Genomic DNA, 576,716 nt, shown 5'->3' on the forward strand with positions numbered 1-576,716 from the left:
ATATCACGGATTATAGAGTTGCATCATTTTCGTGTAGAGTTAACATGGAAAAAGGACTTACGACATATGTAAAAGTTGGACACACCGTCAAAAATATGTACACAAATAGTTTTTGTGTTGTTCAGAATTAAGAAGCATGTGTACGTGAGTTGTTACTGCAGAATACTTCCCTCATAATTATAATGGTCTAAAGATGCCCTCTAGGAAACTTTCAGCTATTTATGAGAAATATAATGCATTACTGAGCAACCTGTCAGACAATACGAAATAGTTAGTAGTTTGTGGCCATTCCAATGCAGATTTACTAAAAGATGCAGACAGGAAAACGAACTAGAATTATTATTTGTGTGTTTCAATCTAATTACAGGAGCCAATTTTCCAACTCATATGCAACTACTTAAATAGTAGGACACTAACTGATAACATTTTATACAGTGTAAAAGTTGAATCAATTAATGTATACACATTCGCTAATGGACTGTCTGATCATGATGCACAATTAATGAAAAATAAAACAGTATGGCACAATACAACCTGGAGGCAAGTGTATAAAAAGCAGTGAGGCCTATTGATGAGAATAGGATACAGTGTTTTAAGAGAAAGCTAAGAGGTATGGTGTAGAATGAGGAAATGTAAAAAGAGATACTAATGTAATACAACTTATTCCATAGTAAACCAATATTTGATTGTTGCTTCCTAAACAATTATGCAAAAGATCCATTAACAAAAACGAGGAAGCCGTAGGTACCCAAGGGAATTAAAATCTCATGTAAGAGGAAGGAGGAAATTTATGTAAAAGTATGCATGTACTAACAGAAATAAATAATGCAGATAATAAGATTAAAACTGTATTGGACATTGTCAAATGGGAGACAGGACAGCCAGTCAGTCTACAAGACTCCATATCAATTAAACTACATGACAATGCTCTAACTAATAATTCGCAAGTTGCAAGTACTTTTCACAATCACTTTCTAAATGTGGCAGCAAATATAGGATTAAATGGTTGAAGAAGCAAGGGAATGTATTAAAAATTTCATTCCATAAACGTGTAAGGAACTAGAAGCAGCACCAACATCCTTCACTGAAATTAATGCAATTATAAAAATTCGAAAAACAAAAGCTCTTTTGGGGTTGATGATATTTCAAACAGAATTCCGAAAAGTTGTTCCAATTTGACAAGTAATGTCCTTGGATATATATGCAATGCATCACTGGCACAGGGAATTTTTCCAGACCCTTTAAAACATACAATTATTACAGCACTTCATGAGAAAGGTGACAAGACAGACTTAAACAATTATCGTCTAGTTTCCTTAGTGACATTAATGTACTTAACACACCTCAGTTTGGATTCCAGAAAGGTTGCTCGACTCCGAATACTACTTATACACTCACCCATCGGATACTACGCACATCAAAAAAAGTTTTGCATCACCTCGGTCACAAGAGTTCCGGAACCTGTACATGAAAACCACACATTGCATGTTGTACCACCATACAGTGAGACCTTCAGAGGTGGTCGTCCAGATTGCTGTGCACACCGGTACTCTAATACCTATTAGCACGTCCTATTGCATTGATGCATGCCTGCAATCGTTGTGGCATAGTATCCACAATTTCATCAAGGCACTGTTGGTCCACATTGCCCCACTCCTCAACGGCGATTCGGCGTAGATCCCTCAGAGTGGTTGGGGGGTCACGTCGTCCGTAAACAGCCCTTTTTAATCCATCCCAGGCATGTTCGATAGGGTTCATGTCTGGAGAACAGGCTGGCCACTCTAGTCGAGCGATGTCGTTATCCTGAAGGGAGTCATTCACAAGATGTGCACGATGGAGACGCGAATTTTCGTCCATAAAGAGGAATGCCTCGCCAATATGCTGCCGATATGGTTGCACTATCGGTCGGAGGATGGCATTCACGTATCGTACAGCCGTTACGGCACCTTCCATGACCACGAGGTGCGTACTTTGGCTCCACATATTGCCACCCCAAAACGGCAGGGAACCTCCACCTTGCTGCACTCGCTGGACAGTGTGTCTAAGGCGTTCAGCCTGACCGGGTTGCCTCCAAACATGTCTCCAGCGATTGCCTGGTTGAAGGCATATGCGACACTCATCGGCGAAGAGAACGTGATGCCAATCCTTAGCGGTCCATTTGGCATGTTGTTGGGCTCATGTGTACCGCGCTGCATGGTGTCATGGTTGCAAAGATGGACCTCGCCATGGACGTCGGGAGTGAAGTGGCGTATCATGCAGCCTACTGAGCACAGTTTGAGTCGTAACACGGCGTCCTGTGGCTGCACGATAAGCGTTATTCAACGTGGTGACATTGCTGTCAGGGTTCCTCCGACCCATAATCCGTAGGTAGCGGTCATCCAATGCAGTAGTTGCCCTTGGGCAGCCTGAGCGAGGCATGTCATCGACAGTTCCTGTCTCTCTGTACCTCCTCCATGTCCGAACAACATCGCTTTGGTTCATTTCGAGACGCCTAGACACTTCCCTTGTAGAGAGCCCTTCCTCGCACAAAGTAAAAATGCGGATGCGATCGAACCGCGGTATTGATCGTCTAGGCATGGTTGAACTACAGACAACACGAATCGTGTACCTCCTTCCAGGTGGAATGACTAGCACTGATCGGCTGTCTGACCCCTCCGTCTAATAGGCGCTGCTCATGCATGGTTGTTTACATCTTTGGGCGGGTTGAGTGACATCTCTGAACAGTTAAAGGTCTGTGTCTGTGATACAATATCCACAGTCAACGTCTATCTTCAGGAGTTCTAGGAATCGGGATGATGCAAAACTTTTTTGATGTGTGTACAAGCCCTAAATAATAATATATCACCAGATGGTATTTCTTGTGATCTCTCCAAGGCCTTTGATTGTGTAGCTCATATACTCGTTTATAAAAACTCAATTTTTATCGTAATGTGGCTTTACACAAGGGTGGTTTGAATCATACTTGAAAAACAGAATGCTGAAAAATTCAGACAGTGTCGCAAAGGAAGAAAAATTTAGTGACTGCGGTAAAATCATGAAGTGAACCCCGCAGAGTTCAACTTTGGGTCCACTCCTATTCCTTACATATGTGAATAACTTTTCACTTAACGTTCAACAAGCAAAACTGGTACTTTTTACAGACAATACTAGTGTTATCATACATCCCTTTAGAGAGAAAGCAATAGAAGAGTTAGTAAATGATATTTTCCAAAGAATTATTTAGTGGTTCTTTGAAAATGGACTCTCCCGAAATTTTGAAAAAGAAAACACTATATTCAGTTATGTACAACAAATGGAGTCATATCAACAACTGAGTCAGTAAGTAGGGTAGAATGATTCAAATTTTTGGATGTACATACATAAGGGCAGTCTGTGAGTAAGTGACCCACTGTTAGGTGGACTCTGCATCGGCTTAGAGGGAGATCCTCACGTCGGAGACTGTGGCAATGTGTCAGGCAAGTGTGGCCAATGTCGAGTCGACATATGACAGTGGATTTCCCGCAAGAAGTATGCAGGGTAGACTGCCACGTTGTCATGGTCTCTTTAATTGTCCTCAGTTTGTTTGAGGACATCAGGACAGATCATTCTGAGTTCGAGACTTTCAGCAGTGTATGGTGTATAAACGAGCACAGGTGGGTTCTGGGATCCCCATTTGCAAAATCGGCATCCTGGTGACCAGCTCTGCCAACCAGTTAGCTCATTCATTTCCTGAAATCACAACATGACCAGGGGGCCCAAACAAAAAAGGTTGGCTGTCCAACTTGATGGAGGTAAGAGACAAGATCCTGGATGGTCATGTCCAGTGGGTGAGAAGAGCAGCACTGGTCTATAGCCTGAAGGCTGCTAAGGGAGTCACTACAGAATCGGATACTCTTGCCAGTGCACGAACGTACATGGATAATGGCTAGTTTAATGGCTATCAATTCAGCAGTGAAGACACTGCAGCCATTTGGCAGAGAGTGGAGGTCACTGCACCGTACATGTGCATATGAAAAGCCTGTTAGTCCGTCGACTGTTGAGCCATCGGTGAATACCATTTCCGAATCGAGATACATCTCAATGACACCCAAGAACACAGGATGAAAAATCGTGTAATCAGCGAAATATTCTGGACCAAAGGACGCTTCGAGACAAATCCGAGGTTGGGGCACAAGCCATGGAGGTAGATGCGATGTCTCTCTGACCAGAAGTGACAGTGGAGGAAGTTCAGTTACAAACAGAGACACTGGAGGAGTGCAGCAATTGTAAACGCAGTTCTGGGTCGCTGTTGTGGAAGGTGGAGCTCCATTCCAGGGAATATAACATGGTAGTTGGGATGCTCAGGGAACCTACAAATGCGTACAGGGTAATTCAGCAGCTGTTGTTGGCGCCTTAAAGGTAATGGAGGCACTCCAGCCTCGACTTGTAGGGCGTTCACAGGGTTATCTCAGAAGGCTCCTGTCGCAAGGGGGATCCCGCAATGATGAGTGGGTTCCAGTATCCAAAATGCTGAGGGTGATGCTGAACCATATGCTAGGCACCCATAATCAAGATGGGACAGAATCAGGGCTTTGTAGAGCCGCGAAAGGGTACAGCAATCTGCCCCCCAGCTAGTGTTACTGAGGCAACGAAGTGTATTGAGGTGTCGCCAGCACTTTCGCTTAAGTGGGCGAAGGTGGGGAAGCCACGTCAGCTGGGAATCAAAGACCAAACCCAAAAAGTCATGCGTCTCACCTACAAGAAGTAACTGGTCGTCTAGGTAAAGCTCTGGGTGTGGGTGGGCAGTACGATGGCGTCAGAAGTGCATAACATGAGTCCTGGCGGCTGAAAACCGAAAGTCATGGGTGAGAGCCCATGACTGCGCCTTTTGTGTAGCACACTGTAGGCGACACCCTTACTGGAGGATCAATAATAAAAGGAAAAATCGTTGGCATATAATAAGGAGAGCGATACTGAAGACCCCACAGCTGCTGCTAGACCATTGATGGCCACCAGAAAGAGGGGTACCCTCAGTACAGAGCACTGTAGTACCTCCTGCTCACTTGGATATGATGGTACTGAGTGAAGCACCACTTGAACCCAGAACGTACAGTGCGACAGGTAATTCTTGACAAAAATCGAGAATGGTCCTCAGAGGTCCCACTCATGTAACGTATTAAGGATGTTGTGACGCCGTGTCGTATCATAAGGCTTCTGTAGGTCGAAAAAGACAGCGATGAGTTGCTGACGACGTGGTGGACTCTAGCTGAACTAAATTGTCGGTAGTGGAGCGGCCTTTGCGAAAATCACCGTGAGATGCAGCCAAAAAGGCCCGGGACTCTGGGAGCCAACGCAGACGCTTGCTCAGAAAGCGTTCGAATAGCTTAGAGAGAAAGTCGTTAAGGCTAATTGGGCGATAACTGTTCATCTGTTGCGGGTTCTTAGCCGGTTTCATTACCAGAACTATCGCGCTTTCTCACCACTGAGATGGGCACTCAGTCATGTTCCAGATCTGATTAGGGAGGGCAAGGATGTGACGTTGACAATCCACTAAGGGATGTTTCAGCATTTTGTTGTGAATGTGGTCTGACCCTGGGGTCATATCAGGGCAATGGGCTAGAACACTGGAGAGTTTCCATTTAAGAATGGAGCATTATATGGCTCCAGTTGGTGGGTAGTAAAAGATAAGTGCATTTGCTCGACCCACTGTTTTATGAGCCAAAAGACAGGGTGGTAGTTGTCAGTTGCAGATGTGTGATCATAATGCTCAGCAAAATGTTCGGCGACAACGTCTGGATCAGTATAAATGGCCCCATCTAAGGAAATATTTGGTACACCTGCATGGGACTCGAAGCCATAGAGGCATCTGATCTTTGCCCAGACCTGTGATGGAAAGGTACGTAATCCAGTCGAGGAAACATGCTGATCCCTGGATTCTTGATTTCGTCGTTTTATTAGGTATCAGATGCGGCCACAGAGTGAGGTGCTCCAGTGAGGTTGCCGCTTATAGTGTTGGCGAGTCCACCTATGCTCTCTAATGACCACAGCGATCTCTGGAGTCTACGAGGGTACTGCCTTCCGATGGGGGGATCCCAAGGAAGAGAGGATAGCTTGGTTGGCTGCAAAAAGAATGGCTGCCATTGTATGCTGAACAGCCATATCAATACTCCCTTGCAGTGGGGAGCTAAGGACGACAGAATCCACCCCAATCAGCATTGCGGAGAACCCATCTGGGCAAGCGTCCAAGGGAGCAATGCTGAGGGAGGGACAGGAAGATCGAAAAGTGGTCACTACTGCACAGGACATCGCGGGCCCTCTGGTGGATAGATGGTAGAAGACCAGGACTGCACAAGGAGAGATCAATGGCCGAACAAGTTCTGTGTGCCACACTGAAGTGTTGGGGGGCAACAGAGTTCAAGAGGCAAGGATCGAGCTGCTCCAGTAAAGTTAAAGTTTTGATGTCTTTACCACGACTAGTGATCATTGCACCACGCCACAATGGGTTATGGGGGTTGAAGTAGCCCAAGAGCAGGAGGTGGAGGGGGCTGAGATAGTAATGCAGACAGTACATCCTGGGACAGGAAATCATCAGAAGGAAGATACAAAAATCCTGATGTGCCTTTACCGAGACAACCACAGCCTACGAAGGTGTATCAAGAAGCACAAGGTCAAAGTACATAGAGTCCAGCACAGACATACAAACTCTACCTGATACCCTTTCGTAATCTTTATGATTCTTAAAATAACCTCAGTAGCCATGAAGTATAGGGGTTTGCCTTGCTGGAAACCACGTTTCCTGCAAGGCAATACAGAATGAAGGATAAGTGCTTAGAAGCTGCCATAGCTCAACCAGGTACTGGAAAAATCCGTTACAATTCCATTGGAGCATCACACTGTGTGAATACTGTGGGATCATGAAGTGACTGTGGGCCAGGTTATGACCCAGGGTCATATGCTGCCAATGGTCGAGGTGTCAGGGGATCCACTGACATCGGTTTTGCAGCATATTGCGTGGGGAGATCTGGTGTTCCAGGGACCACCAGGATCTCCACCTTAGTCACAGAAACAGTACATGCAAAATCCAGTGGCGTGGGGGCCACAGGAGTTTCCTTTGTCTCAAAAGATTTCTTTTTGTACTTCGTGTCTTTCTTCTCCTTAGAAGATGAGGACTACGAAGGTGTCCTTGAATTTGTTTCAGGGACAGAGGAAGAACAAGAAGTCCAACAGCCAGCAGCCTGTGGTTCCTTCAACCACTGGCTGGTGTGTGGCTGTGAATGAGCAGGAACCATGGAAGGAAGAGTCCTGAGGGGCCTCTTCCTAGCCAGAAAAGCCAGAGGAGATGAGACATCTCTGGCTGCGGGATGGTGACTGGTGTTCCCAGCAGGTGGGTGTGGTGGAAGCCCTAGAAGGGCTCCTAACCACCTGGGGCAGGTACCGTTGGGCAGCTCTTAGGGTCCACTGTAAGAGGTGCAACAGAGGAAGGAACTGTCGACAGAGAAGGCAACGACGTTGCAGCTGATGCGGAAGATTGCATCATTTGTGTGGGTTAAGATGTTCATACTTTTTCCTGGCCTCTTGAAATGTGAGCTTGTCCAGGGTCTTATACTCCTGGATTTTCATCTCATGGTTAAAAGCGGAACCATCTGGTGAGCATGGAGAGTGGAGCTCGCCACAGTTTACACAGATGGGGGGAGGGGCACAAGGAACGTTTGCGTCCAGTAAACTTCGACAATCCCTGCAGACAGTGGTAGCCGTGCAATGGGAAGACGTATGTCCAAACTCCATACACCAGAAGCATGTCAGAGAAGGAGAAACATAGGGTTTCACATCACATTAGTGACCACTACCTTGACGTTCTCAGGCAGTGTACGATCCTCGAAAGCCAAGATGAAGGCCGCATTAGCAATTCTGTTTTTCCTTGGTCCTCCATGGACATGACGGATGAAGTGCACACCCCGCCGCTCTAAGTTGGCCTGTAGTTCAACATCATATTGCAAAAGAAGATCGCGGTGAAACATGATGCCCTGCGGCATACTGAGACTCTTGTGGGAAGTGACAGTCACGGGAATGTCACCCAACTTTTCGCAAGAGAGCAGCGCCTGTGACTGGGCAGGAGATGACGTGTTAATCAGGAGCGAACCGTTCTTCGTCTTAGAGGTGGCTGAAACTTCCCCGCGTTTGTCTCCAATGCGCTCCATAAAAAACAAAGGCTTTGTGGCCAAAAAGATGTCCCCATCGGTCCTTGTACAGACCGGAGGTTTTAGCTCCTTGTCGTCTAATTCTGCATTCTTCCCATGGCGTGGAAAGGGAAGGGAACGAATTCGGATTGTTCAGATGGTTCAAATAGCTCTAAGCACTATGGGACTTAACATCTGAGGTCATCAGTCCCCTAGACCTAGAACTACTTAAACCTAACTAACCTAAGGACATATCACACACATCCAAGCCCGAGGCCGGATTCTAACCTGCGACCGTAGCAGCAGCACGGTTCCGGACTGAACCGCCTAGAACCGCTCGGTCATAGCGGCCGACAATTGGGATCGTACTTCGTTGCATTGTGCGAGGCCTTTCCATTTGAAGAGACTGCTGGGGCCATATGACCACCAATGGGAGAAAGTTTAAGTCACTTCATGTGCGAACTATCCTCCATGTTGCCACCAACTGTGAACAGGGGCTCACTGCATGGGTGCCACCCAGATACAGCAACGCCTACCTGGCCAGTAATCTATTGCGGGGAGTCCCCATCCGCCCGTCATGATGGGCACATACTCCATGGCACACACGAGGATTGAGCTTTGCAGACACCAACAGTATGATCCCTGTGTGGTCAGGGGGTTACCATCGAACAGGTACTTGACAACACACCCACAATGGAATGGCTACCATATGGGTTTTGGGTGTAGTATAACAACAGGAAGGAAGGCTGCCACGGTGGAAGGCCACGAGATGCACCTCTGTGTAATTTTGAAAAGATGGTAGATCAGACCGAATAATGAGGACCATATAGTCGTTAATGGGAGGTGAAGATAGCGCCGAGAGTTAAACTAGAAATCAAGACCAGAATCGTGAAAAAAATGTCCAGGTAGGGTCTGCACCAAAAGGACCATCCGACGGAAAGTCAGAGGACGTGAGCAATAGTGTAGCTTTCCAGCACAGAAAGAGGAAGAAGTGCTGCAAAGGCTGGGGCCCTGTGGTAGCCAAGCACGTACTCACCAAAGAGCGAAGAGCCCTCTGAGGGCGTCCACAGAGAAATGAATCGAAGTCTTGATAACGGCGAAAATTGTAGAACACATGGTTGCTGTCAGTAAAGCAATGGCGCAATTCTTCTGGCCGATGTAAATTACTGTACAAATCAAAGTAGTACACCTTATTCCTGTTCTTTTTAACATATCCGACACAGTGAGTTGCAGATCCTCCAGAAACATTGGGATTCACAATGCTGCATTCTCCACTTTCGAAATCATCTCTGGGAGCCCATCTCTCGTAAACTCCCCCCAGAATCGTTGGATGGGCGAATTTTTGAAGAGTTTAAGAAGATTTGTATTTGTAGGTGGTCTCTCAGGTAGTATGTTTATGAGCTTCTTTTTCCCTTATGAGCAGTCCATGCCATTTCCTGTATGGTTTTTAAACTGAGTCCTTCACCGATACTGATAGATTCCATAAGCTTGTTATGTTTTTGTGATTCCCAAAGTTGCCGTTCCACTCTCTGTTCTTTCTTCACAGTCCGCACTATGGCGGCAATGCCGCCGGCCAGAGACCCAACAGCTTATAAACCAGCCAGGGCTGGAATTAGAAATGGAATAATTCCACACGATGTCTTAGATACTGACAGAACTGGGGCATTTTAACCCGTCTCCTTTTACTCCTTTCCACTTCAGAACGCTTTTAGCTGCCGATAGCAAAGACAGAACGCAGTTTTTTAAACACCCCAGAGGTTTCTTCACATTCCTAAGCAGTCAAGGAGTGGCTTTCAAAGCCTGTTTGAAATTTATCCCAGCGCCCAATTTAAGTTTGGCATCCACTGCGTTATCAACTGCAAATGCTGAATAACATTGACCTGTGCTTGTATCCCTTCTCCCACATATTTGCTTCACTTTATCAGCTAAAATTCGATCTGACATGAAGTTCTGGTAAACCTTTACTTGCAGAGTGGGTTAAATGATGCTCATTACATGCCTCATTTAGTAGATTAATCCCTTTATGACTGTGCACCAGAGGCTTTTAAAATTTTGTTACAGGTCCACGATAATTATACCCCAGTATGTGCTATTCGATTGACAGACTATTGAGAATACTACCTTTACTGTGTATGGTGCGCATCCTATGACATGCATTATGATAATGTATGTCTGGAAGGCTTGGGCGCATTATTACATATCCCGTCTTTAGCAGTTACCCAGCTGTTACACTTTGCACGGTCAGTCCAGCCATTTTACGAATGCCCAGGTCGCCTGACGTCTTGTAATGCACTCTATGAGAAACACGTTTATTCCCTGCAATTCATCTGTGTAGGACTATCAGCAATTTCTTCACCTTTACTGTCTTTTAAGATGTGAGTCCTTGGGTTTGTACATTGCGTTTTGAAAACTGTAAATATCTCCACTGACCAGTTCGGTAGGTACGATTTCTCAAACACTGTCTTGTATTTTGAAATCCAAATCGAGTCGCCTACATTACATTTCTGCCTGCGCGGATCCAGCATTTTACTTTTACTTTATTTAGAAGCTTATTATCACTCATATCTATAGGGGGCAGTTTATTGGTTTTATGTTGAGAGCAGTTATAGTGTGAAATTATTTGTTGGAGAATATTGAGCCTTTGGTATGATCCTTGAAGGTTAAACTGAACCCACATATGGTTTTTTATTGTTTTCCTCAAGTGTTCCACAGTACTCGCTTTCAAGTGAGTGACTGTCGAGAAATGATTTATTTTGTTCCGATCCATTATTACATTGCAACAGCGATTGTAGAATTCATCTCCACGATCAGTTTGAAGATTGTGCAATAGCTCATTTACATTCAGATGTCTTTTGCGCTGTTTTATGGAGGTCTCAGACGACAGCCCCCCTAATTATTATATAATGTGTCTTTCTTTTGTGTCGGAGCCGAGTGATATAAATTCGTTTGTGTGCACTGTACTACCCATAGCAGATGATGCTGTGAGCAGCTGTAACCATTCTACAGTTTCATTGCCCCCCTTCTTGCAGCGATGTACCGTAGGTCTCTAGAAGAGCTTAGCGTCCCAAAGGATTGGAAAAGGGCACAGGTCATCCCCGTTTTCAAGAAGGGACGTCGAACAGATGTGCAGAACTATAGACCTATATCTCTAACGTCGATCAGTTGTAGAATTTTGGAACACGTGTTATGTTAAAGTATAATGACTTTTCTGGAGACTAGAAATCTACTCTGTAGGAATCAGCATGGGTTTCGAAAAAGACGATCGTGTGAAACCCAGCTCGCACTATTCGTCCACGAGACTCAGAGGGCCATAGACACGGGTTCACAGGTAGATGCCGTGTTTCTTGACTTCAGCAAGGCGTTCGATACAGTTCGCCACAGTCGTTTAATGAACAAAGTAAGAGCATATGGACTATCAGACCAATTGTGTGATTGGACTGAGGAGTTCCTAGATAACAGAACGCAGCATGTCATTCTCAATGGAGAGAAGTCTTACGAAGTAAGAGTGATTTCAGGTGTGCCGCAGGGGAGTGTGATAGGACCGTTGCTATTCACAATATACATAAATGACCTGGTGGATGACATCGGAAGTTCACTGAGGCTTTTTGCAGATGATGCTGTGGTGTATCGAGAGGTTGTAACAATGGAAAATTGTACTGAAATGCAGGATGATCTGTACGTAGAAAGATAGATCCCTTATCATTTAGCTACAAAACAGCAGGTCAGCAACTGGAAACAGTTAATTCCATAAATTATGTGGGAGTAGGCATTAGGAGTGATTTAAAATGGAATGATCATATAAAGTTGATCGTCGGTAAAGCAGATGCCAGACTGAGAGTCATTGGAAGAATCCTAAGGAAATGCAATCCGAAAACAAAGGAAGTAGGTTACAGTACGCTTGTTCACCCACTGCTTGAATACTGCTCAGCAGTGTGGGATCCGTACCAGATAGGGTTGATAGAAGAGAGAGAGAAGATCCAACGGAGAGCAGCGCGCTTCGTTACAGGTTCATTTAGTAATCGCGAAAGCGTTACGGAGATGATAGATAAACTCCAGTGGAAGACTCTGCAGGAGAGACGCTCAGTAGCTCGGTACGGGCTTTTGTTAAAGTTTCGAGAACATACCTTCACCGAAGAGTCAAGCAGTATATTGCTCCCTCCTACGTATTTATTTATTTATTTATTGTTCCGTGGGACCAAATTAAGGAGAAGTCTCCATGGTCATGGAACGAGTCAATACGTGAAATTATAACACGATATTAGAAACAGATAAAATGAAATATAAAAAAACATATTCAGGTGACAAGTCGTAAATTTAAATAAAGAAAATCAACAATGTAACACTGGAATTTGCTTAATTTTTTAGCTCTTCCAGGAGCTCCTCGACAGAATAGGAGTGAGCCATGAGGAAACTCTTCAGTTTAGATTTAAAAGAGTTTGGGCTACTGTTAAGATTTTTGAGTTCTTGTGGTAGCTTATTGACAATGGATGCAGCAGAATACTGCACTCCTTTCTGCACAAGAGTCAAGGAAGTGCATTCCACATGCAGATTGGATTTCTGCCTAGTATTAACTGAGTGAAAGCTGCTAACTCTTGGAAATAGACTAATATTGCTAACAACAAACGACATTAAAGAAAATATATACTGTGAGGGCAATGTCAGAATTCCCAGACTATTGAATAGGGGTCGACAAGAGGTTCTCGAACTTACACCACATATAGCTCGAACAGCCCGTTTTTGAGCCAAGAATACCCTTTATGAATCAGAAGAATTACCCCATAAAATAATACCATACGACATAAGCGTATGAAAATATGCGAAGTAGACTACTTTTCTTGTTGAAGTGTCACTTATTTCAGATACTGTTCTAATGGTAAATAAAGCAGCATTTAGTTTCTGAACAAGATCCTGAACATGGGCTTTCCACAACAGCTTACTATCTATCCGAACGCCTAGGAACTTGAACTGTTCCGTCTCGCTTATAATATGCCCATTTTCTGTCTGATCAAAATATCGGTTCTTGTTGAATTGTGAGTTAGAAACTGTAAAAACTGAGTCTTACTGTGATTTAGCATCAAATTATTTTCCACAAACCGTGCGACTGCTACGGTCGCAGGTTCGAATCCTGCCTCGGGCATGGATGTGTGTGATGTCCTTAGGTTAGTTAGGTTTAAGTAGTTCTAAGTTCTAGGGGACTAATGACCACAGCAGTTGAGTCCCATAGTGCTCAGAGCCATTTGAACCAGCCATATTTTCCACAAGCCACGAACTTATTTCATGACCTACGTTATTTGATACTGTTTCAATATTACACACAAGATCCTTCACTATCAAGCTGGTGTCATCAGCAAACAGAAATATTTTTGAACCACCTGTAATACTAGAAGGCATATCACTTATATAAATAAGAAACAGCAGTGGACCCAGCACCGACCCTTTGGGAACGCCCCACTTAACAATGCCCCATTGGGACTGAACATCACTACCACTCTCAATATTGCGGAGAATTACTTTCTGCTTTCTGTTCTTAAAGTAAGAGGCGAACCAATTGTAAGCTACTCCCCTTACTCCATAATGGTCCAACTTCTGCAGTAATATTTTGTGGTCAACACAGTCAAAAGCCTTCGTTAAATCAAAGAAAACACCTAGCGTTCGCAACCTTTTATTTAATCCGTCCAAAACTTCACAGAGAAAAGAGAATATAGCATTTTCAGTTGTTAAACCATTTCTAAAACCAAACTGAACATTTGACAGCAAATTATGTGAATTTAAATGCTCCAGTAACCTTGTATATACAACCTTCTCGATAACTTTAGGAAACACCGATGGCATAGAAATAGGTCTATAATTGTCAACATTATCCCTGTCTCCCTTTTTATAAAGTGGCTTCACTACAGAGTACTTTAATCGGTCAGGAAACCGACCACTCCTAAAGGAAAAGTTACAGATATGGCTAAGTACTGGGCTAACATACATAGAACAATACTTCAGTATTCTGCTAAATACCCCGTCATATCCATGAGAGCTCTTGGTCTTTAGTGATTTAATTATTAATTCAATCTCCCTCTTGTCAGTATCATGGAGGAGCATTTCAGGTAACAGTCTCGGAACGCTTTTTTCTAAGAGCGCTATATGATTCCCTGTTGGGACTAGGTTTCTATTTTGTTCACCTGCTATATTCAGAAAGTGATTATTAAATACTGTACATATACGCGACTTATCAGTAACACGGACATTCCCACTACGCACTGATTCTATATCCTCGACCTGTCTCTGCAGACCAGCCACTTCCTTTACGACTGACCATATGGTTTTAATTTTATCCTGAGACTTAGCTATTCTATCCGCATACCACATACTTTTTGCTTTCCTAATAACATTTTTAAGCACCTTACAATACTGTTTGTAATAGGCTGCTGCATTTAGATTTTGACTGTTTCTAACGTTTTGATATAATTGCCACTTTGTTCTACAAGATATTCTTATCCCTCTAGTCAGCCACCCAGGCTGCCTGTTTGTGCTAGTACCCAGTTTTGAACGTTCTAACGGAAAGCAACTTTCAAAGAGCACGAGAAAAGTCTTGAGAAAAGCATTATATTTATCGTCTACTGTATCAGCGCTATAAACATCTTGCCACTCTTGTTCCTTGATAAGGTTTACAAAAGTCTCTACAGCAACTGGATCAGCTTTCCTAAACAGCTGATGACTATATTTAACACGTGTTGCAGCACAAAAATCTTTTAGAGTTAAAATTTGTGCATCATGATCTGAAAGGCCATTCACCTTTTTGCTAACAGAATGACCTTCTAGTAATGAGGAATGAACAAAAATGTTGTCTATGGTTGTTCTACTGTTCCCTTGCACTCTCGTTGGAAAGAATAAGGTTTGCATAAGATTATATGAATTAAGGAGGTCTACCAGCATCCTCTTCCTTGCACAATCACTTATACAATTAATATTGAAGTCACCACATATAACTAACTTTTTGTATTTCCTGTAAAGTGAACCAAGAACCTCCTCTAGCTTTAGCAAAAATGTTGTGAAATCGGAGTCTGGGGATCTATAAATAACAGTTAGAAGTTTAGCTCCGTTAAATTTAACCACACCTGCACAACTTTCAAACACCTTTTCAGTGGAGTACTTTTGAAACATCAATTGACTCAAATGGGATGCCGTTTTTCACATACATGGCTACTCCCCCACACCGCAAAGAGCTCGTCGAAAAGCTGCCAGCCAACCTGTATCCTGGCAAAGGAAGCCTCTGAATTATCTCCTTATTTAAGAAGTGTTCAGATATACCAATAATTTCAGAGTCAACATCTATAAGCAGTTCACTAACTTTATCTCTAATATCTTGTATATTTTGATGAAATATACTAATTCCCTTATTATTCGGATAACTAAGCTTTGTCAAAAGTGGTTCCTTTATTAGAGAGACTTCCCTTAAGCAGGAATACCTATCAGCTGACTTCAATCTAAAAAAGGTGCAGCTCTAACACCCACTACTGCAGGAATTTTCCCATGAGTGATCCCACCAACCCCACCTATGCTGTCACCTATAAGCTTTGCCAACCTCCCCTTCCCATACCTGTTGAGGTGCAGGCCATGTCTAGTGAAACCCGTCCTGCTGATAGACTCCACCGACACCACTGAAATGTGACCCATGCTTTCTGTCATCAGCGCCCCCCCCCCCCCCCCCCCCAAGTCTCATGTTATTACGCCTGACGGCTGTATTAAGATGAGGCCGATCGTGACGCTGAAACAGTTCCACGAAATGCACATTCATGTTGCCAGTCTGAGTGACTATCTTTTCCAGGTCACCATCTATGTTATACTCCCCATCCCTATCAATACTATTACCAGCCCCACCCACAATCACTACCTGATCCTCTTTAGTAAAATCCCTACATAACCTCCCTATGTTAACAGTCACCTGAGCCAATCCTGCATTAGGCTTCACAATGCTGGTGACCTGGTACTCACTCCCCAGCACTTCCTGCACCTGCTGGCCTACACCTCTGCCATGAGAACTACCTAACAGCAGAACCTTCTTCTTCCTCTTCGACTTTGCAACTGTTCTAGCCACCGTAACTACTGAGGTCTGCTGCATACTTCCTACATCTACAGCTACTAGAGATCCCTCTCCACTAGACTCTGACAGTTGGTCATATCTATTGTAAACACCAATAGTAAAACTATCTGAAAATCTTCTTCTCCAACAGATCTCTTGCCAACAGCATGCTCCCATTCCCCAACCCCCTTCTCCCTCCTCATCCTATCTAGCTCCTCCTGTGCGTTTTTCAACTGCACTTGAAGAGCACAGATCTTACGCTAATGCTCCTCTATCAACTTACTCTTGCTACATAACCTGCAGTTCCAGGAGAGGATCTCACCAGAATGCCCACTGGCTTCCCCACTGCATTCCCCCCAGTGAAAATACTTCGAACAAGTCTCACACCGCAATCCACTACTCACGAACCTACGGCAAAGCCCACACTTCTCACTCATGGTAAAATTTTACTTTTTCTAAGTTCCGCTACTACAATAAGAAGATGTTAAAAACCTGACTACAATATACACACACTTACTCTACAAGGGAAGTAACTACTATTATTAACAGTATTAATAAACAACAAATGTGAATAAAACAAAAGACTAACACACAAAGAGAATCAAACGTCTAATGACACAGTAACGAAGCTGAAAACAGTTCCCAAAAGGTTCTTCTGAAATTATTTCACCAGAAAACACAAAAAACTCCGGTTGAAGACTACTAAAGTTCCTAAATAAACCACTATACACAAACAATTAATTAGTACTTAGCTTTCGATGCGCCGCTACAGCTGCAACTGGTCAGCGCGCAATGTAAACACAGGTAAGAGGTTACGTTGCTCGATACGAAACACTCACAAATATTAGGTCACAACACAAGAAAGGCAGAGGTGAATCAAGAAACCACTAATAAGTCACTTATATAGTAAATATTATCACAAAAACCGTTAAAATATGTATCTGAAACCTAAAAATATGTAAAAACTTGGAGAGCGATCTCACACGCAGTCACTCGCTTATGACGTCACACCAAAGAGATCAAAACTTTCCAGTCATTTTTTCAGTATGGCCACCGCATATCTCGCGAAGAGACCATGAGGATAAAATCAGAGAGACTAGAGCCCACACAGAAGCATACCGACAATCCTTCTTTCCACGAATAATACGAGACTGGAATAGAAGGGAGAACCGATAGAGGTACTCAGGGTACCCTCCGCCACACACCGTCAGGTGGCTTGCGGAGTATGGATGTAGATGTAGATGTAGATGTAGGGTTGCCATAGTGTATGTGTTCCGCAGGCTTCTTGTTCATTTTCCTATGCTCCATATTAATACCGTTACCCACAACACGTACGGCTTCTAATGCAGGTGCAATAGTATTAACGTATTTCTTTCTCTTGAGCTGTGTATTTGTCCACCTGGCGTGATATTTAGCGTATTTGCGTTAGTCATACAAAATATTTCACTATAAAATCGTATCTCTTTGGGGAAAAGTGTGTTTGGATTCAAAGTTTTTAAGAATATCAAATTCACTAAAACAAGTGTTCGTTCAAATTCCTTCTCTCCAATTTCTATTAAATACCTGGTTAAGTGCATAGGATGTTTTCCCAACATATGCAGTTTATTCCTGGCGACTCAGTATGTCCTATTCTTGCACTATGATGGTTAATGCAATTTTCTTCCTCCTCTCCTTCCTCCCTTCTTTTGCCTCCATTCTTTGTGTGTGTGAGGACCTGTTAAGACTTTCGGTTACTGGCTTAAACATCCCTGAAAGAGTATTATCTTCCTCTGGCTGTCCTAATTTCAAAACTGATAGTTTACGGCGAATAGCCTTTTGCGCCACGATGACTTTGCGTTTTGTTGACGTATTGCTACGTACCAAAGTGGCTTCGAAATGGTATATAGTTTATATATGCATTGATACATAAGAATTTCCTTTCGTATGTCTAATATTCGCTCAGTCTCGTTAACCTTTGCATTTACTATATTAAACTCAGAATGGTTCTAATGTTTTCTTCCCCCTGCATTTCTTTCCTCAGTATTTACAGAAGAAGTTTTTTCACATCCTCGAATGTCGTTTGAGTCGCATGGGTCTTTACAGCTATCGTTTTGAGGGTACTTCTCAGTGTTTAAGAGTTTCGGAGACCTTTTCAGTAGAGCTTTTAAGGTTTTCAATTTTTGTTTCTATGTACGAGGGTAGTCCAGAAAGTAAATTCCGATCGGTCGCGAAATGGAAAATACTGGAAAAACCTGGTAAAGTTTTGCACAGATGTGTTGGGCAGTGCCTCTAGTATGCCTGTCGATAGTGTCGCGTCGCTCTTTTCATTTTTGAGTGAACTATGAGCACGTAAAGATGCGTAGGGAATAGCGTCTCCCGCCAAGGATGAGGGCTTGGTTAGAGATTTCGCCTGTCTCATGCAGCCCACATAACACAACTGTCGAGCAGTTCCTTCTTCATGCCAATTCTCGGCCGCACACAGCAGGGGCAACGAAGACGCTCCTGCAGCGTTTCCGATGAGAAGTGCTTGATCACCCACAATACAGTCCGTAATTGGCTCCCCCTGAGTCGCAGCTCTGCTCACATGAACCGCTGGTTATGAAGACAAAATTTTTCCATAGACGACGAGCTGCAGACCAGTGCAGATAACTGGGCATTAGCATAGGCGGCTGCTTTCTATGACGAGGATATTGGAAAGTTGATACAATACTACGAAGAAACACGATGTTGGAGCGACGACTATGTAGAGAAGTAGGTGGAATGTGTACCTAACTGTTGCAAATAAAACGTTTCTGGTTTTCACTGTGGTTTCCATTTCGCGACCGATCGGAACTTACTTTCTGGACAACCCTGGTAGAAAGTGATATTCAGTCTGTGTTCAAAAAATGTCCAAATGGAAGTGAATTCCTAAGGGACCAAACTGCTGAGGTCATCGGTCCCTAGACTTACACACTACTTAAACTAACGTATGACAAGAACAACTCACACAGCCATGCCCCAGGGGGGACTCGAACCTCCGGCAGGAGGGTCCGCGCAATCCGTGACATGGTGCCTCTAACCGCGCGGCCACTCCACGCGGCTTCAGTCTGTGCATCACACCCTCAGAATGAGTGCATGACATCCTTGAGAGCCTCTCCAGAGCAAACAATATACTGGCACAGTTACGTATTGGTACAAAAAAATGGTTCAAATGGTTCTGAGCACTATGGGACTTAACTTCTGAGGTCATCAGTCCCCTAGAACTTAGAACTACTTAAACCCAACTAACCTAAGGACATCACATACATCCATGCCCGAGGCAGGATTCGAACCTGCGATCGTAACGGTCGCGCGGTTCCAGCGTATTGGTACAGTATCTTGTTATATGATGTCCTGGAAATTTCGTCTGTACCGGCAATCATTCAATTTCCTAGTTTTATCGATAACCAGAAAATCATAACGAGAGTTATTTCAGCAGTCACCGCATATGGTGACGAATTCATTGAATGACATGTTGGTTCCTTCATGAGCTTGGTAAATATGCTTTACATTCGTATCATCCTGTTTGAAAGCGATAATAAGGTTCGCATTATCCTGAATCAGCTGCTTTGGGTGTATGAAATTTGGAAGAAGTGACCCTTTCTTCTTCATTTCGGCATCATTGTAGGACCAGTTCGCTACTGCGAAGTCTGTGGTGTCACCGCCGGACACCACACTTGCTAGGTGGTAGCTTAAATCGGCCGCGGTCCATTAGTACATGTCGGACCCGCGTGTCGCCACTGTCAGGATCGCAGACCGAGCGCCACCACACGGCAGGTCTCGAGAGACGTACTGGCACTCGCCCCAGTTGTACGACGACATTGCTAGCGACTACACTGACGAAGCCTTTCTCTCATTTGCCGAGAGACAGTTAGAATAGCCTTCAGCTAAGTTAATGGCTACGACCTAGCAAGGCGCCATTAACCATTTGTAACGTTGCATGTACCTCAAGATAGAGTCTCACTTGTATCATCCAGAATGCTGTATACCAAAGGACAATATAAAAGTTAAGTGTTCTAGTAGCTACGTTCTTTTCTTTATCACATTCATTACGAATCCTGTTCCAGACTTAACGCCAGACGGCGTGAGTTGACGCGTGCCCTTTCGGCTACTTCACGTGGACTGGCTTCCTTGTCAGTCCACTACAAAGTCCTTGGAAAGAGGATGTTTTGCCGACTCAGACATGGTGATAACTACAAGTTTAGGTTAGCATACAGGGGATTTTATAGAGAGAAAACACATTTTGCTCTTATACTTTTATTAGTTTATAAATTCTTAAAAATGAGTGGATTAATATACATTGTTAATTATGATCATAGTTTGGTGCCAACATCAGGCATGGTTAGTTCATACATATTCCCAGTTACTGAACACAGCATGTGTCAGAGTTGGGCAATGATTTCTTATTCCCAAGTACTGAACACAGCATGCGTCAGAGTTGGCAATGATTTCTTCCGATCGTTTTGAAGTTTGATGTACCAACTCGATCTGATTGGTCCACATTTTCTTGTAGAATCTGGACACATATGGTTGCACGCTTAGCCGTCTGTCTAGAGTACGCTGAAGTACGTAACTGGCATACATTGAATTCTTCTGTGTCTGCTCCTGTAGATGCGTGCACTTCTTTTTGTTACAAATTATAATTGTTCCCGGGAACTCACCTGTGTCAAGAGTATGGTCACCTAGTATTACTGAGGGAGCTTGACCAATTCCATTGAATGGGGTGGTAATCTGCATGGAAAGTTTCACATCGACGAATCCAATCATGTAGGGATATGAAATTACAATGAAATGAAAACCCTTAGCTACTTACAGGCGTTGACATACGTCAACGAGGACAGATGAAAATGTGTGCCCCGACCGGGCTTCGAACCCGGGATCTCCTGCTTACATGGCAGACGCTCTATCCATCTGAGCCACCGAGGACACAGAGGATAGTGCGTCTGCAGGGATTTATCTCTGGCACGCCTCCCGCGAAACACACATTCTCAACGTATTGTCCCGCACTACATTCGTAGTGTCTCAGCCCATTATACTCATTACTCGCGGCGCGTTGCCGATTCCCGTAAGAGTTCGGGCACTGTGCATCCGCACAGAAGAAGAAGATGGTGGTCAAGTGGCCGGTGAGCCTTAACTATATATGGTATCTGTTCTTTCGGATATGTCCGAAAGAACAGATACCATCGGTGACCATGCAGCTCGTTAGAATGAAATTACAATGAAATGAAAACCCTTAGCTGCTTACAGGCGTTGACATACGTCAACGGGGACAGATGAAACGAGCTGCATGGTCACCGATGGGATCTGTTCTTTCGGACATATGACTGATATCACTATATCAGGGATTTTCTAAAACCAGTACTGGGTAGAACTCATGATCTGAGACCATTCCCACATTAGCATGTTTGCTGTCATTGGTGTTTACGTTGTAGGTGACGTTACGTAACATAATTCTAAGATCTGATGGTTTTGCCTCAGCTGCAGGAAGATAAAGATATGTGCATTAGATTCATACATGTATCGGCACGCCTTTTTTTTTTCTAACTCGAGTACGACTAATAGTTGTCCCCTGCATTGAAGAGATGATCTGAGACGTACAGTTCAACATCATTTCCCTTTAAGAGTTCTTACTCGACTGAAAAAAAGCTGTTTTGCATCTCCGTTAATACACATAACGACCACAGCAGTGTATGAAACATTAAGAAACAAAAAAACTAAATGTAAATCGTCTTTGGTTTCAGGTATATAAGATGAACAACTCAGAGAGCGTCACGGTCAGTTCTCGCATGACACATAATGAATAAGGCCTGATACTAGACGATAAATGCGATAAGAAGAGAGTAATGGTATTAATTATTAATTTAAAAAAAATGGTTCAAATGGCTCTGAGCACTATGGGACTCAACATCTTAGGTCATAAGTCCCCTAGAACTTAGAACTACTTAAACCTAACTAACCTAAGGACATCACACACACCCATGCCCGAGGCAGGATTCGAACCTGCGACCGTAGCAGTCCCGCGGTTCCGGACTGCAGCGCCAGAACCGCTAGACCACCGCGGCCGGCTATTAATTTAAATGCAGGTGATGAGTGAATACTGCAAGTTATCAGCACTGAAATGTCTTTCAACTCACTGCAGTCAACCATTAACACGCTGTTAAAGGAGAATAACGATTACAGGGCACTGGTGTTTTTGGGGAATCTGCTAAGCCTAGGCATTATAAATATTCTACAACAAATCATACCAGAATACGTGACGATGGTGCAGCTAGAAGACTATTGGATTCGACAAAACAGAATATTTACGCATATTACATGTTCACATGGCTTAGATCTAAACATGTACATAAGGTGATGTTTGAAATATATAAGGAACTTATGGATGAGTGCTATAATTTGAATAGTGAGGATGACTACTTGTTTCCTAAAGAACTGATGCATGCTATATATAATACTAGACACATAGATGACAAGCTACCACGAGTGTTTCAGTCTGATGAGTTTATTTCCATTGTGGTAAGCATTTTCAGTAGCACGGAGACTGTGAGATTGATGGTCACCCTCCTATTAAACTGCAATGTGAAGGCTGTAAGAAAGCAAATTGAATGAAAAATAAGTGTTATTTTTGATATGTCTTCATGCTATTTTTATAAAAAATGTGTGACAGGTTTAGCACGATCAGCTGGGGGCCACTCACTCCCTTTCCTCTATATACAGGCACCTTGCCAACTGTGCTAAACCAGTTGCATGTCTGTACGCACTGTGGAGAAGGTGTACATCCTACAGTGGGGGTCAAGCGTATGCACTACAGTCGAGCAGAGAGAAGTGGGGGTGACAGCACTGACTGCACCGACAGCCACTGTATTCCCCCATCAGCTGCCTGCCCACCACTGTCCACCGACGCACCACCACTGCAGCCACAGCTCACGCACTGCATGTCCATCGTCTATCCCCTGCCTGCTTCCGCTTGAGTACAGTACGTGAAGAAAATGAACTTCATAGATAGCCTATCCCAGTGTTATTTACTGTAATATTAGAGTAGGAAGAGGATATTAGAAAACTGGTAAATACACTCCTGGAAATTGAAATAAGAACACCGTGAATTCATTGTCCCAGGAAAGGGAAACTTTATTGACACATTCCTGGGGTCAGATACATCACATGATCACACTGACAGAACCACAGGCACATAGACACAGGCAACAGAGCATGCACAATGTCGGCACTAGTACAGTGTATATCCACCTTTCGCAGCAATGCAGGCTGCTATTCTCCCATGGAGACGATCGTAGAGATCCAGAATGAGATTTTCACTCTGCAGCGGAGAGTGCGCTGATATGAAACTTCCTAGCAGATTAAAACTGTGTGCCCGACCGAGAATCGAACTCGGGACCTTTGCCTTTCGCGGGCAAGTGCTCTACCAACTGAGCTACCGAAGCACGACTCACGCCCGCTACTCACAGCCTTGCTTCTGCCAGTATCTCGTCTCCTACCTTCCAAACTTTACAGAAGCTCTCCTGCGAACCTTGCAGAACTAGCACTCCTGAAAGAAAGGATATAGCGGAGACATGGCTTAGCCACAGCCTGGGGGATGTTAATCTGCTAGGAAGTTTCATATCAGCGCACACTCCGCTGCAGAGTGAAAATATCTCATTCTGGAAACATCCCCCAGGCTGTGGCTAAGCCATGTCTCCGCTATATCCTTTCTTTCAGGAGTGCTAGTTCTGCAAGGTTCGCAGGAGAGCTTCTGTAAAGTTTGGAAGGTAGGAGACGAGATACTGGCAGAAGTAAGGCTGTGAGTACCGGGCGTGAGTCGTGCTTCGGTAGCTCAGTTGGTAGAGCACTTGCCCGCGAAAGGCAAAGGTCCCGAGTTCGAGTCTCGGTCGGGCACACAGTTTTAATCTGCTAGGAAGTTTCATATCAGCGCACACTCCGCTGCAGAGTGAAAATATCTCATTCTGGAAACATCCCCCAGGCTGTGGCTAAGCCATGTCTCCGCTATATCCTTTCTTTCAGGAGTGCTAGTTCTGCAAGGTTCGCAGGAGAGCTTCTGTAAAGTTTGGAAGGTAGGAGACGAGATACTGGCAGAAGTAAGGCTGTGAGTACCGGGCGTGAGTCGTGCTTCGGTAGCTCAGTTGGTAGAGCACTTGCCCGTGAAAGGCAAAGGTCCCGAGTTCGAGTCTCGGTCGGGCACACAGTTTTAATCTGCTAGGAAGTTTCATATCAGCGCACACTCCGCTGCAGAGTGAAAATCTCATTCTGGAAACATCCCCCAGGCTGTGGCTAAGCCGTGTCTCCGCTATATCCTTTCTTTCAGGAGTGCTAGTTCTGCAAGGTTCGCAGGAGAGCTTCTGTAAAGTTTGGAAGGTAGGAGACGAGATACTGGCAGAAGTAAAGCTGTGAGTACCGGGCGTGAGTCGTGCGTCGGTAGCTCAGTTGGTAGAGCACTTGCCCGCGAAAGGCAAAGGTCCCGAGTTCGAGTCTCGGTCGGGCACACAGTTTTAATCTGCTAGGAAGTTTCATATCAGCGCACACTCCGCTGCAGAGTGAAAATCTCATTCTGGAAACATCCCCCAGGCTGTGGCTAAGCCATGTCTCCGCTATATCCTTTCTTTCAGGAGTGCTAGTTCTGCAAGGTTCGCAGGAGAGCTTCTGTAAAGTTTGGAAGGTAGGAGACGAGATACTGGCAGAAGTAAGGCTGTGAGTACCGGGCGTGAGTCGTGCTTCGGTAGCTCAGTTGGTAGAGCACTTGCCCGCGAAAGGCAAAGGTCCCGAGTTCGAGTCTCGGTCGGGCACACAGTTTTAATCTGCTAGGAAGTTTCATATCAGCGCACACTCCGCTGCAGAGTGAAAATATCTCATTCTGGAAACATCCCCCAGGCTGTGGCTAAGCCATGTCTGCGCTATATCCTTTCTTTCAGGAGTGCTAGTTCCTCAAGGTTCGCAGGAGAGCTTCTGTAAAGTTTGGAAGGTAGGAGACGAGATACTGGCAGAAGTAAGGCTGTGAGTACCGGGCGTGAGTCGTGCTTCGGTAGCTCAGTTGGTAGAGCACTTGCCCGCGAAAGGCAAAGGTCCCGAGTTCGAGTCTCGGTCGGGCACAAAGTTTTAATCTGCTAGGAAGTTTCATATCAGCGCACACTCCGCTGCAGAGTGAAAATATCTCATTCTGGAAACATCCCCCAGGCTGTGGCTAAGCCATCTCTCCGCTATATCCTTTCTTTCAGGAGTGCTAGTTCTGCAAGGTTCGCAGGAGAGCTTCTGTAAAGTTTGGAAGGTAGGAGACGAGATACTGGCACAAGTAAGGCTGTGAGTACCGGGCGTGAGTCGTGCTTCGGTAGCTCAGTTGGTAGAGCACTTGCCCGCGAAAGGCAAAGGTCCCGAGTTCGAGTCTCGGTCGGGCACACAGTTTTAATCTGCTAGGAAGTTTCATATCAGCGCACACTCCGCTGCAGAGTGAAAATATCTCATTCTGGAAACATCCCCCAGGCTGTGGCTAAGCCATGTCTCCGCTATATCCTTTCTTTCAGGAGTGCTAGTTCTACAAGGTTCGCGGGAGAGCTTCTGTAAAGTTTGGAAGGTAGGAGACGAGATACTGGCAGAAGTAAGGCTGTGAGTACCGGGCGTGAGTCGTGCTTCGGTAGCTCAGTTGGTAGAGCACTTGCCCGCGAAAGGCAAAGGTCCCGAGTTCGAGTCTCGGTCGGGCACACAGTTTTAATCTGCTAGGAAGTTTCATATCAGCGCACACTCCGCTGCAGAGTGAAAATATCTCATTCTGGAAACATCCCCCAGGCTGTGGCTAAGCCATGTCTCCGCTATATCCTTTCTTTCAGGAGTGCTAGTTCTGCAAGGTTCGCAGGAGAGCTTCTGTAAAGTTTGGAAGGTAGGAGACGAGATACTGGCAGAAGTAAGGCTGTGAGTACCGGGCGTGAGTCGTGCTTCGGTAGCTCAGTTGGTAGAGCACTTGCCCGTGAAAGGCAAAGGTCCCGAGTTCGAGTCTCGGTCGGGCACACAGTTTTAATCTGCTAGGAAGTTTCATATCAGCGCACACTCCGCTGCAGAGTGAAAATCTCATTCTGGAAACATCCCCCAGGCTGTGGCTAAGCCGTGTCTCCGCTATATCCTTTCTTTCAGGAGTGCTAGTTCTGCAAGGTTCGCAGGAGAGCTTCTGTAAAGTTTGGAAGGTAGGAGACGAGATACTGGCAGAAGTAAGGCTGTGAGTACCGGGCGTGAGTCGTGCTTCGGTAGCTCAGTTGGTAGAGCACTTGCCCGTGAAAGGCAAAGGTCCCGAGTTCGAGTCTCGGTCGGGCACACAGTTTTAATCTGCTAGGAAGTTTCATATCAGCGCACACTCCGCTGCAGAGTGAAAATCTCATTCTGGAAACATCCCCCAGGCTGTGGCTAAGCCGTGTCTCCGCTATATCCTTTCTTTCAGGAGTGCTAGTTCTGCAAGGTTCGCAGGAGAGCTTCTGTAAAGTTTGGAAGGTAGGAGACGAGATACTGGCAGAAGTAAAGCTGTGAGTACCGGGCGTGAGTCGTGCGTCGGTAGCTCAGTTGGTAGAGCACTTGCCCGCGAAAGGCAAAGGTCCCGAGTTCGAGTCTCGGTCGGGCACACAGTTTTAATCTGCTAGGAAGTTTCATATCAGCGCACACTCCGCTGCAGAGTGAAAATCTCATTCTGGAAACATCCCCCAGGCTGTGGCTAAGCCATGTCTCCGCTATATCCTTTCTTTCAGGAGTGCTAGTTCTGCAAGGTTCGCAGGAGAGCTTCTGTAAAGTTTGGAAGGTAGGAGACGAGATACTGGCAGAAGTAAGGCTGTGAGTACCGGGCGTGAGTCGTGCTTCGGTAGCTCAGTTGGTAGAGCACTTGCCCGCGAAAGGCAAAGGTCCCGAGTTCGAGTCTCGGTCGGGCACACAGTTTTAATCTGCTAGGAAGTTTCATATCAGCGCACACTCCGCTGCAGAGTGAAAATATCTCATTCTGGAAACATCCCCCAGGCTGTGGCTAAGCCATGTCTGCGCTATATCCTTTCTTTCAGGAGTGCTAGTTCCTCAAGGTTCGCAGGAGAGCTTCTGTAAAGTTTGGAAGGTAGGAGACGAGATACTGGCAGAAGTAAGGCTGTGAGTACCGGGCGTGAGTCGTGCTTCGGTAGCTCAGTTGGTAGAGCACTTGCCCGCGAAAGGCAAAGGTCCCGAGTTCGAGTCTCGGTCGGGCACAAAGTTTTAATCTGCTAGGAAGTTTCATATCAGCGCACACTCCGCTGCAGAGTGAAAATATCTCATTCTGGAAACATCCCCCAGGCTGTGGCTAAGCCATCTCTCCGCTATATCCTTTCTTTCAGGAGTGCTAGTTCTGCAAGGTTCGCAGGAGAGCTTCTGTAAAGTTTGGAAGGTAGGAGACGAGATACTGGCACAAGTAAGGCTGTGAGTACCGGGCGTGAGTCGTGCTTCGGTAGCTCAGTTGGTAGAGCACTTGCCCGCGAAAGGCAAAGGTCCCGAGTTCGAGTCTCGGTCGGGCACACAGTTTTAATCTGCTAGGAAGTTTCATATCAGCGCACACTCCGCTGCAGAGTGAAAATATCTCATTCTGGAAACATCCCCCAGGCTGTGGCTAAGCCATGTCTCCGCTATATCCTTTCTTTCAGGAGTGCTAGTTCTACAAGGTTCGCGGGAGAGCTTCTGTAAAGTTTGGAAGGTAGGAGACGAGATACTGGCAGAAGTAAGGCTGTGAGTACCGGGCGTGAGTCGTGCTTCGGTAGCTCAGTTGGTAGAGCACTTGCCCGCGAAAGGCAAAGGTCCCGAGTTCGAGTCTCGGTCGGGCACACAGTTTTAATCTGCTAGGAAGTTTCATATCAGCGCACACTCCGCTGCAGAGTGAAAATATCTCATTCTGGAAACATCCCCCAGGCTGTGGCTAAGCCATGTCTCCGCTATATCCTTTCTTTCAGGAGTGCTAGTTCTGCAAGGTTCGCAGGAGAGCTTCTGTAAAGTTTGGAAGGTAGGAGACGAGATACTGGCAGAAGTAAGGCTGTGAGTACCGGGCGTGAGTCGTGCTTCGGTAGCTCAGTTGGTAGAGCACTTGCCCGTGAAAGGCAAAGGTCCCGAGTTCGAGTCTCGGTCGGGCACACAGTTTTAATCTGCTAGGAAGTTTCATATCAGCGCACACTCCGCTGCAGAGTGAAAATCTCATTCTGGAAACATCCCCCAGGCTGTGGCTAAGCCGTGTCTCCGCTATATCCTTTCTTTCAGGAGTGCTAGTTCTGCAAGGTTCGCAGGAGAGCTTCTGTAAAGTTTGGAAGGTAGGAGACGAGATACTGGCAGAAGTAAGGCTGTGAGTACCGGGCGTGAGTCGTGCGTCGGTAGCTCAGTTGGTAGAGCACTTGCCCGCGAAAGGCAAAGGTCCCGAGTTCGAGTCTCGGTCGGGCACACAGTTTTAATCTGCTAGGAAGTTTCATATCAGCGCACACTCCGCTGCAGAGTGAAAATCTCATTCTGGAAACATCCCCCAGGCTGTGGCTAAGCCATGTCTCCGCTATATCCCTTCTTTCAGGAGTGCTAGTTCTGCAAGGTTCGCAGGAGAGCTTCTGTAAAGTTTGGAAGGTAGGAGACGAGATACTGGCAGAAGTAAGGCTGTGAGTACCGGGCGTGAGTCGTGCTTCGGTAGCTCAGTTGGTAGAGCACTTGCCCGCGAAAGGCAAAGGTCCCGAGTTCGAGTCTCGGTCGGGCACACAGTTTTAATCTGCTAGGAAGTTTCATATCAGCGCACACTCCGCCGGTCTAGGAATGGTAGAACGATGGGTTCGATGACGGTTTGGATGTACCGTGCACTATTCAGTGTCCCCTCGACGATCACCAGTGGTGTACGGCCAGTGTAGGAGATCGCTCCCCACACCATAATGCCGGGTGTTGGCCCTGTGTGCCTCGGTCGTATGCGGTCCTGATTGTGGCGCTCACCTGCACGGCGCCAAACACGCATACGACCATCATTGGCACCAAGGCAGAAGCGACTCTCATCGCTGAAGACGACACTTCTCCATTCGTCCCTCCATTCACGCCTGTCGCGACACCACTGGAGGCGGGCTGCACGATGTTGGGGCGTGAGCGGAAGATGGCCTAACGGTGTGCGGGACCGTAGCCCAGCTTCATGGAGACGGTTGCGAATGGTCCTCGCCGATACCCCAGGAGCAACAGTGTCCCTAATTTGCTGGGAAGTGGCGGTGCGGTCCCCTACGGCACTGCGTAGGATCCTACGGTCTTGGCGTGCATCCGTGCGTCGCTGCGGTCCGGTCCCAGGTCGACGGGCACTTGCACCTTCCGCCGACCACTGGTGACAACATCGATGTACTGTGGAGACCTCACGCCCCACGTGTTGAGCAATTCGGCGGTACGTCCACCCGGCCTCCCGCATGCCCACTATACGCCCTCGCTCAAAGTCCGTCAACTGCACATACGGTTCACGTCCACGCTGTCGCGGCATGCTACCAGTGTTAAAGACTGCGATGGAGCTCCGTATGCCACGGCAAACTGGCTGACACTGACGGCGGCGGTGCACAAATGCTGCGCAGCTAGCGCCATTCGACGGCCAACACCGCGGTTCCTGGTGTGTCCGCTGTGCCGTGCGTGTGATCATTGCTTGTACAGCCCTCTCGCAGTGTCCGGAGCAAGTATGGTGGGTCTGACACACCGGTGTCAATGTGTTCTTTTTTCCATTTCCAGGAGTGTAGTATTCGGGTACATTATTGTCGTGGGAATTGAATACGCTTTATAGTGGTGGCAGTGTTGCCCAAGTGAGACTCACATTAAGAAAGCCAATCTCAGGGGACACTAAGAAGCAGTGGGGTAGCGGTGGTGGTGGTGATGGGTTGGTGGGGGAACGGCCAACAGCAGCTCAGTGGAGGCGTTGGGGACACGAAGACATATTTGCTTAGAGTCATAAATTACTGTCATCAGTATGACAGTAATCACTTTAAGCTAAAAGCTTTAGCTTCCTGAATAAATATGAACCATGGCCGCCATATTGCCTATAAATTATGGTAATTATCTTGACAGTTATTGCCCATTATGTTCTAAATAAACAAAAAATGTGCCCAAGTGATCAGTTTTGTTTATACAAGGGTCATCAAATTGGGCTAGTGAAACTCGGCAGTTTGCTTACTTAAGAGATCAAAGTATCGTCCAGAAACCGACCAACGCCCCCCCCCCCTCTACTTCCACACACTGACACAGATGCAACTTTTGACTCACCACCTCTTCCGCTGCAGCCCGCGGCCCTGCTAACCCAGTCCGAGTCCCGGTACGATCGCACCAGACAACTCCTGTGCCACCTGTTACCTTACCATCTGTATGACAGGCGACACCTCACCAAGAAATGGTCCAGCTGTGTCTTACTTATGTGCTTACCCATGGCATGACCTGTCAGGCGCACCTGCGCAATGCTTCTCTGAGAAATGACTTACACATGCGTCTGCCATGGCATGACTGGTCAGGCGCAACTGGCAATGCTGCTATGAGAACTGGTTCAGCCGTTCTCGGCCCTCACATAGATTTCCCCAATGCTCCTGACGACAGTGGTGACGGGGGGGGGGGGGGGGGGAAGTGCAGATGGGCTCTGTGAGGGTATTGACATCGACAGCATTGCTTGCAGGCATACGCGAGAGAATAGGGAGGCACAACAGGAATATCTGCACAACAGACAAAGACTTCAGAATGATGTGAGACATGCAACTGTGCTGTCACACTTTTGTGTCATTCGATCGCAATCAAGTGTTCTTCGCTCACATTCGTCTCATCTCCATTATTGGATCTGTCCTGGTCGGGAAATCTTCCATAAGTGTGTACAACCTGATGATGTGTACTGTCATCACATAACGTTTTTCCATCACTAATTAAGGAGGGGAGCGAAGATAATGTATCACTAGCAAAATAAAATCGATAGCAGTTGATTTTTATTTGAAGTGACTGACTCTAGCTGACGTCAAGTACGAAACGGAACTGCTGTAATCGGAGGTATGGCTTCCCAGCACTGTAATCAAATAGGAAATAACGCCAGTATTTAATAAAAATACCACCACACACACACACATTTACGGAGAAAGAATGTGTTATTTTATTACGACGAATCACTTAAACGCCAATATTTACATATGACCATGCAACATCAGCAGAGATGATGACAGACTCAATATCTCGAAAGTAAATTGTATGATAAAATTATTTATCATTTATCGAATACAGATACATACAGAGGCAGGTTGCATATCTTAAAACGCAAGTATAATTACAGATCTCTAAGGAAATTCGAATAAAATAAAATTGTATTATATGTAAGATTTTATACATGTTTTCAAGCACTGTCACCACTCCAATTAAACATTTCCACGCCTAAATTGCCTGTCTTACTCATTACATTTCACGCAGCTTTCATATTGGCACTACTTATAAAAACATTTACGATAAGCAGCACTCGTTAACGACGAAAGTTTGGTATTGTGCAACACTTTTGGAGTTCTATTAACCAACAAATTCCTGCGTCAAAACTGTCTGTATAACTTACTGAAATACATGCATTTCGGTTATTGGCGCTATGTGAATAAATTATGCGAGGGTGTACTGAAAAGTAACGCCTTTGAATTTTTTATGTGAAAACTCTTAAAGATTATTAAACAAAACAAATCTTATTAACGTTGTACATATATAGTTTTCATGTGTACATATTTATTTCCCAACATAGTCACCCTGGTGAGGAACACACTGCTCCCAACGAGAGATCAGTTTGCTCATACACTCACTGTAGAATGTTTGACTTTATTGACGGAGCCAGAAACTCACCTCTACTTGCACCGCTTCATTACTATCAAAGGGAAGTCCTCGAAGGTGTTACTTAAGTTTTGGAAACAGATGAAAATCGGATGACTGTAGGAAGGATGATCGATGACAGTGTACCGAAGGCGTCGTCTTGCTGCAGATATCGCAGCGCTCGTATGTGGTCTATCGTGGCCATGCTAAAGGAGGGGGTGCTGCTCCACGTGTGGACAAACTCTACGAATAAAAAACTCGATTACAGCACGCTGTTTCTCACACATCGACATAGTTACGTTGCACACTGCCATGTCACACGCAACAACAGCAGAGGGTTGCAACTTGCATCAGCGAAGCGTGAAAATTGAGGACCTCTAATACCTCAACCGATACTGAGATGAGAATAAAAAATTCGGTGGCATTACTTCGAAACGTCCCCTTAGAAAAATTTATGAATGACTGTGCTGATAAACCTCTTACATTATTTGCTTTTCAAACAGCTGAGCAAAACTGAACGTACTCAGACATTACTGTCTTTAATTATTGTGATCAACACTAAACTGACACACAATATGTTTAGCGCAACGCAATCTGACTTTCAAAAATCCCTATAAAAGAATGGCCCTGACTAACAATAACCTATACCTTTCATGAATGACTTACCTCACAAAAATCTTCGTTACTCAAACTACTGCAATACAGCGAGCGCCAATACTGCCAGCTAAATAAAGATTCTAACTACTGAAGTCACTAACTACTGATAGGCATAGTTAGCAAATGAAAGATTTTGATAAAGAACAAACAATATATTTACCTTAATAGTGTTCAAAAGTCATAATATATATAGCAGTTCATGGCATCCAGTCTTACAAATTTACTGTCTCCGATGGACACACGTCCAGATCATCCGCTCTCAAAACTCCGCCATTTCTCTCCCCACATCCACCACTGCTGGCGGCTCACCTCCAACTGCGCAAAGCTACGCGCTGTTCACATCCAGCTGCCCAACACAACAATAGCAAACAACAATGCAAACCAGCCACAGACTGCACACAGCACAGCCAGTGATTTTCATACAGAGCGCTACGTGGCGTTACCAATAAAAAAAAAACCTAAACAGCGTACATACAACTTTTCAACACGCCTTTTTATTATGGACAGTAAAGAGAAAACAGACGAAGATGAGATGGGGATACGATACTGCGAGAAGAATTTGACAGATTACTGGCAGACCTAGGTCGACACAAGGCCCCTGGAACAGACGACATTCCCTCAGAAGTATTGAGATCCGTAGCATAATAAACCACGATAAAACTAGTTTCGTCACAGGGTTATTTGGTAACCGCGATAGCGTTACGGAGATGTTTAATAAACTCAAGTGGCAGACTCTGCAAGAGAGGCGCTCTGCATCGCGGTGTAGCTTGCTCGCCAGGTTTTGAGAGGGTGCGTTTCTGGATGAGGTATCGAATATATTGCTTCCCCCTACTTATACCTCCCGAGGAGATCACGAATGTAAAATTAGAGAGATTAGAGCGCGCACGGAGGCTTTCAGACAGTCGTTCTTCCCGCGAACCATACGCGACTGGAACAGGAAAAGGAGGTAATGGCAGTGGCACGTAAAGTGCCCTCCGCCACACACCGTTGGGTGGCTTGCGGAGTATAAATGTAGATGTAGATGTAGATGTAGTCCACACGATGTGCCAGTTATATGAGGCAGATGTAATACTGCCAGATTTAAAGAAGAATGTAATAATTCAAGTTCCAAAGAGGGTAGGTGCTGACAGGTGTGAATATTACAGAACTATGGGTTTAATAAGCTATGGCTGCAAAATACTCACATAAATTATTTACAGAGGAATGGAGAGACTGAAAGAAGTCAACTACCGAGAAGGTCTGTTTGGGTTCCGGAGACATATCTTAGAAGGTAGACTAAAGGAATGCAAAGCAACGTTTACAGACTCTACAGATTTTGAGAAAGATTTTGACAGTGTTGAACATAAAATGCAGGGAGAAAAAGATTATCGACGTTTGTACAGAAACCTGAATGCAGTTACAACAGATAAAAGATATGAAAGGTCGCGCGGTTTGAGGCGCCATGGCACGGATTGCGCGGCCTCTCCCGCCGGAGGTTCGAGTCCTCCTTTGGGTATTAGATTAGATGAGATTAGATTCTGTTTTCGTTCCATAGATCCAAAAAATGAGATGATTCTCGTGGGTGTGGAACACGTCAGAAAGTATAACATAAAAACATAAAACATTTGAATATAATAGTTACTATCCAGAGCATTTGTCAGGAGACCGACGAAATAGGTGAATACAATACGGTAAACTGGAACAGCTAATAATTACAGAATTAACACACTGTCAGAATGAAACATTGTTATGCACTATTAATAAATTTATGATACACAAAATACCTAATCTTGACAGTTGTGACTAAGTGCTGTCAAAACCGAAATCTAACAGATATTTTTACTTAAGCTGGCTTAACAGTCTCTGTTCAGATGTTCATCTATGGAGTAGAAGGAGTTGCCTATCAAAAAGTCTTTCAAACTCTATTTAAACCGGGTTTTATCTGAAACCAAATTTTTAATAGTTGCTGGCAATTTATTTAAAATGTGTCTTCCTGAATATTGGACCCCTTTTTGGACCAAGGTAAGTGATTTTAGGTCTTTATGTAGATTGTTCCTATTCCTAGTATTGATGCTATGTCTTGAGCTATTGGTTGGAATCAGAAATGTATTACCTGCAACAGATTTCATTAAGGAATAAATATACTGAGAAGCAGTGGCTAGAATACAAAGTTCCTTGAAAATGTTTCTACATGATGTTCTTCAATTTACACCACAAATGATTCTTACCACACGATTTTTTACCCTAAAAACGGTTGCTCGGTTTGATGAGTTTCATGAGTTGCTCCAGAATATGATCCCTTATCATTTTAAGGATTTTATGATAGATGGTACTTCTTTGGGAGACATGGGTGTCATTTCCATTTTACGGTCTCAGATACTCCATTGCACTGTTGACCGAACCTGATAACCCCAAGCTGCCAGTAACAGAAATGAAGCACTTGTTTAAGAGGTTTGCCACACCACATGTACTTGTTACCAAAGTCTCATTTATTTTTACAGCTATCTGTTCCGCTTCCCTCTTGGCCCCACCTGTCTCTGTCTTCACTATATCCCATACGGGTTTTATTTTGTTGCTTGATGTAATTATCTTTTTCTCGTAATAAAGGTGCTTCGATTTCTGGATTGCTTGCTTCAATATTTCCCTGTATTCTTTGTAATACATTACAATTCAAACATCACAGCTGTTTTAGATAGTAGATACAGTCTGCTTTTTGTTCCACATGATATCTTTATTCCTTGTATAATCCATGGTTTATTTCTTGACTTCTGTGTATTTTAGTTACCTTTAGGGTAAAACCCCTACATTAATCATGGACCTTGCCGTTGGTGGGGAGGCTTGCATGTCTCAGTGACACAGATAGCCGTACCGTAGGTGCAACCACAACGGAGGGGTATCTGTTGAGAGGCCAGACAAACACATGGTTCCTGAAGAAGGGCAGCAGCCTTTTCAGTAGTTGCAGGGGCAACAGTCTGGATGATTGACTGATCTGGCCTTCTAACACTAACCAAAACGGCCTTGCTGTGCTGGTACTGCGAACGGTTGAAGGCAAGGGGAAACTACAGCCGTAATTTTTCCCGAGGGCATGCAGATTTACTGTATGGTTAATGATGATGGCGACCTCTTGGGTAAAATATTCCGGAGGTAAAATAGTCCCCCATTCGGATCTCCGGGCGGGGACTACTCAAGAGGACGTTGCTATCAGGAGAAAGAAATCTGGCGTTCTATGGATCGGAGCGTGGAATGTCAGATCCCTTAATCGGGCAGGTAGGTTAGAAAATTTAAAAAGGGAAATGGATAGGTTAAAGTTAGATATAGTGGGAATTAATGAAGCTCGGTGGCAGGAGGAACAAGACTTTTGGTCAGGCGAATTCAGGGTTATAAATACAAAGTCAAATAGGGGTAATGCAGGAGTAGGTTTAATAATGAATAAAAAAATAGGAATGCGGGTAAGCTACTACAAACAGCGTAGTGAACGCATTATTGTGGCCAAGATAGAAATGAAGCCCACACCTACAGTAGTACAAGTTTATATGCCAACTAGCTCTGCAGATGACGAAGAAATTGAAGAAATGTATGATGAAATAAAAGAAATTATTCAGATAGCGAAGGGGGACGAAAATTTAATAGTCATGGGTGACTGGAATTCGGTAGTAGGAAAAGGGAGAGAAGGAAACGTAGAAGGTGAATATGGATTGGGGCTAAGAAATGAAAGAGGAAGCCGCCTGGTAGAATTTTGCACAGAGCATAACTTAATCATAGCTAACACTTGGTTCAAGAATCATAAAAGAAGGTTGTATACATGGAAGAAGCCTGGAAATACTGACAGATTTCAGATAGATTATATAATGGTAAGACAGAGATTTAGGAACCAGGTTTTAAATTGTAAGACATTTCCAGGGGCAGATGTGGACTCTGACCAGAATCTATTGGTTATGAACTGTAGATTAAAACTGAAGAAACTGCAAAAAGGTGGGAATTTAAGGAGATGGGACCTGGATAAACTGACTAAACCAGAGTTTCAGGGAGAGTGTAAGGGAACAAATGGCAGGAATGGGGAAAGAAATACAGTAGAAGAAGAATGGGTAGCTCTGAGGGATGAAGTAGTGAAGGCAGCAGAGAATCAAGTAGGTAAAAAGACGAGGGCTAGTAGAAATCCTTGGGTAACAGAAGAAATATTGAATTTAATTGATGAAAGGAGAAAATATAAAAAATGCAGTAAATGTAGCACGCAAAAAGGAATACAAACGTCTCAAAAATGAGATCGACAGGAAGTGCAAAATGGCTAAGCAGGGATGGCTAGAGGATACATGTAAGGATTTAGAGGCTTATCTCAGTAGGGGTAAGATAGATACTGCCTACAGGAAAATTAAAGAGACCTTTGGAGAAAAGAGAACCACTTGTATGAATATCAGGAGCTCAGATGGCAACCCAGTTCTAAGCAAAGAAGGGAAAGCAGAAAGGTGGAAGGAGTATATAGAGGGTCTATACAAGGGCGATGTACTTGAGGACAATATTATGGAAATGGAAGAGGATGCAGATGAAGATGAAATGGGAGATACGACACTGCGTGAAGAGTTTGACAGAGCACTGAAAGACCTGAGTCGAAATAAGGCCCCAGGAGTAGACAACATTCCATTAGAACTACTGACGGCCTTGGGAGAGCCAGTCCTGCCAAAACTCTACCATCTGGTGAGCAAGAAGTATGAGACAGGCGAAATACCCTCAGACTTCAAGAATAATATAATAATTCCAATCCCAAAGAAAGCAGGTGTTGACAGATGTGCTAATTACCGAACTATCAGTTTAATAAGTCACGGCTGCAAAATACTAACGCCAATTCTTTACAGACGAATGGAAAAACTAGTAGAAGCCGACCTTGGGGAAGATCAATTTGGATTCCGTAGAAATATTGGAACACGTGAGGCGATTCTGACCCTACGGCTTATCTTAGAAGCTAGATTAAGGAAAGGCAAACCTACGTTTCTAGCATTTGTAGACTTAGAGAAAGCTTTTGACAATGTTGACTGGAATACTGTCTTTCAAATTCTGAAGGTGGCAGGGCTAAAATACAGGGAGCGAAATGCTATTTACAATTTGTACAGAAACCAGATGGCAGTTATAAGAGTTAAGGGGCATGAAAGGGAAGCAGTGGTTGGGAAAGGAGTGAGACAGGGTTGTAGCCTCTCCCCGATGTTATTCAATCTGTACATTGAACAAGCAGTGAAGGAAACAAAAGAAAAATTCGGAGTAGGTATTAAAATCCATGGAGAAGAAATAAAAACTTTGAGGTTCGCCTATGACATTGTAATTCTGTCAGAGACAGCAAAGGACTTGGAAGAGCAGTTGAACGGAATGGATAGTGTCTTGAAGGGAGGATATAAGATGAACATCAACAAAAGCAAAACGAGGATAATGGAATGTAATCGAATTAAGTCGGGTGATGTTGAGGGTATTAGATTAGGAAATGAGACACTTAAAGTAGTAAAGGAGTTTTGCTACTTGGGGAGCAAAATAACTGATGATGGTCGAAGTAGAGAGGATATAAAATGTAGACTGGCAATGGGAAGGAAAGCGTTTCTGAAGAAGAGAAATCTGTTAACATCGAGTATAGATTTAAGTGTCAGAAAGCGTTTCTGAAACTATTTGCATGGAGTGTAGCCATGTATGGAAGTGAAACATGGACGATAAATAGTTTAGACAAGAAGAGAATAGAAGCTTTCGAAATGTGGTGCTACAGAAGAATGCTGAAGATTAGATGGGTAGATCACATAACTAATGAAGAGGTGTTGAATAGGATTGGGGAGAAGAGAAATTTGTGGTACAACTTGACTAGAAGAAGGGATCGGTTGGTAGGACATGTTCTGTGGCATTAAGGGATCACCCAATTTAGTATTGGAGGGCAGCGTGGAGGGTAAAAATCGTAGAGGGAGACCAAGAGATGAATATACCAAGCAGATTCAGAAGGATGTAGGTTGTAGTAGGATAGAGTAGCATGGAGAGCTGCATCAAACCAGTCTCAGGACTGAAGACCACAACAACAACAGGGGAAAACAATTTTCAAAAGTGGATGTAACTTTATTAATGAATGCTTTTTATTTTTCATTGGAGTCAGGAGTATTGTAAACGACTATCCAGTTCATGTCTTTGAGCAATTTCCTGAATTTCACAATTTTTGACTTACTTATTACCCTCCTGTACTCAGATTTAATAGATCTTTTTATCGTGACAAGTTTCAAAATTTAACACAAGATGCTGCATGTCATGATCAGATAGTCCATTTACTATTGGTTTTGTGATATGACTTTTTCCCCAGATTTGTCTACAAGGATATTATCAACAGCAGTCTAAGAGTCTTTACATATCCTAGTAGCAAAGTTCACAGTAGGAACTACACTGAATGATAGTGTTATTGACTGCATTAATTGTTCACTGACAGAGCTTTCCAGTAAATCCACATTAAAATCACTAGCAACCACTATTTCTTTTTTTTTTTTTTTTTATCTTGAGATGGGGCAGAAAAAATTGCAGTACTTTCAATTTTGTGAAGATCACGAGACACCAACCTCATTTTTAAACGGAAGACAGGGGTAACAGCAGAATTACATCTGCAACGTGCTAAAGTGAAAGTTTAAAAATTCATGGAGCATCATATTGACCGAAGAAGCGAGAAGAATTTTAATCGCTGACAAGGGAATAACATCAGTCGTATTTCAATATACACGCCATGTCCAATTAACAAGAACGGCTAAGTGTGTTGAGTTCGTCAAAGACATCGCCATCTCAACAGAGTTCTGTCCTGTGAATTCTCCTTACAACAAAAACGAAAACACTTTTCGCTATATTTAACATTCTTATTCGGAACATGGAGTACTTCTTTCCAATAAATAGAGCGTGTTTCCAGTCAGTGAGGAAATTATGACAGGTCATTTATTTTTACCGCACATCATTCGTTTTCCATTTCTTTAATCAATTGTCCTCGACGGCGACTGTTCATCGGAGACACAATTATCGTCAGGAGTGTTCCAGGGAAGTGGGATACGACCGCTTTTATTGTCTGTGTATAAAACATAAATGACGGACAGGGTGAGCAGCTAATGATGCTGTAGCGTACGGAAAGGTGGCATCTTTGAATGACTGTATGAGTATACAAGATGACTTTAGACAAAATGTTTACTAGACAAATTGAATGTCAGCTTGCTCTAAATGTAGAAAATTAAAGTTAATGCGGATGAGTAGGAAAAACAAGCCCGTACTGTTCGGATGCAGCATTAGTAGTGTCCTGCTTGACACAGTCACAGCAGTTAAATATCTAGGCATAGCGTTACAAAACGATATGAAATGGAATGAGCATGTGAGGTTGGTGGTAGGGAAGACGAATGCTCGATTTCGTTTTTTTGGAAAAGTGTAGCTCACCCATACAAGAGACGGCGTACAGAGAGCTAGTGCGACCCGTTCTACATCTACATCTACATTTATATTCCGCAAGCCACCCAACGGTGTGTGGCGGAGGGCACTTTACGTGCCACTGTCATTACCTCCTTTTCCCGTTCCAGTCTCGTATGGTTCGCGGGAAGAACGACTGTCTGAAAGCTTCCGTGTGCGCTCTAATCTCCCTAATTTTACATTCGTGATCTCCTCGGGAGGTATAAGTAGGGGGAAGCAATATATTCGATACCTCATCCAGAAACGCACCCTCTCGAAACCTGGCGAGCAAGCTACACCGCGATGCAGAGCGCCTCTCTTGCAGAGTCTGCCACTTCAGTGTATTAAACATCTCCGTAACGCTATCACGGTTACCAAATAACCCTGTGACGAAACGCGCCGCTCTTCTTTGGATCTTCTCTATCTCCTCCGTCAACCCGATCTGGTACGGATCCCACTGTTCGAGTGTTTGGGATCCTCAACAGGACAGATTAAAGGAAGACATCGAGGCAATTCAGAGGCGTGCTGATAGATTTGTTACCGGTAGGTTCGAACAACATGTAAGTATTACAGAGATACTTCAGGAAATCAAATGAGAACCTCTGGAGGGAAGACGACGTTCTTTTTGATTTAACACTATTCAGAAAATTTAGATTTGAAGCTGACTGAAGAACGATTCTACTGCTGCAGGACCACGAAAATAAGATGCGAGTAATAAGAGCTCGTATGGAGGCATTTAGACAGTCGTTTCTCCCTCACTCTATTTGCGAGTGAAACAGGAAAGGAAATCACTGGTAGTGGTACAAGGTACCATCCGCTGTGCACCATACGGTGGTTTGAGGATGTAAATGTTGATACTTAATTTTAGAAAATGGTTCAAATGGCTCTGAGCACTATGGGACTTAACATCTGAGGTCATCAGTCCCCTAGAACTTAGAACTACTTAAACCTACCTAACCTAAGGACATCACACACATCCATACCCGAGGCCGGATTCGAACCTGCGATCGTAGCGGTCGCGCGATTCCAGACTGAAGCGCATAGAACCGCTCGACCACACGGGCGGCTTAATTTTAGAACAGTAGTATATAAAAAGATAGTGGAAAGAACGGGACTTGTACTTTCCATGGTGAACCGCCATGACATTCACGTGTAGTAATTTAAGGAATAAGTAGAGCATCTGAATCACAATGAGCGAACTGGAGTTTGAATCCTGAAGTTTTCACATAATAAGCAGCGAGTGAGATGTTGCATTCTAAGACTTTCGGCCCACTTTTGGGGGAATGACACCCTGATTTGTGTATTTCGAGTTGCCCTAAATAGCCTAAGGTATGCACGAGGATTTTAGTGACGAAGTATATGGCTGATACACTTTTCCATTCTTCCTAGAGCCGAGATTGTAATGTCTCTCTAAAGACATCATTGTCGATGACGGAAAGGTCCAATGTTCCTTCTATAGAATAGCAAAACAATTTCTTACCACATCAGTCATTATGAACCCAAGTGATAGGTAAAATAACTGATCTAAAGATGGACAGCTCATCAGAGAACTTTACTAGTTATGGTTTAGAAGTTGTGTAGTTTTGCTTTCCACCGACCCGGCTAACAACTCTTCTCGTCAGTTACGTACGACGGACGTACATCTTCACACTGGATCCACATCTCGATACATCTAGGAACTTAAGGTGTGCAGAGGTGAAAGTTGTGTAAATGCCATTTGACGTGGGAGCCGTTTATTTCTTCTTGTCTGTTCCACAACCACCCACAGTGTCCTTATCACCATCACCGCCGCCAACTTCAGGATAGCGACGAGCATAAAGCGATTTAAATATAAATCATGTAGAAGGCCAGTCATAAAGTTTTAATTATAATCTCGGAAAATTAAATTTACATATTTAATTTTTTGTTTGTTTGCAAGTAAATGTCTGCAGCCCTGGTGGACATTGAAATCCCTGCGCCGCAGTACCGTAGCACGCTGCTAGAAGAGCAAAAACAAGATGGTGCAGCCCGTCGATGGAGTATTGTGCATGTAATCAGCAGAGGAAAACTGCAGCTGTGGTGGAGCAATCCAGTTGACTTCTGTAGCCGGACAAACTGAAGTATTAAAATGTTTGCCATTTTCGTATTTATTCAAAAATAAAGAAATATACTGCGTTTCTGATCATACAGTTGATCTACTGTAGTCTCCATTATTTGATTTCTAGCTTTTTTGATTATTTGCTGTTGAATATATTTATGTTTATTTGGAATAGGACACAATATGTAATGGGCACTCAAATGAAAACCGAACACCAACCACAACGAGACCATGGAATGGTTCCCTTAGAAGGTAACCGCCACACGTGTTAAGACATTTATCCCACTGGAAGACGAGACGATCAATCTGCGTTTCATAGACAGACCCACAACCTGCTGACAGACCCACAACCGCACCCACTCTTGCAAGTCCTAGTCTATCTGAAACTGTGAAACTGACGTACACGCGAAAGATATGAAAATTACACAGCGAAATATCCAGGCTGTAAGAAGTATATTATAGGGTTTCCCAACCAATTCACTGAAGTTAAACCTTCATCCAGTTGACAGTATGGGCGGACGTTAACATGCAACAGGATGATTCCACGTGACAGAATTCAAATGGTTCAAATGGCTGTGAGCACTATGCGACTTAACTTCTGAGGTCATCAGTCGCCTATAACTTAGAAATAATTAAACCTAACCAACCTAAGGACATCACACACATCCATGTCCGAGGCAGAATTCGAACATGCGACCGTAGCGGTCGCTCGGCTCCAGACTGTAGCGCCTAGAACCGCACGGCCACTCCGGCCGGCGGACAGAATTCCTGGACATTTTGGCTTTATGGCACATCGCCATTTCCGCAAAGTATTTTTGTAGCGATGCGCATTGGTTGTGGTTCCACGCTTCGGGAACTCGACTAGCAGAGAGATCAAAATGGTTCAAATGGCTCTGAGCACTATGGGACTCAACTGCTGTGGTCATAAGTCCCCTAGAACTTAGAACTACTTAAACCTAACTAACCTAAGGACAGCACACAACACCCAGCCATCACGAGGCAGAGAAAATCCCTGACCCCGCCGGGAATCGAACCCGGGAACCCGGGCGTGGGAAGCGAGAACGCTACCGCACGACCACGAGATGCGGGCAGCAGAGAGATCCTGTAGTCTTGTTTGAAGATCTTTGGATTTCTATGGCGGGGGAAATGTGGCACGTTTCCATTGTTGGGTTTACCATTTGTCCTCAGCCTGTCAGAATGCTGAAGGGTAGGATTACCCTGATGCACAACAACGCCTGCCTCCACACTGTCAACCGGATGAAAGCTACGCTTCAGCGATTTAGTTGGGAAACTCTGTAACATCCTCCGGGCAACTCGGATCTTTCACCGTGTGACTTTCACATCTTTGGTGATCTGAAGAAAGACATGTGTGGACGTCGGTTTCAGTTGACGAGGAAGTGTAAGCGTGGGTGCAGCTTTGGATCTGTCAGTGGTCGAACACTTTCTTCAAAACAGGAATTGATCGTCTCAAATCACAGTGGGATAAATGTCTTCATGCGTGTGGTGATTACTTTTGAAATGAACCATACCATGGTCCCGTTGTGGCGGGCGTTTCGTTTCCATTTGACTGCCCCTCATAAAAAATATCCTTTAAAAGTATTCTAAGTACGTGAGTCATTTTGCGCTGTTATTACAGACGTCAGGAATTGCATCGCCTGGCAGTACACTGCGGTACCACTATAATAATACATATATTGTAAAGCCACCATCAGCATTACTGGAGGCACCGTGGGTAATGTACACAACTGGCCATTAAAATTGCTACACCAAGAAGAAATGCAGATGATAAACGGGTATTTATTGGACAAATATATTATACTAGAACTGACATGTTATTACATTTTCACGCAATTTGGGTGCTTAGATCCTGAGAAATCAGTACCCAGAACAACCACCTCTGGCCGTAATAACGGCCTTGATACACCTGGGCATTGAGTCAAACAGAGTTTGGGTGGCGTGTACAGGTACAGCTGCCCATACAGCTTCAACACGATACCACAGTTCATCACGAGTAGTGACTGGCGTATTGTCACGAGCCAGTTTCTCGGCCACCATTGACCAGACGTTTTCAATTGGTGAGAGATCTGGAGTATGGGCTGGCCAGGGCAGCAGTCGAACATTTTTTGTATCCAGAAAGGCCCGTACAGGACCTGCAACATGCGGTCGTGCATTATGCTGCTGAAATGTAGGGTTTCGCAGGGATCGAATGAAGGGTAGAGCCACGGGTCGTAACACATCTCAAATGTAACGTCCACTGTTCAAAGTGCCGTCAATGCGAACAAGAGGAGACCGAGACGTGTAACCAATGACACCCCATACCATCACGCCGGGTGATACGCCAGTATGGTGATGACGAATACACGCTTCCAATGTGTGTTCACCGCGATGTCGCCAAACACGGATGCGACCATCATGATGCTGTAAACAGAAGATGGATTCATCCGAAAAAATGACGTTTTGTCATTCATGCACCCAGGTTCGTCGTTGAGTACACCATCGCGGGTGCTCCTGTCTGTGATGATGCAGACCGTAGTGGCCGTGCGGTTCTAGGCGCTACAATCTGGAGCCGAGCGACCGCTACGGTCGCAGGTTCAAATCCTGCCTCGGGCATGGATGTGTGTGATGTCCTTAGGTTAGTTAGGTTTAATTAGTTCTAAGTTCTAGGCGACTGATGACCTCAGAAGTTAAGTCGCATAGTGCTCAGAGCCATTTGAACCTGTCTGTGATGCAGCGTCAAGGATAACCGCAGCCATGGTCTACGAGCTGATAGTCCATGCTGCTGCAAACGTCGTCGAACTGTTCGTGCAGATGGTTGTTGTGTTGCAAACGTCACCATCTGTTGACGCAGGGATCGAGACGTGGCTGAAAGATCCGTTACAGCCAGGCGGATAAGATGCCTGTCATCTCGACTGCTAGTGATACGAGGCTGTTGGGATCCAGCACGGCGTTCCGTATTACCCTCCTGAACCCACCGATTCCATATTCTGCAAACAGTCATTGGAGCTCGACCAACGCGAGCAGCAATGTCGCGTTACGATAAACCGCAATCGCGATAGGCTACAATCCGACCTTCATCAAAGTCGGAAACGTGATGGTACGCATTTCTCCTCCTTACACGAGGCATCACAACAACGTTTCACCAAGCAACGCCGGTCAACTGCTGTTTGTGTATGAGAAATCGGTTGGAAACTTTCCTCATGTCAGCATGTTGAGGTGCCGTCACCGGCGCCAACCTTGTGCGAATGCTCTGAAAAGCTAATCATTTGCATATCACAGCATCTTCTTCCTGTCGGTTAAATTTCGCGACTGTAGCACGTCATGTTCGTGGTGTAGCAATTTTAATGGACAGTAGTGTAGAAGGCATATCATCAGGAAACATCCCTCCGTGCCCCTAGAGAGGATAGTTAATCGATGTAGACCTGTGAAAAGTAGTTATTCAAATTTAACTGAGCATTCCCAGTGATCCACTCTGGCCGCTGTCGTCTCAGCCTCAGCTTTCCTCAACTTCAGATACTGGAAGCGAAAAGAGTGAATCCGTCATTAAAGTTGATTAATGGTGCACTGATGGAAAAAAATCCGAACACCGAAAAATAATCACTGTAGAGTAATGACATTTTAGGAATACACTTGTCTAGGTAACATATTTAAGTAATTAACGTTGCAAGTTCACAGGTTAATGTAAATGTGAGAAAAGCCGTTGCAAATATGAAATGCTGGTGCATTAATAACCGATGTAGCCGCCAAACTGTTGAATGGAAGCATGAAAAAGCGAGTGCATCGTGTGGTGCAGGAGCCGAATGTGAGTTTATGTGGGGAAGTTTCATGCCTATTGTACTTGGACGGTCAAAACATGGACAGTTAATGCTGTTCGTGGATGACGCTGGACTTGTCATCTAATGATGTCCCCTACATGCTCGATTGGAGATAGATCTAGTAATCAGGTAGGCCAAGGCAACATGTCAACACTCCTTAGAGCATGTTGGGTTAAAGCAGTGGTATGGGGCAAGCGTTATCCTGTTGGAAAACACCTCCTGGAACGCTGTTCAATATGTTCAATATGCCAGCATAACAGATCGAATCACCAGAGTGACGTACAAATTTGCAGTCAGGGTGCGTGGGAGAACAACGGGAGTGCTCCTGCCGTCACATGAAATCGCACACCAGACCATAACTCCAGGTGTAGGTACCATGTTTCTAGGCCGAAGACAGGTTGGTTGCACGCGTTCACCTGACCTACTTCGAACCAACACACGATCATCATTGACACTTTCGCGGAACCGGCTTTCATCAAAAAACACAACAGACCTCCACTCCGCCCGCCAATGAGCTCTCGCTTGACACCACTGAAGCCGCAAACGACAGAGGTGTGGGCTTCGTAGAACGCACGCTAGACACCGCCTGCCTCAGAACTGTCCTTTAAGTAACCGACTTGCAACTTCGTTGTGTAACTGTGGCGCCAATTGCTACTGCAGACGCAGTACGGTGCGCCATAGCCATACACCGAACATTACTGACTTCCCTCTCGGAAAAGCCACATGGCCGTCCGGAGCCCGGTCTTTTTGCGACCGTAACTTCCCGTGACCACTGTTAGTAGCGATCAAGTACAGTGGCTACATTTATGCCAATGTATTTCTGCAATAGCGCGGAAGGAATATCCAGCTTCTCGTAACCCTTCACATGACTTCAGTGAGCTGTTGATAATCGCGTCTTCGTCGTCTTAAAGGCATTCTTGATTAACACCAACTCACTACATCCAATCTCAAAGGTAATTAACGCCCACGACCTTTACAGCGGGCATTTAATGCAAACCTGATGCACATCCTCATAGTGCCACTACTGCCGCTATTCTCATGCGACTGGAGCGAAATTTGAATAGACGTCATCTTTCAGATACAGAAACATCCCTTTTCAAAATGGTTCAAATGGCTCTGAGCACTATGGGACTTAACATCTGAGGTCCTCAGTCCCCTAGAACTACTTAAACCTAACTAACCTAAGGACATCACACACATCCATGCAGGATTCGAACCTACAACCGTAGCGGTCGCGCGGTTCCAGACTGAAGCGTCTAGAACCGCTCGGTCACAGCTGCCGGCCGTTTATCTCATACGATCCCTATAGCCAAAACTGCAGGCAACGAAGTACATTCGAATGGAGACTAGTGTCTCCATCGAGATAGTGCACCCAGTGAGTCGATAGAGTGACTGCTTTCGTAGAATTCAATTCCCCTTGAAAACTATCCCACAACTGATTGGATGACTGTGGTAACAAGCTGTTCGAACGTGTTTTCCTTCTTGGAAGTTGGTAATTGGTACAAAGCATCAATATATTTCAGCAATTTGATGTGCAGGATGCTTGCATCTGTTGCGATTGAAAGGGTTTCGTTAACAATTGCACAATCCTATTGGAAAAATTTCGTCAAAATTGTTAATCCGTTTTAATATCTGAAAGCAAATTTTCTTTTAGTTACTGAAATTAATTTCTAAGGAATACCACTAAAGATAAGGAATTTAGGATAGTTGTTTTCCTGCTTTGTCCCAATTACCACCTTCCATGTAGGAAAGCACGTTCCAACAGCTTGTTATTACAATTATCCAGTCAGTGGTGGGATAATTTTCAAGGGGAACAGAATTCTACGAAAGATGTCGCTCTATCGACTGACGGAGTGCACTATCTCGATGGAGATGCTAGTGTCCGTTGGTATATCCTTGGATGCCTGCAATTCTGGCTACGGCACTTTGCCGAAAATATAAGTGACTTGCCACAAAAAAGCGTTCAACTGGACAATTAATAACAAATTAGTAGCAGCAAACGTTGGCGCGATCAAAACTCGTAAATGGCCTCCCTTTTTATGCACACACCAATAAGCCCAGTCGAGACAATAGTCGAAAAAACATGTGTTAAGCATTTCCTTAACTCGATTTCCTTTGTTTCCTCAGCACCAAAACCATAGCTGCTACCTGCTACATTTGATGATGAGATTTCAGTGGCTTGAAATCTAGTTAATGGTACAATAAATTGTCACAAAAACACGTTTCAATCGTCATATAGTGTGTTTTGTGAAAAAATGAGAATTCATGTGAAATCACCAAAATTTCCGTTTAACAAAGAAAATAACGCATCCAAAATAACTGCAAACAAGATTAGAGAATCAGAGATCGTAAGTAACATGCTAAATAACGCGACTGATCTGGCCTTGTAACATTGACCAAAACGGCCTTGCTGCGCTGATACTGCGAACGGCTGAAAGCAAGGGGAAACTACAGCCGTAATTTTTCCCGAGGGCATGGAGCTTTACTATATGATAAACGATGGCGTCCTCTTGGATAAAATATTCCGGAGGTAAAATAGTCCCCCATTCGGATCTCCAGGCGGAGACTACTTGGGAGAATATCGTTATCAGGAGAAAGAAAACTGGCGTTCTACGGATCGGAGGATGGAATATCAGATCCCTTAATCGGGCAGGTAGGTAAGAAAATTTAAAAAGGGAAATGGATAGGTTAAAGCTAGATATAGTGGAAATTAGTGAAGTTCGGTGGCAGGAGGAACAGGACTTCTGGTCAGGTGAATACAGGGTTACAAATACAAAATCAAATATGGGTAGAGCAGGATAGGTTTACTAATGAATAAAAAAATAGGAGCGCTGGTAAGCTACTACGAACAGCATAGTGAACGCATTATTGCAGCCAAGACAGACAAGAAGCCCACGCCTACCACAGTAGTACAAGTTTATATGCCAACTAGCTCCGCAGATGATGAAGAGATTGAAGAAATGTATGATGCGATTAAAGACATTATTCAAATAGTTAAGGGAAATGAAAATTTAGTAGTCATGGGGGACTGGAATTCGATAGTAGGGAAAGGAAGAGAGGGAAAAGTAGTAGGTGAATATGGACTGCGGGTAAGGAATAAAAGAGGAAACCACCTGGTAGCATTTTGGGCAGAACATAACTTAATCATAGCTAACACTTGGTTTAATAATCATGAAAGAAAGTTGTATACATGGAAGAGACCTGCAGACACTGGAAGATTTCAGATAGATTATGTATTGGTAAGAGAGAGATTTAGGAACCAGGTTTTAAATTGTAAGATATTTCTAGGGGCAGATGTGGACTCGGACCACGATTTATTGGTTGTGAACTGTAGATTAAAACTGAAGAAACTGCAAAAAGGTAGCAATTTAAAGAGATGGGACCTGGAGAAACTGAAAGAACCAGAGGTTGTAGAAAGTTTCAGAGAGAGCATTAGGGAACGATTGACAAATACAGGGGAAAGAAATACATTGGAAGAAGAATGAGTAGCTTTGAGAGATGAAATAGTGAAGGCCACAGAGGATCAAGTAGGTGAAAAGACGAGGGCTAGTAGAAATCCCTGGGTAACAGAAGAGAGATTGAATTTAATAGATGAAAGGAGAAAATATAAAAATTCAGTAAATGAAGCAGACGAAAAGGAATACAAACGTCTTGAAAATTAGACTGACAGGAAGTGCAAAATGGCTAAGCAAGGATGGCTAGAGGACAAATGTAAAGAGGTAGAGACACATATGACTAGGGGTAAAATAGATACTGCCTACAGGAAAATTAAAGAGACATTTGGAGAAAAGAGAACCACCTGTATGAATATCAAGGGCTCAGATGGAAAACCAGCCCTAAGCGAAGACGGAAAAGCAGAAAGATGGAACGAGTATATAGAGGGTCTGTACAAGGGCGATGTACTTGAGGGCAATATTATAGAAATGGAAGAGGACGTAGATGAAGATGAAATGGGAGATATGATACTGCGTGAAGAATTTGACAGAGCACTGAAAGACCTAAGTAAAAAAAAGGCCCTGGGAATAGATAACATTCCATTATAGCTACTGATAGCCTTGGGAGAGCCAGCCATGACAAAACTCTACCATCTGGTGAGCAAGATGTATGAGACGGGCGAAATACCCTTAGACTTCAAGAAGAATATAATAATTCCAATCCCAAAGAAAGCAGGTGTCGACAGGTGTGAAAATTACCGAACTATCAGTTTAATAAGTCATGACTGCAAAATACTAACACGAATTGTCCATAGACGAATGGGAAAACTGGTAGACGCCGAACTCGGAGAAGATGAGTTTGGATTCCGTATAAATGTTGGAACACGTGAGGCAATATTGACCCTACGACTTATCTTTGAATATAGATTAAGGAAAGGCAAACCTACGTTTCTAGCATTTGTAGACTTGGAAAACGTTTTTGACATTGTTGACAGGAATTCTCTCTTTAAAATTCTGAAGGTGGAAGGAGTCAAATATAGGGAGCGAAAGGCTATTTACAGTTTATGCAGAAACCAGATGACAGTTATAAGAGTAGAGGGGCATGAAAGGGAAGCAGTGGTTGGGAAGGGAGTGAGACAGGGTTGTAGTCTATTCCTGATGTTATTCAATCTGTATATTGAGCTAGCAGCAAAGAAAACAAAAGAAATATTTTGAGTAGGAATTAAAATCCATGGAGAAGAAATAAAAACTTTAAGGTTTGCCGATGACATAGTAATTCTGTCAGAGACAGCAAAGGACCTGGAAGAGCAGTTGAACGGAATGGACAGTGTCTTGAAAGCAGGATATAAGATGAATATCAATAAAAGTAAACCGAGGATAATGGAATGTAGTCGAATGAAGTCAGGTCATGCTGAGGGGATTAGATTAGAAAATGAGACACTTAAAGTAGTAGATGAGCTTTACTGTTTGGGGATCAAAATAACTAATGATGGTCGAAATAAAGGGGATATAAAATGAAGACTGGCTATGGCAAGGAATGCGTTGCTGAAGAAGAGAAATTTGTTAACATCGAGTGTAGATTTAAGTGTCAGAAAGTCTTTTTTGAAAGTATTTGTATGGAGTATAGCCATGTATGGAAGTGAAACATGGACGAGAAATAGTTTAGCAAAGAAGAGAATAGAAGCTTTCGAAATGCGGAGCTACAGAAGAATGCTGAAGATTAGATGGGAGTTCACGTAAGTAATGAGGAGGTACTGAATAGATTTGGGGAGAAGAGGAAATTGTGGCACAACCTGACTAAAAGAAAGGATCGGTTGGTAGGACATAATCTGGGTCATCAAGAAATCACCAATTCAGGGTTGGAGGGTATGGAGAAGGGTAAAAATAGTAGAGGTAGGCCAAGAAATGAATACACTAAGCAGATTCAGAAGGATGTAGGTTGCAGTATTTACTCAGAGATAAAGAAGTTAGCACAGGATAGAGTAGCATGGAGAGGTGCATCATACCAGTCTCTGGACTGAAGACAATAACAGCATGACAGGCTGTAAAAATGTGTGGCAATTTTAATTCTACCAGCATAAAAATAACTTATTGCCATTGTTACCATCATGTAAAGTATGTGTAATGTTATATAACTATTTTTTCCAAACTAGTACTGCAGGCCTAGTTTTCGTTAGAGCATTAATATACAGTATTTCATGTATCAGGTAAGTAACATGTGTCATTAAATATATACTGAAACGAACGCCAAATCTGACGCTTAATTATCACTCCTTTGTCCATACATATTAATATGGATGTACGTATTCAGAGTAGTCAGCAATAGTCTGAAAAGCTTGAAGGGTGCTGAAGTGTTGTTTGTGCTGAAAAATAATTATTAAAGGAAGTTCGGTACGTTGCACCCTTTCCGAGCTAATGAGCACTGAAATTAGCCAATCAGGCTGTTGCGTGCGCAAATCCAAGCGTCCAGTCAGATACAAAATACAGTGTCAGTTGTTCTCATACTGTAGATGATAACGCACGAGACCTTCCAGACTTTTACTGGGGTTCGATCCTTACTACCGTCCTATGTCCAATTTTTGTATCGGTCTCCTGTTCGATTTTAGGAAACTTAACGGATAATCTCTGGTGGGCCGCTTGAAATTGCGCGCGCAACGGCCTAATTGTCTAACTTCGATGCAAATTAACTCGGAAACGGTTTTACGTATAGATTTTTTCCTTAACATTTATTTCTCAGCCCAACCTGCTCTGCAACACCCTTAAAAGCTTTTCAGACTGATTCTGACCGCCCTGTATATAACATATGTATGTAGGTATGTTCCACATCTCCTCCTAAGCCACTGGGCCAATTTCAACGAAACTCGATCCACTGAAAATCATCGCTGTGAGGATAAGAAGTACCTACCTATCCGAGAGGTAGGGATGAGGGTGAAAAAGCAGTATAGCCGACGACAAGCAAATAGCCATACATTAGTCATCCAGTATCTGAGAATGAGAGCACTTAATGACTTGGAATAAACTTTACACATAGTTTCAAACCTTAACGAAATTTTTTCTCGCTGACAACCTTCAGAAAATGATGGAAGGAAAAAACGTATCGTTTACTAAATTTTTGCTGTTCATGCAGTAAAACTGCCGCACCAGGCATTACTTGTTTACTACTAACGGCATTCTGCAGACGGTATTCACATCTTCCACTGAATGAACAAGCAAAATTATATGAATGTACAACACATAGTGCAGGAATGTGAGGTCATAAACACTGACATGCGTGAAAAACAGCCGCATCATGCAAGACGTTTAAATTTATCACTTCATTGCTACTACCCCTACTCGCAACAATTTTTTTAAGCAGTAGCCACATATATCACTGGATGTACCTGCAAAATTATAGTCTTATACAGTGCGTAGTTCACCAGATACGACGTCATAAACGTTGAACTGCGAGAAGTTCAAACTGCAGGGCGAAATTCGCTAAAGATACTTATGAAATATGTGTACAAATACGTGTGTCATATGTTAAATGTATGTGAATTATATTTGATACGTGTGTACGTGGGCAAAGCCACGAGCAAGAACCTCATCCTGAACACCAGAAACGATTTCTACATCTACATCCATACTCCGCAAGCCACCTGACGGTGTGTGGCGGAGGGTACCTTGAGTACCTCTATCGGTTCTCCCTTCTATTCCAGTCTCGTATTGTTCGTGGAATCTCGAAATTTCAACAAAAGCCCGTACCGAGCTACTGAGCGTCTCTCCTGCAGAGTCTTCCACTGGAGTTTATCTCTCATCTCCGTAGCGCTTTCGCGATTACTAAATGATCCTGTAACGAAGCGCGCTGCTCTCCGTTGTATCTTCTCTATCTCTTCTATCAACCCTATTTGGTACGGATCCCACACTGGTGAGCAATATTCAAGCAGTGGGCGAACAAGTCTACTGTAACCTACTTCCTTTGTTTTCGGATTGCATTTTCTTACGATTCTTCCAATGAATCTCAGTCTAGCATCTGCTTTACCGACGATCAACTTTATATTTTAAATCACTGCTAATGCCTACTCCCAGATAATTTATGGAATTAACTGCTTCCGCCGGCCGAAGTGGCCGTGCGGTTAAAGGCGCTGCAGTCTGGAACCGCAAGACCGCTACGGTCGCAGGTTCGAATCCTGCCTCGGGCATGGATGTTTGTGATGTCCTTAGGTTAGTTAGGTTTAACTAGTTCTAAGTTCTAGGGGACTAATGACCTCAGCAGTTGAGTCCCATAGTGCTCAGAGCCATTTTTTTGAACTGCTTCCAGTTGCTGACTTGCTATATTGTAGCTAAATGATAAAGGATCTTTCTTTCTGTGTATTCGCAGCACATTACACTTGTCTGCATTGAGATTCAATTGCCATTCCCTGCACCATGCGTCAATTCGTTGCAGATCCTCCTGCATTTCAGTACAATTTTCCATTGTTACAACCTCTCGATGTACTACAGCATCATCTGCAAAAAGCCTCAGTGAACTTACGATGTTATCCACAAGGTCATTTATGTACATTGTGAATAGCAACGGTCCTACGACACTCCCCTGCGGCACACCTGAAATCACTCTTACTTCGGAAGACTTCTCTCCATTGAGAATGACATGCTGCGTTCTGTTATCTAGAAACTCTTCAATCAAATCACACAATTGGTCTGATAGCCCATATGCTCTTACTTTGTTCATTAAACGACTGTGGCGAACTGTATCGAACGCCTTGCGGAAGTCAAGACACACGGCATCTACCTGGGAACCCTTGTCTATGGCTCTCTGAGTCTCGTGGACGAAAAGCGCGAGCTGGGTTTCACACGATCGTCTTTTTCGAAACCCATGCTGATTCCTACAGAGTAGATTTCTAGTCCCCAGAAAAGTCATTATACTCGAACATAATACGTGTTCCAAAATTCTACAACTGATCGACGTTAGAGCTATAGGTCTATAGTTCTGCACATCTGTTCGACGTCCCTTCTTGAAAACGGGGATGACCTGTGCCCTTTTCCAATCCTTTGGAACGCTAAGCTCTTCTAGAGACCTACGGTACACCGCTGCAAGAAGGGGGGCAAGTTCCTTCACGTAATCTGTGTAAAATCTAACTGGTACCCCACCAGTTCAATCAAATTAGTACAGATCTTACTTACGATATGGAAAGAAATACTGTGGGGATAAGAAAAGGCAAACTCTTGGGTTGTGGGTGAGGAGAGAGAATGAGAGGAGGAAGAACTGGACAGACAGAGAGCGAGAAGGAGGAGATGCACACAGATAGGGCGCACGAAATGGACAGGGAGAGGGGAGAAGAGGAAATGGGCAGAGAAAGGGAAATCGAGGAGACGGGCAGAGAGAGGGAAGAGGGACAGAGAAAGGAAAGAGAAAGAGATGAACAGGGAGAGGGAGGAGGAAGAGACGGACTAATAGAAGATTATGATAAATATATACCTTTACGTGGGTAAAATATTCCGGAGGGAAAATAGTCCCCCATTCGGATCTCCGGGCGGGGACTACTCAAGAGGACGTCGTTATCAGGAGAAAGAAAACTGGCGTTCTACGGATCGGAGCGTGGAATGTCAGATCCCTTAATCGGGCAGGTAGGTTAGAAAATTTAAAAAGGGAAATGGATTGGTTAAAGTTAGATATAGTGGGAATTAGTGAAGTTCGGTGGCAGGAGGAACAAGACTTTTGGTCAGGTGATTAGAGGGTTATAAATACAAAATCAAATAGGGGTAATGCAGGAGTAGGTTTAATAATGAATAAAAAAATAGGAGTGTGGGTAACCTACTACAAACAGCATAGTGAACGCATTATTGTGGCCAAGATAGACACAAAGCCCATGCCTACTACAGTAGTACAAGTTTATATGCCAACTAGCTCTGCAGATGATGAAGAAATTGATGAAATGTATGACGAGATAAAAGAAATTATTCAGGTAGTGAAGGGAGACGAAAATTTAATAGTCATGGGTGACTGGAAAAGGGAGAGAAGGAAACATAGTAGGTGAATATGGATTGGGGGGAAGAAATGAAAGAGGAAGCCGCCTGGTAGAATTTTGCACAGAGCATAACTTAATCATAGCTAACACTTGGTTCAAGAATCATAAAAGACGGTTGTATACCTGGAAGAATCCTGGAGATACTAAAAGGTATCAGATAGATTATATAATGATAAGACAGAGATTTAGGAACCAGGTTTTAAATTGTAAGACATTTCCAGGGGCAGATGTGGATTCTGACCACAATCTATTGGTTATGAACTGCAGATTGAAACTGAAGAAACTGCAAAAAGGTGGGAATTTAAGGAGATGGGACCTGGATAAAATGAAAAAACCAGAGGTTGTAGAGAGTTTCAGGGAGAGCATAAGGGAACAATTGACAGGAATGGGGGAAAGAAATACAGTAGAAGAAGAATGGGTAGCTCTGAGGGATGAAGTAGTGAAGGCAGCAGAGGATCAAGTAGGTAAAAAGACGAGGGCTAATAGAAATCCTTGGGTAACAGAAGAAATATTGAATTTAATTGATGAAAGGAGAAAATATAAAAATGCAGTAAATGTAGCACGCAAAAAGGAATACAAACGTCTCAAAAATGAGATCGACAGGAAGTGCAAAATGGCTAAGCAGGGATGGCTAGAGGACAAATGCAAGGATGTAGAGGCTTGTCTCACTAGGGGTAAGATAGATACTGCCTACAGGAAAATTAAAGAGATCTTTGGAGAAAAGAGAACCACTTGTATGAATATCAAGAGCTCAGATGGCAACCCAGTTCTAAGTAAAGAAGGGAAGGCAGAAAGGTGGAAGGAGTATATAGAGGGTTTATACAAGGCCGATGTACTTGAGGACAATATTATGGAAATGGAAGAGGATGTAGATGAAGATGAAATGGGAGATAAGATACTGCGTGAAGAGTTTGACAGAGCACTGAAAGACCTGAGTCGAAACAAGGCCCCGGGAGTAGACAACATTCCATTAGAACTACTGATGGCCTTGGTTTGAACTAGTCATGACAAAACTCTACCATCTGGTGAGCAAGATGTATGAGACAGGCGAAATACCCTCAGACTTCAAGAAGAATATAATAATTCCAATCCCAAAGAAAGCAGGTGTTGACAGATGTGAAAATTACCGAACTATCAATTTAATAAGTAACAGCTGCAAAATACTAACTCGAATTCTTTACAGACGAATCGAAAAACTGGTAGAAGCGGACCTCGGGGAAGATCAGTTTGGATTCCGTAGAAATGTTGGAACACGTGAGGCAATACTAACCTTACGACTTATCTTAGAAGAAAGATTAAGAAAAGGCAAACGTACGTTTGTAGCATTTGTAGACTTAGAGAAAGCTTTTGACAACGTTAACTGGAATACTGTCTTTCAAATTCTGAAGGTGGCAGGGGTAAAATACAGGGAGCGAAAGGCTATTTACAATTTGTACAGAAAGCTGATGGCAGTTATAAGAGTCGAGGGGCATGAAAGGGAAGCAGTGGTTGGGAAAGGAGTGAGACAGGGTTGTAGCCTCTCCCCGATGTTATTCAATCTGTATATTGAGCAAGCAGTAACGGAAACAAAAGAAAAATTCGGAGTAGGTATTAAAATTCATGGAGAAGAAGTAAAAACTTTGAGGTTCGCCGATGACATTGTAATTCTGTCAGAGACAGCAAAGGACTTGGAAGAGCAGTTGAACGGAATGGACAGTGTCTTGAAAGGAGGATATAAGATGAACATCAACAAAAGCAAAACGAGGATAATGGAATGTAGTCAAATTAAATCGGGTGATGCTGAGGGGATTAGATTAGGAAATGAGACACTTAAAGTAGTAAAGGAGTTTTGCTATTTAGGGAGTAAAATAACTGATGATGGTCGAAGTAGAGAGGATATAAAATGTAGACTGGCAATGGCAAGGAAATCGTTTCTGAAGAAGAGAAATTTGTTAACATCGAGTATAGATTTAAGTGAAGGAAGTCGTTTCTGAAAGTATTTGTATGGAGTGTAGCCATGTATGGAAGTGAAACATGGACGATAACCAGTTTGGACAAGAAGAGAATAGAATCTTTCGAAATGTGGTGCTACAGAAGAATGCTGAAGATAAGGTGGGTAGATCACGTAACTAATGAGGAGGTATTGAATAGGATTGGGGAGAAGAGAAGTTTGTGGCACAACTTGACTAGAAGAAGGGATCGGTTGGCAGGACATGTTTTGAGGCATCAAGGGATCACAAATTTAGCATTGGAGGGCAGCGTGGAGGGTAAAAATCGTAGAGGGAGACCAAGAGATGAATACACGAAGCAGATTCAGAAGGATGTAGGTTGCAGTAGGTACTGGGAGATGAAGAAGCTTGCACAGGATAGAGTAGCATGGAGAGCTGCATCAAACCAGTCTCAGTACTGAAGACCATAACAACAACAACACGTAACTTTAAGCTGAGATTCAAATATTACCACATTATAATAACTTTCAGACTGTACAAGGAAATATCCCACTGAAGATAGCACAGAAAGTGCTGAAACATTTTTGGGTAAAGGAAAAACAAACAGCCGGCCGCGATGGCCGAGCGGTTCTAGGCGCTTCAGTCCGGAACCGCGCGACTGCTGCGGTCGCAGGTTCGAATCCTGCCTCGGGCGTGGATGTGTGTGATGTCCTTAGGTTAGTTAGATTTAAGTAGTTCTAAGTTATAGGGGACTGATGACCTCAGATGTTAAGTCCCATAGTGCTCAGAGCCATTTGAAAAACAAACAAGCTGTGCCTGCATAAGGCGGAGTACCTCTCCAGTTCTCCTCAGTAAGCACGGAAAGGAAGAGCATCAACATCCAAAAAGATGATTATCATTATTGTTATTATTGTTCCTTTCCGAGGAAACATGATTCGTTGCATCAATGAAAATGTTTGGTGCAAGATTAAACAATAAAAGACGAGACAAAGACAGTACAGGCAGTGCCACCTTAACCGGCTGCGCTAACGCGCTGCTCAATGGCTGGTGCTCTGATACGGTATTCCCCTGTCTTGTTAGACTTTGAACTTCAATTTGAAGGAAACACTTGGGAAGCACATCGTACTAAATCAATACTTGTTAACATATGAGTATGTTGCACAATCGTACGGAAGATGAACAAGTTGCTATTTTGTCGGAAAGTGATTGAAACGAGCAAAATCTGTGACCCGTTAGGTGTCTGCTTCGTTTGTGAGTGCTACGATGTAGCAGCATCCTCGTATGTTTCGGATTCATTACATACGTTCCAACATTATGTATGGGCGCGCAGAAGCCGTTAATCGAACTCCCGGTGGAGCATGCGGCCGTGGCGCCGGCCGGATGGGGAGTGCGCAGGCACCGCTGGAAATGCTGTTCGCGAGCGATCAATACGATAATATTCCGGCACAGCACAAGGGGTAGCGCACCTGCTTCTTTGCCATGAGTCTCTCTTCGTCCTAACTGTGACAGCAACACAACGCCACTCATCATGTCAGTCAAAGTAAGTGCAGCACTATTTTCTTATTAAATCGTTACATTGTTTACATCGCGCTGTGACGACTTAACATGCCAGCTGGCGAGTGTGCGAGTCCTGAGTGAGTGCGTCTCAGACTAGCGTCTAGCCATCGATTACTTATGCGCTTCGTAGTTAGTTTGGAAATTTGCAAATGCTTTTAGAACTTTTGTACACAGTTTACTGTGATCCGAATTTAGCGCCATGTGACTTCTTTCAGAGTAAAGACGTGCGTTTTTCCTCGGCCCACCGGCGATAGATTTGGATTAATAGCATGGCTCACTCTGCGAACAGTATAAAAACACTACTTCAGTTGAATTCTGTTCCGGTAGGAAAGAATGTCGCTTTCTGTTGATATCAGATAAGTTCAAGGATATAGACAGACTGTGCAAAGAACTTCGTAATTTTTGAATAGGTTTACGCTATATGCTTTATCCTTTTGTTCTCTTTTGTTATTTTGAAATACTAATTTTAAATTTCAGCGCTTATGTGCACGTTTTTGAATATTTTGGATGATGTAATAACTTCGTGTAAAATGTTACCCTGGAATCTGACCTGAAGTGTGGGTAGTAAACATCTCAGGTTTTCGGTGAACAAGATATAGCTGTAAATTCCACGTTTGAAACAGTAGAAAAAAACGAGAATTTACTATCCAGTTCACAACTTTCTGTTGCAGAGTCGGTGGTGTTAGCTCTCCGAGGTACCTTATTCTGGTGCAAGTGGTTTGTCACAGCTGAGACAGCACCTAGCGGACTTTCTTATAGGTCTATAGATCTTGCGAACTGTTCTAGAATTATATTTATTAACACCACGTGGTGTATCAATAAGATAGCGGTGACCGTCATTTTAAAAAATTATTTAATGTTACTGCAAATCAGCTGAATGGAAGTCCATTACAAGTATTTCATATTCTCTTGTAGTCCAAATTTATTTTTTGTGTGACGTGATTGTTTATTGGCTTTTGCGCGATTTCTAAGTGCCTGTTGCTTTCTTTTATGTGCAAGTAGTATTCATGAGAGAAAACGTCTGTTCAATGTATGTGTGTCTATCATTGTAACAGCTTCATTAACGTTGTTTGAAATATTGTCAAAGTTAAATGAGCAATTCCTTCGCTTATTAATTGCGGCTGTGAATTAAAAGGCATTTCATATGTGATAATAGAATTCTGAGTCACATCTCACAGCTGTGAATAAAATCATTAATTTATTATAGCTTAACCATTGTATAAAGTTACTTCTAGATGTTTTCCTTTGAAAAAATACAGAGGTTTTAATTTATAACGTCAAAACCAAACTGTAGCGCTTGCTTTATCTGTTTCACTTATGTTAAGGCATATGCTCTTACATTTGTGAAATATACTCATTTATGTTTAAAGTACTGAAAAATATTTCACTATTAAACTGACCATATAACTTCATAATCTAATGACAACGTAAGAATACAATTACTTAAAAAATTTCGATATTACTGAAACATATTACGGTTCAAGATACAGACACAGGACATTATTGGTGATAAACCAAAACATATTACAGATGGAGCATAAATCAAATGAAATATAATATCGTGTCCAAAATATGTTAACTGAGAGCGTAGAAGCTATATGGAATAAAAAGACTGCTGAATATGAACTAGTTACGAAACAATTGGACAAAATAATGAAACAAAATTCCTCCCAAATCATTATTTCGAACGAAGTAAAGAACATCCTTCGTAAGAGGCAACATTAAGCGTAAATCGATCTCCAGTTCCAAGAGTGAAACGCGTTGTTTCTGTATTACAGTCCTCGGAATGATCAATAAATGTATAGAGCTTAGCGACATTGATTTTCAGTGAAAACTTCGTTTATTCCATTACAGATGTGTCCATGACAGAAAATAGATCTAAACTGTAGTGAAATCAAGGCAGTTCGTGCAATTATATTCTTCAATCCAGCGATTGCAAGAAATGTCCGTATTTAAATGTGTAGTTAAAAGAAAGTGACTTACTAACGCAACAATCATTCTGCTGCAACACTGACTTGAAATCAAATGTAACTATTTTATGAAATGCAGCATTTATCTACTCAATAATAGTTTTACAGAGGAGTAAGCTGCGGGATTCCAGATTTCTAATGAAATCCATGCACTTAAAATCGCCTCACTTCGCTGTTATTAGAATGTGACCTCTCTCTCCCTTGCTTATTATATCTCCGATAATCATCCTGTAGTCGACAGGACAGTAAACTAGAATCTTCACTCCTTTCTTTTATTGGATAATTTTAGTTTGAGGTAACAGTGTTAATGAGTTTAGTAAATTGAAGGCAGCGTTAATAGTACTCTTAATTCGGCTGTTAAATATCCAATATTTTTTTACACTTTGCTTAGTGCAAATAGCAAAAAATACCGTTCACTAAAAACAAATAATTAACATCACACTTATGAGATAGCACACGAAGCTGGAAAATTGTCTGTCTCAGTTTTCATTCTAATCATTCTGATCACCTGTCCCCTCATCAATTATTCCATCACTTTCACCTTACAAATGAAGGGTCCAGGAAAAGAATGAGTTAAGTAATTTTTTTCATTTTTTGAGTTTTTAGCAGTATATTAAAGCATGGAACAGACCTAATATTTCCTACTGTAGTAAGTAGGTAAAAAAGAAGACCAGTCGTACTGTAAATTAGGTTTGACAAATTGCAGTACAGGGAAAGAGTGAGCTCAGTCCACATGAAACAGGGAAATAAAAGGTTCTGTTCAATAAATGCTGGTCTTTAAATAATCATATAGGTTGCAGCCCTGATAAACAGCTATAGTGTCTGCAATTTTGCGAAAATACGGATATGGAACGCCAGTCATCAAATGATGCCTGTAGTGAAAGTATGGAAGGAGAAACATTGGCCGGCCGGAGTGGCCGAGCGGTTCTAGGCGCTACAGCTTGGAACCGCGCGATCGCTACGGTCGCAGGTTCGAATCCTGCCTCGGGCATGGATGTGTGTGATGTCCTTAGGTTAGTTAGGTTTAAGTAGTTCTAAGTTCTAGGGACTGATGACCACAGCAGTTAAGTCCCATAGTGCTCAGAGCCATTTGAACCATTTTTGAGAAAAATTGACGCTTATCTGAGGTAAACAGAAAGATTAATTTAACGTCTCATGATTAGGAGAAAACTGTCATTGTAGGCTGCAGTGCTTTGAAAACGTGCCTGAAGAGACAAGACAAAATATTTTAAAAGAATTCAACTTGATGGAATCTGTAGATTTACAGAATGCTTGTCTATGTGGTCTCATGACTGTACTTCCAATACAGCGTAGAAGGCCTAGGAAAGGCGAATGTGAAGCAAGATTTAACAGTGCAACCTATAAGTACAGAGTTAGACGACAAATAGGGCACTGGACGAAAGAAGCTGTAGTTTGTTGTAAGCATTTATAGCAAAGTACGGCATACCAAAAAGTAAGATTCAATATTTAGTGTTTAGTGTCGAACTGTTGGGAATACCCCTATTAATAAGAGAGGCAAACAGGAGAACAGGCCCTGGGAATTAAGTGATAAAACAGTTAATACCATTAAGCAGCATACTGTGCCCCTATCCGAGCAGAGATAGCCATTATGGGTTAAAGTATACCTCTCTGAGGAACTAGGTATAAGTAAAGTGTTCAATTTATTCAAAGAGCCTTACCAACAGTTAAGGCATCTTACGAAACATATAGACACATATTTAATACGAACTTCAGTATTTCCTTTGGATGTCCCTACACAGATACATGTAGTGCCTGTGACGGATATATAGCCAAAATGAAATGCCTGGACCGGGAAAACAAAAGTGCACTGAAGTAGTAGAAGACTCAATTGAAGAATTTTAAAACTTTATAAGATTACCCACATATTTCCAATAAGAGAATATTCTTATTTGGAATGCGATAAAAATATGGGGCTTAAAAGGAAGAAAGCTCATACAGAAGTTCCCATAGATTAGACAGAGGTGTTCATATCAGCTCGGTAAAAGCCTTCACCATTTAATGTTGTTGAAGCTACATCTGGAACTTTTCGCTAATGCACAGCATTCCTGAAGCCCTTGTACAAGCAGAAGTGACCTTCTACACTGGTGCTCTGTAATCGGCTCATCCAGCTGAAGGATCCAATGGAGTAGACTTTGATTTGACTGAGTTTCATTGCACTGGTAAGACTGTAAGATAATCTCCAAACCTTGTTGATTTTTTAGCATGATATAGTTTCAAATTGTGAAACGTTATATTTTCAGTCCATGAGAAATACCTGGATTTGCAGGTTTTGAAAAATTTCTGTGGGACAGAAGCACAAGAATATTATGACAGTCTTCCTGTTGCTTGAAGTTCTCACAACAGAACAGACAACCTTGAACTATTTTTAAGTATAGTTTGAGTCCTACTTCAAGTACTAAGGGAATAAGCAATACTTATGATACCTTGAATTCATGGACTCAGTCCTGTCTTTCATTGAATAAGTTACCCTTACTCAACTTCTACACTTGTAGCAACGAAAGTTTGAATAAATACCTATAATATTGTTATATATTTACAAAATATTAGTCAAGCTTTGTAATTTTGTAAAATAATTGTATTTTGTTACATAAATATAAAATCAAGGAGGGATTTAAAGAGAAATATTAATGTCCTGTAGAATTTATAAAACAGGACTGGAGGAATCGGTTGTGTAGCTGAGCTGTGTTCTGAATTGTGAGCTTAGGCTGTTAAGTTAAATCTTTAACATTTGTGAACTATAAATTGGAGAGAGTGGCATCGTTTATGAGTTCATACATTTGTTTGAACAAATTATGGTGCTACATTCGTAAATGATATGTACCCTACTCCTCTCTCTCTCTCTCTCTCTCTCTCTCTCTTTCTCTCCATCTACTGTCACCCTCATTCTGTTTCTGTTCCATACAGAAGAAAACATTTCGCAATCAGTTTCCAGTTTCAGAAATTACCGATACATAGTCGTGATGTAATCCTCTATTGTTTTAATGACATGAAGTGCCTACATTACATAATCATTGAATTAGTAGCGTTAAACAGTTTGATTGCATTCCGATTCTATAACGTAAGGATTACAGCACAAAAAAATATATACTTTTGTGGTATTCTGTGTTTTGTTGAAAGACATTCTAAAGAGTCCACCTCGGTTGTTGCTTACACACATTTACTCAATAAAACACGCGCAATTGGCCACTTTCGGTCTTGCTTGCCATTTTCAAGTGCTGCAGGTGCCAACATATTTTTTTTCCTGTACTGTAATTTCATTCCCCTGCCCTATATGGGCAGGGGAGGGCAGGCAGCGGCACAGTCCACCGCTCTTCAGCCAAACGATTTTACAAAATACATGAAAGGGTAATGCTTACAAAAAAAAAGAGGGATAAAAGGAGGACATAAAAAAGCAGGAGATGGAGATGAGTGGAAGTTAAAATATACACTAATATGGGGACATGCACAGGGTAACAGTTAAAAAGTCGACAGAAAGTTAAAAGAACACAGCTGGCAAGCCTTTGTACACTTAAAATCACTCGAGTCAAACACAAGTTAAAAGTTGGCCACAGTATAAAAATCACACGAACAAAGATGGACTATATATGGGTCGAGCACACAATTAAAGCCGTATCACTGATGATACTGTATAACGGCACCGAACACAACACTAATGCAGCACACTTTTTAATGCAGCATACTTGATAATGAAGAAAAACCTGGGACAATCTGCGCCAGCCGAAGTGGCCGCGCGGTTCTGGCGCTGTAGTCTGGAACCGCGAGACCGCTACGGTCGCAGGTTCGAATCCTGCCTCGGGCATGGATGTGTGTGATGTCCTTAGGTTAGTTAGGTTTAACTAGTTCTAAGTTCTAGGGGACTAATGACCTCAGCAGTTGAGTCCCATAGTGCTCAGAGCCATTTGAACCATTTTTTGGGACAATCTGCCAGGGTAGGGGACAAGGGAGAAGGGAAAAGGGAAAAGGAGGCGAGACGGAGGGGAGAGAAAGGGGGATGAGGTGGCGGGGCGCGCTGAAGGGGGACTGGGGAGGGAAGGGATGGGAGAGGATAACAGCTGAGGAGGGGGTGCAGGGACTCAGGGGGAGAAGGAGGAAAATCCGCTTTGGTGAAGGAGGGGGAGGTGAAGGGGGGCCTGGGTAGAGGAGGTCAACAAGGTCAAGTTACAGTTGGAAAGAAGGGTAGATATCATGGCGAAGTTCAACATCTGGGAGGGGGGCAGGGGTGTGCTGGAAATTGCCCTGATGAAGGAGATGGAGGGTGTAGAGGTGGAGAGATACAGTGATAGAGGCACGACAACAGGTCGGGGGGGTGGAGAGGAAGGAGGATACCAGGGAGTGGGGGGTGCCAACATGTCATACTATCCAATTATTAAACCCCAGAAATGACAGTCGCCCGCATCTCGTGGTCATGCGGTAGCGTTCTCGCTTCCCACGCCCGGGTTCCCGGGTTCGATTCCCGGCGGGGTCAGGGATTTTCTCTGCCTCATGATGGCTGGGTGTTGTGTGCTGTCCTTAGGTTAGTTAGGTTTAAGTAGTTCTAAGTTCTAGGGGACTTATGACCACAGCAGTTGAGTCCTATAGTGCTCAGAGCCATTTGAACCATTTGAACCAAATGACAGTCTTGGAAGCGAGCACGGAACATGAGAGCGCGTAGTTTTGAAACTGAATGTTTCCACAGAAGATGGGCAACACCTTTTCGTCATCGCTAATTTCGTCCAGATTTATGGTATACTAGCTGAGTACTCGGTGTTTCCTGGGTATATATTAGGTTCATTAAAATGCAATCTGGTCAGTGCATTTACCTTTGCCTTACACGTAAGGTGACACCACATAACTGTGGCTATGGTGGCGCCATCTATTGATAGAGAGACTAACGCGTGTGAACTGTTTGATGTTGCATAGTGCCAGTGTGGTTTCACACCAAAGAGGAGATGGTCACACAAGTTATCGTCCACTACCGAACATGCAGACGAGCAAGCAGGAACAACAAGGAGTGATTCGATTTTTGGTGGCGGAGGGAATTAGAGGCAGCCAAATGTATCAACGGATGAAGGTTGTGTACGGTGAGTACAGTCTGAGTCGTTCAAGTGTTGTGGAATGTGCGAACGATTCCTTGAGGGGCGTGAGTCACTGGAAGACGATGCTCGTCCTGGACAAGCTCATCGTGTCATCACACAGGAAATGGTTGCGGAAGTGAATGCTTTAGTCTTGGACAACCGCAGAATCACCGTGGATGAGGTCCATCGGTAACTGGGTATTAGCGTGGGCAACCGATGACGAAATGTGTGACTGGGTCCAGGTCTGGATTTGACAGCAACCCACTAGCTTCTTCAAGGATGGAATCGACCAGCTAGTGTCGCAGTGGGATAAATGTGCCAACTGTTTTGGATGTGTGTATGTTTTGAGTATGTATGCTGTGTATAACTACATGTTTGAGTTAATAAAATCATTACCGTTACTTTACACTAGTGATTGGGTTTCATTTGAATACCCCTTATATACATTCCAATTCTGTTAGTCTATCTGCTCCTCCTGGCTCCTGCTCTCTGTCCACCTCTCCTGTCCCCCTCTGTCCATCTCCTTCTAGCCCCTCTCTCTGTCCATTCCCTCCTCACTCCTCTCTTTCTGTCCATCTACTCCTCCCCTCCACCTCTATCTCCTCCTCCCCTCTCTGTCCATCTCCTTCTCGCTCCTCTCACTGTCCATTTCCTCCATCCCCCACTCTGTGTCCATCACTTCCTCTCCGTCTGTTCATCTCCTCCTACCCTCTCTATCCATCTCCTCCTCTACCCCTTCTCTGTCCATTTCCTCCTCGTCCCTCATCTGTGTCCGTCTCTTTCTCCCTCCCTGTGTGTCCATCTCTTTCCCCTGCAATTATTTATCTAAGTTATTACCTTCACCCCAACAGGAGGCTGCTGGTTCTTACCCCCACAGTATACCAAGTTTGACTGAAATCGATCAAGGGATTTTGGAGGAGTTTCATCCGCGGCTTTTCCCACATAAGCACATCCCACATACATTAAACATATTTCACACTTACTTGTACAAATATTTCACCTGTTTCTATAGCGAATTTCGCCCTACAGATTCGTTTACACTCAGCTCAGAGTTTACGACGTCATACCTCCTGAACTGTGTGTTGTATAATAGTACAATTTTGCAAGTATGCGAGTACTGTCTGCAAAGTGTATCGTGGTAAAGAAGTAATAAATTAAATCGTCATGCCTGCTGTGGTGCCCGCAGCTCGTGGTCGTGCGGTAGCGTTCTTGCTTCCCACGCCCGGGTTCCCGGGTTCGATTCCCGGCGGGGTCAAGGATTTTCTCTGCCTCGTGATGGCTGGGTGTTGTGTGATGTCCTTAGGTTAGTTAGGTTTAAGTAGTTCTAAGTTCTAGGGGACTGATGACCATAGATGTTAGTCCCATAGTGCTCAGAGCCAACCTGATGTGGTAGTTTTACTACAAAAATGTCATAAGCGGTAAACTTTTTTCTTTCCTCTTTTTGTGGGATGGGGAGGGGGGGTCACTGAGGAAAGGTTTCGTGAAGGTCTGAAATTATGGTTTGTTGCAAGTAACTAAGTGCTCTCATTCTCAAATACTGCATAAATAAAGTCTGAGAACTCGCGCGTCTTGGGCTATACTTCTTTTTCACACCCACCCCTTTAACAGGTAGGTGGCTCTTACCCACTCAGAGATTGCTTACGGACAGGAAGTGATAAGTGTAGCAAGGTTGTTTGAAATCCGTCGGTTTAGGAGGAGCTGTGGAACGTGCATACATATATACGTACATCCATTTTTATAATATGTGTGGATGTATGGATGTTGGACTTAACAAGAAATGAGAGGGTCAGAAGTGGGAGCTCAGATGGCCAAGCGCTTATGAAAGACAGCATTTTTGGCGAGGGTAGGCCGAGGCTTGAGTCCTTTATGTTAGAATAGTTTCCAGGCAGCGGTCGGCGCAGCTGAAAGAGTACAGGACTATAATCCCTTCAGTCATGGGGTCGAATCCCTATGCAGAAACTTTTTTTTCAATTTTTACGTTACTTACGCTACAAATAACCCTAAATGATGTTCAGTATATTGTATTTATTAATACTGTCATACAAGTCACAAAAAAGAAAGTCAAAATAAAATTTTGAATCGCAAATAAATTTCTAGGAAGGGATTTTAATGCGTACAGCAGAACTTCGCACGTAAAATTAGATACTTGTATTATTTTGCAGTTGATGATTTACCCCTTGCCGGGGTGCTATTCGCCGTAAAAAGAGGGTAAGCAGTGATTTTCTAGGCATCTTGCATACATTATAAACGCCGAATTTTTCTAGTTACATGGTTTTTTTCAAGTTGATATAGAAAAACAAACTTGGTTTCCATTCATTATAGGTTCTCTCCCATCACAGTTTCGCAGTAAACCATGCGCAACGGCCGGCCGGAATGGCCGTGCGGTTCTAGGCGCTACAGGCTGGAGCCGAGCGACCGCTACGGTCGCAGGTTCGAATCCTGCCTCGGGCATGGATGTGTGTGATGTCCTTAGGTTAGTTAGGTTTGATTAGTTCTAAGTTCTAGGCGACTGATGACCTCAGACGTTAAGTCGCATAGTGCTCAGAGCCATTTGAACCATTGAGCCACGCGCAACGCCCCATTTCGCCGTACGTTGGCGAGGATGGCTGGTTATATACAATGGAATGCATTTTGATGCAGTCTTCTCGGGATATGATTTGTTTTTCTCTCTATGAGATAAGAGCAGTTTTGAAGGTTTTTGATCAAATTCTTTATGTGATGATAAAAGTAGGCATCGTAGGGTCGCAGTAGTTTCTGAGGACTGCTCAAAGATCAAAATGAAACTAAACGAATACGACGCTCTGTACACTTTAATTACAATGGTTCCTTGAAAAATTATTTGCTGAGTCCTGGTGGACGCTGCAAGTACAATCCTTTCTGGGAAACATATTAGCAGTTCTCAAAACTTTCCTTTGTCTTTTCTTTTCATGCCTTTTACGAAAATATTAACAAATACAATATAGTGAGCATTATTTGATTTATTTGCCGTGTAAATAACGTAAAAATTTAAAGTAAAGTTTCCACATAGGGACTCGATCATACGACCCTCGGATTACCATTCTGCACTCTTTCCGCTGCACCAACCACCGTCTAGAAACTACGTTAACAGAAATGCCTCAAGCCCCTCCCCTCCCGGGCCAAAAACGCAATTTTTTCCAAACGATTAGCCATCTGGAGCTCCCACTTCAGACACAAATCGGTGATGACAAGTAGGCGCTGTATCCTCGTGAGTGCAGTAATATTTATCACTGAAAGCTGTGTCACGTCATAAACCATAGTTTGTGCTCGCTGCTCGCTTACGTTTTTAAACACCGTCTGTTACTCCTGTCCGCTGTGCTTCCTGCGCGAGCACATAGTGTGATTTATAAAGTGGCACTAGTTTGGAGGACAACTATTACAGTGCTCGGTAACCATTCTGTTTCTAAATTTGGCACTTGCACGTTATGTGCTCGCTCTCACAACTGCTGTAATCGGATAATATTACGTGCTGGCGCCGTGTAGCTTTCCACAGGTATCACCCAACAGATTACTAATTTGTACCTATAACCGCCTCCTCCCCCCCTCCCCCCCCCCCCTTCCGCTACAGAAAACCGTACGTTTAATCTCCCCACAACTTTTTTACCCAGCGTACGCTGTTCAGCAGTGCTTATTTTCAATGAATTTTGGCGTCCTTTTTAATGTTTTTAAATGTCTATTGTGTCTTTCTACCTTTCGTGTCTGGCTATTTCCTCTTTTCAAACCTTACACGGAGGAAACAACACTGTATATTTGTAATCATCTCTTCATTAATTTTTTTTTGAAAATTTTTTATCTATAAATATGTCTTCATTCATATTTTTGTAAAAGCTCTAGACTAAAGAGTGTGATACTATACCACTGGTGGCCCACCACACCTCCCCATATGGGGCTAGGAGGATGAAATGACAATAAATTAAAAAACAAAGGATATGTTGGTACCTACAGCACTTGAACATGACCTGTAAGACCGAATTTGGCCATCTGTGCGCGTTTTAATAAAGTATGTGCGCGTAAGCAATAGCCTAGGCGGGAATTTTACAGCGCGTTTCAACAAATATATGGTTGTGGTACCCCAGAAGAAGGAAATTATCCACGTTCTGTGTTCGTGTTATTTATTGCTGTTTTTTCGACCTGTGCAGATTGCATACGATCACTGCAGCCGTGGTCACAACGTCATCACTGGCTGCAGCTTAATGAATTCTGAGGCTTTCTGACACGGATAATTAATTTACTTATTAATCTTCGATCATTACTCTACCACCCATGAGGTACCAATTCAACACACACGTAGCCCTCGGGAATGGTCTGATTCTAGGTAACAATTTTGCGGCAAAGTAGAAAAGTACACGAAAAATAGACGAAAAATAGTTACGTCCCACGTAATGGATAGCACACATTTCCTCTCTTGTGATGATGGCGACTCGTCATGGGATGGATCATTCATGACTCAAAATACATTTTAGACCCATCTGTTTCCAGCTGCCTACAACTCATATATATTGGTTGAGACGCATTCCAAAACGTAGTTAATTATCTCGACGGAACTGAGGTTGGTGGCCTTGGTGCAGACAAGTACTCTGATGCACTTGTAGTGATCCTCTAATTACTCTGACCCTGAGTTTGAGAGAGTTTGACGGTGGGGTAGGTACGCACTCGTCCACTGCTACCACCCTGTATACTGATTTGTATCGAAACTCCTCTGTCAAGGCGCTCTTTGTTCATGCTATAGCAGACCAATGGTACTGTTCTTAGACTCATATTTATCTCTATGCCCTACGACGTACCATTGTTTGAGATGTTCGTGTGAGATGGTGGCTTCTGTAGCTCATGGTGACTAGAATATTTTGAATGTTATAGCTGCAACCATGTTTGTGCAGAGCAATGACAAAACAAATGGTTTGCGCTATTTGTACCGTCTGTCCGCTATCACAATCCGAGCTGGCTGATGGCGATCCTCACCCAACACGCGTCGTTGATGGCAGCAGCAACTGACATTGGCAAAATGATGGCGAACAAGTATTTACGGTAGATTAGATAGAGAAAAGAGAAGCAGATGCATGAATATCAACAGCTCAGATGGAAAACCAGTTCTAAGCAAAGAAGTGAAAGCTGAGATGCAGTAGTTGCTATTTTGTAGAAATGGAATAGGACGTAAAAGAAGATGAAGTGTGAGATATGAAACTGCGAGAAGAATTTGTCAGAGTACTGAACGACCTAAATCAAAACAAGGCTTCGGGAGTAGACGACATTCCGTCAGAACTACTAACAACCTTGGAAGAGCCAGCCATCACAAAATTCTTGCATCTGTTGCGCAAGATGATGAGACAGGTAAAATACCCTCAGACTTCAAGAAAAACGTAATAATTCCAATCCCAAAGCAAACAGGTTCTGAAAGGTTTGAACATTACTGAACTATCAGTTTTATAAGTCCCGGTTGCGAAACGCTAACATGAGTTCTTTATAGAAGAATGGAAAAATTGATAAAAGCCGACCTTGGGGAAGATCAGTTTGGATTCCGAATAAATGTAGGAACACTCGAGGCGATACTGACCCTACGACTTATCTTGGAAGATAGGTAAAGAAAAGGCAAACCTACGTTTCTAGCATTTGTAGACTTATAGAAAGCTTTTGACGATGTTGGCTGGAATACACTCTGTGAAAGTCTGAAGGGACGAGGGATAAAATACAGAGAGTAAAAGGCTATTTACAGCAACCAGACGGCAGTTATAAGAATCGAGGAACATGAAAAGGAAGCTATGGTTGAGAAGGGAGTGAGACAGGGTAGTAACCTATCGCCAATGATACTCAATCTGTACATTGAGCAAGTAGTAAAGGAAACCAAAGAAAAGTTTGGAGTAGGAATTAAAGTTCAGGAAGAAGAAATAAAAACTTTGAGGTTTACCGATGACATTTTAATTCTTTCAAAGACAGTCAATAACTTGGAAGAACAGTTGAGCCGAATGGACAGGGTCCTGAAAGGAGGATGTAAGCAGAACGTCAACAAAAGCAAAACAAGGATAATGGAATGGAAGTGAATTAAATATGATGCTGAGCGTATTGCATTTGGAAACAATACACTTTAAGTTTTGTTATTTAGGCACCAGAATAACTAATGATGGCCGAAGTAGAGAGGATATAAAATGTAGACTGGCGATGATAAGAAAAGAGTTTCTCAAGAAAAGAAATTTGTGCACAACGAATATAGATTTAAGCGTTTGGAAGACTTTTCTGAAAGTATTTGCATGAGTGTAGCCATGTATGGGAGTGAAACATGGACGATAAACAGTTTAGACAAGAAGAGAATAGAAGTTTTTGAAATGTGGTGCTACAGAAGAATGCTGAAGATTAGGTGGGTAGATCACGTAACTAATGATGATATACTAAATAGAACTGATGAGAAAAGAAATTAGTGGCACAACCTGACTGGAAGAAGGGATCGCTTGATAGAACACATTCTTAGACATCAAAGGATCACCAATTTGGAATTGGTGGGAAGTGTGTGGGGGTAAAAATTATAGACGTAGACCAAGAGATGAATACAGTAAGCAGATTAAGAAGAATGCAAGTTTCAGTAGTAGAGATGAAGAGGTTTGCACAAGACAGACCAGCATGGTGAGCTGTATTAAACCAGTCTTTGAACTGAAGACCATAACAACAACAACAACAATTAGTTTATTTCATGATGTATAGGTGACTTGTACAATTTTTACATGATAAATTGGGACGAGTCACAGTACAGTCTGCCTATACAGACAGTGCACCAAATATCTTCGTTACAATTCGCCTATTCAGTGCTTTTACCTAGCCTAATTTATAATTCAACATTAGACATTCGCATGCCTATAAGCACTGTGGATTCACTACTGCACTGTAGTCTTTTAATGTAAGGTCTCTAACCTAAATGTCTTTTATTGTAGTTATTTGTAGTTATTCCACACGAAATTCCCATCCTGTGTATCCTTTTCCTCTACGGAAAATTCTTATGAATTCAGCTCTTGACCTACTGTTTCGAAGCATGAGGCATTTTTGTTATTAAAACAAATGAACATTGTAATCGCAAAGGAATGTGCTGGTGTGATCGTTAATTATTCTAAAGATTGGTATGTATCGTTGCATTTGTGAGGCTAACATGATATAAAGTAAAATCAGATGACATGTAGTTTCTTTCAGTGTCTTTGTTTTTCGTCCCAAGTTTGGTGATAGGAGTATATAATCTATTAGTTTTCCTTACCAGATCCTTACAATGTTCTCCGAGACACAGTTAAAGCTGAGAGGAGATAGAAATCCACTTTGCCTTCAACTTGTGATGATTTTGAACTATGTGGCGATTTCGTCTAAAACCTTTACTTTTGAAAGTGACAGTCACATAATAATAATAATTACTATTTATTGAAGTCGTTTGATGAGTCATCGTGCTTGGTTAATATTTATTTAATGTAGGGACCAGTATAAAACTAGCCATGTGGCAAAGTTACATTAGCCCCTCTTAATAAAAAAAAGTGAATTAAATTATTAACTTAGCATTATTACTGCCATTTTCGTTCACCATTCTTACCAAAATATGGAAGCTAGTAATGCATCTCTCACGATATCAAAGGCCTAACTTCTAACAAAGAAATTAAAAAAAAAATGGAGCGAGTATGGAACGTTTGAGTTTGTTAATAGCTTCATTTATTTCTAGTTGTGCAATGGCAGAGTGCAGTAGGATAGATTGATGGATATCTTGAAAAGGTAGGGGGTGTATTTAAAGGAGAGAAGACTGATTGCAAATCTGTATTGAGTCAGAAAGTGGAGGTACGTATAGGAAATGAGACTTCGGAAGATAGCAAGATCAGGAGAGGGGTCAGACACGGCTGTTGCCTCTCGCCGACCATATTTAACATTTATTGGGAAGAAATAGTGAAAAGTTGCTTGGAAGGGAAAAGAGCCATCACGTTAGGTAGACGGCAAATATAATGCATAAGATTCGCAGATTATAGAGTGATTCTTGCTGAAAATTAAAAGTCACTGATTCAAATGCCAAATGACCGGAATGCCTGTTTAGCATCCGGCATGAAAAAAAAAAAAAAAAAAAAACTAAATGAAAAGAAGAGCGAAGTATCAGCAGACAGGGCTAGAGACAATAGAACAGGGCGGAGCATTCACGTATTTTGGAAGTTGGATTAGAGAAGATATGCACTGTGCACAACACATCGAAGTCAGAATGGCGCTGGCAAAAGACGCATTTCAAAAGCAGAACTGAATCTAAGCTGGTTGTCTGAAAACGGAATTAAGGAAGTGAGTAGTGAAATGCCTTGTACGGGGCAGAAACACGGGCACTGAGAAACAGGAGGAGAGCAGAATTGAAGCTTGTGAAACGTGGATATGCCGCGGAATGGAGAAGAGTACCTGGACCGACAAAGTCAGGAGTTAAGAGGTACTGAGAAGTGTTGCAGAAGATCAGAGGATGTTGTTGGCAGTGAAGAATAAGAAGCTAAGCTGCATAGGACATAATTTGAGACGAGATTGAATTCTAGCACAAGCAATTGAAGGTTTTACTCTGGGGAAGAGAGGGAAGGGCAAAACAAGATACTAGATGCTGAATGAAGTCAGTAGACCGCACAGAGGGTACCGAAGAATGAAGAGGAAAGCAGAGGACAGAGAAGCATGGACGGCTATGAAGTCTAAACGTGTCGGAAGGCAGATAACCAAATGGTGATGACGAACAAATGTTCCAACATCTAGATGCAACTCTGTTCTCAGATATATTTCTCTTCGTCATATTACGAACAATGATTTGAAATAAAATAGTCTGTTGTTTTCGCCGCTCCCCCCTGCCCCCCCTCCCCCCGCCGCAGTACTTCTCTGCAATTAACCGTTTAAATTGTTTCACAGAAATTTCTATCTCTTAGAGTGCGCATAACAGGATTTTACTATGAAAGATTTGTGGAAATAGACAATACATTTTCCTTTAACAGACTAGCATACTTAGGGGACTAATGACCATAGATGTTAAGTCCCATAGTGCTCAGAGCCACTAGCATACTTAAATATTAAATTTTGGTTGTACTGAATATTTAGGACATTGGACATTTATATTGGAAAGTTTTGAAACTCCTTTGATTTCAGTTGACCGTTGTTTAGTTAGCTAAATCACTTCTGGTGAGTGGCGAGATAAGTTGGGAACGAAGGGAGGGAGTGCGTGGGGAAGATTGAGTTTGTTAGTTCGACCAAATAAGCATTAACATCTGAAAAGTTGTTTTCACTGTCTGAAAGTGAGAGAGCTCTACATCAACTGCCTTTACTTTGTATTTGATCCTTCCTACTTGTTTCTTCCTACTCGTAGGAGATGTTGGCAGTGTGGTAGTGCATGCTTCTGCGTTCTTCTCTCACTATGTTATATCAGTAACTTGCTTAATGCCTCTTGGACTTCCGTCGATTTGTGGACAACTTTCACTAACGTAATCCCCATTCCCTTGAGATTGTCTTTGCAGTTCTCGGCAATTTGGACCCTGTGGAACACACTTCCTGTAGGCAAAGGTTTTTTAAATACTTCTCCAAACGAATAAGTAAAGCTTGGAGGCAGCGTAGACTTAAGCATTCGTTTTGCTTTACCTTATCGTATGTTTCTGGTTACTTCTTAATTCCTGAATTTTCAACACTGTGGCGGTTAGCTTGTATTCACTGCTCCACACGAGATCTGTATCTACATCTCCTGCAGTTCATTTCTTATTTCCTTGGCAGAGGGTGCGCAGAACCACTTTCAGGCAATATCTCGACCTTTCCACTATCGAACGGCACATGGCAGAAGTAAAAACCTAAATCCTTCTGTGCGAGCTGTGATTCCTTTTATTTTATTACCATGGTCATTTATCACTGTGTAGGTGGGAGTCAACAAAATATTTTGCATTCGAAGAGAAAGTTGGTGAAAAATTTTGTGGAAAGATCTTGCCGCAATGAAAAACGACTTTGTTTTAATGATTGTCACACCAGCTTGCTCATCACATCCGTGACACTCTCCCCGCTATTTTGTGATAGCACAAAACGAGCTGCCATACTATGAACTCTTTCGATGTTATCTGTCAATCCCAACTGGTAAAGATCTCATACAGCGCAGCAACATTCTAGCACAGGGGCATAGTATAGGCAATCTGTTCAGTAGAGTTATTGCATATTGTAAGCGTCCTGCCAGCAAAACGCAGTCTTTGATTCATCTTCCTCACAAGACATTCTTTGTGATTGTTCCAATTTAATTTGTTCATAAATGTAATTCCTCGGTATTTGTTTGAATCTACAATCTTTAAATTTGCATTTTTTAACTTATGACCGAAATTTGTCGGTTTCTGTTAAGTACTCATATGGAAGACTTCTCATTTTTTATTGTTCCGGGTCAACTTGCATTTTTCGCATCGTACCAATATCTTGTCTAAATCATTTTGTAGTTTGTATTGATCTCTTGATGACTTTAGTCGACAGCAAACAGTTGCATCATGTGCGAAAAATCTAAGAGGACTGTTCGCATTGTCTCCCAAATCGTTTGTATAAATTAGAAACAGCAGAGGGGTCTGTAGCACTTCCTAGGGGAAAGCCAGGTATCAATTATGTTTCACTAAATGATTTCCCAACAGTTACTACGAACGAGGTCCATTCTGACAAGAAATGACGATTCAAGTCGCACAACTGAAACCATACTCCATAGGAATACTCCACTGGAATAGAAGGGAGAACCGATAGAGGTACTAAAAGTACCCTCCGTCACACACTGTTAGGTGGCTTGAGGAGTATGGATGTAGATTGATGTAGATGTAGAAGAGCGCAATTTGGTTACAAGCTGCTTATGAGGAACGGTGTCCAAAGCCTTCTGGTAATCTAGAAATACGGACTCAACTAGAAATCTCCTGTCAATAGCACTTGTTATGATGACGACGAACGAATCGTCGCCAATGTGAATAACTGGTGGCCAATGCTAAATAGAAACATACAAATCTCTTCTTTGCGTATACAGCAGGTTTGTCAGTGAAGTCGATAAGGTGCTGGCTGCGTGGTCTGGGTCTACAACGACTAAAATAATTAGAAGTCGTTGGTAAAAAATAATATATCGTACTTAAATAACGGTACAGGAGTCTTCATAGTCAGGAGGGATATAATTACAAACAGAGAGCTATAGAGGCCTCACATAGGCCATACTTTAACTAAGCACCTTGTTAGAGGTTGCTTCCTATCAGCTGAAGGCTATACTACTTTGTGTACTTTCATACTTGACGTTCCGAGCAAGAGTAGCCGAGCGCACGCTAGAGATTCGTTGCAAGCCGCGGAGCGGCGCTAGCGGCGCTAGTCTCGACTCGATACTAGAACGGACCGCGGTCGATAACTGCGACGCCTAACAAGTGTGCTATCGAACATTGATACCACAGCGCTCATCACTTTGTGTGAATAAAGGGCCAGTTGTGTTTCACACGAACGATATCTTCTTGATTCCGTGATATGTGTCAATAGATCATCACCATCACCATTGACACACTTTGACGCGGATGTACAGGAAGATTCTGTTTCATGTTGTGACCACATATGGGTCCGCCATTACACTGAATCGTCGTGGGCCCAAACATCCGGAATTTGGAAAACCTTAATTTGATACGGTATAATAGGTCGTACCTCGAGGCGGATGTACCCAGCCTCTACTTCTTTGGGTAACGCAGGCGTGTTGCAAGTTAAAATGAATTCGTACACTTTCACAAGTTGAGAATTTACTTTCTTCATTATATTCTTGACTTCTGTTACGCTGTTTTTTGATTATTCTTCCTGCAAGTCTTTCGTGTTGATATCCATGATATTACGCTACGTCACAAAACTTGTGTAAATGTTGAGTATGTTGTGAAGTTTGCGAGCGATAGTGTAGTCATCCACCGGCTGCTGTGACCGAGCGGTTCTAGGCGCTTGAAGGTCGAAACCACGCTGCTGCTGCGGTCGCAGGTTCGAATCCTGCCTCGAGCATGGATGTGTGTGACGTCATTAGGTTAGTTAGGTTTAAGTAGTTCTAAGTCTAGAGGACTGATGATCTCAGATGTTAAGTCCCGTAGTGCTCAGAGCCATTTGAACCATTTGATAGTGTAGTCATCCAACGTCTTTGTACTCGGTAATTTTGCTCATTATTTGGTAGTGGCAGTCTCTTTCAGCCAACTCAAAAACTTATGAACTCGAGCATATAAACCTGGCTGCCCTCGGCTTTGGTCACACACACAGGACATATGCTTCTAAAATTTGCCGCTATGTTTGGATAGGACATAGAACAATTGTTGTAAATCGTCTCACAGCATGAAAGCCAACAGATTATGGTTAGCGGAACGGGTATATCATGTTGGTGGATTTCCTCGTCCAGTTCACCGTCCATTAAACGACTGGTTTAGATACTGTAGTACGAAACGTAGAAAATGGGATGTAGGTTGCCACATCCGTTTTCATTACGCATAGATGATATTCTGCTATAGAGAGGGTATTTTATGCACAGAAATAGTTGATAAATAGCCCTTGTTAAAGTGGAATAAGACAATCAGCCGCTTCAGTTGTAAATTGTTTTATTAGTTCAAAAGTACTACCAGTTGCGGGAAATTTAAAGTCCTGCTTCAGGCGTGCAACAACCGTGGGTCGCGTGGCCGGCGCCCACTGAACGCTACGCTGCAGGCAGGTGACCGCCGCACGTGAGGCCGAGACACGTTATGTTGGCTTCAGTTCCGGCGGCCGCCTGCCCGCAGCCTAGCGCTCAGTGAGCGACGGACGGTTCTTGCACACCTCAAGACGGGCTTGTAATTGCCCCAAAGCGGGCGTATTTTTGAACCAATACTTCCTACCAAATCTTATGCTTGTTAAAGTGACTGATAAAGTGTACGACCCTACGAAATTCCTGCTTACGTGATTACTGTGGCAACTTGTTTTTCCCCTCCATGTGAATCCCGCTTCATCTGTAAATTAAAGTGCATGTTGTTAGCTGCAAATTTTACCCGCCAGGGTAGCCGAGCGCGCTAACGCGCTGCTTCCTGGACTCGAGTAGGCGCGCCAGCCCCGGATCGAATCCGCCCGGCGGATTAACGACGAGGGCCGGTGTGCTGGCCAGCCTGGATGTGGTTTTTGGGCGGTTTTCCACATCCCGCTGGGTGAATACCGGACTGATCCTCACGTTCCGCCTCAGTTACACGCGTCGCAGACATTTGAAACACGTCCGCACTATTTCACGATTTACACTTGACGCAGACAGTTGGGATACACTGATTCCGTCCTGGGGGGTACGGGGTGGTGGCATGAAGGGCATCCGGCCATCACTAACATTGCCAACTCCGTTGCAACCACGCCGACCCTACGATCGCTGCGGGACTATGGCGTAAGCGAAAGAAAGAAAGGATTGTTAGCTGCAAATTTTTAGCTCTAAGCCCTAGAAGCAATTTGTGGAACTATGGTGTGCAAGCTAGCGTTCTGGCCTGAGTCTACACATTCTACACTGAAGCGCCAAAGAAACTAGTATAGGCATGCGTATTCAAATACAGAGATTAGTGAAAAGGCAGAAAACGGTGCTGGGTCGACAATGCCTATATAAGACAACACGTGTCTGGCGCAGTTGTTAGACCGGTTACTGCTGCTACAATGGCGGGTTATCAAGATTTAAGTGAGTCTGAACATGGTGTTATAGTCGGCGCACGAGCGATGGGACACAGCATCTCCGAGGTAGCGGGATGAAGTGGGGATTTTCCTGTACGATCATTTTACGAGTGTATCGTGAATATTAGGAATCCGGTAAAACATCAAATCTCCGACATCGCTACGGCCGGAAAAGGATCCTGCAAGAACGGGGCCAACGACGACTGAAGAGAATCGTTCAACGTGACAGAAGTGCAACCCTTCCGCAAATTGCTGCAGGTTTTAATGTTGAGCCATCAGCATGTGTCAGCGTGCGAACAATTCAACGAAACATCATCGATTTGGGCTTTCAGAGCCGAAGGCCCGCTCGTGTACCCCTGATGACTGCACGACACAAAGCTTTACACCTCGCCTGGGCCCGTCAACACCGATTTTGCACTGTTGATGACTGGAGATATGTTGCCTGGTCGGACGAGTCTCGTTTCAAATTGTATTGAGCGGATGGACGTGTACGGGTATGGAGACAACCTCATGAATCCTTGGACCCTGCATGTCAGCAGGGGGTCTGTTCAAGCTGGTGGAGGCTCTGTAATTGTGTGGGGCGTGTGCAGTCGGAGTGATATGGGACCCCTGTTACGTCTAGATACGACTTTTGACAGATTACATGTACATAAGCATCCTGCCGGCCGATGTGGCCGAGCGGTTCTAGGTGCTTCATTCTGGAGCCGCGCGACCGCTACGGTCGCAGGTTCGAATCCTGCCTCGGGCATGGATGTGTGTGATGTCCTTAGGTTGCTTAGGTTTAAGTAGTTCTAAGTTCTAGGGCACTGATGACCTAAGATGTTAAGTCCCATAGCGCTCAGAGCCATTTGAACCATTTTTTGAAATGGCAGATTATTATTACGCGGAGCCTGTGAATGTGTATCTCGAAAACGACGAAGCTTGTCGAATGTTCACGTGCTACTGTCGTGAACATGTACAGAGAGTGGTAGAAGGGCAGCGAAACGTACACTAGGCTCTAAGTGATTGGACGTCCACGGCTCTTCACAGAACGTGGGGTTTGGAGGCTTGTCTGCTATGTAAAGTAGGATAGATGGCGACCTGTGGCACCTCTGGCGAAAGAACACAATGCCGGTTGACGCTCAGGTGTTTCTGAGAACACCATTCAGTGCACATTGTTGAACAAGGAGCTCCGCAGCAAATGATCCTTGCTTGTTCGCATGTTGGCCCAAAGACATCATCAATTACGATTTTACTGGGATCGGGATAATCGAGATTGCACCGTGTATCACTGAAAACGTGTCGGCTCGTCGGATGAAACACATTTCACCAGGTCTATGGTCATCTTCACAAACGCCATCATCCAGGTGAGCGGCTGCTCGAAGGGCGCAGGTTGGTGGGAGAAGCATTGTGCTATAGACGTTCTCTTGCCTTTGCATGGGATCTGTGGTAGTAACCCGTCATGCTTGATGTATTCCCTGACGACGATATCATCTTTCAGCAGTAAAATTGTCCGTGTCTCGCAGCCATAATCGTGCTACAGTGGTTCGAGGAGCATGATAGTGAAATCACGTTAATGTCTTGGTCACCAAATTTGCCTGATGTGAATCCGAAGGCTCCCAACTGCGTCGCTATCGAGGACTATCACCGCGTGCACAAGTCAGCGGTCAGTTATTTACGGGAATTACATGACACGTGCGTACGCACCTGGTGCCACATAACTCCACAAATCGACCAACGAACTAACGATGATACGCAGAATCGGTGATATATTTTGTTACAGAGATGGCCCAACAAGCTATTAAGCAGGAGTTCATAATGTTTTGCCTAGTCAATGTATAACACGGTTCTGCAGATTTAGTTGAACCGTAGCAGAGTACCATGCTTGGTACTTTCCAGTTGGAATAAGTCATCTGCAGTTGGTTTACGTTGTTCACACTACTACATGTGACAGATGTAGCTGCTATGACTGACATCAACATTGTACCCGCTTGACTGAATAGAGAGGCAAACAACCAGTAAAAAATCAAAAATGAACAGCAAGAAGACAGACTCGTCACTAAGTACTGAACATTCTCGACGTAAGTAAAATGGCCCATATCTCAAGAAAGGTATGTTGAATCCAATTTTGTCAAATAAAGATATGGTTGGAAATCGTGTCTGCTATATGAAATTAATTGTTGCTGTACACCACCAGCAATTTATCTCAAGAGGTATCTATTTCAGGACATATGTATACCGGAATTTTTTTCTGTTTTGACAAATACTATCTCCTGTAAGGTTATGGGGACGATTGTGTTTTTTCAACATCTTGTATAGTTTGCTGAAGGCAATAATTTATTCATTATGAACACCTTTTTTTAGAAACACCTTAATCAAAAATGGACATGAAGTCCAGATCACGACTCTGAATGAAATAGATTTTATTACTCCAAGCCAAAACGAAGTAATCACAGAAGAAAAAGTAGCGGAAATAATAATGGAAACAACGAAAGAAATAGGGGATCATTGAAAGTTACTGAACAACCGCGGAAGTTAACGAATGAAACCAGGACCCTGCTGTTAAAAACACCAGCGATGAAAATTGAAACTACTGTTGAGGCAAAATACTCAGAATTATGTAAATGCATAAAGAAGAAAATGAAAGCACATATAAGAAGATGCAGCCAGAATGACATGCAATTAGCACTAGAAAATAAAAGGGGCTGTAAAAACGTTAAACAAAAGCGTATGATTGGTAAAAAAGAAATAATAGCAGTTGACAGTGGTAAGGGGCGCGTAATAGATAAGGTAGAAATCTAGATCACATAGGGGATTTATACAGAGAACTATATCAAAGAACTCATGAATCGCTAAGAGCACTTCATGGAAAAAAAAGAGAGAAAAAAAAAAGACGAAGCGGGTCAACGGAAGTGACCGATTCCATCCAACTGCTTTGACCCCCGACTTAATGATATTGTAGTGTGTAACGTCATCAAGGCGTGGAGTTTTTGAGTTGGTTGTGTTTGTAGATATCGTGTTTGATGGTGTCCTCTGGTGGTGTATTAGTATGTGCTGCGTGTAGGGTATTCATTTGAGGTTCCGTGTTGACAGTGCAACGTTGCTGGGAATGTTAGCTGCTGGTCACGTATCGTGATTTGGAAGTGTTTTCAGTGCACGTGAACAAGTACACTATACGATCAAAAGTATCCGGACACCTGGCTGAAAATGACAGTGCAACGTTGCTGGGAGTGTTAGTTGCTGGTCACGTGGAAGTGTTTTCAGTGAGTTATTAAGGTCTTTTTGTTTACGTGTTTGAGTTTTTCTTATGTTTCATTGGTTTGGTGTTTGTTGTGCGGTAAGACGTTGAATTCGTTGTTCGGTTTCTGTTGTTAGGTATGGATATGACCTTGAAATATAATACTGCTCCATTGCGTGCTGACATGGGGAAGGAGATGATGTCGGTTATTAAGTTCTTACAGTTATTTGCTGTTATTGCGGAAGCTGTCAGATGCAGCATTTGTGGCGGAAATATAAGTTACGGCGTCTCGGACCAGGGACACGTATATGTGACGGTATTTGATGGCGGTTTTAACCTAAATTATCCTAAGTACAAAGACACACACCCATGCCCGAGGGAGGACTCGAACCTCCGCCAGGACCAGCCGCACAGTCCATGACTGCAGCGCCCGAGACCGCTCGGCTAATCCCGCGCGACGTTGTTATTGTCATGTAACCACTCCGCCACAGGCCGTGCATTATGAACAGGTGCTCGATCGTGTTGAAAGATGCAATCGCCATCCCTGAATTGCTCTTCAACAGTGGGAAGCAAGACGGTGCTTAAAACATCAATATAGGCCTGTGCTGTGATAGATCCACGCAAAACAACTAGCGGTGTAAGCCTCCTCCATGAAAAACACGAACACACCATAGCACCATCGTCTCCGAATTTTACTGTTGGCACTACACACGCTGGCATATGAATTCAGCAGGCATTCACCATACCTACACCCTGCCATCGGATCGCAACATGGTGTAGCGTGATTCGTCACTCCACACAACCTTTTCCACTGTTCAATCGCCCAATGTTTACTCTCCTTACGCCAAGCGAAGCGTCGTTTGGCATTTACCGGCGTGGTATGTGGCTTATGAGCAGCCGCTCGACCATGAAGTACAAGTTTTCTGACCTCCCGCCTAACTGTCGTAGTACTTGCAGTGGACCCTGATACAGTTCGGAATTTCTGTGTGATGGTCTGGATAGATGTCTGCCTATTAAACATTTCGACTCTCTTCAACGATCGGCGACCTCTGTCAGTCAACAGACGTGGTCGACCTGTACGCTTTTGTGCTGTACGTGTCCCTTCACGTTTCCACTTCACTATCACATTGGCGACAGTGGACCTAGGGATTTTTAGAAGTGTGGAATTCTCGCGTGTAGACGTATGACACAAGGGACACCCAATCGCATGACCACGTTCGAAGTCCGTGAGTTCTGCGGAGCGCCCCATTCTGCTCTCTAATGATGTATAACGACTACTGATGTCGCTGGTATGGAGTACCTGGCAGTAGGCGACAGCACAATGCACGTAATAGGAAAAACGTGTGTTTTGGGGATGTCCGGATACTTTTGATTACGTAGTGTATATAACTCAACCACTGCTGTTGATACCAAAAAACCAACACTTCACAACTACGAAAAATATAACGAAAGTCCCAACACCTCAACAACCCAAAATTAGACATCACTACATGAATTAAAACACAATCAATCCACCATAAATACACGAAAAATCAGAATTCGTGTAGAATAAACGCAAAACAAACATTACTTATCACCAACGTATTCCGGCGATACAAACTAGACTGGCACACCCACCCACACACACGAACACAAAAAATACACAAATAAAATACCTCTTAACTCATTCACTATCTACCACACATAAACCAACCCCAAACCACCCACCTCACACCTCTGCACCCCTCTCCCCCTAAAAAAAACCGCCATAAAATACCACCACATATACGCGATCCTGGTCCGAGATGCCGTAACTTATATTTTCGCCACAAATGCTGCATCTGACAACCTCCGCAATAAGAGCAAATAACTGCAAGAACTTAATAACAGACATCGTCTCCTTCCTCATCTCAGCACGCAATAAAGCAGTATTATATTTCAGAGTCATATCCATACCTAACAACAGAAAGTAAAGAACGAATTCAACTTCTTACCGCACAACAAACACCAAACCAATTAAACCTAACAAAAACGCCAAACACATAAACAAGAATACTTTAATAACTCACCGAAAACACTTCCAATGCACGATACGTGACCAGCAACTAACACTCCCAACAACGTTGCACTGTCATTTTCAGCCAGGTATCCGGATACATTTGATTGGCTCAAATGGCTCTGAGCACTATGGGACTCAACTGCTGTGGTCATAAGTCCCCTAGAACTTAGAACTACTTAAACCTAACTAACCTAAGGACAGCACACAACACCCAGCCATCACGAGGCAGAGAAAATCCCTGACCCCGCCGGGAATCGAACCCGGGAACCCGGGCGTGGGAAGCGAGAACGCTACCGCACGACCACGAGATGCGGGCTCATTTGATTGCATAGTGTACTTGGTCACGTGCATGTACTACAGTGGTGCGAAAAAATTAATGACGAAAGTAAATTTATCATGCTGTATCCCTGCTAATTAACGCTGCTCGATGAAGCTTAGACCAGCATAGAAAGAGTTGCTCCATTATAATACGGAATGCGTGTGAGAGAAATACGCAATGAGACGAACACAAATGACACTTTTATTTCAAGATAATAATTACACTTACGTCACGGCTATACATGAAGGTATAATTATTGTCTTTGAATAAAACTGTCATTTCTGTTCGTCTCATTGAGTATTTCTTTTAGTTATCCTCTCTACTACACTGTAGCAGTCCTTTCCACGTATGTTTCAACTTTGATCCAGTTATGTTACTTGGCTATGACACATGCGAAAGTTATTGATTTATGTACACCAGTTTATTTGCAATATATCGTGCGTGCATGAAGCAACCAATGTGCCAGGCGACTGGGTGTCTCTGAATCTGTGGCGATTCTTCGAGAGAAGATTCTTTTCATACTGCCTGGAAAAGTCTGTTTCGGGTTCTTCGGCCTGCGGCTGTTTGACTGATACTCTGACATTACCCTAGAATTATCCATCATTGTCCACCGATAGCAGTGGAGGATAATTCTTTGGAACCGACAGTAATTCCTGTTGGCCAGACTTCAGATTATCGATCGGACGAATACAGGACTTGCGTCAAGGAGTAAACGCAGAAATCTCAGTGATTCCAAACAGAGGTGAGAACTCATGGGATACCTCTTAATACCGTGCCGGATCCTCTTTTGCCCGCCGTAGTGCAGCAACTAGACGTGGCATGGAATCAACAAGCCGTTGGAAGTCCTCTGCAGAAATACTGAGCCATGCTGCCTCTATAGCCGTCCATAATTGCGAAAGTGTTGTCGGTGCAGGAGTTTGTGCCCGGACTGACCTCTCGATTATCTCCCAAAAAAGTTCAATAGGATTCATGTCAGGCGATCTGGATGGCCAAATAATTCGCTCGAATTGTCCAGAATATTCTACAAAGCAGTCGCGAACACTTCTGGCTCAATTTTATTTATTTATTTATTTAAGCGTCAGTTTCCGTAGGACCAAATCTCCAAGGTCATGGAACGTGTCAGTACATGAAACTACAACATAAGAGTAATAACAGATAAAAATAAAATGTTTATGATCCCAAAAAAGTCAAGCCATAAGTTTCAGTTTACGCAGTCAACAATATAACAATCAGTTTAATTTTTCAAGGAACTCAACAGAACAGAAAGAGTGAACCACGAGGAAACTCTTCAGTTTCGATTTGAATGCGCGTGGATTGCTGCTAAGATTTTTGAACTGTTGTGGTAGCTTATTGAAAATGGATGCAGTGGTATGCTGCACACCTTTCTGCACAAGAGTGAAGAAAGTCCGATCCAAATGCAGGTTGGATTTCTGCCGAGTATTAAGTGAGTGAAAGCTGCTTATTCCTGGGAATAAGCTGATATTGTTAACAAGAAACGACAGTAAAGAATATATACATTGAGAGGCCAGTGTCAAAATACCCAGACTAGTGAACAGAAGTCGACAAGAGGATCGCGAATTTACATCACTTATTGACCGAACCACCCGTTTCTGAGCCAAATACATCCTTTAAGAATGGGTAGAGTCACCCCAAAATATAATAACATACGACATAAGCGAATGAAAATAAGCAAAGTAGACTAATTTTCGTGTCGAACGATTACTTACTTCAGATACCTTTCGAATAAAAAATGGCATCATTAAGTCTTTGAACAGGATCCTGAACGTGGGCTTTCCACGACAGTTAAATATCTACCAGAACATCTAGAAATTTGAACTGTTCATTTTCACTAATCATATGCCCATTCTCTGAAATTAAAACGTCGGGTTTTGTTGAATTATATGTTAGAAACTAAAAACTGCGTCTTACTGTGATTTAGTGTTAGTTTATTTTCTACAAGCCATAAACTTATTTCACGAACTGCACTGTTTGAAAGCGAGCCAACGTTGCACACAACATCCTTTACTACCTAGCTAGTGTCATCAGCAAACCTGTAATACTAGAGGGCAGTTCATTTACATAAATAAGGAACAGAAGTGTCCCCAACACTGATCCCTGGGTCATCCCCCATTTGAACGTACCCCACTCAGATCCCACATTACATCCGTTCTCAACACTGTCAATTATGACATTCTTGCTGTCTGTTGTTAAAGTAAGAGGTGACCAATTGTGAGCTTCTTCCCGTATTCCGTAATGGTCCAACTTCTGGAGCAATATTTTGTGATCAACACAATCAAACGCCTTAGTTAAATAAAAAAATATATCTAGCGTTCGAAACCTTTGGTTTAACCCATCCAGTTCCTCACAGAGAGATGAGAATATATCATTTTCAGTTGTTAAACGACTTCATCAGTAACAATTCTATCGTTGTTTGGGAACATGACGTCCATGAATGGCTGCAAACGGTCTCCAAGTAATCGAACATAACCATTTTCAGTGAATTATCGGTTCATTTGGACCACAGGGCCCATTCAGATCTATTTAAACATAGGCCACACCATTTTGGAGCCAACACCAGCTGGCACAGTGCCTTGTCGACAACTTGGGACCATAGCTTCATGGGGCTCTGCACCACACTCGAACCCTATCCTCAGCTCTTACGACTGAAATCGGGACTCATCTGATCAGGCCACGGTTTTCCAGTCGTCTGGGGTACAAGCGACGTGGTCACAAGCCTAAGAGTGACGCTGTGGGCGATGTCGTGATGTTAGCAAAGGCACTAGCGTCGCTCGTGTGCTGCCGTGTCCCACTCACGCTAGATTTCGTCGCACTGTCCTGACATATACGTTCGTCATAGTCGTACGTCTGACATTGATTTCTGCGGTTATTTCACGCAGTGTTGCTTGTCTCTTAGCACTGAGAACTCTACACGTAAGCTTCTGCTCTCGGACGTTAAGTGAACGCCGTCGGCCACTACGTTGTCCATGGTGAGGAGTAATGCCTGAAATTTGGTATTCTCGGCACACTCTTGGCTCTGTGAATCTCGGAGTATTGAATGCCCTAACGATTTCCGGAACGGAATGTCCCATGCGCTTAGCTCCAAATACCATACCGCGTTCAAAGTCTATTAATTTACGTCGCGGGGTCATAACGATGTCGGAAACCTTTTCACCTGAGTACAAAAGATAGCTCTGCCAATGCACTGCCCTTTTATACGTTGTGTAAGCGATATTACCGCCATCTGTATATGTGCATACCTCTATCCCACGACTTCTGTCACCTCAGTGTATATGCTTCTTTTCCTCGAAGAGCGTCATAATGTTCATGCTTAAGGTAAGCTCTAGGTTCAAATGGCTCTGAGCACTATGGAACTTAACTTCTGAGGTCACCAGCCCTCTAGAACTTAGAACTACTTAAACGTAACTAACCTAAGGACATCACACACATTCATGCCCGAGGCAGGATTCGAATCTGCGACTGTAGCGGCCGCGTGGTTCCAGACTGTAGCGCCGAGAACCGCTCGGCCACCTCGGCCGGCGGTAAGCTCTAGGATTATAGAACAGATGGACATCAGCAATATTGATCAGTAATTCTGTGAATTCGTTCTTTTGTACCTTTTGTAAACATGATAAACCTGTACTCCTTTCGTGTCACGCAGGACTATTCACTGCGCGATAGATTCTCGGCAAATACGAGGTTAAAGGGAACACAGTTCACAGAATATACAAAATCTAATAAAAAACCGTCAGTGCTCTGTTAAATTTGCGAAATCTTCCTTTTTCAGTTCTAACAGGACCTATTTCAATAACTTTCACGTGTGAGTGTGTGCGGTGATCAGATGGTGGTATGGCATTATTCGATTGTGTAAATAGACTGGCGGAAATGGAAAGAGTTACACCATGAAGTACGACACCGATATTTATCAGACTTTGTGGTTTTGTTCATTATATAACGAATATAAAATGACTAAACTTCCATTCCAGTCGAAACTAATGTTCGTCATCACCGTAAGTGTGAGATGTGACCACCTTGTATGCGTTCTGGCGTAGTAATTAACAGTCGCTGCTTTCACATGAAGTACACTATACGTAGACAGTTGTGGCACACATATTCCGTCCCGTGGGGCGGGGGCGGGCAGGGGTGAATCAAAGGGGTGTCGACAGAAGAGCTTTCGTCCAATCCTTAAATTAACTATGTCAAATCCGTTAATAACCATGCCGAACCTAGTCGGATGCGATACAAAGACAAGAAAAAGAGGAACAAGAAGAAGTGAGTTTATGACTACTGCTACCTGGAGGTTGGTATGAAAGTATACATCCTCGCATCCAATCCCAGACATGCTCTATAGGTGAAAAATCAGGGCAAATGGCATGTCGGTCAAAGATCCGGTGTATTCCTCAAGGTGCTCGAACTGTGTACTGTAGTGTGGGGTCTTGCCTTATCCTGATGGAATATGGGATTTCGCGTTCCATTCATGAAGTTTGACATCAAGATTTACCATTCTTGCTACGTGCTGACGAGCGTTCAACCTCCCCTTCAACAAAGACCAATTAAGTCTTGTTGTCAGATTCAATAACTCCTCATACCATGATTCCGGGCCTGGAGTGGCATGAGGTTCGAGAATCTCCAGTGATCGTTTATCAAGTCGTCTACGAATCCATTGGCATCAACCAGATCTCAAGAACAGAAGCGGGATTCACCAGTGACTATCACAGAATGCCATTAAATGTCCCAGTTGACTCTGACTCTACTTAATGCTGGTCTCTGTTGTCTGTGGTATGGCATCTGTGATAAACAACGCATATCATCTCGAAATCTCAATCCAGCTTCAAGCAATCTGTTACCAACGGTTGGTGGTTATATTCTGCCTGAAAGTTGAAGCTGGCACAGGAGTCATAATACAAAAACGTTACTTTACATGGCACTGGACTTGGCACCAGTGACGTTACAGGCGGTGGTACGGCTATTGAAGAATGGCAGCAGTAATAATACGATGGCCAACACTTGAATATGACCGAAGAGCACTCAGCCATAACCTTGTGAGTTTTTTAACTGCCTGACGTGACTGGAAGCTCTAGTGCATTTTATCAGTCCTATGCAGAACTTGAGGGCGAGTTACCTCAGCGTTGGATGGTGGAGCTGGGCTGATAGTCTTTAGAAAGACCTGCAGTTCTCCATCTTAGGTGTAGCTGCAGGGCTGTGGTAGGTAGATACCAGGTGGTTGTCTGATGTCTCGTCATCAAACGAGCAATGCTAAATACTATTTTCATTCCCTGTCAAAATACAACGGTAGTGGTGGTACTTGAAAGAGGCCAACAGTAGCAGGGCAAAGCCAGCTCTACACCACTTTGTCTGTGCGGGATGCATGCAATGGAGGCAAGCATACAATCAGGGACAAACCTATTGTTGTGCTAACTGATTTATGACCCCTTGGGTGTTGAGTTATGACCCCCTGGGGATAATCCATCCTTCTGAGAAATCCTCCACCCTTCCCACTTCCCCTCCTCCCCCCCCCCCCCAACCCTATGGGAAATCCCCAACCCTATCCCTTCCCCCTTCCCCATACAAGCATAGCTTTGATATAAAATTAATGGACTAATTAATTAAATTGATCAGTTAAGTATCCACTTTCTGTCTGGGAAATACTCCAGCCCTCACTCCCCTTCCCCTTAGCCTTCCCCATCTGGAAATTGGTGGGTAAAAGACTCAGTCTGTACTGAACTGTTGCAGAGTAGGGGCATAGGGTAGTTTGGAAATCAGTGGGAATTGCTGAGCACCTCCACCCCCCCTCCCTTCCACCACCTGGTGAAATGGTGGGAAATGCTCAGTCTGTGCTGAGCTTTGCAATGTAATTACACCAAGGCAGATTAGCGGTGTTGCCTTGTTGGAAAATTTTCATGTGTGTGTGCTCTCCTTGACATGCAGGGACCGACTGAGCTAGTGCACAATGCCACCACCAGAGGCATTCCTCACCCCCTCCCTCCCCACCCCTCCCAGAAAAAATTGGTGGGAAAAATCGCTCAATCTCTGCTGAGCAGCAGCAAATTCAACTACAGTGCAGTGGGCATCATAATATATTGTTTACTTACAAAATTTAATTTGCATACCAATTCGAATTGGTTGGATCTCTTAATTTGGCACAAAAAGCTCATCATTCCCTGCTGTTTATTTAATTTTAGAAAATGCAGGTCTTGTAAAATATATCAAAGAGAAGAAATTAATAATCGTTCCAGGAATGTTGTCACAAAATCGACGTTAGCATAAAACACTCACCACACTTAATTACCCTGTTACAGATCTGGTGAAAAAACATTCTGATTATGTCTTCGCACTGACCTTAGGGCAGACATGCTGGGAGCTGCAGCTGCGCCAGCTATCTGGCATTTTCCCGCATGTCCAGGTCACGAGAGAGACCACACACGTGGCCATCTCATGTGGCATGCAGACTGGAAGTTGCACAAATACCCTGAACATAAGCTTCAGGTGGCTGCAACCTTTTGATATTTGATATCTGGGATGCCATCTCCGCTATCTCTCAAGTGGCTACTTCCAATGCCACAGACAGCACTTGTAATAAGTATTTTTCTCCCCCTGACTTTCCTCGGGAATCAATGGGAACACAACATTCACTCTTCCCCCAACTGAAAATTGCTGGAGACCAATAGGAATGTGAGAACAGTAAATGTGGTCATGTGACCTTTACGTTGGGGAGATATTAGATGGACGTGCTCTCAGTTGCAGTCAGTCAGTGGAAGAACCACAAAGTATCAACAGCAATTGAGATCCTCATTTGGCTCTGCATCGCAGAAGAAGCGTAAAAGTAAGTACTCATTACATGTATTTGCTATTATTATCATATGTAGAGGTTCTTCCTCTTCTTTCTCAAGTCCCTTACCTGTGTTCAACTCCATGTCCTTCTCTGTGGATGCTTATTGGTTCTTGATCTTTGTTCAGCAGCATCCAGCTTGTCCGGACTGGCAGCAACCTCTTGCGTGTCTGGACCACTGGTCTCTGTCATATGCCAGAACATTCCAGTGTTATTGCAAGGACAGAGTGTTGGTGTGGTGGGTGAGAAGCTGCCAATTCCTCCCAGTGGTGTAATGCTTTTCACTTCAACTTATAATTTAGCAACTAGTGGTTCGAGGTACTTAAATATTGGTATAGAAGCATCAGTGGGCAGTGCATGGCGTGTTGTGTTAGAGATTAAGAATGCATCGAGAAGTGTTAAAGTGTGGTTTACGGAGCTGGAATTGGATGAACTGTGTAATGCAGAGCCCTACATCAACCAACAAATGACCTCTGAGTATTCTCCATCTCCGAACATTTACTGTGCTGGTCTGACACTTTCTATAGCATCACTGTGCGATGGAGTGACACTCATGGTAAGATCTGGAGGTCAATCTGTTTATCTACAACACTCTACCATAAAAAGCTTGTTCAGCCTACGGATGGTGCTATCCCTTGTGCTGGTAAGACTGAACCACAGGATGCCGTATGTTCGAACTGCATATGTAGGTATTGTGAACTATCTCCGTATGTATACTGTGTATACAGACAATTTAGAATACTGCGTCAAAACAGTGTCAAAAGAAGGAGCTAAAGGAACACCCATCAGTTTGAGAGAAATACATGCTAAATTCTGTGCATACAAGAAATCTTTATTTGCAAAATACTGTGTTTATTTATTTACGCATCAAGTTCCGTAGGACCAAATTGAGGAGCAAATTTCCAAGGTGATGGAAAATGACAGTACATGAAATCACAACATAAGAGTAATAACAGATAAAAATAAAATGTTTATGAACCCAAAAAAAGTCAAGCCATAAGTTCCAGTAAACGCAGTCAACAATATAACATAAGTATCAGCTTAATTTTTCAAGGAACTCCTCAACAGAATAGAAGGAGCGACCCATGAAGAAACTCTTCAGTTTCGATTTGAAATCGCGTGGATTACTGCTAAGATTTTTGAATTCTTGTTTTGCTTATTGGAAATGGCTGCAGCAGTATACCGGACACCTGTCTGCACATGAGTTAAGGAAGTCCGATCCAAACGCAGGTTGGATTTCTGCCGAGTATTAACTGAGTGAAAGCTGTTTATTCTTGGGAATAAGCTGATATTCTTAACAAGAAACAACAGTAAAGAATATACAAACATAAAAAAAAGTTTTGCATCACCTCGGTTCAGAGAGTTCCGGAACCTGTACAGAAAATTGGAACAGAGATGAACATAAACATCATTTCCGCCCCTTTTATTGCTCATTAAAACCACACATTGCATGTTTTACCACCATACAGCTAGACTTTCAGAGTGGTGGTCCAGACTGCTGTACACACCGGTACTCTAATACCCAGTAGCACGTCCTCTTGCATTGATGCATGCCTGTATTCGTTGTGGCATACTATCCACAGGTTCATCAAGGCACTGTTGGTCCAGATTGTCTCACTCCTTAACGGCGATTCGGCGTAGATCCCTCCGAGTGGCTGGTGGGTCACGTCGTCCATAAATAGGCCGTTTCAATCTATCCCTGGCATGTTCGTTAGGGTTCATGACTGGAGAACATGCTGGCCACTCTAGTCGAGCGATTTCGTTATTCTGAAGGAAGTCATTCGCAAGATGTGCACGATGCGGGCGCGAATTGTAGTCCATGAAGACGAATGCTTCGCCAAAATGTTGCCGATATGCATGCACTATCGGTCGGAGGATGTCATTCAGCCGTTATGGCGCCTTCCATGACCACCAGCGGCGTACGTCGGCCCCACATAGTGCCACCCCAAAACAGCAGGGAACCTCCACCGTGCTGCACTCGCTGGACCGGGTTGCCTCCAAACACGTCTCCGACGATTGTCTGGTTGAAGGCATATGCGACACTCATCGGTGAAGAGAACGTGATGCCAATCCTGAGCGATCCATTTGGCATGTTGTTAGGCCCATCGATACCACGCTGCATGGTGTCGTGGTTGCAAAGATGGACCTCGCCATGGACGTCGGGAGTGAAGTTGCGCATCATGTAGCCTGTTGCACACAGTTTTAGTCGTAACACGACATCCTGTGGCTGCCCTAAAAGCATTATTCAACATGGTGACGTTGCTGTCAGGGCTCCTCCGAGCCATAATCCGTGGGTAGCGGTCGTCCACTGCAGTATTAGCCCTTGGCGGCCTGAGCGAGGCATGTCATCGACAGTTCCTGTCTCTCTGTATCTCCTCCATGTCCAAACAACATCGCTTTGGTTCACTCCGAGACGCCTGGACACTTCTATTGTTGAGAGCCCTTCCTGGTACGAAGTAGCTATGCGGACGCGATCGAACCGTGGTATTGACCGTCTAGGCAAGGTCGAACTACAGACAACACGAGTTGTGTACCTCTTTCCTGTTGGAATGACTAGAACTGATCGGCTGTCGGACTCCCTCCGTCCAATAGGCGCTGCTCATGCATGGTTGCCGGCCGGGGTAGCCGAGCGGTTCTAGGCGCTTCAGTGTAGAACCGCGCGACCGCTACGGTCGCAGGTTTGAATCCTGCCTCGGGCATGGATGTGTGTGATGTCCTTAGGTTTGTTAGTTTTAAGTAGTTCTAAGTTCTAGGGGACTGATGACCTCAGAAGTTAAGTCCCATAGTGCTCAGAGCCAGAGCCATGCATGGTTGTTTACATCTTTGGGCGGGTTTAGTTATATCTCTGAACAGTCAAAGGGACTCTGCCTGTGATACAATATCCACAGTCAACGTCTATCTTCAGGAGTTCTGGAAACTGGGATGATCCAAAACTTTTTTGATGTGTGTATATATTGAGAGGCGATTGTCAAAATGTGAACACTGAACCAGTGAATTCTTACTGACGTATACCACTGCTGATATGTGAATAAAAAAATATTATCGCCAATCTTTGTTGTTTCCCTTATTTAATTAACCTATAATTATACAGTAAGGTGTAACCATTGTAGCGCAGTTGGTAAGATGATTGTGCTATAGTGGCTACATATGTTATTATTATTATTATTATTACAAGTGTTCATTTTTCTACAAAAGCCCATTGCACACCAAAACCTGATGTAGTCTGTATCATGGCAGGGTGGATGAAGCATCAGGACCTCGTTGTATGTGACTGGTCCTGTGATAGTGTGGAACAAGACCAGAAGAAGTAGAAGAAGAATGGGATACGCCTGCCTGATGATATAGAGGCGATAATTGTTGGTCCATCCAACTGAGACAAGACAAATGTTCTCATGTCACTACTAACACACCCGGATGGTTCAAATGGCTCTGAGCACTATGGGACTCAACATCTGTGGTCATCAGCCCCCTCGAACTTAGAACTACTTAAACCTAACTAACCTAAGGACATCACACAGATCCATGCCCGAGGCAGGATTCGAACGTGCGATCGTAGCGGCCACGCGGTTCCAGACTTAAGCGCCTAGAACCGCACGGCCACACCGGCCGGCGCACCCGGATGGAGTCCACTTTTAGCATGTATGTGTATTTTCAAAAACGCTGTTGGAACCCAAGCACCAGCTATTTTAAAAGATACTGCGTGGTGTAGATGGTGTAACATACGCAACATACAGTCAAAGCAGTCAAATACTCCTTATAGAAAAAATAAAGCCGAATATAATTTTCAAATTTGAGGATGTTGCTGTGGAAACACAGGATAAAATTCTACGATATTTCCATTTCTGGCCGTTGTATGAATGTTTAAGTATCTTGTTTGAGTCAGATATATTCCAGAATCCTGTAACAGTTGACAGGTATAATGCAAATCTCATTATAGCTTTCAAACAAGACAATTTGAATTTAAAATTCATTCACCAAGGTGCATGTAGGAACTGACACGACATTCAATGATTTTGTAAAGATATGCGCAGATTGCTGGAATCACACACAGTACTGGTTGTTGATAAATCAAGAAAACTGAATGACAGTAGGTATAGACAGAACTTCCAGGAGTTTCTTTGTATGTAGCTATGAAAAAAAGTGATGCATATGTTAGAATATAATGCACAATGGACAAGTTCGTACGTATGTCAAGCACGCAGCGCAAGAGGATAGGCGTGCATAGACAGAGAATGCATCTGTACATAGATGGAAAATTGCACTCTTGCGAACGTAATGTTAAGAAGCTACAGGTATATGCCCAGAACCTTCTGAGACTGATCAACGAATTAGATACTATGGTTAAGGAACTAGCGATGTACACCCGGATCATTGTGGTAGAAAAGGAGGCGACTTAGCTATAAAGGTTAATGGAATTGAAAGTAAAGTACATGACATAATTGTAAAGATTGAACAAAACCTATATAAGGTGTAACCTGTGAAGCAGCACACTTAGTATATAGCAAGAAGTCGACTAAGCGTAAGGTCATCACTGCACAGAAGACTGTTCAAGAGAAGTTCCAGCTGCTAAGGGTAGGACATTTGGATCAAGAGCAAACACGGAGAGAAACCTTTAAACCTGTTACTGAATCTCTCCGTGAACTCTCAGTGATATTACACAACGATGACGAAGAGGCTATTGCTAGATTCCGTAACTATCTCAGTGATGCTAGAATAGACGAAACATTTGGTGTCAGTGGTGAAAAACCATTTATGTTGGGCATGCAGCCTATAAATTTAAATGAAAAAACGCTACATATAGGCGATAGTAAATTTCAAAGAACACTAGGTCTACTGAATCTCATTTTCCTAAAATCCTTAAGAACAGCAAAATTTTCACCTAAAGATCTGGAGATGTATGGTTAAGGAATACAATGGACCAGTGTACACAGAAAAGCAGGAAACCAACGCAGTGCGAAATGCGAAGACATTATAAAACCATTATTGTCAGACAGTCTGTATAACAGAGGCGAAGGTATTGACATTCAGTCTAAGGGTCAGCAGTCAGCCCTCTCAGTATGTATATACTACGACGACCACAATGAGATAATAGATCGACTATGACTGCCCGTCGCATCAGGTGCTGTAGGCAATACCGCTCATTCGAATGAGGTTGTTTCGTAATTTCAGAGCTTAGAGAGGGTGGTATAAGCGAATAACTACGGATACAGCAGTTCTAGAACTGCACATATTAGCATGCAAAGCATACCCTTGTAGGCATGTCATGATTATAGGCTTGGACGATTTAGGGCAGGCTGATCTTGTAGATATGAGGAAATATCCACATGAGGATAATGGATTCAAATATATTTTAATGGTTATTGATACATACTCCAAATTTGCCTGGGCATTGCGTGTTAAAACAAAAATCAAGAGAGGTATTGCGGAGGTGTTTGAGCGTTTGTTGCGGACATGGATGAATCGATGCCTGGACAACCTCCAAACCGATCAAGATGGAGAGTTCTACAACAGGGATTTCAAGACCATGATGCAGTGGTATGGAATAAATGGTTCAAATGGCTCTGAGCACTATGCAACTTAACTTCTGAGGTCATCAGTCGCCTAGAACTTAGAACTAATTAAACCTAACTAACCTAAGGGTATCACACACATCCATTCCCGAGGCAGGATTCGAACCTGCGACCGTAGCGGTCGCTCGGTTCCAAACTGTAGCGCCTAGAACCGCACGGCCACTCCGGCCGGCGGTATGGAATACATCATTACTCAACATTGACCCACCTGAAGATGAGTTTCGTGTAACATCTGAACAGAACAATAAAGGGTCAAATGTGATTGTGTTTTAATGGACAGATATTCTCCCAGAAATAATTACACAGTATAATCGAAACAAACATAGCACAATAAGAATGAGACCAATTGATGTTTGTGGTAATTGACTCATGGATGTGGTGTACTATCGTATTACAATTCTGGATCCACATAAACAGAAATTTAATGTGGGCGATTTGGTAAGTATCTCAAAACACAGGACAGCATTTAAGAAGTTGTACCTCCCAAACTGGATGAGTGAGATTCACAGTTTCAAAAGTGCAGAGAACAAATACCAGAACTTACATTTTGAAGGATGACAGTGGCACTAAAATTTCAGGATGCTTTTACACCGAGAAAATGCAGATGAGCTTAGAACCACACGTGTTTCTCATAGAGTGTGTCATAAGACGTCGAGGGAATAGAGCATTAATTAAATGGCTTGGTTTTCCTGCAACACAAAACAGCTGCATTGACGCTGACGATTTGCTACATAACGGGAGTACAGAGCACAGCCAGCACAGTAGCATAACATACATTAAAGGAGATGCGTTATAGGAAGCGGTGGTATTCTCGACAAACTTTCCTTCAAATATCACATTTCGGGGTATAATTACTGTGGACCTGGTACGAAGCTTTAAAAACGTTTAGCTCGTCATGATAAGGGGATTAACCTGCTTGACGAGGTGTGTTTGGAACACGACATTGCATATGCAAAATATAACTCCCAGGACGTCACACTGCAGATAGCTGATAAAGGCAAGGCAATATATGTGAGAAAGGATATTGGTATAGGGCAGCGCATTCGAGCATTTATAGTTGATAAAACGATGCATGGTAAAGTTAAATTAAGCTTGGCTGTGAATTTCAAGCAAGTTATGAACACCACACATAGCACACTGAAGAAGAAGAAGGAGGAGGAGGAGGAGGAGGAGGAGAAGAAGAAGAAGAAGAAGAGAACGATGATGAAGAAGAAGAAGCCTGGGCAAGGGTGTTTAAAAAACTGTATCCTGACAGCAATGTATGCAGTTAAAATGCTGTGAAGCATAAGTGACCAATTAAAGCTTCCAGGGTTCTGCTGCCACCAAAGACTTCAGCTGGACTTACCCTCTTCTTCATTCCAGCCCTTGCAGGTCGATAAGCGATGGGTTCACTGGCTGTTAGTGCTGCAGCTGTTTCCAGAACAATCAAGACCCCGAGGAGCAGCTAAAAGAAGCAAGAACACATGACTGTATGATGAAAGCTGCAGCCATCGGAAAGAACTAACCTGAAGCGATATAAAAAAGGACTAGGTCTCTTCAAAAATAAGAAAAAGGCCGTTAGTTATTCTATCGGACAGACAGCTTACAAATACAAATCTGCTCAAGTTTGTTAGGAAAAAGTTCAGCATTCCAAGATTCCATGATGTGTTTATGCGCAATACATTACCGAAGACTGTGGAAATCTGGAGAATGTGGAATTGTGAATTTAGATGTTTTTGGGGGAGGGGGGGCGCAGGAACCCACTAGGTGGCATATGTACAGAAAAATACAAATAACGTCTTCTATATCGATTCATTTGGAGACCTGCAGCCGCCAGAAGGGTTACAACGATACTTCACCGAAAAATGTGTGTTTTAAATTTTCATCGCTACCAAGACTTTAATACCTACTTATGCGGCCATCTGTGCATCATATTCCTCCTAAAGTTTACGATGGATCATATATATAAGAAGATGCCTTAAGCATCCACCCGTCAGTTTAAATGTCTTATACCCTGATTATAAACGAACGATCGTCAGTATTATGAGCGAAATACTTCCCACCGATTGATTTAAGTAATGGGTTAAGTAATGCATTTATTGGACTGGAGACATACAACAGCATTCCGAATATGACAGAGGCTAACAGCAAACGTCTTCTGGATATTAATGGTGGAAAAGAAACTGTGGATTAGAACCTGTTGGATAAGATATTGACGATTTAAACGTAGTTTTAATACGGTCTGGAAAAGGGGTTACGCTATGTGCAAACATCAATACACTTACGCCTGAAATAAAGACAAGTGCAACGATTGACATCAACCAGAAAGATTCAATAGGACAGCTACTGCGTTTCACAAAAGAACAGGTTCTGAAGAAGGATCCTAACAAATTCTACAGATCCGACCATTCAGTTGATATACTCTCTGTCAATACAATCCGTGTTGAGTGTAATATTGCAACAAACTCTTACCTCAACAACAGATTGATTTATGGATTCTTCCCATCAGTGGGAACAGGATATAAAACCACTGAGATCCATACCAACTCTATTTACCTCCAAGTGACAGTTCAGGCATTGGACTGTATGGAGCTGCGTATAGTCGACCAGGATACTCAACTTGTCGACTTTCCTGATGAGGATATCATTGTACGGCTACATATAAAGTGGAACCAGCGGTGATCTTGAATGTGTAGGGACCTAGAAGCAGCGGTGGTGGCCTTCAACCAGCCGGGACCTGTTGGAGGCAGAAGCGACGAACTTTAACTTGCCGGACCGGAAGCGTCGGCGGCGAACTTCAACCAGTCAGGAATCACAGTGTCCCTGTATTGTCCCTGTATTGTCAACGAAGACAGGATGGGCGTAAGGTACAAAACCAAGGTGCACGACGCACAACGCATCACTTAACAACAGAACAGCAAATTAAGAAAAAAAATGGCTCTGAGCACTATGGGACTCAACATCTTAGGTCATAAGTCCCCTAGAACTTAGAACTACTTAAACCTAACCAACCTAAGGACATCACACACACCCATGCCCAAGGCAGGATTCGAACCCGCGACCGTAGCAGTCCCGCGGTTCCGGACTGCAGCGCCAGAACCGCTAGACCACCGCGGCCGGCAGCAAATTAAGAGTTTCTTAAATCAGTAGGACTGAAACTGCGCAATAACGTCGTTCAATATAACAAGCCCAGTGGAATATGACGAATATATTATACGCCAGGAATACTTCTTGCATAAACCTTATGCATCAACCACATTCAACAAGAACGATGAAATTAGGATTGCCATCCAGCACCAGGACGCTTTAACCCTTCCATGCAAGAGTTTCACATATCTTGATGGATCATTTACGAAAAGGTATGGCATCGAACCTTACATGTAAAATGCTTTAGCATTCCTGTTTCGTGAGGTACGATATAAACTTAAGGGGGTCGAGACTGACCGTACACTCAATGTGGGCATAACATCAACTCTTAAAACGTATGACTCTGCTTCTCCCTCGGATCTGAACGATTTAGAAAATGCTGGGTGATTCATTGGCGAGTCAGTGAATAGAACAGTGGAAAAGCACAAGAGATTTAGTGTTTGTATATCTTTAAAATTCCATGTGGGATACTTTGAGGACATGCTGCGAATTAGTCTGAATGCTAAACAGGAATTTATTCTGGTATGGAGTGCAACGGATAACAACTCATACATACAAGGGGCTCAAGAACAGTACGAGATCACCATTAGTAAAATAATATAGAAAATGTTGCACATCATTGTACTGGATGAACAGCATTTTAAGCTTTTCCAATTCTGAATACTGGTGTATTTCTACTGTTATCTCTCCTTTCATTGGAGGTTTTTGACTATCAATTGCTACTGGCTAATAACAGACAAAGGTGGTCTTTTAAAATCTCTGCACAACTGGAGGCGTCCAGGTGCATCATACTTGCGATTCAGACCAACACAGGAGGGAATATAGCAAATGATTCCAACAAATTTGATAATTGCAGGTAAGTAATGCCAGCGCCTACCTGAACTCTGAAGTCTACCCACATAAAAATTTACACCTGCAGAGGAATGAAATGTATACAGTCTAGCGTATGACATGCATGTGAGGTTCCACGCTTCATAGTGCGATCGGGAAGGATGTCTACTCAGACCGTGGGAGCTGGCGCCAATCATCAGAATACACTGGCCAAAACAGAACGAGATAGTTAAATCTGGACCTATAGATGTACGAACTGAATTTGAGTCTTCGAGAAATTTCCCAGAATACATTGCAGCGCATGCTCTAGTTCTGCATGGCAGTGTAATTAACTCTTGCCCCCTCACTGGTGCTGTGCAATGAGCTGTATAAATGAACAGATGCTGCGCAATACCCAGAGCATTTCACAATGGTATCTTAATCTGTGAACATCGCTCAGAGTTTCTATGATGAGTAGCGTAGACAGTTCATATAAAAAATGGTTCAAATGGCTCTGAGCACTATGGGACTCAACTGCTGAGGTCATTAGTCCCCTAGAACTTAGAACTAGTTAAACCTAACTAACCTAAGGACATCACAAACATCCATGCCCGAGGCAGGATTCGAACCTGCGACCGTAGCGGTCTTGCGGTTCCAGACTGCAGCGCCTTTAACCGCACGGTCACTTCGGCCGGCTCACAGTTCATATATAAAGATGTTGCACTCATAGGATTACAGAGAACATGTTGGAATAATAGAGACATTCTCAGCAAACATTGCATCACCGAGGTCTTTCAAGGATGTGTCGTGTGCTAAAAGACGAAGAAGTACGAAGTGATTAACACATTTATACCATGGAATTCACTAGGATGATCTTGTCATACCATATAAATATATGGTGACGCCACTTTACCTGTTATACCACACAGATACCATCATATACGTCAAAGGTGAAGGAGATCACATGGACGCCTCGAATCTTCAAGTTTTCTGCTATTCAAGACCTGGAATTCTTTGGGTGTCCTGCTTTCCATCGACTTGAGACAAAGAAGAAGAAAATTACTTTTAAGTTGGATGGAAAGTAAATGATTGTCTATCTCACAATCTGTGTATAATTTCTCTACGTCCTGTTCCCTCTTCGATAGTATACAGTTTTATCCTGTTTATAGTTTTTTTCAAGTACTGGTGATATAATTTTAGACATGTCAGCTATAAGTCTTTGCAAGCGCACATGGTCATGTGCCTACTGCTCCCATAAGCCAATTCGTAATACACGATAGGCGTAATCCAATCGTGATCAAAAGTGTCCGAACACCTTGCTCAAAATGACTTACAAGTTCATGGCGCCCACCATCGGTCATCGATAATGCTAGTATTCAATATGTTGTTGGCCCGTCCTTAGCCTTGATGACAGCTTTCACTCTCGCAGGCATACGTTCAATCAGGTGCTGGAAGGTTTCTTGGGGAATGGCAGCCCATTCTTCACGGAGTGCCGCATTGAGGAGAGGTATCGATATCGGTTAGTGAGGCCTGGCACGAAGTCGGCGTTCCAAAACAGCCTAAAGGTGTTCTACAGGATTCAGGTCAGGACTCTGTGGGGGCCAGGGATGTTATTGTCATGTAACCACTCCACCATAGGCCGTGCATTATGAAGAGGTGCTCGATCATGTTGAAAGATGCAGTCGCCACCCCCGAACTGTTCTTCAGCAGTTGAAAGCGATAGGGTGCTTTAAACATCAATGTAGGCCTGTGCTGTTATAGTGCCATGCACAAAACAAAAAGGGGTGCAAGCCTCCTCCATGAAAAACACGAACACACCATAACACCACCGCCTCCGAATTTTACTGTTGGCACTACACACGCTGGAAGATCACGTTCACCTTGCATTCGCCATACCCACACACTGACATTGGATCGCCACGTTGTGTGCCGTAACTCACCACTCCACACAACGGTTTTTCACTGTTCAATTGTGAAATGTTTACGCTCCTTACACCAAGCGCGGCGTCATTTCGCACTTACCAGCGTGATGTGTGGCTTATGACCAGCCGCTCGACCATGAAATCTAAGTTTTCTCACCTCCCAAATGGTTCAAATGGCTCTGAGCACTATGGGACATAACATCTATGGTCATCAGTCCCCTAGAACTTAGAACTACTTAAACCTAACTAACCTAAGGACAGCACACAACACCCAGTCATCACGAGGCAGAGAAAATCCCTGACCCCGCCGGGAATCGAACCCGGGAACCCGGGCGTGGGAAGCGAGAATGCTACCGCACGACCACGAGCTGCGGACTCTCACTTCCCACCTAACTGTCATAGTACTTGCAGTGGATCCTTATGCAGTTTGGAATTCCTGTGTGATGGTCTGGATAGATGTGTGTCTATTACACATTACGACCCTCTTCTGCTGTCGACAGTCTCTATCAGTCAACAGACGAGGTCGGCTTGTACGCTTTTGTGCTGTACGTGTCCCTTCACGTTTCCACTTCACTGTCAGGTCGGAAACAGTGGACCTAGGATTTTTAGGAGTGTGGAAATCTCGCGTACAGACATATGATACAAGTGACACCCAACCACCTGACCATGTTCGAAGTCTGTGAGTTCCGCAGAGCGCCCCATTTCGCTCTCTCACAATGTCTAATGACTACCCAGGTCACTGATATGGAGTACCTGGTAGTAGGTGGCAGCACAATGCACCTAATATGAAAAACGTATGTTTTCAGGGGTGTCCGGATGCTTTTGATTGTGTATATACATAGTTCACAGTCCAGCAAAATTGTTGTATAACAACCATATAACAGCTACTATTGGAACTGTTGTAATGGCAGAATAAAAGTATCTCCCAATCAGTTTTTGGCATTGACTTAAACATCTGAAAATTTTAAATATTTCAACCAGTGAACTTTCTTTGGTATTGTGTAAAAAACGGATCTCTGTATTGAATACTAGAAGCAAACTCTACATTAAGAACCAAATTGTATCTCAAGAACCAAATTGCGTCTGTGAGAATTGAATAAGTTGTCCTTATTTATAAAAACAATCCTAACTTTATTATATACTACTGGCCATTAAAATTGCTACACCACGAAGATGACGTGCTACAGACGCGAAAATTAAACGACAGGAAGAAGATGCTGTGATATGCAAATGATTAGCTTTTCAGAGCATTCACACAAAGTTGGCGCCGGTGGCGACACCTACAACGTGCTTACATGAGGAAAGTTTCCAACCGATTTCTCATACACAAACAGCAGTTGACCGGCGTTGTCTGGTGAAACGTTGTTTTGATGCCTCGTGTAAGGAGGAGAAATGCGTACCATCACATTTCCGACTTTGATAAAGGTCGGATTGTAGCCTATCGCGATTGCGGTTTATCGTATCGCGACATTGCTGCTCGTGTTGGTCGAGATCCAATGACTGTTAGAAGAATATGGAATCGGTGGGTTCAGGAGGGTAATACGGAACGCCGTGCTGGATACCAACGGTCGTCGAGATGACAGGCATCTTATCCGCATGGCTGTAACGGATCGTGCAGCCACATCTCGATCCCTGAGTCAACAGATGGGGACGTTTGCAAGACAACAACCATCTGCACGAACAGTTCGACGACGTTTGCAGCAGCATGGACTATGAGCTCGGAGACCATGGCTGCGGTTACCCTTGACGCTGCATCACAGACAGGAGCGCCTGCGATGGTGTACTCAACGACGAACCTGGGTGCACGAATGGCAAAACGTCATTTTTTCGGATGAATCCATGTTCTGTTTGCAGCACCATAATGGTCGCATCCGTGTTTGGCGACATCGCGGTGAACGCACATTGGAATCGTGTATTCGTCATCGCGATACTGGCGTATCACCCGGCGTGATGGTATGGGGTGCCATTGGTTACACGTCTCCGTCACCTCTTGTTCGCATTGACGGCACTTTGAACAGTGGACGTTATATTTCAGATGTGTTACGACCCGTGGCTCTACCCTTCATTCGATGCCTGCGAAACCATCCATTTCAGCAGGATAATGCACGACCGCATGTTGCAGGTCCTGCATGGACCTTTCTGGGTACAGAAAATATTCGACTGCTGCCTTGGCCAGCTCATTCTCCAGATCTCTCACCAATTGAAAACGTCTGGTGAATGGTGGCCGAGCAACTGGCTCGTCACAATACGCCAGTCATACTCTTGATGAGCTGTGGTATCGTGTTGAAGCTGCATGGGCAGCTGTAGCTGTACACGCCATCCAAGCTTTGTTTGACTCAATGCCCAGGCGTATCAAGGCCGTTATTAAGGCCAGAGGTGGTTGTTCTGGGTTCTGATTTCTCAGGATCTATGCACCCAAATTGCGTGAAAATGTAATCACATGTCAGTTCTAGTATAATATATTTGTCCAATGAATACCCGTTTATCATCCGCATTTCTTCTTAGTGTAGCAATTTTAATGGCCACTAGTGACAACTTATTCAATTCTCACAGATACAACCTGATTCTTGAGATACGATTTGGTTCTTCACTTAAAAACTGATCAGACCTGGAAAGCTAGCAACAAGTGAACCTTAAAAAATCAATTCTATTTTAGATGATGTGGTGTCACCGCTAGACACCACACTTGCAAGGTGGTAACTTAAATCGGCCGCGGTCCTGTAGTACATGTCGGACCCGCGTGTCGCCACTGTGTAATCGCAATCCTAGCGCCACCACATGGCAGGTCACAAGACACGGACATGACCTCGCCCCAGTTGTACGGACGACATAGCTTGCGACCAGACCTACCAAGTCTTCCTCTCATTTGCCGAGAGACTGATAGAATAGCCTTCAGCTTATTCCATAGCTACTACCTAGCAAGGCGCCATGTGTATCAGTGCTTATAGCTTACTACTATTCAAGAGATGTATTCCAACAAGAGAATAAAGTTAAGTATACTATTCCAGCTACGTACTGTTCTTCTTATTCATTAATAAGTCTCATGTTCCAGTACTTCACGCCCGTCTGCGTTAGTTTAGCGTGCACTTTCAGCCACTTCGATTTACAAGGTGTTGGCCCAGCTGCCGACACATCAGATGACATGCAAGGTGAATATATATTCCTGATGTACAATTTTTTTTTTTTGACAACGCATATGGTACCTAGACATTTTTTAAAACTGCACATTTTGTTGACACACTTGGTGTTCAGATATTTTACAATTCTTGTGGATGAACACGGTGCTTAGATTTTCTTTTTTACAAGATACATGTACTTACAAGTGTACACGATACACATTCCTCGCACACATGGTGTGCATAAATAAATAAATATTCACACCAGACACATAAACGAACACACAAACATAACTTTACTTACACTATGATTAAAGTGTCACACTCTTCTGTGTCATTTACACCCAGTCTCATTCTCTCTCTCTCACTCAGAGTTCCACAACCCCTCCGTCTCAACAAGTTAATAGCGTGAGTACAAGAGAATTTCAATCCCGTCATCACAAATGAGCCTCTTATTGTCATGAGGCTGACTTTAGACTGCAGCACAGTCCACGCAGCTGAGGTGGAGCATCGTGAAACACTGCTGTACAGGCACTGCAAGTAGTCTTCAATAGAGAGTGCTCTCGATGCCACACGACCCACACCCTTAGCTCTTCTCTGGGTGGGACTTTCCATTGTGCGATATGTACACATTTTTGCTCACAGACGTATAAACTCCACAGTCGGAACTCCATTTGCCTGTGGTAGCTTATTAATTCATACGGATCACAGTTATTCATCCAGCAGATGAACTATCTGTACCCACATAAATTAATTTAGGACGTGCGAAATGAGTTTTCGCACAGTCATAATGAAAGCGGTACGTATGGTCTACTACGTACATCCCCACATAGACAGGTTTCGTGAACTTCCCTGCGAACTTCGCCATCTCCACAGTAGCAAAGTTCTCATCGAATAATGTGGTCCACGTAAATTTGGTCTGGCGGCGCATTTTCTTACCCCCCCCCCCCCCCCCCCAACGCCCATCATATACTGTTCTAATCGAAATTTCATGATGTTCCCTCAAATTCTCTATTCTTTTACCGAAAATTGAATTATTCATTAATTTAAAAAAAAAGATCTTTTTCGAAGTTACACATTATGGACTTCCTCCGTGTCGTATTCAAATCAGTATACTTCTTCAGCCAGGTGATTCTAAGCAGCATCATCCCCAGTCTGAGACATTACTGGAGATTGTGATAGTGAAGAATGTATCTCCACTTATTACCCATCGTCGTCATCAGTTTTGGCGTAGAGCGTCCTCATGGAAATAGTCGCTCTGAACACAGCAGAAAATCGGCGTGCTCATCATACAAACTAATAGGATATGTGAGTTCCGCCTCCACCACATACCCCATATCAGCTGCCATACCCTCGATTTTTCCACCTAATCCCCTGCATTTGGGTTCAGGCACCCATCGAAACTCCTCAATTGGCAGTGGTTGTTCCATGGCGTGCCCGTATGTGTTATTGACATCCAAGAACATGATGTAACTCGAATCAAGGAATGCGTTAAACCTCTCACCGGTACTTGGGTTATTTGCCTTGGTGTGTCTATGGACACAATGGCAAAGTCGCCCATGGATCCTTCGCTCAGACAAGAGAAGCATGTCAGCATCACTCAACAGTTCGATGCTGCGCTTCATTTTCTAGAGTATAGCACCCCAAGACAACCCAAGTGCTGTATAATAAAATGCGGGATCCAGAGAATATGTGGTCATTCCTAGACTCATAGACTCCGGAATTTCTCGGAAACGTCCGCAAGCAAGCACATGTCCGTGTCCATTCAAAGCTGTGCATAATCTCCTAAAGTGGAGATGTTGAAATCCCGCCAGGCATTCACGGCATGCTTATACTCTGCATCTATTATGGCATCGCCTGTAAGGTTGGTGAATAATGCGATTATGTCGGGTAGTCTAGTTTCTTTGAGTTTTGACATACTATTCACGTACTTATATGGGAATCCCCCTTCCTAGTCACAAGTTGAAACTGTTCCTCATCGGGGAATGCAGCTCGAGTGATATGCATATCCTCCCAAGCTAGAGTTTCAACGAGTTTCTGGAGTGGTGCCTGCATAAAACGGAGTGAGTCAAGGAAGCGGAGTGTAAGTCTTAAAGTCATTAGTTTGGAGACTGAAATATATTTCTCAACACTCTCAGGCAGGACACTGACCTGATACCCGCTTAAACTATGAAAGAAAACCGATATGTGTCTTTGTAACTGGTGTTATGGGTGGTGCTGTGGAACTTCCCTGTAAGATGACAGTGGTGCTTACAAGGAGTTTCCACTTTTCTATCTGATGGAAGACCTCAGATACGACAGTCAACCACGTTATTGTACAAATCTTCATTCTGCTTCGATTTGGTCAAGGGAACGTTGTTGCTGTAAAGCTTATCAATCTCCCATGAAAGTTTCTCAAGCTCAGTGAGAAGCCAAACCACTGGATTATCCCAAACATAAGATTTTTATTGGTTAAGACCCAAATCGCAAGATGATACAACTATGCTGCCACATATGGTACTATGTGAGGCTGTAGGGTCACCGTCACAACAGAGCACAAGAGCAAAGAGGCATTCAAAGTCGGCATACACCACAATGTGCATAGCTCCTGATGGTGAGGATTTTTAAACTATGAATTTGTTTTCCTCAGTACGCATAATAACACGTACTGGGTCCTTGGAAGTGTAATCTACTAGATGCTTTGCTAATAACTTGGCCGAGGAAAAGACATTGAGGCACCTTAAGCAAATATACTGTTTATGCCCATGTTTACTCATCTGGGATAAAAGTAAGTGGGATATGTCCCTGATCCAGCAGTAATGATAATTGCCTTTCTCCTTATTTTTCTCATTGGAGAATAGCAGCATGTTTACATGCAGTTTATAGTGACTGAAGAATTTGGAGGAATGGAGGGGTGCGACGACTATATGCTCGTTATGCTCATATCACTTGTGTTTCTCCAGGCAGCAAAGATGAACCGATATTCCGGTATTCTGAGCCTCAAATTTAGGTATATCCTGCATCTTGAAGGGGAAATCCACACCACCAGAGTTATAGCACTTATGAATTTTAGGATATCTACCATATCAAGATGTGTACTGCTGATTTTTCGTGTAATTTCTTTCGCAAGCCAGGACTGATCATGCAAAACAAACTTGATCGGTTTTATCTTTGGCATTAATGCATGCCTTCTTATCATCTATATCCTTAGGGAGCTTGATATAGCTGAACCCTCAATTTAGCCGGCCAGGGTGGCCGAGCGGTTCTAGGTGCCACAGTCTGGAACCGCGCGACCGCTACGGTCGCAGGTTCGAATCCTGCCTCGGGCATGGGTGTGTGTGATGTCCTTAGGTTAGTTAGGTTTAAGTAGTTCTAAGTTCTAGGGGACTGATGACCTCAGAAGTTAAGTCTCATAGTGCTCAGAGCCATTTGAACCATTTGAACCCCCAATTTACTGTACCATAAACATGTGTATGGGTCTCAAGGTGTAGTATTTGGCTGAGTGCTTTAGCTGACCCTCTAACTTCCATCTTGGAAAACCATTCCAGTATAGCACTCGAGGTGGAATCACAAAATCAATTGGCGATAAATATGCTCCATGTTATGACGCCATTTTGCCCCAAAGATAGTGAATGGCAGAGGCCTGTTTGGCATGGAGGGGGGGAGGTGCGACCGTGCGACCACAGCAGTGCATTTAATGGTGGGATACCACGGATCATTAACAGCCTTGAGGAGCTCCGTTTCCAGAACAGGACGGCACACTTTCAGAAACCCTACAGGGTCTTGGTGCCCTCCCTCTGGATTCTCGATCCTATCAAACGAGATTCGCTCCTCAAAGGCGACCGCAATCACCAATATCCTAATTGCGGTACAGTGTTACTAATCTGATGTCCTTCACTAAAAGGATGGGAGAGGGAACTGCCACTAGCCTCTGGATTACTACTACTATTACTATAACTACTGCTAGTTGACGACTATGTTGTTACTGGCTGTGTGGAGGAGCCAGAGGTGCTTGTACCTTGCAGTTCAGGCAAGAACGTGGGGAGAAGGAGATTGTATGTTGCCGCAGCGTGAGTAGTCTGGCTGCGGCTGAAGAGATGGTTGTTACCACATCCCTGAACCAGTTGCCTAAGGGAGGTTTGACCATGGACGCCAGAGCGGAGCTAGTGAGGAGAAGGATCGGCGGCGGCTGTGGCTACAGCTGCTTGCGCTGCGGCAGCTTCCGGTGCAGTGACGAGGTCCGTCTTACATGGCGGAGCTCGCTGCATAGGTGGTTTTTTCGCCGCTCCTGTTACCCACGCTACTGCATATTGCATGGCTGGTGGTGCTGTAGAGAAAAAATAACGAGGAATAAGTACATTATTTCAGACATCGCCTGCTGCTGCAAGGAAAAAAAGAACAATGGCTATTTGTAAGCAGAGTGAGTACATGTACAAATTACCTAAATTGTCCTGGCTCCATTCATATCCCTCAGGTCATCCGACATCTCCTCAAGGCAACGCAGCTCCCTCTCCGTCTCCTCCATCCACTCAAGCATCTCCTCGCTTGAACCACCATGTGTCAATCAACCGAGTCTTCTCCAATATCACCTACAACAAAAGCATATTTATTTAATTAAAAAGTACCCACACTAAACGTATGAAAAAATTATATGAATGAATACGTACTTACATTATAGCTGTGATGCAGATGGCATCACAACCTCTGTGACTCCCTGCTCCTACTCCTCAAAATCATCTACAACAACAACAACAACAAAGAATATGCAACATTTTAGGTATATGATAAAATTTTTGTCTACCAGCAACATATCATGTATACACAGTATTATGAAGAACTAAAATATAGTAAATATATACTCGTACTACTGACAATGCTACTGCTGCTGCAGTTGCTTGCTTTCAAGAGCCAGGTTATCAATTATCCGCTGGACATATACTGAAACAATAAGACGACAAGCATTCAATTTTACTACTACTACGAACTTCTTGGTGAAAAAGTTATAGTTATCGATTTTGATCCTTGAAATCACGTACAATAGCAAATACTCACTCACCACCAAATATACCCAGCACATTACATATACAAAGAATAATATATATATATATATATATATATATATATATATATATATATATATATATATATATACGATGTTGATACTGCTGCTACTGCTGCTGCTGCTGCTACGTCACTGCCTCCAACTCATCCACGATTTGGTGAATATATGATGAAGCAACAAGAAAAACAACTAACGCCGAAGTCCAAACGAATGCTATAAAATCTGAACGCTATGGAACCTACGAAATCTGAACAAACAGTAGGATTTGATACCACGACACTTTTCTTGCGGAAATATACTTCCAACTCTGAATACACAGTGATTTGATAATGCGAAACTTTTTTACGAAAATATACACCATGAAATCCGATCTCACGCTATGAAACCTAAATCTGAGCAAATGCTACTATACCGAAACCTGAGCACAGTGTGCTTTGATACTAAGAAACTGTTTTTACGCAAATATACACTACGGAGTCTGATCTCATGCTATGAAATCGAACATGCACTTACCTGGTAATTCTTCTTGCCTCAGGCGTTTGGTATTGCAACTGGTGCTGCTGCTGCTTGAAAAACGTTTCATCTAGCAAGCAAACTACACTGATACAGGAAAAGCGACGATCAGCCTAACGGAAACGTGAACGATAGCAGAATGAGGACAAGAGTGGAGGGGTTAGGCTTTATACTCCTTCACTGCTATAGCATTAGCCAATATGAATTCAGTACTCTGAGGAGGGCTGGAAACCTTTGTCTGTGTATTTGGACACGTTGGTTCACGCAAGAATAGGAAATAGCCACTTGAGAGAGAGCGGTGATAGGAATTCCCCAGGTATCAAAGGTCAGAGGGCTGCCACCACAGGCCGGCCGGGGTCGCCGAGCGGTTCTAGGCGCTACAGTCTGGAACCGCACGACCGCTACGGTCGCAGGTTCGAATCCTGCCTCGGGGATGGATGTGTGTGATGTCTTTAGGTTAGTTAGGTTTAAGTAGTTCTAAGTTCTAGGGGACTGATGACCTAAGTAGTTGACTCCCATAGTGCTCAGAGCCAAATGAACCATTTGCCGCCACCTGATGTTTTGTTCGACAGGAAGCAGCCACAACGTTATCTCGACATTCCTATTACAGTCTGTCCTTCCTGCAGCTCATTAAAGTGTGCTAACACCAATTTCTGTCAGCGGAAAGCTTCACAAAGGTGACGTGTGTGCGAAGTGCCAGCCATGTATTTCAGCATTTGAAGCGCGTGCTCAGAGAAATTGGTTACAGTAAGGGAAAATTGCAAAAGGTTTCAGGTGCCACCAATTAAAGACGACAAGTGAATCGACGGAAGAGACCAACCCGGCTGCATTCCTTTCATATTGTCGAGCAACTAGTAGCAAGATTGGACGTGTGTTGGGAAATGGACTGAGACCAGTGTTCCGACCCGCCTCCGAAATGAGACACACGTCACGTCCCGTTAAAGACAACATAGGTCTTCGTGTTCCTGGCATTTATGGTGTCACCTGTGAATGTGGTAGCGTTTACATACGTCAAACTATTTGGTGGTGGTGGTGGTGGTTAGTGTTTAACGTCCCGTCGACAACGAGGTCATTAGAGACGGAGCGCTAGCTCGGGTTAGGGAAGGATTGGGAAGGAAATCGGCCGTGCCCTTTCAAAGGAACCATCCCGGCATTTGCCTGAAACGATTTAGGGAAATCACGGAAAACCTAAATCAGGATGGCCGGAGACGGGATTGAACCGTCGTCCTCCCGAATGCGAGTGCAGTGTGCTAACCACTGCGCCACCTCGCTCGGTCGTCAAACTATTTGGACTGTCGCTGAAGGTTGTGCAGAGCACTGACGACATATTAAACAAAGGGTACTTGAGAAGTCGTCCAGGGCTGAACATTGCCTAGAAAACGGGCATAAAATACAATTCGAAAAGACGAGAGTTTTGGTTCAAACATCGCCATATTGAAACTCACTGTTAAGACTATGGACACTAAGATTCCGGATAAACAGAACTAGATATCCAGGAATCTTGAACGTTTAATGCTTTGATACAAGCTACAGCACATAAAAAGTGTAGGTTTTAATGTCACCTCGACAACGAGGTCTCTAGAGTCGGAGAAAAAATTCGACTTGGAGAAGAACGGGGATGGAAATGAGCCATGCCCTTCTAGAGCAACTATCTCGGCATTCGCCTTAAGCGGTTTAGGGAAATCCTAACTTCCTAAATCTGGACAAATGGAAGGAGACTTTTTTTAAACCGCTGCCCTCCCGCATACGAGTCCAGTGTCTTATCGCTACCTCGCTCGGTATAGCTGTAATAAGATCTGTATCTGGGGTGGGTACGAGTCCAGTGTCTTATTGCTACCTCGCTCGGTACAGTTGTAATAAAGTGTGTAGCTGGGGTGGGGTGGACGGAGGGGGAGGAGGCTACTATCGACTATGCCTTTACAATCTCTATCTAGGCGCGTGTGTTCAAAAGCGATCCAAGATGGATTCTACTGAATTCTGGCTACTTCTCTTTTCTCTTCCTCCGCCCTCTGTAGTTAATACCTTTGGAAACGCGTGGAGTGAGGTGAAACTAACCTCTTGAACCAAATACATGGACAAATCTTAAACATGTCAGCATTAATAACATTCTTCCAGAATTATCTATCTGCGCAGCCTATGTCTTACCGAGATGGAGCATTGAAGGAAGCTACATCGAGCCCCAGCTCTGAATGAATGGTTCAAATGGCTCTGAGCACTATGGGACTTAACTTCTGAGGTCATCAGTCCCCTAGAACTTAGATCTACTTAAACCTAACTAACCTAAGGACATCACATACATCCATGCCCGAGGCAGGATTCGTACCTGCTACCGTAGCGGTCGCGCGGTTCCAGACTGAAGCGCCTAGAACCGCTCGGCCACTCCGGCCGGCAGAGCCCCAGCTCTATATAAGTATTTGGCATTTCACGATTAGAGTGTAGCTACCTTCGGCCTGTCTTCAGTGAGAACCGTACCGAAAGTCGTGTACAGTGTAGGATTTGTAGGTTAGCCTAGAGGTAAAGTACTTTATTTATCAGACATATTCACATATCAGCGAAGTCATCCTATCGTTAAGGAATTTTTCTTTCTTTTTTCTTTCCTCAAATACACTGACAGGAAAAAATCGTAACACCAAACAACAATTAATGTAGAGTAATGAAAATTTTGGGAATACACTTATCTACCTAAGACATATAAGTAATTAATATTTCAAGACCACAGGTTAATGTAAGCACGAGAAACGCCGTTCCAAATGTGAAATGCAGGTACATTAATAATCAGTGAAAACGCCAGAATGTTGAATGCAAGCATGCAGACGTGCATGAATTGTGTTGTACAGGTGCCGGATGTCCGTTTGTGTGATGGAGTTCCATGCCTCTTACAACTGGTCCGTCAAATAGGGACGGTTAATGCTGTCTATGGATTACTCTGGAGTTGTCGTTCGATGATGTCCCATATGTGCTCGACTGGAAACAGATCTTCGTTGATCCATTATGGACCATGGGACAACGGCTGGCCTGTATTTCTTGATGCAATAATTTACCAACAGCCGTATGTATTGTAGAAATTTATTGCATCAAGAAATACATGCCAGCCGTTGTCCCATGGTCCATAATGGATCAACGATGATTGAATATACCATACCAGGTGTTGGGACAAGCCCGTTAGTTAATTAACAATAAAATCAAATTATTGAAAACATCAGCAGCTATTGACTTTATAAGGAGGTGCACCGCCGAAGGCGTCACTCCCAAGGTCGCACAAATTAAGATCAATAAACATGATTGGGTTAGCTACTCTATTAAAACGAAAACGAAAAGTTAAATTTCTACAATACATACGACTGTTGTTAAATTATTGCATCAAGGAAGCAGATCTGGTGGTCGAGCAGGCCAAGGCAACACGCCGACCCACTGTAGAACACGTTGGGTTAAAACAACTGTATGTGGGGGGCCTAATGCTGCTGAGAAACGGTGTAACAGGTTGAATCACCAAACTGACATACAAATTTGCAGTCAGAGTGCGTGGGATAGCCACGAGATTGCTCCTGCAGTCATACGAAATCGCACCCTAGATTATAACGCCAGGCTGCGTCCAGTGTGTCTAGCACACAGAGAGGTTGGTTGCAGGCATTCCACTGGCCTCCTCCTAACTAACACGCGACCAACACTGACACCGAGACAGAATCAAGTTTCATCAGAAAACACTATACACTTTCACCCTGTCCTCTAGTGACCTCTCGCTTGACGCTATTGGTAGAATGCACGCTACAGAGCGTCTAGCTCGGCGCTGACCTTGAAGTAACAGTTCGTGTAACAGTTGTGTGTAACAGTTCGTGTGTAACAGTTCGTGTGTAACAGTTCGTTGTGTCACTGTGGCGTCAACTGCTGCTCAGACAGCTACTCCAGATGTAGTACGACGCGCCGACGCCGAATACGATGTTCTTCCCTCTCGATAGTGCCACAGTCACGGTCTGGAGCCCGGTCTTCTTGCGACTGCACATGGTCGTGACCACCGCTGCCAGCAACCTTGTAGAGTGGCTGCATTCCTGCCAAGCCTTTAAGCAGTACCGCAGAACCAACATTCAGTTTCTCGTAGCCTTGTTACACGAAGCCGTTAAAACTCAGTGCAGTGTTGGTAATGGCATCTTTGTCGCCTTAAAGGTATTCTTGATTAACATCAACTCACCACGTCCAGTCTCAAAGGTAACTAACGCTCACGACCGTTACAACTCGTATTTAAAGCAAACCTGATTTGCATTCTCATAGCGGCGCTACTAGTGCCACTCTTATGCGACTGGCGAGAAATCTGAATAGACATAAACTGTCAGATGTAGAAACACTCCTAACAACTTTCGTTTATGTCGAACAACTCTTTCTTCATGTTGAGATTTTTTTCCGTCAGCTTATAACTTGTCGTGGGTTTTAACAAGCCGTCAGAGGATTTTCTTTTATAATATAGTATACGAAGCAGATAATGGTTCAAATGGCTCTAAGCACTATGGGACTTAACATCTTAGGTAATCAGTCCCCTAGACTTAGAACTACTTAAACCTAACTAACCTAAGGACATCACACACATCCATGCCCGAGGCAGGATTCTAACCTGCGACCGTAGCAGCAGCGCGGTTCCGGACTGAAGCGCCTAGAACCGCTCGGCCACAGCGGCCGGCGAAGCAGATAATTTATCTAAGCTTTACATATCTGCCAAATACACAAACTCGTTAAGAAATACTAGCACAGTCAGTTACTATCGTGGGATTAGCTCTCCTGTAACACACACTTTGTGACCAAAATTGTCTGTACACCATTGTGTAATAAGGAATTGCCCACTAGATGTCAGGAGAGGCGGACCCGCCAGTGTGAAAGGAGGCATGTAGTATTCTGTTGTCAGAAGAGAAGCAGTAACAGCAAAATGGGTCGCTCAGCAGAGCTCAGTAACGTCGAACATGGACTGGTCGCTGAATGTCACCTGAGTAACAAATACATCAGGGAGATTTCGACCCATCTAAAGCTGTCTAAATTGACTGTTGATGATGTGATTGTGATGTGGAAACGCATAGGAACAACCACAGTTAAGTCGAGACCAGGAAGACCTCGTGTACTGACAGACAGGTACTGTCGAGCACTGCAGAGGAGTGGTTGTAAACATCGCATGAAACCTGAGGTAGGAATCACTTGTAAGTTCCATAGTGCTACCAGCAGTCCAACTAGCACAATGACTGTGCGTAGGGAATTAAAGAGAATGTGTTACAATGATAGAGCAGCTCCTCATAAGCCAGAGATCTCAATCGGTAAGTCTAAGCGATGCCTGAGGTCGTGTAAGTATCGACACAACTGGTCAGGGAATGAATATCCGCCCCGATAGCTAAATGATAAGCGTGACGGACTGCCGTCCTCAGCGGCCCGGGTTGGATTCCCGGTTCGGTTGAGGATATTCCCCGCTCAGGGACTGGGTCTTGTGTTGTCTTCATCATCATTTCATCCCCATTCGGCGCGCAGGTCGCCCAATGTGGCGTCGAATGTAATAAGACCTGCACCAAGGCGGCCGGACCTGCCCCGTAAGGGGCCTCCCGGCCAAAGACGCAAAACGCTCATTTCAGTTTCCAGTGAATGAATGGAAACTAGTGATTTGACATTATGAATTCGATATACTCTGTAGCAGTCCGATGGAAGGGTTTTGGTTTGCCGAATGCGTGGGAAACGTTACCTGTCGTCATGTGTGTTGCCAACAGTGGAGATTGAAAGAGGTCATGTTGTGGTATAGTGTTGTTTTTCATGGTTATGGTCCCCTTATTGCTCTTAAGAAGACGCTAATTTTGGAAAGATAAGAACGCATTTTACAGCATTGTGTAATGCGTATAGCAGAGGAATAGTTGGAGGTGATGATTGTTTGTATCTGCATGGCAATGCACCTTGTGATAATGCAGGAACTGTGAGGCAATCGCGAACAACATTTCTGAAATGGACTGGCCTGTCAAGAATCCCGACCTGAAACCAATGGAACACGTTTGAAATGATTCAGAACGTCGACTTCGCTGCAGAGTTATGCGTACAGAATCACGTCTTCTCTGGTTTAGGCTCTTGAGCAAGAATGGGCTGGCATTCCTCCACAGTCATTCAGACAACTCACTGAAAGTGAAGTATCCATGGCCATGAGGCGCAACTGTCAGTACTGAGCTATACACTTGAACTAAACTTGGGCAGTCGGTGATGAGTAGCAAGGTGCCGTAACGACATGGTTCCATGAGGTGGTGGCTCGTGGACCGTCACACGCAGATACTCCGAAGTGGTGCCCTCGGGAACGGCTGACGGAAGTCCAACGTCGTACGAGGCTTGTGGCGAGGGTGAGACGACATTTTGCTGGGCAGCAGATGTTGGGTCTGTAATGGAAACTCGTGGTTGCTGATGGTCGGTCGGAGCCTGGAGCGCAACTGACTCTAGAGGGATGGAGCAGCGAGCTAAGCAAGAGTCCGTAGAAGACTACATGAGCGGTGTCACGCGGACACGTGACTGAGTGGACTGCAACTGCAGTGATTTGTACCGCTTAGCGGTAAACAGCTCAGTTAATCTTCTATTGGCAAACAGCGACCAAGGTGAGACAGGGGCTGTACCTGGCCCGCGAAGCATATCTAGAATTGCGGGGGCCGAATATGCGGGGGTGCAGCGCTGCATATGCCACACCCCTCACACCCTAAAAAAGGGGTTGCCCAACCCTCTTAGAGAAGCTTAGCATAGAAGGAAGGAGGCACAATGTAGCCTCCAGAGCAGACTGTCCCAACAACTGGAACGAAACAACAGTACAATCATCCAGTGTGCAAAGATGCCTCTGATAAGTTACCAACAAGTTGCTGAATTGTGTAACACAATATTCCACAAGAAACGGACATACACAAAAAATATGCATAAAAATAACCTCTGAATTACATCTACCACTGAGGAAACGTAGAAGACAAAAGTAAGAAGACGGCGGAACATGGGTTGCATAACAAATGCCATCTACACTACTGGCCATTAAAATTGTTACACCACGAAGATGACGTGCTACAGCCGCGAAATTTAACCGACAGGAAGAAGATGCTTTGATATGCAAATTATTAGCTTTTCAGAGCATTAACACAAGGTTGGCGCCGGTGGCGACACCTACAACGTGCTGACATGAGGAAAGTTTCCATCCGATTTCTCATACACAAATACCAGTTGACCGGCGTTGCCTGGTGAAACGTTGTTGTGATGCCTCGTTTAAGGAGGAGAAATACGTACCATCACGTTTCCGACTTTGATAAAGGTCGGATTGTAGCCTATTGCAATTGCGGTTTATCGTATCGAGACATTGCTGCTCGCGTTGGGCAAGATCCAATGACTGTTAGCAGAATATGGAATCGGTAGGTTGAGGAGGGTAATACGGAACGCCGTGTTGGATCCCAACGGCGTCGTATCACTCTCAGTCGAGAAGACAGGCATCTTATCCGCATACCTGTAACGGATCGTGCAGCCACTTCTCGATCCCTGAGTCAACAGATGGGTACGTTTGTAAGACAACAACCATCTGCACGAACAGTTCGACGAGGTTTGCAGCAGCACGGACTATCAGCTCGGAGACCGTGGCTGCGGTTACCCTTGACGCTGCATCACAGAGAGGAGCGCCTGCGATGGTGTACTCAACGACGAACCTGGGTGCACGAATGGCAAAACGTCATTTTTTCGGATGAATCCAGGTTCTGTTTACAGCATCATGGTGGTCGCATCCGTGTTTGGCGACATCGCGGTGAACGCACATTAGAAGCGTGTATTCGCCATCGCCATACTGGTGTATCACCCGGCGTGGTGGTATAGGGTGCCATTGGTTACACGTCTCGGTCACCTCTTGTTCGCACTGACGGCACTTTGAACACTGGGCGTTACATTTCAGATATGTTACGACCCGTGGCTCTATCCTTCATTCGATCCCTGCGAAACCGTACATTTCAGCAGGATAATACACGACCGCATGTGCAGGTCCTGTACGGGCCTTTCTGGATATAGAAAATGTTCGACTGCTGCCTTGGCCAGCACATTCTCCAGATCTCTCACCAATTGAAAACGTCTGGTGAATGGTGGCCGAGCAACTGGCTCGTGACAATACGCCAGTCACTACTCTTGATGAACTGTGGTGTCGTATTGAAGCTGCACGGGCAGCTGTAGCTGTACACGACATCCAAGCTTTGTTTGACTCAATGCCCAGGTGTATCAAGGTCGTTATTACGGCCTGAGGTGGTTGTTCTGGGCACTGATTTCTCAGGATCTATGTACCCAAATTGCGTGAAAATGAAATCACATGTCAGTCAGTTCTAGCATAATATATCTGTCCAATGAATACCCGTTTATGATTTGCATTTCTTCTTGGCGTAGCAATTTTAATGGCCAGTAGTGTAATACACAAGAATATAAAAACCATATAAGTGTTTCACAAAAGCTTCCAAAATATCAGCGCAAATCTAAATAACACAATAATACGATCCCATCCAGAGAAGCACGCCATGTCGGTTTAGGGAAACGGTGACATGCCGCCACAGGCGACGACGCGGAAAGCCGAGGCTAGGCAGGGCTTGGGGCGAAATTTCCACGAAGGCGCAACCCACAGCCCTGAAGAACACACGCCGGGATCGGCGGCGCCAGCATCGACGGTGTGACCGGCACCACGGGTAAGGGGGGTGAAGGGGGGAAGGCTCCAGGGACGGCCGTGGGGGAGGCGGCGGCGGCGGCGGCGGCGGCGAAGGGGACGACGACGAATGCACTGACAAGTGGGCTGTCGGCGGCGACGACAGGGCCGGTGTCCAATGGCGTCACTTGCAAGAGCGGGGGACTTCCGCTGCTAGGGCTGGGCCGACAGCAGAGGGGCTTCCGCCGTAGAACTCCGTGAACAAGAAACCGAGTGCCACATGGCACGACAACATTGCAGACAACCTTGCCACACACAAAATTCTTGGTCGCCCAGTCTGGACACTCTTCATGATCACACTCACGCTAACACTGTGGGGAAGATTGTCCGTCATTAACCCAGAAAGAGGTATGTTCTCGGGGCTGCCGGAATGCAACCGTCACTACAAACATACACATCTAATCGGTCCATTAACGAGTCAAAATCTTGCGGTCAAGAGTCTGGGAAAAACTAACGACACAAACAAAAGATTTCTGTACCAGCACCTGCAATAAAGTAAGCATTGTGCTGCGTACCTTGTATGCCGTATGCTATAAAGTGCATCTTCAACTGTTGACGATATATGGTCCAGTCCTCTTTCTGACCGTCAAACATCCGAAAATTTTGCGCAGATTCAGAAGTAGTTTGCCGAGGCACGGCCTTCGTAGTCAGAAGCTGAGAGAGCTGAGTTACGGTTTAGAGCTGTTTCTGAATTTTCTGATCCTGCAACTGAATGACATGAGTCTAAGGCAGCTCCCACGATCGGAGAGAGAGATAAGTCAAAAGACACTCAAACATTACACGAAAATACACTGGCAGTGAACTGGAACCTGCACTGTCACAGAAGTACGAAAAAAATTCACCAAATAATCACAGATAACAATGCAGACCAACTGCATCAATTAAGAGAAGACCTACTGCATTAACACACGAACGCACCACCCAAACTATGCAAAAAATAAAATTACTGAAAACGAGTTTCACAAACTGGCAGCTACTAAGAAACTTGGACACCATTTGTAAAATGGATGCCTACCAAATTCTAGACAACCAAATCAACATACAGTAACTGAATCCAAGAAAAGAACAGTCCTTGTCCTGTACACAGCTGAACACGTTCGCACTATAGTATTGTTTTAACAGTCCTTATACGGTACAGGGCTGGACGCAATTGAATCAGTCATTTCAAAAAGGTCATATATCCAACAAAGTAAAATTTTCGTAAGAAAGAAAAATCTGTTTTGATTGCAAATCTAAAGTGTGAAATGTCTTCGTTTGTATTTAGACTATAGTGTAGGATATTTAGCATAAATGCGACCATAAAATCATGTGCCAAAACAACACATGTCCCATGTTGCTATCGAGCGACCGATGTAGAGATATGGCCTTTTCGAATGAAATAGTTTTTATGAAATATAACATTCTGCGAATTGTTGATACCCTGCAGCTGTGTCTAGTAAATAAGTGATTAAGATGTAATTAATAAAGAATGCAGCATGATGCATATTTAGGTATGCTTTTTATTACACAGTCTTTTAAGTTTGGAATAGTACATAACAGAAAAGCTGTTAAACATCAAAAGCCTTCTTCATGCACACTCAGGACGTTTGTGGACCGTTCACAAAGTTCCTTGTGGAAGTCTAATTTATCGCCTTGTACGTGCTGAATCAATTTCATAATTTTTTTTCGTATTAACTGGAATTTTTTCATTGTATGCAGAACTGTTTGGTAGTTCAGGTGTGGACGCCACAGGCTTCCCTAACTAAAAATCTTCTCGTTGTAACCATCGATCCACTGATATGTTTTCAACAAACCACATTCACTTGGACAATATTCAGACATTATATACTGCCACCATTGTAGAGTCACTTGTTCACGTGGAATTTTTGTCAGTGTTTTCCTTGATTGGACATATTTTTTATAATGTTTAGTCCACCATGCCTTTAAATCAATGATGTCACTAGTTTGCACTAGATGAACTTCGAAATTGGAAACTACTCTTTGTATTAGTGTGTTGATTTAGTCTGAAGTGTACATTCTATGTATTGTGAATAAGTCCCTTTGCTTTGGCAAAAGCCCTGTCACAGGGAAGGAATGAATGTCCTCTGATAGGTAAATAATGAATAATCTTTTCAAGTCTCCCAGGCGATGCTGCAGCTAACAAAAATCTGAGCAACGTGTTGTTTGTATTTTGACCATCTGAGAAGATATGTAGGTCTTTCACCTCTTAGGGAATATTTTGCTGAAAATACTTGTTTAGCAATGGGCAGACTTCACCGGATCCTTTACGAGCCTGCCCTTAACGGTAAGAGGAAAACACTGCCGTATGATCCCGCAAGTTGACAATGCAAAATTAAAAAACCCACAATTGTCTGTAATAAAACAGCTTCTGCACTGGAATATCCGGCAGTGGGAAGTTCTGCATGTAGTCGATAGTAATGCCATCTACAGTATTGTTTTTCTAGGCAAGCTTCTTGAACGCATCAGTTTTCTTGTATAATTTCTTGGCTCTGTTTTTATGTACTATGAGTTCTACTGTAGCCACTCTTTACACATTGTCATTCAAATGCGGGCATTTAAATTTTTCATTCTGTTCGTCACTTGTCGAGCACGTGTCAATCTGCAGTTCCCCAAATTTACAATCAAAATTTTCCTTGAAGGATTTCAAATAAAATTTGTAGTTCGCTTTCACATCAGGATACTGTTGTCTAAAGAACTCATGCATTTGCTAGACATCCGATTGTGCTGATAAATATTTTCTTCCTTTATTGTTCAAATAATGGACTTCATGTACAGGGAATTATTCAATATGGTCCTTAATCGGGAAATATTCTCACCTATTCCATACAGAATCAAGAACGCATTTTTACAAGCTTTGGTTCTTCTTCCACACTGCTCACGTGATAAGGAAAATTAGCCACTTTGTGATTTGTAATTCTTGACTACCTTTCTCTTTTTACCGGATGCGCATCAATTAGATCTTGCAAATAACCACACTGAGTATATTTATCAGCAAAACTACTCATATTTGTCAATATCTGCTTTTGCTATTCCTCTGTCACATTGTCGAAACAATTTCTTGGACACCTGAAAACCCCAACACAATCAACCAACTTGTGATCAAACAGCCCATTTTATGAGGCACAGCTGCAGGCTATTTAAGATATGATTTCTAAGAGAATTGCGCAATACGGCGGTAAGTTATCACCGAAGGTATAGCTATTACGTTCTAGGCTCAACATCAGTAACTACACCTGCACTGAGGTGCCGTTTTGCATGTTGGTACGACATTTACACCGTAGCTCACATGCTGTTTCCCTTGGAATTTTGCCCTTGTTATTCCATCACATTTACTCAAACTACCTTTTTTCCTTCTCTTTGCACCCTCACACTCACTGACACTATCACTTTCACTCATTATAAACAAAACTATAACATAATCCTATGAGGAAGCACTGTCATTGTATACACAAATAGACGTCGGCGTGCAGCGCAGGCAGTGGTCAACACTTGATTTCACAGGTGGCGACCACGCAAAGTCCAATCGCAGGTAATATGGTTCTTTCCTGCGGAACGTGAAATGCGACTCTTAATGCCACCTATACAGGAATTAGCGGGATATGGCCATTTCACAGGGAATGCGCATTTCTTTCATTGCTTGCAGATTTTGAACTAAAATGGAAATGTGGTGGGAATGGACATATGGCCTTTTCGAAATGATTGATTCAGTTGCTCTGTAGTAGGATTTGCGTATGGCGATTGATGCCACTGAATACAGACTGTCACAGCACAGCCCCATCAAGACGAAGTAACACACACGCGAAAATCCATTTGGAAACCACACGAATAACCTGGAAGAACGAAACTCTGCTTCATTAAAGCGAACTGATATACCACAAGAAACACAAAAACATACGTGATAGCCGGCCGGGGTGGCCGAGCGGTTCTAGGCGCTACAGTCTGGATCTCCGCGACTGCTAAGGTCGCAGGTTCAAATCCTGCCTCGGGCATGGATGTGTGTGATGTCCTTAGGTTAGTTAGGTTTAAGTAGTTCTATGTTCTAGGGGACTGATGACCTCAGAGCTTGAGTCCCATAGTGCTCAGAGCCATTTAAACCATACGTGATAAACAACAGCCTCGTCCCAGTTGAAGTATGGCGGACAAGGGATTAGCACTGAAAAACCACGTCAAACCATTATACTCGTCGCCATTCAAATGTCCTTGGCCGCCGGCCGTGGTGGTCTCGCGGTTCTAGGCGCGCAGTCCGGAACCGTGCGACTGCTACGGTCGCAGGTTCGAATCCTACCTCGGGCATGGATGTGTGTGATGTCCTTAGGTTAGTTAGGTTTAAGTAGTTCTAAGTTCTAGGGGACTTATGACCACAGCAGTTGAGTCCCATAGTGCTCAGAGCCATTTTTTTTTGTCCTTGGCCGAGTGGTATCATTGACAGTATTGAAATATTCAAAAATGGTTCAAATGGCTCTGAGCACTATGGGACGTAAGTCATCAGTCCCCTAGAACTTAGAACAACTGAAACCCAACTAACCTAAGGACATCACACACATCCATGCCCGAGACATGATTCGACCTTGCGACCGTAGCGGTGGCGCGGTTCCAGACTGAAGCGCCTAGAACCGCTCGGCCACGCCGGCCGGCATTGAAATATTATATGAATGCGTGATGTCTATTCTTTGACACACGTCGAGGCCGCTGCTTCTGCAGAACATCCCGATGCAGCTGGTATCATTAGTTCCTTCCCTCCCCTTTCCTTTCTCCCCCATCCACCTCCAATTTACATACGAGGTGTGGCTAGAAAAAAACCGGACTGGTACTGGTGAAACAATAAAACGAATGCAATAAGGCTGAAAGTCGCGTGGCCTGTCACGTGACTCTCGCTCCGCCTACTGCTCGAGTTTCATCTGCCTCCTGCACTCAGTCTGCCCGTGGCGTCTGTTTTAAGTAGTTGACGTTTTGTCTGTGCGTCGGAAAATGTTGAGTGTACAGAAAGAACAGCGTGTTAACATCAAATTTTGTTTCAAACTAGGAAAATCTGCAAGTGAAACGTTTGTAATGTTACAACAAGTGTACGGCGATGATTGTTTATCGCGAACACAAGTGTTTGAGTGGTTTAAACGATTTAAAGATGGCCGCGAAGACACCAGTGATGACACTCGCACTGGCAGACCATTGTCAGCAAAAACTGATGCAAACATTGAAAAAATCGGTAAACTTTTTCGACAAGATCGCCGTTTAACAATCAGAGCAGTGTCTGAGTTAACAGGAGTTGACAGTCTGCCCGTGGCGTCTGTTTTAAGTAGTTGACGTTTTGTCTGTGCGTCGGAAAATGTTGAGTGTACAGAAAGAACAGCGTGTTAACATCAAATTTTGTTTCAAACTAGGAAAATCTGCAAGTGAAACGTTTGTAATGTTACAACAAGTGTACGGCGATGATTGTTTATCGCGAACACAAGTGTTTGAGTGGTTTAAACGATTTAAAGATGGCCGCGAAGACACCAGTGATGACACTCGCACTGGCAGACCATTGTCAGCAAAAACTGATGCAAACATTGAAAAAATCGGTAAACTTTTTCGACAAGATCGCCGTTTAACAATCAGAGCAGTGTCTGAGTTAACAGGAGTTGACAAGGAAAGTGTCGAACAAGTTTACCGATTTTTTCAATGTTTGCATCAGTTTTTGCTGACAATGGTCTGCCAGTGCGAGTGTCATCACTGGTGTCTTCGCGGCCATCTTTAAATCGTTTAAACCACTCAAACACTTGTGTTCGCGATAAACAATCATCGCCGTACACTTGTTGTAACATTACAAACGTTTCACTTGCAGATTTTCCTAGTTTGAAACAAAATTTGATGTTAACACGCTGTTCTTTCTGTACACTCAACATTTTCCGACGCACAGACAAAACGTCAACTACTTAAAACAGACGCCACGGGCAGACTGAGTGCAGGAGGCAGATGAAACTCGAGCAGTAGGCGGAGCGAGAGTCGGCCGGCCGCTGGTGGCCGAGCGGTTCTGGCGCTACAGTCTGGAACCGCGCGACCGCTACGGTCGCAGGTTCGAATCCTGCCTCGGGCATGGATGTGTGTGTTGTCCTTAGGTTAGTTAGGTTTAAGTAGTTCTAAGTTCTAGGGGACTTATAACCTCAGCAGTTGAGTCCCATAGTGCTCAGAGCCATTTGAACCATTGTTGGAGCGAGAGTCACGTGACAGGCCACGCGACTTTCAGCCTTATTGCATTCGTTTTATTGTTTCACCAGTACTAGTCCGGTTTTTTTCTAGCCACACCTCGTAATACGTAAATCGCAGCAGCTGATTCCTCTTGGTGCCTGTTCTTTCAAACATGTCCGAAAGAACAGACACCACGCGTTCATATAATTGATTCGCTTCTATGGACAGTGACTCAACAACCTTCAGTGCTGATGCACGTTTACGTCCTACCTCCAGCAGGAATCTACAATTAGCGAGCATGGACAGGACTGCAGATAGCTGGCAGTAGGTGGGACTGTGAGTCGGTCGGGGAGCGTGCCGAGATAATCCGCAGTTCGTGTCCGGGTGGCGCAGTGATTAACGCAACTGCCTAGTAAGCCGGAGATGCCGAGTTCGAGTCCCGGTCCGCCACACATTTTCACTCTTCGGTGCTGATTTCGGATGAGGTCCCGATGCAGCTAATATCATCAGTATTGAAATACACACCGGCAATAACAATTGTTTGTTTATTCACATGAAATAAACAAAGCACAGCTTCTGAGAATGAATGTTCATGAACGTGAAAGTAGCGCGGAGCAGGGAGGACAAGCAACGACACTTTCTCACGAGATGGGAGCTCAAGGGTAGTCACTTACGAGCAGCAAGGTGCCATAACGACATGGTCCCACGAGGCGGTACCTCTTGCGCCGTTAGATGCATCCTACGAAGGAGTGCCCTTAGGTTGGCAAGTCCAGCGTCGTAAGGAGCTCCCGCGGCGAGAGGACCCCTTGGCGGGAAGCAGCAGCGACAGGCGTCGGTCCGTAAGGGAGACTCGTGGAGGCTGATGGCCGAGTGTAACTGACTTTTGATGGTCTGAGCGACGAGCTAAGTACGCGTGAAAATTGGAAATTTGTGGTAAGTACTATGGGACCAAACTGTTGAGGTCATCGGTCCCTAAGCTTACACACTACTTAATCTAACTTACACTAAGGACAACACACACATCCATGCCCGAGGGAGGACTCGAACCTCCGACGGGAGGAGCCGCGCGAACCGTGACAAGACGCCCGAGACCGCGCGGCTATCCCGCACGGCTAAGTACGCGTGTGCGGAAGACTGTTAGTCGACCACAATGTTATTGCATCTGGGATTGAGGGCGCTTCAGCAGGCTTATCATAAGTTTTTATTATGATATTTCACGAGGACCTGCGGAACCTGTTGATATATCCACTACTGTCCTGAAAGCATTTACAGTGAGATGCAATTTCCTTTGTCACCACTGTATTTGTTTACTTTAACGTCACTGCGTGTTTCCGATAACGGCCACGGGAGGCCAAGTGTAATAATACTGCGATCAGCTAGTACATGCCTGGATGACCGCGCTGACGAAGCGCTGTGTAACGCGACCTGCACACCACGTATCGGTGCAGCTTGCGTCACAACACGCAGTGGCTGCTGCAGGATATATGGTGGTCAACAGTTCAATGGCTCTTCTATTGACAAATAACTCCACGGTGAGGCAGGGGCCGTACCTGGCCCGTGAGGCATATCGGTAAGGGTGGAGTGCGAATATCCAGCAGAATACAAGCCACAGTAAAGGCGGAGGATGGGTACTTTTTTTTTTAAATTCCTATGGGACCAAACTGCTAAGGTCATCGGTCCCTAGACTTACACAGTACTTTAACTTATGCTCAGAACAACACACACACCCATGCCCGAGGGCGGATTCGAACCTCCGGCTGGAGGGGCCGCGCCGTTAGTGACATGCCGCCTCTAACAGCGCGACCACTCCACGCGGCGGAGGATGGGTACCCCATATTCATGTTCACTAGCAGGTGTCCGGATACAACTGATCAGATATTGTAGGCACAACATTTACCAATTAAGTTTAAGCTCCTGTGGATGTCACTAACACACAATATTTGTTTCGATAGATGGATTTACTACCGCAACTTTTTGGTGGGTGCCCAACTGGTCTGAACAGTTGCGATTTTGAAACACAAAAACTGAAGTTTTTAGGTAGGGTGGTTATAATTTAACGCCTCCTGACGTTTAGGTAATTTTTTTATATGCTAGTACAGGCGTTGAAGTGGGGGTCTTTATAAACTGTGGACAAACTCGCATTGAGCAAGCAAGAGGAATGAAATCGGCTGTGCTCTTTTCAAAGGAACCGTCCTCGCATTCGCCTTAACCGATTTAGGGAAGCCGCGGAAAACCCATATCAGGATAGCAGGATGGAGATTTGAGCACTGTCCCAACAGGAAGCGAGTTCAATGTTCTAATAGCTGAGACACAGCAACCGAGGTATTCTTTAGGCCATTATGCGCAGACGTGGATAAATAGAAGGCAATACACATAACTGAAACAGGTATTATCAGATTATTCTAAATTAATTCGCTTAATGCGAGTTCATTGACATCAACTGTATCAAGTGTAAATCTATTACCCAACGACAACATACTAAAATTTTTACCAGACCGGGTACCCGAACCCGGATTTCCGGCTTGTAGCGAGTTGTCGCTTTCAACACTTCGAATATGCCTGCACACTCCCCAGACCAACCAAAACTTCCATGTGTCACACATCCTTATACAGTAGTAAATTTAAACAAGATTGTAAATAAACATTTGTAATTTTTCTATTTTTTCCTCTAGTTTTATCCTTTTCTAAAATTCTCAAAAATGGACTAGTAATAAAACTGAATTTGTATGATATAACATGTAAAATTACAAAATGTACGACCTGCTATATAATAACAGGCAGCAGGCCTTTACTTGAGAAATAAATAAATACCATATTACACTGAATTTATCACCTAACGCTCACAACATTGCTTGGAATCCCGCAACATGGAAAATGGCCTGCCAGTGTGGCCGAGCGGTTCTAGGCGCTTCAGTCTGGAACCGCGCGACCGCTACGGTCGCAGGTTCGAATCCTCCCTCAGGCATGGATGTGTGTGATCTCTTTAGGTTAGTTAGGTTTAAGTAGTTCTAAGTTACAGGGGACTGATGACCCCAGATGTTCAGTCCCATAGTGCTCAGAGCCATTTGAACCAACATGGAAAATGAGACAATGAGGAATCGAGACCAATGCTATTACCGTCGTTACCCACCTAGGCTTGTAATACTTGTTTGCATGTCTGAAATAACAGCCACTGGGTTCAAATGGTTCAAATGGCTCTGAGCACTATGGGACTTAACATCTATGGTCATCAGTCCCCTAGAACTTAGAACTACTTAAACCTAACTAACCTAAGGACATCACACAACACCCAGTCATCACGAAGCAGAGAAAATCCCTGACCCCGAACAGCCACTGGGGACAATCCGCATCTGTACAAGACAATGCGAAACTAATTCGACGAATGCGAATTCCTTGAAATCAGCTTTATTAGGCGTGGATGTACTACCCAACAATGATATGAAAATTTGTGTCGGGCCGGACTCGTACCTGAATTTCTCGCTCATCGCGAGCAATCGGCGTAACCACTTCGGCTATCATGCACGTTGCCGAGACCGATTCAAACTTCCTTATGTCAATTTTTGATAGTAGATCTACTCCTAATACAGCTCATATCGAGGAATTCGCATTCGCCGGCCGTTGTGGCCGTGCGGTTCTAGGCGCTTCAGTCTGGAGCCGCGTGACCGCTACGGTCGCAGGTTCGAATCCTGTCTCGGGCATGGATGTGTGTGATATCCTTAGGTTAGTTAGGTTTAAGTAGTTCTAAGTTCTAGGGGACTGATGACCACAGATGTTAAGTCCCATAGTGGTCAGAGCCATTTGAATCGTTTGAATTCGCATTCAGCTAATTAATTTCGAATTATGTAGTACAGCTGTGGATCGTAAACAGTGTCTGTTCACTCAGACTTGTATCAAGTACTACCAGATTGCAGGAGTAGTAGCAAACTGTCTGATACTGTCACACGGAAATCAGCACCATCATCTGACATCATGACATTGGACGATTACGTGAAAACAGCTATAGGGAACGCGAATGGAGGACATGTACACGGTCCAGACAAAATAGTGTGAGCACCGTCTATGTTCGGCGTCAACGTGCAATAACCATACAAAGACGGCAGATGGCAGCACTAGCATTGGAGAGTACATAAAGTGTGATGGGAGACGCGAAAAAAAGTGCTATCGTTGTCTTAATGCAGAAACGGAGCGATTTATGTGACGTCCAAAAGGGCATGATCATTGACTTTCGAGCCAAGGGTTTAAGCATTTCCAAAACGGCTAAGTTTGTAAACTGTTCGCATGATGACATAGTTCTAGTATTGAGTGCATGGCTAAATGGCTCTTAGAAAATTTTTGGGGAAGGCAAACCAAAGACTACGTTATTTGCAAAACGCTTACACTATGTGATCAGAACTATCCAGACACCCCCAAAAACATACGTTTTTCATATTAGGCGAACTGTGCTGTCACCTACTGCCAGGTACTCCATATCAGCGACCTCAGTAGTCATTAGACATCGTCAGAGAGCAGAATGGGGCGCTCCGCGGAACTCAATGACTTCGAACGTGGTTAGGTGATTGGGTGTCACTTGTGTCATACGTCTGTACGCGAGTTTCCACACTCCTAAACATGCTTAGGTCCACTGTTTCCGATGGAATAGTGAAGTGGAAACGTGAAGGGACGCGTACAGCACAAAAGGGTACAGGCCGACCTCGTCTGTAGACTGACAGAGATCGCCGACTGTTGAAGAGAGTCGTAATGTGTGTTAGGCAGACATCTATCCAGACCATAAGAAAGGGAATTCCAAGCTGCATCAGGATCCACTGCAAGTACTATGATAGTTAGGCTGGAAGTGAGAAAACTTGGATTTTACGGTCGAGAGGCTGTTAATAAGCCACACGTCACGCCGGTAAATGCCAAACGACCTCTTGCTTAGTGTAAGGAGCGTAAATATTGGACGATTCAACAGTGGAAAAACTTTGTGTGGAGTGACGAATCACGGTACACAATGTGGTGATACGATGGCAGGGTGCGGATATGGCGAATGCCAGGTGAACGTCATCTGCCAATGTGTGTAGTGCCAATAGTAAAATTCGGAGGCGGTGATGTTATGGTGTGGTCATGTTTTTTCATGGAGGGGGCTTGCACCCCTTGTTGTTTCGCGTGACACTATCACAGCACAGGCCCAAGTTGATGTTTTAAGTACCTTCTTGCTTCCCACGGTTGAAGAGGAATTCGGGGATGGCGATTGCATCTTTCAACACGATCGAGTACCTGTTAATAAAAAGGTTCAAATGGCTCTGAGCACTATGGGACTTAACATCTATGGTCATCAGTCCCCTAGAACTTAGAACTACTTAAACCTAACTAACCTAAGGACATCACACAACACCCAGTCATCACGAGGCAGAGAAAACCTGTTCATAATGCACGGCCTGTGGCGGAGTGGTTACACGACAATAACATCCCTATAATGAACTTGTCTGCACAGAGTCCTGACCTGAATCCTACAGAACACCTTTGGGGTGTTTTAGAACGCCGACTTCGTGCCAGGCCTCACCGACCGACATCGATACCTCTCGTCAGTGCAGCACTCCGCAAAGAATGGGCTGCCATTCCCCAAGAAACCTTCCAGCACCTGATTGAACGCATGCCTGCGAGAGTGGAAGCTGCCGTCAAGGCTAAGGTTGGGCTAATACCATGTTGCATTCCAGCATTACCAGTGTAGGGCGCCACGAACTTGTAAGTCATTTTAAACCAGGTGTCCGGATTCTTTTGATCACATAGTGTAGAACAAGCAACAAATGTACTCAAGCGACTGCTTACAATAAGCTTGTCTTCTGGAATATTTCTGCGTAGTATGGAATCATTACCAGATATTATTCCCGGGGACCATCGAGCAAGTTCAAAGAAGGTCATCTTGTTTTCATTGTTGAGAAATAGGGAGGAGAGTGTCACGGATATAATACGCGAATTGGGGTGGCAATCATTAAAACAAAGGTGTTTTTCGTTGCTGCGAGATCTTTTCACGAAATTTTAATCGTGATATTTCTCCTCCGAATATGAAAATATTTTCTTGACGTCCAACTACATAAGGATAAACAATCGTAATACATTAGGACACGCCAAAGCTGGCACAGAAAGATTTTCCGTGTCCATTTTCTCCGTGCTTTATGGAGTGGAACGGTCCAGAAATAGTGTTAAGGAGTTTCTATAAATTAGCACCAAGGACTTGAATGTAAATTGCAGAGTAGTCATATAGTCTTAGTTATAGACCGTGTTCTAATACATCTTTCTGTGTCTAATATTTGACCTCTTAATTCTGGAGACATCACTAGATGTAAATACCGGCTGTGAATGCGTACACTGTATGATTAAAAGGAAATATTTGGAAGAAATGTGAAGTCGTTGTCGCTAGCCCTTTTTGGTAAGTTTGAAGTATTCAAGGAGAACTGAGCAATAATTCTCGTGCCTCCATCGAATATTTCGCACGGGGACCAGCAGAATAATATAAGATTTGTGTGCGCAACGAGGCACTGTTTTAGACTACCATTTGTCCGTCGCTCCGTATGCAAATCGAATATGACTTAGAATCGCTAATATTGGTACGTACTGGTTTCCTCTATACTCTGCACCGTGAACTGTGGAGTGTGTACACAGGGCATTCATTGCTCACAGGAATAAAGTGAAGATTGATAAAAGTATGGAGAATTCCTAGGCTGAATCGCGAGAATAATATCTAGTCATTTGCCATGTATGGATTCTTGTAATTCGTTGCTGCTTGCGGAGCGTAAGCAAAATAACAGGCGCCGGCGACTGGTAGTAAAGGTTGCGTCACCGCGAACAATGAATGCTGCAACAGCAGCAGCGTGAGAACGCGCGATTCTGTGGGCGCAGACACGAGTGACGCCTGACTGATCCCACGCCGAACACCTAGCCCCTTCTGTTTTCGTTCCCATGTTAGTTTTCAAGTGTCTGAAAATCATATTTTAAGTCAGTCAATAGAGCGTCCGTGGTGAGAATTAGCTTAATAGCGGGAGAAAAATCGATGAAACGAGTTGTAATGAAGCGAGCGTCACTGTCTGTTACTGAGAATTTATGTGTAATATCCTAACTCTTATATATGACATTTGTATAGGGATGGCGGAAACAAGAGCAAACAATAAAATGGGTGTATGAAGACATCGTATTTGATAGTGTGGCGGATTGGAATTCCGTTAGTAACTAGTCGCAGCTCCTGTATCTGGGTCGGCTGGGAATGGTTGTTTTACTCGCGTGGATGGGCGCGCAGTGAAGCTGTCTTTATCTGTAAACATGTACAAATATTTCTTAACTGGTATTTGTCACATTATAACTTAAATTTTCTCGCGATGTGTCGCAAAAATGCACTGGGAAACACTAGTATCTCTGCGTATTAGCCCGCCAGGTCGCCGTTTCTTCCTCTCCAGTGGCGTCATTCAGATGCGGTATGGAGGTGCTTGGGGTCAGCACACTGTTCTCGCGGCTGTTGTGGGCCTCCAGCCAACGGAAATTTCATGGGAATCCTACTTCTCCGAACAGCAGTCAGACAGACCGACCACTTAGCTACGGACGTGGACAATATTGGGAAATCTTCCTCTGCTATTAAAATATCCGGTAATAGGTAGTTACATGATTTTTTTTGCGAAGGCAATAACGTTCTCTTAGTATGGTGGGCTATATTGTTATATGTTTGAATGAATAACCGGGTTTGTTAATAGACTATAGTCCGCAGCTCGTGGTCTACTGGTTAGCGTTGCTGCCGAGTTCGATTTCCGGCTGGGCTGGCGATTTTCGCTGCCCGAGGACTGGGCTTCTGTGTTGTGCTCATCATTTCATCATTATTCCTGAAAATGGCTGGATTGGACTGTGTAAAGATTGGGACTTTGTACGGGGGCTGATGACCGCGCAGTTGAGAGCCCCACAAACCGATCATCATCATCATTAGCAGACTATATGAAATGGGAAGTAGAGTGACTAAATAACAAAGGAAAAATTAACATTTATGTATCTTAGGCAGCATTGTGGAATCCAAGAACTTCCATAGTACTGCAGGCAAACTCGAAACCGGTTGTAGCGATGTTCGTAAGTATGCATGTAACAATTATCATAAATTCTGAACTGATGGTAAATGATTTAACAATGGAAAAATCCGGTAGTTCACGGGCAAATAAAATGCAAAGATAATTTGCACATAGTCATACAAATTTTCAAAGAGAAGACAAGAATCGCTTATCTTCCTTATGTTTTTCTATTGTTCGGAAAAATATGTTGCGGCCCGAGCTTCAGGCAGGCCTTTGCAACGAGTCAAGGCATACGCGGGCCAGCCACCGATATAATTCTGCAGCTGTGATCTCCAGTCGTATTGACGCAGCACCCTGCATGGTGTCCTTCTGCCAATAGTGGCTGACTGTTATTACATAGTGTTGCACAATGCGGCGTTTCCACAGCCGACAATGTGTCAGGAGCCTACAACCTACCATAACACACTCGGCCAGACGGAATATCAATAGGTTCCTCTGGCGTCGTACATTCCACTGGCGCAGTCGACACGCTAGTCATAGGACGAATGTACGGCTGAGCTACTCCAGCCTCACCGTAGACTGTCACTAAATCGGTGAAGCCGCTGACCTAGAAGCTGTCAGCTAGTCCTGGTGGTTCCAGGCTTCGAACTGGGTCTACTGAGGCAAGGTCACCCAGCGGCTGCCGTCGCCATAATATTCCAGTCAGTCCACAAAGGTCCTGGAATCGATGTCGAGCCTGTCCACGTCCTGTCAGACTTACAGAGCGCTTGCAGTACTCACTGCTGCTGGCTTGACATTGAGGCCAATTCATACTTGACGGTCCGGCACGGCATGTCACGTCAAAACATTCCACAATGCATTTCATATGGCTGCATTCACACAGCCGTCAACGGCACGGCACGAAACGTCACGTCACGTAACGTCACGTCACCGGCAAGGTTGCTCAGGAAGGAAATTGTGACGGTGAAGGTGGTGAGGAAACTGTGTCGTCGTCTGCTAATATCGAAAGTTAACCTACTTTCGACTCGCTCACTCATTTTATAGTAGCGTATTGCTCACTTCTGTATCTTCTCCATTTTTATTTTGTTACTTTGCTTTGTTTTGTTTTCGTGGTAGATTGTAAATTTTCCATGACGACTTGGATATTTTTTCCATTGAGTGTTCTTGCATAAGCGCGACCAGATACCTGAAAGTGAAAAATGATTTAGGTTTCACAATGACAGAATAGGGCTGACGCCTATAGTACATATAAATAAGAACATAAATTGATGAAGCAGTTTTAACTAAATAACATTTTTAAAGTGAAAAGTCAGCTCGACTGAATAAGAAAAATACAGTTGTTTATGACGTTATTTGCTACATAAGGGAAAAAACATAATGGATAAGGTAAACAAGGTCTATTTATTTCCTTATAAATATTGTTTGATGAGCTTATATGCATATATTTCCGCTAACAAATAAATGTCGATGTTATGTCATGTTGTTTCATTTCTCAGCACTTTACCACGCAAAATTGGTCAAGAACATCACGTTTTGAAGTTTGTCTCGGCCATTAATAAAATTTATTGTTGTTAGTTCCTCAATTCCGATACTGTACTCCGAATTTTTGTATCACAGATGGTATCTCACAATCTCACTTACACCGTTTGGTGTTGGGTTAAGCGAATTGACATGTGGTGACGTCCAGGGTGAATACACTCTGAGGTTGACATGATGTGGCGTGACGTGACGTCCCGTTCTGGTGACGTCTAGTGTGACACGGTCCTTACAACGGCCGCAAGGTCGCTGTCCACCGCCCAACTGCCATTGTCTCAGCATACGTCACGCACTTCCGATGCCAATGTCACAATGCAGCCACTTCTCTCTCCAATGTTATGGCTTGTCTGGTTCCAGATGCGCGAAGTTCAGTGAGCGGGTTGCTGTGGCATGGGTTCTACAGTACCGCGGAGAGTGCGGAGTCAACAATGCTACTCAGCAGGAACATCCTACATCTATAACTACACCTTCGGGATTACTCTGCTATTCATAATAAAGTGCCTGGCAGAAAGTTCAATGAACCACGTTCAAGCTGTCTCTCGACCGTTCCACTATCGAACGGCGCGCGGTAAAAAATGAGAACTTAATTTTTTTTTGTGCGAACCCTGATTTCTCTTATTTTATCATGATCATTTCTCCCTATGTAGGTGGGCGCCAAGATAATGTTTTCGCAATCGGAGGAGAAAATTGGTGATTGAAATTTCATGAGAAGATCCCGTCGCAACGAAAAATGCCTTTGTTTTACTGATTGCCACTCCAATTCACATACCATGTTTGTGGCACTTTTGTGATCGTTCCAATTTAGGTTATTTGTAATTGTAATCCCTAAGTACTTAGTTAAATTTACAGACTACAGATTTGTGTGAATTATCGCGTAATCGAAATTTAGCGGATTTCTTTTAGTACTCATGTGAATAAATTCAAATGGTTCAAATGGCTCTGAGCACTATGCGACTTAACTTCTGAGGTCATCAGTCCCCTAGAACTTAGACCTACTTAAACCTAACTAACCTAAGGACATCACACACACCCATGTCCGAGGCAGGATTCGAACCTGCGACCGTAGCGGTCGCGCGGTTCCAGACTGTAGCGCGTAGAACCGCTCGGCCACCCCGGCCGGCAACTGTCGAAATTGTTAAAACATTTATCCCACTGTGAGACAAGACAGACATTGCCTTGGTAAAATGTTTTCGGTTGCCCACGGAACCATGATTGTACCCAAGGATGCGCCTCTTCATCCGAAGCAAACGAATGCCTTTCTTAGGGACTCCAAAACTATGGAAATTGCATGGGGAGAGATCCGGACTGTGTGGAGTATGTGTAAGCGATTCCCAGCATAACTTCTATAGCGTGCTCGAAACAAACTTGGCAACATTGGCTGTTAATGCTAACAGGTATGTCCAGAAACTTTCTAATCTATTTGTGGATCAACACACAGAAGATGAACGACTGTATTGATATTTTCAGCAAGATGAAGCAACGGTAGACGACACCTTGACAACCTTGTCATGAGTGTATGAAGTGTTCGGTGATTCGAGGACGATCAGCAGAGTCAGTGCAATCTACGGGCTACGTCGATCACCTGATCTCTCTTCATGTGATTTTTAACCGTGAGGTAAATTGAAGAGTCAGGTGTAGCACCCAGAAGGGGAGGAGGGAACGAAATGAAAATTCACGAGGTGATAGGATACGTGATATTTCGGTGATTCCAAAACCAAGTCAAATTTACAAAGGCCTTAGCAATCTGAGTCGACTTATCTGTTTGACGTTGCATCTCCTCTGTCTGGATTCATGCTCTGACTTGTTTGGGAAGGGTGTCTCCTCTCGAGAGGCAAACTGGCATACAACTGTTATAACTGGTCCTTGATGTGCCAGATGCTAGCATTGGGACAGAGTTGACGCCTGAGTTGGTACCACTCATGTTCTGTCGGGGGCAGATTGTGGGATCTTTCTGGCCACAGGAGTAGCTCCACATCACACAGGCAGTTCATAGAGACACGTGCCATGCGTGTGTACGAGCATTGCTCTATTGAAAATGGTACCACGGTAATGTCGCATGAGGGGTAACACATAAGGATGCAGGGTTACGACGTACCACGGTGTCGTCAGTGTTCCCTCAGCCACTACCAGCCATGAACTTAAGTCATACCCTACGGCTCCCCACACTATGACGCCAGGAGTAACTTCGCTGTGGCTATCCAAATAGTATGAACGTGGGACTCGTTCCCAGGGCGCAGCCATACGTGCCAACTATGGTTACCCATAGTAGTACGGAACCGCTATACGACACTAAACACAATGCGACTCCATTCAGTAGCAGTCCGTGCTTTCTGGCCACGGCACCACTACAGACGTAGCCATTTGTGTTGTGGTGTTAGCGGCTACTTATGCATAAGACGGTAATTCCTTAATCTGCGTGCTACAAGTGCGGTTCAAATGGTTCAAATGGCTCTAAGCACTATGTCCCCTAGACCTCGAACTACACTGCTGGCCACCGTAAATGCAACACCCTGAAGGAAGCATCCGAATCGAGTGAAATTTACACCATGAGTTTGCAGCGATGAGATATACAACTGATTAGAATTTCAGCGCAGACGCACATCACGCGCGCCTGTGGCGCCACCTCATAGCGCCATTTAAGGCTTGGCAATTTCGACGAGTGTACGTTCGCCACGTGTGTTTACCTTGTGGTTGATTCACAAGACGATCAGTTATGCCTCGTAGACAACAGCGAACATCTTTTAATCAAGTATCCGAGTTCGACAGAGGAAGGATAGTGGCTTACCGAGATTGTGGATTATCATACTGAGAAATCGCTAGTCGTGTTGGACGAAACCAAACAACTGTAATGCGGATATGTGACCGTTGGATGCAGGAGGGTACGACGGACCGACGTGGTCGATCGCATTCACCTCGGTGCACCACTGCACGTGCTGATAGGCAAATTGTGCGCATGGCAGTGACGGATCGCTCAGTGACATCCCGAACCATAGCACAGCACATTGCGTCTGTAACGCATCATCCAGTGTCTGCGCGTACCATTCGACGCCGTTTACAGCAGAGTGGTCTGTCCGCAAGACGTCCATTGCTTCGTCTACCATTGACGCAGAACCACAGACGTCTCCGTCGCCAATGGTGTGATGACAGACGGATGTGGACGGCAGAATGGAATGACGTTGTCTTTACTGACGAGACACGCTTCTGTCTGCAGCACCACGATGGTCGGATTCGGTGTGGAGACACCGCGGAGAGAGGATGCTGGACAGCTGCATTATGCACCGCCACACTGGTCTTGCACCGGGTATTATGGTATGGGGCGGTATTGGATATTACTCTCGCACGCCTCTAGTACGCATTGCCGGTACTTTAAATAGCCGGCGCTACATATCCGAGGTGCTGGAGCCAGTTGTCCTTCCTTACCTTCAGGGCTCGACCACAGCCATATTTCAACAGGATAATGCGCGACCACACGTGGCACGCATTGTCCAAAGGTTCTTCGTCAATAACCAGATTGAATTGCTTCCCTGGCCGGCTCGCTCTCCGGATCTTTCACCGATAGAAAACATGTCGTCCATGGTTGCTCAACGAGTGACCCAGATTACATCCCCAGCTGCCACACCAGATGATCTTTGGCAACGTGTGGAAGCTGCTTGGGCTGCTGTACCCCAGGAACACATCCAACGTCTCTTTGACTCAATGCCGAGACGTGTGCCAGCGGTGATCTCCAACAATGGCGGCTACTCTGGCTACTGATTCTGGCAGGAACCACATGTCACAGACGTCTGTAAACGTAATCATTTGATACTTGGTCAACATGTTATCTACAAAATAAATTTTGTTGTGCTCCCTCTTGTCTTTCTTGGTGTTGCATTTACGGTGGCCAGCTGTGTACTTAAACCTAACTAACCTAAGGACATCACACACGTCCATGCCCGAGGCAGGATTCGAACCTGCGCCCGTAGCGGTCGTGCGGTTCCAGACTGAAGCGCCTTGAACCGCTCGTCCACATCGGCCGGCCAGAACCTTGAAAATGAGTCTGATTGCCCTCTTGTTCCCATGCAGTCCAGTATCAGTTAACTGTCACATGAAGTGCCCCACAGATCTGGATACTGCAGGTTTCAACTAGCCGGCCACTCATGTGATATGCCCTCAGTGAGGTCCCTTTCGAACTCCATCAAGTGTTGATAACTCTGTCTTACACGAGTACGCGGTATCTCCGCATCCTTCACAGTGATCGCTCATCTACGGACGGTGTTCAAGCCCCTTATATACTCTACCAGACATGGTAAGAACAGTAAACAAGAACAACCTTAATGTACTCTGGTTGTCGTTTTCCTGTCACAGAGAATTACAGCGTGTACGAAGTTACATTGGCATCCGACCATGTCTTCTGGGTGATTCACTTTTTTGTCAGGTAGTGTATTTATTAATCAAATTGTCACGATGAGCGAGTAACAAGGTGCTTAAATGGTTTACTCGTTGAAAACTGACTGCCTTCCCTAAAAGTCAGATACTTTAACACTCATACACAATCAAACTACAGTATCCCATTACAAACAGTACTGTAAGGTGCTTAAAAATGTTATGAGGAATTCGAGTCTCAGTCCAGCACACAGTTTTAATCTGCCAGGAAGTTTCATATCAGTGCATACTCCGCTGCAGAGTGAAAATCTCATTCCAGTTCAGAATTGGTTCACCTCTTACTTTGACAAGAGACAGCAAAACGTCATTAATCACAGTGTTGAGAATGGCTGTGGTGTGGGGTCTGAGTGGGGTACGGCCAAACGGGACTTGCCCCAGGGATCAGTGTTGGGGCCACTCCTGTTCCTTATTTATATATATGATATGCCCTCTAATATTATGGGTAACTCTAAAATATTTCTATTTGCTGATGACACTAGCTTGGTAGTAAAGGATGTTGTGTGCAACATTGGCTTGGTTTCAAATAGTTCAGTTCATGACACAAGTTCATGGCTTGTAGAAAATAAACTAACGCTAAATCGAAGTAAGACTCAGTTTTTTACAGTTTCTAACACACAATTCATCAAAACCTGACGTTTTAATTTCACAGAATGGGCATATGATTAGTGAAACTGAATAGTTCAAATTTCTAGGTGTTCAGATAGATAGTAAGCTGTTTTGGAAAGCCCATGTTCAGGATCTAGTTCAAAGACTTAAAGCTGCCATTTTTACTATTCGAGCGGTATCTGAAGGAAGTGATCGTTCGATACGAAAATTAGTCTACTTTGCTTATTTTCATTCGCTTATGTCGTATGGTATTATATATTGGGGTAACTCTTCCCATTCTAAAAGGATATTTTTGGCTCAGAAACAGGTGGTTCGGGCAATAGGTGCTGAAAGTTCACGAACCTCATGTCGACCCCTGTTCACGAGTCTGAATATCTTGACATTGGCATATATATATATATATATATATATATATATATATATATATATATATATATATATATATATATATATATATATATATATATATATTGTTAACAATATTAACTTATACCCAAGAATAAACTAATACTTGGCAGAAATCAAACCTGCATTTGGATCGGACTTCCTTAACTCTCGTGCAGAAAGGTGTGCAGTACACTGTTTCATCCATTTTCAATAAGCTACCACTAGAATTCAAAAATCTTCTTAGCAGTAATCCATGCGCTTTCAAATCGAAACTGAAGAGTTTCGTCATAGGTCACTCATTGTATTCTGTCGAGGAGTTCCTTGAAAAATTAAGCTGATTCTTGTTGTATAGGTGATTGCGTTTACTTAAACTTATGGCTTGACTTTTTCGGGTTCATAAACATTTTATTTTTTATCTCTTATTACTTTTACGTTGTAATTTCATGTAATGACACGTTCCATGACCTTGCAGATTTGCTCCTCAATCTGGTCCTACGGAAATTGACGTGTAAATAAAAATAAAATCATCAGCACTGCCAAAACATGTCCCCATGAACGGTTGGTCCATGTGACCCAGAGGCTGACAGCACCTATCACAGAGATTCCTGGTGGCTTCTTCATGGAGGTTCAAAAGTTAGCAAATGGGAGCCATTGATTGCCTTGGATCTTATTACAACCCACGGCATCCCCCATCCCCGCCCAAAGATAAAGGTCGACAGACAAAAGTGGCATACTTTTATGGCCAATCTAATTGTGTCTTTGCAACAGTTCTGGAGGGACAACTCTGTGACGTAAAGTTACCAGGCACTGTTGTCTTTCTAAAACCCAAAGTCACCTTGCAGATATATCTACGTGCACGAAAACGTTCAAGGTTATGCTAAGCTTTGGCTTTAACGAAAATCGTTATCTTGACCATAACTAGGTGTCCACTTGTAAAAATTTCCTGTATACCTATGTAAAGTACAATAGTTATCTATTTATCATCTTCCGGTCGCCCACACACCACATACAAAATTGGACTGGTGAGTTGAAAAAGGAGTTGTGTTCACTTTCTTCTCAAATAACATTTACTGGAGATATATGATTTTTATATCTGTATGCATAGTTTGGTACGTTAAGGGGTCATGTTCCATCAACGTAAGCGCTCGTTAGATGGGTGTTGAGTCAGAGAAGGGGCCACATCCGGAGATGACTCTGGAGGATTATGAAACTTTGATACGCCCGTCTCAGAAGCGGAAATTTAGAGTCATAAACGTGGAGATAGAAAATATTCAGGACCTCAAGACCTAATGACCTAAGCACTACAAAAATAATGTTACTTTAGTATGTTCCTATGGTAGCAAACCAAAAATGAAGTTTCAGGTATCTATGTACAGCCACGTCGCTTCCCGTAGCGATTCAGCTGGGATTATTGAAGCCAGGCTGTTCGTTGATAGACTCACTGATTTCCAGTTTCCTCTACTCAAAGAGGATGTAAGGTAGACCTTCCAGATAAAGAAGACTATAGTGGACCTTTTCCGACCAAAAAAGAAGAAACTAGGCGATGTAAAGAAAACTGTGCAGTGTATACCTGACGAGCAGAAACAATTTTATAACAATATCTGCCAGTGACCAGTGGAGGATAGACAAGATAATTGAAGCATACCCACCAGACAGCTTTGCTGTATTTTGGGTACATTATGAATGAACCTATATGCTCGTAACATATTCTTTTATTGCTATAAAAATATGAATAATACAAACTTGCACAACACAGTCCTTCCGCTGCAAACCAGAACGCTAGTTGCCTCTGCATCATCATCAGGTATGAAAAAGAGTCATTTTCTCTTCAAATTGGATTGCTGACAACCACTCGATGGCTATAGTACGCTGTAATAGTGTATATTGTATCACCCTGGGGCCAATTGCTACATAGCAACTCCACGAAACCATCCTTAATCCCGCTGTGTTATCATAGAAGTTCCAAAATTAATTTTTAATCTCAAGTATTTCATTTTTCGTGGAATTAATTCTAAAGTTTTTCACTATCTCTAGAGGATGTGGCATCAGAAGAACCCACATACGACTTCTGTTAGATCTCACGAAGAAATTGATTCGTGGAATGTTTGGTAATCATCGCCTAGAACTCATACTTCCACCAGCGCAAGTAACTGGAGCAACTTATCTCCATTTTCTCCATTTCGCACTACACAGTATCGTTCGACAAGCTCATCAGTAATATACTAGGGTTTGATGGAGATGCAGAATATTTGAGTGTTGATGGCAGAAAACTGGATAGGTAGAGAAGGACGTGTTGTGTAGCCGCCCCGTTCACCTAATTTACCATCCCTTGTTTCTGATATTTTTCTTATGGGGCATTTCAGTATTGTAATTTACATTAGCCCAATTTCCCGCAAACTGAAAAGGTGGCCCAAAGCGCGGAACATTCATCTAGACTTTCATGGGATCTATGGCAGTAGTAGAAGGCACGATGACACCCGTGTGCTACATAAACATTATTGTTGACCATCTGATATGAAACAGAGCGCTACCATGATCGACAGAATTTTATAATCATTTCCGGGACGTATCAAGCAACACAAAGTTTAATAAATCGTCCACACGAGATGCCAAGCCAACCTCGACAATGTATGAAACAGACAGGACGCTTGCCGCCCAGACACAAGGAAGAACAGCCAAGAACGGTTGAATGATCAGACAATATGTCAGCCACCCAAGACATGAATGGAACGTGGGACTGTTATACGAGTAGAATATGTAACTGTGAACAATGAAAATTTTCTCTGGAAAGAAACTATAAATTATGCTAAATTGTGAGACATGCAAGGCTGAGGTCAGTGACATAGCGCTGTTTATCCCCATTATTTCAAAAAACAAGAAATTTTGGCAATGTAATGCACTCACGAATGTTTGTACGTACCCTGATGAGCCGTAATATTACGAACCTTGCCCATCACGGTACTGAATGTAGCCTGGCGGAGTTGCGTTGCATGTGACGCGGTAAGGAAGTAAATAAGTGGAGCAGGGACGAATGAACAATCATTCTGCGACGGTACGGCCACCAGTGGCGAAACTTACTGTCAAGAGCGACTTTGACAATGAGTACAGCGCTGATGCAGGCACAAATGTTCCCGAGCACAGCGTTCAGCGCACATTGTTGAATATGGGGCCCCACAGCTGACAATTCCTACATGTTGCCGTGTTGACTGTACGACATCGTCAACTACGACTCTAGATACGCCGTCATCCAGGTGAATGGCTGCTCGAAACATGCACTGCACCACGGACTCGGGATTGTAGAGGCAGTATTATGCAATGGGGAACATTCATCTAGACTTCCATGGGATCTATTGCAGTAATAGAAGGCACGATGACACCTGTGTACTACATAAACATTACTGTTGACCACCTTAAACATTTCAAGTTTGATGTATTTCCCGTCGATCGCATCTTTAAGCAGGATGCTTGTCTATGCCACAAGACCAGAATTGTGCTAAATGCTGTATCTCTCCCATCCAATAGCGAGGTCGATACTCTGCAATGTCACAAGGGCCATGCTGGTGACGTCAAACCGGAAATAAGAACCGACCATCGGGCGGCTGCAAGGCACTATGAATAGTACTGTGCTGAAGACTCTACCTCACTTATATTGTACTTTCGTGACCTGGCTGTTTACGGGATTTAAACTGGACTACGGTTTGGATTGCTGTTTTATGGATTATTGATGAATTTGCTTAACTTGGACTATGTGGACTATTCTTTTGGTGTGTTCTAGAATTTACGACGACGGTGTGGAATGGAATTGTGAACTATGAAGTGATTACACTCTATCCATGTTTTCTGTGTAATATCGACTGTGTTGACCATAATGCGAAAGTGGTTGGAAAAAATATAATAGTGAAATCACGCTGGTGTGTTGACCACCAAATTTGTCTGATCTGAACTCGATGGAACACATCTGGGACGCAATCGGGTGCCATCTCCGCTCCAACAAATTACTGGCACGTACTTTACGGGAATAGAGTGACCCTTGCGTAGACACCCGGTGCCATACACCTCCGGAAACCTACCATCGACTTGTGGAGCCCCCACCCCATATCCGACAAAATTAAAATCTCATCCCAAGCTTTTACATTCTGGGATTTTGTTATTAAAGAAACAGTAAAAAGGAGAACTTGCGAGAACAACATCAACCGGACGGCAGGGAAGCAAGACAGAGAAATGCGCGAAACTGTTCCTACGATAGTGGTGGCGCCATCAGTGCCGACAGGGGCACAATCCCTAGCAGTATGCCGTAATGATGAAATACCCTGACGAATTACATGCCGTCTATGGGCCATAAATAACCACCACAATAGCTGGGGCGCCAGTCAGTTGTTCCTGATGAAGATAATGGAGGATTTCGTCGAAAGTCTCAAGGCTTTATTCAGATTTGGCACGGCAACAAAACTAAGAACGTTTTATACAAAGTTATCGTTGGTAGAAACTTCAATCTCATTATGGTCTTAGGGATCTTTTCGCACAGACAAAACCTGAACCACTCCTATGAAAAACTTAATGCCATTTCTGGCTAAGCTAGGCATTACTTCTCTTATTTAAAAACATAGTACACGAAAACGTCCCAGGGTACTTTTTTGTGCAAAATTTGGTTACTCAGTTCGTCAATAAAATTATAGTGCGCAAATTCAAAAACCTAGGAGAAATAATTCGACTGCGAGAATTAAATCGTGAACCTAACAGAGAGAGGTAATTCACATTACAAAATTCACAGTACGAGCTGAAACATATCCAACAACAAATCAACACCTTTGGAAGCAAAACCAAGACATTGTAACACAGTAATCTAGCCTTAGGCATTATGTACATGGATGATGTACACTGAAGTCCGTGAAAATTGGTGGAAAACAGGCAATAAAGATATGGAAAAGCATGAAACCAAAATTATAATACAATTTCAAGTCCAGTATGTATAGCGGAATTCTGCAAAAAAATGGTTCAAATGGCTCTGAGCACTAGGGGACTTAACATCTGTGGTCATCAGTCCCCTAGAACTTAGAACTACCTAAACCTAACTAACCTAAGGACATCACACACATCCATGCCCGAGGCAGGATTCGAACCTGCGACCGTAGCGGTCACGCGGTTCCAGACTGAAGCGCCTAGAACCGCACGGCCACACCGGCCGGCGGAAATTTGCAAGAAAATTTAATTGGAAGAAAATGAATAATATAGACACAAATGGTAAGAAATAAAAATTATGATAACATTTATGGTACAGTAAGCATTGTGGAAATTGGGGAACAGAAACTGCCATAAATTATACCAAATATTCTAAGAAAATTTATTTACACTTTAAGGAAGAATACACTAAAAATGACATGGTTTCATTAACAAAATTAATACATTAGCCGAAATAATTCAGCTTTATCTCCTCAATAATAATCTAGATTATTAGAGACCTTCAAGGAACAGGTATTAAAAATGACAGAAACAGATTCAAAATTCTAACTAACAGTTATCAATTTACGGAATAAGCAAACATTATATCTAAAAGTAAGAACCTGGACCAAAGAACGTAGTATAGACTTCGGCGAGAGGCCGAAGAAATACTGAGAGAAGAAAAAAGGAAAAAAATAGACAATTAAGTTGATTCGCTCTCCCTCATTGGGTATAACGATGTAATAAAATATTATTAAATCCGGATTGTAATATCGCAGTCAACTGTTGCTGTTGAGCTGTCAGTTACAGAATTATTCACTTTAGGCTTCCGTTCTGGTTACAACTGTACAAAACACGTTGTGTTGTAACCAGTTTAGTCAAGAATATAAGATATCATAGTTTCACAAGTCTGCTATCGTTCATTAAGCGCACTTCGCTTCGTTCGTTTATGAATAATCACCAGTGCCATGTAATATTATTTTTTAAATATAAGCAACAGAAACGACACAAAATAATTGAAACACTTCTCTTCTTTGGAGTTTTGGCATAAGGCTACTAAGGACAAGATGAAAACAGCTAATGAGGCACATATTGGCACCATTTTCAAAACTTAATGGTTACACTTACGACGTTTTGCAAATCCCGTGCAAAAATGAATCTGAAATATCAAAGCGCATTTGAAAATAACCCATTAAAATGAATCAGGTTTTATAAATAACTCATACACGAAAACGAGCCATTACTAATTTGGCAGTTTAATAATCAACAGTGTTAGTAATGGACAAACTACAGATAATGATTGGCTGTTTAGACTTATACGGAAAGCACATAGCAGCTATACGATTTGAAGAACGTGGAATGCAGGCAATTACTGTGAAAGAAGTGACAGGTCTGCAGCCTATGCCCTATGATACTCAATCCGTGCATAAAGAAAGCCGCGAAGGAAACCAAAATGATATTGCAAACGGAATTAAATAACAAGGAGAAGAAATAAAAACTTTAAAGTCTGTAATACTGTTAGAGACGGCAAAGGACTTGGGAGAGCAGCTGAATGGAATGGACAGTGTCTTTAAAAGAGGATACATGATGAACAACAACAAAAGCGAAGCAACGGTAATGAGATACAGTAGAATCAAACGACTTGGTGATGATGGAATTAGATTAGGAGATGAGACACTAGAAACAGTATATGAGTTCTGAGATGAGACACTGAAAGCATTATATGAGTTTTGTTATTTGGCATCAAAATAACTGACAACGGCTAAACTAAAGAGGATACAAAATGCAAGCTATGGATAGCATGAAAAATGCTCTGAAAAAGAGAGACTTCTTAACATAGAATATAAATTTAAGTGTCGGAAAGTATTTTCTGGAAGTATTTTGGAACGTGGACAATAAACAGTAGAGGATAGAGGAGAATATAAACTTTTGAAGTATGATATTGCAAAAGAATGCTGAACATTAGATAAATAGATCCAGTGGTTGAATGAAGAGGTAGTGCATAGAATTGAAGAGAAAAGAGTTTTATGGCGTAATTTGATCAAAAGAAACCATTTTTCACAGGGCATATGCAGAACGACCGAGACTCGTAGGTAATTTGATGATGGAAGAAAATAAGTGAGCGGGGGTAAATTTGTAGATGGAGACCGTGGCTTGACTACAATACGCAAGTCGAAGTGGGTGTAGGTTGCAGTCGTGATGCAGATATGAAGAGACTTACACAAGATAGAATAATAACATAGAGAGCTGCATCAAACTAGTCTTCGGACTGAAGAACACAACAACAACGATGAACTGGGAAACAATATCAGTTAAGTACTAAGCGAAGTAGTGAATAAGCCGAAGAAAGCAATTAGCGGCACATACCCAGTCATCTGATGAGTCGTATGAAAACCATGACTTACGGTTACACTGAATTTATCTGGCTCATGAAAATAAATATGCAAAACAACTGTGTTTACCAAAGTAACTACCATTCACACAGAATACTTCTCTTGGATGTTGGAAAAATCTCCACTCTTCAAAGCGAGGACATTACATACTACAAGCTCAGAAACCCGCAGAACCTTGCTTTGATTTCAACCCTTTTATTCGTGAGCCACGTCTTATTTATCAACTTGTTATTCGAGACCGCGATATTGCTGCTTTGCGAGAAGAGATTTTGACGGCGTCAGACTGGTAAAGTGGGGGAGAAAGGGGTGGTATAGCAAGAAGTTTGAAAATGCAATACTCTACAGACAGATAAATGATACGTTATGTGGTTTGGATCGAACGGTACTCAGGAACTTAAGTTTTTACTTAACGTGCAGGAATATGTCATTCATGAGCTACAACATCGGTCGAGGATAACGAACACCTGGATAAATCATAACAAAATCTGCATTCCAATGCAGTCCAGTTGAAAGAGAGTACTGTGACTTCCGGGTGCGTGCTTCTACGCCTGCTTCCGATGGCCAGTCTATAAAGTAAGCATGTCGTCCCCAACGGGAGACTCCATGACGGTATTCGCTCTGTCGACTAGAGTTTACCGAGAACAGGATCAATCTTAACTAGGGGGCATATAACATTTTCCGACTAATATTGTCCTCGATGATCCATAATCCAGTATGAGTAATAGTACATAGAGAGATTTTGCTAAACGGGGAAAACTGCAGGAAATGATCCCTGATAGGATAGGGAGCAGAAAAGGTCGTATGGGCATATGATCGGAAATGCGTTCCAAGGGTGGTACACCCAGTTGAAGAGATAAAGATCTGTGACAATGACCCTGCAACAGCAACAACCTGATGGTCCACCAACATGGGAAAGCCATGGAACATTCTCCACAACTGCCAGTATCGGTATCACTTACGTGTGCAGGCCTTATTACCTACGGACTTGATGCCACGGCGACGGTTTCGTCACTGATCCGTCGCATAGGCCACCACGGTAGTAGTATTTCATTCATCCATTCTATTCTCGGCTGAGGCTACCCTTACGAGAAGCAGGATCGTCAACTGACACAGTCCCCATCTGTGGACTACAGAGAATCGCTATGGTATGGTGACAGCGAACCATCAGCGCCGGCTCAGCCTCAATGTGTGGGTGGGGATTATTAGCGACCGTCTGCTGAGACTCATCACCTTCCCAAAACGTCTCAAAGGCGAGGCATATGTACATTTCTTGTAGGTTACCCTGCTGGTTCAAATGGCTCCATGCACTATGGGACTTAACATCTGAGGTCATCAGTGCCCTAGACTTAGAACTACTTAAACCTAACTAACATAAGAACAACACACGCACCCATGCCGAGGCAGGATTCGAACCTGACCCTACTGGAAGACAAGCCTTTGCTAGTACGAAAGATAATGCGAGCACTACATGATGGTACTCCAGCTCACTGCCCTCTTGAGTATGAAGCTGAAACACTAGCATAGACAGAATATTCCCACTTGTCTGGTACGTTCACAGGCTTGCTTTCAATCACTGAAACGTACATTGTCAAAGATCTCTTACTTACTTCCTTATCCTCTCAGAAACCGTTTCCTGCAGTTTGTACCCAGTTAGCAAAACCTCATCTAAGTCCACACAACATTTGATTCAGCTCCAGTTGCAGCCGCGAGTCATCATGCACTGTCTGTGGTAACACGGGACTGAATATATTTCCATGTTGCATGGATGGTTTGCAGAACAGCACATAATGTCTTCATTCGACTGACCTCCTCCCGCTCCTGCTCTCAACGCTACCGAAATTAAACTGCTTAACGAGATTTTGGGCCATGTGCATATCTAAGAACGTGTTTGTGCTTTATTCAAGGGGAGAAGGGACTGAAATAATAAGTCTTATGAAACTAAGAAATTAACTTCATTGCGAAATAAAAACAAAGCAATAACCAAAATAAAGTCAACCTGTTCGAAAGTATATAATTGCACACAATTAAAATTAAAATATGCTGCTGGAGTAACGTTCAAGACAGTGTTGCTGTACCTAACGCGTTCACTCCTCCTTGGCATTATGTCCACAGGGTGGTCGAAATGTTGTTCCTCAAACCAGTTCCACTCATCCTGGGCAGCCCTCCAGAGGTCAACCAGTGTGTGAGAAGGGTTCGTTCCTGTGAGGACACCATGCAAATTTGAACTCTTCCTAAGCATGTTCAGTCGAGTACCTAACAGCAGGAACCGCATGACATTCCATTCAGCTGATTCTTGTCTCCCTGAGGAACGTGTTCACGAGGCCGGCGCGGAGTGAGAGTTGAAAGACGAACCCACTGCCGAAATGTTGACTATAAGGCTGGACAATAGATTGGAAGATCCTGTTCCTTCACTGCACCACCTTCTAATTATCCTGAATAGCTAAGAGAGGGGTCCAACTTTCGTATATGATACCGGCCCAAAATGTGGCTGACCCATATACATGCTGAATCCGCGGGCTGCGTGCCTGAGAGGCTCAGTGGTTCCCGGCCGCCTCCAGACTTTTCTGTGACTATCATTAGGCGTCAGACAAATCCTGCACTCGTCAGTGAACAGAACCCGACGCAAATGATCCGGGTTTCATCGCAAGTGTTCGCTTGCTCACGTTTACGGGGCTTGCTGTTCATAATTGATCTTTGAGTCAAACTTGTGTTGTGGAGACTGTTGGGTATCATCTTGGTCGACAGAAGCCACCAAACTGCCTCAAAATGGACACGAACATTTCTGTTACATTTTCCACCGGGTGCCTACAAACCGTAGTTTATAGGCAGCGGTCATCGGCTGTCGACGTGGGGTGACCACTGCGAGGCCGACACTCTCTATAACGCCCGAACGTTCGAATGACGTCCACAGTCTGAGCTTGAAATGGCCTTTCGAGGTACGTTGGCAGACTGAGAAGTATACGAAAGGCACATTTTCCTGTTCACTACTGTAAAGACAGACCGCTCTACTGAACTGTACCGAAAATTCAGTGTTACTTGTACCTCCATTGCACAGTTTTACATGTAGCGATTTCCTGTGTTCAAACGTTTACGGAGAAGGAGCTTTCTTGAGAAAAAAACATCAACTCTGCAAGTCATGAGAGTGATACAAAACTTTCTTGATGTAGTTAACATACACTATCTGATCAAATGTATGTAGATACCTGTTAATGGATATTAATATAGTGTGTGTCCAACCTTCGCCTTTATGAAGGCTTGAACTAAGCAGGGGACACTTTCTGTAGATGTGTGAATGTCAGTGGAGGAATGGCAGCCCATTCTTCCTCAAGAGCCGAAACCACAGAAGGTGGTGATATTCGACGCTGGTGGACTGGAGAGAAGTCGACATTCTAACTCATCCTAATTGTGTTTCTTTGGATTCAGCTCAGGACTCGCTGCAGGTCAGTTCACTTTAGGAATGTTATCGTCCACAAACCCTTGCTTCACAGATGCTGCTTTATGACAGGGTGCTGATACAATCGTCGTCTCCGAACGGTTCTTCCACTGTACCCAGCAAACAATGGTGTAACACGTGTTCATATCCTTCAGAATTTAGCGCTTCCTTAAGCGCATTAAGAGACCAAACAGTGAACACGAAAAACACCCACATACTATAAAATCATCTCAGCTATACTTGACTGTTGGCACTACACACAGTGACAGACCTTCAGCAAAATCAAACCCTTTTATCGGATTGATACAGAGTGTAGCATGATTCATCACTTGTTCCCAGTCATCCACAGTCCAGTGGCATCGCGCGGGGTAGCCGCGCGGGCTTAGGCGCCTTGCCACGGTTCACGTGCCCCCCCCCCCCCCCCCCGTCGGAGGTTCGAGTCCTCCTTCGAGCGCGGGTGTGTATGTTGTCCTTGTCGTCGTTATGCTAGGTTGACTTCTGGTAGCACATTGAAACTCGCGAGTGATTCCTTCCTGATTTCATCGATTTTTACAACCACACACCGCAGTGTTCGATGGCCCTGTCCATAAATAGATGAGGTATGGCTGATCTTGATTTCGCTGTGCTTGCTACTTCTTAATCACATCACAAACTGTGGATTCAGGCAGTTTTAGAAGTGTGAAATCCAATGCCTACTCGACGATCAAAGTCACTAAGTTCACCTGACCTCCCAATTCTGCTGTTACTGCTTCTATAATAACAACAAGATACTCCCCGTCTCGTTTTATACTGGCGGGGACCGCCTCTCATGACATCTAGTCGTCAGTTTCACATTACGTAAAGCTGTCCAGATACGTCTGATCAGATGCTGTTGATAGGGTAAAGACGTTTGATACTGCAGAACGACCCCAAGATGTCAACTATAATGTCGTATGAACGAGGTGAGAGGTCCTCGAATCAGGAAGTTATTATTTATTTTTGATCTCACAGAGACTCCCTCACGCGGAATGCACGGTAATTACTAAAAAAGACCTCTACTGAGTAAGTTAGTGCAGTTGATAAGAAACCGACCATCTTTCCGGGAGTTTTCCTGAGTAGTAATGTGCTTTGTCTGTCTTGTAAGGTTCTTGTGATTAGAGTGGAGCACCAGGAACAGGCTGTGAGGAAACTGAGGATCGATAATTTACACGTTCTCCAACTGGCCGATGTGTGGAAAAGTGCGTTATGACAAGTATTTTGAAATTTTATTACAACGTGTAGGGGAATATTCGTCAAAATGGGCTTTATTTACGACGATCATGATTCCCAACACATTTTCTCCTTCAGTTCGTGGTTTGAATAGTCTTCAAATGAAGTGTCCCAAATTGCTGGTCTCATCTGAATGTCACAAATAAAAGATTCGATGTCAAGGCTATCAGTAGCACACACGTAGAATTAAAAGAAAACCACGTGCAGATAATGGTCAAGTAGTGCTTGGCAGCTCTGCTGGTGTGGGACCTTTCATAAGCCACCGTCCATTCCACTGGCTCGCAGGCTAGCCAGCAGAACTTCGCGGCGGCAGCACCTCTACTAGCAGACCTGCTGCGTTGAGGTTGGTTGGTTGATTTGGGGGAGGAGACCAAACAGCGAGATCATTGGGCCCATCGGATTAGGGAACGATGGGGAAGGAAGTCGGCCGTGTCCTTTCAAAGGAACCATCGCAGCATTTACCTTACATGATTTAGGGAAATCGCGGAAAACCTGCATCAGCATGGCCGAACGCGGGTTTAAACCGTCGTTCTCCCAAATGCAACTCCAGTGTGCTAACCACTGCGCCTTGCTGCCTCTGGATCACGGGGTCCCGGGTTCGATTCCCGGCCGGATTGGGGATTTTCTCTAGCCGTGGACTGGGTGTGTGTGTTGTCAAAAAATGGATCAAATGGCTCTGAGCACTATGGGACTTAACTTCTAGGTCATCAGTCCCCTAGAACTTAGAACTACTTAAACCTAATTAACCTAAGGACATCACACACATCCATGCCCGAGGCAGGATTCGAACCTGCGACCGTAGCGGTCGCGCGGTTCCAGACTGCAGCGCCTAGAACCGCTCGGCCACACCGGCCGGCGTTTGTGTTGTCCTCATCATTTTAGCATCATCATCATTCGTGACAGTGGCTAGATTGGACCTAAAATTTGGACTGTGTCAAAATTGGGACGTTGTACGGGCGCTAATGAACGCGTAGTTGAGCGCCCTACAAACCAAACATCATCATCATAACCACTGCGCCACATCGCTCGGTTGCCTTGGGGTAAATTCCCTGTGCGGGAAGCTCCATTGCACCCCCTGTATTGTGTTTTGCTTCTCTGCCAGCAGAGGTGCTGTGATCACAGTGACGGCAGGCCGTTTTGGTATCTGGGGTCGTCCAAACAACAGAACTCTCGGTACGTGAGTCGTAACCGCAGTTCTAAGTGTGGAGCCGCTGTTGCACACCAAAATTCGAGCTGTTCCTAATTGTTCTAAAATGGACATTCGTGTTGATATTTGTACCAGGCTTCGAGTCATGAAATGTATTATTGAGGAGATGAGATATTCATGTTAATGAGTCCTTGTTTGTGGCAGAGGTAACTACCTAAAATTCGCAGCATGCACTGACTATAACAGAAAGATATTCCTGAGATTTTATTATTAATCATTATTTACTCATTGCTTCAGACACTGACTTCATAAAATTTTGTGATTTGAAGGAGCTGGTAGCAGATCATTAGCATCAAACATTATGAATCACCTCGAAGGGAACGATCTATTGATACGTAATCAGCATGGTTTTAGAAAATATCGTTATTGTGCCACGCAGCTAGCTCTTTATTCGCACGAAGTAATGGCCGCTATAGACAGGGGATCTCAAGTTGATTCCTTATTTCTAGATTTCCGGAAAGCTTTTGACACCGTTCCTCACAAGCGACTTCTAATCAAGCTGCGGGCCTATGGGGGATCGTCTCAGTTGAGCGACTGGATTCGTGATTTCCTGTCAGGAAGGTCGCAGTTCGTAGTAATAGACGGCAAATCGTCGAGTAAAACTGAAGTGATATCAGATGTTCCCCAGGGAAGCGTCCTGGGACCTCTGCTGTTCCTGATCTATATAAATGACCTGGGTGACAATATGAGCAGTTGTCTTAGGTTGTTCGCAGATGATGCTGTAATTTACCGTCTAGTAAGGTCATCCGAAGACCAGTATCAGTTGTAAAGCGATTTAGAAAAGATTGCTGTATGGTGTGGCAGGTGGCAGTTGACGCTAAATAACGAAACGTGTGAGGTGATCCACATGAGTTCCAAAAGAAATCCGTTGGAATTCGATTACTCGATAAATAGAACAATTCTCAAGGCTGTCAATGCAACTAAGTACCTGGGTGTTAAAATTACGAACAACTTCAGTTGGAAAGACCACATAGATAATATTGTGGGAAAGGCGAGCCAAAGGTTGCGTTTCATTGGCAGAACACTTAGAACATGCAACAAGTCCACTAAAGAGACAGCTTACACTACACTCGTTCGTCCTCTGTTAGAATATTGCTGCGCGGTGTGGGATCCTTACCAGGTGGGATTGACGGAGGACATCGATAGGGTGCAAAAAAGGGCAGCTCGTTTTGTATTATCACGTAATAGGGGAGAGAGTGTGGCACATATGATACGAGAGTTGGGATGGAAGCCATTAAAGCAAAGACGTTTTTCGTCGCGGCGAGATCTATTTACGAAATTTCAGTCACCAACTTTCTCTTCCGAATGCGAAGTTTGTTGAGCCGAACCTACATAGGTAGGAATTATCATCAAAATAAAATAAGAGAAATCAGGGCTCGAACAGAAAGGTTTAGGTGTTCGTTTTTCCCGCGCGATGTTCGGAAGTGGAATGGTAGGGAGATAGTATGATTGTGGTTCAATGAACCCTCTGCCAAGCACTTAAATGTGATTTGCAGAGCAATCATGTAGATTTAGATCAATCAATGAAGGATTAATTATTACCTTATCCATGTGCTGATTCTGCACTGTTTGTTTAATTAATGAAAAGCCACTCAAGTTTCGGTTGTGAATTTTATTGAGTTCAGGCAGAAATCAGAAAAGCTACAGCTAGTAACTGCGTTTTATTCAACAACAAAAAGAAAAAGACAGCCTGAAAACTGTAAATCCCAGAAGGTCTATACCTATAAATTAAAACGCACAAGATCAATGCTCCTAGACATGTAGTTAACATTATAAACACAGCTATCTGCCAGACGAAAACTTAATAAACCACTACGAGATCATTTTACGTTTCAAAATAACTACCCTGTAAAAACAGTAACAAACTTATGGAAAAGATTAAACATCCAATTATCCCTTCTAATGCATGGTTCACGTCGTTTGAAATAGCAAATATGTATACTAATATTCCAATAAACGAAACAATTAATGTAATAGAAAACAATTTGCTACCCCTTGGAACTATAATTGAAGACCTGGAAATTTGTAGTAAAGTAGAACTGTCTTACATTCCAAGACAGTACCTACCTACAAAATGATATATTAACTGTAGGACCTCGAAAAGCAGGCATACTGACAAATATTTTTAACACTCATTTGTAAAACAAATTCTTTGAAGAGCACCCTGAAATTAACACCTGTATAGAATGTTACAAATGTTATGTTAAGGATGTCGTTGTCTTATTAGTGGCTTACAACAAGAAAATGACGAATTTGCAGATGCCTTTAGAAAAATACCTACATAGTAAAGTTACTGCTACAGACGAACGGCAGCGGGGTAACAGTATTAAATTTTTATATCCAATAAATCAACATAAACATGTTTTTGGAACTTATTGTAAACCTACATCTTCTGACGTCATCATTCCCGCTGCATCATGCCATGCTGATCAATATAAATAGGTTCTTTCAACTGCCAGTGCATGACAGTGAAGTAGAAAAGGGGTTTAACTAGTTATGAAATATAGTCCGGAATAACGGCTATCACAGCATGGTCGTTGATGAAATTTATAAATTGACGAAGTCTAAAAGGAATCAATTGACACACGTCGAGCTGCTACAAATGAAAAGAAATTCTATCTCTTCCCTTCAATGGTAAGGTCTCACACAGATTCAGTAACCTTTCTAAAAAAAAACAATGTACACATCGATATAATTCTCAGTCTTCAATGTTACATCTCTTAGTACACGACACTGACATAACGCACGACTTCTATCAAAACAATGGCACATACAAAATTTACTGCTCTAATTTTAAGGCTAGCTACATCGAACGTCCCTAAGATGGCCTAATGAGCCGAAAACTCGTCTGAAATATACAAAAATACACAAAAACAGTATACTTGTTATTCAACCTTAAAAAACGGTAAGGACTTTTAAAACGCTTTAGAAGGATAGGTACGAGTATTACTCGTGCACTGAGGGTTCCGTACAAACTTAATTTTGCATGTATGTAGTTCATCCATCCCGAGAATTGAAAATGTCGACGATTTTTGCCCTCAAACGATATCGATACTTGCAAGATATCAGTTCCCTGAGAGTCCAAGACTTTCGAGGCTGTTTTAATCTGTAAGTGTAAATTTTTTGTGTGATTTCGCATTTGCTATAGTAATTTATCATTTAATTTATTAATATTGTAGTTAAGAAGAAAGTGCAGATTCGTTGACTTCGTCTGCTCTCTTCCCTGTTGCGATTACTGGTAAGATTTGACGAAAGTCCGTGGAGAAGGAACGGTGCAACCGGCCATAGGCTATTGCTGTTACGCAAATGTCGAACTATTCTGTGGAAAGCTTTAACGGATACTTTATGGGATATCGGGACCTCATTCCAGACAATGGATGTGCAATCCTGCATCAGTTACCAGTATTACTTTGCTTTGAAACATTACAGATGCTGTACCTGTCGTAGACGTAGCCCGTCAGCGTGATAGTCGGGCGGCCTTTCGCCTAGCACCGCTAGATGGCAAACGCTTCGTTTTCACAGTGGCAGGGGACTTATATTTCATCGTATATCGGCGCGATAGCACGAAATATTTGTAAACTATATACGCAAACCTTTCTCGTGAATCACTATACCTATTACTGAAAACCAAATCAAAATCCCTCCAGCCCTGCACTAGTCTTGACAGATTACGAATGCAATGTTAGTTTGTAAGGGGAAAAAATATTTTTTGTGCGATATAGTTAAGAATTAACAGTTTTCGGATTCTTTCCTTTACTTGTATTATGAAGCTTTCCTTCTTGCCAAATTTCGTGATTCTAGGTCAAGCTATAGGTTTCGATGAATGAGTTTGCGAATAACAAACAAGCCGTTTCTTTTGACTGCATTGACTAAACCTTAATATGTTTACACCGCCAAGGGACTGTAGACCATAGTATGTGACATAAACTTCAACTTTATACCTCTACCTGTTCTTGAGAAAAAGGGATCTTAACAGCCGGACAGACAGACGAACAAAGCGACGAACAACGATGTGATCCTACAAGGGTTCCGTTCTTACCGACTGAGATGCGAAACCCAAAAACAGACAGAAAATAAATCCACCTTCGCAGTTCACCTCATACAGCAGAATGAGACAGTACACAGTATCGAAAACAACCTCGTAATGCTTTATACAATGAAGAAAAGCAACCTTATAAAGATATATGAAGAATTGAAAATTAAGCCCATCTAAAAAAATCAAGGGAAAGACGCTCAATGAACATCGTACGCTAAAAAACACATCTTCTTAGACATCAGCGGCACCATTGTTGACAATGTCCTTTAAACTTACTCAGCAAACTCTTAGGTGTGTCTAGTAGTTTGTAAACATGTTCTGTAAGCAGTCCACGATGCGTCCAAGCTACGCTAACGACCTCTGAAGATCCCGTAGTTCAGCTTTCACACGCTGCAAGATGCAGTTCTACACTTGGCTTGGATACCCCCGTCCACTACAACTATTTCTACGATTTTATTAAATCTAAAAAACTATTTTTAGCGCTTTATTGATAATACACACAATTTGGAATTGTCGAATACGTCGAGACATAAATCCTCTTAAAGCCAAAGAACAATTATTACATGTAATCTTGATACGCCCATGGTTCTCACGATATTATTGGGTCCATAACATTTTAAATCCACCTGTCTTTCACTTTTAGAATGAAATCACAATAAAGAAAAAAAAAACTTTTCATCATTCAGACGTTGCTCTTCTACAACATAATCTTCGGTTGGTTGGTTAGTAGATTAAAGAGACTAAACCGCAAGGTTATCAGTGCAGCATAATTGTTCAAATGATCTATGGAAGACGTAACTATCTGTCTAACTATTTAGGTTTTAAACTCTGACTGTACTTAAACTATAAATATGTAAGCCCTGGTTTTTTCATCTTCTATTATATACAACGCATATTTATATATCTACCTTATTTGTGGCAGTTTTCAGAATCGCTTGCAGATGGTCTAAAGTAGACTTGTGTTGAAGACTTAGCGAAAACAAACATTCATGATTAGTTCAAACCGTCTAAAGATTTCACTGCTTATGTCATGTTATATTTCATGGGTATAGTAAAGATTCAGCAAAACGGGTGACTGAACAAGTGTTTATATCACATCACCGGGACATAATCTCTACTACTTTGAATGGGTTAAGACAAATGAAGCCTGTCTGTAAGTGGTGAGAGCGTGTTTTGCCCTGCTAAGACATTCATCAAAAGTTAAACCCAGATTCTTCACTATCTTCTGTTATAGTATTTGGTTAACATAAAGAACAGAGATCAAGTGTTCGTGGAATTCATATATTAGGAGAAATTACAATTACTCGAAAATTATTGGCATTTAATTCAAGGTTCACGTTATGCACCCATTTGGAAAATGAACACAGCTTGTCATTATTGTAAACAATCGCAATATTGATTCATTCAGGTTTGGCACACAAGCAGAGCTCGATGGTAATCAATATAGAAATGGTATTTGAAGTACCAACGAGGTGTGGACGTACACGGAGAACAACTATTGACCAAGAACTGTGCCCTGAGGTATTGCAGAGAGAACTTACTTTCACGACGATTTTTCATTCCCACATACCACACGCTACTATCTGTTTCTCAAGTAGGTTGCAACCATCTTCAGCGCATTATATGAAAAATTTAGTTGTTGGACTTTTGTTAGCAGTATGTCAAATGCCGATGTCGTGTAACGTCATATTGCGACCTCAAGGTTCTTTATGCCATATTTCAACTCATCATTTACCTTAATTAGATCAGTATTCGTGCTAAGGTATTTACAAAACAAGAGGGGTTGAATGTCTGTAAGCACACAGTCAGTTAATCGTGAACAATGTATTCCAAGGCTTTCTATACAGTGGGTAACATGTTGATTGGCCTGTAATTGCAAAGCGATTTTGTTTTCTCCTAAGACCACTAAAAATTTGCAGGTATTTTTCAAGTTTTGTACAGAAGAGTCAAAATCTTGAGTATCAGCTCAGTGTCTGACACAAAAGCAAAACTAGAAACCCGTTTGCTATCTGCTTGCTGGCCAGGTCAGTAAGTCCATACCCACACTGTGTCCCCAAGCCATAGTTGGCCTTGAGATTTTGTGTGAACTCCAGTCTGTTTTTCTGTCAGTGAATTTGCAATTAGAGAATTTTGTATTGGTCTGTGGATTCATCGAATAATATATAAATATACACTAAGAGCCAGCACTACGAGTAGAAAATGAAAAATGAAGAATATCGTGACTGAAATACACTGGTGTACAAACCTTAAAAACGAAAGTAACTTTCGCATGATACGTCACTGCCAAGCAACTTGAACCGTATTTACAGCTGCCTGTAACATGGACACGTCTACCGGCAACCAGATCTACCGGCGGCCCTTGTGGGATGAAGTCGTGTTCTCTCTGGGGCAGAGGTAGTGTTTTGGTTCAAATGGCGCTGAGCACTATGGGACTTAACATCTGAGGTCATCAATCCCCTAGAACTTAGAACTACTTAAACCTAACTAACCTAAGGACATCACACACATCCATGCGCGAGGCATGATTCGAACTTGCGACTGTAGCAGTGGCGCGGTTCCGAACTGAAGCGCCTAGAACGGCTCGGCCACCGCGGCCGGCGGTAATGTTTTCATAACGTATTTCTGACGTTAGGCGTTAGTGATCCTTCGTTAGCAACCAGTTTATTTCTTGTAGTATGGAAAATAGAGAGAATCCGAAAATTCGTTCCTGGGCGTGGATGTTGATTTCTGTCTGAGTAATTCACGATTTTCTTGACGAGTAATGCTGTTTAGCGAGTGCGCAAACGCTCAGTGTTTTAGTGAGACGGACTTGGCGAGACTTAATTGAATGAAGTAAATTTTACTAGTTTCTGTGGACATCCGAATGTGGTGAGTATGTGACTTTCTCCTTATCTGACTGAAATCTACACTCCTGGAAATGGAAAAAAGAACACATTGACACCGGTGTGTCAGACCCACCATACTTGCTCCGGACACTGCGAGAGGGCTGTACAAGCAATGATCACACGCACGGCACAGCGGACACACCAGGAACCGCGGTGTTGGCCGTCGAATGGCGCTAGCTGCGCAGCATTTGTGCACCGCCGCCGTCAGTGTCAGCCAGTTTGCCGTGGCATACGGAGCTCCATCGCAGTCTTTAACACTGGTAGCATGCCGCGACAGCGTGGACGTGAACCGTATGTGCAGTTGACGGACTTTGAGCGAGGGCGTATAGTGGGCATGCGGGAGGCCGGGTGGACGTACCGCCGAATTGCTCAACACGTGGGGCGTGAGGTCTCCACAGTACATCGATGTTGTCGCCAGTGGTCGGCGGAAGGTGCACGTGCCCGTCGACCTGGGACCGGACCGCAGCGACGCACGGATGCACGCCAAGACCGTAGGATCCTACGCAGTGCCGTAGGGGACCGCACCGCCACTTCCCAGCAAATTAGGGACACTGTTGCTCCTGGGGTATCGGCGAGGACCATTCGCAACCGTCTCCATGAAGCTGGGCTACGGTCCCGCACACCGTTAGGCCGTCTTCCGCTCACGCCCCAACATCGTGCAGCCCGCCTCCAGTGGTGTCGCGACAGGCGTGAATGGAGGGACGAATGGAGACGTGTCGTCTTCAGCGATGAGAGTCGCTTCTGCCTTGGTGCCAATGATGGTCGTATGCGTGTTTGGCGCCGTGCAGGTGAGCGCCACAATCAGGACTGCATACGACCGAGGCACACAGGGCCAACACCCGGCATCATGGTGTGGGGAGCGATCTCCTACACTGGCCGTACACCACTGGTGATCGTCGAGGGGACACTGAATAGTGCACGGTACATCCAAACCGTCATCGAACCCATCGTTCTACCATTCGTAGACCGGCAAGGGACCTTGCTGTTCCAACAGGACAATGCACGTCCGCATGTATCCCGTGCCACCCAACGTGCTCTAGAAGGTGTAAGTCAACTACCCTGGCCAGCAAGATCTCCGGATCTGTCCCCCATTGAGCATGTTTGGGACTGGATGAAGCGTCGTCTCACGCGGTCTGCACGTCCAGCACGAACGCTGGTCCAACTGAGGCGCCAGGTGGAAATGGCATGGCAAGCCGTTCCACAGGACTACATCCAGCATTTCTACGATCGTCTCCATGGGAGAATAGCAGCCTGCATTGCTGCGAAAGGTGGATATACACTGTACTAGTGCCGATATTGTGCATGCTCTGTTGCCTGTGTCTATGTGCCTGTGGTTCTGTCAGTGCGATCATGTGATGTATCTGACCCCAGGAATGTGTCAATAAAGTTTCCCCTTCCTGGGACAATGAACTCACGGTGTTCTTATTTCAATTTCCAGGAGTGTATTTCTGTTTTGTCGTTTTGGAGATTATCAGCGGAAGCCGCTATGTGTCAGCTGGAGGCGAAAATATGAAGACGCACATTATATAATGTTATTTTAATGATTTTTTTGGTGACGATCGTCTATATTCAACCAATTAAAAGCAGAAACGTTTCGCCTCAGTTCATTAAGGTATCATCAGTTGCTGTTACTGTATCCGGGCTGTACCAAGTTGACAACAACGAGAATTCTAAGCCGGCCGCGGTGGTCTAGCGGTTCAGGCGCTCAGTCCGGAACCGCGCGACTGCTACGGTCGCAGGTTCGAATCCTGCCTTGGGCATGGATGTGTGTGATGTCCTTAGGTTAGTTAGGTTTAAGTAGTTCTAAGTTCTAGGGGACTGATGACCACAGATGTTAAGTCCCATAGTGCTTAGAGCCATTTGAACCATTTTTTGAGAATTCTAACGGCCGAAGTGCTAAGCCAATCGAAACCGGACATACGCCAGAATGCCAACAGAAAACTGAATGTAACAAGATATCATATCGGGAAGAAGAATACCCTTTTGAACACGCGAGTGTTTAAGTGTGGCAGAATGTTAGCAGATGAGACTTCTAAGCTAGCGAAAGCACAACTGACGCGACGCGGCGGTCACCGTAATTCCTCGTCTCGGAAACCAGGGACTCTCTCCAGCACACACGGCGCGAGCGCGCCCCGTCCGGGTCCGCCGTAACCAGTTCGCTGGTCGCCACCACCATTGCTCCCGCGTATTCTGTTGCCATGGCAGTATCGACATGTGCGGACACCAAAGCTGCATGTGATGACATTGCTCTACATGTGCGTTTTCTGTACTGATCGTGAAGCTGTTGTTCTTCCTGTAGGACTAGAACCAAGTTTCAACACAGGACGCAAACTGCACAGGCATTTAGGTAAACAAGGTGGAAGAGAACGAGTGTGTGTGTGTGTGTTGAAAATTAGTTTTTGTGCTACGTTAAAAAAAAACCAGATTTTATATATGAAGATAGTAACTGTTTTCGAAAGAACATATACCATTGATGACCGTGCAGCTTCTCTAGAATAAATGATAATTAATTGAAACCCTCAGCTGCCAAAAGGTATTGCTGATATACCTCGATGGGGACAGCTGAAAATGTGTGCCCCGACCAGGACTCGAACGCGGGATCTCCTGCTTACATGGCAGACGCTCTATCCATCTCTTTTTTTTTTTTTTTGAACTGATTTTGTTCTATATTGTTCGTTGAATTTTTTCGGGGCGGGCGTCCGATGACACCTGTTCAGGTACTTTGTTGATCCGTTCACTCAGTTTTTTATTACAGAGGGTAGCTAACCCTCTGACCGAGCACGCTGAGCTACCGTGCCGGCAACCCATCTGAGCCACCGAGGACACAGATGAATATCGCGACTGCAGGGACTTATCCCTTGCACGCTTCCCGCGAGACCCACATTCTCAACTGTCCACAATCTACATACGTAATGTACCTGTCGGCAGCTGAGGGTTTCAATTAAAAAAAACAGATTCCCCAGCAGTACATCAAGAGCGCATGGCCGGCCGAAGTGGCCGCGCGGTTCTGGCGCTGCAGTCTGGAACCGCGAGACCGCTACGGTCGCAGGTTCGAATCCTGCCTCGGGCATGGATGTGTGTGATATCCTTAGGTTAGTTAGGTTTAACTAGTTCTAAGTTCTAGGGGACTAATGACCTCAGCAGTTGAGTCCCATAGTGCTCAGAGCCATTTGAACCAAGAGCGCATGTCAAGCGACGTGAACACACACAGCCATTGATATTGTCTTCATAAATTGAGGCGAAAAGCGTCTGACAAAACAAATATTTTCTTTATTCAGTTGCATGCACACGATCCTAACCCAAAAATTGTAAACATACACTATCTGATTAAAAGTATCCAGTCGCCCTTATGTAATGTGGAATCGACCACTAGATGTCATGACAGGCGGACCGTGTAGTATAAGAGGAGGCGGGAGGAATTGTGTTGTTAGTAGAGAAGCAGTAACATCAGAATGGGGCGATCAGGTGAGCTCAGTAACTTGAATGTCATCTGAGTAATAAATCCACCTGGGACATTTAAATCCTTGCCGGCCGGCGTGGCCGAGCGGTTCTAGGCACTACAGTGTGGAACTGCGCGACCGCTACAGTCGTAGGTTCGACTCCTGCCTCGGGCATGGATGTGTGTGATGTCCTTAGGTTAGTTAGGTTTAAGTAGTTCTAAGTTCTTGGGGACTGATGACCTCAGAAGTTAAGTCCCATAGTGTTTAGAGCCATTTGAACCGTTTAAATCCTTACAAAGCTGCCCAATTCGACTTTTGGTGTGTGACTGTGAAGTGGAAACGCGAAGGAACAACCACAGTCAAACGAAGACCAGGTAGATCTTGTGTACTGCCAGGCAGGGACCCTTGAGCGTTGTGGAGGGTGGTTGGAAAATATCACATGAAACCAATGACAAGAACAACTTGTGACTTCCAAAACTGCTACCAACATTCCAACTAGGACAATTACTGTATGTAGGGAGGCAAAAAGAGTAGGGAACTATGGACGAGCATCTACTTACAAGCCACATATTTCTGTAGTCACTCTAAGCAATCCTTGGGGTGGTGTAAAGAGCGACACCAATGTGCAGTGAATAACTTGAACCGAGTGATTTGGAGTGATGAATCGTGCTACGTTCTGTGGAAATCCGATGGGAGGATTGGGGGTGCCTAGAGAACGTTACCTGCCATCATGTGTACTGTCCACAACGAAGCATGGAGGCAGGCAGTATTACGGTTTTGTTTTGTTACCCTTCGTGCGTTTAAGAAAACGCCAAATGCAGGGTTGTGTACTGCGTACAGTAGAGGGACAGTTCGGAAACGATGACTGTAACAGTGTGAGATGAGACATGTGATAAAGGAGCATCTGTGAGGCAGTGGCTTGTGGACAATAACATTACCGACATCGACTGACAGGCCCAGAGTCACGCTCCGAAGCCAATGGGATGGAAGCCTTTGGGATGATTTAGAACGTCGATTTCGCTCCAGAACCCAGCGTCCAACATCACTACCCTCTCTGGTTCGGCTCTTGACGAAGAATGGATTGCCATTCCTCCACAATAATTCAGACACCTCAATGAAAGTGATCGCAAAAGAGTTCAAGTCGTGATAAAGGCGAAAGGTGGACACACCCCATATTAATATGCACTAATATGTGTCCGGACACTATTAATCAAATAGTATTTTTGCCCTGTATTCAGCTGCATACAGAAGGTCGTAACATAGAAATCATTAATATAATATTAATAGTAACTGAGTATTTACAGATCAACAATATTTGGAGGATCAGTTTGGATACCGGAGAAATGTAGGAACACACGAGGCAATACTCGCCCTACGATTCTCATAGAAGATAGGTTAAGGAAAGACAAACCTACGTTGATAGCATTTTTAGACTTAGAGAAAGCTTTTGATAATGTTGACTGGAATACTCACTTTCAAATTCTAAAGATGGCAGAAACCAGATGCCAGTTATGAGTCGAGGGGCACGAAAAGGAAGCAGTGGCTGAGAAGGGAGTGAGACAGGGTTGTAGCCTATCCCCGATGTTATTCAATCTGTATATTAAGCAAGCAGTAAAGGAAACAAACGAAAAATTTGGGGTAGGACTTGGAAGAGCAGTTGGACGGAATGGACAGTATTTTTAAAGGAGGATATAAGATGAACATAAAAAAGTAAAACGAGGATAATGGAATGTAGTCGAATTAAATGAGGTGATGCTGAGGGAATTAGATTAGGAAACGAGACACTTAAAGTAGTAAATGTGTTATGCTATTTGGGAAGCAAAATAACTGATGATGGTCGAAGTAGAGAGGATATAAAATATAGACTGGCAATGGCAAGAAAAGCATTTCTGAAAAAGAGAAATTTGTTTAACATCGAGTATAGATCTAAGTGTCTGGAAATCCTTTCTGAAAGTGTTTGCATGGAGTGTAGCCACATATGGAAGTGAAACAGGGACGATAAACAGTTTAGACAAGAAGAGAATAGAAGCTTTTGAAATGTGTTGCTATAGAATATTACTGAATATTAGATGGATAGATCTTGTAACTAATAAGAACGTACTGAATAGAGTAGGGCAGCAGAGAAATATGTGGTACAACCTGACTAAAAGAAGGGACCGGTTGGTAAGACATGTTCTGACGCATCAAGGGATCACCAATTTAGTACTGGAGGGAAGCGAGGGGGGTAAAAATCGCAGAGGGAGACCAAGAGATGAATACAGTAAGCAGATTCAGAGGAATGTAGGCTGCAGTAGTTATTCGGAGATGAAGAGGCTTGCGCAGGACAGAGTAGCATGGAGAGCTGTATCAGACCAGTCTTTGGACTGAAGACAACAACAACAACACAACATTAAAGATGTTATTATCAGATTGTGTTTCTCCAACTTCTATATAGAAACCCGAAGTGACGCAGAGGACGCGGAGACAAGTAATTTAATATAAGACACATAGGGCAGCAACTGTCGGGAAATACCCCAAAAATAGATGACAAATTTAGAGCATGTGACGTCACCAGATGACGTATCTCGCCGCGCGTGCAGTCGTTGACCCTATCGATCTGTCACACCTGAGCCGGCCTTTGTGGCCAAGCGGTTCTAGGCGCTTCAATCTGGAACCGCGCGACCGCTAGGGTAGCAGGTTCGAATTCTGCCTCGGGCATGGATGTGTGTGGTGTCCTTAGGATAGTTAGGTTTAAGTAGTTCTAAGTCTAGGGGACTGATGACCTCAGATTTTAAGTCCCATAGTGCTCAGAGCCATTTGAACCATTTGATTTGTCGCACCTGATCAACACAACCCAACAGAAGTCAAGTATTCACGTCGCTGCGGCTCTGGGCCACGTGCGCAACTTTAGCGCTTGGGTCTGGCGTCTGGAGTCTTGTGCGTAGCAGACAGTATTTTTTTTGCGTTGCGTTGGAGAATTATGTGTTTACATTGAGGTCAGATTTACTATTTTATCTAACGGTCTCACGATCCCCACCGGTTTATTGCAAAGCACAGTACAACGCAAACCTATCACATGGTGTCACAAGTAAATGAGTATAAGCTTCTGAATTGCGTCGCTGCTAGTAAATGACCTACGTTCTCTTTGCTAAGTAAAGAACGTAAATAGAAGAAGGAGGGACAAAGCACAGAAACACAAACTTAGAACAGCTTTTGCTTGGTTACAGCGAGGACAATAATTTTGTAGCTTCTACGTTTACAACTGATCACATCTACAAAAGGTGTTCGAAAAAAGAGTAGCCTAGCGGAGCACTGTGTACCTCTGGCCCCTACCGGCGAAGGTAGGATCGACGAGCCAAGCCGGTGCACGCGTGGCGAGGTAGTGTCATCTGGTGACATCACGCTCCACATTTGTTAAATTCTTTTCTACATCTACATCTACATCTACATCCATACTCCGCAAGCCACCTGACGGTGTGTGGCGGAGGGTACCTTGAGTACCTCTATCGGTTCTCCCTTCTATTCCAGTCTCGTATTGTTCGTGGAAAGAAGGATTGTCGGTATGCCTCTGTGTGGGCTCTAATCTCTCTGATTTTATCCTCATGGTCTCTTCGCGAGATATACGTGGGAGGGAGCAATATACTGCTTGACTCTTCGGTGAAGGTATGTTCTCGAAACTTCAACAAAAGCCCGTACCGAGCTACTGAGCGTCTCTCCTGCAGAGTCCTCCACTGGAGCCTATCCATCATCTCCGTAACGCTTTCGCGATTACTAAATGATCCTGTAACGAAGTGCGCTGCTCTCCGTTGGATCTTATCTATCTCTTCTATCAACCCTATCTGGTACGGATCCCACACTGCTGAGCAGTATTCAAGCAGTGGGCGAACAAGGGTACTTTAACCTACTTCCTTTGTTTTCGGATTGCATTTCCTTAGGTTTCTTCCAATGAATTTCAGTCTGGCATCTGCTTTACCGACGATCAACTGTATATGATCATTCCATTTTAAATCACTCCTAATGCGTACTCCCAGATAATTTATGGAATTAACTGCTTCCAGTTTCAAATGGCTCTGAGCACTATGGGACTTAACATCTGAGGTCATCAGCCCCCTAGAACTTAGAACTACTTAAACCTAACTAACATAAGGACATCACACACATCCATGCCCGAGGCAGGATTCGAACCTGCGACCGGAGCGGCCACGGGGTTCCAGACTGAAGCGCCTAGACCGCACGGCCACACCGGCCGGCTAACTGCTTCCAGTTGCTGACCTGCTATATTGTAGCTAAATGATATGGGATCTTTCTTTCTGTGTATTCGCAGCACATTACACTTGTCTACATTGAGATTCAATTGCCATTCCCTGCACCATGCGTCAATTCGCTGCAGATCCTCCTGCATTTCAGTACAATTTTCCATTGTTACAACCTCTCGATATACCACAGCATCATCTGCAAAAAGCCTCGGTGAACTTCCGATGTCATCCACAAGGTCAGCCGACAGGAGTGGCCGAGCGGTTCTAGGCGCTTCAGTCTGGAACCGCGCGACCGCTACGGTCGCAGGTTCGAATCCTGCCTCGGGCATGGATGTCCTTAGGTTAGTTAGGTTTAAGTAGTTCTAAGGTCTAGAGGACTGAAGACCTCAGCTGTTAAGTCCCAAAGTGCTCAGAGCCATTTTGAACCACAAGGTCATTTATGTATATTGTGAATAGCAACGGTCCTACGACACTGCCCTGCGGCACACCTGAAATCACTCTTACTTCGGAAGACTTCTCTCCATTGAGAATGACATGCTGCGTTCTGATACTTTTGGGATACTTCCCGACAGTTGGAGCCCCCGGTGGTGTCTTATCTTAAATTACTTGCCTCAGCGTCATCTACGTCGCTTCGGGGTTTTTTAAAAGTCAATAAGAACTACCGTGTATAGTGTAGACCTCGTTGTCGACAGAACGTTCAACTCGAATCCTTCTTCCTTCCTTCCTAAGCGTATGCCGAGAGCGTCACAACCGCAGCGTCGCCTGTGGCTGCTAGAAATGCTGCGAGCGCAGCGGGCGATAAAGCAGAGGAGTGCTTTTCGGTGCTAGCGCCGCGGCTCTCTCCGCCTCGGCGCGTGGCGCCAACACAAACGGCGTGGCGCCGTGCGTCGCGACGCGGGGTGGGGGACGCCGATTTAGGGGCGCACCGAAAAACAAACGCTGACGTAAAGGGCACAGCTTACGGCGGAGACGACGAGTGCAAAGCGGCGTCTGTCCTTGACACGTCGGGGGCGGTGGAGGGGGGAGGCGCTTCCTACTTACGCCCACGCCACGCCCCGCGGCAGTCGGCGACGCGCGCCCGCGAGGTGAATACAGGCCCGCGACCGCGAGATGGCCAGTGCTCGCCGATAGACGCCGGTCGCGCCACCCGCACCGCGCCGCGCTGCGCCAACGACGCCACAGGTTCGCCTCTCGCTTTCTCATTGTGCGTTTCTCATCATCCCTTCTACGCCTAATGCTCTGCTGCTTAGACACACATCGTGTAACAATTTCGAGATGCACAGTATTCGCACCTGAAAAAAAAAAAGATTCATAATTACTTTAGGACTGACAGTGCCAGTTCAGTCCTTCGCTGCTATGGTCAGCTACTTTAACATTATTCGTGTGGCGGGGCTTAAATAACCCAAAATCAAATGTTTCATTTTTTCGTTCTAAAAACAGGTGAACACATTGTTAATCAACCTCGTCAACATACAAAAATAACAAAAAAAACTGATTTTCCATGATAGCATTATTTTCTTAAAGTTCTGAAAAATTTTGTAATTTTCAATCATAATATTCACATTTTCAAAAATAAGAGAAATAACAAGTTCACTTATATTGTCCTAACTTTAGTTGAAATATATAGTTCCTTACAAGTAAGATTTGCAGTAAACAGTTTTCATTCGATGTCTTCATCACTGAGCCACCTTTCACACATTAGAACAATGTGTCCTCAGCACAAAAATTTACTGCATGCACCACATCGATGTTTACTATTCCTATCTTTGGAACCTGAACATACCACGCACTTGCTCTGCGATGATGGTTTTTTAGGGGCAGATTAATTGGAAATTGTGTTACATTTACTTTTCAGGTTCAGTTTAATCTCTCTCGGCAATCTACTTGATGACTGTGCTTTGTGCTGGATAAAACTTTCTGCCATCTGAAGTCCAAGGGCCGGCCGGTGTGGCCGAGCGGTTCTAGGCGCTACAGTCTGTTACCGCGCGACCGCTAGGATCGAAGGTTCGAATCCTGCCTCGGGCATGGATGTGTGTGATGTCCTTAGGTTAGTTAGGTTTAAGGAATTCGAAGTTCTAGGGAACTGATGACCTCAGAATTTAAGTCCCGTTGTGCTCAGGGCCATTTGAACCATTTTTTGAGGTCCAAGATTCTTTAGATATTCTCTTGTCTTCATCTTAGATCCAGTGTTTCAAAAGAGCACCACATCTGCATTAGTTTATATTACAGCTTGAACTTACAACATTTCCAAAATCAGAGGTACTACACTACTGTGGTTTGATTTGATAAACCCCAGCAACGAAAAAGGCGTCTGTCTTTCTGCACGAACGAGGCTAAACTGACGTTAACTGCAGTAATAACATCCACAGTTTCTAAAAGTAACGTAACGAATTATTCAAGTACAAAAGTCATGCGTCATCTCATGACAACGCTGAGAAATACATCGACTATGGTGTCTGAAATCTCAGCACAGCAACTGAGGCTTAAGATCGTGCGGCGCCCGTAACATTAATGAACTACGGGCCCCATAATCCGCAATATGAACTTACGTTGTTGTAAAGGTATTATTTTACTTCCATATAATATTTCAATGTAATAGTTATTTTCTTCGCTTATTTAAACCCAATAGATGCTAAGCAACTTCATTTTTGAACCATTTTCCGAGAAACATAACATTTTTCAATACGCAAGAGCTACCCGTCGCAGTTGACACTTACCAAGTCCATTCCCACAGCAAGGAAGAATCACTTTTTACTAAAACTGATGAAGTGGTCGGAGTGTTCGTGCTCCTGTTCCAGATTTTTAGCACGATCGCATTATTTGTAACCAGAAGTGACATCTGCTTGCCGTTGCTGGCACTAACTTGTGCAAAATGTCACGAAACTGAATTTCTTACAGCATTTATCATCATCAAAAAGTAAAAGTAGTTACATTATAAATTTACAAAGTTTACAACTCTGTATACAACAAAATTTCGCAACACAATACGTACTTAGGTGCCGCGCAGCAATATGTCGGGATACACCAACACGGTGCGAGGGTATGTCAACAAACGGTGTTTGAGTGAGCTCTGTTAGCAATGTAAAGCAAGCAGTGGCTATAGACTATAATGTGTTGCAAGTTAGTAATAAGCCATAACAGAGCATAGTGGAACACAGCATGTAAATAAAACTCTTATTCCAGTTTGTAATACGTAAAATGCCGTTTAACAAAACAGAAATGCCGGATGTATACTTCAAACGTTTGAAAATAAGCGCAATTTTATGTCAGTGTTCTATTATTTCCAGTACTTTAAAAGTACTACTCAATCATTCGCACATAATCCTAAACCGTGTTATTACTTTAAATTCAAAGCTACTATCGGTTCATATTACCCCGTAAAACAATCGGTGTGGTGCAGTGATCCTTGAAGACACTAATCCGTAGATGTGCTGCTATATGGATAATCCGCTTCTGAGCAGTGATACTTCTGCAGAAGAACGTGTAAGCCACATCCAACATGGAACACGCGCGTAATATTACGTTTCAGCCAACTCGGCCAGAAGTGGAAACTACTCAGAGTGCTATGGTAGTAATGGCATCAGCGTGTTCTGGAAGAGATGCATTATGCTTTCATTTTAGTTCTAGAGGGTGAACCAGAACCCACCGACAAATTTATACAGGTTACTCAGTGATATTTTCTGAGTATTTTGGTATGAGGGATACATGTTTCCATGGTTCTTTACAAATTAATTGCATTTCGTTTTGTTTCTTACCCTCATTTATCTTCGTATCTGTACTACACTGAAAGTATCTACACAACAATGCAAATGTTGACGGTATAAACTGCGTGACTCATTTGGAAACAAACTAGTTCAATTCACACACAATATTTGCTGTTAACAACAGTAATGCCCAATTTACTCTTTGTTCTCAAGCTTGCATTGAGTACTGCTCGGTTTCGTCTCGGGTTTGATTTTACGACATTCTTAGTTGTACGTTGACAATTATACGCAGCAGAAATATGGACAGTTTTAATGATGAAAAGTTGCCCCATTCGCATCTCGCGTTGCCGGCCTTTATGGCCGAGCGGTTCTAGGCGCTTCAGTCTGGAGCCGCACGACGGTTACGGTCGCAGGTTCGAATCCTGCCTCGGGCATGGATGTGTGTGATGTCAGATATTAAGTCCCATGGTGCTCAGAGCCATTTGAGCACCTCGCGTAGGGATTCTGCGAATGCAATGGAAGAGTGGCAGAACAACACTATGCCGAGCTATTTGCGCAGTGACTTCAACCACATCAGAGCAATTTTACATCTGGACATAGGAGCCCGCGAGAAACAGGATGATTTCGGGTTATGGAAACTGAAAATCACAGACTTGTTCACTGTTGTGAACGTATTTTCACAGAAACAAGGGTAATTGGAGTAAGAAATCGAATAAATCCTCATTACATTGTTACTTTGGGACGAACCACCGGAGATCACGGGTCCTTCATATCAAAGTACCAAGAGTATCCATGAACAACCTCCGAAATTGTGTGGGTGGAGTTTGCTTTCACTCTGTAGAGGAAAAGAACTGAAACATGTGTCAGCTTTCTTCCTTTCATTGTTTATCAACATCCGTCTGAAATTCGATGTGACATTTGTTTACCTTATTCCAGGGTGAAGATAATTACAGTATCCCGATATCCGTGGGGGAATTTGAACTGAAGGTCAGTACACACCAAATACACGTGTAATGCACCGCTCTTCGCTCTAACCAGGTGTATCTATTGCACTTATCTGTGCGTGGAGTCTTCAGAATTTGGTGGGATTTCAGTTGTTTAAATTGCAGCAAGAATTATTCAGTTCTGACTTTACTTCTTGTGCGTTAGTATTTGATATAGGGCGTTGTTATCGAGAACATTAAACTAGTACCATCTGAATATTAATTTTCTATCTCTAATGATAAACGAGAAGCTGAGTGTAATAAACCTTATCGGTGACGAAAATACGGTGTTACTGAAAATAATTTTAGGGAAGTATTTCCTCTTAACGCTACTGGTATTGACTAAATACCATAAATAAATATTGGAAATTTTAGTGATTATTTCCCTGTGATTTTCATGCTGACATTGTCAATAATCGCTCATTATTACAAAAAACTAAATTTTCCTTTCTTCGTAATATCTTCAGATGAATAAGCGTAATTTGCTTCCTGGTCCCTCCAGTTGTTCATAATATGCCAATAAATACAAGGTGTCACAAACTTTTTGAATCAAGAGCATGCAGACGGTAGAGGGTTCTTAACTAAGTATTTTGGCTTCAGAAAATGAGTATTTCAGGCGGTACGAAACCTTGAATGAATAGCGTGTGTCATCTTTTTTAGTAAAGTTCTTGGGTTTCATAACAAGCAATTGCCTGTCACATCGATGTTGGAGACGCTACCTTAAAAATAATAAGCAGTTGTCTCTAACTATACACGGTGGAATTTACCACTATTTACAATTTATGACTGGTTGTCGAAGATGGAGATATTCGTTAAATGTATGCTGCAGCTGGATGCAGCGCCATAAAAAGCGAATGAGTCGGCAGAGAAACGTTCCGCAACATACGTCACTGTAATTTGAAGAAATTTATTGCCGTGGATAAAAACTGGGCGCTCAAGCTACAGAGAACAGGCGAAGGTTCTCGAGAAAGAACTGGACACCCATTAGGGGACGTTAATATGGGGAGTGTTCACTCTTTCGGTTTATGACGACTTGAGCTCTGTTGCGGACACATTTTCAGTGAGGTGTCTGAATGTCTGTGGAAGAGTAACTGCCCATTCTTCCTCAAGAGCAGAGACCAAAGAAGGTAGTAGTGTTGAATGCTCTGATCTGGAGCGAAGCCGGCCGCTGTGACCGAGCGGCTCTAGGCGCTTCAGTATGGAACGGCGCTACCGCTACGGTCGCAGGTTCGAATCCTGCCACGCGCATGGATGTGTGTGATGTCCTTAGGTTAGTTAGGTTTAAGTAGTTCTAAGTTATAGGGGACCGATTACAAAAATTGTTCAAATGGCTCTGAGCACTATGGGACTTAAGTTCTGAGGTCTTCAGTCCCCTAGAACTTAGAACTACTTAAACCTAACTAACCTAAGGACATCACACACATCCATGCCTGAGGCAGGATTCGAACCTGAGACCGTAGCGGTCGCGCGGTTCCAGACTGTAGCGCCTAGAACCCCTCGGCCACCTCGGCCGGCGGACCGATTACCTCAGATGTTAAGTCCCATAGTGCTCAGAGCAATTTCAACCATTTTCTGGAGCGAAGTCGACGTTCTGACTCATCCCAAATGTGTTCTATTGAGCTCAGGTCGGGACTCTGGGTAGGTTAAACGATTTTAGGAACGTTATTGTCGAAAAACCATTAGGCATGGATGCTGCCTTATGACAGGATGCACTGACATACTAATCCAAACAATCATTGCTTCCGAACTGTTCCTCTACCGTACGCAGTACACAACGCTGTAAAATGTATACCGGTATATATCCTCCCGGATTTAGCGTTTTCCCCAGTAAGGGGACCACACTCTAAACACGAAAAACACTCCCATACCGTAACACCACTTTGTTGCTGAAATTTATGATACCCTACAACAAGACGCAAAACTTCTTCTCGTAAGAATTTCCACAATATTACACTGAAGTTTCCAACTTCTTAAAGCACTTGGGTTCTAGAAAGAAAAGAAGAAAAAAGAGATTGTTACATCATTCACTTTGCAAACCACTCCCCCTCTCACTGTGAACATCTATACCTCCTTCCATGAATTCACGACACCGTTGCCTCTCATTTCCTTCAGTCATTGCTGCAACTCAATAAGTTTTACATTACTACCTGTAGCAATGGCTTTCTGTGCATTCACTATTCCCGTGTTCAACCGTGCACTCACTGACCAGATATTTTAACTACCAATCATTAGTTTAAACTAAAACGTTGTGACGCTTTTTTTTCAGTGTTTATATAAGGAGGGAAGATTAGATTAACAACCCCAGCACAAGCTCAGATTAGATAACGACGGGGAGAAGAAATCGATCGCTTTCGGAACTAGAGAACCAATGTGACAGTCTCCTGGAGTAATTTCGAGGAGCCACCTAGAACCTGAATGAGCCCGGCCAGATGGATATATGACACACGCTCTTTCCACATACGAGATGGATGTCTGAACGCCACCTTACCGCTTGGCTATCTGATGAACATACCGATATTTCGCTAGAATCCCTCTTTTTCCCTCAGGATAGTGTATCAGTTGTAAAACGTTGTATCGCGGATGATAGGTGAGTGCATATGTAGCGCAGAACAAACTGGCGGCTGAACAACATATGTTTGTTATAACACTCTGACAAATATGTGAAAATTACAAAATATACAAGGAAAGAATAAAGAAATCTGAGGAGAAAGAAGGAAAGGAAGAAGACTAAGAGAGAGAGGAAAGAATAAAGTAAATATGAATGATTAAATACCCGGAAGCTTAAGTACTGAACGGATTAAAACTTTTTAAGACGGTGCGAGTCTGGGGTTCGAAACCGGATAATTTACATTTGAGATCCAGTCATATACCACTTAATTTGAATTTTTTAGGAAGATTCATTCCAGCACATCTCCTGTCGCGTAGCTTTCCGGATTGGTGAAAGCTCTGATGATGAAGCTGTCCGAGGCTTTGGACATGCAATGGAGGGTAAGACGTGCATCCACTACAGACCACTGTACACTGGCAAGGAGCTAACACACCATTTTACTTTAGAATAATCCCTACGAATCCAAACAGTCTTACTGGTGTTATATACTCCCACAAAACTGGTTTTCCACAATTTTCAAGAAAAGAGAAGAATTGATTCATATCGACTGGAAGATTTTTTCAGATATGTCCGTAACTTATACTGTTTGAACTGTGGAGAGTAATGATGTGGCCCACGGTCATTACATTGCGCTAGATTAATTTGCGTATCATAGACACGTTGACGGTAGGCTGTTTTCCGAGCATAGCCTTATCACCTTGAGTTACTTCGTTTGCTGGACATTACATAGCTTCTGTTTTACTTATTATGTTCGGAAACTTTTGTACGTTAAATCGTGTCCCCAAGCATTCAGTGTTCCAACCAGCATCTGGAAGTTTTTATCCAATTTGGTTTATAGAAGGCTACAAGAATTTGGGGATACCTTATTGTTATATAAAACCACAGAAGAGATAAACTAACAAGCCCTCTGTGGAACGTTGACGAACATTTGAGGAAAACAGAGAAAATGTAGACAATAGATGCATTAGTCGTTTAATTTATTAAAAATGTATAATTGATGGTTGTTAAGCGATCCATGTTACTTAGACAAAAAAAAATCCCTCAGTAGTACGCAATTTGAGATTGAGCTGACCATAAAGTAAACTCAGTTAAGTGATAGAGAAAATGCAAAAGAAAAGAAGGAATAAGAGACAAAGTCCTCAATTTACAGGATATTCAGGATACAGTTAAAGTATAGCCAACGTTCCATTTATAGACACGACCCCCAAAAATTCTGCAGGTGACAAAATAAAGATAACTTTTTGCAGAACCAACAGAAATGAACGATCTCATTAAGCAATACATTAGATCACGTTTGGATTCAGTAACATACAAAATTTTGCCTAAGCTGTTGCATATATTACAGATTGGCAAAAGTTTCACCCAAGATATTTTCAGCACAATGTCTGCTATATTCAGTTATTTTTATTTCTCAAATTCAAGCAGAGCTAAAAAAAGAAAAACCTCTGGGTTTCCAGTTATGACTAAGGCTAGAGACTTTAATACACTTTTTAAAAGTTGTGTAATGGATCCCAGTGAAGTTCTGTACACTACAGGAAACTACTTAAATTAGGAATTACTTTGTCATTAGTTGAATGATTACGAAAATATAAAGTGAAATTAAACCATTGAAATACAACAAAATGATACGTCGACTACGTTTACGGGTGTATATTAGTCTGTTCTTCTACATTTAATTTTAGTGTTCATATAATATTTTCTCGAAAAGTGATTAACTTTTCTACCCAGAAAAAGGAATCCTCCTCGTCAGTGTGTTCTATTTTTACGCTTTGAATACTTTCTTCACCAGTATCAGTTGACAACTGTTTACTAGACTCAGCCACCCCGCGAACTGGCTTATTGATGGAGACATTTGCTATAAGCGAAGTTCAAAGCTCCGATCTGCCATCCCCATTTATTTTTGTCTACCTCAGCACATGTGAATGGCGAGGTAGTTCCCTCTTACCCCCTCTTAGCTGACATTTGGTTGTTAGTATACTCAGCCATCTCATCAGTTTTGAGGACTCATCAAACATTAACGTTGTATTTAATTATTTTTATTAGTTTTTCGTAATTTTTTTTCGTTTCTTTCTCTCTCTCGCACGCGCGTACACACACACACACACACACACACACACACACGAACAGGCATACATACATTGGCGTCTCCAAATATAGGAGAAAGCAAAACATACAGTAATTATATACTAAAAGCACACACCAATACAGTCTGAAAGGCCACTTTGCGAGATTTATAAGGTTTATGTGGTTAAAAGCAGTTTTAACACTGCTCTTAATAACAGAGGCCAGATTTAGGAAAATAGGTACATTGCATTCGTAGATTTCAAGAAGACTTTTGATACCGTAGAAAGGAATAAAATGTTTTCTATTCGGAGGCAGAGTGGCATCAGTTACACGGAGAGAGGAGTGGTGACTACTTTTTTTATCTGGAAAAAAAACGAAGGAAGGGAGACTAGAGTTTAAGGTCCCGTCGGAAACGAGGTCATTAGGGACGAAGCAAAAGCTCGAATTAGGGAGGGATGGGGGAAGGAAATCGGCAGTGCCCTTTCAAAGGAACCATCCCGGCATTTACCTTAGGCGATTAAGGGGAGTTACGGAAAACCTAAATCAGGATGGTCAGTCGCGGGCTTGAATCGTCGTCCTCCCGAGTGCGAGTCCTGTATGATAAGCAGTGATCTACCCCACTCGGTGTGCTGAAGGGGGTAAACGTATACTTAGACAAGAGTCTCTTGAGAGATGGGTGAATTTTTATCGTCTCAGCAGTAGAATAGATAAGGAAGGAAGATGTTAGAAGTCGTAGAAGCAAATATTGCAGAATGCAAAAAGACCTTCTATAAAAAGAAACAGCTTCCAAACTCCAAAAATATAAGCCTTTAGACAAGAAAAGAGATTTATGACACTATATGTCTGGAACACAGCTCTGTGTGTGCGAAACGTTGACAATCAGAAATGTGGTGTTACGGGAGACTGCTGAAGATGAAATTTGGAAATTTGTGGTAAGATCCTATGGGACCAAACTGCTGCGGTCATCGGTCCCTAAGCTTACACATTACTTAATGCAACTTAAACTAACTTTCGCTAAGATAACACATTCACCCATGCCCGCCTGAAAATGAAATTGATTGATCAAGTGGGGAGTAAAGACGTCCTGTAACGAGTCAACGAGTGAAAATCTATAAAGCACACAATGAAACGACGATATAGAGGAGTTGGGCACATATTAAGACGTGAGTCGCTTTCTAATACAGAAGATGAAGGGACTGTAGACGGAAAGAATCGCTCCAGCAGCTCTATATTGTATACATAAGCAAACCGTTTATGATGAGGGAGCAGTTAAGATGAGCTAAAGAGTTTAACTGGTAACTGACAGGAACGGTATCACACCGAGTATCGGCCTGATAATCACAACAACGAAAACTTAAAAACAGTTATGCATTTTTGTGCACCTATGTAACCTAATGCTTAACATTGCTGCCATCGATGTCGAAGGACCTGGGTTCGATTCCCGGGACATTTTGACATTTTCTGAGCTGGAGTGACCTGGAACGGGCCCACTCAGCCTCGTGAGGCCAAGTGAGGAGCTTCCTGAATAAAGAAACAGCGTCGTCATCAGGATCCATCCACTGGCAATAACGGCTGGAGAGATCGGAGACCTGATGATCACATGCCCCACGGTCACAGATCGCTCGTCGTACTGCTTTGTTGGTTGTAGTTGGCCAACCAGAACAGGCCTCAGTGAGTGGTGGTGGTGGTGGTGGTATTTGAGCTCTAAAACTGAATATATGTGCTTATAAAAAAATAATATCTAGATTTCTCGACTATTACTCGACCATTTTTCTCTTACAAGGACCCGTGAAAAATGAACACCTGTTTCTGGCGTGATCTAGTTTGTCTTAATTTATTACAATGATCGTTCCTCCCCATTTAGATGGGTTTCAACAAAATATTTTCGCAGTCGGATGAGAAAGTGAGTGACTGATATTTTATGAAAAGATCTCGCCGCAAACAAATGAGCTTTCTTTTTAATTACCGTCACCGCACCTTGTGTATCATATCTATGGCACTCTCCCCCCAATTTCGCAATAGTACATAACGCCTTCGCGATAATACGAAACGATCTGCTTGTCTTTGAACTTTTCCGATCTCCTCCGTCAATCCTATCAGGTAAGGATCTAATACCACGCGGCAAAACTCTAGCAGAAGGCGGACAAGCTTAATGCAGGCAATATTTTTAACAGATATGTTGCAACTTCTAAGTGTTTTGCCAATAAAACACAGTCTTTGGTTCATCTTCCCAACAATATTTTCTTTGTGATGGTTCCAATTTAAGTTCGTAATTGTTATTCCTGGGTATTTAGTTGAATCGGCGACTTTTAACTTGGTTTATTTATCGTTTAAGTGAAATTTAAAGGAATATTTTTAGTAATCATTTGAAGGTCCTCACTCTTTCTATTGTTCATGGTCAGCTGTCACTTTCTGCATCGCACAGATATCTTGTCTAATTCATTTTGTAATTCGTATTGATCTAAAAACTTTACTATAGTAAACAACAGAGTCATCTGAGAACAGTCTAAGACAATTGTTCTCATTGTCTCCCAAAACATAAGAGAGCTTTAACACTTCTATTGGGATCGCCAGATATCACATCTGTTTCACTCAATGACTTCCCATTAATTTCTGCGAACTGAGACCTTTCTGACAGTCGCACAACCGAAAAGATACTACAAAGACACGCAATACGATTAGAAGACGCTTGTGAGGAACAGCGTCAAAGCCCTTTTGGAAATCCAGGAATATGGAGTTAACTTGAGAATCATTGTCAATAACATTCATTATTTCGTGTGAATAAATGACCAGTTGTGTATTACAAGAATATATTTTATGGATTCATGTTGGCTATCAATAGATCGGTTTCTTCGATGTATTTCATAATGTTCGAACACAATTTATGATCTAAGATGTTACTGCAATTTAATGTCAAATATATGGGTCTAAAATTCAGGGGATTACTTTTCTTTCCCTCTTGGTGTACTGGTGTGGCCTGAGCCACTTTAAAGTCCTTATGCACGGATCTTTCACCGAGCGAGCAGTTGTACATGATTGCTAATTATGGATATACAGGGGGTATCAAAAAGAATTATCCGATTCTAAAAAAATCGTAACTATTATGTTATTTGAGATATGTCCGTGAACAATGACCTGCTGGAAAATGGCTAACTCTCGAGTTTTACGTGGTCCCCGCTAGGTAGCAGCAATGTGCGCACATTTCAGTTCTAGTATAAATGGTGTCAGGACAACAGAAAACGTTTTGTGTTCTACGTTTTGTGCAGTGCGGGTCAGTAACAACTGTTCAGTGTGACTTTTGTACTAGGTATGGCGAGGATCATCCTAGAGCACAGAGCATTATTCGATGGCATGAACAATTCCGAGAAAATAGTTGTTTGTGTAAAGTCAAATCGCCGCTCCGTTCCCGACTCCACACCTACAAGTCCCTCATCTGTCCTATCCTCTGTTATTATGCCAGCATTGCCTGGATCTCCGCCCCCCCCCCCCCTCCCCGCTTTTACAAGGCCCTCCAAATCCTCGAACGCCATGCGCTCCTCATTGCCTTCCATATCCGCCTTCCTTCCCTCACACGACTCCTGTATGACCTCATCCCATTCCCCCGCCTCCTCCTTTTCCTCCAACAACTCCGCATCCTTCACACTGTCCGCAGGCTTCATCTCCCCCAACCCCTGGTTTCTTCCTTCTTCTCCACCCCCTGCCGTTGCTGCATCTCAATCGCTGTATCCCTCCCTCTCTCCACCCCCACACCCTTCATCCCCTTCATCAGGGCAATTTCCAGCACCTCCCCCTCACGGATGTTGAACTTCGCCGTGACATCTACCCTTCCTCCCAACTGTAGCCTGGCCTTGTTCCCCCCTCCCAGGGCCACATTTTTCCTCTCCCCTCCTTCTTCCAGAGCGGATTTTCCTCCTTACTTCCCTGAGTCCCTGCACTCCCTCCTGGACTGTTTTCCTCTCTCATCGCTTCCTTCTCCAGGCCTCCTTCGGCGTGCCCCTCACATCATCACCCTTTCTCTCCCCTCCTCCTCGCCTCCTTTTCCCTTTTTCCCTTTTCCCTTGCCCCACCCCCTGGCATATCCTCACAGGTTTTTATTCGTTATCAGTGTGCTGTGTTAGTGTTGTGTTTCCGTGTCTTTATACAGTGTCATCTAGTGATGTGGTTTTAATTGTGTGCTCGACCTGTTTACTGTCCAAGACTGTTCCGTGCTACGCCATCTGTCACGTGGCTGTTTTCATCGTTCTACGACTTTTTATGCTTCGGCCGCACTTTGTCTGGTGCCTTTTAATCTAGTTTGTGTAACATACTTTTTTAGATTTTTATCTCTGATTTACAATCACCGCTTTGTATGCTTTCTTGTCTTATGTTCCATCTTTTTTGTTTCCATATTCCGTCATGTTTCGATCTTTATATTGTTTTAATGTCTTACTGTCTATTTATGTCTCTTGGCTGAAGAGCATTGTGCTTATGCTGCTGCCAGCCCACCCCTGATGGGGAATGGAAATTACGATAAAGGAAAAAAAAAAAACCTTCCCCGAATGTCTGACGCGGACGTCCAACGCATCCGCCATAGTTGCACAAGGAGTCCTCAGAAATCCGTTTGCTGTGGAGCTCGACAGATCAACTTGCCCCTGATGTCAGTCTGGCGTGTGTTGCGATGACGTTTATACATGAAACCATACAAAATTCAGCTACTGCAAGATGTTCGTTAAGGTGTGAAACAACAACGTGTGGAGTTCTGTAATTTCGTTCTTGGGAAGTTGGAGGATGACAGTTTTCTTCCACACTTAGTGTTTAGTGACGAGGCAACGTTCCATTTAAATGGAAAGGTGAAACGTTATAATGTGAGAATATGGGTACGGAAAAACTACATGAAGTTGTACAACATGAGTGGGACTCTCCAAGCTTTAATGTGTTTTGTGCAGTTTCACGGGAAAAGGTGTATGGTCCATTTTTCTTTGCCGAGAACAGTGTTACAGGAAGCACATATCTCGATATGCTTCAGAACTCACTTTTACCACAGTTGGAGACTGATTCGAACGACTTCATTTACCAACAAGATGGGGCACCGACACACTGGCATCTGGAAGTGCGGGAATTTTTAAATCAAAGGATTAGTGAACGATGGATCAGTCGCACTGAACCAAATGATTCGGACTTACATTACTGGCCTCCAAGGTCACCAGACCTGACTGTATGTGATTATGTCTTGTGGGGATTTATAAAAGGCTCTGTTTATGTGCCTCCGTTACCAACAACAATTAGTGAACTGAAACATCGCATAAAAGCAGCTGTGGAAGTTGTAACTCAAGACATGCTCGCTGCAGCGTGGGAACAATTTGAATACCGCATTGATTTATATCGTACATCTTAAGGGGGCGTATTTAACACCTATTAAAAGGTACGAAAAAATCTTTTTGAGTTTCCTGTTAATCAAAAAACAAAATTCATTGCATATATTTATTAGTTTCAGAAATATAGGCGTGTCAGATCGGACGATTCTTTTTGATACACCCTGTATTACATCAGCATACTCCGAAAGGTTCGTAACTGGTATGCAATGTGGAACGCAAGACTTGCCTTTATTATGTGACTTACGTTGCTTCGCTACTCCGAGTGTACCTACATCGAAGTTGCTCATGTTGGCAACTGTTCTTGATTTGAAATCTGGAATATTTATTGCATCTTCTTCGGTGAAGGTGAAATAATTGCGGAAAACCATGTACAGTAACAGCATTTCAGTGCCCCTGTCATTGGTAACACTACCATTGCTATAGTACAGTGAAGGAGGAGGAGGATATTGGTGTTTAACGTCCCGTCGACAACGAGGTCATTAGAGACAGAGCACAAGCTCGGATTAGGGAAGGATGGGGAAGGAAGTCGGCCGTGCCCTTTCAAAGGAACCATCGCCGGCATTTGCCTGGAGTGATCTAGGGAAATCACGGAAAACCTAAATCAGGATGGCCGGACGCGGGATTGAACCGTCGTCCTCCCGAATGCGAGTCCAGTGTGCTAACCACTGCGCCACCTCGCTCGGTTACAGCGAAGGTACTCATTGTGTGTTGCCGTTGATGTGTTTTACATATGACCAGAATCTCTTTAGTTTTCTGTAAGATTTCGAAACACATTTTGAATGTGGAAAGTATTAAAAGCATCTCAAATTGAAGGCCGAGGCCGGCCGGAGTGGCCGAGCGGTTCTAGGAGTTACAGTCTGGAACCGTGCGACCGCTACGGTCGCAGGTTCGAATCCTGCCCCGAACATGGATGTGAGTGATGTCCTTAGGTTAGTTAGGTTTAAGTAGTTCCAAGTTCTAGGGGACTGATGACCTCAGATGTTAAGTCCCATAGTGCTCAGAGCCATTTGAACCATTTGAAGGCCGAGCTAAATTCCGAGCTTCTGTAAAGCCATTGTCCATCTTGGGGATTTTGTGTCCTTTTAAATCCAGCATGTTTTTTCATTGCTTCAGCAACAGCGTCCCGTCTTGTTTTGTGCACCATGGGGATCTGTTGCGTCTGTTATTAATTTATTTGGTATCAATCTCTCAATGGCTGTCAGTACTATTTCTGCGAATTTAAGTCACATCAAGTCTACGCTTACATTTTAGAAGGATTTGAAACTGTCTCTTAAGAACGCGAGAGTCAAATTTTTTTCTGTTCTTTTATATTAACTTACATACTTGCGTCTATTTTGGTGGATTTGGATGTTACGGTAGTTAGTCTCATTAAATCGACTTTGTGGTCACTAATCTCTGTATCCGTCTTGACACTATTTGTTCATGACTGTTTGTTGTCAAGAGGCCTAGTTTGCTATCGCAAACATTTACACTTCGTGTGAACTCCTGAAGTAATTGCCCAAAATAATTTTCGGAGAATGCATTTAGTTCGTATTCGGACGATGTTTCATGCCTATCGCCGACTTTAAACATGTATTATTGCCGACATATCGAGGGTAGATTGAAGTCACCTCCAACTTTAATTGTATGAGTCGGGTATCATTTCGAAATGAGACTCAAATTTTTCTCGAACCCTTCAGTGTATAAATCATCTGAGTTGGGGGCTGGGAGGTGGGGGTCGGTAAAGAAACTAATTATTAATTTATTCCAGTTGTCGAGTATAACCCCTCCCCACTGTAAATCCCAGCAACCAGCGCAATTTCATTACGCGATAAACTACTTGCAACAGCAACAAACATGCCACCAACTACTGAACTTAATCTATCCTTTCTGAACACCTTTAGATCACTGGTAAAAACTTTGGTTGAACTAATTTACGGATTTAGATAGCTTTAAGTATGATATCTCCTTCGGTTCTTTTTATGAACGCTGGGAGTTCTGGGTCTTTCCCAACACAGCTACGACTATTTACAACTAGAGTGCCAATGCTTCCTAGGTCCATCCTCGTCCTATGTTTGACCTGCACCCCTTTAGACTGAATCCCTATTTTTATACTTCGACAACCTTCTAACTTCACGCGATAAAAATTTGTAGGAAAAGCAGTGCTGTACACCATGCTTTGGTTGTCAGTTACAGAGTGACGATTTCCCTACAACGTGAAAAAGAGCGTTCCACAGCACATGTCAGCCTTTCACATTTAAATAAAGCGATATGCCTTCAGGAAGCGATGCGGAAATACCACCGCTTGGCGCAGCAGCGGCAACGGAACACACAGTTTCGAAACCGTCGTGTTCCTTCAAATAGGAACGAGCTTTTTGTACCGTTGTGTCGGCCTACTTCCGGTTACGTTTCCGAGCGCTACAAAGGCATTGACGACCTCGCGTATTGCTTCAGTCAAAAGCAAATCAAAAGTTTCTAGTGCTTTGATAGCCTTCATACAAAATCTAAAATTTGCTATTGTGTAAAGTCTGATTTCAAATGTGCGTTGGAGCGCAAATTTCATAAAATATCGTTGAATGGGACAACGGGCTAGGGCTATTTCCGTAGCAATATTGTGATTGATTTCAATTCAGTATTGTGCTTTAACAAAACCAGTCGCATTTTCTCGCAAATACGATGCAACAAATGAATGACGTGACAGCGTGAATCGGTTTAGAATAGCTTGCTCGTAATCCCTTGGCTCCTTTTTCCATCTGTTAAAAGTAGAACAACTTCATCTTAGCGAATGCTGTTAGATCTTTAATTCCATGGATTCCTTAAAAATTCAATCACTGGACGAATCGCTGAATGTTTCCCGCTCGTGCCAATGTAACAGGAATGACGGAGAATACTCACCGTCCTCTGAAAATGCTCCAGTACAAATACTTCCAATTTATCTACCAATCAGGTCGCAAACTCGATGCATGGTTTCAGTGAAACGTATTGACAGATAGAGTTTTTTAATTGTTGGTTGGGTGGTTGATCGGGGGATGGGACCAAAAAGCAATGACATCGGTCCCATATGGTTTAGTGTGCAAACCACTGCGCCACCTCACTCGGTTTTCTCAATGTTGCTTCGTCGGGTGTCCGCTGTCTTGTGAATCTGAACAGAAATACATTTATCTGGGGGGTTGTTTAACTCAACGAAAAGTATATTAAAATAACTCAAGCTTCGCACGAATCCGTAAAATACACCCCTTGTTAAATTCTGCAACACGTTGGTTCCACCGATTTGACGAACTCTTCGCTACCTGATGCTTTTGTCCTAGGTTCTGCATTACTTGTGACATTTGAAGCCTACTATTTTATCATACAGCTTACAAAAAAAAAAAAAAAAAAAAACACTATTGCTCTTTCACTAAAGAACAAATTTGGTGATTTTGAAGTATTACTTCAGTTTTATCGACAAATTCGTTCGTAATCTAGGTATGGTGAAATCATTTTCTACTAGCAGTTAAAAATAAAAACTGTACCCCATGAAACGAACATCAGAAGCAACACTCACAACACTGAACTGCTGGGAAACTTTACACACACGAACAATCGGAAATCAATTGGCCTGCCTGAATTAGACGTACTGTGAAATCCAGTATGTCACTTGAACTGGTGCGTCCAGGATTTTCCGCTCGAGATTCGATGCGCCATGGATTCAGGTGGGTCGCAGAAAAAAGGAACTTAATGAGATATATAGTCTGTATCATGTAAAACTGAATTCAGTCTATGGAAAACACCTTTCAAATAAGTTATTTATGCTATTTGCGTTATAGAAAATGGGAAAATATGCAACTTATACGCTTTATCACTAAAATATTGTAGTAGAAAAATAAAGTAGGTAGTTTTATGTGCTTGTAAGTTCTTCATCTACATCGATCGACACACATTCTCCGCAAGCTACCTTTCAGTGCATGGCGGCTGTACCATGCGCCACATCTAATCATTCTCTTTCCTGACCCGCTCGCAAATGGAGACAGGGAAAAAACAATTGTCTATATGCTTCCGTACGAGTCTTAATTTCCCTTATTTTGTCTTTGTGGTGCTTACGCGAGAAGTATCTTACTGGCCCTATAATCATCGTGTAGTCAGTCGTAAATGCCGGTTCTCATCAAACTTTATTAATAGTGTTTAACGAAAAGAATGTCTTGTTCCGACCAGGCATTCATATTTGAGTACACGGAGAATTTCAGTAATGCTCGTGTGCTGGTCGAACCTACCGGTGACGAATCTGGCAGGGTGCCCCTGAACTGCTTCGAGGTCTTCCTTTAATCTGACTTGGTGTGGGTCCCAAACACTCGAGAAGTACTCAATAATGATTCGCGTAAGTGTTCTGTACATGGTCTCCTTCATTTATGCAGCGTTTCAGATGTACTGGTAGGTCTCCCAATAACACGAAGTCGACGATTCGCCTTTCCTACAACCCACCTCACGTGCTCGTTCCATTTGATGATGCTTTGTAACGTTACGTCTAGGTATTTAATCGACTTGGCTGTGTCAAGTAGCACACCACTAATACTGTATTCTAACATTATAAAGCTGTTTTTTTCCACTCATCTGAATTAACTTCCATTTTCCCACAGTTAGACTCATTGTCGATCGTCACTCTAAAGTGATCTCAAAACACATACCAGTCCCTGGAGGTTTGCCACGTGTTTAATAATTATATAAAAACATAAGATTTAATTTCTAATAATAATTCATGTATAATCCATTCCAGTGCCACAGGCGGGTTTACGAAGCAGCAACGCTACTCCAGGAGCACAATCTTTTTATAACTAAAAGTCTCGTAATATTTTGAAGTATAACAAACTACAACATTGTACAGATGTTGATGCAAAGAATTACCGTTACCAACACATTCTTCAGTCTACTTATATTAAGCAAGGAATAACAAAAATACAGGATGTCTGCCTATTACACGTTACGACCCTCTTCAACTCTTGGCGGTCTCTGTCAGTCAACAGACGAGGTCGGCCTATGCGCTTTTGTGCTGTACGTGTCCCTTCACGTTTCCACTTCACTATCACATCGGAAACAGTGGACCTAGGGATGTTTAGGAGTGTGGAAATCTCGCGTACAGACGTATGACACAAGTGATACCCAATCACCTGGCCACGTTCGATGTCCCTGAGTTCCGCGGAGCGCCCGATTCTGCTCTCTCACGATGTCTAATGACTACTGAGGTCGCTGATATGGAGTACTTGGCAGTAGGTGGCAGCACAATGCACCTAATATGAAAACGTATGTTTCTGTGGGTGTCCGAATACTTTTGATCACATAGTGTACGTTTACCATAATTTGGGATAGACTGTAGAATGATTCGGCTGCCTCTGTCCTTTCGTCAGAAGTACAAGATAAAGGAGGTTAAGACATAGTAAGGCATTTAGGTGGACTTTATTCATTGGCAGTACGCGAGTTTGGCAGAAAAAAAGGAACAAATTGACAAAGAAATACTCTCCGAATTGTATTGTTGTCGCATGTGGAAAGTATGTATGAGCTTAGATAGAGTCTCTAACAGTAAAAACAACAAGAAATTTGCAAAACCTACTAACATACAGTTTTTACTAATGTTACCCTAGTTTCGTTACAGCGTCCACCACAGGACCCAGAATGATAATGGGGCATCGGATACACATAGATGGGTGGATACCCCCTCTTACTGCAAAGGAAGGACTACTGTATACGCTAGCTGGCTACAAATCACGTAAGCTTTGCTGACGTGATTCATCGATTTAAGACCAGACTCATATTGGGACGCATGCGAAACAGGGTAGCGTAATACATTGCGACGCGTGTTTTTGTGATTCACAGGTTTCTATGAAACACCCCCAGTTGAAGTGCGCTGCAGGACAGCACAGTTTACTGCGCGTGTCGCGTAGTTTCACAAACTAAAGCATCTCTCTTAGGCATTCAGAGTCCTCCATCTCAAGAATGCGAAGTAACTCGCTCATGTGACGCTACAAGTCCTTGTTACTCTAAGCAAGGCAGTGACTGATCCTTTAAATCGAACTTATAAATATTGTGAACAATTTTCATAGGTAATTTTCTACACCTACTTATACAGCTCTTGTCAAGATTGAGGTTTGATGAGTCGTAAAGCAAGTCAATAGAGTCGAAGTGTACAATCATCCAGGAAAAACAGTGGGCGGAAATCGGCCGTATTCTTTCGACAGGGACTGATATGACATTTGAACTACGTGATATCGGAAAATCACGGGAAATCTAAAATCATGAAGACTGGACGAGGATAGTAGGATGCTACTTGCTTTTTTTGACACATCCTGCGCTGTTGAGAGAGTATTCCAAATGTTTGCTTTTTAATTTCACATAAAATTCGAACTGTTTTGTTATATGAAGTTATTTCCTGTCATTGAGATTAGATAATCGTTTATCGTCCCTCGACAGTTTGAGTGCAGTTCAGCTGCATCGATCAATGATGGACCATTACGCCGGATGATCATTAAGTTTCTATTATCAGCTCAAAGAACAGTGGCGATGGTGTCAGTCCTCCATATATATTAAACCTTCAATGGAGTATATTTTTTCTAATGATGGCTGACTTGGGGGAGACTTTTATTGTATAACTGCATTTTGAGTGTAAGGAACCGCCACACTACGAAAATCACCTCATTGTCATTCTCGAAATGCGTGCCTCGCAATGGTTTCTTCATCCTAGGAAAGAGGTACAAGTCACTGGGAGCCATGTCAGAAGAATACGAGCATAATCTGTTAGTATCACACCATGCCAGTCCCGTCCTAAAAAAACATTTACTTCCACTTTGTTCTATGGTGTTTGAGTCTTCATTTTTTTACATGGAATTATTCGCAGTTGTAAATATGGAATACCACCAACCGTATAATGGAATGACGACAACGAAAATTTGTCCCGCATCGGGACTCGAACCCGGATTTCCCGCTTATCACGAGCAGTCACCTCCCTCACCATTTGGCGGTCCGAGCACGAATCACGGCCAGATCCAAACTTCCCTATATCGTCAGCCATGTGTCTACAACATATACTCGTACATGCATTATGTATATTCCCGTACAGGGGGCACATTTTACTTGAAAGTCACTTGCCCGGTGTCGGCGGATAAATACGATATTGCAGTGCCTGTGTTACTCCGAATTACGATGCAATGTTCCTTCGGACACGCATGCATGTCCACAGAAACTTTGCATCATAATTCGGAATAAGAAAGGCACTACAGTATTGTATTCATTTTTTTTTAATTTCTCGGATGAGGTGATCCACATATTTTCACTTCTTGCTTTGCTACTTTGTCTCGAGGTCATAGAGATACATACAGTAACCGTCCACGGTGATTATACATCTAAAGAAATCGTCTGTATTGGGTAAATGATTGTTCACGCTGGTCGTTCTTCGTGTTAACTGGTCATTCAGAATTAGCGCCTTAGGCGAAGGCAGCTGATGGTACAAAAAGTATGTGTATCGTCTTAATTGTACGACTGGATTGTGATTTTCTATCGGAAAGATCACAGTTCGTTGTAATTGGCGGAAAGTAATCGAATAAAATACAAGTGATATCTCGCGTTCCCCAAGGAAGTGTTATAGGACCTCAGATGTTCCTAACCTATATAAACGATTTAGAAAACTATCTGAGCAGCCATCTTAGATTGATGGCAGGTGATGCTGTCATTTACCGTGTAATAAAGTCATCAGAAGATCAAAACCAATTGCAAAATGATATAGACAAGATTTCTGTATGGTGCTAAGAGTGGCAGTTCGATGTCAGAGGTTATTCACATGAGTACTAAAACGAACGGCCGGCCGCGGTGGTCTAGCGGTTCTGGCGCTGCAGTCCGGAACCGCGGGACTCCTACGGTCGCAGGTTCGAATCCTGCCTCGGGCATGGGTGTGTGTGATGTCCTTAGGTTAGTTAGGTTTAAGTAGTTCTAAGTTCTAGGGGACTTATGACCTAAGATGTTGAGTCCCATAGTGCTCAGAGCCATTTTTGAACTAAAAGGAACCCGTTAAATTTTGTTTACATGATAAGTCGCACAGAAGGGCTCAAATGGCTCTGAGCACTATGGGACTTAACATCTGTCGTCATCAGTCCCCTAGACTTAGAACTAATTAAACTAACTAACCTAAGGACATCACACACATCCATGCCCGAGGCAGGATTCGAACCTGCGACCGTCACACAGATCTAAAGGCTGTAAATTCAGCTAAATGTCTAGGAATTACAAGTACGTACAACTTAATTTGTAACGATCACATAGATAGTGCTATCGGAAAGGCAAACCAAAGACTGCGTTTTATTGGCGAAACTCTTAGAAGATGCAACATGTCTTCTAAAGAGACTACCTACACTACGCTTGTTCGTCCTCTGCTGGAGTATTGCTGGCAGTATGGGATCCCTATCAGATTGAACTTACGGAAGACTTCGAAAATGTTCAAAGAAGGGTAGCTCATTTAGTATTATCGCGAGAGAGTGTCACGTATATAATACCTATGCGAGTTTGAGCGGCAATCATTAAAACAAAGGCGTTTTTCGTTGCTGCGAGATCTTTACACGAAATTTCAATCTCCAACGTTCTGCTGTGAACAGGTAAATATTTTATCGACACGCACCTACATAGGGAGAACTGATCATTGTCATAAAATAAATCAGAGCTCATACAGATAACGTTAAGTGTTCGTCTCTCCCGTGCGCTATTACAGTGTGGAACATTAAAGAAATAGTGTGAAAGTGGTTCGATGGATGGTTCTGCCAGGCACTTAAGTGTGGCCGGCCGAGGTGGCCGAGCGGTTCTAGGCGCTACAGTCTGGAACCGCGCGACCACTACGGTCGCAGGTTCGAATCCTGCCTCGGGCATGGATGTGTGTGATGTCCTTAGGTTAGTTCGGTTTAAGTAGTTCTAGGGGACTGATGACGTCAGAAGTTAAGTCCCATAGTGCTCAGAGCCAGTTTTTGAACTGAAATGTGAATTGCAGAGTAGCCATGTAGATGTAGATGTGTTCATTTAGAAAAGAACGATAATTCAGTTCTTCTGGAGACGCCAGTAACTGTTCAAATGTTTGTTTTGAAAATAATTTAATTTTCCGGCACAAACACACACAATTTCAATACGAAAGCATCTATTTCGGTCGCCACCGGGAATCATTAGATCGTAAGACGGATTCCGCAGTTCACGCCGAGCACTGAGGAATCGACTGCGTGGTTTCCTTAGCGGACGGAATGGGCTCCAGCGTCTGTCGTATGGTCTGAAGACGGCCGGCGAAATCTGAAACCGGTAATTTTGCATTTAAACTGTGAGCGAGTGTGACAGAGAATAAATTATATTCAAAAAGGCGTTCATTTTTTTAAAAATATTGTTCGACATACCACACCACTAGAATTATACAAGTGTGAACTTATCTTGTTCTGTGCACCGTACTCTTCGTGTTTTACCAAGTACAAAGTATTGCAGTTGCTGGCCGACACATGATGCTCACAACATTGTCTAGAAACGAGCCGTTCGTGTTGTATTGACAGAGCTGTGTGTTAGGCTACGCTAGCGAGTGGCAACCGTGCAGCGCGCCCGTCTTCGTCATTACACGCGGAGGAACGTCCACGCCAGCCGACCTCCAGACCCTTCAAGTGCCACTTGTTGTAACGGTCTGCGCCGCTTATCTGCCCCTGCTGGCCTAGCTCCTCCTCACAAAGACAAAATAGCATTAATGTCACAGTTAGGCTCCGTTAATACAACAGTTGAGGAGAAATTGCAGTGACACGCAAAAAGTGCAACACCCGAAGGACTTGCCAGCAAATCTCAAAATTCAAGCATTGTGCGAATCGCGTTGATGGATCTTAAGCTTGAGATTAATGTATTACCTGGCAAAGCGAACTGAAGACCTGATCAGGTGTCAGCATTGTCGTTTTTACTCCCAGGAGGGAGGGAGGGAAAGTTCAGATTTCGAGTTCAAAAGAAGGCAGATGGTGACAAGCTTGAATATTACACAACCATCCGTTGAATAAACAATGAGTGTAAAATACTGACACGTATTATTTACAGAAGACTGGAAAAACTGGTAGGAGCCAACTTCGGGAAAGATCAGTTTGGGTTCCGGAGAAATGTAGGAACTGTGAGGCAGTTCAAATGGCTCTAAGCACTATGGGACTTAACATCTGAGGTCATCAGTCCCCTACACTTAGATCTACTTAAACCTAACTAACCTAAGGACATCACACACATCCATGCCCAAGGCAGGATTCTAACCTGCGACCATGCGACTGCTACAGTCGCAGGTTCGAATCCTACCTCAGGCATGGATGTGTGTGATGTCTTTAGGTTAGTTAGGTTTAAGTAGTTCTAAGTTCTACGGGACTGATGACCTCAGACGTTAAGTCCCATAGTGATCAGAGCCATTTGAACTGTAGCAGCAGCTCGGTTCCGGACTGAAGCGCCTAGAACCGCTCGGCCACGACGTACGATTTATTTTAGAATACAGGTTGAAGAAAGACAAACCTACCGTCATAGCATTTGAAGATTTAGTGAAAGCGTTTGGAAAGGCTGACTAGACTACTCTTATTGAAATTTTTAACGTAGTAGGGTAAAATACCTGACCGAAAGGGTATTTACAACTTGTACGGAAATCAGACTGCAGTTATAAGAGTCGGAGGACATAAAGGAAACCAGTAGTTGAGAAGGAAGGGAGACAGGGTTGTAGGAATTAAAGTTCAGGAAGAAGAAATAAAAACTTTGAGGTTAGGCGATAACATTGTAATTCTGTCAGAGACGGCAAAGGACTTGGAGGAGCAGCTGAACGGAGTGGGCAGTGTCCTGAAAAGAGATTATAAGATGAACATCAGCGATAGTAAACCTGGAGCAATCGGAAAGTAGACGAATTAAATCATGCGAAGCTGAGGCAATTAGATTAAGAAATGAACCACTTAAAACAGTAGACGGGTTTTGCTGTTTGGACACCAAAATAACCGAAGATGGACGAATTAGAGAGTATGTAAAATGCCGTCTGGCAATGTTAAGAAAAGCATTTCTGAAAAAGAGGAGTTTGTTAACATCTAATACGAATTTCAGAGTAAGGAAGTCGTTTCTGAAGGTATTCTGTCGAGAATAGCCTTGTACGGAAGTGAAACGTGCAGGATAAGCAGTTCAAACGAGGAAAGAACAGAAGCTTTTGTATTGTCGTGTTGCTGTAGGTGGTCGAAGATTAGAGGGATAGACCACATAAATAATGAGGAAGTACCGTATCGAATCTAGAAGAAATTTAATTTATGGTGCACCTTGACTGAAGGAAGTGGTCGGTTGATGGGACACGTCCTGAGGCATCAAGGAATCGTAAATTTGGTGTTGGTGGGAAATGTGTGTGTGTGGGGGTGGGGGTGGGGGGAGGAGGGGGGGCGAATCGTAGAGGGAGACTTAGGAGTCAATACACTAAGCAGGTTCAAGTGGATGTAGGCTGCAGTAATTACTCAGAGACCAAGAGGCTTGCACAGGAGAGACTAGCGTGGCGAGCTGCACCAAACCAGTCTACGGACTGAAGATCAGAACGACAACAACCGAAAGCATGTTCCGCGAACACTTTCCATGCTTGCGTTTCGAAGTAACAACAAGCACTGGTGACTATACTCACAATCAGTCACGTGATCAAGTTAATTTCTCCTACGGACGTTCGATGATCATCGATATTTACAAAATATTGATGTCAGGAGTTTAATCATCTATGTTTCAATATCGACACTGAAGTCTTTGAGTGGTCTAGCGGTTCTAGGCGCTCAGTCAGGAACCGCGCGACTGCTACGGTCGCAGGTTCGAATCCTGCCTCGGGCATGGATGTGTGTGATGTCCTTAGGTTAGTTAGGTTTAAGTAGTTCTAAGTTCTAGGGGACTTATGACCACAGATGTTGAGTCCCATAGTGCTCAGAGCCATTTTTGAAGTCTTTGAAACTTTGTAACATCGATGTTAAAGACAAAATATTGACCTTCGATGGCAAAGAAAACCATACTACTTGACACATCAGTCAATTATTTTTTCGTTATTTAAACGAATCTTTTTTGAACATGTTCCATAACGACATCAGTAAAGGAGCAGAAATAGCATTTGGGGAAAAAGTCATACATCGTGTTTTGCCCACATGCTCAGTTTGGTAACAAAATTTTATTGAAAAGACTTAAAAACTGCTTGGGTTTATTATCTGTGAAAAGAATAGCATTTTGGTTCAAAAAAGTGTAGTAGCAAGAGGTTAACTACAAAGAGTATAAGACGTCAAACTAATTCAAGAAGTATCCAATAAATGAAATTCAGCGTTTTATGTGATAGGTAGATAGGCGTTATTCGTCTCCGTGTTAACGCATTAGATTATCTACCAAGTTTCGCTGCCATATGATAATTACTGCCCTCACTGGATCTCTGTGAGTAGCTGCACTTTAATTATAACCATCGGCTATCAAAAACTTTACTTTGGCGTTATCTTGACTATACTTGCCAGGGCGCATATCAAAAAAGAAAAACTAAAATACCTGTAATCTGCAAGGCGATTACATTATAAGCGAGGCGTAATCGCTTACGTATAGCAAACTTAGATGAAAGCGTGTGGCAGTGTAAGTAGCGAATGTGTTGTCTGTTGCAGATGGCCCGCTACAAGCAGGCGGAGTTCGACGACGACGCCAGCAGCGTCGGGTCGGTTCAGCTGACCGGCACTTCGACGCCCGGCGGCCCCCGGATCCGATTCCGCATGGTAAAGTTTTCTCTCACCGTGGCCTTCATGTACAGCCGCATTTTTGGTTCTTACCTGCTGTGTTCTTGGTGGGCGCACATTATCTTACTGAAATCGAGGACTACTACGTAGAATTTATAGCTGGACCAAGGGAGTGCGTACACGACCACGCTATTTACACAAAGTAGGTAGAAGTTTAACAGAACCCGCTCGGTTAGTCGACCGCGCTAACGCGCTGCTTCCTGGTTTCGGGTAGGCACGCCGGCTCCAGATCGAATCCGCCCGGCGGATTAACGACGAGGAACGGTGTGCCGGCCAGCCTGGATGTGGTTTTTAGGCGGTTTTCCACATCCCCTTAGGTGAATACTGGGCTGGTCCCCACGTCCCGCCTCAGTTACACGGCTCGCAGACATCTGCACACTTTCGCAATATTCCATGGATTACACTAGTCGCAGACAGTTGGGGTACGCTAATTCCTTCCCGGGGGGGGGGGGGGGGAGTTGGTTCGGGGTGGCGGCATGAAGGGCATCCGGCCACCCCTTCAACTAACATTGCCACATCCGATTAACCATGCCGACCCTGTGTATCCGCGGGAAAAACGGCACAAGTAACAGAAAGAAAGAAAGAAAGTAGAAATTTAACAGATAGGACAATTCAAGCTAATACGCTGCCATTGACCAGCTCCCTGTGTCGTCACCAGAGAGACAACAGTGCCATGGACTTCAGTTCTCCATTGTGCTAAGCGTTGACTGTGATATTCCTCGGTGTATTTCTCGTGCTGATGATATATAATCATACCTTGTACTTCTGGAACATTTAAAAATACTGTTCTAATTAGTGGGACTGAAATGGTATATAATAAAAGGGTTAAAAGTAGAACTAGAATGCTCAGAGAAGTAGAACGTTGCACAGCGCACTTAAACCGTCTTCGCAGTTACATATATTTACCATTTGTAATAACTGTCAGATCGACATAAAATATATTACAGAAAAAATAAAATTTTAACCACAGTAGTATGTCACATCACAAATGCTACCCAAGCTAATATACACTGCTGGCCACCGTAAATGCAACACCCTGAAGGAAGCATCCGAATCAAGTGAAATTTACACCATGAGTTTGCAGCGATGAGATATGCAACTGATTAGAATTTCAGCGCAGACGCACATCACGCGCGCCTGTGGCGCCACCTCATAGCGCCATTTAAGGCTTGGCGATTTCGACGAGTGTGCGTTCGCCACATGTGTTTACCTTGTGGTTGTTTCACAAGACGATCAGTTATGCCTCGTAGACAACAGCGAACATCTTTTGATCAAGTATCCGAGTTCGACAGAGGAAGGATAGTGGCTTACCGAGATTGTGGATTATCATACAGAGAAATCGCTAGTCGTGTTGGACGAAACCAAACAACTGTAATGCGGATATGTGACCGTTGGATGCAGGAGGGTACGACGGACCGACGTGGTCGATCGCATTCACCTCGGTGCACCACTGCACGTGCTGATAGGCAAATTGTGCGCATGGCAGTGACGGATCGCTCAGTGACATCCCGAACCATAGCACAGCACATTGCGTCTGTAACGCATCATCCAGTGTCTGCGCGTACCATTCGACGCCGTTTACAGCAGAGTGGTCTGTCCGCAAGACGTCCATTGCTTCGTCTACCATTGACGCAGAACCACAGACGTCTCCGTCGCTAATGGTGTGATGACAGACGGATGTGGACGGCAGAATGGAATGACGTTGTCTTTACTGACGAGGCACGCTTCTGTCTGCAGCACCACGATGGTCGGATTCGAGTGTGGAGACACCGTGGAGAGAGGATGCTGGACAGCTGCATTATGCACCGCCACACTGGTCTTGCACCGGGTATTATGGTATGGGGCGCCTCTAGTACGCATTGCCGGTACTTTAAATAGCCGGCGCTACACATCCGAGGTGCTGGAGCCAGTTGTCCTTCCTTACCTTCAGGGCTCGGCCACAGCCATATTTCAACAGGATAATGCGCGACCACACGTGGCACGCATTGTCCAAAGGTTCTTCGTCAATAACCAGATTGAATTGCTTCCCTGACCGTCTCGCTCTCCGGATCTTTCGCCGATAGAAAACATATGGTCCATGGTTGGTCAACGAGTGACCCAGATTACATCCCCAGCTGCCACACCAGATGATCTTTGGCAACGTGTGGAAGCTGCTTGGGCTGCTGTACCCCAGGAACACATCCAAGGTCTCTTTGACTCAATGCCGAGACGTGTGGCAGCGGTGATCTCCAACAATGGCGGCTACTCTGGCTACTGATTTTGGCAGGAACCACATGTCACAGACATCTGTAAACGTAATCATTTGATACTTGGTCAACATGTTATCTACAAAGTAAATTGTGTTGTGCTACCTCTTGTCTTTCTTGGTGTTGCATTTACGGTGGCCAGCAGTGTATAACGGTGATTTTACTTCAAACGATGTTTGATATATTAGACTTTAACAATGTAATCAGCGATTCTGGTAATGGGGATATGAGGCCTTCTTTAAAAATGATAGTATCCTGTCATGATCTACGACTCCTTTAGTAGCAGGCAGGCGGTTTCTTATTTCACCTCCCAGTGAATTATCAGTGTTCTTTCCTTTAAAGACAATGTATCCTGTGGGGTAATTCAGTGTGTTGAGAGCCTAATATTCACTGGGAAATACTGAACAACTGCATGCTATATTTAGAAACAAATCGTCTTCGCTTCTATCTTTGGCGTTATTATAGCACGATTTACCGGTTAAAGTGGCACCTAGTTTGGCGCATAATTGACTGGAGAGTTTTCATAATCTGGGTTGGTTTGTTCAAAAGCATACTATTATTTGAGGAGACAGAAGTATCCTTTTATTTGCCATTCAACGTCACAGACGTGGACGAAACAACTTACTTTGAGCTGGAGAAGAACTGTTTAAAATCTTCGAAGAGGTACGTCTCCTTACCTCCGATAAAATATTGATAATCGAATAGTCTACATGTGCTGATGCGATACTTTAGTTTCCGGTGGTGGCCTGCAGCTACTTTTCGGCATGGAAACAGCCAGTATAATACGTCTTCGACGTCACAATGACTATTGAGCTCTTTGAAAGAATAATAAAAGATATCGAAAGAGCTGAACAACCCATTGTGACTGTTACTTGGTACAAGGGAGCCAAGGAATGCATGGAAGTAACTTGGGCTATTCATAAATAAAACTTAATTCTCAAACCATCGGATTCGTGACAGAATCGTATGGGTATTCTGTAACACATTCATTGTTGAAATTGCCAAGAAACCATTTAGGCCTACTGGACGAAGGACACGTTTTGCAGGTGTCATGACCATGACAAACAAATTGATAAAAGATCTTCTGGATCATCTGAAGAACGAGCTTTCAATTCCTTTTCATATTTCAGAAACACATCTAAGTATTCCTGGACACTCTCGCCAAAATGTGGGGACAGCTGAACAGTTACTTTCACATCACTCCGTGCAAGCTGAGAAAATATATACTAAAGAAAACGTAAAGATAAGTTCATGGGACTCGTAAACGATACTTGTGAAACTCGAGATACACCAAAGGTGAGATGATTTCCGTACAAATTGAATACGGCCTCAACATTAATCTCATTTTAAGAAGATTTTTGACAGTTTGTTGTGCCTTGATTGTAGGAAGTAGGATAAGACACAAAGCATTCTGGAAATGAGTTTTGACCTCCGTGATCTTAGTCATTGGTCCCCACAGCGATCTAAGAAACCTGGGGGCAACTCACATATTGAATGCTAGCTTGAACAGACTAACGAATAATTTTTACATACTTTTCGGTCTTGGTGCATTCTGCTATAGTCTGACAACGATAAAAGTAAAAAGCATCACGCTCTTTATAATATTCATCGGAACGTGAACGCTAATCCTTTCTCTGATGGTGTTATAATTTTGGGAACATAATTCAGCCATCAATTCTACTTCTATTGAATTTTTAACGACACAAGACTGTACTTCAGATAACAGTTCTCCATTTTTGAGTAAACATCGAATCTGCTCTGGTATGAAAAGTTATGACAAAATAACATGTACGTCATTACTAACAGTCTTATGTTTCATTTTATACTTATGTAAAACGTTACATGATGATAGCCTCAACTTCATTGTTAATAATTGTTTCTCGAGATCCTCGTTTTATTTTAGTGTTACTAATGTGGCTGAAACAGGAACAGAACCCGATAAACGATGAACATAGCATCCCGTGTATTACGGGCTACCTTGATGCAATGAGTGGCAGTACAATTATGCCTGCACTAATTTATTTCTCTTGAACTACAACTTTCACCAGAAAAGTAGCAACGACAAACCATACCACCGAACTATCCGCACACGAAACCACTACTATTTGCCAGACTGCAGCTAGCAGTAATGTTCGGTCTGCTGCTGTATCTTCCCAGTAACGTCACAGGCAGCATTCGCTGACTTGAGTTTCGTGCGGGAAGACGGAATACACCCTCGTGATGTATACATGCAAGACCCTCACCCAACCCATTCTCATCTATGATAATGTAGAATTAACGTCCGATTCTCTCAAGTTTTGCTTCTCTCTCCAAACCCTTGAACGACATTCACTCAGCCGACTACCTTTCCCGGCCTTGCCCTGTAGTAGTTTATAAAATCTCTACATCACCGCAAGTACCTAGAGTACCTTTGCCTATCCTATGCCTCCCGTGCACTTGGGTCCCAATATACCACTGGATTGCTTACCTTGTGCGCCCACAAAACCCCTCTACTACTCTACTACTACTGGATTGCTTACCCATTACAATTCCAACCTGCTGCCGCACATACAGGGCGATTCAAAGTCTCTGCACTAAATGGCTAGGGATGATGGATCACGTCATGGGGAACAAATTTTGTTAGAGACAAAATTTTCTGTGACAGTTCCCGGCGACGCTAGGCGTCTTTTTATTGAATTCTCCGGCTTGGGGATGAAGATATTTCACCGACCTACCAAGTTCTACTAACAAGGTGTGCTGCATCTGTATAGCGCCTACCCCAATAAATCGATAGAGTGATTTTAAACAAGAGAACCTTAAAAATAAGTGTTTCTAAGCGGAGAAACATTTTTTAGGAGCTCGGTCTACCCTTTCCACGTGGAGCAGAGACTGACTTATAGACAACACACATTACATATTACCGATGCAGAGTGTCGAAGCCACGCCGTCCTTCAGGAGCATAACTAATAATAAAAGACTCCTTGCGTCACCTGGAAGCATCAGCGAACATCCTGTCTCTAACAAAAGTTGTTGCCATTGATGTGACCCATCTCCCTTAGACGTTTGACGCAAAACATTTGAAACATCCTGTATAGTGGCACACGACACCTATTCATCTACAAACAACGAAATACTTCTCATATCAATTCTGAAACCTCCCTCGGGCAGTCCATGATATAATCCCGAAGATCTACCCATCCTATGAACTGTAACATACACCACCTGCCCCACCCTAAATTATAACTCCATCTAGGGACGACTGAAACTCATACGGGGCCCATATTAGTTATAAACTGCAGGACCTGTATTATTGATAAACCGCGGAACCCCTATACGGAAATATGACCGAGCGAGCTGGCGCAGTGGTTAGCACACTGGATTCGCTTTCGGGAGGAAGACGGTTCAAAGCCGCGTCCGCCCATCGTGATTTAGGATCCAACCTGACGCTCACTAATTTCACATTCAACGATGCAGGCTCATGGCCATCTATTCCTGTCACTCTTCAACCAAAACATTTTTACTCTTGAAAACAAAACTGAAAAGGAACATTCTTATAATTTTCCAACAATATCTCTCTCAATTACAGTATTTTCCTTTTTAAATATCAAATTTCTCCTTTTTTGATAGTTAATAATTTTTCAAACCTTCTAATTCAAATTTTCATTCTTTGAACGTAAAATTCTTCCGCCTGTGAGACTTTAATTTCTATTTGATCGAAATGTCTCATTTTGTGTTCTCGGACGTTATTTTGTACATTGCGTGCTTTGTTTCGCCGGCTAATGAAAATCAAGTCCTCTGGACAGGTGACAGTTTGCATCCCTAAATATGTCCTCGTATTTACTTGAGGTAACCAGGGGTGTCGGGTGACGCACACCACCTTTCCAGTCGGAAGTAGCGCCGACTTATCATGCTCTTGGGTAAAATATTCTTTAGGTAAAATATCCTCCATTCGTATCTCCGGTGGGGAACTCCTCAGGAGAATCGAGTCATCGGGAAAGACAAATCTGGTGTTACAAAATGAATTTTCGCTCTGCATCAGAGTGTGCGCTGGTTTGCTTGGCAGATTAAAACTGTGTGCCGGACTAGGAATCGAAACGGGGAACTCTGCGTTTCGCCGTTAAGTGCTCTACCGACTGAGCTACTTATCCACAACTAACACAAGACCCTCTCCTCTTCCACCTTCTCCCCCCTCCACATAGCTCTACGTCCACCAGTGCCTCAGCTCCTACCTTCTATACTTTCACAGTCCTGGAAGAAAGGCTATTGCGGGACATGATATGTGGGAGAATTTCTGTGAAATTTGGAAAATGGGAAATGAGGTAATGGCAGAAGCAAAGCATGCAGACGTGTCGTGAGTCGTTCTTGGATAGCTCAGTCGGTAGAGCATTAGTCCACGAAAGGCAAAGGTCCCAGGTTTGACACCCGATCCAGCACGTAGTTTTGTCAGGAAGTTTCAAATCTAGTGTCGTACGGGTCTGAACGTCGAATGTTACATCATCTTAATCAGGTAGATAGGTCAGAGCGTTTAAAAAGAGAAATGGATAGGTAGAAATTAAATATAATGAGATTAGGTAAGTGTGTTGGTTGGCAGAACAGGGCTTTGGTCAAATGGATACAAGATTGTAGACACAAAATCGAATATGGGTAGTGCAAGAGTAGGCCTAGTAATGGATGGAGTTCTGCTTCCCTCTGTGTTTACTTGTTCTGGAGATTTGTTCGATGGCCTGTTTTATCAGCCTCAACCTGTATATATTTAGCTGTTTCGCAGACCTAAGTCTTTTGCCTCCGCAAGGAAATCCAAAACTTAGCGCGTTGTGTCTTACTGGTTTTTCCATGATCAGTAGTTGACGTACTCACAAACAGATACACTGTGTGCGGTCGAATGCGGCACCTGGCAGGCTGATGCAAATCAACAACCTGCCTATGCGGGTAGCTGTGACTGCACGTCCGTGGCCGAATGCTACCGGAAGCAGGCTTACCAGCTGGGCCCAGTTTGCTCCGCACCTTCGGAGGGTGTTGACGTGGAACGGCACTGTTCCGCTCACAGCAAGCCAGTTTTCTCGTTTACCTTGCGTATAGTGAAGACAGCAAGATCTAAGTATCTCTCAACAAAGTTAGCATTCTCACGCTACACTGGACATGATAACAAAGAAGTGTAGATTATGTAACTAAGTGCAACAGAAATGGTAACTTTAAATACTGCGGACAGAATCGACAGTAATCTAAGGCAAGCTGAGGACGTCGAAATGACAAGTCATGAGAAAAGCTTGCGGAAGCGATTGATGAATGACAGCGACAACGCGCAGGAAAGCGGTAAAATGCTTTGTGCAGATGCAGAAAGTCACACCGGATGCCGCTCTAGTAAGGAAGACACACGTCACACGGAAGCTGCTGTAGCACATGCAGAACCGGTAAGTGATCGAGGCACAATCGGTACGCCAAGTAAATGTGCACGCTCAGTCTGGCGTTAGCCCATTTTATATTTTCATTGAGAACAAGGACAACGATTTGGGTCAGTTACACACTGTGTAGTAGGATGAATAAATATTGTCGATCATGTAGAAGAAATTGAACCAACCTAATATCTAGAAGATTACCCTCAATAAATAAATACATCGCAAATATAATAATATCATTAGACCGAAATCGCGTAACAGTGGAGACCGGTTCTGGAGATGCTGCAGACGCTTTAGTTCTCAGTCACATTTTTCAGTATAGTGATATGGAGGTTAACATTTCATCTTTCATGCCAACAGAGCAACGTATAGAGCCTGCAGAAGAAAATTTGGAAGTTATCTTCAACAGTGTACCCTTAAGTGCTTTATCAGAAATATTACAGTAAATGCCAACATTTCAAATAGTCCTACTCCAGTACTTTTAATAACACTGAAGTCGCAAAACAGACCAGTTTACTTTCCTACTCACGGAGTAAGACAGAGTATTGTTGACTTTCTACCATTCGTCTTTCAATATCTGAACTGTTTGAGATTTACACACGAAAGTAGAGAGCACCATCCCTAACTTAAGTGTTTTCATTGTGAAGAGACTCATAAAGGTGCTGAATGTGACGGAGCTAAAGATACTTTAAATTTACTTACAAACATTTGCTGAGCAGCGCATGACAAGAATGCAGACAAAATAGACCCAGAATTGACCAGACCATGGGAAATACAGAAAAAAAGAGTAGGGTTCGATGTAACCTGCCAATGCTTTTCCATCAATGTACACCGTTCATGATATAATATAAGCCGAACCGCCAGCTACCGAACCAACATATCTCCCTCTTGCAAGCGGGTCAGTCCCACCGCCTGCAGTGTTGTGTTCACAACAGCCGGCAACTGCACCAGCTCTGGTCGTACAGACTAGAACCCAGAACATTGCCTTTCTCGGGCAGTGCTCTTACTGACTGAGATATCCAGGAACGACTCACAACCCTGATTTACTTTTGCTAGTACCACCCTTCATTTGAAATTTCATAGACGTTCTCCTGCATACCAAGGTTCACGAGTACTTACTGAGGAATAATTTAGCCAAGTCTATGGGAGTGTTCTCAGAATGAATAATTCATTCTGCAGCTGAATGTGTGATGTTTTCAAACTTGCCGGCAGATTAAAATTGTGTGCCGAACAAGGACACGAACTCGGAACCTTGCTTTTGCTGGGGCAGTGCACTTATCAAATGAGCTATCTTGGCACTGTTTCGACCTGTCCTCACTACTTTACAATGTATTTGGTCAGTCAGTGTAATATCATAGCAACAAGTCAATAAACAATATCCAGTGAACATAAATGCACTATCTGAAAAAAGTGAAGCTCCGGGAACGGGAGGAGGAAATGAAATCAAATTTCACGGGTTGAGTGTGTATATGATATTATTTTAGTTACTATAAAATCGAGGCGAATTTACAAAGACGGTATGCGCCTACTTAGAAGCACGACGATGCACACCCTCTGGCCTGGATGTATGCACTGATTCGGTTGGAAAGGTGTCATAAAGCCGTTGTATGCTCTCCTGAGGCAAGCTGGCCCACAAATGTTGTAACTAGTTTTTGATAACCTCGATACTGGCATTGGGATGGAGTTAGGTTAGGTTAGGTTAGGTTAGGTTAGGTTAGGTTAGGTTAGGTTAGGTTAGGTTAGGTTAGGTTAGGTTAGGTTAGGTTAGGTTAGGTTAGGTTAGGTTAGGTTAGGTTAGTCCGAATTGGTAAGAACATGTTCTATGGAGAACAAATCTGGCGATCTTCCTGGTCTCGGGAGCACCGGAATATCATGCAGAGATTTCGTAGACATACGTGCTATGTGTGGACGAGGATTGTCCTGTTGATTGATGGCACCACGACACTGTCGCTTGAGAGGTAACACGCAGGACATCCGTGACGTACTGTCGAGCCACCAGAGTTCCCTAGTGACCTGAAGTTACACGCTATGGATCCCCACATCATCCTACCAACAGCAATACTTCAGTGCCTCTCCGAGACATTGGAAGAATGTTACCCCTTCCGAGGTCACCGCCATACTCGTCGACGATGGTCATCAATGGTAGTACAGAACTGCAATTTATCGATGTATAATAAGCAGTACTATTCATCAGCAGCCCATGCTTCCTGGTCACGACCCCCCCCCCCCCCCCAATGTAGCTTCTGATGTTGCGATGTCAACGGCACCGTACAAGTGGGGCGTTAATTTCCTAGTCTGGCTGCTGCTAATCTCCGTCCAATGGTGCGGGATAACACAGAATGTTTCAGGGGATCAATTACTTGTTCTCGGATGGCAGACGCATATGTGAAGCGCTTATAATGTCCTTGGTGCACAATGCAGAGATCCTCCCTTGTGGTGCTCAGACATCGTCTACCAGAACCTTGACGACAAGTAAGCCTGCCCTCACGTTCCCATGCAGTCCACCGTCGGGTTACTGTCACATTCGAAGAATGCCCCACAATTCTGGATACTGCACCATTCGATCAGACGGCTAAATGGCCCATTTTAAACACTGTCAGGTGCCGATATGCCTGTTTCACACGATACACGGCATCTCCGTGTTCTTCACAGTGATCACTCAACATCTGACGCTATTCACGACCTTTATATACTCTACCAGGTCTTGTAACAACACTAAACATGAACAACACTAATGCATTCTGATTGTGTTCCACCTGGCACAGAGAATTGCATCTTTAATCATTTACATTCCCGCCGATGACGTTTACATGTACAAAGTTGCATTGACGTCCAACCATGTCCTCTGGATGCTTCACTTTTTATGTCAAACAGTGCACATAGACAAAAAAAAAATCGCCCGCATCTCGTGGTCGTGCGGTAGCGTTCTCGCTTCCCACGCCCGGGTTCCCGGGTTCGATTCCCGGCGGGGTCAGGGATTTTCTCTGCCTCGTGATGGCTGGGTGTTGTGTGCTGTCCTTAGGTTAGTTAGGTTTAAGTAGTTCTAAGTTCTAGGGGACTTATGACCACAGCAGTTGAGTCCCATAGTGCTCAGAGCCATTTGAACCATTTTTGAATCTTATAACTGCAGTCTGATTTCCGTACAAGTTGTAAATACCCTTTCGGTCCGGTATTTTACCCTACTACGTTAAAAATTTCAATGAGAGTAGTCTAGTCAGCCTTTCCAAACGTTTTCACTAAATCTTCAAATGCTATGACGGTAGGTTTGTCTTTCTTCAACCTGTATTCTAAAATAAATCGTACGTCGTGGCCGAGCGGTTCTAGGCGCTCCAGTCCGGAACCGCGCAACTGCTACGGTCGCAGGTTCGAATTCTGCCTCGGGCATGGATGTGTGTGATGTCCTTAGGTTAGTTAGGTTTAATTAGTTCTAAGTTCTAGGGGACTGATGACCATAGCTGTTAAGTCCCATAGTGCTCAGAGCCATTTGAACCATTTTGAACAAAAAAATCTTAGACCTAAGATTTACAGAGTCGCTGTTCTTCCACATCCTCCCCACTCTGGTCGTCTTCCAGTGGTATGACCAACTGGACAATCCTGGTAACATACTCCCCATTCGAGTTGACTAGGAAGGCAATTCGGTTTAGTCCATGTCGTCTAGTTCGTAATTCTTTTACCCTGCCCTTCTTCCACATGTGGTAAGGAAGGACGTCCTCTTGTAGAGGGCCAACGTCCCCAAATGGAATCTTCAACTCCCGGTGTTCTTGACTTGATTGAAATGCCGAGGGAGCTGTAGGTACTCTTAACTCGTCCGCTTCCGAAAGTCCAGACATCCACAGCTATCTTCTACTGGAGCTTCAATAGTTCCACTGGGTTGATTGTCTTTGGTGACTCAGGCCCTGTGAGTATTGTAGTCCCTTTCCAACTGGGAAGGGCGTTGAGGTAATTCGTCCCCAGTTTGTATCATGAATATTGCGTGAAGGGCGACTTTTACGTTCCCTAGCACTGTTTTTAGGCCTTCCTCGTCCATTTTGCCGTGTCTGAGGACTTCGTGGAGCCATCTTTCTGTGAAGTCAATCATCCGCTCCCACTATCCTCCCCACCAAGCCGCATGTGGTGTTAAAGTTCGACTTGACAACTTATTGTGTGATGAACTGGCGGGTCCTGCCAGCACAGATAGCGATTCATAGTTCCGTAATTCCGTTAACTCTCGATTACCTACATGAAACATTCAGGAATTATCACTGTAAATAGTGTGTGGAATGTAGCGCCTACCTACAAAGCTTCGAAGAGCTAATAAGAATCTGTCTGTTGTTGAGTTGGTGGTTAGTTTCAGATGGACAGCTGTGGTTATTGCACAGATGAATAAGACATTACAACACTTGCCTGTAACACTGTTTTTTTTTAAAAAAAATATTGTGATGCTTCAGAATCTATTCCAGTAACTTCAAACAGTTTGTGAGGCTTTGTTCTATCGGCTTTAGCAACCCTTCTGTCGGTCAGTCAGCAAGGTTACGTTCAGTTTTATCGGGAAGACAACGATGTAGAACCACTGTGGTGACAGGAGGAGCGTGTTGTATCCATGACTCTCCTAGTTACAAGAGAACGATTGGTATTTCAAGATGATGTAAGTTGATATGAGTGCACATAATCAGGTGTTTATGGATTTGGCTTCTAGAATAAGGGGGTGAGGTCCGTCATTAGTCGCCTCGGCATATTTCAGGTGTTTTCTGGCCCTAGATTAGCCAGTCGGACCCGACCATCTGCTGTATCATCTTTTGCCAATGATATGTCAATGGATGAGGGGCATGTGGTCAGCACACCGCTCTCCCGGTCGTTGTCAGATTTCTTGACCTTGGAATCGCTGACCAGATCTAGCATACACACAACCTAAGTCGACCCAAGTTGTCAAGCTACGTCAGGCAATCTGCAGACAGTAAAATCATATTGCTCGCAGTTTTATAAGGCTTTGCGACAACGAAAAGGCTCATGGTAACCAAACACAACTGCAAAAGATTACCAAATGTGCTGCAGTGAATGACACGACACACGAAATTTCTTAAGACATATAGAGTTTATTTCCATATTACGGTCTTACTGTCTGTCATTTTGAGCAATAAATTGTGTTCTCATTGTCCACAGTGTTCTCAGGACATCTTTGTTCCTAATATCATTTTGTTCCTTCTCTGCAAAGGGGAATAACAGTGACTGTGAAATGTTTTGCTTAATGCTCCATTTTTCGTTTGTGCTTAGTGCCAGAACTGATTCTTCTCTCTCACTCCGTAGCATTACAAGGCCCACTGTAGCCCCCATCCTAAGACACACTTCACTTCGTCATACCGTCAAACTGAAGTAGACAGCAATAAGATTTTCTTTTCACGATGAACAATGTTATTAGTAACTGCCCTTTATAAGGTAGGACAGAGGAAATACAAGATAACCCGTTGCCATTATTTCTCCTTTTCTTGATTTCTGTGTAGAAACAAATTTAACAGATACAGGGAGACGAATATGGATTTCAGAAATAAGCGGAACGTTGACCATAATTTTGCAACACAACAGAATTAGGACTGATATTCTTCGAATATTCTTCTGGTGTAAAGCAAGGCATTAAACAATAAGTATTCTAGCAGTGGATTTAATTGTGTCGACCGAGAACCAAAGAAGGAATAATATTACGCTATTTAACAAAATGAGTGTAATTACAATAGAATGGAACAAGCGGTATATATTTTTCGGCGTCCATTATCCCTGAGTGGACCATTCATTAGTAACACACGCTCGACGTTGGTGTCATTGTTTTCAATGTAAAGAAGTTGAGATAAAAGCGTCTTGTGTCAGATGAAAACTGTTTTCTTGGATACTTTTGTGTATAGACATCTTTAGACAAATACTGGTATATATGAGCAGATTGCAGATTTTCCCCTCATAAAGACGAAAAGGGAAGCGGACACAGTTCAGTTATACTTTACTACCCGCAAAGTCAGCGATACTCATTCCTCACGCCACAAAAGTTATATCTTGCTTTATATTCCAGAGTTAAATGGAAGACTTCTGTCGTGTATTGAGATATACTAAGAAAACAAGTGGAAGCGAGCGACTGGGTTATCGCTGCTATGCCTCACTTCCTGGGTGCAAGAATCTCATAATTCAGGCCATGAGTTAACAAGCGGAAGACATGCTCAGAGAAAAGCATTATATACATCAACACTATTAACCTTCTGACCTCGGGTGATATGTCGACCACTTCAGGAAACAACGTTTAGACGAAATGAAACTGTGAGTAGGATTTCCAAGCTGACGTTGCAAGTCTAGATGAACTCCTGAACCATACTTCTCACCTTGAAACTGACTCTGCTAACTATTTTAGACTATGCAGGAAGCATCATTCATTAGTGAATTACGGGATGATCGTGAAATATTGCGAAAATTTAAAACTGTGTCTTATTTCTGGATCCAAGCCCAGATGCACTTCTCTAACAGACAGCACTCTCACATCTGAGCTCTCTAAGCTCTCCTCAAAATTAGATTTCTATGTGTTCCCACCTCTCGGGGAGTACATCCAACATTGTCGAACATGAACGTTTTGGTGGTGATGGTCTTACGGAGGAGAGAATCTTAGGCGAATCGACTGGTCTACCGGTTCCCCAGACTTAAATCCCATTGAACACGTGTGGGATGTGTTGGACAGATGTACTGCAGCACTTGCACAAACGACAACGACCCTCCAGCTACCCCCTACGACAAAAACTCCTTACGAACCTTGTGGCCAGCACGAGAGCACGTTGCAGAGAGCACGCAATCTACATCTACATCTACATGAATACTCTGCAATTCACATTTAAGTGCTTGGCAGAGGGTTCATCGAACCACAATCATACTATCTCTCTACCATTCCACTCCCGAACAGCGCGCGGGAAAAACGAACACCTAAACCTTTCTGTTCGAGCTCTGATTTCTCTTATTTTATTTTGATGATCATTCCTACCTATGTAGGTTGGGCTCAACAAAATATTTTCGCATTCGGAAGAGAAAGTTGGTGACTGAAATTTCGTAAATAGATCTCGAAAAAAATGGCTCTGAGCACTATGGGACTCAACTGCTGAGGTCATTAGTCCCCTAGAACTTAGAACTAGTTAAACCTAACTAACCTAAGGACATCACAAACATCCATGCCCGAGGCAGGATTCGAACCCGCGACCGTAGCGGTCTTGCGGTTCCAGACTGCTGCGCCTTTAACCGCACGGCCACTTCGGCCGGCAATAGATCTCGCCGCGACGAAAAACGTCTTTGCTTTAATGACTTCCGTCCCAACTCGCGTATCATATCTGCCACACTCTCTCCCCTATTACGTGATAATACAAAACGAGCTGCCCTTTTTTGCACCCTATCGATGTCCTCCGTCAATCCCACCTGGTAAGGATCCCACACCGCGGAGCAATATTCTAACAGAGGACGAACGAGTGTGGTGTAAGCTGTCTCTTTAGTGGAATTGCTGCATCTTCTAAGTGTTCTGCCAATGAAACGCAACCTTTGGCTCGCCTTTCCCACAATATTATCTATGTGGTCTTTCCAACTGAAGTTGTTCGTAATTTTAACACCCAGGTACTTAGTTGCATTGACAGCCTTGAGAATTGTACTATTTATCGAGTAATCGAATTCCAACGGGTTTCTTTTGGAACTCATGTGGATCACCTCACACTTTTCGTTATTTAGCGTCAACTGCCACCTGCCACACCATACAGCAATCTTTTCTAAATCGCTTTCAACTGATACTGGTCTTCGGATGACCTTACTAGACGGTAAATTACAGCATCATCTGTGAACAACCTAAGAGAACTGCTCAGATTGTCACCCAAGTCATTTATATACACTCCTGGAAATTGAAATAAGAACACCGTGAATTCATTGTCCCAGGAAGGGGAAACTTTATTGACACATTCCTGGGGTCAGATACATCACATGATCACACTGACAGAACCACAGGCACATAGACACAGGCAACAGAGCATGCACAATGTCGGCACTAGTACAGTGTATATCCACCTTTCGCAGCAATGCAGGCTGCTATTCTCCCATGGAGACGATCGTAGAGATGCTGGATGTAGTCCTGTGGAACGGCTTGCCATGCCATTTCCACCTGGTGCCTCAGTTGGACCAGCGTTCGTGCTGGACGTGCAGACCGCGTGAGACGACGCTTCATCCAGTCCCAAACATGCTCAATGGGGGACAGATCCGGAGATCTTGCTGGCCAGGGTAGTTGACTTACACCTTCTAGAGCACGTTGGGTGGCACGGGATACATGCGGACGTGCATTGTCCTGTTGGAACAGCAAGTTCCCTTGCCGGTCTAGGAATGGTAGAACGATGGGTTCGATGACGGTTTGGATGTACCGTGCACTATTCAGTGTCCCCTCGACGATCACCAGTGGTGTACGGCCAGTGTAGGAGATCGCTCCCCACACCATGATGCCGGGTGTTGGCCCTGTGTGCCTCGGTCGTATGCAGTCCTGATTGTGGCGCTAACCTGCACGGCGCCAAACACGCATACGACCATCATTGGCACCAAGGCAGAAGCGACTCTCATCGCTGAAGACGACACGTCTCCATTCGTCCCTCCATTCACGCCTGTCGCGACACCACTGGAGGCGGGCTGCACGATGTTGGGGCGTGAGCGGAAGACGGCCTAACGGTGTGCGGGACCGTAGCCCAGCTTCATGGAGACGGTTGCGAATGGTCCTCGCCGATACCCCAGGAGCAACAGTGTCCCTAATTTGCTGGGAAGTGGCGGTGCGGTCCCCTACGGCACTGCGTAGGATCCTACGGTCTTGGCGTGCATCCGTGCGTCGCTGCGGTCCGGTCCCAGGTCGACGGGCACGTGCACCTACCGCCGACCACTGGCGACAACATCGATGTACTGTGGAGACCTCACGCCCCACGTGTTGAGCAATTCGGCGGTACGTCCACCCGGCCTCCCGCAAGCTCACTATACGCCCTCGCTCAAAGTCCGTCAACTGCACATACGGTTCACGTCCACGCTGTCGCGGCATGCTACCAGTGTTAAAGACTGCGATGGAGCTCCGTATGCCACGGCAAACTGGCTGACACTGACGGCGGCGGTGCACAAATGCTGCGCAGCTAGCGCCATTCGACGGCCAACACCGCGGTTCCTGGTGTGTCCGCTGTGCCGTGCGTGTGATCATTGCTTGTACAGCCCTCTCGCAGTGTCCGGAGCAAGTATGGTGGGTCTGACACACCGGTGTCAATGTGTTCTTTTTTCCATTTCCAGGAGTGTAGATCACAACCCTATTAGGCGCCATATCTCGTCTTTTGTAATGTCCAGGGGACTATCATACAACGCGGTGACTTAAGTGTATTTACGTACTTCTTTCCGTTGCCGTCTGTATTATAGTGTAGCAGTTCTTTGTAGATATGGTTCAAGTATCATCGAGCTTTGTTACTTGGCAGTGATACATGATGTGAAAGGTATTTTGTCCGTAAGTTTTACACACCAGTGCATTCAGTGAGATTCTATTTCATGGAATAGCTCTGTAGCAGAAAAAGGTATTGTTAGCTTCAGCTTCTGCGTATGCAGTCAACTTACTGCATAACATGCATTCCATGTGATAAGGTGGACTGCAAGATGGATTTTTCGAAGACAGAAAAAAAGGAAAGATCAAGTTTGTGACAGACGGTGCAGTAGTTCAGTTGCAGACAAATGGGGTAAGCGAGCAACCCTGTTTTAGGCCTTTATCACTTAGCCACCTTCGTCGATTGAATTGTCGAGAGCAGTAAACACTGACTGTGATACGTGCTGTCTCTTCTTTACAGTATAAAAACTTTAATTTACAGAGAGCAAAAAGATGACGGTGGCAAAATTAGGTTTGTGGGGAATGCGAAGAGCGCCGGACGCCTTGGTGTATCTTGCGAAAGAAATGAGTGGACGCGTTGTTGTGGCGGAGCAGCCAATTGACCTTGCCCCACAGTTCAGGCCATTTGCGCCCAGCAGCTCCGCGGACGCCTCAGGACGCCGCAGTAGAACTTACGGTCGACGATCCGAACAGTGACACGTATTCATCGTGCATTATCTGCTGAATGTTGAAAGACATAAAAAGACTCTCTCTTGACGTACCCAACATTTTCTGACTCCGTAACAACAGAGCACTCTCTTTTCTTCTTGATGACCACTGGCGCCAAGATACTTTCTACGACGCTGATGTAAGTGTGGGTAGAAGCACAGCTGAGGGCATAGGAAATCTACGCACAATATCGACACCAAGCTACTGGACCTTCAAATGTGATATGGAAATAGCATCAATGGTGATACGAGGACATTACGGCAGAAGACATATTGCACCCTGGCAAGAACAGTGACATAGCTAAAGATGCAATATTTGAGAAAAATCGGCTTAAAGAATTGTATAAAACTTAAGCTGCTGCTGATTTTGCATTTAACATATGACGATGCCACTGTGGCTGCAGTACATTAGGACTTTGTTTTTATAAAACAGATCTGATGATGGTCATTATAGACCGAAACCGGTAATCTGTTACCGAAAAGGTTGTGACCATAGACGTAAATTAAAGGAAACTTATTATAATGAAATAGTATATGCTTCTTTTAAATTTCAAATAACTTTGCGACAGTAGATTCCAATATATTTAACACAAAACTAATATGGACATGTAGCTCTGTTCTCGTCGAATATGAAGTGTAAACAGATAATTATTAATTAGTTCTTTGAGCTGTGTCTCTTTTCTTGCCTTTCTAATTTTTTTTGTCTTAGTTATGAAGCCTCAAGTAATATTTTTAGCAGTTTTCCACCCCAAATATCTTTTTTCTTTTTATTTTCTATAACACAATACAACATTTGAACCTCTATAAATCAGAATCGGTACTTAAGTTAGAGTAAAAAATAAAAAACAAGTTAAAATTGTTTTATTGGAAAAATACAAAATGGAAAATTATAATTTATGAAAATTAACACAGTTTACTAAGGAACATCAATTAAGTACAGTTTAAGAAAAACAAATTACGAAAAACAGATTCATAAATGGGCTTATATAATGTAGGAATACTTTTAGCAGAGGAAACGTGTTCAGTATGAACTTTCATTATAGCAGAAATTTCCATTGTTTCCTTGTACGCTGCAACGCACGAAGTTTCGTAGTATTTAGTATTTACAACAGCTGTAATCGTCAAAACAGTGCCTCTTCCTTCAGGCATGTATTGATGTCTAAGGAACATTGTAATATTAGATACAGACAGTGTATAATACAGATATTGTAATAATAAATGATATTATATATGACGTTCAACTGACCTTATACATCGAATGTTCCACAAATCAGAAAGTGCCGCTCTTGTTGAATGGCCGATGCACACATGCCAGTGACACTGTTCTTGCCGTGGCGAATCCTGGAGTAGCCTACAACAAACCTGGCACAACTGCCCTGAAGTGGAGATACTGAGAGATAGAGATGTGACGGTTTTTGTGCACATTGGGTAACTTAACTTGCATTCTTCAGTGACATAAACTAGAAATTGCCGTTTTTTGAACTGTGTGACTTTCTTGCCGGAGTGCGATATAGTGGTTCCATATTTAAGGCGTTTTTATACGGGAACACGGAGCCAGTGTAAAGTTGCGCGGAGCAAGTGGCTCAGATGAGCCAAACGATCCATATTTAGCGATATGTCCTCATTTTTTGAAGTACTATTTTACTTTCATATAACATCTGAAGAAAATGTCTAAGAAAATTTTATTTCACTAGTCTAAGTGCTTGCAAATGCTAAGTACTCATTAGCTTAATTCGATTATAAATGAAAAGGTTCCGTTTACTGATAAAAAGTCTCTCAATCATGATCTTAAAATACTTTTTTAAGACTACTACGTATTTAGGTGTGTATACAAACCATAACTGGCCAAGTGGTCAGGGTCTTTATAACTCTTGTTTTTATTATGTGAGAGCGGTAAGAAGATCATCATTTCACGTTTTCACCATAGCTGGAATTACTGGGTGAGCGGAATTGTAAAGCGCTGACTTGTCCATGCTGTCTAGAAATTGATTGCAAATTATTAAGCTCACTTTAAAAAGCCAAATTCCTCGTATAATAAAGTTTACACCTCCGGTTAGAACAAAACTTCGCAATGCACTATGTAGGTCTAAGCAGCACAGTAAAACTTCGCGACACATAGTTTTGGAAAGTCTGATCGCTGTGCTTAGTGGAGGGAGCTATAATCCTGATTTACTGGGTGGGAGAGAATGAACACGCCGCGTATGTGAATCGGTTGAGCATCAAAGCATACACTGAAAATTTACGGAAATGTTTCATACAGGAGGCGTTGCACAGCTTTCATTAATATTAGGAGCTGCGTCATTTAATATACAGTCGTGCTTATTTTTTGTTTTGTCTGTAAATTTAAGTCGAACTTTGACCATCCTCGGGTCACAACAGGTGTTTTCAACTGTGCATTGCACGACTGCAATTACTAATAATTCTTGAAATGTTCTATTTGGGTTTAACATGAGTTATAACAAAGAAATATGTATTTAAATAGGCATATATTTGAACATAAAACAAAATTTGACAGTATTTCATAGTTAAAGCTCTATTCGCGCCGTCAAATTCCTGGCATCTTTCTCTACACAGTTATATAGATCCATATCAATTAAGTGATTGAAACTAGTTAACAGACAGAGAAAATTCGAGACCACATTCACTACACACAACATGTCCCATTCGATTACAGTTGCTGCAATTTCCATCCCCATCAACCACAACTATTCTGTGTACATTATTATTCGATTCCTAGCATTGTATCTTATAACTTAACTACGGATTTTATAACTCTCTGGAACCCTAAAAAACGTTACGCTTTAAACACTTTAAGAGATCAATGTCCACTAGAAAGTGTAGAAGAGATTAAAAAATTCCCTATTCCTCCAGCGGAAGTATCCCCACCATATGTCTGGCTCAATGGTCGAGTGCAAGGCTTTCAATTTGAAGCCACTTCGGCAATTTGTGTGTCCCTAATCTTCACTAGTTATCCACCGGGGGGAAGGGAACCTAGATTTTAACATGGGATCCGATTCACGTCTCGTTCCTGGCAGCTCCTCACATACTTGAGAGGTGAAGGTCCGATTAAAGGCAGGCTGAAAATTTCCATAGTCCGACTGGAATACGATTCCGCGACCTCTCGGTTTCCAGGCACAAGCTTTGTCACTAGACCAGCAGTCCCGACATGGTAGCTGTAGGAGATATATTTAATTTTCTTATTGTCCTCTGACATGACTACACATGCGTTGCAGGCTTGCGAACTAACACTGAATAGGCGCGCGGGATTAGCTGAGCGGTCTGGGGCGCTACAGTCATGGACTGTGCGGCTGGTCCCGGCGGAGGTTCGAGTCTTCCCTCGGGCATGGGTGTGTATGTTTGTCTTTAGGATAATTTAGCTTAAGTATTGTGTAAGCTTAGGGACCGATGACCTTAGCAGTTAAGTACCATAAGATTTCACACACATTTGAACATTTTAACAATGAATAAACAATCGAACAACTTCCTCCAACTACTAGCCCGACAGCCCACAAGAGCGAGAAATATTTTCGACTTCCTGGCTTAAAAAAAAGAAAAGAAATGGAAAAATCTGGTCCTTTTGAAAGTTTCATCAGAAAGAGAAGAATTATCACCCATGGTGCAATTACAGCAGCTTGAAGTATTTCAAGAAAGCTAGGAGGTTATTTGTGTTTAATAGAATTGATCAGTATCTGACATCCTTCTTAAAGGGCGAACTGGGAATATGTAGTTCACATCAGGTAAATGCGGAAGGTTAGTGGTCAAACGCCAAACTTGCTCTTGGATAATTACGTATGAAGTAAAGTAACGAACGATACCAAATTCCCACCTTAACTGAGGTGACAAAAGTCATGGGTAATATCGCGCACACAAGGTACAAAAGGGAAGTACTTTGGCGGAGATATTATTTGTCCTCAGGCGATTCATGTGAAAAATTATAGCCGCACTCCGGTAATTATCAGACTTTCAACGGAGAAAGGTAGTTGGAGCTAGACGCATGCGACATTCCATTTCGGACACTGTTAGGAAGTTCCGAGATCTGCAGTGTCAAGAGTGTGCCGAGAATACCAAATGTCAGGCATTTTCTCTCACCACGGATAATGCAGTGGGCGACGGGCTTCACTTAACGACCGAGGGCAGCGGCGTTTGCGTAGAGTTGTCAGTGGTTACAAACAAGCAACACTGCGTGAAATAACGGCGGAAATCAATGTGAGACGTACGACGAACGTATCCGTTAGGACAGTGCGGCGAAATCTGGCGTTAATTAGTTATGTCAGCAGACGACCGACGCGAGTGCCTTTGCTAACAGCACATCGCCTGCAGCACCTCTTCTGGGCTCGTGACGCTATCGGTTGGACCCTATGCGACTGAAAAACCGTGGCCTGGTCAGGTGAATCCCAATTTCAGTTGATAAGAGTTGATGGTAGGGCTCGAGTATGGCGCAGAGCCAACGAAACCATGGACACTAGTTCCAACAAGGCACTATGCAAGCTGGTGGTGGCTCCATAGTGGTCCGTGCTCTGTTTACGTGGAAATGACTGGATCTTGGTTATGTCTGGCTACTTGGAGACCATTTGCAGACATTCAAGGACTGCATGTTGCCAAACAACGATGGGATTTTAGTGGATTACAATGCACCATGTCATCGGGTCATAATTTTTCGAAGTAAGTTTGAAGAACATTCTGGAATTGGAGTGAATGATTTGGCGCCCCAGATCGCCCGACATGAATCCCATCGAACATTAATGGGGCATAACCGGAACGTCAGTTCGCGCACAAAATCCTGCACCTTCAACACTTTCTCAATTATGGACGGCTTTAGAGGCAGCACGGCTCAATATTTCTGCAGGGGACCTCTAACGACTTGTTGAGACGATACCACGTCGAGGTGTTGCACTACGCCGGACAAAAGCAGGTCCGACACGATTAGAAGGCATCCTATGACGTTCGTTGCCTCAGTGTAGTTTAACGGTAGCACTGTGCAAATGTTGTGAGACTAAGAACATTTACATATTCACCACAAAGGAGAATGCAGGGAAACTGTTAAAGAAAGTTTATTAGTAATTCGTAATTGTTAACAGTGGCTATGTGTGAAGTCAACAACCATTTTCATAAAAGCATGCTGGTGAAAGATACACTGATCTGCCAGAACATTATGACCACCGACCTACTATCGACATAAAGCCGTCCAGACGATAGCAGCGTCACCTAGCGAGGAATGACTGTTACTCAGACACATGCATGGTGCATGCAGTATCAGTGAGCGTGCTGTCCGTGTGTAGAATGGGGAAGGCCCACGATCTATCTGAATTTGACCAACGGCAGATTGTGATGGCCCGGAGGCTCGGCAAGAGCATTTCGGAAATGCACGACTTGCTGGGTGTTCGAGGAATGCTGTGGTGAGTGTCTTTAACACATGGAAAACCAATGTGAAACCACGTCCAGACGTCGTGGGGTTGGGCGGCCACCCCCCATTACAGATGTCGGACGTTGTAAGGTGAGCAGACTGGTAAAATAGGACAGGTGGCCAACTGTGGCGGAACTGGCATCAGACTTTACAGCTGGGCAGAGTACAAGTGTGTCTGAAAACACAGTCACCGCCGACGACTCATGCATATGCCAATACACCACGACATCGGCACCTACGACTGAAATGGGCGTGTGACCATTGGCACTGGATGTTGCCGCAGTGGCAGAGCGTTGCATGGTGTGATGAATCCCGATACCTTCTTTACCATGCCGATGGGAGGGAGCGAATCCGTTGTCTTCCAGGGGAACAGCTTCTTGACGCCTGTACTGCGGGACGGAGGCAAGCCGGTGGTGGCTCCATTATGCTCTGGGGAACATTCACACGAGCATGCATGGGCCAATTGAAAGTCGTGCAAAGCACCATGAAGGCCAAGCTTCAAATGGTTCAAATGGCTCTGAGCACTATGGGACTCAACATCTTAGGTCATAAGTCCCCTAGAACTTAGAACTACTTAAACCTAACTAACCTAAGGACATCACACACACCCATGCCCGAGGCAGGATTCGAACCTGCGACCGTAGCAGTCCCGCGGTTCCGGACTGCAGCGCCAGAACCGCTAGACCACCGCGGCCGGCTGAAGGCCAAGGAGTATCGTACACTGGTTGAAGACCATGTACACCCCTTCATGACGATCATGTTTCCCGATACCAGTTGCGTTTTTCAGCAAGACGATGCGCCATGTCACAAGGCCAAGAGGGTGATGGAGTGGTTCAGGGAACACAGTGGCAGGTTCCAATTGATGCGCTGCCCCCCTCCCCCTCCAACTCACCAGATCTGAACCTTATCGAACACATCCGGGATGCAAATACAGTCGAATCGGTTTTTTCTATTTTCCAAGATTTCACCGAGCGATTTGGATTCCCATTCGGGAAGCCGACGATTCAAATCCGCGTCCGGACCTCCTGAGTTAGGTTTTCCCTGATTTCCCTAAATCGCTCTAGACAGATGCCGAAATGGTTCCATTGAAAGGGCGCGGTCGATTTACTTTCCCACCCCTGAAACAATCCGAGCTTGTACTCCTTTCTAATGACCTCAATGTCGACGAGATGTTACAGACTAATCTCCCTTCGTTTTTCTTCTTATGTTTCCGAAAGTCTGCCACATCATCTGCAGATAACCAATACGATCATAGAGGGTAGTATTATAATTATAAGTTTGGCACGAAGCATGTTGCATTCGGAGGCTAATACTCAACCGGTTTTCTAAATTAATCTAGCAGAATTTCACGAGAACAATATCATTTTACTGCCACAGATTCCGATTTAAGTGTCCTCTTAGATTATCTAATGGACTGCGCTGACCTGCAGTGATGCTGTCAGCAAACCGCTAAATTCGCTCAATGTCTGTTGTCATGGCTGCTTGATAAGAATTCCAAACGCAATAACAGTACTCTAGAATCGGTATCGCTAGGGTCTCGTGTGGTTTTTCATTGGCCGATGCACCTACTTTCCCAGAACTTGCCGAACACCAAAACCTTTAATTCGCCTTCCTTACCACTGATTTCTGGTTTTCGCTTAGCAGTGGAATTCTTATGTATTCATACGATGTGACGGACTCCAAATGTCGACCATCAAACCTGTAACCAGATGTCATCTGGTTCTTTATCTCGGTTTCGGGAATTATCTTACACACTTATTAAAATATTCCAGGCTATTATGCGGTGGTGGGATGAATTTCTTATTGAAAGCCAACGTTTCGTCCTCGTGTGCGGAGGATACCTTCAAGGGAAGTAGTAACTTTTTCAAAGGTCCCTTGCACGCCCTGGATCGCTACTGACAGAGGTAAAATTCTGTTTCCTCGTGTAACGTCATATGTTTTGAAAATTCTAGCGCAATCGGCCGCTATTGGTTGTCATCGTCGGCTATTGCCTTCGAAGGTAGTCCTAATTTTGATGAGCTGTCACATAGGCCAAACAGTGCCTACAAAGAATTTCGCGATCGGAAGTTTCACCATCATGTATTTTTGCGTTTTTTTCTAAATTCCATACACACATATCGAGTAGCACTAAAATAATGAAACTATGTCAATGAAAAATGTTTTTTTTCAGAGTTTAGTTTGTTTTTGTGTCACAGATACCTTTTTATTTTTGCTTTTAGCGATATAATATTTATTGCCTTTACAGCTAGCATCAATCATAAGTTGGCAAGTTTAAGGAAATCATTACGCTGAAGTATGAAAATATCGCAACTGTTTACAAAATTATGGCCAGCACAATGTACGAGGACATCATGATAAATCACATGGCCACATTACACATATATTAATTCTTACGATAGTCCCATATGCAGTCGGCATGATTTGACTCTTCATATATTGATAATAGATTATTTTGAAAACATCACCAAACTGTCCACTAATCTTAAAATATTAATATAGAGATACAACGGTGTGAATTTCACAACCAGGCTGTTACCGTAACATTTATTAAATCAGCTGAACTTTTAGAGCATTTTCAAACCTGTACATTGGCCTGCGTCAGAAAATTCTCAGTCATATATATTTATTTATGTCACATTTAGAGAGTTAAGAAGTAACACTTTACTTAGATGAATCCATTTGGTAGTCAGGTTCCTACACCTTGTGCTTTGTGCTTGCTAATGCTATGTGCATGACACTGTTGCTTAGTTCAGGTCAGCTTCATTACGACTTAAAGAATCTATAATTTTTATGCAATGTAAATATGCACGTTATCTTGTGATGCCAACATTTTAATGATTTGGGACATCATCTGACGTTAAATATATTCCACGTGGTCGAATCACCAGCTGAAGGATACGTCCAGTCGTATTACTACTGCTGTCTCCCATATATTTCTGAGATTCGTGCCAATCGCATTTCCAGTGGTGATAGGCATACTCCCAGATAATAGTATGAAACCATAATGTTGAATCGACGCTAGATGGAGCTTACATGGTGCAATACTTCTCTTTACTAAGGAGTCAAATCTTTCGTTATGAACAATTTCGTGAAGTATTTTACCGGTAACAGATGAGATTCTATGTCGATTTTCTTTGATACTGTGATTTTTTGTAATATTTCCGAAATATTCGTGTTAGTTTACTTTCCCATTTCGGATCCAGTTATTTCTGCAAAGCGAATTGAATGTCTGTAGTCCAGAATAAATAACTTCTCTGGTTGTCAATAGCAACGCTGTATTGATGGTAGCTTCGTTTAGCAATGCATCATTTTGATGGCTCCATTAGCTGGTAATATCGTGTCCTGCAAGACTGATGGGCTTAAATTCTGTCATTCCTCGCAGCTTCCCACTAGTAGTGGAGTTCGTTTAATATTTTTCCTGTGTGGTGACTGAAATAACAGCCAATATTTGGACGCTCGCTTTGTGGAAATGTGACTGCATGTCGCTTACCGGCTCATGAAGAATGTATCCGAAAATATTCTAAAATATTTCTTTTTTTTCTTTTTTAATCTTTAGTGGCATTGCGAAATCTTCTACTAACAGTGCGTGTGCTGGGTCTAACAACACTACCACAACAAAGGTCAAAATTTAATAATGATCGTGGTGTTGCTCACGCTGCTAAATACTGCATTTTCGGGCAACAACAAAGTTATTATGTGGCAGGTGTCATTAGAGCACAATTAATAAAGTCATTTCATGTAATAATGAATAAACTAGGCACTCATCTTTTCGTGTTTCCCACGCTGGTCTCGTTGTAAAATCATGGCTCAATCGTCGAAAATCCAGGTGGTGATGATTCCATGCTCGGATGCAAAGAGGCCTAGGTTTTATTATGCGATATTCAAAAGTTTTATAGATGTGTTTCACAAACCATTCTTGAAGATTAAACCTTTGAAAGTTAGCACAATGGTGATGTAAAATATGTAATCAGCACTCCGAATTTAAGTTACACTTCTTTTTTATTGCTTTTGTTGCAGTATCACGTAACACACAAAACATCACTTCACAATACAAAACATACTTGAAAACATCTTTCTCACTGTTAAGGTTCACATTTTATAAGCTGACTACAATACCCGTCTTTCCAACATGACGTCCAAGACTTGACTTTCTCAAGGTCCGACTCTCGGTAACTAACTAACTAATAATCCCTTACGCGCCCAAAAGTCAGAGTTACAAGTACGTCAAAGATCATTGTGACAAAAGAAAGAATACACATAAGAATAATATCATTGCAATATAAACATATCGATGTATCAAAATACCTCTACATTAATGAAATCAAATCTAAATGTTGTCTCAGAAATATGTTAACTACTTTACAGAAACAAAAAAAAAAAAAAATGGTTCAAATGGCTCTGAGCACTATGGGACTTAACATCTATGGTCATCAGTCCCCTAGAACTTAGAACTACTTAAACCTAACTAACCTAAGGACAGCACACAACACCCAGCCATCACGAGGCAGAGAAAATCCCTGACCCCGCCGGGAATCGAACCCGGGAACCCGGGCGTGGGAAGCGAGAACGCTACCGCACGACCACGAGATGCGGGCTACAGAAACACAGTAGAATATTACTGGTATCGAGAAGTTCAGGTGAGGTGCCGTAATGATTACGTAATTCAAGTACCATTACATGGGGTAGATTCACATTTTCAGGTGTTTGGCGGATCGCTCTATAATCGACAACACCCGAATTCTGAAAAGAAATTTAGATGCATTGCAATATACAATGCTTCCGTACTCACACACATAGCGAATCAACACCTCTTACCTTGTTAAGGGTACCGACGAACCTGATCTCCACCACACTCTCGCCATTCTTCTTGATAGATTCATACTTTTCCCATCTTGTTAAATAAGTACTCAATATGTCTCCCGCATCGTTTCCCTACACTCTGTCAAGAAGTGACTTCATTTCAATTCCAAGTAAATGAAGAGGATTACATCGAGCTCAAATACAGGAGTGCTGGAGGAGGATGAAGAAGGAAAGAGGAAACGGACTAGGAAGAAGTAAGGGAAGTTAAGGATTGGGACATGGAATGTGCTCACACTGCTGCAAGATTGAAAGCTGGAAAATGTTAAAAAAGAAATGATGATGAATTGGCTGGATATATCAGGTGGATGTGAAGTGAGATGGGGAAGTAATAGAGAACTGATAGTGGTGAGTATAAATTGTTTTACTCAGGCAGGAAGAAGTGTGGCAGATTTCGCGTGTCAGTTACGGTAGGAAAACGGCTGATGATAAATGTATTGAAAGTGGAGTACACAGTGGAAAGAATGATGACGACGACGACGATGATGATGATGATAATATTAAGAAGTGACGACAAGGACGTTGTTTTAATACAAATACACTTGCCAACAAGGCAACACCCTGATGAGGACGTAGAGGAATAGTATGAAAAGACTGAAGAAATTATGGATGAAGAAAAATGAAATGTTTGCATCATCGTAATGGGGTATTTGAATGCAGTGATACGAGACGGAAAAGAAGAGGGAGTTGTTGGAATATTTAGATTGGGAAGTAAAAATTTCTGTGGAGAAAATTCTCTTGCGGTTGGAAACAGATTGTTTGAACATCATACAAGACGAAGATATAGGTGGATATCTAGACTGAATGGCGACATACCAAATTGACTATAGCATAGTTCAGAACCGGTAAAAAAACTGCCTAAAGAATGCCAGAGCATACTCACGAGGAGATTCGGAACACAACTTAGTGGGGGCGGACTTGCAAATATGGTTGAAGAGAGTGAGAGGAGCAGAGCCAAGAGAGAAATTTGACCTAGAAAGACTAAATGAAGAAGGTAAGGATGCTGAGTTGGAAAACACATTTACGTCAAAATAGGATGGAGGACCCAATGAAGAGAGTTCAAACGACAAATGGAAGAGGATGAGATAAAACCTTAAGGAAAGAAGTCGTAGACGTGAGGAAATTCGAAAGAATAATACCGACTGAGAAGAAAAGAAATGCCAAGAAATGTGAGGATTTTAGAAACGTAACTTTGATTTCTCATGCAGCACAAGTTCTGCTCTGAGTGATAAATAAAAGACTCCATGGAAGACTGGAAAAAGTACTGCAGACGAACAGTATGGCTTTAGAAGAGAGAAAGGGAAAAGAGATGATTGTACACCAGTCAGGTTCCTCTCAGAGTATGCAAATAGCTCCATATTTAACAATCATATACAACTGATCACTCGTTGAAATATCCGTACCTAAAGAAAGTTGCACAAGTCACTTGAATACCCAAGAATGGAAATACGAGTATTCCACTAAATTACAGACCCATATCGCTAAAGTCGATTTGCAGTAGGATTTTGGAACGTTGACTGTGTTCGAACGTCATGAGCTATCGCGAAGAAAAAAAAAATGGCTCTGAGCACTATGGGACTTAACTTCTGAGGTCATCAGTCCCCTAGAACTTAGAACTACTTAAACCTAACCAACCTAAGGACATCACACACATCCATGCCCGAAGCAGGATTCGAACCTGCGACCGTAGCGGTCGCGCGGTTCCAGACCGTAGTGCCTAGAACCGCTCACCCACCCCGGCCGGCTATCGCGAAAAAAACGATTTATTGACGAAACAGCCAACACGGATTCAGAAAATATCGTTATTGTGAAACACAACTAGCTCTTTGTTCTCACGAAGTAATCAGTGCTATCGGAATTAAACGTATAAAATTTGACCATTAATTTTTAATAAATACAAGCTAATTATTATATCAAGAATTCAATTACATGACTACCTTACTAAAATTATTAATGATTAAATGATACGATTATTTACGGGAAGCTCGCGCTATTTGTGATGCTACAAAGGCATGTGATTCTGTTGATGGCAGTCCATCTGTTGGAGAATGGAGTTTCCTCAGCGTGCTTGTGAGTGAAGTACTGCTTTCTTTTGTGGTATACATCACTGTGTTGTACATGTTTTAATTTTGTTGTAAGCTGTATAGCTTCATTTTTAACTTATTTTCATTTCATCTTCTATTTTATAGAAATCATGGTAGCCTATGACAGCCGAAAACGGTGACGAAATTTTATGTGGTTGTGCCAGACAAGGAACCATTAAAAAAAAATTGTTTAGAGGGAGACGATGGGGACCGGTGAACTGTAACAAGAAAAAGTGGATGAAGAAGAATCCACGAACCACGTTTTAAATTCTAACGATTTGTTACTTAGACTGGGGAGGAAGAGCTTCAGACAGCTGTTGAGTCAAGTAGGGTGCAGCAGACTCGTAGAATATACGAAACTAGGTCGGATGCAAAATGAAGTAGAAAGAAAAGAGTCTTGCTGCCAAGTACAAGTAATGAGGGCGATGTACTTTACTTGCTACAGGAAAATATATGTGTAAAATACTAGGTCACAAATAAGGTGCATCTCGGTTATAGCGAAAAGGGGGGGGGGGGGCCTTATGAAAAAATTTTGAAGAAAAATATCAGGCACTCACAGTGGGAGCAGCACGAAAAGGCCCAACGACTTACATTATAGCACTGAACATGAACTGGATCCAATAAGAACGGCAACGGAGCACGTAAGTGAGTTTTTTTGCGAAGGTTTCTCACCTCCAATACCGGCAGGTGTCAGCCGCGTAAGCAAAATGCTGGGTGGGCAATTGTTGAATAGCAAAATCCGTGCTGTACCTGAACTGGGATGCTGGGATATACTAAGCACGGCATGCATCTGAATAGGGGGAGCGAGGATAGATTAGATGAACTTCTTGGAGGAAGTATAAGAGAAAGGGAGGGGGGGGGGACAAGGGAACGAGGAAAAAAAACTGTAATTACTGGAGTCAGCGAATCACATTTTTAAAAACCGCAGTGATAATACAAACAAGCAGTCTTGAAAGATATGAGAATACACAGATCGACAAAATATGTAACAGTTATCAGTGAAGTAAAGTGAGTTGGCTTCATCACTGAAAACTGAAACTAGTGGATTTATTCCTAAAAAAAAGCTCACATTATGGTAATGGAATACCGAACAGAATTATGAAGAGACGTTCTAAGTTAATAATTTATGTTTTTAGTGATATATCTAGTGCATAAATCACCGAGGTAATTTTTCCAGACGGCCTAAAATACTGCGTTTTTAAATGTATTTGTTAGGATTGTCACAGGAAAGACCTAAATAGATGTACAAAAATTTCCTTTGCTGATGTCTTTTCCAAAACCATTCAGTAAAGTTCTCAGGTGTAATAGCTCATCACACTATGGGTCCCAGAAAGGTTGTTCAACTGAGAATGTCATCTTTATATGCTGGCACAAATTCTCAAATGTCTTCAAGAATTGGATTGACTGCTAGTTGAGCTCTTGAACCTCTTCATAAAAACACGATACATCACTCCGGGAATGTGTGGCAGCTAGATGCAGCCACATTCTCTACTAGTTGTTTTGTTGTTTTGGAAGAGATATTTCTGTTACGTTTTTCTTTTTTAAAATGTAATTCTTTCGTTTAGTCCTTTCCAAATTAAGTGTTTTGGATACTGTAATGTGAAAAAAAATTACATATCTTGTTCAGGAAAGGAACATAAGTGACTGCCGGCCGGAGTGGCCGAGCGGTTCTAGGCGCTACAGTCTGGAACCGCACGACCGCTACGGTCACAGGTTCGAATCCTGCCTCGGGCATGGATGTGTGTGATGTCCTTAGGTTAGTTAGGTTTAAGTAGTTCTAAGTTCTCGGGGACTGATGACCACAGCAGTTAAGTCCCATAGTGCTCAGAGCCATTTGAACATAAGTACGAAAGTTTGAATGAGCCCTGACGGCGTGCTCGGGTATCGTAATGGGCTACTGCTCGTGATAAGAGGGAAATCCGGTTTCGAACCCCAGATCGGCACAAAAATCATCTATTTTCATTTCTTGATTTTTATTAAAACCTATCTCTAGCGTACAAAAACCATTAGAATTAAGGGCGCGTTTTGTATCAAGTAAAACACCTAAAAACGTTTACAACACTGCAGTTCCTCTAAAGAAGTATTGAATAAACATGCCTCCCTACATTCCATATTAGCAACTGAACAGTCTCATTCGGATTAATTTAAAACTTTCTCTTCATTTTTTGGAGAAACGTAAGTACACTGCTCTGCAAAACTTAAGGGGAGTTGGAACGCCCTATCCTGACAATGTTAAATTTAGTGACTTGGCTTCCCTGTATTTCAGGAACCACTGTAGCCATGGACATGAAACTTTTACAGGGCATTAAACTGTATGTTCTGAGTCTACTGAACTACAATAATTGCATTTCAGCCACTGCTTTCGAAAATACAATTTTTTAATTACACAGTTAAAATTTTGTGTACTTTTTTGTACGTTATCCTAAATAATTTTAGTTATAAATAACATTGTGTTCTTTTTTTAGTTCGGTAGACAGAGGATATGGATGTTATTACTCCCTAAAAATCTGAATATTATATTCGAGGTGGTTCTGAGATTTAGGGAAAAGTGCAACTGAAAATGTAAATTTTCAGGAACGGCTTCTAAAGTTTCAAAAGACTGTAACTCACTTAACATATGTTTAATTTTTTATTTTGAGTCACTCAGAATCACCCTGCACCATACTGTATTTCATCCTCTTGATCTTTTTCCAAGTTTTTTCCTTCTTTTCTTCTTTCGGGACTCCTTAGTGGCCAACTGTGCTGCATACTCTGCTTTATCAATGCGAACCTTGTCCATCCGTTCAAGTTCTCTGACGCAGTTTGCTCAAGGATTAATTCCCATATGCTGTAGCGCTTCACGCTACCAATATTGCCATCATTAAAAGCATAAACAGCATCACTGACTGTCTTGATTCCAACAAAAACATTTTTTGGGAAGCGAGTCCATATAAAAGTATTGAACGACTCATTGGGATTCTGAGCTGAAGATGGGTGCAAACCCGAAATGCATATTGGCATAAATAAAACGCATTAAAAAGTGGCTGGTTGCTGTATTTTTACAGTGGAATATCATTCTGAGTCTGACCATGCAGACACTTCTTCAGTAATTCAGGATTTGCCAGGTCTCTGTAAACAAGTTTTATGATATCCATGACTGCTGCTGGGATGGAATGTTTATGGCTGTATGAACTGTTTGGGTACTCGGCACTGCGGTAGTTGCACCATGAATCAGGTGCAGGAGGGCAAAGGTGGTGTACTGGTTTTTCATCAGTTGACAGTCTGTGGAAGAAGGTAGCCCATACTGCCTGCTTCATTTTCAACAAATCCTCAGTATTATTTCTAATGGCCTTCCCATAATACTGCTGTAGTTCATCAATGATTTTGTCTGTCAGCCTACCCCTTATGGTTTTACCATCAGAAAATTTCTTGTCTCTCAAACTTTGTTTCAACTTCCTTAACCTGGTGCCCACCCTCTTCTGGACATGACCAACACATTCCAGCCTTCTGTATACAAAATTACCGATTTTATTAGATCTTGAAGTATTGTACGTAAAAATTTTAACATTTTCAACCGGTGTAGATTATATTTAATAAAATAAAATACTTCCCATGTTAGTTTATAAGTGATATTTATATCATTTTATTCGAAAAATTGCAAATTTTATAATGAGATAAAAATCCGGAAATGTGAAAGAAACTTTTTCCGTTCTAACTCCCCTTAAGACGGACAAAATAAAGTAACGTAACATATTGACTATTTGGTGGACATGAATGAAAATGCGTTACCATGTTGCCACGGGTCTCGAAGTCGTGAACAGAAACTTGGACGCCAAATGGCGTGAGGTCAGCGTGATTATAGCACCAACTGGATCTGGCTCCGCAGCACCAGACAGTTGAAGAAACTGGAAAAGATAGTGTGCGTCAATCAGAGAGCAGTTACGGTACACTTCATTAAAACATGACCCAGAGACAACATTGCGATGACTTCACACGAGAAAGAATCATTGGGAAACTGGAAGAAGGGCGAAGTGTGACGAGTGTGTTTCGTATTGTTAACATGATTGTTTCACGTGCATGCAGAGCATTCTGAACCGCAGACACTGCTGCCCGGAGGGGAGGGAGTCGACCACGGTCAACTACAGCGGCAGATGACCGCTATATTTGAACAAGCAAGAAGGGACCCACGCCAAACAGCGGGTGCAATTACAAACACATTTAACATGACTGCAAGGCACGCAATCTCACGCTCCACAATGGCACCGCAAATGCGTGGGGGTGATCTCTTTTCCCGATGAACATACATTGTGTTCCGTTGACATCCGCATATCGGCGCCACCGTTTGCGATGATGGAAATGCCGCGCGGGATTAGCCGAGCGGTCCAAGGCGCTGCAGTCATGGACTGTGCGGCTGATCCCGGCGGAGGTTCAAGTCCTCCCTCGGGCATGGGTGTGTGTGTGTTTGTCCTTAGGATAATTTAGGTTAAGTGGTGAGTAAGCTTAGGGACTGATGACCTTAGCAGTTAAGTGCCATAAGATTTCATAAACATTTGAACATTTGATGGCGGTAATGGCACAGGGACATGGACCAACGAGGAGTGGTGTAGCGTACTTTTCTCTGAGGAGTGATTCTGGACGTACAACCATGTGGCGAGTTGGGGGAACACGTAACGAACCGTGGAACATTGTCGAACATGATAGGTTTGGTGGTTCAGATGTTATTAAGTGGGGAGCCGTAATGTTGTATGGGCGTACTGACCGCCAAATCTTCGAACATGGTCACTTACCAGTCGACGTTACTGTGACACTGTACTCCTTCCCCAAGTGCGTCTTTCCAGGGGTGCAGTCGCTTCTCACTTCATTTTTATGGATGACAATGTGCGACCACGCCGAACAGAGCAGGTGGTGGAGCTCTTGGAACGAGTGGATATTCGGCGAATGGACTGGCCCGACTGTTCCCCCGACTTGAATCTCATCGAGCACGCATAAGATGCGTCGAGGAGACGTATCTCAGAACGTCCACATGCACCAGCGACCATCCAGCAGTTGTCATCCGCTCTGGTGGATCAATGGAACTCCCACCACAAAACTCCTTAAGAACCTTGTGGACGGCACGGGAACACTTTGAAGAGCATGCATTGCCATACGTAGTGGTCACACACACTATTAAGAATCATGTCCCGCCGATGGTAATGTACAGGGGACCATCATGAATTGCGGCGACTTCAGTGTAATTATTTTCTTTGAATAAACATGTCATTTCTGTTCGTCTCATTGCGTATTTCTTTCAGTTATCATCTGTACTATACTGTAGCAGTTGATGGTGTTAGGACAGCAACCAGCCACAAATTTACTTTCAGTTCCTTTATTCAAAGCGTACCGTTACCGGTTTCGAATCGTTGTGACTCATCCTCAGACGGTTTACACGCTCTCATTATGACATGTGGTGTGGTACAGAGACATTGAATTTTTGATTTGATATTGTTAAATTTATTATAAAGTTATATATATATATATATATATATATATATATATATATATATATATATATAACTGTATAGGTAAAATAGTATATTATTTAATTACATTTAGCATCATGGGAATTATAGTAACATATAAATTTGCTACTTGATCTGCAGATAGGTGTACTAATATTATTTGCTTTGGAGGCTGTAGCAGTTCTTTCTATGTCTGATCCAAGTTTCATCGAGATATATTACTTCGCAATTAGAGATAGTGGGAAAGTGACTTTCGTCCTTACGTTTTGTAGACCATTGTAAGTAACAGGGTAGGGAATCTTTTGTATACGGCTTATGTTCGTGTTAGGAGGGTTGAGGTTCAATTGTAACATATGAAACATGCAATATGGAAGTATACATCTTGTTCAACCTAATAAATTGCTACAGTAATAAGAAGTCTTCTTCCTCGGATTAAAAAAATTGTTCAAATGGCTCTGAGTACTATGGGACTTAACTTCTGAGGTCATCAGTCCCCTAGAACTTAGAACTACTTAAACCTAACTAACCTGAGAACATCACACACATCCAAGCCCGAGGCAGGATTCGAACCTGCCACCGTAGCGGTCGTGAGGTTCCAGACTGTAGCGCCTAGAACCGCTCGGCCACCCCGGCCGGCCCTCGGATTAAAGACAGCACACTCACCACAGCAGAGGGGAAATGCTAAGAGTAAAATGAATACAGAGTGGGAATTTAGGCACATATTTCAACATGCAGGAGCAGTAACAGAAAGTGACGCCTCATAAGAAGAGACTGTGCAGACCGCAGACCTGCTCTGCATTCACCGCTGTTAAAAATAGCCAACCGTCGCCTATTGGAACAGTCTATCATGCACGCGCAGCGTCCTCTGCGCTTTTTACCCTTGATGTCTCATCATCGACCGCCGGCACTCGTTGGCTGGTGCAATGTACCAGACATAGGAATGTATTCTATGACGACTACCGCAAAAGGCGGTCGCAAAAGGGTTCGTGGCTGTAGCAGACAAGGCAATAAGTCAGCACCGACGCCTGAGTAGTGCAGATCGCGTGTACCGAACGTTATCTTTTTGCAAAGGGGAGGGGTCTGATACGGCGCTGCCATATCAAATAGTTTTTGCGTTGTACGGCCAGCGCTGTAACGCGACCTACGTAGCTCGCTGCCCTAGAAAGCCTCTGCTATGTATTCACTTAATTCATTTAAGCTGTGGTGTTCGTGAACAGTAAGATTGGGGGCGTCCTAGGACGACTTCTGCTCAACAGTGAATAGTTACCGAATGTAATTAAAAGCTTCCTAGCAGGTTAAAACTGTGTGCCGGCCCAGTAATTCTACACAGACACTTCTCAGGCAATACCCAGTCGCAGTCTTAAAACAAGTAACAGAATACCTTGTTGTATTGGCTCCAAAGGAGCCCACAAAGTCAGCTAATCTTGCGCCATTAATGTGTCGGTCGGATGAGTTATATTTCATCACTGGTTCGATATATGGTCCTGTCCGTGAGCACATTTGCTTTGGCCCAGTTATTATTTGGAAACTAATTACTCTGTTTCACACATTATTAAATATTCGTACGCCAGTCTCAGTGGTATGGTTGTGCGAAGAAGGAAGGAAGATTTAGATTTAACCTCCCATAGGCTACGAGGTTATTTCGAGACGAAACACATAGCTAGGGTAGGGAAAGATGGGGAAGTAATTCGGCCGTACCATTTACAAGGGAACTGTCCCGTTATTTGCCTGAAACGATTTACAAAAATCACGGAAAATCTAAATCTGGTTGGCCGGACTGAGATTTAAACCGTCGTCTTGCCTAATGCGAGTCCACTATCCTAATAACTGCGCAGCCTCGCTCGGTATATTGTCGTAGAGAGGCTACAAACGAAACTAACCGGACTGTGGTCGTTGTAAGTGTGCCATACATTTATATTCCGTTTAGATACATGTATCTGATGCAGAACACATTATAAGTCTTTACTGACGCATTAATTATGATAAACTTCATCATGACGGTATAACTGTACTTCGAAACCGCACATCCTAAAGTTGAAGCGTCGGTTATAGCTCACGACTATGGATCGACAGAGTTATAACAAGTACATGTTATTGGCTGAATGAAAGCAAAAGTGAAACGTGAATAAAATTTACCTCTGGTAATAATAGATTCGGAGATTCCACACGGAATGTAGAAACGTTATTGATCAGTTAATGTCAAGCATGAAAAGACTTGAATAAAATCATACAATGACTATTTTCATGTAGGTAAGAACGTTTATTTACTTCTTCATCTCAGTGACTTGTCTACAGCAAACGACCCGAATGACGATAAGCAGTTGCTATATGTTCTTGACTCTAAACAAACAATGAACGGAATGTAATTGTGTGATACAGTTTCACAGTAACTGTATGAGCTTATTTTCATCTCACGCAACATAGAAACGCGCTGAAAAACTTGTAAGGATGTTGCGATGGGACTGAACTGAGAAATAGTTTTTTAAAAAAATCGATGCGTTGCGCCGTTTCCGAGTTATTTAGAATTGTAGCTAGCCAGTCAGGTTGTCGCACGCGCAAATTGAAACAGCCTGTCATAGACTGTGTAGCAAAATTTGTTCTTCGTTTGGTTTCCACAAAGTGAACAAAAGTAGTCTGTGCTCACCTAGCTTAATTGTATCACTTCCAAAAAAAGGCACATTTCAACTGGTAATGAGGATCTGACCAAGTGGTAACTCGCGGACCCACAGGTTTCTGTGCATTACGACATTTTGGCGCGTGCAAGTCCTTGAACTTGGGCCGTCAAAAACCTGATTGGATAACTCTAATGCTAAATAACTCGTAAATGGCTCAACATATAGAATTTTTTCTTAACAATTATTTCTCAGGACAACCTCCCCTACATAACTGGGGAAACTGAATAAAGAACGTCTCAGGAAATTAAAAAATGAAAAAGTACTTCCTAGAAAGAGATCAAGGTGGCGCAGAGATATCGAAAGGGCTTGTAGCAACGGCAGAGGATGCATAACGAGCGAATCTCATTCCAAGATACCACAGCCGGCAGCAGTAACGCCGAGGGAAAAAATTTGTGGTAAATATATTTTATTCTGTTAAAACCTCTTTTTGTAAAGTCGCAAGCAGAGAACAAGTTTCTGGCTCTTTAGAAAAGATCAGAACGCCCCTTCTGCAATAGTTGATTAAAACTTTTCTGTGCAGGAAATGAAATATAAGTGCCGTGCTGAAATCCACACGCATTGTGCGTAAAAAGAATCTACGACCTACATGGAACACTGAGTATGAACATTCGTAGAGAGACAGAGAAAGAGAGAGAGGAAGCAGTATCGGGGAAGACGTGAAACACTTCCAAAACGAAAGAATTTGTGTTGAAACAAATTATTCATTTAATGGGTCCTAAGTCGTGACTGGAAGATGTTCCACACCCACTTTCACTGACGAGTGTTGTAAGTTATATTAAAACCCTTGCTACAGATTATTACTATGCTGCATACTGATACTCCGGTGCTCACTATGCTGTTTTCTAGTCGTATGGCAATGCTGGTAAGGAAACGAGACAAAACTTTTGCGGGGCTTAAGGAAAATGATAACGTGTAAAAGGGCCTACATCTTGAAGAGAGAGCTGTTAATTATCAAGTGACGTGCAACACTCAGGCCCGGGATTAAAGTATGAAGCAGAACGAAAAAGGACGTAGAGCACTGGTGAAATGAAACAGTATACAGGAAAGACAGACAGGAAGTGATAGGAAGGTTAACAACATGTTATTCTGAAAGACCTAATTCATCTAAATAAGGAAGTAGGAGTAAGGACACTGAAAGACTGCCATCTGGGTGTGTAAGTGCAGTCTCAGCAGTTCATCACCTGAAACGGCGACAGACGTGCTGCATTGATTATACTGTACGTTCCAAGTGATTAAAGTAATGGGAATTTTTTATTTACTCCACATTACTACCTATTACCTAGTATACTACAATAAGGCATATTTGTGTCTACAGCTGTATTCCTAGATTCACTCAAAAGAATGGCAAATAAGAGAGTTTTTACTTTCCTTCATAATAATTCGACGTGGCGAAAAATACGTTTCGAAAAATCGGCTGTACTGAATTTTCCGTCTTGATCGATTTAAATTCTGGAACTAGCAGACCAAAACTGCAAGTTTAATTCTATTATCATACAGTATTAAGCAACATTCTACCAACTATGCCTTTCGATCATCAAGCTGAAATTAGTTCTTTGATACAAAGTAAGTTGATTATTGGAGAGTAATCGGAGCAATACTTAGAATGGAATAAACAGAGTCGTAATTCTGCACGCATCTTGTTCACATTCGACACAGTGCTCACAGCCATTTGCTCACTTTCGAAGTTTAACGAGGTGACACTCTACAGACGAAGTCTTTTTGTTTGCTACATTACATAAATAGACTCTCGCTCGTTATTGGTAGCGTATGTTCCAAACCTTCAGCTTCGCAGATCAACCAGTTGAGACAAAACGCTCAAATTTGAATCCACAAAGCTGTCCTGCGTAGGGCTTGGTAGATCAGTGGATAAGTGCCAGACCACAAATCCAGCCGTTTGGCCTTCGACCCTTAGTTGGTGGTAGTATCCTTTCATCTCTGGAAATAATTAGTTACTAAGAAAAATGAGTTTCGGCATGGTGTGGAGCCCAAATTAAACTATAGGTCCCCTAATGACTAGCTGGGTATGTCAGTTCGAAAGGTTAAAGGACTAGTCAAGGTCATACCATTCTTAGTAAAGCACAGCGCTGGCCAAACAAGTATTAGAGTTGACTACTTTACTGAAAGCTCTCAACAAAAGTCATTAAAATCGAATGTCTCTGTTTAGCAGATACTATTAAAAATTGGGAAATTTCATCTTGCAGCGCCGAGTACGTAAACTGAATAGGTTAGTGCTGACACGACAGGCGTGCTGAAGCCGAGTAGAGTGCGCGGCTTCGAATGTGGCTTCCCATAACTGCCCGGAAGATAAACGGCATGTGCGTGGCCCATTGTGTGCCATATTTATCCTATGCAGGGGCCTGGCTCGGTGAAAAGCCTCAGATGGACGATCCCTGATCTAAAAATAACTGCAGCAAAGCGCTGGCCTCATCACTGGCGCCTGCATTCTGTTCTACGAAAGACTTTGGCGGTCTATTCTTGGATAGCATAAGAATGTACAAATATGAGATCGTGTTACATATCTCCATCGCTAATAACCTCGGTGTTGATGGGACGTTAAAGTCTAACCCACTTTCTGGCTTTTCTATACTATATATGTTCATAAAAGAAATATGGAGGTACTGAATCGAAACGATGGAAATACCACTCGATCCAGTATCTGCGGAAAACTGCAGATAAAAGCAAAGCGCTGATATCGGGAATATGATAATTCAGGCAGAGAATATCACGGGCATGTTTACAAAAAGACAGTTCAGAAAGAGAAAGCGTATCGCAGTAACTATTTTGAGAAAGTTACAACTAGAAGAGGAAAAAATACCGATTCTTTTCTGTCGATCTTTATGGAGGTAAATATACATGCCAGTCGAAAAGTCATCAAGGGATTTTAATTGATGAATAACTTCTTTATTTATCATTAGTTTCCATCAATAGTTCACACACTTAATGACCAAGGATGAGCAATCTCCTACTCTTTCTCTGTCAGAATCTGAAATAAAAGAAAGGAGAAAAAGAGTGAATGAAAAAAGGTATCCACAGTTATGACCCAGTCTTGGCTTTTGATCAACCCTGTCTCACTGGTCCTTGACCAAAATCTTGTGAATGTTGTGTTCCGTACGCAGTTAGGTCGTGGACGACTGGAATCACAAGTAATTGGTAAGTCGTGTTCTCATTCTCGCTGCTCTTGATGGAAATGAACAAACTGTCGTAAGATCTCAATGTAATATACACTTTAACACCAAGTTCTACGCACTAAGTCCATGATATATTATACTGTGTCTTCGGAAGACACTGTTGAGAGGCTTGGGAGTGAATGAGCTTCTCTATGACTATGCAGAGTCTATTGAAGTGTGTGCGAGCGTATTGTTCAAAAATGGTTCAAATGGCTCTGAGCACTATGGGACTTAACATCTGTGGTCATCAGTCCCCTAGAACTTAGAACTACTTAAACCTAACTAACCTAAGGACAGCACACACATCCATGCCCGAGGCAGGATTCGAACCTGCGACCGTAACAGTCCCGCGAGCGTATTGTTCACAGTGGGCGACACAGCCGTGAATTTCTTCGATGAACGAACATTTTTCCATTCCACTGTAATATTCATGAAAAACTCTTCCTAGTCACACAGCTAGCTTATATAGACATTTCAATATATCTGTCTGTATAAAAATACACATAAAATCACCGACACACGACGAGAAAACAATAGAGCGAATGTAAAATAATTGAAAAATAGTTTCTCAAAATAAAGTGCCACACGATGGGCTACTGTCCGTGATGGTTTACATACTACAGCAGAAATGGTACCGTTCGTAATGATTTACAGACAGTCATGGCCCTTAAGACAGAAAATAGCTATGCAAAAATATAACGCTGTTCAAAAAATAAAGCTGAGGATAGACTGACAAATACAGAAATCTATTCACCTGTATCTATTCGTATTCCACAATAAAACCTGATACAAAATAAACATAAAAAGCGATTACAAAGAAATATGGAGGTACAAAATGGGAACGTTCGAGAATTTACAAATTTAAAGAAATCATTATTTAAATATTAAAGCATAACAAATATAAAGTCAGTATTTAAAATAGTGACATAATTTGTTCAGCAGCAACACATTTGTATCATCATTTATATCCTCAGTAAAGTAGGCGATAAGGTACTCAGTAAGAGTACAGATGATAGTCCTATTTGTCAGTGTGAAGACTACGAATAGAATTGCCACTTTGGTTTTGTTCAGCTGTAAGCAGAATATTACTAAAATAATTGAGGAAATATCTATTTTGTAGATCAGTTTACTTAATTATGAGGATATTTAGTTGATTTTCCAAACCACTAAAAATTTCAATTCCTTTTAGAACATGAATTTTCTTTTCTTTCTTTTCGTAATAAAGGATTTGGAGCTTATCGTTATTCTTCCGTGACGTGTGATGCTTGTCAATGATGTTCAGCCCGGAGGCACTTGCGCAGTTCTCATTATGTATATATTGAGCAAACAGGTGGAATTCCCTGGTTCGTGCTACAGTTCCATTTGTTACAATCGCACTGACAAATAAAGTACATGCATCGTCTATACTTCGAGTGAAATTAATAATACAGATGTGTTGTTGCCCAACAAATATTGTTAACGTTTCAAATTTTGACATTACCTTTGTAAAAGAATACTTATATTTAAATTTCGATTCATTAATATTTCGAAACTTTCTGACATTTCCATTTTGCACCTCCATATCTCTTTTTACTAACTTTTTATTTATTTTTTCATCTGATTTTAATTAGATATGTCAACAAACACGTGTACATTAGTTTCTGAAATTGCTAGGCTGTCCTCAGCTTTTTTGTTTGTTCAGCGCTATGTCTCTGCATAGTGCACCTACTACTTGCAAACCATCATGAATGGCAGCATTTCTACTACAGTTTGTAAACATCACGGATGGCAGAACAAAGTGTGTGACACTTTGCTTTGGTCATCTGTTTTTCAGTTGTGTTATAGTTGCACTATTGTGTTCTCGTTCCGTTCAATAATGTCATGTGCTTCTTACGCAGGCAAACATGCAGAAGTGACTACATAAGCTGAAACCAGCTGTGATACTAAGAAGAGGTCTTGATAAATATTACAGCTTAAGTAGAACAATGTCATCTTGATGCTTACCAGCAACTTACACCACCCCTGGTCTTTTACTAGTAGTGAAACTGTTTACCACCGCCAGGATTCAAACAGCAGAATATATTCTGTTTAACAGTTGCTAAGGAACAGCTACACTTTAAGTTGTAGTGTTTACATTTTGAAATCAACAGAGCATTTGATCATCTAGAGAATATACTGATTGTATTACACGATACTGCTGGTATTCTTTGGGATAATCTCAGGTAGGACCATGACAAATAGGAAACTGTACACTCGAAACAATATCGCTCGATGACAAGTATTGTCCTTAACTCGGCAATGCAACAAAACGATTCAGGAGTATGACCCATGTGTATAGCAATGCAAGGCGAACTTGATTAGGATCTATTCTACTACTCAGTTCAGAAATGCTGTAGGCATGCTCTCTTGATACTCCATAAAAACGATTTGCAGGGCCAAAATGGTCGGAGGTGGTAGCATCGTTTGGGAAACAGGTCACCCGTGAACACTCGAGCCATATCCTGTAGAGTGTAGATTAAGGTCAGGCAAATACGCGCCACGTGCTCTCTCTCCAGTGTCTCACGCGCTCGACTGCTCCTGCGGGCACGAACGTCGCCGTTCCTTAAAATGAGTCACAACTCACACGGAAACGTCCAATATGATCCTTCTCTATTTCAATATATTATCTCCAAATTGTGATCGACCTTCCTGTAAAGACACGCAAAGAAGTTCTTGTATTGATTAGAATACACCTGTACCCGATGACTCCGAGCCCATTTTTATGTTCCAATATGCTCCGAGAACGGTAATTAGTTCCTTGTTCTCTTCGCTCTACGTGGTGGTCAGAATTTCTTTTTACAATGAACCAATGCCGATCTAACATCAGCGTCGCTTGCCATCGTTTTTTTCCATCATGATATTCCTTAGAACAGATTAGTTAGTTTCTAAAACGCTGAACGAGAGATAACATCTGAGTTACAAGAAAATTGGAAAAATTATAAGCATATGTTAACAACTTCTCATCCCTTGTTCACAAATTTCTTCGTCTTGAGGGGAAGTTCTGTTACTTCGCAATATAGATTTAAATGATTACATGACTCGAAACGGTGTATCAGTTCCAGTCAGACACGTGTGGAGAACGTCTGAGAGTGGGTCTTCATTTAGAGTTGTGGTTTTTCAGTATCGGAGTAATTAAAAGTTGTGCTGTTGCCAGACTTATATTTTTTGTACGGACGCACTTAAACGCTTTTACAATTAATAAGAATGGTAGGAAACTATCTACCTCGCGTCCTGCACTTTAGTTGCAATTAGATTAGGAATGTGATGTTACATTCTAGCTAAACTGGGGTAATAGTGAAAGGGTAGAAAGTGTTAAAACTGAGAACAAAATTTTATTGTTGTAGTCGCGGGCAGTAATTGGAATTTAAAATGGAAAACCTTGTTTGCTAAAAAGATGATACAATTGACGTGGCAGGAACGAGCGTAACTATCTACCGCCAGGCAATGTTTTTTTCAATCTAGCGCCGCTGGTTCGAATCCTGCCTCATGTATCGTTACTGTGTGCGTCCGTTTGTCATTAATACTGTATGTGGAAACAACAGTTCAATGTAAAATACGAGAAACCGTGAAGAGCGGGGGGGGGGGGGGGGGCGGTCTGCTGTTCACAGCTTGTGTTAAAGACGCATGATTATGATGTCAAAGCACAGGGGAAGATGTCACCATTTTTTTTTTTCGGAAATTGCAGCGTTCGTAAAACTATTCTAAAATCCAGTATGACCAATCGAATTTTTAATATTTTCCTGTAGTCGCTGACAAGCGTTAGATTATAATCGACTGGGTTTGTGAATTGTTAAGCATAATGATGTTAATATCAAGCTAGAAGATTGCTTGGAATAGTGACTTGGATCCTTATGAAACCGAACCAGATTATAAGTTTCATTCTGTCAGATCATCATTAAAGAGACAAACGAGCATCTCATATATAATTCATTGATTCTTACATACACACACAAAAAAATACCCACATTTGTGGGATTCATAAAAAATAGACACTAATACAATAACAGTTTAAAAGTGCGCAGAAGACATTCATAACATATCTTTCCACATCAAATGGAGAAAACGCCGAGGAAATGCATGTTTTCATACAAATACGGAATAAACGATCTTGCAATTACAAATACACGCCGGAAGCCTTTATGTAGTACATGGTGAAGGTTACATAGTACCAGTATCTGCTATTTTTCGTCGTATTCCATTCATACACTGAGAGAGAGAAAAATGACTGTGTGTATACTTCTGCAAGTGTCGTAATTTTTCTTATTCTCATGATCCTTACGCGAGATACACAATGGTGACAGGAGCATAGTCGCCCAGTCTTTCTCCTACATAGGTTTCCTAAATTTACTCAGGAGGCTTACGCCAAAACTACGCCGTTTTCCTCTAAATATTCTCCCATGCAAGTTCCTTGAGCATCTCTGTTACACATTCGAATGGGATATACCGACCTTTTATCATTCTAGCAACGAATCTCTGAATTCTTTCGATGTCTGTTGCCACTAATATTCGATAGGGACTCCAAACGCTGGAATAATACTCTAGAATTGGTCGTTCTAGTGTCTTGTATGCAGTTATCTTCAGAAATGTACTGCGAGGTCATCGGTCTCCAAGGTTTTATCACTTACAGTTGTTTTCAGATCGTAGTCTAACTATCTGCAGTCTCTCTACCTGAAAAATGGAGCATCTGAGAACGACATGATCAGCGGAACCATCCTCTCCACGTTCACAGATTGATTTGGTACTAAATTCCACTCGAGCAGACATTTGGGATACGGACTGTGACTTATTAATAGGTGCACTGTACCTCGAGTAGGGGAAATATCGCGCAGTTTGAACCTGTCCCTGACGCTTGGGGATATGCTATAAACACACCTTTCGGTGTTCCTAGTGTCCCAGTCAGAGTGCCATTCATCTAAATTCCAGGCTCGTAAATGTCTTTTATCAGTAATACGCGTTCCTGTGATCTCGTACACACGATCATATGCAGCACTGCTATTTAGTACAACGTGCTGGGTTCTGTTAGTGAACTATTCGTCGGAGAAATCGCATGTCTGCAGGGATACTTTGTATGGGCGTATCTTTGTTAGTAGCCGACAGTGTGGTACAGATTAGAACGCCTTTCGGAAATCTAGGAAGACGAAATCCACATGTTCACCTGCATCTACAGTCTAGATATAGTATATGAAAACAGCCGGCTGTCTTTCACACGAGTGGTCCCTCCCGAATCCGTGGTGATTCTCTGAGAGGAATTTCTTTTCCTTCAAGAACGGCATAATGTTTGATATTAGAGTATGCTCTGTCAAAGTAACACTTCGGTGAAACATCTAAAAAGATGAACCAGGCACATTAATGACCATCGCCTATGTTCGACGTCAACGTGGAGTGACTCCTCGCATACGGTAGCTGGCAGCAGCAGTGGAGGAGAGAGAGAGAGAGAGAGAGAGAGAGAGCGTGTCTGTGGGACTCGGAAAACAGCGCAGTTGTTGTAATGCGGTGCGATTTATCTGACATCCAAAAGGGCACGATCACTAGGACCCGGATTTTAATTACCTAAAAAACAGTGAAATATGCAAGCATTTTGACCTAAAACTTACATAAATATGACCTTAAAAAATAAAATATGACTTAATAGAAGTTTATTTAAAGCATTCTTGTTTGTTTATTTAATTTTTTATTCATCATAAAGTAATGCAGAACTCACTTCTCAAAATATTGTAAGTATAGTTCTTTCTTTCTGTAGGGTTCGTGGCTAATTCGCACCGATTTTTTGAATGTCTGAACGTTTTATTTTATAAACGCAAAGTACAGTGAAAAGATCATCTATCGAAACAGTAAAACAATGTTTTTATTTCTACATAGTATGTAAAGCGTTTCACATTATTTAATACCGTATGTCAGTCTTCAGTATCTGCAAAGTCGCACTGGATCACAAAGTGGATTATCAGGTTTTACATTGTCAAAGATCTACGGTTGTCGCTGAGGATAGTTTTGTACCTGGAAATCTCCCAAAAGTAGGAAAGGTTTAGGGAGGTGATCAATCAGTGCAGCCAATACAATCAGGGGTAACGCACCATCTGGAGGGAGATATACGTTGCAGAGAGTTATTTCCTGACAGCTACAGCTAAAAGAGGAGTTTGAAGGGACACAGGTTCACAACATACCGAGTTCAGGACATAAACACAGACTCCACTTGACACTATTATATTCACTATGGTTCTTGTTATGTTGTCTGTAGCAGCGAAGGGCAGAGGTCTGCATTGTCGGGAACCAGGTTTCCTGGAGGGCAGTGCAGAAAGCAGGTGTAAAGCTTAACAGATGCCATAGCTCGGCCAGGTGGCGGAAGAAACCGCTGGAATTCCACTGGAGGATGACGTGATCGTGAAACTGGGAAGGGATGAAACACTCAATGAGGCAGTCTACGCCTCAGGGTCACCTGCTGCCACCAACTTATTTCCTGAACAGGCTATATCCATTGTGTCTGAGGGTCTGGTGAGATCTTGGTGCAGTCCGGAACCGTGCGACTGCTACGGTCGCAGGTTCGAATCCTGCCTCGGGCATGGATGTGTGTGATGTCCTTAGATTAGTTAGGTTTAAGTAGTTCTAAGTTCTAGGGGACTGATGACCACAGCAGTTGAGTCCCATAGTGCTCAGAGCCATTTGAACCATTTGAGATCTTGGTCCTGAGCGGACGCCAGATTTTTCACCTCATCCTCAGACGCAGAGCTTGTAGGCAGCAGTGGTGTGGGTGCCACCGCAATTCCCTTGGGCTTGAGGGCCTTCTTTCTGGATTTCTCTCGCTGATCCTTGGGTTTCTCTGGCTGGGGGGGCTTCACTGATTCAGTCTCTGGGACTGAGGATGATAGTGAAGCCCTACAACCAGCTGCTTTTGGGCACTTCAGCCACTGGTGGGTGTCATCTTCCCCACTAGCAGAAACCTTTGAAGGGAGTGACCCAAGGGACCCCTTCCTAGCGAGAGGAACTGAAGAAGACTTATGCTTCTCCGGCTAGGAAGTTGGGACTTGTGTCCCCGATGTTTGGGGGGACAGTGCTCCCAAGGAAGGTGGTGCAGGAGCAACAGGGAGGAAAGTGACCCCCACCATCAAGGGGGCAGGTGTAGTCTTTCAGCTCTGAAAGCCGACTGTAACTCGTGGAACTGATGGGGCTACAACTGTTCTCGTAGTGGTGGCATAAGAGGAGGGCATAGCCACAGGATGTAGGCGCTCAAATTTCCTTTTGGCCTCAGTGTAGGTCAGTCAGTCCAGGGTCTTGTATTCCATGATTTTCCTTTCTTGCTGTAAAATCCTGCAGTCTGGTGAGCAAGGGGAATGATGCTCTCCACAGTTGACACAGATGGGAGGCAGGGCACATGGAGTATTGGGATGGGATGGACATCCACAATTTCGACATGTGATGCTGGAAGTACAGCGGGAAGACATATGGCCGAACTTCCAGAACTTAAAGCACTACATTGGTGGAGAGATATATGGCTTGACATCACAGTGATAGACCGTCACCTTGACCTTCTCGGGTAATGTGTCACCATCGAAGGCCAAAATGAAGGCACCAGTGGTAATCTCATTATCCCTCAGACCCTGACAGAGGCGCCAGACGAAACGAACTCCTCGTTGCTCTAAGTTGACGCACAGCTCGTCGTCAGACTGCAAAAGAAAGTCCCTGTGGAATATAATACCCTGGACCATATTTAAGCTCGTATGAGGCGTGATGGTAAAGGAAACATCCCCCAGCTTGTCAAAAGTGAGTAATGCCCGTGACTGGGCAGAGGATGCCATTTTTTATCAAGACCGACCCTGACCGCATTTTAGACAAGCCCCCCACCTCCCCAAACTTGTCCTCTAAATGCTCTACAAAAAACTGAGGCTTCATGGACACAAAGGAGTCCCCATCAGCTCTCATACATACGAGGTACTGGGGTGAATAAGGTTCATTGCCATCCTTAGCCTGGCTTTCCTCCCATGGTGTGGCCAGTGAGGGAAACGATTTATGATCATACTTACTTGCACTGTAATGAGATTTGGAAAGCTTAGAGACTGCTGGCGTTTGATCACCAGCAAGTGGTGACACGGTATGCTTCATCGAGCGTCATCCGCCGTGATGCCACCCACTCCGACCAGAGGCCCTCCCTGCGGGCCCACTCAGTAGCAGCAGAGGCCACCTGGAAGGATGGTCATTTCCGGGAGTCCAGATGGCCCAGGGTGACGGGCATCTACTCCTTGGTACACGTGGGAAGTTAACGGTGTAGGCATCAGCAGAGCGATCCCTGTATAGTCAGGGTGCTACAACCAACAGGGTACATGGCGGCCCCACCACAACAGACTGGCTACTGCACTGGATATGACGTGCAAAGAGTTCCATGGTTGTCGTCGGTGCAGAAAACGACATTGCATAGTGGGTGGAGGCAAAAGCACCCAGGAAGGTGTCCTCGCTGAAGAGATGGAGGATGAGCGGGACTGCAATGCCACGGCGAGAAATTGGGCTAAAGATCTGAGTGCACGATGGACACGCTACACCATTTAAGGCGCCCTTCCGCAATTGGCTCGCTCTTCGGGAAAATTTTGAAAAACGGAGCTCAGATCCTACAGGAGACCATCAGATATAGGCCGAAAGGTGTGAGACTCCTTTTAGTCGCCTCTTGCGACAGGCAGGAACACCTCGGGAATATTCAAACCCCCAGAGTCCGCAGGGGGGTATGCTGTGAATGATTTCATCAGTCTCGTGCTGAGGCAATAGTGCCAATTCTTCCTGCAGAGCTGCTTGCAAATCTAGGACAGTGGTTGGTGAATGCTATCGTGATGTAACCCGTCTTCCTAGGGCATCACAGATGTGCTCTATGGGATTCAAATCGGGAGAGTGAACAGGCAACGCCATACGTGCAATGTCTTCCGTTTCCAAGAAAACATCAACCACCTGTGCTCTATGAGTTTGAGCATCATCTTCTATCAGCACGAAGTCTGGGCTGACAGGATCCCGAAGCAACCACGCTTGAGGTCCTAAGATCTCGTCACGATGTCCGACAGCACTTGAACCCTGCCGATTCAACCGTACAATTTCATGAAGAGGTGTTACAGTGATCAACATAATCCCTGTCCACACAGATAGGGATCCTCCTCGATATCGGTCTCTTTTCACAATGTTTGAGTGCCAAAATCGTGTTTCACGTTCCCTCCAGATGCGAATCCGCCGAGAGTAACTTTCCAGACAAAATCGGGGCTCATCTGTGAGAAGAACGTTGTCCCACTGTTCGACCGTCCAGGTGGAATGTTGATGACTCCACTCTAGACTTTCCCTTCTGTGCAGACGCGTCAGAGCTACACATACAGCAGGTTTCCGACGAGAAAGGCGACTCTGGCGAAGCCTTCTGTAAGCCGTTTGCCTCGATACAAAAACGTCCAATGGATACTGCGAGGTCAGATGCAGAGCTAAGGAGGTACGATTGTGCCATTACAGCTAAATAACGGTCTTCTGTTTCTGATGTCACACGTGGTCAGTCCTGCCCTGCTTTTCGGGACACAGTTTTGGTCTCTACAAACTGCCGCCACATTCGAGAAACAAACCATCGGGCCATATGTGTTTGCAACTGTCCTGCTTCCATTCTTTCTATGGCTCTCCACCCCAGAAAGTCTATTAGGCGTCTTCTCTGTGCCATGCTGCAGCGTCTGTGACTGTGTACACAGCGATTGTGGATGTGGCTCTACCACGCAAACCCTACTCCGTTTGATAGATGCCATGACATCATCGTTCGCGTGATTGTCCGTTGAGCGGAATGACATCTTCCGTGCAGAAGACGATCGTACGAACATCTGTTGACAATTTGTATGATTACATCATGAATCAGACACAGGACGAGGAAATAGCGGTTTGTTGCTTTAATTTTGGACACCAGTGTATTTGTAACAATAGCTTTGTTGTTACTGTAACCAAACGAGGTAGCGCAGCGGTTAACACTCGCATTCGGGATGATGACAGTTCAGATCTCCGTGTAGCCATCCAGATGTAGGTTTTCACTTTAGATGTTGAAGAGAATCGTGCAGTTAGCTAAAACAGACTGAAATAACGAAAACCTTTGACTCTTTTTTTGGTCATAGTAGAGAAATACCCAACTGAGAATGTAAAAAGTTGCCATTGGATAACCACATGTAGATAAACATATAAGTAGTCATCTAAATGTTAGAGAGGTAGCAGAAGAGATAAACAGAGATAAAGAAAAATGACATTGTACATACTGTAAACTTAGTTCAGAGTTCACAATAGAAAAAAAAACACAAAAAATATATTGTCATATGAATTCACATAAATATAATTTGATGTGCGATGGTCCATTGCTGTATCTAGGAATTTTACAAGACTGAATAAGTAAATAAATAGGTATTATTACGAGGAATCAACGGAATGTTGGAACGGCAAATGCCGGACAGATTCATTGCAAGGAAATGTATTAACCTACATAAGAGGAAGTTTATTAAACCCTCTTTCGACTGATTCTGGAGCACTTCTAACAAGATTGGGATCCTTGCTCGGTTTGACTAACAGAGGAGATGGAGATGGTTCAAAGAAAAGCAGCACGTTACGTCTCGGATTCGTTTCGAAAGAGTGAGATCGTCTTCGAGTTCTTTCTCGAACTCGAGTGTTTGGCACTACAAGGGGAGGGGGGAGGATGTTCACCAGGGAGAAGTTTACTGTTAATATTTCCAGAGCGTAGAGTTCAATAAATCAAGTAACATATTAATCATCCTCACATACATCTTGCAGAATCGTCATGGCGGCAAAGATCAGGGAGAGTCTGTCTGATGATGAAAGCATGTTACAGTAGGTAGCTTCAAAATGGCCGAGGGGGCGAAATTAGCTAATAGCGAAAAAACATGAAATAAAGAATTTATTCCATAAATAAATATTAGATAACTAGAAGCTCTCACAGAGGATTACAGGCTTTTTCTTTCCACACATCTTTCGCTGATGGAACGGGAAAGGAATGTAGTGTAGATAAATGGACAAGACAGCGAAAGAACGAATGCCAACGCCGGTTCAGAGGTTGGAACGAGTTGACAGTCGCTATACTACGGAGCAGTTGATCAGCCAATGGAGCAGAGGCCAGCCTGTCAATTTGCTCTTTTCGTCGACGATTATGTGCTCCAGATTCACAAATACGGAGCCTATACTGCATCAGCAGGCACCACTCTAGGTCATCATCGAAAGAGGTGGCCTAGTGTTTATGCCATCAAATTTCCAACAGGCTGTCAAGATTAAGGTTCTTCATCAAATTCCTTCAGGTGATTAAACTTTATTGTTATGTTTGTATATACAGTGCCTGACAAAAAAGTGGAGCACACCTAAGTTGAGGAGGAAACGAAATGAAACTTCACGAGTTGAGAGGGAATGTGTTGTTATTTCAGTGATCACAAAATCAAGTCAAATTCACTAAGAACTTGGCGGGATGGGACGACTTAACAGCACGACATTGACTAGATGTAAGCGCTGATTCAGTTGGGAAAAGTGTCATAAAGCCGTTGTATCCTCTACCGGGGCAATCTGGCTCAAAACTGTTGTAATTAGTCCTTGATGCCCTGGATACTGTCTCTGGGATAGAGTCGACATCCGACCTGCCCCCACTCTTGTTGTCTCAGGGAAAGCCTTGGTAGCTCACTCTCCACGGAAGTCCCTCAACTTCACGCAGACGGTTTATAGAAGCACGTGCCATATATGTATGAGCATTGTTCTGTTGAAAAATGGCACCACGATACTGTCGCAGGAGAGATAACACATGAGGCCGCAGGATGTCCATGGCATACCGTTGTGCCGTCAGAGTTCCCGCGATCACTTCCAGCTGTAACTTAAATCGTACTTGATGTCTCACCACACCATGACGGTAGGAGTAACACCGCTGTGCCTCTCCAAAACACTGCGTGAATGCGACCTGTTCCCAGGGCGGCGTCATACTCGACAATGATGGTCATCTAGGGACGTGTAGAACCGCGATTCATTACTGAACACATTGCGACCCCATTCATCAGCAGTACATGCTTCCTAGTCACGGCACCACTACAAACGAAGCCGTATGTGCTATGGCTTTAACGGCAGCCTGCGCATGATACAGTAATTCCTTAGTATGACTGCTCCTAATCTCCAGTCTATGGTGCGGAATGACACAGAATATTATAGGGAGTTCATTACTTGTTCTAGCATGGTAGACACAGATGTGAGGGGTTTACGAAGTGCTTTGTGCACGGTACGGCGATCCTCCCTTGTAGTGGTCAGAGGTAGTCGACTGGACCTTTACGGCGAGTGTGGCTGCCCCGACGGTCCCATGCAGTCCAACAGCAGGCCACTGTCACAACTGAATACCCCACAAATCTGGTTATTGCACATATCGAATATACAGCCAGAGGGAGTCCCACATTGAGGCCTCTTTCAAACTTTGTCAGGTGCTGATAATACTGTCTCACACGCGTATACGTCATCTCCATTTCCTTCATTTGACGCTGTTAACGTTCCTTATATGCCCTACCAGGCCTGGTAACAACGCTAAACACGAACAACACTAATGCACTCTGGAAACCATTCCACCTCTCACAGAGATTGAATTTACATACCTGCCGATGGCATGTACGTGCATGAAGTTACATTGACATCCGCCCATGTCTCCTGGGTGCTACACTTTTTTGTCGGGCAGTGTAATTTTATCGATCATCTGTCATGTAAAACGGTTATATCCTCATGTCCAGTCTAACTAATAAAATTCTATTTGGTTCAAAATCCTGTCACACAAGTACCACGTTTAAGATAGAACATATACATATCTTTGGCAAGACTTCGTGTGTGATCAACTACACTAAGATTATGGTATCACAGAATTATTATCGCTAGTTTCGTAAGTAAAGAGACCTCTACTGATCCAAAAGCTTCGGTTTGTCTTTTAAAGTGGAATTTTAAATGTCCATTCGATAGAGTGGTACAAAATTAAACTAGTGGAATATTTTTTCATGGATATTTATTAACACAGACGATAACACAAAAAAATATCCAGTACGCTAACAGGGACAGCACCGGCCTGGCCTACGCTAATTGCTACCGCCATGCAGCAGAGCTTCTCAGCCGCTGCTAGAGTACTGGTTATTCTTCGTGTTTTAATGCATACCGATTATATGAATACCACAGAAGGCTAATCTGGGACCGCTCGATCAAATAGGTACGTAAAATTTCCGCTTCAAAAATAATTTCGTTTGCAAAGGGAAACAAACCGACGTTTTCCTTCGACACTGGGCTTCGCGTGAAAGACGCGATGAGCAGCATCTGTTTGGGCTGACTCCAGCTACACATTACAACAACTAAATTGCACAAATCTGCCGAAACATCATAGAAAATGTGCCTGACGATTCGTACGAGGACACCCTGTATGCAGGGTGTTTCAAACTCTTTGCAACAAATTTAATCGGGAACAACTATTATTAGAGACAAACTGCTGATGCTTGCTGGGGAGGCTACTGGGAATAAGCACTCTGCGGCTTTCATATGCAGTATGCATTGCCTACCATCCAGTCATCTGCTCCAAGTGAAAGGCAGTAGGCTGGGCAAAATTAAAGTTCATGATTCGCTTCTAAAATGTATTTCCTCGCTTAGGGGCACCGTTCTTATGGCTTTCTTGCTGCAGATCACTATCTGTTTAATGGGGTAGGTAGTGCGCTGCATACCTGGTTGGTAAACCCCGCTAATGCAGTGAAACCTCGTCGTCACAGGGCTGGCGTATACTAAAGGATGCCTAGTGTAGAAGGGAAGCGTCAGCGACCATTTTGTCTCTGACAAAATTTGTTCCCCATGATGTGATCTACCACCTCTGACGTTTGTCACAGACTTCGAAGCACCCTATATACGTATACAGTATGTCCCAGAGTGACAAAATTCGAGGGGTTGTAGAGGTGCCTTGAGGGACAAATCGAGGATAGGAACCCGTGTCGGGAAACGTCATTCAACGACGTTACAGAAAGTCGGAGCTATAGGCGTCGGCGCCTGCGGCTAGGCCATCCCTTCAGCAGCAAACGTGACTTCGTACGCCGCCGGATTGTAGGCGGAACGTCTCGCAATGTTTGTTATTCAGTGATCGCGACCGATTGCCACGATCGCCAATGCAGAAGCTGCTGTGTAGGTAGGCTTAATCTACTACGAATGTAATGCTCTGCTGCCTCGATGGATGATCGTTTTGAACACGTGTTTCCATCTGCAATTAATTTTTTTCCTGGAACCCTTTACAGTCGCCAATGTTTTTCAGCATACAGGAGAAAAATAAACTGCTGATGGAAACGCGCGTCCGGAAACCTCATCCAGCAATTCAACAGAGCATTGCATTCATAGGAGACAATGCCTGTCTATGCAGCCACTAGCTCCATCTTCCCTACTAGCCATCACAGAACAACAAACAACATTGCGAGACGTTTGGCCTACTTTTATACAAATAGCGATGGTATCACAAAGTTAACAATCCAATAGGACATACAGAGATCGATTTCAGAACACAGGGTACGCTTTCATCGTACAACGTGTTCCACAAATGCAGCAGTTCTCAGTTTTACACGTCTATACGTCAAGACTGCAGTGCATATAATGCAGATGACGGTAACACAAAACCACTGCCAGCTCTTCATTAGTATAGGGTGGTTATAATTAAACTAGAAAGCGTAGTCATGAAAAACGAGTGATAGTAGGACAATGAAACTTTGTGGTAATATTTGTAAGGACATGCGTAAGAGAAATCACGAATGAAACATTGAAAAAAAAAAAACACTTTAATTCCCGTTTGAGAAGGTAACATTTGTTAATTGCGTATCTTGTTTACATTCCGGGTTACAAACGTTGCTGTATGTGATGACCACCTGCGTTCATGACAGTCTGAAACCGCACTACGGACACAATTGTTCGCAGCCCTTTTCGTACGGTGGAGCATGGAATGTTTAATGTCGTGACAAAGCTCGTGCACTGCTTGAAGATCGCACATTGCACCCCGCATTCTAAGCCATGGAAACAGTAACTTCTTAAACAATTTGCGGCGCAACTGGCTGTCGGCTTCTTCCAAGAGTAATTCCTAAAACGACAGTTAATCAGAACTTCCGAATCATGGTTTCAACTCCGGTGCGGAAAGAGAATCTCTCCGTATCCCTTTAATGCACCTATATTCGCGAAGAGCAGTTGCACTACTGCTGTTGTTTTGATAAAACGGCTTTATGAGTAAAGTCCTGCTCATCATGTCCAGACCCATGTTAACTCGGGACTGCTACGGTCGCAGGTTCGAATCCTGCCTCGGGCATGGATGTGTGTGATGTCCTTAGGTTAGTTAGGTTTAAGTAGTTCTAAGTTCTAGGGGACTGATGACCACAGATGTTAAGTCCCATAGTACTCAGAGCCATTTGACCCATTTGTTAACTTCCTGCAACTGTAATGAACACTGATGCTTGTGTTTCAACCCTACGTCTCCATACCAGTACTTGCGCCGAAAGGCAAGTTATGACACTAACACTATTAATAACGCAAATACTGCAGCGCATAGTCTGAATATCATTCCTATAAATTACTATAAAGTTAGGTACCCATACGCTACATAGTTTTCCGTCTACAATGCCTCAAGTAGCTAAAGTTTAATTATAGCCTCCCTCTATACTAATAAGACAAAACACTGCTGTATGGTAACTGTATAGCTGATCTAAACGGTACAGTGGCTAGTCAGAATTCAGTAATCACAGTCTACATACACATTTATTAGTGGTTAGAAAATTGAAGTTTATTTTCAATGAGAATTCTTCATCAGAAGCATAGGTGTCAATGCAGCGTTAGATTATGACTTCAGTTTAGAAGCTACATGTTACTTCAAGAGAAATGTCACATATGTAAGAGGGAGTAGTGTGAACTATTCATAGTGCAAAAGGATCAAATGCTATTGTCTCACTCAGTGAGGTGGTACAAGCTTTGAATGTGACAAGCAAGACGAGTTCGTTGTCCGTAACTTTCGTTTGTAGAGACAGACGGGTTGCACACAGTATATGTTGACTAACAGCGTACAGATTCGATGTTGCTGCCACCTCAAAACAAGAAGCCCCTAAGACTGTTCATAAGGACCCTCGCGTGCAACTTCATAACTGCTGCGTCTTCACTTATAATTAGCAGTGCACAGGTGTTTAGCTCATCACTATTTTCTTATGCATTAAACGTAATTAATTTTGTTCTCTCTGAATACACCTCATATGTATTACGCAGGTGAGATACATCCTAATGCTGTCCCATATTTGTGTAGATTTTTATATAGGAATATTAAAAGATATTGTGCTCTACAACCGTAAACATACTCGTTAATTATAGTGCCTGCCAACATAGAAAATGCAGAGTAATGCATACGAAAAAGAGATGTTATGATAACGTTCCATTAAAGTGTCTGATAGCAGTGACACTCATTACATAGTGGTTAACTATAAAGATAAACGTGTCAAGATAAAACTAGACGCTGAAACGACTGAGAGGGGACTTTGGTTCTGTCCTAAGGTGAATAAATAATAACACTAAAGACATGGAAGGGGCGCACATCTTAAAGGTAAAAAATTAAAAAAAATAATGTAAGTACATAGAAACGACTACATAACTATGAGTAGCATAGAGTAAGCACTTAGTGAACAGAAATTGACGGTATGAACGCTCGAGAAAATGTCCAAAAATGCTGTCGTAGGTAATGCTTTACTGTATCGAAACGCAGAGGGACTACTCCCAACTCATAACCGTCGGAGAGAAATTCTAGCAGAATAAAGTTTTAAGGAGGTCGGGGAGGCATGAACAGACGTCACTAGGTAGGCTTTTACCACGAAAAAGTCATTTGGATTCGGGTCCCTGCCCAACACGAATATACAGCCTGTCAAAAAGTTTACTATTAGTACAGCATTTTCTCATTCGTGAATGCGAAATTTCAGTTCATACATAATTTATTCAACCCAAAAACGTACATTAAGATAGCCCACAGTGAGGTTCATATGTTTCTTCGAATATAGATGTTGCTGTTAGGAAATTATTTTATTTGTTCCACTGTTTATGTGGTTGGTAGTGTTCGACTATGCATGACAATGCGTTGCAAACGAAACTCTTATCTTTGCATATCTGGCCACATACGACAAAATCAGGGCAATTTTCTTATCGTTTTCGACGAAATGCGATTTCTGTCATCACAGGAACAAATTTGCATTATTTACGCTTGATGCAACGCACTGTTGTTAGATAGTGATATTAAACTAGTCCCAGATATGCCACGTGATATACTTTGAGTGTTGTTAAGATGTTTGTTTATCAAACACAGGTCTTTTGGAAAATCTTTGGCTCTATCGTATTTACTTTCATCATAATTAGTAACTGACCTATGTCTGAAGAGTTAGAAATGGCTCTGAGCACTATGGGACTAAACATCTGAGGTCATCAGTCCACGCAGAGTTGCACTCCTGACGTTTGCTGACTGTCATTACGTCCTTTACCTCTATCAGTTGAGGTGAACTTATCGTCCTGCGCTCTAATGCAAACAGTATTGACAAGAGGGAGGAGGACGTGGGAGAGGTATACACCCTAAGAAGGAGTTTCCTTGCTTGACAGTCTCATGCTAGCGGCAAGACACCTCGTGATACCCTGGAGATCACTGTTTAGCACGACTTGAAACAAAAAATGAGTAGCTGTAGTTCGGTATGGGCGACTTACAGGCTATGTTGGTGTCACGTGGCGATAGCGTCAATATCTAATAATTCCAAAATCTGTTTAACATTTTAACTCTTTACACGTAAAGGTAAACTGAAATAAGTAAGTGGCATTTAATAAAAACATCACTGACTAAGCAAGCGATTAGGGTGAAAGTATTTATCGCGTTGACCAGCTCTGTAACAAGTAAAATGTTCCAACACTGAGTTAACTGCTTTTGGTATCATACTGTTCTTTTTCTCGTTCATAGCACGTAAATATCTTCTCTCATTCTTGTTTAGACCGATTAGTAAAATTCCCTCGTGTGCGTCGGTTTCCCCAATATTTATGCTATAGTGATACCTGACTTAGAAAGCCTTCCAATTTAACATTGAATTTTCGTTCATCACTTATCCTGTTCTGACGTTAAGATTACACGTAATCAAATATCTCTCGTCATTTCACTTTCACTGTTCACATTGTTTACAGTGAACATTTATCTCTTAAAATCATTAAGCATTCTTCAGAGCTGCAGTATCCATTAGACCCAATCAGTACTAGTATGTAGCCGCGTGGTTTGAGGCGCCATGTCACGGATTGCGCGGCCCCTCCCGCCGGAGGTTCGAGTCCCTCGGGCATGGGTGTGCGTGTTGTTCTTAGCATAAGTTAGTTTAAGTAGTGTGTAAGTCTAGGGACCGATGACTCAGCAGTTTGATCCCTTAGTAATTTACACACATTTGAACATTTTACTTGTCTGTGCCACTTGTTGTCTATGACACCTATTAATCTTGCCCATTTTCCTTTCCGCACTACAGGCAATGCTCCACACTGCACGCTCTCACTCTGACATTAACCATAGCTTATCCAGGCGCGACATTGTACCCCATCACCCACCTCCACACTCTCCACAGTTTCCGTTGTCTCATGCTTCCATTGCCTTCTGATTTAAATGGATGGCATTAATTCTTGCTTCACTGCTGAAAATTTTTGTTATCAGGTGCGTGCTGCTACGAAAAGCACAGCTACAAAGAGCACCATCTATCGAATGTCAACAACTTGCGTCGTCATTGCAAGGTTTACTACAAAAATAACCACATTCATGATAGTCACTGCGGGAAGCTCGTTACGAAACATTTATAAAAACTCTGATAACAAAATCCTTGTTGAAGAAGCCCTAAATTCCTAGCAACTTCGCTCCAATTTCGAATTCGCGTTTGATACAGCTGGTATTGTAGCTGAGAGTAAAGTTTGCTGATACTTGTTCGGTAAAAATGTTGCCCATTTCGCATTCTATGCTTAGCATCGTTTGTTCGCTGTTTTCACAACGTGACGATATGAAGTAATTCAAAAGCACATTACAATGGATGAAAATAGCCTTCAAAAAAATGGTTCAAATGGCTCTGAGCACTATGGGACTTAACAGCTATGGTCATCAGTCTCCTAGAACTTAGAACTACTTAAACCTAACTAACCTAAGGACAGCACACAACACCCAGCCATCACGAGGCAGAGAAAATCCCTGACCCCGCCGGGAATCGAACCCGGGAACCCGGGCGTGGGAAGCGAGAACGCTACCGCACGACCACGAGATGCGGGCAAAATAGCCTTCCTTATGGCATTCCTATCTATAGAATTCTTCTGAAAGTACTGTTATGTTCTTACCTCACATGTTTACATTTTGCACAGAGTGAACGTTTACCCTTCTGTTGTTTATGTAGATGATTCGTAGGCCGGCAGGAGTGGCCGAGCGGTTCTAGGCGCTGCAGTTTGGAACCGCGCGACCGCTACGGTCACAGGTTCGAATCCTGCCTCGGGCATGGATGTGTGTGATGTCCTTAGGTTAGTTAGGTTTAAGTAGTTCTAAGTTCTAGGGGACTGATGACCTCAGCAGTTAAGTCCAATAATGCTCAGAGCCATTTGAACCATGATTTGTAGCGCTGAACAATAAATTATTTTTCCAGACCAATTGTTGACTCTTGATTTAGTCGCTAGTAATTATTTTGTAATTATCCACGTGTTGGTATTTTCGCTGTCACATGAATTTGTTCGTGAAGTGAATCATGGAAGCTTTCGTTAACTGTCAATCGATATTAGGCCGAGATAAATTTCTAGTCTGTCGTCATAACCACCATGCGAAGTTAATTCTGCGGAGCAAGACACTTTTCAAGCCCTATGGGTACGTTAACAGTTTTTCAAGCTGAAAGTCACAATACGATGCTGTTTTCGACTACGTTTTGATGGAACGTCGCTCCTTACTGTTTTCAGTCACATTTTCCATATTGCCTCTATAACAGAGTGCCCGTCTCCTTAGCTGAGGGCGCTAACTCAAACTTGTTCCGTGACGTTCGACTTGGAGGTAGTCAGTTCTAATATTGGTGGTGAAGATATTTCAAGATATTTCATCGCCAGTGTTTGGATAACAATGAATGAGCAACATTCCGTATCACTTGTTATTGCACCAGCGTCCTGGTTAAAATCCAAATCCCTCCGAAGTTGCTCATAGAGTGTCGACTTGTGAAGTTATTGATAGAGATCAGTCCGTTGGATCAGAGTGATAAGCCAGGCGATCTGCTTTGTGCTGTTCGATAGGAACAGGTTATGTGTTTCAAAAATGGTTCAAATGGCTCTGAGCACTATGCGACTTAACTTCTGAGGTCATCAGTCGCCTAGAACTTAGAACTAATTAAACCTAACTAACCTACGGACATCACACACATCCATGCCCGAGGCAGGATTCGAACCTGCGACCGTAGCAGTCCCGCGGTTCCGGACTGAGCGCCTAGAACCGCTAGACCACCGCGGCCGGCTGGTTATGTGTTTACACCACGCTCTCCCTTCTCTTATCCTTATCACCCCAGCAATTCAACCACCATCTCTCTCATCAACATCAACACAAACACGACATTGCAATGTTCACTCCATCATGATACTCACGAACGAGAGGTAATTAAAATCTAGATACGCGAAAAGCAAGTCTCCCATATCGCGTCAACCAGAAAGGCTAGTCCAAAGCCGTAAGCCACACGAGTAAAATTAAAATAACGAAATAGGTTTTACCGAGGATTAAAACTGCTCATTGAACGCCTGAAACACACATCTGTACGGTAACAGTGAAGCGATTAGCAGGCGTCCCATGCGCTGCCCAGACCACACAGCACATGGCGTCTGGCTTTCGTCTGCTGCGTGCTCGTTTCCACACCAGCTGCGCTCTCAAAACAGTCACCACGTTTTATTAAATGTCAACTGCTTCCATATCTGTAAGCAAAGCTGACATTCCCTACCTCATGGGTGTTAAGCAGGAATCACTGCCTTATTTTCGTGGCCCCAAATGTTACGTTGCCACGAATCATATATCTGTATTGTTTATTTGAGTTTCAAAAACGCGTGGTAACTTTCGTATACTTTCGCTAAACGATAAATGGGCACAATATTAAGGCAGTGCCAGTTATATAGTAGAAATTTTAACACTTAAAAAGATTATACTTACACTTTTTGTGGATATAACTGAAGTTTTCATGGAAATAAAGGGTCACGAGAAATTGAAAATACTTGAAAGATTGCTGTAGCCTTGAAACGTGAGCTGTACGAAGATCTTGAGATATAGAGAAATGAAAAGCTTAGAAATTGTTTATTTATATACATGTGTCAACTCACAAATGAATGCTTAGTGCATTCTTGGCCTACGCATACGTAATGACAAACCTGAGTAGTTCTAGATACGGTGAATAATTGCTGTGTTCAAAATAAAGACTTAAAAAAGCTTAATTTTTTTCCCTTTCTTATTTAGCATGCTTATGCACAATATTTCAACATATATCAGAAATTTATCGAACAAGACAAGAGGTTGGCAGTGTAATGCATAGAAAAGTTTCCGGTTCAAAGTCACCGCAACCCACAGCCTGCACATATTTCGTTTCTATAATTTAGGTATTACAGGCCACAATAACCAATGTTTGTTTTTGCGACTATGCCTTCCAAAATGATTTTCTTTCTCAACAGATCCGTGCTTCTAACACTACGTTTCTAATCTACTTGGACAATAAACAATGTCCTGCAGATAAGTCCAAGCATTGCTCGTAATGAAACCTCGTAACTACGTTTAGAACGAATGTCAGATACACGAAGGATACTACAAAAGTTCCACAAATGTGACCTTCTGCGTCGACAAGTCCTTCGATACAAAATAAAATCTGTGATCGGAGGCTTTCCCGGCGAATGTGTTGTTTCCAGGACTCTCGGGTGGAATCCCATCAGAACCACTTGATGATGGCGGAAAGGTTATTCACCGAAATATCGTGGGGCTCCAACGATCGCATCCGGCTGGACACCCGAGAGCCCTGAAAACAAAATAAAATCTGTTCATACGTGCAATGTTGCCACGAATTCTAAACTTGTTGTGTCCTCAGAATAAAAGAGTCGCAGAACATGTTAGAAACTATAATTCGTATCATTCTGGAGGGACCCGTAATTCTTTGCGGGTTTCACACTATTTCACAAAGAGGCTTATATCATCAATTATATGTCCGTTGAAAGGAATACTCAAACACTTGAATATGGCAAATAATGCTACGTTTACGACAAAGCCCCTATATATCGCTTCCATAGAGACCTAAGGATAAGATTAGATTATTTAATTACAGCACATACAGAAGCATTTAAACAATCATTTTTCCCGCGTTCTATACGTGAATGGAAAGGGAAAAAAGCCCTAATAGCTGGCGCTACGTAACGTACCCTCTGCCAACACTGCACAGTGGTTCGTGGAGTACAGATGTAGATGTAGATGTTCCAAACAATTCTGGAAACATTGTTTGAACATGGTATACAACTTTTGAGGTCCAAAGTACATGTAGCACCAAGAAGATACTGGCGACGGCTTTGTTGTATCTACGAGGAAGTAATGAATTTTTTGACTTGCTTTAGACACTACGTTCTCTTTATTTTACGAACCAGCGATTTATAGTGTTCTTGTAGAGTTCCAATGGGTGTTGTTGAGCTTTGCTGTGATTCCCACGCCAAGACTAAAGAAATCATTCTGTATTTCCATTACAAGCGGATGCTCGTAGAAATATTACAGTCTCGCTTCTTTCCTACGTGGAGTTAATTAAGAACGGAGCGTTATTTCAGTTGGTCACAGAAGGGGAAGAAAAACATGGGTGGGTTTGTTGAAGGGACCGTCCTGATATTTGTCTCAAATTATTTACAGACTTTGTATTACTTTTTATATTTCTTACTTTTTATAGCAGTTTATTTTGGTCCATCGTGTGGGGAGCTATGGTAGACCTCTTATTTGCATAATTTTGTATTTCTACTGAGGATATACGTAGCTAAGAATGGAATTACTTCATTGACGTACTACTTCATTTAATTGAACGGAATTTTATACATACGTTTACCATGCCTTTGTTACTATAAATTGCAAATGTAAGTATCTGAGAAAAAAGGATATAGTCTTTTAGAAACTAGCTTATCAACTAAAAACGGCAATCTAACGATGGAAGATTTGAGATAGTTGATGGGAGAGAAAGACGTATCCTATTATAGGTGTCGGAGGAATTACTTCAAGTCTTCCACTTCACCGGCTGGTTTCCACTTATACTTGTTATAATACCACACTTACTACCAACCAACAAGTCCAACCATGCCTCCAGCCCGATATACCGATCTATACGTAATTTACACGGTACTACATTATGGCACTTACAGTTAACGTTGGTAAATTTGCCAACGATTTATTCTGATATCTAGGTTTTACGATAAAACGGAGAACTTAATTGTACGGTTAGTATCTGGCGGAAGGTCGAGTAAGATACAGAACTTACAATCTGTAGATCTTTTTTGATCTTAATATTTTTTTTGGGTAGGAATCTTTTCACAATATTCAGTAGAGCCGTGTCTGTACTTAACAATGCTGTAAAGTTCGATGCAGTGTTCCTTCCGTCATACATGAATTATGAAATACATTCGGAAATTGCGAATAGGATTCTACTAGGGCTATACGATTGACTAGTAACATATGAAAATTTGTACCGGACGGGGACCTCAAGCCGGATTTCCCAGTTTACGCCAGCGATCGCTTTAATTGCATTTGTTCCTATAGCGGTCGCCTTACAATTTTTTTTGTTTTTTAAAGAGCAGACAGGCAAGTTAAACAAAATATCTTTATTCTTACAATGGTGCCCTTCCAGGAGTAAAGAACATAACAAAAAAATTAAATCATAAATAGAACGTAAAGACCGCCCTTCTGGCAGAACCAACATTAGACTCGACACACACTGCTACCATCGATAAACATCTCCATGGATCCTTCTAACTCATCATTCGGGCCGGGCACGTCTTCACGAAGAAAGGGTTCATATGATTCTGTCACTTGTTCCGATCCGTTCCGTAAAATGAATATGCACATAAGGTTAACTTCTCATACCCGGCACACCCCAGCTGTAGGAAGGGTCCAAGAAGACACTACAGTCTACGGTCGCTGGTTCGGTTCCTGCCTCGGGCATGGATGTGTGTGGTGTCCTTAGGTTAGTTAGGTTTAAATAGTTCTAAGTTCTAGGGGACTGATGACCTCAGAAGTTAAGTCCCATAGTGCTCAGAGTCATTTGAACCAAGACACTACCGAGATAATTAGCAAAGTATTGGCGGTAGCTCCGATGAATCGTTGCAATAGGAAGGTCCAAAAATCGTGAAATTGATTGTAATCATCACGGTGAAGATGAAATATGGTCAGGCCCTTGATCTATATCACTGTATTCATCTTAGTATGCGGATAAAATGTCATATCTGGGATAAGAAGGGATGTCAAAGTCACTGCTGTAGGGGCCTTTGGCCAACATCAGTCTCGTCAACATCGACACCTCCATGGCGGACCCACATCCCAGACGGTGTTCATCTGTATCAGACAGAGGGCACTGGGGACATAACGGAGAATCTGCTATACATATGGAATGGAGTGTCTGGCGATTCATATATTGTGGTTGACCGCCAAATACCAGGTCACTCTGGCATCGGAATCGAGAAGAGCAAATTGCCTCGACCATCTGATCACGCCTCCATGACCGATCCAAACTATCATATACCCAAGTGTCTACGTCGCATAGTGCTCGCATACAAATAGTACGATTCCCGCACAAGGAGAGACATTGTTTTGCTCGTCAGATTGCCCTGCTCTGGGGTGAAATGCAGTAGGTCAGTGCCCGTATTTTACGGTGTCTGTATAGTTCGATACAATGTTCCTTCGGACTTGCATGCATGTATGCATTATGGGACGTATACACTAGAACATATGAGTGTTTTGGTCGGTTCTCGAGGTGCCCTCGGATGGCCGAGGCGATTAGGGCGACTGTTCACCTTGCGCGAGAAATCCGGGTTCGAGTCCCAGTCCGGATCTAATTTCCATATTTTACCAGTTAATCGCACAGTTATATAATCATATTGGCAATTTGCGAATGCATTTCATAATTAAAAATATTAGTAGAAATATATAGTTTACAGTAATATTAAACAAAATCGATTAGTTTCCATCGTTTTATCCACATCATTTTATTTTATTGATAAGTACCGTCAGGTAAGATTACTGACAAAGACAACGATCAGCTTCAATAGTAGGTAGTATTAAAGCTTAATTTTGGGGACTGAGAAAACAAAACAAGTAAAAACTCTTGAATTATAAACATCTACAATAATCGCTTTTCTATGGACGTGTTTCCCTTGAATTTCATCCTATTCGATGCATGTAGCAAGGAGCACCTTTCTTGTAAATAAAACATTTTAACAATAACTCAATTTTCCCTTGTCCACCACAAATAATGGAATTTTCTCCACTATCAATCATTTCCAGGTTCGTATCGTCATCCGTATAAATGCATGGGAGAGCAATCGGATTTTAACCTTTAGATAAGTCAGGTATCAGCTGACCCATCGAAAGCTGCCTCTTTTTAGCAGGAATCAACAGTTTGAGACGTTTAATTACTTCACTTTTCAGCGTTAACGTTTGTTGTCCGCCGCTGCGTGTAATATTATGTTGAAGTCTTCAGGTTATGACCGTCTACTCGCAACAGAATAAAACCAATTTTATGAAGCCCTATTCATTTCTCCTTTATTTTTTTTTTTTTTTGGAAGACATCACCAGTGGCAAGGTTTGTAGCTACCGCTCTACACATGTACTTGCTTTTCTGGTTTGCAAGTTGTTGTTCTGCTTCCAGTCTTTCAAATGTTTTTTGGCGCAGCATTTTAGGTTTAGAACAAGCGAACCAAGCACACACCTCGAGAAAAATCTACAAGTCTTGCCTGTCATGCCTTTCAAGGAAATGAGGACGATATGCATATCACATGATAAAATTGATTTTAATCAGTTGCACATAGTTTGACATAACTAGAAAACTATCAACATAATAAGACGTCAGTTATCTCTAAATTTAGTAACCTTCCTTCGTTTTACTCATTTTCTTCAAAGCTAAGAAGTGTCTCTTTCACCGAAGTTCTAGTGAAGTGCACATCAAGTAATTTCTTTTCAGGTCTTCTAGATTATTTCCTTGCACATTAGGAATTTGCGAAAGAATAGAAGCCATGTTTGTTGTCAGTGGAACATGAGCAGAAGATGGACAGATATTGTCGTAGTTACACTGTTCAAAAGAATTAGAGGAACACGTGTCTCACCGTCCAGTATGTTAAATCTATTTTGATACAGGCGGTACCTGTAGTCTAATTGTACAGCTTCAGAGTTTCGCTTTGAATGTAGGCAACAATTAAAAGCTTTCTCCATCTATTGGCTGTGTTATGCGTCACAGTATCATTTGACCCCTCAGAAGGAAATGAGTATCGGTATCCGAATGTTTTTAGTGAGGTACTCAGACGACAGTTGTAATTCGAGGACGTTTTATTCAACCAAGCACATGCAATACGACATCTTAGTGCAGCGCAAGTAGCAACGTCGGTCTGTTCGATCCACAAAGGACGGACTTTCGGTCGTGTTGCTGCAGATGCCAATGTTTCTCCATGCACCATCCGTAAGCTATGGACGCGCTACAGGGAGACAGATCAGTATACAAGACGCGTTGAACAAGCTCCACATTACAACCCCACGTGAAGACCGATATCTGCCCATCTCTGCGCTGCGGCGTCGTACAGATACCGCCAGAGCACTGCAAGACGATCTCTGAAGGGCCACTGAAACCGCTGTGACCGATCATACTATAATTAACACATTGCGAGAAAAAACCTTACTACCAGATGTCCTGTTCGAGCACCCCGTTTGATACGACAACTTCCTGCAGCTCGCCTTCAGTTCTGTCGTTCCCATGTCACCTGATAAGTTCATCACTGGCGAAACGTGTTATTCAGAGACTATTCCAGATATCCCCAGATGAGGGGTAATGACCTTGTTCATGCGCGGAGACCTGTGCTCAGAGGTACCAGGCATTGCATCGAAGAGATCCTGCTGGACCATGTGGCGGGTATATATATATATATATATATATATATATATATATATATATATATATATATATATATATATATATATAGTGCCTCACCTAACTCTGCCATCTCAAATATCTCTGAAACAACAAAATACTATGCGAAATTTTAAAACGTAAAGGAATACTGTTTTCAACACAAACTTGTATATTTTTAAATGTATACCCCCCCCCCATTATCTTGTATGCAATCAATAGCATGAAACATCACAAAAATAGTGGCATTGGTTGCATCGCAATACGTCAATTACATCCCGAGAAACTGCGTAGCGAAGTTGACGCTTGAAATATATGAAGCGCACAGCTAGCGCACGTCCTGAGACACAAGCGTGCACCTCAAGCTACCTATTTCAGGGGCTCACACAATGGGAAGGTATGCACAATCCACAATAACAAACAAGTAACAGGTCTAAAGCAAAGTTACGTTTTTCAAATTGTAAATGTATGGTTATTCTAGCGAAATGACAACTAGAGCTACAATTAGACATAACACACTCGAATTCACTTTGCTAAAGACATTTACTAGTGCCCTGTCGCCCCCAGAAACTGTATTGTTGTATAATACATCCAGCATAGAAAATACACCCACATCTTGACCAATGAAACTGTGTAACGTCAACATACGTTCGAAGTGCCCTCCATTTGCATCAATGTACGTTTGTAGACGGGTAACGAGAGAGTGTTGCACAGATTATAGAGTTTCTACAGATATTGCCGCACACGCCGCAGTAATACGATGTTGCATATCCTCTATTGTCTTTGGCGGTTCTTGATACACTCCGTCTCTCACTGCACCCCAGAGATATAAGTCTAATGGCGTCAAGTCGGGGGACCGTGCTGGCCATCGCACAGTACCTCCACGCCCCATCCACCTATTTGGAAATGTCGCACCTAGAACGTCTCTGGCAACTTTTGCATTGTGTGCGGGACATCTATCATGTTGGAACCACATTGATAGACGAGTTTCCAATACTAGATCCTACATGTGGAGCGCTAATGTGTGCTGAAGAAATGATGCATATCATTGTTCATTCAATGTTCCACGGTAAAAATAAGGACCTAAAATACAGTTAGCAATGATACCGCACCAAATATTGACACTCAACTGTCGTTGATGAGCAACTTGGCGAATCCGGTGGGAATTTTGCACGGACCAGTAGTGCATGTTCCGCAGATTCACATTGCCATGATTTGCAAATGAAGCCTCGTCCGTAAACAACGTATTGCTTAGGAATACTGGATTACCTTGCAACTGCTGAAGTGCAAAACGGCAGAATTCACTGCGGGATTCAAAGTCATTCCCGCACAGTTCTTGGTGCAGTGAGATATGGAACGGATGAAACCGATGCCGACGCAAGATTCTGCACATACTACCGTGACTTATTCCTACACCTCGTGCAATTTCTCGTACACCCACCTGAGGGTTGTGCGCTACAGCAGCCAGAGCAGCAATTTCGTTTCCATTGCCAGTCGCTGGCGTTGTACGTCGACGTTTTGTGGGAGCCCAGCTACCTGTTTCCGTGAGTGTCTTGCAGACGTTGCCAGTGGTTAAACGTGACGGGCACCGGCCATCTGGGTAGCGTTCAGCATACAGTGTCACAGCTGCGGTTGCATTTCTGTGACATTCGCCATAAATTAAAATAATATCTAGTTTTTCTTCGTTACTGAAGGCCGGCATATCGACTAGATGACGGCAAATGTAACAAGCCACAAGAAAACAGGTTTTCATGTGGCAACGTATGTGAATTACGTTACAGTAAGAGAGCAGGTCAGTCTACCAGATTAGGAGACACTTGTACACTGAAGGTAGAACGTGCCATGGTGATATTGGTATGTTTACGGCAGGATACAGGCGCCAGTGAAGGCAACCCCTGCTCTGAGCACAGTACTACATGCGATGCATTACGTCAGAAACTGTGACGCCGTTGCTATCCTTTACAAGCCACTTACTTCAGAACTTGTGAGTTTTAGAGTTACCACTAATTGTACCTCTAGTTGTCATTTTGCAACAATAAACATTATGCGCAGGACATCCAACATTCTGATACCACATTATCTGACACATTATAAGAGGTGCACCGGTTCAAGTAAGGTACAGCTCAAGAAGGGGCTAAACTATCCCCCTTTAGGAGTGCCATCAATGAAATATGGGCCAATGACGTGTTGTCATACAATACCACACCATACATTAACCCTCCACTGACGTAGTACGTCAATCACATCACGATTACCGGCAGCGTGAGGTGCATGCTTGAGTCGCAGGACGTGCGCTAGCTCTGCACTTCATTTATTTCAAGCGCCAACTTCGCATCGCCATTTCTATGGATGTAATTGACGTATTGCGATGCAACCAACGCCATTATTTTTGTGATTTTTCATGCTATTGATTGCATACGAAATAATAGGGGGTGTCCATTTCAAAAAGACACAAGTATGTGTTGAAAATAGTATTTGTTTACGATTCAAAATTTCGCATAGTATTTGGTTTCCTAAGCCCCTGCCGCATGTTCGTGCTGATGAAAACCGTTTTTGAACATCTACACTCCTGGAAATGGAAAAAAGAACACATTGACACCGGTGTGTCAGACCCACCATACTTGCTCCGGACACTGCGAGAGGGCTGTACAAGCAATGATCACACGCACGGCACAGCGGACACACCAGGAACCGCGGTGTTGGCCGTCGAATGGCGCTAGCTGCGCAGCATTTGTGCACCGCCGCCGTCAGTGTCAGCCAGTTTGCCGTGGCATACGGAGCTCCATCGCAGTCTTTAACACTGGTAGCATGCCGCGACAGCGTGGACGTGAACCGTATGTGCAGTTGACGGACTTTGAGCGAGGGCGTATAGTGGGCATGCGGGAGGCCGGGTGGACGTACCGCCGAATTGCTCAACACGTGGGGCGTGAGGTCTCCACAGTACATCGATGTTGTCGCCAGTGGTCGGCGGAAGGTGCACGTGCCCGTCGACCTGGGACCGGACCGCAGCGACGCACGGATGCACGCCAAGACCGTAGGATCCTACGCAGTGCCGTAGGGGACCGCACCGCCACTTCCCAGCAAATGGTTCAAATGGCTCTGAGCACTATGGGACTTAACATCTATGGTCATCAGTCCCCTAGAACTTAAAACTACATAAACCTAACTAACCTAAGGACAGCACACAACACCCAGTCATCACGAGGCAGAGAAAATCCCTGACCCCGCCGGGAATCGAACCCGGGAACCCGGGCGTGGGAAGCGAGAACGCTACCGCACGACCACGAGATGCGGACACTTCCCAGCAAATTAGGGACACTGTTGCTCCTGGGGTATCGGCGAGGACCATTCGCAACCGTCTCCATGAAGCTGGGGTACGGTCCCGCACACCGTTAGGCCGTCTTCCGCTCACGCCCCAACATCGTGCAGCCCGCCTCCAGTGGTGTCGCGACAGGCGTGAATGGAGGGACGAATGGAGACGTGTCGTCTTCAGCGATGAGAGTCGCTTCTGCCTTGGTGCCAATGATGGTCGTATGCGTGTTTGGCGCCGTGCAGGTGAGCGCCACAATCAGGACTGCATACGACCGAGGCACACAGGGCCAACACCCGGCATCATGGTGTGGGGAGCGATCTCCTACACTGGCCGTACACCACTGGTGATCGTCGAGGGGACACTGAATAGTGCACGGTACATCCAAACCGTCATCGAACCCATCGTTCTACCATTCCTAGACCGGCAAGGGAACTTGCTGTTCCAACAGGACAATGCACGTCCGCATGTATCCCGTGCCACCCAACGTGCTCTAGAAGGTGTAAGTCAACTACCCTGGCCAGCAAGATCTCCGGATCTGTCCCCCATTGAGCATGTTTGGGACTGGATGAAGCGTCGTCTCACGCGGTCTGCACGTCCAGCACGAACGCTGGTCCAACTGAGGCGCCAGGTGGAAATGGCATGGCAAGCCGTTCCACAGGACTACATCCAGCATCTCTACGATCGTCTCCATGGGAGAATAGCAGCCTGCATTGCTGCGAAAGGTGGATATACACTGTACTAGTGCCGACATTGTGCATGCTCTATTGCCTGTGTCTATGTGCCTGTGGTTCTGTCAGTGTGATCATGTGATGTATCTGACCCCAGGAATGTGTCAATAAAGTTTCCCCTTCCTGGGACAATGAATTCACGGTGTTCTTATTTCAATTTCCAGGAGTGTATTCTTGTTCCAGGAATATCTTATGTGGCAGAGTTAGGTGAGACACCCTGTACATAGAATTTTTACTTTGTAGAAAGCTGACATGGAGAGAGTGTGACTGTGTAAAAATATGTGTTACTTCTTACAATAAGTAAAATCAACGGCCAGCCACACGTGAAGCACAACATTTGAACTTCAAATTGTAAAAGTACGTACTGAGTTTGAATAAAGTAGCACTTTTAGATTGTGGCAACTGATTGCTAGGAGACACTGAGCGTGGTAGCGCACTGCTGATGAGGCAGGAGTCGTTTCCGGGAGGAGCAAGATTTGCGTCTCCGTTTGGCAATCCTAATCTAGGGTGTCTGTGATTTTCCCAGTATCACTCTTGGAAAATGTGAGACTTTTTGTTTCGTGTAAATCATAGCAGTTTTCTTTTCTCATTTTTAGAGTTTGCGCGTTTTTGCTGAATATCTCTAATAATCCCGACATCGCCAGTGCGTTAATTGCTTCTTGCTAGTGAATATGATAACTGCGTGTAGAGCTAACGTCGTGTTTGTATTGATGACGGCAAAGGGACAGAGAATGGAGACGGTAAAACCGATTCAAACCGAGTAGTGCTAAGGAGGAATTTGGAATCTAAACCAGGACGTTACGGCAAAGTCTGGTGATCACCAATTGTACCCCATCAGATCCGCCCCTTGGCCGGCAAATACTTGAAACGAAAACTTCCTTTACCTTCAATATTCTAATTACCTTCCAGCGACCTCTATTATGGAGACAGGCGAAAAAAATTTTTTTAAAGCGAAGTATAGTTATTCTAATTCATATTCCTCTTTTCACTGGAGAAGGCAGAGTAACGTGTGCGGAACACAGAACATAGCGGGTCTCAAGTAATTCCAAAATGCACCACACACAAAACTATAGAATACACTCCAGTATGATTCTCGAAATTTTCTCGACGAAATGAGTATTCCATTAAGTTTAGGGCTTGCAGCCGCATGACGTCGATATATTGCCACGACATTTCTGCTGACAACCTTTCAGCCATATTCAGGTGATTTTTACACTGGAGATTGTTGGTGCACTTCACTGACTTTATGCCTTGCTAACTCCTCGGTATAAAGTCAGCGAAGTGCACAAGAAATCTCCGATGTAAAAGTCATCTGAAATGGTTGAATGATTGCCAGCAGAAATATTGTGGCAAGAAGTTGACTTCATCCGGTTGCAAGACCGAAACCTCATGGAATACGCAATGTGCTGAGTTGGGCAGTAGACTTGAGCAGTACGCTTGAGTGGCTAATGAAAGTGATGGAGAGAGATAGAATTATTATTATGTACGTTGTATTTTTCTACATAATGCTGGTATATTTTAGAAACAGTTATACACTGACGTGACAGATGTCATGGAATAGCCATATTCACATTTGAAGATGGTGGTAGTATAGCGTAAACAAGGTGTAAAAGGTCAGTGTATTGGCGGAGCTATCATTTGCACTGAAGTGTTTCACGTGAAAAGGTTTCCTACGTGATTATGGCTGCCGATGGGAATTAACAGACTTTGAAAGCGGATTGGTAGCTGGAGATAGCCACATGGGACATTCCATTTTGGAAATCGTTAGGGAATTCAGTATTCCGAGATCCACAGTGTCAAGAGTGTGCCAAGAATACAAAATTTCTGACATTACCTCTCAGCACGGACAACGCAGTGGCCGACGGCCTTCACTTAACGACTGAGAGCAGCGGCGTTTGTGGAGAGTTGTCAGTGTCAACAGACAAGCAACGCTGCGTGAAATAACCGCAGAAATCAATGTAGGACGTACGACGTATCCGTTAGGACAGTGCAGAGAAATCTGACGTTAATGGGCTACAGCAGCAGACGACCGACGCGAGTGTCTTTGCTAACATCACGACATCGCCTGCAGCGTCTCTCCTGGGCTGGTGACCACATCGGTTGGGCCCAAGACGACTGGAAAACCGTGGCCTGGCCAGATAAGTCCCGATTTCAGTTTGGAAGAGCTGCCGGTAGGGTTCGAGTATGGGGCAGACCCCACGAAGCCAAGGACACAAGTTGTGTTGGTTCCATAAGGGTGTGGGCTGTGTCTGCATGGAGGGGGTTGGGTTCTCTGGTCAAATTGACCGATCATTGATATACGAACGTAGGCTTCCGCGGTCGGTGTCATTGTGATTAAAATTCTTCTGGGTATTATGCCGCGTCATTTCTAAAAACTAACAACAATAATAAACTAAAACAGACGTTTCGGCCGAATTGCAAAGGCCTTCCGCAGGGCACGATTGGTTTTGCATGGGGATAGGTGCTTCTATTTATTACAGACTATCGATGTCTGACATCACTGTTGTAAGACTTTTAATTGGCCCTCTATTATGATTGGCTGGTTATGACGTAAGGGAAGATGGAAGGAAAGAGGCTATTCGTGGATGTCTATATCGTCAACGATTGGTGGCTGTCCGCCAATCAGCGTTCGGCTTCTGGTCGGCAAGTTCTCCTCCTGGTGTGCGCGGAAGTGGACTGACTAGCCAATCGTATTAGAGGGCCAATTAAAAGTTTTACAACAGTGACGCTAGACATCGATAGTCTGTAATAAATAGAAGCACCTATCCCCATGCAAAACCAGTCGTGCCCTTAGGAAGGCCGTTGCAATTCGGCCGAAACATCGGTTTTAGTTTATTATTGTTGTTAGCAATGACGCGGCATAATACCCAGAAGAATTTTAATCACTATGACCGTACATTTACTGGAAATGGTTATGTTCGGCTAGTTAGAGACTATTTTAAACCATTCATGAACTTCACGTTCCGAAACCACGATAGGATTTTTATGGATGACAACGCGTCGTATCACCGGGTCACAATTGTTGGCGATTGGTTTGGAGAACATTCTGGACAGTTCGAGTGAATGATTTGGCCTCCCAGATCGCCCGACATGGCACATAATCGAGAGGTCAGTTCGTGCACAAAATCCTGCACCGGCAACAATTTCGCAATTATGGACGGCTATAGAGACAGCATGGCTCAATATTCGTGCAAGGGACTTTCAACGGCTTATGGAGTCCATGCGACATCACGTTGCTGCACTGCGCTGGGTAAAAGAAGGTCCGACACGATATAAGGAGATAACCCATGACTTGTGTCACGTCAGTGTACATTGTTCTCAAGCACAAGTTTGGACTTGGTCCTGTTGATAATGTGCGTATTCCAGTGACATTCGCAATGTTATATTGCACTTACTCCCCTACAACTTGTTTGTTGCACGGAGCTGGTTTCTACGGCTACGGCAAGCGCTACTGATAGTGAAATACTTGTGAGCGTTGGTACTGCAGTTGCAGAGGCTGTAATATACGAAAGTGCAGCAAGCGCCTGTGTAGTGAGGGACGTGTTGTGTTGGTTTGCAGGGCTGGTCTCTGTGGCAGTCGCGCACCCTGCTGGAGCGCCTGCTGCTGGTGGTGGTGGGCGCGCTGCTGCTGGCGCTGCTCATCGTGTCCGCCGTCCTCCTCTCCAGGCCCTACACGCCGGCTCTCCTGCACGCCGGTAAATATCACCTGCATCTCTCTTCTCTTCTATTTATTTACTGCACTAACACGCAATAGTACACTACTGGCCATTACAATTGCTACACCAAGAAGAAATGCAGATGATAAACGGGTATTCATTGGACAAATATATTTTACTAGAAATGACATGTGATTACATTTTCACGCAATTTGGGTGCATAGATCCTGAGAAATCAGAACCCAGAACAACCACCTCTGGCCGTAATAACGGCCTTGATACGCCTGGGCATTGAGTCAAACTGAGCTTGGATGGCGTGTACAGGTACAGCTGCCCATGCAGCTTCAACACCATACCACAGTTAATGAAGAGTAGTGACTGGCGTATTGTGACGAGCCAGTTGCTCGGCAATAATTGACCAGACCTTTTCAATTGGTGAGAGATCTGGAGAATGTGCTGGCCAGGGCAGCAGTCGAACATTTTCTGTGTCCAGAAAGGCCCGTACAGGACCTGCAATATGCGGTCGTGCATTATCCTGCTGAAATGTAGGGTTTCGCAGGGATCGAATGAAGGGTAGAGCCACTGGTCGTAATGCATCTGAAATGTAACCTCCACTATTCAAAGTGCCGTCAATGCGAACAAGAGGTGACCGAGACGTGTAATCAATGGCACCCCATACCATCACGCCTGGTGATACGCCAGTACGGCAATGACGAATACACGCTTCCAATGTGCGTTCACCGCGATGTCGCCAAACACGGATGCGACCATCATGATGCTGTAATCAGAACCTGGATTCATCCCAAAAAATGACGTTTTGCCATTCGTGCACCCAGGTTAGTCGTTGGGTATGCCATCGCAGGCGTCAAGGGAAACCGCAGCCATGGTCTCCGAGCTGATAGTTCATGCTGCTGCAAACGTCGTCGAACTGTTCGTGCAGATGGTTGTTGTCTTGCAAACGTCCCCATCTGTTGACTCAGGGATCGAGACGTGGCTGCACGATCCGTTACAGCCATGCGGATAAGATGCCTGTCATCTCGACTGCTACTGATACGAGGCCGTTGGGATCCAGCATGGCGTTCCGTATTACCCTCCTGAACGCACCGATTCCGTATTATGCTAACAGTAATTGGATCTCGACCAACGCGAGCAGCAATGTCGCGATACGATAGACCACAATCGCTATAGGCTACAATCCGACCTTTGTCAAAGTCGGAAACGTGGTGGTACGCATTTCTCCTCCTTACACGAGGCATCACAACAACGTTTCACCAGGCAACGCCGGTCAACTGCTATTTGTGTATGAGAAATCGGTTGGAAGCCTTCTTCATGTCAGCACGTTGTAGGTGTCGCCACCGGCGCCAACCTTGTGTGAATGCTCTGAAAAGCTAATCTTTCGCGTAGCACAGCATCTTCTTCCTGTCGGTTAAATTTCGCGTCTGTATCACGTCATCTTCGTGGTGAAGAAATTTTAATGGCCAGTAGTTTATAATTTATAATTAGCCAAGATAAATGACGTTTCCAGACAAGGGTTCCTATCCATAAATACTTGCTCACGGCACCCTCTACAATCTTTAGAAAGTTAGTCGGTATCGTTTTTTTATACCCTGTATAAAATACCCAAAAGAAGTTTTGCGCTATTCTCACAACTTACATGTTCGTGTTTTTGACGGGGAACCTTTTCTTCAGCACTGTTTTGGATAAACTACGTAGCCACTTGAGTAATAGCATTCTCCGTGTAGTTCAGCAGAACTCTCTTTTTCTACAAATTAAAAGGGAGTGCGTACACTTGTCAGTCTGTCAGAATGGCTTTGTGGTGATTTCAAGCTTAGAGCATATATGCAGTGTCACTTTACGGCAAGAGGGTTGTCAGCACGGGAATCTGCCTTCTGAAGAGGCTCTTCCGGCAACCATTGAGGGAGCAAAGAGCAAGAATCTGCAGATAGTAGTTAACGTAGGAACGAACGGTGTGAAATGTCTGGTTCCACGGAGATGTCCACTAGAAAGACGGGTAGCGACAATATAACAAATTAACTTCTCGAACACAGCTTTAACAAAGTCTTCAATGTACTATGGAAGTAAAGTTCCTTCAAGTCTGAAATTAAAAGAAGCTCTTACACAAGTGAAAAAGAAATAGTAGTTCTCTACTGGCAAACAATATTAAAGTTCCTGGAACGAAGGTGAACAAAATCATGAAGTCTGAATAAAGCCAAAGTTCAGCATAAAACAAGTTCCTTAATTCTCGAGTCTGAAAATAAACGAAGTCCGCACTCTAGCTTACGTCGCGGAAGCAAACACTTTCAAAAGATCTTACAGCGTACTTCACGGGAGAAGTTCGATGACCAAGCCGTACAGAAAATTTTTAAGTCCGGCAAAGATAAAAAGCACTATTTTGTCGGTGAAGTAAAAATAGTAGAAACAGTACCACCTAGCACGTCGCCGATCTCACTTAGAGTCCAGAAGGAGGAAGTCACGTGCTGTGCTGTAAGATAGTATTGGAGTCCATAGCGAGGCGTGCTGAGATATTTTTGTCGGTTGCTTGCTGCGCTGAAACTCGCTTGCTAAGCTCGCGTGCAGTTCTAAATAGCTGCGGGGCTATCTCCAGCACGTGGCACTGCGGAAGAGATGCTGCCGTACTTCAGCAACTTCTACCATCGCCGTGCACGCTGCCTGGCGGCCTGGCCGTAACGCTGTTGTCGCCACCTGATGGGCTGACAGTGGAGCTCCGGAACTCATACTTCCCGCGGCGTCAGTTACGTAGGAGCGAAGCTCGCGGCAACCCAAACTACTTAGAAGTTGTGCGTGGTGCCTACGACGCCTGCTCTGTCTAGGGCGCCACGGCACGATGCCAGTCAACTGAGGTTCGAGATCATAACTGGTTCATTCTAAGGACAGGCAGAGTGAGCTGAGAAGACAGTCCATGTTCATGGAGTTCCAAAGAAACTCACAGTCTGCAACATTGTCCCCAGAAGTGATCGGGCTCCTCTGGCTCTGAGGCGAGGGTGAGTGGAAAGCTCGAAACACACACTTCGAAGGTTCTGCTACTAGCTGTGCTCTTGGACTTACGCCATAGCGTTGAGAATTGTGAGGCCCCTCAAAATGAGTCAAGGGTGTACTGCTGCCCAGGTGACTTACTGTGTGTAGAGCACACAAGATTTTTTTAGCTTCGGCGACCCACCGTCCAATCTAGATAACGATAGCTGCAGCAGACCCCTATATGTTAGTGGAAGACGCAATGAAATGGCCCCACAGATGAAACGATTAAAATGCTAGTGATCAACTACCCAAGCATTCGCAACAAATCCCGAGTGTTTGAAGCAGTTCTAAAAAGTGTTGGGACTCATATAAGAGTAAATTTAAGCGTATATCGAAAGGGAAATGAAGATAATGTATTTGGCGCAGTAGACAAGAATCTCAAATTCAACTAGACAAAAAATGGTTCAAATGGCTCTGAGCACTATGGGACTCAACTGCTGTGGTCATCAGTCCCCTAGAACTTAGAACTAATTAAACCTAACTAACCTAAGGACATCACACACATCCATGCCCGAGGCAGGATTCGAACCTGCGACCGTAGCAGCAGCGCGGCTCCGGCCTGGAGCGCCTAGAACCGCACGACCACCGCGGCCGGCTCAACTAGACAGGAATTGAAACTTCATGTGTGATGTTTTGAGCAACATTCACTATGAAGGTTGGATATAAATCTGTGATCGAATGTTCAATCGACTACCAGACTCATACCCAGATGACACTTAACAGTTTAAGAGACAATCTTAGTTCATCATTATGTATGTTTCTCAAATATATTGAAGGAGACACTAATCATTCAAGAATCGATTGAGAAAATTGCAGCTTTATAAGCGGTGTGCGTGAAAAGACATCCTGCGAAACATCACTAAAAACCATATCTGATGAATGTCTAGAACAAACCGCTCGGAAGCCCACAATCATGGAAATACGATGATGAGCCAAAAAATTATAACCATCTGCTTAATAGCATGTTGGTCCTCTTTTTCATCGCAATAAAGCAGCGATTCTACTTGGGATGGATTCGAGAAGTCTTTAGTAGACTTCCGGGGGTATGTGGCACCAGATGTGAATTTACATGTCACGCAATTCCTGTAAATTACGATCCCGTGGTTCGTAAGCGCGGAGCTGGCATCCAGTAGCGTGTGAAGTGTGTACCATCGGATTCATGCTAGGCTAAATTGGTGACCAAGACATCAACTTCATTTTAGTATCATAGCCTTCAAACCACTGTAGCACGATTCTCGCCTTGTGACAGTGTTAATTATCCTGTCCGAAGATGCCATCGCCGTTGAGGAAAACATCAAGCATAAAGGGATGCTGGTGGCCTAAAATAATATTTACGTTATTCACAGCTGTCATCTTGTCTACGATTATTACCACAGGTCCCATGGAAGTCCAGGCAAATGTCTCCTATAGCATAATACTGCCCTCACTGTCCGTGACAGTTTTGAACAGCCATTCGCCAGGATGACGGCATATCCGGGCACGACAATCGACCACTTAGTTCAAGACGTGTGACTGATCCTACTATACGTCACGTTCCCATTGATCCATAGTCTAACCTCGATTATCCCGTGCCTACTGCAATCGTAACTGACAATATCGTCGTGTTAACATGGGAACACATGTGGGTCCTCTGCTTAGGAATGTGCGCTGAAAGATGTGCTCCGAAACACTTGTGTCTGCACCAGGAATGTATTCCGTCGTCAGATCTGTCACAGATCGCTGCCCATCCTGGTGAAGAGAGTGGACAAGCCTGAGACCTCCACAACCTGTGATGTGGCGTGGACGACCAACACCTCGGCACATGCATATGGTTCCGCAGTCATTCAAACTTTTTCCACAGATGGTCAAAGCAATAGCACGCGAAGAGCCGACCAGCTGCGTCGTTCCTGAGATGCTAGTTCCCACGTACCGGGCCAAAACAACCTTCTCTTTGTCAAAGTCACTTACGTCCGTGGATTTCCCCTATTTTCGGCACATATCATCGGTAGAATGATTCCCTATTCGTCTCTACTCTGCTTATATACTTACGTTACCTCGTCATGTGTTCGCTACGCCACCAGGCGGAAATTCACTCTCACCACAGTCAGTGGGCATAATGTTTTGTCTGATAAGAATATACAGTATTAGACCTAATGGCAACAAACAGATCTGACCTCTTTGAGCATACCCATATTTAGAGTGGCAACAGTGACGTTGAGACCGTTATAGTGACAATGATTGCCACAGTGGAAATATCAGCTAAAACAATAACGAAGATTTACATTTTTAGCAAGTTAGATAAATGGGCTGTCGTGTTATATCACACAGAACAGATCAAATCATTTAAATCTGGGCACGAGCATGCAGAACTATGACTCAAGTGTAGAAAAATAGTTGACCATCCATCCATATGGATCCATAAGTACCTAGTAGAACAGTTCATGACCGGAAGGACTCAATGATATACCGTCACTATAAAGAAACTTCTAAAGAAACAGCGACTACTGCATAATAGCCTTAAAATAATACGTACGACTATAAATAGAGGTACGCTGATGGAATCACGTTTGTCTGGCATAAGTCAATACATGAATCCTTTAGTGATTGTTGTAGCGAAATCTTATCGAAAGATCTCTCACAAAACCAAAAGAAATTCTGGTCATGTGTTAAGGCTGTCACTAGCATCATAGTGACTGACCAGACACTAATGGAATTGAAATTGAGGGTAGGAAAACAAAAGCTTAAGAGGTGAACCCCTTTTCAAATTTTGCTTTACTTAGCAAGTTACAGAAGTACTTACCAGTTTACTTTTCACGACAGTGCAAAATGAGTGATACAGATATTAGTCTCACTGGCGCTGAGAAATAGCTAAAATCACCTCAACCAAAACAAGGCTTCAGGTCTCGATCGAACCCTTGTCAGATTCACCCGTTTAAACGATGGAACACCGCAGAACCCTTGAACAAAAAATACCGAGCCCAGTAATTGGAAAAAGAGCAGGTAACGCCTGTCTACAAGAGGGATAGCAGAAGTGATCCACAAAACTACTGCCAAATCTCACTGACGTCCATCACTCGTAGAATTCTAGAAAATATTCTGAGCTGAATCATTATGAGGTATTTCCAACAACATGACTTCCACGGCGACATCCAGCATGTTGTGCAAAAACATCAATATTATGGAACCCAACTTGCGATTTTGTTACATGACATTCTCAGACCCATGGATCAAGGAAGCAGTATTTCTTGATTAGCGAAACGCATTTGACTCGGCACCATACCAACGCTTGCTATCAAAGATATGATTGATAAACAATGTTTATGGCTAGACTGAAGATTGCTTGAAATGGAGGAGCCGGCCGCTGTGGCCGAGCGGTCCTAGGCGCTTCAGTCTGGAACCACGCTGCTGCTACGGTCGCATGGATGTGTGTGATGTCCTTAGGTTAGCTAGGTTTAAGTAGTTCTAAGTCTAGGGGACTGATGACCTCAGATATTAAGTGGCTCTGAGCACTATGGGACTTAACATCTGTGGTCATTAGTCCCCTAGAACTTAGAACTACTTAAACCTAAATAACCTAAGGACATCACACACATCCATGCCCGATGCAGGATTCGAACCTGCGACCGTAGCAGTCGCGCGGTTCCGGACTGCGCGCCTAGAACCGCTAGACCACCGCGGCCGGCGGATATTAAGTCCCATAGTGCTTACAGCCATTTGAACCATTTGATAGGAAGGACGCAGGATGTTATCTTTGATGAAGATTCATCGTAGGTAGTAGAGCTAACTTCAGGAGTTCCCCAGGGACGTTCTTTAGGACACTTACTGCTCATAGCTGTCATTAATAATCGCAGACAATTACACTCTAAGCAAAACAAGACGCACCACAAAGGAATTATCCAACTGGGACGGAAGTCGGTAGATTTGGTGTACATATACAGACAAACAAATGATTACAGTTTCAGTAAAATTGGACGATTTATCCACGAGAAAGAGCTTCACAAATTGAGCAAGTCGATAACAAGTTGGTTCATCTCTGACCCTTATGCAAGCAGTCATTCGGCTTGCCATTGATTGATAGAGTTGTTGGATGTGCTGCTGAGGGATGTTGTGCCAAATTCTGTCCAATCGGCGCGTTAGATCGTTAAAATCCTGAGGTGGTTGGAGGGTCTTGCCAATAATGCTCCAAACGTTCTCAATTGGGGAGAGATCTGGCGACCTTGCTGGCCACGGAAGGGTTGGCATGCACGAAGACAAGCGGTAGAAACTCTCACCACGTGCGGGAAGGCATTATCATACTGAAATGTGAGCCCAAGGTGACTTGCCATGAAGGGCAAAAAGAAAGAGAGTAAAATGTCGAGACGTACCGCCGTGCTATAGCCACGGATGACAAACAAAGGGGTCCTGCTATGAAAAGAAACAGCGCCTCAGACCAACACTCTCGGTTGTCGGGCCGTATGGAGGAGGGGGGGGCAATTAGTTTGGTATCCCATCGCTGTCTAGGACGTCTCCAGCACGTCTTCGAGGATCTCACGGACTGGAGTAGAGTTGTCCTCGGTGGTCTGCAGCTCGTGGTCGTGCGGCAGCGTTCTCGCTTCCCGCGCCCGGGTTCCCGGGTTCGATTCCCGGCGGGGTCAGGGATTTTCTCTGCCTCGTGATGACTGGGTGTTGTGTGATGTCCTTAGGTTAGTTAGGTTTAAGTAGTTCTAAGTTCTAGGGGACTGATGACCATAGATGTTAAGTCCCATAGTGCTCAGAGCCATTTGAACCATCAATTTTTTGGGCTGTAAATTTTTGGGACAGAAATCTTCTACCCGTTATTCAATCATATTGTTAACACTTCGGCTATGGGCTCGTCGTTCAAGAAGATAGTGCACGAGCAAACCGCACCCACCACGTGATCAACTTCCACCATGAGGCATTAATCAACCGGATGGAATCGTCTGTGGTGTCTGGTAACATTATCCATATTGAGAATGCTTAGGATCAGTTGAAATTTCAAAAGCGTCGTCGCAGGAACCAACCTGGCACACTGGACGACCTCAGGATGGCCGCGTCAAAGTGTGAGACAGGTTTCGGCAGCAAAGTCTGGACCACCTTGCGGACACAGTGAAGTACTGAATGTTACCCAGTGGCAGAGTTTGATTTCAGAGATATGCAGTGATGATCAGTTTGAAACAGCCTTTGATGTGTACAAAGATGAGCACTTTCGAACAAGCTGCCTTTAGCTTGGTTATTTTTTTGTTTTTACTTCACGGTAATGTTATTTCCTTCATAAGGCGTATTTTTCCATTCCCCTCGTCCCTTGAATCTAAGCCCACATACACTATCTGATCAAAAGTATCTGCACATCTATTATTGCTTCAATTCTGCTGGGAGCAATTTCAGTGAGGTGTCTGAATGTGTTTATAGGAACAGCAGCCCATTCTTCCTCAAAAACCGAAACCAGAGATGGTAGTGATATTGGGCGCCGGGGTCTGGAGCGAAGTCCACGTTCGAACTCACCCAAAAGTGTTACGTTATGCTCAGGTCGGGACTCTTGGCGGGTCAGTTATTTCAGGAATCTTTTCTGCCATAAACCATTGCTTCACAGACGCTGCTTGGTGAAAGGGTGCATTGTGACGCCGATACAAACAATCATCGTCTCCGAACTGTTCCTCTACTGTGCATAGTACCCAAAACTGTAAAGTGTGTTCATTGCTTGAATTTAGCGTTTTTCAAGCTCCCTAAGGGGGCTGCACAATAACCACAAAAACACCATCTTATTGTAACACCACTTCCTCTATATTTCTCTGTTGGCACTACACTTGATGGCAGGCTACGTTCTCCAGGAAAACCCTTCCATCAGAGTGAACTGGTTGCTATCCACAAACAGCTGGAAGCTGCGTTGGCCATGTTCGACAAGCTTCTAGCAGTTGCTCAGAGCTGTGGCGACATCAGGGGGCCAGTGACGAGACCTGCAACATCTTTGGCGTCGTTGGAATTCCCTGTTGAATGGCTGTCCCTACATCTTCGTATACGCTACATCTGACCGGTTTGTCGTCACTCAAGAGTGAATGACGGGCAGTGGTGGGTTCGCGTGACACTGCGCGGAAGGCAAGAAAGGACCGGGCCACAGGGCTGGCTCCTTATGCCTTAGCAACAGATACAAGGTGCTACCAAGGGTTTATACTACTTCTGAACTAGCAAGGGATTCCACACCTGTTGGGACAGCTGCCGATATTCCTGTACAGTCCGATCGGTATCGAAGGGCGGGTATGCTAGTCATTGAGAGTTCGAACGATAGGCGGGCCACGGAGCCCATCAGAGAAGTAACAGGCAGGGTGGGAAATACGACCAGTGTGCACTTCTTTGTCAGGGGGTGTGGGGGTGACATCCGAGACATGGAGGAGGCTCTTCCGGCAGCTATCGAGCGCACTGGGTGCAACGGGCCGCAACTAGTGGCTCATGTCGGCACGAATGATGCCTGCCGCTTGGGTTCTGAGACCCTCCTCGGTTCCTTTCTGCAGATGCCTGATTTGGTGAAGACACGTGTTGGCGGCACAGATCCTTGTTGTCACAATTTCTTGATGACCCACTCTGGTAATTCTCAAAGATTTTATGGACTCCCCGAGGTCCACCAAGATGGGGTGTCATTACACCTCACTGTCAGCAACATCAGGGCTCCTCCGTATTCACTTGCAAAATACCTGACAGATACTAAGTCCTTTTGTGGGTAAATGCCCATATTATATCCACAGTTTTGTGGACTCAGATACCATGGTCAGCTTTGACGTAGTTTCGTTATTCACCAGGGTGCCTCTACGTGAGTCTCTAGAACTCATTGATCAGAAATTTTACGAGAAGATCACCGACTTCTTCAGGCAAGTCCTCCACGTACTTTCTGTTTAATGGAGAATACTATGAGCAAACGGAGGGAGTCGCAATGGGCAGCCCCCTCTCGCCAGTCGTTGCGAAGTTGTGTATAGATCACTTCGAGGAAGAGGTCGTGACGTCAACCAAATGGAAACCCCCTTGCTTTTCCCGTTATATGGATGACACGTTTGTCTTCTAGCCCCATGGAAGGGAGAGACGCCTTGACTTCCTTGTACACCTTAATTCCGTACATCCCAACATCAAATTCACTATGGAGACCGTAGAAGAAGGAAGACCGCCATTCCTAGACGTCATGGGCAAGAGAAGAGACGATGGCACCATGGGTCACAGTGTGTATCGGAAGAAAACGTACAATGATCTGTATTTGCGCGCAGGTAGCTGCCACCATCTTGCGCAGAGGAATGGTGTACTAAAACACTAGTACACAGGGCGCATGTCATCTCAGACGCAGAGTGATTTCATGCGATTTTTTACAACCACTCTCCACAGTCCTGACGATAAGGTGGGAAGATTGGGTTTTAACGTTCTGTCATCGATGACATTAGAGACGGAGCACAAACTCGGGTTGTTTCAACGATGGGGAAGTAATCCGCCGTGGCCTTCCAAAGGAATTGTCCAGATATTTTCCTGAAGCGATTTAGGGAAATCGAGAGAAACCTAAATATTGATGGCCGAACGAGGACTGGAACCGTTGTCCTCCTGAACGCGAGTCCCGCGTCCTAACCACTGCGTCACCTCGCTCACTGCTGGACGGTCCCTGTTCGTCAGCAGATGGGGCCTGCCTGGTTTTGGTTTAGCTGCGGTTCTTCTTTCGCGTTCCAACTTCACAATGACGTCCCCAACAGCCGACTTAGGCAGCTTTAGAAGGTCTGATTGTGTCGTTCAGGTGAAACAGGAGACAGGTTGGCCGTCATATCAATGAGCGTATTTGTTGGTCACAGTTTGATTTTCTTGTATGAAGCAGTTCGTGCTTCTTGGTTCAGAAAATGGTTCAAATGGCTCTGAGCACTATGGGACTTAACATCGGAGGTCATCAGTCCCCTAGAACTTAGAACTACTTAAACCTAATTAACCTAAGGACATCACACACATCCATGCCCGAGGCAGGATTCGAACCTGCGACCGTAGCAGTCGCGCGGTTCCGGACTGAAGCGCCTAGAACCGCTCGGCCACCGCGGCCGGCTGCTTCTTGGTACCATGTTGTGTAACTAGTTACGGGTGATGAGAAGGGGTGTGATTTGGGAATGTCCGACTCAGCCCGAAACTTGTTACCACTGCATCAATAAATTGTATATTCATACAACTGAGGCGGACAAAATATAAATGTATCAAGTTTTCCTCAGCCTTAGAAGGGTTGAAATGACCTTGACGAATTTATTACTCAGCAGAAATCCAATGGCCAACGGCCTTGTCGCAGTGGTAACACCGGTTCCCGTCAGATCACCGAAGTTAAGCGCTGTCGGGCTGGGCTAGCACTTGGATGGGTGACTGTCCGGCCTGCTGAGTCCTGTTGGTAAGCGGGGTGCACTCAGCCTTTGTGAGGCAAACTGAGAAGCTACCTGATTGAGAAGTAGCGGCTCCGGTCTCGTAAACTGACATACGGCCGGGAGAACGGTGTGCTGACCACATGCCCCTCCATATCCGCATCCACTGACGCCTAAGGGCTGATGATGACACGGCGGCCGGTCGGCACCGTTGGGCCTTCATGGCCTGTTCGGGAGGAGTTTAGACATCCAATGACTAGTCCACGTCGAAGTCAGTGTGCCGTCCTGACCGACCGATTCTGCTGTTAGTACTTCTCTACTGAAAACACAATACTCCACTGCCTCGTTTTATACTATCTGGTCCTCCGGTCGTGACATCTTGTCAACTGTGCATTACATAGAGGTGTTCAGATACTTATGATCAGATAGCGTACGTTCGCAGATATGCAGGTTGTACGACATTTTTTTGGAGAACTTCTCGCCGAATTAAGAACCGTCTACGTAACCCAACCCCATTACTGTGATCTACTTGCGGAGTTCAATTTGGCCAATGGCTTGTAGTTCGATTTACACGTTAGATACAGCGCAGAAGAAAGAGGTCCGCTCACTTGTTCACTCATTCTTTGAATGTGTATTTCAGGGTTCAGTTTGTCACAGAACATTTGTATGGCATGAACTTTAATACCGCTCAAACCTGCGAGGTCAGGTTGAAATGAAAAGGGAACACCGTCTGTATATAAACACAGCCAGCGTGACTGGTGGCACGCTTATTTGCCTTGCGGGAGACTAAAGGAAATGCTGAAACAACAAGCAGAGACTCTGAGAATGACGCCGTTTATCTGGTAGAAACTTATTTACTGAGAACTAGTTTTCGAGGAGGAAGTTTGGAATTTTGTTGAGCCACTACGTATTGCTCTGATGCGGGACGTGGGTACAAGCCCGGTATGCACCTAGATGGGTGTGGTAAACCGCCCAAAATCCATATCCAGGCTACCTGGCACACGGCTCCCGTCGTTAACCCTCCGGGAGAATTCGATCTGAGGCCAGCGCGTATCTCCCTGTCCCGGAGACGGGCGCTTTTTCCCGCTTTTTTCCCCCTCTCCACAGCAGTTCGTCACGTTATATTATTCAATTTACACCCGCAAGGGCGCTCAAGGGCGCAAGTCTTGAGGCGCTGTGAACGTGTTCGGATATTCTGGCGGGTGTATTGCTCCGGTAGATATCGCGACAGTAACATAACAGCTCGTGCGGAGTCACTCTTACCGCACATCACCCGTGAATGGAACGGGAAAATTTCTTACTGAATGCTACATGAAAGGTCCCTCTCATTCGCATTATACTGTAATTTGCGTAGTTCAAATGGTTCAAATGGCTCTGAGCACTATGGGACTTAACATCTATGGTCATCAGTCCCCTAGAACTTAGAACTACTTAAACCTAAGGACATCACACACAACACCCAGCCATCACGAGGCAGAGAAAATCCCTGACCCCGCCGGGAATCGAACCCGGGAACCCGGGCGTGGGAAGCGAGAACGCTACCGCACGACCACGAGATGCGGGCAAATTTGCGTAGTATAGATAAAAATGTTGAAAGTCTTCCTACGGAATATTGGTGAAGAATTGTTGCTGATATGAAAGAAAAGCTCCTCGTTCTGGCCTTGATGGACCAAGCCGGACCGACCGACCGCCATTTCATCCTGGCGTCATCTGATGCGGTATGCAGGGGCGTGGGATCAGCGCATCCTTCTCCAGGCCGTTGTCGACTTTCTTGATCTTGGAACCGCTACTTGCCATTCAAGTAGTTTCTCAGTTGGCCTCACAAGGCTAAGTGCGCGGCGGTCCAGTCCTCTCACCAACGAAAAATTCCGCCGCTGTAATGGGAATCGAACCCGGGTCCTCCTCAAAGTGTATAGACGCTCTGACCACTGAGCTATGGAGGCGGACAATGCTAACATGTACAGCTGCACATAAACAGATATTTGGGCTGTAGTTTTTTGGGTAGACACTATATATTTTCATAACCGAAAATTGCTTAGAAATTATGCACGTTCGTCACTCAATTAATGTACCATATCTTACATATTGGGATTTCCAAAATTATGTGAACTAAAGATATCATCAGTCGATAAGCGGATATTCCAAAATATAGAAGTTCCTCAACAATGTCGTATGATATGCATACAATGGATGATTAATTCCGCATTACAGTTTTGTAGCTTCATTTTATAAATGAAAGATACTCGTTCTGTAAACAGTTTGCAACATTCCCTTTGGATGAGCCCTTATAATTATTAAGTAGTCCGCGTATATGATATGCACGCAGTTTATAAATATTTACCCTGATGATATTTAAAATTAAATGGACTAGAAGCAAGGTCAGCCAGATCTTAAGAGAATTTGCTACCGTTTGTTTTAAAATCCGATCCTAAATTTACAGTTCGTTGTGCATAGTGCGTCAACTATTGTAACGCGCATTTAAGCATATAAAAGAAGTTTTTGTCCTTAGATGCATATTCAGGAGTCGTGTTTCCACGCTGGTTTAAATCCTAGTTCATTGTACACTCCTGGAAATGGAAAAAAGAACACATTGACACCGGTGTGTCAGACCCACCATACTTGCTCCGGACACTGCGAGAGGGCTGTACAAGCAATGATCACACGCACGGCACAGCGGACACACCAGGAACCGCGGTGTTGGCCGTCGAATGGCGCTAGCTGCCCAGCATTTGTGCACCGCCGCCGTCAGTGTCAGCCAGTTTGCCGTGGTATACGGAGCTCCATCGCAGTCTTTAACACTGGTAGCATGCCGCGACAGCGTGGACGTGAACCGTATGTGCAGTTGACGGACTTTGAGCGAGGGCGTATAGTGGGCATGCGGGAGGCCGGGTGGACGTACCGCCGAATTGCTCAACACGTGGGGCGTGAGGTCTCCACAGTACATCGATGTTGTCGCCAGTGGTCGGCGGAAGGTGCACGTGCCCGTCGACCTGGGACCGGACCGCAGCGACGCACGGATGCACGCCAAGACCGTAGGATCCTACGCAGTGCCGTAGGGGACCGCACCGCCACTTCCCAGCAAATTAGGGACACTGTTGCTCCTGGGGTATCGGCGAGGACCATTCGCAACCGTCTCCATGAAGCTGGGCTACGGTCCCGCACACCGTTAGGCCGTCTTCCGCTCACGCCCCAACATCGTGCAGCCCGCCTCCAGTGGTGTCGCGACAGGCGTGAATGGAGGGACGAATGGAGACGTGTCGTCTTCAGCGATGAGAGTCGCTTCTGCCTTGGTGCCAATGATGGTCGTATGCGTGTTTGGCGCCGTGCAGGTGAGCGCCACAATCAGGACTGCATACGACCGAGGCACACAGGGCCAACACCCGGCATCATGGTGTGGGGAGCGATCTCCTACACCGGCCGTACACCACTGGTGATCGTCGAGGGGACACTGAATAGTGCACGGTACATCCAAACCGTCATCGAACCCATCGTTCTACCATTCCTAGACCGGAAAGGGAACTTGCTGTTCCAACAGGACAATGCACGTCCGCATGTATCCCGTGCCACCCAACGTGCTCTAGAAGGTGTAAGTCAACTACCCTGGCCAGCAAGATCTCCGGATCTGTCCCCCATTGAGCATGTTTGGGACTGGATGAAGCGTCGTCTCACGCGGTCTGCACGTCCAGCACGAACGCTGGTCCAACTGAGGTGCCAGGTGGAAATGGCATGGCAAGCCGTTCCACAGGACTACATCCAGCATCTATACGATCGTCTCCATGGGAGAATAGCAGCCTGCATTGCTGCGAAAGGTGGATATACACTGTACTAGTGCCGACATTGTGCATGGTCTGTTGCCTGTGTCTATGTGCCTGTGGTTCTGTCAGTGTGATCATGTGATGTATCTGACCCCAGGAATGTGTCAATAAAGTTTCCCCTTCCTGGGACAATGAATTCACGGTGTTCTTATTTCAATTTCCAGGAGTGTATATCATGTGAACTCTTCATTAGAAAGCCATCGTAAGCAGTTCCTCCTTTGGGCATTAACGAACATTCCCTAATTCTATGTGAACCTTAAGGGGAAAATTTCGTCTTGTGGCATCACTGAGTTACGTACCACCCAGTTTTGCATTTTCTCCTTCTTGTCTACTTCTAAAAAAATAAAAATGAAGTCATGCTGTAAATAGGATCAATTTTTGCAAAAGTCCAATGTTAATTTAGCAAAGCCTTACTAAGTTAGTGGAAACAATGGGATGGAAAGAAATGAAAGACTATAATACTGCTTCAACTTCTCTTTCGCTTTAAGTTCTTACCGCAGTTAAGAATTTCTCACTATGGTTCAAATGGCTCTGAGCACTATGGGACTCAACTGCTGAGGTCATTAGTCCCCTAGAACTTAGAACTAGTTAAACCTACCTAACCTAAGGACATCACAAACATCCATGCCCGAGGCAGGATTCGAACCCACGACCGTAGCGGTCTTGCGGTTCCAGACTGCAGCGCCTTTAACCGCACGGCCACTTCGGCCGGCTTTCTCACTATTATTGTTGTTACTTTTTTCGGAATTTACGCTTCAATAGAACAACTCCATTATCGGATAACTCAAAATTTGGGCAACCCGAGTAATATTTGTTAGAATGAAAATTAGCACTTTATCTATTTCACCCCATTAACAAATTTTATTAAGAATTAGTCGTTACGGAACTCGTTAAACTAAGAAAATCAATGCGTAACTCAAACTCTGAGGCATGAGGCACAGCGCGCTGCCAGTAGCAGCTGTTGTACAAAAATAACGTTCCTCAGTGGCTTATCGCTATGCTTTAAGTCTTAAGTTAATATTAGTACCCTGTTAATCTCTCAGCTATGTTCTGTGAAAACATTTACTGAGGCTGTAATGGTAGGTGAGGCTTTGGAATTCACTCCATGGAAGGTAGTTCTTGGAGCCTCACTGTCTGAGAACACGTAATTTCCTACCTTGGCAGTTGGTGGACAGTTGAGACACTGGTCTCAAATTTAAGTAGACCCTGTATAGGGATTCTGATCCCCGTATGACCACTAAGATTTAGGTTTCCCGTGGTTTCCGTAAATCGATCAGTACGAATGACGGGATGTTCCCCATCCTTCTCTTGACCGAGTTTTTGCACCGTTTATAATGAACTCGTGGTGTATGAAAAGTTAAAACCTAATATTCCCCTCTTCATCCATGTAGTCTCCTAGGATCAGCTATTTTCTGGTGCTACATCTTCCCTAAATAGAACTGTGCCATTAGTAACAATCTCCTTCCTTGAATAATAACTGCCCTATAACACTTGTGGTAGGCTCAATTCGCATTTGATTTCTCTCTGTGAGGGAAGACGTGCTGCATTGTATACTCTAGGGAGTTCTCAACCCAGACATAAATGGGGTCGGATATGCGAAAAGCTAATTTCTTCGACAGGTGACACTGCGCAGCTGTGCGTTATATCTTCCAAAGGTCAACGAACGTTGTGTTAACGAGGGCGCCGCTATCTACTTAGTTCCTTCTGGATCTAATGGTCGAACAGAATGAGCTGAGTTCCATAACATTGATTTTGGTGGTGGTAGGCGACCCTGTCTGAGGAAACCTATCTAACCTTCCATTTCATTCACCGACAAACAATTAAACTTTGTATATATATAGTAGCACGTAAACTAACCCTGAACTGAAACCCCAGAGTACGAAGTAGTTTAATAAGGAGGACGTTCCATTCAGAAAACGAAACTATTTGCGAAATTGTTGAAACAGTATTACTTTCATTGTTAAATCCTGTGAAGAGATACGTTGTAATACACTCATGTGCAAAACTTACGGACGAAAGTAACTTTCGCATGACGTGACACGTAAACTAACACACCTCGATGAAGCTTGGATCATATAATACGTAAAAAACGGCTGTAATATAGTATAGAGGGTAATTAAAAGAAATATTCAATGAGATAAACAGAAATGACATGTTTATTCAAAGAAAATAATTACACTAAATTCATCGCGATTTATGAAGGTCCTGTGGACATTAAAAAAGGCAGGATGTAGTTCTTGATAGGATATGTGATCATCACAGGCGGCAATGCATGCTCTGCAGCGTGCTCCCAAATGGTTCAAATGGCTCTAAGCACTATGGGACTTAACATCTGAGGTCATCAGTCCCCTAGACTTAGAACTACTTAAACCTAAATAACATAAGGACATCACACTCATCCCTGCCCGAGACAGAATTCGAACCTGCGACCGTAGCAGCAGCGCGGTTCCTGACTGAAGCGCGTAGAACCGCTCGGCTAAGCGGCCGGAAACGTGCTCCCATTCCGGCACAAGACTGATAAGGAGCTTTAGTGGTAGGGTGTTCCATTCCTCCACCAGCGCAGCTGACAACTGCCAGGGGGCCATTGGTGCTGCAATACGTCTCCCCAATGCATCCCATACGTGCTCGATGGTATTTAAGTTGGGGTAACGCGCAGGCTAGTCCATTCATCGAATACCCTCTTGTTCCATGAGCTCCTCCAACTGTGAAGTTCGATGTGATCTCGCATTTTGATCCATAAATATAAGTCAGGGGCGAATGGACCCCAGAAATGACGCACGTTGGGGATGAACGTTGGTATAGCCATGCAACATTATGTCTCCCCGAACCACAACACCTAGACACCAAAATTATCATTTTAGACAATGTTCCTGGGTGCATTACATGTTCCCACCTATCGCAATATGAGGGTATGTCCAGCATTGTCGAACATTCTGGACTACACTGCAGCAGTTCCTTCTATGTGTGGTACAGGTTTCATCGATCTGTATTACTTGGCGGCAACACAAAATACCAAAGTTACTTTCATCCATAAGTTTTTAATCCACAGTAAGTGGAAATCATCACATATGGCGTAGGGATAGTAGACCATGGCATTAACTGGGAAAATATACCCCTGGAGGGAGACGCCAAACAGGGCAGTTCTGTCTGTAGAGGAGTTACTGACGAGAGTTGAGGGCAAAACTGAGCACAGACTACTGCTGGACACCGTGAGCGAACACGTGGAATCTAAGGGGCGTCGAAGGGGTTGCCAGCTCTAAGGCGCTGGAGCAGCAATGGAACGCCACTTAGCTGAATGGGTGGCGAAGCCTCTGTACCGACACGTTTTAAAAGTGCTCAACAACGGTGCACGGGTGGCACTGTGTGTGTTGCCGGATTGGGGAGTCTTAGAGGGACTCTCTGTCGTTTTATTCATGAATGTGTCAATATTGGACTCCCACTCACATCCACCCTGATGTTGCAGGAGGGCATGAAGTAGGAGTAGTGAAGAAGCATTAACACCCTTCGCTGGCTCGGATCAGGTTCAAATGTCGTCGAATGATTTTGAACGGTCCCTAGTGGTTCCACTCTGTATACCAAAGCAAACAGTGTGGCAGCACTAGACTCTGAAGGGGACAGATCACGTTCAATGGCTCGCGATGTTTTTAGAGAAGGGTTGAATCGTGCCCCAGGAGGGGAGGAGAGGGGGGTTCTCAACTCTGTCGGACGTTGACAAACGGCGTTCCGTTGCTAATCGCTCTGGAAACTGTCGTTTTCAAGAGCGAAATGTGGGAGAATCAACGCCCCAATGGAAGGAGTGGTTACATTGACGCCCTTTATATAACCTCCTGAGGCCTCTCCGTGTCGATTCTGAGCGGTTGTGTGTCTGAAATGTTTTCCTGTGCCACCCGTAAGAAAGCCGTAAGAAAGCCAAATTTCAAACTTATGCGTAGCAATGGGAAACAGTTACAGTGTTTCGAAATAGTGACCCTTTGACAGTTCTGTGCAGTATGTAAGTGATAATGCAAAAGGAATGAGTGTAGGTCTGTCGTATCTGAATGAATCATTTACCTACAAATATACCTCAAGAAAGGATCAACGCACTCTAGTGAAGTGAAATCTCATATCAAGGTAACAAAGAACTGGTTTTTATTGTAGGCTTTGCAGCACAATTTCTACACTTGGAAATGTCAGTGTGGTTTCCATATCGCAAAATCTCTACATAACTCTCCGCACAATCAGATTCCATGCACAAGTGCAGTCAGATCCAATAATACGGACACACATAAAAATTCCGTTGCTCTTAAACATTAACATTTTTCAAACAAAGAACATTAGGCGTATTATACTTGTCGATGATGATCATGATGATGATTTGGGTTGAGGGGGGTGCTCGACATCATGGTCATCAGCGCCCTGACGAAAAGTCAGCATGCAGGTCTCATGGGTGGGGACGAAGGCTGTCCCCACATGCGGAGCAGTTTATGATGTTCTAAAGTCTGCTGCCCATCCACACAAATTTAGGGATGAGGCCTGACAGTTCACAAAATCTCACCACCCGTGTAACACTGGTATCGGTATCTGCGAGGATGGTGGGCAGATCTCCAGCGAGACTGAGGGCTGCCATAATATAAAGTATACAGGACACACGTAGCCACAATATGCTGAACTGAGAGCGGCACGTCACAAACTTCACAGAATGGTGGATCCTCGCGCCGGAGGAGGAAGCCATATGTGAAAGGGCTATGCCCGATGCGCAGTCTGGTACGCAAAACCTTCCGGCGGCGAGGCTGAGATGAAGTCCTCCAAGCCTTTGTGATCGATTTGAGCGACCGCAGTTTGTTGTCTGTCACCTGCAACCAATCAGTCTCCGACTGACGTATGATGGATCTGTCAGAAAATGAGATGATGGCGGGCAACAGGATGCGACATTGATGGACAGCACTATCCCAACATGCTTCCTTGGCGCCTTTGTCGGCCATGTCGTTGACCTGTATCCCAATGTGGCCAGGTACCCAGAAAAAGATCACCTCCTTGCCGTGGTGTTGGAGCCACTGTAAGGAGTCATGGATGAGCTGAATCAGCGGGTCTACTGGATGCATTTGGTGAAGTACTTGCAATGAACTAAGAGAGTCGGAACAGACAAGAAACCTTGTACATTGATGTCTGTGAACCCTCTCCAGTGCCATCAGAATGCCATATAACTCCGTATTATAATTTGTAAATTGCTCTGGAAGACGCACTTTAAAACCCTATCAGGGAAAACAGCAGAACAACCGAGAGCATTTTTCTGCTGGGATTCATCTGTATAAATAACGATAAAACCGTGGTACATACTTAAAACAGACGAAGACAAAATTGTAGAAACAAATTCTGGAGTGCACGTTTTCTTGTACTGTGTCAAGCTTAAAATCATTTTGGGCCTCTGAAAACGCCAAGGCGGCAGTGCGTTCCATCCCTGGGTGTCTGAGAGATCCAGATCCTTGAGACAGTCTGTAGCACGTATACCAAATGACTTGGTCGTTTGGATCCGATTCCTGAACAGTGGTTCAAATGTGGGTTGGACCACTGAACTAAATGCCAGTGACTGAGGTGACGCTGAGATTTTCAGCGGCTGTCGAGCCAAAAGGATACGTCGCCAAATCGAGAGTGGTGGTTCACCAGCCCCTCTGCACACAGACTCGGAACTGGGCTGGTCCGAAAGGCTCCAGCCGATATCCGAATGTCCTCATGGTGGACAGCGTCTAACATCCTGAGGTAGGAAGGACGGTCCGATCCGTAGACCACGCTGCCATAATCTAAGCGTGCAACGTACAGGGGTATAATGACTATGAAACTTCTTGTTTCATTACTGCTACCTGACCTCGGCTCTGTTTCAATGCGCGAATATACCCCCAGTATCGTTTGCATCGAATTAATATGATAATATCTTTTATTAATACAGCTCTTATTCTATCAGTAGTTTGCTACCTACATAAATGATAATGCTTTGATTATGGTTTGTTATTAAATCTTACATTTATTGATTAAAAACAGGATGAGCAATATTCCTAACCTAAAGCATTACAATCAAATTAATTCCTTAAATTAACTATTCTACCATTGCCACAATGGAGACTCTATCATTAATCGTCCCTTTCCCTAACTTACGTAGGTTAATACTGGCCACGCAAGTGGTTTTACTGAAGTTCCACCTAGACGGACACAGAATTAGAGAGCTCAAGCACAGAGCTAGTGGAACGCGTACGCAATTTCAGTTACAGTGCCTTACTCTGCCAGCTGTTTGCTCTAATATCACCATAATTTCGAACGTAGATTACGACAGTCGTCCCAGGCACCAGCGTGATGTCGCCTTTCCCCTGTGAGAGCTCTTGCGGAGCAGACCCTCAGCGTCCGCCTCGCACCACCGTCGACACCAGAGTCCTTATCTTGTTGCCGCCAAACTATACCGTTCTTCGTACATGTATCCATACGCGTTTTTTGGCCACTCAGGACTGAATTTTCGCGCGGTTCTTGTTGCCACCAAACTTTGCAGAAACATTCTCTCTCTGTCTCGCACGTACGCCCTCTTCCTCTTCTTTCACCTGTGAGGTCTCAGGCTCCCCCAATAACCCCTGTGGTCACAAGTGCCACTCAACCGACAAAGCAGCTGCCGTGTGAAGCACCGGCCAGCTGCCGGCCACCTCGCTTGTTCGACATCACAAACAACTCTTTCCTGTGTCCGTCCAAACCACCTTCCCAATGATAATATGCACGGTTCTGAAATCTTACGTACCAGTATTAACCTTGATATGTTGATATTAGTATCGTTCTGTCAAATGGCTGTCTCTATTCGCGTGCCATTTGTCATATATTATTTTCTGAATAAATATCATGTAAGGTGCTAAAATATGCCACCTTACAAGCCACCTTACATTTGTATAGGATGTGCTCAGAGTCATTTTGAACAGCACATGTAAATGCTTTTAAGGACGAGATATATGAAGTAACGAAACATATTAACAACTCGGTGGAAATGAATGAAAGTTCGGAAGCATGTCGACGGAGGTCTCTCAGTTGTGTACAGAAAGCTGGTGTGACGTCAGCGTGATTATAGCTACAAATATGGCTATTCCCACGAAACGAAGCAGTTGAAGGAACGGGAAAAGACAGTGTGTGTCAGCGAGCAGTTACGGTGCACTGTGGTACTATTCTTCATTACAATATAGTACGGAGACAACATTTCGATGATTTCATACGAGGAAGAATCATCGGGAAACTGGAAGAAGGATGAAATGTGACGAGCGTAGTCCAGAAGTTTGGTATCGCACACAGCTCTGTTTCAAGTGCGTGAGAAGCGTTCCGAACCACAGACACTGCCCCCGAAGGAGAGAACGGGGTCGAATACGGTCAACTACAGCTACACTGTGCAACAGGCAATAAGGGACTAACGTCAAACAGCGGGCGCAACTGGAACCACATTAAACAGGACTGCAAGTCACACAATCTTATACTCCACAGTGGCATGGCAACTGCAACGGGTGGTCTCTTTCCCTGATGGCCAGACGGTCGTACCTTCATATGGTGAGAGCTGGTAACACTAAATGCACCCCGGAACATTGTCGAACATAATTTTGGTGGTCCAGGTGTTATGGTGTGGGGAGGTATAATGTTGCATGGCCGTAACAACTTTTCTTTGAATCTTTGATCACGGTACAATCACCGATCAACTTTATTCCTCATGTGCGTCTTTTCTGGGGTGCATTCATTTTTATGGATGACACTATGCGACCCCATCGAACTACGAAGGTGGAGGAGCTCTTGGAACTGGCCTATCCGTTCCCACGATTTAAATCCAATCGCGCACGTATGCTGTGCGTTGGGGAGACGGATTGCAGCACATCCACACGCACAAATGACCACCCAGCATTTGAAACTTCCTAGCAGGTTAAACCTGTGTTCGCAGAAGAGCTTCTGGGAAGTTCGGAAGGTAGGAGACAAGGTACTGGCAGAATTGAAGCTGTGACGACGTGTCGTGAGCCGTGCTTGGGTAGCTTAGTTGGTAGAGCACTTACCCGCGAAAGGCAAAGGTCCCGAGTTCGAGTCCCGGTCCGGCACACAGTTTTAATCTGCCAGGAAGTTTCATATCAGCGCACTCTCCACTGCAGAGTGATGGTTCAAATGGCTCTGAGCACTATGGGACTCAACTGCTGAGGTCATAAGTCCCCTAGAACTTAGAACTACTTAAACCTAACTAACCTAAGCACAACACACACATCCATGCCCGAGGCAGGATTTGAACCTGCGACCGTAGCGGTCGCGCGGTTCCAGACTGTAGCGACAGAACCGCTCGGCCACCAGCGGCCGGCCCACTGCAGAGTGAAAATCTCATTCTGGCACTCAGCAGTTGTCAGCCACGCTGATGTGTGATCATCACGGACGGCAGTGCGTGCTCTTTAACGTGTTCCCAAGTTGGCCACAAGTTTAATCCATTATGGTTTCTACAGGATAAGTCGGTTTTCAAAACGTTTATAATATGCGATGCATTTAAACGTTCCATAATTCTACAACCGATTGTCGTTAGCTATATAGGCCTAAGTAATGCGTACCCCTCTGACTGTCCTTCCTGAAGAAGGAGTTAGCCATCGCCATTTTGCAAGCGCCTAGAACGCTTCGTTTGCTAGGCGATCTATGAGAAATTCCATCTTTAGCTTTCTTCCCTCTGTGGTCGTGTTTACCATGTGGGCTGTAACCCCTAGTCGTTGGATATAATTCTCTCTGAAATGTGGAAAGAAATGGATTTTACTCCGCTTCAAAGTAACCGCTTCTTCCCCCATCATAAGCGATTAAAGGAAACCATTGTATATCTAAAACCGGACTCTCGATATAGAGTGTTATAGACAGGCACAGACGTAAGTGTTCCCTGCGCCGAGATTTTCAGCTCCTTTGCATGTTGTCTTGACCCCATTAACATTACGCTACAGCACAGACGTCACAGTATGCCAAGTTACGCTCGCGAGGTGAACACGGTAAGTGCCATAACACGATTTCTCAGAAACTTCGCTCAGTGGAAGGAGGGGTCTAAATATGCAAATACGTTTTTCGGATTATGCGTATATACTCGACTGCTGCTGAAAAAACCACCCCGAAGGTTTTCGACGTAATTCAGATGCATTTTAGCGCAAGAGAAGCTCACATAATAAATAGCGTCGCAGCCTTTCACTTTTGTGTCTCATGTTCCAAATCCGGTTATTGTTTTCATTTTATTTTCATTTATCGACTATACGAATGTTTCTTATCAAGATAGGGGACACAAGAGAGTTAAATTAATTGTAAAATTGTAACTAGGTTTCACAAGAAGTGTAATTCATTTATTATGGAATATATATGTGTGTATGGTATATTCAGGGCTTACAATTTTTTTAAATTTTCATATTTTAATTTTTGGTTTTGTATCAATTCTTATATTTCATTCTTATGTTTTTTGTTCAGAAAGATTTGATGCAATCCCTTGGATGATACCAATAATAAAAATTCCGAACACCACAAGCATCGCGCGAAGGCAGGTTTTCAACAGCGACATTTCTTGGGTTTATCTCACTCGGGAAAGAAACTTCGTCATCACTGCTAAAGATTTACCACTTTGGCAATAGTTTTGGGGCAGACCAAGCATGACAGACAACTTTTCCATAATCTGGCGTTTGCTATTGATTAGGAACAGGAATTTCATCGGGAACAATTTCAAATAATTTTGCCATTTACATAAAGACAACGCTATTTCAGCATACATTGGAAAACATCTGCGTAGTAATCTTCTACAGAGATAGGTAGATAAACGAAAAAAATAAATAAATGAAATAAATAAGAACAGTAATCGGGTTTCGGATACGGGATGCAAAAGTGAGAGGCTGCGACGGTAGCCACTGTGCCCCTAGTTGGACTGGGCTTATCACGCGTTAAAGACATTTAAATTACGTCGAAAAATTTGACGGTCGGTTCTTCAGAAACGGTCGAGTGTCTACGGGTAAGCAGAGACACGTGTTCGCTTATTTGGACCCCTCTTCCACTGAGCGAGGTTTCTGAGAAATCGGGTCATGGCACTTGCTGTGTTCTCCTCATTAGCAGTAAAGAAATGTTATTCATGTCTTTAAAAGAGCGCGCTCGTCGCTTTGGAACGCTGTAGATAGGTATGAACTAGTACCAGGTGGTCATGTGACCGTCCGTCACTGATTTAAGTCATGGCAGTGAAGTACTTGCCAGTCGATTAGCGCAGTAAGATGAATCGACGTGCAGACGTCATGAAATGGGAGGAACTGTTGACTTCGGGCGTACCCGTAGACACAAGTTTAATGATTTTGCTGACTAGTTGTTGTACCAATGAGGACCGTCCAGAGAGTCTAGGACTGGTGTATCACTCGCAGCCCTGTATCACGGCGTAAGAACAGTGGGCGTAAAAGGATCCTAACTGACAGGGACTGGAGAAAAGTGTCACGCCTGCTCAACGGCAGTCAGTTTTAAACCCGACCGGATTTGCTACTGTAATTGAATGCAGGACTATCTCGACCAGTTTCCGAGCGACTGTTGCGAAGAGATTGTATGCAAAGCATATTTCTTGTTGCGTACCTCGCAATATGTGATTGCTTACAGCAGCACATAAACCTGCGCGTCTTCATTGGGCAAAACAACGCAGAAAGTAGACAATAGTTGACTGGAGCCATGTTGTGTGGTCCCAAGAGTTGCGGTTTTGCCGATTTTCAATTCATGCAAGGTGTCGAATGCACCGACGGCCCATTGAGGAGTTGAGCCCACACTGAATGGGGGATTTTGTTTAGGCTGGAGATCGTTCTCCGATGTTTTGCAGATGTTGTTCGTATTATGACTTCGGTCCACTTGCAGCGTCGCGGTTATGTGTTCGTCCCACAGAAAATGTCCACTCACCCTTCGGTTATACCTTCTTCCGCAGTCCAATCCACACGCTTGTCTTGTTAGAAGACGAATAATGTTTCTCTAATGGAGAAGCTGTAGTAGATCTAGCAGCGTCACACGATTCTAAAGGGTACATCAAGTTTTCCCTTATCGGGTTAACTGAGCGACTGAGTGAAAGTAAACTCTTCGAATGAAATTGGAACTATATTCGCGCTTCTTTGTTACAAAATAACCGCCAAATCCGTGCAAATTAGAACTTATAGTTTTTCCATCCCTGTCACTCTTACTAAGCCTGTTACCGGAAAAATTACAGAATGGATTGTCTGTAACAGAATGCTCGCGCAAATATTCTATAACTCGACCCATTTGAACATGTAATTCTCGGTCCCAACTTGCAAAATACACCACGCGGAATTTAGTTAATTCAAAAGCCACAGCTTACATATTAAAGCCAGAATTTCGCGCCTTCGTCTTTATTACTGCCCACGATTACTTTTTGGCACTCGACGATCAAATTTAAACCATAATTACGCAAAATTATTACATCTATTCAGAGCTCCTGGTACACTTGTCCGATCATTATGGTGTCTGAGCTTCGAAATCAACCTAGACTCCAGAAAGCAATTCTTTACCTCACAAAACGCGTGCGAATGTACTCTTCTCCTAGGCTGAAAATCGTTGCAGCCAATGACATGTCAGTGTAAACCCGCGCTATTCCGCTTCTTTTACATTGGACTGATCGCAACGTAATAGTTTTTGTGAGCAATTTATTAAAAGAAAAAATTGATAAAATTCACAAATATCAAAATAAGACCCTCTTTAGATAACTGAATTATCGTAAAACGTTTCTTGTTTTCCCATGCCATAAACTGGCGAATTACGCTTTACAAATTTCCCCTGAGCTTATGATTCACTCTCTCTGCACAAATACGTCTGCAACAGTACCTTTTCCTCAGTTAATAGTTATCACAATATTCATTTATTATATTATCTGCCATTCGCACTTTCATTCACACTACTAACTAAACATATTAAATCAACAATAATTGATAAAAAAACGTAATATAGTTTCATTTCTCAAATACGTGGTTTTGACTACATACAAGGGAAAGTCCCCAGTGCACACCCCTCACATTTAGTGGTAAAATGGCCCAGTGGATAGCCCGTCAAAATATGAACACAGATCAGGCACGAAAGCGGGAAGGATCTGTACTGGACTGTGAAGAAAGAAGCAAAATACACTCCTGGAAATGGAAAAAAGAACACATTGACACCGGAGTGTCAGACCCACCATACTTGCTCCGGACACTGCGAGAGGGCTGTACAAGCAATGATCAGACGCACGGCACAGCGGACACACCAGGAACCGCGGTGTTGGCCGTCGAATGGCGCTAGCTGCGCAGCATTCGTGCACCGCCGCCGTCAGTGTCAGCCAGTTTGCCGTGGCATACGGAGCTCCATCGCAGTCTTTAACACTGGTAGCATGCCGCGACAGCGTGGATGTGAACCGTATGTGCAGTTGACGGACTTTGAGCGAGGGCGTATAGTGGGCATGCGGGAGGCCGGGTGGACGTACCGCCGAATTGCTCAACACGTGGTGCGGGAGGTCTCCACAGTACATCGATGTTGTCGCCAGTGGTCGGCGGAAGGTGCACGTGCCCGCCGACCTGGGACCGGACCGCAGCGACGCACGGATGCACGCCAAGACCGTAGGATCCTACGCAGTGCCGTAGGGGACCGCACCGCCACTTCCCAGCAAATTAGGGACACTGTTGCTCCTGGGGTATCGGCGAGGACCATTCGCAACCGTCTCCATGAAGCTGGGCTACGGTCCCGCACACCGTTAGGCCGTCTTCCGCTCACGCCCCGACATCGTGCAGCCCGCCTCCAGTGGTGTCGCGACAGGCGTGAATGGAGGGACGAATGGAGACGTGTCGTCTTCAGCGATGAGAGTCGCTTCTGCCTTGGTGCCAATGATGGTCGTATGCGTGTTTGGCGCCGTGCAGGTGAGCGCCACAATCAGGACTGCATACGACCGAGGCACACAGGGCCAACACCCGGCATCATGGTGTGGGGAGCGATCTCCTACACTGGCCGTACACCACTGGTGATCGTCGAGGGGACACTGAATAGTGCACGGTACATCCAAACCGTCATCGAACCCATCGTTCTACCATTCCTAGACCGGCAAGGGAACTTGCTGTTCCAACAGGACAATGCACGTCCGCATGTATCCCGTTTCACGCAACGTGCTCTAGAAGGTGTAAGTCAACTACCCTGGCCAGCAAGATCTCCGGATCTGTCCCCCATTCAGCATGTTTGGGACTGGATGAAGCGTCGTCTCACGCGGTCTGCACGTCCAGCACGAACGCTGGTCCAACTGAGGCGCCAGGTGGAAATGGCATGGCAAGCCGTTCCACAGGACTACATCCAGCATCTCTACGATCGTCTCCATGGGAGAATAGCAGCCTGCATTGCTGCGAAAGGTGGATATACAGTGTACTAGTGCCGACATTGTGCATGCTCTGTTGCCTGTGTCTATGTGCCTGTGGTTCTGTCAGTGTGATCATGTGATGTATCTGACCCCAGGAATGTGTCAATAAAGTTTCCCCTTCCTGGGACAATGAATTCACGGTGTTCTTATTTCAATTTCCAGGAGTGTATAAACAGTGAGCGGTCCAAGCTCAAGATGTGCAACACCGAGCGCATTGTAAGACCTTCGACATCGCGTTGTGTGGTTACGATATCGGACTATAAAGCGGGAAATCCGTGTTGAGATCTCCCTTGTGCTCCATTTTTTTTCTCCACAATATTGTGAACTTTTCATTCGGTCATTGACGTGTCTGTTCTCCTTGTGTAGTCTTGGCAACTGTGACACTGTACATTGGTTATAAAATATGAGTCATGTGGTAAAAATACACTACTGTAGCAAGTAAATGCGATAAATAGTGAGAGAAAGCGAGATGATGCATAGACCTCTCACAGAAATGAAAACCAGAAATAAGCGAGTGTGAACTATGTTACAACAAAGGACTTCAAGAGTCAAACTTCCGAAACGGAACGCAAGAGTCATAACATGTGGTACTTGCATATACCAAATAGGAGGTATGAACGTGTGGAGGTTATACAACGACACAGACACAAATTTGAATACAGCAAACGGAAACGTCAATGATCACAAATACAGTTAGTAATTTTGTGATTAAAAACAAATTGGGGCACAAGGTTGATTTGAACATAGACCTTGTGCTTCATAACCCAACACCGTGACCACACACCCAGGACGCCGCTGTTAGTGACGATCTTTCGATGTTGCTCTTCTTGACCTTCGACCGTTCACTGTTTCTATATTGCTTCTTTTTTATCACAGTTCAGTACACCTTCTTCCTGTTTTCATGCTTTATCTGTGTTCAGTTTTTGACGGGCTATCCACTGAGCCATTTTACCACTAAATGTGAGGGGGAAGCGATGGGGAGTTTCCCGTGTTACGATTTCATATTGGGTAAGATGGTAACACTTTTCGGCCACAGTCGTCACTATTATGAACTGCTGCTGGATGGGAATGCACATATGCTACAAAAGTTGTGACACATCGTCTGTATGAAGCTAACAACTGTCGTCCGACTTATATACTCGTAGGTACGATTGAAGGCGCTACGTCTCACACACATTCAGGTTACCGTTCATTTTGGAACATATTTTTGAAAATTTATCAATTTCATTAATTTATTTCTCTAATTCATGAAATTCATTATATAGTTTATTTAGTATGAGGTTCTGTCTATCTGTGCATGAAAAATGAAGATCAACAACAACACTTACTACTACTACTACTACTACTACTACCACCACTGATGGTACTACGAACTCCGACCCTTTCTTCGGAGAATGAGCTCTAGTACACCAGAGGGCAATGACACGTGTTTCCTGCTCGGTCACACTGACTTTACTCCTCATTTTATGCAGGACAAAAGTACCATACCCCACGATGTACGACGTTACGGGGATGTCTGAACACTAGTCTAATCTCCATAATTACATGCCCGCCACTGTGACTCGTTCCATGCCGTCTGCAGGCGCCAGAAGTTGCTACTAGTTTCGAAATCGTAAATCACAACTTTTGAGCCCTGTCATCTTATGAATCGCCACTCTCAATTAATACTTTGGCGTGAAAAAGACTTATTGCAGCTCCGAGTATCGTTACAAAGGCAGTTATTTATGTACTGATGTACTTGTATTAGTCTGAAGATTTATTTAATTATTTACAGTGTTACTATTCACGTATAGCGGTAGTTGTAAGATGATTACCTTGCGGTGTTAAAATGTTTTGCCCATTAGTGCACAGTAGTAATCTCAAACTTAACGATTTTAAGTAATTTACAGCTCTCAAATGTTGCCACTCCAGCGAATGGAGAAACTCAGTGTTTTCCGATTGTCGACAGAGGAAGCGTACTGCGTGACCATGTCGTGCGTGACGGCGGCTGCGTCGGTGCTGAGCCTGATGGACGAGACGGCGGACCCGTGCACGGACTTCTACCAGTACGCGTGCGGCGGCTGGGTGCGCGCCAACCCCATCCCCGACAGCAAGTCCATGTGGGGCACCTTCGTCAAGCTCGAGCAGCAGAACCAGCTCGTCATCAAGAATGTACTAGGTAAGCTATCAACCAACAAACTCTAACCATATTTATTACAAGTGCCAAGTTGGAAACATCAACATTTTTAAATCTCTAAAACGTTATAGATCAATTCTCTTTCGCCATATGAATGCTAAATACATTGCTGATTATTAAAATTGCAACACAAGGAAGGATTGTAAGTACTGAGGGCTTCCTTATTCTGCATACACTCAAGGATATCAGAAGAGGACTCACCACGAAGGAATTATCCGGATTGGATAGAAATCGGTAGATGTGATGTAAATGCACAGACAAACAAATGATTACAATTTCAGAAAAACTCGATGATTTATTTAAGAGAAAGAGCTTAAATTGGGCAAGTCAATAACGCGTTGATTACCTGTGATCCTTATGCAAGCAGGTATTGGGATTGGCATTGATTGAAAGAGTTGTTGGAAGTCCTTTTGAGAGCCAATTTCTGTCCAATTGAGGAGTTAGATCGTCAAAATAGCGAGATGGTTGGAGGGCCCTGCCAAACGTTCCATTCGTTCTCAGTTGACTTTGCTGCAGACCATCACACCTGTAGCCGGCCTGTATGGCGGGTGACCCCATATGGCCCGACTGGGGTGCCATTTCTGTTCATAGCAGGACCTCTTTGGTTGTCATGCGGGACACCTTTACACCACAGCAGTACTTCGACGATATTATACGCTCCGTTTCGTTGTCCTTCATGGTAAGCCCTCCTGGTTTTACTTTTCAGCGAAATAATGTCCTACTGCGCACGTCAAAAATTTCTATTGCGTATCTTCGCGCTTGCCAAACCCTACCTTGACCAGCAAGGTCGCCGATCTCTCCCGTATTGAGAAAATTTGGAGTATTGTGGACAGAACCCTCCAGCCAGCTCCGGCATTTGACGATATAACGCCAATTCGGCAGAATTTATCACGATATTCCTCAGGAGGACTCCTAACAACTCTATCAATCAATGCCAAGCCGAATACCTGCTTAACTGCTTCCATAAGGGCCATAAGTGGACCAACGCGTTACTGACTTGCCGAATTTGTGGAGCTCATTGTCTTGAATTAATCATCTAAATTTTCTGAAATTGTAATTGTTTGTCTGTACCGTACATCACATCTAACAATTTCCGTCCGATTCGGATAATTCCTCCGTGGTGCGTCGTTTTTGTCGTATAGTGTATGCAGTATAGTGAAAAGAATTTATGATTAAATTTGTAGGTGATTTTATAACCCAGAGGTACCAGCTCTTACAGCAGCAATGACTGTAGGCCGACTGCGCATCGAACCGAAATTAGCGTGATAGGCAGATATGCGTAGGGGAGAGTTGCCCAAATTGTGCTACGTTTCAGATTTTATTTATTATATCCTAAACAATAAGTCACAAAATTATTTAAACAATGCCATCCTCAGCTAGAGCATGTTGTTCTTGGCATCTGATTTCAAGAATGGAAATTCTGTGAAAAATAAACACATGACGCTCAATTTTCGAAATGCCTGCAAGTGATACAAATTAGGAATCTAGTTGGATCAATATTGGGTGCATAAATTGAACCATCCTTATAAACTATGTCCCTGAGCTTGACCGAACGAGGTGGCGCAGCGGTTAGCACACTGGACTCGCATTTGGGAGGACGACGGTTCAAACCCACGTCCAGCCATCCTGGTTTAGGTTTTCCGTGATTTCCGCAAATCGCTTCAGGCAAATGCCGGTATGGTTCCTTTGAAGGGACACAGCCGACTTCCTTCCCTAATCTGATGGGACCGATGACCTAGCTGTTTGTCCACTTCCCCCAAATCAACCAACCAACCTGAGCTTGAAGGTATGTACTGGTCAATGTTATGGAAATGCTCCATATTGTAATTCTTACATCACTATGTGCAGATGTTACAATATAACTTTTTCTCTCTTTCATCCACCCATTCACACTATCCATGAATCCACATTTTGCATCTCATGCGTATGAATTAGATCTGGCTCGCACAACACTTCCTTTTCGCAGGCGAAGTTGTGGTGCTAGATTTATTCTGCTTTTCTTCGGTAAACTTTTTTTTGCATAGAGTGCTGGTCAGTTCACAGGCTCCTTGGCTAAGCCTTGAAGGTTTTCTTGGAGCTTTCATCATTTCCCTCGGATTCGCTGATATTTCTTGGCTGGACGCCTTTGGCCCACTTTTTATCTTCCATGGGTTCATCTGCATTGAAATTGTGGAAGAGTCCGCTTCTTTCTGCAATGTTGAAAGCAAGTTTTCTTACGTCCGACATGCATAGACTGAATAAAATCTTCAAATGTAAGAATACTCTTCCATTTCATATTCAACTTCGTTGGAAGACATTTTTTTGTTCGGGTTTTTATAAGCCCGTTTGCATTTTTATTTTTAGCATGCCTCTCAACGGTTGGCTTTGGCCTATTATGTGCACGCACGATCATTTAATCCATGATCCCCAGTTACATTGTTGCAATTATATGCTGTTCAAATGTGCTCCACTTTCCATAATGCCTTTCTGTTACGATACTGTAATATAAAATAATTATTTAATTGATAACATGGGATAAAGAACGCATTAGAAAACTCACTACATACTTACTGAACATTATGGTGCACTAATTATGCTACATGCAGTTTTAAAGCTCACTGTACGAGTAAGTTTCTTAAACTGTACCGGTACGATATCGAAAATTTATACCGATACATTATAGACAACGTCGCCAGTTTCTCTTTGTCAGTTTCCTACAAACGAATCAAGAGATTTGGGACTGTCTGAAAGTAAGGTTAGTTCATGTATATTCTACCATAAATAAAACAATATGTTGCGCCTTACCTTACAACAGTAATTGTCTTCGCCAAATCTACAAAAAGTTAGATGTAAACTACAACAAAATCAACGCTGTTTTCAGACAGTCTGTTCCTGAATACATAGGACACATAGCTGTCAATTTGGCACAAAGAAGCACGCAGTTCACGCTGACCTCTGTAAACGTCGGTTAGTACAAGAGGTACGAATTTTATAGCGGTAGTACAAATTAGGAGCCAGTAAAATATACGCAACTCTCCTCTATGTCATTCCATGTCAGGATGTACAAATATTAGTGGTTGACGTGTGGTGACCTGCCAGTCACTCAGTAACCCGAGATTAGATGTTTTCAATGGGTGGGAGATGTGGAGAACGTACTGACCAGGATAGCAGTTGAAAACCTTCTGTATCAGGTAGGTCAAGGCAGGTCAGCCAATATGTGATCTTGAGCTGCCTTGTTGAAATATGTGACGACTGCTGCCCGAAATACCGGCTATGCGAACCAGGGGCGGTCGTATTGTGCAACCAATGGCATCCCTTTTCATCATGCCATTTTCTGGGTCCGTATCTAGATGACGAATTAAATCTGGCAACGTTCCTTTCGTTCTATTTGGAGATTCCAGAAGCGGATATGTCCATCGTGTCTCTGTACGCAGAGCCGGGACTCCTCTGAGAAGATGACGCGGTGTCACTTTTGCGTCCAGTCTTGTTGGGAGTACCACTCTCGTCGCATCTCTCTCTGCTGGCGCGTCACGGGAAGCAGCAACAATGATGCTGTTCTGACAGTCCGTGGTGCCTCAGACGTAGTCGCATTGTCTGTATGGGTACTTGTCTTACTGCAAACAAGCCCATTTCCTGACTCAAGGTATGTAACGTGGATGTATGATCCTGCAGAGCGGTGCAACAGTGTATCTGTCGTTTGTACTGCTCTTGAGTGTCCGGCCGAGTGCAGTCGTCTTCGTAACACGATATTTAAGCAGCGTACCTTACCGTCTCTGTTGATCAGCCAGTCGGCCACTCGAATTTCAATAACCCCCTTCAGAGCACAGACCCAAAACGATAAGGTCTGTCTTTACACTTCCGTTTCTTCATATTTAATTGAGTCCCCAGAGCCGTGCAATGTTCTGCAGTCGCAGATTTTGTTGGTTCTTAAGTTCAGTGTGTCTTCTGTGTTCCTTACATCTTTCTGTCCGCTCAATCTGCCCGATGTATGCCTTATTGCATTTATATGGAGCACGGTAAACACCCGTTTTACGGCGTCCCGAGTCGTCTTTCAATTTTGACGTAGCCTGTATCATTCATTACACTGTCCGCCCCGGTAGCTGAGTGGTCAGCGTGACGGATTGCCGTTATACGGACCCGGGTTCGATTCCCGGCTGGGTTGGGATTTTTCTCCGCTAAGGGACTGGGTGTTGTGCTGCCTTCATCATCATTTCATCTCCATCCGGAGCGCAGGTCACTCAATGTGGCGTCGGATGTAATAATACCTGCACCAAGGCTGCTGGACCTGCCCTGCCAATCGCTGATTTCCATTTTTCCATTCTACACACTTTAAGTTATCACCTTTCGGCACGTGTTGCTCCCTCAACCCTCTCTTTAAATCCTTTGTTGTATATAAATTGTCACACACTCAGGGAATGAGTGTAGGGGAAGCAGGTGCAGGAATCATGCACCGCTGCTCATGGCAAGATCCTAGTGGACGTGGTTTTCCGTTGCCTTCCTCCGACCTGTTATGAAGTGTCAAGTTTCTACCTGTATCCAGAGGATGACTGTGATGAGCGTTTGTACAGTTGGCTTTGTGTTGTCATGGATGAAGGGAAAGGAGAGGGGCCGCTGAAACTAAGGTCACAATCCGACGGACGGATCGCCATCAGAAGTGTCACATGCCCTCACTATATGAGACACTGCGGAGAGGTTTGAAATTTAATCCAGGACATTGGCGCAAAGGCTGGTAGTCAGAATCTTTACGCTACCCCCTCTCCTGCCCTTGCGGCCAAATATTGGCAGTGAAAATTTCATCAAGCACCAGGAGACGAACCAACTTGCCTCTGATTTGAGCGCCACTGCATAGGCGTGCGTTAACGACGCAGGCTGTCGAATAAGATTTGTTTTACATATATTTCCTTATACATTTGTCTAAAGAAATCTGCTCACGGTGAGCTAGAGCACAATGATGAAACACACTGTACCCGCTCTAGTTGCATAACTGAAAAGGAAATGAACCCTTTTAAGCCATACATTTCTCTGTAGCAAGAGCAAACATTTGATTCAGTGACAATAGACATCAGAACAGGGAAACGCTTTTACGAAAAAACTGACTTCATGAATGATATGCCAAGAGTTTTACGTAATAATGAATTATTCAAATGTCGGTCACTGTAAGAAGGATAATCCAGGACCACTCAACCCAAGTGCCGCAGCAATGCCCTACTTAAGGTCCCGAACTGCCACTCAGTGACTTTCATCTTTATTTACATATTTTCTCAGGTGCAGGATATGGTGTGCCATCTGACTGAAAGCTACTTGGTCAAGGAACGAGACATTGGATACACACTTCGTAAAACTCCACATAACAGTTGATACATAAAAAAATAAAAGAAAAAATGAAAAGAAAATATAAACAAACGAAACAAGAAAATTTTCCAACGTTTTACGCAACTGAGCGTACAGCATAGCGGAATATTCATAACCATTGAAATAAAATCTAGGATAGAGCAAAGTTGGTTCTGTAAAGAAGCCATTCAACTTAGCTTTAAAAATATGAACTCTATGGCTCTTGGGTCCCATTTCAAATATTGAGCTTGCATATTTTTTCTGTATAACGGCTAATAAGTGTTACTGAAGTAAATATGGTGATCATAATACAAATACACGCAGAATGAAAATCTTACACTGTATCACATATCTCATCAGTTCTAGAGAGAGACTCTCTCTCTCTCTCTCTCTCTCTCTCTCTCTCTCTCTCTCTCTCACTCACCTACCCATCACACATAAACAAACAAACAAATATCTAACATTTTGTATGTCCATCCTTTTACCAGGAGGTCTCTGGGACGACGACCGTTTACTATCGTGACAAAAAATTAAAAACACCTACAGCCGTCCTCATGATTTTATTTTATTTTGTCGCTACAAATTTCAACTCTTCATTGCGTCATCTTCAGGCTGTTTTTGATGTGGTACAGGTTGATATGATCCCCATGCATAACACATCAGTTGCCAGCATTACTGGATACGCAGATAATGTGTCAGCACTCCAACCATCAACTGCCAACTGACGCGCAATGAAGCGTTGAAACTGGTAGCGACAAAATAAAATAAAATCATAAGGACGGCTGTAGGTGTTTTTATTTTTTGTCACGAATATCTAACTAGTTTTCTCTGAGTGAATATTGCAGTTGTTTTTAAATAAGCTCATATTATTAACTTCAAACACCATGAAGAATTATAAGAGCAAGGGATCACAATACTGCAGTAAGTATTCGATGCCTGAAGATCACTCTACACAAAGTTCCCTAGCTGACATCAGAACCTGATGTGATACCCATTCTATGATCTACAACTATCCAGCATGAACGCGCATTGTTCCTCCAGATACCGTGCGACATAATACAACTTTTCATGTCTCAGCAATGGTGAGGAGTTTCCTGATGCTGAAAACAGCAGTACTCAGTTATTGCCTTAGTTCATGAATATGAAGCACTGAAGCAAGACGGTCACCCATACTCATTCTCAGGAATTCAAAATTTTCAGTTTCACAGACTACTACACACTTTTTGGTCGAATTAGCTCGTCGCTTTTATAACAGATCTTTATCATACATGGATGCACTGTGCATTGTTGCAGTTCGGCTAAAATGAATGTTCCGAAAGCCACATGAGGGCGTTACCCAGTGTTAAATCATTTACATTAAATTCAAAATCTTTCATCAAGGTACAGTCGTGGACAAAACGAGCGAGACCCCTCGCCTTTTCGTTATGCTGATCCGCACGGCTTTAAAGTCTGCTACACAGCATAACAGGCAAGGCGACGAAGTGCTACCAACATACTATGCGCAGGCGTGAAATTGACAAACTATCTGAACTTTTTTAGACTGTATTCCATAATTTCTAAGACTATATTAATACTGATTAGTGTGTTAAATACAACACGTAAACATAGGACAGAACTGAAAGAAGAAACGCTAATTTGTATGAAACGGACGAATAAAAATGAATTTCAGCTTATCCAGATAACAGACAAAGAACCCCAGACCGTTACGAATTAGCAAAATATTATCCGCATTCGCCCGCGAAACGGTCTGTGTCAACGTTCAGACCAGTCATACTGGATTACCATTGCTGACCTACCATGAAAGTGTGCAAATTTAGCAATGCGTGAAGATGCATAACGAAATTCACTTAAACATCATTCAGTGCCACACTTAAGTCAATTCCATTATTGACAGAAGCGGAAAAAGGAGGCAGTATCATGTATGAAATTCTACAAGAGTGTCATATTGACATCCACAGAGCGCCAGTACAGAATAAAGGTAGCGATAAATCGTATTGGGTGCGCGAGAATTTCTTAAAATTGCTTTACTGATATTCTACCTGCCTCCATAGAGATTAGAACCGAAAACAAACCAGACCTTCCTTTCACTATGCTAGCAGACAACCTAGGCAAACAGCCCTCTATTATTACCCCAGACATGAACAAGCCGGCAATTTCGCAATAAAAATCTGCAGTTTCTGTTGCATAGAGCTTTCTGGACTCAAAAACATGAATTTTCTTCCTTTATGTCACCACTTATGCGACAATCATTCGGGATGATTATCGAAATAACAAATTACTGTTATTAGAGAGTAAATTTTGTAGGATAATTCTGCACCACCCCAGGAAATAAACGGCTACATAGCTGCCAAACGTATTCTGCATTGTTTCGAATTCTCCACTAGACTCGCCACAGCCAGAAAACGTTCATTAGCAGAAGTGTTTCTTAAGCTACCTAGCAATGAGAATGTTCGTACTTCTAAAACGCGGTGGCATTAATACTGGGATGTGAATTACCACGTGTATAGGCAAATACATTCTATTTGCATTCCTGTAAACGTGATTTGGATCGAAAACGTAGCTACGACTAAAATGCTTATGTATCGACAGCAACTAGAACATTTCGAATAAAGAGTAGCGGGTGTTATTTATGCGGCCCTCATCTTCAGTGTTTTCGTTGTTAGGATTTCGTCACCTAAACCGGTAAAAACGGAACCCTACTAGTCTCACTTTCTTGACCGTCTATCGGTCTACCCAACCCTTAAAACCCGTTTACCTCCAGAACGGGTGGACATAATAAGCGGAAATGTATCGCACTTCTTGCTGTAACCGGTCCCTTGCTGGTGTAAAAAAGTGAGCTTCTATGTCAACGCAATCAAAAGATACGACGGTTTATGTAAAGAAAATTTACGCGAAAGGTCAAAAAATGGCTTCAAGAACTATGCGACCTAACTGCTTAGGTCATCAGCCCCTAGACCTAGAACTACTTAAACCTAGCTAGCCTAAGGGCATCACAGACATCTATGCCCGAGGTAGAATTCCAACCTGCGACTGAAGCAGCCGTGCGGTTCGTCACTGAAGCGCCTGGAACCGCTCGGCCACCGCAACGCGGCGAAACCCTACTCACCTCATGTATAATGATAATATATACTGTCTAGTGAGGATAAACTGTATTCTCCAGCAACTCAGATCGTTTGATCACGGAACTTTTACGAAGCTACATTCAAACTTTGTCGAAGTCGTCTGCAATATCCATTACAAACACCCTAGGAACTTCGTATGCGATATCCACTTCTGAATACGCTGGCAGATAATGCAGTACTATAACAAGTAGGTGGGAACTTATTGTTATTGGTTCATGCATGACACTTTATTTCAATATCACTTTAACGCGCCTAGGTGTTCGTATATGGCTGAAATTAATGAACAAAAAGTAAATAAACAGTAAACAACTTCGATGTTCAGATCAAGTGAAAGTCACATGTCGTAATTACAACATAATTTCGTTGTTACATCTACATGACTACATCAACAGGATTTCTTTGCAATCCGGACTTACGTGCCTGGCAGAAGGTTCGGATTATTTCTCTACCGTCCCACTCATTAACAGTGTGCGGGAAAAGGGACTACTTAAATCTTTTCTTGCGAGCCTTGAATTACATTATTACTATGGTTTCTTCTTGTGTAAGTACCCTAGGAAATAATGTTTTGGCATTCAGAACATATGGTGGTGATTGAAATTTCGTGAAAAGATCTCGTGGCAACGAAAAACGCATATGTTTTCATGAATGTTGCCCCAACTCGATTATCAAATCTGGGATCCTCTCTCCCCTATTTCGTGACATTACAAAGCGTGCTACCGTTCCTTGGACGTTTTTGCGTGCACAGTCAATCACGTCTGTCAAGGATATTATAGCAGTGGACGGACAAACGTAGTGTAGGCAGTGTTTTCAGTTGGCCTGTTGCGTATTCTTAGTGTGCGGCCAATAAAACGCAGTCATTCGTTTGCCTTCCCCACAAAAGTATGTTTTCGATCTTTCCAGTTTAAGTTTTACTGGGTACTGAGATGAACTGACAGTGCTTCGACTTGTGTTTTGTCATGTAACCGAAAGTTAATTATTGTTATTGGACGCAGCTTTCGTGTTTAATGTATTCCTCAGTCAACAACAGTAGACTCCTCGTACACCACACATAACTGTTTCAAAGTATTAAATTGTTACTGATCTTACCATGTTGCAGTGGTCATCTTAACTTGCCGTTTTGAAAAAAAGGAAAATATTTTAGCGAAATGTAGCAACTAAGAAGCGGAGTATCCAAACAAACAAACGTTTCCGGTTTAAGTAGTTGCAGTAGGTCTACTACACAGTAACGTAAATTAGGAGCAAAGTCCATAAGTAGATCCTCATCAGGAAAACCAGCCCTCATAATGCAAAGTGCAACTACAACAAAGAAAGTTTCCAAACATGTCAATGAGTAGTCGAGGAGAGTGGACGCATTCTGTCTACTGAATCCCAACGCACGCAATTTACGAGGGGGCACGCCAAGTGTCAGACCCCGATCTTGCTTTTAACTACGCTCATTGAAAGAGGGGACAAAATAAGCTTAAACTCTACCGCTTCTGAGAAAACGACGGTCAAAGTGTTCAATGCGTTGTTGCTATAGTGTAGATACCGCTTAGCGGTTAAGGATCCAACTGAAGCGGTGGCTCTGCGGCTACCATAGCGACTTCGGAACTTTGCGCTGCGAGTTCGAAACCCGGTTTTTCCTTTTTTCCCCCCTCACTCTCTGAATTATCTACGAATGTTTATTCCAATTTATGATGAAACACTGTTGTCGTTATTCGTCAGTTAATTTACTGTGTAAAGAAATAAGTTAAAAAGGGAACACACAGTGCGTAGTGGGGCGATCACTCTGTTGTAGAAATAATTCAGAAGCCAAGATCGCTTAAATACTGTCTACTGGATAACCGGTTTCAACACACTAAAGGTGCCATTATCGGATCTAAATTTAGATTAACATTGATAAACCATTTGGATATAACGATACATGAGGCAGACGAGATGATTTTATATCAGCTTGTCTCATTCGTTTATTATTTTTTTAATTCATTAATTACACATAAAGTTAATTGTCGAGTAATGACAACATTATTTCAACATAAATTAGAAAAAAAAACATTCGAAGATAATTCTGATAGAGAGGCAGGAAAATAAAATAATTAAAAAACCCAATATGGTCTCGAACACGGGAATCAATGCTAAGAAGGAACGACGGTAGCCACTGAGCCACCGCTTCAATTGCGTTCTCAGCTGCAGAAGGTATCTACACTAGAGCAACAGCGCGTTGATAACTTTGGCCGTCGTTTTCTCGGAAACGGTCGAGTGTCTGCAGATAAGCCGAAACACAAGTTCGCTTATTTTGTCCTCTCCTTCACTGACAAGGGGAGGCCGCCAATTGTGAAATTCAGATTCGATTCATACTGCGCATAATAAAAGCTCATGGCCAGAGGTGTAATGTGGCAAAGCACCAAGATGCACTTCTCAGCCGTTGTCGAGAAAATCGACAGTTAGAAGAAACCGCTGCGGTGAAATACTCTCTACGATTCATAAGTTTCTACAGCGTCGTGGCGCAGCGGTAAGCGCTTGAGTTCGTAATCCGAAGGTCGGCGGATCGAATCTCGCTCCATGCAACTTTTTTTTTTTAGTATTTGTTTTTTGTAATTCAAATGTGTGTATAAACACACACACACACACACACACACATATATATATATATATATATATATATATATATATATATATATATATATAATTCCCGGCAACAGGTTGCAACAATTATGCATATAATAAGTTGTTGAAAGTCGTTTGTCGTGGAAAAACTGGCGACTTCGAACATCATTATGTTTTCCGCAAACAAATTTGTATTTCACAAATGTTATTAATTGTCTTCATAATGTTAACCACGTATAGTTAGCGGAAGACGTAGAAACGATATTCCGAAACGAATACGTATAGCGTAAGTCAAACGTTCGAATTAGAATAGAAACCCCACGAACACAAATTTGCTGTGGCAGGTATGAAATATAAACTCCGTTAATCGCTCGTTACACTTGAAGGACAGATGTTGAATGGGCCGAAACGAGCCGCCGCATAACAGCGTAGTTGCCTGCTAACTTCGAAAGAAGGTAGATGCGGTCCCTAGCACAACTTATAACACCGTCGAAAATCAGTGCGGACGTGAGAGCTTTGGTACACCCTGTTAAACAAACGGTAAAATGGAGGCGGTACAATTGGAGAGCGATCCGCCTTCACCAACATGCATAAGCAATTCATTAATAGTTTATATATATATATATATATATATATATATATATATATATATATATATATATATATATATATTTGAATTACAAAAAAATAATAATAAAAAAATGTTGCATGGCGTGAGATTCGATCCGGCGACCTTCGGATTACGAACTCGAGCGCTTACCGCTGCGCCACGACGCTGTAGAAAATTATTAATCGTAGAGAGTATTTCACCGCAACGGTTTCTTCTAACTGTCGATTTTCTCGACAACAGCTGAGAAGTGCATCTTGGTGCTTTGCCACATTACACCTCTGGCCATGAGCTTTTATTATGCGCAGTATGAATCGAATCTGAATTTCACATTTGGCGGCCTCCCCTTGTGAGCAAAGTTTCGGGACAATCAGCCTATGACACTTGGCGAGTTCCCCTCGCTCGTCGAGTCGCTTCTTACGCCCGGCGAGAATTATGTATGCCTCCGAGTAAACTGCGCCACCTGGAAACACGGCGAGCGGGGATAAACACGTTTTCCTTCTTATAAGGCAACCCTCTACAGATAAAATTCATGAAGTGTTCTTCAGGTTGCCTCAGATATTTCAGAAATGTTTCTTGCGTCAGGCCTGCCGCATATGCAAAACGTAAACATTTCATTTCATGTAATATTTATCAGGATAAGACATGACAAGAGTGGACCAGTCCCTTCTGAGAAAAATTAGAGATTTTAAGTTGCTCCACTATGTAATGACACGGGTATGGGCTTGCGATCTCTCTTTTATGCCATCGATTTCCGTGTTACACATACTTGGCCACTGCGTTGTGGCTGCCATCGTGGAGGAGGCAGTCTGTTTCCTGCCAGCGCTGTTTCCGCAGCCAATATTAACCGCGACGAATCATTCAGTCAACGCTAAATGGCCCATCTGGCTGAGGCAGACAAGGGCGCTATAATAGAACTCCATGCAGAGGGATCTTCAAATGCCGACATAGCAAGAACTATGGGTCTTCACAAGTCGACGGTAGCCAGGTGGATCAGACGAAAGGAAGAGAGTGGTAACTTGAATGGGAGGCCTCATGGCCGTCGCCGCAAAACAACAGCAGCTCAGGATCAGCAGATACGCCGTTTCAGTGAGAACCACCCATTTGTCAACGCACGACAAATTCAGCAAACTTTGGGTCTCAATGTTAGCAGTAAGACCGTCACTCCTCGTGTAAGGGAAGGTGGACTGAGAGCAAGAAGCGCTGCTGTGAAAGAGACATTGACTGTTTCCCAAAGAGAAGCTTGCCTTGCTTTTGCTACTGAAAATGGCGACAAACCTCTCCAGTTTTGGAGGCGAGTGATTTTCACGCACCAAAAAGTTTTCTCTACGGCATCATCCGGAAAAGTACTAGTTTACCGGCCTAAATGTGCTAGGTATAATCGAAAATATATTTACAGTTGCCGAAGGAGTGGCAGGTTGTCGGTGCCGGCCGGTGTGGCCGTGCGGTTCGAGGCGCTTCAGTCTGGAACCGCGTGACCGCTACGGTCGCAGGTTCGAATCCTGCCTCGCGCATGGATGTGTGTGATGTCCTTAGGTTAGTTAGGTTTAAGTAGTTCTACGTTCTAGGGGACTGATGACCACAGATGTTAAGTCCCACAGTGCTCAGAGCCATTTGTAGTCGGTAACGGTATGGGCGTGGATATCGGCCGAAGGGTGTGGGCTCCTGTGGGAAGTGGAAGGAAGATTCGATGCGCGCAATTACATATCAATTCTGGAGAACGTGATGTTGCCTGCTGTGGCAGCAAGATTTGGCGATGATCAGATCATGTTCCAACAAGATCGCTCGTCTATTCATATGGCACGTGTGGTTAAGAGGCGGGTCGACGACCATAGTAATATTACTGTAACGGAATGGCCACCTGAAGGAGCTGACACGAATCCCATTGAGAATATCTGGGCAGAAATGGTCAGAGTAATACGAGAAAAGGGCAGTCACCGTCGACTCGCCGACAGCTTTCTGATGTGATTCATGACGCTTGGAATGAGTTACTTGAATCTCCTAGTTATGTGGCTCGAGTTGTGGGCTCAATGCCCAACAGACTTCGAGCTGTTGTGGAAGCCAAAGGAGGCTTCACCAATCAGCTGTTTCAAGCTTTGTTTCTTTCTTCTTCGTCTTTTTTTTTTTTTTTTTACTTACAGACGTATATTTTATATAATTTCAAGGAAACGCAGTAAATGGAATGTGGACTGATTTTTGAGGCTTCATTTTGTGACGGCTAAACAGTGCTGCATCATGGGACCCGCTATTTGTCCACATGTGGCTGAACATCAGAGGTGTAAAAAATTTTGAGGTGCCGAAGTTCTCTGGAAGAATAACGTCTTTTAGACAAGGAGATGATTTTTAGTTCATTTCATTTTAACCATTCACACTATGATTTGACATTCTAATCTTTGATTTCATTTTATTATTATGTATCTTTTCTCCAGTGAAAGTCAACGGTAGTAAGTTTCAAGATATGAAGAATAACTGGAAGTTTCTAATTTGTGGAAAGCGTATTTAACAGTTAATATTTTCGACAAATCTGTAGTTATAGGACATATTAAGAAGCGAGTCAAAAATGGCATTGTGGAATGATCTGGTTGGTCTCTAAAGGGTAACGACGATAAAATAGCAAATATGGAACTATGGGTAACAACTATTGTTGATGTGAGGAGCCATAATCGATAAGTCACTTTTCCGTAATTGTATTTCTGAAGTTTATCGTCAATCCTAGGACTGACACCGATACTCTGTTTTACGTAAAGAATACAACCTTCAAAATTTATTTAGCAGCGCAGAATATTAAATCACAGTTTATAGATCAGGAACCTAATCCAACTGCCTTTAATGTTATTTTCACGGATGACATTGAGACAGTAAATAACAAGAGAAATAAGAAAACTCTCAGAATCAATATAGAGAATTCAAGTATCATGTGAATTCAAAAGTTTGCTATAATAGCGATTAATTGCTTTTTACAGACCCCTTCATGCCTACGTTTTCCGTCAGACAGACAATGTTTGAAACTAGGACTAACGAGGTAAACAATTTTTCCACAAATTGTCAAATTGGAAGTCGGAGAGCCAGTTACATAAATTACGATGAAAACAAACGTTTTCAAGTAAACTGATCACAGGAGGCATCCAACGCATTTATTGTGAGTTACATGCACAGTATGTAAACTGGCAACGCCACCAACACACAATACCACTAACAAGGGAACATCCCCATCGCACCGCCCTCAGATTTAGTTATAAGTTGATACAGGGGATAGGCCTTGAAAAACTGAACACAGATCAATCTAGAAAACAGGAAGAAGTTGTGTGGAAGTATGAAAAAAATAAGCAAAATATACAAACTGAGTAGTCCATGCGCAAGATAGGCAACATCAAGGATAGGGTGAGCTCAGGAGCGCCGTGATCCCGTGGTTAGCGCACGCAGCTGCGGAACGAGAGGTCCTTCCGTCAAATTTTCCCAGGAGTGAAAAGTTTAATTTTTATTTTCAGACAATTATTATCTGTCCGTCCGTCCGTCCGATGCGAGGTAACCGCGCCGTAGTATGATGACGCTACACCTAAAAAACATCGAAAGACATGACGTCAGTCGACTATAGCGCACGGAAGAGAGAGTATTCCTGCTAATGAGGCTCCCTGGCTGGCAGTTAACTGTTCGCTACTTTGGACGAGAGTGCATTAAATACGTGCGATGCATTGCGTGGGCAATATGAATCCAGCAAATATAGCTCGTGACTCCAATAACAATGTCAATGAATATTTTCCGAACTGTAAGGCATCGGAAAGTTCCTTAAGGGATCGAACGATTGTCGAACATTTGTATGATTATTTCCTACATTTGTTGAATAACAGTACGTGTGGTGATGATTGTCTGAAAATAAAAAAAATCAAACAACTAACCCGAGGGAAGCCTTAAACCAACGACCTCTCGTTCTGCAGCTCCTCACGCTAACCACGCGACCACTGCGCTCCCGTGCTCAAGCTATCCTTGATGTTGCTTATCATGCACACGGACTACTCAGTTTGTTTGGTTTGAATATTTTTTTCATAGGTCCACACAACTTCTTCCTGTTTTTCGAATGATCTGTGTTCAGTTTTCAAGGCCTATCCACTGTGTCAACTTATAACTAAATCTGAGGAGGGTGCGATGGGGAGGTTCCCTTGTTAGCTATGAAACAACTGTAGCAAAACGGAGCATCCTCGTTATCCATGTGATGGATAAGACGACTAATTCGCAACATAAATGTCAATGTAAGCATCAGTTTCTGTTGGAACGTGCTTCCCGGACCAAATAACATACATTTCCTACGTCTTCAATGCGAATCATGTAGCAAATGTAATTTAAAGGACATAAAAATATCGAGTGAATTTACTAAAATAATTATGAACCACTTGAATTTGCATTCAACAGGCAATGTTCAGAAGTCTGGTGTAGGAGTACTGCATGCTCTAATTCGAAACAACAAAAATCAACAGAGTAACTATTATTGAACGTCATCAGGTCACTCATCGAGCATTCCTATGCAGTACTGTTACTGGTGACGTGTTATGATGCCTTTATCGTTAACTTCCTAAGAAGAAATGAAAGGCTGAGCCCCACCAAAAGACGTAAACTCGAGGAAAGAGTTGCGTGAACATATTATTTTACATCTGATAAATCCAAAAGTGTGTTTTGGGCTACGAATTCTGCCCCCAGGGTGTGTGCAACACAGCTGGAATTTGTTGCCAACAACTGAGACACCTTTCGGTCACAGTGTAAGAAAATCGAGCAACAAAACTACATCACCTGTGCTACTGCATGATAACGCACTATGTTGATTTGAGAAACAAAACTATCCAGGAGATTGATAGGAAAGTCGTCTCTCAGGCACATTTGTATTGATAGGGAAGTCCTCTCTCAAGCACTTGTCCCTCTCGTCATATATTTGTAAAATTTTACCTTTCCCACTCTAGACCGATCAACCGTCAAGGCAATTCATTTCTAGACGAAAATACTTTTAAAACTACTCTGGTTTATTGACATCGTTAGAACAAGTAGGTTTCTACAGGCGTAGAATTTGTAAACAACTTTACCATTGTCATATCGTTTTAGATATCGTGAAAGAAAATTCTGCTGCTAATTAATTTCTCTTTGATAATTACTGTTGCGTTTAGTAAACTAATGGAAAATGCAATTAAAATATTCACTGTACTAATACAAACTAAAGTCAGCTTAATACAGAAACATCACGACGGCAGTCTATCTTAATAAAGCATTAAGTTTCTGTGAGACAATTGGGCTTATTTTAACACGAATTAGTAGGATATTACAGACTTTACACTTAGAAAAGATCTGTATTTATTTCATTTCCTGTACCATTCGTAAGTGTTATGAAAATGGGGCTTTTCATAGATAAAATTATGTATTCACAACAACACAAAAATGTCGGCAGAAAACAAAAGTGGCATTATGAATCTGGCAGTACCGTAAGGTTTTCACTCTGACACTAAGAGTTACTGAAAGTAGCAAGAAGAATTTTGCTCGAGCGTTGTCTTACGATTCCCTTATTAAGTTTTTATCTGCCTGCTTGTAGCTGTGCTACAAAAGAATTAAAAATCTGGCTTTCAGCAAGTCTCGAAAGGCGAACAAAAGCAGCTTGCACCTGGTTACTAAGCATGTTACCTGGGGACTGGTTTTTTCTTAAAGCGGGAAGACATCCTTTTGTGGTTCAATTGGCAAATGTCAGTCAGACGTGTGACGTTAGTCTAAGCGTTTCGGTGTGTTGAATTTGTACCAATGATTTTTCTACACGTTTTTTCTGTCCCAAATAGAGTTGAAGTCTCCCATTAGTATTTTCACGTCATCTTGGTGAATTTTGCTCATGGTATTTTCGAGTGTGTTCCAGAATTTTTCAACATTGTCGATGTTTTTCTTATTTTCGATGTTGGTGGGTTCAAATGGTTCAAATGGCTCTGAGCACTATGGGACTTAACTGCTGTGGTCATCAGTCCCCTAGAACTTAGAACTAGTTAAACCTAACTAACCTAAGGACATCGCACACATCCATGCCCGAGGCAGGATGCGAACCTGCGACCGTAGCGGTCGCGCGGTTCCAGACTGTAGCGCCTAGAACCTCTCGAACACTCCGGCCGTCGATGTTGGTGGGGACACGTGCATTGATGAGTGTATATGTTTTACTGGGGCTCTGAATGACCATAGTCATAAGTCGCTTGTTGACGGGCCAGCCGCGGTGGCCGAGCGGTTCTTGGCTCTTCAGTCCGGAACCGCGCGACTGCTACGGTCGCAGGTTCTAATCCAGCCTTGGGCATGAATTTGTGTGATGTCCTTAGATTAGCTAGGTATAAGTAGTTCTAAGTTCTAGGAGACTGATGACCTCCACTGTTAAGTTCCATAGTGCTCAGAGCCATTGGAACCTTTTGATTGTCGATCGGTGTGATTTCTTTGACAGAGATGATAGATCGGTGTTCGAGAAATGCAATGCCGAAGATTGGTACGCCTTTCGTTACCTTTTGTTGTATTCTGCTCTTGAAGATGCAATGGTTTCCCTAATGCACGGTTTCATTGTCAGTTAGTCGTGGTTCTTGAAGTGCAAGGATGAGAATTTTTTGTCGGTCCATTTCTTTTGTGAGATTATTTAGTTTTCGTGTTTGGATCAAGGTATCGATGTTTACTTTTAAATGCATGTTTTTTGCTTGTAGGGAAATTTACCAGAGATCTTCGATATTCTCTGTCGTGCTAACCTGGACTCCCCAGAATCCGAAAATCCAACTGCCGCCTGTCGACAGCCGGGTTGTGTACCACCTGGGATAAAGTTGACTTTGCTTGCATAGTTTACGTTTGCTTGTGTTTCATTGGTTGTGCTTGGGTGATACCAGGACCGGACAGGACCAGAGGGTGTTGAAGCCTTTGAAAGCAAATATTTTCAGCCAAGCTCATTGAGCTAACACGGTGACCAGAGTAACGGTGATTTTCACTCAGACGTGTCTGGATTTTGCGTTCAACGGATTGAGTAGCCGTTCAGGATTGTGTTAGTATTTGGTTCACCCCTAGTATTTGATTTCCTCGGTACCACCCATATGGGGGAGGGTTTCCACTATCCGCCACACGCGATTATTATTATTATTATTATTATTATTGTCATTATGTCTCAGCAAATCCCATATGGTGTATCTTCCCACCACTGAAATAGATGTGTATTGTTCGATTCAGTATTTCCATCACATAAATGTGGTTTATAATTACGTTACATTGCTACTAGTAGACATATTTCTCACTTTTTCTTAGACAGTTGCTACCTGTTACTCCATCATAGGAATTTATGTGCGAAGCATTGTTGAAATACAGACGTTCAAATTATCCGACTTCTGTAATTTCATTTCGATACCAGATCGTTCTAATCGGATTCAGCCAGGTAGTCTTAATGTGGATATCCGACCACGACTGTCATCATATGATAGACTGTGTAAACCACATTCTTTATCGGACTGTTGAATATAGATCACTTATCTATGACAGGACCTGAATTCTTAAACACTGTGGAAAATAATAATCCGATGTGCTTATTACAAATACGTTATTCCAATATAAATATGTGAACTAACGAGATAACAGTTTATTTACAGGAGCAGAACTAATGTTCAAATGTTCAAATGTGTGTGAAATCGTATGGGACTTAACTGCTAAGGTCATCAGTACCTAAGCTTACACACTACTTAACCTAAATCATCCTAAGGACAAACACACACACCCATGCCCCAGGGAGGACTCGAACCTCCGCCGGGATCAGCCACGCAGCTCATGACTGCAGCGCCCCTGACCGCTCGGCTAATCCCGCGCGGCTACTAAAAGTATACTCGTCCACAAAACCCATGTGGACAATTATCTGATAATCGGTCAAGCTTTGCTTTGTCGCAGCTCTTTAGGACAAAAGAATGGACAGCTCCCTGCTTTTTGCGTTTCCGATAGCGCCTACGATAAGAATCTGGTGTCATATTATGTTTCAGAGCCGTAAACTGTTTATTTTTTCACCTCATACTAAAACAAAAGCTATGATATGAGACGAGGAAATGACTTATATGCTTCTCAGGAACTTAAGTTTTTCGCGTTAATTTTCTCACTTCATTCTAAAACAAGGACGTTAATATGAGAAGAGGAAATGAAATATACGCTTCCAAGACATATTATTTCCTTGTGTGCTACTACTGCATACATGAAAGCCCTGCAGTTAATTTTTGTATGTTGGATAAATTTTGATATCACCTCACATTCCTTTGTGAGAAGGTTCCTATTTTCTTAGGATTCAAATAGAGTGGACATTTCATCACTGGTTAATATTCTCATGACTAATGACATGATACCCGTTGCAATTGCTCCATGGCACCTGTGAGTAGAGTCTCACGTTGGTTACTATAAGAACACGCAGGCAGTGATATCCGCTCACTGCAGTCAGAGCCAAGGTGATTTCTTTCTGTTTATGGCGAAGCGTCTGCTGCAGTGTCCACGCTCAGCCAACATAAACAAATCGCGGCGGCATTGGGCAGTGCTGATCGCTGCGCTTGTCGCAGGCCTCGACAACAAGAGCGCACTCTCTGCTAACGATACTATGGAGTTAATACATCTTACTTAACGTAATATGCAGGACGTGGGTTAGGTGAAAATTCAGTTTGTAACTTCCCATCGCATTAACATACTTTACAGTCATATTTGATGCCCGGTTGTCTGTCTGATGTTAATAGTATTGATTCAGATTGTGCATTAACACGAAAACTCACTCACACACACACACACACACACACACACACACACACACACACACACACGCACACACGCACTCACGCACACACACACACACACACGCACACACTCATTGATTCCAGTGAGGGTGACAACTACTGTGTGTTGAACAACACATGCACCAGTCAGTTCCTCAGTTGGCGTCGAGTGGATGAGTTTTTTCAATTACCTTGCATTGCAAGAATTGTATGTAAGAGCCTGAAAGTAAATGGACTTGTATCCTAAAGAGCTGCGACAAAGCAAAGCTTGACCGATTATCAGATAATTGTCCACATGGGTTTTGTGGACGAGTATACTTTTAGTAGCCGCGCGGGATTAGCCGAGCGGTCAGGGGCGCTGCAGTCATGAGCTGCGTGGCTGATCCCGGCGGAGGTTCGAGTCCTCCCTGGGGCATGGGTGTGTGTGTTTGTCCTTAGGATGATTTAGGTTAAGTAGTGTGTAAGCTTAGGTACTGATGACCTTAGCAGTTAAGTCCCATACGATTTCACACACATTTGAACATTTGAACATTAGTTCTGCTCCTGTAAATAAACTGTTATCTCGTTAGTTCACATATTTATATTGGAATAACGTATTTGTAATAAGCACATCGGATTATTATTTTCCACAGTGTTTAAGAATTCAGGTCCTGTCATAGATAAGTGATCTATATTCAACAGTCCGATAAAGAATGTGGTTTACACAGTCTATCATATGATGACAGTCGTGGTCGGATATCCACATTAAGACTACCTGGCTGAATCCGATTAGAACGATCTGGTATCGAAATGAAATTACAGAAGTCGGATAATTTGAACGTCTGTATTTCAACAATGCTTCGCACATAAATTCCTATGATGGAGTAACAGGTAGCAACTGTCTAAGAAAAAGTGAGAAATATGTCTACTAGTAGCAATGTAACGTAATTATAAACCACATTTATGTGATGGAAATACTGAATCGAACAATACACATCTATTTCAGTGGTGGGAAGATACACCATATGGGATTTGCTGAGACATAATGACAATAATAATAATAATAATAATAATAATCGCGTGTGGCGGATAGTGGAAACCCTCCCCCATATGGGTGGTACCGAGGAAATCAAATACTAGGGGTGAACCAAATACTAACACAATCCTGAACGGCTACTCAATCCGTTGAACGCAAAATCCAGACACGTCTGAGTGAAAATCACCGTTACTCTGGTCACCGTGTTAGCTCAATGAGCTTGGCTGAAAATATTTGCTTTCAAAGGCTTCAACACCCTCTGGTCCTGTCCGGTCCTGGTATCACCCAAGCACAACCAATGAAACACAAGCAAACGTAAACTATGCAAGCAAAGTCAACTTTATCCCAGGTGGTACACAACCCGGCTGTCGACAGGCGGCAGTTGGATTTTCGGATTCTGGGGAGTCCAGGTTAGCACGACAGAGAATATCGAAGATCTCTGGTAAATTTCCCTACAAGCAAAAAACATGCATTTAAAAGTAAACGTCGATACCTTGATCCAAACACGAAAACTAAATAATTTCACAAAAGAAATGGACCGACAAAAAATTCTCATCCTTGCACTTCAAGAACCACGACTAACTGACAATGAAACCGTGTATTAGGGAAACCATTGCATCTTCAAGAGCAGAATACAACAAAAGGTAACGAAAGGCGTACCAATCTTCGGCATTGCATTTCTCGAACACCGATCTATCAACTCTGCCAAAGAATTCACACCGATCGACAATCAAAAGGTTCCAATGGCTCTGAGCACTATGGAACTTAACAGTGGAGGTCATCAGTCTCCTAGAACTTAGAACTACTTATACCTAGCTAATCTAAGGACATCACACAAATTCATGCCCAAGGCTGGATTCGAACCTGCGACCGTAGCAGTCGCGCGGTTCCGGACTGAAGAGCCAAGAACCGTTCGGCCACCGCGGCTGGCCCGTCAACAAGCGACTTATGACTATGGTCATTCAGAGCCCCAGTAAAACATATACACTCATCAATGCACGTGTCCCCACCAACATCGACGGCCGGAGTGTTCGAGAGGTTCTAGGCGCTACAGTCTGGAACCGCGCGACCGCTACGGTCGCAGGTTCGCATCCTGCCTCGGGCATGGATGTGTGCGATGTCCTTAGGTTAGTTAGGTTTAACTAGTTCTAAGTTCTAGGGGACTGATGACCACAGCAGTTAAGTCCCATAGTGCTCAGAGCCATTTGAACCATTTGAACCCACCAACATCGAAAATAAGAAAAACACCGACAATGTTGAAAAATTCTGGAACACACTCGAAAATACCATGAGCAAAATTCACCAAGATGACGTGAAAATATTAATGGGAGACTTCAACTCTATTTGGGACAGAAAAAACGTGTAGAAAAATCATTGGTACAAATTCAACACACCGAAACGCTTAGACTAACGTCACACGTCTGACTGACATTTGCCAATTGAACCACAAAAGGATGTCTTCCCGCTTTAAGAAAAAACCAGTCCCCAGGTAACATGCTTAGTAACCAGGTGCAAGCTGCTTTTGTTCGCCTTTCGAGACTTGCTGAAAGCCAGATTTTTAATTCTTTTGTAGCACAGCTACAAGCAGGCAGATAAAAACTTAATAAGGGAATCGTAAGACAACGCTCGAGCAAAATTCTTCTTGCTACTTTCAGTAACTCTTAGTGTCAGAGTGAAAACCTTACGGTACTGCCAGATTCATAATGCCACTTTTGTTTTCTGCCGAAATTTTTTTGTTGTTGTGATTACATAATTTTATCTATGAAAAGCCCCATTTTCATAACACTTACGAATGGTACAGGAAATGAAATAAATACAGATCTTTTCTAAGTGTAAAGTCTGTAATATCCTACTAATTCGTGTTAAAATAAGCCCAATTGTCTCACAGAAACTTAATGCTTTATTAAGATAGACTGCCGTCGTGATGTTTCTGTATTAAGCTGACTTTAGTTTGTATTAGTACAGTGAATATTTTAATTGCATTTTCCATTAGTTTACTAAACGCAACAGTAATTATCAAAGAGAAATTAATTAGCAGCAGAATTTTCTTTCACGATATCTAAAACGATATGACAATGGTAAAGTTGTTTACAAATTCTACGCCTGTAGAAACCTACTTGTTCTAACGATGTCAATAAACCAGAGTAGTTTTAAAAGTATTTTCGTCTAGAAATGAATTGCCTTGACGGTTGATCGATCTAGAGTGGGAAAGGTAAAATTTTACAAATATATGACGAGAGGGACAAGTGCTTGAGAGAGGACTTCCCTATCAATACAAATGTGCCTGAGAGACGACTTTCCTATCAATCTCCTGGATAGTTTTGTTTCTCAAATCAACATAGTGCGTTATCATGCAGTAGCACAGGTGATGTAGTTTTGTTGCTCGATTTTCTTACACTGTGACCGAAAGGTGTCTCAGTTGTTGGCAACAAATTCCAGCTGTGTTGCACACACCCTGGGGGCAGAATTCGTAGCCCAAAACACACTTTTGGATTTATCAGATGTAAAATAATATGTTCACGCAACTCTCTCCTCGAGTTTACGTCTTTTGGTGGGGCTCAGCCTTTCATTTCTTCTTAGGAAGTTAACGATAAAGGCATCATAACACGTCACCAGTAACAGTACTGCATAGGAATGCTCGATGAGTGACCTGATGACGTTCAATAATAGTTACTCTGTTGATTTTTGTTGTTTCGAATTAGAGCATGCAGTACTCCTACACCAGACTTCTGAACATTGCCTGTTGAATGCAAATTCAAGTGGTTCATAATTATTTTAGTAAATTCACTCGATATTTTTATGTCCTTTAAATTACATTTGCTACATGATTCGCATTGAAGACGTAGGAAATGTATGTTATTTGGTCCGGGAAGCACGTTCCAACAGAAACTGATGCTTACATTGACATTTATGTTGCGAATTAGTCGTCTTATCCATCACATGGATAACGAGGATGCTCCGTTTTGCTACAGTTGTTTCATAGCTAACAAGGGAACCTCCCCATCGCACCCTCCTCAGATTTAGTTATAAGTTGACACAGTGGATAGGCCTTGAAAACTGAACACAGATCATTCGAAAAACAGGAAGAAGTTGTGTGGACCTATGAAAAAAATATTCAAACCAAACAAACTGAGTAGTCCGTGTGCATGATAAGCAACATCAAGGATAGCTTGAGCACGGGAGCGCAGTGGTCGCGTGGTTAGCGTGAGGAGCTGCAGAACGAGAGGTCGTTGGTTTAAGGCTTCCCTCGGGTTAGTTGTTTGATTTTTTTTATTTTCAGACAATCATCACCACACGTACTGTTATTCAACAAATGTAGGAAATAATCATACAAATGTTCGACAATCGTTCGATCCCTTAAGGAACTTTCCGATGCCTTACAGTTCGGAAAATATTCATTGACATTGTTATTGGAGTCACGAGCTATATTTGCTGGATTCATATTGCCCACGCAATGCATCGCACGTATTTAATGCACTCTCGTCCAAAGTAGCGAACAGTTAACTGCCAGCCAGGGAGCCTCATTAGCAGGAATACTCTCTCTTCCGTGCGCTATAGTCGACTGACGTCATGTCTTTCGATGTTTTTTAGGTGTAGCGTCATCATACTACGGCGCGGTTACCTCGCATCGGACGGACGGACGGACAGATAATAATTGTCTGAAAATAAAAATTAAACTTTTCACTCCTGGGAAAATTTGACGGAAGGACCTCTCGTTCCGCAGCTGCGTGCGCTAACCACGGGATCACGGCGCTCCTGAGCTCACCCTATCCTTGATGTTGCCTATCTTGCGCATGGACTACTCAGTTTGTATATTTTGCTTATTTTTTTCATACTTCCACACAACTTCTTCCTGTTTTCTAGATTGATCTGTGTTCAGTTTTTCAAGGCCTATCCCCTGTATCAACTTATAACTAAATCTGAGGGCGGTGCGATGGGGATGTTCCCTTGTTAGTGGTATTGTGTGTTGGTGGCGTTGCCAGTTTACATACTGTGCATGTAACTCACAATAAATGCGTTGGATTCCTCCTGTGATCAGTTTACTTGAAAAACGTTTGTTGTCATCGTAATTTGTGTAACTGTCTCTCCGACTTCCAATTTGACAATTTGTGGAAAAATTGTTTACCTTCTTAGTCCTAGTTTCAAACATTGTCTGATAGAAAATGTAGGCATGAAGGAGTCTGTAAAAGCAATTAATCGCTATTATAGCAAACTTTTGAATCCACTGGACACTTGAATTCTATATATTGATTCTGAGAGTTTTGTTATTTCTCTTGTTATTTACTGTCCCAAAGTCATCCGTGAGAATAAAATTAAAGGCAGTTGGATTAGGTTCCTGATCTATAAACTGTGATTTAATATTCTGCGCTGCTAAATAAATTTTGAAGGTTGTATTCTTTACGTAAAACAGAGTATCGATGTCAGTCCTAGGATTGACGATAAACTTCAGAAATACAATTACGGAAAAGTGACATATCGATTACGGCTACTCACCATCAACAATAGTTGTTACCCATTGTTTAGTATTTGCTATTTTACCGTCGTTACCCTTTAGAGGCCAACCTGATCTTTCCACAGTGCCATTTTTACTTGCTTCTTAATATGTCCTATAACTACAGATTTGTTGAAAATATGAACTGTTAAATACGCTACTCCACAAATTAAAAACTTCCAGTTATTCTTCATATCTTGAAACTTACTACCGTTGACTTTCACTGAAGGAAAGATACGTAATAATAAAATGAAATCAAAGATTAGAATGTCGAAGCATAGTGTGAATGGTTAAAATGAAATGAACTAAAAATCATCTTCTTGTCTAAAACACTTTACTCTTCCAGAGAACTTCGGTACCTCTCAAAATTTTTTCAGCTCTGATGTTTAGCCACATGTGGAAAAATAGCGGGTCTCATGATGCAGCACTGTTTAGCCGTCACAAAATAAAGCCTCAAAAATCAGTAAATAAAACTATTCTTGTACAGTTGCTCCGAATCGCATATACCAACCGCCCTTTGCTGCGACAACTACTCAAAGTCTATTGGGTATTTGATTTTGTTCTGCTTTTTCGGGCCTCCTTACCTCTCCTTCTAGCCCAACCTTTGTTCTGCAATTACGTCTTCATCGGGGAGCTTCTCCTCAACATTTTTATTTTGTGCTGAACTGTTTTGTACCCTTCTTGCATACACACGTGTGTCACGTATTTTATAGAGACTGAATGAATATATAAGGTGAGTATTTCTTCTCTTATCAAATTAAATATTACATATCTTGCTGTGAATTAATTTGTTTGTCCCCATTCCACTTATTGCGTTTCCTTGAAATTATATAAAACATAAGTCTGTAAAAAAAATCGCGTATAGCCTCCTTTGGCTTCCACAACAGCTGGAAGTCTGTTGGGCATTGAGCCCACAACTCGAGCCACAGAACTAGGAGATTCAAGTAACTCATTCCAAGCTTCATGAATTTGCTGATTTGTCGTGCGTTGACAAATGGGTGGTTCTCACTGAAACGGCGTATCTGCTGATCCTGAGCTTGCGTTGTTTTGCGGCGACGGCCATGAGGCCTCCCATTCAAGTTACCACTCTCTTCCTTTCGTCTGATCCACCTGGCTACCGTCGACTTGTGAAGACCCATAGTTCTCGCTATGTCGGCATTTGAAGATCCCTCTGCATGGAGTATTATAGCGCCCTTGTCTGCCTCAGCCAGATGGGCCATTTACCGTTGACTGAATGATTCGTCGCGGTTAATATTGGCTGCGGAAACAGCGCTGGCAGGAAACAGACTGCCTCCTCCAAGATGGCAGCCGCAACGCAGTGGCCAAGTATGTGTAACACGGAAATCGATGGCATAAAAGACAGATCGCAAGCCCGTGCCCGTGTCATTACATAGTGGAGCAACTTAGAATCTCTAATTTTTCTCAGAAGTGACTGGTCCACTCTTGTCATGTCTTATCCTGATAAATATTACATGAAATGAAATGTTTACGTTTTGCATATGCGGCAGGCCTGACGCAAGAAACATTTCTGAAATATCTGAGGCAACCTGAAGAACACTTCGTGAATATTATCTGTAGAAGGTTGCCTTATAAGAAGGAAAACGTGTTTATCCCCGCTCGCCGTGTTTCCAGGTGGCGCAGTTTACTCGGAGGCATACATAATTCTCGCCGGGCGTAAGAAGCGACTCGACGAGCGAGGGGAAGCCGGCCGCGGTGGTCTCGCGGTTCTAGGCGCGCAGTCTGGAACCGTGCGACTGCTACTGTCGCAGGTTCGAATCCTGCCTCGGGCATGGATGTGTGTGATGTCCTTAGGTTAGTTAGATTTACATTTTTTGACCACCGTTTTTACTGTCTGCTCTGTGCCACCTTTCTGTACTACTTGTTGCCAAACTCAAGGCTGAAGAGCGGCGTATTGTGCTGCTGCCAGCCCGCCTTTGTATAAGGTGTTAAAATAACAATAAAGAAAAAAAAAAAGCGAGGGGAACTCGCCAAATGTCATAGGCTGATTGTCCCGAAACTTTGCTCAGTGAAGGAGAGGACAAAATAAGCGAACATGTGTTTCGGCTTATCTGCAGACACTCGACCGTTTCCGAGAAAACGACGGTCAAAGTTATCATAGTGTAGATACCTTCTGCAGCCGAGAACGCAATTGAAGCGGTGGCTACCGTCGTTCCTTCTTAACACTGATTCCCGTGTTCGTTACCATATTGGGTTTTTTAATTATTTTATTTTCCTGCCTCTCTATCAGAATTATCTACGAATGTTTTTTTCTAAGTTATGTTGAAATAATGTTGTCATTATTCGCCAATTAACTTTATGTGTAATTAATGAATTAAAAAGTAATAAACGAATGAGACAAGCTGATCTAACATCATCTGGGCTGCCTCATGTATCGTTATAACCAAATATTTTATAAATGTTAATCTACATTCAGATCCGATGATGGCACCTTTAGTGTGTTGAAACCGGTTATCCAGTAAACAATATTTAAGCGATCTTGGCTTCTGAATTATTTCTACAACAGAGTGATCGCCCCACTACGCACTGTGTGTTCCCTTTTTAACTTATTTCTTTACACAGTAAATTAACTGACGAATAACGACAACAGTGTTTCAACATAAATTGGAATAAACATTCGTAGATAATTCAGAGAGTGAGGGGAAAAAAAAGGAAAAACCGGGTTTCGAACTCGCAGCGCAAAGTTCAGAAATCGCTATGGGAGCCGCAGAGCCACCGCTCCAGTTGAATGCTTACCCGCTAAGAGGTGTCTACACTATAGTAACAGCGCATTGAAAACTTTGACCGTCGTTTTCTCAGAAGCGGTAGAGTGTAAGCAGATAAGCCGAGACACGTGTTCGCTTATTTTGTCCCCGCTTTCACTGAGCGAAGTTTCAGCAAGATCGGGGTATTTCCTCGGGAACACAGGAAGAAACCATAGTAATAATGTAATTCAAGGCTCGCAAGAAAAGATTTAAGTGGTCCTTTTTCCCGCACACTGTTAATGAGTGGGACGGTAGAGAAATAACCCTAACCTTCTGCCAGGCACGTAAGTCCGGATTGCCAAGAAATCCTGTTGATGTAGTCATGTAGATGTAACGACGAAATTATGTTTTAATTACGACATGTGACTTTCATTTGATTTAAACATCGAAGTTGTTTGCTGTTTCAAAATGGTTCAAATGCCTCTGAGCACTATGGGACTCAACTGCTGTGGTCATAAGTCCCCTAGAACTTAGAACTACTTAAACCTAACTAACCTAAGGACATCACACACATCCATGCCCCAGGCAGGATTCGAACCAGCGACCGTAGCAGTCGCACGGTTCCGGACTGCGCGCCTAGAACCGCGAGACCACCGCGGCCGGCTCGTTTGTTGTTTATTTACTTTTTGTTCAATAGTTTCAGGCATATACAAACACCTAGGCGCGTTAAATTGATATTGAAATAAAGTGTCATGCGTGTACCAATAACAATAAATTCCCACCTACTTGTTATAGTACTGCAGTATCTGCCAGCGTCTTCAGAAGTGGATATCGCATACGAAGTTCCTAGGGTGTTTGTAATGGATATTGCAGACGACTTCGACAAAGTTTGAATGTAGCTTCGTAAAAGTTCCGTGATCAAACGATCTGAGTTGCTGGAGAATACAGTTTATCCTCACTAGACAGTATATATTATCATTATACATGAGGTGAGTAGGGTTTCGCCGCGTTGCGGTGGCCGAGCGGTTCCAGGCGCTTCAGTGACGAACCGCACGGCTGCTTCAGTCGCAGGTTGGAATTCTACCTCGGGCATAGATGTCTGTGATGCCCTTAGGCTAGCTAGGTTTAAGTAGTTCTAGGTCTAGGGGCTGATGACCTAAGCAGTTAGGTCGCATAGTTCTTGAAGCCATTTTTTGACCTTTCGCGTAAATTTTCTTTACATAAACCGTCGTATCTTTTGATTGCGTTGACATAGAAGCTCACTTTTTTACACCAGCATGGGACCGGTTACAGCAAGAAGTGCGATACATTTCCGCTTATTATGTCCACCCGTTCTGGAGGTAAACGGGTTTTAAGGGTTGGGTAGACCGATAGACGGTCAAGAAAGTGAGACTAGTAGGGTTCCGTTTTTACCGGTTTAGGTGACGAAATCCTAACAACGAAAACACTGAAGATGAGGGCCGCATAAATAACACCCGCTACTCTTTATTCGAAATGTTCTAGTTGCTGTCGATACATAAGCATATTAGTCGTAGCTACGTTTTCGATCCAAATCACGTTTACAGGAATGCAAATAGAATGTATTTGCCTATACACGTGGTAATTCACATCCCAGTATTAATGCCACCGCGTTTTAGAAGTACGAACATTCTCATTGCTAGGTAGCTTAAGAAACACTTCTGCTAATGAACGTTTTCTGGCTGTGGCGAGTCTAGTGGAGAATTCGAAACAATGCAGAATACGTTTGGCAGCTATGTAGCCGTTTATTTCCTGGGGTGGTGCAGAATTATCCTACAAAATTTACTCTCTAATAACAGTAATTTGTTATTTCGATAAACATCCCGAATGATTGTCACATAAGCGGTGACATAAAGGAAGAAAATTCATGTTTTTGAGTCCAGAAAGCTCTATGCAACAGAAACTGCAGATTTTCATTTCGAAATTGCCTGCTTGTTCATGTCTGGGGTAATAATAGAGGGCTGTTTGCCTAGGTTGTCTGCTAGCATAGTGAAAGGAAGGTCTGGTTTGTTTTCGGTTCTAATCTCTATGGAGGCAGGTAGAATATCAGTAAAGCAATTTTAAGAAATTCTCGCGCACCCAATACGTTTTATCGCTACCTTTATTCTGTACTGGCGCCCTGTGCATGTCAATATGACACTCTTGTAGAATTTCATACATGTTACTGCCTACTTTTTCCGCTTCTGTCAATAATGGAATTGACTTAAGCGTGGCAGTGAATGATTTTTAACTGAATTTCGTTATGAATCTTCACGCATTGCTAAATTTGCACACTTTCATGGTAGGTCAGCAACGGTAATCCAGTATGACTGGTCTGAACGTTGACACAGAGCGTTTCGCGGCCGAATGCGGATAATATTTTGCTACTTCGTAACGATCTGGGGTTCTTTGTCTTACTGAAACAGTTAAGTCATCTCGATAAGTTGAAATTCATTTTTATTTGTCCAGTTCATACCAATTAGCGTTTGTTCTTTCAGTTCTGTCTTATATTTACTTGTTGTATTTAACACACTAATCAGCATTAATATAGTCTTACAAATAATGGAATACAGTCTAAAAAAGTTCAGATAGTTTGTCAATTTCACGCCTGCGCATAGTATGTTGGTAGCACTTCGTCGCCTTGTCTGTTATGCTGTGTAGCAGACTTTAAAGCCGTGCGGATCAGCATAACGAAAAGGCGAGGGGTCTCGCTCGTTTTGTCCACGACTGTACCTGTAGCATTTTCAAACAGGAAATTTTTTGAACCATTTGACATGTATAGGGCTAGTTGAAGTGATATCACAACACCGGAAAAGTTAATGTTGACTGAAAAACGTTTTGCATATGTTAGGTGCATTACAAAAATACATGCAAGCAATTATATGACATGAAACATATCGTGTTTGAAATCAGAGGACGTAAATGCCATGGCAATCAAAGAGTGCCTGCATTTGACGCTATGGGATTCTCCTTCAGGCGGTTTGTTTAGTATCGCTGCTTACTGGCTATGACAGCTGATTAGAGACAAACACGCTGTCGACTAGAAGTAACGCCACGCCGTCTCGCTATAAGACAAAGACGCAGCGATGCGGTCCTGGGTGCTTTGTCGACAGCAACATACGAATATCGAGTCGCAAAGCAACAATTCACTGACCGTTGTTCTGTGAAGTCTGTTTTCACGTTCCATACAGTACACAGAACCTTGCTTTACTACGGATTTAACTTTTAGTATTGCTTGGGATCATGCATCAACGGCGTTAGTATGTTTGGTTTCTAATTTGATTTTCGCTTCATTATAGGTCATTTTCATGTTCTATACGTCATCCGTCATACGTTAATGAATCATGAAGCCTCTAATTTTTGCTATAATATTTTAAACTGACCTACGTCAAAAATAAACTCAATGGTCAAAAGGCACAAGAAAGGTTGTCCCTTTTGAAGATGTGCCGTCTCTGACATCCGGATGTTGTGGCTAGATGAAGCGCATGACGCGACTGGAGACTCTATATCAGAGCTATGTTTTACAGATAGGTGAGCAAAAAATGGTTCAAATGGCTCTGAGCACTATGGGACTCAACTGCTGAGGTCATAAGTCCCCTAGAACTTAGAACTACTTAAACCTAACTAACCTAAGGACAACACACACATCCATGCCCGAGGCAGGATTCGAACCTGCGACCGTAGCGGTCGCGCGGTTCCAGACTGTAGCGCCAGAACCGCTCGGCCACCAGCGGCCGGCAGATAGGTGAGCAGTGAAGATGGCAGGACGTCGCAAGTTTTCCGACTTAACAATGGATGGTAATCGGTACGAGACATATGGCTCATAGCATATGGTAGATTACTCATGTTTCCATTACCGTTACGGTTTTCTCGAGTTTCCGCGGTCAATAGTGCTAGGGTGGATCTTAGATATCGCAGAGACAATGTTTACACGACTGCATAAGTGTCCGCAGAAACTTATCCAAGAAGGGACATGATTCTAAAATTGTCATTTTTCATCCACCTGAGTAGGTAACTTTGAGAACATGAGCTCCCCAGAAACTAAATTTTACAGGAAGTAAACAAAATTTATTTTATCTTAAACGATAGAGCGATTGAGTACACTCAGTATTTTGAGATCGATTACTTTGTTACCTATACAGTAAATATATTAGTATATGCAAACTGTACCAATAAATATTATTTGTACACCACTTCTTAAACTCAGTGATCTTAAATTACATCCTCATACAATGAAATTCAAAATATACAATGAGTCAGAAAATAAAACTGGAAAATATTCACAAAACATTTCCTTTCATATCAATAATGTCAAGCTCAAACAGAGAGTTAAAATTTTGAAGCAGAAAAACAATCAAAACAATTGACGGAACACAATTTGATATCAACAAAAATATGTACAAAGGCTGTACGAGGAAAAGACAGAAAATACATTAGCGACTCTATTTCAGCATCGATCGCAGGACAAAGCCCCGTCACTGTGTCAAGGAAAAGAGAGAACGTGCAGTGAACAGCGTGAGAACCACACAAAACTATTATACAGAGATTGATAAATCTACGGTATTTCCGTTACTATCAGTATTGCTAAACCTGCGCTGTAGTATATTCGCACTAACTCATTGCTAGAACCCTGTAATAAATAAGAAGTCTATTCCCTGATTCCCTCCTCCCCACCCCCACCCCTTCCATGAACAATGGACCTTGCCGTTGGTGGGGAGGCTTGTGTGCCTCGGCGATACAGATAGCCGCACTGTAGGTGCAACCACAACGGAGGGATATCTGTTAAGAGGCCAGGCAACCGTGTGGTTCCTTAAAAGGAGCAGCAGCCTATTTAGTAGTTGCAGAGGCAACAGTCTGGATGATTGACTGTCTGGGCTTGTAACATCAACCAAAACGGCCGTGCTGTGCTGGATCTGCGATCGGCTGAAAGCAAGGGGAAACTACAGCCGTCATTTTTCCCGAGGGCATGCAGCTCTGCTGTATGGTTAAATAACGGTGGAACCTGTTGGGTATAATATTCCGGAGGTAAAATAGTCCCACATTCGAATCTTTGGAGAATGTTGTTATCAAGAGAAACAAAACTGGCGTTCTACGGGCAGGAGCGTCGAATGTCAGATCACTTAATTGTGCAGGTAGTTAGAAAATTTAAAAAGGGAAAGGGATAGGTTAAAGTTAGTTATAATGGGAGTTAGTGGAGTTCGATGGTAGGGGGAACAGGATTTTTGGTTGGTTGGATACAAGGTTATTAATACAAAATCAAATAGGGTAATACAGGAGTAGGTTTAATAACGAATAAGAAAATAGGAATGCAGGTAAGCTACTGTGACCAGCATAGTGAACACATTATCATAGCCAAGACAGACACAAACCGCACACCTATCACAACAATGCAAGTATATTTGCCAAATAGCACCCCAGATGACGAAGAAATTGAAGAATTGTATGATGAGAGAAAAGAAATTATTGAGGTGGTTAAGGGAGACAAAAATTTAATTATGATGGGGAACTGGAATTCGATATTAGGAGAAGTAAGTGGAGGAAAAATAGTGTGTGAATATGGACTGAGGGAAAGAAATGAAAGAGGAAGCTACCTGGTAGACTTTAAATGGAGCACAATTTAATCACTGCTAATTAAGAATCATGAAAGAAAGTTACATGCGTGGTAGAGGCCTGAAGACGCCATAAGGTTTCAGACTGATTATATAACGATAAAACAGAGATTATTTCGGTACCGGATTTTAAACTGGAAGAGATTCCCTAGGGCACACCACAATTTATTGGTTATGAACTGTAGATTAAAACTGAAGAAATTGTTAAAAGGTAGGAATTTAAAGACATGAGACCAGAATAAACCGAAACAACTACAGCTTGTTGAGAGTTCAGAGGCAGCATTAGGGAACATTTGAGAAGAACAGGGGAAAGGAATACAGTAGAAGAAGAATGGGTAGCTTTGAGAGACGAAATAGTGAAGGCAGCAGAGGATCAAGTACGTAAAAAGAAAAGGATTAGTAGAAATCTGTGCGTAACACAAGAGATATTGAATTTAATTGATGAAAGGAGAAAATATAAAAATGCAATACATGAAGAAGAAGAAACGAAATACAAAAGTCTAAAAAATGAGATTAAATGGCAGTGGAAAATGGCTAAGCAGGAATGGCTACAGGATAAATATAAGGATTTAGAAGCATATATCACTAGGGGAAAGATAGATATCGCCAACAGGAAAATTAAAGAAACTTTTGGAGAAAAGAGAACTACTTGAATGAATATCAAGAGCGTAGATGGAAAACCAATCCTGAGCAAAGAAGGGAAAACAGAAAGGTGGAAGGAGTATATAAAGGATCTGTACAAGGGAGATGAACTTGAAGGCAATATTATAGAAATAGAAGGGGACGTAGATGAAGATTAGTTGGGAGATATGATACTGCGTGAGGTATTTGACAGTGCACGGAAAGACCTAAGTCGAAACAAGTCCATGGGAGTAGACAATATTTCGTTAGAACTACTGATAGCCTTGGGAGAGCCAGCCATGACAAAACTGTTCCATCTGATGAGAAGGATGTATGAGAGAGGCGAAATACCCTCAGACCTCAACAAGAACATAAAAATGCAAATTGCAAAGAAAGTAGATGGCTGCAGGTGTAATAAATCATGGTTGCAAAATACTAACACGAATTCCTTACAGAGGAATGAAAAAACTGGTAGAAGCCGACTTCGGGTAAGGTCAGTTTGGACTCCGAAGAAATATAAGAACACGCGAGACAATACTGACTCGACGACTTCTCTTAGAAGATAGGTGAAGGTAAGACAAACCTACCTTTATAGCAATTGTAGACTTAGAGAAAGCTTTTGAAAATGTGAACTAGAATACTCTCTTTGAAATTATGAGGGTAGCAGGGGTAGAATAAATGGAGCGAAAGGCTATTTACAATTTGTACAGAAACCAGATGGCAGTTATAAGAGTCAACGGTCATTAAAGTGAAGCAGTGTTTGAGAAGGGAGTGAAACAGGATTGTAGCCTACCTCCCGAATGTTATTGAATCTGCACTTTGAGCAAGCAGTAAAGGAAACAAAAGAAAAATTTAGAGGAGGAGTTAAGTCCAGGGAGAAGAAAAAAAAAACTTTAAAGGTTGCCGATGACATTGTAATGCTGTCAGACAGAGCAAATGAGTTGGGAGAGCAGTTGAACGGAATGGACAAGGTCTTGAAAGGAAGATGTAAATTGAACATCAACAAAAGCAAAACGAGGATAATGGAATGTAGTCGAATTAAATCAGTTGATGCTGAGGGTATTAGATTAGGAAATGAGACACTGAAAGTAGTAGGTGAGTTTTGCTATTTGGACAGCGAGATAACTGACGATGGCCGAAGTAGAGACGATATAAAATGTAGACTGACAATGGCAAGAAAAGCTTTTCTGAAGAACAGAAATTTGTTATCATCGAGTATAGATTTAAGGGTCAGGAAGTCTTTTCTGAAAGTATTTCTATAGAGGGTAGCCATGTATGGAAATGAAACATGAGTGGTAAACAGTTTAGATAAGAAGAGAACAGAAGTTTTTGAAATGTGGTGTTGTAGAAGAATGCTGACAGTTAGATGGGTAAATCATGTAAGTATGAGGAGGTACTGAGTAGAATCCTGAAACATCAAGGGATCACCAACTTAGTACTGGAGGGAAGCGCGGGGGTGGAAGGTTAAAGTCGTAGAGGGAGATGAATACAGTAAGCAGATTCGGAAGGATGTCGGTTGCAGTAGTTGCTCGGAGATGAAAACTCTTGCACAGGACAGAGTAGCATGGATAGCTGCGTCAAGCCAGTCTTACGCAAGGAACCCTCGTTACCAGCACTCAGCTCTGCACGGAGAGAAATGCATCGCATAGGTTGCGGCGGTAGACGAGTGGCTCACTAGTGTCATCACATCTATGTCTTCTCATGACTTTTGGCCACTCAATGCAAAAAAAAATTGTATAGATATGAGTATAAGTCCTGCTGAGAATCATTTGTTATCGCTAAAATTGGAAAGTACCACAGGGCCCGAGGAAATAACTGTCAGATTCTATACAGAACTTGCAGTTTCGTTACCCCTCTCTTAACCATAAGATAGCGTAGTTCCACTGAACAAAAAGATATGCCCACTGGTTGGATAACAAGACACATCAAACCCGTGTAAAAAAAGAGGTAGCAGGAGTGAGCCACAAACCTACCCCACAGAGTCATTGACATCTCTTGTAGAGTCTTACAACATATTCTGGGCTCAAATAAAATGATAAATCGCGAAAATAATGAACTCCTTCATGGCAGCCATCATGGATTCGGGAAACACCCGTCACGCTAAACCAAAATCGCGTTCACCTCATATGACATCCTAAAAGCCTTGCATCTACGTCAAACGCTACTCAGTACCACACAAAAACAGTTTAATGAAGGTACATTCATATGTCAACGATGAGTCTAGCAGTAATGTCAGGCTAGCTGTAAGTAAGTGTATTAAGACCCCTTACTATTCATGTCCTATAATAAATATCTGGCAGATATTATTAACAGTAACCTCAGATTACTGCACATGATGCAGTTAACTATAATGAGAAATGCTGCACACATATCTCGTTAGAACTTGATGAGATTTTGAAGTGATGTAAAGTTTGGAAACTTGCTTTCAGTGTTCAGAAACGTACAGTTGCGTTGTTCAGAAAACGTAAACACATGGTATATGATGGTTAAAGCACATTATTAATGGCCCAGTTATCTCAGCTGTAACAGTTTCTGGGAGTATGAAATGGAATGATCATATAGGCTCTATCGTAGCTAAAGCATTCTGAAGAAATATGGCAACTATTCCGCGAAAGCCTACTTACAAACATTCCATAACCAGTATTAAGCGAGAATCTAAGGCCCGTTTCACACTGGGACATTGGTGACGGTCGCCAGTGATGGTCACCGGTGACTGTGGTGAATACTCTCGGATCAGTGGTGTCCGTGTCCGCCTCGGTAAAAAAGTGTTGAGTGCGACGGAATCTCATGTCAAGGGGCCCGGGTCGGAGATTTTTCTCGGCTCAGGAACTGGATGTTGTGTTGTCCTCATCATCATCATCATCTCATCCCCATCGACACGCAAGTCGCCGAAGTGACGTCAGCTCGAAAGACTTACACCAGGCGAACTGTCTACCCGACGGGAGGCCCTGGCCACACGACATTTCGTTTCAAGTGTGTCCGACACCGCAGGTATTGCCAAATGATTAGTTAGTGAAATGCACTCGTACAGGGGTAGCAACTAAATTTCGCTAGCCTTTTATGGTTCGAAAAATAAGGTATTAAATTTCAAAAAAGAAGATACCAATTTTGTTTTTATTATCCATACTCTACTCATTGAAATAAGGCACAAACTTCGTTATAATTTCTTGCCACGCATTCGTTTTCATCAGTTCCTTACTACAGCCATCGATTTTGACATCCCAAATAGCAGGACGGCTTTCTGCTTCACTTACAAAATCTTTCGTGTTAATCAAATCTAAACTCACGGTTACAGTGTGTACAGTATAATGAACAATGAATATTTCGCGTCACTGTCTCAGAAATGACTGCCTGTCGGTTGGCAAATCTGCAGCGTTGTGTCTGTGATCAGTGTTCCAGTGTGAACACTCCAATTCAAAGTAATGCATGTCTGGCTGTGACAACTGTAAACACAGTGACCGTGTCCGTCACATGTGGCGAGGGTGAGTCACTGCTGGGTCACAGTGGCTCCGTGAGGCAGTGTAGTGTCCGGGTGTGAAAGCTCCAGTTCAAACGACTGTATCTCTGTCAGTGACCGTCGCTGGTGATCGTCACCACTGTCCCAGTGTGAAACGAGCCGAAGAGACGATTAGAGCGATTAGAAAGAAAGGAAGATTGGGTTTAACGTCCGGTCGACATCGAGGACATTCCAGACGGAGCACAAGCTAGGATTGTATCAATGATGGGAAAGGAAATCGGCTGGGCCCCTTCAAAGGAACCATCCCGGCATTTGCCTGGAGCAATTTACGAAATCACGGAAAATCTAAACCTACCTTGCGAGGTGGCTCAGTGATTAGCACACTGGACTCACATTCGGCAGGACAACGGTTCAAACCTGCGTCAGGCCACCCTGATTTAGGATTTCCGTAAATCACTGCATGCAAATACCAGGATGGCTCCTTTGACAAAGGGCACGGTCGATTTCCTTCTCCATCCTTTCCCTAATCCAAGCTTGTGCTCCGTCTCTAATGACCACGTTGTCGACGGGACATGAAACACTAATCTCCTCTTCCACCTCCTCCTTTTCCTAAATCTGAATAGCCGGACACAGATTTGAACCGTCCTCCTCCCGAATGTAGACGGGTTATGGCGTGCACAGAGGCATTTCAGCTGCCTTTCCTCCCGCACTCCATATTCGATTGCACTCCTTAGTGGTCTTCAGAGTATGGATGTAGACGTATATTAGACAAGACGTCGCATGGTTTTCTTGTCAATAGAAATAACGGAATAAGAAGCGGCGAGAACTGCTTAAGAAATCATCCCGGCATTTTCCTATTGTGGTTTAAGAAAATATAGGAAATATTAATTCAGAATTACCGGATAGGGTACGAATCTTGCTCATTTCTAAACCTCTGTTACATAGCGGCTGCTCGATCTCGCTCGGTGGTTGGTATTACAGCTCTCTGGAAACCCACGCAGTTCCCACTGGTATACAACTGGTAGCTGATAATGTTATTCATTGTCCGCTGAACTTCTACCATGCATTTTATCATGACTGTAAGTGTATAAATGTACCGGGTGATCAAAAAGTCAGTATAAATTTGAAAACTGAATAAATCACGGAATAATGTAGATAGAGAGGTACAAATTGACACACATGCTTGGAATGACATGCGGTTTTATTAGAACCAAAAAAATACAAACGTTCAAAAAATGTCCGACAGATGGCACTTCATCTGATCAAATAGCAATAATTAGCATAACAAAGTAAGAAAAAGCAAAGATGATGTTCTTTACAGGAAATGCTCAATATGTCCACCATCATTCCTCAACAATAGCTGTAGTCGAGGAATAATGTTGTGAACAGCACTGTAAAGCATGTCCGGAGTTATGGTGAGGCATTGACGTCGGATGTTGTCTTTCAGCATCCCTAGAGATGTCGGTCGATCACGATACACTTGTGACTTCAGGTAACCCCAAAGCGAATAATCGCACGGACTGAGGTCTGGGGACCTGTGAGGCCAAGCATGACGAAAGTGGCAGCTGAGCACACCATCATCACGAAACGACGCGCGCAAGAGATCTTTCTCGCGTCTAGCAATATGGGGTGGAGCGCCATCCTGCATAAACATTGTACGTTCCAGCAGGTGTTTATCAGCCAGGCTGGGGATGATGCGATTCTGTAACATATCAGTATACCTCTCACCCGTCAGGGTAGCAGTTTTGCTGTCCAGCGCCATCTGTCGGACATTTGGTGACCTTTGTTTTTTTTCGGTTCTAATAAAACCCCATGTCATTCCAAGCATGTGTGTCAATTTTTACCTCTCTATCTACATTATTCCGTGATTTATTAAGTTTTCAAATTTGTACTGACTTTTTGATCACCCTGTATTTTACATTGAAAATAACATTCAGTTTCCTCACTTTAACATAGTTATTAACGTTGTGAACATTTTACAGCTGTTTGTTTTCTGATGTATATTATATTTCTATTCAAATATGGTTACCATAAAGTTTGACATACTGGCGCTTCATGTGTGACTGGAATTAACTTCCAAGAAAAAATTGTCTAATTTATGTTAATCAGTATCCATTAAGGGTGGGGTGAGGGGTGAGGGGGAAGGTAGGTATTTCGGTCTGTTCGGTCGAGACCACGCTGAAATAACTAATTGAAAATGAAATTCTTTGGACGATATGATATACAGTTTTTGTAATGGCGCGTTCTAATGACCGTGGAAAGCACTGGTTGTTGCCAGTCGTTGATGCTTAAGAAAATGTATGAGGTTAGGTAATGGTGTGGAGAATGCAACAAATCCACAAAAGAGACTGCCTACATTAGCCTGTCCGTCCTCTGATACCATATTGCTGTGAGGTATGGGATCCTTGCCATATAGAAGTGACGGAGCACATCGAAAAAGCTCAAAGAAGGGTAGTTCTGATACACGAACAGGGGTGGCCATTATTAAAACATAGGCGTTTGTCGTTGCGGTGAGATCTTTTCGCGACACTTCAATATCCAGCTTTCTCCTCCGAATGCGAAAATATTTTATTGACGTCCATCTACATAGGGAGAAATGATAATCGTAATAAAATAAGAGAAACCGCAGCTCACATGGAAAATTTCGTTATTACCGCACGCTGTCTGGGAGTGTAACGGTAGAGAAATAGAGTGAAAGTGGTTATATTAAACCTCTGCCAGGCACTTATGAATTGCGGAGTAGTTATGTAGATGTTCATGTACGACCTCCCTGTTTTGTGGAACTGTACTTAAACGATACACCAGTCGCCTTCAGCAAAGAGGCAAATTGTTTCTAGAGATTGCACGAACTGTAATGACATAATTGCAGATAGTGAGTTTGTAAAAGAGAAAATGCGCTACAGGCGTTCCTATGCACGTTGTCATTGTCAGCAGAGGACAGAGAAGTGTCATAACGAGGAACATCACAAAATAATAAATAGTAGAGAATTTTAACGTATGTGATAAGCTAAGGGCTGCAACTGGCACCATTAATGAATGATAACGTCATCATTTTTCCTGCCTTACGTGCGTGTACAAGGTGAATCCGAACTCCAGCTACAAAATCTCGAAGGTCGTTCAAAGTTATTTTCTGAGTATTTCGTTATAAGGGATCTGGGGTGTCTGGTGGCTCGTTACGCAGTAATTACATTTCGTTTGATTTCTTGCGATCTTCTGTCTCTGTATCTTTGTTACACTGAAAATGTATGTACAACAGAGAAAATGTCAGTGGTGTGTGCTGCGTGTCTTGTTTGGAAACGAAATTGTTCGATTTATTCACGTCACTTGCTGTTGCCGACAGAAATGCACACTTTCATTTTCGTCTTCAGTTTAACACTCGGTACTTGTCGGTTCTGGCTAGGGTTCGGTTTTCCGGTCAAACTGTGATACACACCAGTATGAATATGTTTACTGAGGAAGAGATATCCGATATGCACCTGACCACTGAATACCATGCCACATCACAACACTTTAGCACTGAGAGTTCTTGAATTACTCTCTATTTTCTATTGTACGTTTTGTTGATCGCATATTACAGGCTTTTTCACTGCTGTGAAAGCATTTTCAGAGAAACAAAGGCAACTGGATAACAAACCTAATTAGTAATAATTACATTATTACTCTGTAACGAAGCACAGACGATCACCGTTCCTGACACCAAAATATATAACCCTGAAATCCCTGAACAACCTCCGAAATGTTGCCTGTGGAGTTCGGGTTCAGTTCCATACACCGACGACAGGTGTCGTTGCTAAACGCGGCGTCAGCGGCATTGTTTGCTGGCTCTTTGTAGCTGGGAACTACGCTCCGAAAGTTTTAATCACGTCCGCAGCATTCACCTTCAGTTATTGATTCATGCGTCAGGGCTTTGTCCTCTGTGAACAGCGGTAGAATATTGCATGAGACACTTCATTGAAGTTGGTTGTGCCTGGTAATCGCTAGCAAAAAGGGTCTGATTTGTTTTGAATTTCAGATGGCCTGAATTTCTTCTACCTCTTTCGATTAGTTGCAAGACTTCTCCTAAGAGTCTCCGATATAGAAAAATTACAACCTTCAATGTGTTTTAGGGAAATCCTTCATCTACATTTGAATAATGTTAGCACGTAAGGTGCATTACAGAGGATAGATAGTGTACCAGAAATTTTACCTTTCTCTTGTAACACAAGACTGGTATGAGGTAAAAACATTGCCAGTATCCCTCTCTATAATAACGAATTTTTACATTTTCACGCGTGGTTGTTTAGCAAGTTTGTGGTAGAGAAAGTAATACTTCACAGGGTACTGCAACATGTACTCCTGGAATTCAGAGAGTAAGATCCTCCACGATGCCCAACACCTTTCTTGCATCGTTTCCTACACTAATGTGTTGAGCATTTCAGTGATGCTCTCACACAATCTAAACATATAACTTCTTTGAATCTTTTCTCTATCTCTCTGTCTATCTCTCTCTCTTTCTTTCTTTCCGTCTCGCGTTAACTTTATAAGGGTCGTTGACCGACGAAGAGATGAATAATTTAGAAAGAATCCAACTGACGTTATGCACAAATTTGTTAATCTGACTTAGCCGTGAGTCCACCGCATCAAGCCAGAAACGAAACGGCCGTTGGCTCCACAAAATGGCTCTGAGCACTATGGGACTCAACTTCTGAGGTCATTAGTCCCTTAGAACTTAGAACTAGTTAAACCTAACTAACCTAAGGACATCACACACATCCATGCCCGAGGCAGGATTCGAACCTGGGACCGTAGCGGTATTGCGGTTCCAGACTGCAGCGCCTAGAACCGCACGGCCACTTCGGCCGGCCGTTGGCTCCACAAAAGAAGTCGATTTTATCTGCGGGAAAGGTTAATTCTAGTGTTTTCTACAAGGAAAAAGGATTGCCTTTACTGATTGCCTAGAAGACGTAAAACGATGACTGGCAAGTTTTCTGATCCAATTGGATAAAAGATACAGGTTACAAAAGTCCTGTATTGAACAAAAGTATCTTTCATCAGGACATTGGAACTTTCCGAAAAGGAATTTTATGAAAGGAAAAACTGGAAATTTGAGTTGTGCTTTGTTGGAACGTTCTATCTACGCACTAAATTTCTTAGGACTTTTGAAATTCGCATATCCCACAGCTGTAGAAACTCGTGGCAGCAACAGTTTTGAGTCAAATACAGAGGTTATAACAACCGGAGATGAGTATTTTGCAGACCTACCAGAATCTAAATTCAGGAATGGACTCTACTCTCGGAAAAAACTTTGAACTATGAGCGTTGACTCAAAACGGAAATTTTCACATTGTCCTTCTATCTGAGATGGACCCATGACTTAACTTCAACTGATACTCTGGTAGACGTCTGTATACTTCCGTACGATTACTGTGTGTGTGTGTGTGTGTGTGTGTGTGTTGGGGCTTACGGGCGCTCAACGTCGAGGTCATCAGCGCCTTGACACACATTAAAAGAAATGAATGTGGACAAATTTAGTAAAATGGAAGCATACACGCAAAATAAGCGGGAAAAGATGATAAATGCTGTATAAGAAAATAAAACCTAAGGAAAACGAGAAAGGAGCGTCAAGGATGCCACAGGAAATTGTCACTGGCTGGCCACTAACGTAAAATATGGGCGAGCCAGTCACCCTGTGAACAAATTAAGACCCTCTCTAAAATCTTGGTAAAAACAGTGGACAAGTCACAGAACTTTAACACTTTAACCAAATCCGTTTGAGTATTTCCTAAAAGAGATGGCAGATCCGCCGGTAAGTCAGCCGCGGCCCGCTGGTCAGAAAATGAAACGCAATCCAATAAAACGTGGCGCACAGTAACCAGGACGCTACAAGTACCACACACTGGAGAGTCCTCTCGCCGGAGCAGGAAGCCGTGCGTCATAGGACTGTGGCCTATCCGAAGCCGCGTGAGGAGAACCTCGTCCCGTCTGCGGGGCTGGAAAGAAGTACACCACACACGCGTTGTGGGCTTGACTAAACGGAGCTTATTGTCAGTCATTTCCATCCACTCATCCTCCCACCGACACATGACTCGTGAGCTCAATAGCGAGGTGAGTGCGTGCAGGGGGATGGCACACTGAAATACTTGCGGTTCGAGACACGCCTCCTTCGCTGCGAGATCTGCCCTTTCGTTCCCAGCAATGCTGACGTGCCCTAGAACCCAGCAGAGAACCACCTTCTTCCCCAGTCTTTGTAGTTGGAGGAGGGCATACTGGATGTTCTGGACTATTTTATCTTCTGGATACAAACGTTGCAATGAGTGAAGGGCACTTAGTGAATTGGAACATACAAGAAATTTAGGACGGGAAGAGCATCTCATCTGCTCCAGTACCCGCAAGATCGCAGACAATTCTGCATCAAAGACAGTAAATGCTTGAGGCAGTCGGACCTTGAGGACACGATCTGGAAAAACAGAGCAACCAACAGACTCCCCCTGTTTCGACCCATCCGTAAAAACAGCTACATTGTCGTGGTGCTCAGAAAAAATGGCAGAAAATGTTGCATTAAAAACGGTGGCAGGAGTTCAGTCTCTCTTGTACCGCACCAAATCTAAAATCACTCTGGGACTCTCCAGTAACCAGGGTGGCAGGCGGTTACAACCCTGGATTTGGGGCTGTACGGGCTCCACACCGAGGGACTCCAGCACACGTTGCACACGGATCCCTAATGGCATCGTGGCTCGTGGACGGTTGGAAAATAGGCGCTCCAGAGGCAGACGAGCAACAATATGGTGAGCGGGTGAGGTTGGAGCTGCAAGAAACTTACAGGCGTGGCGCACCAACAGGAGCTGCCGCCGGATGGTAAGTGGCGGTTCTTCCGCCTCAGCACAGAGGCTGGGTATGGGACTAGTCCGATAAGCACCCGTGGCCAGTCGAATCCCCACATGGTGGACAGCGTCAAGGATCCGCCAATAAGTGGGCCTCGCTGACCCACACCCATACGTATACTGCGCCGTCCGTGATGGCTGAGTACAGAGTAGAATGAAAAAATTTAAAGGAACAATTATTTTACCTGAAATCAGTGAATGTCCAGTGATTTAGGCTTAGATTAATTATTTATGGTCATTAAGTTCTCACGGGTGCTTATGAAGGAAAGTATCCTTAAGATTCCCGGGTTCGATTCCCGGCGGGGTCAGGGATTTTCTCTGCCTCGTGATGACTGGGTGTTGTGTGGTGTCCTTAGGTTAGTTAGGTTTAAGTAGTTCTAAGTTCTAGGGGACTGATGACCATAGATGTTAAGTCCCATAGTGCTCAGAGCCATTTGAACCATTTTATCCTTAAGAATAGAAGCGCCTGTGTAGCACTTACCTCGTCTTAGGGAATGTTGTCTGACACACATTACTAAGGTATTAACAAGATTATAAAGGCCAATATTACGCAAGCCACATTCCTGGAAATACAGAACAAAAATTGCAGTTTGCCTGTGTTACGGACATACTTAAGGGACATGGGCTTTATTTATTTACTTTTACAATAATTTATCCATTTTACTGGCTACTGAGCTCCGTGGCTGTGGGTTATATTATTTTAATAAATACAGCAACCAGCCACTTTGTCATGTATTTTTATTTAAGCTGATACGCGTGTCGTGTTTTCAACCATCTTCAGTTAGCGTAATACATTTTTGAGTCTTCAGTCAGGACATAGTTACAACATCGGTAACAAATTGGATGCTGCAGCTGCCCCGTATTAAACAGAAGAAAAATAACGTTTGTGCAACATCTGTAAGGGCGAGAATTGGAATAACAACAGCAGAGTAAAAAGTAAGTATACCGAAACAACAATACATCGTAAATATACAATTCGCGAATGTAGCAGCCAAACAAAATTGTTACTTTGCACAGGGCATCTGCAGCATCCAGTTTGCTGTCGATGTTTTAACTATGTACTCACTGGAGATTCAAATATGTATTACGCTGATTGAAAATGGACAAAATCCCGAAACGCGTATTAGCTTAAATAAACACACTTAACAAAACGAATTATTGCTTTATTTATTAAAATAATGTTTTTCTTTTTTCTGAACTGATTTGTATCGATTAGAATCCCGTTAGCTATTAAGATCTCGAACTTATGTTTTTATAGCATAATTAACTCTTTTCGTCGATTTGCTACAATTATAGTAAGTGGAAACACTTCCCCTACCATTATGGTTTACAGGTAAAAGAAGGAGCGGAGAAGTTGGCTTACTGAAGTCAAGCCTCACAAATGGCACAAATGGCTCTGAACACTACGAGACTTAACATCTGAGGTCATCAGTCCCCTAGAACTTAGAACTACTTTAACCTAACTAACCTAAGGACATCACACACATCCATGCCCGAGGCAGGATTCGAACCTGCGACCGTAGCGGTCACGCAGTTCCAGACTGAAGCGCCTAGAACCGTTCGGCCACAGCGGCCGGCACATGCCTTACATCTACATAGAGTTCTTCCGAGACAGTAGGTGTTAAGATGTTGAAGGATTCAGACCAGCATTAGCTTGAAGTGATCTGGGAAATATTGTGATGAAGCAAAATCAATGGAGAGCTGGAAGGGATTCAATTTCCACTTTTCTCCAAACCAATTTCACTGTACTGGCTGCGCTGCGTAGGGGATTGAAGATATTTACCGTAACTATTAAAATAACGATCACTAAATATTTCCTATAAAGCAAATAATATATTCCGCGCTGGACTGTAACAAATTTTAATAGCGTAGTTTTCAGCAAAAGAAAAACGAATTTTCACCGCTCACCTCGTTTCTGGATAGCAATGAGAAAACTATTCAGGTTTTATTACAATATGTTTCTTCTTTCTGTTAAAATTTCAGTAACATCAAGCAAATCAACACATTTAAAAACAGTTAATAGTAGGAAAAGAATCTGCCTAGGACACTCGATGAGAAAGGACTGCATAACAAACGACACACTCAGAGGAATGGTGACAGGGAAATGGGCCAGAGGCAGTAGAAGATACAAGTTAATTCACGATATCAAGATAAATGCATCATACGCAGCTACGAAAAGTATGACAGAATACCGGGAGGACTTGAGGATGCTAAATTTGAAGTGATGGACCAGCCTAAAGGACAAAACTCATCATCATCATCGTCGTCGTCGTCGTCGTCGTCATCGTCATTATCTACAACAATAACAACACATTTCGTGCGTTGTAACTATAAAAGGAGGGGTCGGCCTTCCCTCTCGTAACCTATTACGCACCTATTTGTGCGCTCTGATGATCATGTTGTGTACCCAGCGGCATACCAACACGCCAGGAGCTGGCCCTGTATGACGCTGACGAATGAAATCGGATATCGTTAGTTCTCCTCGGAGACTCCACACATAGTCTATGAGATCAAAAATATCTGGACACCTGGCTGAAAATGACTTACAAGTTTGTGGCTCCCTCCATCGGTAATGCTGGAATTCAGTATGGTGTTGGCCCACCCTTAGTCTTGATGACAGCTTCCACACTCGCAGGAATACGTTCAATCAGGTGCTGGAAGATAACTTGGGGAATGGCAGCCCATTCTTCACGGAGTGCTGCATTGAGGAGAGGTATCGATGTCGGTCGGTGAGGCCTGGCACGAAGTCGTCGTTCCAGAACATCCCAAAGGTGTTCTATAGGATTCAGTTCAGGACTCTGTGCAAGACAGTCCATTACAAGGATGTTATTGTCGTGTAACCACTCCGCCACAGGCCGAGCATTATGAACAGGTGCTCGATCGGGTTGAAAGATACAATAGCCATCTCCGAATTGCTCTTCAACAGTGGGAACCAAGAAGGCGATTAAAACATCAATGTAGGCCTGTGCTGTGATAGTGCCACGCAAAACAACAAGGGGTGCAAGCTCCCTCCATGAAAAACACGACCGTTCCATAACACCACCACCTCAGAATTTTACTGTTGGCACTACACAAGCTGGCTGATGACGTTCACCGGGCATTCGCCATACCCACACCCTGCCATCGGATCGCCACATTGTGTACCGTGATTCGTCACTCCACACAACGTTTTTCCACTGTTCAATAGTCCAATGTTTACGCTCCTTACACCAACGAGGCGTCGTTTGGCATTTACCGGCGTAATGTGTGGCTTATGAGCAGCCGCTCGACCGTGAAATCCAAGTTTTCTCACCTCCCGCGTAACTGTCATAATACTTGCAGTGGATCCTGATGCAGTTTGGAATTCCTGTGTGATGATCTGGATAGATGTCTGCCTATTACACGTTACGACCCTCTTAAACTGTCGGCGGTGTCTGTCAGTCAAGAGACGAAGTCTGCCTTCACGTTTTTGTGCTGTACGTGTCCCTTCACGTTTCCACTTCACTATCACATCGGAAACAGTGGACCTACCGATGTTTAGGAGTACAGACGTATGACACAAGGGACACCCAATCACCTGACCACGTTCGAAGTCCACGAGTAACGCGGAGCTGCCCATTCTGCTCTCTCACTATGTCTAATGACTACTGAGGTCGCTGATATGGAGTACCTGCCAGTAGGTGGCAGCACAATGCACCTAATATGAAAAACGTATGTTTTTGTGGGTGTCGGGTTACTTTTGATCACATAGTGTATCTACATCCATCGTGATAACATACGCAGAATCAGGAATCGACTGATAAGATGACGTGTTACTAATCATGTGTACGGTGTTGTTGTTGGGCGCATCATTGTCGGCGAGCCTCGTCTTATTTGTTGGGAGTGTGTTCATTTGTTTGAAATTACTTAAATTTCAACAGCAAGAGGAAACACATCGAAAGAGAAATCACAACACTCGTCACCGCGCTGAACGCCCGTTATGCTCCACACATCCCAGCACTGTCCGTGTTAAAACTTACTTGTCTTGCTTCAAAAAAGCCCATTTACTGAAGGAAGGTATGTGACGTCACTCTACAGTCCTGCACGGTCGAGCGAACAGTGTGTGTCATCTTGGGCGCTTGTCGCGTGGCGGTGTCTGTATCATGCATGGCGTCGAGATTGGCCTTCTTGTTCCCATCGATTCCATATTAGCACAACAGTTGTGGTATCCGAACCAATGAGAGCAGAAATTTCACCGATCGATAGACCGGAGTTCTGATGGGTCATGATTATGCCGCTGTCGAATTGCAAAACGTGCTGTTAGCTGTTTCTCCTTCTTATTCGAGGCAGAACAAAATCTTCTCACAAAGAAACAACATTTGTAACGTATTTATCAGTGACAAACCCGCTTTGTCATATTTCCTTACATACAGAATGCAGACGGCGTTATTCCTTAATCATTTTCGTATACTGGGAAGTTATAATTAAAGTGATGCTATTGACGAAGGTCCTGTGTGGGCTGCACTTATCGTATGGCAGCGAAACTTGGTAGATATGCTAATGAATTAATGCTGCACCGATTTACACTGGAATAAATTAGTTCCAATTTTTTCTACCAGGCGGAAATCTGGCGCTGTACAGCATCTCGTCGGCGTCTTCGGTGCTTGTATTGAACGAACTGTGCAAGCGGCGGTTAATAATAAAATCAACATTATGTCTTTCTCAATTGTTTGATCTATTTTTCCCACGTCCCCTTCCTAATCTACTGCATATGGAAACATTTTTCAAGGTCTTTATTGCATTCGCGGCATCGTATTTGCACCTAGTGGCCAAAATTGGAACTAATCTTCTTCCAGCATAAATCGGTTCCGCATTAACGCATTAGAATGTCTTCCAAGTTTCGCTACCATACCATAATTACTACCCACACTGGAATTCCGTGAGTAGCTGCACTTTAATTATAACCACCCAGTACAAGCAAGCAGTTCACGGTCATGCCAATTTTATGCTTGTTGCATGCGGCTATCGTGGTGTTGCAATTTTAAAGACCAGTAGTACATAATATTATTATCCAATAAGTATGAATAATATGGTATGGTTTAAAACTGTTGAGGTAGTTGTGTGGCCCAGTAACTAACTTCTAATTTAACAAAACAAGGCCCGCATCTCGTGGTCGTGCGGTAGCGTTCTCGCTTCCCACGCCCGGGTTCCCGGGTTCGATTCCCGGCGGGGTCAGGGATTTTCTCTGCCTCGTGATGGCTGGGTGTTGTGTGCTGTCCTTAGGTTAGTTAGGTTTAAGTAGTTCTAAGTTATAGGGGACTTATGACTACAGCAGTTGAGTCCCATAGTGCTCAGAGCCATTTGAACCATTTGAACCAAAACAAGGGGAGTGGCAACCTATTACATTTCAAGATTACGAAATGTCAACAATTTCCGCGATATTCACTCTTAATGGCCTCAAGTAGAAACAGAGACCTCTGAACATAATCTGCAAGTGTGACAAGAGCATTCCAAGAAAAATAAGTTATTGTTTAATGTTTAGTCGACGTCTTGATAGTTAAAAATGGATTATTAACCCTCTTAGACATAGGCAGAGAAGGGAACTGATGGTGACTTCGTTGGAGCAAAAGCCTAGCATTCATGTGAAGTAATTTAGGGAAACCACGGGAAATCTAAATCAGGATGTCTACTCGGAGAATTGGACTCGATTCCTGGCCGATAAGAGTTTTAAGCACTGTGCCACCTTGTTCGGTTTTTGCATTCTGATTATGCCGTATATGGAGTAACATGTACTCGTAAAGTAATATTTGTACGTTTGTATCCATTATTAGTACGTGTTGCAATTCTTAGGTACAACAGTGTACTCTCTCTATTGAATTGTTAATTGCGCTTAAGAATGTTCTTGTTTTAACAAAAATAACTCTTAGACACTGAAGTAAGTGAAAAAGGTTTTCATATTACGAAGTTTAATTTCCCATGAAGCTTTGGAATAATTATATATTACAACTAAGCTAAAAAGGCCAATTTTTCACTGAGAAAGATCTGTAAAAGTCTTAATTGTGATCGCTTTTATACGACTTCATGTGCATGTACCTTTTTTGCAGAGCAGCCAATGTCAGAGTTCAAGAGTGAGGCAGAGCGCAAAGCGAAACTGTACTATATGTCCTGCTTGGATGTCAACGACACAATAGAAACCCTGGGGCCAAAGCCAATGCTGGACCTTCTCGAGAAAATTGGAGGGTGGAACATCACTGGTAATTTCAGCATTAAGAACTGGAGCCTGCAGAAATCGCTGGAAACGTTACAGAACCGCTACAACATGGGTGGACTATTCACCTGGGCCGTAGGTGAAGATGATCGAGATTCCAAGAAACATATTATACAGGTAATTTCGAATCTTTTCCTTTTCGTTTTAAAATTTTATCTATATTGTTGTTGTTGTTTCTGTCCAGCATTTACTGACCATTACTGTGCTCACTTACGAGCAATTGAATCTGAGATACCGTGTACTTCATAACATAGATTTGGCGCGAGCGTGACGAGTAGCATTCACCTTAGTGTGTTGTGGGGGCACTGAAATTCAGTGCTACAGAAGGATTGCATTCGGGGACCGTCAGCGAAATATTACCACAACGGAGTCTCTGTCCAACTGCAGTAAAGCACAAATAGTTTTCAATGATAAATGACATCATTCCTTTGGACTCAGATCGATCATATCCAGTGTTCAACACCGACAAACATTATTATGGGGACAGAGTTATGGTATTATTAGGGTGTTATTCATGTTCGTGATACGGTGAGACTATCACCTGCAAGAAAGAGACTAAATTAAGATAACTGCTAACCAAGAAACAATATACGTTAAGGATGCGCGTAGTGTAAGTCCTTGTAGCTAGCGGGAGGAAACGTGAGAGGCAGGCAGGCCGTGAATGCATGTTCCTTGTGCGTGCGTGCGTGCGTGCGTGTGTGTGTGTGTGTGTGTGTGTGTGTGTGTGTGTGTGTGTGTGTGTGTCCATGTACACATGCTGGCATGTATAGAAGCTATTAATATATAACTTAATAATAATAGGTACATAAGCTCTAGTTTTTAAAAAGTAATGTAATTTATTGGTCGGCTGTTAAAGTAAATACAGTTAACTGTAAGAATTTACGCTTAGATGCCATTAAAGAACCGTTCGGTGCTGGTAATGTAATGATATGACGGTGAGTATTCGCTTTTGTTGTGGCCGTTAGGTTTTATCCGTGGAAAAATTAACGAAAGTATTGTAGACAATAGTAGGTTTCTCACACTGTGGTGCAAGTTTAAAACTGGACCTGTTTTGTCTATCACCACGAGAACCCTTCGATCTACAATGAAAGATGCATTACTTCGCGGTTGGAATGAAATGAGATGAAGAAACCTATTTCAAGCCCAAAACTGAAGTCCAAATAATTTGTTTTGAATAAACTAGAGTTTTGGTTGCGTTCCTGATCAATTCGTCCAAAACAGCGCCCAGGACGATTCCCCTCGTTTCAGAGGAATGGAAAAATCCACTTTCAGTGAATAAGAAGTTAATGATAAGCCTTGCCTGTAGATTAACGTCTGCAGTGAAGCGAAAGCAACTCGTACGCGCAATCAGTTAGAAGGGTGACTCTTTGGTATCCACATCGATTGACACCAGAAGACTTTTGGACACATAGTGTTTGCTACTGCAGATTTTCAATAAATCTTACTAATTTTTTATAGTAGCTGTTAGATTATTCCTATTTCATGATCTTCGGACCACTTTCCAAAATATATATTAACCTTGCAGTTGTATTACAGACGCAGTTACATATTTTTGGAATTGGGGAACCTTAAAAATCGTTTTAAAGCCTTTAAAGATCTATCGGTAACCCTGAATGTTAGGATAAAATAGACTTTCGGTTTGTGTTGCTTTGAATGGAAACCAGAGTCGTTTCTTCTCGTTACCTTTTTGCTAATATAAGATTAATCATGTGCGGTTTCCCAAAATCAATCTCTCTCTCTCTCTCTCTCTCTCTCTCTCTCTCTCTCTCACACACACACACACACACACACTTCTTCTATTATTCTGAAAGCGCCATTCGAACAAGCTATTGTTCTATTTATCTAGGCATGTCTTTGAGAGAACGACAAATGATACAACTGTTTTTAATGAGTGAGAGATCTGCACAAGATTCAAAGCCGTAAGTAACGAACTAAAACAATTTCTTTCAGTAGTCGAGGAATAAGTTTGCTCCATTAATTATAACGCTTAAACAAAAATTTGTGTAATTCGGAAGTAAAAAAATAGTGTAATTGGAAAGTAAGAAAAAATTACTGCTTTCAACAGTCACAATGTGTTCCTGTTAGTACAGTATAATTTCTTTCAACAGATTGACCAAGGAGGCTTAACTCTCCCAACTCGTGACAACTATCTCAATGGAACTATGGATGATAAAGTATTGTCTGCTTATCTGGAGTATATGACTAAGGTAAGTTCACATATTTAAAACACTGAGCACTATTTTTAATTTTTCCTTATAAATTTGCACTATAATAGTAAAAATCAGCAAATTGTTTGTTCACATAGTAACTAAGATCTGTGCTAGAGAGAAAACAGTGTTTCAGCAATTATTTTTTGTCAGCTCAACTAACTAGAGTTTCGAACATCAACAGAGAAGTCCAGTACCTCATCACTGAACATTGTGCTATTCGTATGGTGCCCTGAGTATCTCCTGCAGTCTAACACATGTTTTAGGAATAAAAAACTCCATTTTATATGTTACAGGAATGTATGAAAATTTCACGATTACCAGCATGTTCTCCTATCTCCGATGATGCCGTATGTAGGTCCTGTGTAAAATTGCCACTGATTCCCCTCTCGTTATAATTCGGTCCACTGCACAGAGCCTATTTTGCGGAAAAGACGGACAAAAAGAAAAAGAAAAAATTCAGACGGAAATGAAAATTGGTATCGTGGATTTTTAGGGTCACTGACTATGAATTCTATGTTATTTTATCAAAATTCGATATTCGATATGGCGAATCAAAAATGGTGGAGTTTCTAATAACAAAATCGCTTATTCGAAAAAAACACGTTCACAAATGTTTGTAGCGCTGTTAAATTCGAAAATAATTATATTCGCCGTTAAATTAAATGTGGCACACAAAAAGGGTGCAATTTCTAATTAAAATTGATTTGTTTGAGGGAAATAAGTTCATAAAGGTTTTGAAAATAATTAATTTTGAAAAATATTCTGTACCCTACTTTTATGATTTATCTAAAAATAATACGTTTCAATTTTTTGTATAAAAATTTTCAACTATTTACACACATCTGTTGTATACGAGCTAACATCAGAGTCGCCTGACGAAGACTCAGCTATTGCTTGTGCGTAAGAGGGTAGCAATAATTGCATGGCCCCAGACGACAATTCGTCGCATTTGTTGATAGTTTTAATGGTAAACTATAGATTAAAAATCTGATAACAAAAGCGATCGATTTAAAACATCTGTCATGGTATTTTCTCTGGACGATTTTGACGAACACATTTCTCGATATTTTTGTGCTGTTCTTTCACTATTCTTGAGCTTCCTTGAATAGTTGCCCGATTCACAGTGGTGCCCATTTGACGGTGAGGGATCCATGAATGGCAGTAGGCATACAATACCACAGAAAACGTTCTACCAACATTTTCACAGTATCCGCACAATACTGTTTCAGGAGATCTACATTAGCGGCGAATCCACGTAACAGAACTTACATTATAATGTCTGCGTGAAATTTAAATGATTTCTTTATTTTGGTAAAAACAGTTTCTCCAAAGTTTCACCTTTATTCCAATGTTCCATTTGTGTCCTGCGTGGCGTCGGTATAAACTGTTTACCGTCACTTGCTTCAGTGAGTACACCGAACTACAGGAAAGCAACACACGTTCCTGTTAAGTCCGCGATAGAAGTGAACGAAGCGCTAACTGGTCCTGGACGTAGCGAGATCGGCGTGGCAGTGCAGCAGTTCCCAGTCAGGAAACACTCGAGACCGGAAACAATCTAAGTCATCTAGGCTGTATAGTGGCGGGATAAGAACAGCTATAAAGTACAACTAGGAACGAGCCCCGCCGCCAGCCCGGCCATAACAGTCGCCACCGGGTGGCTCCCCTTACGACGGCGGCCCGCAGCAGCCACTCGCAGCCTCATTTTTACAAGGTCTTTGTCACGGCCTTTCTGATACGTCCACGTCCGCGCTGGGTGGGGAAACCGAATCACTGTCGGATACAAAAGTTGCAAGTGAAATTACATATATAGATTACAGAAGATTTCCCGCCAATCGCACTCTACAGTATTCGCTAAAATACTCAACGTTGACTTTAAAATACTTAAAAATTTAATCACTTGAGAATGACATTGAAGCAAACATATCTAGTTTCTTTCTTGAGTTTCTCCCGGCGTATTTGATAATCAAAATATCCACGGGTGTACTGCCGGTCTACAGTGTCCAACGGGCACAATATTTCGGCGATCATACATGTCGCCATCATCAGGTGAACTGACGGACTGAGCTCCTGTGAACGTGCTGGCACGGAGATCCGTACGCTATGGCTGCTCAGAGGGAGGAGGTAGGCAGTGCGTTTATTCCATATACAGGCGCACTCTCGGGGAAAATCGCCAGCATTTTGAAGAAACACCGGGTCGGAACTGTATTTTGTCCTCCGAATAAAACTCGTGCACTGGTGGAGAGCGCCAAAGATGACCTCAGTTTGAGGAAGGCCGGCGTGTACCAGATTCCGTGTCAATGTGGCAAGACGTATATTTGGTTCAAAATGGTTCAAATGGCTCTGAGCACTATGGGACTCAACTGCTGAGGTCATTAGTCCCCTAGAACTTAGAACTAGTTAAACCTAACTAACCTAAGGACATCACAAACATCCATGCCCAAGGCAGGTTTCGAACCTGCGACCGTAGCGGTCTTGCGGTTCCAGACTGCAGCGCCTTTAACCGCACGGCCACTTCGGCCGGCCAAGTCGTATATTTGTCAGACGATGCGTACCGTCGAGGATCGATGCCGTGAACACCAGAGGCACACTCGACTGATGTATCCGAGCAAGTCGGCGGTCGCTGAACGCTGTTTGTCGGAAAATCACGCTATGGAGTATGAACGCACGAGAATTCTGGTACAGACGTCGAGATACTGGGACAGCGTTGTTAGAGAGGCCATCGAAATTCGCACCAATGACGACCTCATAAACCGTGACTGTGGCTATAATCTTAGCAAGGCTTGGGAACCAGCGATTGGGTTAATCGAGAGTAAATTGAGCAAACGTATAGTTGTGGCGACTACGGCGGACAGAGCGATCACTCCGACGTCATCTCAGACGCCGTCGCAATCTGTTCCACCGCGCGACCGTGGCGCGGGGTGCGGACAACGGAGGGAGCGCGCCGCGGGCGGAGGGTATTTAAATCGGCCGCCGCCGCGACCGAACCCAGTTCCCTCTGAGCAGCCATAGCGTATGGATCTTCGTGCCGGCACGTTCACAGGAGCTCAGTCCGTCAGTTCACCTGATGATGGCAACATGTATGATCGCCGAAATATTGTGCCCGTTGGACACTGTAGACCGACAGTACACCCGTGGATATTTTGAATATCTGGTTTCAATTACACAATGGAACCAACTTAACTGTCACGACTCCATAGCGCACGCCTCTTGCCTAGACGAGAGTGGTGATACCGAAAATGATTGTGAAAAACGCAGTGGTGCCTCGTGGTACGAGATTTCGGGGGAAAAAATCAAAAGCCTATACACTGAACTTCATGTTAAAATAAAGCAGACGATCAAAATCATTAAAACTCACAGCTATATTGTTCAGATTCAAAAATATTAACGGATAACAACAATAAAAAACAGTCAATTTCGATGTCAGGGCCGGCCGGTGTGACCGAGCTGTCAGTCCGGAACCGCGCGACTGCTACGGTCGCAGGTTCGAATCCTGCCTCGGCATGGATGTGTGTGATGTCCTTAGGTTAGTTAGGTTTAAGTAGTTCTAAGTTCTAGGGGACTGATGACCTCAGATGTTAAGTTCCATAGTGCTCAGAGCCATTTGAACCATTTCTTTCGATGTCAGTATTTATATTTGTACAAATACGAGGGTAATCCCAAAAGTAAGGTCTCCTATTTTTTTTTTTACAAGCGCATAGAGCTGTTTATTTCTACAATGGTTTACATCAGTTTACAGCTTGAACATTTAGCTATTTTTCGACATAATCACCATTTATGTCGATGCATTTTTGTAGACGTTGTGGCAGTTTTTGTATGCCCATGTCATACCAGCTCGCCGCCACGCTGTTCAGAAAGTTATGAACCTCTTCTTTCACCTCGTCGTCGGAGCTCAATTGCTTTCCAGCCAAATGTTCTTTTAAACTAGGGAAGAGGTGATAGTCGCTGGGCGCCAAGTCAGGAATATAGGGTGGGTGGGTGATTATGTTCCACTGAAACTGTTGCAGGAGAGCAACGGTTTGCCGTGCGATGTGTGGGCGAGCGTTGTCATGGACAATGTGTACGCCCTTGCTCAACATTCCTCTTCTCCGGTTCTGAATTGCCCGTTTGAGTTTTTTCAGAGTCTCACAGTACCTGTCAGCGTTAATTGTGGTCCCAGCTATTCATCTCCGACGACGAGGTGAAAGAAGAGCTTCATAACTTTCTGAACAGCATGGCGGCGAGCTGGTATGACATGGGCATACAAAAACTGCCACAGCGTCTACAAAAATGCATCGATGGAAATGGTGATTATGTCGAAAAATAGCTAAATGTTCAAGCTGTAAACTGATGTAAACCATTGTAGAAATAAACAGGTCTATGTACTAATAAAAAAATAGGAGACCTTACTTTTCAGATTACCCTCGTGAATTATATTATACAACTTACAGCGTAAATTATATATAGCTTCGTCATCGATTTCCAGTAATATTCTAAAAAACCACTTGTAAAAAAATAATTACGATTTTCAATAGCGCTCCAATTTATGCTGCAAAGACGTGGCAAGAGCGTCACACAAGTAAATTACTTTGTTATGTAAACTGAAGGTGGTGGGGGAGAAAGGAAAGGGTAGGAATTACTGACGTCAGCTGCATCACGAGTTTATGCGAAATCAGCGGCGACGAGTGAGAATGTATGACGGACTGGGACTCGAATCCAGGATCCGCTGCTCACAAGGGAACCTCCCCATCGCACCCCCCTCAGATTTAGTTATAAGTTGGCACAGTGGATAGGCCTTGAAAAACTGAACACAGATCAATTGAGAAAACAGGAAGAAGTTGTGTGGAACTGTGAAAAAATAAGCAAAATATACAAACTGAGTAGTTCATGGGAAGATATGCGACATCAAGGACTCTAAAAACACAGGAGCCCCGTGGTCTCGTGGTAAGGTGAGCAGCTGCGGAGCGAGGGGTTCTTGGTTCAAATCCTCCATCGAGTGAAAAGTTTAATTTTTTTATTTTCAGTTTATGTGACAAACTATTGTGTTTTCATCACTTTTTTGGGAGTGATTATCACATCCACAAGAAAACCTAAATCGGGCAAGGTAGAAGAATCTTTTTACCCATTCGCCAAGTGTACAAGTTAGGTGGGTCGACAACATATTCCTGTCATGTGACGCACATGCCGTTACCAGTGTCGTATAGAATATATCAGATGTGTTTTTCTGTGGAGGAATCGGTTGACCTATGACCTTGCGATCAAATGTTTTCGGTTCCCATTGGAGAGGCACGTCCTTTCGTCTACTAATCGCACGGTTTTGCGATGCGGTCGCAAGACACAGACACTAAACTTATTACAGTGAACAGAGACGTCAATGAACGAACGGACAGATAATAACGATGTAAAAATAAAGAAAGTAAAATTCTCACTGGAGGGAAGACTTGAACCAAGGACCTTTCGTTCTCCAGCTGCTCACGCTACCACGAGACCACGCCGCTCCTGAACTCAGATTGTCCATGATGTTGCCTATGTGGCCCATGGACTACTCAGTTTGTATATTTTGCTTATTTTTTCACGGTTCCATACAACTTCTTCCTGTTTTCTCAATTGATCTGTGTTCAGTTTATCAAGGCCTATCCACTGTGCCAACTTATAACTAAATCTGAGGGGGGTGCGATGGGGAGGTTCCCTTGTCAGTAGACAACTGCATTAATCACTGCGGCATCCGCGTACAGTGTTTATGACGGTTGCGCGGACTAGCTCGGCACGCCTCTCAGCCCTCACATTCCCACCGAGCGACACCTATCTACAGTCCCCATCCGTGTCCTCTACGCTCGCTACTTTCAGACACCCGTAGGAGATCGAACGTAATTACGCATCCACACAGAAGGTGGTGGATTCATGGCCCATCGAGGCGAATCAGTTACGTGGATGCGTGGAGTCTGTTCTTTCGGACATGTACTCATATAAGTTACTTTGATCTCCTCTCACACTTAAACTTGAAGGACCAAATGAGTATGACTGCTCAATGTCAGACGGTCGTGTCACTTTTATTAGATTATGGGCTGTTACATATAAAACAGAGAACTTTGGTTTTTGGCAGATGAGATACTGTACACTGGTACAACACTCGATTTCATTCTGATAGACATGTACTCGTTTCGTGGCTCTATCGTTGGATTTATTTTATTTTCGAATTGACATTCATTTGGATTAAACAGAATGCAACATCGCAACTAACTTAGTAGCAAAAATCTTATTTATTTTGTATTAAAAAGAAGTTTATTCCTGACTCGCAGATAACAGCATCCACTGACAATCGGTGGTTCCTCAGCAGTCTCAAGACAGACTGCAGTTATTTAACGTTTCAGATACGCACCAGATGAAGTTACAAGAAATAGGAAAACATATTTTCGCCTTTGTCTGTCAGCTATTTTCAGTCGCCACGATTGCAGTCTCGACTGCAGGGAAATGTTTAAGTGGAAGTTTTCATGCATACGCACAAATCAAAATATTTAAACATACTCTCACATACGCTGACGTGAAAAAAGTCGCATCATCAAGAAGAAGTTGTGCGACATAAACGAAAGTTAGTGGGCATGTGTCTACATCTGAAAGATGATGGCTATTCAAATTTCACGCCAGTTACGTAAGAGTGGCGCTAGTAGCGCCCCTATGAGGATGCAAATTAGGTTTGCTTTAAATTCGCACTGTAACGGTAGTGTGCGTTAGTTACCTTTGAGATTGGATATGGTGAGTTGATGTTACTCAAGAATGCCCTTAAGACGACAAAGACGCCGTTATCAGCACCTCACTGAGTTTGAACGAGGTGTAATAGGGCTACGAGAAGTCTGACGTTCCTTCTGCGATACTGCGGGTAGACTTCGCAGGACTGTAGCCGTGTGGCACTACCGGCAGGGAAGGCGATCGTGTTAGGTGTAAAGCTCTGCTGCATCGCACAGTATCTGCAGTAGCGATCTGAACAGCAGATGGCACCACAGTGACACAACGAATTATTACAGATCGGTTACTTCGACAACAGCTTCGAGCCAAACGCCCTGTAGCGTGCATTCCACTGACCCCAAACAACCGTCATTTGCGACTTCAGTGGTGCCAAGCGAGAGCTCACTGGAGGACAGCGTGAAAGACTGTTGTGTTTTCTGATGAAAGCTAGTTCTGCCTCGGTGTCAGTGATAGCCGTGTGTTGTTATAAGGCCAGCTGACGCCCTGCAACCAAACTGTCTGCGTGCTAGACACACTGGACTACACCTGCAGTTATCGTCTGGTGTGCGATTCCGTATGACAGCAGGAGCAATCTCGTGATTATCCCACGTACCCTGACTGCACATTTGTACGTCAGTCTGGTGAATCGACTTGTTGTGCTGCCATTCATGAACAGCATTCCAGGGAGTGGTTTTCAACTGGAACTGCTTGCCCATATAACGCTGTTGTAAACCAATATGCTGCTCTACATCGTGTCGACACGTTGCCTTGGCCTGCTCGATCACCAGGTCTGTCTCCAATCGAACACATATGGGACACCATCGGGTGACAACTCCAGCGTCATCCACAACCAGCAAGAACCGTCCCTGTATTTACCGACCAAGTGCAACAGGTGCAACATCCAACAAACTGACATCTGACACCCGTACAATCCAGTGCATGCACGTTTGCATGCTTGCATTCAACATCCTGGCGGTTACACCGGTTATTAATGTACCAGCATTTCACATTTGCAATGACTTATCTCACACTTATTTTGACCTGTGATCTTGAAATGTTAATCACTTAAATATGTTACCTAGAGAAATGTATTAACGAAATTTCATTACTCAACATGAATTATTTTTGGGTGCTGCGATCTTTTTCCGTCAGTGGATGAGAACTAAGTCTTTCGCGACGGCACTGTTCTCTAAAACTTTCTCGGAGTTCTAGTCTTGTCAGTTCAGGGTAAAATCTTGAGTATTTGACGATTACTTCCATCGTCATCGTCAGGAGCTACAGTTGCTCGTGCCGGAGACGAGGGAGGTAATCGTCGAAAGCTCGAGGTTTTACCCTGAACTGACTTGATAAGAAGTCCGAGAATGTTTTATACCTACTCTGAGATACATAAACATTTCACACCACTGTCAATAAAGTTTAGTCAATTGATGTTGTGCCAGAACACGAGCATTAAAGTCGAACCATCGCGGAATATAAAAATGGCTCTGAGCACTATGGGACTTAACTACTGAGGTCATCAGTCCTCTAGAACTTAGAACTACTTAAACCTAACTAACCTAAGGACATCACACACATCCATGCCCGAGGCAGGATTCGAACCTGCGACCTTAGCGGTCACGCGGTTCCAAACTGAAGCGCTTAGAACCGCACGGCCACACCGGACGGCGCGGAATATAGCCAGTTCGGTCAACGCTGAAGGTAAACTGATAAACGAGAAAGTATGCGGGCAATGTTGACTGCAAATGGCTTTAACAGACGATTACATTGCAATTACAGCTATTAATCAACAAAAGTTTTCTAATAGTTCCAGCAGTCTACAAATCTGACAGTTAGTGCTATATGCCAACTATTACATGTCAAAGGCTTGTGAAATGTAGAAAAAAAACTCCATCCGGAAAGGTATCGGAAGGTCCAACGGTTCCGACAGACCGTCGTGCTATTCTCACGCGATAGGCGTCCCTGGATGCGGATATGGAAGGGCCCGTGGTCAGCACACATGTCTTCCGGCTGTTTTCAGTTTTCGTGACCGGAGCCGGTACTTCTCAATCAAGTAGCTCCTCAGTCGGCCTCACAAGAGCTGAGTGCATCCCGCTTGCCAACAGCCCTCGGCAGAACCGGACGGTCACCCATCCAAGTGCCAACCAAGTCCGAGAGCGCTTAACTTCGGTGATCTGATGGGAACTGGTGTCACCACTGCGGCAAGGCCGTTGGCTTAAACATAGAAGACGCCATATAAAACGTGTTACTTTCAGAAAATGGCAAAGATATCTTCCTCAATTCACAAGTCTTTAGATTATGAATTGTGGATAAAGGGTGGAAACGACCCAGCATGGTTTAATACAGAAATTCGGAAGATGGTGAGGAAGCAGAGGCTGTTGCGCTCTCGTTGCCAAAGAGAACACACAAATGACGACAAATAAGGTCAGTATAGATTCGCGCATCTGTGAAAAGATCTATGCACGTAGCACATAACAACTGCCACCTTCATACCTTAGAAAAAGATCTGGAAGATAAACCGAGAAAATTCTGGTTCTATGTAAAATCGCTAAGCCGGTCTAAGGCTCCCATGTAGTCCCTTGTTGAACAGACTGGTGTAGCAGTTTAAAATAGCAAAACGAAAGCCGAAGTTTTAAATTTCGCGTTCAATAAATCGTTCACGCAGGAGAATCGTACAAACATACCTTCATTTGACCTTCGGACAGACTCCGTTGTGGACGACATAGTAATAAGCGTCTCTGGCGTAGAGAAACAACTGAAAGATTTGAAAGTAAATCAGTCACCAGGTCCGGATGGAATACCAATTCCGTTTTACAAAGAGTACACTACGACATTGGCCCCTTACTTAATTGGCATTTATCGCGAATCTGTCGCCCAGCACGAAGTCCTAAGCGACTGGGAAAAAGCACAGGTCACTCCTATATACAAGAAGGGTAAGAGAACGGACCCGCAAAGTGATTCAGTGCAGAACCCTTGAACATATCTCAGTGCGAATATAATACATTTTCTTGAGACTGAGAAGCTTATGGCCACGAATCAGCATGGCTTTAGAAAGTATCGTCCGTGCGAAACTCAGCTTGCCCTTTTTTCACATGATTTACTGCGAACAATGGATGAAGGGCAACGAGCAGATTCGATATTTCTAGATTTCCGGAAAAACTTTGACACGGTGTCCCATTGAAGGCTGTTAACGAAGGTACGAGAATATGGAATAATTTCGCAGATATGTGAGTGGCTCGAAAACTTCTTAAGTGGTAGAATTCGATATGTTGCCCTCGACGGCGATTGTTCATGAAAGACAAGAGTATCGTCAAGAGTGCCTCCGGGAAGTGTGATAGGACCGCTGTTGTTATCTATATACATAAATGACTTGGCGGACGGGGTGGACAGCAATCTGCGGTTGTTTGCTGATGATGCTGTGGTGCACGGTAAGGCGTCAAAGTTTTGTGACTGTATGAAAATACAAGACCATTTAGAGGAAATTTCTAGTTGGTGTGATGAATGGCAGGTAGCTCTAAATGTGGAAAAAATGTAAGTTATGCGGATGATTAGGAAAAACCAACCTGTAATGTACGGATAAAGCATTAGTAGTGTACTCCGTGACACAGTCATGTCGTTTAAATACCTGAGGGTAACGCAACAAAGCGATACGAAATGAAACAAGCATGTGAGGAGTGTGGTAGGAATGGCGAATGGTCGACTTCGGTTTATTGGGAGAATTTTAGGAAAGTGTGGTTCACCTGTAAAGGAGACCGCATATAGATCGCTCGTGCGACCTGTTCTTGAGTACTACTCGAGTGTTTGGGATCCGTACCAGAGCGGATTGAAGGAGGACATCGAAGCAAATCAGAGGAGGGCTGCTAGATTTATTACCGGTAGGTTCGACCAACACGTAAGTATTACGGAGATAGTTCGGGAACTCAAATGGGAATCCCTAGAGGGAAGGTGACGTTCTTTTCGAGGACCACTATTGAGATAATTTAGAGAACCGTCAGTTGAAGCCGACTGCCGATTGATTCTATTGCCGCCAACATACATTGCGCGTGAGGACCACGAAGACAAGATGCGAGAAATTAGGGCTCATACGGAAGCATATAGACAGTCGGTTTTCCCTCGCTCATTTGCGAGTGAAACAGGAAAGAAAATAACTAGTAGTGATACTGGGTACCCTCCGCACGCACCGTACGGTGGCTTGCGGAGTATCTATGTAGATGTAGATGAAGGTTTTTGGTGGTCTGCTACATACGTAGGTTCTTACGCTTGCCTATATTGTATTAGAAGCAAGTATAATTTCAAAGTAGCAGTAAGATAATACGTAAATTAAAATATCACATGGTATTATAAACATTATAAATAATTAATATTTTGCTCCTTTTTGTTACTAATAACTGTCATCCTTCTTAGATTGGTGTGCTGCTTGGTGGTGAAGAGAAGAACGTGCGCACACAGATGAAGGCAGTAATAAAGTTTGAAACAGAATTAGCAAAAATCATGTCACCACAAGAAGACAGAAGGGATGAAGAAAAGCTCTATAACAACATGGAGCTGGATTTGGTGCAAGCGAAGGCCCCCTTTGTAAGTTCCATTTATTCTCATTGATATGCCTGCAAATCAGATTTATAAATGTTTGCTCTTCTTATAAGATTATATTAAAAAGTCGGAAATGAAATTTAGTAAATAAAATCTCTTCTTAGCATATAATGTATGTATATTTGCTTCTTGGTCAGTATGTATTAGCTGTTACTTCAGCATTTCTGCGAACTATTTCTTAAGGATGAAAATGTTTAACTAGAGAGTTTCCAAAACATTCTTCCGATTTCACACCACAGATCTTCTACAGAGATAAAAGTAGAAACTTGGAGTAGAATTTAACTCATGCAATTTCTCGGCAATATCTGGTGAAATGATCGCATTTGACATTACTGATGGTAATCCGTCCGTTGGATGGGGACGTTAAGTTTGGCGGTCGTCTTGGTGCTATTCACGAGGAGTGGGCTGTGTACACGCATCGTGTTTTACATTCTCCCTTCTGTCATCATCATTCAACACAAACGTAACACCGCACAATACATGCATACATTACACTCACCTGTACTATACAATTACACATACGCCACAATTGTCGCACATCCGGAAGGAAAGGGGCCAAAGTGCGCGTAGGAAGAACAGTTTCCGACAGGCGGCTGAACCTACGCTCGTTCGATTTTTGGCCGGACCGGGTATTTTCTCTGTCCAGGGACTGATGTTTGTGTTGTCCTCATCATCTCATCTTCATTCGGAAAGTGGTGAAACTGGAAACTGAAAGATTGGGAACTTGTACGGGCGCTGATGACGACGATGTTGAGCGTCCCACAAACCAACATCATCATCATCATCATCATCATCATCCACGTGAAAAGGTTTCCACCGTGATTATGGCCGCACAACGGTAACTAACAGCCTCTGAACGCGGAATTGGTAGTTGGAGCTAGACCCGTGGGACGTTCCATTTCGGAAATCGTTTGGGAATTCACTATCCCGAGGTCCACAGCGTCAGAGTGTGGCGAGAATACCATATTTCAGGCATTGCCGGACAACGCAGCGGCTGACGGCCTTCACTTAATAACCAAGAGAAGCGGTGTTTGCTACAGTTACCAGTGCTAGCAGGCGACCAATACTGCGTGAAATAACCGTAGATATTGCGTTGATTGGCTGTTTCGTCGGTCCTTGGTAGAATATTTTACACATTATGAATGAACTATACACAACTTTGATGTAATATTCCACAATATTATAGAATATTACACCAGTGTTGTGTGTGTTTTATGCATAAAGGCAGAAATCAATGTGGGACGTACAACGAACGTATCCGTTAGGAGAGTGCGGCTGAATTTGGCTTTAATGGGCCATGGCAGTGCAGACCACACGACGCCATGGAACCGATTTGTCAATAAGGCACAGTGCAAGCTGGTGGTGGCTCGATAATGGTACAGACTGTGTTTACATGGAGTGAACTGGGTCCTCTGGCCCAGCTGAACCGATCATTGACTGGAAAAGGTTAGGTTCGGCTACCTGAAGACCATTTGCAGCCATTCATGGACTCCATGTTCCCGAGCAACAAAGGAATTTCTTATGGATGACAGTCTGCCATGTCGCCGGACCATAATTTTTCCCGATTGATTTGAAGAACATTCTAGACAGTTAAAGCGAATGATTTGGCCATCCAGATCACCCGACATGAATCCCATCGAACATGTATGGGACATAATCGATAGCACGGTTCGTGCATAAAATCCTGCACCGGCAATAATTTCGTAATTATTTACGCCTACAGAGGCAGATGGCTCAGTATTTCTGCAGTGGACTTGTAACGGCTTGTTGAGTCTATGCCACGTCGAGTTGTTGCACTACGCCAGCCAAAAGGAGATCCGACACGTTATTAGGAGGTAGTCCATGACTTTTGTCACATCAGTGTATTAGGTGGTTAAATAAAGTAACTAGCAGGGAGGTGCTGATTCGAATTGGGGAAAAAAGCAATTCATGATACAGCTTGACTAAAAGAAGCAGTCGGTTGACAGGACACATCTTGTTTATGATGGAATAGTCAGTTTGGTTAAAGAGGAAAGAGTGGGGAATGAAACCTGTAGAGAAGGACCAAGGAATGAATGCAATGAGGAGATTCAAACGGATGCAGGTTTCAGTAGTTATTTGGAGATGTAGAGGCTTTCACAGGACACAATAGCGTGAAGAGCTGCATCAAACCAGTCGTCGGACTGATAAACAACATGGCACTTTACCTTCTACAGCGTAAGCGGAGTTCTGATCTCGCATTGTACAATTGGCGTCCACTGTCGCTTGATATCACTATACGAGATTATTTCAGATGGTTCGTTAAAGACTGTCTCTGTGCCAACCCATACAACTACTTTCGATGGACTATGACGCCGTATTTAACAGCAGTATGTCCAGAAATGGTCACAAAGTATGGGGCGAGCTTATTATCGTTTGGATGCTGGACCTGCCTCTGGTGGAATGCACATTTGATTTGGATGAAAGGTAAACGAAAACTTTTGATCCTAATCGCAACTGTAAAAAGTATATCAGTTTTGCATCTGCATGAATATAAAATTTATTCCCTTGTAAAATTGGGAGGTTGTTTTGAAAATAAAATCTGAAAATAAAATCTTTTTTAGTCTCATGCGTAAAAACCCACTGGTGACTACGTAAGAATCGCAAAAAAATGTACATCATTTTTTCGTATATACTGTATATCCTACTGGAATATGCCATCCAGTAGTTTCCTCAAGGGAGCGCCTTCTCTTTTGTGGGAGGAAATGAAAGACGATAAAAAAAGAATATAAGAACGAACTGTGAGGGACGGACCACCATCACATCAATGGCGGACCGCAAGTTGCCCACGGATCGCGGACTGAGCATCTGTGATGTTGAAGATATATAGTCTTCAACATGAAATCGGATGAACTTTTTTGGAACTACCTGTAATTACTAACTAAATCAACAACCAGGAGAGAATTCCTACGTAAATGATGTTCCTTTACAAATACACTACCAGTTTCATTTACACTGAAGTGCCAAAGAAACTGGGTTAGGCAAGCGTATTCAAATACAGAGATATGTAAACAGACAGAATACGGCGCTACGGTCGCCAACGACTATATAAGACAAGCATCTGGCGCAGTTGTTAGATCGGTTACTGCAGCTACAATGGCAGGTTATCAAGATTTAAGCGAGTTTTAACGTGGTGTTATAGTCGGCGCACGAGAGATGCGACACAGCGTCTCCAAGGTAGCGACGAAGTGGTGATTTTCCCGTACTATCACTTCACGAATGTACCGTGAATATCAGGAATCCGGCAAAACATCAAATCTCCGACATCGCTGCGGCCGGAAAAAGATCCTGCAGGAACGGGACCAACGACGACTGAAGAGAATCGTTCAACGTGACAGAAGTGCGACCCTTCCGCAAATTGCTGCAGATTTCAATGTTGGGCCATCAACAACTGTCAACGTGCGAACATCATCGATATGGGCTTTCTGAGCCGAAGGCCCACTCGTGTACCCTTGATGACCACATGACACAAAGCTTTACGCCTCGCTGGGACCCGTTAACACCGACATTGGACTGTTGATGACTGGAAACATGTTGCCTGGTAGGACGAGTCTCATTTCAAATTGTATCGAGCGGATAGACGTGTACGGACATGGAGACAACCTCATGAATCCATCGATCTGCATGTCAGCAGGGGCTATTCTACCAGCTGGAGACTCTGTAATTGTGTGGGGCGTGTACAGCTGGAGTGATATGGAACCCCTGTTACGTCTAGATACGACTGTGACAGGTGATACGTAAGTAAGCATCCTGTCTGATCACCTGCATCCATTCATGTCCATTGTGCATTCTGACGGACTTTGGCAACTCCATCAGGACAATCTACACACCACACGTCTAGAATTGCTGCAAAGTGGCACCAGGAACACTCTTCTGAGTTCAAACACTTCCGCTTACTCCTCATACATGAACATTATTGAACGTATCTGGGATGCCTGGCGTCGTGCTGTTCAGAAGAGATCTCCACCCCCTCGTACGCTTGCGGATTTATGGACAACCCTGCAGAATTCATGATATCAGTTTCCTTCAGTCTACTTCAGATATTAGTCAAGTCCATGCTACGTCGTGTTGCTGGGGCACTACATGATATTAGGCAGGTGTACCAGCTTGTTTGGCTCTTCAGTGTATTAAATTAGTGATAATCATAGGTGTGCATGGTGTTCGCTTATTAAAAATTTCCTGTCTATTCATTTTTTAAGCTGATCGTTTTCTCTGATTGTTCTTGCTCTGCATGGTGCCAAGTGAATAAACGAGATCGAAGAGCTGGGTTAAATATTTTATAAACGCCTGGCTGCCGGGATCGTATATTTAGATTAGTGTCTTTGTACTTTCAATAACTTTTGTAAGACTCTGTTGCTGGAATGATGTAGCCCATGAGTGCTTGTGCTATGCAGGCGTGCGAAGGGTAGAGGGACATATGTGATGTACTGGTCTATTACTTCATGTAATGCAACCAGCGCTCAACAGTTCCGAGCTCCGATGCGTCTACTCACTTTGATGACAGTCACGATAAGGTTTCACCTCTTTATAGGACAAAACGTCCTAGCTTCTAAGTTGCATTGCTTCCCAAAACAAAACAAAAATTAACGATGTTTTCTATATGGCACAAGAGAGTCGACTGCATTCAGTCCGACAGAGAGTAATGTTAGTTATCGATAGAAGTAGAAACTTACGTATCCGAACAATTTTTTGCATTTATTGGAAGGATACTTAGATACAAAAGAAAAATTGAAGACAACGGGCAGCGACGGACGTCCACTGTCTGTGATTCCATTGAAGCATTTAGTAGGTTGTAACAGCCCGTTCCACTTATATGAAAGGAACCTGCGCTAATACTACGAGAGAAAACCATCTAGGACAAGAGTATAAGCCGCTTAGTGCAGTGGGCCCACATAACAAAGGAAACTAATTAGACTAATCAGTCTGTCACAGATAACTTCCAAACCGAAAATAATACAGAAAAGAAGTTCTCAATGCAGACAAAAGGTGCAACGAGAAACAGCAGGAAGATCGTAGCAACGGTAACATAAAATATGAAATGATGCAGAAAGAGACAGAAACGTAGTTTCGCGGAAGTTATGAAGTGCTAAGGCATAAACATAGAGAGTACCAGTACACAACGTAGAGGAGAACAATCGATACAAGAGCCCCAAACAACGAAAAATCTGGAACGAAATAAACAGACGATATTTGCTGATAAAGTTTTAAAAAATGGGAGATGGAGGAATAGGGAGACTTCAGTGTGAAGAGATGCTATAGGTGGGACGAAATGAATTATAGAGACACAAACATCAGTTTCATAATTTAATTGGGCAGAATCCAAAGAATTTTTACAGCACATCTAAGAAATATAAGACTATAAATAGACATTTGGAGCCTGAATGAAATCCAAGCTGACAAAAGTTATCGAATTAAGGGGAAAATGAATACGCAGTGGACTTAGACATCTGTACATACCGAGATATTAGGCCACACTTAATAATATCAATAGCGAACTATATGTTGGCTTGAACATTCTTATAAAATTAGGTATAAGCTTCAGTTTGATACCAACGGTAGGTAGAGAGGCACAGGCATGTAGAACCAAAATGTACTGGTAGTTAATATTTACATTCTCTGTCGGTGAGACCATACATGTGACAGACGAGAAGAAATTTTAGCATTTCAGCTGTGTGATTCGAAAAGCTGAATTCTACAACTATAATTATTCTAATGAGTTGAGGATTTTAATAGATGGGCCTAATACGAAGGACGCGTGGGTGCAGATACACCCTAATCGAAAAATCTTTTCTTATGCAATTGCATCAGCTGCTGGTGGCCTAGTTACGTTCTTTATTACGGAATATAGTTGTTTAGGAATGGTTCTTGGGAGCGTATATCTGGCCAATGAGTGCTTCAGATCATTATGTGCGGCACATCTGATTAATGATTAACGGCAAACAACTGTTTGGAGAGTCTAGATGACCAATATTTTTCTCACTTTACAAAGATCGAGTTGTGACTCGATCTTGGAACCTTTGTATTCCGCAACCAAGAAAGTATCAGCATCCAATATCCTATTGACTAGAGTATGTTGAGCTAAAACAGAATCCTTGTTACACTATGTCAAAGTCAAAGCTTAGAATAAACACACAGAAGAATTTTACATTATATGTCATAGAGACTATCACTATAAACCGTTGTGTTAGACTCAAAACATCTTGCCCTTGAGAAGAGTGAAGTCAAAAGTTACCCCTTTAATCCAACAGTCGTTTCTATGAAAGAAATGAAAAAGACAAAAATTGCTCTCTATATCAGCCGGCCGGTGTGGTCGAGCGGTTCTAGGCGTTACAGTCCGAAACCGCGCGACCACTACGGTCGCAGGTTCGATTCCTGCCTCGGGTATGGATGTATGTGATGTCCTTAGGTTAGTTAGGTTTAAGTAGTTCTAAGTTCTAGGGGACTGATGACCTCAGCAGTTAAGTCCCATAGTGCTCAGAGCCAATTTTTTGCTCTCTATATCATTTATTTAGAGATGAAAAAAGAGCACGCCAAAAAATAATAACAAAGTTAACAGTAGAACACGAATGCATAGCATACATAAGCGTAAATTTGTACGAGGAGGCACACAGGAGTAGATTTATAAACTCATAAACGAAATAATTAGTTGTGAATACGAGTATGATAAAGGACTTATGAGTGAATATCGCAACAAGAAATTTTTAACAATTAAGGTCTTTCCGCGGCACCTGGTTTAGATGGCTTCCCTCTGAAATTTAATTTGGTATATTGGGATATTTTTCGGGGAAGAAATCACTGACATGTATAGCGAACTACTAAGAGAAACACGTATGCCGCATAAGTTCTCCATCTCATGGTTGTACTTGTCGCCTAGGCTAATGACGCAAAGGAGATAAAAGACTATACACCAAATGCACTGCACAAGGTGGACTATAAAATATTAGCATGGCTGATCAATGACTAAATAAAGTCACTTTTCACCAAAATGTTAGGTCCTTATCAGGCAGGAATATGACATATATCTTATTTTATTTTTATTTTTTATTTTACACGTCTAGTTCCGTAGGACCAAATTGAGGAGCAAATTTCAAAGGTCATGGAACGTGTCAGTACATGAAATTACAACATAACAGTAATAATACATAAAATAAAACGTTTATAACCCAAAAAAGACAAGTCATAAGTTTATGTAAATCTCACTCTCTCTCTGAGAGAGAGAGAGAGAGAGAGAAGGCCAGAGTCAGAACACCCAGAGTAGTGAACAGGTGTCAACAAGAGGTTCGCGAACTTCACCACTTATTGGCACAAACGCCCGTTTCCGAGACCAAAATATATCCTTTGAGAATGGGAAGAGTTACCCCAAAATATAATACCATACGTCGTAAGCGAATGAAAAAAAAAAAACAAAAAAAATAAAGTAGACTACTTTTCGTGTCGAACGTCGAACTATCACTTACTTCAGATACCGTTCGAATAGTAAAAATGGCAGCATGAAGTCATTCAACAAGATCACGAACGTGGGCTTTCCACGATAGTTTGCTATCTGTCTGAACACCAACAAATTTAAACTGTTCAGTTTCACTAATCATATGTCCATTCTGTTAAAATGGCGGGTTTTGTTGAATTTTGTTTTAGAAAATGTAAAAACTGTGTCTTACTGTGATTTAGCGTAAATTTATTTTCTAAAAGCCATAAGCTTATCTCACGAACTGCACTATTTGAAACACTGCCAATGTTGCACACAAAATCATTTACTAGTGTCACCAGCAAACAGAAATATTTTAGAATTACCTGTAACACTAGGGGCATATCATTTATACAAAAAAGGAACAGGAGTGGCCTCAGCACTGATCCCTTGGGCGCCCTCCCTTTGGCCGTGCCTCACTCAGACCACACATCATAGCCATTCTCAAAACTGTGGGTAATGACCTTTTGCTGTCTGTTGTTAGAGTAAGAGGTGAACCTGTTGTGAGCAACTCCCCGTATTCCGCAATGGTCCAATTTCTGGAGCAATATTTGTGATCAACACAACCAAACGCCTTAGTTAGATCAAAGAAGATGCTTAGCGTTCGAAACCTTTTGTTTAATCCATCCGGTACCCCATAGAGAAAAGAGAATATAGCATTTTCAGTTGTTAAACCGCTTCTAAAACCGAAATTGACAGCAAATTAAGTGAAATAAAATGATCAATTATTCTTACATACACAGCCTTTTCAATAACTTTAGCAAACACTGGTGGCATAGAAATAGGTCTAAAATTGTCTACATTATCCCTTTCTCCATTTTTATAAAGCGGCTTTACTACTGAGTACTTTAATTGGCCAGGATACTGAACATTCTTAAAAGAAAAATTACAAATATGGCTAAGTACAGGGCTAACATGTGCAGCACAGTACTTTAATATTCTGCTAGGTACTCCATCATATCTATGAGAGTTCTTAGTCTTCAGTGATTTAGTTATTGACTCAATCTCCCCCTTGTCAGCATCACAGAGGAGTATTTCAGACACCAATCCCGGAAAGGCATTTTCCAAAAGAGTAATATGATTTCCTGTTTTTATTTAATTTACCAGCAATTCTTAGAAATTGATCGTTAAATACTGCACATATATCTGACTTACCAGTAACAAAAATATTTTTAGTATGAACTGACTTCATATCGTCGACTTTGTGATGCTGATCAGACACTTTCTTCATAACTGACCATATGGTTTTAATTTTTTCCTGTGAATTAGATATTCTATTTGCATACCACATATTCTTTGCCTTGCTCATAACACCTTTAAGCACCTAACAATACTGTTTGTAATGGGCTACTGTAGCTTGATTGTGACTACTTTCAACATTATGATATAATTCCCACTTTGGTCTGCATGACAGCCACCTGGGCTGCCTACTACTGTTAGTAACCAGTTTAGAACGTTCTAATGGGAAGCAACTCTTAAAGAGCAAATGTGTTAAGTAAAGCATTATGTTTATCATCTATGTTATCGGCACAATAAACATCCTGCCACTCTTGTTCCTTGACAAGGTATAAAGAACTCTCTATTGCTGTTGGATTAACTTTCCTGCATAGTTTATAATTATATGTGACATTTGTTTGAGTACAAATGCCTTTTAGTGTTAAAACTTGTGCATCATGGTCTGAAAGACAATTCACCCTTTTACTAACATAATGCCCAACTAGTAATGAAGAATAAATAAAAATATTGTCTATGGCTGTGCTACTGTTCCCTGCACCCTAGTTGGAAAAAAACACAGTCTGCATCAGATCATATGAATTTATGAGATCTACCAACATCCTTTTTCTTGCACCATCGTACACAAAATTTATATTGAAGTCACCATATATAACTAATTTCTGCTACTTCCTACAAAGTGAATCAAGAACCACCTCTATCTTGAGCAGAAATGCTCTGAAGTCAGAGTTAGGGGACCTATAAACAACAACAATTAGAAGTTTAGTTTCACTAAATTCAACTGCCCCTGCACAACATTCAAATATCTGTTCAGTGCAGTGCCGTGATAGGTCTATGGACTCAAATGGAATACTGTTTTTTACGTACATAGCCACTCCCCCACCCCACAAGGAACTCCTTGAAAAACAGCCATCTAAACGTTATCCTGGTAATGGAAGCCTCTGAATTGTCAAATTATTGAAGTGGTGTTCCGATATACCAATAATGTCAGATTCTACATCTATAAGCAGTTCATTAACTTCATCGCTAATACCTCTTATATCTTGATGAAATATGCTATTTCCTTCACTGCTTCGATACCTGGTCCCCTTTGAAGGTGATTCCTTTGCTAGAGAGACTTCATTTAAACACAGATACCTATCAGCTGACTTCAATCTAAAAAAGGTGCCGCTCTAACACCAACTACTACATGAATTTTTCCATGAGTGATCCCACCACCGCCCACTACACTGTCACCTATAAGCTTTTCCAGCCTCCCAGTCCCCTGCTTATTGAGGTGCAGGCCATGTCTAGTGGAACCCAATCTCTTGATCGACTCAAATGTTACCATTGCAATGTGAGCCATGCCCTCCGCGATCAGCGCCTTCTCCAGCCCCACGTTAACACGCCTAATAGCAGCATTAAGATGAGGCCGATCATGACGCTGAAACAGTTTCACGAAATGCACATTAGTGCCACCAGTTTGAGTAGCTGTCTTTACCAGGTCACCACATACATCATACTCCCTGTTCCTATTAAGACTATTCCCAGATTCATCCACAATCTCTACTGATCCTCTTTCTTAAAATGCCTACGTAACTCCCCTATGTTGTCAGTCATCTGAGCCAACTCTGCACTAGGCTTCACAATGCAGCTCTATTTTTTGTTGACTTTGAAAAAATATTCCAAGGCTTCAGTCCTAATCTTTTAATAAAATTCCAAGGAGACTTGGTTCTGATAATTCATTTACTGAGATTCCTTAAAACTTAATCATCGGCGCCTCGTTAAAAATGAAAATTAAAGGCCAATTATCCCAGTCGCTTCAAATTAAACGATCACTGCGACAAGAAAGCACACTCTTGTCAACGCTCTAAATTTCATATGTTGAATCATCGAAAATTTCAGTCCAGTTTCAGTGGTTTATTTATTATTGGCACCAGTACTAGCTGTGAAGCTTACTTACACAGACGACGTCAGCATCAGCATTAGGCACACAGAAGAACAAGAATCCTCCAAAAAATCCCATTTGAACAACGTTGTAAGGCTACTGGCGCAAAAATCCCACAGACTACAAATATTAAAACTAGGCCGAATTTGAGTATGATGGGCACCAATTAGATAAAGCCACCCATTACCAGCATAGCGATCTGGTGTTGATTACCTGCAAACCCACATGACCTAATACATATAAATTGTACGTTAAATTTTTCCCAAAGCAGCGCACAATAAGAGAAAAGCGAGAAAGTGGCTTAAACAGATTACAGGGGATTTTCTTGTTAAATGAATATGCGCTTAGTAAGGCAACCTACATTGCGTCAGTTATTCCTAGCTCCACATATTGCGTACAGTGATGTACAGCGAGGAAACCAATCACACTGTAAAAAGCACTTTAATAGTGAAAACGAATTTTATGTTCACAGGACTAAAGTCAAGACAGTGGATGCCGTCAATCAATGGGATCCACATAAATACAGACTTAGAATATGTACGTCACTACTTTGTAGACATGAGATGTCTACCAGGAATTTTGCGTAATACACGTTGCCAGAAGTGTACTGTAGCCAGTGGAGATTACTTTGAAGGTGAATCGACGTGCTTTGTTTTAATCTTCTGTTTCCCAGATTGTTTCCCTTTATTGTAGTTTCCATTCCCCAGCAGGGGCGGCCTGGCAGCAGCATAAGCGCTGCTCTTCAGCCGAGAGACATAAATAGACAGGAAGACATGTAAAACAATTTAAAGAAGGAAACATGGCGGAATGTAGAAACAAAAATGGCGGAACAGAAGAAAAGAACGCATACAAAGCGGTGACTGTAAATCGGAGATAAAAATTTAAAAAAAGTATGTACACAAAAAACACACACTAGATTAAAAGTCACCAGGAAAATTAAGGCTGGAGCATAAAAGTCGCAGAACGATGAAAACAGCCATGTGGTGGACGGCGTAGCGTGGAATAGTCATGTACGAAAAACAGGTCGAGCACACAATTCAAACCACGTCACTAGAGGACACTGTATAACGACACCGAAGCACAACACTAGCGCATCACACTGATAACGTCTAAAAACCTGGGATGATCTGCCAGGGAGGGACGGTGGGGGGGGGGGGGGAGGGAGGGGACAAGGAAAAAGGGAATAGGGGAAAAGGAGGCGAGGAGGAGGGAGGAGGGGAGAGAAAGGTGTTTCCTAGATTATGTAGTCACTTTTTATACCAACACTATGGGAGCTTGGCGTCTGTAGCAGTTTCACTGGATTTTATTGTAATCACACTTACGGTTAAAGGAAAGGGAGATACGTTGTACGTTACATTTCCAGAGCTTACCAATAATTCATATGGACGAAAGATCTTGTTAAATCAGTGTTAGAAATTGTGTGTAGGTGACACGTAGACTTTGAGACATATACCCAGTCCAGTCACGTCACCGCCTGCTTTCGACGTCAACGTGCAATGAACACTGATTGACGGCAGGTGGCAGCACTATCAGTGGAGGGCATGTAAATCATGTCGGGGGAACGCGGAAAACGGTACAGTTGTCGTAAAGTGGCAGTGGAGCGATTTATGAGACGTGCAAAAGGGTACATTCATTGGCTTTCGGATCAGGAACGACTGAGTTTGTAAACTTTCTCATGCCGGTGTGGTTAATGTGCACGTCCAAATGGCACTATCTAAAACCGGCGTCGATGGCCCTGATGGGATACCAGTTCGATTTTTTCGATTTTACACACAGAGTACGCGAAGGGACTTGCCCCCCTTCTTGCAGCGGTGTACCGTAGGTCTCTAGAAGAGCGTAGCATTCCAAATGATTGGAAAAGGGCACGGGTCATCCCCGTTTTTAAGAAGGGACGGCGAACAGATGTGCAGAACTATAGACCTATAGCTCTAACGTCGATGAGTTGTAGAATTTTGGAACACGTATTATGTTCGAGTATAATGACTTTTCTGGAGACTAGAAATCTACTCTGTAGGAATCAGCATGTGTTTCGAAAAAGACGATCGTGTGAAACCCAGCTCGCGCTTTTCGTCCACGAGACTCAGAGAGCCATAGACACGGGTTCCCAGGTAGATGCCGTGTGTCTTGACTTCCGCAAGGCGTTCGATACAGTTCCCCACAGTCGTTTAATGAACAAAGTAAGAGCATATGGACTATCAGACCAATTGTGTGATTGGATTGAAGAGTTCCTAGATAGCAGAACGCAGCATGTCATTCTCAATGGAGAGAAGTCTTCCGAAGTAAGAGTGATTTCAGGTGTGCCGCAGGGGAGTGTCTAGGACCGTTGCTATTCACAATATACATAAATGACCTTGTGGATAACATCGGAAGTTCACTGAGGCTTTTGCGGATGATGCTGTGGTATATCGAGAGGTTGTAACAATGGAAAATTGTACTGAAATGCGGGAGGATCTGCAACGAATTGACGCATGGTGCAGGGAATGGCTATTGAATCTCAATGCAGACAAGTGTAATGTGCTGCGAATACATAGAAAGAAAGATCCTTTATCATTTAGCTACAATATAGCAGGTCAGCAACTGGAAGCAGTTAATTCCATAAATTATCTGGGAGTAGGCATTAGGAGTGATTTAAAATGGAATGATCATATAAAGTTGATCGTCGGTAAAGCAGATGCCAGACTGAGATTCATTGGAAGAATCCTAAGGAAATGCAATCCGAAAACAAAGGAAGTAGGTTACAGTACACTTGTTCGCCCACTGCTTGAATATTGCTCACCAGTGTGGCATCCGTACCAGACAGGGTTGATAGAAGAAATAGAGAAGATCCAACGGAGAGCAGCGCGCTTCGTTACAGGATCATTTAGTAACCGCGAAAGCGTTACGGAGATGATAGATAAACTCCAGTGGAAGACTTTGCAGAAGAGACGCTCAGTAGCTCAGTACGGGCTTTTGTTGAAGTTTCGAGAACATACCTTCACTGAGGAGTCAAGCAGTATATTGCTCCCTCCAACGTATATCTCGCGAAGAGACTATGAGGATAAAATCAGAGAAATTAGAGCCCACACAGAAGCATACCGACAATCTTTCTTTCCACGAACAATACGAGACTGGAATAGAAGGGAGAACCGATAGAGGTACTCCCCCACACACCGTCAGGTGGCTTGCGGAGTATAGATGTAGATGTGGTGGATCATGGGCCATAGATGACAGAAGTGAACGACGGGTGCGGAGATGTGTACAGGCGAATAGATGTGTAACTGTTGACCAACTGACAACACGGATGAACCAAGGGGCTATCAACAGTGTCTTCTCAGCGACTGTTCAGCAACGTTTCTGCACATTCGATTCGCAGGAAATGTCTGGTTCATGCACCCGAGCTGACTGCTGTTCATCGGCGACGAAGGCTGCAATTTGCATACCAATACCGCAACTGGACGTTCAATGAGTGGCGATAGGTGAACTTTTCAGATTAACCACGTTTTTGTTCCATCCGACAGATGGCCGTCGGCGTGTACAGCGTGAAACGTCTGAAAGCAAACACTCAGCAACAGTCGTTGGAAGAGTCCAGGCTGGAGGTGGGAGCGTTATGGTCTGGGGAATGTTTTTGCCACGTTCCCTGGATAATCTCGTTATTCTGGAAGGCAAAATTGATATCACCAGTATGCATCTATCCTTGGGGTCCATTTCTATCCCTACATGCGGTTTGTTTTTTCTCCGCACGATTGCATCTACAAGCAAGTCAAAGCAACATGTCACACAGCTCGCAGAGTGCATGCGTGGTTCTAAAAGCTCTAAGATGAGTTTACAGTAATCCCCTGGCCACCAGACCACCCGGATTAAGAGCCAGCCGAGAAGCTTTGGGATCATCTCCATCAGGCTGTTTACACCATAGATCCTCAACTGCGAAACGTAGCACAGGTTGCCACGGCACTGGAGTCGGAATGGCTCCACATCCTTGTTGGTACCTTCGATAATCTCATTGACTCTCTTTCTGCACGTCTCGCAACAGTCCGCACTGCAAAAGGTGTTTATTCAGGTTTCTGGAAAGTAGTCTCATTAATGTGACTGGGTAGTACAAGGTGTACATAAAGTCAGGGAATACTTTCAATTATTTATTGCACAAGAACAAAGCATTGTACAGATGTCATACATGTTGCATTTGGAAAAGAAGCTCTGAAAGTTTTTTTTTTTTTTTTTTTTTTTTTTTTTTTTTTTTTTTTTTTACAAATATTCGATATGCGAACCTACATCTACATCTACATTTATACTCCGCAAGCCACCCAACGGTGTGTGGCGGAGGGCACTTTACATACCACTGTCATTACCTCCCTCTTCTGTTCCAGTCGCGTATGGTTCGCGGGAAGAACGACTGCCGGAAAGCCTCCGTGCGCGCTCGAATCTCTCTAATTTTACATTCGTGATCTCCTCGGGAGGTGTAAGTAGGGGGAAGCAATATATTCGATACCTCATCCAGAAACGCACCCTCTCGGATCCTGGACAGCAAGCTACACCGCGACGTAGAGCGCCTCTCTTGCAGAGTCTGCTAAACATATCCGTAACGCTATCACGCTTACCAAATAACTCTGTGACGAAACGCGCCGCTCTTCTTTGAATCTTCTCTATCTCCTCTGTCAACGCGACCTGGTACGGATCCCACACTAATGTGCAATACTCATATATAGGTCGAACGAGTGTTTTGTAAGCCACCTCCTTTGTTGATGGACTGCATTTTCTAAGGACTCTCCCAATGAATCTCAATCTGGCACCCGCCTTACCAACAATTAATTTTATATGATCATTCCACTTCCAATCATTCCGTACGCATACTCCCTGATATTTTACAGAAGTAACTGCCACCAGTATTTGTTCCGCTATCATAAAATCATACAATAAAGGATCCTTCTTTCTATGTATTCGCAATACATTACATTTGTCTATGTTAAGGGTCAGTTGCCATTCCCTGCACCAAATGCCTATCTGCTGCAGATCTTCCTGCATTTCGCTGCAATTTTCTAATGCTGCAACTTCTCTGTATACTACAGCATCATTGGCGAAAAGCCGCATGGAACTTCCGACACTATGTACTAGATCAGTGAGTGACCCGACAGACGTCAATATGGTAATCGAATTCTTGCCATTCCCGTCACAGCATGGCATTGTCGACTGTGACAGTGGCTTCCCGTATTCTCTCCCGGAGCTCTGCTACATCACGTGGTAGAGGCGGTACATACACCAGATCTTTAATGTGTCCCCACAGAAAAAATTCACACGGAGTGAGATCTGGTGATCAGGGAGGCCATTTCGTGAAACAGCTGTCCCTTTCTGTAGCACGGCTGATCCACTGATGCGGCAGCTCCGTGTTCAGGTACCCACGAACTTCACGATAAAAATTTGGTGGCGCCTCATCCTGCTGAAAGATGAATGTAGAGTCCGATTGCATTTGAGGCATCAGCCATTGCTGCAACATGTCCAAGTAGGAATATCCAGTGACAGTGCTCGCGGCGAAGAAGAATGACCCGTGCAGTCTTCGAGGTTACAAGGCACAAAAAACATTTACCTTTGGGAAATCACGCTCAAATGCAGTGCATTTCGTGTGGATGCTTTGTACCCCAGACTCGACAATTATGCCTGTTCACTTTCCCACTAGTGTGAGAAGTGGCTTCGTCGCTAAAAATTAAGCGATCAATAATGCCATCCCCATCCTCATTCAATTGTTGCAACTGTGAACAAAACTCAAAACGCTTGTCTTTATCGTCGTCATTGAGCTTCTGCACTAGCTCCAATTTGAATGGTTTCATAGACAGCTTCTGTGGCAGGACTTTCCACACTGTCACTGGAGTCATTTCGAGTTCACGGGAGGCATGACTCACTGATTTCTTTGGACTCCTTATGAATGTCTCTCGTACGCAATCCACATTCACTTCACTCACACTGGGACGTCCGCTTCTCTTTGCTGGGCACAAGCAACCCCTCGCATCGAATTTGTTGTGCCAGTGGTAAATGGCCTTCCTTTTTGATGGCCTCTTACCGTACTTGGTTCAAAAAATCCGTTGAACAGCTGTAGCACACTTGTTTTTATCAAAATCCAACACACAGAAAGTTCGCTTCGCACCTGAACTCACCATGTTTGCGACTAGCGCTGACTATCGGCAAATTACCAAACTACGCTGTGGCGGTATACATGAAAAAAAAAAAAAACCTTTCAGGGTTTCTCTTCAAAATGACATATGTATGATATATGTACAATGTTTGGTTCTTGTGCAATAAATAATTGAAAGTGTTCCCAGACATTATGTACACCCTGTGATTAAGACGAAGCTTCTGCTTCAATGCATTGCTACTGCTGACTGTTACTTGTGTTACAGCGTCTTATCAGTTCTGTTTCTTGCACTGTATGAGACTAATAACCTTCTTCACCGTCAAATCTGTAATTGAGAAACTTTCATTTAGGAATACTTCAGAACAGTTTTCTTAGATATTAGATGTACAATGCCAAATAATCTGCTTAGTACGTGAAAATTTTTTTATTCGGTTCCTATTTCATATATTACACAAAAAAGTTTCCCATTATCTTCTTCAACACTTTAGCATTCCTCATTTCAAACTATTTCATATTCTCTCAGGATTTTACGACTTCCTTATCTAAAATGTTAATGTTTACTTGACATCTTCGCCGCTTCTTGTGTCTTTAGAATGACAGTTCTTTACTTTTAAGGTTCTTTTATTTCTTCTGGTATAATTTTTATTATACTGGGTGACCCAGAAACGTTGCGACACAGTTCGAGGGGATTTAGAGGCTGTCGAGAGGAAAAATATCGAGGACAGGAAACGTCATCCAATGACGCTACAGAGTGTCGAAGTTATAGGCGCCGGCGCCTGCCACTAGGTCATCCGCTCGACAGCAAATGTGACTTCGTACTCTGACAGATCGTAGGAGAAACGTCTCGCAATGTTGTCTGTCAATCAGCGATCACGACTGATTGCCACGATCGCCGGTGGAGAAGATGTATCTAGCTGCTGCTCAGACATTGGAGATTTTAGAGGGTTCCAGGAGAAAAATAAATTGCATTTGGAAACCCTTGTCCGAAACCGTTATCTACCAAGGCAACAGAGCATCACATTCATTGGAGACAAGGCCTTTCTACGCAGCAGCTGGCTCCATCTTCTTCAATCGCGATCGTGTAATTAGTCGTAATCACCGAATAACAAACAACATTCCGAGACGTTCCGCCTATGGCCCGTCAGCGTACGAAGTCACGTTTGTTGCCGAAGGGATGGCCTAGTGGCAGACTCTGGGCCTATAACTTCGTCGCTCCGTAGGGTCGGGCACGGTTTGCTATCCTCGATTTGTTCCTGAAGACACCCTCTACAACCCCTCCAAATCTGTCGCAACATTTCTGGGACACCATGTATTCAGGGTGGTCATCGGTGTCATCAGATTAGGGAAGGATGGAGAAGGAAGTCGGCCGCGCCCTTGCAAAGGAACCATGCCGGCATTTGTCTGGAGCGATTTAGGGAAATCCTAAATCAGGATGACCGGACGCGGGATTGAACCGTCGTCCCAAACTAACAACCTTCCGTTTCGATATATTTATTAATTACTGCCTGGAATGCACGTACACAACTTAAATGTATTGTGAATTACAACTGTGGTGAGAGCACAAAGGTATACATTAACATCGTAAATGGAATGGAGAATCAAATGCACCTGTTCTTAACTGAAAGAACAGGCACACCTGATATTTTTCTATTACAACGCTATCTCCCACGAATGGAAAACAATGGTCTGAATGAACCACATGTATTTTTTGGCACAGAATCAGACTATCCACTAAAAATGGGAGTTTCTCTTTTGAAAATAGAAAATTGACTCCGCCCACACAGGAGGGGTGGTTATGAGATGGCCAGTTGTAGCACAGATAGATGTCTCCTTTACTAACATTAACTTTTCACTGAAAACATTTTTTTCGTACGATGTGTTGTTTTCGAGATAATTAGTTATCTCAAGTTAGAACAAACACGTTGTACAGTGGGAGAGTAGTTAGTCTGTTTTATTGTCTTTTGCTCTGAGTAATACTATCAAACAATTTATAACAGACTCTTCAGTCCTCTCACTGTATAATTTACATCCTTTACCGTCATAAAAAAAATTCAAACATCATCCCCACATTACTTATTTCCTGTAAATACGTAAATTTCTCGAATATTCACTAGACTTCAGATTGATTACTTCTACAATCTAATCAAGAAGTATTTCACATATGTAATACAGTCCTATTGTCCACGCTATCTGGAAAGCTTGTACCACTTCTATCTGTACGGTTTTTGTGGTTCTACCCATCACAAAGTATAGATACATGAAAATGAAAATATCGGCAAAAGCCATAGTGCTTACGAAAATAAATTGCATTGTTATGGATTTTCATTAATTTTTATCTCTTCTTCTAATCAATTATGTTCTTGAGCATGAAAGGCAACCTAGGCACGTCAGATATGTGTTCTACAACCGAAATGCACGGAGCCAACAAAAGTCATGGGATACCTCTAATATGGTGTCGGATCTCCTTTTGCCCGCCGTAGTGCAGCAACTCGACGTGTCATGGACTCAACAAGTCGCTGGATGCCCCGGCAGAAATATTGAGCTATGTTGCCTCTACAGCCGTCCATAATTGTGAAAGTGTTGCCAGTGTAGGTTTTTGTGTACGAACTGACCTCTCGACAGTGTCTCATACATTTTGGATGGGATTCATGTCGGGTGATCTGGGTAGCCAAATCATTCGCTCGAACCGTCCAGAATGTTCTTCAAACCACTCATCAACAACTGTGGTGCGCCAATATGGCTCATTCTCATACATAAAAATCGCATCGTTGTTTGGGAACATGAAGTCGATGAATGACTGCAGATGGTCTCCAAGTAGCCCGAACATGACCATTGCACGCAATGATAGGTTCAGTTGGACCAGAGGGCCCAATTCATTCCATGTAAACACAGCCCACACAATTATGGAGCCACCACCAGCTTGCACAGTACCATAGCAACTCGGCTCCATGGCTCCATGTGATCTACACCACACTCGAACCCTGTCATCAGCTCTTACCAAGCGAAATAAGAACTTATCTGACCAGGCCACGATTTTCCAGTCGTCCAAGGTCCAACAGTTATCGTCAGGAGTCCAGGAGAGGCGATGTCGTGTTGTTAGCAAAGGCACTCGCGTCTCTCGTCTGCTGCCATAGTCTATTAACGCCAAATTTCGCCGCAGTGTCCTAGTGGATGCATTCGTCGTTAGTCCCATGTTGACTTCTACGGGTATTTCACGCAGTGTTGCTTGTCTGTTAGCACTGACGCTATACGTAAACGCTGCTGATCTCGGTCGTTAAGTGAAGGCCGTCGGCCACTGTGCGGTCCGTGGTGAGAGGTCATGTGTGAAATCTGGTAGTCTCGACACACTCTTGACACTGTGGATCTCGGAATATTGAATTCCCAAACGATTTCCGAAATTGAACGTCCCATGGATCTAGCTCCAACTACCAATTTCGCATTAGAAGTCAGTAAATTACGATTGTGCGGCCATAATCACGCCAGGAACCTTTTCACATGAATTACCTGAGTACAAATAATAGCCCCCCAATGCAATGCCCTTTCATACCTTGAGAATGTGATACTAGCGCCATCTGTATATGTACATTTCGCTATGGCATGACTTTTGTAACCAAAGTATAAAACAGTCATTGAGATAAAAGTTAGTCTCAGTAGTGATATTCAAATGTGTAAGCCTCAACTTCTAGACGACGTTATTACTGTTGCAGTGGGAACACATTCATAAACTAAATGATTATCGTTTGATGGTACAGAAATGTAGTAACACAGTTGGGATAAAGGAATAAACAAGAATAATTTTTTCGGAAAAATCAGGGCTCATACTGTTATGTTCTTTTATGTATATTACCGACATAGCATTCGTGTAATTTATTGCGTAAAAATTTACTTTAAATTTCTGTGTGGAGCATACTTTTTGCCCACAATACGACTTTTCCAAAATTGCCAAGTTTGTACAGGCAGTTCTTTCGGTACTCTTTAAGAAAGAATGATTTGCTTCCTTCATCAACAAATTACAGTGCTCGCTTTTGTTCTCTTTTCCTTTACACAGGAGGTTTGTAACCAAGATCTACTTTCTTCTACCCGGTGTCTGATTTTCTTCAGTAGAATTACCTTTAGAACTTTTACTCGATGGATAAGGAAACGAGCCAGTGAAATGTAGATTCAGTCATTACGGCCGTCATGAGAATCCTATTCTCGCCATAATGATTTAAGATTCCATAAACAACTCCCCGAGAATGTCAGTATACACTGAAGAGCCAAAGAAACTGGTACACTTGCCTAATATCTCGGGGTGATCTCTCCTGATCAGCACGTTGCATGGCATACCAGATATGCTCGATAATGTTCATGTCTGGTGAGCCTGGTGGTCAGTGGTAGTGTTTAAACTCAGAAGAGTGTTCCTGGAGCCACTCTGTAGCATTTCTGGACGTGTGGGGTGTCGCATTGTCCTGCTGGAATTGCCCAAATCCGTCGGAATGCGCAATGGACATGAATGGATGCAGGTGATCAGATAGGATGCTTACGTACTTGCCACCTGTCAGAGTCATATCTAGACGTATCAGGGGTCCCATATCATTCCAATTGCACATGCGGCACACCATTACAGAGCCTCTACCATCTTGAACAGTCCCTTAATGACATGCAGGGTCTGTGGATTCATGAGGTTGTCTCCATACCCGTACATGTCCATCCGCTCGATACAATTTGAAGCGAGACTCTTCCGACCAGGCAACATGTTTACAGTCGTCAACAGTTCAATGCCGGTGTTAACGGGCCCCGGCGAGGCGTAAATCTTTGTGTCGTGCAGCCCGATGATGTTTCCTTGAATGGTTCGCATGCTGACACTTGTTGATGGCCCAATATTGAAATCTGCAGCAATTTGCGAAACGGTTGCACTTCTGTCACGTTGAACAGTCCAACAGTCCAATGTAGGTGTTAAAGGGCCCCGGCGAGGCGTAAATCTTTGTGTCGTGCAGCCCGATGATGTTTCCTTGAATGGTTTTGTCACTTGTTGATGGCCCAACATTGAAATATGCAGCAATTTGCGGAAGGGTTGCACTTCTGTCACGTTGAACGATTCTCTTCAGTCGTCATTGGTCGCATTATTGCAGGATCTTTTTCCGGTCGCAGCGATGTTGGAGATTTGATGTTTAACCGGATTCCTGATATTCACGGTAAACTCGTGAAATAGTCGTACGGGAAAATCTCTATTTCATCGCTACCTCGGAGAGGCTGTGTTCCATCTCTCGTGCACCGACTATAGCACCACGTTCCAACTCACTGAAATCTTGATAACCTGTCATTGTAGCAGCAGTAACCGATCTAACAACTCCGCCAGACACTTGTCTTATACAGGCGTTGCCGACCGCAGCGCCGTATTCTGCCTGTTTACTGATCTCTGTATTTGAATACACATGTCTATACCAGTTTCTTTGGGGCTTCAGTGTATATATTTATATATCGTTTCAGAGTTTCTTTCTTCCTTTTTTAAGAACGGATTTTGTGGTTATGTTATCTGCACCTCATTTTGTACATAGTAACGCACTGCAATGTCTCTTACACTGTAGCGCACATAAAATCATTCGCTCTGTAGTAACAGTTGTATATAAAAACGTTTTGAGAGATTTTTTGAAAATATTTTGATTTTTTATCTCTCTCACATGTCTGATAGGAGTTTTTTCACGGCTTTGTCTTTGTAGAAGAGGGCTTTGATTTGAATTACATGATGATGCGTCTGGCTCATGGAAGTATTTCCTTTTCCTTACGTCATCATTCTGATGTTTCTCGATACCTTGGCTATCGGGAACGTATATGAATTTTGTCCAGCACAAGAGTTCATTTGGAGATATTCTTGGTAGCGTTAATATCTCAAATACGTTAAATGCTGGCCCACGTGATTCTCTCCGTTTCAATTTGGCTATCGTTCTTACTTCTCTTTTCTACATTTTGAGTACTCTATTAGTTGGTACTGGAGGCACCTCCCAAAAAAAATTAAGTCATAACTAAATGTAGAACGAATGAGTGCATAGTATTTCATTTTCAGAAATCTATGTCTTTTAGGTAACTAAGTTTGTGCGGAACATATAGCTCTGAGCTGAATTTTCCACTTATACACTCAAAAGAAGGGAAAAAAAACCAGCACGATGAAGGAATTATCCGAAAGGGAAGAAATCGGTATTGTGATGTGCAGGTACAGACAAACAAATCATTACAAATTCAGAAAAAAATTGATTATTCGAGAGAAGGAGCTTCACAAATTGAGGTCGTCAATAATGCATTGGTCGAACTCTGGTCCTTATGTAACCACTTATTCCGTTTGCATTGATTGATAGAGTTATTGGATGTCCTCCTGAGGGACATCGTGCCAAATTCTGTCCAGTTGGCGTGTTAGATCGTCGAAATCCTGAGATGGTTGGAGGGCCCTGCCCATAATACTCGGAATGTTCACAGATGGGGAGAGATCCGATAAGCTCGCTGGCCAAGGTGGGGTTTGGCACGCTCGAAGACAAGCAGTAGAAATTCTCACCGTGTGAGAGCGGACATTATCTGGCTGAAATGTAAACCCAGGATAGCTTAATAATTGGCAACCAATACTGTACAATCGCAATAAAGTCATAAGATGTTCAATTGACTCTTTTATTAGAACATGTTACGCGTTTTGGGATTACACCCATCTTCAGACATCACAAACTTCAACTCCTTCCTAACCAACCAGGGGTACAGCCTAGTCAAGGCTGTCAAGGCTGTACCCTGGTTGATTAGGAAGGAGTTGAAGTTTGTGATGTCTGAAGATGGGTGTAATCCCGAAACGCGTAACATGTTCTAATAAAAGAGTCAATTGAACGTCTTATGACTTTATTGCGATTGTACAGCACTGGTTGCCAATTATTAACATAAAAACGATCGCAGGCCTCAGACGGGATTTTATGTCCTGTATATTATCAGGATAGCTTGCCATGGAGGGCAACAAAACATGGCGTAGAATATCGTTGACCTGCCGCCGTGGTGTAAGGGTGCCGCGGATGACAACCAAAGAGGTCCTGATATGAAAGGAAATGGCACTCCAGACCGTCACTCCCGGTAGTTGGCGTGTATGGCAGCTGACAGTCAGGTTGGTATCCCGCAGCTGTCTGGGGCGTCTCCAAACACGTCTTCGCTGGTCATAGGACTTGGAGTCTCATTGACTAAAGTAGAATTGTCTTCAGTGATACGTCCCGCTTCGAAATGAGCTCCGATGACCAGCAAAGACGTCTCTGGAACCGCCCTGGACAGTGATAGGATACCAACCTGACAGTTGCAGATTGAGATTTTCACTCTGCAGCGGAGTGCGCGCTGATATGAAACTTCCTGGCAGATAAAAAATGTGTGCCGGACCGAGACTCGAACTCTGGAGCACTTGCCCGCGAAAGGCTAAGGTCCCGAGTTCGAGTCTCGGTCCGGCACACAGTTTTAATCTGCCAGGAAGTTTCAACCTGACAGTTGCCCGCCATATGGCCTGACAACTAGGGGTGATGGTCAGGGGTGCTATTTATTTTCATAGGAGGACACCTCTGGTTGTCATCAGCGGCATCTATACAGCGTAGCACGTCGACGATATTGTACGCCACGTTTTGTTTCCCTTCACGGCACGCCACCCCGGGCTTACATTTCAGGAAAATAATGCTTGTCGGCACACGGGGAGAGTTCTACTGCTTGTCTTCGTACCTGACAAACCCCATCTGGACCAGCTAGGTCCCCAGATCTCTCCCCAATGAGAACGTTTGTAGTATTACGTATAAGCCCCTTCAACCAGCTCGGGTTTTGACAATCTAACGCTCCAATTGGACAGAATTTGGCACGATATTCCTCAGGAGGACATCCAAAAACTGTCAGTCAATGCCAACCCAAATAATTACTTTTGTAAGAGCCAGAAGTGGACCAATACGTTATTGGCGTATTCAATTTGTGAAGCTCGTTTTCTCGAATAAATCATCCAATTTTTATGAGTTTGTAATCATTTGTTTGTCTGTACATGTAAATCACATCCACCGACTTCCGTCCCAGTTGGATTATTCCTTCGTAGTGTGTCTTTTCTTTTCTTCGAGTGTATGTTCTATGTGATTATCCCAATATACATCTTCATTACTATTAGTGGCTAGCGAGTGGTGGCCTGCCAGTCTTGGTAACTTATGACCAAATATTTTATTTGCTTACCTGTCAAGGAAAGCCGCGAAAATGGCCGACTTGATGAAGTCCATGGCGCTCCAGAGTTCGTCTCACTGACAGTCAAGATACTTGTCTTGCTTCCGGCAAGCACATTTCCTGAAACAACGACCGTGGCGTATCTTTACGAACCTGTGTAGAAGAGGGGACATTATGTCTGTCCTCTCTGGCGCTGGTCGCACGGGGCCGTTGAGATCCTGCTTGGTGTTGAGTATGGCCCTATTGAACCTATCATTTCCATATACTGACAGTCGTGGGATACCGGCCAAAGCGAGCAGCAGTATTGAAGAACAACACAACTGTGTTGCTGTCGAATTCCGACACGCTCTGTTAGATATTTCGCATTGTTACTCGAGGCATAACACGATATTCTCACAAATAAACGACATTCAGATACAATCTCCTAATGAGAAACCTGCTGTATATTGTTTCTTTATACAGGGTGATTCAGCTGCCCCTACCGATTAGTTACCGATCGTTTATTCCGTTTATATACTTAATCTTTCGTAAACGGTTCAGAGGTTATATAAAGGATAATGGTTAACTGTACACTTCCCATTTTGATGTCTCCTTTTAATTTCAGTGTTTCTGATGGTGAAATACACTTTATAAGGCAAAGTTCCTGAACCATTTACGAAAGGCTAAGTACCATAAATGAAATAAACTGATGGAGGCATCCAAAACCTGTATGACTACGCCGCTAATTACACGAAAAGAGATTGGAGACACTTGGATAAGTATAGCAGAAGTAAGGTATATCTTGGTCCAAAATTACCGTGTAACTCATGGCTAATCCTCACTTGTATTTTTTCAGTATGATACCGTTTGCTAATACTCGCCAAAAGCTCTGAGACGAAACTTATACAGATTACGTTGCTGTCGTCTGTCTGGATACCGCTCCTGATACAGACGTAGTGCGGGTTGCGTGAAACGAATCAATAGGGGCATCTCTATCACCCTGTATACAGAATTTACGTGGCGTTACTACTACCTACTTTATGTGGTTGCAGTGAAATACTAATGATTTGCATTTCGAGGCATATGGTACACTTAAGCCCAGTTTGGCGTTTGTTGCCTGCCGCCTTCATGGTGTTCCAGTTTTGATAGCCAGCGGTGTAGTGTTATCAGAACACATTATTGTGGGTAGCTGTGTGGACGCCCGCCACTGTGGTCAATCTCCGTGGTCAGTACGTGGTTTGTAGTCTCTGCGAAGGGCGGCCACCATGCCACTGCCTGGATCAGCTGCGTCCGTGAGGATTACGCCAGCAAGAACCGCAGCCGGCTGCCGATTACCTCGGGGCGACCCATCTGTGAAGCCCACTGCCTCCGTCTAAGCCTTAAGCCTCCACCGGAATGGGCAATCACGACAAAATCGCGAGGGTGCCATCTTGGATCCCCATGGACTTTCACTCTCTCCATACGTTGTGAGGTCCACTACCGGCCCTAGCATCTGCAGACGATGACACAGATCGCAGCCCTACCAGTATCGCAAATGCTGCCCTTGCTAGATGTCTCTATGGTGACCTGCACGGACAGACGGGCATACACTATCTGATCGAAAGTACCCGGACTCCTATTAGTGGATCTCAATATAGGGTGTATCCTCCCTTCGCCTTTATGACGACTTCAGCTCTGTCAGGGACAATTCTAATGAAGTGTCTGAAAGAAACTTCCTAGCATATTAAAACTGTGTGCCGGACCAACACTCGAACTCGGGACATTTGACTTTCGCGGGCGGGTCCTCTACCGACTGAGCTACCCAAGCACGACTCACGACCCGTTCTCACAAGAGCCCTTGTCCGCGATAGGCAAAGGTCTCGAGTTCGACTCTCGGTCGGTCACACAAATTTAATATGCCAGAAAGTTTCTTATCAGCGCACACTCCGCTGCGGAGTGAAAATTTCAGTCTGGAAACATTCCCCAGGCTGTGACTAAGCCATGTCTCCGCAATATCATTTCTTCCAGAAGTGCAAGACCTACAAGTTTCACAGGATAGCTTCTGTGAAGTTTGGAAAGCAGGAGACGAGGTGTTGCCGAAATTAAAGCTGTGCGAACGTGTGCTTGCGTAGCTGAGTAGGTAGAGCTCTTTACCGAGATAGGAAAAGGTCCCGAGTTCTACTCTCGCTCCGGCACACAGTTTTAATCTGCCCGGATGTTTCATATCAACGTACACTTCGCTGCAGAGTGAATATTTCATTCTGGTCAAGTATCTGAATATCTGTGGACGAATGGCAGCTTATTCTTCTTTAAGAGCCGAAATGAAAGAAGTTAGTGAACACTATGCTAAATAAGAAATCGCTTACTTTGTTGGCAGCGAAATGGACCTTTCTGTTTGAGCACTGAGTTTCCTGATTTCGTAAAGCATAATTCTCATTTTGATTTCAGATTGACTGGCATGCATTTTTCTCAAATGCAATGGAAAATATCACGCGTAAAATCAGCAAGAAAGAGAACGTCGTTGTTTACGCTCCGGAATATCTAGAAAAATTAAATGACATAATCAAGAACTACACCAACACCACTGACGGTAAAATGTAAGTAGTCATGCTTCCATAACTATTGTCGTTTATATACGTATAACAGCCATTTGTTAACTTCGCACTATCCTCAGCAATAGCATATATCAATAATTTTGGTAATTTACTTTTACAATTTACTTAATTTCGAATATACGGGTATCCAGACCTAAAGATCAACGAAAATCCACAGTCCCTGAATGAGATAAAAAATTGTAATAATACTTGTTTCAGTGACAGTTAACAGCTATCAGCACAACATACACTGAAGTTCAAAGCCTCAAGGAAGTTCCAATATTCCTGTTTATTAGATATACAAAACATCGTTCGACCTGTATGTTAAAATATTAAATTTTTGTAAGATGCATTACTTTGTTACCTGCCGCATCCATAATGCAAAGATGATGAAAATTTTGATACAAACCGAGTACACCCCCCCCCCTCCCCCGCTCCACCCCCATGAACCATGAATCTTGGACTTTGCCGTTGGTGGGGAGGCCTGTGTGCCTCAGCGATACAGATAGCCGTACCGTAGGTCCAACCACAACGTAGGGTATCTGTTGAGAAGCCAGACAAATGTGTGGCTCCTGAAGAGGGGCAGCGCCTATTTAGTGGTTGCAGAGGCAACAGTCTGTATGACTGGCCTTTTAGCATCAACCAAAACAGCCCTGCTGTGCTGGTACTGCGAACGGCTGAAAGCAAGGGGAAACTACAGCCGTCATTTTTCCCGAGGGCATACAGCTTTACTGTATGGTTAATGATGACGGCGTCCTCTTGGGTAAAATATTCCTGATGTAAAATAGTCCCCCATTCGGATCTCCGGGCGGGGACTACTCAGGAGGACGTCGTTATCAGGAGAAAGAAAACTAGTGTTCTACGGATTATAGCGTGGAATGTCAGATCCCTTAATCGGGCAGGTAGGTTAGAAAATTTAGAAAGAGAAATGAATAGGTTAAAGTTAGATATAGTGGGAATTAGGGAAGTTCGGTGGCTGGATGAACAGGACTTCTGGTCAGGTGAATACAGGGTTATAAATACAAAATCAAATAGGGGTAATGCAGGAGTGGGTTTAATAATGAATAAAAAAAATAGGAACGCAGATAAGTTGCTACGAACAGCATCTTGCAGCCAAGATAGACACGAAGCTCACGCCTACCACAGTACCACAAGTTTATATGCCACTAGCTCTGCAGATGATGAAGAGATTGAAGAAATGTATGGTGAGATCAGAGAAATTATTCAAATAGTTAATGGAGACGAAAATTTAATAGTCATGGGGAACTGGAATTCGATAGTAGGAAAAGGAAGAGAAGGAAAAGGAGTAGGTGAATTGGACTGGGGGTAAGGAATGAAAGAGGAAGCCGCCTGGTAGAATTTTGCACACAGCATAACTTAATCATCGCTAAAACTTGGTTTAATAATCATGGAAGAAGGTTGTATACGTGGAAGAGACCTGGAGACACCGGAAGGTTGATTACATAATGGAAAGACAGAGATTTAGGAACGAGGTTTTAAATTGTAAGACATTCTCAGAGGCAAATATGGACACAGACCACAATTTATTCGTTTTGAACTGTAGATTAAAACTGAAGAAACTGCAGGCATTTAAGGAGATGGGACCTGGGTAAACTGAAAACACTAGAGGTTGTAGAGAGTTTCAGAGGGAGTATTAGGGAATGACTGACAAGAACAGGGGAAAGGAATACAGTAGAAGAAGAATGGGTAGTTTTCAGAGATGAAATAGTGAAGGCAGCAGAGGATCGAATAGGTAAAAAGATGAGGGCTGGTAGAAATCCTTGGGTAACATAAGAAATATTGAATTTAATTGATGAAAGGATAAAATATGAAAATGCAGTAAATGAAGCAGGAGAAAAGAAATACAAACGTCTCAAGAATGAGATTGACAGGAAGTGCAAAGCGCCTAAGCGGGAGGGCTAGAGGACAAATGTAAGGCTGTAGAAGCATATACCACTTGGGGTAAGATAGATGCCGCCTACGGAAAAATGAAAGAGACCTATGGAGAAAAGAGAACCTCCTGTATAAATATCAAGAGCTCAGATGATAAACCAGTCCTAAGCAAAGAAGGAAAAGCAGAAAGGTGGAAGGACTATATAGAAGGTCTATACAAGGGCGATGAACTTGAGGGCAATATTATGGAAATGGACGAGGACGTAGATGAAGATGAGATGGAAGAGATGACACTGCGTGAAGAATTTGACAGAGCACTGAAAGACCTTAGTAGAAACAAGATTCCAGGAGTAGACGACATCCCGCTAGAACAACTGATAGCTTTGGGAGAGCCCACCATGACCAAACTCTTTCATCAGGTGGGCAAGATGTATGAGACCGGCAAAATACCCGCAGACTTCAAGAAGAGTATAATAAATCCATTTCAAAGGAAGGCAGGTGCTGAAAGATGTGAAAATTACCGAACTATCAGTTTAATAAGTCACGGTTGCAAAATAATAACACGAATTCTTTACAGACGAATGGAAAAACTGGTAGAAGCCGACCTCCGGGAACATCAGTTTGGTTTCCGGGCAAATGTAGGAACACACTAGGCAATAATGACCCTACGACTTATCTTACATGCTAGGTTAAGGAAAGGCAAACCTACGTTTATAGCATTTGTAGACTTAGAGAAAGCTTTTGATAGTATTGACTGGAATACTCTCTTTCAAATTCTGAAGGTGGCAGGGGTAAAATACAGGGCACGAAAGGCTATTTGTAATTTGTATAGAAACCAGAGGGCAGTTATAAGAGTCGAGGATCACGAAAAGGAAGCAATGGTTCAGAAGGGAGTGAGACAGGGTTGCAACCTATCCCCTGTGTTATTCAATCTGTACATTGAACAAACAGTAAAGGAAACCGAAGAAAAAATTGGAGTAGGAATTAAAATCCAGAGAGAAGAAATAAAAACCTTGAGATATGCCGATGACATTTTAATTCTGTCTGACACAGCAAAGGGCTTGAAAGCACAGTTGAGCGGAATGGACAGATCTTGAAAGGAGGCTATAAGATGAAATCAACAAAGGCAAAACGAGGTTAATGGAATGTAGTCGAATTAAATCAGGCGATGCTGAGGGCATTAGATTAGGAAATGAAACACTTAAAGTATTGCTATTTTGGCAGCAAAATAACTAAGCAGAGATGTTACCAAGTGTAGACTGACGATGCCAAGGAAAGCGTTTTGAAGAAGAGAAATTTGTTAACATCAGTATAGATTTAAGTGTCAGGAAGTCTTTCTTAAAGTATGTGTATGGAGTCTAGCCATGTATGCATGTGACACATGGACGATAAATAGTTTAGACAAGGAGAGAATAAAATCTTTTGAAATGTGGTTTATAGAAGAATGCCTACAGTACACATCAGGCGTAATGCGTCATCTTGTGAGTGCAGCATGCTGGTTTGCTGGGCATGTTATCGCGGGCGCGGACGACGACGACGACGAGCAGGATCTTACAGCAGTGCTGCAACCACTGGTTATAGTGCATCACCTCCCATTTCCTTGTTTCAGGTGTTGTCCTCTCCCTCTGCCTATATTGCAAGGCACGCTATCGAGTTACAGCGGCCTTGAACTTCACACACCCGTAGTAGCTCGCTACGTTGTCGCCATCTCAGTTCTTGCACTGTGGGGATTGCGTCTCGGGGAACGGGCATTGCCCACTGGGATGACCGACTACCCACACATTTCATGCTGGCAGATGGATTATTGGGTAGGCCCTCTCTTCAGCGTCTACATTGTGACAATGGTAACAGCTACCCGCATCACTTGAAAGATTTTGCGGTTTTCCATGTTGTCTGTGAGGACGACCAGAATGACGGCGAATCTTTCTGGGTCCTAGGAGGTTTGACACGCATCCAGAGTCTTCCAGCTTTTCTCGGACGTAATATGGATTTGTACAACGAGAGAAACTCCGAAGGACCACTTTGATGTGTCTGTCTGAGGTGGCATGGATGCAGAATGGCAATTGCCGCGCTACTGCCTCACTTGTTGGGTTGGGTTGGGTTCTTTGGGGAAGGAGACCAGACAGCGAGTTCATCGGTCTCATCGGATTAGGGAAGGATGGGGAAGGAAGTCGGCCGTGCCCTTTCAAAGGAATCACCCCAGCATTTGCCTGTAGCGATTTAGGGAAATCACAGAAAACCTAAATCAGGATGGCCGGACGCGGGATTGGACCGTCGCCTTCCCAAATGAGAGTCCAGTGTCTAACCAGCCTCACTTGTCATACTCGAAAATTTTCCATAGATAAAAGAGACACACTCAACAGGTCAAAGTACCACACACTTCACAGTGAACGCTGTGGTCGTCCACTGCTACTGCAGTCGTCTTTCAGATGAATGATGGCTCGTGGCAGCTTAGGCTCAGACCACTTAGCACTGGGCGGCTCACGGGTCTTTTCCTCTTCTTGGGCAGTGGGTGTGGTGTCCGGCTTTCCGGACTGCAGTTGTTCGTCAGTCTCAGTATTGACAACCCGTGGAAGCGGTTGCTGGTTGCTACTGGTGGGGCGCTGGTTATCTGTACTGGATGGACAGCGCATTTAGCTGCCTTGGTGGTCCAGGCAGGGTCCATACCGCTGGAATCGGCGACAGCGCGTTCCTTGCCACCGATTGTCGAAATAGTGATATGCCTCTTTGCTCTTCTCCTTTGGTGAACGTTTTGTGCTGACTACATCACCGTCCGTGAACTGTTTCGTTGTCTGATGTCTATATGGAACAGCACTCCTGCCACCTCTCGATAGTTCTGCCCCTCCTCTGATAGTTGCAAATAGGGTTGTGATGCCTTCGGGAAATCCCTCTGCATCGATCGCATCTGTTGACTCTGTGTGGATGTCCACGTATGTAGACATAATTTCTGTATGTGGGGGCCCAGATGAGGCCGCCGACGAAACGAGCTATGCTGGATTGCAATCCACTACACCAGGGCTTAACAACTGGCCGGTTTTGAGCGCGAGTACTCGCGTCTGCTCAGGCACGTGCTTGCGAGCAGGTGCAAGGTCGCGGAGTAGGGAGGGAGGGGAAATGCGCGCGCACGTTTGAATGTGATCTCGCGTTCTTAGCAGATTTAACTAGCCATCTGAATGCTTTGAACATTTTACTACAAGGTAAAGATCTGCTAATTACTCATTTCATAGATCGAATACGAGCTTTTAAAATGAAATTGACACTTTGGGTGAGTCAGCTGGAAACAGGAAACCTAGCTCATTTTCCTAAATTATCATCCATGCAAGATGTTCACAAAGACTGTGAACGTTATTCACATAGTTTAGTTGATCAGCGTTTTCAAGATCTGACAGCACTAGACAATGATTTTGATCTGTTCTCCTCTCCATATTCAGCGAATATTGAAGAGATTCGTCCTGAGCTGCAGCAAGAAATTATTTACCTGCGGTGTGACAGAGAATACAGAGACAAATTTCAGAACAAGAAAAACATTTTGGAGTTCTACAGACACTTCCCTCAGGATAGATTCCCTCGTTTGCACAAACTGGGGGCTACAATAATATCAATGTTCGGTTCCACGTATGATTGTGCACAACTGTTCTCTGCAATGAAATGTAACAAGACGCACCTGAGAAGCGCATTGTCTGATCGAAATTTAAACTGCACGCTGCGCCTAAAATGCACAAGAACAATTACTCTGAACATAGACGCAATTGTAAAGGGCAAAAAGTACAAGATAACCGAGAATCCCACACTTCAGTGACACCTTTTATTGTGTAACAGTTCACAAATTAATGCGAATGTAGAGGCATACAGTAAGCTAATAAAATTATGTGGCATGTGTACATTCTCCTTTATTTGTTTCATTTGTCGCAGTAATAATTCGTCAGTGATATCCCTGCAGGTGGCCGCGGATTTACATTGACTGGCGGCAGCTGTTGTGAGCCCCACGTGACTTTCCCCATTCTCCGCTCTGGTCTGGTAGTGGGGGTAGCGTGCTCGCGCTGCTCCGTGCTCGCACCTTGCTGCTCACAGCTTGCTCCGCGAGCACGCATGTTGTGAAGCCCTGCACTACACCCTTCATTGCAACACGTTCATCTGCATACTTCGCCATCTTGGCGCAGAACGTACTGTTGCAGGTGCAGACATTATTGGAAACATCAGCGCTGTTCTGGTGCGGACGAATAACGGAGCACTGACAACATAATTTTTTGGAGTGAACATTGCCGAAACCTGCATCTTTTTACTGTCAAAAATGGTTGGGCCATCTAATTCCGTGTAGTCTATGGGCCAACGTGCGGATGTTGTCATTGGTGGAGTGCAGACACTGTTTGTAGAAATTCTGACCCATCTTTTAGTGGCTGCATACCCACCAGTCGATTTAGCATGTGCACGGAGTGTCCCCATGGGTTAAGGAGAGCAGCCCTGAGTGCTCCAGTTTAGATGTGGCTGCAGATGTGGCTGTTGGCATCATTGCCCCACACATCTACAATTTACTCTAGTAGCAATCGTACTATGCACTTGTACAAGATTATCCTGGCGTGTGGAGGCAGGGTTGATGATGAGCAAAGCACTGCATGTAGGTCACACATTCATCACAGTGCATTTTGTCTGACATCGCTGATATAATAACCGCACATCGACACTAATCTGTTGTGATGCTTATATAGTGAGTGTTGTTAGTCCGTGGTACTGAGGTGCCCCTAATGTTGATTTGCTACAGTGCACTTGGTATTTAGCTCTTTTTGATGACGACAGCTTGCGTTTTGGTTGCATTAAAAGCAAGCCTCCCTGTGGTGGCCGAGTCAGCTAGTTGGACTGTTGCTTGCTACACAACTAGATAAGTACCAGGATGGCACTCTGGCTCTTCCTATGTAGTGCTGTGTCATCAGCGTATGGCACTAGCAGCATGTAGTGTGATTGCAGCATGTTCACTGTATAGAGAATGTAAAGGAGCCATCCCAGTTACTGTTAGTGTACCGTACAACCACCTTTATACCCTAGTCTCAGGCAGAGAGCATTGCTAATGCAGCTGCTTACTACACCTCCTTGTGGTACAAGCATCAACGTTAGATTGTTGTAGATCACAGGTGCTAGTGGTATCATTTGTATCATGCATTGGCAATACAAGATGTGTATTCTAAATCTCTTGGCTTGAAGAACAGGGCTAATTGTTACCGCTGGCAGTCCATCTTCTCATCCATGTGGAGCCATGGGATGAAATAAAATGAAGGTGATAAAATATAGCATACGCATTGCCGTACTAGTGAATTAGACAGAACGGCACTACTTATTGAACTTGGAATTCAGTCCGCAACGCAATTGACAGGAATATATTTGTTAGGTTCAGGGATAAGTTTATTAAAGACTAGTTTAGATACCTGCGTGAATTTGGTTGCTGTGTCTCCTATGATCTGAAAGATTATGCAAATTTTGTATAGAAGTATGCTTACCAAAATATGTTGTTTATGTTTCAGAATCCTTAACAACTATTTGGTGTGGCAGACAGTCAGGAGTATGACCAGTTATCTCTCAAAAGCTTTTCGTGATGCCTACAAAGGATTAAGAAAGGCCCTCGTAGGCTCTGAAGGAGGAGAAAAGCCTTGGAGATACTGTGTTACTGACACAAACAACGTCATTGGTTTTGCTATTGGTGCTATGTTTGTCAGAGAGGCTTTCCATGGGAATAGTAAACCTGCAGTAAGTAGTGCAGATATAAAATTTTATTAATGTAAAATAAATTAACATTGGATTACAGGCAACATGAATGAAATTCATTACAATTATTATTTACAAATGTTTGTCATAATGAAGTAACCAGTCTATGGTCCAGTTTGCAATGTAGTTTAATATTAGTTTATGTGCATTAACCACAAAGCATTCTACTGTAACAAAATTACTACACTATTTTTTAAACTAATTTTCAGTACATGACCTCTGACTTTAACGGTCAGCAATAATTCACAAAAGCACTGAAACATGCCTATGATCATTTTTATGAATGACAGAGGCACATTACAATTATCTCATTCTCTCTTTGTAACACTTTTAGTTCTGGTTTGTATAGTTACACTGGTATCATTTGATTTACAAGATAAATCTAGCAATGATCATGCACAGCAACTAATACAAATGCTGCTTTGGAAACTAACAAGAGATATGATGACTATGGGTACTAAAAACATTGTCAATGTTATGTTAAAGACTAAAGATGAAGAAAAAATGAAAGAGATTATAGTGAGAATTAAAATAATCTCTTTAAAATAGCACATTCGCTTCTAGCCATGTTTAAAACTGCCATTCATCATCACTGGCCATTTTACATTCACTGTTGGATAAACACCTCCTTCAGGTTCCTCCATATGTCAAGGTTTCCAGCTATAAAAGTACATGTCACTCATGCTTCTTTTCTAAAGCCATCTATTACCTTTCCAACAGGGCATCATCTCAGTTTTTCCCCTTCTTCTTCTTGGGATCCAGTAAATAAGTTACTTGGTCAATCTACACTGCTTGGTTTTAACACTGCAACACCATGAAGACAGCAGGCAACAGACAAAATTGCCATGAAATGTATTACATGCTTGTGTATGCAAATTATAAGTATTTCACTGCAACCACACAAAACAGACAGGTGTAATGTGATCCACATTTTATGTACAGGATGGTCAGAAACAGTTTGAAAACCATGTAGGATGTTACAGGGTAGGTTGTGCTGAGAAATAATTGTGAAGAGAAAAATTAAATATGTTGCACTGAGTCCAAGTTGATTAGTGTTGAAGTTAGACAACCATGCTGCTGCATGCACAAATTCAAGTGGGCCATCAGATACAGTTAGGGCCAGTTGTTCTCACAGCATAGATGACAGCACATGAGACTGCTCAGCCTTTGACTCAGGCTTGATCCTTACTACCATCCATGTCCAAGTTTTGTATTGCTGTCCACCTCGATAGCTGAGTGGTCAGTGCAATGGAACGCCATGCAAAGGGGCCCGGATTTGATTCGTGGCTGGGTTGGAGATTTTCTCTGCTCAAGGACTGGGTGTTGTATTGTCTTCACCATCATCATATCATCCCCATCAACATGCAAGTTGCCGAAGTGGCATCAACTCAAAAGACTTGCACCAGGCGGCAGGTCATTTCATTTTGTATCACTCTTTTGTTGGGCTTTAGGGAACCAAATGAAGGACACATTTGATCACCTGGTCTCTGACAGGCTGCTGGAATTTGCATGTGCATTGGCCTGACTGGCTTCCCCAAAACATGTGCAGAGTGGTTAGAGATACGGATCTCATGGTCTTCAACAGAACACCATGTTTCCCCTGAGTGGATTAAGGTGAATGCGGAGACCGTTCCTTTCAAAAAGACAGAGCCTTGTTTCCTTCCCCATCCTTTTCCTGCATGAGCGTATTGTTTGTTCTGTATTGGATTCATCATTGATAGCCATTGCACCATAACCTTTCTTCTTTTGACAGTAGGTTACTGGTAAGCTCATGTTGTAGTACTAGACACATTATATCTTAAGAAAACTTCATAAAAATAAATAATTGTATCCCCAAAATTTATGAGTGCTACAGGCTCCACATGCCCCTAATCCAGCCTTTTTGGACGCTATCTTATTGATGTAAGGGTTTTGTGATTCACATGACTGTCAGTGTCTGAGGAAGTAAAAGTTACTATAAGTGTCCACTTTTGGTTATTTGTCTTTACAAAGTCAAATGGGGCTGAACTGCAATGGATTACTTATTGTCTCTCATAAACAGTTAACTGAGTGCCTACCTCTTGGTATGTATGTGCCAGCCATGCAACTTTATAGTCACTAAAAACAGACTATTTTTTTAAATATATGAGTCTTAAATGCAGCATAGTCACTCTCTAATCTTTTTTAAAAAAAATTGCCTTGTCTTGGAACGTGGCACAGTTCTCACTTATCATTACCAGATCACATAGCAAAATGGAGTTTCACCTAATATGCTTGCATTTTGCAAAGTTTTCATAAATAAGTCAAACCAATATTGAGTCATTGCTAAAAGCTTAGCTCACTTCATTCTCAAAAACAAGAACCTTGGCAACATGATGCTGTTGGAATATCTAGTGGCTATCAGCCAGGAACATGCTGACATCCCAAGAGTACCTTGACTATGTAGGATATTTGGAGAATATCTAATGGCTATCAGCCAGAAACACATTGACATCCCAAGAGTACCTTGACTTCACTATGTAGGATATTTGAAGACTGTTCTAAGCAGTAATCACCATCATACAATCAATTTCTCTTTCAAATTAGTTGTTGCAACTATATTCCTGAAGTAGTATTTTTTAAATAGCTTCAATCAGCAGAATATTTGCTGCTGGTCTGTCTGCCTTGGCAATTTCTCTAACAAGGGAACCTCCCCATCGCACCCCCCTCAGATTTAGTTATAAGTTGGCACAGTGGATAGGCCTTGATAAACTGAACACAGATCAGTTGAGAAAACAGGAAGAAGTTGCGTGGAACTGTGAAAAAATAAGCAAAATATACAAACTGAGTAGTCCATGGGCCACATAAGCAATATCATGGACAATGTGAGCTGAGGAGTGCCATGGTCTCGTGGTAGCGTGAGCAGCTGCAGAACGAAAGGTCTTTGGTTCAAGTCTTCCCTCCAGTGAGAATTTTACTTTCTTTATTTTTACATTGTTATTATCTGTCCGTTCGTTCATTGACGTCTCTGTTCACTGTAATAAGTTTAGTGTCTGTGTCTTGCGACCGCATCGCAAAACCGTGTGATTAGTAGACGAAAGGACGTGCCTCTCCAATGGGAACCGAAAACATTTGATCGCAAGGTCATAGGTCAACCGATTCCTCCACAGGAAAACACATCTGATATATTCTATACGACACTGGTAACGGCATGTGCGTCACATGACAGGAATATGTTGTCGACCCACCTAACTTATACACTTGGCGAATGGGTAAAAAGATTCTTCTACCTTGCCCGATTTAGGTTTTCTTGTGGATGTGATAATCACTCCCAAAAAAGTGATGAAAACACAATAGTTTATCACATAAACTGAAAATAAAAATTTAAACTTTTCACTCGGAGGATTTGAACCAAGGACATCTCGTTCCGCAGCTGCTCACGTTACCACGAGACCACGGTGCTCCTGTGTTCTTAGAGACCTTGATGTCACCTATCTTCCCATGAACTACTCAGTTAGTATATTTTGCTTATTTTTTCACAGTTCCACACAACTTCTTCCTGTTTTCTCAATTGATCTGTGTTCAGTTTTTCAAGGCCTATCCACTGTGCCAACTTATAACTAAATCTGAGGGGGGTGCGATGGGGAGGTTCCCTTGTAAGATGAAGTTAAGGCTCAGAAATGAGATATATTACTTCCAATGTGATGTATTGCCACTTGACAAGAAGTGAAGGCAGTATCTCTCAGAATTGTTCACATTATAGTGAAATACTTTCATGGACCTGGTGGAAAAACAGAGTGTATTTTATCAGATAATAAATATTGTGGGAAAGGCATTGATATCACCTGAAAAGTGGCTCTTGGGAAATCATGTGTTAGATGGGTGCTAGGTTTATTGCTTATGCTGTCAAGGAAGAAAGTTATTTAAAAAGGTAGGTTAAATGGCACCAGAAGATCATGAAGAGGCTCAATATAACTACATCACCATTGTCACAAGTTAATCATTTTTAAATAATACTGTTAATTTGCATTTTGTGAAAATATCTGCTCATTCACATTATGTATAGCACAGAGGCCATCACACCACCTTAACAATTTCAAAGCTGCTAATTGTTAGTTAATTGTAATGTTGACTGTTTCCAGGCAGAAAACATGATCAATCAGATAAGAACTGCATTCAAGGACAATCTAAAAAATCTGAAATGGATGGATGCTGAGACACGACGGGCAGCAGAGAGGAAAGCTGATGCAATAACTGACATGATAGGTAAGGCATGAATATATGTAATGCAATACACCATTAGTTAAATGCTCTATAACATTAACTCTGACTACTGAAAGGAATGCATCAACTCCATGGTTGGCTTTGCCACCATTGTGTCTTACTAACAATGATCTTATTGGATGTGAAACACTTTTGTCTCATAAGCTCAAACCAACCTCACCCATTGAGTTATCAGAACTGAAGAATTTAAAATGGAGTCTGAATTATTCCCAAGCATGTTGTATTGACACAAGATGGAAAAATACTTGGACAAAAAACATAGGAACAAATGATGGTTGAATACAAGGTCCATTAATCAGTTTCATCCTTCAGCAGATTTTCTAATTTGGGGAATTAGAGAGATACTGCAGTCAAGGTAAGAGGCTGTTAAACATGGCTGTTTCCACTTATGGCTGTCAGAAATTCTTTTAAGTTTTCTTTTTTGCTATTGCAATTTTGAGTAGTCCTGTTACTCATCTTCAGGCAGCAGTCTCAAATGCCTGGGCGTATTGGTCATATAAAACAACACAAGCTCAACAAGCTATTTTGCCTGGCTCACTTCTGACTGATTATAGAATGAAGTGATATGATCTTTCTATAGAGTTCCATAAATGTGCATAAATCCATGTGAGGGTCAACGTTGATCTTTTATGAAGTGAATTTGGAGGTTCTTTGCTTAGTGAATTTATGAGACAATTGGACAGAAAAGTCGTTTTCATGTAAAATAAGATGGATTTCTTCTGGTTGATTTGGTAGGAGGATGGTACCCTACATGTAGCCTAATGTGAGTATTGACAGCAAGGGAGAGTGTTGCACCTTCGGACACTTGTCAGACTTTCCCCTCTAACCATGCCTGTGAGAGAATTTTACTATATTTCCCTATTTCATTTTTCAGTGATGAAATTCAGTTTTTTGTGCTGCAGTCTTTTTCTGAAATTAGAAAAATTACTTCAGAAAATTCAGGTTTTTTCAAATGTGAAAACATGTTACTACGTACAATATGGTCATGTAGGAACAAATATTTGATCGAAATTTCAAAGAGTTTCAATTGAAAAAATTTGATCAATATTGTATTTAATAGTCAATCTATTACGTTATTGCACTGCTACATGCCAATAATCAGTAAGTGAAATCAGTAAGTATTATCAAATACCAGTTACAAGTTAAATACATCTTGAAATATAAGCTATTGGAAATTAACCTAAATTTACATTTTCAGCTCAGGTAAAATTATTAAACATTATGTAAACTCAGCTCATTTGCAAGTACACATGTTTCATGGTAATAGACCTTCTGTTTCAAGGTACAAGATTTACATGACTGATGAAGTATAAATATAAATTGTTATAAAAGTAACATAGCATTTTGCTCACCATAAAGTTCTGTACCTGGAGAATTAACAATACATTACAAATGGATTTAATATATTATACAGCACTTACATTTGAAGAACATGAAATATTTCAAATGCTGCACAAAACACAACCTCATATCAAACAACAATAAAAACTGCACAAAACAGCAGAAACTGCTTATGGCAGTCTGTAGTGCACATTCCTTCATGTGATTCTGCAGGCAATAGGCTGAAGTACTGACCAAAGAACACCATGTCTTCCTAGGTACACTGTTGTTCATGCACAACACACTTCCCTATAGCAAGGAGTGTACAGTATAACCCAGAACACTTTGTTTTGAAGGATTAGCAGTTGTTGCAAGTGTTTTTTGGTGGCCATTGACAAAATTTCTGAATCATACAAGATGGTTGGAAGTATTGTCAGTTTTGCTTTGTCTGATAGTGTGTCACTTTTAAAGAGTGGGTACAATAAACTATTTTCCTATGGTAAAAATATGGTTTGTACTGCTGTTATTCAGAGTGATTATAAGATTCAAATCATATTTACGGTCAACATTCTCACAAAATATCTCTTATTTTTATGTACTTAAAGCTTAGAAATAATTAAATATCAGGATTTGGTCACATGCTCAGGAACGCTCTGTTATTGGCTGATGCTCTGTTGATGCCAGAGACTAGGTATAAGGTGAAGCTATGAGGTGTTAGCCATAGTTACTAGGTTTTTACATAATTTTTCTGCTAATAATTTAGCTATTTTGTGATGGAAAACGCATTTACAACTTTTAAGTAACAATAAAAAGAATTTTGTGAATGATGATAGTGGAAACCTTATAAAAATTGATGTTTTTATGCTTCCCTCACTTAGAGTGACAGTATGTGCAAGGCAAGGATGGATATTCTTTTCCCTGTGCCCTGCTACCTGATTAAACCTGTTCAAAACTAGAGAACTGTGGAACTTTTGCTGGTTGGTTGGCTGATTTGGGGGAAGGGACCAAAAAATGAGGTCATCAGTCACATTGGATTAGGGAAAGATGGTGAAGGAAGTCGGCCGTGCCCTTTCAAAGGAACCAACCCGGCATTTGCCTGAAGCAATATGGAGAAATGATGGAACACCTAAATCAGGATGGCCAAATGTGGGTTTGAACTGTCATCCTCCAAAATGCCAGTTCAGTGTGCTAACCACTGCACCACCTAGCTCAGTGGAACTTTTGAAAAATGTGCCAGGATCTTATATATAGACTGTCAACTATCAGTCATGAAATATGATCCAAAGCATGGCAAAATTATTCTTGGCAAATCTTAGTGCTGATTTCTGCTCAGCAAGATACTCAGCAGATAAATAATCACAAGCACAAGCTCTTTGGCACAACGGTGAGCACATAGAACTATGGAAAAGAAAAATGCAGGTTGGAATCCTGGAAAGGTCATAAATTATTTAAAGTTTTACACAAAATATGAAAATAGCCTCAACAAGAACTCATTGTAGCAGTTGTTTTGATGGTGGGATGTATTGTGTATAGTTTCACATTAATCTTAGTCTGAAAAATGGTCAGTTGAGGATAAATGCATCTACTTTGCCTACAAACCATTGTCTTTCTTGGAAAACATTGTTAGTAGTTAATATATCACCACATGCCCACAGTACAACTAGCTGAAGGATGATGAGGTCTTGTATGTGGAGAGATATAAACCATGGGCAACATGCAGGTAACACAAACATAATGACTGTGCTGTTCTACATCTACATCTACATGTGACAGCTAAATCCAAGCTATGTGACTCGGTCATCCTAAGTCAAGTCTGAGTCATGAAATGTGGGTTGGCATGTGGAGAGCTTGATCTTGGCTGTGAATAGCATTGCTTGGCTCTTGTCAGAACTGATTTTCACCTTCCATACAGCACACCACTGATTAATTTTGTCCAGATGTTTCTCGAGGTGCCTAACCATAACGTTTAGGATTTGGCAGTGCATGAATAGTGCAATATCATTGGCATACAGGATGGTTTCCCCCAACTGCTTGGGTTAACAAATGGAAATATGCACACAGGCATAAATTCAGTCACTAATTCAAGTGAGTATGGATGGTGTCAAAGTCATAGAGTACTCAAACAAACACAAAACCAGACAAAAATTACCATTGTAATGTATTCCTCATGTTTATATACCCATGCCTGACAGTTGGAGAACAACATTTTGGCATTACTTAACTTGTGGTCTGACACTAAAATAGACAGATCACTGCGATGAAACACATAGCATGTGAAAGCCAAAACCTGTAGCCAAAACTGCAGTACACGAAAAACACCAAGATTACAATTAATGTGAGCCTGAATCAGTAGCAATGGATGAAGTTGGAATCAATATGCACAACAACACATGCACAGAAGATTTCCAAAATCAAAGCCAAAGAAGAGAGGTAATAACTGTATCTGACAATCTATGAAACAATAGCTTCACTAAAATAATATGGACTGGTGCATCCATGCAACGTGCCTGGTATTTATTTCTAGTAGAGGTCTAATGGCCATTCCCACAAGATGTGAAACTTCCTGGTACTTTTATACATAATAACTCTAAATGAAAGTCCCCTCCATGTTCTTTTGCCTGTATGTTATGGCTCATCTCAGGAACTGCTATAAGGATTTTGATACTGTTTTGACTAATAGAGAGACTGAGCCATAAGGAAGGTTTTGAATAGAATTTATTGTTTATAGTAATGATGAGTGTGTAATATATGTACTGTTATCTGTTACATCTTTAATTGGCTTTTGCAGTGACATCTTGTGCCAAAAATGGGAACTTTTAGCTAGGGGGACATGATATCTGGCAAGAAAAGTAATAAAGTGTCAGGCACTGCAACTACAGGGAGCAGTGAAGCTTGACCTGAGTCTATACATATTATAAATTAAAGTCATCTGCTGTGTTTTTCTTTTTGTATATGAAGGCCAGCCTCAGGAACCACTGTAGGGATTTTGATACAATTTTCACTAATAGAGTGATTCATGAAGGAAGGTTTATGTATATCACCAAATATTATAAACAAGCTCTCCAGCTGTAGATGCTTAATGCTAATTTTGTGAGGATGAGGCAGGTCACTAGTTAAAACTACATGCCAGACTTTAGCTAAGAACCTACGCTTTGCAAGCAATGCTCTTACTGACTGAGATATCCATGCACCTCTCGTAACCTGTCCTCTCAGTTTCATGTGCCTCTCTCCTACTTTGGAAACTTCAGACATGCTCTCATCCATAATATGTTGACCTAACACTCTGGGAGGAAATGATATAGATGAGAAATGGCTTACCAACAGTCTAGATGATTGTTCCAAGAGTGATTCTTTCACACTAAAGTGGAGTATGCAGTTTTTTGGAACTACCTGGCAGACTGTGACTCGAACTCAGAACCTAATCTCTCACAGGCTGCTATGAAGTTTGGAAAGTACGAAAGATGAAATGCAGAAGTGGAGCTCTGATTATGATTGGTGAGTTATGACTGTATAGCTAAGCCACTAAGGGCATTGCTCACAAAGGGAAGATTACAGTTTCATTTTTTGGCTCAGAGCACAGTTTTAATCCAACAGGTAGCTTCAAAACAGAGAATATGCCATTATGGAGTAAAACTTTGTATTGCAGTCAGTCCCATAGGCTATGGCTGAGCATTTTCTCAATGATATGCTTTCTTCCTGATGTGCTAGTACAGCAATCAATACAGAAGAATATCTATGAAATTTGGCTAGTAAGCTACATGTTGTGGGGGAAAAGATGTGGAAAACCTAAATATGTGTAAGAAAGAAATGAGAAATGTCCATCACAAAATAGACTATCCTAGCTAATGGTTAAACATTGGAAGATAGTTTCATTATTTAAATTGTTTTCTTAATAACTGAGTCCACAGCTATCAAATATTGCTTAAATGAAAACTTTTTCCTTTCAGGATGAAACTTTATGTAATGCAAATAGAAGTATTCCATGAAATTACAGTCCAAGCAGAAACACATCTTCATTTAAGCAGTTTCCTTATTAATACAATGCCATGTGCAACAGTGTCTGGTATTTAAGAATACAATCCTGTCATCAGTTGTACAGATATTTTCATTTTGCTTTACCAGTGTCAGTAAATTAATTTTTCATCTTCAGAAGCCTACAAAATTAGAAACATTGTAAAGCATTAGACCTTGGCCATTTATAATATCCCTAATTTTGTTGGCTTCTGAAGATGATAATTTAATTTGTTGAAACTCATAAGAGAAATAAAAATATTTGTACAACTGACGACTGAATTTTATTCAGAAATATGCGCAATAATTGCTGAAAAAATATCTATTTTCATATAAGGTGAGCCATTGAGACCATTTGGCATGCCTCTGCATCACATCAAGGGTTGCATTATGGGCACAGTGAAATGGTTTGTCTCATCACCACACTGTTCACTGCCAAGAACAGTCACATCAAATTTTAGGGCTTGTTTTACCAGAAGCAATATGAAAACACACACATTTGGTTACTTGGCTCCACATATCCTTGATAGAGTTTTAAACAAATATAATATTTGATTTCCTTCATTATCTTCTATCTGCATAAAGAAAGAAATTTCCATAACACCACTAAGTGTTCTGCATGTTTGGACATGTTTTGGTGTCCCAGTGCCCATAATTACGGCCACCAACCAATGTAATAGTACTGAGAAAAGCCATACTAGAATGAGATTGACTGGAATCAAGTTCTGCTTGACTAATAGAAGGTGCAGTCTTCACTAACAGTGATATGAGCTATGATGACAGTGCAGATCTGCTGGTATAGCATTATATGGCTCCAAGTACTGCCCCTTGCAATAGGGATTCCATAATACATTTTATATCAGTGCAATATGCTGATACACACAGTATAATAGTGTGTTGAAGGAATGCATTTATAGCATTCACATATTTACATACCAGTAGTGTATCTGATTGCTGGAATTCTTGTCAGGAGACATCTCAGTGGTTTCATCTTGTATGTCAAGTATTGGGCATTTATATTACAAAAGACGCTCATGTGGAGTAACAAAAACGCCCACTCTTCAGGTTACAACCCAAAATTTCTCTGACTCTACACCAATTTTCATCACATCCTTTATACAGTCATACAAAAGTATTTCCTTAATCTTTATAATGTAGTATTTTGTTTCTTTCAGTTAATCATTGCAGGTGTGTATATCTTATATTCCTTAAGCTCTTCCTGTTGCTCTACAGTGTTAGTATCAGGTTCCTGGTTAGGTGAATACATCTATTTGTTCAAAAAGTAACTCATTTATCAGAATTGAGCAAGCAGTAAAAGAGAGAACACTTTTGATTTGCATCATGACTATGTACACTGTTTTTAAACAAAAGGAAATAAAAATGAAATGTTTGTTTCTAAGTGAAAAATTTAAGATTAAATGCAAGATGTGTACAAAATTCTATAATTAGTGTCCTTTCTGTTTCTCCTGTTTCTGTAGTAAAAGTGCAACTTCAAACATAGCTGACGTCTGAAAAAAATAGGGATCTGCAGCCTAATGAATTCAGGTCACACATAACACCAAAGCATCAAATTTGGAAGTTTGTGATACAAAACACTTTTTTTATCAGCTGAAAGGTGCATTATACACTTAACCATAATTAAACATGTAAAATATGTTACACATTTAACTCATGTTTAATTATACTTTGTTGTTCTAGGTTTTCCAGATTATATACTAAATCCAGCAGAACTGGATCAGAAGTACAAAGACCTAGAAATAAAAGAAGATGAATATTTTGAAAATAATATTCGGGTCAATAAATATAATCTGAAATCAAATTTAGAAAAACTTGATCAACCAGTTAATAAAACCAGGTATAAATGTTATTTGTATTATATTAACTTGTTCATTTATAGTTTATATCAGTACCTAAGATACTAAAACTGTGTTTATGGGTGCATCAAGAACTGTATGATTTGGGTTTCATGGAATATTAGTTGTTTGAAGGGATATATCCTAGCTACTTTTATTTTCTTGCAATGCTAATATAGTGTTGTTTGCTAATGTCAAATTCTAGCATCATAAAAATATTACTTTTGGAAGAGCAAAACTGCATGAAACACCAACTGAACTGCAAGATGTGGAAAGGTACATTTAACAAAATTTTAATTTCCATTTCTCTGCATTGTCTGATAGCTGGAGCATAAATCTATCCACTGTGCAAAGGGTCACATATACAGGGTGGTTTATTGACAGTGACCAGGCCAAATATCTCACAAAATAAGCATCAAACAAAAAAACTGCAAAGAACGAAACTCATCTAGCTTGGAGGGGGAAACCAGTTGGCGCTATGGTTTGCCCGCTAGATGGCGCTGCCATAGGTCAAACGGATATCAACTGCATTTTTTAAAATAGGAACCCCCATTTTTTATTACATATTCATGTAGTACGCTAAGAAATATGAATGTTTTAGTTGGACCACTTTTGTCGCTTTGTGATAGATGGCGCTGTAACAGTCACAAACGTATAAGTACGTGGTATCACATAACATTTCACCAGTGTGGATGGTATTTGCTTTGTGATACATTACCTGTGTTAAAATGGACTGCTTACCAATTGCGGAAAAGGTTGATATTGTGTTGATGTATGGCTATTGTGATCAAAATGCCCAACAGGCATGTGCTATGTATGCTGTTCGGTATCCTGGACGACATCATCCAATTGTCCAGACCGTTCGCTGAATAGTTACATTATTTAAGGAAACAGGAAGTGTTCAGCCACATGTGAAACGTCAACCATGACCTGCAACAAATGATGATACACATGTAGGTGTTTTAGCTGCTGTCAGGGCTAATCCGCACATCAGCAGCAGACAAATTGTGCGAGAATTGGGAATCTCAAAAACGTCGGTGTTGAGAATGCTACATCAACATCGATTGCATCCGTACCATATTTCTATGCACCAGGAATTGCATGGCAACGACTTTGAACATTGTGTATAGTTCTGTCACTGGGCACAAGACAAATTATGGGACAAGGACAGATTTTTTGCATGCATTCTATTTAGCGACGAAGCGTCATTCACCAACAGCGGTAACGTAAACTGGCATAATATGTACTATTGGGCAATGGAAAATCCATGATGGCTGTGACAAGTGGAACATTAGTGATCTTGGCATGTTAATGTATGGTGCGGCATTATGGGAGGAAGGATAATTGGCCCCCATTTTATCGATGGCAATCGAAATGGTGCAATGTATGCTGATTTCCTACATAATGTTCTACCGATGTTACTACAAGATGTTTCACTGCGTGACAGAATGGTGATGTACTTCCAACATGATGGATGTCTGGCACATAGCTCACATGCGGTTGAAGCGGTATTGAATAGCATATTTCATGACAGGTGGATTGGTCATCAAAGCACCATACCATGGCCCGCACGTTCACCGGATCTGACGTTCCCGGATTTCTTTCTGTGGGGAAAGTTGAAGGATATTTGCTATCGTGATCCACCAAAAATGCCTGACAACATGCGTCAACGCGTTGTCAATGCATGTGCAAACATTACGGAAGGCGAACTACTTGCTGTTGAGAGCAATGTCGTTACACATATTGCCAAATGCATTGAGGTTGATGGACATCATTTTGAGCATTTATTGCATTAATGTGGTATTTACAGGTAATCATGCTGTAACAGCATTCCTTCTCAGAAACGATAAGTTCACAAAGGTACATGTATCACATTGGAACAACCGAAATAAAATGTTCAAATGTACCTGTGTTCTGTATTCTAATTTAAAAAACCTACCTGTTACCAACTGTTCATCTAAAATTGTGAGCCATATGTTTGTGACTATTACAGCACCATCTATCACAAAGTGAAAAAAGTGCTCCAACTAAAACATTCATATTTCTTTGCGTACTACACAAATATGTAATAAAAAATGGGGGTTCCTATTAAAAAAAAATGCAGTTGATATCAATTTGACCTATGGCAGCGCCATCTAGCAGGCCAACCATAGCGCCATCTGGTTTCCCCCTTCAAGCTAGACAAGTTTAGTTCTTCGTAGTTTTTTCGTTTGATGCTTATTTTGTGAGATACATAGCACAGTCACGATCAATGGACCACCCTGTATACCCACTCGAATATGATTTCACTGGCTGTCGATTATCTTGAAAGATGTAGAATGGACATATGTAGCACAGCTGTTTCCTTTCTACAAAGTAGGGAGTCTCAGTGTTTTATTATTGCCGACTTGAATGCATGTATGTCACCTCTGCTTTTTTGCACTGTTAGTATTGTGTGTTTGCCAAGAAGTAATTGCCAAGAGAACTAGTAATGAAGTTTGTAGCTTTATGTTGGACTAATCTGAACAAAATAATAAAGAACAGCATGTGAAGCTTCTAATACTGTTCAGTGACACGCTTCTAATACTGTTCAGTGACACATGTCCTGGGCAAAATAGAAATCATACTCTGGTTTGTTTTCTGCTTAATATGGTTAATAACAATATACTGAAAACTATAACTCTGTATGAGCACATTCCATTTCACGCTGTGACAGGGACTATGGGGCTATTTGATGGCTCATCAGCAAAAGTGACAGAATATTTATAATGGAAGAATACTGTGAATTATGAGAAAGAGCAATGTGTATGGATGTTTCTCCATCAAAGTGGTGAATTCAGATGATGTTCTAGCTTTCACGAAATGGTGGCCCAGGAACTACAAAAAGATGGGCCAGCAGGAAGGGATATTTCTAATGAAAATAAAATTACTTTTCAGTTGTCTAAGTTGAAGAATACTGAGTATAAACCAGATATGAAAGAGAAGATTGTTGCCTTTGAGTACCTATATTTCTGGACTAGTCAGTCACACATTTCCCCACAGATGCTCTGAGTCTACCTCAGGAGAAAGCATGCATCGCTGATTGTGTTCCAATCATGATACAGAAATTGGAAGATCTCCACAAACTTGACAACATATTCCTGCAAGGTTCAGTAAGTTTTATGAGACACTTTTCAAATGGCTCACAATATACACAGAAGAAGAATAAATTAATGAGAAGAAAAACTGCTTGTAACTACACATGAAATAACTTGATAAAAGTTTTTTCTGACAGTTTATTGTTTATTTCATTCCAATTTTTAAAATTCATATGATTGCAAGAGTCATATTTTGCAAAAAGGGCATATGTACAACATGTAAAATGCATAATAATTGCCTGATATGCCACATGTTGGAGTAGCATTCCTTTCAGTATTGTGGCAAAACATGACTGCAAAGCTGCAGAAAAGTTTCATGTGCAAACTTTGTGTTTCAAACTATCTATGAAGATTTTTGTGTCTGCTGTAAACTTTCATTTTTGTTAGATATGTCCTTTCTGCATCTTATAATTCAATTACAGAAAAATAGTAATGATTCTATGAATACCAGGAAATGGATCAACGTGCATTCTGGTGCTTGTTGATCATGGCACTAGACTGGAATGAGTTGTAACATAAGCTGATTCATTTGTTCACCGATTCTTTTATTCATACGTGTTTCGTGAATACTTTTACAAAGGAGAGTCTTCAAGGATGTAGAATGAGTGATGTTATAAATTAACATGCAGAAACAACCACTGCAAGCTACTTCTGTAAAGTACACTAACAACAAATTATGGCTAGTGCTAATCTACTGACACTGACAATTACGAGAATCACTTCCAGATGATATGTATGTATATATATTACCAGAAAAACAGTTACTCTGAAAAAGTCACTGATCCTCCTCTTAAACCACAAAATTGCTGTTTATATCTCATATGTAAAACAGAGCATTTATGTAACTGTATACAGAACAACGTAATCTGTCTACATGTTTAATGTAAAGATTAGAGCAAAGTGAAATTTACATCCATGAGTTCAAACATTCTGACAAAATTGTATATAGAGCAGCTAATAAGGCATCTTTTAATTTGTTCTGGACTATTCAGAATCTTTTCCTCAATTCCCTGTTTCCTATTTACCAACAACATGTTATAACCTTTTACACCAGAGTATAAAAGTACATTCTGAACCCTAGATAAGGATACACCTATACAGGATGGTCAGACACAGTCTGAAAAGCTTGTAAGGGTGTTGAAATATAGGTTGTGTTGTTCAGGAAAAAATTCAATAGGTTGCAGTGTTTCTGAGTTAACTAACACTGAAGTCAGCAAATTAGGCTGTTATGCGTGCAAATTCAAGTGGCCCACCAAAGACGGTCGGAAACATTGAGTAAAAGTATGTGAAGTGTGATAGCAATATCTTCTGTATGTAAACATAGCAGGAGAGATTTAGAAGAGCAAAGCAGGCAGAACAGAAACTTCTGTTTAACTCAACCATGTTTTGGTGCCAGCTCAGTTTATGCTCCAGATAGTTTCTAGGAACTTCACACACGGATCCTCATCTAGTATTGCCACTGATTTCTGCTTCTGCTATATGTAAGTCATTTTTGTTTGTTTGGTTTTGCATAGCAAGGGTCTTTATACAATTATGGATAAATCAGATTACTGTGAACCAGCTGTAAGACTGTTTCAGACTGTGTCTGGTTCTGACAGTGATTGGGTCCTTTATCAATGTATTTGTATCATTTGAAAATATGACAGCTTTTTGAGAATTTTGCAAAATCTCTCCTAAATAATTTATGTAGGTTGAGAACAGGAGCAGGCAAAGTACTGAAACTTATGGGCTATTGTAACTCTAATGGTTGTCTAGAGTGATTTAAGATGTAATGACCACATAAATCTACTTGAAGGGAAGGCGGATCACACATTGAGATTCATCAGAAGAATTTCAAAGAGCTGTAATAAACCCACAAGGGAACTTACTTACAAAAACCCTTGTTTTGCCAGTTATTGAGTTCAGTTTGTTGGTATGGAACCCCTGTCAAATTGAAATAATGGAAAAGACAGAGAAGATTCAAAGAAGACCTCCATCTTCCAATTCAAACATTGTTAATCACCATGAGAACACCAATAAATGCTACACTCATTTCTGTGGCAGACACTATAAGAGAGGTACTATGAAATAACAAGATCCTTACACTCAGAAAGCCAAGAGACCATTATGAGTCAAGATACATATTACTTCCTTCAATTTATGGTATGGTACAAGCTATATTTTCCATAAGGTCACATCAATTCCTTCAATCTTGTTTTTAGTCCTATTCACTTTTTCATTTTGTCATAGTTTTAAGGATTATCTTATGAACATATTCACTTTCAAACACATATATATATAAGTTCATTCTTGTTTTTCTGTATTTTGTACATAAATTTTTTCCTTCTGGCCATAAGTACCCTAGCTGTGACCCATTTTCTCACTTTAATAAATTAACCATGAGCAGATTTTTACACTTCTTTTTGTTTTAAACACAATTACACAATATGTTGACAAACATAAATGGTTTCAGCATGTATGTAGTATGACAACACATTGTTCACCAAATACCATCTATGACTCAATGATTTTGATTTTTAATTTACATAGATTATAAATAGAACTGGCCAAAACATTTACAGATTTTAACTTTTTAAAATGGATTTATTTATTTATTGTTCCTATTTTACAATCTGAAAAGGCCCAATGTAAAGCTCAAACTGGCTACGATTGTTATATTATGTGATTGTGTCTGAAACAAAAAAAAATGTATAATATGTGAATCATTATTCTCCACGGACAGAATGCCATTCTTTCCAACTACAGTTTTTCTCTTTGTGTATGAGTATGATAACTCTAAAGGAAGAAAGATAAGAGATGGAGTACAAACTTAAATCAGGGAATGAATATAGAAGGAAATAAGCTATGCCATTTCAAATGAGTAAACCTAACACTCTCTGTAAAGGATTTAGAGGAAGTACGTAAAATTATACAAAGAGGGTTTTGTAGGCTCTTTATTTTTGTTGAAACTTCCAGGGTGAATTGCTATGCTCAGTGCATAAAACTATTCTCAAATATTTCATCCTCATCTATGGAGGACATATTGAACACTGGGAACCATGTATAAGTCATGTAATTTTATAAAGCCATTATTAGCTGTATAAAGAAAACCACAGTTTGCAGTGGGATGCACGATGCATATGACTGTCTCTGAAAGGTAACATACTTCTCAATTCCAAATAAATTATAATTATAATTTCTCCCTTTGTGCAAAGTCAGAATCAGGATACTTTTATAAAATATGGAGAAACTAAATCTGGGTGGCTGGTTGGGATTTGAGCTTCCATCCTGCCACATATAGCGATGTGCCAACCAATGTGCCACATTGCTCAATGTGAAGATTGTGTTATAGTGCAATTTAGCAATGCTTTAACATCCAGTTTTGTTTCAAATTGTGCAAAATGTTGTCAGAGAAACACACAGCATTGTTGCAAGTATAAAGATCAGAAATTATTAACACAAAATGTGTACTGTATGTGACTGGTTCAGAGCTATGACAGGAAGCTGTTGGTAATGCACCATGCTTGAGTCATTAGTCTACAATCCCTGAGCAGGTTACTGTCTTTGAGATTCATATCAGCTAAATTAGAGAGTAAGAAGGGCAAAGTTAATGCGAATATTCACAAATACATGAGTTACTATAAGGCAATCCTCATTCATGCAGCATAAACTGAATAATGAGCAGACAATAACAAAGATAACAACTGTTGGATATTTCATTGACATATGTTACCTACAACTGTCATATCTGCAGATTATTAGCACAAGGGATGGGCGACCTGAAGCCACAACTTCAATCTTGAATATGGTAGACAGCCATCACAGTCACACTGCACAAGCATTTGTATCATTTTTCATAGATGTATGGCATAATTTGATGATGATTTGCAGCTTTTTTAAGAATGTTACCAAAAGGGCAACCTTGTACCTAATGGACTACTATCTCTTGTGTGCTTACTTGAGTTGATCATATTGCAAGTGTGAAGGAAATAATACTGTCATGTGGTTATTAATTCTGTAACTATAAAACGCAGGTCATAATGTGTCTGAAACACATTTTGAGGTATAATTAGGAAGTAGCCCAACACTTAGTTAAAGAGGCATGGGAAACTACCAAAAACACCGTTACCTTGTTGGTTGGTACATCATATTTTGTTTCCATCTAGTGTATTTGATTTATTTGGGTCTAATCACATTGCTTCTAATTGTTTTGAATTTTAACTGTGGGCTGCACTGGATATTTCCCATATTCCTTGGGAAGATTACTGAAGATTCAGTTGAACCTTAAATCACTCCTTAGAAAGATATTCAGGAAAACTGATGCCTTGCAAAGCAGTTTCTTTTTCAGAATTTAAAGAAATTTATCATTAGTTTCTGTTTTCTGATCAGCATGTTGCATCTAATATTAAATGATTACTATATGTGATTTTCATAGACTGTGTGTTTTATAAAGACAGATTCAATTAAGATATTCTGTTAACATCATTACTTGCATTTTATGTGGTCTCCATTTTTGTTAGTTTCATGTAGGCTGTCAGGGCAGGAACTTAAATATCAATAATTTAATCAGCCCGAAGAAAATTGAATATATTAAAAATACTGCTCTGTTTCAGAACTGGATACTTAAGAACATATTTGGAAATTTAATCATGTTACATAGTTGTTATTTTTCATATTTGTGATTATAGGTGGGGTATGACACCTCCCACTGTGAATGCCTACTATACACCAACCAAGAATCAAATTGTTTTTCCTGCTGGCATTTTGCAAGCTCCATTTTATGACATTGGACACCCAAAATCTATGAATTATGGAGCAATGGGAGTTGTTATGGGACATGAACTTACTCATGCATTTGATGATCAAGGTTTGTTGACAATTAAAATTTTACTTGTACTTATAGCTACATGTTTGCACAAAAGTCTTGCAAATATACATATATACTATGCATTCACTGTGTATCATACAATGTTCTACAGACATGCATGTCACTTATACGAGATTAAGCAATTTATATGATGTCTGTGTGCTGACACCAATTCCATATGTTCTTATGATTGGTTTATTATTTTGTGTCTTGCATATACTTTACATCCTGGTCACAACTTAAGCTGTAACTGTGCACACATAAGGACACCTAAAGGCACACATGCGTGTGCAGCTCCCATCCCCTCTCCCCATTCACAAAAATAAATGTAATTATTATATGTAGCCCCCAGAGAGGTTCAGTGTAGCTTTTTTTTATGAAGCACTGAACCATGACCATCATCTCACCCCTCTTATAGTGCTTTTGACTCATATGCTTTGATAATAGGCTCTATTTATTCTGTCAGTTAAATGCTGACACATGAGAGGTCAAATGTTGGTAAGATACCAAGGACTCCAATTTCTGACAAAGGGGCCAGAGCAATATAGAGGCATCAAAAATAGTTTTGCATCACCCTGGTTCCCAGAACTCCTGAAGATAAACATTGAATGTGGGTTCGAACAGTCCACGGGTGTACTGCCGTCCATAGTGTCCAACGGACACAATATTTTGGCAATCAGACATGTTGCTATTGTCAGATGCACTGATGAACTGAGCTCCTGAGGGCGGGCGGCCATCCTAAATCCTCTTCTCCTGTAAGGCGTTCTCCCCATGGTCCGCACCCGTGGCTGTGCGTCGGTGGTCGCTGAGAGGCTGGCATCGGCATCTGTGGTGGTGTCGGTGTAACTGCTCGTCCGCCCTGGTCGCTTGTTTGTTTTCTTTGCTGAGCCTCTTTTTAATTAGACTCAGTGGTGGTTCCCATGCCTTGCTGAGGTTATAGCCACAGTCTCTGTTGATGAGTCCGTCCCTGGTACGAATTTCGATAGCCTCTCTAATGACGCTGTCCCAGTATTTAGATGTCTGTGCCAAGACCCTGGCATGTTGGTAGTCCATTTCATGATTTTCTGACAAACAATAGTTATAAAAAACTAAGTAATTATTTATGAGTGCCAGTTGACAGGCACATGCTAATGTATGAGGTATGATAATTTCTCTGGTGTTTCTTTTGATAGTTATACCTCAGCAGACAACAAACATTTATTCATATTATTTGTAGTCAAAGGATTTAAATCTACAAATGAACCATATACTCTTGTTTTTCACAAGCATTTTTTGCCCTAATTAACAATCATAACACAATAAAGCATCATTGGTCAAAAATAAAATATTTTCCCTAATGAGCCTGAACTAGACATATGGAAATTTACAGCGTTCACCTGTATCACCACTAAATAAAAATTTCAACAAAAAACTGCCAAACAGGTTGAATAAAGTGTCAAAATACAGGCATAACATACTGCAGCTCATGATTTAAATCTACATTGTGCTTAATTCATGTTTCTTGCAAGCTATCTACTTTTTATATCTGAAGGAAAATGTCAGCATGTTTTTAAGAGAGAACAATGTCATTTTCATTTTAAAGATTTCTCAACATATTTTCACAGTGCTCTGAGAAGAACAGTTATTGTCATTCAAAGTATATACATTTGGACATGTAGTTAGCAATAACAGATTAACGAAAATATCTATTCTCCTGTATGCAAAATGTGCAAAGAGAGATCTTTTTCTGCTTTACTCTCAGTGCTCATAATACAAAAATCATACGCCAAAATATATTCTTTCTTTATTTCCTATTTCTTGCAGACTGAAATAGCTATTATCTGATACTGATATTACTAAATCAACAAAACAACTCAAGCCTGTAACACATTCATTAACTTTTTTAAATGATGTCATCTTGCTTTCAGCTGTTAATGCTTTATCTGATGATTGCAATTTCAAAATTATGCCATTTTCAAATGTAAGATTTTGACCAATAGTTTTACATTAGGCAGAGATCTCTGTGTAATGCAAACCTATATCTCAAAAACATATGCTTGTAAATGGCATAATGCCAAAAATGCAATCATAAAATAAAACACTAACAGCTGAAAACAAGATGACATCATTAAAAATATTTATAGAATCTGTGGGCTTATATTACAAGAAAGTAGCATTCATTAACAATATCTCATCTTAGCTGTATTACTCATCAAGAGACTCATAGATAACCATTTGTGGGAAAGTAACACAGAATTTCTAGATATCATTCACCTTAAAATAACAACTTGAAAATGCATACATACAGAAGTTGTATAACATACATTAATTTCAGTTGATGCTATCTGAAAACAGTCCATATATTTGTACAGCTACATACCAACATACTATTTTTTTAGCTTCAAGATGTTCTTTACTACTGTAGACATGCTATTACTACCATGTTGGAACTGTATATGTACCAAAATTTTTGTAATACGTGATGAAATTCAGAAGCCTTTAAGTTAGTGTATATACTTTCCAATTACTGCTATTTTCATTTGTCTCTCATAGAAATATCTGTCTGTGGCAAATGGGCTCCAATCACGTTTTTCAGTTACTCAGTATTATATTGCAATTGTCTCAGTTCCCTGCATAAGCACATACACATGGTACACAGTAAGCAGATGATACCTAACTAAATACTTTACAGATGACTGACATTTACATACATTAACAATTATCATAACTGCTCATTCCATGAGCCTGAATATGGAAACCATATAGACTACACTTCCACGCACTGGATATCCAGCCTCACTTGCAGATGTGAATTGATTGATACATAGTAGTCATGTTTTATGACAGAGTGGGTTGTTAGAATCATTTCCAAGTGTTATTTTGAGTTCGTATTACATTTGACATTTTATAATGCAACCTGTAAACATTGGACTCTCTCTCTCTGTATTATTTTTTCTCTAGTCTACTTTTTCACATGCTTCATATGGTTGAATGACACTAATAAAATATCTTAAACTCTCTGCATTTGTTCCCAATAAGAGATGCAATCACCCAAAGATGTAGCTTTTAGCTACATTTGAAAATCAGATTATGTTGTTATAGTACAATTTTTTAATATATAACACACATTTTTATCTTATCAAAGTTAGATTTTCTTACCATGTGGGTAATACTTATTTTTTTTGCATTGAGACTTCTGCTACTTCGACTATCCTATTCAACGTACCAGTATTTCACAAAATCTATTGAGACAATTTTTAAACATTGATTTTTTTTGTTCTCCCAGATTATTATATGTGTGAATCATTATATTGCCAATTTATGTTGAATCTACTGACAATACACCACCTAGTTTCTTTAAGAAATGGAGATTAGTAATATTCCCACAGAGTTGTACATGATGTCCCAAATTATATATTTAATGAATTCATTGCAGCAAGTTATTACCTTAAAAAGAACACACTATTCTGAAACTGATTTGACAATAAATGAAACAAGCAAATAGTTCAAGCTTCTATCTTAACTTTTTATTAAGCAGCTTCTCTGAGGAAGAAAAAGAAGGATTTGGTTTAATGTCCTATTAATGATGAGATCATTAAAGAGTGAGTAAAACATCAGATTGGGAAAGGATGGAGAAGGTAACTGGTTGTGTAATTTTTAACAGAACCATTCTGACATTTGCCTTAAGTGATTGAGGAAAATAACAGAAACGTCTTGACAAGTGGGCATGGATTTGAATTCTAGTCTTCCTGAATGTGAGTCCAGTGTCATAATTATTGCAACATCACTTGATTTTTCCAAGTGTTTAGTGGTGAGTAGAGCAGATGAACACAATACAGCATTCTAAATACATGTTGGTTTACTCATCCATGTATGGTGCAATGTTCTGCTTTAGTAATGAAAATGTATAAAACCAACTGATGCTATCCATCTTAATATTCTGCAGTCTACCCAAAACTGGAAAATTCTCCTAAGAATATCAGACTTGTGTTATTCATGTTGAAGCCAAAGGCTGTGAAAGAAAATCTCCTTCTGAAATAATTACAATGTTTCAATAAAAACCCAATACAAAAGTTAGGTAAAGTAATTCATAAGACATTCATAAATGCTTGACTGCAAACAAAGTAGTCTAAATGTTTCAGAAACTAAATGCAAATGCAAGTAGTGATACACCTTCAATTCTACAGTACAATTATTAATTCTTTGGGCAACTAATAACTATTTACTATATAGTGGAGATGCTGAGTCACAGATAGGCACAACAGAAAGACTGTCACAAAACCAGCTTTCAGCTACCAAGGCCTTTGTCAAAAAAAAAAGGCAACTGACACACACACACACACACACACACACACACACACACACACACACACATACACATATGCACACACACAAATGCAACTCACACACACATGTCCACAGTCTCTAACTGCTTTACTGGCTTCAGCTGCCAGGGACTGTGGTCATGTGTGTGTGAGTTGCGTTTGTGCATGCACTGGTGTTGTGTGTGTGAGTCATTTTCATAATATTGTTACATTCCATCCTGGTTTTTCCATTGTTTAATAACTATTTGATAATGTATGAAGGAATATTTCTTATGAATAAATTACAGTCACTTAGGTGGACAGCAGATTCACTAGGTCACATTGTTAAGAAGTTAATCTGACACTGTTAATCAGTTACTTGGCAGTATCAATGAAAAGGCATACTGGCTTGCCAGATATTAGAGTAAGTAATGAATACACTAAACTTTGTATGTAATGACAGTTTTATCGTACTTATAGTTACATAACACAAACTACAATATCATTAGAGATCTTTTTCATCTCTTCTTCAATACTGGAACAAAAATCATTGAAGAGGAAATGAATATTTTGATGCATGTGCTGTATAATAAAGGCAGTAAAAGTGGAATAACATGACTAAATAAATAAGAGAACATGAAAGGTTATATAGAAGAAACTGAGAGGAAGAGAAAGGTATAAGAGGCAAAGAAATGAGTGAGCAAAACCAAATCAAAGCACATGGATAATTAGATAAACGTCCTTTTATTTCATGTTCTCTGGTGTTTTGCTCCAATAATCTAACATTTAAATTTTGTAATGGCTTATAGACTTCTTCAGGGTCTGGCCCTTCTGGACTATTCTCTTCCTTCAAAATTGATCTCATTACCTCTTGTTTGTGGTCCCAAGGATCATTGTCCTTTTGATACATATTAATTTATTGTTTCAGTAATTCTCATGTTTGGTCTATATGTTCTTTTCATCTTGCCTGGTATTGTGTTATTTTTTCAGTAACATTCCAATTTTTTAAAAATTCTGCATGAAAATCTTAATTTCTTTTCTCATGTACACTATTGGCCATTAAAATTGCTACACCAAGAAGAAATGCAGATGATAAACAGATATTCATTGGACAAATATATTATACTAGAACTGACATGTGATTACATTTTCACGCAATTTGGGTGCATAGATCCTGAGAAACCAGTACCCAGAACAACCACCTCTTGCAGTAATAACGGCCTTGATACATCTGAGCATTGAGTCAAACAGAGCTTGGATGGTGTGTACAGGTACAGCTGCCCATGCAGCTTCAACTCAATACCACAGTTCGTCAAGAGTAGTGACTGGTATATTGTGACGAGCCAGTTGCTCAGCCACCATTGACCAGACATTTTCAATTCGTGAGAGATCTGGAGAATGTGCTGGCCAGGGCAGCAGTCGAACACTTTCTGTATCCAGAAAGGCCCGTACAGGACCTGCAACATGTGGTTGTGCATTATCCTGCTGAAATGTAGGGTTTCGCAGGGATCGAATGGAGGGTAGAGCCACGGGTTGTAACACACCTGAAATATAACGTCCACTGTTCAAAGTGCCGTCAATGCGAACAAGAGGTGACCGAGACACGTAACCAGTGGCACCCCATACCATCATGCCAGATGATACGCCAGTATGGTGATGACGAATACATGCTTCCAATGTGCGTTCACCGCAATGTCGCCAAACACGAATGCAACCATGATGATGCTGTAAACAGAACCTGGATTCCTCAGAAAAACTGATGTTTTGCCATTGGTGCACCCAGGTTCATCGTTGAGTACACCATCACAGGCACTCCTGTCTGTGATGCAGCATCAAGGGTAACCACAGCCATTCTCTCCGAGCTGATAGTCCATGCTGCTGCAAACATTGTCAAACTGTTCATGCAGATGGTTGTTGTCTTGCAAACATCCCCATCTGTTGACTCAGGGATCGAGACATGGCTGCACAATCCATTACAGCCATGCGGATAAGATGCTTGTCATCTTGACTGCTAGTGATACGAGGCCGTTGGGATCCAGCACAGCATTCCGTATTACCCTCCTGAACCCACTGATTCCATATTCTGCTAACAGTCATTGTATCTCAACCAACGTGAGCTCCAATGTCGTGATACAATAAACTGCAATCCTGATAGGCTACAATCTGACCTTTATCAAAGTCGGAAACGTGATGGTACGCATTTCTCATCCTTACACAAGGGATCACAACATTGTTTCACCAGGCAACGCTGGTCAACTGCTGTTTGTGTATGAGAAATCGGTTGGAAACTTTCCTCATGTCAGCACATTGTAGGTGTTGTCACCAGCGCCAACCTCATGTGAATGCTCTGATAAGCTTATCATTTGCATATCACAGCATCTTCTTCCTGTCGGCTAAATTTCGCGTCTGTAGCACGTCATCTTTGTGGTGTAGCAATTTTAATGCCCCGTAGTGTATTAAACTGTATGAGATTACATGTAACTGTAATTTCATTGGCACCCATTCTTTCTTCTCACAACCAAGTTATCGCTGTCATATAGCAAAACTGGGTTTATTTGCAAACTTTTCTTCAGTGTCATAGGATACACATAAATTACTGAAACCATTTATTCTCTATTTCTTTACTTTATTCACATGTGATGTAGTAGCGCAAATAGTTACAATGTTTAATATGTCCTGTGGTCTATTAACTAATTTTGATTTTAGTAGCTGAAATCCTGAAAAAAATCTTTGTCTTAGTAAGTGAAATGTTCACACTGAACAGTTTTTTAGTACCTGTATAATTCAACTGGAAAATAGCTTTCTTTACATAATTTTTGAGTTTGTTGATAATCACTTGATTTTCTTCAGAAAGAAGTATACTCAATTTTATGTCATCAATTGTAGACTGTTCAATAAATTTCAATCAGGCTATCAGCTTGCAGGCTGTAAACAATACCTGTTTACAACATGCCATAGTGTCATAGTTGAAATCAAGATAAACAGTTTTATATAGGACAATTTGTTGTGTCAGATCAAAAAATAACCTAAAACTGAGCTATAAAAGCCACTGAAGCTACAGCATATGTGCACCTCACAAGATTTAAAATATCAGTTCGCCTTCATATGCCACTGGTTTATTTGGTCTTAACTGTTTGAAACTCATTTCTTTTCCTCACCAAAAATCATCCTTGAATATTAAACACAGTTTGTTCTTGAACTTACAGATTATACCACTGACTATTTTTTTAAAGTTTTGTCTCAAATGTTTGTGGATTTTAGCAGCAAAAAATTAATAATTAAATAATTTTGGTTCTCTGGCCTTCTTATTGTGTTATTGATTACATTTAGATTGAATTGTAAATGAAATTAGTTTATGCATAACTTTTGTAAATTTTTTCCCATTACCCTCACAGGAAAGTTTAAATTGCTGATCTCTACAAAATAAAAATAATAAAATATATGACTGATTAAACTGGTGGCAGTTCCATGTGTCACACATGCACTGTAGCAGAGGTGGCCTTTGTAGGCCAAACTGAGTTTGTTTTATGGTTATGAGTCTGGAGCCGCGCGACTGCTACGGTCGCAGGTTCGAATCCTGCCTCGGGCATAGATGTGTGTGATGTCTTTAGGTTAGTTAGGTTTAAGTAGTTCTAAGTTCTAGGGGACTGATGACCACAGATGTTAAGTCCCATAGTGCTCAGAGCCTTTTTTATGGTTAGATACACCACAAGTGTCTATGTCAAATTGTTCATCTTGACTTCCACTATGATATTGTGCTGCATTGTAAACAATTATCTATTACCTGCCACATAGTAACTAGTTCACATTATATCTTCCTCTGACTTAGCCACACAGTTATAGTAGGTATAACATGTACTCTGGACCACAAGGCATTTTTCTGTAGTAATAACATTAATTCCCCATCTGAATTTTCCAGTTGTACCTTGTTGGGCTTTCTTGAAATAAATTCCAAAGAATTTCATCATTTCCAGAGTTTTGCATTTAAAACCACATCGAACAAAATGACTGGTAAACTAAATAAAAATAGGCATTTTACTATGTTAGACATTATATAACTATATTGAAAAACCTGTGAAGGCAACCATGCAAGTGACAGTCAGTTCATCTTAAAGGTAAGACACTGGCAGTGTGATAAATTATCAAATCAGAGTTAGAGGTTACAGTTAGAAGTCATGAAATATAATAGTAGATGATAGCCTTATTTTAAACTCAACTCAATATCAGTGTTATTCTTCATAAATTTGTCAAAGTCAGATGTTGACATAGAAGAGTATCAGAGTAAACTAAATCCCTTTGTACTCCACCAAGAAGCTGAGTATCTCACAGATTTAAAAAAAGTCACAATAAAGGATGTGGGAAATATATTATCATTAAAAATGAAAACTCTGCTAGTGGGGTGGGATACCCACAAAAGTGCTTAAAGCAAAGTATCATATAATAGAACCTCCAGTAGTTCAAATAACCAACCAATCTTTTGAACATGGGTGCTTTCCTGATGTGTTGAAGCATGCCAAATCAGACTCTGTTCAAGGACTTCATCAAGGGAAGACATGGTAAACTATTACCCCATTTCCAATGGTGCTGTAAAAATGATATTATTATAAATAACCAATTTGGATGCCAACAAAGGAAACACAATCTGGATGTAGTGAGCAACATTATTGAAATTATATGCAAAACACTGGATCACAGTAACAAAATTTCAGGTATCTCCTGTGATCTTATGCAAGCCTTTGACTCTGTAAATCATGCATTGCTTATCTACAAATTAAATAAATCTATGGCTTACATCATACCTGAAGAACAGAAAACAAAGAGGATAAATCACTTCAATTGCAGTAAATTATTATTCTCAGTGAATTACAGTATCACAAGGCATGCCTCAAGGCTCCATTTTAGGGCCATTCATGTCCCTATTCTATATAAATGAATTACCTGTAAATATAAATTTCCCATCAGGTTTGTTTGCTGATGATACTTATGTTTTAATTGAAGATGATGATGTAGGAAAAATTCCGAGCTCTATTGTGAGCACACTGAATACCCTAGAAAACTAACTCGGTTGAAATTGAACATCACCATAACCCATACGATATGTTTCAAAACCAAGCATTCAAAATGTGTGAAACTAAAATAGAAAACAACTATAAACTTATGGAAGAAGTTGGCACAGTCAAATTCCTTGGCATAAATTTGGGCAATAACTTAAGCTGGAATAGACATATTGATTTTCTATCAAATAAATTAAGTCTTTTAATTTTCAATGCAAATACTAGGAAATTCTATTGGCATGAGTTCATGAAAAGTAGCATCTCCCATCTGCCCATCTCCTTCTCACCACTGTCTCTGTCCTCTTCCTCCACCTCACACTGTCTATCTCCTTTATTTTCTCTCTCTCTCTCTCTCCCTCCTTCCCTCCTCCCCTTCCCCCCCCCTCCCCCCCCCCCTGCTGCCCATCTCCTCTTCTTTCTATCTGCTCTTCCCCCTCTCTCTGTCCATCTACACCTCTTCCGTTTCCCTGTCCATACCCCCCCCCCCTCTTCCCATCTCTGTGTCCACCTCCTCCTTCCTTGAATCTGTATCAATGTCTTCCTCCCCTCTCTGTATCTGTTCATTTCTTCCTCCCTCCTTCTTATCTCTCCATATTATCAACCCCATCCTAAGAGGAGGTTGATGGTTCTTGCCCCACAGTATTTCTTGCCAGATAGTAAACTGTGTACTACATTTGGTAGCAATCAATCAATATAACAAAATTGTAGTACTTTTAGAAGTGAAAGGATTTTAAGGTTCAAATTATTCTCATAAAAGGAGGAAAAAGGTTCTGAAAACAAATACAAAAAGGTGCTGATGAAATTACTTTATTTGGATTTAAATCAGCTACATCAACTTTCTTTGTTCCATGTACTGGGTTCTTGTTATACTGGATTACACACACCATTTCAATGTTTTTTAAACTAAGTCACTGGAACTGTGAGCTCAGTAGCTTTAAATATACTGAGAAATTCCACTTGACATCTATAGAAACCAACAAAGCATATCTTGTCGGCACGGGGAGTTCAGTCAAAGTTGCAAAGTTTTTCACATCCAGATAGTTCTTGAAATTTAATTCAAATCTGTCATTAGCAGATCCATCACAGAAGTCCTTAGCACTCATCAACTTCTTCCTCTGTTCCTGCTTCTCCATACCTTCTTCCAGACTCAGCATCACATCAGGCAAATAGCCATACACACCACAAAGTTCTAACTTGATGTCTTTGTTGTTGACTAATCGTTGGGCCCATTTGATGGCTGCCTTGTCCATTGAGTGTAGAGCACATATGATGTATCTGATTTAAACTGTGTAACTTATCCAAGTTGCCCCCTCCCCCCTGCTCCCCTCTTGCACTGAAAGAAACTATGGAAGGTGGAGCCCTGTCATTTTTTGAAACAAAACTTCATGTCTTGGAGCCTTTACCAGAATCTTCTTCAGAGCAGCAATGAAGTCGTTTACCCTGCATAAATTCTCCCAGATACTTTCAAAAACATGGTGTAGACCATGTGCAAAACATGTTGTGCAGTTGAGGTTGGGGTACATGCCTTTCAGTTGTTGGAAAGCTGGAAGCATGTAGGATGTTTGATCAGTTACCACAAGTCTCACTTATTCATATTGTATGCCCCTTGACCACATATTCATACATGAGTTGTTGAATGACTGCATATTATGGAGGCATTTGTCTTCTTGAGTTGTTACATTTTAAAAAGCATAGGTTTTACCCATTCTCCAGATAATGGAAAAACCAATACATTAAAAATACATCTTTTCAGCTCATCAGTAGTTTCATAAAAATAAATCCCAATTTATGTTTGCTGACTTCCTCTTTTATTTTCTCTAAAACATTCTCATAACTTCTATTTGTAATTTTTTCTCATAGTGCTCTCATCTGGTATTGACCTTTATGTGTAGTTCTCAAGAAATGATTTGAATGCAGGATCGTTTACCTTGTGGATTGGAATTCCCAACTGCAATGCCATCACAATATCTGCACTAAACTCATTCAATGGCCAGTGCTTTCCAGTTCCTGAAGCAAAGTAGTGTATTGGAGTAGTTTTCTTAAGTTTAGACTTGCAAAGTTCAGTGTTCTTTAAACATTTGTTTTTCTGGATGTGCTGGTTCATTCTGTTTGTTTGATGCTTGTCTCAATTGCAATATTTTCTTCACTTCACAGATGGAACATTGCAGAATGATGCCGTCAGTTTCAATAAATTCAGTACTGAATTCTTCTGAAAGTAACTTCTCCTTTGCCATGATTTTGTTGGGAAAAATCTATTCTGGTAAAATGCTAATAGGTCCAACAGTCAGCAAACAGTCAATAGATAGGAACTGTTAAATTCACACTAGCACTAACTGCAAGGTTTCATTTGCTGCAGCATCACTGTTTAAATTTTATTTGGCATCACACCTGCAGGTTGGCCATTGTTACTGGGGTTTGCGGTTCTTACTTGGGGTATGAATAATTGTTGGTGCTTTGAATAAATTATATTGTAATAATTATTGACCATTATTGACTTCTGATTAGACAAAATCTTAAAATCCTGTTCAAGAAGAGAAAAACGTCAGTCTAATCCATTAAAACTGCAGATAAAATGGGGGGAAAGGTGCTTGAGCATGGAATAGAGGGAAGAAGTTGCAAACTGTCATAATAATACAAAAGGAAGCAACAAATTGATTTTATTTTGCTTCATTTCATGCCCCAAAATGCATGTATTGACCTGTCTGTGTGAAAATAGCTGTATTTTTGGAAATGTGCTGCACCTTAAAATGTTTCTTTAATTATTAGAATGCTCCTGTCAACATAAGTTCTTCCATGTTTATGGTGAAACTTTACAATTTTGTTGTGGCTCCTGCCCCTGAATCAAATGATTCAGATTATATATATTATGAAACTAATAAAACACAATTTAAAAAAAAAAAATTCTACACCTAATTCTGTGATCCAAATTTGTTACTGTAACCCACATGTCAATTATTTTTTTCTCCAGAACTTCTGGATAAAGTTTTATTGACTCCCTTAATTTTTCTGTTTGTTTCAATTCTATGATTATACCTCCCACATCATTTGCAGAAAATCTGTGTACTTCAGAATTTATACCTGAACAGCAGTTCCATAAATTTACTAAAAAGTGTACATCGGCAGTGGTGAATAGTAAACCTGATAAGGGCCAAAATTTTCTTACAGACTTGGAAGCTCTTACACTTCCACTGATAACTACTATGCTTGAAGCTGTATTAGTAGTAAGTCTGCATATTACGTCACAAAATATTTGTGAATAGTCTATGTTCATCCTTGTTGACAATAAATTACTGAGGCTTACTCAGTTGCATGCTTTACCTTGACCGAAGGTCATTAATCACAGTTTTGCTCCATTGGTACTTACCAAACATATTAACAGCTGCCACATGAGGTACTGATTTCCCAGGCACTGTAGACGTCTGATACAGTCTTATTACCTTCAGTATTATGTTTTTCAGGAACTATGCACAGGCCATGTTTTTATCTTGAAGTCAGCATTTAGGTGTGCATGTATTTTGATTTCAGTTTATTTCTTAATATTTTACGTCTTGCTTAGGGAGGCTATATTTCCTTATACCATGTTAAGCAGTGCATCACCTTCTCTCATTGTCTCTTATCTTTTAAGATATTTCATCTCCCGTTATACAGGTGTTTGTAAATTCCCAGTACAAACTTCTAGGATAATATTTTGAACAGGAACCCATGTCTTGAAACATACCATTTACTTCCTAAGATGGTTTCAACAGTTTCGGTTCACATGTTTAACTCATTCAGTTCTGTTTGAGGAACTGAATTAAGGCATGATGCAGTATAATTATTTGGTTACAATTTGAAAGGAAACATAAAAAAAATTCATTTATCACTTAAGCACATTGTTTTAGTAGAAACAAATGTGATTAAGTGATAAATGAATGTTTTTTATGTTTACTTTCGAATTATTATCTAATAACTGTTCTGCATCATGTCTAATTCAATTCCTCAAGTGGGTTCCTATTCAAAATATTGTGTACTCACTCCCCTCTACAAATCTTAGAAGTTTGTAACAGGAATTTCCAAACACCCTGTATATTAATATATTGAGCAAAATTTAACTACTAAAGCATTCACTTCAGGGGATTTCTTCTTGGGACTATTTGTAATTGTATTCCACGTTTCGTCTATCATAAATATTATGAGAGGTTATATGTTTTCAGTACCACATGGCATTGATATGATGACATATGGAAAAGTCTCCATTATGCATTCTTCAATTTGTATGACTTTGAAATGTTCATATATGTGTGTGGCCTTATATCTTTTTGATCTTTTGTAACTTATCTATTATGGAAAATTTCCCTTCCCTGGTCCTTCCGTGATGCAAAACAAGGCAGAATTTTCTTCTTGTACCAAACTTTTCACTTAGGGTTTCATTTGTATCCTGTTCATACCCTTCACCATCATTTTAACTATCCAAGCTGTAAGTATCATGATTTAAAAACATTTCTCCAATACATTCCTTGGGGAGTCACAAAAAAATTTTGTTTATGTTTTAACCAGAGGGCTGTGTCTCATGAGTACTGCATAAATGCACAACTTATTTTGTCACACAGTTTACATGTGACTCCATTGTGGACCTATACCTGTCACATGCTTTCTGTGTATATATTATCATTGTTTTAGTTCCTTATTGTTGAGATGCACTGTACTTATTCTCCAGTACCCCTTCTTCTGTATACCTTTTGTTTCGTATATCTCAGGTGTGTTTAAACAGATTTGTAAGATAAGTTAAGCTGAAGTTTGAGTAATCTGTGTTCACTTACTGTCCTAGAAAATATTTTATTAATGCACTTTAAATGTAGAATTCTGATTAATCTTGAGTCTTATGAAATACACTGTAGGATACTCAGGTTAAATTAGTGTGAACAGAACTGAAGTTGCAGGCACTTAATATCCAACTAAATTAGAAATCAATGTAGATACGTCATTTACGGACAACTGAAGCATAAATTATTGTTTTTAAAGTTTATGATATAAACATTGAGCTTTGGGTGTCATTTTAAATAGTTGTATATGCTGCACTTAGGTTATTTCAAGTTGTTTCATCCATACTTCTGTTTCTCACTTTAACTGCACTTGGTGTAAAGGCATTTGTAATAAATTCAGTCAGGCTTCACATGGATGTGAATGAATAATCAGAACTAGATTCTAATATTTGCCACAGGAAATTAGACTGTTCCATTATTATGGAACTTCATGTTTTGATGCTTCAATGATTGCCCATTTTTGGCCTTCAAGTTTGTCCTTATGCTATGACAAATTTCACTATAATTGATCAATTTAATGATAATCAGTGAGTAGTTTCTTATGTATGTCTCCCTGTGCCCTGTTAGAGGGCAAAAATGGTGGAGCTACTTGACAAATAGTTCCTCAGTGATACAAGTACTCTTGATCCTTTATTGTCATTGTGAAGCTCTATGTATATTGTAACTTACAGGAATTATTTTTTAAGATGTGAAAATTTCTAATTATGTATGTGCCATACTCCAGCAAACAAAATATCTTCTATAATAATGAGAAACCACAGCAGTGATCTACAGTTTTGTTGAATTTATTCATAAAAATTATTCTAAGGCTGAATCAAATGTTAAAACATAATTTGTAGTTTAATTTACCACTACTTGTTTTTTCTGTAGAAATGCCACATGCTATGTGATTGGAAAAAGGCACCAGTCATTCCAGCTTATAAGAAGCACTGTGAGATCAGCATACAGAAGATTAGATCTATCTCTCTGGCATCCATTTCACATAGGTTTATGGAGCATAATATTCTGCGTAAAACTGACTGACTTTTCTGCAGGCCAAAGAAATCATGTGGATAAATCAACATTGTTTACATGAGTCCCATTCCTATGAAAGCCAACTTCTTCTGCTCATTCAAGAAATCAAGAAGGCACTTGATAGTGGAGATATGGTTGAAACAACATTTCCTGATCTCCAGAGGGCTGTCAATATTACTTACACCACTGTCTGGCATACAGAATATCTGAACAGAAATGCGATTCATTGAGTACTTCCTGTAATTAGAATTTACTACATTTCTCTTTATGGGGAGGCATTGTCAGGATCAAAGGTAGTTACAGGGTCAATGTTATTCGTTGTAGCAGATAACACCTCTAGTCATATGAGGCTGTTTGAAGATACACAGTGGTAAACTCCCCTAAAACGTTTTGCACCATCCTCATGACCTAAAAAAATCAGAAACCTCTTTTTCAGTACTATTTTGACTTTAGGAAATTGCTATGTACAACCATGCATGCAACACAGATAAAATTAAGATAAAAGTAACTCTGTATTATCAGTGGAATCTACTATATTGCATTATATCCAATAGTTGTAATAGTTGTAAATGGGACTATGCAAATTGCATAAGCACATGCACCATCCTCATGACCTAAAAAATCAGAAACCTCTTTTTCAGTACTATTTTGACTGCAGGAAATTGCTATGAACAACCATGTGTGTAACAGAGATAAAATTAAGGTAAAAGTAACCCTGTATTATCAGTGCAATCTACTATATTGCATTATATCCAATAGTTGTAAATGGGACTATGCAAATTGCATAAGCTGTTGCTTCAAGCTTAGAACATTTTAAGCTTAGAATATGCAAACAAGTCACTTCATGGCAAGAACAACTGTTAGCAATTGAAGTTGCCTGCCAACGTAGCATACACCACAGTGAGACCATTCAAATATTCAGGTGCTTTTGTAAGAGACAAAACAATGAAGATGTACCTCATAGTGGTCAACTGCAGTCAACAGCACCACATGATGACTGTTACTGACTAATAATGGATTGTATGTACAAAACATAAACTGCAACAGAACTGTGTGATGACTTTTTGGAGGCAGCTGTTAGGACTGTGTTGACACAGAGAATACAAGCCATCTCCACATGATCAATCTGTGTTCTAGGCATCTATTAAAATAGCAGTGCAAACTCTCTAGCAATATGGAGCATGAAGTAGGTAGGCAATGGAAGATATGGAATGAAACCCAGATGAATAGTGCCAAGTTCTCTTCACCATTAAGTGCAAAATTTGTCTGATACTCATTGATTATCACAGAAATCTGTGAAGTCAGCCAGATACTGATGCACATCTTAGCCATGCAGTCCCATGGGTTTTGCATGGGGCAGGGTAAGTCATGTTTTGGGCTAGTATCATTTATTGTTGATAGGTGTCTCTCATCGTTACTGATAGTGATTTGAAGGTAGAGTAGTTTTGGGACAGTCAGAATTTCAGTGATGGGTCTTTCAATACAATACTGCACAAACACACTGCCCTGTCTCATGAAGATCTTCCTCCATGAGACAAGAAGATTGGCCTACAGCATCTGAAAATATGAGCCCCATTGAGGTTTGGTTGGGACTGACAGATTTGTAGCCCATTGTTACATGAATCTATCTTATGCACTGGAGGGCAACTGAATTGAGCAACACTGAACATTACCCAACAGCATGTAGCAGTTCCACCTGCGTTTGTTTCTTCATTTGTTGCTATCGGTGCCAATGTACTGCATTGCTACACTGGATGAACAATGGGGTTTGTAATTTGGACACTGGCTCTGTAAATAATGTAGCTGACAGATGCACAGTTGCGTTTCACAGTACTTTAAGTTCACTTTTTGACAACCCCCCCCCACTCCCCCCCACCCCCATATACACATTTATATGTGTATGGCCAGTGCACTATTGTTTAAACTTTCCATAAGCTTCATTAATTGTTTGCAGGTGAACCTCTACATACTGCTACAGCAGTTTACTGTTGAACATATACAAGCAGTAAAACCTAACCGCAAAGTTCACAGTTCTTGAAGAATAATCATGTACATATGGAGCAGACACTGTCACTGTTTTTTACCCACAGCCTAATTGTTTAACACTTATTCCCCAGTTAATTTGAAGCATAGTTGTTGTTCTAACCAACACAGATTTCTTGTCTGAAACTCAGCTGTGGACTGACTGTCTCGTGACAAAAAATCGGGCCCTTATATATATATCATCACAATAATAGGTACTGAAACTACACATTGTTTAAAGTTAAATTTACAGAAATTACAATTAAAACTTAGCTTATTAAATTAACTGAATACATCAAAAAATTGGTCCTTTTTAACAGTTTTTTCTGCCCTAAGAGTTAAACCGAACTATTTGTTTAAATTGTGAAATTAACAAATATAGTTACACAAACAATACTTTTGACAAAAGTGTTAATTACTTTTGAATTAATTCAGGGCTGGTTTTGCTAATATGTTTTCGAATAGTGCCCGAAAGATACTTTAAGTTTATTAGTATTTTGTTCTCCAAATGTTTATAAGTAGTACAGAATTTATATTTGTTTGTACATCAACAGTAGAATTTAAGCCGCAAAACTATTACTGATTTCATCGTATAATAAAAGATACTAACTGGGAATAGTCAAAATAAATATGAAAATCAATTACATGCATAAAACTAAGCAAAAAATTAGATCTGGTGTTATATTCTTTCAAACTGAGGACCAGCCTTTCTCTTTTATGAAAATGCAGATTATATTCATGTATGCTAATGGTAAATAGTTAAAAGTAACAAAACGAATTTAAGGAGGCAGATGGCAAAACAAGAGGGGAATTAAAATTATCCCAGATTGCTTCATCACAAGCAGACCTTGATTTGTTAAAAAATGTACACTTTCAAAGAAATTGTATATTTATTTCATAGTAAAGTCCCCCCCCCTCCCAACTCCAACCCCCCACCTCTCCCCCACCTGTGGTTCTCTTGAATCTAAACTCACTTGGGTTTCCAGATATACTCCTGGTGATAACCATTATGTGAGTAATTTATATAGAGAGCGGACATCATTACAAACTTCTTACAGATGTAAAGAGACTTGCAGATGGTAAGTATCTGATGCAAAAATTTGCAGTATGCACTGAATAGAAATAAATGTAATGCACATAAATATATAAAACAATCCAGCATTGTTTGACTATATATTGGCTGTTAGTCACTGGCATCAGTTCAAACCTCCAAGTAACTAGGTGTTTCTGGCTGGAGGAGGTTATGGTGAAACAACTACGTAAATCTATCCCAGACAAGGCAGATATCAGATCCATATTTCTTGGAAGAATCCTAAAAGGACATGAAAGAAGTCAGTTACAACAACCCATTTCATTAATTGTTGGGTATTTTTTGTCAGTCTGGGAGAAGAAATAAGAAAGAGTCAAAAAAGAGTTGCATAATTCATAATGGATTCATTTAATCAGTGGGACAGTGTAACAAAGATGCTCAACAAACTTCATTGAAGGACATAACAAGAAGGAAGTTTGACTTCAGTGAGAGCTGTACCTACAAATCCAAGACCCAATTTGCAAAGCAAATCAAGAAATATACTACATACTCCTAAATACCTCTCTTGTAATGAACATACAGCAACATTAAAATTAGAGATATTTCAACTCATACTGGGGGATACAGTCTTTCTCCCCATGTACCATCTGACAATGGGATATGAAGGGGAAGAAAATGTGCTGGTACCCTACTTGCCCTGCACCACAGAGTATGTGGTGGCTTGAATAGTACAGATGCAGATGTAAATGCAGAAAATTATAGTGCCACATAAAGATGCATATATGCTCAGGCCTATTTAGAGATTAATGGAGGTTTCATTCAACAAAATTGTGATTGTTTGCAATTTATTTCACATTGTTATGTCTATTTATAGTTAATCAATACTCAAAAAAGGGCTTCAATTTAGTAATTAAATTCTTGTTATATGCAGAAGCTTTACTATTTATTGCTTGGATAAAACATAATATTTTGTGAATGATTAAAACATGTACATTCTAGAGCACAGATTAAAGAACATCACCCAGAAATTTTTCACCAATGTATATTTTTCTAGGTAGAGAATATGATCAGAATGGTAATCTACATAAATGGTGGAACAACCAGACAATTGAAGCATTCAAGGAAAGGGCACAGTGCGTAGTTAACCAGTATTCCAGCTACACAGTTGACAATAAACACGTAAATGGAAAACAGACTCTAGGTAAGGATAAATAATACTCAAGTTAACCAAGATGTGTTTGTAACATTCATCTTCTGTGCCAAGAATAAAATTCTCATGGCATTTTACTGTTAGAAAGCCACATATTTCAGTCCTATAAATCTGTAATGCAGCTCCTCAGCACCTTCAACCAAATCCGTGGAACAAGATTCTTTCTGAATGAAAGCTAAAAGGTAATGAAGTGTAAGTTAATAATTTTATAATGTAATAATTTTATAATATAATAAATAAAAACATAACAATTTTTATTGAAAGAAAGTGCAAAATAAAGGTCTGTTAATTTGTCCATTACTAATGGTATAGTTTTACTGCCTGTGTAATTTATCTGAAAATTTAAATTTGTGATAACATAACAGGACAGCAAGTAACTCAAAGAGTAACTCAAAAAAATCATTCATTTATTTATACTAATAGAAAAAACATCACAAATTAAGACAATCAGTGACAGCTTTTGACGTTTATTTTGAAATTTGGCAGTAGTTGGTTCTTAACTCACTGCAACTTCATGTTGTCATCAAATTCTGTGAAGTTACAGTGTTACTCTAATTTGTTAGTAGACCTGTTAAGGTTACCTGTTCAGACTCTGAAGTGTTGTTTGTCATGACAAACTGAAACATAGATCTGCAAAACTCATTTCCCACCAATTTTATATTTTTAAGTGAAGGTTTCAGCTTAGACAAACAAAGTAATTTTGTAAAGTGGAAAGACAGTAACTGATCCGGGATGTAGTTAAACTGAACCAATAAATACAGTCTTACAGTGCAGCAATTTCAGATTTTATGTGAGTCTAGTACCAGAAAAATTACTGATGAAGTAAAGCTGATTTGAAAATTCAGGCTGCAATACCTCAAACTTATGATTCATTCTGCATAAATTTGTCCTTCCTGTCTGGCCACCCATGGACACTGCATTTATATTCAATATGCATTCCATCTACTAGTATGCTGAATGTCTTACTAGGGTCATTTAAAGCCAAAACGTTTTGTCCATAAGCAATCTCTGATGTCTTATACTCTCACACATCTCTAAGACCTACTGATCAGACAATAAATATCACCCAATGCTGAAACAATTAATTCATGTTCTCCAGTAGCACTTTGACTATCTCTGACTGCTCTCTCCAAAAGTGGTAGCCTGCTGCCCACCCAAGCTGTAAAGTTTGTTTAACTACTCTTAAATCCACTCCTGCTCTCAATCTCTTGTCCCAGGGGACATATCCATTCACAAAAGCTCTGTATAAGACCCATCCTATGCATCAGTCTATAACATCTTTTTCTAGCAACAACATCTGCATTTCAGAGCCATCTGTGAAAGTTGCCACTTCATGTATCAAATTCGTGACTAAATACCAAATAGACCAACTAGTTGAAGAATGTACTGCACAACAAGGTGCAGTTGATTTCAGTTTGTGCTTCATTTTGTAATGTGTATCTTTTTGACTCTTCATACCGTTTTTGGATTGTCTCATTTCACAAGTGGGAATTTTCCATGAACCTATCTTCCTTCCAACCCTCTCCCAGATCTATATCACTGCTTCTGATTATGCCCCCTTTTGTGATTTCACTCCATTCCAACCCAGCCAACATCTAACTTACCCTTTCTATTTTCTTTTCTATTCCAACTATCTTCCCAGTAACTTTTGCTGCCTCCGATCTTCCTCTTCTACTTTTTGTACTTCTCGCTGTACTTCACATTCTTTCTCTATGCATGCCTCCCAACATACTTATTGCTTAACCTGCCCCAGCACTTTATGCCTCTTGTCCTGTTCTTCCCTCACCCTAAGCCATACTCCTTCCATTAACCCCACCAACCACTCTACCTGAGATTACCACTCGCTCCAGTAAACTGGCAGCTTAGGGAAACAGTGTTGTTCTGTGATGTTGATTTAAGAAAGGGATATATTATTACCAGTGCTAATATGAATAATAGAAACTTTCTGTTGCAATTGTAACATTAATTTGAATTCAGAATTCTTTTAAAATATTTCTGGAAACATGGTAATTTTTAATGTAAACCTCTATATATTAATCCCCATTATATTTTATGTAGCTATAAAGTGACATTCCTTACTGTTTGCACTCAAATTCATGCTTCTCTTGAGTATACATTTCAAAAACATGGATTATACAAGCACAACTGTATATGAAAAAGAGTTTTCATTTTAGTGTACAAGAACTCTGCCTATTAAAATCCAAGCACCTATGGTCATGTAAATAATACATTATTTACAGTGATGTGAAGGCTCACACAGATGTATGTTACATTGTTTAGAATCATAACCACAGAAAATCCTGCTCGAAATAATGCCACTTATGTAGTTTTATTAGGGAGTGCTTATTAACCATGTCTAACATTAACTTTTGTCATCTTAGGGGAAAACATTGCTGATAATGGAGGACTTAAGGCAGCTTATCATGCTTATCTTGAATGGGAGCAAAGAAATCCTCGTGAATTACCTCTGCCTGGGTTAAACTTCAGCCACAAACAACTTTTTTTCCTCAGTTTTGCCCAGGTATTAATTATTAACTATTTCCTTAAATTTATATCTCTGCTATCAGTGTCTCATAAGTCAACAGTGACGTGACTGACAATGAAATACAGTATTCAAATAGATATCACATCTTTTAGCAACATGTGAAGAATATTTCTGGTCCACTATTGAAGCATTTGTGAGTTGTGTTCTCAATTTTTATTCACAACACATATAATCAGAATTCTGATATGTTTGGTGAAAATAATGTACAGTACTGTATAAAGACAAGACAGTGTTTAATATTATTACCAAAAATCTCAAAAAGGTTTTGACTCATTCACTCCAGATTTTTACACAATCCTCTAATAAACATTCAGACAGATATAGGCTTTATATTTTTATAATATATTAATATATGTTAGCAAAACTCTTGAAAAGTTCTTGATCAGCTGAGCAATAAATTTTGAAAACTGTCCCCTGATAGAAGAGATGTATCAAGAGACTTGGCATATTTGTCGGAAAATAAGTGAGTAGCTGTAGTATATGAGTATCTTTTGGAATGTCAAGTATTTTAAATATCTTTTGAAATTTTAATCCATCTTCATATTAAAATACAAAAACCTCCCTTTCACTGCACAACAAATATTCTTTCTTCAATAGTCTACTCATTTGCTACACATACAGTCATTCAGTGAGTGAATTACTATATATATATATATATATATATATATATATATATATATATATATATATATATATATATATATAAATATAACAGAGGGAAACATTCCACGTGGAAAAATATATCTAAAAACAAAGATGATGAGACTTACCAAACAAAAGCGCTGGCAGGTCGATAGACACACAAACAAACACAAATATACACACAAAATTCAAGCTTTCGCAACAAACTGTTGCCTCATCAGGAAAGAGGGGAAGGAGAGGGAAAGACGAAAGGATGTGGGTTTTAAGGGAGAGGATAAGGAGTCATTCCAATCCCGGGAGCGGAAAGACTTACCTTAGGGGGAAAAAAGGACCTTGGTCTTTAAATATGTCTGCTTGTGTCTGTATGTGTGGATGGATATGTGTGTGTGTGCGAGTGTATACCTGTCCTTTTTTCCCCCTAAGGTAAGTCTTTCCGCTCCCGGGATTGGAATGACTCCTTATCCTCTCCCTTAAAACCCACATCCTTTCGTCTTTCCCTCTCCTTCCCCTCTTTCCTGATGAGGCAACAGTTTGTTGCGAAAGCTTGAATTTTGTGTGTATATTTGTGTTTGTTTGTGTGTCTATCGACCTGCCAGCGCTTTTGTTTGGTAAGTCTCATATATATATATATATATATATATATATATATATATATATATATATTATTATTATTATTATTATTATTGTTGGCGAATTTTCCCTAAAAGGAAATCGTTAAGCTTATGACTTTGAAGGCTTGTTCTTCTTGTCCTTCCAGTACTCCTTCATTCTCTTGGAGAGGGCCTCTTTTCTCTCCTCAGACCATTCTTGTTTGGTCCGCTGTTTTAGCGCTTCTGACTTTACTTCCCAATTGTCTATGTGTTTTCGGAAGGTGCTTCTGTCTGTGGTGTTTGTGGTGCCAATTGCTTGTAGGTCTTTTCGGACTCCTTCCATCCAGGGTGTCGAGACTTTAAGTGTCTTGATGTGTTCTAGAATTTTCTTGGTGAGTCTTGTTTCAGGGAGTCTATCTAAATGTCCGTAGAATTTAAGGCGCCTTTTTCTCATATCGTTCTCGATGTTCGAATATGCTTCTACTGTTGAGTTCTTCTGTAGTCTGTAGCCATCTGGTGTGGGTCTTCCTCCTAAAATTTTCCTCATGATTTTGCGTTCTTCTTTTTTGATTTCTTCAATTTTGATTTTCCTGTTGAGTGCTAGTGTTTCGCTGGCATACAGTACGGCGGGTTTGATCACTGTGTTATAGTGTCTGATCTTGGTGTTTCTGGAAATGCATTGTTTGTTGTAGACGTTTCGTACCATGCCTAGTGATTTCCGTGTCTTCTGTTGTCTGTCTTCGTAAGCCAGTTTCTCTGTTCCGGTCGGTTCGATGATTTCGCCTAGGTATCTGAAGTGTGTGACCCCTTTAATTTTGCCGTACTTGGTTGTGATGTCGTCGCCTTCTCTTGTTAGGACTTGCGTTTTTTCAAAGGAGATTTGTAGGCCGACTTTCTCGGCGCATTCTTTCAGGATTTCGATGTGTGTTTTTGCTGATGTTGGGTCATAGGTCAGTATCGCTAGGTCGTCTGCGAATGCAGGGATTTCCAGTCTTTTCCTTCCTAATGTGACTGGTCTCCAGGTGTTTTGTCTCCTGACTTCAGCTTCCCTTTCGCTCATTACTTTGTCCAGGACGATGTTGAACAATAGCGGGGATAGTCCATCTCCTTGTCTTAGGCCAGTGTGGATTTCAAAGGGGTCCGAGATTTCGCCCATGAATTTGACTTTGGATTTTGTATTGGTTAGTGTCTGTTCGATTAGTCTTCGGGTCTTTTGGTCTAGGCCTTTTTCTCTGAGGATTTGGATGAGGGACTTTCTGTCGATCGAGTCGTAAGCCTTTTTGAAGTCGACGAAAGTGCAGATGATTTTTTTGGGGCTTGTCATGTGGGATTTTATGATTGATTTCAGGTTGAAGATTTGTTCGGGGCAGGCTCTGTTGGGTCTGAAACCCGCTTGGTATTCCGAGATGGCGGGTTCCAGTTGTCCTTGCGTTCTGGTGAGAAGGCAGGTTGATAGAATTTTGTAGATGACCGGTAGCAGGGAGATTCCCCTATAATTGTTTGTGTCTGTCCTGTCACCTTTCTTGTGTAGCGGGTGAATGAGTGCGGTCTTCCAGTCGTCAGGTATGATTTCGGTTGTCCAGGTGTTCTGTATGATTTGTGTGATTTCGTATAGCGAGTTTGGTCCTAGGTTCTTCAGCAGTTCTGCCGTTATTCCGTCTTCACCGGCTGCCTTGTTGTTTTTCAGTTTCTTTATGCAGTGGAGGATTTCTTCTTTTGTTGGTGATGGCGAGTCTTCCGGTGCGTTGGCCGGTTCTCGGAGTTCGAAGGTTGAGTTAGGTTCCGGGCAATTTAGTAATTTTGAAAAGTACTTCGCGAGCTCTTCACAGTTTTCTTTGTTGGTAAGTGCCAGTTTTCCGTCTTCTTTTTTGAAGCAGAGGTTCTGTGGTGAATATCCTTTGACTTGGTTGGCGAACGTCCTGTAGAAATCCCGTGTGTTGAAATTTCTGAAGTCTTCTTCGATGGAGTTTAGCTGATCGTTTATGTATTTGCGTTTCTCTTGTTTTATTGTTTTCGCTGTTTGTCTTCGAATTTCATAGAAGTTGTCCTGTGTTTCTTGTGTTTTGTTGCTGTTGTAGTTTGTGAAAGCTGTTCTTCGATTTTGTAGGGCGATTTCGCAGGTAGTGTTCCACCAAGGGTGCCTGGGTTTTCTAGTCAGCGGGATCAGTTCTTTGGCTGTGTTCACAATTTTTTGTTTAAAGCTGGTCCAATCTTTCGCCTCTTGTTTTTCCCAGTTTTCTGTGATGTTCGATTCTCTGATCTTTCTTGTATCAAATTTCGGTGAGGTCAATTTCTTTTTGTGTTGTCTTCTTGGTGTGAGTTTGATTTTGATTCTTGTTAGGTAGTGGTCCGAATCTATGTTGGCGCCTTTTCTCACTTGGATGTCGTGGATTTCTTTCTGGTATTCATAGGAGATTGCCACGTGATCTATCTGGAATTCGCCTAGTGAGTGGACTGGTGATCGCCACGTCTTTTGTTTCTTGGGCTTTTTCATCAGGGAGGTTGACATGATTTTGAGGTTGTTTTGCTGGCAGAGTTCGATCAGTCTGGTGCCGTTTTTGTTGGTGAATTTATGTGCAGGGAAATTTCCTACTGTTTTTCTGTAGCGTTTTTCTCTGCCGATTTGTGCGTTGAAATCGCCTAGTAGAATTTTTGCGTTCTCTTGGGGTATTTTTGCCAGGGTGGTTTCGAGTTTGTCCCAGAATTTGTCTGTTTCTTCTGGTTTGTCCTTGTTGTCTGCGTTCGTGGGGGCATGTACGTTGATGAGGGTGTAGTTCTTGTTGGCGTGTTTGATTCGCATGGTCATGAGCCTGTTGTTGGTCGCGTTGACTTCTTTTACTGAGTCTAGGATGTTTTTGTTTACTGCGAAGGCCATGCCGAGGAGTGCTCCTCCTTTGCCGATTTTCCTGTTGGTTCCACTCTTGAAGAATCTGTAGTTTCCGTAGTCTATTGTGTCTGAATCCGTGTATCTTGTTTCTTGTAGCGCTAGGATCGAGATCTTTTGACTGGTGAGTTCCGTTGTTAGATTGTGTAATTTTCCCGTTTGTATTAGTGTCTGTATGTTGAAGGTGCCAAAGTATGTGTGTGTTTTCTTGGGTAGTTTGCCAGAGCGCTCCGACTCGCCCTTTAGTACATCTCCAGGTCCCCCAGAATCCGAGTGCCTGGTTGCCGTCTTGCGACGGGTGGATCGTCCACCTGGGGTAATGTTGTTTTTAGGTGTACTTGCCATTATGCTTGTAATTCGTCTGGCTTGCGCCAGTTTGGTAGAACCAGGGATTTTCAGTTCCTGGAGCTCGTATCAGCCGCACCATTGGTGACAGACGCTGGCCAGAGTACCGGTGGTTACCACACAGACGTGTCTGGGCTTTTGTGTTAGTTTTCTTCGTTTCGCCGGTTTATACTCCGGGTACTTATCCTCGAGGATGTGATAGTTTTGGTCCGCCCCGAGTATTTGATTTCCTCGGTGCCACCCATATCTGGGAGGCTTTCCCCTATCCGCCACCTGGGGAGGCGCCCGATGGAGGATCTATCAACCTCACACGGGAGATATATATATATATATATATATATATATATATATATATATATATATATATATATATATATATATGGTTATAATAGAGGGTAACATTCCACGTAGGAAAAATATATCTAAAAACAAAGATGATGTGACTTACCAAATGAAAGTGCTGGCAGGTCGACAGACACACAAACAAACACAAACATACACACAGAATTCAAGCTTTCGCAACAAACTGTTGCCTCATCAGGAAAGAGCGAAGGAGAGGGAAAGACGAAAGGATGTAGGTTTTAAGGGAGAGGGTAAGGAGTCATTCCAATCCTGATGTCTGCTTGTGTCTGTATATGTGTGGATGGATATGTGTGTGTGTGCGAGTGTATACCCGTCCTTTTTTCCCCCTAAGGTAAGTCTTTCCGCTCCCGGGATTGGAATGACTCCTTACCCTCTCCCTTAAAAACTACATCCTTTCGTCTTTCCCTCTCCTTCCCTCTTTCCTGATGAGGCAACAGTTTGTTGCGAAAGCTTGAATTTTGTGTGTATGTTTGTGTTTGTTTGTGTGTCTATCGACGTGCCAGCGCTTTCGTTTGGTAAGTCACATCATCTTTATATATATAAAGAGGATTTTGAGCACTTCAGTGTGGCAGACGTGCTTCATAAGCACGTACATTATTTAATTTGCTACCACCACAAACAGATCCTATTGCTGCAGATGTACTTAATTTTATATTAGTCCTAAAGAACTTTTACAGCTGTTCTAACTTTCTGTTATAGCTGTAAATTAAGTCTTGTCTTAGTTTAAATATAATTCAATATTTCCATAGTCTCTCATTCTGAAACTAATTTATGTTTAATGGAAATGCAGGTATGGTGCTCTGCAAGCACAGAGGAAGCTATAAAATTGCAGCTTGAGAAGGATCCTCATGCTCCACCAAAGTTTAGAGTTATTGGCCCACTTTCCAACCTGCATGAGTTCTCATCAGAATTTCGATGTCCTCTGGGATCCAAGATGAATCCTTTGCACAAATGTGAAGTGTGGTAAAGTGTCAAAAATTCTGAAATCCAGGGTAAATGTGCATACATTGCCTTAATGTCACACAATGAGTGTTTCTGGTCAGAGTGAAGGAACAAATGGGAAGCATATCAGTATACGGTACTTGAAAATGTGTTAAAAGTTGTAATAAAAAGAACAAGATGTATAAAATGCAATCATATATGCTGTTGCTTGGTTTTGTATACAGTGCTGTTTTACATGTGAAGAGATATGTATTGTTTTCATTAAAATAAATTATTAATGAAAGTATTTTTTATTTTAGCCCACAGATTACTATTTGAGAAGAATAATTTACAACAAATAGCCATGTTTCATAATTTATCAGTCTCATACCTCATAATTCTCACATCTTTACAGCTACTTTATCTACAAAATATCTTTAATGGTTCACTTTATTTCACCAGTGTAGTTTCCTTGTAATTCTTTGAATTATATGCATGTCTTAGAAAATATCTATCTTCATGTTGACAGAGAAAATTGGCATGCCAAATAAACAACAAGCCTTTTCTACTGAAGTCATATTTGGAAATAATTTACTCCATTATATGTCTGTTGTGGAGAGAAATAACCATCGCTATTTTGAAAGGCTTTTTTTACTTAGTAATTTAGAATTTTTATTACAAATTTAGGATTTCTTTCAACTTGCTCTCACATGGCTCACTACTCATCAGGAATGTATTGGTATTTCACTTCTCAGTACAGTATAAAGAAATGTGTGTTAGGGGATGAAAGTTTCTATGAAAATATCATCACAAGATTGCAAAAGGTATGATTAACAGAAACATTTGACTTCAGCCACCAGAACTGCTTTTTTGTCAGAAGTACATTTGAGAAAGCCCATACTTCCATAGCCTTAATTAACGTGGAAAGTTGAGAAGAAGGTGTTGCAATTTGTGAACAATATAAAATTTTGATTAAACAAAACCAAAAGAAGTCTGTGCAGACCATACAGACTACATGAGCAAAGCAGCAATGCTTAACTAGTTACACATATAATAAATTCATACACAAATGAAGAGCACTATACTGTGGATTTAAAATGCACTTATTCTTGGGTTACACAAGTACATTGAGTGAAAGAAAAACTATTGACACATTTTAGAATTAATTGACTCCATGATTCAGTTTAGGGCTATATGGAATGTTAGCTATAGGCCATTTCTTGATGTGTGTCAAATTTTTTGCCCTCTAACATTTTGAACTCACTGGGTAAGTAGGCACATTATATGGCTCCATTGATAAATGGACTGCTTTCCATAAAATCTTCCTTACTCCTTCTATTACACCCATAAAATTTCACATTTCTGCTAGTTATTTTTCTGTTCTCTATCACCATTTTAATTGTTTGGGACATACACATTGTATGTACAGTCATAATATTAAAATATGTATATATATCTTTACTCGAGGTTCTTCCTTTGACTTTAGCTACAATTTTCACTGCTTTCTTCAATATCTCGAAGACTCTAGTCATGTGTGTGTAATGGGTTTGTACATACAGTAGCCTAAAATATCATAACAGAAAAGGGCATGCAAATCAAAACTATAATATCCTCAGTGTTTCGGAATTTAGGTGTGGTAATACAGTATATGGTGTAACTAAATTCCCTTTAGAGAAGGTGAAGACTTGTAGTGGGGCAAAGCTGGTTAAGTTTATGTAGGAACACATGTCCAGAAACATATCCTTCTCCTGTTACATGTAAAATACCATGACACAAGTTCAAATTTCCTGCATTTTTGGAACCACTGACTAGGCCATTATGTGTGTCATGCATCCATCACCTGATGTCCCATGCCAATACAGTTTTGTTTACATGCCATTCTGTTGAATTTGTGATCTGCTGCTGTGCTTGTGGTCTTTGTTCATGTTATGCTACAGTGCAGTAGAAATCATTTTCTATAGCACAGAATGCAAGACGTATGTACATTTTATTATTAGTGTGTTGCTGTTGACCATGGTGAACCACATGCTAGTGGAATACACCAACATTGTATTATTGTAAGGTGAAGCTTGGTGCAATGGGAGGGCCTCAGAGGTGCATACATTCACCATGAGCAGAGTCAACTGTGTTTGTCTGCAGCAGCCAACACACACCAGAGTTTGTAGAGGCTGTACTTCTTGCAGTGGAAGAGGCTGCAGTGATGAGTACCTGATACATGACAGGTAGACTGAATGTGGATCACCAAACTATCTGGTGAGTTGTGTACGACCAGCAGCTGCACCCATACCACCTCCAGAATGTATGGGCAAAGCAGCCACAAGATTCTGCATCATGGGCCCACTTCTGTAGATGGTTCTTCCACTGTTGTGTGGACAAGCCTGACTTCCTATGATGGATCCTTTTAATCAATGAAGGCAAGTTCACCAGGGAAGGTCTTCTCAGTTCCTACAACAGTCATGGGAGCTGATGAAAACCTGCATGCTGTGCACCCCCATGGGTTTCTGGAACAATAGAGTGTGAACGCTTGAGCTAGGTGTCCTGGATGGACTTGTGATTGGGCCATACCTTCTTCCACCACACCTCACAGGTGCAGTGTACTTACGAATCCATGACAGTATAGGGGAGAATGAGGATAGTTGAACCTTTCTTTTCTTTTTTTTCTCTAGATGCTTAAACAAAACTGGGACTGGTATGATTAACCTTGCATTTTACCTATTAAATTACATGCTTAAAAATATGAATAGGAAAACACAAATATGGAGAAATTGTTTACAAAAATGCTTTACACCATGGGTCAAGGATACCCATGGTGGAGATACTTGAACCAGGGAGTGTGGATACTTGAGCTGAAAAATAATACACTTAAACCAGCATTTTGTTCTCAAAACATTTTTGTTTAGGACTTCATGTCTCAAGTTAATAACATTATAATCTTAAAAAATTAAACTCTAAGAAACAGAAAGTCCTTAAAAATGCAGTTTTATAAATGAAACTCATCACACTATCATTTTTTGTATTGATGATGAGGCTGAAGATTCATTTCTAGTTGATTTTCAGCAACAACTGTGATGTCTCCAATTGCAGACCATTTAAACTTATGAGTCTGCAATTCTTTTTGCAAACTTAACTTTGAGCCTTCCTCTTGTATATTAATAACTTTTCCAACAAATCACTTAACACATTTTCCCATTCGAATTTTACCAACAACCAATCACTGACACTTGGGATTCCTGCCCACAACTACAGTGTATCTTCACTGTTATTCTTATTACTCTGTGTCATGGATGAGTTCATACTTTTTGTGAATAACTGAAGGGGTTGGAGAGATATAGTCATAAGCCACAGAGAACTAGTTTTGAAATACAGCAAGTTTAAAGTTTCATGGAAATCTGAAAATGTTTAATACAAAACAGAAACCTTCTTTGTACTTCAAACACTTGCTTAATACTTGCAAAGCGTGCGGTGAAATAGTCAACTCTCTTTATGCTACATAATATTAATTTTGGAGTCAGTCTAATTACGATGTAGTCAATAGTGGCTTATGGCTATAACTCCCAGAAAATAAATTAAAACGGAAAAAATAAATTTGTAGGGATTTGTTTTGAACAACTCTTACACAGTGACTAGTATTTAAAATTTTTAATATTTACACATTTATACATACATTACATGTAACTGAGACTGATAAATTGTTTTATACTGAGACAGTTACATCAAGGAATTTCCTCTATCTCATCATTGCTCATGTTATTCCCAGCACATGACCAAAAGAAATCTAGATTTGCTGCAGGCACATATACAATAAGAGACAGTACATCATCAATTATTTTCCGTTTAATCGGAAGTGGCTTTCTATACTTTATTGGCAGCTGTTATGGATCTGGTTCAACAAACCTTCCTTTCCTCTTGATAGGAATATCCACTGTTGTGAGCAACAGTGTTTTACACTTGGCCTGAAGGGATCCTCAGATTGAACTGCACCGCTTCACTGAAATGAAGAGGATCTCCAGACATGAATAACATAGTTTTTGAGATCAATATTTTCAGGGTTTCCATGCTTCTGAAGTCTCCTCTTTCAATTTTAGTCACAATGAAATTTTTTGGACTCACAGATTTGATCACTTCTCCCATACATCTGGTGTGTACACTATTGAAAGTCTGTTTCTTGCATACACTTCAATGCAACCAGAATCATGGTCACAAGGGAGGCTGATGTGACCTACCACAGGGAAGCAATGTTGAGCAGGTTGAAATCTTGAGGGAGCAACAAGGGACCTTTCCAAAGCAACATTAATCCATTTCTTTGAAAGTCTCTTGCAGCTGTCTGTGATTATGTGGAGATGTTTTGTTTGTTGAGGATTAGTTATCTGCAAGTACTTTAAGAAGCAGCTCCCAACCTCCTCTGAACCACTCTCTCCATCTTTCTCACTCTACAGAAACATATAACCTTTATTTGGTCGACAGTCATGGATACTATAGGTGTATGTCAATATTTTCCTCTTGTAAACTACTAGACCAACTGCGCATCTTCATGTTTTCATTGTGTGAAGACTGTTTCATAAAATTTCGGGGGTGCAGCTGCATAAATTCAGTTTTTTCTTCTTTTATGCTGAATTTATGTTTATGGAACATACTACACCAACTGTTTGTTTAGGTGTGGGGAATGTCTGCTGCACGTCCATTCCTATCACATGGTGCTCTTTCAAGTTCTCTTTGCCAGAGCAGTTAATGATACAAACATATTTTGCCCACTGTCAGCCTTGTTGACATACAGTTCATAGTTTTCTTTCCTTTCTGTAACTTCTTCTGCACGTAATTCAGGGTTATTTGCTGTCATTAAAAATTCATCACATTTTGAACTATTGTCACTCTTTGGAGGTTTCAATTCTATGTTAAATTCAGATACAAACATTTCTCTGGAGTTACTTTCAGATACTGTAGGAACCTGCTTTCCTTTGCAGTATTCTGCGTATTTATCACAAAAATAAGGATGTAATTATGAGATCACATTCAAAACACATTTTTTGTGGTTCTGTTGCCTTGTAATGACTGTTATCAGAATGGGATTTTCACTCTGCAGCAGAGTGTGCACTGATATGAAACTGCTTGGCAGATTAAAACTGTCTGGCACACAGTTTTAATCTGCCAGGAAGTTTCAGTGACTGTTATACACTCCTGGAAATTGAAATAAGAACACCGTGAATTCATTGTCCCAGGAAGGGGAAACTTTATTGACACATTCCTGGGGTCAGATACATCACATGGTCACACTGACAGAACCACAGGCACATAGACACAGGCAACAGAGCATGCACAATGTCGGCACTAGTACAGTGTATATCCACCTTTCGCAGCAATGCAGGCTGCTATTCTCCCATGGAGACGATCGTAGAGATGCTGGATGTAGTCCTGTGGAACGGCTTGCCATGCCATTTCCACCTGGCGCCTCAGTTGGACCAGTGTTCGTGCTGGACATGCAGACCGCGTGAGACGACGCTTCATCCAGTCCCAAACATGCTCAATGGGGGACAGATCCGGAGATCTTGCTGGCCAGGGTAGTTGACTTACACCTTCTAGAGCACGTTGGGTGGCACGGGATACATGCGGACGTGCATTGTCCTGTTGGAACAGCAAGTTCCCTTGCCGGTCTAGGAATGGTAGAACGATGGGTTCGATGACGGTTTGGATGTACCGTGCACTATTCAGTGTCCCCTCGACGATCACCAGTGGTGTACGGCCAGTGTAGGAGATCACTCCCCACACCATGATGCCGGGTGTTGGCCCTGTGTGCCTCGGTCGTATGCAGTCCTGATTGTGGCGCTCACCTGCACGGCGCCAAACACGCATACGACCATCATTGGCACCAAGGCAGAAGCGACTCTCATCGCTGAAGACGACACGTCTCCATTCGTCCCTCCATTCACGCCTGTCGCGACACCACTGGAGGCGGGCTGCACGATGTTGGGGCGTGAGCGGAAGATGGCCTAACGGTGTGCGGGACGGTAGCCCAGCTTCATGGAGACGGTTGCGAATGGTCCTCGCCGATACCCCAGGAGCAACAGTGTCCCTAATTTGCTGGGAAGTGGCGGTGCGGTCCCCTACGGCACTGCGTAGGATCCTACGGTCTTGGCGTGCATCCGTGCGTCGCTGCGGTCCGGTCCCAGGTCGACGGGCACGTGCACCTTCCGCCGACCACTGGCAACAACATCGATGTACTGTGGAGACCTCACGCCCCACGTGTTGAGCAATTCGGCGGTACATCCACCCGGCCTCCCGCATGCCCACTATACGCCCTCGCTCAAAGTCCGTCAACTGCACATACGGTTCACGTCCACGCGGTTGCGGCATGCTACCAGTGTTAAAGACTGCGATGGAGCTCCGTATGCCACGGCAAACTGGCTGACACTGACGGCGGCGGTGCACAAATGCTGCGCAGCTAGCGCCATTCGACGGCCAACACAGCGGTTCCTGGTGTGTCCGCTGTGCCGTGCGTTTGATCATTGCTTGTACAGCCCTCTCGCAGTGTCCGGAGCAAGTATGGTGGGTCTGACACACCGGTGTCAATGTGTTCTTTTTTCCATTTCCAGGAGTGTATTTTGGTATGGCATTGAGAAAATCTCTGACACCTTGTACAGCTTCATCTTGGAATTTATGTGGGTAGTTTCAATGTTTTCCTGAAAAAAAAATTGAGTTTATAGTCTCTTCCTAATGCAAATATTTCTACAATATTCCATTTGAGTAAACATGATAGTACGAGGTGCATTCAAGTTCTGAGGCCTCCGATTTTTTTTCTCCGGACTGGAAAGAGATAGAAACATGCGCATTGTTTTAAAATGAGGCCGCGTTCATTGTCAATACGTCCCAGAGATGGCAGCACCGTATGGCAGATGGAATTTTACGGCCAGCGGCGAGAATGAGAACTGTTTTAAATACTTAAAATGGCGACGTTTTTCTTACTTGAACAGCGTGCAATCATTCGTTTTCTGAATTTGCGTGGTGTGAAACCAATTTAAATTCATCGACAGTTGAAGGAAACATGTGGTGATGGAATTATGGATGTGTCAAAAGTGTGTCCGTGGGTGTGGCAGTTTAATGAAGGCAGAACATCATGTGACAACAAACCGAAACAACCTCGGGCTCGCACAAGCCGATCTGACGACATGATCGAGAAAGTGGACAGAATTGTTTTGGGGGATCGCCGAATGACTGTTGAACAGATCGCCTCCAGAGTTGGCATTTCTGTGGGTTCTGTGCACACAATCCTGCATGACGACCTGAAAATGCGAAAAGTGTCATCTAGGTGGGTGCCACGAATGCTGACGGATGACCACATGGCTGCCCGTGTGACATGTTGCCAGCAATGTTGACGCGCAACAACAGCATGAATGGGACTTTCTTTTCGTTGGTTGTGACAATGGATGAGACGTGGATGCCATTTTTCAATCCAGAAACAAAGCGCCAGTCAGCTCAATGGAAACACACAGATTCACTGCCACCAAAAAAATTTCGGGTAACCGCCAGTGCTGAAAAAATGATGGTGTCCATGTTCTGGGACAGCGAGGGTGTAATCCTTACCCATTGCGTTCCAAAGGGCACTATGGTAACAGGTGCATCCTATGAAAATGTTTTGAAGAACAAATTCCGTCCTGCACTGCAACAAAAACGTCCAGGAAGGGCTGCGCGTGTTCTGTTTCACCAAGACAACGCACCCGGACATCGAGCTAACGTTACGCAACAGTTTCTTCGTGATAACAACTTTGAAGTGATTCCTCATGCTCCCTACTCACCTGACCTGGCTCCTAGTGACTTTTGGCTTTTTCCAACAATGAAAGACACTCTCCGTGGCCGCACATTCACCAGCCGTGTTGCTATTGCCTCAGCGATTTTCCAGTGGTCAAAACGGACTCCTAAAGAAGCCTTCGCCGCTGCCATGGAATCATGGCGTCAGCGTTGTGAAAAATGTGTACGTCTGCAGGGCGATTACATCGAGAAGTAACGCCAGTTTCATCGATTTCGGGTGAGCAGTTAATTAGAAAAAAAAATCGGAGGCCTTAGAACTTGACTGCAGTGTCACATACAAACCTCTTCCATCTTCTTTTGGAAATGCAAAACCCTGCTTCATTTGCTGTTGTAAGTTTCTTGCTCTTCTTGCATGATTCTGAGGGCAATGAACCCTTATGAAAGCTTCCTTGCAGATCACGACTTCCATTCCACATTCACATTATATGAAAACATAACAGCCCTAGATCATGTTTTCTTGGTAGTCTTTTCTGGATAGCTGTGAAAGAAGTTATGATAAAATTGAACAAAATAAAATAAATTTACAAGATATTAGACTATCTAAATTTAAAAACTAAACAAACCTCTGCCGTTTCAGTACCATTTTTATGCAGCTCATCGGGTAAGTATTCTGCCCCAAAATGAATGGAAAATGTTTTCTTATTCCCCAAATAGCATTGTGTAGCACTTAGTTGAACAAGTAAAGTGACTTCCTATAGAGTCTGCCTGAATAGTCTTGTTGGTTTTTGAAGACATATACTGCTGACCAGCATTTTGACAACATTTTGTGTTAATTTTTTTCCCCCACTGATCAATATTTTGTTTCCCTTTCCAGGAAGGCATTGTTTATCAGGTGATTCTTCATTTACTCTACTTACTTCAAGCTGTAGTATGAAGAGCAAAACAGTCTCAGAATCTGTGTGAGATATAGACATAAGCCACACAAAAAATAAAATACCATCAAAATGGCATTCATGAGACTAATATTTTTTCACATCTCTTGCCATCAAAACTCCACTCTTGCAACATTAAGCAGTCATAGAAATGTGCTCATAAAGTTTCCTCATTAATACATAATACAGTGATCAAATATGTTAGCAAGGTTAAGAGAAACAAACTCAAAAGTGATAGAATATTAGTCACCAGTAATAAATTGTTTTATATGCTTATAGAAACATCATCTGAGCTGGAACTGTTAGTCAACAGATGTCAAGATACATTGCTGTCTGTATCCAAAGGATAAAGCTCTTCAGTTCCACCACTACCTGACACACATATTTGTTGAAGATGCAAAAATGGTTCAGATGTTCATGAACCATACACCATTTTACTGTGGTTTGTGAAAATATCACCATATGACAGAACGTAGAACTGCATTCCATCATATTCTGCCATCTGTTCCAGAAAGATGGAACGTTTCCAACTGAATATGAAAAAGGCATTGTTAAGAATATTCTATCAAGATAACCTCAATTCTGAAATAGTTGTGGCTTATGACTATATCAGTCCAAGCCCTTCAATTATCAGATTCTGTTTCAGATGATTCTGATGAAGTCTCCATTTTGGATCTCTGTGAGAGACACTGTACTTGCCTCTCATTAAATGTGGCAAGGCTTTAGAATAAGGTCTCACAATTTATGGTGAAACAGTGGCTTCACTGGTTGAGAGCTCTGGTCAGATCATCTACATAGCACTTAAGGTGACAGCAAGTCTAATCCCAACCACACCAGTTGCAAGGTGCTGATTATATTTTGATTAATTGAAGATGTCCCAGAACTTCCCACTAGGACATGTGACTTTGTCAGTGTCCCATAAGTTCCATAAGAACTCAAATTCATCAGTGAAAATATTTTCATTCAGGGGAAAACACCACTAATTTGAAAACCTTTCCAAATATTTACACTCATGAAAGCAAGTGGATAAGGCTTACCTACTATTTTGTCCACATTGTAGATAGAAATAGGCTGGCCTGGACATGTCAATAACCATTAATCAGCAGCAATGATGATGTACCATTCTAATGGACCATAAACAGTGTGGTCCAGTGGTTATGATTTGTGGCTTGTATGTGGGGAGAAAGTAACAGCAAATTGCCATTTTATTTGACCAAATTGAGGGAAGCAACAGAAATGTAGCTGTCATGATTATCTAAAAGCATCAAAACCATATTGTCAATGGAGCACCTAACATACTTGATGAAATGCTTCAGAAAAAATTCAGAGTTTGCTGCTCTCATTTAACCAGATGGATATGCAGATCCTGCACAACCCAGTAGACCACTTCTTAAAAAACAATCTGTCGTATTGACCCTTGGAAAAAATGAAAGTAGGAGGAGTTGCATATTGCATTTATTTCACAGCATAAGTTGACTAAAGCACCTTGTTTGGCAGAGCTAACTTCACTTACTAATTTCTCTCCCTTCTGCACCACAATCTTCCCTGGCTTTCATATGGTAGTGACCCCACTCTCATCAACGTTCCAGATACACTATGTGATCAAACGTATCTGGACACCACCAAAAACATACATTTTTCATATTAGGTGCATTGTGCTGCCACCTACTGCCAGGTACTCCATATCAGTGACCTCAGTAGTCATTAGACATCATGAGAGAGCAGAATGGGGTGCTCCATGGAACTCAACGACTTCGAACGTGGTCAGGTGATTGGGTGTCACTTGCCTGTATGCGAGATTTCCACACTCGTAAACATCCCTAGGTTCACTGTTTCTGATGTGATAGTGAAATGGAAATGTGAAGGGACATGTACAGCACAAAAGCGTGCAGGCCGACCTTGTCTGTTGACTGACAGAGACTACCAACAGTTGAAGCAAAGGGAACCTCACAGCAAACATAAACATAGCCAAAGCCCTGCAGACAAACAAATATTACGTGAAACGAAATGTAGTGTTCAATGAATTCGAAAGTAAAGTTCTATGTACTGACTTGGCAGAAAATCCTAAGAAATATTGGTCTTATGTCAAAGCGGTAGGTGGATCAAAACAAAATGTCCAGACACTCTGTGACCAAAATGGTACTGAAACAGAGGATGACAGACTAAAGGCCAAAATACTAAATGTCTTTTTCCAAAGCTGTTTCACAGAGGAAGACTGCACTGTAGTTCCTTCTCTAGATTGTCGCACAGATGGCAAAATGGTAGATATCGAAATAGATGACAGAGGGATAGAGAAACAATTAAAATCGCTCAAAAGAGGAAAAGCCGCTGGACCTGATGGAATGCCAGTTCGATTTTACACAGAGTACGCGAAGGAACTTGCCCCCCTTCTTGCAGCGGTGTACCATAAGTCTCTAGAAGAGCATAGCGTTCAAAAGGATTGGAAAAGGCCACAGGTCATCCCCGTTTTCAAGACGGGATGCTGAACAGATGTGCAGAACTATAGACCTATATCTCTAACGTCGATCAGTTGTAGAATTTTGTCCGCAGCTCGTGGTCGTGCGGTAGCGTTCTCGCTTACCGCACCCGCGTTCCCGGGTTCGATTCCCGGTGGGGTCAGGGATTTTCTCTGCCTCATGATGACTGGGTGTTGTGTGATGTCCTTAGGTTAGTTAGGTTTAAGTAGTTCTAAGTTCTAGGGGACTGATGACCATAGATGTTAAGTCCCATAGTGCTCAGAGCCATTTTTTTTTTTTTTTTTTTTTTTTTTTTTTTTGTAGAATTTTGGAACACGTATTATGTTCGAGTATAATGACTTTTCTGGAGACTAGAAATCTACTCTGTAGGAATCAGCATGAGTTTCGAAAAAGACGGTTGTGTGAAACCCAGCTCGCGCTATTCGTCCACAAGACTCAGAGGGCCATAGACACGGGTTCACAGGTAGATGCCGTGTTTCTTGACTTCCACAAGGCATTCGATACAGTTCCCCACAGTCATTTAATGAACAAAGTAAGAGTATATGGACTATCAGACCAATTGTGTGATTGGATTGAAGAGTTCCTAAATAACAAAATGCAGCATGTCATTCTCAATGGAGAGAAGTCTTCCGAAGTAAGAGTGATTTCAGGTGTGCCGCAGGGGAGTGTCATGGGACCATTGCTATTCACAATATACATAAATGACCTTGTGGATGACATCGGAAGTTCACTGAGGCTTTTTGAAGATGATGCAGTGGTGTATCGAGAGGTTGTAAGAAAGGAAAATTGTACTGAAATGCAGGAGGATCTGCAGTGAATTGACGCATGGTGCAGGGAATGGCAATTGAATCTCAATGTAGACAAGTGTAATGTGCTGCGAATACATAGAAAGATAGATCCCTTATCATTTAGCTACAAAATAGCAGGTCAGCAAATAGAAGCAGTTAATTCCATAAATTATCTAGGAGTACGCATTAGGAGTGATTTAAAATGGAATGATCATATAAAGTTGATCGTCGGTAAAGCAGATGCCAGACTGAGATTCATTGGAAGAATCCTGGGGAAATGCAATCTGAAAACAAAGGAAGTAGGTTATAGAACGCTTGTTTGCCCACTGCTTGAATACTGCTCAGCAGTGTGGGATCCGTACCAAATAGGGTTGATGGAAGAGATAGAGAAGATCCAACGGAGAGCAGCGCGCTTCGTTACAGGATCATTTAGTAATCGCGAAAGCATTACGGAGATGATAGATAAACTCCAGTGGAAGACTCTGCAGGAGAGACGCTCAGTAGCTTGGTACGGGCTTTTGTTAAAGTTTCGAGAACATACCTTCACCGAAGAGTCAAGCAGTATATTGCTCCCTCCTATGTATATCTCATGAAGAGACCATGAGGATAAAATCAGAGAGATTATAGCCCACACAGAAGCATACCGACAATCCTTCTTTCCACGAACAATACGAGACTGGAATAGAAGGGAGAACCGATAGAGGTACTCAAGGTACCCTCCGCCACACACCGTCAAGTGGCTTGCGGAGTATGGGTGTAGATGTAGATGTAGATGAAGAGGGGTGTAATGTGTAATAGGCAGACATCTATATAGACCATCACACAGGAGTTCCAAACTGCATCAGGATCCACAGCAAGTACTACGACAGTTATATGGGAGGTGAGAAAACTTGGATTTCATGGTCGAGCGGCTGCTCATAAGCCACACATTATGCCAGTAAATGGCAAACAACGCCTCGCTTGGTGTAAGGAGCATAAACACTGGACAATTAAACAGTGGAAAAATGTTGTATTGAGTGATGAATCACGGTACGCAATGTGGCGATTCAATGGCAGGGTGTGGGTATAGCGAATGCCCGGTGTACATCATCTGCCAGCGTGTGTAGTGCCAACAGTAAAATTCGGAGATGGTGGTGTTATGGTGTGGTTGTGTTTTTCATGGAGGGGGCTAGCACTGCCTGTTGTTTTGCGTGGCACTATCACAGCACAGGCCTACATTGATGTTTTAAGCACCTTCTTGCTTTCCACTGTTGAAGAGCAATTCGAGGATGGCGATTGCATCTTTCAACATGATTGAACACCTTTTCATACTGCACGGCCTGTTACATGACAATAACATCCCTGTAATGGACTAGCCTGCACAGAGTCCCGACCTGAATCCTATAGAACACCTTTGGGATGTTTTGGAATGCCGACTTCATATGAGGTCTCACCAACCGACACCAATGCCTCTCCTCAGTGCAGTACTCCATGAAGAATGGGCTGTCATTCCCCAAGAAACCTTCCAGCACCTGACTGAACATATGCCTGCGAGAGTGGCATAGGCTAAAGGTGGGTAACACCATATTGAATTCTAGCATTACCAATGGAGGGTGCCACGGTCTTGTAAGTAATTTTCAGCCAGGTGTTCGGATACTTTTGATCACATAATGCAGACTCTAGTCCCAAGTTATATTTATCAAGCACAAGTTTGAAGTTTGTGTGGAGGGGGTAAATTAACATTAGCTTCATTAAAACTAGTGGCTCTTGACGGGCTTGTTGCCTGGGCCTCTCTGAGACAAGCTTGGGTGTCTTTTGTGACCAAATCCCCATGATCTTTTACTATTAGGTTAACCCTCACTTTTTAATTAGCAACAAATTGTGTAAAAATTGCATCAAATTCTTATCTCAAAAGTACTACAATGACTGTTGACTGTCAACCAAGGGGTCTTATATTTTGTTTATGGCTTCAGTTAATATCATTTTATTAAACAGGTCAGTTTAGAGCTACTGTTTCTTGTGACAACAAGCCACATTCTGCACCGCTGGTCACTGCATCCTGTTTCTTGTCTCTCCTACCATGTGACATTGATCTCACCGGCACTGTGTCACTGAAACTGTCACAGCAGACCCAATTGCAAGCACGAATTTTGCTTCCATTTAGTGGCTCCCCGATGCTGTTAATATCTAGCAAATAACAATAACAGTTGCGCTGTGTTTTGGTTGACCTGTGTGTGCCCTGCTTGGGATGTTTCAAGATTAAGAAAGGTGACTGACTACTTATTCCAAAGCATCTGGTGAATATAGGGATCCAGTCCTCAACTACATTCACTATGGCATACGAAACACTGTCTTAATGTTAACACTACCTACCTTCAATATCATTTTGATAACATGATTATATCCACCAGTTAACGGTTGAAGATTCCAGCTCAGTAAATAATTGTTTGTGACTCACCTTGGAACTGTAATTTTCCGGGAGTTAACATGCTAAACTTAACCATCTTGGTCCCTCTACATATACTCAAAGTTTGTAATGAGAATTTAGTCACACAGAAAACTTTCAAAGAGGGCTTGTGTTGTCAAGAAGTCATTCATACCTTGCATTTTGTTTATTTGATCCATCAGGTTGAGACTACATTACTTTTGTTTTTTACATGTTAACCCTCAAAACTTTCACTTTCAAAATGCTATTGCATTTTATCTTTAAATTTTTGAGCTTTCTAATGAAGATTACCTGGATCTTCAGCCTGACAAAAACCAGATGTATCATTGACATGGTGAGTCACCATTGGTTGTGAATGGTTAATCTTCAGTACTTGGAAGGTCATTACATATCTCAAAAACAGATGTGATGCCCATGGGATACAAAATTTTGTGACTCTCATTCTGGACCTGTTGCTGTCTACAACATTCCCACTGTGACAGTTTCAGTGCATTGAGGCCTATTTGTCAGATATAGCTATAGTAATGTCAGATTTCCACTGAGAGCATCTTTTGCAAGTGTACCAGGGCATGCTCAGTCAAAAGTTTTGAAAAGATTTAAAAAAATGGATGCCTGCACTGTTTCATCAATTTTTAAGAGCATCATGTAATTTTTTATGCCTTATGTATAAACTGTACTGCTGCTAACATTGTGCTCTGTCTTTTACTGAAGCCTCACTGTTGTAACGATACAGCATATGCTTTACTATAATTCTTTTAATAAGTTTACTAAAGTTGTAGCTTAGGCCAATAGCCCCATGGTGTTACAGAAGTTTACTATCTCTACATTGAAACTGAGGCTCGTGAGTTGTCAACTTTGAAGCTGCTGGGGAGTATACCTTCCCAGAAAACACAGTTTAGCAATTGAACCAATGGTATAGACACTTTTCTGAGTTGTGGTGCAGAAAGACCAAATGCACTAGACAATGATAACTGATACATTTATATGACTGCTTTGAAAAATACACACACCAGATAAAACAACAGCTTGAATACATTGTAATTACCAGGGGTTAAACTGCGCAGAAGTGCATTGTGTGTGGCCACGAGCACACACACACACACACACACACACACACACACACACACACACACACACACAGGAGTTGGCTAACACTTTCATGAATAAGGTATGTATACTGGCAGTTCAGTGATGTGGTTAGGCACTACCACTAACAGAGCATTTACAGCTGCCAAGAACATTCATAAAAAGGATGCAGGAGCAGCAACCAGTCCTTTTTTTTTCAAGTCAGGATCAGTATTGTTCAGAGAGTGACTGTCAGGATGGAATGATCTGGAGATTTTCAGGGTATGTTATCATCCATGTAGATTCACTGAAAGGAACCACACATAGTACAGATATTCTTGTTTGACAATGTGACTATGACATTTCAGCAATACTGGAAAAATTAGGTGATGTGTATGCAAATGATGATATATACTTTATCAATACAGTATTAATTCAAAGTACATCTAGATGGACAAAATTGGATGGAAAGAGTATTATAAGATTGTAATTTCTAAAAAGCTTGGCAGAAAATGCCACAAACTCTGACATCCACTTCAAATATATCCTGTGTGTGCAGAGTTGAGCTGGTTTATACATTTATCAATGTACACAGTGGCATGATAATCTCATGATGAAATTTCTCACTGAAAATTTATTGTAACTGAATAAATTGAATTCATCTCTGATGTTTTGTAAAAATTTGTGAAAATTGAAAAACGTACAAAATTTTTCTTGTTATTGTTGCATAACACTAGGAAAAGGTATTTTTAGGATTACTAACTCTCTTAAACTGTGGCAAAAGACAAAGAGTCACAATAAAAGCCCCAGACATTTTAAGACTTCTGTAAGGCCTATGAAATACAGCATATAAAATTCATTCAATTTTAGCCATCAAAGTAGTAGGGAGGTAGACAATTGTTGCAGCTTTCATGGGCACTTTTTGACATTTAGTTCACTGGCCTTTCTCTTGAGACCTTTGCCCGCATTTGTAATGATTTTTCTGACATTTCATTTACATCTACATCATACTCTGCAAGCCACCTAATGGTGTGTGGCAGAGGGTACTTCTGGTACCACTGATCCTCTCTGCACTATTCCATTTGCGAATGGCACATGGGAAGAATAACTGGCAGCAAGCCTTTGTGTTGGCTCTAATTTCTTGAATTTTCTCTCCGTTGTCATTTCGCAAGATGCATATGGGAGGAAGTAACATGTTTTCTGACTCTTCTTGGAATGCTCCCCTTCAATATTTCAATAGTAAACATCTCTGTGATGCACAATGCTTCTACTGCAATGACTGTCAGTGGAGATTGCTGAGCATCTCAGTAAAGCTCTTGTGCTGACTAAATGATCCTGTGGTGAAATGGCCTGCTCTTTGTTGGATCTTCTCTATCTCTTCTATCAGTCCTACCTGGTAAAGACCTCATATTGATGAACAGTACTCAAGAATAGGTCAAATAATTGCCTTGTACAGCACTTCCTTCATTGATGAGTGACATTTTCTTAAGATCATTCCTACGAATCTGTCTGGCGTTTGCTTTTCCTGCTATTTGTTTTCTGTGGTCATTCCACTTAGGCTCTTTCTACATAGTTACTCCTAGATATTTTATGGTAGATACTGTTTCCAGCAGTTTCTTGTCAACTGTGTAACTGTACAGTGGTGGTTTTCTTATCGTATGTATGCACAAATATGTTACATTTATTTACTTTCAGGCACAAATGCCAGAGCCTGCAACATTCATCAGTCCTCTGCAGGTTGTACTATAAATCGATGCTCTCTTCTGGCATTGCTACTTTGTTACAGGCAACTGAATCATTTGTTAATAGTCTTGAAGAACATCTGAAGCTTTCAACTAGATCATTTACAGAAATTGCAACTAATAATGGTTCTATCACACTTACTTGGGGTACTTCAGAAATTACCTTTACATCTGTCAATTTTTTCCCGTTAAGTCTTTAATTCAGTCAAAATCTGGTCTGATACTCAATAAGCTCATAATTTTTCACCAAACAGCAGTGCAGGGTGCTGATAAATGCCTTCCTTAACTCAAGGAACAGGGCATCATCCTGCGTGCAGTTGTCTATAGTGGTGTGGATCTCATGGAGGAACAGAGTGAGCTGAGTTTAGCAAGCTCTCAGTTTACGGAAACCATGTTGATTTTTATAGAGAAGAATTTTGTTCCCCAACAAATTCATAATTATTGAGTATAAAACATGTTCCATAATTCTACAACAGATCATTGTCGACAATATAGGTCTATAATTGTGAGCATCTGTCCTGTGGTCCTTCTTGAAAATGGGAATGACCTGCACTTTTTTCCAGTTGCTAGGTACCCTTTGTTGCTCCAGAAATCTATGATAAACTACTGATATAAGGGGAGCAAGTTCTTTCACATAATATTTGTAGAATATCAGAGGCATCTCGTCTGGTCCTGATGTCTTTTCACTACTAAGCAATTGTAGGTGATTTTCTATTATGTGATCAGTCATCTCAATATCTGCCATTTCAACATTCATATTATTATTGAAAAGAATGTCTGTGTTACAATCTCCCATGGTGAAACAAATTTGGAATACTGAATTCAGTATTTCTGATTTCTTTCAGTTATCTTCCATTTTGGTGCCAGTATGATCACCAAGTGAATGAATAAATGATTTCAAACTGCTTACTGATTTTACATAAGGCTAAAACCTCTTTGGGTTTTTACTCAGATCAGTTGTCAAAATATTACTTTCAAAGTCATTAAACACTTCTCTCATTGCTTTCCTTATACTCATTTTCACTTAGTTCAGCTTTTGTTTCTCAGCTATATTTAGACATCTACTGAATATGAGATGAAGCTACCTTCATTTAACAGCAGCAGTTTTCTAACATGGTTATTAAACCACTGTGGGTCTTTAATGTGTATTTTCCATCCCTGATGGTGTTAGCATGCTGAGGTCATGTAATAACATGTGCATTTACAAGACTTGAGTCTTCATGACTTCATATACACAGACAATAGCTATACTGTACCTGAAATCTAGATCTGCAATAAAGTACAGATTGAATTGTGATGATTGCTGACTTCTTTCTTGTCTGAATTATCTATACCTGCAACACCAATGTCTTCAGGATTTTCCCTCATCTTTATCTCTGTGGTTCTTTCTTTATTACCTGCAATGGTCATTTTTGGCAGAATGGTGATCCAGGAACCACTTACTTTGAGACTCTTTACTTTCCTATTAAAACTGTTGTAATGTTTGTGAATTTTTATGGTTTCCCTGCAAACATGAGCACGGTAGCTCTTCTCCACAGCAACAACCTGTGTGTTGGCGAATTTTGTTATATGGTCAGTATCACACAGTGCATGCTCCATCATGGCCCATTGCTCCACACATCCTAACATGCAATACCATTTATGTTTGATGGTCCTTGTACTGATGGATCATCTAGTCATTCCAGCATAAACTTCTATACATATACACAGTATAAAGTATATCCCCAAAATTGTGAGTTCATCCCTTTTGTCCTTTGCTGATCTGAGACACTCTTTAATCTTCATGGTCAGCAGAAGATCAAAGATTATTTCAGATAGGGACACAGAGTGGATACTCCAGACTTTCAGGTAGTAAATTTTGTAATGGTGCTGAAAGCAGCAACAGAATAAACCCTGATATTATTCCATAGTATCTATCATATCATGTTGGTAAATGGCAAGAGATCAGCCAAATTATACATTGCTGACACTCCAGGAGACTGTTACACCTCTTTTACCCTTCCTATAAGTCACTATAGGAAGCCTATTTCTGCCCTTGCATACAAATATGAGCATACTCTTTTGGGATGTCCACAGTCTGGATGCTCATCACTATAGAGCCTACCCATGGCTGCCTTGATTGTGCAGTGCCAGCCATAATGATAGTTGTTGGCATCATAAAAATAACCTCTGGCTATGGTGGCTACACAAATGGACATCAACATTGAGCCACTTGGATGAACTACCACAGGAGCAAGACCAGAGAACACTGCCCAGGAAGTTACCTTGACTGTCAATGTGAGTACTAGCTGGCACAAAAGCAGTGCCACATTTGACACTTAGGCATGTGGGAACTGGCAGTGGTTTGACATCAGCTGGCACTCATACTTGCAGTCAAGGTAACTTACCCTCCAGGACACCAAGATGTCAATCATGGCACAGGATACAAACTACAGTGACACAAAGACTGACAGCAATACAATCTCTTCCCATCCCCCTCCCACACTGCAGGAGTCATCACCATAGTGCTCATTTTGGACTTACATCCTAAACCCAGTTAGGAGGTATTCAGTGTCTAGCAGAAGTATAAAGGGCATTCAATAAGTAATACAACACATTGTTTTTTTCTCGGCCAATTACAGTTGAAAAGATGCAGAATTTGTTGTGGGACATTGTGGAATATTCCTGCTTCAGAACCTATGGTTTAATGATGTTCCAATAGGTGACAGCACTATGCAGAGCCTTCAAAATGGCGCATGTAACAGAAGTGCATTCGAAGCAGAGAGCTGTCATCGAGTTTCTTTTGATGGAAAACCAGAGAATTGAAAACATTCATAGGTGCTTGTAGAATGTCTATGGAGACCTGGCAGTGAATAAAAGTACAGTGAATTGTAGGATGGGGCATCTGTCATCATCGCACCAAGGTTGGTCAAACTTGTCCCCTCTTCCATGTGCCAGTTGGCCACACATAGCTGTGTCTCCTGCATATTAGAACATATGGATGCTCTCATTTGAGGTGACTGATGGATCACAATCAAATGATTTTCTGCTGAACTGTACATCTCTGCAGGTAGTGCTGACACACTCTTTCACCAGTTGGCGTACTCAAAGGTGTGTAGCCGCTGGGTATCTTGCTGCTTTGCATAAGATCATAAAGAGCAACAAAGGACCATCTGTGTGGAATGGCTTATGCATTATGAGACTGATTGTGACAATTTTTGTTGAACGTCATTGCACATGATGAAATATCGGTTCATAGCAATCTATGAAATGGTGCCATACCACCTCTCCCCAGAAGAAAAAGTTCAAAATCATACCCTCAGCTGTTAAAGTCATGGTGACAGCCTTATGGGAATCTGAAGGGGTTATTCTGTAACATGTCCTCCCTCATCGTGCAACAATCAACTCCAAAGTGTACTGGGCTACCCTCAGGAAACTCAAGAAACGACTTCAGCATGTTCATTACCACAAAAATGCAAACAAACTTCTCCTCCATGACAATGCAAGGCCTCACAAATCTGCACACATGAGAGGAACACACAAAGCTTCATTGGACTGTTCTCCCTCATCCAGCAAAGATCTCACACCTCCCATCTTCCATCTGTTTGGCTCAAATAAGGATGCACTCAATGGAAAGCAGTACATGGATGATGGGGAGGATATTGATGCAGCATAACATTGGCTCTGACATCAACCAGTAGAATGGTATCATGTGGGTAAACAGACACCCCCCCCTCCCCCAGTAAAAAATAAAAAAAAGAAAAAAAAAGAAAAACAGGCTGGTGGATTACCTTGGCTGTGAACCTGGTCCAAAGTAGATTACTTTTAAGCAGGTCTTGTTCTTCACCACTGACACCTGGAAGGTCTTGGCTATTGCTTGTACTCTATCTGCATCTTGCATAAACAGGAAACATAATGATATACATAGTGGTCAGTGACCATGAGGCCAGCTAGAGAAACTAAATACTATGATGTTCAAATCCAACCAAAAAATGCAGTCTATATGTATATAAAAAAACAGCTAAAAATTCTGCTTGACACATTCCGAAGAGATAGGCTCTAAACCAACTATGTAAGCAAAGACCAGATGTGGCTTGAATTCAGAAAAATAATGTTATCAGCAATTGAGAGATTTATAGCAACAAAATTAGTGATATTACCCATGGTATAGAAAACATGTCAGAACACTGTTTCAGAAGCAATGTAAAAAGTGTGCCAAATTTAAAAGGATAGAAAATAGCCAAGATTAGCCACATTTTATTAAAGCTCAAAAATTAGCTCATACTTCAAAGTGAGATGCTTTTGATAGCACCCACAACAAAACTCTGTCTCAAAATCTTGCAGAAAATCTAAAGGGACTCTGTTCATATGTAAAATGCACCAGTCACAAGATAATCAATATGTTCACTGCACAATAGCAATGCTAATATTACTGATGACAGTGCCATTAAAGTAGGGTTACTAAATACAATTTTCAGAAATTCCTTCACCAAAGAAGATGAAATGAATATTCCAGAATCTGAATCAATAAAAACTGCAATGTGAGTAACTTAGAAATAATTACCTTCAGTGTAGCAAGGCATATTAGATCTCTTAATAAAGGCAGGTCTTCCCACCCAGACTTAAAACCAAGTAGCTTCCTTTGGTAGTATGCTTATGTAACAGCTCCAAAGTTAACAATCACATAAAACTGCTCGCTCAATGAAAGATATGTACCTGAAGACTGGAAAGTTGCACAGGTCATGTTAATACTCAAAAAAGGAATCAGGCCCATATCACTAACACTGATTTGCATACTATTGTAGAAAATATCACTATGTAGTAACATTTATGCATGTAACATTTATCATGAAGTATGATAAGAAAGATTACTTTTCCTACCACAAAACACAATAGCCATTATAATTAATTACAATAAAGTGTGTGTTCCAACATTTAGAACATTGTGGCCTTTCACCCAAATCATCCTGAGAAACAGATGAAAGCATTCTCATAGCTTATTTTTTTATCCCCTGAATAGCACTTCTCTGAAAAGTGTTGTTTCTGGCCAGAAATTTTTATTACTTTTCTATCAAAAGGTGCTGGAAAATATCTATCTTGATAGAAAGGTCAGTAGCCCTTATATCATCCTAGTAGACTCCAGCCTCAACCCACTGTAGACAGATTAGGGAATGACCAACCCATAAGCACAAGCTGGGCAATGACTAAATCCACTGGAAGACATCTCTTGCATTCCTAAGAGTCAAATAGATATCACCACAGCATTCCAGGAATGATGTGTTACACTTTTCAGAACTGATTGTCACTCTTCGGTGGAGATTTTGCTGATTTGGAACTTCCTGTCAGAGTGAAACTATGTACCAAACTGGAACTCAAATCTGAGACCTTTACTTTCAGTGGGCAAGTCCTCTACACACTGAGCTGCATTTTGAGAAGCACAACATGAGTTACTCGCGAAAGTAAAGCTGTGAGGGTAGATGTGACTCATTATCAGATAGCTCAGTTGGCAGAACTATTACCCATGAAAGTCAAAGCTTTCAACTTAAAGTCCCAGTGTAGCAAATACTTTCAACTTGCCAGGAAATTTCATGTTACACTTTGTTGAATTCATTATATTCTCTAATAGGGCTGTTCTTAAGGTTTTATGCTCACAATCATGTAAACATACACTGGTGAAGACCCACTCCTTTGTTTGTGTGCTGAATGGGTTGTTGTTGTTGTGGTTTTGAGTCCAAAGATTGGTTTGATGCAACTCTCCATGTTACTCTATCCTGTGCAAACCTCTTTGTCTCTGAGTAACAACTGCAACCTATATCCTTCTGAATCTGCTTGCTGTATTCATCTCTTGGTCTCCCTCTATGATTTTTACCTTCCACACTTCCCTCCAGTACTAAATTCTTGATCCCTTGATACCTCAGAATGTGTTCTACCAACCAATCCCTTTTTCTGGTCAATTTGTGCCACAAATTCCTCTTCTCCCCAATTCTGTTCAGTGCTCCTCATTAGTTACATGATCTACCCATCTAATCTTCAGCATTCTTCTGTAGCAACACATTCCAAAAGTTTCTTTTCTCTTCTTGTCCAAACTGTTTAACATCCACTTTCAGAAAATTATATGAATGTGTGGTGTCTGTCCCTCCCCTCTCTTTAATTTACATATAATTTCAGAAAAGACTTCCTGACACTTAAATCTGTACTTGATGTTAACAAATTTCTCTTCTTCAGACATGCTTTTCTTGCCATTGCCAGTCTACAATTTATATCCTCTCTACTTCAACCACCATAAGTTATTTTATTGCCCACATAGCAAAACTCATCTACTACTTTAAAGTGTCTAATTTCCTAATCTAATACCCTCAGAATCACCTGATTTAATTTGACTACATTCACTTATCCACATTTTGTTTTTGTTAATGGTCATCATATAGCTTTCTTTCAAGACACTGTCCATTCCGTTCAACTGCATTTCCAAGTCCTTTGCTGTCTCTGACAGAATTACAATGTCATCGGCAAATCTCAAAGCTTTTATTTCTTTTCCCTGGACTTCAATTCCTACTCCAAATTTTTCTTTTGTTTCCTTTACTGCTTGCTCAATATACAGATCAATAATGTCGGGAATAGACTACAGCTCTGTCTCACTGTCTTCTCAAACATTGCTTCTCTTTCCTGCCCCTCAACTCTTATAACTGCCATATGGTTTCTGAACAAATTGTAAATAGTCTTTCACTTCCTATATCTACCCCTGCCACCTTTAGTATATGAAAGAGAGTATTACAGTCAACATTGTCAAAATCTTTCTCTAAGTGTACAAATACTACAAATGGAGGTTTGCCTTTCCTTAACCTATCTTCTATGAGAACTCATAGGGTTAGTATTGAGTCACGTGTTCCTACATTTCTCTGGAATTCAAACTGATCTTCCTCAAGTTTGGCTTCTACCCATTTTTCCACTCATCTGTAAATAATTCATGTTAGTATTTGGTAACCATGAGTTATTAAACTGATAGTTCAGTACTTTTCACTCCTGTTAGCACCTGCTTTTTTGGAATGGTATTATTACATTCTTATTGAAGTCTGAGGGTATTTCACCTGTCTCATTCATCTTGCTCACCAGATGGAACAGTTTAGTCATGGCTGCCGCTCCAAAGTCTATCAGTAGTTCTAATGGAATGCTGTCTATTCCTGGGGCCTTGCTTCAACATAGGACTTTCAGTGCTCTGTCAGGTTCCTCACGCAGTATCACATCTCCCATTTCATCTTCATCTACGTTCTCTTCCATTTCCATAATATTGCCCCCAAGTACATCACCCTTGTACAGACCCTCTATACAATCCTGCCACCTTTCTGTTTTCCCTTCTTAGCTTAGAACTGGTTTTCCATCTGACCTCTTCATATACATACAGATGGTTCTCACTAATCTTTAATTTTTCTGTAGGTGGCATCTATCTTACCCCGAGTGATATAAGCTTTTAGATCCGCACATTTGTTCTCTAGCCATTCTTGCTTAGCCATTTTGTGCTTCCTGTCAATCTCATTTTTGAGATGTTTGTATTCCTTTTAGCTTGCTTCATTTACTGCATTTTTATATTTTATCCTTTCATCAGTTAAATTCAATATCTCTTATTTTACCCAATGATTTCTACTAGATTTTGTCTTTTTGCTTACATGACCCTCTGCTGGCTGCAGTATTTCATGTCTCAAAGCTACCCAGTCTTCTTCTACTGTATTCCTTTCCCTTGTTCTTGTCAATCATTCCCTAATGCTCCATCTGAAACTCCCTATGACCTCTGGTTCTTTCAGTTTATTCAGTTTCTGTCTCCTTAAATTCCTACCTTTTTGCAGTTTCTTCAGTTTTGATCTACAGTTCATAACTAATAAATTATGGACAGAGTTCACATGTGCCCCTGGAAATATTTTACAGTTTCATACCTGGTTTCTAAATCTCTGTCTTATCATTATATAATTAATCTGAAACCTCCTGGTATCTCCAGGTCACTTCCACATATACAATCTCCTTTCAAATCATTCATCCAAATTAAAAATTTCATTTCTTTACAGATTACCTACAGTCAACAGATAATTTACAGATTTAGAATTTAACAGAGTTTACCATCTTCAGAACTTAGTAAAGCCTAACGGAACTAAATTGAATTGAGAAGAAATAAAAACCTTGAGGTTTGCCAATGACATTGTAATACTGTCAGAGACAGCAAAGGACTTGGAAGAGCAGTTGAATGGAATGGACAGTGTCTTGAAAGAAAGATATAAGATGAACATCAAAAAAAGCTAAAAGAGGCTAATGGAATGTAATCGAATTAAATCAGGTGATGCTGAGCGAATAAGTATAGAAAATGAGACACTTTAAGCAGTAAATGAGTTTTGCTACTTGGGAAGCAAAATAATGGTCAATGATGGTCAAAGTAGAGAGGGTATAAAATGTAGACTGATGATGGCAAGGAAAGCATTTCTGAAGAAGAGAAATTTATTAATATCAAGTATAGATTTAATTATTTGTATGGAGTGTAGTGTATATGGAAATGAAACTTGGACAATAAACAGGTTATACAAGAAGTGAATAGAAGCTTCTGAAATGTGGTTTTTCAGAAGAATGCTGGAGATTAAATGGGTAGATCACGTAACTGGTGAGGAGGTATTGAATAGAAATGCGAAGAGGAGGAATTTGTGGCACAACTTGACTAGAAGAAGGGATTGGTTGGTAGGACACGTTCTGAGGCGTCAAGGGATCATGAATTTAGTATTGGATGGAGGCGTGGAGGGTAAAAATCATAGAGGGAGACCAATACATTAATACAGTAAGCAGATTCAGAAGAATGGCGGTTGCAGTAGTTACTTGGAGATGAAGGGCTTGCACAGGATAAAGTAGCATGGAGAGCTGCATCAAACCAGTCTTTTGACCAAAGACCACAGCAACAACAACATCCACAATGATACGAGGAGATTATTGCTAAAATTGTAACTCGAATAATATACTCCCTATTAGACTAATATTACCATCCAAGGAAAGTCACAAAACTGCTGTTGCTTGGAAGGAAGTCTCTAGTATTTCTCAAAGGGAAGTACTTATGTGAATTATCACTGGATTAAGGTGACTATTCTTTACTTAGTTATGTATTATTTCGAGAAGTGCAACTATAAAATGTAGTTACATCTGTGGAAAAACTGCCGCATTTCAGCCACAAATTTATGAACACATTGTTCCATATGACCATGATGATCCAATTACAAGCCTACAAAATAAATATTGTCTCTAATATAATCCAATCTAATATAAAATCTAACCTGTTCTGAAGAAAAGAGTTATCTGTACTGTACTTGCAGATATGCCTGGGGCAAACTTCAAATTTCTGCCACTTGCCCCATGTCAAGTCACTTCATGATTGTTATTATTTATTTATTTTGGTGTGGATGTGGGAGGAAATGGCCACTGTCCAGTAACAGTTGCAAGCTACGTTGATCATGGACGACATGCTTCAGGCTGCTACCCTGGGCTTCAGAGGCCTTGGATCACCTGAGACGAGAGATGTGGCACCTCTGGTACATGTAACGTCTCAGTGTGTCATTGTCTTCTGATACACTTGACCTGACTGTCCCACATCCACCGGATTGTAACTGGCGTACAGTGCAAGCATCATGAATTTCGCTGGCCGGAGTGGCCGAGTGGTTCTAGCCGCTACAGTCTGGAACCACGCGACCGCTACGGTTGCAGGTTCGAATCCTGCCTCGGGCATGGATGTGTGTGATGTCCTTAGGTTAGTTAGGTTTAAGTAGTTCTAAGTTCTAGGGGATTGATGACCAAAGAAGTTAAGTCCCATAGTGCTCAGAGCCATTTTCATGAATTTCTGCGTGGAGCACAAAAATTGGTACTGGTCATGTGATTTCACTTTCAGTCAGGTCTGAGGTCTTGCACTGCTGGAAGTTTATCTGAGCTAACATGGGACACCCTATGTGTTGAAATTGGACTTGATCTTCCTCAAACGTCTAGACATGCACACAGGGTGGGTTTGCTGGTCACTGGTACTCCAAGGTTACGCTGGTGACAGAAACTCTTAGCAAAATACTAGTTTTGTCTGGAAGGAAGTTCTGTGTCCACTGTTAGCTTGCTAGGTGGGGTCTTGTCCAAAAACGGAGGAGGCCTTGCCGGCAAAATCTGAGGGCACTGTGTGCAACCAGCTGCAAATTGTGACTAGTGTCTGCCTGAATAATGGCTGCCACCTGGTATCAGAGACCATCCTCGATTCAAATGCTTGGTTGGATGCATTGGCCAAAACAACTAGTCTAACTAGTCTCGTCTGCAGTGTGGAAGCTGAGCTTGCGTTTTTCAGCATCGTCCCCACAAGTGACTGAGGCACTCTGATTTGGAGGCAAGTGCAAAGCTTAAATCAGAAGCTCAGACGATTCTGTGGCGATCTCTACGACCCCTAGCAGGTAGAGCATTGGGACACCGCTCATAGATCGGGCGATCACTACACTAAGGAAGCAGCTACTAGGATAATAAAGTACGTGTGGAATTGTTTGGATAAAGAAATTCATTCACAAGTTCAATACGTTAGTTCTGATTTCACAGATGAAAGAATATTAGCCCATAAATTGAAAAGAGTAGCATTTGTCATGGCAGACTGGAGGAAGAAAACGTTAATATACATATTATTACATAGCTGCAGGAGCGTCTATGGGAAGATGCAAGAACTAGTCTCGCTTATAAACGTTAATAATGCCTACACAGCACTAGGAACAGAAAGTTGGCTGGAACCTGGTTTTATAGCAATGAAGTTGTAAATTCTGATTGGAATGTTTGTCGCAAAGATAGACTGAACGCCAGTGGTTGATGTGTGTCTATAGCAGTAAATAATACGATAATTTCTATTGAGTACAGTACAGATTCCGAATGCGAAATAATTTGGGCTAAGCTTGTAAACCTCTTGCCTCAGGAGCAGTAGCGGCGGGATATTTCAGGGAAAACCTTGAGAACGTTGCGCGTAAATTTCCAGATCATGTATAGTATTTAGGGGAAATTTCAACTTACCAATTTACAGGAGACTCGAATGATTAAAGCTGGTAGTATGAGCAAGAAATCATGTGAAATTTTTCTAAATGCCTTATCCGATAAAGACATCGGGCTGATAATCAGAGAACTGACTTGCGAAGGTGACAGCTTTGATCTCCTGGGTAGAAACTAGCCTGTACTTTTCGTTTCAGTTGAAGTAGTACAGAGACTCCTTGATCATAACTCACTAACTACAGGTGCCAATAGGAATGTAACGATATTTATGCTTAGCAAATGAGACAAGCATATTTCAGATTACCTCAGAGGTCAATATGAAACATTCATCTCTGAGACTGAAAATGCTGAGTATAAATGATCTAACGTGAAGAGTATGCACAATACGCGTTAGATAGACACGTGCGGGCAAAGTCGTGATGGATAGGAAAGACCCACCATAGACTGATAGCGGTGCTATAAAGCTGCTCAGAAAGCAAAGAGAACGTCTCTGTAAATTTGAACGTAAATAAAACCTCGTATGGAAACGAAACGACAATTGATGTAAGGAGAACCTTGTGTGGAAACATTCAGTGAATTCCAAAGTAAAATTCTATCTACCTATCTCACAGAAAACCGGCCATTGTGACCGAGCGGTTCTAGGCCCTTCAGTCCGGAACCGCGCTGCTGCTACCGTCGTTAGGTTTAGATTAGATTAGATTAGATTAGTTTTTTGTTCCATAGATCCGTGCTGAGGAGATCCTCGTGGATGTGGAACATGTCAATTTTTTTTAAGCTGAAATAACAATACTAATAGTATGAATATATGCAATACATCATTTGTTTCTATTAAAAAATTCGTCAATGGAGTAGAAGGAGTTGGCCACTAGTAAGTCTTTCAGGCTCCTTTTAAACTGGTCTTTATTTGTAACTAAATTTTTTATGTTTACTGGCAAATTATTGAAGATGAGTGTTCCTGAGTAGTGGACCCCTTTTTGAACTAAAGTAAGTGCTTTTTAGTGCTTGTGCTGATCATTTTTGTTCCTGGTATTGTATGTATGAACTGAGCTGTTTGTTGGAAAAAGAGACATATTATTTAAGACAAATTTCATTAATGAGTAAATATACTGAGAGGCAGTAGTTAGTATACCCAGTTCTTTGAAGAGGTTTCTACAGGACGTCCGTGAATTTACTCCACTAATAATACGTATTACACGCTTTTGGACTCTGAAAACTTTTGTTTGACTTGAAGAGTTACCGCAAAATATTATACCATATGACATTATGGAATGAAAGTAGGCAAAGTATGCAAGCTTTTACATTTTTATGTCGCCTATGTCTGCTAACACTCGAATTGCAAATACAGATTTGTTAAGGCGTTTCTGCAGTTCTGTGGTGTGCTCTTCCCAACTGAATTTATTATCAAGTTGTAATCCCAGGAATTTAAGACTGTCAACCTCTTCTATCTGCTCTTCTTCGTATTTTATGCATATGCTGGGTGGAAACCTCTTACAGGTTCTGAATTGCATATAGTGAGTCTTTTCGAAGTATAATGTCAGTGAGTTCGCTTTAAACCATTTATTAATATCCATGAAAATATCATTAGCAGATCTTTCTAGAACTACATTTGACATACTATTTATTGCAATACTTGTGTCATCTGCAAACAAAACGAACTCTGCTTCTGGCAGTGTAACTGATGAGAGATCATTAATGTACACAAGAAAAAGCAATGGCCCTAAGATGGATCCTTGTGGGACACCACATGTAATTTCTTCCCATTCTGATGATGACTGATGACTTAATTCACTAGTCCCTTGCACTGACATCCTTTGTTTCCTGTTAGTGAGGTATGACTTGAACCATTTTGCAGCACTGCCCGTGACACCACAGAATTCTAATTTACTTAAAAGGATGTTGTGGTTCACACAATAAAATGCCTTTGACAAATCACAGAAAATACCTGCTGCTTGTAATTTGTTATTTAAGTAGTTCTAAGTCTAGGGGACTGATGACCTAAGATGTTAAGTCCCATAGTGTTCACAGCCATTTTGAACCATCTCACAGAAAATACTAACAGTATTTGCTCTTCAAGCAGTAAACGGAGCAAAAACATCTGTCCATACACTGTGTCGAAAATGGCATTGAAACGGAAGATGACAGAAAGATTCCAGAAATAGTAAATTCCTTTATCCAAAATTGTTTCACTGAGAAAGATTTTACTACCCTTCCACTTTCCAATCATCGCACTAACGTGAAAATCGCCGGTATCGAAGTAAGTGATTGCAGTATAAAAAATAAACTGTACCGCTCACAGCGGAAAGACCACTGGACCTGATGTGATTTAGTATCTATTCGTTTCTACGTGAAATAACTTGCTCCTTTTCTAGCAGCAATGTACTGTACGTCGCTGGAGGAGGGGAGCATTTCCAGCGATTGGAAAAGGGTGCAGGTGATTCCTGTTTTTAAAAGGGAGTCTATATCGCTGGCATCAGCCTGTTGTAGAATTTTAGAACAAATTTTATGCTACCGTATTAAGACATTTCTGGAGTCCGAAAATCTCCATTGTAGGGATAAACCACCAAAAAGATATTTTGAAACGCAGCTCATACTCTTCGTCAACGACACCCAGAAGACAGTAAATACCAGCAGTCAGGTTGACCTCACGAAGACTTTCAGTAAAGTTCTGCACTGTCGCGAAATAAAAAAAATACGAGCATATGAAATGTCAGTTCAACTTTGTGACTGGATTGAAAAGTTCCTAGCAAACAGAACACAGCTGGTCATCCTTAACGGAAAACAATCATTAGATGTAAAAGTGACCTTCGGGCGTACACCAAGGATATAGGACCATTACTTTTCACATCAAAACGGTTCAAATGGCTCTGAGCACTATGGGACTTAACTTCTGAGGTCATCAGTCCCCTAGAACTTAGAAATACTTAAACCTAACTAACCTAAGGACATCACACACATCCATGCCCGAGGCAGGATTCGAACCTGCGACCGTAGCGGTCGCGCGGGTCCAGACTCTAGCGCCTAGAACAGCTCGGCCACCCCGGCCGGCTTCACATCATATATAGAGGGTGAACATTAATAAAACCGACAAACTGCAGGGAAAGATTCCTGACTGGAAATGGAATGTCCTGTGAACATGTGTCTGGAAATGCATCTTTGCCACGGTAGATGGCGCTGACGGAATGACAGTTCTGACCACGTGCCGTATGTTCCTTGTGTGTTGCAGGCTGTGTGCTTTACAAAGCGTACTGTAAGCACCAGAATGGTCCGGTATTCATGTTTGGAACAAGCCAAGATAGTGTTTGTGTACGGCCAAGCAGATGAAAATGGTTGAGAGAGTGCGGCTATACCAAAGCAAGTAAAAAGGATACTAGGAAAGTTCTGCAATACAGCTTTATTTATTTCAATTTTTCGAAGTAGCTTCCGCCACACTGAATAAACCTCTCCATCCTCCGAAACCAATGCTTAAACCAGTTCTCCCAAGTTTCTGTAGGGAGTAAGGGACACTTGTTGTCCCAAGATCTCAGGAGGTCCTTATTACTTGAAAACTGCACTCCTTTCAGCTTCATTTTCACTTGCTGGACGGTGCAAAGTCACAAGGAGCATGCTATGAACTGTAAGGGGAGTGCTTAAGAAGTGTCAGTCCTGTATCATGCAAATACTCCACAATTCTAAGCGATTTGAAAAAAAAGAAAAAAAAAACAGCTTTCATTTTCCTCGTTACTGATCGGGACTTCCCGACAGCTGACAGCTACGGAAAAAGTCCCAAACTTTGTTTTGAGTCTTAGTAGGCACACTAACCTAACCTAAGTCATAATAGTACAGCCAAGTCTCGTCACCTGTTGCGATGTTATTCACATAATGAGATTATTCCTTCGGAAACTTCTTGGACATCTCGCGGCACCAAGTTACATGTCGAGTCATCTGCTCTATGCGGCACCCAGAGAAAACGAAGTTTCTTTACTTGAAAATGATCAAGCAGAAAGGAACGAATTGCTGGTGCATTTAGCCCTAAGGTACCCTCTATCTGTTTATAGGTCACTCGCCTGTCTTCGTCTAGTATTTTCCTCAAATCATCCATGTTTTCTTCTGTAACTGATGACCATGGGCTTTCCGTCCTCTCAGCGCTGTCCGGAGTGAAGTTTCCTCTTTGGAATTCTCTGTATCGCCTGAATATAGTTGTACGATGTGGACACACGTCACCAAGTGAAAGAGTCATTTCTTCAAGGCACTGGTCTATGTTTAAACTAAGCGCGAACTTGTACCGCAAAACTGCCCGAATCTCACTTTATGACCCCGGTGTCATAGCAAGCACTTCAAACCAACACTGCTAGTGAAAGACTGCGCCCACAGACTTGGCTACAACGCAAGTACGAAGTATTTTCAGAACACAGTAACAATCAGCCTCCTGCGACATATTGTTGCGTCGTATTGCAAAACTTCCCTAGTACCCTTTGTACCTTCACAGACAAAAACCACATCACACCACATTTCAAGCCCTTTCTGGGCATTTGCGTGATCATGGGTCCTTTCGGACAGACGTACATGCAAGGAGACGGCGGACGGTGCGTGCAGCAGATTTGGAGGACCAGTTTCTACAGGATACTGAGATGAACCCTAGTACAAGCTCTAGGCAAGTGCAGAATGAGATTTTAGCTCTGCAGCGGAGTGTGTGCTGATATGAAACTTCCTGGAAGATGAAAACACTGTGCCGGATCGAGACTCGAACTCTGGACCTTTGCCTTTCGCGGGCAAGTGCTCTACCAACTGAGCTACCAAAGCACGACTCACGCCTCGTCCTTACAGCTTTACTTCTGCCAGTATCTCGTCTCCTACCTTCCAAACTTCACAGAAGCTCTTCTGCGAACCTTGCAGAACTAGCACTCCTGGAAGAAAGGATATTGCAGAGACATGGCTTAGCCACAGCCTGGGGGATGTTTCCAGAGATACTGGCAGAATTAAAGCTGTGAGGAGGGGTCGTGAGTCGTGCTTGGGTAGCTCAGTTGGTAGAGCAATTGCCCGCGAAAGTCAAAGGTCCCGAGTTCGAGTCTCGGTCCGGCACACAGTTTTAATCTGCCAGGAAGTTTCTCTAGGCAAGTGGCCCGCCAACATGGCGTAAAGTTGTGGTAAGATCTTATGGGTCCAAATTGCTTAGGTCATCGGTCCCTAAGCTTACACAATACTTAATCTAACTTAAACTAACTTACGCTATGGACAACACACACACACCCATGCCCGAGGAAGGGCAGCCGCCAACGTGGTGTAAGCCAAAGTACAATTATGTGTACTCTGCATGGAAACCGCTACTATCCCTGTCACCTGTATTCCCATGGAGGTCACTTTGAACATCTGTTGTGACGTGGATGCGATGCAGTTCTGTTATGTTTACCGGGGAGATTTGTTGTCGTTGCACGCACACCGTCCTTTTCTGAACACATGTTCATAGGACCTTTTCTTCTCCATTTCCAGTCGGCAATCCGACCATGTGGTTTGTCAGTTTTATTAATGTTCACCCTGTATCGGACGTAGTGATCGTCAAACAACGGCCCGGAGGTCGCATGCGGCCCGTATCAAATACTCGTGCGGCCCTAATTTCTTAGCCGTATTTTATAATAATATATATCTAACAATTAACAGCCGACTTAAAAATCGTCGACTAACGTTAAGAGCTTCTTAAAACAAAAATACAGAGCTAGTAATATTTTAATATGAGCATAATTTTAATTGAAGTTGAGGAATTCTACCGTGAGCCAAGTAAAGTGGCCGTTTACCTCAGGGACAGAGAGATAAGTAAGCCCTGCCACTACGGGGTTGCAGGGTATGAGAGGGAGAACGCTTTATTGTCTGTCTTCCAGTATTGTTTGCCTTCGAGTGCTAACAACCCATGGGCGTGCGTGACTCATATCGATCAGCTGCTATGGTGTAAATTTCGACACGGAAGCGACATAGAATCGTGAATGCACATTATAAAGACGGTCATCTACAAACGCGGTACACATTTGCACCGACGAACAAGAAATTAAATTAAAGCTATTTTAACACAATGCAATGAGTAGAAGCAAAATGCCATTCGAAACTTTTAGTAAATGTTTGGGATCGTATCTCCTATTGCACAATGCCTTTCAATGTAAGTGCAGTTACTGTTATTAACAAGTCATCTACTCACACAGGCAACAACACTTCGTCAGGCATTTACAGTGTCACAACTTTGGGGGTCGCTGAGGGTGGCAACGAACTGAAACAGAACAGTAGACACGAAGTGTTCCAGATGGTGCCTACTTTTAACGGTCATTACTTTGGTCGGTGGCCAACTTATGGCACCATTATTTTAGCTAGTCTGTTGGGGGCTCATAAGATACTAATTTGTGTAGGTTATCAATTAATAATAAAATCGGTACAAAGGGTAGTCAGAAACAGTCTCACAAGCTTGTAAGATTGTTGCAGGGTAGGTTGTGCTAAGAAATAATTGTTCAGAAAAGAATTCGATATGTTGCGTCGTATCCGAGTTAATTAGAATTGAAGTTTGCCAATCAGGCCTTTGTGCGAGGAAATTCAAGCAGTGTGCCAGATACAATTAGTGTCCTCTCATAGTTTGGATGATAGCGCACGAGACTGCTCAGCCTTTGGGTCGGGGGTCGGATTAGATGTTACTACCGTCCCATGTCCAGTGTTTTTATCGCTCTCTTGTTCGGCTTCAGGAAACAAAACGAGGAACACGTTTGGCGACACCGTCTCTGGCGGGTCCCTTGAATTTGCGCGCACAACGGCCTGATGGCTAACTTCAATAATAATTAACTCAGAAACGGCGCAACGTATCTAATTTTTTTCTGAACAATTATTTGTCAGCACAACCTACCCAGCAACATCTTTACAATATTTCAGACTGTTTCTGACCATACCGTATATGGGTCCCGAGGTGTCGCCCATCAACGTTAATATTAGCTCTTGAGGAAATATATTTGACGACCACTAATATAGTTGATAACGTCTGATGTTTCATGAGGCTGTTCGCAGATGATGCTGTTATATACAGATAAGTTGCAACACCAGAAAGATGTAGCGAAATGCAGGAAGGCCTGCAGTAGATCGACGCTACCGAGCGAGGTGGTGCAGTGGTTATCACACTGGGCTCTCTTTCGGGAAGACGCCGGTTGAAACCTGCGTCGGGACATCCTCATTAGGTTTTCCCGTAATTTCCCTAAATCGCTTCAAGCAAATGTCGGGGTGGTTCCTTTGAAAGGGCAGGGCCGTCTTCCTTCTCCATCCTTCCCTAACCCGATGGGACTGATGACCTCGCTGTTTGGTCCCTGCAAGCTAACAGCCCATAGATGTTCGGGCTCACATGTGGTTTCTCTTCGTCGAAATGTCTTGGCTCAAACTCGTCTAGGGGTTGAGCCACACGTGTCACATTACACGCCATAAATTAGACACTTGTGACCCATTGGTTAAATTGTCTGGCTGATTGCCAGTTCGCGAAATACAAAGTTAATATAACATATAGTAACAGTAATAATAATATCGGGAACTAAATTACTGACCCTTAAATGATGTAGGCCACACAGTTGCTATGTGGTTAGAATAATTTTTATTCAGAAAGCCTACTAATAGCGAAAGTGGTCGTACTTAGAGTTACTGTTACACTCGAGCGCATATCCATTTGACACAGTTCGGTCATTCACAATCTCATCTCGCATTGCAAGTCCATCTCGTTAACTACGCGAAATGTTAAAGAGTTCACACCAGGCGCGCGGCTGCCCACCGCTCAGAGACTAGGTACCGCGATACCACACAATGTGAAATTTTCAAAGTCGTTTCACTTCCTAGCCACCTAAAGACCGACCTTCCGCTTCCGCGTCTCCACCAGCACTGTACCCTTTAGTGTCTAGACCAGAACTGTCCGCTTTCGCCCGTCTCCGGCCGCGTTTTCCCGCGCCTAACATCGTCACTTAACTGACTAGGGCAGTTCCCTTTCCTGAAGCCGTCCAGCTGATTGGCTAAAGATTATTCTACATTATTTTACATGTTAACATATTTAAATAATCAAGGCTTGACCACTTTCACGTTCTAAATAAAGTAACAATAACATCCATTACTTACATAATCGTTAAATTCTTTTACATAAAACCAATACAGTTTCCTTCTTAGCTTTGAATGCCACGGCCAGTAGCCTTGCACCAATGTGTTTTCTGATAAATGAATAAAGAACAAAAGTAACTATTCTACACTAAACTTTACAACAAATACTCTATTACCTAATGATTCAATAAGGTGGAATGATAATTGAATCAAGACCCTACGCTGCCGAGAGGCGTTGATATACATCAAGGAGGACAGCTGAATATGTGTGCCCCTACGAGGACTCGAACCCGTGATCTCCTACTTACATAGCAGACGCTCTATCCATCTGAGCCACAGAGGGCACAGAGGGTAGTGCGACTGCAGGGGCTTATCCCTTGCAGGCTCCTGATTTAATTGTCATTTCATTCTAGAGCGCTGCATGATCACCAACGGTATCTGTTCTTTCGAACATGTCCAAAAGGACAGATACCATCTTCATATAGTTAAAGCTAACCGACCATTGACCTTCTTCTTCTGTGTGGATGCACACGTATTGCCTGAACTCTTACGGGACTCAGTAAGATTGTCTGCCGCATGTAATGAGTATAATGGACAGGGGGACTACGAATGTAGTGTGTGGACATTAAGTTGGGAATGTGGGTCTCACGGGGAGCGTACAAGGGATATGTCCCTGCAGTCACACTATCCTCTGTGCCCTCGGTGGCTCAAGTGGATAGAGTGTCTACGATGTAAGCAGGAGATCTCGGGTTTGAGTCCCGGTCGGGCCACACATTTTCAACTGTCCCTGTTGATGTATATCAACGCCTGTCGGCAGCGTAGGGTTTTGATTTAATTATCATTTCATTCTAGAGCGCTGCACGGTCACCAATGGTATCTGATCTTTCGGACATGTCCGAAAGAACAGATACCATCTTCATCAATAAGGTGTCATGCTGTCATCGTTCAGTGTGTTTTGTGTGGAGGAAATGATGATCCGATGCTTAACTGAAAATAATGATAATTTAAATTTACTATATCTTTAAAAAATAAAGTTACAGAGCTGATATTTACAACATTTGTCATTTTAGGGATGTGCTTCTATATGAAATGTCGATCGTTAAGGTCGACCAGAGTGTTCAGATTTTACCATTCAGTTCTTTGTTACAAAACTTGTTAATTTCACTTTAACAGTAACTCTATTGTAGTATGATCAATATTCAAGTTTTATTGGGATCACCATGAAATTTTATGGAGGATGGCAGATTCAAATTACTGTGGCTTCATTCCCTGCACTACTACAGAATTAAATAATTTTCATAAATATTTCCCTTTATGGCCGATCTTAGGTCCGCCAAATTTGACACTGCTACGTTTCCTTGGCCACAAAAGCCTTCTACTGGGTTTCCCTATGACGTAGGTTCTCGTCTGTCTCACTCGCACACTACAGTGCTTAGGCCTCAATAAAAAATAGACGCCTGTGGGTTCCCCATCTCGTGGTGAATCTGCGCCCTTTGTGGCGTCCGGACCTGGACGACAGGGTTCGTTTCACAATTCCTGAAGGCTGGCTCTTTCGGCCATATACTTAAATGAGAGCGAAATGTTCTTTAACTCACATCCCCTCCCCCAAATCAAGCAAGCAAGCAATCAATGATCGACGCTTGATGCAGAGATTGGCAGTTAACCCTCAACATAAGCAAATGCGCATAAATAGGTGGAAAGATCCTTTATTGTATAATCATACGACTGCAGAAAGATCACAGAAGCAGTTTCATCGTTAAATATACGGGAATAGGTGCACGGAGCAATTTAAAGTGGAACGACCCCATAAAACTAATAGCAGCAGAGGCGGATTGACTCATTGGAAGAATCCCCACGAAATGTAGTCCAACCAAGAAAGAGGGGTCTTAAAATACTTCCATTCGAACGATACTTTAATATTGCTCGTCAGTCTGGGACACCTACCGAAAAGGATTGATAGAGGAAACAAAGATGATCTGCGCATTTCATTACAGGTTTGTTTAGTAAGCTCGGAAATGCTGCGATGCTCATCCAGCTCCAGTGGAAAATATTACAAGAGGTATTGTGCATCACGGTGTGGCTTAACAGTTAAAATTCCGTGAGCACATATTATTTGCCAATGTCACATGCAAAATTCACAGAAGAGTGGTTTATCGAATTACAGGTAGGGTATTAAATGCTTATTGTTTGTTTGATTAAATGAAATAGGTATTTACCTGACATCGATGTCTGCTTGCTGAATCGCTTGCCAGTTTGGTTCCTCTTGGCTAACTCGAAGGCCAGTTTCCTGACATCATTCAATGTAAGTCCAAATAGCCTGAATTCATTGTCTTTAATGTGCTGTAAAAGCTCAATTACGAACTGTGTGCCGCGAGGGATTAGCCGAGCGGTCTTAGGCGCTGCAGTCATGGACTGTGCGGCTGATCCCGGCGGAGGTTCGAGTCCTCCCTCGGGCATGGGTGTATGTGTTTGTCCTTAGGATAATTTAGGTTAAGTAGTGTGTAAGCTTAGGGACTGATGACCTCAGAAGTTAAGTCCAATAAGATTTCACACACACACGAACTGTGTTGGAAGAGTTTTCTGGAACCAACATAAATCTTTACCAGCTGCTATAACCTGCTTATTCTTGCCTTGTATTCTCATTCATAAAGTAGCTTGAAAAGCACCAACATTTTTGAGGCAGGCTAGCAGTACATTTCCTTGTTATTAACAACATCAATAGCCTTCTTCATGATCTCTGAACCCTAGGACTGCCGAATACTCATTCTCTCACAATTTCCAATCATTGTTACTGAAATAATAACAATAATAATAAAACTAAAAACTACATGTCACATTCCATTTTGTTTCCGTAATGCATTTACGCTTGATGAGTAATATGTATCAAGTAAATCTGATTTATATTTGTTAAAATGTTTTTCTCAGCTTGTATATTGCGTTACACGTATTGTTTCTCCTTCAGTATAAACCATTTATACTCCTTCAATACATTAAAAATGTATGACTTATTATGTAGCTATATAGTGTACGCAAAATGACATCAGTTGCATGAAAAATTCTTACAGATGAATCAATAAATCAGATCAAGCAGAAACGAAGGGAAGGCAGGAAGCATAAACTGCAGTTTGTGTGTGTGTGTGTGTGTGTGTGTGTGTGCGTGTGTGTGTCACTTACCTGTGTCATTTTACCCCCACCCGCTGTTTACAGTATCCTTACAATGTAGATATGGTGCAGAAGTAGCAAACCTCCCTGTGGGCTCCCAACTTGCGTCGGTAACTATTCTCGACGAATACTGCGAAAGCGCGAGTGCGTTGGAGGAAGGTTTGTTATCTTAACAGACATGTGTGATGGCGGTTAAATGATAGAAGTACTCTCTTTTGACCACATATTGTGTGGCGGCGCCTGATTTTCGGTACAGTTTATGTTAGCATTGTGTGTGGCCGCAGTTACGCGCACTTTAATGTGCTAAACATTCCTCAGCTATTAGGGAGGAAGACGAGACCAATTGACGAACGCTTCGATTTGTAGAGAACCTGAACAATTTTGTTACTGACGTTGGTGGCATAAATTACACAGAAAATGGTATGTTACTTAGCTAGAAGAATTTAACTGTGTCTGTGCCTATTACAGGGCCGTTTTGTGATGACACTGCCGTGATCAAGTCGGCTGCCAAAGACAACATAGCTACCATAAAATACCTAGGAGTAACCGACCTGAAGTGGATCTGAAATAACTACCACTACGTGCATGTAGGAGAAGGTATACGGTAATCGAAATCTGATTTCGCCAACGGATACCGCGGGGGGAGGGGAGGGGGGGGATGAATAATGCGTGTGTTATCAACCCAGTATGATGATTTGGATGAAGATTTGAATTATAAGCTAAAACTGAAGCTGAAAGTTACTAAAACTGTACCGAGGAAACAAAGAAAGCGCTACGTTTTGTGTGTAAATATATATGCAAAGATTAATAAAGTTTAAGCACCAAAATATTTGTTAGGCCGGTACGGTAGCTCAGCGTGTTCGGTCAGAAGGTTAGCCGCCCTCTATAATAATAAATAAAAAATTAAAAAAATGTGTTAATAGAACGACGATGAACTTGAACAAGCGTCATGGGACGTCCGCCACGAACAAATAGAACGAGCAATCACGAACGAAATAAGATCAACAAAATAGAAGTATACGTTTCATGTATAGAAGTTTTGTTGTTGTCACCAGCACATCAGTTTATTTAATTTTTACTTCATAATTTCGTAATCTTCGAACATTGTACACATGGCAGAGGGTACGCGATCCCTCAAAACGTCAGACTGTCATAACATGCAAGTGACCACACCTCCAAGAACATTTAAGGATTGTATTGTAGTGTATTGTGGTGTATAATGATGAGTGCTTTGCTATGCAGGAGTACTGGCTACTCTTCCTCCTAATGCATGCCAACTAAACGAGTATCAAATAACTGTCTAAAATCATTTTTTTCGTAGTAGGAAACAAACTAAAGCTTTCCATCAGATTAAATATGTTGTGAGGAGTATTTGACTGAACTGACTGCAGCTACAAATTGAAAACAGCTGCCCAATTACCTTCTAAAATGCACATGACGACTATTATGAGGGATATCCTATATTTCCGATTGCTACAATAGTTGTAGCATTATCAGTAAGTGTTCAGATACTTTTGATCAGAATATACACTGCTGGCCACCGTAAATGCAACACCCTGAAGGAAGCATCCGAATCAAGTGAAAATTACACCATGGGTTTGCAGCGATGAGATATGCAACTGATTAGAATTTCAGCGCAGACGCACATCACTCGCGCCTGTGGCGCCACCTCATAGCGCCATTTAAGGCTTGGCGATTTCGATGAGTGTACGTTCGGCACGTGTGTTTACCTTGTGGTTGTTTCACAAGACGATCAGTTATGCCTCGTAGACAACAGCGAACATCTTTTGATCAAGTATACGAGTTCGACAGAGGAAGGATAGTGGCTTACCGAGATTGTGGATTATCATACAGAGAAATCGCTAGTCGTGTTGGACGAAACCAAACAACTGTAATGCGGATATGTGACCGTTGGATGCAGGAGGGTACGACGGACCGACGTGGTCGATCACATTCACCTCGGTGCACCACTGCACGTGCTGATAGGCAAATTGTGCGCATGGCAGTGACGGATCGCTCAGTGACATCCCGAACCATAGCACAGCACATTGCGTCTGTAACGCATCATCCAGTGTCTGCCCGTACCATTCGACGCCGTATACAGCAGAGTGGTCTGTCCGCAAGACGTCCATTGCTTCGTCTACCATTGACGCAGAACCACAGACGTCTCCGTCGCCAATGGTGTGATGACAGACGGATGTGGACGGCAGAATGGAATGACGTTGTCTTTACTGACGAGGCACGCTTCTGTCTGCAGCACCACGATGGTCGGATTCGAGTGTGGAGACACCGTGGAAAGAGGATGCTGGACAGCTGCATTATGTACCGCCACACTGGTCTTGCACCGGGTATTATGGTATGGGGCGGTATTGGATATTACTCTCGCACCCCTCTAGTACGCATTGCCGGTACTTTAAATAGCCGGCGCTACATATCCGAGGTGCTGGAGCCAGTTGTCCTTCCTTATCTTCAGGGCTCGGCCACAGCCATATTTCAACAGGATAATGCGCGACCACACGTGGCACGCATTGTCCAAAGGTTCTTCATCAATAACCAGATTGAAGTGCTTCCGTGGCCGGCTCGCTCTCCGGATCTTTCGCCGATAAAAAACATGTCGTCCATGGTTGCTCAACGAGTGACCCAGATTACATCCCCAGCTGCCGCACCAGATGATCTTTGGCAACGTGTGGAAGCTGCTTGGGCTGCTGTACCCCAGGAACACATCCAACGTCTCTTTGACTCAATGCCGAGACGTGTGGCAGCGGTGATCTCCAACAATGGCGGCTACTCTGGCTACTGATTCTGGCAGGAACCACATGTCACAGACATCTGTAAACGTAATCATTTGATACTTGGTCAACATATTATCTACAAAATAAATCTTGTTGTGCTACCTCTTGTCTTTCTTGGTGTTGCATTTACGGTGGCCAGCAGTGTAGTTCGCACATAGTTAGAAGTGTGGTAAATTCACTCCAATAATAAGTTTCGTAGTTAGCGTTAATAGATTTGACCAACTGCCAGAGTTGAGTGGAGAGGAGCCTCTTGTAGCTGTAGATGTAGGGAACATGCACCAGTCCTCAGCAGTTAGGAGGCCTAAGTCAGCTGCGAAGTCTAACAGAAAGAAGAAGGTTCTGCAGCTAGGTAGTTCGCACGGTAGACGTGTGGGCCAGCAGTTGCAAGAAGTGTTGGGGAGTGTGTACCAAGTCACCAGCATTGTGAAGCCTAGTGCAGGGTTGGCTCAAGTGACTGACAGTATAGGGTAGTTATGTATGAATTTTACGAAGGAGGATCAGGTAGCGATAATGGGTGGAGCACGGAACAGTCTTGATAGGGACAGGGAATATGATGTAGGTGGTGACCTGGTAGAGATAGCTACTCAAACTGGGGGCACTGATGTGCATTTCGTACAACTGTTTCAGCGTCATGATCGGCCTCATCTTAATGTGGCTGTTAGGTGCGTTAACATGGGGCTGGGGAATGTGCTAATGGCAGAGTGCATGGGTCACATCTCAATGGTGCCAGTTGGGTCTATCAGTAGATTGGGATTCACTAAGCATGGCCTGCACCTCAAAAGGTATGGCAAGGGGAGGCTGGGAAAGCTTATAGCTGACAGTCAGCTGATAGGTATGCTTGCTTAAAGAAAGTCGCTCTAACTAAGGGCTCACCTTCAAGAACGTAATGTTTCCAAGTAGAGAACGAATTAGCATATTTCATGAAAATATAAGAGGTGGGAGATAAAGTTAGTGAACTGCTTATAGATGCTGACTCTGAAATTATTGGTATATCAGAGCACAACATAAATAATTTGACAATTCCGAGGCTTCCTTTACCAGGATATAGATTAGCTGGCTGTTTTTCAAGGGGTTTCTTGTGGGGTGGGGGAGTGGCTATGTACGTAAAAAACAGTATCCCGTTTGAGTCAATAGACGTATCACGGCACTGCACTGAACAGATATTTGAATGTTGTACAGGGGCAGTTGAATTTAGTGAAACTAAACTTATAATTGTTGTTGTTTATAGGTCCCCTAACTCTGACTTCAGAGCATTTCTGCTCAAGCTAGATAGGGTTCTTGATTCACTTTGTAGGAAGTACCAGAAATGAGTTATATGTGGTGACTTCAATATAAATTTTGTATATGATGGTTCAAGAAAAAGGATGTTGGTAAATCTCACAAATTCATCTGATCTGATGCAGACTGTGTTTTTTCCAACTAGGGTGCCGGGAACAGTAGCACAGCCATAGACAATATTTTTGTTCATTCTTCATTACTAGATGGGCATTCTGTTAGTAAAAGTGTGAATGGCCTTTCAGATCATGAGGCACAAATTTTAACACTAAAAGGCTTTTGTACTCAAACAATAATGTCACATATGATTACAAACTATGTAGGAAAGTTAATCCAACAGCAATGGAGAGTTTTTTAAACCTTGTCAAGGAACAACAGTGGCAGTATGTTTAGTGTGCCGATAACATACACTCCTGGAAATTGAAATAAGAACACCGTGAATTCATTGTCCCAGGAAGGGGAAACTTTATTGACACATTCCTGGGGTCAGATACATCACATGATCACACTGACAGAACCACAGGCACATAGACACAGGCAACAGAGCATGCACAATGTCGGCACTAGTACAGTGTATATCCACCTTTCGCAGAAATGCAGGCTGCTATTCTGCCATGGAGACGATCGTAGAGATGCTGGATATAGTCCTGTGGAACGGCTTGCCATGCCATTTCCACCTGGCGCCTCAGTTGGACCAGCGTTCGTGCTGGACGTGCAGACCGCGTGAGACGACGCTTCATCCAGTCCCAAACATGCTCAATGGGGGACAGATCCGGAGATCTTGCTGGCCAGGGTAGTTGACTTACACCTTCTAGAGCACGTTGGGTGGCACAGGATACATGCGGACGTGCATTGTCCTGTTGGAACAGCAAGTTCCCTTGCCGGTCTAGGAATGGTAGAACGATGGGTTCGATGACGGTTTGGATGTACCGTGCACTATTCAGTGTCCCCTCGACGATCACCAGTGGTGTACGGCCAGTGTAGGAGATCGCTCCCACACCATGATGCCGGGTGTTGGCCCTGTGTGCCTCGGTCGTATGCAGTCCTGATTGTGGCGCTCACCTGCACGGCGCCAAACATGCATACGACCATCATTGGCACCAAGGCAGAAGCGACTCTCATCGCTGAAGACGACACGTCTCCATTCGTCCCTCCATTCACGCCTGTCGCGACACCACTGGAGGCGGGCTGCACGATGTTGGGGCGTGAGCGGAAGACGGCCTAACGGTGTGCGGGACCGTAGCCCAGCTTCATGGAGACGGTTGCGAATGGTCCTCGCCGATACCCCAGGAGCAACAGTGTCCCTAATTTGCTGGGAAGTGGCGGTGCGGTCCCCTACGGCACTGCGTAGGATCCTACGGTCTTGGCGTGCATCCGTGCGTCGCTGCGGTCCGGTCCCAGGTCGACGGGCACGTGCACCTTCCGCCGACCACTGGCGACAACATCGATGTACTGTGGAGACCTCACGCCCCACGTGTTGAGCAATTCGGCGGTACGTCCACCCGGCCTCCCGCATGCCCACTATACGCCCTCGCTCAAAGTCCGTCAACTGCACATACGGTTCACGTCCACGCTGTCGCGGCATGCTACCAGTGTTAAAGACTGCGATGGAGCTCCGTATGCCACGGCAAACTGGCTGACACTGACGGCGGCGGTGCACAAATGCTGCGCAGCTAGCGCCATTCGACGGCCAACACCGCGGTTCCTGGTGTGTCCGCTGTGCCGTGCGTGTGATCATTGCTTGTACAGCCCTCTCGCAGTGTCCGGAGCAAGTATGGTGGGTCTGACACACCGGTGTCAATGTGTTCTTTTTTCCATTTCCAGGAGTGTAGATGATAAATATGATGCTTTCCTTAAAACATTTCTCTTACTCTTTGAGAGTTGCTTTCCATTAGAACGTTCTAAACTGGGTACTAGCAGTAATAGGCAGCCAGGGTGGCTGACTAGTGGGATAAGGATATCATGTAGAACAAAGTGGGATTTATATGAAAATGTTAGCAATAGTCACAATCCAGCTACAGTAGACCATTACAAACCGTATTGTTAGGTGCTTAAAAATGTTATTAGGAAAGCAAAGAGTATGCGGTATGCAAATAGAATAGCTATTTCACAGGATAAAATTAAAACCATATGGTCAGTTATGAAGAAAGAGTCTGTTCTGCAGCACAAGGTCGACGATATAAAGTCAGTTCGTAGTAAAAATATTTCTGTTACTGATAAATCAGATATATATACAGTATTTAACAATCATTTTCTGAGCATTGTTGGCGAATTAAATAAAAATTTAGTTTCTACAGGGAATCATATAACTCTCTTGGCAAATACCTTTCCCAGATTTATGTCTAAAATACTCCTCTGTGATACAGACAAGAGGGAGATTGAGTAAATAATTAAATTACTGAAGACTAAGGCATCTCATGGTTATGATTGAGTGCCAGGCATAATATTAAAGTACTGTGCTGCACATGTTAGCCCAGTATTTAGCCATATTAGTAATTTTTCCTTATAGGTATGGTCATTTTCCCGAACGATTAAAGTATTCAGTAGGAAAGCCGCTTTATAAAAAGGGAGAAAGGGATAATGTAGATAATTTTAGACCTATCTCTATGCCATCAGTGTTTGCTAAACTTAATGAAAAGGCTATGTATATAAGGATAATTGATCATTTTATATCACACGAATTGCTATCAAATGTACAGTTCATCTTTAGAAGTTGTTTAACAACTGAAAACGCTATATTCTCTTTTCTCTGTGAGGTACTAGATGGGTTAACAAAAGGTTTCGAATGCTAGGCATATTTTTTGATTTAACTAAGGCATTTGATTGTGTTGATCACAAAATGTTACTCCAGAAGTTGGACCATTACGGAATATGGGGAATGGCTCACAATTGGTTCACCTCTTACTTTAGCAAGAGGCAGCAAAAGGTCATTATTCACAATGCTGAGAATCGCTGTGATGTGGGGTCTGAGTGGGGTACGGTCAAGTGGGGGGGGGGGGGGGGGAGGGTGCCCCAGGGATCAGTGTTGGGGCCACTCCTGTTCCTTATTTATATAGGTTTGTGATTGGATTCAGGATTTCCTAGAAGAAAGAACACAACATGTCATTCTTAACGGTTCAAAATCTGCAGATGTAGAGGTAATTTCGGGAGTACCGCAAGGAAGCGTGATAGGACCTTTATTGTTTACAATATACATAAATGACTTAGTTGACAACATCGGTAGCTCCGTGAGGCTATTTGCAGATGACACGGTTGTCTACAAGAAAGTAGCAACATCAGAAGACTCGTACGTACTCCAGGAAGACCTGCAGAGGATTAATGAATGGTGCGACAGCTGGCAGCTTTCCCTAAATGTAGATAAATGTAATATAATGCGCATACATAGGGGCAGAAATCCATTCCAGTACGATTATGCCATAGGTGGTAAATCATTGGAAGCGGTAACGACCGTAAAATACTTAGGAGTTACTATCCGGAGCGATCTGAAGTGGAATGATCACATAAAACAAATAGTGGGAAAAGCAGGCGCCAGGTTGAGATTCATAGGAAGAATTCTAAGAAAATGTGACTCATCGACGAAAGAAGTAGCTTACAAAACGCTTGTTCGTCCGATTCTTGAGTATTGCTCATCAGTATGGGACCCTTACCAGGTTGGATTAATAGAAGAGATAGACATGATCCAGCGAAAAGCAGCGCGATTCGTCATGGGGACATTTAGTCAGCGCGAGAGCGTTACGGAGATGCTGAACAAGCTCCAGTGGCAGACACTTCAAGAAAGGCGTTACGCAATACGGAGAGGTTTATTATCGAAATTACGAGAGAGCACATTCCGGGAAGAGATGGGCAACATATTACTACCGCCCACATATATCTCGCGTAATGATCACAACGAAAAGATCCGAGAAATTAGAGCAAATACGGAGACTTACAAGCAGTCGTTCTTCCCACGCACAATTCGTGAATGGAACAGGGAAGGGGGATCAGATAGTGGTACAATAAGTACCCTCCGCCACACACCGTAAGGTGGCTCGCGGAGTATAGATGTAGATGTAGATGTAGAAATGATATGACCTCTAGTATTACGGGTAACTCTAAAATATTTCTGTTTGCTCATGGCACTAGCTTGATAGTAAAGGATGTTGTGTGCAACATTGTCTCGATTTCAAATAGTGCAGTTCATGACCTAAGTTCATGGTTTGTAGAAAATAAACTAACGCTAAATCACAGTAAGACTCAGTTTTTACGGTTTCTAACACCCAACTCAACAAAAACCGACGTTTTAATTTCACAGAAAGGGCATATGATTAGTGACACTGAACAGTTCAGATTTCTAGGTGTTCAGATAGATAGTAAGCTGTGTGCTTCTCACATAAAAAATAGGAGGAATTACTTTTCAGCACGCCCTCGTATATAAAAAACGAATCTCCATTTGTAGATAAAATCTGTAAGTCGTGCCCCAAAGGTACAAAAGACATTTTGAAGTAAACTCACCACAATCTGATAAAATTTCTATTATTCTGCAACTATAAAAATTTTTAAAGCCTGCCAGATGATGAGAGTGTTGCCTAATAGTAACAAATCTAACAGGTTGTGGTGGGTTCACATCAAAATGCTTTGCAGATTAAAGTCTGTCGTGTGGCTAAAAGGATGATAACCACGTTTCGTGGAGCAGAGGAGGTGCATCTCCTTATGCGAGTGATATTGTTACCGGCGTCAAAACCATAATTTACTGCTGTCACGTTGAAAATCGCAAAACAGGAAGTAGGCTGCGCCCGTCATAATTTGAAAATCCTGCTAGAACAACGAAAGCAATGTGGCCTTTTGTGTCATCCCAAGCACCTGTTGAAATGTGTGATTCTCTGCTCTTAACGCAAAACGAGAAATGGTTCGTGGAAGCGCCCGTGTCAGGTAGTAGAATCTCTTAAAACTATACGTACAAGACACAGACGTGACAATTCGTTTTTCCTTAGTACAACGTTCCAGCATACCGGCAATTTTTTAATGACTGTTTAGCTCCTCTTGGCTTCGGTGTTCAAGAAAATATTCCAGAGGGCTGGTATTTATTGTGGGATTTGGGGGGGGGGGGGGGGGCTGAATATTGCAGGTCGGCTACAGGCTCATTAGAGATTAAGAACTTTCTCGTACACAGCAAAACGCGAAAAGAAATCGACTATGGCCTTTTAAAAGACCTCATAATAAAGTTATTTAATGGAAGCATGAGAAACCTAAGTCTCGGTGAGCGGCTGTGAATTTGAACAGTCCTTTTCGGCATAAGTGCCTATTGTCTTGAAAACTGCTTCAGTTCGCTCAGTACTTTCGTCTTTTCTCACAGGCTTTGTTTTTTACAGTCGCGTAGTCATCTCCAATGTATAAAACGTCTTATTAATCATGTACACCAAGAAGTGCAGTATGAAAGATGACGATGGTTTTGTAATCCAGTGGCGGAGTGTATACTGTCCAATTACAGCAATGTGAACACCTGTCAAAAGCCTGAGTAACCAAATTCTGCATCGGCGACCGCTGCGAGGCGTGCAGGAAGAGAGTCAGGAAGATACCGACAGGTATGTGGAGCCATGGCGACTGCAGTGCCGTGGGCAGCTGTTCTAGGTTTCTCGATTGGGGATCCATGGCGCGAACAGCATGGTCAAGGTAGTCCCACAGAATCTCGATTGGGATTAAATCCGGTGAGTTTGGTGGCCGGGGGGTACGGTAAACTCATCCTGGTGCGCCGCGAAACACGCACTTATCTGCAAGCTTTGTGGCAATTTGCTTTGTCCTGCTGGTAGACGTCAATAAACAAACGGCATGTAGGGGTGGATGTGGTCCCAAAAGACAGATGCACGATCCTGTAAAGATGGGTCGGTGCCGTGCGAATCAGTAGATGGATCTGGTGTAGCTTGTGAGTGAAGCGAGCGAACAACTTTGCAAATTTTCACTGTCCTGCAAAACTTAAGGACGAACTAAAGGAACATAATTCTTTAACTACTCGTGGAAATGAATGAAAGTGCGGGAGCATGTTGCCAGAGGTCTTTCAGTCGTGCACATGCCAACAGACCAGTGTGACTACGAGGTGTGGCTAGAAAGAAACCGGACTAGTACTGGTGAAACAATAAAACGAATGCAATGAGGCTGAAAGTCGCGTGGCCTGTCACGTGACTCTCGCTCCGCCTACTGCTCGAGTTTCATCTGCCTCCTGCACTCAGTCTGCCCGTGGCGTCTGTTTTAAGTAGTTGACGTTTTGTCTGTGCGTCGGAAAATGTTGAGTGTACAGAAAGAACAGCGTGTTAACATCAAATTTTGTTTCAAACTAGGAAAATCTGCAAGTGAAATGTTTGTAATGTTACAACAAGTGTACGGCGATGATTGTTTATCGCGAACACAAGTGTTTGAGTGGTTTAAACGATTTAAAGATGGCCGCGAAGACACCAGTGATGACACTCGCACTGGCAGACCATTGTCAGCAAAAACCGATGCAAACATTGAAAAAATCGGTAAACTTGTTCGACAAGATCGCCGTTTAACAATCAGAGCAGTGTCTGAGTTAACAGGAGTTGACAAGGAAAGTGTTAGGCAGATTCTTCATGAAAGTTTCAACATGAACAAAGTGTGTTCAAAAATGGTTCCAAAGTGTCTCACAATTGAACAGAAGGAACGCCGAAGAACGATTTGTTCTGACATCCTGGAAAACATTGAAAGTGATCCCACCTTCTTACAAAATGTTATTACTTGCGATGAATCGTGGTTTTTTACTTACGATCCCCAAACTAAACGCCAATCGATGCATTGGAAAACTCCTGGTTCTCCACGACAAAAAAAGCACGAATGTCAAAATCGAAATTCAAGGCAATGATGATTGTTTTTTTTGACATCAAAGGGATTGTGCACATTGATTGGGTACCAGAGGGACAAACAGTGAATCAGCATTACTACATTAGCGTCCTGGCTACCCTACGTGAGCGAGTACGGAGAAAACGGAACGATTTGTGGAGAAAAAAGTCATGGATCCTTCACCAAGACAATGCCCCAGCTCACAGTGCGTTGTCAGTGAAGAGGTTTTTGGCAAAACACAACATTCCCATCTTAGATCATCCACCCTACTCACCTGATTTGGCCCCCTGTGACTTTTTTCTTTTCCCTAAAGTCAAGTCAGCTTTGAAAGGAACTAGATTTGAGACTGTTGAAGCAGTAAAAGAAAAAGCGACGGAAGTAATGTATGGACTTACCGAAAATGATCTGCAGCATTGCTATGAACAGTGGAAAATTCGTATGGAGCGGTGTAGAGACCGAGGAGGAGAGTACATTGAAGGAGATAACATGAAATTGTAAATAATTGTAAATAAATATTTTTTTCCAGCATCAGTCCGGTTTTTTTCTAGCCGCACCTCGTATGGCGCCTAGTGTGGCTCCGCAACACCAGGCAGTCGAAGGAACGGGAAAAGACAGTGCATAACAATCAGCGAGCAGTTACGGTGCGCTGTGGTTGTGCTCTTCATTACAACGATGCCCGGAGACAATATCTGGATGATTTCACACAGGGAATAATAATCGGGAAACTGGAAAGAGGACGAAGTCTGACTAGTATAGTCCAGAAATTTGCATTGTTTAATGTACATAGGAAGCGTTCAGAATCACAGGCACGGCACTGTTACCCGGAGGAAAGGAGGCGGTCGAACACGGTCATCTACGGCAGCAGATCACCGCTACATCGTGCATCAGACAAAAAGGGATCCACGTCAAACAGCGGGTGCAATTGCAACCACATAGCAGGACTGCAAGGTATGCAATTTGACGCTCCAAAATGGCAATGCGACTGCGAGGGGATGTTCTCTTTGCCGGAGGACCAGTACGGTGTGTTTCATTGACACCCGCGCATCGGTGGCACCAATCGCGAAGGCGTCTGGAGCATAGGGACTGCACCAACGAGGATTGGGGTCACGTGCTCTTCTCGGATGCGAGCAGATTAGTGATTCTGGACGTACTTTCAAGCAGCGAGACGTGAGAACATATAATGCATCCAGGAACATTGTCGAACAGGATCGTTTGGTGGTCCATGTGTCATGTAGTTGGAAGGCATAATGCTGCACGGGCGGACTCCAAATCTTTCACCACGATACTCACCGCTCAACGTTATTGTGACACTGTAGTCTTTCACCACGTGCGTCTTTTCAGGGGTGCGTTCGGCCGTGACTTCATTTTTATGGATGGCATTTCTCGACTGCTTGGAACTGCATAGGTGGGTAACTCATGGAACGAGAGGATATCCGGCGAATTGACTGACCTGTCCGTGCCTCCGGCTTAAATCCCATCGAGCTCTATAGGGGTGCGTTAGGGAGACGTTTTTCAGCACGTCTACATACACCAACTATCATACGGTGGTTATCAACCGCGCTGGTGGAGGAATAAACGCCGTACTCATAAGAACTCCTTATCAGCCGTGTGGTCAGCTCGGGAGCTCGTTGCAGAGGGTTCACTGCTATCCGCGGTGATCACAGACCCCATTAAGAACCATATTCCGCTTCTTGTAATGTCCAGGGGACCATCATAAACCGCGGCGACATCTCTGTATTTATTGTCTTTGAATAAATGTGTAATTTCTGTGCTTCTCATTGCGTATTTTCTTAAGTTACCTATTGTACTCTGCTGTAGCAGTTCTTTCTATGTATGGTCCAAATTTCATCGATCTATGTTATTTGGCAGTGACACATCATGCAGAAGTTACTTTCGTACTTAAGTTTAGCACATCAGTATTGTTTACGCGTTACCAGAGATATTGTTACTTTGTTATACGCCTTTTTCATGTCCGCACAGACCACCAGTAAGATCGTGTTCCTCGTAAAACAGAAATGAATGCGGTAGTCAGGTAAGATGAGCTTCGGATACTGTTTAATCACGCCTGAAGTCATAAAGGCTGCTCGTCAGACGGTTGTTACGTCCGGCCCAATTCTCTAGTCTGTTTTGGTCCAGCCGGCCGAAGTGGCCGTGCGGTTAAAGGCGCTGCAGTCTGGAACCGCAAGACCGCTACGGTCGCAGGTTCGAATCCTGCCTCGGGCATGGATGTTTGTGATGTCCTTAGGTTAGTTAGGTTTAACTAGTTCTAAGTTCTAGGGGACTAATGACCTCGGCAGTTGAGTCCCATAGTGCTCAGAGCCATTTGAACCATTTTTTTGTTTTGGTCCATTCATGCTAGAATTTTGTGCGGCTTATTCTGTGACTTCTTAGGTTTTTTAATGCCTGTTTTATAGGGACCGGAAAAATCCGCATTTGCGATAAGTGCGAATTTATGTGTGAATTCTACCTCAAAATGCGAAATTGTCCAATAAATGCTATTTTTATGAGAAATGTATCGGGACAAACTATTCTATCTGCAGCATTTCCAGAAAACTTCATTCTTTGCATATAACTATCTACAAAGTGATCAGTTTTCGAGTAGTTGTATTTTACAATATCAGGCAATGCAAGAATATGCTGCCACGTATAACGACGATGAACATGATGTCGTAGAACAAAGGCGTGAGCGAACGAGACTATTGACGAGGTACTTGACGGAAATAACTGGCTCCATAGAAGTCGATATACGTTGATTTAGTATTCGCTATGCTGTTGCTACCCATTTCAGCTGGCCGAAGACATAATGTTTATTGTTTCTCACATGTTAACGGATAAGACGATTTCAATCTCAATTACACTATTAACTGTGCGTGTTACTTTTGGTATTATAGGTACAGTTGCCCCAAACATAATGTTATCGGCTAACTACTGTTGGTGGCGACCAGAGACAATAAGTGCTGGTCAACGTAATATGATAATCGATTCCGCTCGCAACAGTCACCACGCCAAATTCGAAAGTGTTTCTCGAGAGCACGCGGTGAAGGTCGGATCGCTTCGTTTGTACTGTTTCGTTGTTTGTACGTGAATTATGCGTCGCACGTCTGTGAAAGCACGTGACAGGGCACAGCAACATGCGAGCCATGGTTTATACGCCACAAATTCTCAAACAGTGTTCTGCAAATTTTGCAACTATCACATTGGGTGGGAGAAAAAGGATAATATCGAAAAACATATTAAATTAGAGAAGCATTCTGACCAACGTCAAGAAAACTCTGCGACTGCTTCTCAATAGAGGCAATCATCTATCGTTGATTGCTTAAGCGGAGCCAAAAGAAGAAAGCAAGATAAAGGCATTTAAAAAAAAAATACTGTTGAGGCATTTTTGAAAGCCAGTATTCCACTGGAGATATAGGGAAATTCCGCCTTACGATCGTGTATTTCTGTATTCTCCAATGGAGATCTGACATGTGGGAAGACACTGCGTGAGAAATATTTGCCAGGTAAGCAATTTGTTTTTGTGACATTGCATTGTGATGTACGATGAAAATAGGGGAAACAAGCAACCCCTCGGGTCTTACATGAAAAATGTGTGAGTTTTGTGTACAACGTGAATTCTTTGCAGGCCGTAAGTCGTGAACTGAACGGCATATTCAAGTCTTCTGGTTGCTGTTGTCTTAAATTCAAGAGGAATTGTCAAAGTGACGAGTATATTTCTCGAACGTGTGGTTTTTGCGCGTTAATATGCTGTATCATGTTTCTTTGGCGACGTGTGTTACATCGTGGTAACTGATTTATTGAGCTTTGTTTCAAAATAAGCTGCCACAAAAATGAAAACTTCATAAAGCAGATACGTTAATAGTCCTTGTTTGCTACGCTAGTTTTTTCATGTACAGTTTTAAGATTTATGAGTTAATGTTGAAAGTTAAGTTTCACAGTGCACAGTAAAAACATATTCCGGGCTTGGGTGCATCCTATTAGTTGCTATATTCATAAAAAGAGGTGGTTTTGTTTTTCATGTGTCAAAACGGTTACTGCGTTGTCCGGTTTTTATTTTATCTCCGGCATAATTTGCATAAGTGCGTTTTATTGCTGTGATATAGCATCTTAAGTGTAGAGCGATGTGCTGTAGTCGCTGTATTAAACTAATTACTTTATTCACGTAAACATGTTATTTTATTGTTACCGGTCTATTTTGTCTTATAGGTACTGCCAAAAAGGGGAAGTAATTGTAACATAATTATAAATGTCATATTTTATAGAAAATCATATGCTAATAATCACTTACAATTCACTTCAGTATTTCGTCATTGTAATCACTCTTACATTTGACAGTGACTATAGGGCAAGATACATCAGTAACAATAAAATTCTCACATGTTAAATTACAGTAGTCACCACCATGATGCAGCAGTTCCCAGAGGCCTACAGCATCACACTTACGATGCCATAATGCAGTAAGAAAACGAAATTACTTTTTGTAACATGCTGTGCAAAAAATAGTAGTGACTGTTGCATGTAATAAAAGCATGTCAACGTTTAACAGTCATTTTATACTGAATAAAGTGAACTTCTATAAAAGCAGACCTACTATATGATAGTTTTTTCTGTTGTTCCTAGAAATTGCCTCTGACCACAAAAAATGCACAAGTGAAGCTCTAACTGGAAGAAAAATAAATGTCTTGCGTGACGAAACAACAGACAGGACGGAATGCTGTGTTTTCATTGTCCTGTTTCAAGTGCCAGACTCCGAAGACCGTAAGCTATTCCCTGTTGCAGTGAAATTCCTAGGTACAGCAAACGCAAAAAATTGCTCTCGAATAATGTTAGAGACGTTAAGTGATCACAAAGTTCCGTATGAAGGTGTTAATGACTGCTCTATACAAGATTCTGTGTTATGAAACATTATTGGGTGGATAAGCTCAGTTTGATTGCAAGTGTTGGACAACAGTTTGTCGGACTTAACTCAAGTAGTGACAATGGTAAAATAGGCTTTCTTAAACACTCGGAAGCGCAAATATAAATACGTCCAACAGTGTAAATGTAAAAGAAGCCAAACATTCTCCCATACCAGTTGTGACACAATGGAACAGCTGGTTCGAAACTGTGTTTCATTTGGAAAATTACTTTCATGAGATTGTCAGTTTTTCCCAGTTGCCAGATATGAAGTACACTTGCAGTAGTGGTGTGAATTTATAAAAAAATTGACAGAGAGAGATGTGAAAAAAATCACACACACATGGTGTTTGTTAAGGATCACACCAAGCCACTTGTGGATCTGCTAACATTACTCGAGGGGTCAAAATATCCCACAGGTCACATGGTGTATCCTAAATTAAACAATCTGGAATTAAAGTTTGCAGACATACGTGAAGGACAATATTCAGATTCGACAAAAAATGCGCTGCAAACTTTAACTGTTTTGGAGCAAGCTGCTTGTAAAGACACCTTTTCTAAGGCAGCTAATGCTTCCAAAAGTAAGCTTGCTGCACTCAGAGGCAGGAATCCTAATCGTAAGGAATTTGAGGCTCCGGCACGGACATTTTATCCAAGAAATGTCATTCTGAATACTGCCAAGGATCCCAAAATTGAGACACTTCTGAGTTCTCCAACAAAAGCAAACGCAAAAAATTGCGTGTTTCAAAGAACTTGAGAAGGAGCTGACGGAACACAATAGAGTTGATGTGATCAATGTTTTTAGGGCCATGCGGACAGAAAGTGGTTATGAAATGTTTGCCAAACATTGTTTGCTTGTATTGTGGACACCCACAAACAATGTTGATAGTGAAAGAATTCTGTACACTATAATACAGTTGTAACCGACAGGAAACGTGATCTAAAAGAAAGTAGTGCAGAAATTCGTACGCTCTTTCGAGGAATAGATTTTGGTGTAACTATAATGGAATTACTACTGAAATTTGTACTCGTTGAGAAACAGAAATACATATTTTAAAAATTCAGTTTTCTTTCATTTCTCAAACCCATTGACTGTACAGTAGTATTTAATGAAACACTTGCCAAGCATAGGATGTAACAGTGACAAATCAGATTACTTTATCGGCCTAATTGTAGCCAAAAAGTGGATGCTAATTTGGCCAAAATAGATGCTAATCTGGCTAAAAATAGATGCTAATTTCATAAAAAATAGATGCTACAAATTCTCGTCCCTACACCTATTATTTGGATAGCTACAGTTTAGAAATGTTGATTGTTGGTTCCATGCTCTCTTTGGAATTCCTACAAAACTTGTTTCTCGCGATGGAGGCAAGTGCCACAGAAAGCTGTAATGTATATCGTCATGGCTCGGTTCTGTGTTTTCTCTCATTAATAAGACTTTTTACATTTCTGAGGTACTAAAGGGCTGTCGTAACTCATGGGCTTCGGTAGTCGTGCAGATGGTGCTGATGGTGGAGATGAGATGGTTTTTGCAACCTTCCTACAAGACATCCGTGTTTAGTAACGCCTCTTTCCCGGTCGTGAACTTGGTGCGGTAGCGATGGATTTGGCGACAGAAGTAATCGGTGTTCGCTTGGTTAGTTTAGAGCAGTGGTTCTCAGTCTGGAAATAATTACTTTTTAAGGGGTAAAATGACATTTTCTGACGGATAAAAATTAAACGATTCGAGTCTGTTTCAGTCACGAAATTAAGTTATTTTAAAAGATTATTACAATTGTCATAAGTTTGTAAGACTCTAATATTGATTATATAAGTTATCAATAATTACTTTTTCTCAGTTAGCAACATTAATGCGGTGGATGTCACAGGTTCCTCACATAGTTCACTCCCAACACTCACAACATACGTTGTGCTTTGACCCAAACATCGCTTATGATAAAAGTGAGATACAGACGTAAGAAATGCTAAATATCTCAAGAAAATGTCTTCTCCTAGTTGTAGATAGTAACTGTAGTAGTCCATAAACTGCTTCATTACTCGCTCCGTGACGGATAAATGAATTAATTGGCATCACGACACAGCAGTAACTACATAAGGCTACTATATTGCTGTACACAGTGTTATTATTATTATTATTGTTATTATTATTACTAGAATGGTTAGACACAAAACAGTAATAGCCTGAAGTAGTCCAATTTCTGCCAGTTGCAGAAATACGGAGTGCAGCAGTCAAGTGATTTATAAACAGTAATTGTAGTGCACATATTTGAACCTGTTTGATTTTAAATGGAGTTGCATTGTGCAAGTGCCTCAGTGGGGAGGAGTAGTGCAGGGGAACTCAGTTTTGTAACACGTGTCTACCCCCGCTGTGGATAGTTAGCTTTCTCATCTGAGAACGAGTTGTGGGTAGCACTTGCGATGCGTCACGAATTCCATCGTCATTCATTCTAACACACACACACACACACACACACACAAACGAAATACGATTCATGTTTCATCATTTTAAAAATAAAAGTGTTCCAAGAAGAGTCTTTCATTCCACAGTTTATTTTGGTGCTAAAGCTGCTGTTGACAATGTGGGAGGTGGGGGAGGGGGAGAGGGCGGGGCTACTCGCTAATGTCTGATCGCACTCAGGGGTAAGAAAGGTTGGGAACCACTGGCTTAGAGCAATATTCTTGCCAAATTTTTCTTCTTTCCCTTTTAAAGACGTCTTTCGAATTCATAACCATGTGTTTTTGATGTAAGTGATTTCCTCGTGTTACATTTTCTTTGTAACAATTATGGCCGATCTTCGGCGCAGTCACCGCATTTTGACAGCCCGCGTCCCACCAAATGCAGCGCTGTCGCCGTAGTAGTCTAATCCTGGTCCCTTTCGTGATTGCTTTCTTTACTGCGTTTTCTATGGTGGGAAGCCAACTGTCTTAGTCGCTTACTACGTCTCCTTTGTCAACACACTGAACTCGATTTTCATCTACATATCAACTACGATTCTTCCAGTTTGTCTTTCTGACATGCTATCGTACATGTCGAGTACATGGAATTCATTTAAAGAAGGTGCTCGGTGATTACGATCGGAGCTTAGGGTGTTCTGCTGTACTTCTCATGCCTCGGTCAGATCTAGACTGACTGATGCTACTGATAGCTAGACTGCTAATCTGGATTGTTGAGATAAGCCAATTAGTGTGAGGATTTGGTTATTCAGCTCATCCATCAGCCCGAATCTATAGCTGTGTTGGGAGCTCCATGCTGCGCGGTGGGTACTGGTCTCCTAGAATCAGTTTCAGAATTGATTCTTCACGCATTGCCTTTCAAAGAGATTATTTTGGTATTTTCATATTAAGTGTGTTGTAGAGCGGTGTATGTAACATAAAACATTGCCTCATGTATGGCACTTGGAACTGTACAAGCCTGTTAGTATTGTGGTATATTGCTTGTAGGGCCACTATCGTACGCAATGTTATTCCGAACGAACATTATATATCCTCCGAAACCATTTGTTCTGTCTCCTCGAATCACTTGATATCCAGGGAACAAGGAATTTTTTCGGGATACGACTAGGTTTCGATAACCACACTTAGTGTAATCCCTTCCGATTGAATGGCGCTCACAAGAGTTATTCTTCTGCTATTTATGTATCTTCAAATGGTTCAAATGGCTCTAAGCACTGTGGGACTTAACATCTGAGGTCATAAGTCCCCTAGACTTAGAACTACTTAAATCTAACTAACCTAAGGACAACACAAACATCCATGCCCGAGGCAGGATTCGAATCTGCGATCGTAGCAGCAGGGCGGTTCCGGACTGAAACGCCTAAAATCGCTCGGCCACAGCGGCCGGCTTCATGTATCTTCCTTTCGATTACAATACCGCATTCGCCGAGAACTTAATTGACAGAGGAAAAGAGTGGCACTGACTTAGCCGTTCATCTACGGGTTGCTGCAGATCGAAAACTCACAACGGCCCTCGCACATTTGTCCGTTCGAAAAATTGTTTTACCTGGTCAAATGGTTCAAATGGCTGTGAGCACTATGGGACTCAACTTCTGAGGTCATTAGTCCCCTAGAACTTAGAACTAGTTAAACCTAACTAACCTAAGGACAGCACACACATCCATGCCCGAGGCAGGATTCGAACCTGCGACCGTAGCGTTTTACCTGGTCAACTAGATGTTCAGCTAAAGTGTTTCTGATTGGTGATTATTCCCTATACTTCTTTGGGGCAGCAAGATTTGATACCTATTACAGTCCCACTTACGCCCCTGGAATCACTGATGCATTGAATCACATGGGTGTATTTACGACAGTTCTGACGATGTGCTATTCCACCCCTCCCCTCTGGTCGGTGGTCATTTTGAGGACCACTCGTCATTCTCTGCGTGATGTCCCGACACCGAGATGATGGCTGTACACTGATGTCGCAAGTATCAAAAAATGTTCAGATGTGTGTGAAATCGTATGGGACTTAACTGCTAAGGTCATCAGCCCCTAAGCTTACACACTAATTAAGCGAAATTATCCTAAGGACAAACACACACACAACCGTCCGAGGGAGGACTCGAACCTCCGCCGGGACCAGCCGCACAATCTACGACTGCTGCGCCTAAGACTGCCCGGCTAATCCCGCGCGGCTCGCAAGTATCCGGACATCTATTAGTGGACATTAATATGAGGTCTGTCCACTCTTCGCCTTTATTATGGCTCCATCTCTGCTGGGGACACTTTCAATGAGGTGTGTGAATGTCTCTGGAGGAAAGACAGTTCATTCTTCCTTACGACGCGAAAACAGAGAAGGTAGTGATGATAAATGCTGCGGTCTGGAGCGATGTCAATGCTATAACTCATCCTAGATGCGCCCCTCTGTGTAGGCTAGCCCATATAGGAAATGTTATTGCCCACAATATCTGCCTTGAAATGCTGTTTCTGACTGGCTGCACTGTCATGCCAAGACAATCATCGTCTCTGAACTGCTGTTCCACTGTACACTGTACGACATGCTGCGCAATTTGTCCATGTCTGTCTTAATTTAGCGTTATGTTAAGTGCAATACGGAGACCACACCCAAACACCGAAAAATGCACCCATAGTGTGAAACCACCTCCTCCGTATTTCTCTGTTGGCACTACGAAAGATGGCAGGTAAAGTTGTCCAGACTTTCGCTAAATCCAATCCCTTCCATCGGATTGCCACAAGAGTGACTAATCACTCCAAATTACTCATTTGTAGTCATCCACAGTCCAGTGGAGTCGCTATTACACCACCTCAAGCGTTGCTTAGCACTGTTACAGAAATGCATGGCTTATTAGGAGCTTCTCGATCACTGTGCCCTATTCTTTTTAATTCCCTACGCAGTCATTGTGCTAGGTAGATTGATGGTGGCACTTTGGAACTAGTGATTCCTTTCGCTGGTTTCATGCGATTTTGTAAAACTACCCTCCGCAATGATTGACGGTTCCTGTCCATCAGTAGATGAGGTCTGCCTCGTCTTGGTTTAGCTGTGGTTGTTCCTTTGCGTTTCTACTGCACAATCACATCACTATCACTCCACTTGGGCAGCTTTAGAAGGACTGAAATGTCTCTGGTGGATCTGATACTCGAGTGAAATCCAGTGACTAGTACACGTCCGAAGTCCTTGAGCTCCCCAGAGCGTCCGATTCTGCTGTTATTGCTTATCTACTTAAAATACTCGCCATCTCCTTTTAAACTGGCGGGTTCACCTCCCGTAACATCTAGTGGCCGATTTCGCATTTCATAGGGGTGTCCGGTTACTTTTGACCAGGCAGTGTATGTGCAGCACTTTTTGAGTCTGTTAGAATTTTCTCGATGGCCACTTTGCGGCGGCGTTTGGTTCTATACTGACAGCCGTGGAGAGCCCTACAAACCCTATTTGTGTTAGGGATATCGACACATTAGGTACGCCTTACACTGGCATGTGCTGGTTAAATGTTTTTTGTGTTGTGTACTGCAGCGAGTTTATATTTGAGAATTTGTTGACACCACTCATACTCTGGGGACATTGTCTTATCTAAAGAGAGACCGATTCCAGCTGCAACTGGGCAGCCGGCAGCTGTGGCCGAGCGGTTCTAGGCGCTTCAGTCACGAACTGTAGGTTAGATAGTTTACTTAGTTCTATTTCTAGGGGACTGATTACCTCAGATGTTAAGTCCCATAGTGCTTAGAGGCATTCGAGCCATTTGCAACTGGGCAACGAAAAAATTCGATTGCGAGAGTTGACCATCCAGACATGCTTTATGTCCGGCGCAAATTCTCAAATTGTCACATCCTAGTATTGACTCCTGTATTTCCGAAAGAGGATCAGTCATCTTTTATAAGTATGCATCGAAGTTATCAAGCCAACCATGATTACAGATATACTACATATGTGTGTATGCTGTCTGTTCCGTCGGACATGTCCGACAAAACAGACACCACACATATGTATAGTACTGGATGCTTATAATGAAAGTGCAGTTGCTCACAGAGGTCCAGTGTGGGCTGTAATATGGCGGCGAAACATGGTAGATATTCTAATGCGTTAATACATAACCAATTTACGCTGGAAAACAAATTAGTTCCAAATTTGGCCACAAGGTGCAAATATGGCCCACTGAATGCAAGAAACACATATAGAAATATTTCCATATGTATGGGACGTGGGCAGAGGAGGTCAAACAAGTGAAACAGACATAATGTTGGTTTTACACTACTGGCCATTAAAATTGCTACACCACGAAGATGGCGTGCTACAGACGTGAAATTTAACCGACAGGAACAAGATGCTGTTATATGCAAATGATTAGCTTTTCAGAGCATTCACACAAGGTTGGCGCCGGTGGCGACACCTACAACGTACTGACATGAGGAAAGTTTCCAACCGATTTCTCATACATAAACAGCAATTGACCTGCGTTGCCTGGTGAAACGTTGTTGTGATGCCTCGTGTAAGGGGGAGAAATGCATACTATCACGTTTCCAAAATGGTTCATATGGCTCTGAGGACTATGGACCTTAACTTCTGAGGTCACCAGTCCCCTAGAACTTAGAACTACTTAAACCTAACTAACCTAAGGACATCACACACGCCGGCCGCGACGGCCGTGCGGTTCTAGGCGCTACAGCCTGGAACCGCGGGACTGCTACGGTCGCAGGTTCGAATCCTGCCTCGGGCATGGACGTGTGTGATGTCTTTAGGTTAGTTAGGTTTAAGTAGTTCTAAGTTCTAGGGGACTGATGACCTAAGATGTTAAGTCCCATAGTGCTCAGAGCCATTTGAACCATTTTTGAACATCACACACATCCATGCCCGAGGCAGGATTCGAACCTGCGACCGTAGCGGTCTCGCGGTTCCAGACTGTAGCGCCTAGAACCGCTCGGCCACCCAGGCCGGCATCACGTTTCCGACTTTGATAAAGGTCGGATTGTAGCCTACCGCGATTGCGGTTTATCGTATCGCGACATTCCTGCTCGCGTTGTTGGTCGAGATCCAATGACTGTTAGCAGAATATGGAATCGGTGGGTTCAGGAGGGTAATAAGGAACGCCGTGCTGGATCCCAACGGCCTCGTATCACTAGCAGTCGAGATGACAGGCATCTTATCCGCATGGCTTTAACGGATCGTGCAGCCACGTCTCGATCCCTGAGTCAACAGATGGGGACGTTTGCAAGACAACAACCATCTTCACGAACAGTTCGACGACGTTTGCAGCAGCATGGACTATCAGCTCGGAGACCATGGCTGCTATTACCCTTGACGCTGCATCACAGACCGGAGCGCCTGCGATGGTCTACTCAACGACGAACCTGGGTGCACGAATGGCAAAACGTCATTTTTTCGGATGAATCCATGTTCTGTTTACAGCACCATGATGGTCGCATCCGTGTTTGGCGACATCGCGGTGAACGCACATTGGAAGCGTGTATTCGTCATCGCCATACTGGCGTATCACTCTGCGTGATGGTGTGGGGTGCCATTGGTTACACGTCTCGGTCACCTCTTGTTCGCATTGGCGGTACTTTGAACAGTGGACGTTACATTTCAGATGTGTTACGACCCATGGCTCTATCCTTCATTCGATCTCTGCGAAACCCTACATTTCAGCAGGATAATGCACGGCCGCATGTTGCAGGTCCTGTACAGGCCTTTCTGGATAGAGAAAATGTTCGACTGCTGCCCTGGCCAGCACATTCTCCAGATCTCTTACTAATTGAAAACGTCTGGTCAATGGTGGCCGAGCAACTGGCTCGTCACAATACGGCAGTCACTACTCTTGATGAACTGTGGCATCGTGTTGAAGCTGCATGGGCAGCTGTACCTGTACACGCCATCCAAGCTCTGTTTGACTCAATGCCCAGGCGTATTAAGGCCGTTATTACGGCCAGAGGTGGTTGTTCTGGGTACTGATTTGTCTGGATCTATGCACCCAAATTGCGTGAAAATGTAATCACATATCAGTTCTAGTATAATATATTTGCCCAATGAATACCCGTTTATCATCTGCATTTCTTCTTGGTGTAACAATTTTAATGGTCAGTAGTGTATTATTAACAGCCGGTTACACAATTTGTTCAATATGAGATCCAGAGACGACGACGAGATGCTGCATCCGTAAAACGATGTGATCAACAGTTGTTCGCAGCATTTTCGTTGGAAACTGAGCAACATGTTACTGTATACTGGCCTTCAGATGAGTAAAAACCGAATGTGCCCCTGGTAAACGCGTTGTTTTAGATATCCCCAGAGCCAAAACAGACATGAATTCAGACCAGGTGATCTCGCAGGCCATGCATCTGGGAAATATCCTCAAATAACGCGTTCGTGGAAGATTGCATAAAATTTCGCCGCCGTACACTAATTACAACCCACACTGGACTTCCGTAAGTACCTGCACTTTAATTATAACCACTCGATATAGTGTTCTATTTGTTGCGTTATTTGTTAGTCCGCAGTTCGAGCAGTGCATTGTGTCAGAGGCAAACGAGGTGATAGGGTGAACTTCACCGCACATACAACAGCACGGATTTCATGGGAACTTGTTACTTACATGCCGATAATAAATGTGTAACGATCTCACGTCGTATCCTATGTATATAAATGTACTGAAGTTGCTGCCTGTCTAATCTTAGAATACGCGTTTTTAATTTACTTTCAGATCGGGCATTGTCATGGAATGTCGTTTACGCCTCGACAACTTCCATTGGGGGATAATACGTGCGTTAAAAGTTGCCTAATAGTATACCAATTTGCACTCCGCGTGTGACGCTCTGTCGTTGACTAAATGTTTCGGATGTAGGAATCAACGAGGGGAAAGATAAATGTGACATATTACTGTTTTAGGCCAAGTAACTTTTACTGAATGCTGCACTAAACTTCAAACTGACAGAGATATGTATCACTATTTCTCAGCATAATTACGAAGTATCTTTAAACAACAGTCGCAACGTCATACCAATCGTTCAACTTCCCGAAGATAGAAATCCACTCTTTGGTCACGAACCCATTCGAAGAAGGAAGGAAGGAAGGAAGATGGGGTTTAACGTCCCGTCGACATCGAGGTCCTTAGAGACGGAGCACAAGCTCGGATTGTGTCAAGGATGGGGAAAGAAATCGGTCGTGCCCTTCCAAAGGAATCATCCCGGCATCTTACTGGTCGATATCGATGGCATCCCTTTCTAACTAGCATCAACCACATCTGTGTGGTTTTGGTCAAAAAGTTAGTACCGTTTCATTACAGGATGGACACTACGTTGCATTTGGTCCATATACCGCCAGAATTCCCCGGTGAACGTCCTATTTAGACGTTTTGCCCACGAGACCTTCCTGCGTGCTTCAACTTTGGAGTACATTTCCAATTGCTGCGCCATTTCGCTACCAAATTGCGATGCACCTGTTACCTGTATCACATCAGAACTGTGTCTTTAGGAATCGTGGAACAAGTACTCTCTTCTGACGAAGTGCCACTCTGGCTGCGCAGCTTGGGACGACATGTATAACTTACTGTATCAAGCCTCTTCGTAGTTTCTTCTCTTTCAATACGTTTGATATTACAATGCTTTTGGCCATAGTCACAGTACTGGTTTTATCTTTCAGTCGGTTCCCCTCAGTCTGTCGTATGTTGACAACATGACCGCCTGACTCGAATGTTTCATAGTGTGGAGATGTTGCTGTTGTCTTGGCGTGGACTAGTAATCTTCTCTTTCCCTACCAAACGGACAAAGTACATTCCACTGTTCATCTAAAAATCTAATAGAAATCGGTCTTGTAGGTACTGTGGCTAATTGCCGTAGTCTCATTTTTTGTACCATTATCTATTGCACTACTGATTTCTTGTCAGAGTTTTGATACTGCCATAACGTTCTGTATGTTCTGTTTAGTCACTTCTAGTTGCAATGCCCAACGTTTGTCTCTGTCGTCACCCTTTCTTTCTCACTAGGTATTTCCTTACCAATTGTGGTTTCAGTATTCTGGAAACATCAGGTCATCAACGTCTGCAGAGTCTCCTTGGAGTGTACGTACGGCTTCATTTACTGCTTCTACAACGGCTCACAGGTGTGATGTCTCATTTGGTCTTTCCGGTTAGCCCGGTAGTGGACCGCCTCCTTCGCAATACTGACAACAGTTCACTGTTGGAGGCGATTGCGGAGTTGTAGCTGTAGCGCTATTTTTTCGTACTTTGCCGCAGCACTAACCTTACCACCACAGTTCGTAACCAGTGGGTATTGAGAAATTATAACTGAAGTGTTACTTTTCCGTACTAATTAGCATCTCTAGCTGCTAATACTACATAATTGCACTCACTGAGAATCACGTGGAGGTTTTATTTTCCAGGAACTAACTCGAGGTGCACTTCGTGACGCGTCCTTACTATCTGAAAGCCGGAACAGAACTCTACTTATCCTTGTCCGGCTTGGTATTACTTAGGCTTCGCAAGCAATGACTCGACTGAATAGTAGTTTCCTTTTCTTATGGGGATAGAAAGCACCAACAGGGGTGTAACGTAGATTTTCATAAGACACCTCAATAAAATAATGGTTGAATGTATTCTTCCGAAAGATGAAGGAGAGTCTTTAGTATAGTGGAAATCATTTTGAGATAATAAAATAAACTGATCTACAATGGAAAATATTCTACTACCCTTCGTGAGTACGCAGAACGACTTGAGCTCTGTTTTTGATGTCACTTGTGTCGAAGGGCGTCGACAGAAACTTATTTAAGCGGGCTGGGAGGCAACATTATAAAATTGCAACTTTTTTTATAGCTTTGATTCAATGAGCTTGAGAACATGCCGAAAACCAAAAATAAATTTTACATGAAGCACACAAAATATACTGCATACCAAACGCTGATACTTTTAATGCAATATTTTCTGAAGATAGTTTACTCTGATGTCTAAAAGGTTAGCATACTTCATTACTATATTGTAATTGCATCTTTTTGTATTATCAATATGAACATGAATGCCACATCTTTGACTTAACAATATGAAATTACATACTCATGCGATTAAATCCATCGTACCCAATGAGCTAGGTAAATAATACTAGAAAATACTCACGAAAGATATTTTTGGTCATATATTAGGCTGTATACATGGAAGAAGCCTGGAGATACTGACAGGTTTCAGATAGATTATATAATGGTAAAACAGAGATTTAGGAACCAGGTTTTAAATTGTAAGACATTTCCTGGGGCAGATGTGGATTCTGACCACAATCTATTGGTTATGAACTGCAGATTGAAACTGAAGAAACTGCAAAAAGGTGGGAATTTAAGGAGATGGGACCTGGATAAACTGAAAGAACCAGAGGTTGTACAGAGTTTCAGGGAGAGCATAAGGGAACAATTGACAGGAATAGGGGAAAGAAATACAGTAGAAGAAGAATGGGTAGCTCTGAGGGATGAAGTGGTGAAGGCAGCAGACGATCAAGTAGGTAAAAAGACGAGGGCTAATAGAAATCCTTGGGTAACAGAAGAAATATTGAATTTAATTGATGAAAGGAGAAAATATAAAAATGCAGTAAATGAAGCAGGCAAAAAGGAATACAAACGTCTCAAAAATGAAATCGACAGGAAGTGCAAAATGGCTAAGCAGGGATGGCTAGAGGACAAATGTAAGGATGTAGAGGCCTGTCTCACTAGGGGTAAGATAGATACTGCCTACAGGAAAATTAAAGAGACCTTTGGAGAGAAGAGGACCACTTGTATGAATATCAAGAGCTCAGATGGCAACCCAGTTCTAAGCAAAGAAGGGAAGGCAGAAAGGTGGAAGGAGTATATAGAGGGTTTATACAAGGGCGATGTACTCGAGGACAATATTATGGAAATGGAAGAGGATGTAGATGAAGACGAAATGGGAGATAAGATACTGCGTGAAGAGTTTGACAGCGCACTGAAAGACCTGAGTCGAAACAAGGCTCCGGGAGTAGACAACATTCCATTAGAACTACTGATGGCCTCGGGAGAGCCAGTCATGACAAAACTCTACCATCTGGTGAGCACGATGTATGAGACAGGCGAAATACCCTCAGACTTCAAGAAGAATATAATAATTCCAATCCCAAAGAAAGCAGGTGTTGACAGATGTGAAAATTACCGAACTATCAGTTTAATAAGTCACAGCTGCAAAATACTAACGCGAATTCTTTACAGACGAGTGGAAAAACTGGTAGAAGCCGACCTCGGGGAAGATCAGTTTGGATTCCGTAGAAATGTTGGAACACGTGAGGCAATACTGACCTTACGACTTATCTTGGAACAAAGATTAAGAAAAGGCAAACCTACGTTTCTAGCATTTGTAGACTTAGAGAAAGCTTTTGACAATGTTGACTGGAATACTCTCTTTCAAATTCTAAAGGTGGCAGGGGTAAAATACAGGGAGCGAAAGGCTATTTACAATTTGTACAGAAACCAGATGGCAGTTATAAGAGTCGAGGGGCATGAAAGGGAAGCAGTGGTTGGGAAGGGAGTGAGACAGGGTTGTAGCCTCTCCCCGATGTTATTCAATCTGTATATTGAGCAAGCAGTAAAGGAAACAAAAGAAAAATTCGGAGTAGGTATTAAAATTCATGGAGAAGAAGTAAAAACTTTGAGGTTCGCCGATGACATTGTAATTCTGTCAGAGACAGCAAAGGACTTGGAAGAGCAGTTGAACGGAATGGACAGTGTCTTGAAACGAGGATATAAGATGAACATCAACAAAAGCAAAACGAGGATAATGGAATGTAGTCAAATTAAGTCGGATGATGCTGAGGGAATTAGATTAGGAAATGAGACACTTAAAGTAGTAAAGGAGTTTTGCTATTTAGGGAGTAAAATAACCGATGATGGTCGAAGTAGAGAGGATATAAAATGTAGACTGGCAATGGCAAGGAAAGCGTTTCTCAAGAAGAGAAATTTGTTAACATCGAGTATAGATTTAGGTGTCAGGAAGTCGTTTCTGAAAGTATTTGTATGGAGTGTAGCCATGTATGGAAGTGAGACATGGACGATAACTAGTTTGGATAAGAAGAGAATAGAAGCTTTCGAAATGTGGTGCTACAGAAGAATGCTGAAGATAAGGTGGGTAGATCACGTAACTAATGAGGAGGTATTGGATAGGATTGGGGAGAAGAGAAGTTTGTGGCACAACTTGACAAGAAGAAGGGATCGGTTGGTAGGACATGTTTTGAGGCATCAAGGGATAACAAATTTAGCATTGGAGGGCAGCGTGGAGGGTAAAAATCGTAGAGGGAGACCAAGAGATGAATACACTAAGCAGATTCAGAAGGATGTAGGTTGCAGTAGGTACTGGGAGATGAAGAAGCTTGCACAGGATAGAGTAGCATGGAGAGCTGCATCAAACCAGTCTCAGGACTGAAGACCACAACAACAACAACATTAATAACGTGAAATTGACCCTGAAAATAAAAAATTTGAAATAGAAAAAAATCTGAACATTTGAGAAAATTTTGTAGCTATAAAAAAAGCGGCAAAATGTCACTGAATAACACTCCTCAAAGTGAAGAAACAGAAGCAAACTTTAAAAACTGTTATTCAACTTTTACGATACCTATAATACTTTGCTTACTCAAAGATATTCATATCTGGAAATATTAATGGATTTATTGCATTATTTTCATGTCTTCTATTTTTTTAAAGTTGACTTAGAATAAAAGTGACACTGAACAATAGTCCTCAAATGTGACAATGAGAAAATAAAACTTAAAAAGTGTTATTCAGCTTTGATACAATCTATAACACTTTCTTTGCTTACAAACATGCATGTCTAGATATGTTAATGGGTTTATTGCGTTATTTTAGTGTTTATATTGTAAAACTTGGCTGGTATAATTAAAGTGTAATAAAATGTTTTAAAAGCTAAATTTTTGGGTTACTTAGTTAAAGTGAAACCAGAGGAAGCATTTAACGAGATGAATGTGGGAAACATTCCAAAACAAATCTCGAATTGTGCTCTACAACCGATTCTTAACAGCACAGAACAGAACCAAGATGGGCCTTATCTCCAGTTTGAGACATTATTGTGTAGCCACGCCAACTTGACTGCTTAACCTGTAATTATATTACTGTATCTTGCGGAGTATTGTAATCGACGGAGTTTGAGCAGGTTTCAGTTCCTGGAATGGAGATCTTTTCGACCTTAGAATTTCACTATTCCCCCTTTCTTCTATGAGATAAAATGCTGTTTTTTCTCTTCGAATGAGTCATTTCCGTCCTTGTGTGAGGTACTGGAGAACACACCTACAGTATAGCAAGACCGCGTTCTTCAGAATTTACTGAAATCGCTCAGCGATTATAAAACGGGACAGCAATCTGAGGCAGATCTTGTTTCACCACAGACAAACGATAAAGCACTGTTGTGATTACGTTGTGCAGCATAAGGAGAGGGTGCCCTTGTGGAAATTTGGAACGGATGTTGGACACATATATTGTAGCCGAGAAGAACACGGAATAGTTTGGGGATCTAATTTGGCAATGTTCTTTAAATCTTTACCTCTATAGGACTGCGCCGAAATTACGCCGCGCCAAGGAGAAGGCATAATTTAGCGTGAACAGTTTGACTAAACAAACCAAAGTTACATAGCGATTGCTGAAGCCACAATATTTCACGTCGCTCTTGACAGTGCTAGATCTATGGTTTAGTACGATTACAGGCAATCGTATCTAGCTATGTGTGAGAATTCTGTTATGGGCGAAAAGGCTGCACCCCAGATTCCACGTGAGGGCAAGTACGCTCTGTTTATACCATGGAAACGTGACGTGACCCTCAGTTTCGAAGTGAAGCACATACTGCATGTGGTTGTCCTTTTTTTAAGTTTATTAACTGTATTCCTTCATGAGCTTATTGTGTCTCTCATCTAAGTTATTTACAACTTCCTATTTATTTTCCCTACATTACTAGACCTTCGTAAAATTTACGATTGCAGTTGGCATATCTTCGCGGTTCCCGTCAAACTAATCTTAACACAGGAGAGGCACATACTTTTGAGTACCTTATGGTAAAAATGGCTGAATTATTTACCACCTGATTCCAGCGGTTTGCTGACACTGGTGCTCTTGTAAATATTACGAATGTAAAGTAATGGTGTGCCTGTTTTCTAAAAGTCGGCATATTTATTTATCGCTTGGAATTTATCTTTGTGTAGCATCTTAGGTAAAAAATGAAGCCGTCACAGTTAAAAGAGTGTTAGTTTATGACACATAGGTCCTCTTCAATGCCAGTCTCGTCTTTTGCTACTGAAATTAGCACTATATGTATGGTGCTGAGTTTGACTTTTGCACTAGAATACTGGGCGATTTGCTTGAAGAAGCTGATAAAGACACAGGCAGTGGAGAATATAGCGAAGAGGAAGATTTTGTTGAAGAAGATAAAGTTGTGTGTACAGTTGACATTTATACAGACATAGAGGTAAACGAGGACCGGAAAAGGAATTTGTGGGTGACCGTAGAAGACGGAGCTTGGTGTAGATTACGAGGAACCCATTGAGTGCGAAGTCAAAATTCAAATTGCTCTAAGCACTATGGGACTTAACATCTGAGGTCATCAGTCTCCTAGACTTAGAACTACTTAAACCTAACTAACCTAAGGACATCACACATATCCATGCCCGAGGCAGGATTCGAACCTGCGACCGTAGCAGGCACGTGGTTCCAGACTGTAGCGCCTAGAACCGCTCGGTCACAGCGGCCGGCCCCAAGAGGATGCCATCATCATTTAACCATAGAGTAAAGCTGCATGCCCTCGGGAAAAATTACGTCTGTAGTTTCCCCTTGCTGTCAGCAGTTGTGACACTGTAAATGCCTGATGAAGTGTTGTTGTCTGTGTGAGTGGATGATTTATTAATAACAGCACTTACATTGAAAGGCATTGTACAATAGGAGACACTATCCCAAACATTTACTAAAAGTTTTGAATGGCATTTTGCTTCTACTCATTGCGTTGTGTTAAAATAGCTTTAATTTAATTTCTTGTTCGTCGGTACAAATATGTACCGCATTTGTAGATGAGCGTCTCTATAATGTGCATTCACGATTCTATGTCGCTTCCGTGTCGAAATTTATACCATAGCAGCTGATCAATATGAGTCATGCACGCCCATCGGTTGTTAGCACTCGAAGGCAAACAATACTGGAAGACAGACGATAAAACATTCTCCCTCTAATACTCTGTAACCCCGCAGTGCCCGCACTTACCTCTCTGTCCCTGAGGTAAATGGCCACTTCACTTGGCTCGCGGTACAATTCCTCCACTTCAATTAAAATTAAGCTCATATTAAAATATTACTATCTCTGTATTTTTGTTTTAAGAACCTCTTAACGTTAGTCGACGATTTTTAAGTCGGCTGTTAATTGTTAGACATATATTATTAAAAAACACGGCTGAGAACCGAGGGCCGCACGAATACTTGATACGGGCCGCATTCAGCCTCCGCGCCGTTGTTTGACGATCTCTGCACTACGTCCGATACAGGGTGAACATTAATAAAACTGACAAACCACATGGTCGGATTCCCGACTGGAAATGGAGAAGAAAAGGTCCTATGAACATGTGTTCAGAAAAGGACGGTGTGCGTGCAACGACAACAAAGCTCCCCGGTAAACATAACAGAACTGCATCGCATCCACGTCACAACAGATGTTCAAAGTGACCTCCATGGGAATACAGGTGACAGGGATAGTAGCGGTTTCCATGCAGAGTACACATAATTGTACTTTGGCTTACACCACGTTGGCGGCTGCCCTCCCTCGGGCATGGGTATGGGTGTTGTCCATAGCGTAAGTTAGTTGAAGTTAGATTAAGTAGTGTGTAAGCTTAGGGAACGATGACCTAAGCAGTTTGGTCCCATAAGATCTTACCACAACTTTACAACTTAACGCCATGTTGGCGGGCCACTTGCCTAGAGAAACTTCCTGGCAGATTAAAACTGTGTGCCGGACACAGATTCGAACTCGCAGAACTAGCAGAATTAAAGCTGTGAGGAGAGGTCGTGACTCGTGCTTGGGTAGCTTAGTTGGTAGAGCACTTGCACGCGAAAGGCAAAGGTCCAGAGTTCGAGTCTCGGTCCGGCACACAGTTTTAATATGCCAGGAAGTTTCATATCAGCGCACACTCCGCTGCAGAGTGAAAATCTCATTCTGGATCCAGAGACTGAATTTGTCCAGTGACTCCAGGTGGTATGAAATGCAACGTCACACATTTTTCAAGACGGAAATTTTGCTCTAAAGGAGTATGGTTTTTATACGCAGACCGGGAATCAAGCAAAAGCAAGTTATTTTGACCAGCTATTGGCCAAAAGCAGTGCTCATACCATAGATGTAGTTCTCTTACTCCCATTTTCCTGCTCTTGGTTGCAAGCTCACGCACACGAGAAGAAATCTTAGGGGGCAGGGCACCACCAACTTCTCGCAGTACAATAAATAACTTTCCAGACAATTTACCATCCAGATTAATTCTCGGCATAATTGTATACGAATATGTTAAGGCATTGATATTAGTTGACCTTACTACATCTCTCTTGGTACATCTAATTTACAGGGTTCCTTTCATATGCAATTCTTCTTCAAATACAGACTGGCATGAGTTGAAAACAAATACCTTACTGTACGATGTGATAATTTGGTTTATCTCATCTACAAATCGTGCAGATTCCGCAGTTTGCTGTGCATCGTCAAGTTGACGCTTTGTTTGAAATTTCGGTATGTTACGCCTTCCAATTCTGTAGCACTGTATGGAGTTATGCGACCATCCACTGCTTTCCTTGAAATCATTGTAATCTATGTCACTAGAAGTTTGAAGGGCATAACGTAGTGGGTCAGTAACGCACATCCTGTAAATCGTATCGAGCATTCTTGAAACGCGCGAACACCAGTTTTTGTAACAAGTGCGCTTTATCCTCCCTTGAATATCTATTGTTTTTCTTATGCATTACATAATCATATCGCTGCGAACGTACTCGAAATATCTTCATAATTGTTTTTTTACTATGCTGCAGATGATCTTCCATGTACTTAATTATGTTTACTATCTGCTCGTTGGACAACGATTGTCCTTTACCACGCTTCGCAGGAGACGTGACCTGTGGTTCCCTGTCTGACAAGGATGATGAAATACATGGCTCGACACATGTTTCAGTGTCACTTTCACTTGTTAAGCACGTATCGCCATCATTGTACTTCTCATGCACATTGTCAGCAAAGTCGAGCGTGTGCGGCACCACACGTTCCACACATCTTGGAGAAATGCTAATATTTCATCTTCCACTTCTTTCTCACTTTGCGAAATTCATTTCTGACAAGATGCCAACTTCAGCAACTGTTGTTGTAAATATAATGCAGCATTTGCTTTACTTTTCTCTGTTTATCGTTGCTATTGCTCTGCTTTGTATCAAAAGCACTAGCGTTGTACCATTGTTGTGAGTTACTCGTTGACTATGCAATTCAAGTAAGCTCCGTAGACTCATGCTGCGCTCCTCATTGGATACCTCCAGTCTCGCCACCTGTTGCCATTATGTGGCTGATCATTGTGCCAACTTACTTTTTCCTCCTTTAGTACTGTGCTGTGGCTGCATGATAGACAATACGTGGGGCGTCGAATGCCGTAAATATCATTGGCCTTTTTGCGACGTCGCACTCGACGGTTTACTTGTTTGATTATAATTAATAATGTCTAAAGCACAAGACTCTGTACTCACTTTGTGTGTAAAATATTCTTGGAGCTATAATGATTATCCTATAATTATTTAGCCGGCCGGAGTGGCCGAGCGGTTCTAAGCGCTACAGTCTGGAACCGCGTGACCGCTACGGTCGCAGGTTCGAATCCTGCCTCAGGCATGAATGTGTGTGATGTCCTTAGGTTAGTTAGGTTTAAGTAGTTCTAAGTTCTAGGGGACTGATGACCTCATCAGTTAAGTCCCATAGTGCTCAAAGCCATTTATAATGATTTATAACCAGTGCACAACATAAATCATAATTTCCTTTCCAATAACATTTTGAGCAGTAAAACTGTCATTATAGTGCATTAAACCTGACGTTTTTACTTTTTTTGTATGTAGCATGCCTCTGGAGATCTAATAATTGTAATTTAGTAGTGCATAACCTATAAATTATGACTTCCTTTGAATAAATTTTGGAGTAGTAAAATTTACGATGGTTTAGTGTCAACTTACTTTTCCCCACTTTCGTACTCTAGGGCTATCTGGATGTAGAGCGTTTAAAAAAACTTATTTTTCAAGCCACTGAAAAGGATTTGTCTTAACCCCTAATCAATAATGAGAGATAAGGGAAATCGCAGGAAAGATTTCTTTTCATATTTTCCAGCAAAATAATAATTACACATGATACAAATGCAAATGAAATATTTTTTTGATGTTTCACTAAGGCATAAATGAAGGTCCACAAACGTGGACCTCAAGCCTAACTTATCACGTACTAGTACTGTTTTTTTTTTCTATTTCATTTCCCGTTTCTTCAATAAAAATATTTCATTCAGCAGAACCTATATTATATTTGCAATAGTAAACTGTATATGCTAATGCACACAGAAAATAGGATTCTTAACGTTAATTAATATTATTGAAATATATGATTTTCAAAACAAGTTTTTGGCGATGCTCTCAAACAAAATAGTCAACGCAAGAAAATAATAATCATACAATAATTTCTGGCAAGTAATAATATTATATTGCCAGTGAATAAATCTTTACGTTTTAGGATAAGCTTCAAAACAATTATTTTTCACAGTATATAAATACGTAGCACATTTAACGCACATGTCTCTTATCTTGAAATTGCAGCCAGGTTTCCTGCGGTTTGAGGCATTCCTTGCCTCAACAAATTTTTATAGATGGCCAGTATTGTAAAACCTGACTGAAACTGGTTGCAACACACTTCTTTGCTTTTTATTCACATTTTCAACATAATCTACATCTTTATTGTCAGAGGAGTTCACTGTACGAGGGCGTCCTCTTGTTCTAACTACTGGCACAACATCTTAACGTTCTCATTGTTTACCACTCATATTCATAGAGCTAAGCAGAACGATCTTCAGTCAAAAACGAGAATTCATCATGGACTAAATCAGATAATTCCGCTTCCAATTGCTCATTAGTTAATATTTCGTGCATTGTTACAGAGTGTAGAAATAACGGTTATTCCAGTATTCCATTACTGAAGACCAAACTGAAGTTAGCAGACATACGTACGAGGACCTGCAGAAAATATAATATTTCATAAGAAAGAACAAAATTTATTCAAATCTGTACTAATTCTCAATATCTAGAATAGTTAGCGAACGTTAGGTAAAATACACAAGTTCTCAGTTTAATATTTAGACATAACAACATTTATATACCTATTCTATTTGCAGAAGTAACAATTTTCTGCGTACGGCCAGCTGTAAACTAACTCTTGAATCATCCCCTGCAAGGTCCTGTAAAATGATTTTACAACGAAGAACTAGAACGTCTATACTTGCGGTTCATCGGTCTATAAGCGGAAAAATACAGAGAAAAAAATGAACCAAGATCCACGTCTGTGGACCGAAGGAAAGAAGAGATTAATCGACTCGTCACCCTAGTCTAATCTAATGAAAAAATAGTCGTGTTTTATTTGGCACAAAATGCCGAGTCACGTTACTGATAATTTCTGGGATTTGATATATTCATACGTGTACCTTTTTAATATTTTTGTCCCTTAGCTTTGCAGTAAGATTCAGTTTCACTGCACATTTTTATTTTTGATTGAGAAGAAAATTAAGACCAAATAATGCTTAGGCGATATAGTCAAGAGATAGGCAAAATAAACAATTTTTCAGTTTTTGTAAAGCAAACGAAATATTTCACAATACGTAACCTCATATTTATAACGTTTTGGAAGAATAATGAGAGCCAAGCCAGGATCCTTGGGGTGCGGTAGTATCACAGAACCACGTTTGGCCATAAATACTGACTTGGAAAGTAAAAACATCACAAATCATAATGTACTGTTGTCAAGACAATTCAGATTCGTCACGGACCATAAACATTTTCAAGCAATATGTAGGTTTCGTCATCCGCCTTGTGTGATGGTCAAATCTTGAGCATGAAAAGATACACGAGATTGTTTTTTATCTTAATACAACAGCTGTTTTGGTGCTTTGAGGCACAATTAACCATAAAAAGTTAACAACTTTGGTTTATTTGAGAGATAGTAATTTGCCTTCATTTATCTACTGCGAGGATTACCTAAGCAAATATACTTTCTCCGGTAAACGAACTAAAGACGAAGGCATTCTACTTGGTACGATTGCTTCATTCCCTCAGCAGGGAACGACGACTGCGGTGGTTCTGATTAGGCCGTAAGAAGCAAAGGTCACTGTTACATCCCTCTGTCTGTAAAATGTGAACGCATTTCGTTAAGGTAACTGAAGTAAACAACCTATCTGCGCTGGGTAATGAATTAATTTGTAATTCAGAACAAGTTTTTTTTTAAAGTTGGTGATTTTCTTATTTCCCAGGTTTGCCATTTTTTACTTTTTTACTGCATCCAAATTTAGTACACTAAAGTTTTACACGGAATAGAACCAAACTTGCGGGGTAGGCCAAAGAAAGACACCCTAACATACTCATTTATCTTTGGTGAACGACTGTACGTCATCCAGATTGAATTTTCACTCTGAAACTTTCTGGTCAATTAAAACTGTGTGCTGGCCCGGAACTCTAGCCTCTCATGGGTAAGTGCTCTACTAACATTCTTTTGTCTTTCTTCTTCCGAATTGTTTCTTTGCCATTTTCCGTCAGTGGCTCTGTGCGAACGGCGTGTGACATCTTTCACATTCTATCGATGAGACCCTTCACTCAGTATTTTTTATCATAGAGGGAGGTGGCCAGTCCCCTGACCGAACGCGCTGAGCTACCATGCCGGCACTGACTGAGTTATCAAAGCACCACTCACGACCCACCCTCACAGCTTTACTACCTCCAGTCCTTCATCTCTTCCCTATCAAACTTCTCTGAAGTTTGGAAGAAAGGATATTGTGGAGATATGACTTAGCCACAGCCTAGGGGATTATTTACAAAATGAATTTCAACTCTGCAGCGGAGTATGCACTGATTTGAACTTTTTGGCAGATTAAAACTATTTGCCGGACCGGGACTCGAAACCGGGACCTTCGCCTTTTGCGGGCAAGTCCTCTACCGAGATGTCTCAAGGAAGTATTGGGACTATACATTTTGTTTATAAGAGTTCATTTTAATAACGAAGTACAACGAAAACACCGAATATTTTTAGATCCGAAGATGTTTACAACTGAAACGGCCGCCTGCAACGGTACGCACTGAGTATTGCCATTCCTCAGCGGACAATTTCCTAAGGTTTCCGAAAACAAACGTCTTTCTCAACTGGCTACAAAAAAGCAGAAGGGACGCAGCTCGTCCGAGGCGTTCTGGTTTTGTTTGAAATATGCGCTCGTGTCTGGGGCTTTGTTTTTTGGAGGAGCGTTCGTGTGCCACGCATCTCCTGCAGAGCGTGCATGTGGCGGCACAATAGTGAGGCCGTTTTTACCGGCGCGCTAGCACGTGCGTCTGCTATACATAGAGGCCGTCGCGGGAGGCGCGCAGCAGCAGCCCAAAAAATCCTCCTACACATGCCGCGCTGCGCCGTGCCGAGCCGTCCACCCTCTGCGCATTTAATGCCTCCGTTGCGATATCTCCACTACACGTCGCACCGCCCATGTATTTACCCTCGCGCTAATTGAGTCACTGTACCGGCCGTTATCAATGTCCAGTTTCAGTGGTCGACTTTGGAGTACTTTACTGAGGCTCCCCGAAATTTCACGTTCGTTCACGACTTCGGCAATGCACCTTGTCCACTAGCATTTCGTCAGCAACACAAAAAATACGATTTCTGCGCCAAAGATAAGGCCAGTACGGCCCCTCCTTCTACATCTAGATCTACATCTACATTTATACTCCCGAAGCCACCCAACGGTGTGTGGCGGAGGGCACTTTACGTGCCACTGTCATTACCTCCCTTTCCTATTCCAGTCGCGTATGGTTTGCGGGAAGAACGACTGCCGGAAAGCCTCCGTGCGCGCTCGATTCTCTCTAATTTTACATTCGTGATCTCCTCGGGAGGTATAGGTAGGGGGAAGCAATATATTCGATATCTCATCCAGAAACGCACCCTCTCGAAACCTGGAAAGCAAGCTACACCGCGATGCAGAGCGCCTCTCGTGCAGTCTGCCACTTGAGTTTGCTAAACATCTCCTTATCTTCTTTGGATCTTCTCTATCTCCTATGTCAATCCGACCTGGTACGGATCCCGCACTGATGAGCAATACTCAAGTATAGGTCGAATGAGTGTTTTGAAAGCCACCTCCTTTGTTGATGGACTACATTTTCTAAGGACTCTCCCAATGAATCTCAACCTGGCACCCGCCTTACCATCACTGTACTAAATTTCTATCGGCTGCATCAAAAATATAGACAAGTCTTAGTGTCAGATTTCTGATGTAAAACACTATATTCGACTTCTGCGTGCAATAGCCACTCAGAGACGGCAGGTGGCAGCTCTAGCAGCGGAGAGTACATAAAACGTGTCGGAGAGACGCGGGAAACAGTGCAGCCGTTGTCGTAATGTGAATACTGGGCGGTTTATCTGATGTCCAAAACGGCATGATCATTGGCTTTCAGGCCAAGAGTGGAAACATTCCTGAAACACGTAAGTTTGTAAACTGTCCGCTTGCCGCCGTGGTTAATGTATACCGTGCATGGCAAAATGGTGCTATCCAAAACTGGGCACGCCGGCCGCTGTGACTGAGCGGTTCTAGGCGCTTCAGTCCGGAACCACGCTGCTGTTACGGTCGCAGGTTCTAATCCTGCTTCGGGCATGGATGTGTGTGATGTCCTTAGGTTAGTTAGGTTTAAGTAGTTCTAAGTCTAGGGAACTGGTGACCTTAGATGTTAAGTCCCATAGTGCTTAGAGCCATTTGAACCACTTGAAAACTGGCCACAAGAAAAGTGGTGCACTACAGCCCATAGATGACAGGGGTAAACGACGGCTCTGGACGTGTGTGCGGGAGTATACGCGTGCATCTGTTGTGTAACTGACCGCCAAGATGAACCGAGGGGCTACCAACAGTGTCTCCTCAACGATCGTTCTGCGATCGCTGCTGTATACGGCCCTCCACAGCAGGCGCGTGGTTCGTGCATCTGTGCTGACTACTGTTTATCTCTGACGAAGGCTGTAATTTGCACGTGAGTACCGCCACTGGACGTCCACAGAGTGGCGAAAGGTGGGCTGTTTAGATGAATCACGTTTTATGCTTCGTCGGGCAGATGGGCGTTAGGGTGTACAGCGTGAAACGTATAAAAGCAAAAACCCTGCAACAAGGAGGGAGCGTTATGGTATGGGGAATGTTTTCGTGACATTCCCTGGGTGATATCGTCATTCTGAAGGTGATAATAAATCAACACACGTTTGCATCTGTCCTTGGAGACCATGTGCACCAATGCAGCAATTTGCTTTTCCACGCCACGATGGCATCTACCAGCAGGACAATGCAACGTGTCACACAGCTCGCAGCGTACGTGAGTGGTTCATTGAGCACCAGGATGAGTTTGCCGCACTCCCCTGACCCAATCGAGAGTCTGCGAGACCATTGGCTGTTTGCGCCATGGACGCTTAATCGAGAACCCTAGGGCAACTGGCTACGGCAGTGGTGTCGGCATGGCTCCACATTCATTTCGGTACATTCCGGAACCTCACTGACTCTTTTCCTGAACGTCTCACGCTGCTAAAGGTGGTTACTCAGGCTTTTGAAGGTTGTCACATTAATGTGATTGGACAGTGTAGGAAAAAACTCCAATTTCAGTATGTACCCAGAGCTGTTTAGTTTTCGAATTGTGAGACAATTAATTATGGCTGCTGTCTTATATTGTCGTGTGTTTAATTTCATATTAAAATCCGTTTCTTGACTGCGTTGGCGAAATACTAACCGTGAGATATGTGCCTCATGCACTTACACTATGTGATCAAAAGTATCCGAACACCTGGCTGAAAATAACTTACAAGTTCGTGGCACCCTCCATCGGTAGGGCAGGAATTCAGTATGGTGTTGGCCCACCCTTATCCTTGATGACAGCTTCCACTCTCGCAGGCATACATTCTATCAGGTGCTGGAAGGTTTCTTGGGGAATGGCAGCCCATTATTCACGGAATGCTGCACTGAGGAGAGGTATCGATGTCGGTCGGTGAGGCCTGGCACGAAGTCGGCGTTGAAAAACACCCCGGATTCAGGTCAGGACTCTGTGCAGGCCACTCCTTTACAGGGATGTTATTGTCGTGTAACCACTCGGCCACAGGCCGTGCATTATGAACAGGTGCTCGATCGTGTTGAAAGATGAAATCGCCATCCCCGAATTGCTCTTCAATAGTGGGAAGCAAGAAAGTGCTTAAAACATCATTGTAGGCCTGTGCTGTGATAGTGCCACGCAAAACAACAAGGGTTGCAAGCCCCCTCCATGAAAAAGACGACCACACCATAACACCACCGACTCCGAATTTTACTGTTGGCACTACACACGTTGGCAGATGACGTTCACCGGACATTCGATATACCTACACCCTGCCATCGGACAGCCACATTATGTACCGCGATTCGTCACTCCACACAACGTTTTTACACTGTTCAATTGTCCAATGTTTACGCTCCTTACACCAAGCGAGGCGTCGTTTGGTATTTACCGGCGTGATGTGTGGCTTATGAGCAGCCGCTCGACCATGAAATTCAAGTTTTCTCATCTCATCCTGACGCAGTTCGGAATTACTGTGTGATGGTTTGGATAGATGTCTGCCTATTACACATTACGACCAGCTGCAACTGTCGGCGGTCTCCGTCAGTCAACAGACTAGGTCGGCCTGCACACTTTTGTGTTATACGTGTCCCTTCACGTTTCCACTATACTATCACATCGGAAACAGTGGACCTAGGGATGTTTAGGAGTGTGGAAATCTCGCGTACAGACGTATGACACAAGTGACAACCAATCACCTGGCCACGTTCGAAGCCCGTGAGTTCCTCATAGCCCCCCATTCTGGTCTCTCACGATGTATAATGATTACTGAGGTCGCTGATATGGAGTACCTGGCAGTAGGTGGCAGCACAATGCACCTAATATGAAAATCGTCTGTTTTTGGGGTTGTGTGAATACTTTAGATCACGTAGTGTATATTCTTGTGTACATTTCGCCAGTATGGTTCCTTTGTGAAGGACACGATCCTCCTTACTTCTCTATCGTTGTCCAGTCCGAGCATGCGCTTTTTATCAAACAACATCACCGTTTACTCTAATCTTCCTTCCGTCCTTCATTCCTTTCTGTATAATTTAGTGAGTGGACCAGAGCATCATGATCAGTGCCCTGGTAGAAGTGGATAAATCCCATTGCTTCCATTCGCAGCTGGAGTAAACCTATTGACCTTTCATCTACATCTGTATCTACATGTCTCCGCATTGGCCCTAATTTATGCTTTTTGTCCATGGCAGACCTTACGCGGAATTTACGCTGGCGGCAGCAGAATCGGCCTGCACCCTGTCTGAAATGCCATTTCTCTAAAGTTTGTCAGTAAGGTTCGTGAAAAGAGCGTCGTATTTCCTCCAGGAATTCCCATTTGAGTTCGCGTAGCATCCTGATCTCTTCCTTTAATCCGACCTGGAGGCAATCGCAAACACTCGAGCGGCATTCAATAATGGGTCACACAACTGTTCTAGACAATGTTTCTTTTATAGATGAGGCACACTTTCCTAGAATTCCTTCAATAAACCGAAGTCGACCATTCACATTCTGTACAAAAGGCCTTACGTGCTGGCTCCATTACTTATCTCTTTGTAACGTTACGACTAGGTATTTAATCGACGCGACTGTGTCAAGCAGCACGCAACTAATGCTGTATTCGAACATTACAGATTTTCCAACTAACCTGAATTAACTTATATTTTTCTACATTTAAAGCAAGCTGCAATTCAAAACACAAACGTAAATTCTGTCTAGGTCATCGTGTATCCTCCTACAGTCACTCAACGACACTTTCTAGTTCAATACAGCCTGATTATCGAGCGAGGTGACGCAGAGGTTAGCTCACTGGACTCGCATTCGGGAAGACGACGGTTCAAATTTACGTTCGGCCATCCAGATTTAGATTTTACGTGATTTGCCTAAATCGCTCTAGGCAAATGCCGGGATAGTTCCCTTGAAAGGGCACGGCCGATTACTTCCCCATCCTTGAAATATGCTGGTCATGACCTCCGTCTCTAATGATCTCCATGTCGACGCTACGACGCTTCCTCCTTCTGTTTTCTTTATTGCGACATCAGCAAGCAACCGCAGATTACTGCTCACCCTACCCGTCGAACCATTTATATATAGAAAGAAAAAGAGCGGTCCTATCACACTTCCCTGGGGCACTCCTGACTAAACCCTTGTCTCTGGTGAACTTAACTTAAAAAGTCAAAAAAAAAAAAATGGTTCAAATGGCTCTGAGCACTATGGGACTCAACTGCTGAGGTCATTAGTCCCCTAGAACTTAGAACTAGTTAAACCTAACTAACCTAAGGACATCACAAACATCCACGCCCGGGGCAGGATTCGAACCTGCGACCGTAGCGGTCTTGCGGTTCCAGACTGCAGCGCCTTTAACCGCACGGCCACTTCGGCCGGCTTAAAAAGTCATTCACGTATCTGAGAACCAAGTCCATATGCTTGGACCTTCTTTAACAGGGTGCAGAGGGGCAATGTGTCAAACTCTTTCCGGAAAACTAGGAATATGGAATCTACCTGTTGCCCTTTATCCAAGGTTTACAGGACATCACGTGAGAAAAAGGGAAGATGAATTTCGCACGACCGGTGCTTTCTAAATTTGTGGTAATTTGGACCAGAAGTTTTCCAGTCCCAAGGAAATTTATTAATTTTCGACCTTAGAATATGCTCAAGAATTCTCCAGCAATCCTAAGTTGAGGATATTGGTCTGCAATTTTGCGGGTCCGTTCTTTAACCCTTCTTGTATACGGGAATCACCTGCGCTTTTTTCCAGTCGCTTGGGACTTGGCACTGGGCTAAAGATTCGCGATAAGTGCAAGCTAAGTAAGGGGCCTACGCCGAAGAGTACTCTGTGTGAAACCGAATTGGGATTTCATCAGTACCTGGCAGCTTATTAGTTTGCAACTCTGTCAGTTGCTTCTCAATACCGCAAATGCTTATTTCTGTGTCTTCCCCACGGGAATCTGTGCGACGGTCAAACAATGGTACGTCTGTCCGATAGTCCTGCTAAATGATTTTTTAAGGCGAAATTTAAAACTTCATTTCTATTCCAAATTGAATGGTTACGCGAGACTTGTCAGTGTTGAAGTATTTATTCAGGCGAGAATTGTGAAAGCCTACAATACACAGCGCGTCAAAGTATTCGAGAATGGTTTGGAAATAACTGCTGCGACAAGCAGAAAACTGGTTGAAAAATGTTTTGCAGCGCCACCATGACTTTATAATTTGGGTTTTTTTTAATCGAAAATATGTTTCTTATTATTATTATTTATTTTATGGCCTTCATTGGACCACTGTAGTCAAAAATACAAAGTTCTAAACAAGTTGTTACACAGGGATACAATTTGGTTCGACAATAACTTAATATGATATTTAGGTAATATAATTATTAGAGGCTATTCTTATATGAAAGGTGTTTTGCTCTTCTGTCTGCCCAATATTTCTTCATTCTTTCAGATACTTTCTTTCTTTCTTCATCTGAGACAACTCTTCCTGCACTCCTTTTATTGATTTTCATTTGTAGTCTGGTTTGCGGGTCTTGCAGTACTCTGGTTTTCTCTGTCTTGTTTTTTAGGTCATCTACTGTAATTTGAAGTTCTTTTATATCTTCCTTAATTTCTGTGATCCATTTAATTTCGCTCTTGCTATTCCACAATTTTTGTATTATTTTTTTACTAATTCTGTTTTCTGGAGTTCTCATCAGATGTCCAAAGAATAAGATGCGTTTCTTCCTGATCGTGCTCATGGCTGGTTCTATTTTCTTATATAAGGTTTCATTTGATGCTATTCTCCAATGTCCATTTATTTTATACTGTTTATTTATACATGTCCTAATTATTCTTCTTTCTGTTTTTAGTATTCTGTCAATTTCCGCTGTATTAGTTGTTTTGAAGATAGTTTCAGCTGCATACGTTATTTCTGGTTGTGTAACTGTTTTATAGTGTTTTTTTATTTTGCATCTATAGATAGGCTTCTTTTGTTGTATGTAGTTTTGGTAATGTAATTTGCACAGTTCAGTTTTTTTATTCTGTTTTGCCATGATGGCTTCTCATTTAGATTGTATGTTATTATTTCGCCTAAATATTTAAATTTATCAACAATTTTGATTTCCTGTTCTCCTATTGTAATTTTGTTTGCAAGTGGTGGATCAGTTAGCATAATCTCCGTTTTTTCAAATGATATTCTAAGGCCTACTTTCTCTGCTATTTCTTGTAGTGATTTCACTTGTTGCCTGGCTTCTTGAACGGTGTTGGCTAGGAGAGCAAGATCATCAGCGAATCCCAAGCAGTTTAAGCTAATATCATCTTTTGCACTTCCAATTCTTATCCTCTTTGGATTGTCCTTGTACCATTCTCTCATTATGTATTCCAGTGCACAGTTGAAAAGTAATGGTGATAGGCAGTCACCTTGTCTTAAGCCTGTTTTTATGAGGAATGGTTCCGAAATTTCTCCTCTAAACTTCACTTTTGATTTGGTGTTGGTTAGAGTGAGTTGTATTATTTTAATTAGTTTTGGATGGAGTCCTAGATTTCTTAAAATTTTTAATACTGAAGGTCTGTGGAGACAGTCATATGCCTTCTTAAAATCTACAAATGTTATTGCCAGAGGTTTGTTCCGTTTCTTGTAGTATGCCATAATCAATTTAAAACTAATTATCTGCTCTGCACAGCATGTTTCTTAATACTCATTTGACCCCAGAAAATTGTTGCGAAGTGCGATCAGTGTTGTGAACCTAAAGATACATCTGTATTTCAGTGCACTTCAGTGAAGCAATTTACTTCCAATAGTGGGCAGGACGAAGCAGAACGTGTACACTGCTCAATTCGTCAACATGCCTCTAGAGGTTACTTCAAGCTTAGACTGTGCGTACACTGGCTCTTCACGGCTGAAAGAGTTGTGACTGCGGGAAGTTACCCGCCGAACTGGCGTACTAGTCCAGTCGCATGTTGCTCAGAAAGACCGAATAGCGGGAAGTTTTGTAGAAGCTTTTTCGACAAGCTTACTCTATGTATTTGAGGGTTCAGAACGCGAATTTTCAAAGTTCCATCAAAACTTCGGAGCGGAAGTGGGTCAGATATGGCCAAAACTACTAAAAGATGGTACTCTTTTGGGTTTTTCGCTTGTAATGCGGAAACGACGCACTTTTCGGCAGAGTTAACTAGTTATAGAAATAGAGGATAAAATAGCCCACTAAATAGGTCTGAATGACTGTTTCTTCAGACAAACTGTGTAGTTAGCGCGATTACGAATAGCTGATTTGCTCCATATCAACCTCCACCCCCCCCCCCCCCCCCGCCCCGTGCCCCTCCCACCCTTAGTATCCTTACTGTATTTTGCTACACATCTATTGCCAAATTCTATCCCCTAGCAGTGTCACAATGCTATTGGAGTGGTATGGAGCGGTTGGTACTTGCTTGCCGTGATGGAGGGGCAAGATGTTAGTGAGATGGCACTGACCTTCCCCTTCTGATGGGGAATACCTGTTGCATCGAGTTGCTTGGCACAGTGGGCAGCTACTTCAAATGTCTGTGCGAGCTACGTTTCCTTCATTCAGTCGAGGTACAATCCAAGATCTGTTGCATGTTTCATTGTTACCCTGACAAGTTGAGCACCAGCACCGAACACAATGAGCGAGCGAAAAGGTCTCACGAACACAGCTCTGTAGAATAATCTTCAACGATATATTGGTAACACGTGCCGCTCAGGAAAAATTCCTCTGTAATTCTAAGATCAAGAACGGCTTAATATCAACGTTAATGGACAAGTTGGCCAAAGGAGTCATAGTTTCCAAGTAATCTGTGGAATACGTTAATAGCGCCGGCCGCAGTGGCCGAGCGGTTCTAGGCGCAAGTTCGATTCCTGCCTCGGGCATGGATGTGTGTGATGTCCTTAGGTTAGTTAGGTTTAAATAGTTCTAAGTTCTAGGGGACTGATGACCTCAGGTGTTAAGTCACATAGTGCTCAGAGCCATTTGTACCATTTGAATACGTTAATACCTTGATCATCAACTCCGCACTACCTTTGGTCCCACATATTCAACTGCCGTAATTGTTGGGGAGGCTGGGCACTTTCTCGTCATTCTAACAGGCGTCAATCGACAAAATAACGTATTATTGATTAAACCAGGGAGAGGGAAAACCCACAGCAGTTGTACTCTCCTCAGGTTACTGGTCGCCCCGCTTGAGAAAATATCCTGTTTTTGCACCCAGTCAGTGGCTGTGACAGTACTTCTGCTTTTTACAATCAGGACAAGGTGAAATGCATCACTGCACTGAAGAAAAACCCCGAACTGCAACAGGAGATACAAATATTTAAAGATCTGAACGCGGACGTGGGGGCTGGAGTTTGGTAAACGATTCCTCGTCATGTGATATGATGCTGCAAGCGGAGAGTCTCTGAACTACCCCAGATACAGAAGTTAAGTAAAATCGGCATTCAGAACAACTACCAACATCCCTCCTCTGCCACCAACTGAGGATGCTGCTTGCCACCATGTTCTCAGAGTGTACTACCAGGTAAAACAGTGGCTAGGCAAAAATAAAAATACCGAGGAATGGAGTTGGACAAAGTCCAAGCGCCTGGTTCCAACCACTATGCTTCAGCCGCCAACACGCGATTTTATTCTGGCCTATATTGCATGCGAATGCAAAACTGTGTGTCGTGGGTACTCTTGTAGCTGTCGAGAAAAAAGACCCCCACAGTTTGAAGCTCTGCATCAATTTCGACACAGTTCGCGAGAATGTTAGCCACCTCGATTCGCAGGATTAGAAGAAGCCGTGTTGGAAGTATAGAGGGAACAGGAGACTAAAACAAGGACTGCTGCAGACGAAGTTAAGCCATATTTCACTTCGTTGTTGTTATAACTTCACGTTGTGAAATCTCATGACCTCACTATTGTAACAAACACTGTATATTCGTTTCAATTCTAATTATTTACCTGTTATCTGGTGTGGCCCAAAATTAGTCATCTATTTTCTTACTTAGCTGTAACATACCCATACATATTCTCATTTTGCAGATGGATCAAGTAAAGGTGAAGATAGTGGTGCATGACGCGCCAAGAGGATGAAACTGCTTTGAAATTCATTTAAAATTATTCTATTAATAATGTAAAATTATGATGATGATCGTTAACATAATCAAATGCTAAAGAAAGCATAATTATTATGTTAAAAGTTATTTGAACACCTTTTAATTGTAGCAGTGATGAATGCTTACATTTTGTCGCTTGAACGAACAACATACCATATTGAGGGATGAGGCGGTGGGTTTTGGTGGAGGCACCTGAAATTACTCAAACTCTAAGATGTGCCATACGGTGTACTCTGGGTCTGACGAAAGAAGTCACGAGGACCAGTTTTGTGGGAAATTTAATACTCTTTTAATATCATAAATATTTACCATTGCCGAAAATTGCGTCGTTTCCTGGCTGTAAGTGAAAAACCCAAAATTCCCACTTTTTTCGTAATTTTTTCCGCTTTTAAACCATTTCTGGCCCGAAATTTAGGCGAAACTTTGAAAATTCTGGTTCAGCACACTCGAAAGCATACAGAAAGCTTGTCAAAGAACTACTTGAAAACTCTGTAATTAAAACTCACCATATGACTGGACGAATCCGGTCTCGGAAACTGACATACGACAGGGAGAGCGGCGTGCTGACCACATGCCGCTCCATATCTGCGAGGCCTACGAGAAAGACAGGCCGTGGCGCGTACGTCAGGAAGATAGTCCTGCGCTCTCTCGCTCGCTCAATTCAGCAGACAAAACTATGATTCTACACCTGTTAACTCGTAACTAGGCGTGTCCGTACAAACTAAAACTGAATCTTCTACTTGAATCCGCTATTATGGAATCTTACTGTTATTAGTCCAATAATGATGAGAAGTCCATGGGCCTACTTATAATTTGTTACAGCTGTACTGGCGTGCAATAAAACAAAATCATGCTAAAATGAATATCAGTTGTATAAGGCACCACTTCCAGCATGTAATGAGTACTGTTAAGCAGAAGAGACTAAATGCTATAAACAAGCCGTTATACCATTTATATCGGCTGATATTAAATTAAATTTTGCTGTAGTATTGTTAATCAGTAAGACTTCATAATAGCAGGTTCAAGTGGAAGATGCAATTCTCAAATGGTTCAAATGGCTCTGAGCACTATGGTACTTAACTTCTGAGGTCGTGAGTCCCCTAGAACTTAGAACTACTTAAACCTAACTAACCTAAGGACATCACACACATCCATACCCGAGGCAGGATTCGAACCTCCGACCGTAGCGGTCGAACGGTTCCAGCCTGTAGCGCCTAGAACCGCTCGGCTACATCGGCCGGCAATGCAATTCTCATTAGTACTTACACGTCCAGCTGCGAGTTTACAGGTTTAGAAACGCATTTTGTCTGTTGAGCTGAGCGAGCGAGCGAGTTCAGGACTACCTCCGTGACGCACGCGCCGCGGCCTGTCTTTCTCGTTGGTCTCGCCATATCTGCGTGTGACGCCTATCGACTGAGGATGACACGGCGGCCGGTCGGTGCCGTTGGGGCTGCATAGCCTGTTCGGGAGGAGTTTAGTTTCGTTTTACTGGACTAAACACCGCGGGGACATCATTCGAATATTCAGCTGGTATCGTGAGACACACAGCATCGATGATCTGCTAGTTATAAATCTTGGATCGTACGTAACACGATGAGAATGCAGCAGAATTGGAAACTGACTTTTAAACGACAACTAGGAGAGCTCTGTCGTCCCAGACATCTGGAAACTTCATACTTTGCAAGCCATTTAACGGTGTGTCGCAAAGCGTACTTCTGGTGCCACTAACTGATCCCCTGTACCCTGTTCCATTCGCGAATAACGCGTGGGAAGAATGACTGTTGGTAAGTCTCTGTATTAGCTCAAATTTCTCGAATTTTCTCGTCGTGCTCATTTCGCGAGACGTATGAGCGAGCCGGCCGAAGTGGCCGTGCGGTTAAAGGCGCTGCAGTCTGGAACCGCAAGACCGCTACGGTCGCAGGTTCGAATCCTGCCTCGGGCATGGATGTTTGTGATGTCTTTAGGTTAGTTAGGTTTAACTAGTTCTAAGTTCTAGGGGACTAATGACCTCAGCAGTTGAGTCCCATAGTGCTCAGAGCCATTTGAACCGTATGAGCGAGGAAACGTACTGTGTTGTCTGACTCCTCCCGGAAAGTGGTCTCTAGAAATTTCAACAGTAAACCTCTCCGTGCAACACAACGGCTCTGTTGTGATGACTGCCAGTGAAGTTTGTTGAGCATCGTAGTAATGCTCTCACGCAGATTAAATGATCCTGTGAGGAAACGCGCCCCTCTTTCTTGGATCTTCTCTATCTCTTCTATCAGTCCTATCTGGTAAGGATCCCATACTGATCAACAATACGCAGGGCGATTATTCGAGCGCGAACAGTCGCCTTTTAAATCTCTTCCTTCATGGCTGAGTTACATTTCCTTAAGATTCTTCCTATTAATCTCGGTCTGGCACCTTATTTTCCTACATGCGCGCGCGCGTGCACGCGCGCGTGTGTGTGTGTGTGTGGGGCCGGGGGGGGGGGGGGGAAAGGGGGGTCATTTCACTTATGGTCATTCTGGATAGTTACTCGTATTTTACGGTAGATACTGTTTCCAGAAGTTTCTCATCAATTGCGTAGTTTTACAGTGGTGGCTTTCTTTTCTTATGTATGGGCAATACGTTCCATTTATTTACGTTCAGGGTCAACTGCCAGAGGCCACACCATTCTTCAAACCTCTGCAGGTCAGTCTGCAAATCCATGCTGTCTTCTGACGTTGCTGCTTTCCTATAGACAACCGCATCATCTGCAAACAGTCTTAAAGAGCATCCAACGCTTTCAGCTAGGTCATCTGTATACACTGTAAACAATAACGGTCCTATCACACTTGTTTGGGGTACTCCGTAAATTACCTTTACATCTGTTGATTTTGTTTCGTTAAGGGCGAAGTGTTGAGTTTTAGCGGCAACGAAGTGTTGAACTCAGTCACAGATCTGGTCCTACAATCGATAACCTCGTTTATTTCGGTAACAGGAAGTGTGAGAATGTGTCAAAAGCCTTCCTGAAGTCAAGGAACACGGCATCAACCCGAGCGCCGTTATCTACAGCGCAGTGGATCTCATGGAAGAACCGAGCGAGCTGAGTCTCGCAAGATCTCTGTTTGTGGAATCGATGTTGATTTTTATAGAGGAGATTGTCATTCCCCAGAACATTATAATTCTTGGTCATAAAACATGTTCTATAATTCTACAACAGATTGACGTCAACGATATAGGCATTATGTACAGTTGTCCTGTTGCCCTTCCTGAAAACGGGAATGATCTGCGCTTTTTTCCAGTCGCCAGGTACCCTTCGTTATTCCAGCGCTCTACGATAAACTACTGCTAGACGGGGGGCAAGTTCTTTCGCATAATCTTTGTAGAAACTTGTAGGTATTTCATCTGGTTGTGATACCTTTCAACTACTTAGCGATTGTAGTTGTTTTTCTATTTGCGATCGGTTATCTCAATATCTACCCTTTCGACGTTCGTAGGATGATTGAAAGGAGGTGCTGAGTGGTGAAACAATTTCGGAAGACAGAGTTCAGAGCCGGCCGGTGTGGCCGTGCGGTTAAAGGCGCTTCAGTCTGGAACCGCGTGACCGCTACGGTCGCAGGTTCGAATCCTGCCTCGGGCATGGATGTGTGTGATGTCCTTAGGTTAGTTAGGTTTAATTAGTTCTAAGTTCTAGGCGACTGATGACCTCAGAAGTTAAGTCGCATAGTGCTCAGAGCCATTTGAACAGAGTTCAGTATTTTTTGGTCTTCCCGCTGTTGTCTTCCATTTCGGTGCCAATATGGTCACTGAGTAGATGAATAGAGGATTTCGAACCGCTTACCTATTTTACGTAATAACAAAACTTCTTATGGTTCTTACTGAGATAGTGTGATAAAACCTTACTTTCAAAGTTGTTGAACGCTTCTCTCGTTGCTATCCTAAACCTCATTTTCGCTAAATTCAGCTTTTGTTTGTCAGCTGTGTTCTGACTTATCTTGAATCTGTGATGAAGCTTCTTTGTTTACGTAGCAATTTTCTAACAACGGTATTAAACCATTGTGGGTCTGACTCAAATGGTTCAAATGGCTCTGAGCACTATGGGACTCAACTGCTGAGGTCATTAGTCCCCTAGAACTTAGAACTAGTTAAACCTAACTAACCTAAGGACATCACAAACATCCATGCCCGAGGCAGGATTCGAACCTGCGACCGTAGCGGTCTTGCGGTTCCAGACTGTAGCGCCTTTAACCGCACGGCCACTTTGGCCGGCCTGATTCAAATGGCTTTGAGCACTACGGAACTTAACATCTGAGGTCATCAGTCCCCTAGAACTTAGAACTACTTAAACCTAACTATCCTAAGGACATCACACGTCCATGCCCGAGTCAGGATTCGAACCTGCGACCGTAGCAGTCCCGTGGTTCCGGATTGAAGCGCCTAGAACCGCGCGGCCGCCGCGGCCGGCGGTCTGACTCATCCCTTAAGACCATGCTCAGCACCTTTCTTGCCTAAAGCACCATAACATAATCATGGAGAATAACGTTCGCTTTAATAATGTCACCAACAAATTGTGATTGGACATTTAATGGTCTATGAAATATTTGCCATTTGTTGCTAAGGATACCGAAAGCGTATTCTATGTATCGTCTTCTATGTATCCCGTGCAATCGATATCTGAAGATTCATTTGTCGATTGTTAAATGAGTACCTTCATAAGATCTTTGCAGATGTTTATGTAGCCGAGAAGCTGCATCACTAACAAAAAATGAGGTACTTCCGGATTTTCTGATCACGTAGATTTTTTTATCTGCTTTTTATTGATTTCCACAGCTTCGTCTGTTTGGAAACCGATGTGATCACAAGCTTTTCCATAGCAAACAATATGTACATAAACCAAACGGCCGGCCGGCCGATGTGGCCGAGCGGTTCTAGGCGCTTCAATCCGGAACCGCGCTGCTGCTACGGTCGCAGGTTTTAATCCTGCCTCGGGCATCGATGTGTGTGATTTCCTTAGGTTAGTTAGGTTTAAGTAGTTCTAAGTCTAGAGGGCTGATGACATCAGATGTTAAGTCCCATAGTACTTAGAGCCATTTGAACCAAACGGACGTACTGTATGCAGCGTCCATTAAAACAACTAAGAACCAATAGAAGTCGTTATAATTAAAATACATAGGTCCACTTTCCGTTAGACTCACGATGCGGACATGTTCCCCATTTAATGCAGTGCAGTGTGTAAGTTTGCTATATGTTCAAATCCATTTGCTACTAACTGACACATTCCCTTTGTAAGGCGACTTACGTACTCACTTTGTATAATCTTCTACAGTGACTGACAAACATCTCTATCGTTCTTGCTGTTAAAATTCCTACTCTGAAAGAATGAAGAAGATCAGTGAAAGTACAACCACTTGCTATATACCTGAGAAACGGAAAAAAAATTGAATTTCTGAAGGAGAAACAAATTATTATTTTGTATTTTTACGCAGCTAATGAAGATGGTACCCAATTATTTTCTCTTTTAGCTAAGGAAGTTAAAACGATGGAAAGATTAACGTGGCGCCTTCGCGAAGGCCCACAAGCTAGCAAATAAAGGAAGTATATATTTAATGACGAACTTCAGTAATTTAAAAATTATATGAAGCAACAGAGACTACAGAGAGTTTCAGCGTAGAAGGGAATTCGGAACATAATGTAAACCTAACAACTGGAACAAAGGAAAAACCTGTTTCCAATATTCGCCCAGAAAGGAAACATAAGAAAATAGACGAAGTACATTTGAGGATTTTAAAGGCTTTCGAAAAAAAAAAAACCGGAACCTGAGAAACAAAACTCCCAAATGTTTTTCTACCACAGTCTGCTGCCTCATACACAGACTTTTGATAGTAATGCGTGGCTTCAGTTTCAAGTGGAGGTTCTTCGAGTCATTTCCAATATTAAGAATCAAAAGTTTCTACAACTACAGCTACATCAATATTCCGAAAGCCACCTGACCGTGTGTGACGGAGGGTATTTCTAGTAACACTGACGAATCCCCCTTTCCCTATCCCACTCGTGAATGGCGCATAGGAAGAATGATTATAGGTAAGACTCTGCATTAACTCTAATTTCTCAAATTTTCTCCTCGTAGACATTTCGTGAGATGTATGTGGAAGGAAGTAATATGTTGTCCTGCTCTCTCGATTTCTCAGTAGTATACCACTATGTGTAACACAACGCCTTTCTTGTAGCGTCTGCCAATGGAGTTTGTTGAGCGTCTCCGTAACGCTATCGTACCGACTAAACGATCCCTTGACGAAACGTGCCGGTCTTCGTTGGATCTTCTCTACGTCCAGGTAAGGGTCCCAGATTGATGACCAGTACTCTAAAACCGGCCTTCTGGGCCACTTCTTTCGTGGATGAGCTGCATTTCCTTAAGATTTTTCCTATGAATCTCACTCTGACTTATGCTTTTCCTATTTGTCTTATGTGATCATTCCACTTAAGTTCGCTCTGGATTGTTATTCCTAGATATTTGACGGTAGATACTGTTTCCAGCAATTTATCTTCAATAGTGTAGTTCTACAGAATTGGATTTCTTTTCCTATGTATGAACAACATATTACATTTATTTACGTTCGGGGTCAACTGCCAGAGCCTACAACATTCATCAATCCTCTGTAGGTCATTTGGTAAATCGATATTGTCTTGCACTCTTCACTCTCTAGGTTATACTACACAATCTGTTTCCAAGTTCCAGCAACAGAGGCAATCAACGCCTTGCCATTCACAACCACAGGCCTATTCAGAGCCACCTCAATAACCTTTCACAACTCCCGTGACTTCGCGTTATTCACAAATTCCACATCTCTCACCTTATACCCCACCAACGATTCCCTCAGTTCCACCTGAAATTGCGCTGTCTACTCCACCACCCTAACCATGGCAACATTCAATACTCTAGATTTGCATTCCACCGTGTTAGGAGGTATTCCATGACTTTCGTTACCTCACTGTATGTCAGAGGAAGTAATACGTTGCTTGACTCTTCTTCGAATGTACGCTCTCGCAATTTCAATAGCAAACCTCTGCTTGATGCACAACGTCTCTCTTGCAGCGATTGGCTCTTGAGTTAGTTGAGCATTTCTGTAACACTCTCGCGTCGAGTATACGATCCCGCAACGAAACGCTCCGGTCTTCGGTGGATCTCCTCCATCTCCCTCTTCTAGTAATCTAACGTGGTAATGATTCTAGACAGAAATGTTCAGGAATCAGCCGATCAAGTGTTTTGAAGACATTTCATTCGTGGATGAAATAAATTTCCATGGGATTTTTAATACGAATCTCAGCTCCGTTCCTGCTTATCCTACAATTTGTTTTATGTGGTCATTCCACCTTAGATCGCTCCGGATGGTTACTTCTAGGTATTTTACGTTAATTGCAGTCTCTAGAGTAGCGTAATTGAACATTATACAGGGTGTTACAAAAAGGTACGGTAAAACTTTCAGGAAACATTCCTCACACACAAAGAAAGAAAATATGTTATGTGGACATGTGTCCGGAAACGCTTACTTTCCATGTTAGAGCTCATTTTATTACTTCTCTTCAAATCACATTAATCATGGAATGGAAACACACAGCAACAGAACGTACCAGTGTGACTTCAAACACTTTGTTACAGGAAATGTTCAAAATGTCCTCTGTTAGCGAGGATACATGCATCCACCCTCCGTCGCATGGAATCCCTGATGCGCTGATGCAGCCCTGGAGAATGGCGTATTGTACCACAGCCGTCCACAATACGAGCACGAAGAGTCTCTACATTTGGTACAGGGGTTGCGTAGACAAGAGCTTTCAAATGCCCCCATAAATGAAAGTCAAGAGGGTTGAGGTCAGGAGAGCGTGGAGGCCATGGAATTGGTCCGTCTCTACCAATCCATCGGTCACCGAATCTGTTGTTGAGAAGCGTACGAACACTTCGACTGAAATGTGCAGGAGCTCCATCGTGCATGAACCACATGTTGTGTCGTACTTGTAAAGGCACATGTTCTAGCAGCACAGGTGGAGTATCCCGTATGAAATCATGATAACGCGCTCCATTCAGCGTAGGTGGACGAAACTAAAATGAGCTCTAACATGGAAATTAAGCGTTTCCGGACATATGTCCACATAAGCGAGTGACTGCGTGTGAGATCGCTCTCTAAGTTTTCATATATTTTTAGGTTCCAGATACATATTTTAACGGTTTTTGTGATAATATTTACTATATAAGTGACGTATTAGTGGTTTCTTCATTCAGCTCTGCCTTTCTTCTGTTGTGACGTGATATTTGTGAGTGTTTCGTATCGAGCAACTTAACCTCTTGCCTGTGTTTACATTCCGCGCTGACCAGTTGCAGCTGTAGCGGCGCATCGAAAGCTAAGTACTAATTAATTGTTTGTGCATAGTGATTTATTTAGGAACTTTAGTAGTCTTCAACCGGTGTTCGTGGTGTTTTCTGGTGAAATAATTTCAGAAGAACCTTTTGGGAACTGTTTACAGCTCGTTACTGTCTGATTAGACGTTTGATTCTCTTTCTGTATTAGTCTTTTGTTATATTCACATTTGTTGTTTATTAATACTGTTAATAATAGTAGTTACTTCCCTTGTAGAGTAAGTTTGTGATTATTGTAGTCAGGTTTTTAGCATCTTCTTATTGTAGTAGCGGAACTTAGAAAAAGTAAAATTTTACCATGAGTGAGAAGTGTGGGCTTTGCCGTAGGTTCGTGAGTAGTGGATTGCGGTGTGAGACTTGTTCGAAGTATTTTCACTGGGGGGAATGCAGTGGGGAAGCCAGTGGGCATTCTGGTGAGATCCTCTCCTGGAACTGCAGGTTATGTAGCAAGAGTAAACTGATAGAGGAGCAGGAGCGTAAGATCTGTGCCCTTCAGGTGCAGTTGAAAAACGCACAGGAGGAGCTAGATAGGATGAGGAGGGAGAAGGGGGTTGGGGAATGGGAGCTGGCTGTTGGCAAGAGATCTGCTAGGAGAAGAAGATTTTCAGATAGTTTTACTATTGGTGTTTACAATAGATATGACCAACTGTCAGAGTCTAGTGGAGAGGAATCTCTAGTAGCTGTAGATGTAGGAAGTATGCAGCAGACCTCAGTAGTTACTGTGCCTAGAACAGTTGCAAAGTCGAAGAGGAAGAAGAAGGTTCTGCTGTTAGGTAGTTCACATGGCAGAGGTGTAGGCCAGCAGTTGCAGGAAGTGCTGGGAAGTGAGTACCAGGTCACCAGCATTGTGAAGCCTAATGCAGGGTTGGCTCAGGTGACTGTTAACATAGGGGCGTTATGTAGGGATTTTACTAAAGAGGATCAGGTAGTGATTGTGGGTGGGGCTGGTAATAGTATTGGTAGGGATGGGGAGTATGACATAGATGGTGACCTGGAAAAGATAGCCACTCAGACTGGCAACACGAATGTGCATTTCGTGGAACTGTTTCAGCGTCACGATCGGCCTCATCTTAATACAGCCGTCAGGCGTAATAACATGAGACTTGGGGGTGCGCTGATGACAGAAAGCATGGGTCACATTTCAGTGGTGTCGGTGGAGTCTATCAGCAGGACGGGTTTCACTAGACACGGCCTGCACCTCAACAGGTATGGGAAGGGGAGGTTGGCAAAGCTTATAGGTGACAGCATAGGTGGGGTTGGTGGGATCACTCATGGGAAAATTCCTGCAGTAGTGTGTGTTAGAGCTGCACCTTTTTTAGATTGAAGTCAGCTGATAGGTATTCCTGCTTAAGGGAAGTCTCTCTAACAAGGGAATCACTTTTGACAAAGCTTAGGTATCCGAGTAATGAGGGAATTAGTATATTTCATCAAAATATACAAGGTATTAGGGATAAAGTTAGTGAACTGCTTATAGATGTTGACTCTGAAATTATTGGTATATCTGAACACTTCTTAGATAAGGAGATAATTCAGAGGCTTCCTTTACCAGGATACAGGTTGGCTGGCTGCTTTTCGAGGAGCTCTTTGCGGTGTGGGGGAGTAGCCATGTATGTGAAAAACGGCATCGCATTTGAGTCAATTGATGTTTCAAAGTACTGCACTGAAAAGGTGTTTGAATGTTGTGCAGGTGTGGTTAAATTTAACGGAGTTAAACTTGTAACTGTTGTTATTTATAGATCCCCAGACTCCGATTTCACAGCATTTTTGCTAAAGCTAGAGGAGGTTCTTGGTTCACTTTATAGGAAATACAAAAAGTTAGTTATATGTGGTGACTTCAATATTAATTGTATAAGTGATTGTGCAAGGAAGAGGATGCTGGTAGACCTCTTTAATTCATATAATCTTATGCAAACCGTATTCTTTCCAACGAGAGTGCAAGGGAACAGTAGAACAACCATAGACAACATTTTTGTTCATTCCTCATTACTAGAAGGGCATTCTGTTAGAAAAAAGGTGAATGGCCTTTCAGATCATGATGCGCAAATTTTAACTTTAAAAGATTTTTATGCTGCAACTCGTGTTAAATATAGTCATCAGCTGTTCAGGAAAGCTGATCCGGTTGCTGTAGAGACCTTTGTAAACCTTATAAAGGAACAAGGGTGGCAAGATGTTTATAGCGCTGAGACAGTAAACGATAAATATAATGCTTTTCTAAAGACCTTTCTCATGCTCTTTGAAAGTTGCTTTCCGTTTCAACGTTTAAAACAGGGTACTAGCACAAACAGGCAGCCTGGGTGGCTGACTAGAGGGATAAGAATATCTTGTAGAACAAAGTGGCAATTATATCAAAACGTTAGAAACAGTCAAAATCTAAATGCAGCAGCCCATTACAAACAGTATTGTAAGGTGCTTAAAAATGTTATTAGGAAGGCAAAAAGTATGTGGTATGCAGATAGAATAGCTAAGTCTCAGGATAAAATTAAAACCATATGGTCAGTCGTAAAGGAAGTTGCTGGTCTGCAGAGACAGGTCGAGGATATAGAATCAGTGCGTAGTGGGAATGTCCGTGTTACTGATACGTCGCATATATGTACAGTATTTAATAATCACTTTCTGAATATAGCAGGTGAACTAAATAGAAACCTAATTCCAACAGGGAATCATATAGCGCTCTTAGAAAAAAGTGTTCCGAGACTGTTACCTGAAATGCTCCTCCATGATACTGACAAGAGGGAGATTGAGTTAATAATTAAATCACTAAAGACCAAGAACTCTCATGGATATGACGGGGTATCTAGCAGAATACTGAAGTATTGTTCTATGTATGTTAGCCCAGTACTTAGCCATATCTGTAACTTTTCCTTTAGGAGTGGTCGGTTTCCTGATCGATTAAAATACTCGGTAGTGAAGCCACTTTATAAAAAGGGAGACATTGATAATGTTGACAATTTTAGACCTATTTCTATGCCATCGGTGTTTGCTAAAGTTATCGAGAAGGTTGTATATACAAGGTTACTGGAGCATTTAAATTCACATAATTTGCTGTCAAATGTTCAGTTTGGTTTTAGAAATGGTTTAACAACTGAAAATGCTATATTCTCTTTTCTCTGTGAGGTTCTCGACGGATTAAATAAAAGGTTGCGAACGCTAGGTATTTTCTTTGATTTAACGAAGGCTTTTGACTGTGTTGACCACAAAATATTACTGCAGAAGTTGGACCATTATGGAGTAAGGGGAGTAGCTTACAATTGGTTCGCCTCTTACTTTAAGAACAGAAAGCAGAGGGTAATTCTCCGCAATATTGAGAGTGGTAGTGATGTTCAGTCCCAATGGGGCACTGTTAAGTGGGGCGTTCCCCAAGGGTCGGTGCTGGGGCCACTGCTGTTTCTTATTTATATAAATGATATGCCTTCTAGTATTACATGTGATTCAAAAATATTTCTGTTTGCTGATGACACCAGCTTGATAGTGAAGGATCTTGTGTGTAATATTGAAACAGTAACAAATAATTTAGTTCATGAAATAAGTTCGTGGCTTGTGGAAAATAATTTGATGCTAAATCACAGTAAGACTCAGTTTTTACAGTTTCTAACTCACAATTCAACAAGAACTGACATTTTAATCAGACAGAATGGGCATGTTATAAGCGAGACGGAACAGTTCAAGTTCCTAGGCGTACGGATAGATAGTAAGCTGTTGTGGAAAGCCCATGTTCAGGATCTTGTTCAGAAACTAAATGCTGCTTTATTTACCATTAGAACAGTATCTGAAATAAGTGACACTTCAACACGAAAAGTAGTCTACTTCGCATATTTTCATACGCTTATGTCGTATGGTATTATTTTTTGGGGTAATTCTTCTGATTCAAAAAGGGTATTTTTGGCTCAAAAACGGGCTGTTAGATCTATATGTGGTGTAAGTTCGAGAACCTCTTGTCGACCCCTATTCAAAAATCTGGGAATTCTGACATTGCCCTCACAGTATATATTTTCTTTAATGTCGTTTGTTGTTAGCAATATTAGCCTATTCCCAAGAGTTAGCAGCTTTCACTCAGTTAATACTAGGCAGAAATCAAATCTGCATGTAGAATGCAGTTCCTTGACTCTTGTGCAGAAAGGAGTGCAGTATTCTGCTGCATCCATTTTCAATAAGCTACCACAAGAACTCAAAAATCTTAGCAGTAGCCCAAACTCTTTTAAGTCTAAACTGAAGAGTTTCCTCATGGCTCACTCCTTCTATTCTGTCGAGGAGCTCCTGGAAGAGCTAAAAAATTAAGCAAATTCCAGTGTTACATTGTTGATTGTCTTCATTTAAACTTATGACTTGTCACCTGAATATGTTTTTTTTCTATATTTCATTTTATCTGTTTCTAATATCGTGTTATAATTTCATGTATTGACTCGTTCCATGACCATGGAGATTTCTCCTTAATTTGGTCCCACGGAACAATAAATAAATAAATAAAAAATAAATAACATCTTTTCTTTATTTGTGTGTGAGGAATGTTTCCTGAAAGTTTGGCCGTACATTTTTGTAGCACCATGTATATACTAAAATGGTATCTGTTCTTTCGGACATGTCGTAAGGGCTGATGTCCGAAAGAACAGATACCATCTTAGTATATATATAGTTAAGGCTCACCAGCCACTTGACCATCTTATTCTTCTGTGCGAATGCAAAAACAGTGCCCGAACTCTTACGGGAATTGCCCGCATCTCGTGGTCGTGCGGTAGCGTTCTCGCTTCCCACGCCCGGGTTCCCGGGTTCGATTCCCGGCGGGGTCAGGGATTTTCTCTGCCTCGTGATGGCTGGGTGTTGTGTGCTGTCCTTAGGTTAGTTAGGTTTAAGTAGTTCTAAGTTCTAGGGGACTTATGACCACAGCAGTTGAGTCCCATAGTGCTCAGAGCCATTTGAACCATTTTTTTTCTTACGGGAATCGGCAACGCGCCGCGAGTAATGAGTATAATGGGCGGAGGCACTACGAATGTAGTGCGGGACAATACGTTGAGAATTTGGGTTTCGCGCTGTCCTCTGTGTCCTCGGTGGCTCAGATGGATAGAGCGTCTGCCATGTAAGTAGGACATTCCGGGTTCAAGTCCGGGTCGGGGTACACATTTTCATCTGTCCCCGTTGACGTATGTCAAAGCCTGTAAGCAGCTAAGGGTGTTCATTTCATTGTAATTTAATTGAACATTAATGAATCTCTTCTCCTATTTAAGCACAGTATACTATTCATATCGATGTGTGTTGTCTGTTCTGTTGAATATGGCCGACAGAACAGACAATATATATAGATATATGAAGACGGCTTTAGGAACTTTCATTGCGGATGCACTACTTCTTCCGTACCCCTATGGGACTCAAGAGGAAATACCGAGCGAGGTGGCGCAGTGGTTAGCACACTGGACTCGCATTATGGGAGGACGACGGTTCAATCTCGTCTCCGGCCATCCTGATTTAGGTTTTCCGTGATTTCCCTAAATCGTTTCAGGCGAATGCCGAGATGGTTCCTTTGAAAGGGCACGGCCGATTTCCTTCCCAATCCTTCCCTAACCCAAGCTTGCGCTCCGTCTCTAATGACCTCGTTGTCGACGGGACGTTAAACACCAACCGCCACCACCACCACCACCAAGAGGAAACGTCCCCCAAGTGTCAATAAACGATCTTGATGAAATTTATCGCGTGTATGTAGAGGACAAAATAATGCAATAGTATTTTTTTGTGCCCAGTTTTTTACTTTTAAGGGATAAGACAGACCCTGATAGGTTAATTGGAATATTAGTTTTTGAGGGAATATCTTCGAAAAGATGATATATAACAGGCTCATCCAAACTGTGCCCCTGGGGCGCTAGCGTCCGCGATAGCCCGAGGCCAGCGCCCCGGGCGAATTTGTATGTTGTTGCAGTGGCCCAGCCGTGTCGCTTAGCAGACCGTGCGGTCCACCCGCCGCGCCTCGCCATACAGCAGTACGCGCGCTACGTACGGATGACAGACCGCCGCGCCAGCAGCAGTCAAAAGCACTGATGTGACACGTAGCCGTTAGTCAACAGACGTAAGGCTACAGTGGATCGAAATGGATGGTCAACAGCAGCAGACAAAAAAACTTGAGGAGCGGCGCGTCCGCAGTATTTAAACCCGACTAGGAAATTAATTTCTTTTGCTCAAATGGTTCAAATGGCTCTGAGCACTATGGGACTTAATATCTGAGGTTATCAGTCCCCTAGACTTAGAACTACTTAAACCTAACTAACCTAAGGACATCACACACATCCATGTCCGAGGCAGGATTCGAACCTGCGACCGAAGCAGCAGAACTCTTTCTTTAGTGCTGCTGTCGTAAATCATGCCAAATGTTTAGTATATCATCGAAACCTAATGTATTTAAGAAAGTACTCGATTGAACGGCACTGTAATACCTGTCACAAAGATCAGTTCGAAAACTTGTCGCAAGAGGAACGCCAGTCAAAGCTTGAGGAACTGAAAGAAAATTTCAAGCAGCATTACAGTGAAGTAAGTGTTTCCTGTCGTATGACTTTATTATTTATAAACATGATAAATAAAACTATATTTTATAATCTGATATGTCACTTAGCAATGTGCCAGTTGTCGAATATCAGACTGTCAGCAACAAGGAACATTTCTTTTCGGTTAATTTTTATATTTGGGTGGCATTAAATCGCGTCGCACAGACATAAGGAAAAGTTTCAGATGCGTTATTTTTTGCCACTTTCTGAAAAGCCGTCACAAACACTCTCTCGGATAGCAAGGTGTCATTAAGAGTAATTCTTTTTTTCTGTATTTGTGTTTTGATGGATGCGAAAACAAATGTTATAGTTTGATCTATGTTTTCAATTAATTAAAAAACAAATATTCCAGTAGATAAATATTTATTTTGCGACCACATTTCGCTGTCCTTACTAGCGCCTATGACCGCTTTTCAGAGGAACTGGGAGAAAACGCACGTAAAACCAATCATTTTTTGTTAGTTTTTTACTTAGGTTTCGATGAATGAAACAATTAATTGTTAAAATGATAAAAGTGTGTTAAGTACAGGATTGTACAAAATTAATTGTAAGGTTTTTTTGCCGTGGTAGGAGCAGGATACCGGTAGGCAAAGTTTGCTCGCAAGTTTCAAAAGCTTGCACAGAATTGCAAAAGTAGGGAATCTCATCAAGGATTGCCTGATCGACTCGGCGGGTTGTATTTGACCAGCAGACCTCACGGAAAAATTTGAAAAAATAACTCTTTCCCCTCATTCTGTTGTTCGCCGAGTCGAAGATATGGACTCAGATATGGAGCAGCGATTCATGGAGAGAGCGGTAAACTTCGTTTCATTTTATATAGCTCTTGACGAGTCCACGGACGTTGCGGACATATCTCGGTTCGTCATATTCATTCGGGGTGTCGACGAAAATCTATGTGCCACCGAAGAATGTCTCGACCTTATACCATTAAAAGACACAACCACGGGTTTGGATATTTTTGTAGCAGCGGAAAACGTTGAGCAGTGTAGCAACTGATGGAGCCCCTGTGCTACGAGGGATACGCACTGGATTCCTGGGTTACGTCAAGTCAAAAATGGCTGAAGTCGGCTGCAGTCTGTTGTCTGATACAGCAGGAGGCACTTTGTGCTGAGATTGTCAACATAAAAAAATGTTAACGAGACAATTGTTCGAACGGTTAATTATCTTCGCTCGCATGGACTCACACATCGCCAATTTAAAGAATTTCTGGCAGATATCGAAGCGGAATACCCGGACATCTCCTACCACGTCGAAATAAGATTACTGAGCAGAGGAAAGATGCTTCATAGGTTTTTTCCCTGAGGGACTAAATCAAAACCATTTTGGAAGTGAAAGGACGTCCAGAAGAATTACTTCGTGATCCTAAGTGGGTGGTGAATTTGGTTTTTTTTGAGTGACCTAACTGGTCATTTAAATACTTTGATTATTTCACTCCAAGGCGAAAATCGCTCTCTTGTTGATTTAGTGCAGACGATTCAGGCATTTAAGAAAATCTTATTTTGTGGAAAAACAGTTGTGCGAGGAAAACTGTGGACACTTCCCATCATTAGACAGCGTTAAAGAAGATGCGGATTTTTCAGATTATGTTCAAATAATATGCGAATTATAAGAAGAGTTTTAAAACAGATTTTTGGAGATAATTTAGCTTCAACCGTCCTTAGGTATATTTGTTGGTCCGTTTCCCTTCGGGCAGAGGACGTCTGACACATGTTTCAACTATAACTGATTGACCTACAGTGCGAGATCCGCCTGATGGACCGCTTTCTTATATGTAAGACTTTGGATGACTTTTATAATTGTTTTCCACGAAAGAATTAGCCTCTTTTGCAAAGCACGAGGCCAGAGTTCTCTCAGTGTTCGGTACACGTATATTTGTGAACGCTTTTTCTCCATTTTAAAGCTAGTTAAACTAAGAAGCGTTCACTACTTAGCGATAAAAATTTGACTAATTCTTTGAGGTTAGCAGTCTCCCGGAATATTCTACCAAACCTAGACAAAATCATTTCCTTCAAAAACAAGAACGAGTAAAATGTTGATTGTCTTCTTTAACAATGTTGTCTCTAAGGGTTAAAGGTCTTTATAACCTTAATGCTATTTTTTAATAAGTTTCCGCACTTCGTCAAATAAAATTATTGCGTACAAAACAGCAAACTAAGGATCCGATGTCTAAACTGTGCAAAGGGATACAAAAAGCTGAAGCACGACGTACAACAAGAAATATTTACTTGTAACTACTAACAGTAAGAATGAGAATCTATATCTCTTACATAAAATTATTTCTAAAATAGAATATTTATGACACTAGTCCATTTAAGAAATTGATATATCTGTCAGAAGACGCCTATTGTACGTATGACGAATATGCATGTGCAGTACTAATATGCTCAACCTGTGCGTCAGAAAACAACTAAGTTGTTGTTTGATTCTTGTTTTGGATATTGTTTTTTAAAGCTTTGCGTAGTAATTCTGCCACACGAAAACTAATTGTTACCTAAACAGCAAATGGTTTGCTTGTTTTACCGCTCGTCGACCACTTTTACAGAACTGCGCTTGCTCCGTTATTTTGTTTACGTTGGATCTGACCGCGGGACAGTCCAGGGCAGAGCAGTGCTGTGCGGTCTCACTCGCTCCGCAGCCATCGTTCTCGCTCCTAGGTCGACACTAGCGACACACGGTCGTGTACGGGCCGTTGAACTACACTGCCTGGCGCCCGTCGGGCGCAATTCAAATGGTTCAAATGGCTCTGAGCACTATGGGACTTAACATCTCAGGTCATCAGTCCCCTAGAACTTAGAGCTACTTAAGCCTAACTAACCTAAGGACATCACACACATCCATGCCCGAGGCAGGATTCGAACCTCCGACCGTAGTGGTCGCGCGGTTCCAGACTGAAGCGCCTACAACCGCTCGGGCACACCGGCCGGCCGGGCGCAATTCTTGGATGAGCCTGATATATGAAAAACTTTTCTCATGTAAAAGTTGATATGCAATTTAACGTTCTTGAAATCTGCATAAGCAAATTTTGTAATAATTTGAAATGTTGCAAAATACCCCACCACCATTAACTGAGTTTGAAAAAAGGTAACTTTTGTTACAATGTAAATTAAAGAAGGTTTCAAGCTACATACATCCATGTGTAATAAAGCTGGTTCTTGAAATACCATATTTGGAAAATAAGCTGCACACAGTGTACTGTCAGAGTATTTTCAACATAGCTAGTTAAGATATGTAACCATTCATTATTAGTCTAAGCATGTATTTACAAATAATCATTATTGTAATGATTTTGTATCATAATAATGAGATGCTTATTATTTTATGTTAACAAATTACGTGTGAAATTGGAAACTAAGGATAAGAATGTGAAACGTAAAATAACAATTTAAAGCATAAAAAATGTACGTGAAATAAACAACTTGATTAATAATGAATGTTTAGATATTTTAATTAGATATGCTGAAAATACTTTGGTAGCATACTGACAAGGTAATCTCCCCATCGCACCCTCCTCAGATTTAGTTATAAGTAGGCACAGTGGATAGGCCTTGAAAAACTGAACACAGATCAATCGAGAAAACAGGAAGAAGTTGTGTGGAACTATGAAAAAAATAAGCAAAATATACAAACTGAGTAGTCCACGTGCAAGACAGGTAGCATAAAGGATAGTGTGAGGTCAGGTGTGCCGTGGTCCCGTGGTTAGCGTGAGCAGCTGCCGAACGAAAGGTCTTTGGTTTAAGTCTTCCCTCGAGTGAAAAGATTACTTTCTTTATTTTCGCAAAGTTATGATCTGTCCGTCCGTTCACTGTAATAAGTTTAGTGTCTGTGTTTTGCGACCGCACCGCAAAACCGTGCGATTAGTAGACGAAAGGACGTGCCTCTCCAATGGGAACCGAAAACATTTGATCGCAAGGTCATAGGTCAACCGATTCCTCCACAGGAAAACACGTCTGATATATTCTATACGACACTGGTGACGGCATGTGCGTCACATGACAGGAATATGTTGTCGACCCATCTAACTTGTACACTTGGCGAATGGGTAAAAAGATTCTTCTACCTTGCCCGATTTAGGTTTTCTTGTGGATGTGATAATCACCCCCAAAAAAGTGATGAAAACATAAGAGTTTGTCACATAAACTGCAACGAATGAATGCAACAGTTTCACAGTCGCACAGTTTTCCCTGTGCTCTGTCAAAACATAATGTTTTGTTTCGATGTTTGTTTAGGTGTAGCGTCCCCATACTACGGCGCAGTTACCTCACATCGGACGGACGGACGGATAGATAATAATTATCTGAAAATAAAAAATTGAAGTTTTCATTCGATGGAAGACTTGAACCAATGACCTCTCGTTTCGCAGCTGCTCACGCCAACCACGGGACCACGGCGCTCTTGGGTTCACATTACCCTTAATGTTGCCTATGTTGCGTGTGGACTACTCAGTTTGTATATTTTGCTTATTTTTTTCATAGTTCCACACAACTTCTTCCTGTTTTCTCGATTGATCTGTGTTCAGTTTTTCAAGGCCTATCCACTATGCCAACTTATAACTAAATCTGAGTGGGGTGCGATGGGGAGGTTCCCTTGTGAGTACAGCTCATTTGCCAAACCAACTTTATTACACATGTAGGTAGGTAGCTTCAAAGCTTCTGTAATTTATGTTGTTACAAAAGATTTCACTTTTCAGAATTAATTAATGGTGCTGAAGCACTTTGCAAAATTTCAAATTATGACAAAATTCGATTTTACAGTTTTGAAGAACGTTAATTACACATAAAATTTTATATGAGAAATATTTTTTGTCATATTTTCGAAGATTTCCCTCCAGACCCAAGATGACAAATTGCCTTTCAGCGTGTGTTTTCCCTCCAGAAAGTGAAATTTGGCACAAAGAAAAAAAATTCGGACGCATTAATTTTTCCCCTCCAAAAACCACCTAGTTTCATCAAGATCGTTTATTGACACTTGGGAATGTTCCCTTGTAAGTGAATGCTACAGGCAGTGGGGCTAATGGATGGCGGCGCTAATTGTGTGTGACAGGTTGAGAATTTGAACAGGATGGGGAGCATGTCCAGTTGAGCAGAGCATCTGTGTTCGAGTTTCTCCACCAACTCGCCTCAAACTCTCTGTCCATCTCCCCTTCCTTCTCACTATCTCTTTCCATCTCCTCCTCCTCTTCCCTATCTCTGTCCATCTCCTCCTGCCCCCCTCTCCCTATCTACCTCATAATCCCCACATCTACCTGTACAAACTCGTTCTGCCCCCTCTCTATGTCCATCTCCACCTGCCTCCTCACCCTATCCATCTCCTCGTTCCCTTCTCCCTATCCATCTTTCTCTGTCCGACCCCTCCTTCACCACGAATGTCCTTCTTCCCCTTCTCTGTCTCTCCATCTCCTGCTCCCTCTCTGCCTGTCCAACTCCCTCTTTCTCTGTCTATTTCATCCCCTTCCCCCATATCACTATCCATCTCCTCCCTATCTCTGCTCAGCTGTGCCCATTCGCATGTGTAGCCCCTGCGAGACATGCTGGTACTACCTGCACAGCACACCTATGGTAGTGTGATACTGGACAGCGAATATGTCAGAGGTTTGAAAACAGTTTTTTGAGCTTGATGTATAGGCTATCATGCAAAGTAGGTCGATGAAGTGAGCCAGTAATACTCTAACACAACATTAATTTCGTGCAGGACAGCATATATGGTAGGGGCTGAAAAAACATGTTATTGCCTGTATCTCCACTACTGCTGTAAACAGGAAGTTACAAACCCCACAGTGCTGATACTCGTGAAGCATGAAGTTAGTTGTTTGCGTTGAAAATTTGGTTGAACTCAATCCAGGGTCTTAAGAGAAGATTTCAAACATGCAAGCATACAGCCTACTTAATATATATACTAGCTCTTTCTCCACAGCTTAGCCTGTACACACACACACACACACACACACACACACACACACACACACACACACACACACACACGCACACACACAAATATACAGGGTGTTACAAAAAGGTACGGCCAAACTTTCAGGAAACATTCCTCACAAACAAATGAAGAAAAGATGTTATGTGGACATGTGTCCGGAAACGCTTAATTTCCATGTTAGAGCTCATTTTAGTTTCGGCAGTATGTACTGTACTTCCTCGATTCACCGCCAGTTGGCCCAATTGAAGGAAGGTAATGTTGACTTCGGTGCTTGTGTTGACATTCGACTCATTGCTCTACAGTACTAGCATCAAGCACATCAGTACGTAGCATCAACAGGTTAGTGGATTTGCAGTCAGTGCAATGTTTACGAATGCGGAGTTGGCAGATGCCCATTTGATGTATGGATTAGCACGGGGCAATAGCCGTGGCGCGGTCCGTTTGTATCGAGACAGATTTCCAGAACGAAGGTGTCCCGACAGGAAGACGTTCGAAGCAATTGATCGGCGTCTTAGGGAGCACGGAACATTCCAGCCTATGACTCGCGACTGGGGAAGACCTAGAACGACGAGGACACCTGCAATGGACGAGGCAATTCTTCGTGCAGTTGACGATAACCCTAATGTCAGCGCCAGAGAAGTTGCTGCTGTACAAGGTAACGTTGACCACGTCACTGTATGGTGAGTGCTACGGGAGAACCTGTTGTTTCCGTACCATGTACAGCGTGTGCAGGCACTATCAGCAGCTGATTGGCCTCCACGGGTACACCACTGCGAATGGTTCATCCAACAATGTGTCAACCCTCATTTCAGTGCAAATGTTCTCTTTACGGATGAGGCTTCATTCCAACGTGATCAAATTGTAAATTTTCACAATCAACATGTGTGGGCTGACGAGAATCCGCACGCAATTGTGCAATCACGTCATCAACACAGATTTTCTGTGAACGTTTGGGCAGGCATTGTTGGTGATGTCTCGATTGGGCCCCATGTTCTTCCACCTACGCTCAATGGAGATCGTTATCATCATTTCATACGGGATACTCTACCTGTGCTGCTACAACATGTGCCTTTACAAGTACGACACAACATGTGGTTCATGCACGATGGAGCTCTTTCACATTTCAGTCGAAGTGTTCGTACGCTTCTCAACAACAGATTCGGTGACCGATGGATTGGTAGAGACGGACCAATTCCATGGCCCCCACACTCAGGGATTCCATGCGACGGAGGGTGGGTGCATGTATCCTCGCTAACGGAGGACATTTTGAACATTTCCTGTAACAAAGTGTTTGAAGTCACACTGGTACGTTCTTTTGCTGTGTGTTTCCATTCCATGATTAATGTGATTTGAGGAGAAGTAATAAAATGAGCTCTAACATGGAAAGTAAGCGTTTCCGGACACGTGTCCACATAACATATTTTCTTTCTTTGTGTGTGAGGAATGTTTCCTGAAAGTTTGGCCGAACCTTTTTGTTACATCCTGTATACCTCACAAATAATGTGCTCTTCTCTTGGTCCATATCCTCCTCCAACTTTCTGCCTATCACTTGTTTGTCTCTCTATATGTCCATCTCCCCCTCCCACCTCTCACTCCATCTTCTCCTCCCCTCTCTCTGTACATCTCCTCCTGCCGCCCACTCCCTCTATCCTTGCAGCCTAAATGTGATTGTGTTTGCAAGGAATTTATGTGTCAGATTTGGACTACTTCAGTTTAGGGCAGTGGGAGGAGTTCTTAGACATACATTCATATGTGCAGCTTTATACATCTTCATATGTACTTCCCCTCTTGCACCCTCTCTCTCTCTATGTCCTCCTCTATCCATTTCAAATTATCCCCAAGCATGCCCATCTGCATGTGTAGCCCCAGCAAAAGAGGTCGATAAAGCAGGCTGGTACTACTCCCACAATATGCGTCTCATGCAGCACATCTTATATGTCAAGGGTGTGGAGCCCATGATGTGTAGGCTGCCATGCAAAACAGACTGATAAAGCAGGCCAACACTATTCCAACAAAACACACCTGTTCTGCCAGGCAGCCTACAGTTTGTAGGCTGGAAAATCGTTTATTGCCCCTCACATGTAGGCTGCCCCGCAAAGCAGCTCCATAAGGTCGTTCAATACTATTTCCATACAATACACATGTCATTCAGGTCCAATACAGTTGTGGCTTAAAACACGCACATGTCTGTATCTCTGTAAATATTAAGAGCTAGAGCACTATAAAATCCCCATGTTGGTCCTTTCAGGCCAAGGAGTTTCTGTATCAGATTTGGCATACTTTGGCTCCCAAGCCTGGGAGGAGTTCTCATACATACATACATACACACACACACTCAGCTTTTTAAATGTGAATACCTGGCATTGCCTTGGTATGTATTTATTCCAGTCATCTAGTAGTCCATCTCCTTCTTACCCCTTTCTCTGTCCATCTCCTACTTCACCCCATCTGTGCCTATTTGCTCTACCTCCTCTCTCAATCCACCTCCTCCATGTTAACTCTCTGTCACTCTCCTCTTGTCCCTCTCTCTGTCTATCTCCTCCTTCCCTCTCCCTCTCCATCTGCTCCTCCCTCCTTTGTCTATTCCTTACCTCTCTGTCCATCTGCTCATTCTTCCCTCTAATTCCATCTCCTCCTCCCTTCTCTTTCTCTGTCTTCTGCTCCCCCCTCTCTATCTTCTCCTCCGCCTCTCTTCCATGTCCTCCTCCTCCCTCTCAATGTTCATCTCAGCCTCCCTCCTCTGCCTGTCCTTCTCCTCATTTTTCCTTTCTCTGTCCATCTTCTCCTATCTCCTTTCTCTGTCCATCTCCTCGTTTCCCCTCTCTGTCTGTCCATATTCCGCTCCTTCCTTCACTCTCTATATTATTACCGCCACCTCAATAGGAGGCTGATGCATCTTCCTTACACTATTTATTTCCAGATTGTAACTAATATGTGTACCAAATTTTACTGAAATCGTTCTAGGGATTTAAGATGAGCTTTTTACACGTTGCTTTGGTCGTGTGTATACATGATTAATATACAGGGTGGCCAATTTTTCGTGATGGGGCCAAATATCTTACGAAATAAGCGTCAAACGAAAAAACGACATATAACGAAACTTGTCTAGCTTGAAGGGAGAAACCAGATGGCGCTACAGTTGGCCCGCTACATAGCACTGCCATAGGTCAAACGGATATCAACTGCGTTTTTTTAAAAATTGGAACCCCTATATTATATTACATATTCGTGTAGTACGTAAAGAAATATGAATGTTTTAGTTGGAGCACTTTTTTCGCTTTGGGAGAGATGGCGCTGTAATAGTCACAAACATATGGCTTGCAATTTTAGACGAACAGTTGGTAACACGTAGGTTTTTAAATTAAAATAGCCGGCCGATGTGGGCGAGCGGTTCCAGGCGCTACAGTTTGGAACCGCGCGACCGCTACGGTCGCAGGTTCGAATCCTGCCTCGGGCATGGATGTGTGTGATGTCCTTAGGTTAGTTAGGTTTAAGCAGTTCTAAGTTCTAGGGGACTGATGACCTCAGAAGTTAAGTCCCATAGTGCTCAGAGCCATTTGAACCATTAAATTAAAATACAGAACGTAGGTATGTTTGAACATTTTATTTCGGTTGTTCCAATGTGATACATGTGCCTTTGTGAACTTTTCATTTCTGACAACGCATGTTGTTACAGCGTGATTACCTGTAAATACCACATTGATGCAATAAATGCTCAAAATGATGTCCGTCAACCTCAATGCATTTGGCAATACGTGTAACGATATTCCTCTCAACAGCGAGTAGTTCACCTTCCGTAATGTTCACACATGCATTGACAATGCGCTGAAGTATGTTGTCAGGCGTTGTGAGTGGATCACGATGGCAAATATTCTTCAACTTTCCCCACAGAAAAAAATCCGGGGGCGTCAGATCCGGTGAACATGCGGGCCATGTTATGGTGCTTAGACGACCAATCCACCTGTCATGAAATATGCTATTCAATACCGCTTCAACCGGACGCGAGCTATGTGCCGGACATCCATCATGTTGGACGTACATCGCCATTCTGCCATGCAGTGTAACATCTTGTAGTAACATCGGTAGAACAGTATGTAGGAAATCAGCATACATTGCATCATTTAGATTGCCATCTATAAAATGGGGGCCAATTATCCTCCCTCCCGTAATGCCGCACCATACATTAACCCGCCGAGGTCACTGATGTTCCATTTGTCGCAGCCATCGTGAATTATCCGTTGCCCAATAGTGCATATTATGCCGATTTACGTTACCGCTGTTGGTGAATGACGCTTCGTCGCTAAATAGAACGTGTGCAAAAAATCTGTCGTCGTCCCGTAATTGCTCTTGCGCCCAGTGGCAAACTGTACACGACGTTCAAAGTCGTCGCCATGCAATTCCTGGTGCATAGAAATATGGTACGGGTGCAATCGATGTTGATGTAGCATTCTCAACACCGACGTTTTTGAGATTCCCGATTCTTGCGCAATTTGTCTGCTACTGACGTGCGGATTAGCCGCGACAGCAGCTAAAACACCTACTTGGGCATCATCATTTGTTGCAGGTCGTGGTTGACGTTTCACATGTGGCTGAACATTTCCTGTTTCCTTAAATAACGTAACTATCCGGCGAACGGTCCGGACACTTGGATGATGTCGTCCAGGATACCGAGCAGCATACATAGCACACGCCCGTTGGGCATTTTGATCACAATAGCCATACATCAACACGATATCGACCTTTTGCGCAATTGGAAACGGTCCATTTTAACACGGGTAATGTATCACGAAGCAAAAACCGTCCACACTGGCGGAATGTTACGTGATGTCACATACTTATACGTTTGTGACTATTACAGCGCCATCTATCACAAAGCGAAAAACGTGGTACAACTAAAACATTCATATTTCTTTATGTACTACACGAATATGTAATAAAAAATGGGGCCGCGCGGGATTAGCCGAGCGGTCTAAAGGCGCTGCAGTCATGGACTGTGCGGCTGATCCCGGCGGAGGTTCGAGTCCTCCGTCGGTCATGGGTGTGTGTGTTTGTCCTTAGGATAATTTAGGTTAAGTAGTGTGTTAGCTTAGGGACTGATGACCTTAGCAGTTAAGTCCCATAAGATTTCACACACATTTGAACATTTTAAAAAATGAGGGTTTCTATTTTAAAAACAACGCAGTTGATATCCGTTGGACCTATGGCAGCGCCATATAGCGGGCCAACCATAGCGCCATCTGGTTTCCCCTTCAAGCTAGACAAGTTTCGTTCTTTGCAGTTTTTTCGTTTGACGCTTATTTCGTGAGATATTTGACCCGGTCACGATCAATGGACCACCCTGTATTTCACGTACACTGTAAGGTGAAGAAAACTATGCACCACAAAGTAGTTATGCAAGTTGACCAAAAATTGTTTCTCATACAGGTATCGACGGAAAATACGAAACTGTAATCTTTGGTGGGCGAATGAGGAATGCGTGATGCTGTAGCGTAATTTCACCGTACAGCTGACAAGGACAGTAAACAGGGGAAATGTCGATACCAGAGCATAAAACCTTTGCTTATTCCATTCTGTGTGTTCAGGTAGACAGTAACTATGTCTCACAGACAGGCGTGTAAACAGTAAACGCAGATGTCAGCATTTGAAAGAGAACAGGTCAGGAGTCCTCTACGCTCAGGATGCTGTTACACGGTAGTAGGGGCTGTTTGGCGTAGACTGGGCGTTTTTTTTAGGTTAAAGGGTCTCTGGGAAATACAAAAAGGGCTCCAGTTTCAAAGTGCGGAGGTCGAATACAGGAAGAACGTAGATACAAGAACCATCAGTGTAACAGTTATTAGATGCCGTCGCTGTGTTGGGAAAGTACCAGAGCACCACGTACTAATACAAAGTACTGATGCTCATATCGTTACAGGCACTGAAAGCTGGCTAAAGCCGGAGATAAGTTCAGCGGACACTTCTGAGAAGAAACTAACGGAGTTCCGAAAGAATAGGCTAAACACAGTTGTCGGTGGCGTGTTTGTTGTTGTTGGAGGTAGTTTATCTTGTAGCAAAATTGAAGCAGGTAGTTCCTGCGAGTTCATATGGGCAGAGGTCCTTCTTGGGCACTGCATTAAATTAATAACTGGATCATTTTACAGACCTCCCAACTCAGATGATACAATTTCTGGAAGGTTCAAAGAAAACTTGAGTTTAATTTCAAACACATACCCGACTCATGCAATTATAGGTGGTGGTGACTGTAATTTACCCTCGATATTTGGCAACAATACATGTTTAAATCCGGAGGCACGCGTAAAACAGCATCCTCGAAATTGTGCTAAACGCTTTCTCTGAAAATTATTTCGAGTAGTTAGTTCATGAGCGCACGCGAATAGTAAACGGTTGTGAAAACACACTTGACCTCTTAGCAACAAATAATCCTGAGCTAATATCGAGCATCAAAACGAATACAAGGATCAGCGAACACAGGGTTGTTATAGCGAGACTGAATAGTGTAACCCCCAAATCCTCCAAAAATAAACGAAGAATATACCTATTCAAAAAAGGAGATAAAAATTCACATGACGCCTTCCTGAGAGACAGTCTCCACTCTTTCCAAATTAACAATGTAAGTGTAGACCAGATGTGGCTTGAATTCAAAGAAATACACTGAAGAGCCAAAGAAACTGGTACACCTTCCTAATGTCAAAAAAATGGTTCAAATGGCTCTGAGCACTATGGAACTTAACATCTATGGTCATCAGTCCCCTAGAACTTAGAACTGCTTAAACCTAACTAACCTAAGGACATCACACAACACCCAGTCATCACGAGGCAGAGAAAATCCCTGACCCCGCCGGGAATCGAACCCGGGAACCCGGGCGCGGGAAGCGAGAACGCTACCGCACTCCTAATGTCATGTATGGCCCCCGCGAGCATGCAGAAGTGCCGCAACACGACGTGGTATGGACTCGTCTAATGTCTGAAGTAGTGCTGGAGGGCATTGACACCATGAATCCTGCTGGGCTGTCCATAAATCCCGTAAAAGTATGAGGGGGTGGAGATCTCTTCTGAACAGCACGTTGCAAGGCATCCGAGATATGCTCAATAATGTTCTTGTCAAGGGAATCTGATGGCTGTAGAAATTCTGGACGTCTGGGATGTCGCATTGTCCTGCTGGAATTGCCCAAGTCCGTCGGAGTGCACAATGGACATGAATGGATGCAGGTTATCAGACAGGATGCTTACCTTTGAGTTATATCTAGACTGTCAGAGGTCCCATATCACTCCAACTGCACACGCCCCACACCATTACAGAGCCTCCACCAGCTTCAACAGTCCCATGCTGACATGCAGAGTCCATGAATTCATGAGGTTGTCTCCATACCCGTACACGTCCACCCACTAGATACAATTTGAAGCGAGACTCGTCCGACCAGGCAACATGTTTCCAGTCATCAAGAATCCAATATCGGTATTGACGGGCCCAGGCGAGGCGTAAAGCTTTGTGTCGTGCAGTCATCAAGGGTACACGTGTGGACCTTCGGCTCCGAATGCCCTTATGTTTCAGTAAATGGTTCAAACTCTGACACTTGTTGATGCCCAGCCCTGAAATCAGCTACAGTGACACATCTGTCACACTGAACGATTCTCTTCAGTCATCGTTGGTCCCGTTCTTGCAGGATCTTTTTCCGGCGGCAGCGATGTAGGAGATTTGATATTTTACTGGATTCCTGATATTCACGGTACATTCGTGAAATCGTCGTGCGGGAAAATCGCTACCTCGGAGAGGGCTGTGTCCCATCGCTCGTGCACCGACTAAAACATCACGTTGAAACTCGCTTAAATCTTGATAACCTGCCATTGTAGCAGCAGTAACCAATCTAACAACTGCGCCAGACACTTGTTGTCTTATATAGCCGTTGCCGACCGCAGTGCCGTATTCTGCCTGTTTACATATCGCTGTATTTGAATACGCATGCCTATATCAATTTGTTTAGCGCTTCAGTGTAGTATCGACAGCAATTCAGAGATTTATACCAAATAAATTAACAAACGGTGGAGCTGATCGCCCTTGGTACACAAAACGGGTCAGAACACTGTTGCACAAACAACGAAAAAAGCATGCCAAATTTAAACGAACGCAAAACCTCCAAGATTGGTGATCTTTTACAGAGGCTCGAAATTTAGTTCAAAAATGTTCAAATGTGTGTGAAATCTTATGGGACTTAACTGCTAATGTCATCAGTCCCTAAGCTTACACACTACTTAACCTAAATTATCCTAAGGACGAACACACCCACCCATGCCCGAGGGAGGACTCGAACCTCCGCCGGAACCAGCCGCACAGCGAAATTTAGTGCGTCAATGCGAGAAGCTTATAATAGTTTCCACAACGCGACTTTATGTCGAAACCTGGCTGAAAATCCAAAGAGATCCTGGTCGTATGTATAGTATGCTAGCGGCAAGGCACAGTCATTACCTTCCCTGCGCAGTAGCAATGGAAATACTATCGACGACACCGCTGCCAAAGCAGAATTATTAAACACAGCTTTTCGAAATTCCTACACCAAAGAAGAAGAAGTAAATATTCCAGAATTCGATTCAAGAACAGCTGCCAACACGAGTACCTTAGAAATAGATATCCGCGGAGTAGTAAAGCAAGTTAAATCACTTAATAAAAGCAAGTCTTCTGGTCCAGACTGAATACCACTCAGGTTCCTTTCAGAATATGCTGATGCAATAGCTCCATACTTAACAGTCATATACAATCGCTCGCTCGACGAAAGATCGTAGCCAAAGACTGGAAAGTTGCACAGGTCACACCAATATTCAAGCAAGGTAGTAGGAGTAATCCACTAAACTACTACCGCATGGCTACCCCGCGCGGCAGAAATCAATGCTCAGAGTCTCTTCGAAATACGGAAGACTAACAGATATGCTACCCCGTCACTGTGGAAGATGAGATTAGATTTAGAGATCATAACCTTCAAACAGCTGTTTGGAAACGCTCCACAATGCCACGAACTCTTCTAGTTTCCATATGTTGCGATGTCCTCCACATTTTTGTCAATAAGAAACATCACATTTGTCTTTTATTTCAACCAACTTGTGTATTGTGGGAGCAGTGTAACTTACACCATGCAATGTCCAGCTTGCTGTGAGAGCCAAAGGATCGAAACGTGTTAATGCTGGTTCACCACTTGACGCAGATCTCAAACTCATGACAGAAAAACAATATGTATGGCGGTGTACCAAGCTGTGGTTAGTCGTAAGCTGCTCGGATGTGTTACAGCAGAAAAACCATGTACGAACTGCTTGTGAAAGAAGAACATAGCTACCCTCTCCTATTAAAGATAGTCTGTGGCCGGCCGGAGTGACCGAGCGGTTCTAGGCGCTACAGCCTGGAACCGCGCGACCGCTACGGTCGCAGGTTCGAATCCTGCCACGGGCATGGATGTGTGTGATGTCCTTAGGTTAGTTAGGTTTAAGTAGTTCTAAGTTCTAGGGGACTGATGGCCTCAGAAGTTAAGTCCCATAGTGCTCAGAGCCATTTGAACCATTTTGATAGTCTGTGGGATATACACTCCTGGAAATTGAAATAAGAACACCGTGAATTCATTGTCCCAGGAAGGGGAAACTTTATTGACACATTCCTGGGGTCAGATACATCACATGATCACACTGACAGAACCACAGGCACATAGACACAGGCAACAGAGCATGCACAATGTCGGCACTAGTACAGTGTATATCCACCTTTCGCAGCAATGCAGGCTGCTATTCTCCCATGGAGACGATCGTAGAGATGCTGGATGTAGTCCTGTGGAACGGCTTGCCATGCCATTTCCACCTGGCGCCTCAGTTGGACCAGCGTTCGTGCTGGACGTGCAGACCGCGTGAGACGACGCTTCATCCAGTCCCAAACATGCTCAATGGGGGACAGATCCGGAGATCTTGCTGGCCAGGGTAGTTGACTTACACCTTCTAGAGCACGTTGGGTGGCACGGGATACATGCGGACGTGCATTGTCCTGTTGGAACAGCAAGTTCCCTTGCCGGTCTAGGAATGGTAGAACGATGGGTTCGATGACGGTTTGGATGTACCGTGCACTATTCAGTGTCCCCTCGACGATCACCAGTGGTGTACGGCCAGTGTAGGAGATCGCTCCCCACACCATGATGCCGGGTGTTGGCCCTGTGTGCCTCGGTCGTATGCAGTCCTGATTGTGGCGCTCACCTGCACGGCGCCAAACACGCATACGACCATCATTGGCACCAAGGCAGAAGCGACTCTCATCGCTGAAGACGACACGTCTCCATTCGTCCCTCCATTCACGCCTGTCGCGACACCACTGGAGGCGGGCTGCACGATGTTGGGGCGTGAGCGGAAGACGGCCTAACGGTGTGCGGGACCGTAGCCCAGCTTCATGGAGACGGTTGCGAATGGTCCTCGCCGATACCCCAGGAGCAAAAAAAAAAAAAAAAAATGGTTCAAATGGCTCTGAGCACTATGGGACTTAACATCTATGGTCATCAGTCCCCTAGAGCTTAGAACTACTTAAACCTAACTAACCTAAGGACAGCACACAACACCCAGCCATCACGAGGCAGAGAAAATCCCTGACCCCGCCGGGAATCGCTCCCGGGAACCCGGGCGTGGGAAGCGAGAACGCTACCGCACGACCACGAGATGCGGGCCCCCAGGAGCAACAGTGTCCCTAATTTGCTGGGAAGTGGCGGTGCGGTCCCCTACGGCACTGCGTAGGATCCTACGGTCTTGGCGTGCATCCGTGCGTCGCTGCGGTCCGGTCCCAGGTCGACGGGCACGTGCACCTTCCGCCGACCACTGGCGACAACATCGATGTACTGTGGAGACCTCACGCCCCACGTGTTGAGCAATTCGGCGGTACGTCCACCCGGCCTCCCGCATGCCCACTATACGCCCTCGCTCAAAGTCCGTCAACTGCACATACGGTTCACGTCCACGCTGTCGCGGCATGCTACCAGTGTTAAAGACTGCGATGGAGCTCCGTATGCCACGGCAAACTGGCTGACACTGACGGCGGCGGTGCACAAATGCTGCGCAGCTAGCGCCATTCGACGGCCAACACCGCGGTTCCTGGTGTGTCCGCTGTGCCGTGCGTGTGATCATTGCTTGTACAGCCGTCTCGCAGTGTCCGGAGCAAGTATGGTGGGTCTGACACACCGGTGTCAATGTGTTCTTTTTTCCATTTCCAGGAGTGTAGTTCTGTTATTGTACGGGTGACAAAGCTTTACACAGGTCTGTGCAAGCGTCTTCAGTCACTGACCACCTGCTCAAATGGACCAAAACGTGTACAATAAATATTCTCAATGTTGAGAAGCAGATGGTATTTGTTTTCGATACATTAGAGTTCAGAGACACGGGTAGTTTATCGACTTCTCTACCAGGTGACGTTAGTGAAGATTTTATAGTTCGTAGTTTTACTTTGTTGGATGTTACAAACACAACGAGGAGGGAGAGAGAGACTGCGCTGCCAGCGGATTCTCTGACAACATTACACTGTCGTGATATTTATAGACCGTCATTCAATATCAATGAATTATAGGTGTTATTGTTCTGAATTTCTTTGTGCAATCCGCTTATACTCTGCATGGTTGTGTATTTCCTTCTGTACGTACGTGTGGTATTTCTCTTGTTGTCATAGCCCTCTACCTAGTCAATGATTGGTGGAGGACTAGACATCCTTCTAACTAATGGAACAATGCTGTTGGAACATGATGGGATTGCTTCTTCTGTGTGTTGTGGGCAAACATACTACAACCACTCACGAAGAGACTTAAATGAGAAAATTAGGAGCTCATATAGAGATTTTTACCGAGAGACAATCAGCAGCAGAACTTCCTTCTTTTGTTATCTCGATAAATAAGAGACAACTTTCTCCCGTGAGCTTTGTGTGCTTATAAATGCATGCAGTGACATCTCTGTAGGTTGACTAAATTTACATTTACTTCTGTATGCTTACTTATCAAGCCATCGTTCGGCGCCGGCCGCGGTGGCCGTGCGGTTCTGGCGCTGCAGTCCGTAACCGCGGTGCTGCTACGGTCGCAGGTTCCAATTCTGCCTCGGGCATGGGTGTGTGTGATGTCCTTAGGTTAGTTAGGTTTAAGTAGTTCTAAGTTCTAGGGGACTTATGACCTAAGATGTTGAGTCCCATAGTGCTCAGAGCCATTTTTTGAACCATCGTTCGGCGTGTGGCGGAGGGTACCCTGTACCACTACTAATCATTCCCTTTCCTACTCCACTCGCAAACAGAGCGAGGGAGAACGAGTGCCTATACGTCTCCTTATGGGCGCTAATATCAGTAATCTAGTCTTTGTGGTCCTTTCCGTTAAAATGTATGTTTGCGGCGGAAGAACCCTTCAGCAGTCAGCTTCAAATATCGGTTCTCAACAGTGTTCCTCGAAAAGAACATTATCTCAACTTTATCTTGGAATTCTTCCATTTGGTCCGTGTTTGCATAGAACAATATCAGAATTGAGTCCGCCTTGATGCAAAACACCTTGTTATTTGTTTACTTATTTATTTCCAAAACAAATATCACCATTATCAGTGGGTTTTTTAAATCTAAAACATGCAGAAAAACAGCATAGTTATACAAAAACAGTAACATTATTACATTTTTACTGTTCGTTTTTTGGAATTTAGATTTTTTATGGATACTTTAATACTACCTTATTTATTGTATGTTATGGCATGTTTTTAAGACTTATTGTCGCTGTTTGTGGCATATTTTCTGAGCTTTTTTTTTTGTTGCCGTTTCTTCTCAGCATACATCATATCATCTGCAACTGTGTGAGCGGCTGTTAGTAAACGGATACTAAAAGGTGCACTTCGTATGTCAGCAATATACACTTGTGGTTGTGGTAGTGTTGTGGAATCCAGTTTTGGTGTGTACTGGGCTCTTACTTAGTTATTCGCGTACTCACGTTCGTTGGACGACATGTAACTGATTCTATAAACAGAAAAACAAAACTTTCGCACTTTGTTTATGATCAAGAACATTACGCCATCTTGCTGTTCGCGTATGTCGCGAAAGGCGTATCGCATGTTGCGAGAAGGCTATGGAAATGTAGCGGGAATTACGACGACTTCTGTTCCTTATTTATGTTTCTATGTGAGATGTGGAAGTGGTTCTTTTGCGTGTGTGTGCTTTCCGTTCTGCGTCCTTGGTCAGTCCTCTCAGAGCGGTCAAGAGTGTGTTGTTGTAAAGTGTTGTGTTTGCGTTTAGTACATTTTTCCTCCCCACTATTGCCTTTTGTATGTAGTAATGAGCTATCATTCTCTAAAGAGTGGCAGCACAGATTCAACTTTCGCAGAACACCTAATGAACAAAAACCATAACCCCACTAATATCGAAAACGATCTACACATTCTGAAACACGGCAACATTCTATATCGACAAATAACAGTTGAAGAAAATTACTATGTACAAAAGTCTATAGTGGAAGGGAAAATGTAATAAACGAAAACACAACACTTTACAACAACACCCTCTTTACTGCTCTGAGACAACTGACCAAGGACACAGAACAGAAAGCACAGACACGCAAAAGAACCAATTCCACATCTCACACAGAGACATAAATAAGGAACAGAAGTCGTCGTAATTCCCGCCACATTTGCATAGCCTTCTCGGAACATGCAATACACCTCTCGCGGCGCACGAGAACAACAAGATGGCGTAATGTTCTTGATCATAAACAAAGTGCTAAAGTTTTGTTTTTCTGTGTATAGAATAGGCTACATGTTGTCCAACGAACGTGAGTACACGAATAACTAAGTAACAGCTCAGTGCACACCAAAACTGGATTCCACAACAGTACCGCAACCCCAAGTGTATATTGCTAACATACGAAGTGCACCTATTCGTATCTGTTTACTAACAGCCGCTCACACAGTTGCAGATGACATGATGTATGCTGAGAAAAAACGGCAACAGAGAAAAAGCACAGAAAATATGCCGCGAACAGCGACAATAAGTCTTAAAAACATGCCAAAACATACAATAAATAAGGTAGTATGAAAGTATCCATAAAAACCTAAATTTCAAAAATCGAACAGTAAAAATTTAATGATATGTTACTGTGTTTGTATAACTATGCTATTTTTCTGCATGTTTTAGATTTTAAAAAACCACTGATGAAGGTGATATTTGTCGCCGAAACTGGCTTGGGAAATAAGTAAACAAATAACAATGTGTTTTACTAAGGACGAACTCAGTTCTGATATTGTTGTTTTTAGAACATTATGTTTCTGCGGCGGATTCACATTTGAGCTGCCTGTCGCGTGTAATTCGAGATCTGGAAAAAAATTACTTGCCTTGCAAAGTGGCTCTCATAATCAATTTAATTCATTAGCCTATCAATTTGATATGAATGTCGTGCCACCTGACGGGCGGAAGTCAGGCCTAGGGTACCACCGATATGATTCAGGAGTTGGAACGGTAACCAGGCGTTTTTTCGCTGTGGCAGTATCTTTCAAAGAAATTTCAATCTCTCATCTACACAGGGAAAGACGACCATCGTAATAAAATCAGCTATATTATCGAATTTCTAAAGTGATACGTAGTATAAACCTGATATTTACACTTCTCTGTGCTGTTACTTTAATAGACTTCGTATGTTATGAAGCATTTGGTTACTTACGAGAGTTCGAAAGTGAGGTAGATTTTACCACTCTGTCATGAGCTAAAAATTAGTTTAATATTCCAGTCCTGTGATACAGGACATAACATATATTAAGCTGATTTGAACAGGTTTTTTTACCTGATGAAAGAATACTCAGAGGAAATGTAGCCTATACCATACTCTTTTAGGATTTTCCCAGTAAGCAGCGATACTGTAGCGATGTAAAAACGTGTGTATGTCCTAGTTTCCTCTGTCCTCGAAAATAACTCATATAAAAGCAAGAAATCTATATTTCGCGCTAGAAATTTGAGGTGCATGGTCAAGTACATCCCTGTCTTTAATTGGGCAAAGAGGATTTTTTAAACTGAGGAGTCTGTGTCAGGGACGTATGTGAGCGATTTTTACTGACTTTTTACTGGGATGTGTGGGACAGCCTCTGGTGCTCTGGTGGTTGGCCTTGGCGTGCAATGCGACCGGCAGTTGGCGACGGGAAGTCACAGATTAGTTACGAAGTATGCGCCGACCTGTCGGCTATTGCGTGCAGCAGCAGAGCTAAGCGAAGTGACCAGTGTGCTGTATGGGCGGCGACAGAAGCGGATGTGTGTGTTGCGTGAGAAGATTCAATGTGACGGATATTTGCGCTGGACGGTTATTCCACCCATAGAAACTGATCGGCCGATACCAGGAGATTGGTGCTTAACTGTCAATGTTGTTAATGCGCACTGCACAGCCGTTTCTCCGTTGTAGGGTTTCTTTCACCAGATACGTTTTGTGGAAACACTGTGATGGAGGAGGGTGCTTGCTATGTCAAACTTCGGTGCATAAAAGACCTCGGATACATTCAGCACTACGATCTATTTGTGACGGAAAATTAATTACTTGGTTTGCATAATGTTTGCATGTGATACTCAAACAATGAATATATGTTTGATTATGAAGAAGGACCATCTTAAGATGGGGGTGTTTTAAGCGATCCATTTGACTCCTGTAAATTGTTAAACAATTAATTTCACGGATAGTACAAATGGACTATCTTCCTCTATTTTTGATATCGAAATTGCATCATTTCTCTCTTTGTCCTCATCATTATCCAATAGGAATTCGGTATTCTGAGGAGAGATGAAAACCTCTGTCTACATGTTTGGAGATGTAGGTTTACACATACAAACAGGAAGTAGCGTTTTGAGAGAGACAAAGACAGGAAGCAAGTCTCTAAGTTCCCGATCAACAGAATGCTGCCACTTCATGCTTCGTTTGAGGCTGCGAGATCAAAGGAGGGACATCTGGTCCGTGGGTGGTGGTATTTAGTATCGTGATCTGTAATGAGGACATTCGGCGGTTTGTGACCTTCTTGGCGGCGCCTGGGCGACAGGCACATGGGCGGAAGACCCCACCTGGAAGCTACTATTCCACACTTCATTCCATTCCTCAGTGCTTACGATTATTACATCCTGGGAAGTGGAGGTCTCAGGTGCAGACGTGAGCTCTACCTAAGTGGACGAGCCCTGTCTCCTTCAAACTGATTAAATAAGGAATATGCATCAATATGTTATAGACACTGATTTGAATTTTGTGCTGTGAGATTCTTCTTTTCCTACCAATTTTTTGTAGGAAGGGTGGTGAGGGAGGGAGTGATGTGTAGAGGTGGGACATGTTCTGGTGGTGGCTTTGTGCACTAACTCAGTCGATCCCTGCATATCAAGGTGAGAGCACACACAAAAGTTTTCCAACAAGACAACATCTCCTATCTGCAGCAGTGTAATTGAATTTTATAAATAAACAGTATATGCTCTGCTATGTAATTGACATTGACTTCAATTTCGTGTCACGAGATCCCTCCTCTTCAGCTCAGACTGAGTCCTTTTCCCTCCAATTTCCAGATGGCGTAGGGGAGGGGGATTGGGGGACTGAAGGGGAGGGCTGTGGTGTTTTGCAGAAGGGGAGCAGTTAATTAATTGATCG

The 576,716-nt window shown here is 42.6% G+C and overlaps 1 protein-coding gene and 4 non-coding genes across 7 annotated transcripts; all 5 read left to right on the top strand.

Annotated features, from left to right (window-relative positions):
* Positions 1 to 24,322: 24,322 nt before the first annotated feature.
* Positions 24,323 to 24,397, top strand: Trnas-uga (transfer RNA serine (anticodon UGA)). Its single transcript has one exon. It is a non-coding gene; the product is annotated as a tRNA-Ser (tRNA).
* Positions 24,398 to 26,136: 1,739 nt separating this feature from the next.
* Trnas-uga (transfer RNA serine (anticodon UGA)) lies at positions 26,137 to 26,211 on the top strand. Its single transcript has one exon. It is a non-coding gene; the product is annotated as a tRNA-Ser (tRNA).
* Positions 26,212 to 26,437: 226 nt separating this feature from the next.
* Positions 26,438 to 26,512, top strand: Trnas-uga (transfer RNA serine (anticodon UGA)). The gene has a single exon. It is a non-coding gene; the product is annotated as a tRNA-Ser (tRNA).
* A 1,739-nt stretch (positions 26,513 to 28,251) lies between these two features.
* On the top strand, positions 28,252 to 28,326 carry Trnas-uga (transfer RNA serine (anticodon UGA)). The gene has a single exon. It is a non-coding gene; the product is annotated as a tRNA-Ser (tRNA).
* A 30,416-nt stretch (positions 28,327 to 58,742) lies between these two features.
* On the top strand, positions 58,743 to 451,520 carry LOC126248714 (endothelin-converting enzyme homolog). Of its 3 annotated transcripts, none has more exons than XM_049950013.1 (15): positions 58,743 to 58,852; positions 197,034 to 197,141; positions 273,292 to 273,427; positions 303,902 to 304,111; positions 355,338 to 355,618; positions 357,610 to 357,708; positions 368,812 to 368,982; positions 396,328 to 396,476; positions 403,880 to 404,102; positions 408,221 to 408,344; positions 415,392 to 415,548; positions 423,330 to 423,508; positions 442,768 to 442,914; positions 445,305 to 445,444; positions 451,083 to 451,520. In XM_049950013.1, exons 1-15 carry the CDS (start codon positions 58,841 to 58,843, stop codon positions 451,257 to 451,259), a joined length of 2,313 nt encoding a protein of 770 aa, XP_049805970.1. In that variant the 5' UTR covers positions 58,743 to 58,840; the 3' UTR covers positions 451,260 to 451,520. The 3 variants fall into 3 exon arrangements, with proteins under 3 accessions (XP_049805970.1, XP_049805972.1, XP_049805973.1); XM_049950015.1 differs by lacking the exon at positions 58,743 to 58,852 and adding an exon at positions 170,777 to 170,891; XM_049950016.1 differs by lacking the exon at positions 58,743 to 58,852 and adding an exon at positions 170,784 to 170,913.
* The last annotated feature ends 125,196 nt before the right edge of the window (positions 451,521 to 576,716 follow it).

Source organism: Schistocerca nitens, chromosome 3, assembly GCF_023898315.1.
Source record: "Schistocerca nitens isolate TAMUIC-IGC-003100 chromosome 3, iqSchNite1.1, whole genome shotgun sequence".
In the NCBI taxonomy this organism is placed as follows: Eukaryota; Metazoa; Arthropoda; class Insecta; order Orthoptera; family Acrididae; genus Schistocerca; species Schistocerca nitens.

What these genes read in the sequence shown, in the direction of transcription:
- LOC126248714 (XM_049950013.1), top strand. An exon ending in TGCAAGCGAAGGCCCCCTTT is followed by an intron (nt 368,983 to 396,327) that starts GTAAGTTCCATT and finishes TTTTGATTTCAG; the next exon opens with ATTGACTGGCATGCATTTTT. An exon ending in AACACCACTGACGGTAAAAT is followed by an intron (nt 396,477 to 403,879) that starts GTAAGTAGTCAT and finishes TTTATGTTTCAG; the next exon opens with AATCCTTAACAACTATTTGG.